This window comes from Ambystoma mexicanum, chromosome 14 (genome assembly GCF_040938575.1).
Source record: "Ambystoma mexicanum isolate Mex_15411 chromosome 14, UKY_AmexF1_1, whole genome shotgun sequence".
Lineage (NCBI taxonomy): Eukaryota > Metazoa > Chordata > Amphibia > Caudata > Ambystomatidae > Ambystoma > Ambystoma mexicanum.
In genome coordinates, this window is record NC_090940.1 from 281307311 (window position 1) to 281884026 (window position 576716).

Consider the following 576716-nt stretch of genomic DNA (forward strand, 5'->3'; position numbering starts at 1 on the left):
TTTGCGTTCACCCTAGGGGGACCCTCGTTTCCATTTGCTCGTGTGCCACAAGGGTACACTGAGAGTCCAAGCATTTAGAGTAGAGCTTTGAAGGAACAGCTTGATACACTTGAGTTGCCTTCCACTTGTACATTGTTGTAGTTTGTTGACAATCTTCTTTTAGCTGCAGATTCCGAGGTTGCTTGCAAGGAGGGCACCGTGTTGCTGCTTATTCATCTAGCAGAACATGGTGTTAGGGAGAATTATCCAGAGTGGATAATTTCCCTTACCTACTGAGTCCCTCAGCAGCTTTGCTGGATTTCTAGAATTTATTTTTTTCACCTGGTAAGAGTGAGCTTTTTTCCCCACTCTTTAACGTGTTTTGCTGTGTGTGTTTAACATTTTTGTGTTGATAGACTGTGGAGCTTCACCTACTCCATAGGCATCATCTTTTTACTGTGTGTCACACAGCACCTTTAGTGCAGTGACACAGGGTTGTCTTTTTCAGACTTCCCACTTCAAACTGCATTTTCTGGGACTGACTACTGTCTCCCAGAACATGTAAAGTTGCCATTGACTTTATTAGTCTTTTTAAAAGCACAGACACAGTACAAACTATCTTACATAGAGTACTGGAAAGGGTTAATAGTTATCCCTTTTTGTCTGTCTCTCATGGAACATTATTTCGTTCCCCTTTCTTTAGAATTTGGCTGGTGGCAGTGGTATCTACCCTATTTTTCCTACCATTGTCTATTTAAATATCCTTGGTACTGTTTTGGGCTAAGTTAGTTGCCTCAAACTTAAATCCGCTGGACCCCATTTACTTTTATTTGGTTCCAGCTGGGTTTAGTCGCCATTTCTTTTTGTAAAGGTCTTTCTTGTGTTTTACTCTGCGCGCCTTGGTTCGCCGTCCTTTGGCAGGCTTCTGCACAGAAGCCCTCCTTAGGCGCCTGAGTGTCTGGGTGGACAGGATGTGAGGGAGAGGTTTTAGGACCCCTGCAGAAGGTTCCCTTGGAAACCCAAGCCGCACTCTTGTTCTATTGGCTAGGTGACTGTCCTCCCAGGACAGCCACCCTGCTGTGTGATTGACAAGCAGGCTGTGTGAATGGGGGACAACTGCATAAAAAGCAAGTCTCTGGGACTTGGAAGGCAGAGTCGCCACCGGATCGAGAGAACCGAAGAGAAGCTGAAAGAACAGGATCACTACCACAACTGAACTTCCCGGTGAAACGCTGCTGCGGGTCCGAATCTCCAAACTTCGATGACAGAGAAGATCTGCAAGGAACCTTCTTCCCTTGAGCTGGTGGGACCAACCAGTTCACCAAACACCAAGCAAGGCCTCCCTCCCCTGGTCAAATTTGCTGTGCACAGCTGCAGTTAACCGGATAGCCAGGAGGACCGGACCCTGTTTGGGTTTTAAGGAGCACACCTTTTATTTGTTGCTTTGCTCTGCTGCTGGTTTCTTCCCTGGGCAGTGCAGGACCCTCCAGTCTTCCTACTGTGTCAGTCCGACAGTCGCTTCAGGAACCGTGAGCCTGCAGGATCTGCCAGGAACGTCTGCCTCAGCTACAGCCTTCTCCTTCATTTAAGGTACTGTTCTAACCCATTTGTTCGTTCCGTCCGACCACAGTGAAAGTGTTTGAAATCTTTCGCCAATCCGAGAGCTTGTTCTTCTCTATTCTTTTAAATAACTTTTCTTCCGACCAACTTCGTTTCAAACTCTTGGCAAAGACTTAACCGCGAACTTCTCTGAACTGCGTGATCCTCTGCAAAGACTCTGAACCATTAACATTGGCCCAGGCCTATTGATTTGAATCCTCATTGTAGCAAGACTTTTCTAGATTTCCCTGCCTACTTACTTGTTGGTGCTGCTTAATTTTGTATAACCTTGTCTTTCCCTCCCTTTTAAATTGCTGGAGTGCCATTTTGCTCATACTTCATTTTGAGCTTAACTTTTCCAGAATTCATTGGGTGTTGTGTAGTGTATTAAGATTGTGATTATCTGTTGCTTTACTTTAGTGAATTGTTTTACAACTGATGTTAAATAAATGTATATTCTTTTACTCAGAAACCTTGCGTCAGTGTTTGTTTGAACCATAGTAATTGTTGTCCTTTGTGTAACTATTGATACTGCTCACTTTACTCTTGAGATAAGTCTAGCTGCTCAGCCATCGCTACCACTTTACTGTGTAGTACAGGCTTGTACCAAAGGTGAATTTGTACTGTCACTTGTAGTCTTAATTGTGTGTGGTGTTCCCAAAGGGTACTGTATATGATTCTGCCTAACACATGGGCATATGGCTTCATTGAAAATGTTTCAATATTGTCGACAGGAGGTCGCCTATTTAGGCTATCTCCTGTCAAAGGAGGGGAGAAGACCGACACCTGAACGGATACAAAGCATCTCTAGCATGTCTGTCCAAATACACAGAAAGAGGTCAGAGCCTTGATAGGCATGGTTTCATACTGTAGACAGTGAATCCCTAACTTTTCATTAATGACAAAACCAATGTTGGCATTGACAAAGAAGGGCATTTCTTTGCCTTTAAGGTGGAACATGGATTGCCAGAAAGCTTTTGATCTGCTCAAGGCTGCGTTGTGTTCAGCACTGGTTTTGGGCACACCAAATTATGACAAGCCCTTTGGTTTGTATCTGTATGAATGTGATGGATGCGCTTTGGCTGTGTTAACGCAGGAGCATGGAGAGAAGAATAGACTGTGCGGTTATTTTTCCTCCAGGCTTGACCCTTTTTCATGCGCTTTGCCGTGATGTTTGAGAGCTGTTGCTGCTGCATCTGTAAAACAAAGTGAGCGTATGGTTCTGGGTTACTCCTTAACCGTGATGGTACCTCACTCTGTAGACATTCTATTAAACAGAACGCAAACGCAACATCTCACATCAACACGATTAGCAAGATACGCGCTGATTCTATTTGCACCGCATATCCAAATTAAGAGATGTTGCTCATTAAATCCGGCCGAACTATTGCCTCTTCCGCAAGAAATTGCTTGCAGTGACAAGATGTCACATGACTGCCTCTATGCCACAGAATAAGAGACTAAGGGCAGAATTGATTTAAGTGATACACTGTTAAAAGATCCACAAGGGGAGCTATTTTGCGATGGCTCCTGCTTCAAACTTCCGGATGGTACATCCACTGCTGCTTACGCAATCACTACATTAAGCACTATCGTGGAAACCAAAATAATTTTGCATAACTCTGCACAGGCTGCAGAGATTATTGCATTGACTCGAGCTTGTGAACTTTCCGAAGGTCTTAGAGTGAATATCTTTACGGGCAGTCAGTATGCGTTTGGGGTGGTTCACAACTTCGGTCGATTATGGACAGAGAGAGGTTTCTTGATCTCGCATGGAACTAAGATACAACATGGCACTTTGATAGTTCCGCTACTTTCAGCACTTGCGCTTCCTACCCAGTTAGCAATAATGAAGTGCGCAGCACACCAGAAAGTAACAGATGAGGTGGGGAAAGGAAACGCTTTTGCTGACAGAATAGCCAAACAGACTGCCACCGATTTGCATTCCAAAATGTAGATAGCAAAAGAAGTCACCAACACTTGTGTAATAGACGTAGGCATTGGGTGTATAAAAGACATTCAGGCTGATGCCACTCTAGATGAACTTAAACAGTGGGCTGACGGTTCAGCAAGTTTAGACGATGAAGGTTGTTGGGTAGATAATACAAAACCAAAATGGATGCATGTCACTGCTATGTTACATATGTGCTAAAAAGATTTGCAAACTGTTAAAACCTGTCTGGGTAAATGTAAATATCTCGAAAACTACTGAGCGTTTTGTCCAAAGTTGTATGGTATGCTTACAGCATAATGCTGGGAAAGGTACATCGATGCCGAGGGGTAGTTTTGGTCCCCCCTCTATGTCTTTTGAGGTTATACACTTCAATTTCATTGAAATGGAGTGTTGTCAGAATTACAAATATGTCCTAGTAGTTATTTTCACTTTCAGTAAATGGGTCAAAGCTTTTCCTCTAAAAGATGCCACAGCAATGACGATGGTGAAAACCATGCTGAAGGAATATTTTCCTAGGTTTGGTTTGCCGAGAGTCATTTGGTCGGACAATAGTCCACATTTTATCGCTGCTGTTATCCTGCAAGTATGCGCAGGATTGCAGATCGATAAACGGTTCCATTCGGCCAGACACGCTCAGAGTGCCAGACTTGTAGAACGCCATAAGGGTATCTTAAAGAATAAGATGGCGAAGATCTGTGCAAGTATCAATTTGAAGTGGCCAGATGCCTTACCGATAGCCCTATTGTCCATGTGGACAACTGTACAGTCGAGAACAGGGTCTCTTTCCCTATGAGATAATCATGGGGAGACCAGCCAATATTTGGAATGTACCCAAACCTAAACGGTTAAAAGATGTAGAGCATTTGCTCCTTTCTGAGTATTGTGACGATTTAACTCAAAACTTGTATTTGATTTATCAACAGGTGCGAGAAGCTCTCCCACTAAAGTACAAGTGTCCAGGTCATCGACTCCGACCTGGGGACTGTGTGCTCGTTAAATCGTTTGAAAGAGCCTCCTGTCTCGCACCTCGCTGGAGAGGACAATACCAAGTCCTCCTTGCCACACAGACCGCTGTACGAGTGGAAGGGAAACAACACTGGATTCACGCAACGCACATCAAGAAGATACCTTTTCCTCTGCCGCACGACAAAGGGGAAGAGAAGGAGATTGTTCACTCTGTTCCTCATCACAAGTCTGTTCTAACCGACACCGAGGGTGTCCTGGAAATCCTTCCTGAGCCTGTGGGGCCTGGGGAGACTGCTGCTTTGCCTTCAAGTTCTTCTTCGGATCTTTCTTTACCGTTGAGCAATCTTGCTTCTGCTTCATCACTTCCTTCAGAAAGCGACGACACTCTGCTCGCAGATCACACCGTACCTAGAGTCTTGAGGTAAGATCTGCGTCCAAGACACCGGACTTACAGCACAGCATCGGCTGTGCCCACAAGGAATCATTGCTGAGCCAGTCTCTTGTCACTCTTTCGCTGAAAAATAAATAAGAGGCAGGGACCGGCAAAGTCACCTTCAAACAAAATAGGCCACATGGTCAGGAGCCACCGACGGATGAACTAAAGGAGCCTAAAGGAGAGGCTTCTAAACGGACTCTGAGAAACAATGTCCCTTCCTAAATCAGTCTTCTGGCTGACAAAGAACCTGTTCATCAGAGATCATGGTCCTTGAGGACCCACTGTTTTGTAATCACAGTACTGGTTTGTTCAGTAATTATATTTGCGCTTGGGTTCTGGTACATGGAAGGGGTACATCCGTTTGAAACTTTGTTACCCACTGAAATAATCTCCACTGTGTCTCCACCTTTCGTGCATCTGCACACTCTTCCTCCTTGAAAGTCCCAACATAGACAGGGATATCATAATAACACTCTCCTAATGATCATGAATGCGACCCATGCGATTCTAAACAGAACAAATTGCTGGGTGTGTTCACACTTGCCACGACACTGGGAAAAGGGACTGGGCTGGTATATTCATCCTCTTCCTTTAACTACTGCATGCAATGTCTCACTCAGGGCATTATCCTTTGGTCGTTAGAATGATAGTTTTTCTGGGAACTTCGATGGGACTAATCTAAATGAATCTGAAAAACAAGTCCTAACACCTTTGGGGTGTTCTCTCTTTGCGAATAGAAGCAAACTCAATGTAGCTTCTATTAGACCTTCTGATAGACTCTCTAGACCTTTTCAGTAACTCATTTCATTTAAGATGGCTCCCGTAGGCAACCGGGATACCATGCCTCCTTCCTATACTATTAATCATGGCCCCAACTCTGTTTTCTTCTGTATACAGATGGACGGTTCTCAGCCAATGGGTACATTCGAGGGTTGTACCAACATTGCGAATCTAACCACTGAGGACAGACCTTTGTATGTAGGAGACCCCGTTTACTTTGTTTGTGGCAATGAGGCCTATCCTTGGTTACCTGGAGATTGGCAGGATACTTGTTATTTGGGTATCTTGTTACCAGGGGTATACGTGGCTACCACCACTGAAGTCTCTAAAGCTCGTCCAAGGCAGGATGAGAATGGTGACACACGTTCACAAGTCATGGGTGATGTAGCAAAATCCTTTGTGCCATTTTGGGGACAGATAATGAACTCTGAGGATATTAGAAGACTAGCAAGGGTACTGGAAAAGACCATCAATAGGACCACTCATATTCCGCATGCTGTGTTTTTGTACCGGATTCCTCCCCTACCATATTCAAGGGAATTCAAAATCTGCATACCTTGAGTACTGAAGTACATTTCCCTGAGGGAAACTGGGATCTTAGTGCTTGGTTCTGGGACTTGAAAACAACAGGGAAAGCTTAGAAAGCTAGAGTGTACGGTACAACCCTGATCGTCCTTTTAACCGTTAACAATGAAAACGTATGGTAGCACAACAACAACGGTTTTTCTAGGCAGGCAAGTATTCAAGGAGCATCATGAGTATGCTAACAAATGGATCGATTGGAGTGCTCACACTCAAACACGAAAGAAAAGGGCCACCCGTCTCGGCGTACCTAGCCCTAAGGAAGAACACCCTAGCACTGGCGGGGGTGCCTATCCCTGGGTAGCGCGTGGTGTATCGCCTACTAAATAGATATAGAGGAGAGTACTGTCCCTCAACCTTCTATACTGGCGGTAGTCCATCAAGACCAGATCGTCTGCATAAGCAATGCACCAAGGAGGGTTTCTTAAACCATATTCGCATAAATACCACCTTCTTATGATCATTGACCTAAGACATTCGCATTTGTATTAAAACCTATGATTAACTCGATTTAGATAGAAGTGACTTTGCCGCCATCTTGAAAACATCTGCCATTTTGATCCCAACTCCTGCTGCCTATTCAGAAATGATTAATCATGTTTTCAGCTGCCACTGAGCAGAATGACCTTTGAGCCTATGTCAACACTAGGACTGCCAAAAGCAGAAATGTTTGTCCTGTGCAAAGAGACCTTGTAGTCAAAATGAACTCCCATTCAAAGTGTTATCTGTGCCTACAGCTCATCCTCTTTCAAACAACGACACACAAAGCAAAGCAACTACAGCCGTGTGTTTTGGAAGAAATCCTTTATGCATCTCTAAAGCTCAAGAAACAAGGAAAGATCTACACAGCTGAATACAACACAGTTTACCAGTATTGTATCTTTAAGGAACCTTGGAGCCACAGTGAACCTTAATTCAAGTGTTGTCTGCATCAATAGCTTCAGCCATATACAAACATCAGAACTGAATGGCAGACAACTAAAACCATGTGCTTTTGCAATAAACTATTGAATTTGTTTCTTGAAACTGGCCTTAACATGAGCTGGAGAACCAACATCGCCATTGAATTTCCAAGGATAGGACAACATGTCAAAAGTAAAAACTAATATTGTTATATTTGTCATGTGAACTGGGCACAAACCAAAATCTGCAATTTATTAGTTTGGAGAAGGGCTGGGCAATGACCAGGACTGTGTATAAATACTGCATGCTTTGTGATGACCAGTACTCTCACCCCTCACTGTGTCTGCTGGTACACACTGCGAGGCGCTTGGGAGCCAGATAGCTATCTGCTTTGATATTTTTATCTGTACAGAATAAAGTTATATTCATAACTTTGACTTTGTGACTTGCAGATTCAATTTTTGGTGGTACTAAACCTTGATATTCCTTGCTGATCTATCACAGGGTGGGATCAGGGTGATGGTGGCTAGGGGGTCCCATGTAGTGAGGGCTGCCTGCAGGCTGGGGGAATAGGGGATGTGGTCTGGGGGGGTCCCATGTAGAGGGTGTGTCTTGCTGGCTGAGGTGATGGGGGCTGGTGTGTGGGAGGCCCATCAGGAGGGGTCTGCTACCTGTGGATTTGTGCGGGTATCACGTGTTGTTTTGGAGCAAACAGGGTGCGGACGGGGTATGCGCTGAGTTTCCACGCAATTCTGCTGGGGTCCGGACGGGGTACGCGCTGAGTTTCCACGCGACTTGTCTGGGGTGCGGACGGGGTATGCGCTGAGTTTTCACACAATTTGTCGGGGATGTGGGTGAGGTACGTGCTGAATTTCCATGCGATTTGGCTGGGGTGCGGATGGGGTACAATTTGGCTGGGGTGCGGACGTGTTGGTGGTGTTACTGGCGCTGCTTGATGTTCCTTGCGCCACGGCTAGTGATGCCTCGGGGAAATCCATGAATACGCGTGCCGTGCAATTGTTTCTTTTCGCCAGCACTTGCGCCTTTTCTGCGCTGGATTCTATGAATCGGGCCCTAAGTTTTACACAATTAACCTCATACAAAAAGTCAGTAACATGTATTTAGTCTATTACATTAACAATGGACTTTCGAATAGTACATCCTGGGGGCATGGCTTAAGGATACCATCCAAGTTCGATGTAATACTGCTCAACCAACCTCTTGACATGCATCATCTTCTATGCATGTGTTTTTCATTGCAGCTTATGGTACCACAACTGCAGGCTCAGCAGTCACCTGGTCGCTATTCTTCTTCTAAGACAGTTAAACCTCCATCCTGATCTAATGCAGGGCATGTGCGTAGTCTTATCCGGGTATCAAAAAGTGGCTTACTTCTTCTCACCTGGTCTTACTTAGACTTATGCGTTTGCCAAGCATTTGACTCTCAGTCCGCACCACCTACCTTTAACATGGCTGGTGCCATTACATCACAGCCACAATGATGGCTGCCACTCTGCAACATCAAGTCTCCGGTACATTCAAGAACATATAAGTAAAATGCCACTGGTTTCCACAACAGTTGCGGGTGCCCTATTCGTAACTCCTTGTGGGGATCTTGGGACACTTTACTCACAAGGTTGGAAACTGGATGCGGACCTCGAGGGATAGCCCCTATACCACCTCAGAATACCAGCATTGTGAAGTGGGCAGCAGTCGCCGGCCCCCAGGGTCTCGCATCTAATTACCCCCCTGGTGACCTCTTCATAATCTTTCGAACAAGAATTGTCAGTGAAGAGCTTGCTGACCAACTTCATTGTAATCACAAAGGGCTTCTGAGTGCTTTACCCACAAGTCTTTTAGTATTTCTGTAATTACAATTTTCTGTTACACAATCAGGATGTTAGCCTCCATGTGGTATTTTTTTTCTGAGTGTTCCTTAATGAGTACTGTCTCGCCTTGTTGTCTTGGGCATATTCCCCTCGGCAATATTGTATTAAAGGGGCTAATGCCGCGCCAAACAGGGGGACGCACCTACCAACTGCGAGAGTAAAAAAGGTGGTGGTGGGGGTAGCTACATGGAAAATGACACAGGTATTCTAAGCACCAGATGCCCCATACAAAGGGCTTCACTAGGAACGGTAGGGGTAATGATGCATTGGGTGTACTCATAGTCCAAGAAACTGGCTTACGATTAGTTAAAGAAGGGGACGGACAAAAATAGCACCATCATAAACACACCCCCTTGGGCGGGTTGGACCTGGGAAACCTCGATCTGAAACACGTGGCCAATACAACAGGGATTTCCAAAGCGGGTGGGGCTTATGCTACTCATCACGACAAAATCAACATAACTAAAACAAGGTGGTGTAATTACAGTGCGGTCAGCCAAACTAGCCACCCTGCACAGAAGCAGGTAGGCTGGCTCTGTACCAGTGTGCTGGTCACATGACTGCTGATGCCCATTGGCAGGCGGCTGTGGGAGAGGAACACTGGATGGAGTGGGGTTCCTGGGAGAACCAATAAAAAGTTGTTTTGAGCTCTCGGTCGGGTGGCCAGCCTCCAAAGTATTTACCACAGAGTTTGTAAAAGTCATCATCCAACAGGTATTGCGTGAATATCCCCTTTCCCACCAGCTGTATGCTGTCTTGTGTTCCGTTCTCAATGGTGCTGACCAATGGCAGTGTATTAAAGTTCCGGCGGTCAGCACAAATGTTACTTCAGAAATAACCAGTTGTTCCGGGGCGGGGTGTAAATAAATGTGGTACCACATGGTGAGGCACTGTAATGGGAAACTGTTAAACTGCTTCAATTACGCTTGACTAATCAACGTAAACTTCGAGGAGGTGATGTCCACGAACCAATGAAATCCCAGGGAAACATAGAAAAAGTGAATTCTCCAACTTGCAAGTGTTTTGATGGATTTCCGACTATTGTATTTCTTGGTATAAAACTACTGTTTGTATTCCATTCAGAAGTCAGCCTCTCGATCAGAGCCTATCCAATGTTCTATTTGATTTGTGCTCACCCAGCTGCAATAAACAGTGTTGCTTCTTGCCCAGTGTTTGCTCTACTTTTTGAGTACATGGTTTTTATTATTCTCTAATTGGTGGACCCCTGACTACATTTTCATCTGCCTGGAGTCCCTTCTTGATATCTGCAAAGGTATCAATGAAAATGTAAAAGTTAAAAAAATAGGTAGCATTACAGCATTTTTTAGAATAATTACTCATTTAAAAACAACAAAACAAGTGAATATTTACCGAACAACAAATGTTAATACCATAAATAATACATTTCACCATCTGGTATAAACAGATAATTTCGCTAAGTATTGTATATTCTTCAGTCTGATTTATCAGATTGGATTGTACTCTACAACAGAAGGTTAGCTTTCCTGGATTTTGATTGCGTTCTGTTAATATGTTGTCTAAAAGAAAACTCTTATTTAAATGGTATGCAGCATGCAAGGCAGTGATTCTTCGACTAAAGAATTGTATACACAATCTGGAAAGGTCTTGCTATCTGGCAATTTGTTGTTAATAACCTTACCTGCTCCTGAAATGCAGTAAATGCCTTTAGCGCATCTTCTCGGCCAATCAAATATCAAAAGGAACTGTCCATGCAAAGCAAATAGCGCATCATTCCAAGCGTGGTGGTAATTCAGTGGAAAGAACGCCAAGCTCGCTTACCCTTACCGTGGGCCACAAGTGCCGGTATGGCAGTGTTAAGCCCAATATTTTGTACCTAGGACTCCTTTGGGGATTTGGCAGATGTACTGCTTCTGCCCATGGAAGATCAGCCACCTTTTGGCATTAGTATAGAAGTTTTACCTCAAAAACCTTGCTGGAAGTACAATCTCCACTCCAAGGTAAGACTTGTAATTTGGCAGTGTGGTAAAACTGGTGGTAGTTCTGTTACCACCCAAAAAGCATCAGTAATAGAATTACCAGATTTGTGTTACTTCACTGCTAAACTTATAATGAGCCTCACTGTCCCTTGATGTCCTCATGAGAAGCGGTTAGTTTAATTTAGACAACAAAAAATACGAGGTGTATATTGTATGATGGAAAGACATTACCTCAGAGTGAGGCATCTGTAAGTATCCCAAATACAAGATTCACAAAAGAATCATATATTCAAGACACAGGGCCTCATCACGAGTCTGGCGGTAACTCTTAAATGCGGCAGTAGCGCTATTACCGCCACATTTAAGGGTCCGCCAGATCATGACCTTGGCGGATTTCCCCCCAGCTCTGAGCTGGGGCGAGATCTGCGGCAAATTTGCTGATTTTCGGCGCGTTTACCGCCGGCGGGAAATCCACCAGCGGTAATAGCGTGAATTTTCCACATTGGGCCCAATGGGGAATGAGGAACTCCCGAATGGGCCCAATGGGGAATGGGCAATAATCGTTCCGCCAAACCCATGATCCGGTGCTAATAGCGCCGGGGGGTTTGGCGGTAGGGCTATTAGCGCAGGTGCTAATAGTGCCGGCGTTACCACCCAACTCGTGATGAGGCCCACAGTATGTTATCTGCTTCATGTGCTTAAAAGGTAATACAACTGCAGCAACTATGTGAACGACCAAATTGATGAAACAAGGTCCCAAATATACTGGGCCATACACTTTTTCATTGAATCTACTAGGCAGTAAGAAGCTATTATCTAAACCAAGCTTGACAGTGGCCAGTGAATTTGGTTCGTAGATGCCAAACCGTCACACGGTCGAAAGAGGCATTCAGAAAAAGGAAAACGCTCTTTCTTCTATCAAAAATGGTGACGATGACTAACACGCTATTAACAAACGTGACAAAGAGCGAATTGTGTTGCAAAGCATTTGCTGAAAGAAAGAAGTTGTCAAGCTCTCGGGATGGTACGTTTAAAAGTTCAGCACGTACAAAACCGGCAGCGGCTGCTGACGCAAAGAAACAAAAAATGTTTCCGGGTTACTTCCTTGGCAGCTCTGGATGACTGGCAAAGGCATGCTGTGCGTGCACAGTGCAACGTGACCTCGCGTCCTGCTGTGTGTGTTCCAAAGCGGACATCTGCAGCCAGTGTTAGTGGGGGATGGTGCGCATTGTGAAGTCATTGGACCTAGACCTTATTTACAGGGGTCAGGGCAGGGCAACAAAGAAATGGAGCAAGACTATCCGTATTTATATCGGATAAAGCTACTTTGGGGATCCTGCTTATGACTGTAAACTTTGCCCTCCTACGATCACAGCCTTTGGTTGTGGGAGGGGGCGGGGCCTAGGGGGAAAAGGAAATTACCTAGCGGGCTACGGGGAGTTAAGAAGGAAATATGCATGAATAAAAAGGCGTTTAATCGCAGCTCCTGTCTCTGTGGCTTCTGTACCATAGTGAGGCACCATGTGGGGGAAGCGGTTCAACCGCGCGTCCCGTGGTGGTCCCACAGGAGTACCGTTTACATTGGCAACGAGGCTGACAGCACGCGCCCAGGCCTGAAGATGCCAACGAGAGGTAAAGCTCTAAGAGGAGCCTGGGAGAGTTCCGGATCGGCGCGCAATTCTGAAGGAGGGTCATCAAAAGCGCTGCACGCAACCGAGGCGTACCAGAGGACGACTGAGGCATGCAAGAAGTACACATTGGGCACACATTGAACCTGGAGGTGCAGTGGTGATTGTGTCTCTTGCAAGACTGCAGGAGAGGTGCCAGTTTGGAGGCACACGCAGAGCCACGAGAAGCCTGATTAAGTGGAAGCACAAGAAGAAAGATGTGAGACAGAGGAGCAGGGAATGCAACAACTCACGCTGGTCCACACATAACAACAAAAAAAACAACCCAGTAGGAACAGGGAGACAGCACCAGGACACCCACCATGTCTGATGAGTAGGTCTTTAAAACCACAGTGGCTGGGACCCCACCCAGCTCATTCCCGCACAGGTTGCAAGAAACACTGTCACTACAACTGCCTGGAATCTTTGACTTGGCAGACACCAGCAATATGAGCCCTAGAGGGGTGAGAGATTTTGAAAAAAAACATGGGTGTGCTGGGCCGCATGGATGACCATAGGAAAATGTGTGTCCAGCCAAAAGAGATATGATTGATGAGCTGCCGGAAGACACACCTGATACGTTTTGTGGATTCAAAGCAGCCGTAACAGACTATTTCATACCACACACAAACATTGATTACGAAAGACATATCTTTCCCACCACAACGCAACTCAAAGCAGAATCCATGGACCCATTTGTTATGTGCCTTCGAATGTGGATCGAACACTGCGTATGCAACCATAACTCAATCACCTAGGCGCTGAGATCCCAGATAATCGCATGATGTGATTCTCAGACTTTTTAAAAGAAGTTTCTGCAAAAACAGCACCCACTGGAAGACATATTAATGTTGGCAAGAGCAGAACTGGCAGTACAACAGGCAGCAGCCAAGACGAGCACAAGAATCTCACAAGCAACGCCAGCAATGGTGAACAAAATAGCCACAACGACTCCATCACGTGGTCCGACAGAACAGTTCTGCTTCCCGTGTGGCTATGAATTCCTGCATGAAAGGTCCTGCCCAGCAATAGGACAACTATGCGCAGCATGTGGTGGTGAAAACCACTTCAAGGCTGTGTGCAGGATGTCGAGAAACCCACAGAAACGGGAGAACGAAGATAACAAACACATAAGAGCAAAGGACAGAATGAGCATGACAATGGCAGTAGTGACTGCGACCGCAAGAACGGAAGGCTCAACCGAGGACCGAAGATGGTCCAACAAGAGAATGACCCAGGTCTCAGCAACTCGCCCACCCAGTAGGTCAAGACGCCACATAAGATACTTAGTAAAGCAATCTCCGTCAGAAAGTAAGTCAAGCTAATCGACAGATGACCACAGACGGAAAGGATATCTATACGCATTGGAAAGTCAACAAGTCAAGGAACACACCCCGACGCTGCTACTCACAATTATCCTACAAACAGAGATCCTGGTCGACACTAGAGACACAGTGAATGTAATTAATGAAGAAGACTATGAAGCCATTTCCCAAAGCTCAGAAATGAGGACCAGCGGAGTTGGACATTATCCATATGGATCAAAGACACTGTTCCCGTGCAGCGTTTCTTCGAAGCCACCTGCAAATATATGACACAGACAATGAAGATGCCGCCCATACACGTATTGGAAGCAGCAGCGGAAATTAGCTGTGTACTGAGTTTCAAAGCCGCTCTGGACATGGGTCTAATTAACATGCTATATTGATTAATGACACACAAGTTATAGACACAGCAGTGAAGATGGACCAGCTTTTCCCATCATTATTCAAAGGGTTGATAAAACTGAAAAACTGACAAATAGTGCTGCACATTGACCCCAAGATCACACCAGTGGCCCAACACTACAGAGGCATACTGGTGAACTTGTCAAAAGACAAGCTGCTAAAGCCAGACATCATTGAGCCAGCCATAAAGAGGGAATGTCACCAAACTCCATGCATCACAGATATGATACACCTGCTGAACGGAGCCAAAGTATTTTCAAAACTGGACCCTAACAAGGGCTATCACCAGCCAGAACTAAGCTCTAAATCAAGATTCATCACTACCTTTGTAAAACATCTGGTGCTCTACAGGTAAACACGGCTCAGTTTTGGGGTATCGTCATAGGCAGAGATATTCCAGGATGAAATACACAATGTCATCAAACAAATTCTGAACTATCTAATCTACAGTGATGACATTCTGGGTTTCGGTTCGGACACTGAACATCATGACAGTACACTGGCGAGGGTGTGCATGGCACTTGAAGTGTCAGGTCTAACTCTCAACAGGGACAAATACGAGTTCTGGAAAGGCACCTTGAGATTCTGTGGACACAATTTCTCAGCACAGGGGATGGCACCAGACCCGGAAAACGTGGCAGCCTTGACCGTGACATGCCCACCTATCAATGTTTTGGAACTAAGATCGTTCCTGGGCCTTGCAAGCTACTGTACGTGATACATCAAGGATTTCACGACTATCAGTGAACCATTCCGAGAAGTTATAAGGCACCAAATGCCTTATCGATGGTCAACCAAGTGTCAGGATGCATTTGAGAGCCTATGTCAGATAATCTTAGCAGCTGAAAACATGGCATACTTTGATATACAGGAAAGGACACAGAGCTGACAGTGGATGCTAGCGTGGTGGGACTAGGGGCCTTACTGGCTCAAGTAGGGGAGGACACTGCTCACCAAAGGCACATAATATCCTATGCCAGCAGCAGCCTGTCCAAAAACGGAATAAGCATGCTCCCAGGCAGAAAAGAAAAACCTTGCGGTCGTATGGGCATGCAAGCACTTCCACCTGTTCCTATATGGAAAACCTTTTACCATAGTGACCAATCATCAGGCGTTACTGTTTGTATATGTAAACCATAGGTGAAAATGCCCCAGTGTATTGCACGATGGAGGTTAAGATTACAAGACTATGCATTCACCATAACTCATCGACCTGGAAAAGAGGAGAATCCAGTGGATTTTCTCTCCTGGCACCCGCTTAAATCAGAAACCCCAGAGCCATAAAAAGCTGACAGGTACATACATTATAAAGTGCAGCAAACCGTTCTGAAAGGTGTGGAGAATCTACAACTGCTCCAAGAGGCAGAACAGGGCATTCTGCATCGTAAAGGAATGGCTTACGTCAGGGAGATGGAAAAAGGTAAGAAAGCTATGGAAAGAGTCGCCAGAAGCATAGAGTGAGGTAAAGAATGTCTTGATGGTAAAAGAGGAGCTTTCCATATCAGATGATGGCCTTCTGCTCAAGAGGAATACACTGGTAATACCAATGATGCTGCAATGTCAGGTGATGGATTTAGCTCATGAAGGACACCGGGGGAGTGTGTCAGCAAAACGCCTATTACGGCAAAAAGTCTAGTTTTCCAGTCTTGATGTGTAAGTAGGAGAAATGATGAAAGGGTGCTCCACGTGCTGTGTAATAACACCAAGGGTCTGTCCAGAACACCTCCAGATGACAACATTGCCTGATGGCGTATGGAATGAAGTGGCGATTGACTTTGTCGGCCCAATAGACAGCGGCACATATGTACTGGCATCTGTAGATCAATACTCAAGATTCCCTGAAGTTCACTTTCTTACAGATATGCAAATCATGAGGCACTGTGTGGGGGAAGCGGTTCAACCGCATGTCCCATGGTGGTCCCATGGGAATACTGTTGCCATCTAGCCCATGAAAAAAGTACCTGTTTAAACTGAATAGTGCTTACAGGATATAATGATTTGCAGAGGGGGGCGTGAAGATGAGTTCAATGTTCCTGGTGTACTAGTGCAGCGGTTCCTCCTTAATAAAGGGAAAGGCGTGACGTCCAGAAAGTAGCATATTATTTATTAATCTATATTCATAAGTATTCATCACAGACATATTTACAGGGTACAACATCCTTTCATTGCAGGACATTTGTTTGTGGGGTTTTACCGCAATTTTTTTATTGGAAAAAACCCATCTAATTTTTGGGGGGGGGGGGTTCAAAAATGATATATGGGATGTGGGTTTTTGGTAATAGATATAAACTGAAATGGAATGGGGGTTTAGGAAGGGGACCCCCCCCAAAAAATTAAAATAAAAATGTGATGGGTTTTTTCGATAAAAGATTTGCGGTAAAAAAACCTGCGATAAAACAACCTGCGATGCAATTACATGGAACCATTTACACGTGGTTCATCGCTTTCTCATTTTCAAACCTTTTCTGGAAGCCACATGAGCTTAGCTACTTTTCAGGACAGGGAACCTGTTATTGGATTCTAAAGGTGTGTCACTTTCTTACAGATATGCAAATCATTTGGACTATGCTTAGGTCTCATTCGTTACTGTGCGGCATCCAAGAGGTTCTCTGTTCAAATGATAATGGAGTTCTCCAAAAACCAGTATTTCTATCTGTACCAAAACGAATGTGTTAGCTGCTAGGCGGACGTTTGCACCAAAGTGAGAAGGAGACAGGGGGGCAGATTCTCAAAAAGGAGTCCAAATAAAAAAGCCCAATGTATGTGCTTTTACAATGGCCCTCATTGCAGAAACGAGCGGGTTCTCAAAGTTGACCTGTTCATTTCCGGTGGGCTGAACAGGAATTGCATGACAGATGAACATGTTGGGTAGCCTTAATTTACAAGAACCCTCAAATACTGAATTGGATGCAATCATCTGAAATATTTTCTTTAAGGCAATGTTAAATTCTCATTAGCACCTGGGTTTTAGGGCACAGCCAATTAACTTACTGAGAATACGGGATGAATTATTTGTAAATAGCAAATTGCTCTGAGCAAGGTGTTGGCTGCTCTGTCATGCTCCCCAATTCCTCACCCAGGCACGTCATTTCACCAAAATGCCAGGGGTAGCGGAAGTGACATCACAGGAAGTTATGTCATTTGACCCCACCCCTAAGTGGCATCACAGGAAGTGATGGCGCACAACCTTTCACCCCTTGACAAAACAGGAAGTGGCATCACATAGCATTATTCCTCAGTACACTAAGAAAAATATGGTTATAATATCACTGTAATAGGATATACATTTCATACAAGAATGGATCACCATATGTAGCATTAATATCAGTGTGTATATTATCAAATTACTGTTAATGTAAGCAGACGTCCAAGGCCAAATGATGCCATGCAATGGAAACAAAATACATGTGGCTGTTGCATGCAATGAAAGGTGTGTCAACAAATTTAACCCTTAGAAACAGAGCCAGAACCAAGCAGTTCTACAGTCATCCCCTGCCAGGATATGATTGTAGCAGGTTATATATATTTACAGGTGTTGAACGTGTTCTGAAGCATTTTCATTGGTTAGACAGTTTTCACATATTGAGTGTGGCAAGGAACACAGAGAGTGAGACCCTCATTTGTTTCCTCCCCTTTGACTCCAGGCCACATGGAGACTGAGTCAACATAATGATCCAAGGCCTGCCACGAGCCCCCGTTCCTCACCAGAAACTGTGACAGGCTTTAAAGAGATGAACGGCATGTTTTATGCAGCAAACATAGTTAAAATAGGTATGTACAATATCTTGGCTCACAGTTTGGGGTGTTTATTTCCATTACCGACTGTATGCAAATCATTCTCCAAAGGTTAAACAATACTTTGTCCTACATTTGTATTATGGTACTATCTGATGAGGTCTTGCAGGTGCAGTGTTCATGCCCAGAACTCAAATCAAGTGATCTTTGTGTACACAAACTAAAGCCTGCGGCGTTCCTAATGATGGTAGCAGATTTGTACAATACACAGTTTACTTACACTGTATAAACAAGAGGTGCACTGAACTGAAGCACTTCCTGTGGTGCAGGGAGCATGGCGTGTTATATGTAGTCATTTAAAACGCATCTCTGTTTTTTTAATACCATCTCGGGGCATATCCATGGTAAAAGGTACAATGCAAATGACAAAATATCGAAGCGGAAATCATTGTACCTCACCCGGCTCACAGGTCACATGTACATACATTCATACAAAAAACAGAATGTAAGCACTTGAGAATGTAAGTTGTTTAACTCTCTGCAGGGCTTAAGTGGAGCCACTCTTTGTAAAAGTAAAAAATGTGACTAAAACGCATCATTAAAGTTGCAGGTTCCTTTGGACTAGCCTGACGGTTTGAGTTTTTTACACTGTGCACCTGGTTTAGAACGGGTGGGGTGCGGCTCCCACGCCAGCCTTTTAATGGTATGAGGAGCTCGGGCTGTGCAAGTGCATAGAGCCAATGGCAGCAGATAAGCTAGGTCAGGGCGCTCGAGTGTGGGTGCGGCGCTCCAAGGCAGTGCATGCAGAACACCCTGATAAGAGTCAATGGGCCTCATTAGGACCCTGGCGGAGAGGGTATTACGCCAGCGTAGTGCATGGCGTACCTCTCCGCCATACTACGAGTTCCCGTAGCGCCATGGAGGTTTTCTCCGCCTGGTTTTACCAGCCGGAGAAAACCATGGCGCTACGGGACCTCGTTGTTAATTACGCCACCGTATTTTACGGTGGCGTAATTAACTCCTTCCCCACTCCCATTATACCCTATGGGGCAAGAATGGGAATGGGGAAGGGCAGAATGGGGATTGGGGATTTACCGCTCCGCCGAGGTCGGAATGGGGCGGTAAATCCGCCAACCCCCATGGCGCTATCGGCGGCTTTCCGCCATGCTTCGCGGTGCATTTAGCACCGCGAAATCCGCCTGGGTCGTAATGAGGCCCAATGAGACTCTGCTGATTAAGGTCCCTGAACATTGTACAAATCGCATTGGAGGGTTATAACGGGACATTGCTCACTGACTGATACAAGAGCAGTCAATGGGCCTCATTACGGGGTTGTCAGTAACCCTGCAGTGCCACCGCGTGTTGCCCTGACCCCGAAACACTGACTCCACCGCCTGACTTCCCGGTGCCACAGGGACATTACAAGTCGCGGTGGAGCAGAAAGTCAGTCGACAGATTTGGTAACTCCCCATTCCCGTGGAGTCCCATAGGACTCCATGGGAGTGGGTAGATGGAAGCACCAGCAGTTACCGTGATGACTATGCCTACTGGGCCGATGCGCCCGGCAGGATCAGACCTGCTGGGCGCTGCTGCCCCTGCAGGCAGACTCGTAGTGTGGTGGTGGGGAAACAAGGCTGCCAGTAAGTTTATCAGCACCCTTGTTTCCGGACCGCCACAATCGTAATGAGGCCCAATGTCTTGCCCACCAGATAAAAGTCGATTCTTGAGAGAACTAGCATGCACTGGCCTGCAATGAGCACCGTTGGTCTTCGGGCAAACGCTGGATCCTCTGCTGGTCTGAGTTACAGTGCGCGGGCTGCAGTCGCTCTCACACAGTCCAGGGCTGGTGAGCCACTTCCTGGGACTGCATCCGATTCCCACTAGAACAGCTGAAATCCCTCCCGGAGATGCTGTGTATAGCAACCAGCTGCTTAACACAGGGCTGGCATTGAGTCAGGAAGCCACATTTATAAATGGACATTGCATCCATTTATTTTATATAGGTAGGGGTTGCAATGATCAAGACAGGGGTCACAGCTGCAACCCCTAATAACTCCCAAATGACGTCCCGGTCCTCACCCTCTTCTGCTACCCCCTCCCACACTCCTACACCTCTTATGTAATATTTTAAAAAAAAACAATTCTTACGTACTGCATCTGCCATCTGCCACGGAAATAGAATATAGGCTCTTCTGAGCTTGCACTTTCCTACTTCCCTGGTGGCCATCTTGATTGAATTGTTTTGGGCAAAAATAAAAGCCCTGCGTTCCCTGCAAGCCACTTTTCTTGCACAATAAAAAAAGCCATTAACACCCTATTTGTTTTCCTGGACTGTTATGGCAAATGTAGGTGGTTCCTTGTATTATGGCTTTGGTGACGGGTCATTTCCACTTGTTACAGCACACCACTGTAATGTGAAAACTGTCTGTTTCAATTTAATCAGTTATTTTTTGGATTATCATATAAACACACCTATCATTAACAAAGTAAAATCAGTTAGCAAAACCACAGCTAGACAATTATCAATTTTCACATCTCAGTTATATTAAAAACAATTGTTAGCACCAGCGTTCCTTTTAGTGTGTTTGTGTTTATTTGTATTTTATTTCTCCCTCCTCCCCTGTATTGCTGTCCATCCAATCCCCTCTCCACCCGCCTACCATGCTACCCAGCACCTCTCATTGGCCTGTTGGGCCTCTTAAGGACCCTTCCAGGGCAGCCCTCTGCCCGGCAGCCGCTAGGCAAAGGGCGGCTCCATCAGAGGCGGCCCCAGCTTGTGTCAGCAGGGGAAGCCAGTGGCCACCCGTTCGCCCCTGCAGCTAATTACAAAGGTAGTAGTGGCCTGTGTTAGGCCAAGACACCCCTCCACACACTACCTTGTCCTAATAGTTAACTCTCAAACTTAGGTGTGTTTTCCACTGTTTGAAATTGCATTGTGTGAGTATTTAAAATTGCATTGTGAAACCTAGGCCTTTTCCCCATTACTCAGGACTCTCAAACTTAGGTGTGTTTTCCACTGTTTGAAATTGCATTGTGTAAGTATTTAAAATTGCATTGTGAAACCTAGGCTTTTTCCCCATTAATCAGGACTCTCAAACTTAGGTGTGTTTTTCCACAGTTTGGAATTGCATTGTGTAAGTACTCAAATCTTAGTGCCAGTTATCTTGATCCTTGTCAACTTTCTCTTCTGTTCTGACTGTCTCGTCTGCATGCTCTCTGCCCTGTGTCCTTTCCTAGTGTTCTCCCCTTCTCACTCCCTTCCTCTTCTCTCCTCTCCCTACCTACTTTATGGTACTCTCTGTCTCCCATCTTTTCCAACTGCTTCTCTATCGACTATCCTGCTCTACTCACTAAATCTGGTAGGATGAAGTTTAAAAGGGACATCCTGGTCTCCAACCAGGCCTCCCTATCGCTGACATCTATACCAGTGCCTCCTCCAGGCAAACTTTCACCGACATCCTCTTTATTGTTACCTTACCAGACCTATGGACTCTTCATATGGTCTCTGTGCTCTCTCCTTTCTCTTCTTCTCCCATTATTGGTGGCACCCGGTGGGAGGCCCTCCTGGCCTCCTTCCACTCCTCTAAGGTCATCATTAATGTTTATGTGAATGGCACCATCTTGGTCCAAGGCCCTCAGGCCAACCTTCTCCTCTTCGATAGACGCTTCCCACGTGTCATCAATTTCCTTTCTTCTCCCGCTGTCTCCACTGCCCCCTCCACGGCTTCCACGCCAGCCCCCTCCTCCTTGGCTACCTTGCCCTCTGCCCCTTCCTTTTCTGCCCCCTCTCGGGCTCCCTCTACACCTCCGCAGGGCATACCTCTGATATGTACCCCTCCCAGGAAGTCTTTCAAGGATGGCAACCTTCTCCATTTCTATCCCTCTCACCACTCCTCTCTCCTGGAGTGATCACTTTCTCCTTTCCTCCCATCTCACCCTCTCTACAGCTCAGGCCAATCCAATTCCAGCACTGCCACCCACCTTCTCGGTCATCCAACCCATGAAGCGCGTGTCAGTGGAGGCTTTCACCGCCACTTTCTCACCCCCTCCCCCTTTGGCTGACTCACACCCTGACACAGCCCATTCCATGCTCCACTCTGCTATATCTGATACTCTCAATGTTCTTGCCCCTGTCATGAGGATCCGCCTGAAGCCCAAAGCCCAAAGCCAAGTGCAACTCTTGGTACAACTCAGACCTCGTCAGCCTTAAATGCAAGTGCAGGGTAACTGAGAGGAAATGGCATTCTTCTGGTACATCCTTTGACAAACTGGCCTGCCGCCTAATCCAAAGGCAATAACAGCTCTCTGTCCTCACCAAGAAGAGAGCCCACATCCAAGCCCGCATCTCTGCGGCTTCCAACAACCCGGATGAACTCTTTAAAATCTGCAACAAACTGGCCAATCCTGCTGCAGTCTCTACCTCCCCTGTCCCTTCCCAGGCCCTCTGCACGGCTCTGGCTTCCCATTTCATCTCTAAAACTCAGGACATCCTGTCCTCTCTCTCCCCCTCTCCCCTTCCTCCCTCTACTCCCTGCTCTTCCTCTGGCCCTTCCTCGGCCACCTCTCCCCATCCTTCTCTGCCTTTCCCCTGTTCTCCCCTGACAAGGTTTCCAGACAAGTCCGATCTATGAAAGTCTTGTCAAAACAGGTTCACCCCAGCTCCTCTGAAACCATCAAGGACCACATTGACTCCCTGGGTCCTGCCCAGGCTGACATCTGCAACCACTCCTTCGCCACAGGAGTCTTCCCCTCCCCCCTGAAGTACTCCCTTGTGCACCCTCTTCTCAAGAAATCCTCTGCCAACCAGTCTTGCCTGGCCAACTACCATCCAATCTCCATCACTCCTTTCTTGGGCAAACTCCTGGAAAAGCTGACCATCTCCCAGCTTAATCTTCACACTGAATCTGTTGGGTGTCTCCATGACCTTCAGTCTGGCTTCCGAGCTGACAGAGGCATGGAAACTGCTCTCCTGAACATCCATGAAGACCTGCTCTCCAACCTTGACTCCAACTCCCTGTGTCCTCATCTTACTTGATCTCTTTTCTGCCTTTGATACAGTCAACCATGCCATCCTGCTCAATCGTCTCCGTGATAACCTGGGCATCACCGGTCAGGCCCTGGCGTGGCTGACGTCTTTCCAATCTGACCGACCCTCCTAGGTTCAACTTGGGTCCTTCCTCTCCTCTATCTCTATCTCTACCTGTGGTGTCCCCCAGGCCTAGAGACCCAAGCTACTCCTCACTGATGACGCCCAACAAGGCTGAAACATGTCTGGGGATGCTCGTGGTCCCGTGCAAAAGTGATGTGACCTAGCAGTTCGGGCTGGACTACCCCTTTGGAGGTGGGACCAAGCCTGATTTGCATATGGTTTTTCCCCTTCTGTAATGGCTTGGCAGGCAAAGAACAATGGTCTGGAGGGTTGCCCAGAGCAATGCCAGTGGTTAAGATTCATTCTAAACCTTCCAGCCATCACCTCTTTGTTTTTGCTTTGTCACCCCGAGTGGGACGGGTATGCCCAGACGTGGGTCCCGTGCCTGCTGGGCCTAGATACCCAAGCTACTCCTCACTGATGACGCCCAAGAAGGCCGAAACATGTTTGGGGATGCTTGTGGTCTCGTGCAGAAGGGATGTGACTGCCCCCTTTGGGGTGGGACCAAGCCTGATTTGCATATGGTCTTTCCCCTTCTGTAATGGCTTGGCAGGCGAAGAACGATGGTCTGGAGGGTTGCCCAGAGCAATGCCAGTGGTTAAGATTCATTCTAAACCTTCCAGCCATCACCTCTTTGTTTTTGCTTCGTCACCCTGAGTGGGACGGGTATGCCCAGCTGTGGGTCCCGTGCCTGCTGGGCCTAGAGACCCAAGCTACTCCTCACTGATGACGCCCATGAAGGCCGAAACATGTTTGGGGATGCTTGTGGTCTCGTGCAGAAGGGATGTGACCTAGTAGTTCGGGCTGGACTGCCCCCTTTGGGGTGGGACCAAGCCTGATTTGCATATGGTCTTTCCCCTTCTGTAATGGCTTGGCAGGCAAAGAACAATGGTCTGGAGGGTTGCCCAGAGCAATGCCAGTGGTTAAGATTCATTCTAAACCTTCCAGCCATCACCTCTTTGCTTTTGCTTTGTCACCCCGAGTGGGACGGGTATGCCCAGACGTGGGTCCCATGCCTGCTGGGCCTAGAGACCCAAGATACTCCTCACTGATGAGGCCCAAGAAGACCGAAACATGTTTGGGGATGCTTGTGGTCTCGTGCAGAAGGGATGTGACCTAGTAGTTCAGGCTGGACTGCCCCCTTTGGGGTGGGACCAAGCCTGATTTGCATATGGTCTTTCCCCTTCTGTAATGGCTTGGCAGGCGAAGAACAATGGTCTGGAGGGTTGCCCAGAGCAATGCCAGTGGTTAAGATTCATTCTAAACCTTCCAGCCATCACCTCTTTGTTTTTGCTTTGTCACCCCGAGTGGGACGGGTATGCCCAGCCGTGGGTCCCGTGCCTGCTGGGCCTAGAGACCCAAGCTATTCCTCACCGATGAGGCCCAAGAAGGCTGAAACATGTTTGGGGATGCTTGTGGTCTCGTGCAATAGGGATGTGACCTAGTAGTTCGGGCTGGACTGCCCCCTTTGGGGTGGGACCAAGCCTGATTTGCATATGGTCTTTCCCCTTCTGTAATGGGTTGGCAGGCGAAGAACGATGGTCTGGAGGGTTGCCCAGAGCAATGCCAGTGGTTAAGATTCATTCTAAACCTTCCAGCCATCACCTCTTTGTTTTTGCTTTGTCACCCCGAGTGGAACGAGTATGCCCAGACGTGGGTCCCGTGCCTGCTGGGCCTAGAGGCCCAAGCTACTCCTCACTGATGAGGCCCAAGAAGGTCGAAACATGTTTGGGGATGCTTGTGGTCTCGTGCAGAAGGGATGTGACCTAGAAGTTCGGGCTGGACTGCCCCCTTTGGGGTGGGACCAAGCCTGATTTGCATATGGTCTTTCCCCTTCTGTAATGGCTTGGCAGGCGAAGAACAATGGTCTGGAGGGTTGCCCAGAGCAATGCCAGTGGTTAAGATTCATTCTAAACCTTCCAGCCATCACCTCTTTGTTTTTGCTTTGTCACCACGAGTGGGACGGGTATGCCCAGCCGTGGGTCCCGTGCCTGCTGGGCCTAGAGACCCAAGCTATTCCTCACCGATGAGGCCCAAGAAGGCTGAAACATGTTTGGGGATGCTTGTGGTCTCGTGCAATAGGGATGTGACCTAGTAGTTCGGGCTGGACTGCCCCCTTTGGGGTGGGACCAAGCCTGATTTGCATATGGTCTTTCCCCTTCTGTAATGGGTTGGCAGGCGAAGAATGATGGTCTGGAGGGTTGCCCAGAGCAATGCCAGTGGTTAAGATTCATTCTAAACCTTCCAGCCATCACCTCTTTGTTTTTGCTTCACCATCCAGGAGTGGTGCGCCGCCAATGATCTCTGCCTTAATGCCAGTAAGACTGAGATTCTCCTCATCAGCACATCCGCCCCCTCACTTGGCCCTCTTCCTGTGCCCACCTCTGAGGCCAAAAACCTTGTGGTTATCTTCGACTCCACACTCTCCTTCTCTCCTCACATCTCTGACATCTCTAAGAAGTCACACTACCAGCTACACCTCCTCAGAGGTATTCTTCTTTTCCTCACCTTACCCCAGAAGCTCACTGTCTCCCGAGCTTTGGTTCTCTTTAGGCTGGACTACTGCAAAAGACTCTTTCTAAATCTGCCTGCCTCTACTCTCCGCCCTCTGCAAGTTATTCAGAACAGGACTGCGAGACTTGTTCTTGGCCTCAAGCCCAGGGATCGTATCTCTACAGGACTGAAATCCCTGCACTGGCTCCCAGTGGCTGCGAGGATTAAGTTCAAAACCCTCTGCATTGTCCACAAGGCCTTCTGGGGCCTGGGGCCTCAATACCTTCAACTCTCTCTTCCTAAATATCTTCCTTCTCAAACTCTTCGCTCATCCTCCTCCAACTCCCTCAGGGTCAGTCGCTTCTCCAAGCAACGAGTTGGCCGCAGATCTCTCTCTTCGGGTGGGGCCGCCCTCTGGAACAGCCTCCCTGCCTCACTGAAACTTGAGGAGAACCATCTCCGGTTTCCGGAAGGACCTCAAAACCTTTCTCTTTGCTTCTGCTTTTTCTCCTCCTCTCACCTGCTGAACCCCTGGCTGAAATTGCACTGGTCACCTGGCTACCTGCTGTTCTCGGGCCCAGGTCCCCTCCACGCCAGTCGCACTCCTTGCACTGCCTCCCTGGCAACCCCCGCACTCTCCCCCGCACTCTGGACTGTCGCTGTATCCCTTCAGTCCCACAACCAGCACTTGACACCGGATGTCTGCACTTACCCTTGCACTTGCCACCAGCATGCCATATTTACCATGTTATTAGTCTATTATCCCGTGTACTGCACTCTCCCTTCCCCCTCTCCCTTGCATTTTCCCCCTTCCCCTTCCCATGCACTTGCACAATCTGAATGACACCTGGCCTATTAGGATCATTGTTTGTCTTCCCTCTGTTCCCCCTCCCTTGCCCGTCGCGCCTTGAAACACTGGTGAATATGCACATTATAAATGCAATATCATATCATGTCACGTTTATTGAATTTTGAAATTCATTATTCATGGAGACTGGGACGCGGAATTCGCCAATCCAATTGCAGTCGCCACCTCTCTCCTCTGCGGCCTCCAATTTCACATAAAAAATTCAGGATATCCTGTCCACTACCCCTATCACCACTCTCACTCCTGCTCCCCTGCCTTCCTTGGCTCCCTGCCTCCACCCCCCTCACTCCACTCCCTTCTGTTCATAACACCTAATGAGGTCTCCAGAGTTGTCTGCTCTATGAGGGTCTCCTCCAAACAGGTGCTCCCCTGTTCTTCTCGAACCAATAAGGACAACATATCCTCTCTTGCCCTGGCTCTTGCTGACTACTGTAAACATTCCTTCGCCACTGGCACTTTACCTCCATTCCTCAAGCACTCCCTTGTGCACCCTCTCTTAAAAAAGCTGTCTGCTGACCCCTCCTGCCTGACTATCGGCCTATCTCCACTACCCTCTTCCTGGGCAAACTCTTGAAAAATGTGGTCCTCCCCCAATTGACCCTTCATACCGAACATGTTGGTTGCCTCCATGATCATCAATCTGGATTCTGGTTATCCAAAGGCATGGAAACTGCTCGCCTTAATGCCTGTGAAGACATGCTTGCAAATCTTGACTCTAACTCTCCTGCTGTTCGCACCTTGAAACACTTGTATATAGCTATGTTATAAATGCCATATCATATTCTCCTTGATCTCTCCTCTGCCGTCAACACTGTCAACTACTCGATCCTCTTGGAATGGCTCTGTGATACCCTCGGCATCATGGACCAGGCATTGGGCTGGCTGACTTCTTTCCTCACTAACCACCCTTCCCAAACGCAACTGGGCCCTTTCCCCTCCACCACCTCACTCTCTACCTACGGTGTCCCTCTGGGCTCTATCCTATTGCCATGGCTCTTAAATGCCTATCTCGCCCGTCTTGCTCACATAATCTCCTCCTTCTCGCCCCATTTCCAGTGTTATGCTGATGATGCACAGCTCCCCTTCAAACTTCCCTCTACTACCTCCTCTTCCTCCCCTCTCATCTCTGATTGCCGACTGCTATCCAGGCATGTTGTGCGGCTAACAATCTCTGCCCTAATGCCAGACTGAGATCCTTCATATAGGGATACATGTGCCCTATTTCCCTCCTATCCTCTGGCCACTCTCCGTAGGCCCTCTACCCTCACAGTTTTGTGAGGCCAAAACACTTGGGGTCATCTTGGACTCGTCTCTATCCTTCACCCCTCACATCTTCGGACCTTGCCAAGAAGGCCCACTTTCAGCTCCACCTCCTTAGAGGCATTCTCCCTTTCCTCACTGTTCACCAGCTCAACGGCTCCTGAGCCCTGGTCCTCTCTAGGCTGGACTACTGCAACAGCCTCTTCCTCAACCTAACCCCTTTCTTCTGTACGCCCCCTTCAGCTAATTCAGAATAGGGTTACAAGACTTATCCTTGACCTCAAGCCCAGGGATTGTATCTCCCCAGCTCTAAAATCTCTCCGCGAGGATGAAATTCAAGACCCTCTGCATCATCCATAAGGCCTTCTGGTACCATGCTACCTCCAACATACTCCCCCTAAATACTCCCCTGCTAGAGCCCTCCGCTCCTCTAATTCGAACTCTCTGCTTGTCAAATGCTTTTCCAAGCAGAGAGTCGGAGGCAGGTCTCTCTCTTCGCCTGGTTCCTCTTTGGAACAGCCTCCCTGCCCCTCTCAGACTTGATCCAGACCTCCTTAAGTTCTGTAAACTCCTCATAATGTTGCTCTTCTCCACCTCTTTCTCTCTTCCCCTTCCCTGCTAATCACCCCACTGCCGCTGAGACTGGCGGCCTGGCCCTAGATGTATCCCACAGGTTACCAGGCCCTCCACCCAGTCTATACCAGCATCCTCCCTTGCCCCACAGCACTGCTCTTGCAGGCCCCCTGCCGGCAGCTGCGCATCCCACCCTTGGGTTTCCTCTGCGTTAGCACTTAGCCAGTGGTCTTCCCCCCTGGCACCTGCCTCCCGGGCCCCCACCAACACTTGCCCATTCCCTGCTCCATCCCCTCCCACCTGCACTTCTCTTCACCAAACTTGCACGTCTGAATGCCACAAGGCCTAGTAAGACCATGATTGTATATTACTGTTTTTTGTCATTATTACCTATTCCCCTTGTCCTTCTCCTCTACTTTGCCTTGTGGTGCATTGAAACACCTTTTGATGTATCAGCGCCGAACAAATGCTCAATAAATAAATGAGATCCCTATGACTCTCTCGACCTTCACTTGGGCTACATCCCCCCTAGCACAGGCGCCCCTAATCCCCACAACATGCACAATGTATCCTAAAGCAAAGTAACCCCTACTTTATTTGGGCCTCATTACGACCCAGGCGGAGGACCATGGTGCTATTAGCACCATGGTCCATGCCGGTGTCCGCCATGGCGAAATGGGGAATACCACCCCATTCCAAAGTTGACGGGGCGGTAATTCCCCATGCCGCCATGGCCCTTCCCCATTCCCATTTTTGCCCCATAGGGCTCAATGGGAATGGGGAAGGCGCTAAGTACGGTGCCGCAAATTGCGGCACCGTACTTAGCACCAAGGTCCCTACTTTAACGGCTGGTAAAACCAGCCGTTAAGGTCGGGTCCCACAAAGGGACCTCGTAATTAGGCGCTAATAGGTTAACGGCGCCGCAGCCTTTTACGGCGCCGTTAACCCATTAGTGCCTGGGTCGTAATGAGGCCCTTTGTCTCCTCTATATTGAGAAGGAAACCAAAAGGCCATGGCCTTCTCGGTCTAACTCACTCAGGGGTTTCTAAATGATCCTCTCCCTTTGGACCACAGACTGACTTCCTCAGGGCTTCTCTGCCAGCATATTACCCTTGCTCTTGATCTCCTTCTGTCTCTATCTTTCCCTCTATGTCTCCTCTCCTCCCTCTGTGATCTTCTTGGTCCTCCACGCTCATTCTACCTCCACACGATTCCTTCTCCCCCTTTCTTCTGCCTTCCATCTGCTCCCCTCTCTTCCTCCTCTCCCCTTTTCCACCACACTCGCACTACTTGCACCACTCTACTCTTCCGCTTTCTATCTGCACCCCTCCACTCTCACCCCTGTCTACTCCTCCATGTCCTGAACTTACTCACTCTGCTCGTCTCTCCCCACTCACTGCCTTCCACCTTTGCCACACTACTAATCTTACTACCAACGTTAATTCTCTGCAACACTCTCTGTCACTTATAATCACTCTCACATCTTCTCAAAATTCCCCTACTGGTCTCTCCCGCTCTCTGTATATCTTTCACTCTCCTTTAAAACACCCCTGACCACACTATAAACAAATGGTATGACCCTTCTTCTCTCACAATACCTTACACTAGCTCAGAATGCTGCCACAGTTTGTGCAGCATTCCATTGTCTGCCCTCTGCCTGTTCTCTCGGTCCACCTCTGCCTCTCCTAACATCAACTGCACACCTTCCAATTTATTCTGTGCTAGCTGGGCTTTTAAAGCCCAGTCTGCCCCCTTCCAACATTCCTTCTGGCTCCCAATGATCTCCCTGGCCAGGTGTTTTCCTTGGCCAATCTCTGGGTAACCTATCCCGGAATGCTTTAAGAAGGCTTTTTGCACCACCCCCTTTACAATCTCCATTTGCAGAGTGGCAGCCATGTGCTCAGGCTGCTTTTTTCCCTTGTGGCATGCCCCATTCGCTGGCAAGTTTCCTTTCCAATTGGGTTTCTGGAAATTGTGTGGGTCTCCCCTGCAGTCCCTTCTCACTCTGTTCATTTTCCGTTGCCGCACCGTTCCCCTGGGGTCCATCTGGTGTTGGGTGTCCCATTCCTGTGCAGCTGGAAAGCTCCCAGTCCATTCCATGACTGTTCTCTATTCCAGTGCCCTGGCCCTAGTCTTCTTGGTTGTATCAAGGTGCATTCTGGGAGTTGAGTTTTGAAAAAGGCAAAAGAGAAATCTGTCCAGAAGAGAGGCTTACCGACATTTTGGAAGCGACAGCCGTACCAGCAGACATATACAATGCACACTCAGAGGAGTATGGCTTGCCCCCCCTCTTTCCAACTCCCTCACTCACTCACTCACTCGCCTCTGGGGTAGGGCTGGCTTTGGCGTACCCCCCGATAGTTCACCTACCCCAGGTCAAGAGGGGCCCCTGTTCCCCCATGACAAGTTCACAACCCTGATCCTGTCACAACCATGTACACTATCTCAATTTAAGAGTTGCATAAACAAATGTGCATCATCATTCTTTGCTTTTATTCAACATATAGTTAACAATAGTCAGTAAGTACAAGATCTAAAACTTCAGAATATACAGTAATCAAGCACAAGATCTAAAATGTCAGAAACAAAAAATCTAGACTAAATACAATAAATACAAATTGCCTGACAAACTGATTTAACCCACAATTTACCTTATATCCTGCAATTTAAAAACCCACACCTTTAAACCCCAGATCATTTCCTTTTCTCCCTCAGTCTCTATGCTTTATCAAGAAAATGGCCACGGCATACATAAGAGCTATCTTATCTGTAGTTCTATGCAAGAACCCAGCCTCCTTCACAGATCCTATTCCAGAAGAGCGCAGGCACAATATTACTTTTCTGCCATGTAACTTTCGATGAACTGGGCATAACGTTTAAAAATGTTGCAAAGTCTCTCCCAACCCTCAATCAATCTGCTGACACAGCTGCATTTCACCTATTCCCGACAGTTGGGAAGGGCAGTATTCACAGTCAGATGTAAGGATCTCATAATGGTCTGATAAATAACAACTAATCCTGAATGTCACTTGATAATTTAAAAGGCAAATATTGCACTCCAAGCGAACCGATGGCCACCAGCTCAGGATGGTCCACCAGAAAGTACTTTAACCCGTTTAATTCATATCTGGGGAAGAGTATCAAGTGATGGCATACTGCTGCTAAGCCTAGTTGAATGGCAACATCCTTGCCATGCATACTCCATTTAAAACTAACCAGAAACTCTGAGGAAAGTACATATCTCTATATAACCCCAGAGTCGGTGTGTTCCAGAGTTGTATCGAATGCAGTAATGGTGTCATGCTGGCCAGTATCACCTCGAAAAAACGAATTACAAAATAATGAGGCTGAAAATGCCGAATTCTTTAAAGCAATTATTTTTCCCGGTATTTTTGCACTGTTTTCACATTAATTAGATGGGGGGATGGGTAAGGGAATTCAATAAGTCAGGGGAATGTGGGTGGGAGTTCTCCACACGCATTAAATGAGCGTCATTGTTTTAAATTCCTTATTTTAACACAGATCCGTAACCATGGTTGCTAAAGTAGTAATGTGACTTAAGTTAAGATGGAGTAAATTAACTTGAGGCATTTTTAGGTAGCCCATCTACTTTTTGTTAAATAGATTCAACACTAGCCAATTCATCACTAGATTTGTGGCCCTATACATCTGCATCATATAATGCTTCAGAACAATCACATATTAATTTACTTCTCCCAATTAGATGACTACTACATCAACATGTTACACAATGCCACAGCTGTGATTGCATTTGCACATCATAGTTTAGCCTATGAATATTTAACTTTCCACTATGATTGTTTTTGCTAAACTCCAAATGTGTTAACAGAAAATGTCCTGCCACACCATCAATGCAATCTGTGAGAAACCAGAAGGTGTCTCACCTGCAAGTCCCCGGTGATCTGTCATCCAGGTGGCCAGGACACGGCCATTGCTTTTCGATCCAGTTCCTGGGGGTGGACTAGTTTGGGAGGGTCACCTGGATGAGGGGTCTTCGGGGAGTGGGAAACTGGATGGTGAGACACGGTATCCCTTTCCCTGTAACATCTTTTTACCATCCTACCAGGTGGGATACTTATGAACTCAACCCCCTCCTGACACAAACACTTTGTCACGGACAGCTCAATGAGAGAGAAAATGGACTAACACCCAAGCTGTATACCTGACATGTCCCAACACAAGGGTCAGGCAGAGTCAGGCAATTACTGATAATTACACACACCTGACTTCCATCACACGGATAAAAGGCGGAGCATGAAAGCACACTCTGGGTAAGGCAAAACACACGAGGAAGCAGCAGTTCCGAGATGACAGTTTAATACGAGGAGAAAGACGGCAAGACCAGAGAAGGTTGTAAGGAGGGAAGTGCCCTTGGCCTTTTCGGTGAAGAACTGCTACTTTCTGAAGCCCTCGAGAATAAGAAACATAAGAACGGGAATTAAAGCTGAAGAAAGGTGTATTGTGTATTGACGGTACCCAGGGCCCTCCTGCATCGCTAGCCAAGGCGGGGAGGAACGATTGCCACAGTGGTACTGTCTTTAGCTCCCGCAACAAAGCAGCACCAGTAAAGTCAGCACAGCTGGTGAGTCGATCAGACTGATAGCAAACAGGTATGTGTTAGAACCAAGGTTGCAAGCGGCAACATTGTATGACAAAATCTGCCAAGAACAGAGCGTGAGGCGTATATGATGAGTGACGTGAATATAATTGAATATCCAAGAAGTGACTGAAAATTTGAAGCCAAGATAGATATCATATACAGAGTGGTGCGGCACCAAGTGGGTGCTCATTCAAAGGTCTTTGTTAGGTATCCATCTTAGAGTGTACATTTGTGAATTGTGAAATCGAAGTGGTCCAGCGATGGGTCAACCTAAACCCTGTGCACATTCAAAAGTCTTTGATAGCTAATACGACCTGCAATTGGTCCGAGCCCGGCTAAGGGAGACTAATTGGGGAAAAAGGAAGGATCTGAGCCCAGCTAAGGGGGATCCAGGGTGAACTGTGAGTCACCCGAGAAAAGATATTGCATATGCATTGGAGAAGAGAATCTGAGCCTGTAAGAGGGAGATCCAAAGTAAAGATTGTGATATAAAAGGGATCCGAGTCCTGCTGAGGGGATCCAGGGTGAAGAGTGAATCGCCCAACTTGAATACCTATAAAGGATTTTTTTGTTTGTTTTGGTACATCAGGCTCCCTGAATCAAGAGACTTTGATAATTTAAGAGAATTGGGAACAGAAGGCCCTGATGTTGGCAATGGAACTGTGACCTCAGGCCGAAGAAGCCCAAGAGTGTGCCATGCTCGAGTGAACCGCCTTGTCCCATGCTGAAAACGTGGGGATGGGAGGCCAATGACCTGAACATCCTGACTTATCATTTTTGTGAACACTTCTTTCTTTTTCATGAACATTACCCTACACTATTTGTATTTAGCGGTAAGGATTGGCAATAGTTTTTTTTGTATAGGCCATTTATTTTGGTGAGACTGCACTAGGACTGCATTATTATTATTTGATGGTCTGTAGATTTTGAATTAGATAGGCGTTCCTCACACCCTTGTTAAAGTTCAATAAGAACCTTTGAACTGTGGTCACTTGTGTCTGTCTTACCTTGATATTTGTAAACAAAGGAGATCAGGTAAGAAACCTTAGATCATTCGAATACTCATCTGCCTGAAAACAGGGATGACAACTATTCACCCATACCTTTAAGTCCTGAAAAAATGGACTGGGATTATAACACAAAACTCTTTTGACATTAAATCTTTTTAATTTCTATATTCAATACTCAATAAAATGTTGTTGTACCAACTTATTTTAAAACATTCCTGTAACCCAAGATTTATGACCCATATGGTGGGTATAACACCAATCTAATGGGAACATATACCACAAACTTCTTTACAACATTAAAAATTTCACATACACAAAACATTTAACATTCGCTAGAAATTTAAACAATGTGTTGATTGTCAACATATCCTGACATGTTTCAGTTCTTCAGGCTTTTAAATGCTAGAACTTTCTTGAGGGGAGAAGCATATTTCATAAATTTTCTCCACCATGTGATCCTGAGTCAACAAGAAAGATAATCCACGCAAGGAGTCACCTGTAAATGACACCCAAAACAACACATATCAGACAGTGAGCCACAAAAGTTTATCAATAACGACAGGCCCATCAGGGCACCACAGCATTTGCCCAGAGAGGAGCTCACCAAGGAAGGCCAAAAACTTGGTCTTCCTCTTCAACACACTCGCTAATGTACCTTTTTTAATGATGGTCAGTAGCGTCAGGGACCCAATCCCCTAAAGTAGCGACAAACCTTCTTTAGTCAAGTTTTTTACTTCAATAAATTGGCACTTCAAGTCACCCTTCTGGATGTACAACCTGCATTGTAAGTGAGACAAACATCAACTAATTAAACTATCACCACTATATCTGTTATTACTGCACCCCTGAAAGGAGACACCACACAACGTGAAACTGCTATGTCGCCTTGACACCAGTGAGGCTCAAAACCTTAAAGCCAGATAAGACAAAACACACCCAAGTGTACTCTATCTCCCATGCAGTATACCAATATGTTACATCTGTTAGATTAGTTGCTGGGAACCGTTCGCACATCATCATCAAAAAACGGCACCATAAATGGAAAGCGTCACCACATACATGCTGCAAAGGAAAGCAAAAACGGATACATGAGCTGCCATTACCGTTGCTTACTGAATGGCACCACTTTCGTTTTGGCCCCGACTGGTTGCTAACATAAAATAGTTCTCCATTTCATATTTAGCTCTTTACAAACCAGTTCTTATATTCATCAGCACTCCTTTGTAATTTTGGAGGGTAAGGCTCGTTGGCCTTGTTTTTAATGCGAAAGCATTTGAGAGTGCTCAGAAAGTTTCATATTTGCTTAGGCTATCCATGCGCATCCCCTCCTTGGACATCTCTTAGCTTGCTGCTAAGACTTATGGAATAATTCTACAATGGTAACCTATGCAGGATCCAGTTACTAAGCACTGCTGCAGAGACTTAGTCAAACCCCTGCAACTCTGTACTCTGTTTCAATTATTCTCCATCCTATCTACATTTTCTTCTGTAGGTGCAGAAAATGTAACTGCAGAACTCCGAACTTCTGCAAAAACGACATCCCTAACTGTTCTTTGCAGCCATGTATTGCTCTACTCCTTTTATGTTTTTTTCTACACACACTAATCTAATTGCGAAGGATTCCTACGGACTCGCCGTGATGGATACTGTAGAATGAAACGTGTGCATGTGCTCTGTAAATGTTTGGATGTCTCAATGAGCAGGACCACTTCCTTTGTTGTGGCCTTGTTTGTGGTCTCCTGTTTCTCACCCTTTTACCCTGGGGAGGTAGAATTTGGATTTTGAGAAAATCATTGTTCCCTAATATGGGCATTTCGAATTCTCCTTAGGTGGCATCAATATCCATTTGGCATGGTCCAGCTACCGGATTTGTTTTTGGAGATTGTATGAAAAACATTATCCGTCTCTTTGATGCTGCTGATGCCATTGATTTACCCTTTCTATACCAATGCAGATTAGAACAGCGATTCCACCTCACACTGCTCCGATCCCATCCCCTGATGCTTTAGGTTCTTGGTTTTGGAAACAGGGTCCTGTTGCAGGTCAGAAGGAGGATACAGACACACTGAGGACATTTCAAGACTGATTTTTTAAAGAATAAGAGTAAGGCCTAACTTTCCCTATTGTTCCCTACCTATCAAACTAACTAAGGTGGTTGCCAGTCGTCTGTGAATGTCCAAAGAATAAATTCACAGTCCAAAACTACCCTAACTGACCCTACCACTATTCTACCAACTAAAGACAGGAGAATGACTCCCTTCTCCTGGGCTTTCATTCTTGCAAATTGGTCTTCTTTTTGGTTCTTCTTAATTGGGATACCCATTTAAAGTGATATGCTTCCCTTCTTGTTGACATCAGTAGTGCAAAGCTAGGTTTCAGTTACACCATTTTCTCTTAGTTCTCAGTCCTGAGTGCTTAGTAATACTTTTTGTTCCCTAAGGGAATCTATCCCGAGTAGAGAGAAACACAAGGCAGTGCCACAGTCCTTTAATGGAGTCCCTACAAAACCCTGAGTTATCCATCCTGACATTCTAGTACTGCTTTTCCCCAGGGAGTGTGAGGTGTAAACACCTAGTCCCTAGAGTAGTTCATCCCACCTACCCTCTTATGTGTAGAAATGAAGGTCTTGCATTGTACTTTCGTCTTGTGTGTAATGGCCACCCTTTGTCAAACTGTGATAGTACTCAACCTAAAGCTCAGTAACAACTTTGTACGACACAGCATTTGTATTAGAGGTTGAACGGGGACATCAAACAAAGATAATTGTCAATGCCTGCTCGATCGTTCTCGTAGTAGTAACAGTAGATGACAAAAGGCAATTAATTATTGAGGTGCTCTTTCATCACTCTCAGTAGGTGCAGAGCTCAGCTGGGCTGCAGCGGTCATTGCCACTATGTATTTATTATTCATGTGAAACTTGTCTCTGGCTTCTTATTTCAATGTTATGGATACTAATGATGCACGCCTTTCTATGCTAATCAAGTAACGGATGCAACAAAACTGAATGAGTCGAAAGCAACAAAAAAATTATCCCTTGCAAATCTAGGACAGTGCAGAGCAATAGAGCACTCAAATTTAGAAAGGTTAAGGCCATAGTTTGCTTCTTGGATTGCATATGAAAATGGAGAGGTGGACCGCTCCCTTCAACCATATGTGTCTCACCCTATCACTCTGCAACGGGAGTGCATCCAGCCAGTTATTTAAAACAAAAATCATTCCCAATGCAAAAGCTCAAATCTTGCAATGTCCTGTATGTCCACTCTGGCAAAGTACTCTACCTCTTTCTGGGGGTCCTACGTGAGGGGGCCAAGGGGGCCAGGTACCACCTCCCACCCCAAGCAAAAGGATGATGGGCCCAGTGGTGGTATGGGAAGGCAGGGGTGTTGCTAGGTCTGGAAAAGATCTGGGGCTACGCTATTGTGGGGACTGTCGGGACTCAGGACCTGCTAGCCTTTTGGCTGTAGCCCGTGAGCTTCTATCCGGGGCTACAACCAAAAGACCCGGGGCTATAACCCCCCCAGGCTCTCCTAGCAACGCCTCTGTAGGGAGGGCCCTGCTTTCTCCCTCTATTGACTCCATCCTCGGCAGGGGACAGTCATGGTGAAATTAGCTACAGACCCCCGCCCCCCGCACCTCCCAACTGACAAAGCAAGAAGCTCTAAACAGACCCAACATTCTAAAAAGAAAGGCTTCCCTTAAATCGAGTCAATTTCATTTAACATTTACTTTAATACTGTTCCATTTGCTCTGGCTGTCTCAGTGAAGTTGCTTCAAAGCCTGTGGAGATGCTAAGGGACCTTCAGAGATCTGCACCAGATACAGTGATGCAAATTCGCAGCTTTATGACCGAAAGGTGATACAAAGTTTCAATCAATTGTCCCCCAAAATAAAGTTCCCTTGCGAAGGGTACAATATTGCCATTCCACCATGAGATAGTATTTTCTACAAATTCAAAGAAAATAAGAACTTAGAAAGAGTTTTTCCAGCATAATAATTACAAACTGGAGAAACAGGAGACTTGGGTAGTGCATAGATAGCACTGGAGTGTGACAGGAAGGGCAGAGTGGAAACCAAGATGGCTGAAAGGTCAAATTAAGACGGTGTGCCCCGCTGGGACTAAAGTGAGGGGAGATGCACCCAAAACTAACATTCAATCTCAACCCTACCCCAATTACAGCACACGGATGCAGAAACTCGCCCACAGTAGGGAGAGCACAATTGCATTCAGAGAACCCAGTTAGTTACTGTGGGTGTTGAGAGGAGGTGGAAGGTCAGAGTGTGGAGAGCAGACATTGGCACTGTGAATAGGAGTTGCAGATGCACAGAGGAATTTTGAGTTGTGTGGTGAGCCCCAGAGATTGCACAGAGGAGATTGCAACAGAGGTCTGGGAAAATGAGTGAGGCCAATCCAGGTCGACATGGGAGCAGGTAAGGGCCCAGCGGAATAAGCGAGGCCATAGCAGGGGAGGACCATCCTAAGTAGAGGACCAGAAGGCGGGGAGCAAGATTTAGAGACTGGCGGCGACATGGACGATGATGGGAACCAGCAGAAAACATTTGGAGATAATGAGGTGGAGGAGGGTGGTCACAGCAGATATGAGGCCAGAAAAGGTGAATATCGGGAGATTTGTAGAGTATCCAAAACCAATAGGAATCTGGTGGAGTAAATGTCGAGATTAGTGACATTGGAAGAGGTTGGCACTGGTACAAAGGAGGACGAGAAAATTCTGGTGCAGTTACTGAGGAGGTTGGACCGATATGCAGGAAGTCCGTGGCACTGAGAAAAAGAATGGTAAAGATCTGGAAGAGTCATCTGAAGATGTTGAAAGGGAGGTTGGTGGAGACTATCAGAAGGTGGGTGGTGGCAAGTTAAAGGAGTTTGGTGGAGACAATAAGCAATAGAGTGGAAGATAGCAGGAGGTTGGTGGAAGGGCTCAGAAGGTTGGAATATAGAAGAAGGCGGTGAAAGGAGAACATAAAGGGACCTGTGGTTTTAAGGAGCGTAAAGAAGAAAAGTGGAAGATTGTCCAGTCCTTAACAAGAAAGGTTTGGAGAGGAGGTTGGGATGAGAGAGATGACATGAGAAATTCATTATGGTCAACTTTTAGTTAAGTGAATCTGGTCTGTTGATCCTCGTCACCACATATCCGAGCTACAAATCTATAGGAATTTTCAAAATCTATCTGTAAAAGTAGTCAATGGTCCAATAGATGATTCCACATCATATATTAACTAAAAAGATTATACAGGCTTCATAGCAACCCAATAATTACATCCCCATGCCCAAAACTGGCTCACAAAATCATCCATGGGTCTTACATCTAGACTCAATTGCAGTTGTTAAGCCAAATTAGCCTGGGTTTATTGCTTTGGGCACTTCAATAAAAATAGCAAATACCCTATAGATGTTATGAGCATTGTTGTATTATGTTATGAGCTATTTGAAAGCACCTTTTCCTGCAGGTTTATGGCGTTGGTGCTGACAGCAGCTGTCTTGGTGGCCTTGATTATGGCCTGACTCCATGTACATTTTTTCTCAGCAGCTAGTTCTCGGAGTGGGATCTGGTATTGCAATGGTAAGGTTCTCCAACACCATAGTGCGAAGTCTAAAAGTGGGGGTGAGTAAAGAGGGATATGCTTCTCAGGGTACGACGTTCATTCATCACCTTTTTTTTTTCTCCTGCATGTTTTGCTGAAAATGTTTTGCCAGAAAAAAAACATTGATAAATATTGGGGGGTGGGGGAGCATATAAGGGGTTGGTTGGTACATAATTCAATTTTTTTTTTCAGCAAAACATTTTCAGCAAAAAGAAACTGGAGATGAATGAACATTTTCAGGTGGTCTGATTGCGGACTTGTATCTCTCCAATGTGGATCTCCCCTGCAAGCCTGTACCTTGATGAAGAGAGGCGTTGGATTTTGCAGCATTCCCCAACACATGGTCTTGAGTTGTCAGAGTGCGTGTGACGTCGGAGCAATAGTGTTTGGTTTGTGCAGGGAATGGTTTCTGTAGGAGATGTGATGGAATCACATGGTTTAGGCTTCCCTTAGTTCTGGTTGAAGATCTATTGCCCTGGCCTTTTCCCCTCTCTGGGTCTCTGCCTCCTTCTTTCTCCCCCATCCCTCTGCTCTCCCTCACTCGCCCCACCCTCATAACCTTTTCCCATTCCCACACAAAAGAGGGAGCAGGGTTCGTGGGGGACATTTTTTGTATTTCCAGCACTGGAGATGCATTTAGCCAGGTGTTTGGGAGGAGGGGGGCTGCAGGTATTGGGGGAGGGCAAACTTGTTCTTCGAGTGTGCAAATACTCCGAGCATGAACCCTAATGGAGGAAATGGTTGGTTCAGCTGTATTTGGAGGTTGTTAGTACATGAAGTTTGTTCAGTAGGCCGTCGTGTCATATTTTAAAACACACAAATGTCTTTTAATTAGTTTTAAACAAACAGAAATGCAAATCAACAGCAACCTGCTCACTAGGAAAAGGGAGTTGGGCCTTGCCAGACTTTTCAAAATAATATTTGACTCTCATCAGGACACAGATATTTAATCAAGAAATCCAATTATCTGTACTTGGTTACAAGATGAAATTTGTTTTTTCCAGATACGTTAACTATTCTTTCCTTCAATGTCAAAGTTTTTATAAACCGACCACTAGATTAAAAAATCGCAATGTAATGGTCTCAATGGAAAGTCCAGGGACAAATCATCGAAATTATGAACGGATGTAAATTTCAGGTGAGAATCTTTGAAGAAGACCCATTGGTAAAAAAAAGTCCGATTGATTGGGCCGCACACCCTTCATGTACCTCAGTCTTTTATTATTTCTTAGCTCCTGTAGCACAACTGAGCTGTGCAATGTCAGTATGTGAACTGTTTCACAAAGGACCTTATTTTTAATGGAAATTAAGAGGGGGGGATTGCCTGAGCAAGCATATTCCAGCTGCGGGCAGACACAGCCAGCCTTTCTGTTTTTTGGCATGTTTATTTCAAGGGCTGTGGTCTTCATGTAGGCCCAAAGAAAGAAAACAAATCTATAGAACCAGAGTGGTGTGCGTTTTGCAGCAGGCTGACAATTTGTTATGTGCGCGTGCTCGTCTTAGATAGTATATTGAACAACGGACTCCTTTTATTCAGCCGATATTTAATCCTGTTCCACTAAGAACCAGTAACGCTTATATGGACCAGACCGAGTGGTCCTGCTGCTTATCTTGTAAAACGTTCCGCAAATCCCCTCATGAAGATGGATTTGGGAGAGCTTCAATAACGTGGGCAAATCGGAAGGGGCAACCTTAATATTGCAGAGCTCACCTTATTTTATTTGCATAGCCTCGGTGTTAAGGTCCTGGCAGTATACGTGAAATAATTCTATTAAGGACGCAGAGGCAAAGGATTGTTTTTCTCACAACTTTACTTCTCGAGCAGCTGTCAAAACATCAATGATATAACAGTAACAAAGCAAAAACTACAAGTCCCACTTAGTTCGACTCTTTGGTAGTCCAAAATATTATTGGTCCATATAAACACGTGAACAAACTAGACCAATCATGAGCCATACAGTCCCATAAACACTGGAACCATCTGAAATCTTCCTCTTTCTTTTGCTGGTCTAACTCCTGCGTCACAACCAGTAAACGCAAACTTTCATGTAACTCTTCCCATTCTCAGTTCGCTGACGGTATCCCACATCTCAAAGTATTTTTCTTTGGGTGTACTAATCAACCTTATACCCCAAAGCAGTCTGCATATTAATGGGTGCTCCCTATTGCTATACCCTCGATCAGAGGGCGGCCAGCTGAGATTCCCGAGCGAGCTGTGTTAATGGTCCTATAGGCCTTGCCTTAAGCTGCCATCTGGGCTAAGAAATTAGCAATATGCAGTACATCCACTCTATCGGGATGCAAATTCCTTTCCATGCTGATTTATATGTTCTTCGTGTCGCTGGGGACCAGGATTCTTCAATAATGCGCTCAGCTTTGCCCAATAAGCCTGGCATAGCCCTGTTATAAGATGCGTCACGAGAGCTTAAATTACCTTTCTTTACTGGAGAGCGCTGAGTTGAGGCTGCCAGTATGTCGATGAATCACAGCCGAGGAAAGTGCAACGCTAGGAACCGACCCAACCCCCTCCTGACGATTAACGAGAGGATGGGACTGAATCAGCTCCCAACGCCACGAGGGGTCCTTCTCTGTATTAGCGTGACGTTGAGACAGTGTTACCACTGACAGAGAAGGCCAAGCAGAGTCCAGTAAGCAGATCCAAAAGCGAGTCTTCAGAACTCCTCCGGAAGGTAGAGCACAGATACCGGCAGGGCACAGCACAGGCAGAAGGAGGCAGGAAGAACAGCCCGCCCAGGGAAGAAAACTCCAAGAAGAGGGAGCAGGGGAAGGAAGACCCAGACAGGCCAGCTAGAACCCCAGTAATAGAATCAGGGGGCAGGCAAGGGGTAGAGGAAGGGCAGTAGGCAGGAAGGACTGGGACTGGGGACCCAGGAAGAATACAGAGAAGCAGGCTAGGCAGGTAAGCACAATCAGGAAGGGAACTGGAGGCAGAGACAAGCAAGGCTCCAGCAGCGTACACACGGAAGAATCACGTTGAGACGCAAGTCTCCGTGCGTACGGAGCCTCTTTAAAGTTCCGGGCCAAGACGAGGCTTGGAACGCAAGCACCCGCTACTGCGCATGCGCGGAACGTCGGATACTGACGATCCGCGCATGCGCAGAACATTCAAGATGGCCGCGCCCATGGAGCCGACCCGGACCGCGGGGCGTCGCGAGGGAAGACGCCAGCGCGGATACAGTCTCCACGAGGGAGACCCTCGTGGCCGAAGAACCGGGACCCCAGAACAGGTAAGTGGCGCGCGCGAGCGTAGCGTGACAAGCCCAAGATCCCCTGAAATTGCCCAAGCAATCAGATTGAGGCTGCCCGCCTGCATGAGTGGGTGGCTGTTTCCTCCAGGATCCCGCAAGATGAACTCGTCATCCGGGAGGGATATCAGGTTGTCGTGAGACAGCTCCAGAAGACTGGAGAACCAAGCTTGACCCTTCCAATCTGGAGTAATCAGAGTCAGAGAGGCCTTCTGCCTGCTCACCTGGGCCAACATCCTCGCAATCATTGAGAACGGCGGGAACGTGTAAACCGTGTCCAGACCCCATGATTGAAGGAAAGCATATGTTGCGCCTTTGGATCCAGTCTCCAACTGAAAATGCGAGGTAACTGATGCTTCAGCCTCGATACAAAGAGGTCGATTTGGCACAGTCCCCATTTTGCCATCAGCTCCAGAAACAATTTCCTGTCCAGCTTCCAATCCCTGGCATCCCTGAGGAATGGCTACTTAGTTCTGTTGAGCTCGAAGATATTCCACTGTCACTGACACCTTTCTCTCCAGACAGAAGCCAAAATTTCTTTGGCAACTCCACCAGCATGCTGGATCTCATGACGCCCAGTCTGTTGATATATCCGACTGCGGACACGTTGTCCATTTTTAGAAGCATGCAGCATGTGCTCTCTCCTGGGGCCACCATCTGACTGCAAATGAACCTGCTAGTAATTCCAGGCAGTTTATGTGCAGACTTGCCTCCTGTTCTGACCTCCTGCCTCCTATCGATAGATCCCCACAGAGGGCTTGTGATGCTCGAAATGCATCGGAGGGACAGGGCCACCGTATCCTTGTCCTTTCTGCTTTTATCATGTATGTTCTGTCTTGTTTTCCGCGCAGAGGTTTATGTGGGACTCCTGGTGATGTGGCTCTTCCTCTTTTTGGTTGTGGTAAACAGAGCCTTGGGATACGCTCATGGCATCCATGGGTAGGGGTACAACCCTGTACTCCTAGTGTATGTTTTTGGGCACCTGTCTGTGGCCTACAGAGCAGGGTATGGGCTGGTGGCAGCTCCATGCTGAATTTGACAGATGCTCTGAGCATCCTCTGTTTTGGAATACACAGGCCCTGCCATTAGAATCAGTTGATTCCTGATAGGAGACAAGATGGCCCCGTGGCTTCTTGCTTTCTATCGCCTGTTACCTTGTATTCCCAAAGTCCCGGGAAGCCCTGACTCTGTCCTTTCCCCCTGACTGGCTGTTGGGTGGAAGTTCCATTTATGGTATTGTGGGGAAGCTCAGGCCAGACTGGTTGGAGCCTTCCCAATGACTATGTTGTGGGTACCACTGTGGGGTGGGACCTGGGTGAATGGAGTGTGTGACAAATACGCATTTCATGTTATGGGTGTCTAGTATCTCGTGTGTGACACAAAGACTGAGACAGCCCTGCCCGAAACTGGTATGAATGCAGTATGGAGTGCTGAATGGCAGAGTAATTGTCCCAATACACATTCCTTGTTGTGAGTGTCAGGAGAGAAGTGAATGGCCTGAATGCACTGAGAGCCTGATTGGCTGCCTGCCTGCCTGAATGCCTTTCTGAATGATTGGTTGCTGAGTGTGACCCAGCAGAGTGAATGAGAGACCAAAAAGTATATCTGGGCACCTCTCACTGATGGGAATTGTTCAGAAGCTGATACTTGATGCTTAACCTTGAAGCCCGCTGGAAGAAGGATTGCTGCTGCTGTCCTTCGCTAATCTGAAAGCTGTGTGACTGTCAAGGAACTGTTCCAAGAGAGGACCAGGCTAGGAGACCTCTTCCTGAGCTACGAGGGATCAACATGCACCAGCTGACCTTCACCAAGGCTCCCTGGAAATCAGTCCTCGAAAGGATGCCGATGGAGACGGGGACCACCACGGAATCACAAAGCGAAGCACCCGGACATTGAAGTCCATCACCGTCGACAGCGAACCTCGTCGACTGGAGCCGCAATGCTCCCTTGCCTAAGAATCATAGAAACAAGGACTCCCTTGCGCAGCATCGATGACCGCTTTGCCCCGTCTGAGAAAGTCAAGGCCGCCGACGACCCTGGAGAATCGGCCAGTGAGTTTCCCGCCACCCGAAGACCAAAGAGACGCCGACGACCAGACGCCCCTGCTGGGCCAAAGTTCTTCATCAACTCGTGTGGCAAAGAACTATTGCCATCAAGGTGCACCGCACGCCTCAGCTTGCAGGAGGTTTTTGACCGATCGTCAATTAGCACCGCAAGAACCGAAGCTGCGGCCTGAAAGACAGTGTTCACCTTTTTCTTCACCGAATCTCGACGACCCGTGGCTCCTGCCTTAAAGGGAGTGCACTCAAGAAGGGCCCGTCGACGACTCATCAAAGAACTTTACGAAACCAGGTACTGTTGGGTCGTGGAACCTTTTAGAAAGGATTCGAGACTATATTGAGCATAATTGGACTGGCCTTGTCAAATACGCTTTATTTACAGGCTGTCCAGGTGGGGGGATCCGCGCACAGAACTGTCTCATGGTAGTTGGATAGGTGTTAGGAAAGATTTCATAATTGTAGGTAATTTTCCTTCCATGTGGCAACACCCAAACTTTTTGCTGTTGTTTTACACCTTGATCTAGACTTTGCCAGAGAAGCACAGCCTTCCGCCGCACTCCTCTGCGCTTTCGGTCAATTCTTCTGGGGAAACTGACATGCCGTTAAAACAGTCAGTACCGGGAGACTTTGTTTCCCTTAGTCCTTTCCTCATGTTGCAGATTTTGAGCAACATGAAACAAGAGTGCACCGTAACATACATTACAGCGCTCTTGGGTCTCTAGTCAGTCCAAAGGCCCTAGAAACTCTCGCTGGACTTATTATGAAATGTGCAAGTATGTCACGGACGGGACTGGTGGCAGCTATTGTTTCTTTGTGTTTTAAACCCCTTTTTGCCATGTTAACCGCTCTTCCCGCGTTTGGCCCAAATGGGTGGCCTGGCCTCCAAAATGGCCATACCACGAGGTTCTTTGTCCTGTCTGCTGACCGTCTTGCCCCTTCACCCAGGTCGAGCCGACCCGGGGCAGTCCTTATTTGGTCATGCACTTTCCCGCGAAACACAACGCTTTCGCGGGCTTCTGCATGCCTTGTGTGTGCCTCCAGGATGTGGGCTGGGATTTCTGTTCCCAATACACATCCTGGGTGCCAGAGAGTTAGAGTGTCCTGAATGCATGGGACCACCGTGGTCTGTGATAGGTCCACGTATGGTGTGAGTGTTTGTGAGCAGATCTCCCATTGGGCCCTCTCCGTTTTGGCACGAAGGGAACTTTGGATAAGAGGAGGCTGTAAACACCACTACCAGGTCGATCTTCTGAGTTCTCACAAACAAAGGGTAAGGAGCCAAGTATCCTGCAACTAAGAAGCTGAGTCGAGGAATCGCTGGTGACCCGCTGAAGGTTTGGCACCCTGCACTGCTGTCGTCATGCGAGACCACTCGGCCTCTGATCGAATGAGAAGGTCTGCAAAGGCGCTTCGACCCTTTAGAATAGTTGGAACAACTATTCTCGGCATCTTCACCAAATCCTGTACGTAAGCCTTTGGAAGCGTCGCTGGGCCATCCAGTGGACTGACCAGCCTACACAGGAACCTTGCTCTGTCACTGCCGTCTGGCTTACTGCTAATACCGTGTCCTTGGCTCTCATACACGATTCGTACACTTGGCTTCCCCAGGTCTGAAGTGAGACGTGTGCTTTGGGACCGGAATACACGTGGTTGCCAAGTTGCCCTGCTGTGGTAACAATCTGTGCGTGTTCGCTGCATTTGGGACACCCTCGACCGTGACTCCTGCTGTTGCGGAATCTACACGGCGTCGAGACATCCTGCTGATCGCATCTGAACCTGCCAGTACCGAAACTGAACCGGAGAAGCCTGGGTCTGCCTGCATCGGGGACCGGTGAGTAGTCAATACCCTAACCGGTCGCCCTCCCGCAAGAGCCTGTGGCTTTCCACCGCTGTTGTAAACAGCAAACCCTTTCCCGCACTCACGCCCTGCTTATGGCTTGAGTGCGGGAAAAAGATGTGTGCTGAAAGAGGTGTCTCCTCGCAAGGCACAAAAATGGAAATGATCCAAAGAATCATGGCGTGGCAAGAAGCTCATCTTAGCGCTATAGCTTCAGAGGACAGTGCAGAAGGAGGTGGGGCTGCTCTCACTGGTAGAACTGGCACCGCAACCATGAGGACAGGGAGGATGAAATGTCCAATGTTTCCTCTGCCAGTGCTGATGGGGAAGCCATGCTTGAATTCAAGAAGCAAGAGTTGCTGTTTAGGCAGAAGGAGCTCGAGTTTAATATGGCCAAACTCCAGGAAGAGAGTTCAATAGGGCCAAGCTAAAGATCAACAGGCAGAAAAACAGAAAGACAGGGATCACCAGTTGGAACTGGCCAAGCTTCAAGTTGCCAATGGATCCAAGGGTCCTGGACATGGGTCTGGGGCCTCCTCTCATCCACGGTTTCCAAAAGATCTGCTCAGTGTGTATGAGGAAAAGAATGACATTATGGACTGGCTGAATACATTTGAGTATGCATGTGAAGTTCAGCAAGTTGACAATGCTGATAAAATTGCCTGGTTACTTAGCAGACTGCCCCATTCTGGCTGCAGTGCCATTATGGAAATGTCGAAGGCCGAGTGAGCAGATTTTACAATGTTGAAGCAAACTCTCATTTTAAAGTTTGGAAAGACTCCTGCCCAATATTTAAAATGATTCAGAGACTATAAGAAGAAAGAAGGTGGTACTTGGGTATCTTATGTAACCAAATCCTTAAAAAACTTGACTGGCTGGGTCGAAGGTTATAAGGTTTCTACCTTTGAAGGTATGATAAGTCTTGTCATGCTGGAACATATTTTTGCATCTTCTTCCCCTGAGCTTAAGCAGTATTTGGCAGATTCAAAGGAGATAGATTCTAACAAGCTTGCCATTGCAGCAGATCTATGGGTGTCACATCGAGTGTCCCATAAGGACAAGACTCATCCTGGTAAGCAGGAGGAAGGGAAAAAGTCCAAAGATAAGGAGGGTGGGGAAACTGATAAATATTCTTCCTAAAAGGGCCACAAAAAGAAAAATAAGGGTAAGACACAAGAGAACTCACAGGGTAGTGGAGGTCAGCCTCCGAAACAGAACTCTGGTTATAGTAAGCCTCCCTATGTAAACCGACCCACTGGATCGTGTTTTGCTTGCGGAGCAACTGACCACGTGAAGGGGGTTCCCAGATGTAAGGTCAAAACCTTGGGGGTCCACTCTGCTAATCTGGCCTTCTCCTCCTACGAGGAAGAAGAGATTACCGGAGCATCCTTCTCCTCAGACTCCTTCCCAGTGGGATAGAAGCTGAGGTAGTTTTAGTTTCCCTGGGTTCCTGGGAGCCTAAAGTCGCAGAGGCTTATGCTAGGATTCCAGATAACACCAAGCACTACTTTAAAGACAGTGTGCTGATCAATGGAGTAGATACTCCAGCTCTTAGGGATAGTGGGTGCAGTGAAACTGTAATGGATTCTACCTTGGTAGACTCAGAGGAAGTTGCCAGAGCTACTCTGATGCCCACTAAGTTGGCTGACGGCCCACCTCTCATGTTCCCAGTAATACCTGTAAATCTTACTATCAATGGTACAGTAGTCAGGATTCCAGTGAGCATTCAGAGAAGCGTCCCAGGAAAGGTCTTGTTGGGAAATGATCTCAGAGCTTTAGGGCTCGTGGGAGACACTGCTGACAGACCCTGCACAAGGTCTCTAACAAGGGAAGCACTGACCAAGATCAGTGAGCTGCCCCAGCCAAAGGGGAAACCCAAGGCTAAAGGAGTCAGAAAACCAAAACGAGGGAAAGAAAATATTCCCCCGAACTCACCTACCACTGCGGTGGAGGAAGTTGGTCAATCGCCCGGACCGGACGAGGAGGCGGCGATGCCTGAAGTATTTGACCCCAATGACCATCCTGAGCTAAACGACTTGTTAGTAGAAGGTGGTCCTGACAGGGAAGAATTCAGTAAAGGCCAACGTGAGTGCCCATCTCTGGAAGGCCTAAGGAGGCAGGCCTGCTCCCACCTTGAGGGTGAGCCTCCTGGGAAGCATCGGATTTATTTGGAAGGTGAACTCCTATATAGTGAGCCCACAGAGTCTACAGAAGGAGACCATAGGAGGTTGGTGGTCCCCCTTGCTGTAAGACCCTTCCTCCTGCAGTTGGCGCATGAAGTGCCCCTTGCTGGTCACCTTGGTATTAAGAGGACCAAGCAAAGGTTATCCATGCACTTCTACTGGCCCAAGATGGGGGTGCAAGTAGAAAGTCACTGCAGGAGTTGTGCCTCCTGCCAGTTATCTGGTAAGAGTGGCTCAACAATCCAAGCTCCAGTGGTACCACTCCCAGTTGTGGGAATGCCATTCGAAAGGATAGGGATCGACATTGTTGGTCCCCTTGACCCGCAAACATCCTCAGGCAATAGGTTTATCCTGGTGCTGGTCGACCATGCTACCAGATACCCTGAGGCCACCCCATTAAAAACTGTAACTGCTAAGTCAGTTACAAAAGCGTTACTTGGCATCTTTTCTAGGGTTGGCTTCCCTAAAGAAGTTGTGTCTGACAGAGGCAGCAACTTTATGTCGAAGTATATTCAGGCTATGTGGAAAGAATGTGGGGTCACCCACACGTTCTCTTCTGCATACCACCCCCAGACCAATGGTCTGGTGGAAAGGTTCAACAGAACGTTAAAGAGTATGATTGGGGCTCTGCAAGAACCTCAAAGAAGAAAATGGGATCTTCTTTTACCATGCTTACTGTTTGCCTACCGAGAGGTACCACAGGAGGGTGTTGGCTTCAGCCCCTTCGAACTTCTATTTGGTCACCCTGTGCGAGGACCCTTAGCCATAGTCAAGTAGGGATGGGAGATGCCCACTCCCCCTATTACTACCAACGTAGTAGACTATGTGTTAGGGCTCAGAAAACGGATGGTACTCCTGATGGGTCTGGCTAGTGACAAGTTGAAGGCAGGACAAGCCCTGGTGAAACATTGGTATGACCAGAAAGCTTCCCTCATCAACTTCACACCTGGTCAGCAAGTCCTGATCATGAATCCCATAGAGCTTTACAGGATAAATGGTCAGGCCCTTACACAGTGGTGGAGCCCCTGGGTGAGGTCAACTATTTAGTGGACCTTGGAAGGCCTGGACAGGCTCCAAAAGTGTTCCATGTAAATAGGCTGAAGGCTTTCGTCCCAAGAGTCGAAATCGCAGCACTGCTACTGGCTTCAGATGTTGAGGAATAGGAGTCTGAACCTCTCCCCCACCTGTTCCAAAGCGGTCCTTCAGATAGGTCTTTTGAGGGTGTCCGAGTGGCCCCTCATCTGACTTCTGAGCAGCAGGCTGAGGTGAAAAGTTTGCTTAGGCAATTTTCCCCCCTGTTTTCACAGTCCCCTGGTTTGACACCTTGGTGCAAACATAACATAGACACAGGAGATAGCGTACCTACCAAAAGTAGAGGATACAGAATGTCAGACAAAGTACGGTCTTACATTAAGACAGAGGTCAACAAAATGTTAGATCTTGGGGTGATTGAACCCTCTAGTAGTCCTTGGTCCAGCCCTGTGGTTTTGGTTCCAAAGGCAGGTACTTCTGAATTGAGGTTCTGCGTGGATTACAGGGCTCTGAATGCTGTCAGTCACCAAGACAGGATGCACACCCCTTGCCTCGAACAGATGAGCTGGTGGATACCTTGGGTGCCTCCAAGTATCTCAGCACGTTTGACCTCACTGCAGGCTATTGGCAAATAGCCCTGGCAGAACATGCCAAGGAGAAGACAGCGTTCTCAACTCCAGACAATCTTTACCAGTTCAGGGTAATGCCGTTTGGGTTGAAGAATGCACATGCCACTTTCCAGAGGCTTGTGAATCATGTGTTAAACGGGTTGGATGAATTCTGTCTTGCATATCTGGATGATATAGAAGTTTTCAGCGCCACCTGGGAAGACCATGTGAAACACCTCAGGATTGTGCTACAGGCTCTTCAGAAAGCACACTTGACCATAAAGGCTAGTAAATGCCAGATTGGACAAGGCTCTGTGGTTTACCTTGGACATGAAGTAGGTGGAGGGAGGATACAGCCTCTACCCAGTAAAGTACAAGCAGTACAAGACTGGCCTACCCCCACTACACAGACCCAAGTGAGAGCCTTCTTAAGACTCACGGGGTATTACCACAACTTCATGGCAGACTATGGTACCATAGCTGCCCCTCTGACTGCTCTCACCACTCCGAAGAAACCCAAGAAGGTAACGTGGACTGAAGAGTGTGAGAAGGCCTTCAATGGCTTAAAAGACTTCTTGTGCCAGGCCCCTGTTCTCAGGGCCCCGGATTACCAAAGACCTTTTATTGTGCAGACAGATGCCTCTGACACTGGGATAGGAGCTGTACTATCACAAGTAGATGAGAAGGGTAAGGAACACCCTATTGGTTTCATTAGTCGCCAGCTTAAGGACAGAGAGCTCAGATGGTTCACAGTAGAGAAAGAATGTTTCTCTGTTGTGTGGGCCCTACGGAAGCTGAGGCCCTACCTCTATGGGACCCACTTCACTGTGCAAACTGAACATAAGCCCTTAAAGTGGCTAATGAACATGAAGGGAGAGAATCCAAAGTTGCTTAGGTGGTCCATAAGTCTGCAAGGCTTTGACTTAACTATTGAGCATAGGCCAGGTGTCCAACATAGCAATGCTGATGGGTTGTCCAGAATGTTTAACCGACCTGAACAAGAAATTCATCCAGGGGTGGATTAGTTCCCCCTGTCCTTAGTCTGGGAGGGGCGAGTGTTAGGAAAGATTTCATAATTGTAGGTAACTGACCTAGACTTTGCCAGAGAAGCGCAGCCTTCCGCCGCACTCCTCTGGGCTTTCGCTCAATTCTTCTGGGGAAAATGGCATGCCCTTAAGACAGTCAGTACTGGGAGACTTTGTCATTTCCTCATGTTGCAGCTTTTGAGCAACATGAAACAAGAGTGCACCGTAACTTACATTACAGCGCTCTTGGGTCTCTAGTCAGTCCAAAGGCCCTAGAAACTCTTGCTGGACCTATTATGAAATGTGCAAGTGTGTCACGGACGGGACTGGTGGCAGCTATCGTTTCTTTGTGTTTTGAACCCCTTTTTGCCATGTTAACCGCACTTCCCGCGTTTGGCCCAAATGGGTGGCCTTGGCTCCAAAATGGCCATGCCACGAGGTTCTTTGTCCTGTCCGCTGACCGTCTTGCCCCTTCATCTTCACCCAGGTCGAGCCGACCCGGGGCAGTCCTTATTTGGTCATGCACTTTCCCACGAAACACAACACTTTTGCGGGCTTCTGCATGCCTTGTGTGTGCCTCAATGATGTGGGCTGGGATGTCTGTTCCCAATACACATCCTGGGTGCCAGAGAGTCTAGAGTGTCCTGAATGCCTGGGACCACCGTGGTCCGTGATAGGTCCACGTATGGTATGAGTGTTTGTGAGCGGATCTCCCATTGGGCCCTCTCTGTTTTAGAGCGAATGGAACTTTGGATAAGAGGAGGCTGAAAACACCACTGCCAGGTCGATCTCCTGAGTTCTCACGAACAAAGGGTAAGGAGCCAAGTATCCTGCAACTAAGAAGCTGAGTCAAGGAATCGCTGGTGACCCGCTGAAGGTTTGGCACCCTGCACTGCTGTTGTCCTGCGAGACCACTCTGCCTCTGATCGAACGAGAAGGTCTGCAAAGGCGCTTCGACCCTTTAGAATATTGGGAACTATTCTCGGCATCTTCACCAAATCCTGTATGTAAGCCTTCGGAAGCGTCCCTGGGCCATCCAGTGGACTGACCAGCCTACACAGGAACCTTGCTCTGTCACCGCCGTCTGGCTTACTGCTAATACCGTGTCCTCGGCACTCTCCCACGATTCGTACACTTGGCGTTCCCAGGTCTGAAGTGAGACGTGTGCTTTGGGACCGGAATACACGCGGTTGCTGAGTTGCCCTGCTGTGGTAACAATCTGTGCGTGTTCGCTGCATTTGGGACACCCTCGACCCTGACTCCTGCTGTCGCGGAATCTACACGGCATCGAAACATCCTGCTGATCGCATCTGAACCTGCCAGTACCGAAACTGAACCGGAGAAGTCTGGGTCTGCCTGCATCGGGGACCGGTGAGTAGTCAATACCCTGTGGCTTTCCACCGCTGTTGTAAACAGCAAACCCTTTCCCGCACTCACACCCTGCTTCTGCCCCCAAGTGGAGGCCTTGCCTGAGTCACAGGGATTTGTTCACCATCTTTGCGTCCACCTTTCTGAACTGCCTGATTTCCCTGAAGAGACTCTCCTTTGCCCGTTGGCACCCGGCGTGTGCAGGTACTTTTGAGCACAAGGCTCCACTCTTCGTAGGGCTCGGACTTCCTTCTAGTTAGGTGGCCTCTGATGTCGAACTGGGTCTAACGATTACTTGCCCTGCCTGTTTTCCTCCTCATCTAGGTGGTCTGCATATTTCGTGCTTCTAACTCTTTAGACCCCTCGATAATTGTATATATATTGTATTGATTGTGATGTGTTGGTTTATTGGAGTTTTACCGTGATTCTTTACTATGGTCGATGTTACAAAGGCCTTGTAATAAATGTGTCTATATAACACCTGTCTGGAGTAATTTGTAAGCGTCCTTGCTTTGTGTGCTCATTGTGGGCTTTCAGTCACCCTCACCCCTCTTGAGACCTATTCCTGACCGCCGCCATCGCTACCCTGATTGGTCTGGCTTGTCCAGTGGTTACCCTGTTCCAAGAAACTAGGCTGGCCTTCTGAACCTCTGCCCCTCCAGGACAGAGTTCAGAAATCCATCTTAACAATAGGCTGTTCTGCCATTGCTTGATTTAACTTGCTTTCTTTCTGTGTCTATCGTTGATTCATCTTATAATCGTATTCATATACCATTTGAACTGTTAGCAGTTGATGTATTTCAAAGGAATTGATAGTTAAGAGTGGTACCACATAGACCTGTTTATATTTGCCATTATAGTATTGCCAGAGTACAAAGTGTGTTATTGTAATTGTGTACATAACCATGAACCTTATTTATATAAATACTGTGTATTCACTAACAGTGTGTGGACATTCCTTTGTGGGTGCTTGGGGACGACACTGTACTTAAGAACCCGCCCGCATCACCTCCTGAGAGCTAAGCCTTGATTGCTCGCCACGTTTTACTACTTAGAGAATCTTGGCTGGGGTGCTCTGTGCTTTGACTCTGCCATATAGAGAGCAGGAGTAGAGATACCCCTCTACGGTGCTTTACAGGGCTCCCCAGCTCCATCCGCTGATGTTGGATTCTATGACTGTTACGCTCACCTGGTATCCACGGGGACGCCACCCAGCCCTGGTTGGATGATTTGCACTCTTGAACCCTCTCCCGGTCCCTTGGTAAGGCCTCTGGTTAAAGATGGGTCTGCAATATAGGAGAGTTGGATTCAATACCAGCTTGCCTTTATGTTTTCCCACCTCCCTTGGCCTCAACTCCTTCCTCTCCCTTGGGCCTCTCCTCACCTTATTATTGTAAGAGGTGGAATCTCCGTCCTGCTCCTCGTGGCAGGGGCACGTAGATGTGGGGGGCGAGCAGCGACCAAGTTACTTCACTGGTGCAAGCCCCCTGTGGGAATCCAGGCCTGTGCGACTCCATAGGTTTGCTGCTTTACAGTCTTTATATGCAGTTCTTATGTTCCTCTTAGTTCGAATAATAATGTCTTGCTTCTTTCCTTTTAGGTATGGAAAGGTATTTTGGTGTTGTCATTCAGTTTGAAGATGAGCATGGGCCGGTAGGCGAAAGCGCGGTGTGCGCGATGCTGTCCAGTGAGTAATGCGCAATGTGCGGCGCTGATTCGCCTTTTATATTGCTAACCTGTGTCTTTTCTCTCCGTGCAGGTTGCGATGTTCCTCGCCGAGCGCCGTAATGTTCCAGCAATGATACTGACCAGGAGATGACTACCCAGGTAAGAATTGTGTGGCTTTCTTCATTCGGGAGGAAACGTGAGTAATCACTTACTAATGCTGTCTTCCTTTCTCCTCTTTCCAGGTTATGGTATTCCAGGATGCATGCAGTGCCGGATGATGGAGTTCGTACCTTCAGGTGAGTGGAACTGAGGTCAGCGGTAGATTGAAGACAGGATACTGTTCCAATTATTTTGTAGTGTTCTTTCTCTCTCTGCAGGTCCTTGGTTTCAGTATGTGTGTGCCTCCATGTTGGCTGAACCCCCCCCACCCAAGTTAAATAGTCACAAGTAAATAGTCCCATTCTAATGTTGGTCTTCATGATGGTTATGAGCCTGCCGCCAAAGGCATGACAATGACCAAGTCCGGGGATGAGCCAAATATAGCTCTCCCGTTCCAAGCGTCCATGTGTTGAAGCCACCACTCAAGCTCTACCTTCGCTTCCAAAGAAATCAGAACGCTTTGGTTATAGGATATGCCCCGCCTGAGGTGTTGAATCTTTAGCCTCTGCAAGGCCCTGTAGAGTAATGGACCTGGGAAGATAGCTTGAATTGATGAAGCAGTCTGGCAATCTCCTACAATGAATTCCTTGCCCTCGCCAGGGTACTCCCGACCTGTTTCTCGATGTCGTTCACTTTGGACAGTGATAAACTCAGTGACCCTTGGGTTGTGTCTACAAGGAACCCCAATAATTCCATTAATTGCTCTGGTTGAACACTGGATTTCTCCCAGTTTATTATAAAAGCTAGCTGTTGTAGTAATTCTATTGTGGTGTTCGCTTGAACCTTGAGTAAATTCTTGCTCTGACCCATTATGCATATGTTGTCCAAATATATTATTGGTCGGGTGCCCTGTTCTCTCAGGTGTGTCACTATGGGTTTCATCAACGTGGTGAAGCACCATAGTGCTGATGCCTAGCCGAATGATAGGCCAGAGAATTCCCCAGAGGAACTTCAGACAAAGTTGTTCAACTCTCTCAAGTGATAACCGGCCCCATCTTGCGCTTCCCTTTTACCAAAAATACATTGCTTATAAAGCTTTCTGTGCTGTCCATCAATTCTACAATAGCTGCCTTTCGCTCTAAACTTCTCAATTCGGTTTCTAGTAATTGTTGATCGTTTACACTTAGAACTAGTCGATTTGGAAGTGCTTCATGTCTTGGTATCGTGTAAATATCTATGTGAAACCCATGGACTATGTCCAAAACCCAGGGATCTTTGGATATGGTCTGCCAGGATTTGACATTTTTACCAACCTCCCACCCACAGCGGGACTCCCTACGCATATTGCGGGCGCTGGCTCGCTCGCTCTCACCTGTGTTAACTTGTTGGTGCTCCATGTGTCGCCAGCCTCTACCCCAGAAGTGGGAAAAGGGGTTTGGTTTCCAGTCCTCTTGCACTCTCCATTGACCTCTGTCATTGTAGGACCTGGCGTATGGATATCGGCTGGCAAAGCGGCCCTGTCTCTGCCGGCCCACCCGAAAACCTGCCTGCCAAAAACCCTTATCACGGAGGCTTGTACCTTGTCAAGGGCAGAATAGGAGTATGCAAATGTTGTCAATTCCTTCATGAAGGACTCCCCAAATACCTTTTCATTTGCCGCCGCTTCTGAGGTTGCCAGCTCGCTAAGCTTCAGGTCTATTTTTACTAGATCTAAAGCCTCGTTCTTCTCACATGCATCCTCTGCCATCTGTAGGATCTTTGTGAGTGGGCCCACAATGTCCAACATCTTGTCCTGGCATGATCACCAGGACCTATCAAGACCTTTCCTTATGTCCCTTATGTACTTCCCCATAAATAGGGACCATCTTATTGTTGATCTCTGGGGGTGTCTGCAAATCCCCTGAGGGAGGTGAGGTCCAGGGCACTCTGCCCTCAGTCTATTTCTGACCTCCTTAGCTAGCGGCACACTAAGGTGTTTTTTGAAGTATGCCATGATTTTCTTCGGCCTCTCCCATTCGGATGAATGAGGGTGAACAAGGGCTTCTGGGTCAAAATCATTGCCCTCTACCTCATCCTCCGCAGCAACCTTTCTTTTCATTGGAGCTTTCATGCGCTCTTTGCTTGAGGATGAGATTGATAACACCTCACCCTCTGTGTAATCATCTTGCCAATCATCACCTCCTTGCTCATCCGAGCTGCTGGATGATCGGTCTTGCCACCTGCTTGTTCTTTGGGGCTCACTGTCTTTCTCTTGACACTCTTCTTTTTCTGTGGTGTGCCCAGGGGATCGGGGGGATGGGCTCATCATGCCCTGCGGGCTAACCTTTTTCCCCCTTCCTCGTTCCCATGTTCTCTTAATCCCCTGAGCTCTTCCATGCCTTGGGGGAATTTAGCCAATCCTCCATCAGCAATATCTGTTGGAATCCATACCCAAAAGTGGCTCCTAAAGCCTTCTGCAACACCTGCCTATGTTGGGTTGGATTCTCTATTGGCTCATCTGAGCTTTCCCCTCATCGCTGGAGCTACTCATGGTTAGTTTAGAAATTGCTGGGTAACTAGATTGCGAGTGCGCCGAGACTCGAGGGTTGCCAGTCATTTGGTCGAAAACAATTGGTCGACTGGACAACTGGTCGAATCAATTTGGTCGAAAACCAAATGGTCGAATTTTTTTTTTTTTTTTACCCCTTTTTTTTGGGGGGGGGTCCCCCCCCCAACCCCCTTTTTTTCTTTTTTTATTTCTACACAAAAACCCACAAAACACATAAATAAAAAATAAAAAATTCGACCATTTGGTTTTCGACCAAATGACGTTGACCAAATTGCAGTCGACCAGTTTGTAGTCGACCAAATGACTGGACACCAGACTCGAGATATCTAATAGACTGTTTGTATTTGTACCAAAAATAATCGAGCAAGACAGCTGCGATTGACATGGAACTGAAAGGCTACCCCCGCCAATCACAACATAAAATAGCAGTACAGTAGTTCCACAAGTACACAAAATGTAATGATTCAAGCAATTTCACTCTTCAATGTAGAGCACATTTAATGTGTGCCAATGAAAAAAAGGGGACAGACATTAAAGATTCACATAATACTGGACATTCCTCCAACAATTGAAATTCTTGTGATACTAAAAAGTGCCAACATGTGTTTCGAACTTTGCTAGAACTCTGCTCTGCATCACAAAGGGGGGGAAATGCGTAGTGCAAGCCTCCTGACCATTCCTGTAGGAACGCATCTGTGACTTGCGCTTCCGGGTCCAACCTCCAGCTGAAGTAGCTGGCTGTCTGGGCATTGAGATGGGATGCAAATAGGTCCATGTATACCGGACCCCACTTCAGATTCAGACTCTGAAATACTGCTGGATCCAGTCTCCAGTCGCTGAGTCCGTCAGGTACCGTGAGTTCCAGTCGGCAACCACATTCAGTGCTCCAGGCAGGTATTCTGCCGTCACTCACGTTCCTGACTGGAGGAAGAAGTGCCAAAAATCTTTCGATAGCTCTGCCAGCAACTTGGACTTCATTCCTCCTAGGTGATTTATGCAACGGACTGCCGAGATATTGTCCATCTTTAGCAGAACGAACAAACTCACTTTCCCTCTCGTGAATGGTTTGATCGCAAATGACCCCGCTAGGAGTTCCAGGCAGTATATGTGCAGGCATAGCTCTTCTTCGCTCCATTTTCCTCCTGTCTCCAGATTTCTGCATCTCACTCCCCAGCCTATTGGCTGTCGTCTGACTATCACCAGGTCCGGTCGGTCTCCGAAGATGGCACGTCCATTCCAGGCGTCCATATTCTTCAACCACCGTTCCAGTTCTGTGATGGACTCCTGATCTAAAGGCACTTGCTGATGATACTTTAAACCCTGTTTCAAGTGCTTTATCTTTAGTCTCTGCAGTGCCTGATAGTGCAAAAGGCCTGGAAAAATGGCCTGAATAGAGGTGGCTAACAATCCTACTATCCTCGCCAGAACCCTGAGAGAATCCAACTGCTTGCTCAAACAGGCTCTGATCTCCCTTTTGATATCTCTTATCTTCCGGGCCGGCATCTCTAACTTTGCTTTCCTGGTGTCCAGGACGAATCCCAGGAAATCTAGTCTCTGTGCTGGCGTGGTGTCTGCCTTCTCGACGTTTACTAGAAATCCTAGCAATAACAGAAGCTCCTGCACAAATACTGTCTGGTAAATCAGTGCGTCCTGGTCTTCTGTTAGGAGTAACAGGTCGTCTAGGTATATAATCATCCTGAAATCCTTCTCTCGAATGGCTGCTGCTAATGGCATCATCAGCTTGGTAAAAGCCCAGGGAGCTGACGCAAGCCCCAAAGGCATCATCTTGAATTGCCAGAGCGGCTTGTTCCAGCGAAAAGCTAGGAACGTCCTGTAATTCTCTTGCACCGGTACCGTTAGGTAGGCGTCTTTCAAGTCTAGCCTCGTCAGCCAGTCCCCTTCTCTCAGGGAGTCTCTGAGCTGATTGATACCCTCCATCTTGAAATGGCGGTACACAATCCAGCCGTTTAATTCTTTAAAATGTATAACCAGCCGAACGTTCTCTCTGTGCACTAGGAACATATTTCTCACAAATCTGGGGGATGCTGTGCACTTCTCTATGGCGTCTTTCTGCGCTAATTGGTTTAGCTCGCAATCTAAACATTGTTGCTCCGCTAGTGCCAGTCGCTGCTGGTGTAGCTAGCCTAACTGTACAGGTGGTTGAATGAACTCCAGCTGCAGACCTCCGACATTTGCAAGATCCAAGAATCGCTGGGAAGCGTGCGCCAATTTCATCAAGACCATCCCCATTCTGCCCCCTACTGGAGGATACTCTGTTTCTCTCACCTGGTGAAAAGCCTTGTCCACGTCCAGTTCCTCTTCCTCTGCACCCTCTTGGGAAACACCCCCTGGCAGTGAAGAAGGTGTCTTGCTGTTTGTTTTCCCAGTATTGGGCTCTGGAATTAGGGGGCCTTGATAGGGGCCTTCCTCCTTGATCGCAAACGGCCGCACGACCCCTGAAGTAGCCGGTCCCGGCAAAAACTCTGTTTGGAAACACCTTTCGTATGGAGGCTTGTGCCTTTTCCAGGGATGTGTAGGTGCCAACGAACCAGCCCATCTCCTTTCCAAAGGTCTCTCCGAAGAGGAGGCCCTGCGCCACTTCTCCGGCTTCATATGATGCGAAGTCGCTCATCTTCGGATCTATTTTGAGCAGCAGACCTCTCCTTCTCTCTGAAGAGATGGCGCAGTTAGCATTGTCTAGGAGGCAGACTACTTTGCGCCCAGCTCGCAAGTGCATCGGGGTCCACTTCTTCCCCTGTATCCTTAGCTCTCTCCGCCGGGTCCATTATCTTCGCAAGAGGACCTGACAAATCTAGCACCTTCTCTTGACAGCTTCTCCATGATCTGTCAATTCCTTTATGTGGATCCTTACTGGTCTTAGAAATACAATGTGAAGGTGGGCACCACAGTGGTTGGGTCCTTTAATATAAATAAAGTTCATTTAGGAAAATTGTGTAATGTTTTAACCTGGAGCTGCCAGTCTATAAGTGATCCTGTGGCATCCGGATCGCACTAAACAAATTGCAAGAAAAAGTAAGGTTATAATACCGTACTTAAGACTGGTGCTTCTCAGTTGACCTTAAATAAGGTTGCTCAATCGTATATAGCTCTTGCGTAAAATAATTCAAATGTCAAACAAAATATATTTCCAAATGGTACAAAGTTTTCCAAGAGAAATGTTTAATTCACATTTCTTGGTTTTATATTTCTTGATTAGTTCAGATATTACGAGGCAACTCAAAATCGATAGGTCAATTATTCACAATAGTACATATGCCAATGCATTTCGGTCTGAGACCATCTTCAGGGCTGTACTGAAGTGAGTGTAGAATCTACACAATGTTAACATCAAACATTCATCGCAATACACATAAATATAATCGATAATTCAAAATAAAGCAAAGCACATACCCCAAATAGATCCAAATAGATGTTGAACATGTAGGGGAAAAATAAATATGGAAAATATGTCAACACACGTCATATCTCTAACCAATCATAGTTGTTTACCATCTTAGTATCCCATGCCCTGTACCTGCTAATCGTGAGTTGTCCTCTCCTGTGAATGCGTTCGTAGAACGTCTCCAATATTCCTGTTAATTGTCAGAGGGGAAGTATGTATTACTATTACTATCGCTATATCCAAATATGTAACTATTTGAGCCGAGGAGGTTAAATGGGCTCTTACCTGCACACGTATGTTTCGCGCGCGGGACCGATCGCGCTCGCTGTACAAGCGAAAGTGAACTGCGCGCGGCCAATAATGCTTTTAAGGGTAGTCATGGGAACCTGGGCGGGGCGTCGAGCAGCAGCATGTTGCTGCTGCACGTACGCCTGTACGCCTCGGGACCCACCGCCCTACGGGAGCGCAGGGGGCGGGACTGTTGCCATGACTACAGGGTGTGTGTATGTAGTGTGTTGCTAATGATGGAATTAACTTGTGAGGATAGGGGTGGACAAAGCCTAAGCAATTAGTTAATACACGTGACTTCGTTCTATATCCGTGTACGTATTCTGTGAAATGCATTGGCATATGTACTATTGTGAATAATTGACCTACCGATTTTGAGTTGCCTCGTAATATCTGAACTAATCAAGAAATATAAAACCAAGAAATGTGAATTAAACATTTCTCTTGGAAAACTTTGTACCATTTGGAAATATATTTTGTTTGACATTTGAATTATTTTACGCAAGAGCTATATACGATTGAGCAACCTTATTTAAGGTCAACTGAGAAGCACCAGTCTTAAGTACGGTATTATAACCTTACTTTTTCTTGCAATTTCCTTACTGGTCTTAGACACAAAGGTCATCATCTTAGGATCGAACTCAGGGTCTCTGCCACCTTTCCCGGGAGGCCTGGGCGTTGGCATTCCGTGCGCAGGAGTTGCCTCACTTCTTTTTCACTGGCCTTTCACAATCTTACAGCCATATATTGTGCAACCCTGGGGGAAGGCTGCCAGTCTGAGGACCTCGGGTTCCGGATACTGTCTGGTTCAAACATGTCCACAGTGTCCTCATGCTCTTCCTCTAGATGTTTTTCTTTGCGGGTTTGCTTCCCCCCGCTGGGTTTCTCCCATTCCTCCTCTGCTTCCTCCTCTCCTTCATGACAGGATAGGTCTCCTGCTGCCGGTTCCTCTTCCGAGCCTGGGTCATCTTCTCCTGTATTATCTTGCCCTGAAACGGGCGTTGTGAGGCTTGGCACTGCCTGACGTGGCAAGAAAGCTTCTTTAAGCTTAGCGAATGCATCGGCTGCCTCTGGGGTCTTCTGTTTCACCCCATATTTTGCACCCGGGGGGGTCAGAGGTTTTACTCTTTTGGGCCTGGGTACTCCCCTTTGACCCGGTCTTCAAGGATCCTGTGGGCGTGCTTTCAGTCTCCTTGGTGCTTTCTCGGGGCTGATTGAGCATTGTCTCTAGAGTTTCCAGCCTCGGCTGCAGGGGTCTCACCCCCTGTGCCACTGCATCGACCAGCGAACTTCCCAGCACTTCTTTGAAGCTGGCAGTGAGGTCTAGAGGCTGTTCCTCCATGCTCTGCACAAATTCTGAAGTGTGCTGTGTGCCTGGTACCTGAAACCGGTGTCTTTGCATGCCCACGTCGCTTGGTCTGTTGCTTATACTTATTAGTCTTCTGTATATATACATATATATATATATATATACATATATATATATATATATACATATATATATATATATATATATATATATATATTCTTTTTTTCTTTTTTCACCTGTGGCTTGCACCAGACTGTCTCATAATCGTCTAATCCGCCACTCTCTGGTGGCTTTCAACAGGTTAAATGCGCCTGTTCCAGTGGGGAGGTAATTCTTCTCCCTTCACAGAATGTCGATACGCTGTACAGCTTTCTCTCAGCTGATCCAAAACGCTGATGTTGTGGCATGTCTCCGGTTTCATGATTTCAAAACCTAGTCGTTTTATAATATGTTAAGATCACAGCCGGGCCTGGCATCCGTTCACCTCGCTGTCGCGTCCTTACTGCGGCCACGGAGCCACGCTCTGGCTCCGCCTCCCCAAGGGTGGGGGCCAGAGCGCTCCCAATGCTCTTTGCTCCACCCCTGCAAAGGTGGGGGGAAAGAGCGAGGCTGCCTGCTCGGCTTTCGCGAGGTCGAGCTAAGCCCCTGACATGCTGGTAATACGGCATGGGGTTACCTGCCTCGCGGCTACTCTGCGGCTCTTCTTACCACCTGTGATCGCAGCTGTACTAGCTGCCACGGCCATGCGTCTTCTGAGCTTCTTAAGATAATATATACGCTTGACACGCACACACGTAACGATCACTTCTTAATGATAATCTACGGATAAGCTCACATTCATACAGTTATGCTTCCCTACATAACGTTTCTACCAGTATTTCCCTTCATTTCTATACATATTAAGCTAAGCAAACGCAACACACGAAGAGTTGATAAAATAGAACTTATCTGCTGAAGAGCAGTAAAAGAAGGAGGGGCCCAGGGACAGGATGTGTGACATAGCTGGGCTGTGCAGGATTGGACTACGGAGACTTTGGGATTTGTAGTTTCAGAGAAGAAAAGTTAGATATGGACACTTTTCAGAGTTTCCTTGCGTTTTTGTTGAAACTGCTGAAGAGTAATAAATTGAAGTTGAAGCATAATGCTCGCCTCCAGTCTTGTCATAGAATGAGATTTTGAAACAGTCTAATCGCAATCAGTAGGTTTTTTGAATGTTTGTTTAAGCATTACTGCTTTAGTAACCTTTGAATTATACAGTAAAAGCAGGAGTAAAAGCCGGATTATCTGGAACCAGTAGGGACACTAATGGTGACGGATAATTAACTATGCCAGATAAAGTTGGTTAGCCAGGTAGCAGAGGGATGAAAACAGACCAAAAAGCCACAAAACAAAGCTTGTTGACATTCTGCTCAGTCTACTAGCTCTCTGGCATCCGGTAACTACATCGATCTGGCCTCCAAACTTTGGTATTCAGCATTTTCTTAATTAGAATGGCACTCTTGCCAGCAATCTGTAAGAAAAAGGTGTCTCCCCTGGACCCACCGCATGCTCTCGTTATGCCCTAGAAACTAGTTGCAACAAGATTCATAACCAGTCATCATCATTTAAATTCAGTTAGTACCCGGCGAGGGACTGTCAGATTGGAACATGCAATCTGATTGGCCCTCGCCAGGGCTTTACCGGAACGGGAATTCCTCTCCCAACGGTCCTTTCCTTTCTGTCCCTGGCGGGGGGTGTGGCAACCACTCAGCCAATGAGGAGGCTCGGAACGGGGTAATCCCTGCTCAGAGCCACCACACGGCTGGGGGCTGCCATTTTCCCCCACCGGGGATCGAGGTAAGTGTTTTCCCTCCCCCCACACCCTCCCCCAATCCAAACAATCCCCTCCCCGTCCTCCCAACCCCACTTACCTTCTGTTTGGTCCATTTCAGGAGTGGACACGCTGGGATTACTTTGTCCCCAAGGCGCCAGCTCCCTTGATTCGCGACATAGTTACAGACCACTCTTCGCCTGGGCCTGTAACTATGGGCCTCGGGACATTACCTTAAGTCGTAATGTCCCCCCTGCTTGGGGCTTATTGTTTAATTATATAACTTCTTGATTTGTCCTGATACATTATATTCTGTATTCCAATCTTGAGTCACCAAGTTCTTTTATTCCATCATAAAAGGCAGCGATTGTCCAAAATAGTGTCCAAATCAGTCATGAAGACTTTTTAAACATATGCAGTGTTTAGCCCTGAAGACTGACATGGGGTCCGAAATGCATTGGCTTTAGGACACTATGTCGGACAATCACTGCCTTTTATGATGGAATAAAAGAATTTAGTGACTCCATATTGGAATACAGAATATAATGTATCAGGACAAAGCAAGGAGTTATATAACTCAATTTAAATGATGATGACTGGTTTCAACTAGTTTCTAGGGAATAACGAGAGCACGGGCTTGGTCCAGGGGCGACCCTGACCCTTTATTCTTACAGTCTGATGTCCTTATTCCAAGATTTTTTTTCTTGTGGTGTTCCGATGAATAGGGTTCAGTACTATACGGGTCTTTAAAGACAAGTAAAAGGATCTTATTGAAGTGAACCTTGTGCCCACCCTTAACTAATTTTGTTAGTAACGCTTGCCTGCAATGCCAGGGGCCGGTTAATAGTGTTGCAGTTAATGGAGTGCCTGATAAAGCTCCTCCTGAATATCGATATTGCTGGATTGCTGTCTGGCTTGGAGGGCACGGGGGGGTTAGTATTTAGAAGATGGGGATTTGGGAGGTTGGGCTAAACGCTAGATTGAGGTAGAGAGAAATTTGGCGGTGAACAGTTCTCAGGTTTGGGGACTGTGGTTTTAGTAACATTGCAGGTTATAGGATATTTTGATTTTGAATGTGTTCATAATTCCTTCATTGAGAAAGCAAAATGTAACAAATACCTCTGTTTCTCCTTAAACACGAGCAAAAATAACAAATAGAACCCTTTAATCGTCTGCATTACCCATGCCGGCATTTACCAGAGAGCATTAGATATTGTGGGTCAGATTCTCTAAAGCAGGTGTAAATAAAGAAAGTGCAGAGGATGTGCCTTTTTTTATAAGCACTTTTTTTGAGAAATGCTCAGGTCATCTTATTGACAACAGTGACCTGCACATTTCAGTGGGGAGGGACAGCAGCCCAAAAACGGGGCTGTCCAGTCGCTCCCGACACTAATAAATGTCAGGCTCCCAGCACCCCATGGTTGCTGGGAGCGCTTTTCACAGTGAAAGGCCCAAAACATACACAAAATAAAAGGATTTCTGTCCCCGTTTGATGGATAGAAATGCAAGTTTGACAGCAGCAGTTCAAGCTTCTGCTGTGACACTTAATTAACAAAAAGTACATGGAGGATCAGAAATGACCCGGTCATGACTTGCACATCCCCTGCGCCTGTAACAATCACAAACAGGGGAATGGGATAATATTTGCCCATCCCATTTGTGGATTCAGAATGTGCATTAAATGAAATGTGAGGAATGTACTCCTTATTTATTTGCGCAAAGGGGTAAAAAGGGGCATCGGAATGTGCGAATCCGCACATTCAGATGTCCTTTTTGGATTGGGCTCCACTTTTTTGGGCGCAAGTGATGAAGCATGCCAAATAAAACATTTCAGTATCCGGCCCTGTAGAAATGCCTGTGATGGGTTAGGCTTCATTCGCTATTGGGCCTAGTGGTGTATTTAAGATGGTGTTGATGCAAAGACTACTGTTTACATTTCCAGAGCCTGCTGTTCACATACATCCAAATACGTAAATGTGTCTGGAGTGAGCCAATTATATTCAACTGGGATATTGGGAACAAGGCACTGGCACTGTTGGGTTTCGTTGCCAGATACTTTATTTGATAGTTGAAATATGCAATATCTTTCAAGGGTTCCATGTGTTAATATCCCCGCAAAAATATTGCGATACAAAAATATCACCATATTTGTGCGGCGATATTGACCCATGGACCCTGTGGGGGACACCCCCGCAACCCCTGCATTATTTTAAAATGTGCAGGGGACACCCCCGCAGCCCCATATTATCCCCCCAAAAAATATTGCCTATGTCGAGACAAACAGCCTTATGTAGGGCGATATTTTTGGTGGGGATATTTTGTAGGGAGAGCCTTTCAAGTAGTTGATGAAGACTGGCACACGCACCACATTAAATAAGAGCATAATGCCATGGCCCTTGGTACCTAGGATTATTGTACATTGGGCATACACCCAAGAAATACAGCAAATAAAACCCGGCTGCCTGGAATGTGGTGTGTGCATTGCTTGGGATCCCTCAGTGATGTGCACTTGTTTCTGAAATTCTTTTCAATCCGATTTAGGCCTCAGTGAGCATGAGACAAGCATTAGGAGGGTTAGGGACTGGGCAACCGGTTTCCTGGCAGTTCATCATGTCTCTTGCAGACATATGGATTTATTTTGGGGGGTTTAAGGGGCAAGGCCTTTGTTTGATCAAGCACATTGAAATAGATCATATTTTGTAGGGCGGCCTTTGTGCACATTACTCCAGTTTGAAAATTGTTTTTTGAATTTCCATATCCACACAGTATACTTGTGCATTATGGGTTGCGAATTTTGTCTGACAATCAGTTTACAGGGTTTTGGGATTATATTTTATGCCACACTATATTTCATTTGAATTCCCTGTGCGATTGAAACATCGTTCTGGGCTACTGCACTCCATTTGTATGCAGAGGTTGCCCTGTGCCCCAAGTATTAACATTTTTTTTTAAAAAAGTCATTCAAATTCCAATCCAATCACATGTGTAAATGTGTAGATGCCATCAAAATAGGACTAAGGGCAGCGCTCTGGAGTGATAACTCTTCTCTATTTAAATTCTCTTTGATGTAAATGGCTCTTCCTGGATTCCAGACTTGCACCAGGGTAAAAATTAAAATGCACCTGCAGCCTAGTGTGCAAGAGGGAGAGTCTAGATCACCATTTGAATGCCAGTGGTGAATTACAAGGCATTCACTCTTTTATGGTCCAGAACAAATTCCTCCTAGCTGCCTGAAAAATGTTTAGATTGTCCTAAACTACAACAAATGTTTGACAAGTTCATCAGGAACAGGGTGACCAAACTATACCATTAAAGAAAAAGTTAACGCTTTAGCGCCTATTAATGGGAGGTTGGGGGAGTCCACCAGTTGAGGTCAAAAGAACACAGAAGATTTGAGAAGGAGAACTAGGATACTGTGGCAAGTTAATTTCTGTCATGATTAGTAAATCACTCCTGGGATGAACGTGTAAAGGAATTGTACCCCGGTTAAACACAATCATGCCAATCCTCCAATCCAGCAAACGCCCTTTCTCTTTCAATTCAGAGGCAAATAGGTCCACACTTGGAGACAACCACATCCTGTAGAGTTGAGACAGCGTTTCCGTCGACATGCTAAGGCTACTTGGGCATACTGTTCTCCTGGTAGGCGAGTACATAACAGCCAAATGCTTTTGGAAAAGGCCTATATCCACGAATGAACAGTCAGATGAAAGTACCCCCTGCTCAGGGTTTTAAATATTGCAACAATGTTGTTAGGGTGAACAAAGTCTCATCACAAAATGTCTGCCCACATTGCCACCAGTAGACACACAATTCAAATCGTGCTCTACCACCGAGACACCAAAAGCAAACATGCAATGGCCCTGCACCATAAATGGCAGTCAACCATAGTTTGCTACCCACACCCCTGTGATACTGCCTGCTTTACTGGCAAAACACATGTCCACATGGGCAAGTCAGTCACACTAATGCAACCATGCCTACCTCAAACAACCCCCGCCATGAATCAACACACCTGAAAACATTTACAAAGGAAGTGCCACGCCAATTACAGGATCCATTTTTGGCACATTCACACACACCTTGAACAGAAACGACCAACATGCCTGTACTGCAAAGCACGGAAGTAGGCAAGCAACAGATGCACATGACAAAGATGTGAAACACATGCTTCCCAGAACAAGTCATTTCCGCGCATCTACAATAGACCACGTACATTCATTGAGCACTTATGCAACATACTAAACATCACACACACATAAATCATGCACACATGTCCCCAAGCAAACAGCTCAGTTAAACACTTGACCCACAGAGTGTGCCCTAAACCCACATGCAGCCATAGGACATACTTCCTCAGAGAAGTTGTTAAAAAATAAAATAAAGGTGCACATAGAGAAAGACGGCGCACGGTATGGTTGAATCATGAAATAAAATTGTAATGAAGACAAACCATTTACAAACTTGAAAAGGGAATAATTGTCACAGAAAAAAATAATAAAGGAAACCGACAACTACTGAAATATATACATGAGTCCGCAGGCTAGTCCATGGAAATCACGGACAATGCCTCTGACAATGCCTGAGCCAAGGCTGATTCACCCTCCACCTCTGCCGATTGCGGTTTCCTGGAGGGCTTGAAGGGCTTCCGTCATCTGAGATTCGATCTCCTCCGTTGCCCTGCAAGACTCCTCCAGGATGGCAGCCTGCACCAACCTCTCTTCCACCTTAGCCCTGGCTATTGCCGCCTCGTGTGCCCGCTGCCTCTCCACCTCCTGCTGCCTCACAAACAACACCTGCAAACACATAAGTACCTTTAGTCACTGTTGTGCCTCCTGCCTCAGTTGCACCCTGTCTGCATGTGCTTGCTTCCTCCTGATTGTGATGCCATCCATTACTTGCCTCCTCAACCTCACCATCTCCTGCTGCCTGGCAATGTACCTTTGGCCATGTACTCCCTCCAAATGGATGACAGTCTGCGTCAGGGGAGTACAGCACCTGCACTGACATCAAGTGCCTGTTCCTCCATAGCCTTTTGCCCTGTCTATTCCTGGTCTAGCTCAGTGACCACCTAATCTGCCACAGTATGGACTTTCACCACCAGGGGCACAGGCACATCCAGACTGGCCGATGCCAGGTCAGGGGCACAGATGAGGGGGCCATTGCAGTGGCCTGTCCAAGGTGGCCACCGGAAAACAGTGCAGCTGCCAGTCGTGATAAGAGGTGGCTTATCTGCCCAGGATGCTCTACAAGCAACTCATGAGTTGCTTGCAAAGAACCACGCATAGAAGCTTGATGCCTTAAGACACCCATCAGCAGGGGCAGCACTTCATCTCGGATGGCCACAACAGCCGGAAGCACAGGCTCTGCTTGGGTGGAGGCATTGCAGAAGGTGGGCAGTGCTGCTGCTGATGGCCCTGGGACAGGAGGTTGTGCTGTCCCCTCCACAGTGGATTGCTTAGCCTCCTGTCTCTGAGCCAGGTGTGTAGCCTGCACATCCCCCTCGGTAATCTTACCTGACACCATGGGCAGGCCTGCAATGGCCTCCTCCGCCATCAACCCAGATGCCTCCAAATAGGTGTCCATACTTTGGGGCCCCTTTGTGTCAACCTCAGGATCACCACCCTGTCTCCCTGCTGCTAAGGTGTCCAACACGAAAATGGGACCATGGGACTCATGAGCAGCAGTGTCATCAGAATGTGGTGCTCCCCCAGGTACCTCGCCTTCAGAGGAGGTGGAAACAACAGGGCGCGCCCGGGGTATGTACCTGCACCTGGAGTCCTTGCCCCTGGGATGCAGCTCCACAGCACCAGTGATACCCTCTTCATCCACTGCTTTAACTGTGGAAAAGGGAACAAAGGCAATGGGTATCAATCATTAGTGCCAATGCTTATATATTCCTATCAATTCCATCACTAACACGCTGTCAGCATTAATCAACAAGCATCTGTCTCACACACAGGCCCATGCTCTGGTAAATCGGATCCAGTCTCACAAGTGAAAGCAAAATGAGAAGTCACAATGATGAGACTTGCATATGCTAACATAGCACACGGACGTGCGGCCACATGCACATGACAACTCATCTCACATCACCATCACAATGAAGCAGTGACCCAAGGGTATCCTGCAGCCATGGCCATGGCAAGGACACCTGGCCACATGTGTACATAGCACCTTATGTACATTTATATCAAACCACGCCTTGAAACATGCATCCCTGACAGTCCAACATGAAGGAATGCAAGACATACATGCACCTGTTGCTGAGGATCAAGCAGCAATGCTCTTGCTCCCAACACTAACATATGTCATGTTGACATACCATGTACTGCCCTCATTCGGTGGCCTGACGGGAAACAATGTTGATTAGGATAGTCAGAAGCACAAAGATTACATGACCACACATCCATGCCCATGTGTCAGTTGCAGCTGCTAAGTGTACATGATACTATCATCATACGCAATACAACAACCCATAGGGGAGACTGCATGGTTGTGTCTCACATGGCACAAGATATCATTCGGGCAACAGTACCTGTCAGAGGCCTTGCTACCAGTATCACACAGTCAATTAGGTACCCAATAGCTGCCAGTGCTCATATCTGCACCTGTCCACTTCATAGATGTGTGCCATCTCATACTTCCATCATCGACAAGTGCCAGCATGTCAGTGAAACAGTGCAACACACATGCCATGAAAACCTTGAACGAGCTGAAGTCATGCATACCCATGCAGGACATACAAAAGTCTAGGGAGCTGTTTAGCGACAGGCGAGCCACAGTGTAACGGGCTATGAAGGAACATGAGGCACTCCAAGGCAATGCTAGTGGTCAGGAGCCAGTGACACAATAGGCCTCATGCCAAGTTTCCCAGTCCGTAAATAAGGATGCTGGTAAGCTCACATGCACCCTTGTTTCCGGACCGGCAAACTACCGGTTTGCCTGCCAGAGCCGATGTGCCCGACAGGTCTGACCCTGCCAAGTGCAGCGGTCACAGTAAGCAAACCTGTCAAGGAAGCACCAGCACAGTTAACGGTGCTTCCGTGTCCACATTCCCAAAGAGTCCTACGGGACTCTATGGGAATGGGGATTTACAAATGACAAATTCCCAGCCGCCAGACTCGTAATGAGCCAGTGGCACCGGGAAGTCAGGCGCTGGTAAATTTTTTACTGGTCCTGCAGCAGGTCCGTAATAAGGCCCAATACCAGGCAGCAGGAAATGTTGAGGTATGGAAGCAAAATATGGCTGGTGGAGGCAAGATATGGTACAAGGCAGGAGTAGCAGCAAGGCACAGGTGTCTCCACTCCAGGCACGAGACAGCAGTAACGAAATCGGAGGAATGGCCGTATGCGCATAATTTCCATGAAGCGCATCTATGTGTGTAACACTGTACATGACGTTCCCTCAATTGCATGCGCGGAGCCGGAGACATTTAGCGGGTATACCATGGAGTTCCTAGCATGCGCAAAGTCAGGCATATTTAGGGGGTACACCAGAGTTCCAGGCGTGTGCGGCGGCAGAGACATTTAGAGGATATGCCGCAGATTTTGCACCTACATTTGCAGGTATCGTACCGTGAACGCCACTTGCAGCATGAGTGGGAGGTCTCCGTGAAGAGGGAGAGGACAGGTACGAGAGCAGAAGGGACCGCCTGCTAAACATGGTGGTGAGCCTAAAGGGGTCCCTGTACCACCAAGGCCCACTAGGGGCAAGAGGAGCCAGTCTGCAGAGCATGAACAAGCAGAATCCCATGAAGTGGCACAGGTGAAGGAGAAGGGGCGCTTTACAGATGAGGAGCTAATAATCCTCACTGATTACATCGATGAACACCAGTTCGACCTGTACCCTTTGGCTGGCAGTACACTTCCCGTGACCCAGCGGAGGATGTGGGAGGAGGTCACAGATCACATCAATGCCTGTGGTATGGAGAGGCGCACTGCGGAAGAGGTCCACAAGAACATGGGGGACCTCATGTGACGGCCCAAGGAGAAGGTCGGCAGCAATGTGGCCTCTGCCCAGGCTACTGGAGGTGGATCACCACATGCGTATGAGCTGACTCCATTTGATGGGGTTTCCAGTGGACTCATCATCAGTGAGCAGGTAGTTGGCATGGGAGGCATGGACACCTATGCAGCATCATCAGGTTGGTGCCATGTGTACATGTCACGTATGCCTCCATCTACACATGATACGCTGTCATATGTTGTGGTACAGTTGGCTTGGGTGCTTCTCACCCATCCATTAGTAATGCAATAATGCTTCCATGGTCACTTCCATTACATGTTGTACATCCTAGGAGGTGAATGCTTGAACTCTGTTTGCAGTTGAGATTGATCTTACAGCACACATTAGTGTATACAGAATTCTCTAGTGACACCAATACACCTGCGTGACACATGTAATTGGGCACACTCGCCGTGTCATACTTGTGGATAGGGCATTGTGAACACACATTAGGACTCACATGGAATGACACCAAGCGGTCCGTAGACATGGATGTGCGATAGTAATAATATCAGCGCTAAGTGGTATGAGGGTATGTTCCAGGCAGGGGTTGCAGTGGTTGAACAAATGAGGTTTGAGTCATGTCCCTTCCACTTTTGCAGTGTCGATTGTTCAGTGGTTATGCAAGTGTCACTGGTCATGTCCATGTTGCACACTCCTCATACATAGTTGAGATGCATGTGAGCGTTGGTATCCACCAATCTGGCCTTGGCCAATGTGGCGAAGGGGAGTAATGTGGATGTTGGCAACACTAATGCCTGCAAGCAGGTTTGGTCAGCAGGAGTAAATGTGATACTTCCACATGCTGCAAGTAGGCATGGTTGACTTAGAGAAGAGCACACCAATGAGGCACAGACCTTCACCCGTCTGTTTGGCCGTCCACTCTCGTATATGTATGTATGTATGTATGTATGTATGTATGTATGTATGTATGTATGTATGTATGTATGATCGCTTACTCCGCCAATCCGTGGCTTGACACAGGGCTTGATATGCACCAACTAGATTGGACTGAGCATTGAATGTTGGTCATCTGAGCCTGTCAGATTTCAGGATGCCCAGTTTCAATGTGCGGTGTATGCGTGGCTGGCTCTATTGTGTCTGCATGCATTTGAATTCAGATTTGCTTATTCAGCGAGATAGGTAGGCCTCTGACTATTGTCTGGCATTGTGCAGGAGAGGAGGAGGAGGCGGATGAAGAACAACCATTCATCAGTACAGCCAGGGGTGCTGTGCCTGGTGAGAATCTCCTGGTGTTGCAGTCGATCATCAGCAGGCCTGCCGAATCTTCTGATGATGATGCCGAATCTGATGTGGAAGCATAGGTCAGGGGCAACACGTTTATCTTGGAAGCAAGACAACGCAGCGCAACACAGGTTCAAATCCCAATCCTGAGCTTAGAAACCACTTGTTGATATTAAGCTCATTATAAATGAACAATTATAATTATAAGGCATACTGAGGGACATGGTGGAGGGTACATCACTGGGTTATCTGGATGCCATGGAGCTCCTCAAGTTTCTTGAGGCTTATGAGTCAGATGAGGAAAGGCAGTGGGAAGCCCAGCATCAATGGTGGATTCAGTGTCTGTAAGTTTGCCTTTGCTGATCATGGAGCCAGCACATGAGGCTGGTGTCAGTCAGAGATTTGAGGGCCCGGGCTTCGGCATCCTTGCTTGGTAGGCCTGCACACATGGTGAACGTATGCCTGCTGGACACTAAGAGTGGGAGGAGCAGTTGCTGCATGCAAGTGCCAAACAGGCTGATGTCCTGCAGGAGATGGCCAGACACATCATCGCCTGGCAGACAATGCCATCTCCTCAAATGCTGCACACACTGCCAAACTCTGGCTATTGTTGCAGGAGAGGAGAGAGGAAATGCACCTGAGGCAGGCAATTCAGAATGATGTTTCGGCTTTGAGACAATCCCTGCATGATGAGTTGTTGGCCTCAAGGGACCACCAGTGGCAGGAGTTGGACACCTTGAGGGAAATACTGCATGTGTTGATGTTGCCTCTAGAGAATCTCAACATAAAAAGACACAGAATCCCAGAGTAAATGCCTGCAGGCAGAGATGGTAGCCTTAAGGGAGTCCCGCTGACAAGACACCGATTTCTTGAGGCAATCTCTATGATGAAATGTTTGCCACAAGGGACAACCTTTGTCAAGAGATGCATACCTTGAGACAATCTCTCAAAATTGAGTTGGAGACGTCAAGGGTCAACATGCATGATGACTCTTTGGCCACTTGCGACATCCATCACCAGGACCTTGTAGCTGTTGGGGTCTTCATGCACACATCTCTCTCACAAGTGGCCATAGCCAATGAGGACCATGTTTTGCCATTGTGTGGTCAGAGTGCACCGTCCCAGGATCCACCTTGACCCTTTTTGCTCAGTTGTTGCAGAGTCAGGTACCATCTAAGACACATTTAAATTAATTTTCTTTAACTGTGACATTCCTGGACGATTTCATATGTGATCCACTCCTCTGGTTCAATCAGGACTTGCAATTCTCCCCTCCACTTATCCGCATATGCGAGGGAGTCTGTAGGCAAATGCCATTGCGATAGTTGGTAGGTTTTGCTGCATGGCTTCCCCATCTCTCATTGACAATTCCAAACCCTTAAGGACACGTAGACCCCTCTCGCAAATCTCGCTTTGTGATACCTAGTGTCGTAGTTGCACATAGCAAAATCACTCCCGTTCCACAACCCCAAACTTCAGTTTACAGGCCTCAAATCTTAGCGGGGTAGATAATCTGAATATAAATCTCCTAGAGCCGAGCCTCCCAAGGTGCGAATCCCGTACTACTTAGTGATGTGATGATCAGCCCCTGGGATTTATCTTCATTAATCTTAAGCCCAGAGACCGCCTCAAACTCTTCAAAGACTTTCACCACCGCAGGATAAGAGGTCACAAGCTTACCAAGAATAAGTGCAATACGGTCAGCATAGAGCGCCACTGTGTGTTGGATCCCACCACAGATCAACCCCTAAATATCCCCATGAGATCTAATAACACATGCCATTGGCATGATCGCCAGAGCAAAGACCAGTGGTGACAGGGGGGCAGCCCTGTCGAGTTACCCTCCAGAAGGCTACCGGTGACAAGAGTTTTTCGTTTACTTTCATTCTTGTATTAGGAATCTGATAACCTACCTGCAGGAGCCTCAGGAACACAGCCCTGAAACCGAAAGTGACCAGGAACTGGCTAATATATGCTCAAGCTATGGCGTCAAATGCTTTGATAAGGCTAAACTGAGTGCTGTTGTCGGCTGCAGGATAATTGTGCTTTTTTCTGGTGTTGCTTCACGGACGGATTTCGGCGAGACACTTCAGCTTTCAAAAACGCACTTGTGGTGCGGGGTGCAGAGGAGTGCTAATCTGAGTGCTGTTGTCAGATGTTGGCTGGCAAAGGGTGGGGGCGGTCGGAAGATTTGCCTTGCAGGCAGTAAGACTTTACATATTCCTTTGCATAGGCCAACTCGTCGACTCACTTTTCTTTTTTTATATGTATGCTCTGCGGAGCAAGCCAATGAACGGTTTGCCGGTTCATGGTGCTGGAGAAAGCATGTGTGCGTTGCCGCTACTGATTTCCCCTGTGGATTTGGGGACTCCGTTGCTGCTCCTTCTTTCGCCCTTCTGGATTTTAATGACAAAGTGAAAAGGTCGTCGAAAATCACTGGGTGCTTTACTACATCAACCAAACCGGTCGTATGCCCTGCAATCCCTTCTCCTTTTTTCTCTCAGGACACCACAATACAAAGTGGGGAGGTTATTTGTGATGGCCTGGTTGTTGAAGCTTTTCCTATTGAGCCGGGGTCTCATGTTTCAGACAGAGCAATATTGGAGGTGATGGTAGCCGGGCCCCCAGTTTGTCAACATGACGACTCCTATCTGGACACACCTCCTCTTTTTAGGGATACATCATCGTATGAAAGTGACCGTTCACTTGGGGAAGCCTGCGGCCCAAGCCCGGATCAAGGGTTTATCTCTCTTTTGCATAATACCAAGGAGACTGATATTATTCAAACTGCAATACAAGCTCTGAATCGTGTTCGGTCCCCCTTGTGACCCTCTACGATAATATCAACGCAGAAGTTAAGATCAGTACTGCAATGTTGGCAACAATCAAGAATAAGTTGGAACACTTTCAACAAAGAGGGGATATCCATTCATTAGTCCTTAGTGTCATCAGCCCAGAAAAGAGGCACTTGCCCCCTTGGGGGCAATCAGGCAAAGAAGGGGTCTGCAATTCTTAAGCGTGGACTTACACCAGATTTCTATAGAGGTGAGGGGTATGGTACAAGAAATGTGCTGGCTGTTGCGAAAGTGGTACTCTGCTTTGCAGACCAGTTTCTGTTGGTGAATGAACCTGGTCTGAATATGGGGCTTGGCGCTCTGCCACCTAGTGACCCCATTGTTATTTTGTCTGGTATCACGCAGCGGGTTAAGACCGAAAAGGTTGTGATGCATAAGAAGTCCAAGAATATGAAAGTTCATAAATACAATCATACTGCTTCCAGAAAGGGTGAGGGGAGGACAGTACCCCAAGATAGGGTGGTTGAAGGTGGTGATGGGGAGTGATCTCGGGAAGGAGGAGGGTAATGGGACAGCGGTGGATATAATATGATACTGTGCATGACATTTGGAAGCTATGACTGATATTCACAGTTTGGTTTCTTTTGGTTATTGTGTTTGGTTATTAAAATCAATAAAACATGTTTTTTTAGAAAATATACTGCTTCCAGAAAATGTATGAGAAACATCAAACTCCCTTTGCCAACGGCGGCTGACAATGAGCCCAAGATTTTGGGTGAATTCCACGTAGGGCAGCAGGTGCCGAGGGATGAGAGAGTATATGAATGATAAATCCTCTTAATACAAGTGCCACGTCAGGGGACCTGTTGACTCGACTGGGACCACAGGATGTAGAGGAGCCACAGCTTTATGAACTGTTCTCTGGGAAATCGGTGGTACTGCATGTTAGGGAGAATTCTCATAAATGGATGATTTCCCTTACCTAATGAGTCCCTCAGCAGCTTTGCTGGATTTCTAGGGTTTATCTTTTTCACCTGGTAAGAGTGGCACCCTTTTTCCCACTCTTACATGTGTTTTGCTGTGTGTGTTTTCACTGTTTGTGTGATCCTGAGCATTGGAGCCCGACCTACTCTATGGCCTCATATTTTTCATGTGTGTTACACAGCACCTTCAGTGCAGTGACACAGGGTTGTTTTTGAGACTTCCCCCTGACTCCATTTTCTGGGGCTGACTACTGTCCCCCCGAAAAGGTAAAGTTGCCTTATTCCTTTTTGTCTGTCTTTTGGAGCATTGTTTTGCTCCCTTTACACTAATACTTGGCTGGTGGCAGTGGTAACTACCCTATTTTTTATACTGCGGTTATCTTCAATAACCATGGTTTTGTTTTAGGCTATTATATTAGCCTCAAACATAAACCTGCTTGACCATATATATTTTATTACGGTTCTGGCTGGGTTTATTCGCCATTTCTTTTTGTAAATGTCTTTCTCGTGTTTTACTCTGCGTGCCAAACCAGATTTGGTCCCTTTGTTCTCCGTCTTTTAGCTGGCTTCTGCACAGAAGCCCTCCTTAAGGTGCCTGAAAGACTGGATAGGCAGGATGTGAGGGAGGATTTTAGGACCTCTGCCATGGGTTACCTTGGTAACCCAAGTCGCACTCCTGTTTGATTGGCTGGGTGACTGTTCTTGCCAGGACAGCCACCCTGCTGTGTGATTGACAGCCAGGCTGTATGAATGGGGAAAACTGCATAAAAAGCAGATTTCTGGGACTGGAAAGGCAGAGTCACCACTGGAACGAAAGAACCAACATGGAGCTGATAGAAGAGGACCTCTACAATGACTGAACCACCCGGTGAAGCCCTGCCGCAGGCCCGAATCTTCAGAATCCGATGACAGAGAAGATCCTCCAGGAAACTTCTTCCCTTCAGCTGGTGGGACCAACCAGTTTGCCCAAACTGCAAGCCAGGACCCCTCCGCTGGTCAAATTCGCTGTACAGAGCTACAGTGGGCCGGATAGCCAGGAAGGTCAGACCCTGATTGGGTTTTAAGGAGCACACCTTTTATTTGTTTCTTTGCTCTGCTGCTGGTTTCTTCCCTGGGGAGTGCAGAACCCTCCAGTCTTCCTACTTCTTGTCAGTCCGACAGTCGCTTCAGGAACCGTGAACCTGCAGGAACTACCAGGAACGTCTGCCTCAGCTACAGCTTCCTCTCCGTTTTAAGGTACTGTGCAAATCCGGTTGTTCATTTCGTTCAGCTTAGGTGAAAGTGTTTGAAATCTTCTTGGACGCTGCCAACAGAAGGGACCAGAAGGCATTCTGGGAATTTGTAAATGGTGGTTCGGATGGGTGCTGGTATAACGTGGGCAGCGGGACACATGTGCAGGAAGGGGCCTGGCTAAAACATTTTGGGAGCCTGTTTGGGGTAGTGAATACTGAGGACTGCGTGGAAATTGCTGTGTCTTGTCTAAGATTTGAGGTGGAGGAGGTCAAAAAGGCCATCAACCTCCAAGCCCATAATCGGGCACCGGGATGGACATGATCCCCTCAGATTTGTTTCAAGATCCGGTGGACATGTGGGCACGACTTTTAAAGGTGGTGTTCAATGCCTGCATGCTATCAGGGAATTACCCCCCCTTCGTGGAAAAGGGCAATTATTTTCCCAATTTTTAAAAAAGGGGACATGGTCAGCCCTAGTGCCTATAAACCAATTTCTCTGCTAGATTCCTCCTTTAAAATCTTCGGGAGAATCCTGTTAGCTCGCATTGAAAATGGTTGGCGGAACAATCGATTCTTTCGGACATTCAATTTGGGTTCCGCCCTGGAGTCAGCACAATGGAGCAGAGTCTCAACTTATATCTCCTAGTGGCCAATTCGGTTTTTAGCAGGGGAGAAGCAGTATACCTGGCATTCATAGACCTGAGCACAGCCTTTGATAAGGTGGACAGGGCAAAGTTCTGGGCTGTGCTTGGGTCCCTTTTGGTGCCCGGGTGACATCCTGAGGGTGTTGGTTGATTTACACACAGATAATGAGGCGTGTGTGCGTAGTGGTTCAGGGGGACACTGCACGGCCTGTTTCGGGGTCGGATGTGGTGTGCGGCAGGGTTGTGTGCTGGACCCTATTTGTTTCTGTTTATACATTAATGGCCTCTCATTGGATCTTACTAATATCCTGGCTGACTTTTTTGTCCTGTGGGGGGGTTTCCCAGTTTTAGCATACGCTGACGATACGGTTTTGTTAGCCAGGACTCCAAGAGATTTACAGGCCCTGATCAATGCCTAAACAACCTTCATGTGCGAATTGGGGATAAAAATCAATACCAAAGAAAATCGGCAGTGATCGCATGTGTGGCCAGAAAACGGCCAGCGGCTATTAGACCGATGCTCTGCGCCGGAGAAATCATAACCCGAGTCAAGGTTTTTGACTATTTGGGAATTCGCTTTTCGGAAGCTCTACTGGTAGGGCCCATGTGGCCAAACAATTGGCCAAAATGAGCCAGCAAGTAGGGGGTATTTTTCGCTTCTTGTCAAGGTGTAAGGGCCAGCCTCTGGAAGTGATTACTAAGATTTATGGTGCCCAAACTTTGGCTGTTACTATGTATGGTGCCCCTTTATGGGATTTTCAGAGGGCAGCTGAAATCCAAACTAAAGAGAACAAATTCTAAAGAGAACAAATTCCTCAGGCAATTGTTGGGACTCCCAAACTCCGCAGCATGTATATCAATACATAGAGAAATGGGAATGGAGTTTTGGGAGGACCAGTGGGCGCTGGCTCCGATTTTATTCTGGGTCCGGTTGTGGGCTAACGAACATGCTTCCCTTTGTCACTTTATTATTCAGACTGTGTTGGGCAGAGTGGGGTGGCAAAAAATCCCATGGCTTGTCTACATTTCCAATGCCCTTGGGGAGGTAAACCTCAGTGCTCTTTTCCTGCCAGTTGCACTAATAACTAAGGCTGAGGGGACCAGCCACAAATCTGTGTTGGGCAAGGTTGTAGTGAGGAAAATAATACTCTTAGAGTATGGTAATAAATCTGGCCAATTTCATACCATGATCAGTAGGCCCTCTGGGATCCAACCCTATCCAACCTGCAGTCCTAATAAAAAAGATAGGTGGCTAATAACGAGGGCGCGGTTTGATTCCCTTCATTTGCAAGGGAATACAGCCAATTGGAAAGGATTCCCAGACTCCGCAAGTTGTCCGGTTTGTGGACATCAGCGTGAAGATATGGCTCATGTTTTGTTTTTCTGCACTGGTTATGCAGGCATCCGCAGAGCAACTCTGATACCCGCCCTAAAGAAGTCTGAGATCCGTCATTATTAAGCAGCACTCGCTTTTCTGCTGAGTGCAGACACTGTTCTCACAGCTTGGGCTCTGCTCACCTTCCTGAAAAGAGCAATGTATTTTAGAAAAGGACTGATGAGGCTCCAGGGAAACGGAAGTCGTAATGTTGGAGGAATTGTTTTTTATAATGCTTTTAATTGTTGTTCCTTTAAATATTGGCTTTTATGGATCAGTGATTATGCAATATTTATCAATTTTATCCTACGGTGCCCCATTTTTAAGAATATTCATAACTGTCGTCCGCACAGGATTTTAGGAACTATATATGAATTGTGTAATCATTTGGCTGTGTGTGATAGTTTTTTGTCATTTGATGAATTCTTTACATACGAATAAACTTGTTTGACTGACTGAAATCTTTCTCCAAACCAAGGGCTTGTCCTTCTCTTCTCTTTGAACTTACTTTTCTGCCATCCAACCTCGTCCGGAATCCGTGGCACGAACTTTGCCGCAAACTACCCTGAACTGTGTGATCTTGAGCAAAAGACTTTTGACCCATTGACTTTGGCACTAAGCCTTTTCTACCTGATTTTATCACTGTAGTTCCTATTGCTCAACCGCCCTGAGTACTTACCTGTTGGTGTGGTTCTATTTCTGTTAACTTTGTTTTTCCCTCCCTTTTAAATTGCTAGAGTGCCCATTTTGCTCCAACTTCATTTTGTGAGCTTAACTTGTCTGGAACTTATTGGGAGCGGTGTGGTGTATTAAGAGTGTGATTTTTAAACTGCTTATACTAGTGTAATGTTATACAACTGCAGAGTGAAATAAATGTATATTATTTTACTTGAAAACCTTGAGTCAGTGTTTTCCTGAATCACAGTAATTGCTGTCCTTTGTGTAGCTATTTGATATTGCTCACTTACTCTTGAGATAAGTCTGTCTGCTCAGCCATCGCTACCACGTCAACTGTGTAGTACAGGCTTGTACCAAAGGTGAATTTGTACTGCCACTTGTAGTCTTAATTGTGTGTGGTGTTCCCAAAGGGTACTGCATATAATTCTGCCTAACACTGCATAGGCCGGGAGATATCGTATAGCAGGACTATCGTATGGCGGTCATAAACCCTCCCAACAAAAGTTTAACAACTCAGCAACAGCAGTCTTTGATGGGAGCCCAGGAGGTGGGAGAGCCTCGGTTTTATTAAACATTTTTGGCGAATTTTGGCGATTTCACGTAAGCCTGTAGCTGGGGCTGGCATGGCTGTTCCTCACACGTTGTTTAATGACTGTGTGAAAAAAAGTCCAGTAGCTAATTGTTCAGGTGTTAAATCCATGGTGTAAAGCGTCTTAAGAGGGACTCAGTCCGTTGATTGTTCTCACGTGTTATTGGCATCCAACGTGGCTTTTAAGAATGGTTCTAATAGCCATAGGGGAGAGGATTCGATAGGTATGCCTGGGTAACGCTACTTGGCCCAGCAAGGGCTTGCCAAATCAAGAGTTACACGAAAAGAGAGCTGAAGGGTGTGATGCCCCTGCTAAGGAACTACAGTCTTTCCTTAGAATGTATTTTTGCAGAAAGCAGACACTTGGTCTTGAATAGGTCGAACAGGTTGGCTTTGTTTAAAGAAATTCCAAACCTGAGAGCAATTGTATCCAAGGATATGAAGTGCGTGGAGTTTATTGAAGGCTCCTGAACCAATAAGGTATCACTGGACATGGTTTCCAGGATTGTATTTGATATGTTGCTAAATGAGGCCCCTTTTACTGTTACAATTGATTTTCAGCAGACTAGTAAACAGGAGAGGGGGGGCAGTCTCATTATAGCTTCTGGGTCTAGTGTTGACATTCGTTGGCAGGCCGAAGATGACATACAAATTGGGGCATTGGCAACTAAGCTAGACGTATCCTGGAAAATCAATGTATTACAGTTAATTATTAACATTCATTGGCATGAGGGGGTAGCTCCATTGGGTGCATTTTAAATTATTTAATCCTCTTCTTACATGAATAGAAGGAAAAGCCAACCAATGGTTTGATCACAAGTGCGGGTAATTTAAATTCCACCTGCCTCAGAATTGTGGACTCTCGGGACGATTTGATCTGTTGTGCAGAGGTAATCTCTCTTGTAAAGAAAACAATGGGGAAAGCTGGTCAACTTGTTTTAGTTCTCTAGGGCTCAATAGATTTAATGGTAACATGGTCAGTGATGAATGTTTCCAGGATACCTGGCGAAGAAGGAATGAGGGGGCTGTCCTGGACTATATGTTTGTTGACGAACGGTTGTTCATGTCATTTAATGGCTGTTGCGTTGTCTCTTAACATTATTTGATTGCAGCTACTTTTTCTGTTGGGGGCAATAGACTCCAACTAAATTCCAAGCATATGGGCTTGCTGAATAACGATCTGGGGAAAATTGTGTTGAATTCCACTTTTGCATGGCACATTAACACCTTCACAGTGGATGCTTTACATCCCTATATGTATTAACTTATTGATGGTATGTTTTCCTGTTCTTATAAGCCTAATTGTAAGCCGCATGCTCCCGTCTTTGTTCCAGTCCTCTGGGGGGGGGGGGAGGAACCGGGTCAAGAATCATTGCGTGCTCAGACTGCAAAACTGCAAAGGGAAGAGAAGTTGATGTTGGATGTGCTCAGGAGGAAAGATGCCGTACATTTTTGGCCCTTACTTAACGGGGTGGGGAAGCCGCAGGCTTTAGTATTGTCCAATACTATTTCGGAGGCAGAATGGGTGTATCATTACACAGCAATTTATTCTAGGCTGGACAGTGATTTCCTTAAAAACCTAGAACATCTAATACCACTCATTGGGGCTCATTCTGAGTCGGCCAGTCTGGTAACAAAGTGCTGTTATCTGGATCGCCCGACCACGGGAGTGACAGCGGGGTACATGGGTTACCTCCAGCAAAACGCTGGAGGTAAACCAGGTGCCCTACCGGCCAAAAAATCCCAGGTTACTGCCACCAGCATTGGCGGTAACAACGGAAAATCCCCTCCTGGAGTCCTTTGGGACTCCATGAATGGGGATCAACACCGATCCGTCGGCACCTGTAATCCGGCGGCAATGCCGCCAGACAGGGTGCCAGAAACGGTATCCACATTTGCCAGAATTCTGGCAGCTGTACTGCCAGGATACCGGCAGGGTTAGAATGAGGCTCATTGTGCCTTAATAGGATCAATATTGGAAAAAGACGCCCGATGCCGTGAACTACCAACCTATCATGATATATGTATGATATGTTATTTATAACTCGCTTAATACCCAGAGGTTTCTACGCGCGGACCCGGGGATCGAACCTGTGTGGCTCCGTGTCATCTTGCTTCCAAGGCGAGCACGTAGCCCCCGAGCTATCCTCCTGAGACTATCATGGTGATGGATGCGGATAGAAAAAGTATTCACATCCATTATACTTACTCATCTGCAAGCATGGGCCGCTAGTTCGGGGAGGGTGGAACAATTCTAGATAGGCTTTCGTAAATCCCATAGTTCATCCTTGAATTGGTTCTTAGTGAAATGCTTGCAAGATCTAGCCTGGTCCAAGAAATAGTAGGACCTCATTACGAGTCCGGCGGAAACCGTACTGGAAAAACCGGCAAGTAGTCGCCGGACCCGGAATGATTTACCGGTACCAGACTTGCCAGACTAACTGGGGCATTACAGCCCCGGCGGTCTGGTAAGTCAGGTGCCGGTAAAATGTCGATCCCCATTCCCGTGGCATCCCATAGGACTTCATGGGAGTGGGGACCACGGAAGCACCAGCACCGTTGATAACAGTGCCGGTGCTTCAGTGAAAATGTGCTGGCGGGTGCCGTTCCGCCCGCTAGGGTCATACCTGGTGGTAAAATGGCACCCGCCAGCAGACCCGTTGTTTGCCGGTTCCGGAAACAACAGTAAGCTTACCGGCACTGTTGTTTCCGGACCGGCAAACTTGTAATAAGGCCTTACAACTATGTGGCATCAATTGATCTTTCAAGTGCGTTCAATTTAGTTAGTCGCAGTCATCTTTGGGCCAAACTTCAATCCTGGAGTATTCCTGTGAACCTCCTTAATATGTTGGTAAGACTTCACAAAAATTCATGCATCAGAGTCAGGTTAAATATGGATGGAGGACTGTCTAGGCCAATTTCCACAACTTCAGGCCTTAGGCATGGGCGTATCCTCTCTCCGTGCTTTAATCTTTATGTTTCGGATGCAGAGGATCACCTCTTGAAAGCATCCTTTGTATACTCCCAAGATAGGTTTAATTAGGTTAATGTGCCCAGCATATGCAGACAATTTTTTACTTTTCAATTGCACATCCATCGGATGTGCAAAGATAAACGCTTTCTCCAAGTATGTGTTGGGAAATAACTTAAGGGGGAATCCCACAAACACTAAGGTGATGTGCTTGACTATTTCCAGCAAGGTTTCTCACTACAAATCGTACATGAATGATTCTAAACTGGAAATATGTAGAAATAGGATCTTTCTTGTATTGGACAGACCGAATGGAGCGCTCGCTCCTCTTAGACTTTCTGAAGAATAAGGCGATTGTACTTTCTGGTCAAATGCTGAAAATTGGTTCAAAATATGTCATGTTCTCAGTTCAGCCCCTTCTTAAATTTTACGAGGGTAAAATAGAACCCAAAATACTTTATGGGGTTGAGGTTTTCCAATTCTAGGTTCTCGAAATATTAACTCTACTCGAGGCCCGGATTTGGCAGAAAGCCTTGTGCATGCCGGATTGTATCCCTAGTTTGGCTTTAAGGTATGAACTAGGTTTACAAATACTCAGGGTTAGAGCCGAATGGTGTATGGCGTCTTCCAAATATTATGAAGTTGAAAAAGGAAATTTGTATTAACAATAAGTCAGACTTCTGTAATGATCTACTGTTAGAATTGGGAGTAGGAGAACGTGATCTCCGAGACAATCTGTGTTGTTAAACAGTTGTTATTTAAGAAGGACTGGGCTAACATGGTTGATAGTTGTGAGAAACCGGATGGCGTCCTTACACTTATTCCCCTACGATCCTTTGCTCAGGTGGCCTGGGAAGGGCCATCGCTTTTGGATCCCAACATTGGGGGCTGACAGGCGAGGGATGATCACCTGAGTGGGGGATTCTTGGCGAGTGGGAAGAGGATGCCTAAGGGTGAGCCATGGTAATCCCCCTTTTACAATTGACTTACCTTGCCTTGCCCTCACCCAACTTTCATAGGCTATTATTCTCCCTATCCTACCTTACCCCTTGAAATGTTACCAAGTACTGATGAGAAGAGAAAGACCACCCCTAGAGTAATGCAGAATAGACCACTTTAGTACTGGGGCGAAGAAGAGGGGTCCTGAAGACTACAGAGCTGCAGGTCTGGCATGTCCCAATAATTGTAGTAATTGGAGTCAGGCAAGTCAGGCAGAGAAGGCCAAGGGCTCACACCTGAAATCCCGCGACAGGGCCCAGGTGTATAAGAGGTGGAGCACACAACAAAGAGTCAGTCAGCAGTTAAAAGAGCAACAGGGAGGCTGCGTGCCTGAGTCCAGCAGAGGATCCCTTTTTGTGTGGAGGTAGCCGTGTTTTGACTTTGGACCAGAGCTAAGTCACCAGCAGAGTTGCCATGAGACTTGTGGGGCCCACCCAAGGCAAGTGGGTCATAATGTGGTCACATGTGTGGGAACCTCCAGCACAGTGAACTGAAGGGAAAGGAGCAGAAAGGTCAGCACAACCACAGTGAAACCGGAAGAGAACGGGACGCTGAAGCAGAGTGCCTTTGCGTGGCGAGGGAGCCATCTCTCCAGGGAGCCAGATAGCGAGGGAGAAGGGAGCCTTAGAAGCAGGCAGTCCCTTTTCTGTGACTGATAGATGCTCATCCCCCTGAGTGGCAGCAAGAGTCTAGGGGTGTCTGCGGGGCAGACTGCATCAAGGAAGTGAGAATAAGAACGCTGCTACTGGCGAGTTTCTAAGTCTGAGAGAAACCAGGTGCGCGTGTGAAAAGAACCAATACAGAGTAGCAGAGTGGTTGCATGCAGACAGCACATTTTCGAAAGCCTCCAAACATAGAAAAAAAATGAAAGAAGTGAACAAGAATCCCGAGGGGAGCCAGTGAAAAGTGAGCGAAGTGAAAAGTTAGCAAAACGCAGAATGGAGAGTATTGACAAGAAGAAGTGAAAGTTGGCAAACTGAAAGCTTACAGAGGGTTAAGAAGCTAACCCTGTGACTGATGAACTTGCGAATAGTTGTTAAATTGCCAAGAAGGCAGGAAGCTTGGGGATGAGAGCCCGTGAGCTCCTTTGGGAACATTGTTCTGTTTGCAGTGATTGAAGCTTGGGGAAGGGAAACCCTGAGCTCCTTTTTGAACAGAATATTTAACTCTTGGGGAAGGGTAGCCCTGAGCTTCTGTGGTATATTGTTTCATAATATTGTTTAATTGTTTGAACGCTGAGAAAACAGAACTTTTGATCACAAAATCAGGACAGAAAATCAGAAAACTTGGTTCAGAATATGACATTACTGCAGGGAACAAAATCAAAGTCGCCAAAAATGTTAAGACATTGGGCGTCATTCTGGACGCTCAGCTCTCCATGAATCCTCGGGTTGCCCACGTCCGAGCCTCATGTGGCTAGGTCACCAAATTGTTGAATTACATTTGCCCCTATATTTCATAAAAAAATAGATCCCCATCAGCCACTGCTTTGATAAACTTGAGCCTTGACTACTGAAACAGCCTGCTGTCTGGTACCTCGAAATCTAATATTCGGGTGCTTCAAGTTATGCAGAATGGCGCGGTTCGTGCCATTCATGGTCTGTCTAGGAGAGACCATGTCACGGAAGCCAGGAGGGAACCCCACTTGCTTCCGATTAAGCACTGTGCCACACACAAACTACTGTCTCTTACCTTTAAGTGTTGCAAAGGTGATGCCCCACAGTACCTGGCAGCTGCAACCAAGGTTCAAGCTCACAAGCTTAGGAGGGACGACGTTTGATATCCAGGCCCCCTCTGCCTGGAACAAGCTTCTGCCTGACTTTAGACGGGCAAACTCCATCGGAGACTATAAGAAATGTGTTAAATCCCTTTTATTTAACCTTAATCCAGACTAATTGCCCTGCTTTACACAACTCTCTGCATCCTTCATCTTGTATGTTGTCTGTCCAGTCTGTGCCTTTTATGTGCGCTACGAGGCCTACAGGCATGTAGTGTGTTATAAATATTAAAATATTACACTATTTTAGTTAGAACATCCCTACACAACATTTACATATTAGAAGTGAGGGCAAGCATAGGTTTTCACAGACAGACTTTTGTTTTGGATGTTCGGACTTAGACATTCATTTGTTTATTTAGATAAGGAAATCCCCACCACAGCTATAAGGCAAGATAGGCGCTACACCACCCTGACAATTGAAATATAGGTTTTGAAAACTATACTTCTGTTGTCTGTGGCAATCTCTTGATACCATGCTCATCTCACATAGTCTACATACATATTCTTCTCTTCAGCACCTAAATGTATGATCATAAGAAAATAGGGACTGTTGCACAGTTTTTGAATCTTTATACATGCAAACAGTTGAGAGGGGACTTTCTCAGATTTAGATTTAACACTTATCCCACAAAACAGATACTACTGTGCTGAGGAATTATTCAGAAATATCATGCCTTCTGAAGATTTTGCAGGAATGTGAACTCAGAGGAAACTATGAAGCACCTGTTTTTAAAATTGTACAGTGCTGACTTCTCTGCAAATTTTGTATTTTAGGAATTTGGTTTACAGATTGGACTTTATTGATTCTGAGAATTTGTGGTATAGATTGTTGAGTGGTTATCCCATATCCGTGGCAAGTGCAGTAGTCGGTTTTATCAGGAGTCTTTAATTAGCAGTTTGACACTTGTTGTAATCTGATTTTAACAATGAACAAAATTAACTTAAAAAATGCTTTGTGGGCATCCAAGGCCACAATGCCAATCCATTGCCCTGTCCTATGTGCCCAGTCTGTCGCATTCACAAGCCTCCATATATTGTCATTAGTGTCATGCTTTCTGATGAAGCCCTATTGGTCTGGACCTATCAAATACAGGAGTGTACGCATCAACTTGTCCGCCAAAATCTTTGTGTAGATCTTTGCATCTCCATTGAGAAAAGCAATAGTAGGTAAGAGGCAACATTTTTAGGGTCCTTACCATGCTTCAGTACTAGGGTTGTCAAGGACTCAGCCATGCAAGCATTTACCTTCCCTGACACAAAAAAGGAATGTAAAAGGAATGTAAAAGCTTAGCCACAGTTGTCATGAAGGCTTTGTAGAATGCGTTAGTAAAGCCACCAGGGCCCGACACTATGTTCAACAGTAACATGCAACCTCTTCCTGCGTTATGGGAGAGTTCAAATAAACCCCGTCCTCGGCTTCCACTTGTGGTAGCTGAGACCTGGCCAAAAACCTATCTTGGGCCTCACTTAAGCACAGGATCTCGCTATGAAGAGCATGGTAGTAACTGTCCACTAGCAGCAGTTTGTGCACCTCTGCGTTCCGATCCTTTCCCTCATCATCACGCAGGCAGAAGATGACATTTCACACTGCTTGACTTCTAAGCTTCGCAGCCAGGACTGTATTAGCCTTATTGCCCCTTAGGTAATAGGATTGCTTGGTTCAAAGCAGTGAGTGGTCAAATCGCTTGGCACAAATTGCTTTCAACTGCCTACGGGCCACTTTCAGCACTCCAAAGGCTTTCTTTGAACTTCGCCATTTAACCTCCTCCTCAAAAGCCCTCAACCCCCCCTCCATCCCCTCCAACTGCCACTGTCGCGCCCAAACATATTACGAAGTCCTACTAATAATGTAGCCCTGCACCACCACCTTAAGAGTCCCATACCACATCTGACTTAGCCTCCCGCGGATAGTTTTCTTCAAAGTACTTGGACAGCGTTTTCTCTATCTCCCCTCTAACTAGCACATCCTACAACAGCATGTCATTAAATTACCACAAAGCCCATGTATGGGAGAGCCCAGAATGGCCACCACTACCGGAGCATGATCTGAGAGATATTTGGTCCCACCATCTACATGCAGAATCAAACATGCAATGGCCATCACCATGTCTAGCCTGGAGGATGATCGATGAGCATGGGAATAAAAGTATAGTCTCGATCGGATTGATGGAAAAACTGCCACAATTCAATCAAAGGGCACTCTCTCAATATCCTCACTTGAGCATGCAAATTACTTCCTTCTGAAATAGATGGGTTTCCTGCAAAAACACCAGCATGCATCAAGCTCACGGAGGAAGCGCTCAACAGATTTCCGTTTTAATAGAGGAATTCAAACCTTGCACATTCTGGGTGACAAATTTCAACATATTCAAATTAGGATTGTCAAGTATTCATTATAATGTGCCCCCACTCAGGTATGACAAACACATAGCAGAACACACCTGTCTTTCTCCTTTTCAACAACAAACCACATAAACAAGAAACCCAAGTTCCCATCCCACCCTGCCTCGTTATACAAATGCTTCCCCTATTTTGGCACGCACATCTTGGCGCTGTGGCATCCACGCCCCCTCGCACTGTACAGAAGGAAGATCAACAAAAAAAAGAGAAAAATAAATAGAAAATTAGCCTGTGTTATGAGGCGTCAGCCCCTCAACAGGGAAAGGTCCAGTTTGCTCCGGCTTGGAAGAGAATCAGCACAGAGTTCATCATGGGTGTTTCTTGGGTCATAGCCTACTGAGTCTATCCGACGAGGAGCACCCCTCCTCACCCTCAGAGCCCAGACAGTCCAGCACCTAATCTTCACCTCACAAGTCCTTAGCTTCTTCCACCATTGAGATCACCCTTGCCTTGCCATCAAGGACGACAACTACCCAATCAGTTTCGGATAATCTTCTCCTGAAGCCAGTTGGTCAGATGCTGTGCGACAACGCTGCATTGCTCTCCTGAACATCCGCTTTGAGCTCCAGAATTAGCACCTGAACATCCGCTGTAGACACCATTGTGTTCGGCTTCTCTTCAGCTCCCCCTGCGCATGAACCTAGGCCACCACCTGCTCCAGCTTCTCCTTCGGGATTTGCGGGGTCTGAAGTAGGGCCTTTATGTCTTCGTCAGAGTGCTTAGGTGCACTTTTAGACATGACTATCACCACCACTCAGACTCTGCAGCTGTTTCCAGGCTCAGGAATATTATTTCGGCCAGAAAACGAAGCACCGGCCACTTGGGGTGCTTCAGGTCAGAGCCTCTATGATTAGCCCAATGTAGCGACAGAGAATGCCCTTCAGCATTGTTCCTCCCCTCTCCCCAGATCTACGGCCACTAACACCACTACACTTGTGGGGCAGAACACTTCGCCTCCAAGCTTGTGCAGATTCAGGTAGGTACAGCAACGTTAGACAACTGGATTCACTGCACACCTCTGCCCACCGCCAACAGGGAGCCCCCTGGGGTAAATACCCCATGCAAATGTCCTCATCACTGGAACTAGGCAAATCTGCCCAATTTCGCAGTGCAGCGCACTTCGCTGTCGCTCCCTGGATGGTAGCCACACCAGGGACATTAGGGGTATAGGACGCCAACGGTGCCACTAAAGAATGCAGGTGCACGCGCTCCAAGCTGGGTCTAGGATACACCTGGAAGTGAAAAGTGCTCGTGTCTCGCACAACAGGGGCCAGGCGGTGCAGACCCCAGAGGGGCAGGGTGTCAGCCTCCCCGCCAGAGACCAGGCCGAGTGGTACTAGTGGAGTTTAAAGATGGTCATGGGCACCAACCACAGATATGTTCTCCCACACACTAGAATCTGGTGCAGTTATCCAAGCGAGATCTCAACTCACCTATCGAGCTTTGCACCCCATGTGTATTCACTCTCAGGAGACCGGAGACCAGAACACTGACCAGTTGAGCCACCCCTCGCTAGGCAGCATGGTGTTATCAAAACCAGAGGCCCTCTCTGTAGTGCAAAACAGCTTCACCGGTCATAGCTTAGAGCCGGGCTCTGACAGGGATGCCAGGACAGCCCCAGAAGCAGGCAGGAGTCCCCACCACACAGCAATCATCATTGGTGCAGCCAGGCACAGAGCAGCAGTCTGGGTGCCTGCTCTCATTCTGGGCCCCGCTGGGTGCAGGTCATGGCAAACACGTTTCCAACACGGGAGGCAGAGCCCATGATGGCCCTCTCTCTGCCCGCAGCCTCAGAGGATGGGCCGCCATCTTGCGGGCCTCAGTGTAGCAGAGAGGCGCTGTTCCGCTCCTGGCTCCCCAGCCGCCTTCTGCCCGACATGCCGGTAGCTCACGGCAGAGGTGACCGCCTCAGTCCACTTTCAAGGCATGCCCCCATTATTTTTTTTGTAACTCTGTCGAAGGTGGACTGCATTTAATTTTTACCCGTCCAAGGTGGCCTGTATTTGTTCTTTTTGTCTTCGTCCAGGGTGGATTATAATTTTTGGGTCCTCATTCCAGGGCCACTGTGCTCTCTGGGGCAAGGAGTCAACTGCTCATGGTAGTGGGCACAATTTCAGACTGGGGGGCTGTCCATGCTCATTGGAGTCAATGGACATTGTGTTGTGGACTGCTACAGCCTCCCACGTACAGGTGAATATTTCATTCTACCTTAATGTGTATATGTGCAGTCGCCAGACAGACTCCTTTAGCTGGTCCAAACATATGTTCAATGTTACTTTGGGTATGTCACCTCATCCAGTGCCCACACTCCCTGAGAGGGCCCCGAGGCACCCTATTTGCACCCACGTCCCCATTCCCTCTGCTGGTCACTGGACACTGGCACTCCTAGCACCGGTGCGGAGACCCAGTGTTAGGTGAAGGTGGTGAGGGATTCACAGCACCACAGCTGCACCATCTGGTAGGGTTGTGCACTGTCATGGATTTTCATGGCTGCTGAAATATGCATCCCAATTGTGGCATGATGTGGGACACGTTTGGTTTGGATGGATGATGTGATTTGGTGATGGCCACTGAAGATGTGAGTTGTCCTACATAATTATCTGTGTGCATGTCTCCTTGATCAGCTATGCATGTGCTTTGGGCTACTTGTTGCACATCCACAACTTGCTGCTTGAAACTAGTCTCCTCGGGATGTTACTGTGCACGTTTTTTTGGTGAGAGCCGATGTAGTAGCTTCTTTTTTTGCATAGCATTACAGTTGCACTCCTGTCATGTCAACCTTGCATGCCATCTCCTGACATGTGTCATATCTACTAGCCACTCCATGATCTCGAGTGGAGTGGCCTATTGGGAACTCTGGTAATTTCACAGTAGGCCTCTGCACTGAAGCCTCTTGTGTGTTTTTTCCACATTTTCCCCTGGGAATAGTGTTGGCCTTGTAGTGCAAGGGTGATATGGGGTCACTTTGGTTATCATTTGCATGGCCTCTTTTGGTTCCCAGTCCACCCCTGTCCATGTTGCATATGCATGCAAAACACCTGACTGTCACAACTCACATAGGTGCGTGCTCCAGTTGACTAGTATGCAGTGCATTACTGGTGAGGTGCAAGGCCCGAATGTCCTTCTCGTGTGTCATGTGTAATGTTGTTGTGTTCCCATCGATATGGTCAAGGGATGTTGATGGAGAGGGGTGCTTTACAGTACCTTTTTATTTATGTTTGTGTATCCTGTAGTTGGTTTGTTTGTTTTCTGGTATTGCTGGAGGGCATCTTCATGATTAGACAAGGGACACATGAGGGTATCAGAGACATGCATGTGGACAGGGTGGGCGGCAGCTCTTGATTCTTCCCATTGCAGGAACATGTACATGGCAGTGGTGAGTGGAGGTGGGCAGGAACAGCAGCAATGGTCCAAAGGAACACATCATGATGGCAGTCTGGCGAGTCCTTTTTTGCACTTGATGCATGCCACTCAGGGGGGCATGGTATGGGGTCATTGTGCCAAGGGCTGCCTTCACCATGTCTTGCATTTTGGGCCTTTGACATGGTAACTTTGTATTACACTTGAAATGTCTGGGGCAATGGTTTGGGCACTTCATGTAATGGATGTCGATGGGGAGGGGAGGGGAACTGTTTTGTTCGTGTTGTGGAGCACACACAGTTTGGCCGTCTGAGAGGCGCATTCTCAGGGTGTTGCCATGTGCAAGCTGCATTGGCCCGATTGAATTATTGAAGGCCATACAAGAGGTGGCTTTACTGTGTGTGTCCACAGGGGTTGGTATTCATGAGAAGTAGGTTTGTACTACCTGGTTGCATGTGCCCTGTCCCTGTAGCATTTGTCCCGCTAAATGAATGGGTTGTGCCTGTGGATGAGACCAGAAGTCGTCCTGCAGCTCTACTGCTATGCCACCACATGTGGCAATATTATGCAGGACACAACATGCCACAATCATTTTGCATACTACAGGGGGTAGCTATAGCTATAAGCCAGCCGAGCGATCAAGGGAGCGGAAGCGTGACTTAAGCACTGTGCGCTTCACTATGCCCCTGGTGGCTGTGTGCTGCGTTGTAGTGTGCCTCACCTGGGGTGACTGGAATCCCGATAGGTGTCAACAGGAATGGTGAGAGCAGGTAGGCACTGTCCCATGCAAAGGAGAAAATGGTCATTCATTGCATGGATGGTTATTTCTTGTGTTTGTGTGTCATGTGACTGCTTGTGTGTGCGGGTGATAGTAGGTCACCCACGAGCCAGCTGTTCCCAAAGGATCCAGATGCCAGGGCGTGGGTATATGGGTGAATGGCACAGAATGTAGCAGTCATGCATGCATCCTGTGAAATTGGCATTGACATGCATGTGTCACTTGGCATCTGCACATTGATGGAATGCCAAGGTTTTTTGTTCCGATATATGTTCTCCATCTATCGGGGGAGGGTGTGCAGCACTACATGGGTGCAATTGATGGCTCCCAGGACCCACGGAAAGTGTGCAACTGCATAGAATTCCTGGCACACTCTCTGCCTTGCCTGCAGTGTGTGTGGCATATCAATATGCCTATGCACATGTGCTAGGATGCAGAGTAGGACCTGGTGGAGGATGGGAGGGGTGGTGAGGAATATGTGGGAGGAAATCCAGTCGAAAGAATGTTACAGTTGGTAAGTAACTTATTCTTAGAATGGATTGTGTCCTCCCACATATTCCTCATCTTATGATAGACTCCCATAGCAGTGTTTTGGAGGTGGGAGTACCAATTATTTTTCTCACCCACGAAATGAAGTACCGCCTTGGCAAATAAACCTTCATTGGAAGAAGAGGCATCTAAGCAATAATGCTTGATGAAGATATGCATTGATGCCCATGTTGCAGCTGAACAAATAACTGCTGCACAGACTCCCCTCTTCAGAGCTGCAGAAGTAGCCATCCCCCCTAGTGGAATGGGCTCGAAGCCCATCCGGTGGGTCCTTTCCCGCCAATCTCTAGCACTCAATTATAGCCAGAATGATCCAGCGGGATATAAGTTGTTTTGTCACCGCTAATCCCAATTTATGGCCTGTGTAACCTACAAAAAGTTGGTCATCTTGACGCAATTTTGACATTCTTGAAATGTAAAAACTGAGAGCCCTTTTTGGGTCCAGTCTATGCAGTCTCTTATCTTCTTTGCCCAAATGAGGAGGAGGGTAGAATGTTGGTAATATGATTTTTTTGTGACAAGTGGAAGTCAGAAACTACTTTTGGTAAGAAAGAGGGTTTAAGTAGTATATGGAGGTTTAGTTCACTAACCCTACGGGCTGATGTTAAGGCCACAAGAAGGGCAGTTTTTAATGTTAGAAGCCTCAAGGGACAGAAGTGCAGAGGCTCAAAAGGTATACAAGTTAGAAACTTAAGTACCAGATTTAAATCCCAAGTTGGGACATGAAAGGGGACTGGAGGGTACACATTAGTAAGCCCCTTCAGGAATTGAATGATTAATGGAATTTTTAAGTAGGAAACGTCTTCTGAGGAGAGCTTGAAAATGGACAGCGCAGCTAGATATCCTTTAATTGTCCCAATATGGAGCCCCAGATTGGATAGATGCAACAGGAAAGATGGCACCATTGGAGTGCCACATTGAAAAGGGTCCATCCACATCCTTATCTTTGCACCAGTTATTGAACTTGTTCCAACGACACCGGTACAAAGATTTTGTTGCTGGGCTCTGGCCGAAAGGAAAATCTCCATTACGTCATCCGGAAGATCCCAATCCTTGTATCTCAACCTTTCATAAACCATGCGTGAAGGTTGGGTGTTTTGACCTCTGGATGGAGAGCCCAACCTTCCTCTTGCGAGAGAAGATCCTCTATTTGTGGAAGACGTATTGGAGGGCAGATGGACATGTCCAGAAGGTCTGGGTACCACGTCCTCCTGGCCCAATACGGGGCAATTAGGATCATGGGTTTTCCTGACCTTTCTCAACCTCCTGATTAATTGAGGACTCACGGGACTGGAGGAAACGCGTACAGAAGTGGGTACTTCCAGTCCACCACAAACACGTCTCCTAGAGCTCCTCTTGGGAGAAATTCTCTTGAACAGAACTGTTCGCACGTCCGGTTGACTGCGGTCGCGAACAGATCCACTTGAGGGGTTCACCAAAAGGCGGAGATCTCCAGAAGGACTTCCTGAGCTAACTCCCACTCGTGGGAGACTGTGCTCTGCCGGCTCAGAGCATCTGCCGCCGTGTTCTGCAGTTCTAAGTGAACTGCCGATATAGAGATTCCGTCTCCTATTGCTCAGAACCAGAGCTGCATTGCCCCTCTGCACAGTGGTAGCGATCCTACGCCTCCTTGCTTGTTGAGATAGTACATGGCCACTGTGTTGTCCGTCATTATCAAGACATTCTTTCCCTGTACAGAGCACAGGAAGGCCCCCAGCGCTAGTCTGATTGCCCTCAGCTCCAACAGGTTGATGTGCAGTTTGGACTGCGATGGAGACCAACGACTGCCGATTGTCAGATCTTTGGTGTGGGCTCTCCACCCTATGAGTGAGGCGTCCGTCACCATTGTTATCTCCGGCCATGGTTGCCAAAAAGATTCTCCCTTGAGGATATTGTTGTTGCAAGCCCACCATAGTAGATCCTGAGCAACTGCACTCGAGACTTGCAAAAGATCTGACATACTCCCCGAGAATTGGGGCCACTGAGTTCTGAGGGCCCATTGAAGAGATCTCATCCTCAGTCGAGCCTCTGGCACCAGAAAAATGCAGGATGCCATGAGGCCGAGCAACCTCAGAAAATCGAAGGCTGGTAGATGTTGGGCATTCTGGAACTTTGTTATCATCTGCAGTATGAGGAGAGCTCTCACCTCGGGAGGCGAGGCTTTGCCCGAGGAATTATCCAAGACTGCTCCGATAAACTGGAGCTCTTGGGATGGTATCATGTGAGACTTCTTGAAATTGAGGGAGAAGCCCAGTTTGTGAAGGAAGTGACAGGTGTTTGATAGATGTTCCTGAGCTTGTTGGGGGGAACGTGCTCTGATCAACCAATCGTCCAAGTAGAGGTAAATGTGAATCCCCCTCTCCTGAGATTTGCTGCCACAATCGCCATCAGTTTGGTGAAAACCCTCGGGGTGGAGGTTAGCCCAAATGGCAGAACTTGAAACTAATAGTGAGAACCACCGCCCGCGAACCTCAGGTACTTTCTGTGCTTGGGATGGATTGGCACATGAAAGTAAGCATCCTGAAGGTCCAATGATACCAACCAGTCTTGGAGTTGGAGAGCCTGAAGGATCTGAGAAAGGGTTACCATCTTGAACTTGTCCTTCCTGAGGAACTTGTTCAAGTTTCTTAAGTCCAAGATGGGTCTCAATCCTCCGTCCTTTGGAATGTGAAAGTAAGTGGAGTACCAACCCTTGTTCCACTCCGCTACAGGTACATGCTCTATTGCACCTTTCTCTAGCAGGGTTAAAATTTCCTGCAACAGGAGCAGATCTGGAATTTTGACAGAGTTGGTTCCCGGTGGATGGTCCTGAGGCCTTTTTAGGAAGGGAAGGCAGTAACCTTGAGCTACTGTCTCCAGTGCCCAAGCATCTGAAGTAATGCCCCGCCATTCCTTCAGCTGCTGAGTGATTCTGCCTCCCGCCGGGGTTTTGTGTGCTAAGGCCTGACAGTGATTTGGAGGCGGCTAAGAGCAAAGATGTCGTTCCTGAGGCTGGTTTTGCACTTTTTCCTCATCCACTACAAGCGACATTTCTCTTGCCTCTTTGAATGGCCTGTCCTCTTCCTCTACCAAAAGAGTAGTAGTACCGAAAAGAACGACCTTTCCAGGAAGATGAGCCCGAATAAGGTTTCTGAGGCTGTCGCATGGAGGTGCTAAGAGATTTAGCCGTCGCTTTTGAGGTCTGTAGTTTTTCTAAGCTTTCATCAGCTTTACTACCAAACAGCCTCAAGCCATCAAAATGCATGTTGAGTAGACTTGCCTGCACGTCTGATGCAAACCCCGACTTCCTCAACTACACAAATCTGCGTAAAACACTGTGCTTGCAGCCATGGATCTGCTGATACTATCAGCAGTATCCAGTCCAGACTGGAGACATTTCCCCCATTGCCTCCTTTCCGTCTTTGACAATATTCCGGAAGCCTTCCCTTTCCTCGCCTTCCGGAATATGTTCAGCCGCCGCCGAAATGCAGTACCACAGGGTATGGGTGAACCTGGCCAGGGTACAGTGACATTAGTTGACTTGAGAGTCATGCTACCCGAGGTAAAGACCTTATGGGCGCAAGCATCCACCTTCTTATCCTCTCTATCCGGGGGGGATAGATGGATAGGCTGTTTGTCTTGATGAAGTTGCAGCCTGAATAACCAGACTTTCTGGAGTGGGATGTCTACTTAAATCATCAGGGTCGGGGGGCGTGGCTACGAGAGCCATGTAGGAGGACGCGTTCCAGCGGAGCTCCCGAGATCCTGAACAGATCCGGGCAAATTAGTGCGGTGCGACTGCTTATTGAATACCGACGATACGCATGCCAGCGTGAGAAAGTGCTACCTATGCACTGTGAACTTTTGGAGGACATAGTAGCTACGGCGGCAAAGATTGGGGAAGAAAAGTCGAGAGACGCTGAGGACAAAGGGCGACCCAAAATGGCCGACGTAGGCCCGAGACGGAATAGAAAAGAGTAGCGGGAAGACCCATCCAGGCCAGCGTACAGTGCGCCCACGCATAATTCGGAAGACCTGCACATTCCCAGAACCATGTCAAGTAGGGCGGTGCGACCCAAGGCGAAACAGCCCACGCTGGACGACTTCACCAAGACGCCTCCGGGCCCGGACGCCACCAAGAATAAAGATGCATCGGCCGTGGGTGGCGCGACGCCTTCGAGCTCTAATCAAGAAATCCTGGCGGCGATTGCGGACCTGAGAGCAGCCTGGGAGTCGAAATTAGAACTGGCTGTCTCTGAATTAAAAACGGCATTGGACCTCAAAGTTGGGGAGGTCCAGGAGGACGTCAATCTGCTGAGACAGGACGTTAGGGTTCTGGCAGAACGCACAGAGTCCCTGGAAAAAGAAGTTGGCCTGAACACGGCGGACTGCGCCACCCACAAGGCAAAACTGCACGCCCTAATACAAAGGGTGGGCAACTTGGAAAGTAGAGCGGAGGAAGCGGAAGGACGAGCCCGCCGCAACAATATCCGTATTGTGGGCCTACCGGAGGGGACGGAGGGCCGTGACCCTACTGACTTTGTTGAGACCATGTTACTGCAGGAGATACCCGGAGGGGCCTTATCCCAAGGCTTCGCAGTGGAAAGAGCGCATAGAGCCCTAACGAGGAGGCTGCCTCCCGGAAACCCGCCTAGACCCATCATTGCCAAAATTCTTAATTACCGCGATCGGGAAAGAATATTGGAACATTTTCGAAAAGGAGGCACGATCAAGAGAGGAGCAGCAAACATCACGGCGTATCCGGATTACACTCTAGCTGTGCAGCGGAGCCGCATGAATTTTGGGACTGTGAAACGGAGGCTGAGGGAGGCAGGTTATAAATATATGTTGCTTTACCCTGCAAAACTGAAGGTTATACAGGCGCATAGAACTTTATTTTTCGAGACCCCAGAGGACGCCATGGAGTGGCTCGACACACAGGGGTGCCCCCAGGAATCGGCGGACCGGCCCCAAAAGGATTCGGAGGCGCTGCGGAAGGTGTAAAATGGCGTCGCAAGATGGCGCGACTCATGGACTCTGAGACTTGATTATAGTCGGTTCGGAACCTTCGGTATGGAAGGTCAGTTGGTTGTACTGTTTATCGCAAACACTGAGATCATTATTGAATGGGAGCCCCATGGAGCGATACTCTTTCCCCACAATAGCTTAGGTTAGGTGGCCATTAGGGCGACCTCACCCTACTGGGCTCCGTGCACTGATCGGTGATTGCGGAACTAGATGTGGGGGTGCCTGAGCTCTGTTGTTGAAGCTGGGCAACAGTTGGGGTGTGTGGTGTTGGGGGGAGGGTGGGCGAGGGAGGGGAAAGGGAGTTGGGGTTTGGTTGTGTGTGTAGTTAGTTGGGGAATGAGCTTATTCGCGGAGTGGCTGCAGTGGGACGCCTTCTGTGTCATGCGAACTGCTGGAGGTTCCTGCAAATGGGGTGGGAAGACACATAATTGCCATGGGAGACCTTAAGATTGCCACCTGGAACGTCCGCGGACTCAATAATTACTTGAAACGAAATAAAGTCATGTTGTATCTTAAACGACAGAAGATCGACATTGCCCTGCTACAAGAAACGCACCTGACCCAACATAAACTAGACCTTGTAAAGAAAAAATGGGGAGGCACGGTGGTGGGCTCCACGTACTCGGCCTATGCCAGGGGTGTGCTGATCTGGGTGGCCCCGCATGTCCCACTCAGAATTGTACGAGAGGAGGTAGACACGGAGGGCAGGCTGGTAATACTGAGGGCACTGATTGAGAACAGAGGATTGAGAATTATTAATACATATGCCCCCAACCAAAATACTGCTATATACTTTAGGACTTTATGTACACGCCTGGGCCCGTGCGCAGAGGAACCGATTATCTGGGGGGGGGACTTCAACTGTGTTCTTGACCCCAAGATAGAAAGTTCCGACAGTAAAGTGGCCAAGCCCACCCCGGCGGCTAGGGCTTTACGGGTACTATTAGACGATTTTGGACTAGAAGATGTCTGGAGACTGAAACACCCCACTGCCTCGCAGTACTCTCATTATTCGGCCCCTCAACAGCTGCATACGAGATTAGACTACTTCTTTGCCACGCCAGAAGTGGCGATAGCAACTACTCAGATCGAATACAGAGCGAAGGTACTGTCGGACCATTCGCCCTTGGTGATGGCCTGGCAATATGGCCGCCCCAGAGGGCGGATACCAACATGGCGCCTTCGGGCAGAGGCGCTTAGAGACCCGGTCTTCAGAGAGGATATTAGAGAGGCGGTTATAAGGTACTTTGAGGAGAACACGGGCAGTGTAGATTCGGCTGGTACACTTTGGGAGGCCTTCAAGGTGGTATTGAGGGGCGACGCTATTTCCAAATCAAAGGGCCTGCAGGGGGGGGGTTCTAGCTGAGCTAGAGAAAGTGGAGAAAGAATTGGAGCGTGAATGTACCAGAGCGGGGGGGGACACAGACCTAGTACTCGAATTACAGCAACGATGCTCGGAGCTTTGGGAGCGGCTTTGCGACCTCAACTACAGAAAATACGTGGAGAGGCAGCATGCAGGCGGTGACAAAACTGGTCGCCTACTGGCATGGCTTTATAAGAGGGAAACCCCTAGGACCCCGATCATGATGATAGAAAAGGAAAATGGGGAGGAGGCTCACACTCAGGAAGAGGTTAACGCCGCTTTCTTAGATTATTATAAAGCGCTGTATGAGGATAAAGGGGAGGACAATCTAGATAAAATCAGGGACACACTGGAAGATATGGAATTGCCTAGAATTAGTGCAGAGGAAAGGGAGGAGCTAGATGGTCCCATTACGCTAGATGAACTGGAAGAGGTGGTGAAGCGGCTACCTACTTGCAAGACCCCGGGCACTGATGGACTCCCAAGTGAGTTCTACAAAACATGTAGCGCAGATATACTCCCCCACATGCTGGAGGTGTATAATGAATCATTTGAGGGAGGCCGATTGCCGGACACGCTCAGAGAGGCGCTGATTGTGCCGCTACCCAAGCCTAACAAGCCGAGACAACACTGTGGGTCATACAGACCGCTGTCGATGTTGAACCAAGACAGTAAGATCCTGACAGCGGTCCTGGCGGACAGGCTACGCAAGGTTATCGGCAGACTGATACACTCGGATCAGACAGGTTATGTCCCTGGCAGGAATATAACCCATAATCATAGGCGGCTCCAACGGGTGATCGAAGAAGGGAACAGAAGGGATGAGGAAATGGCAGTGATCTCCTTAGACGCAGTCAAGGCATTTGATTCGGTGAGGTGGCCGTGGCTGTTCGCGGTCCTGGGGGAATACGGGTTCGGACAAGGCTATATCAGATGGGCGAGGCTGCTGTATAGCCAGCCAACGGCTAGGGTGCGCACGGGATCGGTGATATCTGATAAGTGGCACCTTGGTAGGGGTACTAGACAGGGATGTCCTTGGTCCCCGATGTTATACATATTGGCCCTGGAACCCTTAGCGGTATATCTTAGACAGCAATATGACCTGGTGGGCATCGAGGTGGGAGGAGAGAGCCACTTGATATCCCTATATGCCGATGACTTGCTGCTGTATCTAAAATATCCGGAGGAGAACCTCCGTTTTGGAGGTCATGCAGAAGTATGCCGAATTGTCCGGCATAGCGGTTAATCCCGGCAAGTCGAGCATGTTCCCCCTAGGGTATTACTCGAGGGTCCCCACGGAAAGCTTACCGGTATTACCCGTGCCTTGGGCAACCGAGTCCTTCCGATACCTCGGGATAGACATATATCATACTGTGGTAAACGAACATCTGCACAATACTGCAGTTGCTGTGGATAAAATCTGCGCGTCCATGCGATTTTGGGAGAAGCTGCCGCTGGCTATGATAGGGCGGGCGGCGCTGCTTAAAATGGTTGTCCTGCCTAGACTGTTGCATTTCTTCAACAACATACCATACTTAATACCTAAGAAGTTCTTTACCAAACTCAACAGTATGTGCAGGGACTTCCTATGGCACGGCACTCGCAACCGAGTGGCACTGTGGAAGCTGCAAAACTTTCACGATAAGGGAGGGATCAAATTACCACATTTTGAGGCCTATTATGTAGCGAGCCAATTGCAATATGTTACACAGTGGCTCTCTGATGAGGAATCTCCCGAGTCTAGGTTGGTTGGGACAGATTGCACCCCGTTTTTATTTGAAGGAGATCATCTGGGTCCCTAGACAGGACTTAAATCTTCGCCCTGGCATGCTGTTACTTGGGTGGAGAATGTGGCGTTGAGCATGTCGGCTGCTGGAAAGCCTGGACCCGTGTTCGCCGCAAGTGCCACTAGTCGCCTTGACTGCGGGGGATAGCCAACTTAGGAAAATGATCAGAATATACTGGGAATCGGTTGGGTTGGCCACGTTAGGACATATATGGCAAGATGGGGCCATCAAGGATTTTGCAGAACTAGAAGGAGACTGGGTTACATGTGGGCCAATACGTTACATACCTCAGGTTGGTACGGATTATCCGAAAATCTTGGCCTGAGACGATGTTAGCGGAGGATCCGGACGCCCTGATTGACACGATATATGATATATCAGAGGGCGGACACGAGATCTCCAGATTGTATGAGGTGGTGATGTCCCGGGTGGGGAAGGACCTGATGGATTTGAGACTAGAATGGGAAACGGAGGTGGGGACTCAGATGACTGATGGGATGTGGGAACGGGCTATGGGATATCGTAAAAAGGTGTCCAGAAATGCTAGATTACAGCAAATCCAACTATATATCACGCATAGAGCGTACATGACCCCCAAAAGAATTGCTAAGTTTGCGAACACAGGCAGACAAGCATGTCCGAAATGTAACGAGGAGGACGCGGACATGACGCATATGTTCTGGTCCTGCCCAGTAATCGAAGTCTTCTGGGGAGAAGTGTCACAGAAGTTAGCAGACAAAGGGGTCCTGATAAGCATTGACACGGCCTGGGCTTGCCTCCTAGGGGGGTTCCCTAGACCGAAGAACACCAGACATCTTGGGAAACTGAGGGACCTATCGTATATACTCGCTAAGAGGAGGATAGCCATGAACTGGAAGCAATGCTATAAACCCAGGATAGAGATGTGGTGGAGGGATCTGCAAAAATGGGCGGAAGCTGAAACCATGGTCTGGCAAGAGGCATGCAGTAAATGTGGAGAGGAGGATGTGGGCAACCTAGTAGCCTGGAAGTTGTTAGTTACTGGTCTGTTTGGGGTGCAAGGGGAACCTACTGCCTCAGAGGAGGAGGACACCCGACCACTCCAGGTCGATACAGAACTACCCTGTCGATAAGCTCTTGGGGGGGAGGGGGGGGAGTGCAGTGTTGTGTTTTTTTAATTGTCAATTGTCCTATTGTACATAATGCCACAAGTTTGTTTTGTACTGTTTTCATTTAAAATAAAATAAAAATATATTTAAAAAAAAAAAAATCATCAGGGTCAGAACTAGAAGTTCTACATTTCTTTGGAAAATGACTGTAGACTGCAGCAATTGTATCAGGGACTTCCCAGTTTTTTTCTATCATTCTCTGAAGTGCCCTATGGAAGGGGAGAACTGGGTCCTTCTGGAGGCCCTGGTCAAGTATATCAGTCATATCATCCTGATCAAATGTGGGTGAGGCTCTACCCCAGCCCATGTATTCAACAACTCTATTTGTTAGACTCCTGTACCCTGAATCTGCATGTTCTGCAGGGTCCGGTTTTGTAAACGCTAGCTCAGGTGACGTATAAATGCCACTAGCAGAGTGAAGGGTGTCACAAAGGTCTAATTTTTGATTGTGGGTTGATTAATATTTCTGGGACCCCTCTTGGTACCATATTGTACACCAAAAGGAGAAAGTTCTTCTTCAGAGATACTTTCTTCAAATATAGAAGACATGGGGATTCAAGATGGCCACCGGCACTGAGTAGATGTGCCGACGGCGCTCTCCTGACCCAGTTTGATGCGTGGTGCCTACCGCCCCGTCAACAGGCGATACCGGTGGCCGGGAAGAACCCCCGGCGAGTGAGGAAGAAGCAGAGAGTGAATTGGAGTGAGCCGGCGGCAGGTGCAGCATTTTGGAGCCTAGAGCCTAGCACTGCAAAGAAGGGAGCAGGTGCGGCCGGCCGGAGGAGGTTGTTCGGAGGAGCTGCGGCAGCGTGAGGTGGCATCAAGAGGGGCCGGGAGGCGCTCCGAAGTAAGGGTGCTGGCGGGGAGCGAGCCGGGAGCCCTCGGAACCCATGAAGCGGACTGCTGGAGCGAGTGGCCCCGCTGAGGCGGTCTCGCAGCCCGCCCCCCCTCTCCCTTTGGGCGTGAAGTGCTGATCCGGGACGGATTGAGGAGCGAGGGAGGACGAAGGAGGCCCGGAGGAGCGCGGGTGCGGCGGGGCAACGGAGGAACCAGGTGGGAGCGAGAAAGCTGAGGAAGGAGCTGTGGAGACGCGCCCGCCCCTCCTGACCTGGTGGCACTCTGTGGTTGCGGGACCAGACGCCTTGGGCCACCCGACACCGCCCGATCAAGTGAGTGGGGGCAGTGCAAGGGGAAGCTGGTGCTGTGGGAGAGATTGCCAGCAAATGGTTTGAGGCCCGGAGGGCAAAGGAGGAGCGGGGAAGTTGCCGTGGCCGAGGGAGAGTGTCGCCCCCAGTAAACCCCCCTCCAGAGGCAGGAGCATTGGAGAATCCGGCGCCGGCTTGGAGAGAGGTCGAGGGCCGTGTGGGGAGGCAACAGGGCGTGGACTGTCGGGCAGTGGGGCCCTGAAGAGGATTCGAGTATAGGCCCAATCAATGTGCTCCGGTTCCTCAGTGGAGTGGAGGGGAACCCGACAAGAGAGCGGCAGGGGAGCGGGATACCCCCTGAATGTTTTAGGTGGACGCAAACAAGAAGACGGTACTGAACTGAGTAGGGGCAAAGTAAAGTTTGTCGTTCTCTAGTAAGCCACAGTTGAGGGGGCAAGAGAAGCGGCACTCTGCGGGCCATCTCTCCCATTGTGGCAAGGCTCAGCGGTCTATCCGACTGGAGAGACCTGCGGTGGCTCATACCTTCGACCCTTGGTGGCATTAACCTTCTGCCCCACCAGGTGGGGTGGGGGGGCGGCGGACCAACTCTCCTACAACCCGCTTTTCAAAGCCGATACGAAGGAGTGAACATTAGGGCAATGAGTGCACACCCCGAGGGAAGGTCCCTGGTCAGCTTGTGAGAAGCCTGGGGAGGATTCTGTTCAGGGGGCGATGGAGGAACAGGTTGTGATGTCCAAACAGGAATTCCGGGGGGGCTGCATACCCTACAATTGAGCTTGGCAAAAACCTCCCAGGATCAATTTCAACTAATGAGAGCAGACCTGAATGAAGCCCTAGGAGAGATAAGGCAAGAGATGCGGCAATTGGGGGAAAGCCTGACACTCTCGAAAAAGGCCTCCAAGAAGTAGAGGACGACACCACAGCTAATAGTGAAGCCATGGAGAGGTTGGATGTCGCTACGAGAAATCTTGAAGTCCAAATGGAAGATTTGGAGAATAGATCCCGAAGCATCAACATCAGAGTGAAATTTTTGCCAGAGTCGGTGTTAGACAGGGAGCTGAAGGCGGTGCTTCAGGGCATTTTTGCCGACATCCTAGATGAGGGGGACCCTGAGAAAATTTAACTGGACCGAGTGCACAGAACTGGGCGGATGATCAAAGGCCAGATGGCGAGACCTAGAGACGTCCTGACAGCTTTAGCTAGGTATGCCCAAAAGGAGGCAGTTCGAGAGGCTCGGCAGCGGGAGCCCATTCTATATAAGGTGCAGCAGATTGCGTTGTTCCAGGACTTAGCAAGTAGCAGGCTCATGAAAAGGAGACAAATGGGCCCACTGTTCAAAGTTCTGAACGAGAAGGACATACAGTATAGATGGACATTCCCGTTTGGTCTTATTTTTGAATGGGAGGGAGTTCAGAAGCGGGTTACATCCCTACAGGAAGGGGCTGATATTCTTCGCATTGAATGTGAGGAAACCCCACTGAGCGCGGGGCCACGAGGCGCCACGGTGCGCACCAAGTCAAAACCCTGGAGCTGGACGACAGTGGGAGAGAAAAGGAGAAAAAGTGGCAAAGATGGCATGCAACAGCGAAAAGAAAATGCAAGTGAAGAGAGGAATGAGACATCCATTGGCTCCTGAATTACAATGGTGGGAAAAGGGGTGGTGGGCCTCTAAAAGGAAAACTGAAGCCATGGGCCTCAGGAGAAGCAACCATCTTGGGTACGGAAAGGGCAGAGATGCCAGAGTTAGGAGTGGTGAGCAAGCGGGAAGGGGATGTCCTTCCAGGGAGAGAGGGGGCATAAGGGGGAGAAGGGGGCAGGGGGAGGGGGAAGCATTCAAAGAGAGAAGGGGAGAGAGGGCAGTAGCTCATGGAAAGGCCCAAATTTCAATCTCCAACTTCTTAAGTGGTTAACACATAATGTGAGAGGGCTGAATTCCCCACTAAAGAGGAAAAAGTTGGAGCACTTTGTGAAGAAGGAAAGACCAGATATTATGGGGCTCCAGGAAACCCACCTGTTATCCAGGGACCAAGGATGGTTAAAGTTGAGGGGCTTTGATCAGATCCTACATGCCTCAGGACAAAGCAAAACTAAGGGGGTAGCGCTACCTATTAGAAACACGGTTGACTTCAGAGTTGAAGCAGTGACGAGAGATAAAGAGGGGAGATATATAGTGGTCAGAGGGAAGCTTCAGGATGCTCCATATACTACTGCGGTGATATATGGCCAGGAACAGTTTTTGCTGCATGTACTGAAATTGTTAGAAGAATAGTCCTGGGGGCAGATTGTCCTGTTGGGGGACCTGAACATTGCGTGGGATAGGGAGAGGGACATAAATGGCAAAAGTGTGAGAGGTGGCGGGGCGGTGATGTCGGCTGAATTGAAGGAAAGGATCGGGGGGCTGGGGTTGAGGGATGTGTGGAGAGAGGTAAGGGGGGAAGAAGAGAGTTACACATTCATATGTGGGGTCAATGGATCGCAATCCAGGATAGATTATATATGGGTATCGGTGGGATTAGTGGGAGACATCCGGGAGGCGCGAGCGGGTCCGATTGGAATAGCTGACCATAAGATAGTCTCGTTGGTGATGGACCTGGGTAAAAGGGGGAGGGGTGTATGGAGTTGGAAGTTCCCAAGGGCGGTCCTGAGAGACCCGGAAGTTCAGGGTGACATCGAAGAGAAGATCAGAGTTTTCTTTGAGGTTAATAGGAAGGAGGACACGAGAGAGGAGGTACGGAAGGATGCATCCAAGGCTACTATCAGGGGGGACCCAACTGCAGCAACCGCTTATTGTGTGAAACAATTGCAGGCCTTGGAGGCTCAATTAGAGTCTGAGGTAGAAGCAGCTAGGCAGGCAGCGGGTAGGACCCCATCCCGGATAGCCACGTGGGAATATAGGAAAGCGTTGGGTCAGTTAGAACTCTTATGCACCAAAAAGGCAGAGGGGGCACTTCTAGCTGTAAGACAAAAATACTACGCGAAGGCAAATAAGGCAAATACGCGCTTGGCATGGCTACTCAAGGGGAAGAGGGGAAAAAATGCCATTACGGCATTAAAATTGGGCACTGGGGAAAGGATCACAAAGCGGGAGGACATGCAGGAGGCTATAGCGGGGTTCTATGACTCCCTTTATACATCCCAAAACCCCCTAAGCGAGGTGCAGGATATACGTTTTTACAGTCAGTACAGCTACGGGAAATTGATAGGGAGACGAGGGAGACCCTAAATCGAGAAATTACGGAAGAGGAAGTACAGGGGGTGATTAGAGCCCTACCGGTAAACAAAGCTCCAGGGCCTGACGGTTATACTGCAGCCTTTTATAAATTGTTTATCACGCAGCTGGCCCCGCATTTGTCCTCCCTATTTAATTTGTTTCGGCAGACAGGAAAAATTGACCCGTCCATGGAGGAAGCAAAGGTGACTCTCGTCCTCAAACCACAAAGACCCGGAAGAGAGATCAGCTTATCGCCCCATTGCCCTGATTAATATAGATGCCAAGATATACACAAAGATTCTAGCTAACGGGTTGGATCCCATTCTCCCCTTCTTAATACACCTCGACCAAGCGGATTTTGTCAAAGGCCGGCAAACCGCAGACAACATCAGGCGGGTGGCTCATTTAGTTGAAAAGGTCCACAGAACGTCCACTCCCACGGTCTTGGTGGCGCTTGGTGCGGAAAAAGCTTTTGACCGCGTGGAGTGGCCCTTTCTGTTTTGAGTAATGGAAAAGATGGGTATCAGTGGGGAATTTTTGACAATGGTCCAGGCCAATTACCAAGCCCCGTCAATTAGAATAATGGTGAATGGGATGGCCACCAGAAGGATTAACCTACAGAGGGGAACTAAACAAGGCTGCCCACTATCTCCTATTCTCTACGCGATTTATCTGGAACCACTGTTGCAAGCGATTAGGGAGATGCTGGAAATAAAGGGCATCCACTTTGCAGGGGGTGGGGGGGACAACAGAAAGTCACTGCCTTTGCTGATGACATGTTATGTTGACAGCGCCAAGAGAATCGATCCAAGTTAGCTTGTCCCTGTTGGAGAGGTTTGGGGAGGCATTGGGGCTAAAGGTTAACGCTAAGAAGTCGGAGGTCCTAAATTTAACGCTTAGGGGAATGGAACGGGACGAGTTAAAGGATAGTATTCCGCTTCTTTGGAGCCCGGGGGGATTAGATACTTAGGGGTGAGAATCACGGCAATGCTAGTAGGGTGGTACTCTGCGAATTTTCCTCCTCTCCTTACAGCAATCAAGAGGGATTACCAAAGATGGAGAGGGCTTAGAGTATCTTGGTTAAGGCGGATCGCAGCAGTGAAGATGGTAATAGTCCCGCGACTGCTGTATTTATTCCAGGCGATCCCGCAGCCTGTTCCCTCGAGTCTCTTTAAAGAACTGGGGACTATGACTAAAGAATTTGTGTGGGAGGGGAAGAGGCCAAGGGTGAGTGGGAGTTTACTGATGGCTCCCAACAGAGAGGGAGGCCTAGCTTTACCTAACTTTCGGCGGTATTACGAGGCAACCCAGCTGCAAATCATTAGGGAATGGTTGAAGGGGGCGGAAAGTCAGCAGGAGAAACTCTGGGTGAGAATGAATAGGGCGGTGGCCCACCACAATCCATCGGAAGTGCATTGACTCCCCAAAGAGCGTAGACCTTGGCACCTTTACGAAAGCACTATAACTAAATTAATGGCAGATGTATGGGATAATATGGTGCAAGTTAGGGGAATCACTACATACTCATCCCCATTTACACCACTCTTTGTTAACAGTGACTTTACCCCGGGCCTAGAGAAGGGGGCCTTTGAGAGGTGGCAGGAGGGAGGGTGTAGGAAGTTATGTGACATGTTTCGAGGAGGGGAACTGCTGTCGTTTGAAGATTGTAAACGCTTATTTGCAATACAAGAGAAGGAAAGACTGAGATATGCACAGATAAGACATTGGGTACTTCACCCAGGAATTAGGATGGCGGCAACTAGGGAACCAACGCAGTTTGAAAGATTTTTATTAACCAATGATGGTGCGAAAGGCTTTATTTCCAATATCTATAATATTTTGAATTGTTCGCCTTCGGACCCTCAGTGGGCTTATATGCAGAAACGGGAACAGGCACTATGGAGAGAAATCAGTAGGGCGGAGTGGGAAAGATTATGGAGGAAGATACCTAAACTGGCTAGAGCGTCTCAACTCCAGGAAGCATGGTATAAGCTTTTACTCGGGTGGCACTATAGGCATGCCCGGCTTCACAAGATGTTTCCCACGAGATCGGGCAGTTGTTGGAGGGGCTGTGGTTTGGCTGGAACGGCTGAACATATTTGGTGGAAGTGCCCTCTGACTGCGCCTTTCTGGGGAGAGATACAAAGGGCGCAGGAACAGGCCTTTGGCCCGTGGGATATACGAACTCCAATGTAGATCCTTTTGGGCATCCATGGGGCCACAGATGAGGGGAAAATCAGAGGAAGGGAGAAAGCAAAAGTAATCCTGGCTCTTGCGGCTCTGCCGTTGATAGCCCAGAGGTGGAAGAGCCCCAAGATCCCCTTGAAACAAGACTGGCTACGGAAAGTTTGGGACATAGTGGCCTTGGAGTGGGCAACTTACGCCATGGAGGATAAAGTGCAACGTTTTGCTGCGGATTGGGGGGAGATTATGACATTCCTTAAAGATGACTACAGAGTGATGTGGTGTCTGCAACGCCTGAGACTGCTCGAGCTACCATAGGGTGGAGGAACTGTCTGGAAGGACGAGGACGTGGGCTTTGAATGCTCGTCGCTGTGGGGGGTGGGAGGGAGTGGTGGGAGGGAATGTTTTCTCTTTTCTTTGTTTCTGACTTGTTGTATAATACAGTAAAATTCAATAAAAAGAGTTTTAAAAAAAATATAGAAGACAGACTTAAAGAAGTCTGACTTGGGTAAAGGAGTAAATCTCCTTTCCTGTACTTGAGTATGGCGTCGACGAAGTTGTCGAGGGCTTCAAAGACTTATGTTTTTAGTCAATTCTCAAAGACCTTCATCATCTTCCTTCTAAATTCATCCCATGACGTATCAAAGGAAGAGGACGGAGATCCATGTCTCCTTTTAACCTTCTTTGAAGAGGAAGAGGAAGAGGGTCTCGATCTACTGCGTGATCGAGACCTCTTGGAATGTTTATGGCGATCCGATTCTTTCAAATCGCTCGATTTCCCATTTTTTTTTACGAGGCCTTCGTGGAGGCCTTGGAAGCTTCTCGCCCCACTGCCAGTTTACTTTTCCTCTCACGAAGGGCCTTCACCGTCATCGACGGACAGGAGCCACAGTCGCTGGTTCGATGGCCTGAACCTAGGCACCAAAGAAAAATGCGGTGAGGATCTGTAATCGACATCTTCGATCCGCAGTCGATACATTTTTTGAACCCCGTCTTGGGAGTAGAAGGGGTGGAAGACGACAACATTTTCTGAAGAAAATTTCGAAGACAGCTGTTCGAGAGCGAAGTAATCGGAAAAAATGGAACTGAAGCCAACCGGCGCGCCACAAGTTACTTGTACTGATGGTGACGTCGACACGGTACGGAGCCCTCTGCCAAGAATTCTTTTTCCAAAGCAGCGAAGCTGGCAGGATACGAATATCATAAGATGAGGAATAAGTGGGAGGACACAATCCATTCGAAAGATTATTTTCATTTCGAGTCGGAAAGATGGCAGGATAGCTTCTGTGAATGGAGTTTATTTGACGAGGGCGTGTTGGTTGTTTGTACGGTGCCTCTCTCCCCACGCCCATGTTGTTCCTTATTTTCCTCCTTGAATGGAGATTTTGCATGTCCCAGCCCCCATTTATTACTTTGTGCTGGCCCTTCCTACAAGTCGCGCTCGCTGTGGCGCAAAGTGCAACTGCACAGCGCAAAGTAGGAAGTACCAGTGCAAAGTCTGATTTGTGAATCAGGTAAAGGCAGCACTAAACCTTTTGTAAATGAGGCCCTCACAGTCCTAACCAGAATCCATAAAATTCAGTTTTTAAATTTCTGCTGGGTTAACCCGTTTCTTACATTCCCCATGCAAGTTCAGATTACCTATTGTTTGACAGAGGTGCAATTCCTCCTGAAGAGTCCACTAGGGACCCATTTTTTCAGACGGCTGTTATGCTATCTACCCAATATTCTTTAGGTTACTATTCACACCAGACTGTCAGGAGCTTGCTGGTTGGTGGTAGTTTCTATTACTTGCAGAAAGTTCTGGATGGCTGTAACATGGTATGTGCTTTCATGTCACACGCAGGGATGGCTGGCGTGTGTGGAGACGTTGGCGCCTGGGCGGCCATTAGACCGGTCCGTCACGCCTCCACGCTTCTCCGGCCGCGGTCTAGTCTTTTGCCGTTTTGGCCATCGGCTGTCCTTTTACGTGGGCCAACCCGGAAGCCCGCGCGTTGCAACCTATTTGCGTTAGGCTTCCGGGTTGGTACGCGGTGTTCTCTCTCCTCCTCGGCATTACGCCGCTAGTGGTTTTTCCCTCCTCTGCCTCCCCCAGTCCGCTCATTTTTTCCTTTGATTGTCCTCCGCATGTTTTTGTGCTTATGCCGTGCCTATTCCGGTGTTTGTTACCTTAAGATAGCTCTCCTAAGCTCTCGCCTTATTAGTTCTTTTACGTACCTGTCCATCCATTGTTTATTCTCGGGGGAACTATCCCTTTACCTGAGTAATACACATTAGCTCAGAAGTAGGTTGGAGCACCAGAGCCGCTCTGACACTGAAGCCATTGGAACATTAGACTCGGCTCTTCATTGTGGAAACAGATTGTCTAAACCCAGCGCAGAAAGGGTTTTTTTGTGCCTGGTGGCTTATACCCCTAGCCTGGTCTGCTCCGCTACGGGGCCCCCTAGACCCTGAGCCTGAGGGGCAGGGTGGCTTCCTTCCGAGGCAGATCCTATCAGCGCTCTAGGGAGAGAGCCCCTTGGAAGAAGAGATTTGGAGTTGAAGCAGAGCAAGAAACCACAGGTGAGGAGGAAGGGGCGTGGGGTGACCTGGATACAGGGGCAAAGTTGACTGATCCCGGGAGTCTGCCTGACATTTCAGGGCAACATTTCCAAAATCCAGTCACAAGTTTCTGCAGTCAGTTGGTTTGGGACCTTACTCACAATTTCCCATAAATATGGAGTGTCTGATTTAGTAATAGATCAGACATTCCTCTCAACAACCTCCTCTCCTCTGGTTCCTGGAGAGGTGGTTGTGCCGCGGCAACAATGTTAAGGGATCATCTTGCAAAAGTTGGATGGCCAATTTCAAAATTGTCTTATTTATTAACATGCAATTTATATGTTCAATTATGGTGACAACCTGTGATTGCAATCAATTTGTCTCATTGGTCTGAATGCGCCACCGCATTTGCCTGGTTTTTCTGTGTTTGGGTTTTCAACATGTTATATGATTCAATTAATTGCATTACTTGATATTTTATAATTATAATCATACTATCAATAGGTAGCCTCAGTAGAAGAGCTTGGTGCTCGAAACACGTATCAGACTGCATCATCTGTTGATTAAATTCAAAACCAACTGGTTTACATTTTTGTTTGTGTGCGCAGTGTGTTAGCAAACAACCCTCTTGTGAAATAAACAAATACACCCCATTTTCAAAAGAATATAGAAATATTACACTTCCTGTCTAAACTTGTGGCTGTAAGCTAAACATTTGTATGTACCGTTTTAAAAAAGCACATTTACTAACCCCCTTTTCGCACACAATTTGTATTATTTTTTTTTTTAATCAAAAACTTTATTTGATTTTCAAAAACATGAATAAACATAATATCTCTACATTACAGGGAAGGGAAAGGGAAAAAGGAAGGGTAAACAGCACCGGTGAAGGGAAGGGGAAAGGAACTAAGGGGCCATAGCCCTCAGGGCCATGAAGTCTACTATGAAGGAGCACATGAAACAACTTGTGCGTGCCAGGCTCGCTAGTCCGGCGTCGCCTTGTCCAAATAGAGCAGCCTGCTCGCTTCATCTCATCGGGAGCTTAGGCATCCTGTACCCATCTCTGCCATATTTTATCTGCTTTTTGCGGGTATCCCCTCGCAGCATACACCCTATGTTCCATTATCACACAAATGTCCACGTCCGTGACCCATTGGTCGTAGCAGGGTGTTCTCTCATAACCCCATAGCTGCGCAATGTTCCTTCCAAGGACTGCTGTTGCGGTCGACCAGAGCAGTTTCTCATAGCGGGTCAGATCGCTTTCGTCAGAGATCCCCAACAGGAGCTGTTTGGGACCCCTTTGCACTGGCTTGCCCATGACCCTGGAAAGCTTGTCACAACATTCCTCCATAACTGCTGTATTTTGTCGCATTCCCATATAATGTGGAAGAACGTACCTTCCTCCCGTTTGCATCGCAGGCATCGTGCATCCGGGACTCTGCCCCAGCGGAAGAGTGCCACTCTGGGATAGTAGATGTGATGTAGGATTTTGAGTTGGACCAGACGGAGTCTCGATGAAATGGCCACTTCCCGGGGGTACATTAATGCTTCTGTCCAGTCCTCAGGTTGAAGTGGGCCCACGTCTCGCTCCCATCTGGCTTTTAGGCTAATCAGTTCAGGCGTGGCAAAGGATGTAATTACAGTGTACATGGTTGAGGTAACTTTCCGCTGTATTTGGACTTGGACAATGTTGCGTTCCAGCGGGGTGCAGTCTGGAATATCATTGATGGCTTGTCGGTGGGCTTGCAGTGCATGTTTCAGTTGAGTATAGTGGTATTCCTCTGCGGGTAGGAGGGCGAACTCAGAGTGCAGTGTTTCAAACGTGACCAGTGTCTCCTCCCTTATTACGTCTCCAACTCTGGTAATACCACTTCGGGCCCATGCCGGCCATTTGGGTAGCTTCAATATTACGGGGAGGAGGCTGTTGCTCCACAGAGGTTGGGCTAGAGTCAATTTTGCATCCCAGCCTATGTAGCGGTGTGCTTCGGTCCAGATGCGTGTGATGTGCGTGTCCATGTTGAGAGCAGGTGTGTGGCGCCGGTCGCGATACAGAAGTTCCAAGGGGGAGGTTCCTCTCTGGGTGATGATCCTTTTGATGTGCGGCAGGTCTCTGTCCCCATGGAGCATGTCGTTTACCACCTCCATCTGACTGGCCCAGTAATAGGTCTGCAATCTGGGCAGCCCAATCCCACCCTCCCAGATGGACCTTTGCAGGGTAGAGAGAGCAATCCGCGGATGACCTCCGCTCCACAGTAGCTTACGAAGGATACGGTCTATCTTAAGGAATTCATGGTGTGGGATGTGCAGCAGAGCATTTTGCAGGATGTACAAAAACTTGGGGAGTGTGATCATTTTGAATAGGGCTGCTCTGCCCATCAGAGTTAGTGGCAGGGAGATCCAATGGGGTGTGTCCTCTGCAAATCTCGTCACAACAGGGTGGAGGTTCAGCGCTGTGTAGTCTGTAAGGCGCTTCGTGATGATTACCCCCAGGTATTTAAACTGTTCTGTCGCGATCTGGTAGGGGCAGTCTACGGGGCCGACGGTTGCCATGTTGCCTATGGGGAATAGGATCGATTTGGACCAATTCACGCGTAGACCGCTGAAGGCTCCGTATCTCTTCAACATCTGTGTAACTCTGTGGCAGGAGTTGCGTGGGTCTTTCAAGTAGATAAGCAGGTCGTCCGCATAAAGCGAGATCCTGTCCTCCCACGTCTCTGACCAGCCGAATCCTTCCCAGAGCAGTGTGTCACGTAGGAGAATGGCCAGGGGCTCAATGGCCATTGCGAAGAGCATCGCCGACAGGGGGCAACCCTGTCTAGTGCCTCTGCCCAGACTAAAAGGCTCCGATCGCCAGCCATTAACCCTAGCCCTGGCCATCGGACATCTGTACAGTAATTGCACCCAGCTCATAAAGTTTTCGCCAAACCCCATGTGCCCCATTATGTCCCAGATGGCCTCCCATCTCACTGAATCGAAGGCCTTTTCGAGGTCGATTGCCAGAAAGGCCAACGGCCCTTGTATACTGTCGGCTTTCTCCAGTGCCGCATGCAGTCTGTGGAGGTTCATGCGTGTCGATCTCTGGGGCATGAAGCCGCACTGGTCCAGATGGATCAGAGAGGATATCACCTGTTGCAAACGATCTGCCAGTATTTTAGCAAGAATTTTGGTTTCACTGTTTATGAGTGAGATGGGCCGGTATGAGTTGCAGTCGTCGGGGGGCTTGTCCGGTTTGGGCAATACGATTATTGTGGCTTCTCTTAAGTTTGGAGATAGGATGCCCCGTTCTTTTGCATGTTGATACATTCTCAGCAGGTGAGGGGCAATTGCGTTGGTCCCAACCTTCCGCCACAATTCTATCGGAAAGCCATTTGGGCCTGGAGACTTGCCAGTTTGGAGGGCAGCATAGCGCACGACACCTCATCCTCCGTTATATCCCTCTCCAGCAATTCTTATTGTGCCTCGTTCAGAGTGGGGAAGTTAATTTCATCTACTATTGACGTGTCTATGCGGGTGGTGGGTTTCTTATAGAGATCAGCATAAAAGTCTGCGAAACCTTGCGATATTTCCTGATCTGACACTATTGGACCTGGACCCCCTACTCGTAACTGATGAACGTGGCTGCGTCCCTGCTCCTTACGTTCCAGCCACGCAAGCATCTTGCCAGCTTTGTCGCCTGTTTCATATATACGTGCCCTCATTGCAGTGTGTGCGTGTTTGGTGTTGTCAAGTGCTGTGTTCTGGAGTAGCTTCTGTGCTAGGAGTAGGGCCCGGTTCGTCTCAGGCGTGTCCTGGGTAATATGTGATTCTTCTGCCAGTTTAACCTGTTGTTCCGCCTCGTGTATCTTAAGTAAGTGCTGTTTCTTGTATGCGGTCGTCCAAGATATGAGTTCCCCCCTTAGTACTGTTTTGTATGCCTCCCATAGTGACCCAGGGTCTGCTGCAGACTCAGTGTTTAATTCGAAGTATGTTTCGGTCGCTTCTTGAAGTTTAACTATCAGATCCGGATTACCCAGATGGTAATTATTCAGACGCCAACTAGGCGGGGGGGTCGGTCTAGAAGTTGTGATTTTCAACACCACCGGGGGGTGATCATAGATGCCTCTGGGTAGTAGGTATGCGTCTTGTGCTCTGTGCAAGTCAGTTGATGGGATAAAGAAGTAATCCAGTCTGGACAGTGAGGCATGAGCCCCAGAATGGAAGGAATATTCCCTGGAATCGGGGTGGAGATCTCTCCATACATCACACAAACCCAGAGCATTCGTAAATGTGGCAAGTTTGGTATGTATGCCAGGGTTTCTATTGCGCAAATGAGAACGGTCTAGGGTTGTGTCCATGACTTCATTAAAGTCCCCACCTATTATCGTAATGTCGGAGGAGTCCTCCGTGATTAGGGGGGAAATGTCGGTCAGTAGAGGCGTTAATAGGGTTGGTGGTGCATAGATAGCAAGTAATGTGATGGAGTTTCCCCAGAGCATACCCGTCGCATGTATGTACCTGCCTCTGGTATCCTGTGTCACTGTGTTCAAGTGGAAGGGAAGGTTTTTATGTATCAGTATCAGGACACCACGAGAACCCATTGTGAAGCCTGCATGGAGTGCGAGTCTGTAGTTTGTGCGTTTAAATAGGGAACATTCTGTACCTGCAAGATGTGTTTCAGCTAGAAAAACTATATCTGGTGCGTGCCTTTTCAAGTATTGCCCTACCAATCGGCGTTTGATTGCATTGCCGAGCCAGTTGACGTTCCAGGCAAAGAATGTGAGTGTTCTGGCTGTGTTGGACTTGTGTTATTTGATGCCATGACGGTCTATGAACGCGAAGGTGTGCGCCACTGGTGGCGGCGCCAGGCGCCGAGTTTCTGTGTGTTCATTTGCTATTACCCCCTTATTTGACTTTAATGTGTTGCGTGCTTGACTGGCCCTTTCCCTAACTAAACATAACAAACCCATAACCCCCCACCCTATACTCCTCCCAACTAGAAGCATCGGTTGCCCGAACAAGAAAACACAAGTTGTCAACCGGACAACTCACATGAAACAAACTAAATTAAAGGTACAAGTTACTCCTCCGTAACCCAAATGCAAAGTGCCTTCTAACTAAATTCCAAGGAAGGCTCTTCCCAGGGGGGTTCTCTTTCTTGCGCCTTATGCTGGTGTTTTACATGGTGGGGCGCCTCCCGTGACCCAGTCGGGGGTTTGGTTTAGGTGCGCCCGTTTGTTGCCACGGAGCGCTCCATCTCTTCGTTGCAGGGCGGGCTATTTCTTCAGTGTTCATCCTGTTCCGCAGCTGGCACCGGAGCCCCCCGCTCCGGGTCTCTCCTCGGGGAGGCCCGCCGTGACTCGTGTCGGGCTCTGCCTCTCTGTCTTCGCGGTCTCGTGGACCAATCCCCTTCAATATGCGCCTCGGCCCACCTCCAGGCTTCCTGTGGGTCCGTAAAGTGAACTGTCGAACCCTTATGGTGAATTTTCAGTTGGGCCGGGAAGAGGAGGCCGTATTTCACTTTTAACTGCGCCAATTGTCTTTTAAGTGGCTCAAAGGATTGATTGCCTTGCACGTTGCACCTCTCGGGTATAGTCCGGGAAAAAGGCTATTCGAGACCCATTGTGTGTGATTGACCCATGCGAGTGCGACATTTGCAGGAGAGCATCCCTGTCGCAATAGTTAAGTAATCTGGCGATTATTGTTCGGGGCGGAGCGCCCGGGATCGGTCTGCCCGAGGGCATCCTATGGGCCCTCTCCACAGAGAAAAACTTTGAGAAAGAGTGGGGTTCAAAAATGTCAGAGCCATTGTTCGAGGCCCAGAATGCGAACATTATTGCGGCAAGACCTTCCTTCTCCCTCATCAACCTTAGCTTCCAGGGTCTTCAGGCGGGTCAGGGCTTGGGCCATCTGCCTGTTGATCCCAATGATGTTATCCTCTGCTTCTGAGATACGGTGCTCGGCCTCGCCAGTTCTATAGGTTAACTTTTGTAAGTCATGCCTCAGGAAGGAGACATCTGCTGCGATGCTGTCCATCTTAATCTCCATGGAAGAGCGGGAGCTGGCGATGGCTGCCATGACATCCCGCAAGGAGAGGGACTCATCTTCTGGAGGGGAGTTTGTTCGTGTTGTTGCTCCCGCGAGGGCCGGGGCTGTCGCAACCGCAAACTGGTCCATGCTACTTTGGGTAGATGCTTTCCTTTGTCTGTCTTTCCCCATCTTGGTGTGCGCTGGACACTGCGGTGGGGGTCCTCGGCGGTTCCTCCCCACAATTATGCACTATATTGCGGCTTGACCTACAACGGGTGCAGATGTCAGGTGGGGCTTATGTTATGGGACTCTACCCAGTTGGGGCCGTGAGCACCCCCCGCGGAGAGCACCAGACGGATCCCCCAGTTTCTGCTGGGTACTTTCCTCTTTGTTGGCTTGCGCTGCCCCTCCGCACTCTCAATCCCTCTGGCTCAGGTATTCCTTGGGATGACTGCACGGTGGTGGCGGGAAAGGCCGAGGGAGAAGGGGGCCACTTACTTGCTTGGTGCGCTCCGAAAGCACCTCTGGTACAGGCGCAGGTCATTCTCCGCACGGCACTACAGCCCGAAGTCATGGGGCAGAAGAGAAGACCCGCAATGCACGGGGCCGTCACCAGGCTCCGTCGGCCATCTTGGGCTTGGGTCGCAAGTTGTTGGCTCACAAGTTGTAGTCCAGCAAGCTTTGTGTTCTGGCGGCCAGGAAAGCACCAGCGGTCCTCCCAGTTAGAGGTATTGGGTTTTCGGGAGTGCCAGTGTGCAGGAACCAAGTGACCCCCCTGGCAGTGGGTATACTTCCCATGTACATCCGAATAGTAAATGTTTATTTGCCCGGCGCAGTCAGGGGATGGCGTCCAGCTCACAATGACCACCGTCAGACCAGCTCTGCGTTGTATACCAGCAGCGGCCTCAGCATTCGAGGACCATTTCACAGCTATAGCTCGCTCCCCTCAGGAGTAGCAGCCACGCCGAGTAAGGAGGAGTGCAGTCCGCGAGAAGAGGGTGCACCAGCCGACTTCGCCGGGGGCGGGCGGTTCGCACTCACCCTGCGATGATCTTTTTTCCGCCCCCCCTGGGGGTGCACCAGTCCCGCGGACTTCACCGCTAGTGTTCGCTTTTCCCAGCTCGATCTCCGCCGCTCAGGCGCACGTCTCTCCCGCTCCCGAGGGGCGCCACCGGGACCTTGCACGGGGACAGCTCCAGCGGTGTCTGCAACACACCGTTTCTCCGGCGGTCGGGCGTCGGAGTGCAGCTCGGCTCCTTGTTCTTGGTCCTCCGGCTCCGTTGCAAAGCAGCACAGAGGATCTCCCTCGCTGCAGGCTCCAGGAGATTTTCGTCCGTTACGGGAATCGGACCGCGGCGGCCATCTTGAAGTCGGCTTCACGCGTCCTTCGCGCCGAAACTTCTCCTCGCTCTATCACCCCACGGATTGGGATTTCTGGGCTGAAAGTTGTCACGGAGCTTCTCCCAACAGCCTTTAAGCTGTTCCTGGAGTTGCGGGTCGTGTCGTCCCACCAAACAGGATGATAACTTCAGGATATTGTCGGCGGCAAGAGGAGCTCACGGGACTCACGTCTCCTGAGCTTGCATGCTGGCCACGCCCCGTGACAATTTGTATTATTAAATGTATTGTGTTTTTTATGATAAATTGTTCTAAGATGAAGAAAGAAATGTATATGTTCCAGAAAGAAAGAAAAATATTGGATTTACATATGATTTCATAAAAACAGTTTGGAATCTCCATATGTAGTGATTAAATAACAAAGCTGCAGAGTTCACGGGCAACTATTTGAAATTATAACAAAATGAGGAGAGGGTAGTGTGTGTTGGTTGTTTTTTGACATTACGGATCCCTGTTCAAACACACTTACCCTGTTAACAAACAATGAAGGGATAGACCTGTTTGACTGGGGTCTGATCCAATTAATTTACGTGTGGCAGAAAGGACTTCATAATGAGATGAGATGTAGAATCCTGCTGAAGAACCAGCCGCGAGTTTCCAAGACCATCCAGTGCAAAGCTCTGCTCTGTAACTTTGTGAACCACGCTTCCTTTCATCAAGGTGACCTCACTTCCCTCGTCTGTTGGCTAGCTGGTACGAAGTTGGAACGTCTGTGCTCTCCCCATGTTTGACAGCTCTGGTCAAGGATGTGACTCTGCTACTGGGAGAGAGAGTATATGCAAGAACCGAGACACTATAGCTGAATGAGCCAAAGGCCTGCAGTTTTAAACTAGGGTTAAACCTATGATGACAACAGCACAGTGCCCTGGCTTCTTCTGCAGTTTATGACCATCTGTTTCCTGGTGCTGCCTCCCCATAATAATGGTCCTACCTCATTGCCTTGTGCCAGCTTGTCTTAACTGATGGCCTGCATTGTACCTCAGCATTGTTGAACAGAACTCGATGGGAGCCTGTCAGACTCGGCAAATGGAACCATGACAGCCCAGTGTCCAAAAGAGTCAAAGTAGTGAAGGTTTGTGTCTCACCGCAGCTGAAAAATCCTGATGGTGAGGTACCCACTCTTAGATTTGACAGCTTGGATCAGACAACAGCCAATGGCTCCTGCCTGAGGCACAATCTACGTCATGGGCTTCTTTCGCTAAAACCTCTGCTTCAATCATCAATGTTTTTACTCTGAAATCCATTACTTTGAAAGGGGACCCAACAAGACCACGAGAGGAAGGGCATCTTAGAACCAGGATTAGCATAAAGGCACAACAGCATACACTGCCATTGACCCTCACGTTTAGCATCAGTCATCTCCCTACAATGAAACAACCCACAGTTGGTTTAACTCTGAAACCAGAGGTAGCCTATCTTTGCAGTTGACAGATAACTTACCTGTTATTGGGAATTTATATTTATGAGTTCCAGTGTGCACCTACGTTGGTAAGGAACCCTCGCTCGGAACAGGCATTTTCAAACCCTTCAACCTAGTTAGAAATTAGTTTTCACCAAACAATTTTACCTGCACATCAATATGTGTGGTTGTAGCACTAACAGTGTTGAAATGCTTAGAATTTGCGGCTTGAGATGGCAGGTTCTCCTTTCTCCACATTCTGCTGAATTGCCATCTCCAGTTCTTGTTTTTCAGTCACACGTTTTTCAGCGCTGCATTCAAAAGCAGTGCTTGTGCCTGTAGCCTTTTCTCCTCTTAAGCAGACGACTTCCTCTGAGCCACATTTATCTTTCACTACCAAGTTACTTATAACCCTGCACCCTGTCTACTAAATTTTCAGTCACCAGCCTTCGAATCTCGATGGTCATGTTCTTCACCTGTGGAATCCAGTATATGTGCATCCCCCACCCTGGGACTTTACACCCATGGACATTTTCATGAAAGAGCCTTGTGTACCATACCCACTCCTTCCTTTACCTCGCCTGTTTGCACTGAATGATACCAGTGTGGTTAGCCATTACTGTCTATGATCCAGATGTCAAAATAATGGAAAAATGCGATGGCGAACCACACTTATCACAGGATTTGGTTATTATTCACAACAATAACATAATACCTTAGGTCTTGAACTACCCCCAACCTACTCCTGAGAGTTTGGTCCACATTGTTCAAAATCACCTAGCAATACAAGACTAAAAGGGAGTTTATGGATCACAGTTTTCCTACACCGGAAACACTATCCAGTCTCCAAAAAAGTCAAGAAAACCTACAATGCTCAAATAAGAAGAACATTATTTAATATCCAACTATTCATGGGTAACCACAAGAGGGGGTCTTGTTTTATTAAATCAGAGGAGTATCTGGAAAGAAGTATGAAGTCGTCCTTATCAAGCAAGGTGAAGCAGAGTAAGCCACATTACGGGGACATGCATTGAAGACTTCCTTGCTGCAAGAGCTTTGAATAAAGAATATTGCTACAAAAGAGACTTGAGGTATAGAAAATGCCCCAGTGTGGTGTTTTATCCTTTCCAAATGATGGTGTGGCAGTCCCTCATCCCTGGGTCAGTTTGATGGGTCCAAGAGAAAGGTGATTGTCCATAATCAGGGAGATTTGACTTTACAGACCAAGAACCTGCAGTAGACTCAAAGCTCATGGTGTCCTGCAGTAGACAGCTTTGGCAAACCAGTCCAGGTTTGGATATTTGTCGGTGGCCCCAAACCTTTGCAAAGCAGACACTGTCATGATCATAGTCATGGGGGTCCAAGTCTAAAACTCATGAGTGAAAAAGCAACATTGCCGACAGCTGCTCACTAAAGGCCGCCCCACGCAAGGTAGATCCTTCACCATGTCCATTATGGTGGAGTCCTCCCCACACTCCCTCTCCTGCTCCCTAACCCCCTTTTTCCCCTCATCACCCACCGGTTCCCGTATTAACTTTCTACTGGCCCTGCTCCTTCGTTGCGGTCTCCATACCGCTTTCCAGAAAAGAGAGGTACTGTGTTTGTCACCCAATGCAACAGTCTTTTTTATGCATCACACTTTGGGGAAGTGAGTGCCTGTAAATTGTGGGCTGCGCCAAGGCTGTGTGTTGGCATCTTTTTTATTTAGCCCCTACATTTCTGATTTTAATTTGGCACTTAAAGATGCCAAAGTTAATCCACCCAAATTGGGATCTGTGGTCTTTAAATATCTTTTGCTTGCAGATGACATCGTACTTATTGATTATACCCCAATAGGTCTACAGCGTGCACTTACTGCTGTCAACAAGTACTGCCAGAAACTAGACTTGACCTTGAATCCTGAGAAATCAAAGATTCTGGTGGTTAATGATAAGCAGTGTCAAAGATTGAAGTCGTCTAAGCTAAGTCCCCAATGGTTTATTTTGGGAAAAAAACTGGAAAGGGTTGACAAGTTTAAATACTTGCGTTTAACACTGGCACCTAACCCCGGCCTTCAATCAAATTCCAAACCGGCAGAGTCTTTGGTTCTCTAGGCAATCACCCAAATGCATTGCCTTGATGGAAAATTTGGAAAATTCTCCTCATCTCCTACTTTACTTTGTTAACACCAGAATTTTGTTCTGAAATTGATCTTTGGGGCCGAGGCATATCTGGTTATGGGAAACTGGGATCAGGTCACAGGAAAGATAAGAAGGTTTTTAGGCTTACCAAATGGTGTCCCTCTGCCAGCTATTCGCCACATCCTTGGCACATCTTCCTTAACATCACGTATAGGCTGGGCTTGCTTGTGTTTGTTTAGCTGTTTTCTGGATCCTCCAAAGAACTCTTTTTTTTGTCCGTTTGGCGAATTTTTGGATCTCAGCCTCTTGCTCTGTCTTGAACACTTGGGGTGTTGAACACTTGGGGTGATGGGGGGAGGATGTATAAAGGCACTGAATAAAGTGAACTAATTAATTTCTTTTCTCCCCTCTACAAGTTAAGAAAATGGTGTTTCTTACTGACTGGATCTTGAAGAGAGAAAATGTCAGTGCACTTTCAGTATGGTTTGAAAGCTCTGAATGGTATGCTATCTTTTTTGATGATACACCTTTCGAAATTCTATCGGAATATATTAATTAAAAAGAAATTAAAAAGAAACTGGATTTATTTCCAACATTGGATATACTTGGGGCAAGAAGAAAGGTGCGCAAAGCAGAAAGACTTTGTTGGCTATGCGGCAATGATGTAGAGACTTTTGAACACTTGGTTACTATATGCCTCAAGTTGTCGAACCAACGTAATACTGTTTTGTAAATGTATCGACCCAGACAAGAGTAAAGATTTAGTTTTTATGCATCTATGGCAATGTTTGTTATCTAACCACTCTACTCCGCTGTGTATTGCTGGTATGCTTATTTATTTGTAGGTGAAAATTGCGCTTTGAATTTTTTTTATTTTATATATTTTTTATGCTTGTGATAATTGTATTTTGAAATGATTGGTTTTAGGCTTGTGATGATTTGTGATTTGTATGTAATGTGTTTTATTATAATGTCAAAGTATAAAAAGATTGATATGCATAAATAAATATAATAACTTTGGAGAAGTGTTATGGAGACAGCAATCGGGTGATGATGCAGGGACATGGCGTAAGCATCTTTCAAGTCTAAGGGCCAAGAACGATGTTGCTTTTGAGGTAGGTTATAAAATCTAGCGGTTATTCACTGCAAAAACGTGAGAGCAGAGACATTGGTTGATTTCCTCGAGAGGCAACTATTGTATGGCCCACAACCTCAGCTCAAAGACCTTGTTAATTTCAAGTGAAATTTCTGGAAGTTAGGATAACACAACATAGAAGAGTGGTGAGCGAAGGAGAACCTTACACCGTACAAATAATTTGCACAGCCTAAGGTCCCTGTGTGATAATACCCTATGCCTACTACAACAGAAACATTCCTCTCACACTCCTCAACAAATAAATGGTTTCTGATGAAGTTATTTGAGAGTCATTTTAGCTTCTTTTGCTTAAAAGGTGCCAGCTGGGGCAAAACCTTTCATGGAGCATTTCCTCCTTGGCCAGTACATGAACCACCCAGCGCAGAGTAGGAATTTGTAAATTGCGCCGATTCCAAGGCCATCATCACCTCTCTCAAGGGTGATCCACCCCCTTTGAGACTATGGAGGAGAGCCTGCTACACTTAACACCCCCTAGGGAACAAGGTAAGCAGGATCCCTCGGGAGTGGACCCCTCCTTCTGGGACAGGAAACCCTGAGAGAGGGGCACAAGTCACCATCCTTCTACCCCAGACGCTAACAAGTTTATGGGATATGTGACAGCTAAGGTGTATGATAAGCCTATAACCCTTTTTGTAATGGTGGATTTGGCTACTGACTGCAACCATCCCCAGTCCTCTAGGAAAGCAGATCAGAGGTGAATAGGCCAGGCCCCTAGATGAGTGTCATGCAGAGAACCAATCCGAGGAGTGGCTCGGTGAAGCCCGCAGAGTTCAATTGAGCTGGAGGGCTCAGAGGAAGTGTGGCCGATCAGAGAGAGTAAACATCAGATGTGTGTGTCCCAACCTGAGGTCTGCACTGCAGGAGTGCAGCGAAGCTCACAGAACAAGGAACCAGAAGAGCCTGGATCAGCGACGCAAAAAAATAGGAACATCAGATAGTTGAAGCAGGGGCCCAAGGAGAAGCCACAAGTGAATCCCGGCCCAAAGTGAGCGGGAAAGGAGAGCAGTCACCTGCCGTTGCAGAACCCAATTGACGAGCCAGGTAAGCAGCTCAGCGGTGGACAGACTCCACACCCTGCCCAAGGAGCCCCGCTCAGCAGAAGCAGGTACACGGTGGCTCCAAGGCACAGGGAGGTGAAAACAAAGAGGAATCAGGACCCCAGAGCAGGGAAAGAACATGCAAGTCCCAGAGTGGGGAGACAAAGAAGGAGCCCCAAACGGCTACATGGGGGAAGAGAAGTAATCTGACACCAGAGCAGGGAGAGGACTGAAAAGCCCTAGAGTGGAGGGAGCCCCGAGAAGAAGCCTGAAAAGCTCTAAAGTAAGGGGCGGGGGAGAACCAAGAAGCCCCCGGGTGGGCAAGAGCACAGAGAAGCACCCAGGTTGGGAAAGAACACCGAGTAGCCCCAGGGTGGGGAAGAGCACAGAGAAGGGGAAGAGCACCGAGAAGGACGCGGGTGGGGAAGAGCAACAAGTAGCCCCCCCCCCGGGTGGGGAAGAGCACCGAGTAGCCCCCCGGGTGGGGAAGAGCACAGAGAAGCCCCCCGGGTGGGGAAGAGCACAGAGAAGCCCCCCGGGTGGGGAAGAGCACAGAGAAGCCCCTCGGTGGGGAAGAGCACAGAGAAGCCCCAGGGTGTGGAAGAGCACAGAGAAGCCCCTCGGTGGGGAAGAGCACAGAGAAGCCCCAGGGTGTGGAAGAGCACCGAGAAGCCTCAGGGTGTGGGCAGAGCACAGGGAAGCGCCAGGGTGGGGAGAGCACAGGGAAGCGCTAGGGTGGGGAGAGCACAGGGAAGTGCTAGGGTGGGGAGAAAGAAAGAGACTGACCCCGTATTGGGGAGAATAGAGAAAAGCCCAGAGTGAAGTGGGAGGAAGAAACCCACCCCAGAGTGTGGAGAGAAAGAAGGAACCCCAGAATGGGGAGTGTGCAGGAGGAGAACCCCAGAGTGAGGAAAAGGAGCAAGAAACCCAAAGTGGGGAGGAAGAAAGTAAGGAAGAGACTAAGGAAAAACCCAGAGTGAGGAAACGAGCGAGATTAGGCAGCTTCAAAGGAATAAAAAAGTTGAAAATCATGCCGCCTTGTCTGTCTCCTGATTCTGACCTGCCACAGAACAAACAAAACCAATAAGAGACCCTGGTTAGCAGTAGTGAGGATGGCATGTCATACGTTGGCAGATGTTAAAAAAGATTTTGCTGCCACTACTTCTTTCTGGCACAGAAAGGACTATTGCAAGATGGAAAGAGCAGGTAACAAGTTTCCAGCGAAGGGTACTACTCCTAAAATCATTTCCCATGCCTCGTTTATAAAACAAACAAGTTGCCAAGATGGTTGGTACACCACAACATCCAACTGATACCACTAGCTGCCCCATCACTTTTTGTAGAAACGAAGAATGAGGGAGTATCTTTGCACCCACAAAACCAGGTGCATGTTTTAAATGGAAGGAAGCTGGTAGCCGCTTTTTAAATTCCTCGATTCTCTTTCACATGTGAAGCACGTTGTCTACTAGGACTGCATCTAAATCGGCTTAGAGAAGGTGGCCAATGCATCCAGTTTGAGGGCACAAGTCCGGTTAGCCCTTCATTATGAAGAGGTCACTAAATGAGTACCATTGTATTAAGTTGGGTAGCAAACATCCCTCATCGGTCTACAGCACCAAAACATGCTGCTTGGGTGCACGTGTGCTCTACAAATACCTGGTATGTTTGACAAGTGGAACAATGCATTCCATATGACTTGCTTCCCATGCAATTAAATTATTTCAACTCTTATTGGAAGAGCCATGGTTGATGTTGCAAGGCCTTTTTCCCGGATAAGAGCAACTCGAACCAACCGTGAATGAGCAGGAGGGTTATTAAAATAGCTTACCAATGAAATTTGGGAGATGCCCCATATTATAAAATTGTTATCCAAGTACTTTGCAACAACGCATATTTTAAATTCCAATTGAAGGATATTTCCATGAACTGGAATGGGAGAGGCTTGGGACTGTACTTTAGACAAAGACCAACCAGAACCCCATTTTGGTGGCAAGGGCATGTTAGATTCGACCACTGTACCCATCATAACTAAATAACATCAAGAGAAAAACCTCAGCGGGCACCTTTGATTAGGCTCTCAAATACTATGACAACGGCTTGTCCAATAACAGTGCTGCAAGTGTGGGCAACCTCACAGGAGAAAGCATGAGAAGGAGCAGGTTTCAGAGGCTCAAAATGCTCCGAAGCAACTACAAGAGGTACAGAAGGGGCCATCCGGGCATTTGCGCAAAACATGCTCTAAAAAAAAAAAAAAAGAAAGAAAAACATGTCCAAAAGGCCAGGGCAGCCCAGCTTGGTGGGGCAGAGCAGCAGGCCAAAATTGAGAATAGGCTAAATCTTAGGTAATGCTTAAGGATGTATTCAAGTGAACAAGGTATTGCATCAAATTGTGATGTTGCTAGAGTCTCATATGCCATTGGCAAGTGGGAGGTATTGGCCAACGCTGAAACCCGTTTCAGTTTTCCAACCTAGGCGATTATCAGGTTTCAAAAAGGTGTCCGAATACATCTGAAGTAAAAAGGGATTTTAAATTCTTTACAATAACATTTCAATATGCCACGAATTAGCATAGTGTATATATGTGTGTATACACACACTTGCATATACACATGTATATATGTTAGGGTTTAAGGATGTAGGAAATGAGGGGTAGGGGGCACCCCTCTCACCCCCCACTGCAACCAAAAAATAAGTGGTGGCTGTTTTAATCATGTAGATTTTACCATCCCACAGAAACAGGCAAAGCCTCCAATGGGCACTTTGGTTCTTTGTAGGACAGTGGGGTGCACATTAGAAGAAAGAACCAAGCTACTGTGTTTTTAATTTTTGCTATCCATAGCTGAAGCTATGGCTTTCTATGAAATATGCAGTGAAGGTGAGTCCTTTATGCCAGGGAGGCGGTTTATCCCTAGAATTTAGATATCTGCACACAAGAAGGGTGAGGAACAGTTGTCTATTTAAAACCAAAATTGGCTCAACATTTTTAGTAAAAAAAAAAAAAAAAAAAAAAACAAGGAATTAATCATACTAGCCATTTATGATATGATATGATAGGTTATTTATTACGCACTTAATACCCAGAGGTGTCTAAGCGCGGACCCAGGAATCGACCCTGTGTTGCTCCGTGTCGTCTTGTTTCCAAGTCGAGCACGTTGCCGCTGATTTGTGGATAGAATATAAAAGACATACCTCTTCAGCTCGAGCTAGCGTGATTGGGAAGACTTTAACCAGTTTCACTCCCTCAATCATCTTCTCAATTGCTATGGGTGTGTATGTTCGTCCTGAATTCCCATAAGGAACCAGTCAAGTGGTGGTCAAAGAGAATGTGAAAAATATATATATTCTCTCTGTCACTCTCACACACTCTCTCTCACAGATGCTCTAAACATGATTTTAACAGTTTGACGCGTCAATGAAAGAGGGTCAATCTCACACTCACCTGTCTTTTCTAATGCATAAAATCAAACTCTTGTCATGATATGGGTTTGGAAAATCTTGTTCGGAAAAAAACCCCTCTATATAATGTTAAGGTTCTGTTTATTACAAAAAATGCATTTTACATATGTAAAGAGAACTTAAAATGTGAACTGAAGCTCTCGTTATATTTTAAACACTGTATTGCAATGATCTGCCCACCAAAGGCAGATGATCCTTGTAAGTGCCTTTCCCCAGGGCTGGGAGTGCTGTGGAATGTGGAGTACAGTTCAGGGTGTAATAGAGCCTGGGGCTCACAAGTCTGTAGGGCAATAGAATATTATGTTTGAGCGTTCCTTCCTTTAATGACGACACGTTTCTGGAAACGCAGGTTCAACAGGTTCGTGATCCTGCGGCACAAGGTAATGCTGTCATGTGAACGAGCGCACACTGGAACCGCAACAGTCCATAATAAACATTAGTATGCAAATTATTTCCAAAGAAGGACAAAGCCATTTGGGAAACGAGAGTTGAAGAATGGGGCAAAAAAACTAAAAGCTACTGCAACTGGGAGCAAATTAAGCCAGTTCATTAAGGCACTTTAAGCTACGGTGAACTACAAACTAAAACAACTTCAGCGAAATCGGTTCATGGAAGAGTCACTAAAACTGCAAGAGTAGACTCAACCATGAGTTCCATTGAATACAACGAACCATCAAACACCATATGGACCTCTTAAAAAGGTTCTCTTGCGTCAAAGCCACGGTTTTTTAATCCAGGTCAAAGATCAATGTATTTTGGAAACTAAAGGCACAATGGGTTGTATGGTCTGTGATAATATGTACACTTCCATCTTCTGGGTCAATTTCTTGGACTACCGGGGGTGGACCACTGCTATTCCCAGCTATGTTGGTTTCAACATTCTGTGTCTCGCTGGGAATGTCATCCTCGTCCAGTTCATTAGTTTCTCTGGTGGCCTTCTGTTGGAAGGGCAGGGTCCTTTCTTTCACAACTTCGACTGGTTTTGCACGTTTGCTTGCCACAGCATCTTCGTTCCCCTCAGCCTCCTGCGCCCCTTCTTGCAGGGGAGCGGGTAATACGAGTTCCAGGGGTTGGAGTTTCAAACACCTGTCTGAACCATGAGCTTGTTTTCCCAGGGTTTCATCAGTTAAAGAGACGTTCGGCTCGTGGTTTTCTGCTGTCTGCTGCCGTTCACTTGTGTTAGTTGCTATTCTGTTTGCTTGGCGAATACGGACAGCAGCCTTTATTCCGTTGTCAACGCTTCGTTCTTTTCGGCTGCGCAGGTCGCAGTCGTTTGTCACGGTGTCCTGTAAAGGAGAAAACAAGTGAGTTTGCATAAATGACAGGGAGGACATAGATTGGCTGGCTGACAGCCACAATTGCGTTTGTTGAACGGCATAAAGCTTAGCATATGCCGATCTCAAAGCTAAATACTGTCCTTTCATTTGAACTGCACCACAGAACAAACAAGAGCGTTCCGGACCTTGCCTGCGCTACTTTAAATTTGCATAGTACACGTCTCAACTGGAGCATCTACGTGGCAGAAATAAAAAACGTCGCATTAGAAAGGCTGATGTCATAACCATGAGGAATTAAATATTACATACTTAGGAACGCAACGTTGATGTTTTTACATGACCCTTCAAAAACAGAAACACATATAGCCAGTGTGTCCCTACGTCCCAGCTACCGCCCCCACCATTCGAACCCCAATCCTGGGTATTTCCTTTACTACACTGCATCCTGCAACATTTACAATAGTTCTAGTACAAGTGAAAAAACACAATGAAGGAAAATGGATTTAAATGCCCACCATTAGTGGGGCATTGCCCCACTCAGCATGCCCCTTCATGCAGCCTCCCCTTCACAACCCACCTTTCACACCTGGCCAGCCACAGACACAGCCCTCCCATTGCCAACATACAAGTCTGAGCCTACAGCCATTCAAAAGCAGATCCTTATCCCAGTCAAGCTGGACTTTTTGACTGTTTGGGAACAGGTCATCGCAGTCTAGTCAAATAAATCGCCTTCCAGCACTTGAGAGCGTGGTGCAATGTTATACTGGCCTGATATCAGGACGACTCATGTTCGAGGCCCCAGTAGGGATGACGTTTAAAACAAAGTCTTTTTTTTAAGTTGCTGTCCTGGAATGGTATTCTGGGTTGCATAGAGTAAGGAAACCATGACGGGTTGGAATGGAATGTCGTACCCTTTAGTTCACGCCAACTCTGACCTCTGCATCTAGTAGTCTCAGGCCTGATAGCATCATCACTTAAGAATATCCTTATTTCTTCTAAATGACTAACGGATGCACTCTGCTTAAACTACACTCAAATTCCCTGCTCCTGCCTTTTAAGTAGTAATGTTCAGATTGATCTTCGGGGGGGAGGGGGGGGGGTGTTTTGGGGGTTTGCCTGCATCCATCTGGAAATGTGAACTTTCTGTGGTGGCGATTCAGCATCAGGCTGCTGAACAGTACTGACTGCTCCAACACACGGTGCAGTGCAACAAGAAGAATTAGCTCTTGGCACAAAGAAGATTGGGCGACTGAGGAGATGTCTGGTTCCATGTAGCTCACAGTGTGAGGCGGGAATCCGAGTCCAGAGATGTTCCTTTGTCCCAATTTTGCTCTGAGAGCCAGTCCAGGGACTTAAAGGAGAAGGAAAGGCCTCCTTCTGAACCTTTCAAGCAGAAGTTTCCCAGAGAGAATTTGCAAGGGATGCCACTTCCAGTGGGCAGAGCCCAGTTTACCAGTGTTCAGGCAGCATGCAGGCTTTGTCCAAACAGCCGGTCAGCACAATGATCCTCTGAGATGGGTGAGTAGAGAGTCTTACTCCATCTCTACGACAGAAGACTTTGGGCAGACTGTACTCTAATAAGGTTTTAGATTAAACCTTCTTCTGATGGCCAAACATAATTCAATAAGGAGGAGTTTGGGCGAGTCCCCTCCATCCCCCCACACTTAGTTAATTTGCTACAGCAGATTGGTCAATTCCAAGCACCCTGGAAGGGTCCAATCCTGGCTGCTTGGACAAAAGTCTTTGCCTGGCGAGGTTAGTACAAGAGTCCTTTTTGGGAAGTGGGCACAGGAAGGCTAAGGGTCCTAAAAAATGCCAAGATGCTGGGCCCCATCTCTTGGCTGCAACCTCTCTCCTTGGCTACTCCAACTCCTCCCTCGAAACTGTCGGCCTTACATTAAAGAGACTTCACTATTTACCAACTATTTGAAGCCCTGGTTTCTAGCTGACCTCTGCATTTGGGTTGTATGCTGTACTCTTGGGAATGTGACACACCTTGCCAGAGAGAACAAAGGGGCTTCTGAGCTGAACACAAAAGTTTGTTTTGGGTGAAACAGTCTCAGACAGCAGTACACAAGAACTGACAGTTGAATGAGTCACTACAAACCAAGTTGACAATAAAATGACATCAGAAGAGTTTGGGCCAGTATAACACTATATTCCCCAAGGCCACCATACCAAACTAGATCCGGCTAATATTTATTTATTAACCAATTCATTTTGCCTGTAGGCTTTGGTGAGGTACAATTATAAATAATTGAAAACCACTTGTTTACTTCGAAAGCGATCCTTGTTTTTAAAAAAAAAAACATTATCTTTATTGGCATTTAATAATTAGGTACAAACTTCATGCAGTCAAACGCAGTAGAAATTAGGTATGAGACCAATTATTTTGTTCATGTTGCATTCCTTACGTTGCGGCAGAGGAGGTGCTAGAAGGTGTTAGAATCTCTGTTTAATTAGCAACCCCTGCTTCCTCCCCTCCTCTAGCGATCCTTGTTTTTATTCCAAAAAAAGGCCAATCCAAATTTTAGAATAATTTTGGTTCTACACATGCCAGTAAGAAAGTCTCTGCAGGGGCATCTTCCGAAAGCAGATTTGGCAACCAAAAACAGGTTTATATTTTTTGGTGAACAAATAAACTGCAACACTTTTGAAAGTGCCACCAAGTGCTGCTAAAGATGAATTTAGTTTCAAAAGACAATTTTAAAGGAATCCACATGGTACTCCAACTGCCATGTTGCCAAACTACACAGCAGCTGCTCGGGATGTCAGTAGACAATTTCAGCCGAGGTACATATGTGCACTATACTTTTTAAGCATGGAGTCATATGAAAGTGAGGCCTAAATAGCAGATCTCACTCAGACGGAAGAAATTATTTACCCATCAGTGATGTTCTTTCAGATGGATGTTCCTCCCGTGGATTCCTAATCTTTGATATCCTGTCTCCTCCTCTCCCATTAATGGTGGCACTCGCTGGGATGTCCTCATGGCTTCTTTCAACTCCTCCAGAGTCATCCTTAATGTCTACCTAAATGGCACTGTCATGGTCCAAGGTCCTCAGGTCAATCTCCTCCTCTTCGATAGGCGTTTCCCTCGTCTCATCAACTTCCTCTCATCTCCAGCTGTCCCCTCCTCGCACTCCCTGGCTACCTTACCCACTTTTTCCTCCTCCTCTGCCACTCTTCAGGCTACCTCCACAACTCCGCAGGGCGTACCTCTGATTTGTACCCCTCCCCGGAACGTCTTTAAGGCCGGCAACCTTCTTCATCTTGCCACTCTCAACTCTCGCTCTTAACACGCCTCTGACATCTGCCACCTCCTTGAAGAACTGGACCTTGATGTCCTCGGTTTTACGGAGACATGGTTCACGGCTAGCTCTTTCACAAGCTTTGACACTCTACTCCCTGAGGGCTACAAGATCCTCTCCGCACCCAGATCCACTCGACCTGGAGGGAGTGTAGCCCTGATCTTTCCTGAGTAGATTCCTGCCACTATCATTCCCATTCAGATTTACTCCTCTTTTGAATGCCTTGTCTGCCGCTCTCTTACTGTTGCTACTCTCTACCGGCCCCCCTGGGCAAATCACCTCTTTTCTCTCTGAGTGGGCCGACCTCTCCTCCTCCCTCCTGGCCTCAACCACTCAACTCCTCCTCCTTGGTGACCTCAACATTCACCTCGATTCTCACTGTCCCTCATTGCTGCTCTTACTGCCTCCTCTCCTCCCATCTCTCACTCTCTTCTCCCCAAGCCAACCACACCCCAACACTTCCACTTACCTTCTCGGACATCCGACCTATGAAGCGTGTGTCAGCTGAGGCTTTCGCTGCCACCTTCTCTCCCCCTCCTCCTCCCCTGGCTGACTCACACCCCGACATAACCCTGTCCCTCATCTGCTCTTCCATCTCGGATACTCTTGATGCTCTTGCCCCTGTCATGAGGATCCACTTTAAGTCAAAAGCCAAGTGCAATTCCTGGTATGATTCCGACCTAGCTACACTTAAACGTAAGTGTAGGGCGGCTGAGAGGAAATGGAGGTCTTCTTGGTCATCCTCTGACAAACTGGCCTGTCGCCTGCTCCAAAGGCAATACCGACTCTCTGTCCGCACTAAGAAGAGAGCCCACATTCAAGCCTGTGTCTCTGCGGCATCCAACAACTCGGCCGAACTCTTTAAAATCTGCAAGGAGCTTGCCAACTCTTCAGCAGTCTCCTCCCCTCCTCTTGCCTCCCAGGCTCTCTGCAATGCCCTTGGCTCGCACTTTATCTCTAAAACCCAGGACATCCTGTCCACCCTTGCCTCCCCTCCCCTCCCCCTCCTATTCCCTCTCAGTGTATGCTTGGAGACCCCCCCTTTAAGCACCCCCCTACCATCCTTCTCTTCCTTTCCTATTTTCACCCCTGACTAGGTCGCTAGACAAGACCGATCTATGAAAACCTCGTCAAAACAGGTTCATCCCTGTTCCTCCAATACCATCAAGGACCACATTGACACCCTCGCTCCTGCTGATTTTTGCAACCACTCGTTTGCCTCAGGATCCTTCCCCTCCCCTCTGAAGCACTCCCTTGTGCATCCTCTTCTCAAGAAACCCACAGCTGATCCTTCCTGTCTGGCAAACTATCGCCCAATTTCCATTACCCCCTTTCTGGGCAAACTCCTGGAAAAGCTGGCCATCTCTCACCTTAACCTTCATTTAGATTATGTTGGTTGTCTCCATGACCACCAGTCTGGCTTCAGAGCGGCCAGAAGCACGGAAACTGCTCTCCTCAATATCCGTGAAGATCTGCTCTCCAACCTTGATTCTAACATTCCCTCTGTCCTCATCCTTCTTGATCTCTCTTCTACCTTCGACACGGTCAACCACACCATCCTGCTCAACCGTCTCTGTGATAATCTGGGTATCACTGATCAGGCTCTGGCCTGGCTGACGACCTTCCTCTCTGATCGACCCTCCCAGGTCCAACTGGGGTCTTTCCTATCATCTATCTTCCTCTCCGCCTGTGGGGTTCTATCATCTATCATCCTCTCACCCTGGCTTTTCAACCAATACCTGGCAACTCCCGCTCACTGCATTGCCATTTTATGCTCAAATTTCCAGTGCTACGCTGATGACACCTCATTTTCCGGCTGCCCTCGGCCACCACCTCTCCCTCTCTCATCTCTGACTGCCTAACTGCCATTCAAAATTGGTGTGCCGCCAATGATCTTTGTCTGAATGCCAGCAAGACGGAGATCCTCCTCATCGGCACACCTTCTCCATCCTTTTCCCTCACTCTCTGGCCAGCCTCCCTTGGCCCTCCTCCTACCCCTCTCTGCGAGGCTAAGAACCTTGGCGTCATCTTTGACTCCAAACTTTCCTTCTCGGCCCATATCTCTGATGTCTCTAAAAAGTCAAACTTCCGACTGCACCTCCTCAGAGGTATTCTGCCTTTCCTCTCCTTCCCCCAGAAGCTCATGGTATCCCAAGCTCTGGTTCTCTCTAGCTTGGACTATTGTAACAGCCTCTTTCTAAATCTACCTGCCTCTACTCTCCGCCCTCTACAACTTATCCAGAACAGGACTGCAAGAATTGTCCTTGGCCTCAAGCCCTGGGATCGTATCTCTCCAGCTTTGAAATCACTCCATTGGCTCCCAGTGGATGCAAGGATTAAATTCAAAACCCTCTGCATTGTCCACAGGGCTTTCTGGGGCCTGGGTCCAAAATACCTTCAGCTATCCCTCCGCAAATACCTCCCCTCTCGAGCTCTTCACTCCTCTACCTCTTACTCCCTCAGGGTCAGTCGTTTTTCAAAGAAACGAGCTGGGGGTAGATCTCTATCTTCGGCTGGGGCCTCCCTCTGGAACAGACTCTCTGCCACTCTAAAACCTGAGGAGAACCATCTCCGGTTCCGGAAGCACCTCAAAACCTTCCTCTTTGCTTCTGCCTTCGCTCCCCTTCTCCCCTGCTGATCTGCTCTCTTGGCACTGTGCACCTGGCCAACCTCTGTCCCCTAGGCCCAGATACCTGCTCACCCTGCCACCTTCCTGCACCCGCCTCCTGGCCACACCTTGCACTGGGGGGACTGTATCTGTACCCATACAGCCCCCCCCCCCATTTTTCTTCTTTTCTGCACTTATTCAGACTTACCCAGTCTGCTTCCTTAAACACAGCATTTGCCACTTGCTGGCTGCACTACCACAGTTTGCCTCAATTTTCTATTTATCTGCGCTCCTTGGCTTCTGCACTTTCCACTCTCCCCCTTTTATGCACTTTTTCCCTTTCCCATGCACTTGCGCGTTCTCAATGTCACTGGGCCTAGTAAGATCGTTTTTATGTTGTGCTGTGTTCTCCCTTATTCCCCTCCCTTGCCTAGTCGCGCTCTGAAACACTTGTGTACGAGCGCAATACAAATATCATATCCATCTCCCAGCGCAGCTAATATTCAGAAACTCTTCCGCCACCAGTGGGCGCAGCGCGGCTCTGCCCAATACCCCGGATAGGACATTGTGCCAGTATCTATTGAGGCGCTGTGCCCCATAACTTTAGCTCCACCCTTTTCCCCCTAGCACTATGATGCTGAAGGACTTCAGAACCAAGGTGTACTGGCTATCCATAAAACGGGGTAGTTTGAGAGGGCAATGTGGAATCCGTGGGAGAAACAGCCTTCAAAAAGAACATTACCCAGAGGTAAGTAATTTGATAATCTAATGGATTCCTTCCTCCCATAGATTCCACATCTTTAACCAACTCCCATAGCAGCTACTAGCCCCCAGATGACTTACTCTTGGTGCTTTTACAAGGTTTTGCCCCCTGGCAGCCTCTGGGCTCAGGTTATCAGCAGCCCTCCTATGATAACCAGACTTTGCAAACTTGCTTCTATCCAGCTCTGACATAAGTTGCTTAGCCATCCTCGTCTTTCTCTCTCCTTAGCATTCTGGTTCTACTCCACCGTCGCTGCGTTTCAGCTCTCCTGCTGCTAGTAGGCACAATCAGCTTGGCCAATTCTGGTTCAGTTCTACGATCTCTCTGCTCATTCTAGTCAGTACACCACGACCCTCTCGCATAAAGGACATCCTAACACTTACATAGTCCAGTGTTTTATGCCTCTTTTTTTAATACTGGTGCAGACCAAGGGATTGTATAAATGAGCACCGTAATTTGTAAGTTCGTTAACCCATTGGCGTCGTCTCTCATGGTTGCATCTGGCCTAATGGTTCCACTCACACCCTTAATAAATGGCTGCTGCAATTCTTTACATGCAAGCTGCGCGTTCTCTCTTAACAAGGACGAGCCATATCCCCTGCCTTCATTGGCTGCTGTGACAAAAACACTGTCCCCCATGTTGGGAATCAGTTGCAGGCAATCACAGCGGCCTGACAATCTGACTAAGCCTCCCTTTGTTGCATCCAGGTGTTGGTTCACAAGAACTCAGCATTGCGGTGGAGGACGCAAGTGCTTGAGTTTTGCTTCTCTCGCCTTGTAGAGAAGTTTCTCTCTGACCCATATCCACACTCTACGCTGGGACTTGTGCACCGCAGCATGCACTGATCTGCAGCCCCTGTGCCCAGCATGAAACCGCACCAGAGCCACCCTCTTTTCCTGCAACTGGAAAACCCAGATTCCAAGGCAGTCTCTCTCAGGACTGCCACCCTGTGAAAGGGGGGCCGATAGGGCGCGGTGTTCTAAGCAAAAGCTTGTTTTTCATATTTCCTACCCTCTTACAACAAATTGTCCCCAGAGTGGTCTCTCTGGTTTCCCCCTCCCTCTTTTGGAACAGCAATTTGGGGGCAACAAAGGGGAGAGCTGGTGAGCTGTGGGCGATCCGCATTGCTCTAGGTGTTCCATTACAGAGCAGGTGACTCGCCTGGCCCCGGCGTCTCTCAGCACTCCTTTGCAGGTAACACATAGGTGACCTCCTCACAAATGCATACAGATCTTTCACTTTTAACTCCCACTGGGCTGCTTCCCTATACACCAGGAGATATGTGGTTCACATGGATTGACATACAAATGGCAACACAAAAGAATATATTTCACAAAAGGCTTAGCTCCTTTGTTGTCCACCTCCAATGGTCTGAGAATGCTTCCTTTCGCTCCACCTTCAATAGCTTTTCTCTCGGTCTGTGCCTCTCCAAATCCCAGCCAGTTGGCTCTTTCTTACCCTAGCCTTCTGGGCCTCCCTAGTTTCAAATGAGCCCTTTCTCTAGCTCCCAACACATTTCCTCTGCCAAAGGAGCCCTCTTTCAGCCTCTCTCCAGCTTAAGAGCTGGGTTGGGGATTAGATGATGGGCCGCGCCACTGGAGGAAGCAATTCTGATATGGGAGTTGGGGTTGGCTAGTCCCCTCCCATAGGCAGTCTTCTCTCCGCTTGTCACACCCTGGCTCTGCCCTCGGGGTGGGCTCCCTTAGCCTATCCAGTCTTCTGGTATGAATGTGGAGTCCTTGAAAGGTACCTTAATGCATTGCTTGACTTCCATCTCCAGCTTCCCCTTCATTGCGCCTATGGTTTTACATAGGGTTTCTGCACCTGTGCAATGGGAGTCGAGCATGCAGGATTAATGGGCTCTGTGAGATAGCCTCTCCCACTGGATTTCCTTAAAGGGCAGAAGAGTCTAAAGGTGGCAATGGGATGAACCCCTGCTCCAAGTACGTGGCACGGTGAGAGTAACCATGGTACCTCTCTACGCCTCCCCCAGGCCCACAATCACCTGGCTTGAGAAGGCATCTGCCCTCTTTGGCAACCCATCATCCATCAGCAAGTTCAGTCAAGGGACTTCATCACACAGCTTAGATGCTGGGATCTTTAGTTACTGCTCGCACAGCCACCATTAACTGGCATGAAAAGCAGTGCTAATAATTACAGAAAGCCTTGAAAAGGGGCCTCTGATGTGAAACACGTCTGCTGATACTGTTAAAATTAAATCGGCAAGCTTCCATAAAAATAATATGTAACTACCTTGGGTTTCAATAAGTTGGATAGACTCATTAAAATATGAACATCTGGCTACCAAAATATCTATTCTATTACTTGAAACGTGCAACACACTTTAATATTTGGAACCCATTCAAACAATGTTTTACATATGTTTTGACCTCAGCTATTGATACTCTTATTATCATAAAACAGACTTAATGAAAAAGAACACCCTAAAAATGATAACTGCTGAAGCATGATACTGTGCGACTCCCTTGTTGTTTTCTTGTTCATGTTTATATTAATACGTCCTATGTTGTCATCCTCACAAGAATTTGCCAACACAATTATCCTCAAATCCCAAATATATCCATACCATTAGCATCATGGCTTTGCTAAATATTCCTATGCTATGAACTCCCAAAATCCTAGTTGACTGATGTTGTGAAGTGGGGGTGATCATCCCAGGCTCCCAAGAGGTTCAGGGTGAGACAGAGGCCTCGAAGTGTGTTGTAGACGATTGGCGAGACTTTAAGGAGCAAGGTATGTCGCTAGAAACTGCATCATTGGGCGAGTTAGTGCATATGTGGGTATAGAGTGCATCGGGAAGGGAACTGGCAGCCATACTGAAATCGAGGCCTAACGCTCAGCCAGGGAAGTAAGCCGAGGCCACAAATGTGGAAATAGGTGTGTGCATGTGGGAATAGGTTGTAACATGGGTAGCAGTGAGAAAGGCCAGAGCTGCAGAGATTCGTAAACCTTCCATTGTCTCATACTGCAGACATTCATTTCTCAGGAGTAATGTGCCCTGCAAGGCCATGAGAGGGCTGTGAGCTTCCTGCAAAAAGTTATCCCACGAGAAGGAGTGAACGAGCCACCAACCTCTTCCAGTATAGTGTTTACGTGCCCCTGACCCAAGCCCCGAGCATTCCAAGGCCAGTACCCGACATCCGACCATAAAACTTTTTGGATCGACAGATCAGAAAGCAGGGACAGCTTCCCGCAGCACCAAGTCATGTGATCTGTGCTGCAAGGTTCGGGGAGGGACAAAGCAACAAGCATGAAAAACAACGGTGGAAAGCTTTGGAAAGGTGCTGAGGAGTCTGGGAATCAGGCTGGGGTGTGTAAGTTATAGTGACATCAAAAGTATCCTCCAAGCCCGTGTCTGCAGAACCAGGTGCACATTTGGTTAGAGATAGAGAATGCATTGTTTTTTGTTCCTAATTGGTGATTAAATGCAGCTTTGAGCACAATATCTCACCAGAAGGAGCCCACGTGGAAGAAGACGGAAAGAAGAGGCTGGCACCAATGGGCTGGCATTCCTTATGGAGCAGGTAGCCTATGTATAGGGTCACACGAACCAGCCGTCAGGATTTGTAACTTAGGTCACTGATGATGCTGTGCGCCATTTCAATATGCTGCTTGCCTTGATTTTGCCAGGGCGCTCTGTGGAAGCAGAGTTCTTTGCTGGCGCATTTTTATCTTTTGTGGAAATAAAACTTGTTCTCTTTGCAAGAGGTGTGCCAGGCCTTTTTCCCCTAGTGGGTTGTATTTTTTTCTGGTGCTGAGGGGTTTCTCAAATTTCTTTGGTGACCCCGACGTGCTCCCAGGTTTTCCGCAAAGACAGAGGCTTCCAAGCCTCTTCTCTGGAGGGGCCGCACCCACCTGCAGTGACCAGTCCCAAGCGTGCAACACATTCAGGAGCCGTTTTAACAGAATTCCTATCTGCACTTTGGAGCAGGGCGTAGCTCCTAGGAAAGTGCAGGCCGTTATTGGGACCCCCGTGACGGAGGAGCTCGGGTGAACACGCAGATGTAAGTACACCTTTTGCGAGTGACAACAGAGGGCAAGAATGAATGAGGAGATGGAGTGCAAAAGACCATGTGGCAGTTGTGTATTTTTTCGCATTATTGTTGTAAGGATAACAAGGAGGAAAACAGAAGTGTGGAGATCCTTTCCGAGCTAGGGGGAGAAGGTGGTGCCATATTTTTATTGTGATAAGGGGATACAAAAGTAGGAGCTCTGTATGATTAGAGAGCTCAGATTCCTGTGCCCAATATATTTCAGTTGGGAGAAGGAGGCAAAATAGTAGTTTTTATTTTGGCTTATTATTTTAGTTTGTTGTTTTACTGTGTTGAAATGTTGTGCGTTGGGTGGAGGCAGAGGGAGGACAGGGGGCGACTGGGAAGCGGGAGCGGAGGACTGGTAGTGACATTTATGGCAAAATTGTGCATGGTGTGTGTAAAGACTGGAGGGGGGGTTATCTGTACTCTTGCCCTATATAAGCACCCTAGCCAACATTCTCTATTGTTGGTAGCAATGGGTGAGCAATCAAGGCTTAGCTCTCAGGAGGTGATGCTGGCTGGGTCTTAAGTACAGTGTAGTCCCCAAGCCACCACAAAGGAATGTCCCCACACTATGTTAGTGATGACACAGTTCTTTATATGCATAAGGTTCAGAATGTATACACAATCAATAACACACTTTGTGCTTTGTCAATACTAAAATGATAAATATGTACAATGTCTACGTGGTACCACAGTTCACTCATGACTCCTTTAAAATGCACCAACTGACAGTTTCCAATGGCATACAAATCAATTAGTAAAGTGAATCAACAGTAAATGGGTTAATCAAATGGCAGAATACTTTGTCCCTACGCAAGACACAGTTCTGTGTGAGGACTCCCCCCCCCACCTGGGGAACCTGTAAATAAAGCGTATCAACAAGCCCAGTCCATATATTGTTTAAGATAGTCTTGGTTCCTTCTAAAAAGGTTCTACTACCCCAAAATACCTGGTTTAGCAGAGTTCGACGGGTCGTCGATGGATCCCTCTCGAGTGAACTCCCTTTAAGGCAGGAGCCACGGGTCGCTGAGATTTCTCGAAAAAGGTGAACAATGTCGTTGAGACAGCAGCTTTGGCCTTGGTGGTGCTCGTTGACAATCGATCGTTGACGTCCTGCGAAGACGAGGTGTGCGGTACACCTTGAAGGCGAGAGTTTGTTGCCACATAAGAGTACTGAATGAAGAACATAAGCCCAGCAAGGGCATCAGCGTTGGGGTAGACGATCGGGACGTCAGCGTCTTTGTGGACTTCGGGTGGCAGGAAACCCATCGGTGGATTCTCCTCGGTTCATCTGCGACCTTGACTTTCTCTGGCGGTACAAAGCGGTCGACAGTCGTGAGCAAGGGGGTCCTTGATTTCAAAGTGTCTTAGGCAAAGCAGCGTTGCGGCTCCGGTTGACCAGGTCGCAGCAGTTCTCTGAACCTCGGTCGACAGTGATGGTCGTCGACAGCCTGGTGCTTCACTTTGGATTCTTCTGCGGTCAGCAGCCTTTCGAGGACCGACTTCCAGGGAGCCTTGGTGAAGGTTAGCTGGTACATGATGTTCCCTTGTAGCTCGGGAAGACGTCTCCTAGCCAGGTCCTCTCTTGGATTCACAGCAGCTTTCGGGTTGCATCAAAGGAAAGCAGCTGGGCTTCAAGGTTAAGCTTCAAGTTTCGACTTTAGCTTCTGAACAATTCTAGTCAGTGAGAGGTACTCCAAATATACTGTTCTGTCTCTCATTCAAACTGCTGATCCAGGCCCAGGCAGCCAATCATTCAGAAGGGCATTCAGCAGACAGGCAGCCAATTAGGCTCACAGTGCATTTAGGTCATTCTTCAGCACTCCACACAGCATTCATACCAGTTTCAGGCAGGGCTGTCTCATTCATTGTGTCACACACCAGAAACCAGACACCCATTACATAAAATGTACATTGGTCACACACTCCATTCACCCAGGTCCCACCCCAATGACGTACCCATAACATACAGTCATTGGGAAGGCTCCAGCCAGTCTGGCCTGGACTTCCCCATGATACCACACATGGAACCTCCACCCAACAGCCAGTCAGGGGAAGGGACAGAGTGAGGGCTTCCCAGGACTTTGGGAAAACAATGTAACAGGCAATAGAAAGCAAGAGGCCACAGGGGCAATCTTGTATCCTGTCAGGAATCAACTGATTCCAATGGGTATCCCTAAATTGAGGATACTCAGAGCACCTGTCAAATTCAGCATGGAGCCCGTACCCTGCTCTGTGGGCCACATACAGGTGCCCAAAACATACACCAGGGGTACAGAGTTGTACCCCCACACATGGGTCCCATAAGGGTATCCCAAGGGTCTGTTCACCACAAGTCCTACATGGACTCCTGTGCAGAAAACACAGAACACACATGAAAAAGTAATACAGGACGAGGACATGCAGGCCCTGTCCCTCCAATGCATTTCCAGCATCACAGTGTATAACGTTTTGAGCACGATTATCAATATGTGGGTAATGTCTCCGTCAGAGTATTTAAACATTGCATTGCTGTTGTAGAAGGACAAGATAGAGAAGTACCATGAGCAATGGGTGGCAGAAACCCAGGAGAGTCTCGCCCATGGCTATACCAGGTAATGAATGACGGGTATATTATAACACATGTCCACATTTGTGGTGGCCAAATACAAGGGTAAACAACTTCAGAAAAGAAAAGAGATTTTAGCCCTGTGGAAGATGGTAGAGGATATAGAGGACACTGACGGTGCAAGCCCCACTACGATGACAGTGTCGCCCCAAGCACAGCAAATGCAACAGCGCCAGAGGAAGTACTGCAACCCACACTTAGAGGAGGACTGTACCCCCTCACAACCCGCTCAGCCACGGGATACACAAACCCAACATATGTGCCCTCACCCGCCACTGCCCCACCCCCATATCGACTTACATCTAACACTGCAATAGTGGCAATCGAGGAGCGGAAATTAGAGGTTATGGGACAGTAATGTCTGAAAGGGACGCAAATAGACTTGCAAGAAGGAGAATGGGACACCATGGATGAATTAGAGGAAGAGGAGGCGGCACCAGAAATTACAGCAAGGGTAGAGAGCTTGTGAGGTCCGCAAAGGCAGAAGAGATTTGGGCGGGTAGCAGAGGCTAGAAAAAAGGGAAGTGATGGGAGGAAAGCGAAGTGGGGAGTGGACATGCAGTTGCCGTTATTACATAAAGGCTGTGGGAGGGTGCATTATGTCCTGTGGGCCCAGATGGGCAGATGGACAAGAATAGCCTGATCAAGGCGCTCCCTCCCCTCTCTCGGGTGCTGGGAAATGGATATATGCATTTGAGAAACAGACGGCTGGGATACCTTTAGCTGTTGGGGACATGAAGAGCCTGCTCGTTGCAATTGTGGGAGATCAGGCTGGGGACATGTGGGTTAAGGCTGGGTATCTAGAAGCTAGATGTGTAAGATGGGGCCCCCTTTAACAATATCAGAGCACAAGTATGGCACGCACTGCAACAGGCATATCCCGACACGCCAGACTTACAGTCCATAATGCAGTACACCATGGGGGATGATGAAGAACCTGCCCTGTACATTTTGAAAAAGTGCAGTAGATGTGGAGAGCAGAGACAGGAGACAAGTGGGACCGATCAGTTCATCTTTTCTATTTTGTTCTCAAAAGGGGATTGCCCAAAGAGGTGCAGAAGGCAGTCGAGAATATAGTGGGTATTGAAGCAAACGGGTGGGTCTAGATACAGATTATAATAATACACCACTGTAAGCAGATAATAGAAAGAAGGAAATGGCACAGAGGGTGCAGGCAGACGAAGCAAAACTGGTACAGAAAAAGTTGGCAAAAATAGCGGTTGAAGAGGCGGTGTAGGTAGCAGCACACGCAGGGAAGAAAATAGCGGCACTTTGGCAAGAAGGACAGGGTCTTTGGAGTGGTGGACCTCAGCACCAATATCCTGAGTGGTATCAACGAGCTCAGCAGCCGGGAAGAGGTGGCGTTCCAAGGGGGTAGAGGGGGTCAGAGCGGATTTGGAGGAATGGGGCCGAGAGGGGGGGCCGAGAGGGGGGGGGGGGAACAGGACCGAGTCAGTGCTGGAGCTGCATGAAGTGGGGACACTTTGCAAGGGAATGTGGGAACAGAATGGGAGAGGGATACAATCCATACGCCCTTGCCGGCCCAATAGAAAAACAGCAGCAGCACCTCCCTACCCCTTCCCCCAATGGCCACTTCCATCCCATACAAAATACACCAGGCTTTACACAGTTGCCACTGCAACCTTCACATATGCAAAAGCAGGCCCCGTCTGGCACCCCAAACCAAACCACACCACACCAATTAACCAATCGTACAGCACCCTGTGCCTGGAGGCAATGCTGTCCCCAATGGAAGAGTGGCTCTGTACAGGAGGGAAGAGTGTCATGGAAGGCAACCCTTTCACCTTTCCAGGAACAAACACCTACCCCGATTAGGACAGCCAACAGAGTCCTTGCATGCCCGATCCGGTCCATGACCCCCCCCCACCCTGACAAAGAACCCTTGGTGGATGCAGAGATAGGAAACAAATCAATTCATCTTTATGGTCGACAAAGGTGCCACTTAATCATGCATCAGTGAAGGGAATTTCCCATTATCAGGTGAAACGCTTGACACGCAGGGATTCTCTGGGGCTGTAGCAATGGTTCCATATACAGAAGAGGTAGCAATCAAGATATGAGAGAAAGTGGTGCGTACACCCATACTCTACTCCAAATCCTCCCCACTGAACTTGCTGGGGCGTGACCTCCTCAGTATGTTGAATATGGCAATTTCCTTCACAGATCAAGAAATACTGTGAGTTACCGCTCTGAGGGCGATGGTGATTATACATGCAATGGGAGGCGAGGTGGTGGTTTGCGGCATCCCCGTTTACCCCGACATGTTTGTGTATGGAATCACAGTTTGGGTGTGGGGCTCCTGCAGGGAGTGGCTCCTGTACGAATAATACTTCAACCTGGTGCGGTGCTGCCCTGAGCAAGATAATACCCACTGTCAAAAGAAGCAGAGGAGGGCATACAAGACACCTTTAGCGCACTCCTGAAATCGGGCAATTATTGTACCCTCCACGTCCCTGTGTAACAGGGATTTATACAATAAAAAAGGCAAAAGGGGGGAGCTAGAGAATGATACAGGATCTCCGCCCTCTAAATGACATCGGGCAGGCAAAATTTCCTGTAGTTCCCAACCCCGTGACAATTTTGAGCAGCATACCCAAACAAGCAATGCATTTTACAGTAGTAGATTTGAAAAATGCCTTCTTCTCCATACGGGTATCTCACTGCATTTACGCATTGGCAGGCAGTGATTCAAACACACAGATTGCCACAAAGGTGCTGTACTGAGAAGCCCCTAGTATTTTTAACAGAATACTGCATGCTGACTTCGGAAACATCCAAGTGCCAACTACTATCATTCAGTATGATGACAACCTGCTAGTGTACAGTGACAACGAATAGCAGAGCCGTATGAACTCTGTCACTCTCCTGAAGCTGCTAGCATACAAAGGCTACATGGTTGATAAAGCCCAGTTGCAATATTGCCTCCAAGAGGTGCTTTACTTGGGCCAATTGATATCCATCCATGGTAAGAAAAGCATACCAGAACGCACCACATCAGTATGCAATGCCACTCAGCCAGCCACTGTTAAGGAAATGCAGAAGTTTCTTGCACTGTGCAATTACTGCCGAGCCTAGATTCTAGATTATGCAGCATATACTAGGCCCCTGTTACAAGGGGTCAAAGAAGTACAGAAAGCAGACAAAAAGATAACATGGACAGACAACATGCTGATGAGTTTCAATGACCTAAAAGGAAGTTATATGCACTGCCCCAGTGTTAGCAACTCCCGACTACACACAAGAGTTTTATTTGTTTTCCCATTCCAATAGCCAGATGATAACATCAGTACTCACACAGATAGGCACGATGGGCAACAAGGCATTGGCCTACTACAGTGGAGTGCGAGATTCAGTGATGCAGGGCTAGTTCCCATGCAAACAGGCACTTGCGGCTGTGTTTGCAATTGGGAAAAGTTCCACGATTGTCATTGGTTGTTCTGTATGTGGAACATGCTGTATTGCCATTCTTAAGAGATTTAAATCAACTCTGACCACGCAGAGAGCATCCGCATACAAGGTCATGTTGTCCAGCCTAAACGTCCACATACTGCAATGCAAAATGGTAAATCCAGCAACATTTTATAACAGAAATGTGTACTGACGAAGACTTTGCTAGACATGACTGACATTTGAAGGAGAGGACATCCCAAAGGCTAAAAGACAGCCTGCTCAAATGAGGGGGTGGGGTCTCTTCATTGACAGGTCAGTGACTATTGACCATGGGAATGGTTTGAGGCATACTGGTGCAGCAGTGATCCTCCTTGTGGACGGGGTGTATGAGGTACTAGTGCAAAGATGATTGCCCATGCACTATTCAGCCCAAGCTGTGGAGCTTATAGTGCTTGAGGCTCTACAAGCGTCCCAGGAGTGTTGCGTAACAATCTACTCCGATTCAGCCTAGGTCACCACTACGGTGCACTCAGGACTCGCACGTTGGAAGAGGAGGGGGGTTCAGGAGAGCTGACTGGTCCCCAATCCAGCATGCAGCATTATTGGACAAGCTCATCGAAGCACTGTCCCAGCCCCCCGTCCCTGACTGTTGTGGTGAAGTGCACTGCCCACACTAATAACACAGATGTCGTCTCACTCAGTAATGCCGCCGCGGACGCAGCTGCCAAACAAGCAACATACCTCCCTGTTCCTATGGTCCCAGAATATCCACGGCTCGCGCAGGGACAAACTAAACTGCCTGAGTCTTACAATTCATTGCCAATCGCTCACATAATTGAGTTGCAGGGTCGTGCACCACAAAAAGAGAAAGATTTTATGGCAACAGAGGAGGTTTTAAGCAGTCCCCTACAGATTTACTGGGGCGGCAGGAAACTACCGGCAAAGTTGTCATGCCACACGCCTTGCTGCTGATCGCATTTGACCAGATGCACCACCCATCCCCAGGTGTCAAAACATATTGCCACAGATATACAGGAGGACTGGTTCATCCCCAATCTGTAGGAGATATTGACTAAAATGGTTACTCACTGCACTATATGCCAGACCTATAGCACTGGCCTTACCTTAAGAACTATTAGAAGTACCCTGCCCTGCCCAACTGGGCCATTGCACAGACCTACACGTGGATTATGCTGACATGGGGGAAGAGATATAATGGGTCGCGTTATACGATAGTGGTCATGTGTGCCTTTTCCCGATGGAAGCAGGTCCTTGTGCACATCCAGACGCTATGTGTGTCGCAACATTTCTGATCCTAGAGGTTTTCCATTGTTGGGGAGTGTGCAATGAAATAAGGTCTGATAACGTCACTCACTTTTTCAATAAGCTGTTTAAGGAAATAACAACATTACTTGGCATCAAGTATCGGAAGTGCACAATTTATCACCCTCAAGCCAATGGAGCTGTAGAACAAATAAATGGCCTTTTGAAAAGTAAACTGTCCTAGCTCTGCACCACGTTGAAGAAGAACTAGGTGCACTGCTTACCACCTTGTTTAGCATGCGCACATAGCCCTGTAAGTATCACCATTTGTCACCCCATGAAGTCGTGACAGGGCGGCGAATGCATACACCCTGGTCTCCCATCAGAACAGCATTGAATGCTCACAGGGCTACATCCTTTCTAGGAGATGAATTTAAGAATGACCTAGTTGCCTTAACAAAAGCAATAAAATGTATCTCTCAACAGATAGTGCCACCTCAGTTGAAAAAATCTACCAGCGCTGCACCCGATCCACAGACGTCACCTCCCATCCAGCTGTTTCCAGGAGAATTGGTTTATATTAAAAAGGTTGCCCGCTTGTGGAGTGAGCCTAGATACAAAGGCCACTTTGAGGTAGTCTATGCCACACCCCTAGCTGTAAAAGTGTGGGAGCTGCTGTATGTAGTACATCTTACTGATGTCCGAAGAGCACCCCATGGCACACCCTCGACTCCAGTTGAATAAATGTTGAAGGTGTAAGAACCGTAAAATGCACTGACCCGTTGATCTGATTGGCATTTCTGGAGAAACATTTATGCATACTGAGGGCAAGTCCCTTTTTACTCACACTCCAGAGTGAATACAACCCTCTAAGTAAAAAGGCCAGGAGATAGTGTTGGAAGGGAAACATGGTTTAATAATCAAAAATACAAATATCAGCAAAGGTCTCTGCTGCTCGAGAACATTATGGCTAGTCCAAGAACAAGCAGCAGCATAACAAGCCACGTGGCATTGTCATCATATACAGTAAAAACTGGTGCCACTGATTGGCAAGACCATATACATGGGCCTGCTCCATAGGGGATGCCAGACTACTATTGGTTGCTTTCCTTGCCATCTATCAGGCTCCACGTGGGTCCAATGGGCTCATCCTGTTGACTGGTGAAGGTTGGGTTGCTCATAAAATACAATGTTACATTTATACTAACATGCTAAACCTACTACTATATCACTGTGGTTTGCACCTGGGTGGCTCAGGGGTTGGAAGGATGAAATACAGCACACTGACCCACACATTCTGGGCTTCATTGATACGGCACCTCCTGCACCCAAGGTCACCACCCTGGGTTTTGATCTATCCTGTATCTCCCTGTACCTCACGTTACCATGGGTGTGTTTTATGTTGTGCGGTAAGCTTAGATCTTTAACGGGCGCTTGATTTGTGCTAGGACAGGGGAGGTTGCTTGCTTATCATAGAATGCAGGGGCGTGTTGGGGGGTCGGGTCAGTGTGTGGGTTTGGCTTTGGGCTGTCTGGGTGGGGGTTAAAGGCCTGCTGGCAGCTTAGTGGTGATGAATGGACGCTGCCGGGAGTCTGGTGCTGTCTCCCACTCTTGCATTTCCTCTGAACGATGCGAAGTGTTTGCAACAGTGAAGGGACATGGGGGCGAGGGGGGGGGGAGTAGGCTTCCGTGAGAACTGGCGGTGCGGATTCATTCTGCCTTAATGATGTTGGGCCTAGTGAAATCTTTCCATGGAGCTCATCTGGTGCAGCACGGTCATGCAAGCCTGTGCTTCCGTCCTAAACACAAAATGGCGTGTCGTTCTATGTGTCTCCTAATGCCATGCATCTACTGTTCGCACTATATTGCTTTTCTCACCGAGTTTCGTAGTGCGGTTTTCTCCACCCTTATGCACGACACCATCTCATATCGGATTCGCCTCACCTGAAAATGCTTAGGGGGGGTGGGAGATACTCATTCCCATCCCAACAATACCTTTGAGGTGCAACTGAATATTGTTTCGTGGTTCCCTTTTTAATGTTTCTCTGCAACTGATCTACCTCTTCAGTAGGCAAATGCTGCTACGCATTATTTCCACAAAAGCGCGCTCTCTCTCTCTCTCTCTCTCTCTCTCTCTCTCTCTCTCTCTCTCTTTTCCCTTTCCCTTTCCCTCTGTTTTTTTCAGTTTTTTCATCTTTTGTTTTACAATGGACCCACAAGGTTCGAACCATTCAATTGATATCCGGTCACGTTCTCGCCCCCGTGAATATTCACTCCGAACAATGTTTTCTTCAACGTAAACCTGTGTTATGCACTGTGTAGCTGTATTGTTTGCTCTTTCTATGTTTGGATTAGGTGAACAAGTTACTTACCAACTGTAACATTCGTTCGACTGGATGTTCCTCCCACGTATTACTTATCTTTGATAAATTCACTTCCAGCTTACTGGCCTCAGAAATTTGTTTTCAGCGCTGACATTACCACAGATAGAAATAGTCTCACGCAGCGTCCGTTGCTCAGTTCCGTTTTGAAGAGCTGTGATTGTCCAGTATGCGACCATTAGCACCCTTGAAGGAGCGTAGGTTCCAACTACAAGGGAAGTTGTACTGCAGGGAAGGATGGGAATGGCGGTAAGGAATACGTGGGAGGAACATCCAGTCGAAAGAACGTTACAGTTTGTAAGTAACTTGTTCTTCGAACGGATTGTGTCCTCCCACATATTCGTCATCTTTCATAGACTCCCAAAGCAGTAATGTGTACAGGAGGCAGGAGTAACATTTTGTAAGGTTTTAAGAATGCACAGAGTGTAATAAAGCTTTCCCAAATGTAGTCTCCTGGCTAGTGGAGGAATCTAGACTGTAGACTTTGGTGAAAGTATGTGCAGACGACCAGGTGGCAGCCGCGCAGATGTCTTTTATTGGAACTCCTCTTTGGAGAGCTGACAAGGCTGCGATACCCCTGGTTGAATGAGCCCTGAGGTGTTGAGGAGGGTCTTTTCCTGCCAATTTATAGCACCCTATGATAGTTAGAATTATCCATCTTGAGATGGTCTGTTTTGTAATGGGTAAACCTAGTTTATGTCCTGCATACCTCACAAACAACTGGTCTGCTTGCCTAATCTTTACGAGTCTGTTGATGTAAAAACTCAAGGCACGCTTTGGATTCAGCCTGTGTAATCTCTCTTCCTCTTTACCTGGGTGGGGAGGAGGGTAAAATGAAGGCAGGGGTCTTTTGTGTATGATATGCAATTCTGAGACAACCTTAGGGAGGAAATTTAGTTTCACTTGAACTACTTTATCTTTGTGAAAAATAGTATGTGGAGGTTTGCAAGATAAAGCTTGTAGTTTGCAAACTCTTCTGGCAGAAGTTAAAGCAACAAGGAAAACTGTTTTAGGGCGAGAAACCTTAATGGCCAGGAATGAAGAGGTTCAAAAGGAGTGCCCATTAGAAATGTTAAGACTAGATTGAAATCCCACAGGGGAACCTGAAAAGGAGTTGGGGGATCGGGGGGCCGGAGGGGTCAATATTAGTCAACCCTTTCAGAAACTGAATGACTAGAGGCAATTTGAAATATGAAGGTTCCTCAGCCGTGCGTTTAAAGATTGATAACACAGCGAGGTAACCTTTGATTGTGCCAACTTGAAGTCCTGAATTTGCCAAGTATAGCAGGAAAGATAACACCATCGGTGTACTGCATGAAAAAGGGTCAACATCCTTATCTCTACACCAGCTGCAGAATTTGTTCCAACGGCAGCGGTATAAAGATTTTAGTTGCTGACCTTCTGGCCGAAAGCAACACCTCCATTATGTCATCCGGGAGGTCCCAATCTTTGTAGCTCAACCTTTCAGAAACCAAGGGTGAAAGTTGAGAGTCCTGATATCAGGATGGAGAACCTGACCTTCCTCTTGGGAGAGAAGATTCTCTTTTTGTGGAAGAATCGGAGGACAGATGGACAGGTCTAGAAGATTGGGGTACCACGTTCTCCTGGCCCAATCCGGGGCAATTAGAATCATGGGTTTCTGGAATCTTCTGAGCCTCCTCATTATGCGAGGAATGACGGGGACTGGAGGAAACCCGTACAGAAGTGGAAACTACCAGTCCACCACAAACGCATCTCCTAGAGCTCCTCTCGGGGGAAATTCCCTTGAGAAGTATCGTTCGCACTTCTTGTTGACACTCGTTGTGAACAGATCTACCTGAGGGGTTCCCCAAAGGGTGAAGATCTCTTGAAGGACTTCCTGAGCTAGTTCCCACTCGTGGGAGACTGTGGTCTGCCTGCTCAGAATGTCCGCCGTTGTGTTCTTCTCTTCAGCTAGGTGAACTGCCGGTAGAGCGATTCCTTCTTGAATTGCCCAGAACCAGAGCTGCATTGCCTCTCTGCACAGTGGCAGTGACCCACGCCTCCTCTTTTGTTGAGGTAGTGTGTTGTCCATTATCAGAACATTTTTTCCCTGTACTGATGGCAGAAAAGCTTTCAGTGCTAGCCTGATTGCTCTCAGCTCTAATAGGTTGATGTGTAGTCTGGACTCCGATGGAGACCAACGACCGCTGATGGTTAAGCCGTTGGTATGGGCTCCCCACCCCATGAGTGAGGCATCCGTGACTACTGTTATCTCCGGCCATGGTTGCCAAAACAGTTCTCCTTTCAAGATGTTCTCCCTACAGGCCCACTACTGGAGGTCTTGTGCTACTCTGTTTGGGATTTGTAGGCGATCCGACATCCTTCCTAAGAATTGCGACCACTGGGTCCTTAGCGCCCACTGGAGAGATCTCATTCTCAGGCGAGCCTCTGGCACTAGAAAAATGCAGGATGCAATGAGGCCAAGCGACCTCAAAAAAATAAAATAAATAAAAATTAAAAAAAAATAAAAAAAAAAATAAAAAAAATCGAAGGCTGGTAGACGCTGGGCATTTTGAAATCTGGTCACCATCTGTAGAATATCTTGAGCCCTCACTTCTGGTGGCAAGGCTTTTCCCAGGGATGTGGTCCAGGACTGCTCCAATGAACTGGAGGCTCTGTGATGGTATCATATGTGACTTCTTTAAGCTGAGGGAGAAGCCCAGCTTGTGGAGGAAGTGGGGAACATAATCTAGATGGATCCAAGCTTGTTCCGGGGGCACTGCTCTGATCAACCAGTCGTCTAGGTAGGGGTAGACCTGAATCCCTCCCCTCAAACTTGCTGCCATGACCACCATTAACTTGGTGAACACCCTCGGGCAGAGGTCAGCCCAAATGGCAGAACCTGAAATTGATAGTGAGAGCTGCCAATGGCGAACGTCAGGTACTTTCTGTGCTTGAGATGGATAGGCACATGAAAGTAAGCATCCTGAAGGTCCAGAGATACCAACCAATCCTGAAACTGGAGGTACCATCTTGAACTTGTCCTTTCTGAGAAATGTGTTCAATTCTCGTAAGTCCAAGATGGGTCTCAATCATCCATCCTTTTTTGGTATTAGGAAGTATGGGGAGTACCAACCCTTGTTCCTTTCCGCTACAGGTACCGGTTCTATGTCACCTTTCTCTAGCAGCTCTAAAATCTCCTGCATAAGGAGCGGGTCTGGAAACTTCAAAGAGTTGCTCCCCGGTGGATGACTCTGAGGAGTGTGTAGGAAAGGCAGGCAGCAACCTTGGGCAATTGTCTCCCCAAGCATCTGACGTAATAGCCTTCCATTCTGTCAGATGCTGAGTTAACCTGCCTCCTACTGGTGTTGTGTGGAGAGACCTCAGAGGGGTTTTGGAACGGCTGACGCAGATGCTGAGGGTAAGGCAGCACCTGCTTATGCGGACCTGGTAAATTTGACCCGTCCACCACGGGTAAATCGTCTCTGGCCCCTTTGAGCTGGCTGCCCTCTGCCTTTTCCGAATGCGGAGTAAAAACTAAATGGCTTTCCCCTCCAGGAAGTACCTGTGGGGCGGTTTGGAGTTTGACAAATTGCAGCCCCAAGGGATTTGGCTGCCAAATAGAGAGATGCCGTCAAAGGGCACATTTAGAAGTACGGCTTGTAAATCAGGAGCAAAACCAGATTTCCGGAACCACGCAAATCTGCGGTTTGTGGTACTGACCGCCATGGCTCTGCTGATGCTGTCAGCAGAGTCGAGACCTGTTTGGAGGGACTCGCACATTGCATCCTTCCCGTCCTTGATGATATTCAAGAATGCGTCACATTCCTCCACTTCTGGGAGACAGTCAGCAGCCAATGAAGCGCACTCCCAAAGGGTGTGGCTAAATCTTGCTAGCTTGCAAGTGGCGTTAACTGACTTAAGTGCAATGCTGCATGCCGAGAAGACCTTTTTGGCCATGGCGTCAAATTTCTTGTCAGCCCTATCTTGTGGTATTGTGGGGTACACCGATTGCCTACCTGACGAAGTCACGGCCTGCACTACCAAGCTCTCTGGGGTTGGATGCTTAGTTAGGTACAGAGGATCTGAGGCCGAAGTTCTGTATTTCGCAGAGAGCTTTTTGTTTACTGCAGGGATAACCTCTGGCGTTTCCCAATCTGTAGTTATCTTTCTCTGTAATGCTGCATGAAAAAGGAACTATAGGGTCTTCTTGAGGTCCCTTATCTAAGATGTCTGTTAAGTCATCCTGGAAAAGAGGGTGCAGGTGTTGACCACCCCATAAACTCCATAATTCTAGCCATGAAAGATCTAGAAGACATCTCTGCATGCTCCCCAGATTCTGTTCTGCCGAAGTCTGCCTCTGGGGAGGTATCTATGTCACTGGCATCCTGTAGACTCCTGAAGATCTTTCAATCTGACTTCCTCCGATATTAGCTCCTCTGGGATAGGAATTCTTTTAGATTATAAGCCAAAAGGTCTTTCATTATCAGAGCCTTCCCCTTCCTCATAAATAGATAAATAGAGGACAAAGCTCTGAAGTATTCAGAGCGTGGGTAAGGAGTAAAACCCATTTCAAGCGATGGAGACGAATTGGTGGACACTGCTTGAGATAGGGTTGTAGTCGATGTAGACGCCATAGGTCTCGAAAAACTCACAAACGGCATCGACATACTAGAGTATGGCCTCCATGTTGTCGAGAGAATTGGAATTCTGCTCGATGTCGCTGATGGAGTCGAAGTCCTTTTGGACGTCTTAGAAGGATCCCTCGAAGCCTCGGTCGCGGATGGCGTGGTTGGGGCATAAGGCTTCAATGACTTCCCTTTCGGCGGGGCCAACGACGACATCGATGACGCAGTCTCATGCGAAGTCCTCTTGTCTCTACTTGAGGGTTTGTGACGCTCTTGCGGATTTATTTGCCGAGGTAGACGACTCACAGCGTTTCTCTTTCGGGTCTTTCACCCAGGGTATCCCCTCTGGGCATCTTCGAGGGGGACCAGGCCGTGTTCTCGAAGACCCTTAGCATTTTTTTGCAAAATTCTTCCCACTTAGATGGAGAGCTGTGTTTTGTGGGGTAGGTGACCGTTTCTGGTGATTTGGAAGACGAAGAGGTAGGTGATCTATGGCGCCTCTTCTTGGTATGTCTCGATCTGGATGAGTGGTGAGAGCCACTTTGAGATCTCGAGTGTGATCTCCGATGACGAGGAGACGAATGTCTTGACTCAGCCAAAGACAATTTCGAAGGGGTAGAAGGTTTAACTGTCTTACCTTTTTCCAGCTTCCCCCTATGCCCCTTCAAGGCTTTCGCCGTCATGGACATACATTCATCACACTCTGAGCACGGGTGCTCTGGGCCCAGGCACCACAGGCAGTCTCTGTGAGGGTCGGTCAACGACATCTTTTTTCCACAATCCTGGCATTTTTTAAAACCGGATTGTGGCGTTAATGAAGCGGACGAAGATCCCATTTGCATCCTTCAAGAAAATCGAAGTTTTGGAAAGATTCACTGAGGAACCGAGCATTGCGTCTCCGAGGTTTACAAAGCACGGAAAAACAGAACTGAGCAACGGACACTAGACTATTTATAACTCTGGTGACGTCGGCACTGATATGGATGCCTACGAGGGACACCGACTCGAGGGACGTCGACGCGCAGCACCCTCTACTGAAATTTTTTTTCCGAGGCCAGCAAGCTGGAAATGGATTTATCAAAGATAAGGAATACGTAGGAGTATACAATCCATTCGAAATATATTTAGGGTGTTGTTTTATAAGGGGTGGACATATAAAAGGGGGGAGGGACATATGAATAGTATTAATGGGACTCTAACAAATGTCAGTGCTACTGATGTTTTCCTATTAAACAAAGTAAACGAAATTTACAATACTGTGGCCCTTAAAACAAAGACTAATCAGACCTTCCAGGATTTTGCGGAATGAAATGGCAAATATTGCGGCACAAACCTTTATTTATTGCAGGATTTTTGCAGGACATTTTTCATTAACTGGAGGGTGTAAGATTACCACATTGCAGGGAAGAGGCAGATTGCAAGGCTACAAGAGAGCCAGGGTATCATTATTATGTATCTTTTGTATTCATTTAATAGAGTCCCAGATGTCTCTGGCTTGGCAGAACAGTGTTCGATTTGATTACATTTTTGGTTTAATGTGCACCCCTATTTAGTAGTATTAACTAAATTGATCATTATTAGTTGCAATGCTGAAAATATTCCCCTTCTATGTTCTCCAGTCCCCCAAACACCCACACACCTCTCACCAACACACATCACACATCACACATCACACATCTCACCAACTCCCCATCACAACTTACATTCCTGAACCTCTCTGTCATACAAATACCCACGTACTATGTCACTGTCAAGCCACAATTTGCACTCCTCAGCCCCGCCACACTCCAAATCATACTCCCAACTCACACCTTGCACTCTCAGTTCCTCCCGCAATATACAGTGCTTCATTCTTTTGTGCTGCTTCTGCATCTTGCATCCTTTCAACCATTCTATCGCACTCTTCCCTCATCCTTTTTCCCAATCTGCAGCTCACTGCCTCTTTCCAGCCAACCGCTTCCTCTCTGCTTTCTGGCTCACTGACCACACGCTCCCTATACTTTCTGTACCTCTGTTCACTCTCAGAATTCTGGCCCACCACATCACTGCTTCCTCTGCTCTCTTGTGCACCGCTTCCTCCTCTTACCCACTGCTCTCCCTCAAATATCTTGCCTATAACTTCACATCTCACCCATCACTCTCTCCCTCTCTTGCCTTTCCCTCTCATAGTGTGACCATTTTTTTTTCTTTTTTTTTTAAATGTAGATTTTGACCCAGATCCTCAAAAAATGGGGCATTTAACAATGGAGCCGAGGATATGCTATTTTTAGACAACCCATTTTTGGAAATGAGCAGGTCACCTTATTCTCCAAGGTGACCCGTGAATTTCCACTGGCTAGAGCTGTAGCGCAAATTATGCGCTGGCCAGCTGCCTTAAATAGGGATCTGGGTTTTTTGACCGAAGTGTAATTATTTGCGGTGGAATTGGCCGTAGTCCATTTCGTCGCAAATTGATTCGCACTTCAGCCAAACAACCCAAAATGTACCTTTCACCACCACCCCATCCCCTGCCCTCCTTAACTGCTTGGTCACTGCTGCTTCCCCTGCAACCCTGCGGTGTCAGATCTCTCTCTAACGCGGGTCGGATCCGAACCCGCAGGGTCCCTTTCTAGTCTTTTTCTTCTTTTTTGGTCCCCTGCCTCCAATTTTGAGGAAGCGGGCGGCACCCCTGCAATCCCCAAGCCCAAAAATACTGTACATGGGGAGTGGGTAACACCCCCCGCAACACATGTCCAGTAGTTATAAAAATTGATTGAATGGTCCTGGCCGAAATAGGTCAAATTGTACCATTCAATCGATTTTTGTAGGTCAAAATGGGTAGTACCTTGAATAGAAGCGCTCTCCCAACAGTGTTCTGAAAGCTCCTTTCGCAGAGAAAGGCCCTTCAGGGGCCTACCTCTGTAAAATGTGACCCAAGAAAATGCATTTTATCCTGTTTGAGGAACAGAAATGCAAGCGACACAGCAGCGGTTCATACCTTTAAAAGAAATGCATGACAGGGTCAGGAAAGACCCTGTCATGCAGTGGCACCCCCACATCCCGTGCGCGTAGGGTTGCCTACAATTTCTGCACCTTTAAAAGTGCATCTTTCTTGGAAAATTGGCAGAAAAGCCCCCTGATTTGCTCAAGGAGGTGAAAAATGCCATCTGAATGGGCATGCATATAAAATGTGCCCATTCAGGTGTCCCTTGTGGATTGGACTGCTCTTTTTTTGGGCGCAAGTGATGCGATGTGTTAGTGCATTTCATTTTTTGCGTTAAGGAAAGTTTTGAGAACCTGGCACACTGAGTATTTTTTTTTTTAAAACAGTAGTTTTTGCAGATTTTGCACAAAAGGGCTGTTTTCACGGCATTTTGCGGGATCGAAAATTCGCTATAAACTGGAGGGTCTGATGAAATTAATAGTATACCTGCCACCCAGCAACAAGTAGTTACAATTGTAATGGGTTAGTTATAACGTGCTTAATACCCAGAGGTGTCTAAGCGCGGACCCGGGGATCGAACCTGTGTTGCTCAGCGTCATCTTGCTTCCAAGGCAAGCACGTTGCCTCTGCGCTATCCTCCCGAGACAGTGGGGAAGCTTGCTAATTTACTTATGTGATCATGGTTTCCTAATGGGTTTTCTGGCATTATCGCAAATGTTCTTTTTCCTATTGGTTTAAATCTGAATGCATCGAAATGTTTTAAAAGACGGGTGAGAAGAGCCAAGTACGACGAGTAGAGAGAGCTCGGTCTGGACAAAATTGAAGATGTGCATCACCCAGAGTTAAGCACTAGTTGGAATGCAGACATGAGCTTGTTGGGGGAAAAAGAGGGACAATGGGAGAGGCTATATCTGTTCCTTGATACCATGCGTGTCAGAGGCCAGAAGATGCAAATGCTGCAGGAAACTACGCTTTTGGAGGCTAAATGTTTAGTGCATCTGACGTTATGCAGACTGCAAAGCACTTTTCAAGCAGAGAACATACGACTTGAGATGATGGACCCAGACGAACTGCAGTGTGCCCAGAACCCCAGGTGTGTACAGTGCTTAAAGTGGCCATACATGAACATAGACGGAGTGAAGTTTGTGGCGCACCAATGGCAGGAGACTACAATGGGCTGTATGGCAGGAGACCTTGTGGGATTCAGTGAATAATTTATCAAAAATCTGAACAATGTGCGCAAGGGTGCTGTAGTGAGCATGTGGCAAAACACAAATGGTTTGAGGCGATGGAAAAGCCAGTGAAGGTTCAAAAGCAGCAAGAATTCAAACTTTGTTTTTATAATGAAGGAAGCGCCCTTGTCGGGGCTAACAGCAAGTGCAACAAGACATTCTACATTCCGAACCTCAACAAGGGTACAGCTGCATGCTCGCTGGCCACGTTGCAGTCAGCACTCCTCATGGTCCCTGAAGAACACCTAATAGTGGGACCCCAGGGATTTGTCACCCCAACATCACCAGCGAAGATGCCCCCACATAAATTCCACCACCACCATCCATATTCCGCATTCTGCCAGAGAAGAGCAAGGAGAAACTGTTGCACAGAAAGTGGAGAACGAATTAATTGTCTCAGGACTCATCACAGTTGCTGAAGGAAATACCTGATCAATATAGACTGTACATCAAGGAGGAGACATTTTTTGCCTCTTTGCTGGTGCCCGGAATACAAGCTGCCGCAAATGCCAAAGGGCTCCAAATTGTCAGCTGGGAAGTGATACAGTTAGCGAATGACACTGAGCAGGGACTCAACGCTATTAAGGCCGAGAGGCGGGCAATCAGGTTGATGACCCTGCAGAAGCACTATGTCCTGGACTTACTAACAGCGATGGAAGGAGGTGTGTCCTGGACAATCGGTGATTCATGCTGTACTTACATACCTCCAAATGACGCAGACAAGGGGTCCCTAATACAAATAAACTTTTGGTACCTACTTGCAAACCGAAGCAGGTATCGATAAAAGTGACTGCTTCGATTATCTTTTTTCGTGGGCTCCTTCGTGGATGGCAGTGATCGTGAAGATTCTGGTTCCAGTGATAGTGTTTGTGTTGGTGATCTTTTGCACATGCCATATGGGACTCCAGATGCTGCGCCAAAGCAATGCCTAGTAGCACACTAATGATGGTTTCAATTGGGGTACATGGTGAACCTCGAGTGAAAATAGAGAAGGAGGAGAAAGAGACTTATGTGGGAGTTCAGTAATGTGGAAATAAGCATGTACATGTGGGAATAAGTTTAACATGGGCAGCGTTGAGAAAGGCCAGAGCTGCAGAGATTCATAAACCTTCCATTGTCTCATACTGCCAGCATTTGTGCCCTGAAAAGCCATGAGGGTGCTGAGAGCTCCCTGCAAAAAGTTATCCCGAGAGGGAGAGCACGAACTTCCGACCTCTTCCACTTATGTACACTTGTGTATAGGTGTGTTATAAAAGCCATATCATATCAGTCCCAGCATTAAAATATAGTGTTCAGATGCCCCTGACGCAAGCCCCCTGCATTCCAAGGTATTAGTCAGTTCCATACCACCGTCAATAAAACTGTTAGATCCCCAATCAATCAAAAAAGATCAGAAAGCAGGGACGGCTGCCCCCACCACAAAGTCATGTGATTCGGGGTGCAGGGGGTGGGGGGGCAAGAAACAACAAACCTAAAAAAACCAGGGTGGAAAGCTTTAAGGGCGCCAACGCATCTGGGATCGGGCTGGGGTTTGTAAATTATAGCACCCTAGAAAGCATCTACCAAGCCCATGTCTGCAGATCCAGGTAGATTTTTATACTGGTTACACACCCCAGATAACCCCATAGCCCACGCCACAGAGTCTTCCTCTCTACTATCTGGGGAACCGTGTACTGGCTATAAACGAAAGAACTCCACAGCACAATTCAAACTATTAAGAAAAGGTGATTCCTATCCCAAAATCAGTTTCATTGGTTTTTGATTAATTACCAATACACTGCAGTAAATAGTAGCCTGCAGTGTGTGTGTGTAAAAGAGTAGGAGTTGCGTGTTGTGTAAACACCTACAGTAAAAATGATGACACTTTCAGACAAATGGTTGTCCTATAGTGAGGATTATGTTAACTTCAAGAATCGGCTTTGGCCTTAGTGGGTACTGATAATGACACCTGCTGATAATGATCAATGGAATTAAATTTTACAACTCAGGAAGAGTATGGTACGAACAGAAATGCATGGAGCCATAATGCTCGAGTATTTAAAGGACCAGAGTCTCCAACAGAGTTTAATAGTACGGAATTAACCCAGTCGATTTTTGCACAACAAAGACTTTAAAATCAAACATATAGCGAATAAATGTGGCTGCGATTGGCTCATTCTTATTATAGACACTGCCAATGAAAGGTCTAAACAAAAAGAAGTAGACCTAAACAAGAACCAGGAAGACATTAAAAAAAAACCAGATCTGGAAATCTTTAAGAAGTTGGAATTACATTTTAAGATGACAGAATTTAAAAATGATACCACATTAGAGAGGATAAAAATGATGAAGGTCATTCAGTCTTTCAAACATGAGAAGGCCTTCCCATATATTACAGAAAATCACACATTTGGGAACAACTATGGGGAGCAGAACCGTACTAGAAGGGTTCACTTTCATGATCCAACATACAGTTCTAGTGAGGATGGATCAGGAGATAAGGTAGTAATCTAGCCGGTGCCAGTACCACAGGGGCTGATCAGAACTCCAGAGCACAGAGGGGTCAAGGCAATAGAGGGAGAAATGCATCCAGAAAGGGATGGAATTCTTCCTCTTTTTTAGATTGGGGCCATCAAAGGGAAACTTGGAACAACTGACATATGCGCACAAGGAGTCAACAACAGTGGTAGTGAATTTGTCTACCTATGTTTTGTCTGATGAGGAATAAGCGCCCTTAATAAGGGGTTGAACTTTGTAGTGAATAAACATGACCTTTTTGAATTTAAAACAGAATTTCAGGCATTCATGCGTAAGATACATCTACAGGAATTCTTCCAAGACCTGTCCAATTATGTACCCGATAACTGGAGTGGACATAGGAATCTTTCTACTACCAATCCCCCCATTGCCCCTCAAACCCGTACCCCACCTTATAGAACTCATTCAGCTGAATCTCTGGCTTTTGAAAGACAGTTACTGGAAGAGGTAAAGAAATTGGAAGAAAAAGGGTTCTGATGACGAAATTATTTCAAAATCAACATATGCCAAGCGGATAAGGGTGGGTGATTGTAGTAATGAATTTTAAGGACTATATCACTGAATGTAAGAGACTTCTAGCTGATGTAAATGGCCATCTCATTCCGACTAGGGACTCTTCACCCAGTATGATCCAAGAGAATCAAAATAAAGTCACAGGGGCCCTGGAGAATGGCAATATAGGTAAACAAGAGTCTGAATTTTTGATGAGAAGCAATGGGAGGACCCCAGTGTTCTATATCTTACCTAAAATACACAATTACCTAATTATTCCCCTAGGTCGTCCAAATGCATCGGGAGTCAACACTATTTTGGAACCTTTGTCCAAATAGGCGGATATTTACTTCAGACCTTTTTGTTCTGGGTAAGAAGAGCTATCTGAGGGACACCAAGGTTGCTATCAATATGATAGAAGGCAGTACATTTGATACACATACTCAATTATTGATATGCTTAGACATTCAATCTCTATACACAGTCATACCCCAAAGGGCTACATTGGAAGTGGTGGAAGTGGTGGAAGAAGTGCTATTGGGTAGAGAGCATGACCATCCAGACAATGCTTTCATTTTGTGGTGTGTGGAGTATGCTTTGACAAAAAATGTCTTCCAATTCCAGGGTATTCTTTAACAAGAAATAGAAGGCACTGCCATGGGGAAGCCATGGCCCCGAATTTGGCCAACTTATATGTACTCTTCTTTGAGAAAGAAGACGACAGTGTATGATGACAGCAATCGCTTTAAGAAATACATTATACAATGGCTGCGATATACAGACAATATGTTTTATCGTATGGGAGTTTACCCTGTTGGCAGCAAATTAATCTGTGATATGGCACAATACCCAGAACAACTTTTCGAAGTTTACCAAAGACATCAGTAAGGCTGAAATAAACTTTCTGGACATTACTGTTTTTCATGATGAAGGTAAACTATGGGTCAAACCTTTTAATAAACCCACAGACCGGAATGTCCTTCATTTCTTGAGCCATCATGCCAATCACGTTAAGGCTAACCTATCCTCTGGCCAATTTTTGAGGCTTAAGTGAAACAGCAGTAGAAAACAGAACTATGAAGATAGTGCCAACACTTAGGCTGAGAAATTAATACTTGGAGGCTATCCTAGTTGTTTGGTTAAAAACTCAGCTAAGAGCCTAGAACAACCACCAAGAGGCCCTCTTGGAAGATAGGCCCCAGAAAGAGAATAAGGGCACAGGATTGAGGTTTGTGAATACTTTTTCAGGCCTTTCTTATAGTCTCAAATCTGTGATCATGAGAAACTGGAAAAAGATATTTACGAAGAAGGAAGCTATGCCATTGGTAGCTTTAAAGAGGAGTCAGAATATCAGAAATATGGTGATGAAGAACGACATTACTGACAAACCCCCAAAGACAATGAAACAATCTACACTGTGAGGCATGGCACATGTGGTGGGGCATTTTGCTTGTGGGCAATGTGTTGTGTTAATTTACATTGAAGACCACGGAAGTAGATATTGGTCTAAGAGAAATGGGTAATTAAAGAACAAACAAACTGCAACAGTGATAATGTGGTGTTTATGATAGTATGACCTTGTGGGCTGTAATATTTTGGCAAAACAAACAGGAAATGTAAGACTAGATTGATAGAGCATCGTAGTTGTGTCAGAAACAACATTCTACAGGCTCTCCTCGTCAAACATTATATGGAAAAGGGACATACCCATGACGACATCAAGTGGGTTATTCTAAAGAAAGTGAATGGTCCCAATAAGGAAGTGATCAATCAAAGACTCTTAACCTTTGACCAGAAGATGATTTTCAAAACTAACAGTCACATTAGGGGTCTTAACGAGGGTATAGAGAGGCACAATGTGTCCCTGACTCAGTGATCGTGTGTTTTTTTCACTTTGCCTATTCTGTCCTTTCTAAAATTATGTTTTGCAACATTTTCCACAAAGTCTTGCTGACTGATATGGTCTTAACAATCAAGGGTTTACTAGAAATGCATTTTTCGATTTATCATTGAGAATTTCACTATCAATGTATGCAAAAGATTCACCTTGCCCTTTCTGATGATTTTCCGAATGTTATTGTTTTTTTCCACATGGTCAGAATGACCAATATGGTTATTCAATTATCAAAAGGTCAAATATGCATGAAATTGATGCTTTATTAATGGGGATTTGACTTCCAATGCGTGCAAAAGCTTTTTTAGGCACTTTCACTCCCCTGTGCTTGGGGTTGGTATATATTGTTAATTTTCCCAAAAAACCTTTGTAGGATTCACTGTTGCGCTTTCAGGTCTCTTAGGCGGGAGCTTTAACTGCCTTGTATATACTTTTCTATGCAACCCCTCTTAAGATGGCAATTGCTTTGAGCCACGCAAAACTACCAAGGAGTCCCTTGTTTATGTTGCTGTTACCGGCTATGATTAAGTGCTTGAGCAGAAGCAGATGTGGAGTAGCTAGAGATGGGATGGCAAATATCATTTAACAGGAAAACAGTATGTAACATTTTTCAGCTTTAACAGCTTTTGTTAAGAAACAATGCCGCCACGTATAGGATGGAACAGCACAGACCCTTTTTGTGAGAGTTTTTATAAGGAGTTATGGTGACAATTAAGAGTTATAACATCCATGGGAGACAGCAGCACAGTAGTCGCGATGCCGGAGGATTAACACAGCAGCATTTTGTGCTTGATGCACAAAATGAAGGCCCCAAAAACTGTGTCAGAGAGCTCTGAATGTCCCTAAAACATTTGCAGTCTGAAAAGGACATTAACCTGGTGCTTTGTATTGGTGTAGGTTATATCATGAGACCTTTTTGGAAATCTTTTCCTGCCCCACTGTTAAGGAGCAAGAGTATATTTATGCACTATTAAAAGGAAATACCGAGTACCGAAAGCAGGTATTGTGGTCAAACGTTGTTTGATGGTGCAGTAATGAGCACTAACTATATTGTTGTCTAAGGTTGATGCAATCTGTGAGTAACTTTTTGTTTTTATTGGTACACTAACGTTATTGGTGATTTGTCTGTCTTTTCCCGTTTTATCCCATAGTAGTTTGGGTGGTTGATACGCAGTGGAGACCAGTTTGCGCATCAGTCAACCTACGTACAAATTGTGCATTTTGAGCCCCTGATGAAGGTTCCATATATGAATTTTAGGGACTGAAATATGTCGGGCAGTTTATATTATAACACAACTGGGCGAAAAGTTGATTTATTCTGAGGCCTATGTATTTTTGGTTTAAACAAATGATGCATTGATGTTTTTATGTGAAACATGCTTTGTATAGAATGTTATGTTTAGTGGATGCTATACTGAATGTTACATATTGTGCAACATTACCCAGTTCTTTTAAATTGATGATTTTTACAATACAAGTATATGAATTTTGTTATGATCTTATGAATTGAATAATTTTGGGATTTTGGGAAAGGGTCACCTTTTCTTAATCATACCTTCCAGGATTTTGTGGCATGAAATGGCAAATATTGCGGCACAAACCTTTATTTATTGCAGGATTTTTGCGGGACATTTTTCATTAACTGGAGGGTGTAAAATTGCCACATTGCAGGAAAGAGGTAGATTGCAAGGCTACAAGAGAGCTAGGGTATTATTATTATGTATCTTTTGTATTCATTTACTAGGAAGAGTCCCAGATGTCTCTGGCTTGGCAGAACAGTGTTCGATTTGATTACATTTTTGGTTTAATGTGCATGCCTATTTAATAGTATTAACTAAATTGATCATTATTAGTTGTAATGTTGAAAATATTCCCCTTCTATGTTCTCCAGTCCCCCAAACACCCACACACCTCTCACCAACACACATCACACATCTCACCAACTCCCCATCACAACTTACATTCCTGAACCTCTCTGTCATACAAATACTCACGTGCTTTGTCACCGTCAAGTCACAATTTGCACTCCACAGCCCCTGCCACACTCCAAATCATACTCCCAACTCACACCTGGCACTCTCAATTCCTCCCGCAATATACAGTGCTCCATTCTTTTGTGCTGCTTCTGCATCTTGCATCCTTTCTCCCATTCTATCGCACTCCTCCCTCATCCTTTTTCCCAATCTGCAGCTCACTGCCTCTTTCCAGCCAACCGCTTCCTCTCTGCTTTCTGGCTCACTGACCACATGCTGCCTCTACTTTCTGTACCTACACTCGCTCTCAGAATTCTGGCCCACCGCATCACTGCTTCCTCTCCTCACTTGTGCACCGCTTCCTCCTCTGACCCACTGCTCTCCCTCTGCTTTCTTGCCTATCAATTCACATCTCACCCATCACTCTTTCCCTCTACCTCCTTTACCTCTCATAGTGTGACCATTTTTTTAAAATGTAGATTTTGACCCAGATCCTCAAAAAATGGGGCATTTAAAAGTAGAGCCGAGGACATGCTATTTTTAGACAACCCATTTTTGGAAATGAGCAGGTCACCTTATTCTCCAAGGTGACCCGCAAATTTCAACTGGCTTGAGCTGTAGCGCAAATTGTGCGCTGGCCAGCTGCCTTAAATAGGGTTCTGGGTTGTTTGACCGAAGTGTAATTATTTGCGGCGGAATTGACTGTAGTCAATTTCGCCGCAAATTGATTTGCACTTCAGCCAAACAACCCAAAATGTACCTTTCACCACCACCCCATCCCCTGCCCTCCTTAACTGCTTGGTCGCTACTGCTTCCCCTGCAACCCTGCGGTGTCAGATCCGTCTCTCCAACGCGGGTCAGATCCGAATCCGCAGGGCCCCTTTCTAGTCTTTTTTTTTTGGTCCCCCGCCTCCAATTTTGAGGAAGCGGGGCACACCCCTGCAATCCCCAAGCCCAAAAATACTGTACATGGGGAGTGGGTCACACCCCCGCAACACATGTCCAATAGTTATAAAAATGGATTGAATGGTCCTGGCCGAAATAGGGCAAGTTGTACCAATCAATCGATTTTTGTAGGTCAAAATGGGTAGTACTTTGAATAGAAGCGCTCTGCCGACAGTGTTCTGCAAGCTCACTTCGCCTTTCACAGAGACAGGCCCTTCAGGGGCCTGCCACTGTAAAATGCGACCCAAAAAATGCATTTTTATCCTGTTTGAGGAACAGAAATGTAAGCGACACAGCAGCGGTTCATACCTTTAAAAGAAATGCATGACAGGGTCAGGAAAACCCCTGTCATGCAGTGGCACCCCCACATCCCGTGCGCGTAGGGTTGCCTACAATTTCGGCACATTTAAAAGTGCATCTTTCTTGGAAAATTGGCAGAAAAGCCCCCCGATTTGCTCAGGGAGGTGAAAAAGGCCATCTGAATGGGCACGCATATAAAATGTGCCCATTCAGGTGTCCCTTGTGGATTGGACTGCTCTTTTTTTGGGCGCAAGTGATGAGATGTGTTAGCGCATTTCATTTTTTGCGTAAAGAAAAGTTTTGAGAACCTGGCACCCTGAGTATTTTTTTTTTTTAAAACAGTAGTTTTTGCAGATTTATTATTTTTTTTTAAATTAAAATGAAAAGTAGTTTTTGCACAAAACAGCAGTTTTTGCGGCATTTTGCAGGATTGCAAAATCGTTATAAGCTGGAGGGTCTGCTTAATAGTTTTAATTGTGTTTTGCAGTTCTCTCTTTCGTATACATCCTGCAGAACCAGGTGCACATTAGGTTAGAGACAGAGAATGCGTTGTTTTTTGTTCCCAATTGGTGATTAAATGCAGCTTTACGCTGGATGACTCATGAGAAGGAGCCCACGTTGAAGAAGATGGACAGAAGAGGCTGGGACCAATGGCCTGGCATCCCCTATGGAGCAGGTACCCTTTGTATAAGTATTTGTAACTTAGGTAACTTATGTCCCTAATGACGCTATGTGCCCTTTTAAATGTGTCGTTTGCCTTGATTTTGCCAGAGCGCTGCGTGGCAGCAGAGTTCTTGCTGGCACGTTTTCATCTTTTGTGGAAATAAAAGATGTTCGCCTTGCAAGAGGTGCGTCAGGCCTTTTTCCCTAGCAGATTGCATTTTTTCTGGTGAGAGCGTTGAGGGGTTTCTCTACACAGAAACCCAGAAAATATAGATTGCCACCCCCGAAACATGCTATGCAGCTACACGCTCTAATAACTTAATTCCCTAAAATAACTGAGAACATCCTAGGAAATATTTCAGAAAATCTAATGCAATACTACTCTACCACTCGATCATGAAATACCTCATGACTTGAAGTCCCTGAAACACTCCTATAACAGTCCATGAAATGAACCATTGCAAACATCTCATCAGTTTATGCAGCAAAATGCTATATCCCCCACACCAAAACCCTAAGTAAAATACCCAAATGCCACCGGCCTATGAAATATCTCAAGGTCATCAAGTCACTGACACATAATACACAGATTCAGTTACACCACCTTGACAAAAGGCCCCAATCTTATACCTCAAAACTAGTCCATGCCCAGCGATTGCCAGACATCCATGCTATTTCCCACAATCCACATCGGTCACTCTACCTTAAGCAGCAGCAACCAATTTTTGCCTGGGCTGGAGGAACCCTTGCCTGTAAAGAATACCCTGCTCCAATGTTCGCAGGGGTTGGAGGAGCAATATGGTTCTCACTCCAGGACTGAGGCCCAAATTTGGAGGAAGCCCCTTTCCATACACATCCACTGCCAACCCAGAGCAGGTTTTCACTCATTAAAAAAAGAAGCATGAGAAGGTCTGGTCCACTCCACTTATTGCTTCTGGCTCTGGTCTGGCATTGGAAAGACCCTACAAGGGGCTGGGCGGTTACACAGGGGAGCGGAGACTCGACTCCGACAGATCCTAAAGCCAGCTAAGCCCTCAGGTCAAGCCATTTTCCCATTGAGAAACTCAATCACCCGACCACTGGTGGCTTAAATGGAGGATCTCATAACTTAAGGGCAGGTAGATGCTTCGCAGAGCAGTGAACAGAATTTGCAGAGGAGTCGTTAAGTTCCACTTTAGGCAAAGACTCGATCACTTGAACGCAGATGAAATTCTATGGCAAGACTGGAGGCGAGCATTATGCTTGAATTTCTTTAATTTACTACTCCTCAGCAGTTTCAACAAACTAATAAAACCAATACTAAACACTGAAAAAAGTCTCAACAGGCTTTTCTTCTTTGGAATTACAATCCCCATAGTCTCTGTAGTCCATCTCACTCCATGCTCAGCTATGACCACTTCATGTTCCTGAGCTCCTCCTCTTCTTTTACTCTTCAAGCAGATAAGTACTATTTCTAATCTTGCCCTTTATAATGTGAAAAGCTAGAGTTTGTTTGGCTGAGTTTAATAGTATATGACAAAACGAGGTCGTAATGCCCTGAAGACATAAAACTATTGATTTGGATTGTTTTCGCTACCGCATAGCGCAGCGTTCAACCAGCGCACGCGACCCGAATTGCGTTCGCTTAGAATTATTTTAGACATTAGCCCGTTTTTCTCGGGCCACACTCCCACGGCGCTATCACCCCGTGCTGTATGTCCGGCACACAGGCAAAGACTCGACCACTTGAACGCAGATGAAATTGGCAGTCCATTTTGCTGGTGCTTTCAGGCTGAGCGGAAAGTAACTGTGCGGCCAGTGGGCTGCACCATAATGGCATGTCTGAGGGCTATTAAGGAAAAGATAAAGTGCATAAGTTACATTCTTCGTTTCTGCTTGTAAACTAGTTTACATTATATTGTTGTAAATCCCCCACAGTGCTCTCTCTTTGAAGAACAAACACAGCACTACGTAAAGGTAGACTTCTCCCGAGGCAATATTCCAAATGAAATGTAATGTTCTATTTAAATCAATGAAACTCCCTGGCGTCTTCTTACTTAACATGCCACACCTCCGCCTTAACCCAAATGGACATAGGCGTGCTGTTATTCGGGACCTAACCAAAGACTGCTTCACAAATGTGATAGTATATGCATCAATGCCAGTCTCCAGTGTGTTTGTCATCTCACGGGCTGATCTAGTAAATATGACACTTCTTTGAAGGCAAACCCTTTACTGAAAAGTAAATGAATACTTTAAAAAGTGAAATATGAACTCCGTTAAAATCATACTTATGATGGTGGATTGTTTTTCTATATCGCAGGTGTAATTTTAGACTCATTTACATGAAGCCTCCTCAGTCTCCGTAGCACGGACAAAGCCATCATTCTTCGGAATACAAGAAGAGCCAAAGATTTCAGCAGAATGGCTCCCTTGTCCCTACCGTGCTTTCTTTTGATATTCAGCATACTTGTGGAATTGCAAGCATGTGCTTAGTGGCGAGCATGCGGCTCCAAACTGTAGTAGATGGTACATGACTGTTGCAGCATACTGGCATAGCAGTGGCAAAAATGTCAAGTTGCAAGCGGCTATTAGCCAGGCATTTAAAACATTTTTTTTTAAATCACTCACCCCCCTCAATTCTCAACATACACAGCACTTACTACTCGCTTCGAGTCAATCAACACTAGTCAACGGCTGATGCAAAGTTTGAGGCACAAGCATAACAAACAGTAGATAAGAGGTGAGAATTGTGGACATTGCACTGATACCGGGGTTAGGAGTCCTACTGATGAACTAGACACTTCTTGTAGAACCGTGAATTTCAAAGGGAGATTTGGTCAGATTTGCAGAGGCTTACAAGATGATTAGAACATGTAATTCTTTGGGTGACATGCAGAGAAACCAGAATGCTCAATCTTTTCTGGAGACTTAAGAGCAACGTTTTCTAGGGGAATTGAGCCTTTTAAAAATATCTGTACAACTTCTTGCTTACTTTGCTGATCTGGGGAAGCTACCAAGCGCTTGGAAGGACTAATCTACACTTGGAGAATATAGCGAGATGACAAGCAACAGTTATGATTGTGCAGCTAAACGGTTTACTTGGTTTGCCAGTTTGGCTTTTACTTAATGTAGATGTGATAGTCCGCGATTCACTTAAGGTTTGACATATTAGTTCTTTTGGGTTTACTTTTTAAGTTGTCTTTAAAGGAAAAGGGAGCTTGAATAAGTACAAGATATCTCCATTAATTTCAACCGTAATAATTATAAGATGTTGGTTTGTGTCCCCTCCCCCATACTCTGAAATGATAGGGACCTCCCTGGGGAATCTCCAAGCTGAGGAGAGGGTCACAGCTGGTCGATGGAGTCCGGCAGCGGCATTGCCTCCACAGCAGAGACAGACCCTGAGTAGGCATCAGCAGCATTTGTGGCACGAGGCGCGAGTAGTGGCACAGTGGGTGCAGAGATACACAAAGAGGTTCCAGGATTCACCAAACTAGGGAATTCAGTCCAATTGTTCCCTGCATCTATGGACAGCTTGTGGGATTGGAATTGCCACTGGCGTGGCCGTTGCAGCATGTGAGAGAGGCTAACCGATGTGTGCAAAGGCAGATGGTTTTATAGCTGCTGTGAGTAGTTAATGGGGCCCTCTTTCTACATCAAGTACATTTTGACAGGTGGACACGCCCCCTGCTTCCGGCCTTAGTCCCGCCTTCCTTTTGATAGGTTAATATAAAACCTTTATATATATTTTATATAAAGTTATCAAAATATATATTTGATATCAAGTGGTATCTTCCATATCAGTATGATATAAAGGGAATACACATTTTATATACAAAACTGATGTAAACCTGGGAGCAGCAGGCGACAGTGCTGCTTGGCTGACTATGGAGGGCGAAGTGCGCTCTGAAGACCATAAAATTAGGGTTTTGCAGCGTGACGCAGCAATGACGCCGGAGTGGGTTAGGGGCCCTGTGCTTGGTTGTTACATTAGGGTTGATGCCGACAGCAATATGGCGAGTGTTGCCACAGTTGGGATATTGTAACGCACTGATGCCCGCTGTGTAAAACATACTTTATTCTTTTTTTAAAATGTTTTTATCATCTTTATTAATTTTAAATCAACATAACAATAAAACAACGGTGAAGGTCATAAAACATGAACAATTTGAAGCAACAACTCAAATATTCAAAAATGAATAATCCAATTAGAAACCATCCTACTCCAAAAACCCCACCGCTGTCCCAATTTCAATACAAAACTCCACAAACCACAAACAAAAACACAACTACCCCCCCACCCCAACCCACAATAATCCAAATTCTCTACACCTTACCTAAATAAATCATTAAAAGAATCCCAATTCTCACAATATTCAGTCTCCTGATGTAATCGACTAGCACGAGATTGTTCATATCTTGACAACAAGCGCAGATCCACCAACCAACCCTCAACATGTGGCTTTTTCCGTGACTTCCATACTTTCATAATATGTTTAACTGCCATCATCAATGCCCTATTAACCCAATCAGTACCGCCACAGTTCAAGAGGAAAACCGCAGACAGAAAAGTCTGAGGCAATGAAATACCGACACCAAATCTACCCGATCAAGAACATCTTTCCAAAAAGTAAGCACCCATTCACATTCCCACAACATGTGTAAATTAAGTTCTCTTTGAACGAGCACAACCCCAACACAAATCTGAATGCATCAAACCCCTCTCGTGCATTCTCACTGGGGTCCAATAAATGCGTCCCAAGATTCTTTGACGAGTATATCTCAAATTCAACTCCATTTTATCTCTCACCATTACCCTCCAGGCTCTATCCCACTCCTTTCCCGACAAATCCTGACCCAACTCCATTACCCACTTCATACGTAAAGTCTCCCAAGGAACCTTATTCTTAATCTATATTTTTTCTTGTATTTTTAGTGACATCATGTACTCCAACAGATGGATGGCATAGTGGGCAGAATCTCTGGATGCGAAATGTGTCAGCCGGCAGCCGGCGGATTTATGGTGATTGATTCATCTAACGCAACGTGGCAATCCTCGCGGGGCCAGCAAGACCCAAGAATGATGGGGTGTCTGCCACAGTTTGACAACACAGGGAGCAGTCCCAGCCCTAAAGCATTATGGTTCACGACCATCTATACCAAAAACTCCTAGCCCAAAAAGTGGGGCAAAAAGATCTGAATGTTCGCGGTGTACCCTTGCCGCCCAATGCTGTCGCAAGGCAACAGACATACGCTCCAGATTTGAAAAACTTGTGTATAGGCGCGTTATAAATGCCATATCATATGGTGGCACTAACAGGGGTGTATGGATGGAACAGTTCAACAATGGAGATTGGCTTTTTTGATTTGTCAATGGCCAGAATCCTGTGCAGTCATTGACACCCAGTAACCGGAGCTTGACTTGGAACACAAATATAGTAAACATCAGAAACATGTGTTCCAGCAGCTTAGAAATAGCTATCTATGGCTACCCCACCCGTGAACCTGCAAGACAATGCTTCACACTTAAAAACGGTCGTTGCCACTGTTACATCCTGTACCTCCGACTGGGGGGGCTCAATACCGCTACCTACAGCGTTCCATGACTGAACCTTGACAGCAATGCTGTCCCAAATGTATACCCCCTTGTGAACACAAAACAGTGAAATTCATTGCGGTTCCTCGCCACACATTTATAATCTGGTGCATTCCCAAGAAACTGGGCCTCACTATGAGTTTGGCGGTAGCCGTGCCTGTATGACAGGCACGGCTACCACCAACTTGCTTCTGGGACCGGCACCCGCAAATGGGCAATTACCGGGCCATTACGAGTGTTGTGGCCCAGTAATTGCCCATTCGTGGGTGCCGGTAATGCTGCACTCCCCATCCCCATTCAGCCCGATAGTTCATAACGGCATTACGGTGTCAGGCACCCACAGGCACAACTCTTACTATGGCGGTCTGGGAACTACAGTACCAGTGGCATTACCGGTACTGTAGTTCCCGGACCGCCAAGGTCGTAATGAGGACCACTGATTACCGAGGTCCATTAAGAAATCAGAAAAGCCAATATCCATCTTTGAACTGTTCCATCCGTTCACCCGTGTATATAAAATGTATATTCACTTTATATCAAACTGATATAAATTATACCCACTTAATAACAAATATACATTTTATATCTAATCGATATAAAAAATGTAATCTTTTTTATATAAAATGTATATAAAATTTAGATTAAAAACCTATCAAAAGGAAGGCGGGACTAAGGCCAGAAGCAGGGGGTGTGTCCACCTGTCAAAATGTACTTGATGTAGAAAGTGGGCCCCATTAATTACTGCTGTGTGTGTGGGAGGCTGCCAGCTACCTTCCCTTGTTTCTGTTATTGTAACTAATGTTGCTGTTCCATATAGGTTCTGCTCAAAAGCGGATAAGGGAATCTGTGAAAGTTGGCTTCAACCACCTCCTTATCAAGGAAAAGTACTACTCAAGTAATTGGTCACCCAAAAGATGAGAGATTTGTCGCAGACAATGATCCTAGAAATTGCAAAACAAGGACAATATGTTAGTAAGCAAATAGCCACTGAGATAAATTGGACTAAGTGGAATGCTAATTTTGGGGCAGAGGGCATCAAGGCACAGAATACCTGCATTTTATTTGTAAGCCACCGCTATCTCAAATAACTGGTGCCTGCTGAAACCGACGCCGAAGTCCTTCAAGGAACCAAAGGGAAGCACCAAGGCCTGCACGCTGACGCTGAAGACCAGACAAAAGCCGGAACCACACTGCCACCTCCCAAGAGGAACAGCATTGCGGCAAGCAGTTACGCGATATATTCAGGGAACCGGTAGGAGGGCCAACTTGCACAGAGATACCCCAAGCCAGGGTGATAAAGTGAAAAGCCCAAGAAGTTTTGAGGCATCAGATCGCCTGAGGCAGGGTGAGAACCCATACACCCCAAACCAGGGTGAGGAAGCAAAGAGTCCAAGAGAGGCTGATGCACCATATAGCCTGAGAGGAGGTGAGAATTAATGTACCCCACGCAGGGGTGAGAAGGCAAAGAGCCCTAGATGGGCTGAGGAGACAGATTGTCCAAGACAGCATGAGAATCTGAATATCCCACAATGGGGTCAGAGAGCCCAAAAGAACCCAAGAGAGGCTGAGAGAGCAAATGGCCCAAGCGGGGCAGAGACATTGTTTTGTATAGAACGGAGCAGCAGGCCTGAAGTCCTTTAGACATTCACTTTTCCCTTATGCCAAGGGCAGTAGGAGAGCCCAGGGAAACGTGCTGGAACTGAAAGACGGGCAGAAGCCCCAGAGACAAGCTTGGTGGCAAGCTGGGATAGTGCAGTGTCGGTCAGAAACCAGCTGGCATTTTCATTTGTAATTCTTGTTACTTTTTAGTGGTAGGGTTAGGATCAAACTGGTTAGGTTTCTAGATGGAGGATAGCTTTACTTTTGTACGACATCCTGGTGTGCACCCTTTTGGACTCTTTTCTTTCTTTCTCTCTTTCTTTCAGCATAGGAACCAGAGTGGTAGGATTACATCTGTTTTTCTGCACCAAAATAAAAGTCTTTCAGCACCAAACACAATGAGTTGTCCGTCTCCCGATTCAGAATTACCACACACCTTTGACGGCATTATATCAGGTAACAAAGATAATATTCAAGTGGACAACAAACACTGTGTGAAATGTCAGCAAAGCATTCTCCTGCTGATCAAACAGGAACCCAGAAAGGCTATAACAGCAAATGGTGGATGAGTTTATACATAAGACTCTTGACAAGGGACAATTAGGAATAGTGCTTAAGGATGGTAAGGAAAACATAGGCATTCACAGAGAAGCTGGACAACAGCTCACCACAGCCAACAATCAATAGGGAACCAAGAGAGAAATGTACGGAAAAACCAGGAACAGATTCCAGGAGGAAGTTAAAGAACAGGACCAACGAAATTACAAGCCTAAAACGTCCCCGCTCCAGACCCATGGAAGGAAGGACAAATATGAAATCTCTCAATGAGGGGCGTTCAAAAGATCAAGTTTAACTGCAGGACAAAGCAAGATCATAGAAATTTAGAACACAGACGTTTACTTGGATCTGCCACTGGGGCGAGAACTTTTAGGCAAAGGTACAACTCTTTCACTGTTGATAATTGTTCTATCAAGAACTTGCTTAAAGCTAAATCCCTTGGGAGTCACTCTTGACACAGCAATGTCTATGGTAGGATATACAAATGCCACCATTAGTTCTTGTAGTTATTATCTCGGACATTGATGACAATGAAGTCCTTGTTGCCTTGTCACAATAGAACTACTATTGATAGCGCAATTGCCAATTCCAAAATTGACTACGATAATGCATTGCTTGCTGGCATCAACAAGACAGATCTTAAACGTCTGCAAGTGGTTCAGAATACTGCTGCCAGGCTGATTGCCGGTGTGTCGCGTCACCAGCATATCTCACCTAGGCAGAGAGAATTACACCAGCTACCAGTTACAGCCAGAATTGTGAACGGAGGGTAGCACAGGGGCAACTCGCTGGTCTTGGAAGCAAGACCACGCAGAGCAACAGAGGTTCGAATCATGGATCTGCGCTTAGAAACCGAACTCGGGGAGGATATTAGGCGACCCATAAAAAACTTAAATACAAATAAAATAAACCATCAAGTGCTTTCTATTTCCCATAAATGTGTCTATGGCAGTGCTCCTCAATATCTCAAGGATCACATTATTTTTTTATAAACCCGGCAGGTCACTGCGATCATCTGATAAAGCACAGCTACAGATTCCAAGTTTGGCGCTGGTACGCTGTGGTGGTAATTCCCTGGATGATTTTTGTATAAAGAAGTATACTGGCTGCCAAAAACCAGAGATGGCTCGGAAAGGATAGTGAAGTGGAAAATATGGTTTGATTGCTCTCAAATCACCACTGTACTGTATTGTAGGGATTGGAAGGGATGTCCAATAGGGAACAGTCCCCAAACGATGCTCCCAAGTTTCGGGAGCAAGAGTGAAGGCAGCAAATTGTGCTCGTCAAATTAAACAGTCTTGAATCGTATTACACAGCTTCCCCCTCCCTTTGTTCAGCCCTGCGTTGCTATCCCGGTGGGTTTAGGCTCTATAAGAACCAATAGGTCACCATCCAGATGCTCCATCTTGCTTTCCAAAATAACAACTAACAAAAGCAACACAACAAGAAAAAAAAGACACACATGGTATTAAAGTGATGAGTGGTAGGGAACTAGCCCATTTCCTTGCAGACCCGTTTTTATGAGGCCTATTCGTTCTTACGTTTTTGTTTAACAAATTTCACTGCAGATGTAGATGGGGGTTGGGTTTAGGTATTTAGAAATGTTGGGGGGATGAGAGAAGGCTGCGGGTGTCTTCCCTCCACATTCTTTGCAGTGAAATGTGGTAAAAATAAATTCAAACAAATGGGCCTTGAGCAAATTGCTGAGAGGAAACATCATAGATCCTGGCCTGGTAAACACTTATATGGGGTTGACCGCAGCAGAATGTCTGCAGACCAATGATCGCTGTACAAGGGAAACCGGAGAAGCAAAGTCAGGTGTTGCTAATTGTACGCATCAATAGCTTTATACGTGTATGCATGAACGCTGTGAAATGCAGCTTCAAAGGCTCTATAGAAGCAGGACCTCTCATGGGTCTAAATTATTCTCTGGCAATTTCACGAAATTCTACCCCTTGAACTGTGTTTTGTGCATAGGAGTAGCACACAAATGGAGGTTAATGGTGGTGCATTTCATGCCTGGGGCCTCAACTGCAGGCCATACTCAACAACAAACACACTATGTTAACATGTAAAGATGAGAGGAAACCAAACCCTTTTCCCACGAGAACTACACATTTTTTGTATCAATTCTTTTTGGTTAAAATATTCCATACTTTGATCCGAGTGGCCAACTTCACTTTGATCTTTATTCTCATTCATGTGCCTAGTAAGAATTTGCACGGTTCAAGGCAGTGATAAGGAATCTCCCCCATAAACTTAAATGAGATCCTGGCACACCTGGTGTTAATAGCCTGCATTGTGAGGTTGCAAACAGTAATAGACAGGCGATATGTACAAATACCACAGTTTTTGGCAAGTCGCCTGATTACGGCCCAGGCAATATTAACTAGATAGAGTGAATAAAATCTGATTATGATGTGAATTACCTCATTAAAAATCCTCCATTTATTAAAAGCAGTATTGCACAAGTGGTGCAGAGTCCGTAGAGTTGTGCAGAGTTATGCAGTCACTGCAGTCTGTGATGTTCCTTTGCTGTTCCCTTTGTATGTCTTTGCGGGCTATACTTTGGAGGCGGACTCGCTTTCAAAATCCTTGAGAGTCCGCAGAGCAGTGCAGAGTTTTGCAGTCTCTGCAGGCTGCGCTGGGCGCTGGAGCCTCCCCTGCTAAGGTTGTGTACAGACGTTAACTATTGAGAGGACTGCCCTACGATCGAGTGTGTGAACTAGATGGCAGTCAGAGACTCCAAGGACGGCGAGTCCTGGAACCCGCTTTTGCCACGCATTCTACACATATGTTCTGCCTTCTCTCCGCATTGACAAACTAATCTTGTCTTTAGAACAGGAGGTGGACGCTTGTAGGTAACTACAAACTCAGACCTCACCCTACTATCAAGAATTGCATGTGCATTGTTTTCAGACTAGCATTCTGGAGTAGGTTCATGATAGTCAGCTTCTGGCAATTAACTTTTGAATCATCTACTATTGTATTAGCCTTGTATTTGTGGAGACTGCAGGGGATTTCCCTTTGATCCACGCTGCTGGTGAATCCAAGTTGGCTAGGGGAGGCAAAAATTAAAGCCATCACTGCAGAAGTGAAGTTGCCCCCCCCCCCCCTGCACCCACCCGCCAGACGATGTGAAGTGGCGATACCTCTGCAGCAACAAGAGTCTGCACCAGTCCATACGGATAAAGGGAAAATGACCTCCTATTTTACCAGAAATCGCGGAAAACTTAGTCAGGCGGCCTAATTTGGAGGCACGATTTCCGATAACACACTGGCGAAAGCAGTCAATGGGAGTATTACTGACTGCGATATATCTGGCCCAGTTTTATCTCAAGTGAACATCTTGCAAACACCTACATATTCCACGCCTGTGTTAGTTTGGAAAATGAAATTCAGGCAATCAAGAGCATTCGGGATTCACTCAGTGTGTTGCCGGGTTTATTAAATACTAAAGATGAACCTGTAGAAGTAATCCCAGATACTCTTGCCTGTAACCTATACCCCTAACAACACTTCAATGACAAGGGATCAAGCTACCCTTCCCTTTCAAGGGGATGATTCAAGCTGCCATGATTCTCTGGACGCTGGTCCAAGTTCACTTGCTGCACTAAATAGTGTTGCAATCTTTTATTCGCCTATATAACACAGTGGTCCATGAGGTGAGAATGAACACCCTGGCATTAAATGAGATTAGGACAGCTTTGCTGAATGGATCTCAGCAGTATCCCCAACTAGATCGTGCCTCCCAGGGTTATAATTTACTGCGGTCAAATTTGGTCGAGTCGTCCAAGACCCTAGACAGAAATGATGCTCTGCAGTGTACCGTTGTAACATCAGACAACAAATATAATAACAAAGTCACAACTCCAATTTTTTGCAACAAAAAACCCCCAAAGAACATCAAAGGCGAGTTAAAGTTCTTGCACAAAGGGTCTTGGAAATTTTTACGGAACATCTTTTGGCCAGCTAAAAAATGAGACTTAAAGAATAACAACCTCCTGAAAGCATTATAATTATCAACGACACCCTGAGTGCGGTCAGTACTACTCAAGCTGGGTACACCAGTGAGAATATGCAAGATGATTCAACCTCAAGGCATTCTCCTCTACCTCAGCGAACCCTTCTTCGTCCCAAACAGAAAAATACTAAGGTGTCAATGACAGACTAGTCTTTCTGAATCAGCAGGCACCTCGACAACCGCCTTGCCCAGGAATGCTGAGGGGAGATTATTAGTAGGGCAGTTGGATGTGGCGGAAGTACCACATAAAAGGATGATCAATATTGACCCTGTGGCCAAACAGAAGATGCGAACCCCTGAGACATGGGGAGCAGTCTTGTTCTAGCCCAACAGTATATGAAATGGACTAATGGGTACATCCTGGCTGCCTACACTGGCTCGTCAATGGGCGTATCCTAATTTTTGAATCTGTGTTTCAGGATGACTGGGACATCCCTCTAAACAGACGCAGACTAATGGCCCTTCTAATATCCAAAATATGACCTCTTTGTGAGATTTATAATGTGTGCATCTATTTGACCGTACCCGACTGGGGTAATAACTGGCAAAGCTGGAACTCTCGTTGTCATAACTCCTTTTTGGACAATGACATGAAGATGGTTTTTGACGAATTTGACATTATTCTCCTCCAAGAGACCTGGCTTAGGACTGTTCCAGTATGGAATGAGCTTCTAAAATAGCTAAAAAGGGTTTGAGAGGAAGGCCCACGGGAGGCCCACGGGAGCTGCCAAAATCAAACAGTTTTGTCAGATTGTGAAAGTGACTACTCTTTTCTATGCTATCCTGATAAAGGTTTTGGATACCAGGGAAACTCACCAACAAGTAGCAGTTCATATAATTAACATCCATTTCAACCCAGTTTGTACGGAATTAGTGTGTTTTCAATGTCCTGTAGAACTAACTGCACATGATTGGTCAACTGACTATCCTGATGGTCCTATTGTTTTATCGGGTGACTTAAACTGCAAATGTATGGTCAAGGATTGGGAGGACTTGGACAATACTAGAAGTGTTGCCCCTATTACCCACATGTCGGCAGGGATAATTACAGTAGGATTTGGTGCACATTTCTGCCTACATGAGGTTTTGTGCAGACCAATTTATTGTTAAACGGGACCCTTATCGAAGTCCCAACGTGGTCTAACAGGTTTTCTGCTTCCACCAGCGACTACATGTTTTTAAAGAATTTTAGGGTGGACTAGGTGGGGCACTTAAAGATAGTGAGAATGAGTGCAAGTGACCACGCTATGTTATAGCTATCCCTTCGTCTTAGAGGCCCTCACAATGCCAGTAAGTTTATGAAAAGTAGGTCTCTTGCGGTTTCGGGGCATGGCAACAGGGTTATTCAATATAGTCACAACTCCAAGCAAGTCAATTGTGACTTATTAAATTGGTGGAATGACCGAACTATGAAAGGAGAAACCTTTGCATCCTCGCCATGGGAGTTTCCTACTCTGCTAAGTTACGAAGGCCAAAGGAGGACAGAACAGTGGTTCAACGAAACATCTTCCTCCCTGAAAATTGTAGCAACTTCGATAGAGCAACCCAAAAGTCAAATGAGGAAGGAAGTTAGGAATTTGCATAAATGCCCGGTGAAGACCCGGGCAGAGAAGGTTAATGAAAAAAAGGCATTGAGATATGAATATAAGAACTGGTGTAGATCACATCAATACCAAAAATATATTGCGAAAAATCAGGATTTACTGACTACAATTGTGAGGCAAGCCACAGGTGCCATTTGGTGTACTCTATAAATAATTAAAGTAAGCCTCGACCTTATGGCCAATCTTCTGGAGAACGTTTGGGTAGACTATTTTACTGGCAAATATGACGCAAAGAGCAATAATGGGAATATCTTAAATATCACTACCACGAAAACGTCAGCCTGGTCCTCTTCATTCGACCAATTAGATATTAAGCTCATAATGAATAAATCCAAAAACTCGAGAGCAAGTGGTCCGGGCGGGGTGTTGAATGCCATTCTTAAGAATAATCCTGTACTTTGGTCAGACATTCTCTACCATCTGTTTGCTCATATTGTTAGAGAAGGTATCAGCCCGATCGCCTGGACCAACTCGATAATTGTCCCCAATTTATAAAAAAGGCAACAGAGAAGAGCCCTCCAGTTATCGACCTATTTCATTGATTGACACTACATCAAATTTGGTTGCCACACTAGTACTCAGGGAACACATTGCGTGGGTAGAGGAAACCAACCGTCTCAGCCCCCTACAAACCTGCTTTAGGAGAGGGATTGGCACTGTTGCAAGCGGACTGCCTTTGACTGTCTCTCTGCCCGACATCAGATCCTATTTGGGCCGTTTTCTTCTTGTGGCAACGATTGATCTATCCTCCACTCTATCCTTCGCTTTCGACAATGTTAATATTTCTATATTATGGTCAGAATTGTTGAGCTGGGGGGGTAGATCTGGGTTTGCTGGGACTGATCCAACTATTATATACTAACAACTCCACCGAGGTTAGACTAAACACTCTGGGGATCTCTGGAAAAACATCCACTTGAAGAAAGGAGTACGCCAAGGGTGTGTTTTAGCCCCCACTCTTTTCAATCTATACTTCGCTGATCTTTGGGATGCAAGTAGGGAGTGGGGGGGGGATATGTTCCCACGTGGTCAGGTTTGAAAGTGTGCTGCATCGCATATGCTGATGACCTAATTTTAATGGATTATACTCCGGCCGGACTTCAATGCCAGCCCTTAGGGGTGGGAAAGCACCTGAATACAAATCATTTGCAGATTAACTCCAGAAAATTCTTTGTTATGGTTAGTAAAACACGTAGAAAAGGTAAAACCTACAATTAGAAATTAAATAATATGGCCATTCAGAGGGTAGAATCAATCTGCTATCTGGGCTTTATAATATCGGTCAAAAACCAGCATGGACAACACAGATCACGAATGGACAAAAACATCTGCTTGTATACTTCATTACTGAAGGTTATAAAAAGGAAACTGTGCTTCTTCATTGATCGAGTTTTATAGAGCGCAGGCGTCTCCCCCATTGTTCTTTACGGCTGTGAGCTGATGAATGTCTCTAATAGGAGGTTCTTCGACGTTCTTGAGGGCAAAGCTTTGAAACGAGTTCTAGGACTCCTGATCTCAGTTCCAATTAGTGTCATCAGATTGGAACTGGGATTGACCGCATGGTGGTCACAGTGCATCAAGAGGAGTCTCTCTATTTTACAATCTACAGCAGGCAGGGAAATCTACTCTTGGGTTTTATCTTAGGGCCCTTCCACTGAAGGACACCAACCCCTTTCTGAAAAAGGTTAAGCAGCGATGTGAAAATATGCTTGCTGTCGTTATTTTTAATGGCTCAGAGCCAGATGCCACCCTGAAAAAGATTAAAAAAATGGGGCTAGATGGGAGACCACCAAGCGGCGCAGGCATAATGGCTGCCTGAGCGCTCAGCTCCTTAAGGACCCACCAGGTATGGCAGAGCAATAGAGCTTGCCCAGCCTGCAAGCAGTCCCAACCGTGTACCTTAGCACAAGAAGGAGACAGCCACAAGTGGACCGAGTTCTGAGTGAAATCGGATCGTCCTTCACTGAAAACAAAGTGGATAAAGGCAAGGGCCCCGGCCGGCGGGGCTACAACAACAGCAGTGCCATCACCCTGTGTGGCCATGTGGGCCCGCTCTGAAGCTCTGACCTGAAACAACACTGCAGCGGCTAGAACAGTGCGCAGAGCAGAGCGAGCGCTTGGAAGAAGCGTAACCGCGAGCGGAGGATAAAACCCGGGTAAAAGGTGCCCCCAGCTGCAGAAAGAACGGAGGAACATGAGGGCGCCCATGCTGTCAGCAGTGGATCGGCCCTGAGGAGTCGTCTCCAGCAGCGCCGAGGCAGGGAGCATGCTGCCAGACACAGCAGAGGAGAGGCAGCCTGTGACAGTACTGGCGCAGCACGGTGGATTGGCCGGCCACCGCAGTGCAGCATGAAGCATTGGCAGCGTCCGCACAGAAGGCTCAAATCTGACGCTCCTCCTCTCCAGTGACATCAGGTAAGGAGAGCGGAGGAGACTGTCGGGAGAGCCCAGAAAAGACAGTGCAAGCGAGACCCTGCACGGTCCTAGTGCGTATACAGCAACGGACAGAAGAGTGCCGTAGGCCCTCCCCAGGGATAGTCAACGTCCCCCAAGAGATTTGGACCTTCACCAAGCCTACGGCACGCAAGCTCTCGGTGGGACCGGAAGCAGCAAGGAGCGCAGGTCGCCCATCCCCGGGGGGCGCAGCCTCACCAAAGCCACAGCACATAGTAAAGACAAGGGGGAGACGACTTGAGGCGGTGGATGAGCCCCCCCACCTAAATCATAAAGTATTCCAGTATCATCGTGCACAATCCCCTCACTCATCCACAAGACATTAGGGAAGCATACTTCCCCAGCCCAAACAGGATCGCATTCTACAAAGCAAGCATACATATCATGTACATCACTCGCTGATTGCAAACAGAGCTCCATCCCCTCAGGGAGGGTCTCCCAGAGCCAGGGTTGACTGCTGCCGCCTCCTCAAGAAAGCGGGCAACCAGTTCAAAGAAGTCAAGCACCATACGCTGCCGTACCCAACACAGTGTTCACGCTCCAGCAGAGGCTGGGAAAGATAAAGACCCAAGGCACACCAGCTCAGGCACAGCTCGAACTGGAAACAGAAAGCCTCCCGTGGCGGCCACACGAGACACGTACTGAACACCTCGCTGCACAGGTCTTAGAGAGAAGGAACAGAAGGCAAAGCTCCCTCCTCCCTACAAATCAAAAAAGAGGAAAAGGAAAATATAGAGCACAAATCATCCCCGAAATGTGCCAACAACCAGTCCCTGAGAGAAGCACAGAGCGAGTTGTCTGCAGGGGAGGTGGCCAGGCTACCAGGGAGTCCCCCCCTCAGGGACGTGCCCTTAGATACAGTTCTCATTTCACTGGTGGCACCCCGAAAAGAGGCAAGTTGCACTCTCTGAGCCACACCATATTAAGCCGTATCTAAGGGAGTCAGAAATAACTAAGCGCACATGCAAAGCAAAATCAACCCATCAGCAGCCCAGAGATTACTAGAGTTTTGCCGGAGTGATGCAACCATGGCTTCCTCCCAGTCACAGGAGAGCCCCCCCCCGGGGGGTGACCAAAAGTCCTCCACGAAAGTGGATGTGTGGCTCCTGCTTGACGAGATCCGCTCACTCAGAAACAATACGACAAAATCGGTCAACGCCCTACAGGAGAGAGTACATAAGATCGAGGACAAAGTGGAGGCGTTGGAGAACCATCAGCAGTCCACAGACATCATAGAAATGAAAACGGAGAGCCAGTTCCAAGATCTGGAACTAAGAAACCTAGACCTGGCAGCAAATGTCGACGATTTGGAAAACAGAGAGGAAAGCAAACATAAGAATTCAAGGCCTTAAGGAGACCCCCAACGAAACGCCGGCAAGCCTGGAGAGAAGGGTTAAAGCGCTGGTGAGCATGCTCCTCCCCTCTCCAATAATCCCCGAACTGGAGTTCGACAGAGTCCACCGGGCGGGCGGCCCTCCAGTCGGCCCACGATCGGTTTTGCCTAAGTGCCACCATTATCAGCACAAAGTTAAAATTGTTCAGCACGCCAGGGAACGAGAGCATATAGACTTTGAAGATTCAAGGGTCAAAATCTATCAAGACCTGTCAGCGACGACACTCTGGCACAGAAGTGACTGTCGGCCCTTGACCACCTGGCTGCGAGAGCACGACATCAGGTAAAAATGGGGCTTCCCTTCTGCGTTCATGTTTGACCATGCCGACGATGAATATAGAGTGGTCTCAGGGGAGGAAGCAACCAGTGTGCTGTGAGGCCCGAGAGAAAAGGGAGGCATAGCTGAAGGACAGGAAATGCCATCTTCATCAGAGCCAGCACGAAGACCAGTCTGACCTTGGACACAAAGGGGCCGATCAAAAGGCAAAAAGAAATTTAAAAGACTGAACACCCCCTGAGTGAGTCAGACATGTTACAAAGAAATCTTGACATTAATGGGCCTCGGAGGGGTGGATGGAACTCACTGTGTGCGGCGGAGAGAACAGTGCTCTGATCAGTTCATTTTCTGAAAGAACCGGCCGCCGAAACCCTCCCGGGCCCAGTCGTATATTGTTAGCTGGGCTGGGCACAGACAAATGTAGTCATTGTGCACTCTTGCCGACTATGAGCTTTCAAGTTTGAAATTCCTGCTTACCGGGTTCTGGGGGAGACACCCAATGTGTGGCCCTATGTCGAAACCTAGGGCATCTTCAATGTTAAAAGGAGGCCTTTCTTTTTCTTTTCCTTTTTTTCTCTTTCTATTAAGGGGAGGGGGAAGGAGTTGGGAGATCACGAAGTTCCATTCGGGGTAGCAAAGGGGAGAATGAGGGGTTCAACTATACAACCTATTTGTAACTCTCAATCTGCAGAAAAGTCATAGGCCGATGTTATTGGCCATCAGGCACGTATAGCTTTAAGTTAAGACCTTGTCCAAGTGAAAGCATTCCATCAAGCCAGCCTGGACATCTTATTTGTCCAAGAAACTAAATTTAAAGACAAGAGGAATTCACTCTAAGGGGAAGATATCTGGGGGGGGGGGTGCAATATGGGCGTCAGGGCCAGAAAAGAAAGGGGGGAGTAGGAATTCTGTGCCGCTCCACCCTAGAACTACGTATCTCCCAAACACACAAAGATGCGTGGCAGATTTCTTATACTCCAAGGGTCCATTAGTTCAAGAGAAGTCACCCTGTGCTCGGCATATGGGCACTCAGGTTTCCGGATAAATCGCAACAAGACCGTGGCCCCGTCACTCAATGACGTGAGCATAATCCCAGACTCGAGCCCATCCAGGTGGGGCCTGAAAATCACAAGCAACAGTATACATCATCTAGGGATTACCATAACAAAACAGCTGGAGGACCTATATCTAGCGAACTACAATCCGATTTGGTCAGCAATTTAGCGCGACAGAGAATTGGGCGAAGTTAAAGCTTTCTTGGGCAGGTAGATTCACGGCCGTAAAGATGAACGTCCTGCCACGGCTCCTTTTTTTGTTTCAGTCTCTCCCCTTCGCTCTCCCAGACGCCTTTGTTTCTAAAGCTAAACGCACTTTGCTGGCCTTTCTATGGGAACGGAAGAGGCCCCGGATTGCATATAGCACACCGATTCTAGCATTCCCAGACCTCCACGACTATTATAGAGTGACACAGCTGCGTATTCTCGTAGACCATATTCAGGAGTCCAAGACTAAACAATGGGTATAAGTGGAAAATTGCCTTTTCGCCCCAGTAATCCTGGGAGAATGGCTTTGTCCCTACCCACCTCCCCCCAGAGATTGATTCCACGCAAGGTGCGAGAACACCCGGTTCTAGAAGTGTTATGGAAAAAGGAAAATCCTAACATGAGCAGAGTCACAACCTGGCCTTCCCCCCTCATCTGCATCTGGGCTCCCCAATCAGAGACCTCATCACAGACCCAATTTGCTTCCAGCCACAATATGAACAAGGGCTAGTCAGAGAAGACCAGATGTGGAAGGATGGGGCTTTCTGGACTAGAGAAGAACTGGAGAATGCACAGCAGGGCCTAAAGATCAAGCCACTCCCATATGTTACAGACTTGCAATGGAAAGAGCAGTTGCAATGCCCTCTTTCCCACTTAAAAGCATTTTAAATACTCATCCAGGTTCTAAAGGGCTGATTGCGAGAATGTATAGAGCTCTCCTAGAAAGGGGTCACCTGCCAACTCCACGTACCCAAGCAAAATGGGAGGAGCCACTGGATTGGGAAGACAACCAGGAAGGGTGGGCAGCAATATATAGGTTAGTCTGGAGATCGTCCATAGCGGTCCAATATAAAATGCATAACTGCAGACTGCTCACGCTGTGGCACCTGACCCCACCCCCCCTCACTCCCCTCAGTGCTTAGCAAAAATGTATGCAGGTATCAGTCCATATTGCTGTTGGGGGTGCGCACAGATCAGTACATATTGGCAGCAGTGGTGGGAATGTCCCAACATACAAACTTACTGGAAAGAGATCCTGGGCTGGATTCACGAGATAGAGGGTATCTACAGGGAACTCACCCTCTTTTGGTGCAATTCGGTGTCGAGCTAGTAGAGGGGCAATGCCTGGATCTCCCACACATGCCAAGAAACTTGCTGCTGGCGGCGCGTGTCTGTGTTACTATGAAGTAGAAGGGCAACACCCTTCCAGCCGAGGGGGACTGGTTGCGCAAAGCTAAAGAAATGTATGATATGGAGAGTCCCACAGCAGTGCTCATGGAATGCCACACACACACACACACACACATTGACACAATGGCTCCTATTCCTAGAGTTTTTCAGGGAATCAACAAATATAACCTCATGAATTCCCTCCCAAGCAGCCTTTACGATGCAATTAAAATGGGAACGCCCCCTCCCGAGGGGACAGACCCCACGCTGCACCCCAACATCCCAGGCCCCAATTGATGCTTCAATGTGCCCAACAAAGCGCAAAGTGATGGAGTGGGCAGGGCATAGCTCTGTCCCCAACCAGCTGGGCCTCATCTCTCTTTTTTTGTTTATCCTGTTACTTTCAGCAAAAATAGGCAACCAGTGACTCCTCATAAGGTCCCCTAGCTTCCCAATGTTCTCTTTTGTATGGGGATTGGGAGGGAGCGAGGTGTGGGAGAGGGTGTTTGAAGTTTAAGGAACAAAAAAGGTTGAACATTTCTTTTGATCGCATGTTTTTTTTGTACCGCAAAAGAGTAATGTAATGTACCTACTATGCTACTCTCGATCATAATAAACACATATTTAGAAAATAAATAATTGAGATGGGTCTTCAAGACCTGTGTAGATTGAAACTCTACTCAGGCAAGGAATTCCTCTATCTACCTCCAAACGATCTAAGAGTGTATCTAGTTAAATTTCCACCTGCTTTATAGTGGGACTGGTATCTTAAATTCAGATTAAAATGCCTCCCTACTCTTGAGATTGGGTCCAAAGCTGGGCAAACCTAGGGAAATGCAAATGTGTAGACTGTGTGGAACAGGTTTTATTGAGACTTTATTTCATCTGGTGGTGCTTTGTCCGTCTGTACATTATAAAACAATAGCAGCATGGTCTGCTACTGGACCCAATCCATTGCCATACTCAAAACAAGGGTGTACTGTATTTTATTTAAAAAAACACCCTTGAAAAATACTGCATGTGAATTTTATAAATGATTGCATGCATTATTTCAAGAAATCTGCCCAATTACTGCCTAATATGTCATTAATGCCCAATTGGCGGTATAACTATAATCAGGCTGATTCGGAGACAGCATGCGGACATGGCCACCAATGCATGTAGCAACCTGGCCCAAAAATCTGCAAAACTTCTAATGAGAGCCAAGAACTTCAGAAGACCTGCGAACCAGAACTAGAGATGCCAAGAGAGGTCAATTGGGGAATTTAACAACACATTTCGGCCTGCAACTGTGAGGGGAAAAAAATAATGAATGCAAAGGTTGAATATAAAATGAGGAATCTAAACTGAAACCCCAATAGAAAATGAGGAGCTGGACAAGCAGTGGACAAAGGTGTCCTTTTGGGGTGGAGGCTTTGGGATGGGTCCAGGCATATTGGAAGATGGGTGACCAATATCAAGTGCCAAGACAACTTCACTCCCCCTTCACAAAGTAGATCTGAGAACCAGAACGAACAATGCCAAGAAAGGTCAATCAGTGTAACCGGGGCCTTAAAAACACTGGTCTACCATATTGTTGTGTGCATGACCAACATACAAGGACACTATACCATGCAAATGGTAAAGGTGTGAGGTATAAAATCAACATAACATTAATGCACTAGACACTGTATTCTTAGCTGTTTATCTCATCCTGGGTTACACATTCCTGTAGCAGACCCATCTCTGGTTACTCAAGAGGCTACATTGTGAAAAAAGAATGAACAATTCAATTCCCATTTCGGATTGCCCTGGAATATCCTGGTTGCAACCCCTCCTTGAACATTCTTGCTCCTCTGCTCGATAGAAAGTCAACGGGCATGCAAAGCCAGGCAGCCGATCTGTAATGCTTCCCTGGAAATGGGGAACAACATGATGCCCCCTTCGTTAGTGTACAATGGCTGTAATGTTCCATCACCAACCTATCAATTTCCTGGAGCGGAGAACTGCTTAAAATGGTTAAAATAAACGATCAGGCGAACAAGACTGACAAAGTAGGCACTTCCAGCATAGAGACCAGACTACCCCCCCCCCCCCTTTCGCTGCAAGCATGGGGCGCACTAGTGGTCGAGATACAAAGGAAGGCCTCAAGAAAATACTACAGGATAGCTCTAAGCATGGCCATAATAATTTAAAAGGGGGGGGAGGGGAGGAGGACAAGGGTGTGTGTACCCCCCCTCCAACTTTTATGGCACACCATTTTATCCCACCCTTTCATTTCGATGTCATGTCACCCCCTGCCCCCCCGAATGTTTTCAGAAAACTTACTCCAATGCTCTTTAAATCTTGTAAAGTTATCCCTTGAATGCATGGTGCCTCTGTCTCCCCAGGCCTCAGCAGTATTCTCACAGAGTCATGGGGCTAAGAGTATCCAAGATAATCGACTCAGGGTTCAAAATTGACAGGCGCTGGGAGCCATTTAGCTCCTGCTCATAGCCTGGAAGAGCATGGTTAGCTTAAAACTAAGTTACCAGAAGCTACTTTTGGCTCCCCAAGCCAACCGATGCTGAACAAACAACTATGAACTAAACTTGGTGCATTTGGTACAATCTAAACAGAAGCATTAGGACACATCTGACATTTAAAATATAAGGGGTCATAAATGGATGCAATTATTTGTTTAGCATTTTATGTGGAAGTTAGATTTGCGTAACACAATTGTATCATATTTATATAGCGCACCAAGCCCTGAGACATCTGGGCACATTTCTTACAGTAAGATAGAATATTTACAGTTGCATAGTACATATATTTATATAAAAAAATATACCAATATTTACATATGACATTGAATAAGCATTACACAAGGAGACAATCATTGGAACCTTCCAGATAATGGGATATAAACACATTGGAAGAGTAATTTACAAAGGGAGGCCGCTGGGACTGGGTGCTGGTTATTGGTCTTCATTTAGGGTAAGCCAGGTTTTTGCGTTATTTCTGAATTTGTGGAAGGAGGGTTCAGCTCGGAGGGTGCGAGGTAGGGTGTTCCAAGTTTTGGCTGCTAGGACAGGGAAGCTTCTGCCCCCAGCCTTTTGGAGCTTAAACCTAGGTATGATGAGGCAATTGGCTTGTGAGGCTCTGGACGGTCGATCCCAGGATTTAGGTTTGAAGTTGTCGCAACGGTACATGGGTGCTAGATTCTTTAGGCATTTGAAGGTGACAAGGTTTTGAGTCTAATTCTTTGGTTTATAGAGAGCCAGTGAACATTACGTCTCAACTCCGAGATGTGGAGTGATCTAGGAAAATTGGTCGCTGCTGTTAAGTAGTCAGCTGGAGACAAACGAGGTTTTTCTTTCACAGTTGTTTATTGCACAACAATAATGGTCATCACAGATCAGTAATTTCAGCCAACTGATGACGGTTCCTTCACCTCATAGGCACAGGCGTTGTGCCTTGCTTACTTGCGACTTCCGCTGCCGACTTAAATTAGTTCCAAGATAACAGCCAGGCGATTACAGGCTTTCACCCTTCAAACCTGTTCGCCGGCCATGAAAACGAAAAATAACAAATGGCAATAGTGCACCCTTCACCCCTCCGAATCCTCCTTCGGCGGCTGTTTTTCTCCACTGGAATGTCTTGAGCCTTGGACCTGGTACAGTGTCAATCTGTGGGCATTCCGCTTACTACTAGTGAGCCCACTCGTATTCTTGACTGGTCTCACTCCACTCGGGTGCGGAGTCTCTCGCCACGCGCTGCTCCTGCAAAATAAGACGCCTCCCGAGTCTCTGGGAGTTGCATTTAACCCCTGTCCAGCCCCTCCCCCGTAATCAGCCCCATGTGTTCTCAGCAACGGTTTTAACACACGTGATTCAGATTCCCCACCTCGTCCCTGCTCCGTCCACTGTGGGTTAACCCTGTACTTTGTTTGTGTTCGGGCGGTTTTAACATAAGGAAACCCGGTTCTCCCTTTCTTTACCCATCGGTGTGCCTCCCCCCCTGATGGAGTATTTCGTGGGGCATTCTGGGATCTGTAGTCTGTCTCTTTTCATTGATGGCCAGCACTTGACGGGCCCCTTCCGCAACCCCCTCCTTTCTCCCAATATCCAGGGCGGCTACCACTGCTTCCACCTCACAGCTGCTCTAAGCGCGTTGTTTTGAAGGATTTGTAACTTCTTTACTTTATGTTGGCTGGTGCCTAGGTATAATACATTGCAATAGTCTAGTTTAGTTGGGACTTGTGCCCTGGCTAGGGTAATGCAATTATCTGTGGTCAGAAATGGCCTACAAGCGTTAATGAGCTTTCACGTGAAAGCTGTAGTGGAGGCAGTTGCGTTGATTTGTCTAGATATTGAAAGAGAAGAGTCGATGTATATACCTAAGGTTTTTACATCGCAAGGTACCTAGATATTGTTGCCGTCAATGTTGAATGCATTGAACTTTTTGTCAAGTCTGTTAAGTCTAGCTTGGGTTCCTACAAGGAGTAACTCTGTTGTATCGTCATTAAGACAGAGTCCATGCTTAGCCATCCAAGCTTGAATGATTAAGTAGAGGTCATTTATGCGTTTAGCGTCTATGTTGTAATCGCCTGTGATGGGGATCAGGATTTGGGTGCGTCCGTGTAATTAGTGAAGGAGACACCCAAATGGTCTAGATCATCAAATAGAGGCTTTGTGAATATATTATAAAGCTTGGAGGGGGACACAGGAACCCTGGGGGACCCCGCATGTTACAGGAACAGGTATGGCAGATGCAGTTGGTGCAAACACTCTTGTAGTTCTGTTATTAAGGAAGGACTGGATCCACGAGGTGGCATCGTCTGAGAAATGGGTCGCTGCCAAGAGGTGGTTGCAGAGTGCATTATGGTCCACCAAGTCGAAGGCAGCTGATAGGTCTAGTAACAGAAGGTGGGCTGAGTTGCCTTTATATTTTATAGTTTCCATTTGTGTTACTAGATCTATCAGGGGGCTTTCCATTCCATGTCAAGGTCGGAAGCCTGATTGACGGCACCCTAGTAGGTTTTTACTTTCCAGGTGATGCTGTATCTGTAGGTAGGCAGTCCTATCCAGAATTTTTAAGAGGAAGGATACTGTGGTGATCGGTCTATAGTTAGCTGGGGTATTCAGGTCCCGGGAGGGTTTCTTTGAGATTGGCAAGACCCAGGCGTCCTCGAGATTGGTAGGTACTGTATTGGTTGCAAAAGAGGCATTTATTACTGCAGTAATGAAGGGTGCAAGTTCCTTCGCAGTCTCTTTGATCATTGTTGCTGGGCAGACATCGCCCAGGCACCTAGACGGTTTTAGGCTAAAGATGATATCCTTGCCTTCCTTGGTGCAAAGGGGGGAGAATTTGAATAGATCCTGTTGATTCGGTAGTGGTGATTGTGTTGCAAGTTGGGGTAAGTTATTGCCAATACTAATTTGTTTAGTCTCTAATTTAGTTCGGAGGAGCTCAATTTTATCAGAGTGTGTTCTGAATGTTATTGCACCATGTGAAGTCTTTAGTGCAGGAGATAGGTGGTGTGGTAGGAGATTCTAATTCTCTGAGTATACTAAATAATTATTTCGTATTGGATTTAGCTTTAGAGATCCAATCGTTGTAGGAGTCGCATTTGGCTAAAAAGATTGCTGTTTTATAGGTGGATGCGGCTGTAGTAAAGTTATCTTTGTTGGTTGATGAAGGGAGGTTTCTCCAACTGATTTCGGCAGCTCTTTTGTTCTTGCGCAAGGTTCTCAGATGCAGGGTATACCAAGTGTTTAGTGTGAGCGATGTTTTGCTTTACGCATTTTGTGTGGTGCAATCTTATTGATAGCATTAAGTATTGTAGTATTGTGGGGCGTGGCCAGCGCGCATGTAGTGAGGTCGGCTTTCCGAGGAGCTCCTGCCCATGATCCTGGAATATAAGCAATTGCGGCAAAATAGTAAGGCTCTGGAGCTGAAATGTGACTGAGCCACAGATTAACCTTTTCGACACACTCGACCAAATTGGCGACGAAAATCGTGGCTGGCAACACCAAAAACGAAGCATTTGAAAAATCCCCCCTGCGGCATCCAAACTGGCGGCCACACCAAGCGGCCCATAGAGGAGACACCCACTCGGCGTTGCGGGACCGAAGCGAGGGCTACAGACCCCCGCGGACTGTCACAGCAGCTTGCCTCCGCCACTAACGAGGAAGGCACCCCCTTTGGGCTTCCGTTGAACCGTCCCACGGCGAGGAAAAGGGAGGACTCGTGCTGCGGTCTGACGCAGCGGAGGGCGGTAGGACCCAGGGGCCCTGGACGAAGCAGCAACGCAACGCACATCGAGCCACTGACCACCGTCCCCGCCAGCCCTTCCAGTGGGGACACCGGCTCCCCGAAGAAACTCACCTGGGTGCGACCTGGGTGTGACTGAGGGACCGTGCCTGAAACCCGTGAGCCCCGCTGGTATCCGCACACGGAAGGTGTCCCCCAGCGCATGATACGCCCGAGGATCAGCCCGAGGACTGCAGAGGCTGCTCTGTGCGGCCAAGAACACACGCGCAGGTCGAGACAGCGACCACGGAGCACACACACCTAAGAACTTGAACCAGGCAACACCAGCGGGACTACCCGACCCAAAACAAAGTAAGTGGCTACCCCTCACATAAAAGCTTACTGTCCCACTTCAACACCCATTGGACAGGGACAGCGACCCACTTCGCATAGCCCACTACGCAATAGCCAGTGCCTTGGGTGCAGCTAAAGATTACAACAAAGCTCTGCCTAACCACCACACACGATCAGCCAAGGATAAGGTGGACCGAAGTGGGACCCAATCTCATAGCCGCAAAGGCCCCCAGTAGCGGGCTCCCCACAATAAACTAAGGCCGCTGACCGCAAATAGTTGCAGCTAACATCGCGCTCCACGAAAGCTGGTACCCTCGCGTGGTACAATGTCTCCTCCCAAAAACAGGTCGAGAGCTGTCACGATGGATTTGTTCACTACAGCCCGCCCAAGGCAACAGACCCCACAGGAAGAGAACAACAAGGCCGAGTCACCAACCCCAGCGATGGACCCTCGGGACTCTCAGATCCTCCAGGCGATAGCAGAACTGAGAACATCTGTTGAAGATATGAGAGGGGAAATAAAATCAGACATACAACTAATAAGGCAAGATGCCCGGAACCTGGCCGAAAGAGTCACTAATATGGAGACTACCCTACAGGAAACTACAGAGACCACGCAGGAACTAAAGGCGAAAGTCAGAGAGCTAGAAATGCAGTTGCCCGACTAGAAGCACGCTCCGAAGATGCGGAAGGCCGGGCCCGACGAAATAACGTCCGAATTTTGGGAATCCCGGAAGGCATGGAGGGCTCGGACCCCACAGAGTTCATAGAAACACTGCTGTTACAGGAAATTGGCGCAGGCAATCTCACCCAAGGTTTCTCTGTGGAGCGAGCCCATAGATCCCTCCAAAAGCGACCACCCCCCGGATCTTACCCAAGACCGATGATTGCGAAAATACTAAACTTCAGGGACCGAGAGACGATACTGAGGTTCTCGAGAGAGGGGGGTGAGATCAAAAGAAACAACGCGTCCATAGTCATGTACCCCGACTACACTACCGTGGTGCAGCGAGCAAGAAATTCCTTCATACCTGTGAAAGCCAGACTGCGGAAACTTAATCTTAAATATATGCTGCTGTACCCAGCGAGACTCAAAATACTCTACAAGGGAAAGGCCATATTCCTAGAGACCCTGGCCGCAGCAAACCTATGGCTCGAACACAACAACCTCGCGGAGGACACTGAGGAAATCGCGAAAAGCAGCAAAGGATGATTCTATGAGCAGAAACCACAAGAACAGCTAAATATTGCTAACACATTCAATGCCACATCAAGGAAACGTCACAATTGGGCAGGAAACCGGAAGCCCAATCACAGGACTGCCGATGACCCCCCCCCCCCCCTACCGAAACGGTGTAGGCAAAACACCTACACACCGCACGAACCGAAAGACCCGGAGAGGACTGGAAGGCTCGAGAGCCCCCGAGCGTTGTGAGTTTGAAACGACTGCTGGGGGCAGTTTCTTGTTGTTTTTTCTCGTTACTCCATTCCACAGAATGGTAGTTAGAAAAGTTAGTAAGTCTCCCTACTGTAAAATGAAACCAGGGAGCGGGTGGGCTGGAGCGGTGGTCGGGATGGGCTGGAATTCACGAGCCAGGGATAATCTTGGGACCCTAGTCGCGACCACAAACACTTCTGGGAGTAGGAAGCGCCTCCTAGATCTCTCCAGTAACCGGAATGGCCGTGCACATTAAGGTATTATCTTGGAATGTGAGGGGCCTGGACACTTACCTCCGTAGGAATAGGATTAAATCCTACTTCCGCAGGAAAAAGGTGGACATTGCCCTATTGCAGAAGACACACTGCACCACAGAGGCAAACACTAAACTGGAGGAACACTGGGGGGGGACAGGGCTTCGGAGCACCCTACTCTAAATATGCCAGAGGGGTTTACACCTGGATCAACCCCCAAGTACCAGTCCACCTAAGCAAAATGGAAAAGGAGCCACAGGGCAGATACCTAATTATATGGGGCACTTTCGAACAAAGAGAGATTTGCATAGTGAATTCATATTTCCCCAACAACAATATCCCTGCCCACCTGGAAGCACTGGGTGCCAAGATGGTGCAGTTCAGAGACGGCTTTTTTCTGTGGGGTGGCGATTTCAACTGCATCCACGACTCAGAGTTGGACAGATCCCGGCCTTCAATGAATGGCCCCTCCACTGCCACCATGTCCCTAGCCACCCTGATCAAGGAACTAGACCTGACAGATGTATGGCGGTAACTACACCCAGACGAGAGAGCCTACTCATACTACTCTTCCCCCCCATAAACTCCATGCGAGGCTAGATTATTTTTTCATAAGTAAGGAGCATTTGCCTCAAATAGGGGAAGCGCAGTACTTAGGGAGGACTATCTCCGACCATTCCCCACTTCTGTTGGACTGGCACCATAACAGTCCCAGACCACCCATCCCCATGTGGAGGATGCCTGCTGAGGCCTTGAAAGGCCATAGCCTTCAGGGAGGAACTGCTAGAATCCTTAGAGAACTACATAACAGAAAATTCTGGTAGTGTCAAACACATTAGCACGGTATGGGATTCCTTGAAAGTAGTCACGCGGGGCGAAGTTATTGCTAAAGCAGGGGGTATCAGGAAAAAGCTGAGAGTCGAACTTGACCAAAAAGAAAATGCGATCCAAAAGCTTGAAGCCACCTCGGTAGATGCCCCAAAGAGGGAGGACGACCTTAGGACTCTCAGAGAGGACTGCTCTGTCGCATGGAACAGACTAGCCAAATTTGATTTTAGCGCCAGAACGGACAGAACACATGCAGAAGCTGATAAACCTGGCCGGTTACTGGCCTGGCTTTGTAAACAAGAACACCCCAAACACATAACCACAATACTACGGGACGAACACGGCACAGAGCACAGAACCCAGCAGAGCATCAACGACACCTTTAAACACTACTATGCACAACTATACTCCCACACAGACTAAATCCCCCAAGAACAAATCACAGACACACTAGAAGAAATAGGTCTACCCAAGCTATCGCTAGCACAATCGGACACTCTGGACTCTGACATCACACCGGAAGACATAACAGAAGCTATTCGATCCCTGGCCACATGTAAGACCCCGGGTAGTGACGGGCTCCCACCCGAGTTCTACAAAGCATTTGAACCCTCACTGATGCCCCTACTGCACCAAGTCTTCTCAGAAACATACGAAAGAGGTATCCTACCAGACAGCATGAGAGAAACCCTAGTGATACCGATGCTCAAGCCCAATAAGCCTCCTGACAGATGTGACTCCTATCGCCCGCTTGCCATGCTTAACTATGACGTTAAAATACTGACGACAATTCTAGCTAAGCGACTATCCAAAGTGATAGGAGATATAATACATTGGACCAGAATGGCCTTATACCCGGTCGGAACACGTCCCTAAACTTGCGCAGGCTTCAACATATCATAGCCCAAACCAGCACATGTGACGAACAGCTTGCGCTACTGTCCTTAGACGCCATTAAGGCTTTCAACTCTATATACTGGGAATGGCTGATAGCGGTTTTGGAGGGCTTTGGGATCGGCCAGGGATTCATCAGATGGGTCAAGATTCTTTACAATAAACCAAGGGCTAGGCTGAAATCTGGGAAGTATGTGTCAGAGGCATGGGACATCCAGAGGGGTACTAAACAGGGCTGCCCACTCTCTCCTATGCTCTACGTTCTGGGGCAGGAACCCATAGCAATCTATTTTAGACAGCAGTTTTTGATGCAGGGATCAGACTAGCAGGAAGCGATCATATCATCTCATTATATGCAGACGACGTTCTAATATATGTTAACAATCCCCATCTTAATGTGCCGACAATACAGGAAGTCATCGACAACTACGCCAAAGTCTCTGGCATTAAATTTAGCAAATCCAAATCCTCTTTGTTCCCTCTGGCAAGACTGAGAAACAAAGGCGCCGAAGAACTCCCCCAGGTGGGCGTCCAGTGGCAGACGGCTTCCTTCCGCTACCTGGGGATCCAAATAATGCATAACCCGGAGTTGATGCATGAACATAACACGAAAGCTGCAGTACCCACACTACGCAAATCCATAAGGTTCTGGGCGAAGCTTCCGTTATCCATGCTAGGAAGGGCTTCGATAGCCAAGATGATTATTCTCCCTAGATTTCTGTATGGATTCCAAAATGTGCACTTCTACATCACTAAACCCTTTTTTCAACTGCTCGATGCAATACTCAAAGAATTCTTATGGGGAAATGGCAGACACCGTGTGGCCCTGTCCACCCTAGTCTTACCATACAATCAAGGTGGGATCCAACTACCAAGCCTAGAAAAGTACTATCTGGCAGCCCAACTGAGCCATGTGTCCAAGTGGCTAGCAGATGAGGCCACCTCTGAGACCCCCCTGTTACAAGCTATGATTACCCCAATTCGACTGAAAGAATTAATCTGGGTTCCTCAGCGACTGATGCAGACCACCATTTCTGGCAACCCTGGGCAGGAAGATATGGCACAGAGCCACAACAGTCCTGCGCCTGAAACAGCCATACTTCCAGGAAGTGCCAATACTTTCGGGGTTTGGTAAAACTGACACCAACCTACACAACATCAGGCTATGGGAAAAGAAAGGTATTTACACTTGGGGTGACCTATACACTGATGGTATATTCAGAGAATTCACTGAGCTACAGGAGGTGGAGGACATCCACGCCGGTCAATTCCTGTGGTACCAAAAGATCTGCACCATGGCCCGCACGAGATGGTCTACCTGGCCAGAAGAACCCGAGACTGACCCCTTCCTGACACTGATGTATGGCCTGAACGAAGAGGGGAAGGCGGTATCTCAAATATACAGCCTCCTAAGGGACATCCCTAATCCTCGTAGCGCTGCATTAAAGACCCGCTGGGAAACGGACATTGGACATGAAATGTCTGAGAACGAATGGCTCAGAGCACTGTCATTCCCAAAAGAGGTCTCTAGGAACCAGAGATTTCGATTAATACAGATTAATATACTATACCGCACCTACTTGACCCCAAGTAAAATAGCACAGTTCAACAGAACCGCTCAGGCACAATGCACATGGTGTGGGGCAGATGGGGCAGACTTGATCCACATGCTATGGAACTGCACTAAGGCACAGAACCTCTGGTCGAAAGCAAAACAAACCTGCGAAGAAGTTGAGGTTACCAGATACAAATGGACTCCAGCTGAATGCCTCCTAGGCAGTTACCCCAGGCAGGCCAAACTCAAATACGCTGTAAAAGTAATGGAACTACTGTGCATAACGGCCAAGAGGACTATCGCCATGGCCTGGAAAAAGCCCGCCGGACCGAACCATAAAGTTTGGCGTAAAGAACTAGAAAGATGGCCAAACGGCGAAACCAGAGCCTGGAAGGACAATGTCACTAGATCCACTGAAGACTCAAGCATGGCGCTAGAGGCATGGAAAGACACCATGTCCAAACTGTTTCGATCCTCCGATGATAAACCCCCCTGAACAACACACCCGACAGACCCATCGATCCACACAAATGGACATGAATACGGGGCATTAGACCCCCACGATCCCGAACTCAACCGGAAATGGCTCCCCCCACTACCCTGAAGACAGAACACCCGCCCCCCGGAAATCCATCAATCACCGCCTGCCATTCAGAAGGAGACAGTTAATGTTAATTTGTTATGAGTGTTGTTATTTGTTTTTTTTTTCTTTTTTTGAAAGCAAGGCAAAATTGCAGTGACACAGTCAGACATCCTGTGCAAAGGACCTGACCAGTAATAATGTAAAATGTTTATAACCACAAATGCCAATAAACAAATTTTAAAATAAATAAGTATTGTAGTATTGTAAAGGTCCACAAGCGCAGTGGGGTCATCGTTCGAGGTGGGGAAGTTAGTAAGGGGTTGAAGAAGTGGGAGTAGCGTATGACCTGTTATTTTCCGCATATTTCTGGCTAGTCTGTATGGTGCCACTAGTTTATCAGGGTTGGATTTAATGCCATGTTGTAAGGTGAAGAGAATAGCATGATAGTCGGACCAAGCGCACGGCTGATTAGATAGAATGTTGACGTCGCAATTGGTATCTGTGATCCAGTCTAACAGTCTGCCTTTATTATGGGTGGGTTGGGAAACCCGTTGAGAAACCTAGTCACAAAAATATTGTTAGCAATGGCTAATGCGTTGATTTCTTTAGGGTCCTGCAGTCCTAGGTTAATGTCTCCTAGGAGCATGACTTGTGAGCTTGGCTTGGAATTAGCTGTGTAGAGTGAGGTTATGTCAGTGAGGTTATGTCTTCCTCAAATGAGGAAAGTGGGTCTGGGGGTCTGTACATAAGGTGTATAGTTATAGTTTGAGTACGCGACATGGGTAGCTTGATTGAGAGGAGTTCTCCAGAAAGGAAGGTTTGTGTCGTGACAGGTCTAAGTCCTAAGGAAGTTTTTGTGATGAAGGCTATGCCACTGCCTTTCGCCACTGTTCTATTCTGTCTGATAATCGTGTAATTATCTGGGATAGCTAGTGAGAGCAGTGGCCGAGATGTGTGTAGTGTGAAGCCAAGTCTCAGTAATGGCTAAGAAATTGAGGTCATTGGTAGTTATAAGGTCATTAATCACTAGAGCATGGGCTGTTAGCGATCTGGCGTTAATGAGTCCCCCTTTGATAGGAAGCGTTTTATCATCAATGGACACTTTGGTTAGCTGAGGGTTTTTGCATAGGTATGCCGATTTTTTAGGTGTCTTATTACTTATGCTAGCTTCTTTCTGACCTGTTGGTGTATGTTTGGAGCTAGTTTTATGAGAACTTTTAGTTGAGGATTGGTTGCCTTTGGTGAATCTATAGCCCAGTCTAGAATTTCTGTTTGTGGTAGGGCATGGTTGATTAGGTGTGTGTCTGACAGCATAAAGTTTTATCCATTGGTCAGGAGTTAATGGTCGGGTATTATTCAGCGAGGAGGGGTCAAATTCTTAGGTTTAGTGACAGTTAGGTCAAGTTGAGGTAAGAAGGTGGTGGGCTTGACACTGTCGGATCGGGGTTATTTGGTGGCCATGGATACTGTACTAGCTCCTCGTTCCCCAGCGGTGGCTCCTGGTGACCGGTTACTGGTGGATACCCAGGAGCAGTTTGTAGCTCCTGCTAATCGAATCAAGCCCCGTTGACTGCACAGCTTGTGTGCTTACTTAGAAGCCTCTCATGTGTGCAGTGTTGGAAATGATACTAAGGTATAAAAGTGATCAGATACACTGGGAGTCTAACCAATGTGTCCCAGAATTCGCCTTCAGTGAGTCGGCTGCATGACTCACCACCAGAGTGTAATATTTAATGTCTGGTGCTGTGATTATGGACTGGCGAGTAATTTTAAAAGCCCTAGAAGTTTTGATCTGTGTGGGCTCACTGGCCAGGTAATGGAAAAGATCTGCAAAGATATGGGGGCATCCCGACTATTACAGATTACAATCCCCATGGTCAAGGCTCAGCATTTCATTCTTTTCAGGCCAATAAAAAGAGAACAATCAAGTTCAGCAATAGTGCTATACGCTACGAAATCTGCAGAAGTAAGCGCTATATTTAAACATGCGATTATTCAACAAGTATACAATGTGCATCCCAAAAAAAATCTACAACATCGAAAACCGGGTGTTTAAGCTCTTTTGAAAGAAAACAAATACATTATCCCACTGACCTCCCTTTCCTGACAAAATCATGGGGCCTATAAAGCATCCTCCTAAAATGGTGGAATGATTCATTTCAAAACTCCTTGTGCGCAAATTAAAAACAGAAAAAAAGTATGGACCTAAAACGCGGCAGGGAAATATACCTCCCCGCACCCCCTTCAAGTCTCTCAATCCTGATTCTGATCCCTTCCCTGAATGGGGAGCATGATGAGCTGCAGGCAAGCGAGGCAATAACTTACCATCGGATCAATGCAATCCATTTAATATGTTCGAAGGCATGCCTTGAACTTCCGATTTCGAGCCCTCCACGAGGCAATGCATAACGGAACCTTTAGTTTAAATTCCCGGCGTCAAGCACATAAAATAGATTTTTTAAAAATACACGGCTGAGCTATTGTGACATGTAGGCCTATTTAGTGACGTAAGGCTGGTGGGGAGCAAACTAGCATTGACCCAAACATGTGCTTCTTTCAAAGCCCTTCCCCACCAGAGTATGGTTTCTGGAGTCTAGTATCAAACATGACCCACAAACCAAACACTCTGTACACTATGGCATCTACAAGGGTTCATGCTACAGCAACTGTTGTAGGCAGAGCGCTCTGTAAGCTGGGTCCACTGTAGATCAAGCACATAAAATACTTTTAAAAAAACACGGTGCAGCTGTTGTGGGATGTAGACCCCAATTTGTACAATTGCCACAGCAGTGACTGATACCATTATGCCAAGTTTGCACAGCAGTGGCTGCCTCCACTAGACCTAGTCACTACAGCAATTCCAATTACATTTCCAGTTAGTACATCAAGACCACATTCCCCCGGTTCCCAGTCAGTACAGTTGGACCATATTACATTATTCCCAGTTAGCGTAGTAGGCCAAATTACAAAATGCCCTGAAGCATAGTCTGGATAAATTCTATACACTGAATTAGCCCAGCAGTTTCAGATTGCATGTTGCTCCCCTAGCATGCTAATGCCAGAATCAAGTATGGCCAGTGGTCCCAATTCAATTGAGCCCAATTTAGGACAAAGGCCACAGGATGGGGTGTGAGGAGGGAGTGGGGGCCTGCGAGACAAAACTAGTTCATAGCACGCAGCTGCTACAAACTTAAGCGCATCACCAGGCACCTCCATGGTATTGGACGGATCTATGTGATCACTGCACCGCCCATTATGTCGACCACAAATATGTCGACATCCATTACATCGGGGTGCAGTGATCACATAGATCACTCGTCACCCGAATCCCCCCGAACCCAAGAGACTTACTGTCTCAGCGGCACAGAAGTATGCCGTCTACTCGCCTCTATCCCCTGCAGCATCAGTTCCCACTCACTTCCGTGGGTCGGAGCTGGCACACAGGGTCCTTTTTTTCCCCCTCTTTCTTAAACTATGTCCCCTGCTCTCCATATAACGGAAGCAAGAGACACCCCCTCAACCCCCATTACACCGACTGATGAGAGGGCAGGACACCGCTGCAACCCCCACTCACCTTAGTCTGTGTAATGGGGGGGTGGGGGGTCGGGATTTTGGGACTGCACAAAGGTGCCTTTTTCGTACCGGGGACATTTTTAAGTTGCAGTAATGGTACGATTCTGTATTGGACTAGGGCTGGACGATAGGGACCAAAAGTCATCTCTCGATATTTTTGGGCTGGACGGCGATATACGATATATATTGATATTGTTTATGTGGGTTAAATGCTCAGTTGTAAGCCGTCAACTACATGCAAGATGTCACAAACACCTTTATTTATAAGGCATTGATCAAAGTAAAGTGCAAATACAGGATTCCTCTTCCCGTTTGGGAATACACAGGTGTGCAAATATCAAAATGTAAATAAAAAAATGGCAGTATATGTAGTAATAATATATATGTATCTCACTGTTAATATTGTCTCATCCTATATCGATTTTGAAAATATATGGACGTATCTCCAAAACTCGATATAACGCCCAGAGACGTTTCCAGTGCCGTTGGATGTCTCCATGCTTACATCTTGACTGGAACCTCTCCACATTCCCCTGGAACCACCTCACACCCGGGACACTGCCTTTGACAGGGACTAAGATAAAGCAGGCTCTGCGAGTGCCACAGTGTCTGGGGATGCAGACAGTATAAGAGCAGGAATCATGCCCATCCACAGTTGCTTTCAAGGGGAGATGGGCATGGCAACCACTTTTTCCTTGGGCTCTGCTGTGTGCTCCGCTCCGCCACCAGGTTTGGACTGGCCTATAGGACAACAGGGCGATGCCCAAAGTGCCAGACAGAGATTCTAGGATGGGCCAGGTTCTTTTGACAGAATGGAACACTTTTTTGGCCACAGTGGGCCAATTTATTAAGTTACTACACTAGTTGTAACCAAAGTAACTAAGCAAATATGTTTTCAAATGCATTATTTGCAACATACTTCACCACAAACCCCCCTCGCATAGTACTCAGTCTGTTCTGGATAGTAATGATTTGCAATGTGCGATTGTGAGCCACTTTTTCATTGGTGCTTGGACGGATTATGCTCCAATCCAACCCTGTCCACCACGAGAGAGAACAGAGAACCTTGGAGCAGATGGCTGCCCTTTGGTGTTATTCTACATGAGCTGCAATCTCTCACTCTATGCAACTCCAGAAACATCAAGCAGCAGCAAGATTTTACCTCTTAGGAAGATGCAGAATCAAATAACCAAAAACAAAACATATCTGATTAATCTCCACAAAGGCGATCGTTAAATAATAAAAAAGTGAAGGTTATGCAGAACAATAAATTAACACAGAAAACTGACGGATCAAAGAGCAATATTTTTGTTTAAATTGTATTGCTAATAGGTTGAGAGCAGCAGAGCGCTTTACACTAGAAGGGTGCCCACATCGGGGTAGGTCTTTTATGCAGTAGCTCAAACATTTTGGTGGAGAACGAGCCATGTTTTTAGTTTTTTTCGGAACTGGAGGACGTTGGAGCATTTCATGCCTCTGCCAGGATTGAGATTGTCAGGGCATGGCAGGAGAAAGACTAGCTAGCTTAGACAACACAACGAAGTTGCTTAATCTTCGAACATATGAAGTCAGCAGTCCTGGGAGGTGCAAACACTGACAGAGGAGGGATCACGTATGTCACCGACGCTTTTGCGAAGGCATGGCAACGAATTACGGATTGAAACAATATTGGGCATGGAACGTGAAGCAGCTATGCTTTTCGATCAAACATTTGACTGGGGTGTGGGCTCTCTTTGGCCAAACGTTAATAAAAGGCTGCCAATGTACGGCTCAGCTCCTCGACATACGTTTTATTAATAAGGGGATGTATAGGTTTGTTCCATTTGCATAGGAATGCACAATAGGCCATCAGTTAAGGTGCATCAGGTAAGCCCCGAGACAGAAGGGCGAGACGCTGCTGTTTGGCTGCCGAGTGAATCGAAATTGGAGTAATCACTGGTGCTGTATCTTGTGCTCATCAGGAAGCTACATTTCTGTTGCAACTGCTACATTGTTTATTGGTGACTTTATCAACGTTGCACTCGAAGCGGAAAGAATGGGCTTGGCCCCTTTAACTTATTCAAGAGTGTGCCGGTGGGAGCATCAGCCGGCCTTAAAAACACGCCCGAACACCCTTGCGGCGTAAGCCCCGAGACAGAAGGGCAAGACGCTGCTGTTTGTCTGTTCAGCAGACGGCGGCCCGTTACTCTAAACCCCTGCGAGTACGTCTGCAGTGACTCCGTATCAAACATTTGCTTACCTTTTCGTCAGTACAAGGAATATACACATACTACCATACAATCCTGTGCACTGTTAAGGGATTATTACTTACTGTTTGACCAGAGACTTTTGATACAGGGTGAGGGAGGAGAGACGGACTCTGGCGGCTCAAGCCGTCGGCCGTGCCTCGCCCTGTATTATTGCTCGTGGCAATCTTCCTCTTTAAGTGGGCAGCGCCAAATCTTGAGACTGTATTTTATCTTTCTAATATTCTGAATTTATAGTTGGTGGGCTTATCATTCTAAAAGCTGTCGCTGGAAGATTGACTCTCCCCCTGGGATTGTTTTGATCTGTGATCATATATTTTCTATACGTGTCTCGGGTGCTGCAATTGTTTTCTCCCCTGAGGTGCTTTGCAGTTCTATTCAATATCAGATTTTGCACTATAGGATGTTTCTATGGGATTTATTGTAAAAGTGTGATTTTCCATTTTGGACTTTTGCAATTTACGTATTTGAAGATTTTAGTTATTTGATATATTTATTGTCCCATGCCGTACTCTGGCTGTGGAGCTGCCAACTGAATACATCTACTCTGTATTTGACTCTTCTAAGCTTTAAGGTGTATGAGGGCTCACATTTGCTACTGACATTTATTTACAGTGTGGGGACATCTCTATCTTTTTTATAGAAGTATTTTACTGGAATTTCCTTTGACTTTAACCTTTTACCTGTAACAGTTAATGGACTAAAATTAGCCCCCGTATGACTCGTAAAGGGCTTAGGAGCCAGTCGGCCATGGAGGGAAATTGTGGACTTGCATACGTCTCCAGTTCTCTATGGAAATTGATATTCAAGAAGGAACGATGGGTCTTTCAATGGAGAATTTCCACCCAGCCAGAGAAGAGGTACGGTCTGGAGTTATGCCCATGGAGTCCGGTTCGGATTTGCGGGACATTCCCAAACGAATGGGGTCAGTGTTGGTGCAAGTCCATAATCAAGAAAAGTTGGATGTCTAAGACTCTAGGAATTATCCAGAATGGGCTGAGGAGGAATAGTTGTATCTTTACTGGGAAGGATGACATCTCTATTGATGCTCAGGAGGATCGATTAGTAGCTACTTTGGTTCAGAATTTAGATGAAAGGTCTGCGTTACCCATGGGGGATACTCCTAACAGTAAAATTAATAAGGATGGGGATTTAAGTAAACATCCTGGGCATAATCTTCCCCAAATTTAGCCCACTCGGACAAACCAGAGAAGCTATTGAAATAACTGACAAAGATGACCTGGCCAACAAAAAAAGGGTCTATTTCAGGTCAATGTTAGTGAATCTGTAAAAAAAACAGTATTGATATACATACTAATTAAGCGACCCCTACTAAGCTACTAATAGAGATCTTACCTCCAATAATAAAAAAATAAAAATGATGAAACAAAATAGGGAAATACCCACTAACGTAGATGGTCATTAGATAATTCGATACTAGGTGAGAAATTATTTAAAAAACACCAACGATGAATCCCCTGCCCAATTCAATAAAACAAACAGTCTAAGAGTCGGTTAGGGGAACCAATAGCTGGTAAAAAATATCAGACTATTTTGGTAAAAGAACAGCTACTAGTACCTAAATAAAACCAACTCTATTGGCATTATCAGTTGCCAGTTTAGATCATTCACATATGGCTTAAGTGGTTAAAAAAATTGGATACTCAAGATGTCTCACACAATGATATTGATATTAGTATCATCGAGTGTGCCGATAAGGCAATTGCAGAAAGTAACCTGGAATATAGACAGACTGAATTTAATAGCGTTATCCAACAGACATGTGATGCTTCATATATGGGTTCTCCGTCCGAATTTACTAATTTTATAGATGAATATACAGAGAAGCAAAACTGGTTAAGAAAAAGAGGACTATTGATGGAAGCTACAAAGGAAAATTCCATTGATGCAACACTGCACCATACAGCTGACGAAAGGATCAGACTTACTCAACCAATGGTTTCTGCTTTAAATATGGTCTTAAGTTCTTTCTTCAGTCTTTATGACAATATATGGGCAGAAGTCAGATCCCATACTCAACTGCTTGCAGAAATATATATGAGACTGGAGGGTTTGGATGGATTAGAGGGACTTGTGAAGCATAAGGGAGGTTAATTTATCTCCTTTTAAGTCTATGGGAACTGGCCCTCCTCTTATTCCCACACCATTAGTACAGCAGGAGGGGGGGGCAGTTTGGACTGACTAATGCCTGTCAAAGATATTGAAATAAAAATAAATCCTATTAGTGAGATAGAAGAGATGGGACAAGCCATTCCCTGCTCCCCTTCATTTTTACGGGGGGTTGTATCAGACGTAAACAAAGACATTCAGCAGGGAAAGGGAATAGTGCCCGAAACTACATCTGGTGAAAGGGATAAGTATACTCCTGGCAAGGACTCTCTGGTTATAGATTTAACTAAAGATGATCTGCCTAATAAAAAAGATGATGGTGGGGAAAAAGATATATACAGCAAATTAAGAAAACTAAAAATCAAAAAACATCAAAACAATTCCCCAACTCATACATTCTTCAAAGGTCTGATTCTACCAGAAATATTACATTCTAAAGGGAAGAGAACGCAACTGAACGGCCATGCAGACACTATCCCTTTGGATGTAATTAATACTGCAGATAAAGGCAATTCTAATGAAAGCCAGGTAGTTGAGGAAAAAGGAGCGCTATTTATGGTGGTCATTCCCAAATAGGGGACCTTGGCTAAGGAAACATCTAGTCCTCTGGAGGTTGCTACAGGAATTCAGAATGACCAACCCCTAAAAACCCTTGGATTGGTGGATAGTATAGGACAGTCAACAACAGTGTACTCTAGCGATCAATTAAGTCACCACATACCTAATAAACCCACAGACAAAAGCAGGTGGGTAAAATTGAGGATGGAATACAGATAAGTAGGAGCGCTCAAAATGAGAATTTGACAGCGCAGTCACCCTATTTAACTAGTCTGGCCAATCAGATGGCTACAGATAGTAATAGCCGCATCTTTGTTAATATTGCTTCGGCTAAACAACTTTTACAGGATTTATATATTCTGAAGCCTCAACCGGTGGAAGGTATTCTGAAGCATCCAGGTTCTAATGTAGAGAATGATGATGGTGGTAGTAGTAGTAGTAATCCCCTAATAAGTGGTCAGATGAGATATGTCTCGAAAGTTCATATGAGAGATTCTATGAGAGATTCTATACCTGCAATGGGGGGGCTGCAAATTGAACCCAAATTAATGGGACAACTATGTGTCCCCAAGTCTCTAGATTCTACACAGACGAGGACTATTAACTCTAGACCCCTCGGGATCCAGGATAGAAAACCACTGGGCCCACACATTCTAAAGGAGATACTAAGGGGGGCTAGGGGTCCTGAATTTTAAGATGCGCGTAGATGTACGCCTGGTAGGAGGCCCGGGCTCAGCACAGATCAGCGGGGGCGACAAGCCCAGTCTCACGCTCGCCTCCAGGCAGCCGCGCCGCGTCCTGCTCCGCGCACTCCGGTTGGCAAGTGAATCAAGTTGTGTGGATCGAATCACTCTGCACGCAAGGACACAGCTTTAGTCTTGGCCCGCACACACGGAGGGGCCCGCAACGCTGCGTACCATCTTCGGGGCAGGGCAGCGTCTGTCTCTCCTCCCGTCACAGCTGCTAGTCCTCAAATCTAGCATGGGGCAGTCACGGTGTCTGATCCGCTGCGCCCCTCCTGGACGGCCTCCAAATGTCTGCGGACCTCCTCCCTGTAGGCGGGGTGTTCTCCCGAACGATCGCCAAGCAGTGCACAAGTACGCCTCCACAGTTGCGCCAGCCAGCGCCGTCCGCGGCCAAGGCTCCGAGTGTGGTGAGCTCAACAGGAGGGAGAGGACGTGCCTTCAGCTGGCCACAGTGTCACTGCACTACGACCTCTCACAATGCGATCACAGTGAGCGCGCGAGCCGACCGCCATTTTCGCTCCGTTCACAACGCATCACAGGCCGCTAGCTTCCTTCTCTGCTCCCGTGCAGGCTCGTCAGGAGTGACTGGACACCGGCAGAGGAGACCATCCAGCAGCACCTCAGCTTGTGGGATTATAAGTAGACAGCAGTAAAAGGCTCCGTTGTAAGGATCTATGCAGGATTCTCACCGGAGCACAGCCTGAACACACCCTCACACCATGAGCTCTAGGCCACGCCCCCCCCCCGAATTTTAAGATGAGGTGGTGAATCAATTAACCGGAGATAAGGTTGACAACACCATAAACACCTTAGGAAAAATAGAACCACTAGATACCCTGCAGATAACTAGTCTCTGGGGAGATGATATCCCAAACTGTCTGAATTGAGGGAACATTTTGAAAATCGTTGGGCAATTATCATCATTGTCTCTGGTGTCCAGTTATGATCTAGAAAGGATTTTCTTCCCAATTAAGGATTGATCGGATATGAGCAACATCTTTTTAAAATCTAGAGTGGTCCTTAATTTGGTAAGGGGAGAAATAGGTCCGAGAGAATTGAGATTGAAATTAAGACTCTGAATATGAAACAGAACTCTACTAAAGATGAAAGAGCTGGGGATTACAGGGGGAATTTGACAATGGTCTACCATCCGGAAAGAAATGCCTGAGGTCAACTGAGGCATTTTCCTAGAAGGCATTTTAGAGACTCCCAAGACTGGGCACAAATCACCTCAGCTTTGTGGAATTGAATATCGTATGGGAGGACCCACTCCTTTGAGTGAACAAGCCCATATTTGTCTGAAGTGCATCTCATGGAATACTAGGGGGAATATGCACTTATTTACAAATATCGTCACAGTACGTATGCTAAAAGATAATTGCTTTTTCCTCCAAGAAACTTGGTGGTTAGTGAACCCTTTTGTAGATGGCTTTGAAATCTGCTCACAATTAGCTAAATCCAGTAAGGGGGAAGACCATCTGGAGGACTACTTATTGGCCTCAAGTCTACCCTTGGACTCTCAACTACGATGATACCTGGTCTGCCTCTGGGAATATTGGCCATAAAGGTCTCCTCGAGAGAGGGTTTGGTGGATATTTTACTGATCAATGTCTATTGGCATCCAGGGATAGCCCCACTAGAGCCTTTTTTGGAAAAGATCACAGAAATAATATTAGCTTGGAAAATAACAAATACTTATGGGAAAGTGATCCTCGCCGGGGACCTAAATTCAGATTGTTCTATCTCGACTGAAGAAGAATATGGGAACCTGGGAGAGGATATGATGGATCTTTCACATAGGGTCCAGAAATACCAATGGGGTAGACATGGAATCTCTCCCTCGAATCTGTGGGCCTTGTGCGCCTCAACGGAACATCTGATCCGGCCTGCTCATTACCACCAACTTGGTGGAGGGGAGAGCACATCAACCATATATTATATCTTTGTAGATGAGTCTCTTGTGCTATTATCATCTGAAGTCTTTGTGAATCCCAACAACTGGAGTGATCATAGTACTCTGAATGTTCACTTCTCACTCCCGCTCAATAAGATTATTACAGGCGGAGGTACCAATCTTAAGACTTTGGGACAAGGTAGAGGTATCCGATGGTCACCTGCCAATGTAGAAGCTCTTAATGGAGAATTGATGCATATCCTGAATAACACCTGCTATCTTTGGAAACAGGAGGCATTTAATGTACCAGAATTTGATAATTTCTTGAAAGAGTTACATGGTAGGGTGCACGATCATTTAAGAAAGGGCCTCCTGAAAAGAAAGCATATTAACATTTTTGATGAAGGGGTGGCTAAAGAAAAGTCTGAGATGTTGAAGATGCTCAGAGTAATATGCAAATCTAACATTGACCAATTAGATAAAAATGCGAGGATTAGAACTATACGGCAGAAATAGAAGTATTTCTGTACTGCTAAAAAAAAGTAGTATGTCGCAAAAAGATGCTGAAATAATGCTATGTGTTCTGTTTAAAAGAGATCTTGGGGCCTTTTGGGGTTTTTTTAATTCTCAAGATACACCATTAGTCATTGACCAACCGAACAGTATCAGAGGAACAATGGGTTAAATTCTTCTCTTAATTATATGGATTATGGGTCGGAGGGCGGCCTAATAAAATATAGAGGGGATGGTGAGGGAAATATATTCCTGGGACCCAGACATTGAATATGAGGAGATATTAAAATTAATTAAGACGGCTAAGAATTTGCGGGCAGCAGGTCCAAATGGGCTGACAAACAAAACATTGAAAGTGCTGCCAGCAATGTGGGCACAAATATTCACAGTGCTATTTAAACATGTTGTGGGGGAGAGGTGTTATACCAACTAGCTGGCAGACAGCCCATATAATACCTATTTTTAAGAGAGGTGACCGGAATGTAGCCAAAAACTATAGACCTATTGCATTGATATCAGATGGGGTTCAGGTTAGGGCACTCAACAAATCTTAATGGCTGGATTTTGACTGCCCTAAAAGACACAGCCTGGGGTAAATTTGGTGGGTCCCTATATGTCGCCTCCATCCATTTGTCAACTGCATTTGACTGTTATTAGGACACGACTCTGGGTTAAAATCTTTAATTGGGGTATCCCTGAAGGCTTATTAAAGCTCATTATGGCAATGTATGAGAATTCAGGGATACATGTGCACTTGAGTATGGAGGGGAACCCATCTAGAAGAATTAGAACCAGGATAGGTGTGAGACAGGGTTGCTCTTTGGCACCCTGTCCGTTCAACCTTTATGTGGCAGATGTTGGAGAATATCTGAACAAGGCTGGTCTGGTTAGTGCTAAACTGTGAGAAATCAGGATTTCGTGGTTGGCATATGCCGACGATTTTCTCTTGTTTGATCAGACCAGGGTGGGGCTACAACGTTTGATTGATAAATTCAAACAATTCGCTGCACTCAATAGATTAAAAATTAATCCGAATAAAACCTGTATCTTGGTACTTTCAAAGGGAAGAAGGGGGAAAAAGGTGGACTGGAATATAGGGGGGCAAACCTATTGTAAGAGCTCAAAAACATTTCTATCTGGGCTTCCCGATTTTGGCACAACCATCGCTCTCTGAACTTCAACTGTTCCTTAAACAAAAGGCTATTCCGCTAAGAACTCAGACCATTGAGCTGGATCAAACATTTTGAAGATTTTCCTTAAAACCAGCAGTGGATTTCTATGAAGGGAAAGTTGTGACAAAGTTGATATATGGTATGGAGCTTAATTATTTGGATCTCCAGATTTTTGGGGATTCTATAGAAGGAATAATCTGGAGGAACATTCTGAAACTCCCCAACAATATCCCAGTTATAGCAATCAGGTTCAAATTGGGTCTGGTCTCTTTGAGAGCTAGATCTCTGTGGTGGATGATGGCCCTATTTCGTTCTCTTCTTTGTCCCAAAGGTGAAACTCTGCATTCGGACCTGGGGAAAATACTTTTTTTGCCAAGGTCGTTCAGTTGGGAATGGATACCTTTATAACAAGACACAAAATGTTTTTCCACCGATAGGGAAACACTAATGAATAATCCAGATAAAATAAACGTTCATATGTATATGATTGGAACAACACGACTGAAAGATTACATAATTATTCATCTCTCTGTGACCTTAAATGTGATCATAGGAAAAGAGGGACGCTTTCATTTATGGCAGTTTTCAAACCGCTACTACCGTTTCCCTTCTTCTTAGACTTGGGTGGAATATTCTACCAACTAAAGAGGTTCTGAGGAGAAGGATCCTTCTTGAAGACTGTAATACATTATGTAGAGTCTGTCACAATTTGGGGGTTTTGGAAACTTCTTGCCATCTACTTCTGGATTGTGTTGAGTTGAAAGGAAGCAGAGCCTAGATTTGGAAAAATTTGCCATTTTGGGCCATTTGGAGGAAGACAATTATATCTGGTCAAGATGTTTATCAATCTGTAATACAGTGGAAGGATTGGCAGTAGCAGGTTTTATCAAATCCTTAGATCTTTTTGCGGTCTCTGTGTGATCGATGGGTGTTTCTTAAGCCAAGTGGATGTGTTTTTTCCATGCCTTCCTTTTTTTTTCTCTTATTTTCTTTTAACCCACTTTATGGGGGACACGTGGAGGTTTTATGTGCCTATGTTTAGGTTTTTTTAAATAGTATCTAGGCTTTGCATGCTACAGAAATGAACTTTACTATATATGAACTCTAGGATATGGTCCAACTGTAATATGTGATATTGAATTAATTTAGCTACACCGATATAGTATATTTGCAATATGTAACATGGATTTTTGAAGATGTTATGAAATGTAAAGGTTTCGTATGTAAACCATATACAATAAAAAAGAAAGAAAAAAAAAAAGGTACACCAGTTTAGCAACATTTCCAGAAGGGCCTTTCACCCACATTTATCAACAACCTGGCTGCACTCACCTTTATTCTGAAGTGACTCCTCTTATCAGTGACCTCTAGGACCTCAATAGTTGGATGGATTTCAGGCCCAGCCTGGTGCAGAGGCGATGGGTTACCAATACCGTCCAGAAATTGATCGACATTTTCTTCAGTAACAAACAGCCATTCCTAAGAGAACAGATCAAAAAACATTTTCTACTAATCATTGAAAAAATTCAAAAGGACGCTCATCTAGACATTTCTCCACCATATTATGCCTGCCATCCACAAATCGGTGTTACTGGAAACCTCGCACCTCTTTCTCACATTAAAACATCAATTCTCAAAAAAAATATTTGTATTGGTACCACACTTAGCTATAGATTCCTTTAAAATGCATCAACTGCTGACAGTTACTATGTAGCATACAAATCAAGCAGCAAGGTGTCTCAACACAGATCATAGGAAGCAAAGCAGGTTAAGTTAAACAATGGCTGAATGCTTTCTTTAGCTACTAAGAGACAATTCTGAGCGAGGAGCCCCCCACCCCCCATTTGGGCAACCTGTAATAAAGCATTTACAAGGCTAGTCCATAAAATGTTTAATCAGTCTTGTTTCCTGGTCAAAAAGTTCAACCACCCCAATGTACCGGAGATAGAAGAGTTTATTTGACGGTTCGTCAATGGATACCTCGAGGGTGGACTCCCTTTAAAGCAGGAGCCACTGGGCGTCAAGATTCCTCAATGAAAAGTGCAGCACTGGCGTTGAGACAGCAGCTTTGATCTTCCCGGTGCTCTTAGACGATCGTTCGAGGAAGTCCTGGAAAGATGAGACGTTTGGTCCACCTCGATGCAAAGTGTTCGGTGCTGCAAAGAAGACTCAGTGATGGATGTAGGCCCGGCAGTGGCCGTTGAGTGTAAGGAGTTGTTTCTGGCCTGTTGGTGCTGCAGCCGCAGCATGTACCTCAGATAGCTTCGGCAATCGGGGCTGGACCTCGCATCTTCACTCCGTCAGTGTCCTCGGGACGTCTTTGTCGGCTTCGGGTGGTGGGAAACCCACCAGCAGACTTTCCACGGCAGCCGACGACCTTGACCTCCTCAGATGGGACAAAGTGGTTGACTGTGATGGCAAGGGAGCCCTTTGTTCAAATGTTCTTAGGCAAAGGAGGAGCTTTCGTGGCTCCGGTTGTCGAGCAGCACAGCGTCAAGCTGTCCTTGCCTCTGGGCAACACGACTCGACGGGCTTCCAGCGGTCACGGAAATCCTCCAAACCCCGGTCGACGGCAATGAACTTCGATGGCCTCGATGTCCCGGCACTTCTTCAGGATTCTCAGCGGCCCCCAACTCTGGTCGACAGCCTTTCGGAACCGGCTTCCAGGGTACCTCGAAGCTTTTGCACAATGGTCCCTCGTAGCTGGGGGGAGGTCTCCTAGCCAGGTCCTCTCTCAGATCAGTCCTTGACAGACTCCACAGCTTTTAGATTTTGTCGAAGGAAATGCAGCAGCAATAATTCTTCCAGTTGGGCTCCAAGGATGTGCTTCAAGTTTCAACTTCAGCTTCTGAACAAATTGTAAGTGAGAGGTCCCCAGATATACACATCTGTGCCTCATTCACTCTGGCCGAGTCAGCCTCAGTCAGCCAATCACACAGAAGGGCATTCATGCAGGCAGGCAGCCAATCAGGTTCACATGCATTCAGGCTATTCACTTGCACCCAGACACCCATAACAAGGAATGTGGATTGGGGCAAACACCCAGCGTTTCAGCACACCCCTCTTCATTCATGTCAGTTTTCAGGCAGGGCTGTCTCCTTCATTATGTCACACAAACACACAGAAACCATACACCCATAACATAAAATGCATATTGGTTGCACACTCTATTCACACAGGTCCCACCACAAGGGTGTACCCACAACATACAGTCACTGGGAAGGCTGGACTTGTGTTGATGATGGTGCTGAAGATGGTGGCGCCTACTTTTCTTATGCAATGAAGACAAGGAAGAGTGGCTCCTCGAGTGTGACTGCTTTTTGGCCTTCCGCCAATGCTTTTCCTTTTTGGGGGTGGGCCCTTCAGTCTCCGTCTCAGAGGACCGGACGATGGACTGCGCCTGGGATCTCAGAGATGGCCGGCCCAAGGAGAGTTTGGTGGCCCGCTCAATATGGACTGGGCGTGCATCTTGGAGCACGCCACAAATCGCTCAGTGTCTTGATCCGTACCCAGACACCACAGACAAATGTCGTGCAGGTCAGTCATCGCAATTTTGGAATAGCAGTCGGTGCACCTTTTTACAGCCTGAAATCCGGGGAGCTGACATACTGCAATCAAGATTTTTAGAAAAACAATTGACGAATTCAGTCAAAACACAGAGTCGAAGACTCAGTGTTGTGGTCCTCAAAGACGCGCGTCAAGCACATGAAACAAAAAGGAACTGAGGTATAGGGCTTAATGACATGGTATATATACGATGTTGTGTCTGGAACCGACGATCGAGCAAGACGGATTGACGATCGATGGCCGAGTCGACGTCCACTAAACCCCTGTTGAAAAAGTTTCTGAGCAGCAGAGCTGGATGAGGATATCAGATGAGGAATCTACAGGAGAAAATCAATCCATTGAAAAGGGGATACAAAGAGGCAGAATAATTTAGAATGACAAGAAACACAATGAGGGGTGGTGGATGTACACGGAAAAAGAATGGGAATGTGAGGGAAGGAAGAAACTGAACAAGAGGACAGCAGAGCTATCACGTATGAATCCAGTCCTCGTTTCATTCTTTGCATTCTGGGACGTGTTGCTGCAAATGAAATACCAGGACTGGGTGACCTACTCATGTATGTCATAAAGACACTTGAGAGCTCAGGAGAAGGCAAGAATGAGGCAAGATAGAAAAGGAAGCGTGGGGGGGGGGGGAATAGATCAAAATGAGAAAAGGGAGAAAATGAGAGGAAAATGGTTGAGAAAGGGGCAGCACAAGAGAGTGAAAGGACATAAGGAAAAGAGAAACTGAGAAGATAAAGATGCAAAACAGAAAAGCAAATAATTAGCCAAGAAACAGAATGGTAGGAAGAGGGTACCAAGAGAATGCATGAGAGGTTGAGCATAGAGAGAAAAGGAGCGATACAAGGGACACAAAATAAGAGGTAAATTCAATATGGGAGGAAAACACGTGCACAACTTTATGGAGAAAGGATGTGTTTATCTGCAGGAACACAGCCCAGAAGCCGAAAGAACTTGCAGTTTCCAACATCCATAGGGCCGAAGTGAACATCAAAAAGAAGGCAGTCTTGGGAGACAGGGAGGGCGTGGCCAAGATGGAGGAGCGGCCAGATGTCCTCTTCTGAACCGCTCGGAGCGACCCGGCCAGCCTGTATAGGGGAGAGCCAGCAGCTCACCTTCGGAAGCAAAGCTGCAGAATAGATGCCTGATGTCACAGGAGCATTACTGAGTCCCGAAGTGAGTGCAAGCAAGGCAGCGCCAGCTCGGAAACATTCCCGGCTGCAGGGCCTCACCTGCAATATGGCAGCTGCCGTGTTGACGCCATCTGGCTAACAGAGTGATCCGTGTAAGGAGGCGGACAGGGTTTACGGGCCTGGCACAGGAACCTTCAGCTGTTAATACCGTTGCCACCAACTAGGGATCTCCTTCGGTGCCCCGACAGGCGGGGGGTGGAGCGGCTATTCCCCTGTGAGCGTTGCAGTACTCCAGATAAGACAGCGGGCCCTTGGGTGAACAGGAGGTGCAGTGCATATGCAGAGCTGCGTGGAGGGGCTGAGGGGTGCGGGGAAGAACTAGACCCCCACTCCCTCATGCTGAGACCTCAGCCTGCTAGGGAGGCACTTGGGAGCTGGCCTGACGTGGATTAATCGGTTCCTAGCGATAGCCTCGAAAAAAATAAAAAAATGCATTTTATTTTCATTTTTTTAAAATGGGGGGGTCCCCCCAGCTCCCGTTTTTTTACCCCTAAAACTCATTTTAATTACAAAAAAAACTACCTACAAAAAAAAACATTTTTTCGAGGCTTTTGCATTCGATGCTTTATATTCGAGGGAATCGCTGGATAACGGATTAATCATGACACCAGGCAAGTGAGTGGATTAACGGGGTGCAGCGGAAGGGGATACAGTGCGAGGAGCCAGCCTACACAAACCGGCTGGGGACTAGAGAGGGGTCACTCCAAGATACACCAGGGAACCCAGAGAAGGTCTGCTTTTTCCACCGGGGTCTGATCTCTCCCACCTCCCTTGGTGGAGATTGGGGGCGAGTACTTATTGTGGGATATGGGGGAGATGTGCTACATTTGGACGTTGTGGTAGGGTTGGCCTGGGGGATTGTTAATCTGATGTAACCAGGCTCAGGACAAACATCATACCATCTCCAGTTGGGAACAGCTCTATGTCCAGAGCATCCAGGAAAAGTAAATGTACAGTGACCCAGGCCTTCCAGACAACGCCCCAGAAGAAGGACTCCCTACATGTCGAAATGGCGCACCTATTCAAAGAGATGCTTGACTGCCACAGTGTTATAAAGATATTGGGGCGCTGGGAGAAGAACACAACGAGCGCTCCCGGACCACCCTGGAAGCCGAGATCAGAAACGTCTGAAAACTGGTTGTTACCTTGCAGGAGGGCAACAAGTCTCTGAAATCCAAATGCAATGACCTTGAGAATCGGGCAACCTCACGATAACATTCCTGGCCAAAAGGGCAGAGGGTGACAATATTGAAGACTGCGTTCAGAAACTTCTCCAAAATCATGACGCAGACCCCCATGGAAGTCATTAAGATAGAGAGCATAGTGTCAGCCGAGAAGGGTCAGCGACAAATCGACCCCTCCCCCCCAACCCTCCCAGACGTGGTTCTCAAATTCCATGACTATTAAGTGAAAGAAGCAATCTTGGGTGCAGCAAGGAAGGCTAATAGAATAACATACCTGGACTCAGTGGTCCAGGTCTACCAGGAGGTCTCTCAGCCAACCCTAGCTAAACGCAGAGCACTAAGGGTCATCACAGAGGAGCTGCAACATCAAGATATTCGATACAAATGGACGTAACCCTTCAGGCATCAGTTTAAATGGAAGAAAGCAGTTTGCACGATCTTTACAATTGAGGACGGGCCCGCTTGCTGAGCCTCTCTCTGGAAGATGGGTGCACGTCTCGAGAGGCGGCTTGATCGAGGGAGCCTGGACCTCTGGGCAGTCTGTCCCAGGGAGTAGGGAAAAAAACTGACAGATGAGGCGGAGGAACAGTCTCTCCAGGTTTAAATGTGGGGCACCCTTGCAGAGGGTCCAAAGGATGGAGGCCGAGCTATGCGAGCTCTTCCAAACGAACTAACCCGGCACTCATTAGAAACATCAAGGGAGAGCAGGAACGATAGGCGGACCTTCATCTTTCCTTGTTTGGTAAAAAGTCAGTCATAAAAATGGACATCTTGCCTAGGCTGCTCTCCCCATTTCCAACCCCAGGACAAACACTGCAGGCATGGGATTCCAGATTAGTACAGTTCCTATGGTGGAAGAGGGGGAAGGGGGGGAATCCCCTAGGATCAAAAGACGCACACTGTGGGCCGGTAAGGACAAAGGGGGGGGGATTGGTGTTCCCCAGGCTCTGGGGTTACTACAGGGCCTCCCAAATCAGGCCCATTATTGACTGGGTCCAAAGGGACTCATAAAATATGGGTTAGCATGGAGCAAACGGTTTCGGGAGGTCATGTGGACCCAACCCTGGATCCACCGACAGTCGAGAGCTCAGAGTCTATACGTTAACCCGATCACTCAGGGATCCAGGATACAGGGATCTACCACGCTCACTCCCTTCCTTCATAATAAGGATTTTAAAACGGGGTTACTAGATCGAGGATTCACCCAATGAATGGAAAAGGGGGTAGGGAAAATTGGGGACTTGTTTTCTAATGGAAGGATCCAGAGCTTAGAGGACTATTTAACCTCCCTGGGGTTGGTGGAAGCCGACTGGTTTAGATATATGCAGGCCAGACAACGGATCCTACATCCATCCCATTGACAGTTGATTGACCTTGAGTTGGTGTTCCAGTAGTGACACATTCTAAGGCACTTATCTCTCACTTGTACAAATGCATCATCTCCCTCTCCACTCCAAACCACAGGGCATATTATGAGGGCTGGGAACGAGAACTGGGTCGCCCGCTTGCTGAGGAGGAGTGGGAGGCAGTGTACAAAGGGTCAACAACAGGATTGGGTCCCCAACTAGCTGGTACTCACGCTAAGATGTTAACAAGGTGGTACAAAACCCTGTCTAGATTATATCAGACAGATTATTCCAAGCTTTGCTGGAGAGGTTTCAGAGGGGGATGGAGGGGGGGTAGGGAAGGAGGGGGAACGCTGCTGCATGTTTCATGGGGCTGTCCCTTGATTCAGGAATACTGGTTGGAAGTAAGATCGAAGATAAAGGACATCCTCCATATTAATGTCCCTGATGACCCGGCGTGCTGAGTCCTTGGTCTTTTCGGCAATGGACACCCAATAACCACAGTCTTTGACTCGGAGCAGAACGTACTCATTCATCTACTCCTTGCAGCAAAATGTGCTATCCTTCAGCTCTTGAGGAACACAGAAATCCCCTCCTGGCATTTATGGATGGACAAGGTGTGGCATATGCTGGGGATGGCAAAACTTACAGCCAACATAGGAAACTCTCACCTATCGTTCACAGCAATCTGGTCTCCCTTCTTATTTTATATGCAGAGAGACTGTAATGCCCTCTCGTGTCCAAGGAGAGGGAGGGCCCTGAATCTCAGACATGCCCTGAATTTTTATGTTTATAATGCATACCACCTACATTAGCCTGATTAAAGGCTACTGTATTGTTTGATGTTTTATGATATACTCCTGCGGGTGAGGGGTGGGGAAAAGGAACCAACACGGTTGATAATGTGATACATATGAACCTCTGGCTGGTAGCCAGATCATGTTAAGTATGTTCAATAAAAGTGAATACATTTCTACCTTTTAAAAAATAAGATGGCAGCCTTACACAAGACCAAAGCCATGTCAGCCGACACCATGGGCACAACAAGCTCCCTCCTTAGGGCTATGAGAACCATGTTAAGATCCCACATAGGGGTTGTACCTCTCAAAGGGAGACACAAATTTGTGTGTTCCTCAAATTGGCTCTTAACTAGAGGGTTTTTATAAAGGAGTCATCAGTGCTCTTGTAGGCACCTACCGCTAAAAGATATGTTTGACATGCACACAGGGAGATACCGCGGCTGCCAGGTCCACAATAAATGAGCACTGGGTCCAGTCCACAAGACACCAGGTTAAAATGTCTAGCCTCACACCAGAGACAGAAATTGGTACATTTCCTTCCATACTGGGCTCTTGTACTTGCCTCTTTGCAGCCATGATCATTTACATGTTCTCACTGGACACCCCTAAATGGCCAAACCTCATCTGCTTAGGCCAATAAACTCAGTGACTGGGGAGGAGGACATTGTTCGACTGAGGAAACCGGAGAGGAGGGGGCAACAAGGGAGCGGCAGGTTACGAGAAAAAACAGAAATTTGCAGGCCAGTAAGGGACTATTAGGATCACTGAACCTAGACTGGATTCCAGCCACTTCTTCAGAACCCTGTGAATGAGGGAAGACCTACATTGCTAGGTTCTTCCATGATATCATGAGGGCACCCCAAGGGAATTCAGGTCTTATCCCTGCCTAGAAGTATACAAGGGGCATTTTGTGTTCTGGTAAGTCACAAACTGATAGACCGAGGGGAATACCCTGCTCCTGGAAGAGGTGGTCAACCACCTGGGAGTTGACCTCCAAATCACTGTTCTAAACCCTTCACTGAGTGAATCTGCCTTGCACTTCCTGGAGAGCTGCAATACCTGGAAGGAAATCCTGTTTCAGTGTGACTTCTACATTTCCAATGCAAAAATAGCTGACTATAGTAACTTGCTGTCCCAGTTTGTTTAATTAAAACACAGCAGTACTGTTTTCTGTTACAAGGTGGAACACCTGGCTTACAATGTATGGGAGGATGGCTTTCAGAACTTAGGATATCACCTGAAGCACCAGACTGTTGATGTGCCATGATAACTCTTCCTGGTATCACCACCTTCCATCCTGTTTGGAGTCGCGCCCCCCACCCCCAAACTCCCGCAAGCCCAACAGCAATTAATCCATCGTCATTGCGACAAAGGGAAGGTGGTTTGCAAATGGGACTCTCGCTGTGAGATTCGCTGGGTTGTTCAACCAGGGAAAATCCCCCTGCAGATTCGCTGGAACAGCAATGATTGAGTGCTGTGAATGTTGCCACATAGAAGCTAGATAGATCTGGGTAAGTCTCATCCTCTATTCTGGCATAACGATCTGAGGGCCCACATGAGATGCAGCGGTCTCTGGAAACATCATGCTGTTGCTTGTTTGTGGTGAGAAAAAATGAGCATGCGAGCAGGAGGTCCTAGATTCTCTTCTATGTTAGAAAAATCATGGATCTTTCCATATCCCACAGGACAACATATTAGGGTTGACTGAAAGACCCAGTCTGAGAAGGAGATCCAGAAATAGCCTCAACTAAGGCTTCCTCCTCCAGACTGGAGGCACTCGCCAACCAATCATCCTGATAAAGATAGACATGGACCCCTGGAGACGAAGGTGAAAGGCAACTGCTGCCATAAATGTCATTAAAACTCTGGGTGCGGTGTTCAGCCCATGCGGGCAGCACTTAATACTGAACTGTCTCCCCACCTGGGCTTTTCTTCTGCTCCTCACCTGTTGCTGAGCTGAACAGACCAACCCGGAGGAATGGGAGGTACACATGTATGCCACGCTGATTAACATCTGTCTGCCGTGTCTGTATGGTCGTTGGCAGACTGCACGGGGGCTTTTTCTACCTGGCCCAGTGCTGCTACCCCACTTGTTTTAGGGCAGAATTGCTCAAATTCAGCAAGCTCATTGCAGAGCCTTTAGTTTAACACTACTCAAATGACATCCACATGAACCTGTCTCAGGAAAGGGCAGAGTTCTAGTAAACTCATTTGCACACACCTGAAGTAGTTTGTCCTCCTTCGCCTAAGATCAAGGTTAGAGGAGGCACCCAGAGTAGCCTTGGAGTACAAGGAGGCTGCCCATACACGGACGAGAGGGATTGGGGATGTGAAGCCAGACAGAAGCAGCTTGTATCTCATGTCCACCTATCTGCTGAACGCCTGTACACTAGTGGGGTGCCAATACACTAGTGGGGCCTTTGCCACCTTTTCTGCATTTCTGCCAGCAGATCTCTTTGCATAGGGATCCTTTTCTGCACTTGTCAGGAGCATAGCTCAGGGGCAACGCGTTGGTCCTGGAAGCAAAGCAACCCAGAGCAACACAGGTTTGCATCCCGGTCCCTCACTTAGAGACTGTTCTCCGGTATTAAGAGAAAGATTAATCAATTGCCCCCTAGAAGCCAACATTTCCAACAAGACCCCTGGGTCCGTCTACAGAGTCCCTGGGGGGTATGTCCAGGAGCTGTAGAGGCCCTGTGACCCTCTTGTGGAAGGCACAAGCAGAAGAGGGAAGCTCTTCTTCTAGGCTCTCAGAGTCATCATTTGTATCAACATGGTCATATGGATTGAGGCACGCTGCAGCTAGCGGGGAGGCTGTGGTCGTGTAGGCAACAGTGGTGGAGCGCGTGGCAACAAATGGCAGTGTGCACCAGAGGATTGTAAAGACCCTGGTTGGCGGGGTATACAGTGTTAACAGGGAAGAAATAACGACTACATTTAAAAAAATATATATATTTTTATTTGCATTTGTACAAAATTTGCACCCGAACATACCGTCCCCCCACTGCACCCCCTAATCTACCCCGTGGGCCAGCAGTGTTTAGCTTGGATTGTCCTGTGAATCTTCTCTTCCGACTCAGTTCTTAGTTCTGACGGTTCTTGCTTGTGGGGGGTGGTGGGGATCACCTTAGGTCTAGACCTCTCAGGTTTTGTGGGCGCCATCGTTGGAGGTAATCACTCTGCAGGTATTCCAGCAGCCCTCCCCAATCTGTGGTAAATTTTCCTGCATCTCCTTGTATCCAGCGGGTGATCCACTCCATCACTAATATATCCCACATTTTGCATATCCATTCTAACTTTGTAGGGGGGGTCTTTTCGCTTCCAATTCTTCGCTATAACAAGTCAGGCGGTTTTAGTGGAGTCATCATCACTCTTTTACGGCGTTCCGAAATGGAGTACCCATCCGGGTCTAAGAGTCCGCATATTTTTACTTCTATGGGAAGTTCTTGCAATTCTGGCGTACTGTTTAATTGTGTATTGACTTCTTCCCAGAATTCCATTATCCTAGGGCAGTCCCACCAGATGTACTTCCAATCCCCTATTACCTTACAGCCCCTGCAATGTTTTTCATACATTTTATGAAGTTTACTAGGTGTATAGTGACATTGTACCATCATCTTGTACCATGCTTCCCTTAGTTGAATGGACCTGGTTAGCCTTGGAATGTTCCTCCACAGGCCCTCCCACCATTCCCATGAGATCTCTGCCCCCCGCTGTGCCTTCACATGCGATCTTATATGGCCATTTCTCTCTCACCGAGCAGCCCTGGAGAATAGTGTAAATGCTCACAAGGAACAAGTTACTTACCTGTAACTGTTGTTCTCCAGCATGGGTCTGGCATGGATTCACATGCTCATGAATATTCCCCGTCGTCAGGCTGGGAATCCTCGGTAAAGAAAAAACCAGTATCAGTTTCGTTTCTGATCTGTCTTTCGTAGTAATAACCAATCACTGGTCTCTGCGTCATACTGACCACAGCCAATGACTGCCCTCTACCTAAGCACCGCCTCTGGCAGCCATCTTCAGATTTGGAAGCACGTGAAGTGGCAGTATGACCAAGTGAAGAGCCGCAGAGGGGTAGGCGGGAGGGTTCGCATGTGAATCCATGCCAGACCCATGCTGGAGAACAACAGTTACAGGTAAGTAACTTGTTCCTTCTCCAGCATGGGGTCTGGCATGGATTCACATGCTCATGAATAAAGAATACATAGCAGTACACACATGCACAACCACGGGAGGTGGCAAAGGCTCAACATTAAGCATCACATCAACTCAACATTAAGCATCTTACCTCCTCACCAGGCTCACCTCAGGCGAACAGGTTGCGCAGCACTGCTTGGCCGACCCTGGACTCCTCCCTGGAATCCCGGTCGACGCAGTAGAATTTCGTGAAGGTGTGCGTCGACCTCCACGTAGCAGCCCTGCATATGTCCAGCAGGGGCACACCAGATAGGAACGCCGTGGTAGCTGCAATCGCTCTGGTGGAATGGGCTCTCGGACGGCCAGGCAGCGGTCGGTTTGCCAACCGGTGACAGCACATGATACAGCCGGAGAGCCATCTGGAGATGGAAGCCTTCGAGAGAGCCTTCCCCTGATTGACAGGTCCAAAGTTCACAAAGAGTTGTGACGTCTTCCGAAAACCCTTCGTGCGGTCCACGTAGAACTTCAGCGCTCTAGCTACATCCAGCGAGTGCAAAGTCCTCTCAGCCGGCGACGAAGGCGACGGGAAGAACACAGGTAACACCAAGGGTTCGTTGAGATGGAAGTCCGACGGTACCTTGGGCATGAAGGAGGGGTGCGTCCTGAGCACTACCCTCGTGTCGTGGAAAGTCAAGTACGGGGCCTTGCAGGAAAGGGCCTGGATCTCTCCCACTCGTCGTGCGGAGGTGATGGCCACAAGAAAAGCTGTTTTCCACGATAGAAACTTCAACGGGGCCGAGTGCAGAGGCTCGAACGGAGGTCCCATGAGCTTGGTCAGCACCACGTTGAGCTCCCACGCCGGGGCCGGAGCCTTCACCGGCGGGAACGATCTGAACAGTCCCTTCATGAACTCTTTCACCAGACGATGAGACCACAAGGACGTCCGGCCCGTGGTTCTGGTGTATCGGGAGATCGCAGCAAGATGAATCTTGATGGACGCATGTGCCAGACCAGCTTTGGCCAGCGTCAGCAGGTACGGCAGTACTTGGGGAGCCGTAATCCGTAGAGGGTTAATCTTCTGTGCGTGGCACCAGACAGAGAACCTCTTCCATTTGTGTCCATAGCATTTAAGAGTCGAGGACGCCCTGGCCTTTGCAAGAACCTCTCTGCAATCGGCCGGTATGTCGTATCCTCCAAACTCTAGTGCTGCAGGAGCCAGGCCTGCAAGTTCAGCGACTTCGGGTCGTGGTGGAGGATGGCGCCTCCTTCCCTGGAGAGTAGATCCGCGTCCGCCGGCAGCTTGATCGGCGGGGACGCTGACAAGTCCAGAAGGTCCGGGAACCATATCTGCCTCGGCCACGCAGGTGCGACGAGGATCATCCTGCACCGTGACCTCTTGAGCTGGTTGACGAGCCGGATTAGCAGAGGCAAGGGAGGGAACGCGTAGAGGAACAGGCCCTCCCAGGGGAACGAGAAAGCATCGCCCATGCTCCTCGTCTGGGGAAACCTGCTGGCGAACCTCCGGCACTTGGCGTTCGTCGCCGTCGCGAACAGGTCGATCTGGGGTGTGCCCCACCGTCGGAAGAGGCGATCCACCAGATCCTGCCGTAGTTCCCACTCGTGGCACGAGCGCAGCTCCCTGCTGAGTGAGTCGGCGATGGTGTTTTTTATCCCTGCCAGATGAAACGGCACCAGAAAAATCCCTTGGGCGACGGCCCAATGCCACAGGTCCTGCGCCTCCTTGGACAGCGCTGGGGACCTGGTTCCGCCCTGTTTCCTGATGTAAAACATGGTGGTGGTGTTGTCGGTGAAGATCCTCACCACCTTGCCCTTGAGGGACGGAAGGAAGGACCTGAGGGCCCAAAACACTGCACGGAGCTCCAGGACGTTGATATGTAGGGACTTCTCCGTCGGGAGCCAGAGTCCCCTTGCGTGCAGATTTTCGGTGTGCGCTCCCCACCCTTCCAGGGAGGCATCCGTGGTCACAGTCTCCTGGTGGGCTGGGGTCTGGAAGTCCATGCCCGCCGTCAGATGCGCGCGGGTGCCCCACCACCGTATCGCTCGTCGGAAACTCTCGTCGAGCTTGATACTTTCCTCGAAGCTGCCCGTCGTCTGGGTCCAGCGCGCATCCAGGAATTCTTGCAACGGGCGCATCCGGAGCCTGCACATGGGAATGAGGTAGATGCAGGAAGACATCATCCCGAGGAGGGACTTGATGGACCTCACTTTGGCCGCGTCGGCCACCAACATTCGTTGCACCTTGCCCAAGATGGTCCTGGTCCTCTCCTCCGACGGGGAGGCCAGAAGGGACACTGTGTCGAGCCTCGCTCCCAGAAACAGTGCGACTTGCGCGGGCACCAGGTGGGATTTGGCGTAGTTCACGGAGAATCCCAGGTCCGTGAGGAGTTGGACGGTCCTTGCCGTGTGGACCACGGCGAGCTCCCTCGTCTTGGCGCGGATGAGCCAGTCGTCCAGGTAGGGGTAGACGTGGATCCCCTTGCGGCGCAGCTGCGCCGCCACCGGTGCAAGGCACTTGGTGAATACCCTGGGTGCCGACCGTAGTCCGAAGGGAAGGGCTTTGAACTCGTTCAGACGTCGCAGGTCCAGGATGGGGCGCCATCCTCCCGTCTTCTTCTTCACGAGGAAGTATCTCGAGTAGACTCCGGAGCCCCGAAGCCTCTTTGGGACGAGTTCGATGGCGCCCTTTCTGAGCATCGCCTTTACCTCCAGGAGAAGTTGAGGGACGTGAAGTTCTTTCCTGGCCACGGGGTGGACGCGCGGGCACCTTCTTTGAAACTCGAGCGCGTGGCCCCGGGCCAGGGCGTCCAGCACCCAACGGTCGGTGGAGATGGACTCCCACACGCTGACGAAGACCGCCAGCCGGCCTCCCACCGGGGTGCTTCGGTGGGGGCCCGACCCCAAGGCCGGTTCAATCCTGCTTGGACGCGGCCTTGCCGCCTTGACCTCCTTGGCGACGACGGCGGGGTCCGCTAGACTTGCCTCGTCCTCTGTAGGCCTCTTGCGACGACGAGCGGGCCGCTTGACGGTAGGAAGCGAAACCGCCGCCGGAACCTTTGGAGGCGCCCTTGCCTCCGCCGCTCCGAAAGGGCGTCCGTCGTTGCAGGACTCCAAGGGCCCGGGCCGTCTCAGTATCCGCCTTGATGGCCTGAAGGGAATCGTCCACTGTCTTCCCAAACAGGTTGTTCCCGTCGAAGGGCATGTCCAGGACTCTGGTCTGGACGTCCTGCCGGAAGTCCGTAGCTTTGAGCCATCCACGACGTCGAAGGCAAACACCGTTGCCCAGCTGGCGGAATCCAGTGTCGGCGATGTCCGTCGCCACGGTGATGGCGTGGTCCGAGGCCACCTCACCTTCCTGCAGGATCCCAAGGGCCTCCGCCCTCTTGTCGTCCGGCAGAAAATCCAGCAGAGGAGCCATCTTGTACCAGAGCTCCCTGTCGTAGCGGGCCACGATAGCCAAGGCGTTGGCCGCTTTAATCGTCGTCGCTGCCGACGAGATGACTCTACGCCCCATAGTATCCAATTTCTTTCCCTCGCCGTCCGGCGGGGAAGTCGATGTGGAGGCCGCACCCCCCCCCCCGCTTTCTTCCTGGCTGCCGCGGAGACGACGGAGTCCGGGGTAGGCTGCGCCCGGAGGCATAGGGGGGCCGTGTCCGGGACCCGGTACTTTTTCTCGTACCGGTCTCTTCTAGCTGGCGTCGTGGAAGGGTTCTTGAGGAGGGAAAGGCCCTCATCCCAAATGTCGTCCAACAGAGGCACTGCGAGGACCGTCTTCCTCTTGGCCTCGCGCCGCTGATAAAGGAAGCCTTCCTTTTTCTTCTCCTCAGAGCAGAGTTGGAAAAGCTCGGAAGCCCTGGAGATCATGGAGTGGAAAGATCCGATCTCGTCGGGCGGAGAGGCCCTGGTGGGAGGCGACGACGGAAAATCCTCGTCGTATGCCTCGTCGTCCGTACCCGTCGCTGCCGTGTCAGTCCCCGTATCATCCCCTCGGGTGGACGGGGAGGAGGGCTGGAAGGGGCGCGACGGTTGAAAAGGAGGTGGTGGATGGATCCTTCTTTTCTTGGTAGGGGGAACACCAGAAGGTCCCGGTTCTGGATCCCCCGACGGGAGAGGTTCCTCCGTCGGTAACGGTAGCCTCGTCCTTATCTCGGAGCATAAGGACTGTATGGCCAACAAAATGGCCGCCGAGTTGTCTTGCGGCGCTGGCAGAGGGGAATCCGACGGGCGAGCAGGGGCCCCGTCGGTATCCTCGACGATGTCGTCGTCGTCACCTGCGTCGGGGTCCATTCCGACGGGCTGGCCTTCTTCCACGCCTAGGCCGTGGCTTAAGACCTCGATCAGTTCCTCTTCTGATGTTGAGGCCGACTCTACGACGACGCCCTGCCCCCCCTTCTTCTTCCCCACGGAGGGTTTCACGGGGGTCCTATCGATGGGCACAAAGGAAGACTCCCTCCGAGGAGGCAGGGAGATTCTGGGCCCTGAGGTCGCCACCACTGGTGCAGCCACCACAGGCTGAGCCAGGGCCGCCGCGACCGTTTCGATAGAGGGCTTGGTCGGATGGATCAAGGCCTTCACCACCTTAGGTGCGCTCACCGCCTTATCCTTGAGGGAGGGGGCACTGCCACGCTCCTCCTCTGCCTTAGAGCTCGACCGGGGCCTCTCCAGGAGCTTCGCCGGGTGCTCGGCCTTCCTCTTACCCGACCCAGAGCGTTGGCTCGTGGTTGATGGTGCCGGGGAGGGTGCGCCCTGCCTGGCGCCCGCAGAGCCCGACCGTTCGGCGCTCCCGGTGCCAGCGGACTCGCGGTGCTTGGCCTTATGTTGGGCCCCCGTCGCCGGGGCGCCCTCAAAGGTCTTAGAAGACCGCTCGGATTTCTTCTTCTTCTCGCCAGACGGGCTCTTACCCTCCAGCCAGTTGGCGAGACGTTGATGGCGGTCCTTCATGGTCCGTTCCGACATGTTGCCGCAAAACGCACAGTCCTTCTCCACGTGCGTCTTGTCCTCATGAAGGCAGTAAAGGCAGAAAGAGTGTTCGTCCTCCTTGAAGACGTTCTGCAGCTGGCATCCAGGGCAGACCCTGAACAGCTTTCCGGGCGTCGAGCTTCCCTTCTCCTGGGCCATCTCCGAGACAGGGCCTGAGAAGCTTCTGGAGTCCTCCGAAGCGTAGCTCGACGAAATCTTCACCCTTGAGGGGCACAGATGAATCCGACACGGGTCCCCGTTGATCGGATGTAGGATCGGTGGAGCTTGAGGCTCTTTTGACCGAAAGAATCGAAGTTTTTGTAAAAAGCGCGAAAAAATAGCACTAACGCTCGAGAGCAATAGCACGAGGATCCCAACACATGAACGTGCGGTAAAAATCTGAAGATGGCTGCCAGAGGCGGTGCTTAGGTAGAGGGCAGTCATTGGCTGTGGTCAGTATGACGCAGAGACCAGTGATTGGTTATTACTACGAAAGACAGATCAGAAACGAAACTGATACTGGTTTTTTCTTTACCGAGGATTCCCAGCCTGACGACGGGGAATATTCATGAGCATGTGAATCCATGCCAGACCCCATGCTGGAGAATGAAGTGTTTATCTCCAGAGTGTGTGGTTATACATTTTTCAAATTCAGTCAACTGTCTTGTTGCTGCGCTCCAAATCTCTGGTTGCCTTAACCAGTGTCTTAATTGTATGTATTCAAACCTTTCTGCTTCTTTCACTCCAAAGTGTGTCTTACATTCTTCGAATGTCACCATCTCTCCTTCGCATACCATGTCTCCTATCTTTCTGCATCCATGCACCCTCCACTGCCCGTATTTTCTCTTTTCTGTCCCTGGGGGTGAAACTTGGGTTCTCAATCAGTGGGGTGAAGGGAGCTGGCTGGGTTGGGAGATGTCCCTTTTTTAACCATTTGTCCCATATATTGCACGTAGTGCGTATGATTGTAATATGTCTGGCACTTGGGGGCCTGTCTTTTACTGGAAGCCAGACTAATCCTGCTACAGAACACCCAGCGACTGCTCTGTCCATTCTGGCCCAGACCTTCTCTAAGTCTTCAGTGAGCCATTCTCACATTACTCTTAATTGGGCTGCTTCATAGTATCCTCTCAAATTGGGTAGTCCCAGTCCCCCTCCCTGCTTCTGGGTCATTAACAGATTCCAGGTCACCCTGGGGCGTTCGTTCTGCCATATAAACTTTGAGACCATCCCGTTCATTGCCAAAGAGTGGCTGAGGGACCACAATTAGCAGTGCCTTGAATTTATAAAGCAATCTTGGGAGCGTTACCTTCTTGACCATCGTTATGCGTCCAAGCCAAGAAATGTGAAGAGGGGTCCAACTCGAGAAGTCCTCCTGAGTTTTCTTTATTAAATCTGGGCAGTTAGCCTTATACATGGAGGATATCTATTTAGTCAAAGTCACCTGTAGGTATGAGATCTTCCCTTCCGCTACTTTGAAGGGACAGTTCCTGCATAGGGCCCCCGATTGTTCTTCTGGAATGACCAACTCCATTAATTCCGATTTAGTCATGTTTATTTTAAGTGCTGATAGTTTCTCTTGTTGGGCCGGAACTTTAACCAGGGCTGAAATTAATTTTCCATGTTCCGCAAGTGTCATCAACATATCGTCTACGTACGCCGCCGTCTTAGGAGTTTCGCCAACGAATGGGATCCCTATAATATTAGGGTCTGCTCTAGTTTGCACTAACAAGGGTTCGACAAAAATGGCGTATAAGTGGGGAGATAGAGAGCAACCTTGCCTCATTCCCCGTTCTAGTCGAATTGTGTTTGAGGTTTGTGTGTTGATGGAAAGTCTAGGTGACGGATCCTTATAGTCTGCTTCCACCATTTGGATCTACTTGGGCCCGAACCCCATATGTTTCATCACTTGAAACAGATATGGCCATTCCACCCTACTGAAGCCCTTTTCCAGCATCTAGTGATATTAGTAGGACCGGTATCTGTCGAATTTCTATTTTTTCCAATCAGATGGGTGACCCTTCTTATATTGTCCCGTGTTTGCCTACCAGCAATGAAGACTGATTGATCCTGCCCTATAATATAGTTGGCACAACGCATTTTATTCTATCCGCTAGGATCCCTGTGTATATATTTTGGCATCTGAGTAGTGCTATGGGCCGGTACGAACCGCAGTTCGGCAAGTCTTTATTCGGTTCCCCCAAAAAGCACAACCCTCACTTCGGATATAGAGCACATTATACCCCCGCTTGTGATGGAGGTGAATAACCTTGTTAGAAATGGAATAAGATCCTTGCTCAATGTTTTATAGAAAAGTGCGGGCAATCTGTCCAGACCTGGTACTTTATTACCGGGGAGGGCTTTGATTATTCTACCCACTTCTACCTCCATTATCTCTTTTTCAAGGGAATTATCATCTTGGGAGATCTTTTGTAATTAAACCCTGTCTAGGAAGCCCTGTATTCTGTGCTGATCGGCTCTCCGAGGAGTAGAGTTGGGTGTAAAAGGTTGAGAAGGAGACTATGATGTCTCCTGTCTCAGTGGCCATTGTGCCATCCGGCCGCTTGACGCTATCTATATTGCTTTTGCTCGTCTGTTTTAAGAGTCTCGCTAGCATTCCGTCTGCTTTGTTCGCCTTAATATAGTACCTCTGTTTCTGATTTAATAAATCTTTCTCTGCCCTGCTTGTTCGTAACAAATCTAGTTGTCTCATGCACTCCTTGGCCCTATCGTAGTTTTGCTAATTTTTCTTTTCTGCTAATTCCTTCTGTGCTTCCTTAAGTTCATCCTCCATGCCTTTTTCTAGCCTTTCCTTCTCTTTCCTCCTCTGCGCGTTGAGAGATTATCTCCTCCTGATCACCACCTTAAAGGCATCACATACTATGCCAAGTGGGGCTTCCGGTGTGTCATTTAATTAAAAGTAGGATCTGGTTTTGTCCCTCACCACTTCCCGTGGTATTGTATATAGTATTTGATCAGACAATTTCCAAGACCACACCTGTCTTTGCGGTGTCATGCATCTTAAATGCACCCGTAGGGGGGCATGGTCCGATATAGAGATCGGGTCACATTTTTATCTCCACAAGTGCATGCAGTATCCCTGGGGTTCCCCATATGTAGTCTATTCTGGCGAAGGTGCGGTGGACATGCAAGAAGCATGTGTATCCTATCTCTTCCCCTTTTTTGGCTATCCAGAAGTCTCTTAGTGCTAGGTCAGTGAATTTCCACTTTAGGGCTCCGGGTGGGCTGCTACCCCAGTAAGATCCTAGGCTGCTCCCATCTTTTCTGGATCCCATGCAATATTGAAGTCCCCTGTCAGAATGACTTCTCCCACCACTATCTTTTCCAGTTTCAACAGTGCCTGATATATGAAAGACTTGTGCCGTATTGGGGGCATACAGGGTACCCATCGTGAGATCTTTTCCCTCCAGGCGAACTTGCAAAAATAGATATCTGCCATTGGGGTCAACTGAGGCATCAAGTACCTTTGCTCCCAGCCCTTTTCTAAACCCTATCAGGACGCCTGCGGTTTTATTTTTGGTGTTAGCCTGATATATGTGTGTTAATTGCAGTATGCGTAATCTGGAACTACCTCTATAGGAGTCTCTTGTACAGGAACTATGTCTGCTGACCCTTTTCCGATTTGTGCTTCCAATTCCGTCCGCTTTCTTGGGATGTTTAAGCCCTGAATGTTATGCGAGAGCATATTCAGTGGCATATTCCCTGCCATAGGTTATGCTCTTCAGGGGTCTGTCTCTGTGTCCCTCTTTCAACTTATCCCAATAAGTCCCCTGTTCGCACCCATTACACTTCCCGCTAATAGTTTTGTGTGAGTGCGTCTCACTCTTGTTGCTGCCATTTTGTATTGTTGAGTGCTTTCCTTGTGTCCCTTTTTCCTGTTGACTCCCTAGCTTCTGACACTATGTTCGAAGGATCCTTTCTTTTACTTCGTAGGAGGCCAGGATGACCAGTACGTCTCTAGATCTGTCGCCAGGTTTGGATCTTCTGGGACCCACCCTGTGAATACGGTCTATGCAGATGTCCTCTCGGGTTGATTCTATCGCGAGTGTGGCGAAATATTGTGGTACGAGTAATTTTAGGTCTGTGTCTACATTTGTTTCTGCCAGAACCTTAATCCTAATGTTTGACCTTCTAGAGCGGTTCACGAGGTCTTCTGCTTGATTTTCCAGATTTTGTGCTGCTGTTGCGATTTGTTCCAGTAGTTCTGAGTTTTGGCATACCTCGCTGCTCATTTCAGAGAGTCCCTGTTCTGTAACGTCTACCCTGTTCCCCAGGGTGTTATTCTCCTCTGTAGATAAGATTTACCATTTGTTCTTGGAAGGATGTAGCTCCTCTTTACTGAAGGCCATGCTTTCGTTCTCCTTTGGGCTTACAGTTTCCTGCTGACTTAGTCCTGTTGCGTTCAGTGACACTCCTTCCATGATCAGCTGCCAATAGTAATCCAGCTGGCCTTTTTTCGTCCACTTCGTAGGTTCCCTACGTTGCTGAGGAGTACTTCCCTTTAGGCCTTGGCATCTGAAGATGTTATTCGGCTATGTGCTGGCTTCCTATGCGTTGCACGATGTGTGATATGAGGATGCAGCTAAAGGGGACTCTGGTCAACCCTTCAGGGAGCAGCTTCTTAGAGCTTTCTATTGTCTATTTGTACTGTCAATGTAGCAATGTAGCTCTCAAAACCACATTTTAGGGGCTATGGGTGGCTGCTTCTCTTAACGTGACCTTCTTGCTCTCCCCCCTCTCGTGCGTGGACCTTGCGCTTATCCTGCTGCATGTGCGCTGTGTGTTGTGCCGAGCTTCTGTCCTCCCAGTCACCAAGGCCTGTGTCCTTACTCCAGCTACGCCCCTGCAGTGGGTATATACTCGCTGCTGATTTTCTTTATGCTCCCCTAAGTGGGCATCTGTGTATTGCACTTTATGCCTTGAAGTGTCTTATAGGTGTGGTGGCCTTAACGGGGAATTACTGGCAAGGATCTGTGCCCCGGTGACACTACAGATGAGGGGGATAGTTTGGCACTTCATGCCAGCTATATTGCTTCTTCCTTTGTCAGCACTGTGGTAGGCTTTGGCGGCCGAATTCCTGTGGGTTTAGGGCTGAGGTGCCACAAGGGTCTCCTACTCCTTCGAGTGGCTTCCCTTCACCTCTTTTCGCGGGCCCGTTGCTCCGCTTGCTGCCTTTGCCTCTCTTATGAGAGTCCGGGAACACCAAAGCTCCATAGCTCCTCTCCTAGGCCGTGCCCCCCCCCCTGCTCACTCATACAGTGCTGGTTCTTCCTTCTGGGGCCGTCCGTCTCAGCGATGTCTCCACCCGGCCAGGTCTTCCATCCAGGTCTGTCCCTCCCCACAATGCTTCCGTCCACACCCTCGCTCCCCCGGTGCCTTGTCACATCTCACCTCACCTCACTGCTCCTGCGGGTGGCCGGCCTGCTTTTCCGCTGAAGTTCCTCTACTTCTGGTGAGGTTTTTTTGGTTCCAGTCTGCTCCGTACTGCTGGGGAGGATGGGGGGAGGGGCTTATCTCCGAGCCAGTCCGGGTGGGTTTCGCTTGTTCACCACCTCCGAGCGGGCTTCTCCAGTCTCTGCGGGAGCGAATGGCTCCTCCAATTGGGGGCTCCATCCCTGCTGCAGTGCTGTGCGTGGGCAGCTCGTCAACCCTTGCTCGTCCCTCTGACCCGGGCATCCGCACCAGCTGCCTGAGTCTGCGTGAAGGGGGGTTATCTCCCTTCGTCTCTGGGAGTGTTGCAGTCCGTCTTTGTTGTCTCTGCACGTGCTATTTTGTCTCCTTTGGGTAGGCTGGCCCAGAGCTCGAGAGAGTGCAACTACTCTCTCAGGCGGCCATCTCGGAATCGCAACAAACATTTTAAATGACACCTGAATAACGGCAAAAGGTTGAATTCTTTAGTAAAAGTATATATGGGGGTGGAGTAAGGGATAAAAGGTGTGGAGGTAGTTGGGGAGGGTAAAAAAGGCTATAGAAATGGGGGGGCTTTGGGGTGACACCCCCAAATAAAAAAAAAACAGCACCTCCAAAGGCACCAGCAATGTTGAAGGAGCAGAAACTGAGCTTTCACGCTGTTTCACAGATCATTTTGAGACCTTGAGAACAGAGCAAATGGTGGAATCAGATTCTCCCTCTTTTGGGCCTGGATAGCCAACTTATGGTGTGGTCAAGCAGATTTGTGCTTGTGCCCATGGGATCAATACTTTTTGGTAAGCCAATGACTTCACCTCTACTTCTCATTTTCCTTTTTGCAGTCAACCTCAAGCTCCTCTTGGTATTAGCCTCTTGAATGGGGAACCCCTCTGGTGACTGTCTCCGAAATTTGAGAACTGCTAGAACCCGTGGAGTACCCTGGCTGGAGTACCCTAAAAGGAGTGAAAGTCACTCACCTGTCACTCACTGTTTGCTTCCAAAAATTAATGGAGTTGCTGAGGAGGAGGTGTGATGAATCGCAGGATTCAATCGCTTCTCCCCAGGCTAAGGAGGTGACCCTTTTATGTGATATTCCCCCAAAGAGGTGGAGGTAAGCGGGACCTCACAGGGAGAGACTCCCTTCTTGGAGATAAGGACTCCCATTCCGGCAAGGAACTACCTGAAATCCTCTTGTTAACCATCAATAACATCTATGCTTCAGAGAGGTCCATCAGAGCAATCCACTGTTTGCTATTGTAATATTAGCCCCAACATTCATCTTGAAGAAACGTCTGCCAAAACCACTGAGCCAAAGAAGAGAAATGAGCAGAGCGCGCCATGGTCTAAAATCTACGAAACTGTGATGAAGTAAGCCTAGACAAGTAAGAGAGAATACTCAAAGAGAGAAAGGACTTTGATGTTACGCTGGGGAGGACCCAGAACTTGGGTATAAGAATGGACGAGGGACTCAAGGTGGAGTGAGAGGCCCAGGAATTTTGAACCTGGGAAGAGTTGGGAGCTGCCGAGAGATCCTCAGTCATGAAGACCTGGCCAATGGTTGTACCGCAGAGAACAGAACTGCGTCATGCCGGGGAAGAGAACACAGAGGAAAGGAGTGTTAGGGAGAATTCTCGGTTTAGGCTGAATTTCCTAACCTAGTGAGTCCCCCAGCAGCTTTGCTGGATTTTTGGGGTTTATTTTTTTCTCCTGCCAAGAGCGAGACTCTTTTACCCTCACTCTTGGGCATGATTTGAGTGTGTTTCTTTGAATCTAGATGTGTTTAATGGGCTATGGGGTCTTTTACTCCATAGGGCTTCATGTGTTTTTGTGATGTGTGTTACACAGTACCGTTTTGGCTGGTGGCAATGGATACTACTTTTTATATTCAACCGCGAATATTTTCCTATGGGATTTCCCATTGTTTTAGGCTACTATCTTTATTTAATTATTTACGGTAGCCTCGAACATACCGCCGGTTTATTTAATTAATATTAATTCTCCGGTTGGTATTTTTTGCCAAAACTTGATTCTAAAATGGCGTGTGTGTTCTCTTCTGTGACTCCAAACCAAGTCGAGTCCTTTGTTCCACTTTTTGGCGGGCTTCTCCACAGAAGCCCTCCAAAGTGGTGCCACTCTGTCTGGGGTACTTAGGAGGGGTGGAGGGGAATTTAGGCACCCTGGACTGAGTTGCCTAGGCAACTCAAGTCGCACTCCATCCTGATTGGCCCAAGTGGTGAGCCGGCCGGCTCACCACTTAGCATGTTTGAGTGACAGCTAGGCTGAGTGAATGGGGGTTTGCTGCATAAAAGCAGGGCTTTGGGGACTGGAACTTCAGAAGTCGGCACAGGACCCAAGAATCCGACGAGGGAGAAGCTGAGCCGACCTGCCACGACACCACCACCGGTGGAGCCCTGCTGGACTGCCTCACCACTTTTCCCAACAACAGAGGAGATCTCCCGCCGGAGAGTCTTCTTCCTTTGACTGGTGGGGATAACCAGTTTCACCGTCTTTTCGCTTTCCCGACGTACCTCGTGGCTGCCTTGCCCGTGCCAAGCACTCCGGCAACCAGGATACCATGTTTTACCACGACCGCAAAACAAAGGTACCACCTTTAACCGGAAAACTCCACGGCTGGTTTCTGCCCTGGTAGTGCAACGACCTTCATCTTTCCTCCAAGTCGAGATCTTCTCTTCCCCTGGACGACGACGTAACTTGCACCCACTACCAGGAACAACTGCCACCGCTGGAGGATCCTTCCCACTTAAGGTACCGTGTCCCGCCTGGCTTCCCTTGCTACCGACTGTACGGGGTAGATTTAGCCCCCGGCTTAGCCTGGGAGATCCTGGCTAAACTTTCCTAAGCCTCTCTAAACTCTTTTTGAACCCTCTGCAAGACTTTCTAAGCCTAGTGTAACTGTGTGATCTTGGGCGCATTTGTGCTCTGCTCTCTCTAAGAGTGGGCCCAGCCTTTGGACTTTGGCTCACCAGTGACTTTTGCTCTTCTGCCTTGCTAATAGTGTTCCTGAATCTTAGAGTGGTGTACCTTTCCATATTCTGTCTTTTCCCCCCCCTTTCTCACAAACTTATTGGTGCCATCTAGTTAAGCGCTCACCTCTGTATAAAAATAAGTGGTGTTTTACAGTGACTTATCTGATAAGGAAAAAAGGGGTGTATATATTACAATAGTAACTGTGTTTAGAATATTTTACAATAAGAGTGCTGGAGTGTTTCAAACTGTATGTTTTTAAATAAATAATTATATACTTTGATACCAAAGCTCTGGTCAGTGTTTGCTTGTATTGTTGTATCTGAGTGCCTATTGTGTATCTGGGTGGTACAGACTGCTACCAAGTGGGTTTACTGCCAACACCTGTAGTCTTAAATCTTTTGCAGTGTTCCCTAAGGGAACTGCACAGGTTTCTGCCTAACAAGGAGAACCGACTGAGCAGTGGCATGACATGTGAAAGGTATACTGTCCAGTCCAGAAACAGCACTGAGACTGCTGCAGCCATGGCTATGCAGGGCAAGACTGAAAAAACCATGAAGAGTTGGCATGACTGGAGAAGCCGTTCCGACGCCAAGAGCTATCCCGATCCCAAAGAGAGATGCAGTGACGCTAGCACATGAACAAGAAAGTACCGGGCGAGGCAGGAGACCCGGAAAGGGGTATGAGGAGCAGTGACGCATGCAGCCTACTCGTCATAGTGAAAAAACAAGTGTTCATAAGAGTAAGAGTAACTACAGGATTTACTCTACTTGACGCAGTGAGACCACAAGTATTTATTGGTTTAAGATAACTACAAGAGAGACAGAAAGACAGAGACAGAAAACAAGGCGTTCCGAATCATTATTGGGGTTAGCCTACTCGTCCCAGAGTGGAAAGAAGTAACAAAGAAAATGAAGTTCAACACTTGGTTTATCATACTGCTGCCAGTAGGCAAACCAGTAAAAACAAAGAGAACCAGCATCAGAGAAAGAAAGACCTGGTAGTATACAAAGATGCTCAAAAAAGAAATTAAGAGACAAGGACCTCTGATTACGAAGATCCTTCACCTGGAGAAGGTGACACCAGGAGGCTTGAAGAGTTCACTAACTGAACTGTAACAAAACCTAGCCCAGAGTGGTCTAAAAAGTATGTAATGAACTACATTGAGGCGGAGAAAGCCACTCCAGGAGAAGGGAGACAGTCCCCAGGTCTAATTGTTTTGTGGTAGGGTCAGCATAGATTTGACTTTGGACTCCATGGACTCCGGGGGTTAGTGAGGTGTTTTCTTTATTATTTAAATAAAAGTTAATTAAAAAATGAGAAATCATGGTCTGTCGTCTCCTTCTGACATTCCACATAGCCTGGAGAAGATGTCCTTCCAGGAGAACAGGAGTCTGGTCAAAGACGGAACAGAGTGCATTGCATGGTCAAAACTGATGCAAGCGATGATTGGAACCCAAGCATTTAAAGGGATGGTCTAGTAAAAAATTTTATTTAAAAAATAGATGGGCCACATAAAAAAAAAAAAAATACTAGCATCCTCCGTTTTAAAACTTCCTATGTAAAATTTTGAGCTATTCAAGCTCAAAATTCGAAAAAGCAAGCACAGGGGCGCAGCCATTTTGTGAAATGGAGGCCCTCCTGTGATGGCTTTTGCGGCACTAATGAAGGAAAAGCCAGCCAGCTGTAGTAAACAGTCTACCGCTGGTTGGCTTTCCCTTCATTAGTGCCGGGACTCGGAGGACGCGGACCGGAGACCAGAGCAGGAAAGCTGCAGCTGAATCTCGGTAAGTGCTATTTATTTTTTTTACAAAAATAAGCACTAGCTGCGTTTTTTTTTCTAAGTTTTCTGGGCTGGAGGAGCCCGGAAAACTTAGAAATAAAACCGCAGCTTTAAAAACGTTGTGTTTATGTTTGCGGTCGCTTTTGAAGCGACCGCAAACATAAATACAACGTTATTATGTTGGAAAACGCTGCGGTTTTTCTTTCCAAGTTTCTCAGGCTCCTCCGGCTCGGAGGAGCCTGAGAAACTTGGAAAGAAAAACCGCAGCGTTTTCCAACACAACCGCGTGTGTTTCTGCCTGCTGTGGCTATCACTTTGGGTCTCCGGTGCTCCCAGGGGAGATTCAGGCAGACAACGCGGTTGTGTTGGAAAACGCTGCAGTTTTTCTTTCCGAGTTTCTCAGGCTCCTCCGAGCAGTACAGTGGGTACAGTTAGATCACAAGAGAATATTGGTATACTCTAACTGAAGGCGGGAAGACAGCTGTGGGGGGGTTTTGTGTGTTTTGGGAGTAACGGGCTATAACAGTGCGCACGCAGTATTTGATTTTTTTAGCACTACCTTGGTTAATAAATTGTTGACGTCACCCATAGGTTTGCACATAGGACGCAGAGAGCATGAGACAGTGAGGAGCTAGCACTGGGAAAGTGGAATTGGCAGACAAGGTGAACCAGTGGCGATGTGTGGAAGGCGCATGCGCAAGATTGTGGGCGTGCCTGAGTAGGCAGGGATGTTGAGTGTGTAAACGGGTGGTGCATGGAGCACACCCGATAAGTTGTGGAGCCAGAGAGGCTTGTAGTAACCTGAAAAGTATTGTTATTACACTGTACCTTTCTCCCTAAACAGCGGATTGTTGAAACCCTCGACTTGAGGTCAGGTAAAGGGAAGAAAAATGTATCAGGTGAAATGCAGGGGTAACACGCCCCTACAGTACCTGTGTAAGCCACTCCCACCTTACAGGGAAAAGATATGCAAATATACCATAGAATGGTCCAAAAGCACTGAGGAAAAGTTAACTAAACGGTTGCCACATTGCAGAAGTTTCTCCAAAGACGTGCAGCAATCACTGCTGACACACATACAGGGTGCCTATAAGGGGAAGAAGTTAGCAAATCGCATGGTCATATCCAAATTGTGGCGCATGTTCCAGGAGGGCGAAGGGAATGCAGCAAGGCGTCAGTGGCTGCTGAGCCAGCAGGAGGTACCGGGGTCTGTGACCCCAGCCTTCCGCTCCCCCAAATGTCCCTCCAAGTGTAGCATCAGATAACACAGACAAAGAGCAAGGGATGTATCCGTTACAAGAAGTGAGAGCGTTACGGGAATCGAGAGAGTATTCAAATCCAACATATAAGCCATCACCATATACAAAGGAAGAGGATCTGAAGGGCTCATGGCAGCCAGCTACTGAACGAGAGGCGAGTGGCGAGGTGAAGATGAGTGCGAAGGAGGGGCTCAGGAGCATAGCCACGAACTAGTGGCTAGGAGGACAGATACTACTGAAGCTGGAAGGGAAAACAGACAGGGAGACAGAAGGGGTGGCTAAGGCAAAGGAAGGTCTGAAGGAAAGCAGCCAAGCATCAGAATGGGCTGAGATAAAGGATGAGAGCTAGAAGGGAGAGGGAACTAGAGGAGAAATTAGAAAAAGAGGACAGGAGAGGAGAAGAGAGGGTGGAGAGAGAAGATAGGGAACAAATGAAGGAGAAGGAGCAGATGCAGAAGGAAAGAGAAGAGAGGATCAAAAGGAATCGCAAAGAGAGGAAAAGGCTTAGAGACCTCACAGGATGAATGAAGGGGGAAACAGCCATAGCTTGCTCAAGGGGAAGGTTAACTAGGAAATATGACGACAGTGTTCGGGTACCGATACTAGAGCCGATAGATGTGTACACAGGCATTGAGAGAGAGGACAGACCGGTCAGACAGAGGAGGGGTGCGACTTCAATATATACCATGGAAACATGCTGACAAGGAGAACGCAAAGTGTAGACTGCCCTCAATAAGCGTGGGTGCTGGGACGTGGATTTACAAAATGGAAAAGATGACAGCGGGAAATAGGTTAGCAGTGGGGGACACAAAGGGACTGCTGGAAGAGGGTGGGGTTCCCTGGGGTGACAACACAAAACAGGGCACACGATGGAGCAGCGTTTGCAAACTGCAGAACTGCCGTATGGCGAGCATTAGGGACATAATACCTAGACACATCAGATATTGGGGCAATTACGTCCCCGGAAAATGAAGGAAGATGAAGACCACGTGCAGTATATTCAGGAGATTCAAGAGCTTTGGCGCCTTGAAACTCGAGAACCGTGGGATAAAAGAGTAGCAATATTCATCATATACTATGCCAGGGACTGCCAGAGCCCGTTCAGAAACAACTGAGGAAGTTGGTAGGCATGAATGCAAAAGGGTGGCCAGAAATACAGCTCACAATAGTTCACCATTGTAGGCTATGGCAGGAAACGCTCAAGCAAAATCCAGAGGACAGGAAGATGGACAAAGCAAAGATAGTACAGAAAGAAAAAAAAAAATCAACAAAGTATGCTATGGAAGGGGCGGTACTAACCAGCCCAACCCTGCAGGGACAGCAGCAGCAACAACTGCAGTTCACACTGCCCATTGGGGAGGGTTCATGGGGCGGGGGAACACACAGCAAGGTTTTCGAGGAAGAGGGGCAATCGAGAGGACTCTGGTTCGGACTACAGATGCATCACAATCAAGGGGGCTTTTCAGGAGGGTTTCGGGGATAAGGGCAGCAGGTGCAGCAGGGCCAAGGGGATTTTTCAGGGGGATACCAAGGGCAAGGGAGGGAGCCATCACAGTGGTGGACGTTTTGGCAAACAGGACACATTTCGAGAGTATGTGTCTAATAGCAGAACTGGGGAGCACAGGGCCCGCAGCCATTTCGAGGGGACCAGGACGACTACTATACACACGACCAACAACAGCAAGGACAGATTCAGGGCACACATCAGCCGATACCACAATCACAAGTACAAGCACCCCAGATGCAACTGCAGATACCACAGATGCAGGGCCCCAGTACCACAGTATTTGCAAGCACCACAGGCTTGCGGGAACACCCACCCACATAGCAATTGGCACAGATACAGAGCAATGACGCAGCAGCACACGTGGACTCCATGGCAATGGCTCCCATTAGACAACTGGGAGGAGTGACCATGGTGGGCAACAGCTCCTTTACAGGAATGGGATGTCCTTATACCCTCAATAGGACAGCCCACAGACAAACTTGATGTGTCCCATCCAGTCGATCACACCCAAACCTGTGGAGGAACCTCGTATAGGGGTGGCGATGGGTGACAAAACCTTTTCCTTTCTTGTAGACACCGGGGCAACTAGATCCTGCATTCGGGAAGGAGCATTTAAATTGTCAGGCGATGCCATGAACACTCAAGGATTCTCTGGGGCTCGGGAAGTGGTTCCTTTCACAGACGATATCTCACTTTCTATAGGAGATCACAATCTATCTCTGCCTTTACTTTACTCACGACAGACAACTGTAAATATTCTGGGACGAGAAATTATGAGAAGCCTGAACATGACAATTTAATTCACAGACAAGGGGATAGTGTGCTCCACACCAGGAATACACATGCTCAATGTAAGAGATTGTTCAAGCTTATTGTGGACACAGGGTACAGATGGGGGGCGGGTGAGTGAGGGGTGCCAGTGGACGAGGAGATGTTCCAGTATGGAACTGACATTGCTATTGCATGGCTCGCAGGCATTGCAGGGAAAATGTGGCAGGTGTCAAACGCGTAGCTATTCAGGCCTGAGATACCATTAGACGAGGAAGAAGGAACCATAGTGCCAAAAGAAACTGAGGCAGTGGTAGCGAGAGAGGACTGAATAGCGGTGCATGGGATGACACAGGACGAGCATGGAGAGCAGTGATCGCAGTGGCAGAGGGATGAAGGTTGATCACAGTGACAAAGAGCTATTCAGGGAAGGGAGATTAGAGACAAAGATGGTGTTCGAGATGAGTGTGACTTACTGGTTAAGAATACACTACAGGGAGGTACCACAGGGGATGGCAATGGTGCTAGAAGCACCACCTCCAATCTGTAGAAAGGATCTGGCCAAGGTGCCCAGCGCCCTATGGACAACAAGTCCCTATGATGTGGGGATCTTAAAGAGCATTGGGTGAGTGGATATAAAACAAACCAGGAGCAATTTTACCAAGAGTGAAACAGTACCCTCTCACAAAAGAGGCAGATTAAGGCATTTATGAGACGATTTTTTTTTTAAACTTTCTTTATTGGCATTTTTATGTCATAACAAACAAGAACCAAACCCCCCCCCCCCCTAACAAACTCCCTCCCCCCCAGTAGTAGCAAGCAGGTGCAACCATATACATGACCCAGTAACATTACGTCCGAGCTTCAGAGAAAATGCAGTTGATGACAAACTAAACCCTGCCATGGTTCAGACAACAAGTCCATTGGATCCACCCCCACAGGGGCTCCCCCAACAATCAGGCCTCAAATTAGAGCCCAACCCAAACTCAATGCCTCAGTCCCCACCTGAGCAACAGCCCTTCCGGCCTCATCAGCCTCCCCGGGAGAGGGAAGAACAGCAGGTTCCCAGCGACCCTGAAGGACCACATGCACCACGTCATGGCGAAGGGGGGTCTACCCCCTCAGCATCCGACTGTCTAAGGAGATACAGGGTGTATGCATCCCACATATGCCTGTCCCCCCACCGGTTCCCCTGTATCATGCCCCATCTGGATTCAATATCATTACAGTACAGAATATCCTCCGTCCACTGATCAACCCTAGGACTCACCCTACTTCCCCAACCCATAGCCACTCTTCGCTTAGCTAAGATCAAAAGGAGGTTTATCAATTTCCTCGTCTCTTTAGGTATTTGTTTAGTGTACCCCAACAGGGCAACCATAGGGTCCGGCTTGACTCGCTGCCCCACTATTTCACCAACAACATCAAAGACTTGCCCCCAGAATTGCTGCGGCTCCACGCAAGCCTGCGCCACATGAAGGAACCCCGCCTCAACTTGCCCGCATCCAAGGCAAGCATCAGTGTTCTGAGGGAAAAACTCCTTTAATTGAGCTGGAGAATAATAATATTGATGTAAGAACTTAAAATGAACTAATTTGAACCTAGTGCAAATCGCCCCTTTCCTAGTCATTTCACAGCAGTACCTCCACATGGTAACCAGATTTTCCCTGCCCAGCGTCCTCTCCCACACCTCCCGCAGCAATTTCCTTGTGTCTGACCTGTCCCTCAAAGCCATCGCATACAGCGCAGACATCATACGGCCCCCTAAACAACCCCGTATCATTTTATCTAGTGTGCCCGCCACACGGGGTTGCTCTGGAAAGGATGGAAACAAACGTTGCAGCGACACCTTCAATCTATAATACAGAAGAACGTCCAGCGCAGACAGATCTCCCCTCCCCCGCAATTCTACAGCTGATATAAATTTGCTATTTGGAAACAGCTCACCGAATTTCGTCACCGCTAACCTCTTCATCAGAGCCACATAGCCCCCATCACTAATCAGAGGGATTCCCGGGACATAGATACCCGGAAGCTCCGGTGAATATAGGATTTCCCCCCACTGGTCTTTCGCTCCAAAAGGGTCCAGGCCCTGCAGGTGAGGTCCACCATGTTCCGAGCTGCATGGGGCCGACTTGGCGCCGTGAGGATGATCGCTCGCAGCAGTGCCGGAGAAGCGATGGACCTCTCCACCTCCACATGCCGACGCTCTGCCGCCATCCCGTACCAGAACCGCAGGAAGCTCGCCTGTGACACCTTATAGTATAGCTCAAAATCTGGCAAAACCAAACCCCCTTCCAGCACCGGTGCCACCAATTTGTCCCAGGAGATCTGCGCTCGCTTACCAGCCCATATAAATTTGGTCACTGCCGAACGGAGGTCTCGAAAATACGCCCTAGGCACCGCTATGGGCGCATTCAAAAATACATACAAAAACTTGGGGAGAACGGTCATCTTGACCACTGAAATCTGTCCATATTAGTTAAGCGGGAGTCTGCCCCATCTAGCCATTGCAGACTTAGCCAACTCCAGAGTTTCTAGATAATTCCTGCGATAGACACCCCCCTTTCCCTTGCAATTGTAATCCCTAGATAACGGGTGTGAACCAGTTCCCATTGAAAACCCCAGGCATCACGAAACTGGTTTGTTGCCTCTGTTAACGGAAAAATAACCGACTTACTGGCGTTCACCTGAAGCCCAGATAGTCCTCCGGACAGCTGAATATCTAGCATAATCGGGTCCAGATTGACCTCAGGGCGACGGAGAAACAGGACCATATCGTCCGCGTAAAGTGAGATCACCACCCTATGAGTGAACGGCTGGATCCCCCGGTGCACATGTAACTCCCTAACCCTTTCTACCCACGGTTCAATTGTCAGGGCGAACAATAGTGGGGACAAAGGGCACCCCTGGCGCGTCGCTCGCTCAAGTGGTATCAGGTCTGTTGTCTGCCCATTCACCCTCACCCTGGCCACTGGATCTGTGTATAATAGGGAAATCATCGCGATAAATGGGTCACCCAGCCCCGTCCTCCGCAGAACCGAGAATAGGAACAACCACTCAACGGAATCAAATGCTTTGGCGGCATCGAGTAGAACCGCCACCGTTGGTTCATCTTTAGGTAATGCCGCCATCAACCCAAACATCCTGCGCAACCCAAACGATGTTGATCGCCCAGGTATAAACCCCGCCTGATCAGCCCTGACCATAGTGGCCATCAATGGTGCCAGTCTGGTCGCCAACACTTTAGCTAATATCTTATTATCGAGATTGATAAGAGATATCGGGCGGTACAAAGAACAATCCTCAGCAGGTTTCCCCGCCTTTAACAACACAACCACCACCGCCTCCCGGAGGGACTCCGGCAGCCTGCCCTCAACCATTGCCTGCTGGTAAACCTGCAACAGGTATGGTGCCAATTCGTTCACATAACATTTATAAAATTCAGCCATCCGGTCCAGGCGATTTCCCACTCGGCAGCGATTTAATGGCCTCAACCATCTACACTAATGTTAAGGGCCTGCCCAGCCATTCCCGCTGCCCCTCCGAGCACCAGTACAGCCCCATCTCGTCCAAATAAGCGTCTATAGCCGCCTGTGTGGTTTGCGATAGAGTAGAGTATAAATGACTGTAAAATTTATGAAATTCGGCGATGATCTTCTCATCCTCGAACTGGTCCACCCCACTCTCATCAGTAATTGCTGCTATCCTATTCGCCTGTTCACCCAGCCGGGTGACCCTGTCTAGTGACCGGCCCGGAGCCTGACCCTCCCCATACTGACGAGGTGCCGCCCTGTCCCAAAGGTACTTCACCTCCCTCTGAGCAAGGGTGTGAAAATCCTGCAATTTCCACATTAAATCCCCTTGTTGGAGTTTTGTCGGGGTAGGGACGTCCCTCTGCAAAATGCGGATCTCCTCTTCTTTGTCAGCAAGATCCCTCCTTATGCGTCCCAGGATACCCACCTCCTTAGCCAGACACACACCCCTAATCACACACTTAAATCCTTCCCATAGGGTCCCAGCTGAGGCGACCGACTCCACATTTTCCCTAAAATACATATCTATGGCAGCCGATAGTTCCTCCTTAAATACCGTGTCAGTAAGGATATCACTTTTGAACCTCCAAGGGGGTCTCGACTCTACCCGTCCCCGTAAGCAAAGCCTTAGCACAAGAGGGGCATGATCCGAAAGGGTGCGAGCTAGTATATCTATCCCCTTAGTTTGACCCAACACCACGCGGGATATCAAGAAATAATCCAGCCGAGCGGCCGAGTTATGTGGGGTGGAGAAGTGCGTAAATTGACGCGCCGCCAGATTCCTCACCCTCCACACATCCTCCACCCCCCACACTGACATAATGCTCTGAATTCTATCCGAGCGTCTACTGATCGGGCGTAAAGCGCCGCCTACCATATCCTGAGCCAAATCCAGGACCCTATTAAAGTCGCCTGCCCACAAAATATCTCCCTCCGGGATCTCCCCTAACTGCCTCTCAACCCACTGCAGAGGATCCATCACATCCTGGTTAGGCCCATAGTAACAAATCGGTGTATACAGCCTCCCCTGGATAACCCCCTGCACAATCAGCACCCTTCCCTCACTATCCTTGAGCATCCTCCTCTGTCGGAAACCTACCGAGCTATGCACCAGGATAGCCACTCCCCTAGAGTAAGAAGAGTAGGATGAAAAATACCAATGGCACCCCCTGCTCTTGGCACACCCAGCTCTTACCAAATTTGGATTCAGTATCCCCCCGTCAAGTGAGTTTCCTGGAGGAGCGCTACCCCTATCTGATGACGTCTCAAATATTGCAAGACTTTCCGGCATTTGCGTGGGTTAAGACCCCTGACGTTCCAAGTCAAAAGGTTAAGTGTCGCCAGCCATTATCAGTTCATCCTGTCTATCCAAAGTACCTCTCACCTGCTTGCACCCCCAAACTATCCATGTTACTGTAAACCCACACCCCACCCCTACCCACAACCCCCCAACTTGTCAGTGCCATATTTCCCCCCCTTCGATTTCCCCCTATTCCCCGCACAAACAGACCATTCTTCCCTCCCCCCCACTGAGTACCCCAACTACTCAGAACATTAACGATCCCAACCATAACAGTAATCAAGCTCTCGAGTCACAGGCGGCTAGGAGCCGACCCACTCCGCACAAGCCAAATATCTCGTATCCAAGCACCCCATCTCAGAAGAAACACAAGGAGCTTGGACCGCCACGAGCCCCCCATAGGCACATCATGCGGTACATATCCAAAAAGGAGCTGGCTTCCTCCGGAGTTTGGAAAAAAAGGGCCTTGCCCTCATGTTCAACACTCAGTTTTGCAGGATACAACATAGCATACTTCATGCCCTTGTCTCGCAATCTTTTTTTTAACTGCAATAAAATGTTCTTCTGGAGGCATGTACTTTATCGGAGAAATCAGGGAAAAACCTTATCACATCTCCCTTATAGCGGACTGTCCCCTTCTCCCTTGCTTTGCGGAGGGCATTGTCCCTGTGTCGATAGTTCAGAAGGCGAGCAATCAGTGGGCGAGGTGGGGCCCCGGGAACCGACCTTCTACCACCCGGAATTCTGTGCGCTCTCTCCACCACACAGCATGACGAAAAGCCCTCAGAGCCCAGCGCCTCCCGAAGAATCTCCTCCACCAGCTCCTCCATGTTTTTCCGGTCTTGCGACTCAGCCAATCCCACTATCTTGACATTCTTCCGCCTAGAGCGTGACTCCAAATCCTCCTGCTTCTCTGATACTGCCTTCAGCACCCTCTTAACGACTATCATGTCCCTGGACTAGGAGGCCACCTCATCCTCCATTCTCGATATTCTGCCATCCGCTTCATCCAATCTCTCCCCATGCTTGTCAAGTCGCACCTACATATGATCCACCTTGCAAGTCAGTGAATCCAGTTTTCCATCCAGTGACTGTATACCAGATTGCAGTTGCACAAACATAGCTTTAATATCCTGAAAGGCTGTTGCATGGTCCGCAGGGAACGCTGGGTCTCCTGCTGCTCCTCCGCCGACCTGTTACCCTTCACCTGCAATGCCATGTCGAAGTTCAACTTAGCCTGCTGCTTTCTGCCTTTATTTGCCTTAGACATGTCACGTAGGGCCCGAGAGGTGGAGCCAAACACCCCTTCAAGTCTATGAGCACAGCCCCACAGCACCCCAGCCCAACCGGTCCACTCTCCACTACCTGCAGGCTATGCCGCTCAACTCAGTCCCCAGAAGGGGAAACAAGGACGGGGCCTGACCGGGACCACGCACCCACGCCTCCGAGAGCTGCCAGTAACACACTCTAGTCCCGGCTCACGCTGCAGCAGCTACTATCCCGTGTGCTCTCGTCAATCCGCAAGCTGCGCCGAATCTTGCTGCAGGTAGACACGCTCCACTTCACTGTGACATGCATACACCGCCAGGCATGCATACCAGGCGTATCGAAAGGAGGCCACAGGTGTCACACCATTCCATACTGCAGCCAGGTCTCTTATACCCAGGATCAAGGAGGAGGCAGGAGCCCATACAAGACTGTTAGGGAGAATTTGCTGTTAAGGCTAATTTCCCAAACCTAGCGAGTCCCCCAGCAGCTTTGCTGGATTTCTGGGGTTTATTTTTTTCTCCTGCTAAGAGTGAGACTCTTTTCCTCCCACTCTTAGACATGATTTGAGGTGTTCCTTTGACTTTGTATGTGTTCTATGGGCTATGGGGTCCTTTACCCTATAGGGTTTCATGTGTTTTTGATATGTGGGTTACACCGCACCCTCTGTGCAGTAACCCAGGGGTGTCGTAGCAACCCCCAAACATAGACTCCATACCCTGGGAATGACTACTGTCTCCCAGGGCATGTAAAGTCACCATTGGCTTTACTAGTCTCAAATTGTGAACAGAACCAGTACAAACCATCCTATTGTGGACGTACTGGTCGGGGCAATTAGATTGCCCCGAGGTCTGTTGTTCTAGGGGGCACTGTCCAGTCCCCCCCCCCCGACCGAGTTTTGGCTGGTGGCAGTGGATACTACTTTTTATATTCGACCGCGAATATATTCCTATGGGATTTTCCCATTGTTTGAGGCTACCACTTTTTAATATAGCCTCGAACATACCGATGGTTTATTAAATTAATATAAATTCACCAGTTGGTAATTTTTGCCGAAACTTGGTTCCAAAATGGCATTTGTGTTCGCTTCTGTGACTCCAACCCAAGTCGAGCCCTTTGTTCCACTTTTTGGCGGGCTTCTCCACAGAAGCCTCCAAAAGTGGTGCCACTCTGGGTACCACAGGGGGTGTGGGAGGGGGTTTAGGCACCCTGGACCGAGTTGCCTCGGCAACTCAAGTCGCACTCTTGTGTGATTGGCCCAAGTGGTGAGCCGCCCGGCTCACCACTTAGCATGTTTGAGTGACAGCTAGGCTGAATGAATGGGGGTTTTCTGCATAAAAGCAGGGCTGTGGGGACTGGAACTTCAGAAGTCGCCACAGGACCTAAAGAATCTGAGGAGGGAGAAGCCGAGCCGACCTGCAACGACGACACCACTGGTGGAGCCCTGCTGAACCGTCTCAACCACTTTTCCCGACGACAGAGGAGATCTCCAGTCCGGAGAGTCTTCTTCCTTTGACTGGTGGGGATAACCAGTTTGCCCGTCTTTTCGCCTTCCTGGACCATCTCGTGGCCGCCTTGCCTGTGCCAAGCACCCCAGCAACCGGAATACCACGGTTTACCACTACCGCGAAGAAAAGGGTGGTACCTTGTAACCGGGAAACTCTGCGGCTGGTTTCTTCCCTGGCAGTGCAACGACCTTCAGCTTTCCTCCACGTCGAGACCTCCTCTTCCTCTGGACGAAACACCGACTTGCACCACGCTACCAGGAACAACTGCCCCCGCTGGAGCGTTCTTGCCACTTTCAGGTACTGTGTCCCGCCTGGCTTCCCTTGCGACAGATCGTTCGGGGTGACAGTAAATCCTCGACTTTCTAACCTGGGCTAGCCTGGGACCTGTTAACTAACTTTTCCTGACTTGATCTCAATCTTTTGTGAACTTTCTACAAAGACTCTGTGGGCATAACCCCACTGTGTGATCCTGGACACATTTTGCTTGCTCTCTCTAAGAGTGGGTCTGGCATTTGAACTTCCTTGCTCTCCAGTAGACTTTGCCTAATCTGCCTCACTGTGGTTCTTTGAAAAGTATTGAAATTTGTGTGCTTTCATAACCCTGCCTTTGCCCCCCCTTTTTAATAACTTATTAGAGTGCCATCTTATGTTAAACGCTCACCTCTGTCTGAAAATAAGTGGTGTTTCTCATTAAGACTTGTCTAATAAGTAATTAGGGTTGTATATATAATAGTGACTGTAAAATGAATTTATTTACCTCTTTGTGCTAGTGTAATTTACAAGTGTGTCTTTAAATAAATAATTATATACTTTTACACCAAAGCTCTGGTCAGTGGTTGCTTGTGCTACTGTAGCTCTGTCCCTATTGTGTATACTCTATATACTGCCTAACTCATCTTGAGAGAAGTCTGACTGCTCAGCCACAGCTACAAGGTAAATCTGGGTGGTACAGACTGCTACCAATTGGGTTTACTGCCAACCACCTGTAGTCCTAAATCTTTTGCAGTGGTCCCTAAGGGAACTGCACAGGTTTCTGCCTAACAGAGACCACCCCGCAGCTCCACACTACATGCCAGTGCCCCAGGACCTCCTCCAGCACAAAACTGCCCCGGCCCCCTCACCCCGCGCAGATTGACAATCTCTGGGCACAGTATCCCCGCCCGTCACCTCAGCGGGTCCGAATTGGAGGCAGCACGGGAGCGCATAGGCCAGGCCCCCCCCCTGGTCGTTTTGGGCACCCAGGCTCCTCTGGCGTTTCCTCCGGTGCGGGCGTATTCCCGGGTATCTGCCCGCCCTTAATCTCATCGTGTGTGGTTGCGTCCAGGTTCTCTTCACCCTCCACTTTAGGCGCCGGTCGGTCTCCCGCAATACTACCACCGTTGGGGGGAGGGTCCCGCGGGGGTAGCCCCCCCCTACACAATGTCTGGTCCGGCGCAACAGAGACTATCTCTCTGTCATGCATGCTGGACATTTTACCTCTGGATCTGGAACTCCGTCTGTACGCAGAACGGGTTATGCTCATAGAACTGCTAGACCGTTTTATTTGTTTGATGTACTACCAGGAAAACGACGTCTGCATTATTCACGTTGTTGAATTCACGTGATTCAGGATTGTCACGTTCTTTTACGGCAGAACATTTATAAGCAGCGTGGATACGTGGCTCGCTGCTTGTGATTGAACATTATGGCGTCTTGGTAGCTGAACTTTTCATCTGCGTCCTCGCATCCCGTCAGTTGCTACTTTGGCCTTCATCGAAGTGTTCCTTCACACGTGATCTCTTGTATCTGCCTTCAGCACATTTTGTGAGCGCGTCTTCTCACACGCGGGTTCCTGTTTCATTTGTATGCTGTTTTCCTGTCCGCGTGCAAGTTTCCACTTTCAATCCCACGCGTACGCTGGAACTCTTCAAGCGTGGCTGTCCTGGCTGAGTGTACTTGATTCGCGTGTAAAATCCCATGCGGACCCTGGAACTCTTCAAGCGCGGGTGTCCTGACTGCGTGTACTTGGTCTGCGTGTATCCAGCACGCGGTTGATTTGAACCTGTGAGGAAATAACAGATGGACTCATTCCAATTTGTTTTGTTCCTGGTGGGAAAGGAAGGTGTATCTACAAAACTATGGACACTATCCTGTGGTGCACCAACCCGGTATCTAGCGAGAGACTCGTGCCGTTCGGGATAAAGTCTCCCTTACTAACCTTCCCTCCTTTGTCGGTTTTCTTTCCTGGATTTCTTCATTGACTTTGGTGGATACTCCAGTTCTAAGCCTACAGGTTAGTGTTGGAATTTGCATTATTGCCATTCTATCAGAGAGGTTAGTTGAGATAGTTTCTCATTATGCTTTATTTTTCCTAGGCTGCCTTCCTATTACTCTCCCACGCCCTTTCCTGTGATCCTTCTCTCTGGCTATTATACCAGTCAGAGAGCTGTATCATTTGGAAGGTCTAAATTGACATCACTTCTATCAAATCATGTGAATGCAAGGATCCGGAAGACCCCTATCAATTGTATCCTTTTTGGTTACCGTATCCTTTTCATAAGATACTTTGGGGATTTATGACACTCCCGCAGTATTGCCTCCTATCAGGCCGCCTTCCTGCGTACTTCAGCAGCCCGCCGGCAGCCCCAGGAATGCCGTACCCCAGCCTTGCTGGTCCGGCACCAATGTCCCCGCCGCACCACCGTCCAAAAGGCAGCCGTCCAAGGGAAGCCCCCCGCGCTAATGCATCTCTTCGACCCGCAGGACCAGCTCCTCCGCCGCTCCGTAAGTCATTCCGCCAGCCAAGATGACAGCGCCGCGGTCCCGCTCTCCACTGCCAAGTCAGCCTCTCCTCCCGGATTGAGGGGTCCGTCGGCAGCCCCCCGCTGGCCCATAAATCAGTCCACGCTCACCCACAGTGGCCAAGTCCGGCGCTATATGGCTGGGGCAGCCATCATGCAGACCCCCCCGAATCCCTGTCACAATCCGCCGGGCCGCTGAAGTCGCAGGCGGCCCCCGGGGTTGCCAATTGTAGCAGTCCAGGTTCTCTGCGGCGCTTTCCCTTTGGGGTATCCCTCACCACCAGGCTGCCATCTCCGGAGCTTCCCGACGAGGGGCACGGCGAGGAACCGGCACCGCTCTAGCCCACGATTGTCTCCACCACATGCTTCGTCTGTTTGCCATGGCCACCTTCACTTCCAGGGGTCGGTGCCACGTACAAGCCACTTCCAAGGCACCACCTGCCCGCCGCCGCACCTCCCCCACTTGGCCACGCGGCCTCAGCCTCCTCCGCCACAGCAGATCTCTCACAGAGGCAAAGCCTTCCAGCACCGACCACCTCCTAAAAACACTCCCGCCGGGGCTCAGGACCACCCGCACTCCATTTATAATCTGATGAGGCACTGGATACCGTCCGGATCAGCGACCGGATTTACTAGTGCAGAGGAGCTTCACAGACTTGTGGCCATACTGGTCGGGCTCACTAGCGCCCCCCTCTATGAGACGATTATAGCACTGTCAGAAAGCACCAAAGTATTAACTGAAAAGGATACGGTACTCAAAAGGATACAGGTGGTAGGGTCTTCCGGATCCCTGTTCACGCGTTTTGATAGTTGTGAAGTCAAGTTAAGACCTTCCAAATGATACAACTCTCTGACCGGTAAAACAGGCAGAGCGATGGATCACTGGAAAGGGCGTGGGTAAGGTATAGGAAGTCAGCCTAGAACAAAATAAAGTATCATGAATAACTGCCTCAACCTGGGTATGATGGAATAGAAAATGTCATGAATGCACACACTGACCTTGAGTCTAGGGCAGACGAATCCAGCAGAGTCTCTTGAGGAATCCAAGGTAGAACAAACGACAAGGAAGGGAAGATTAGTAAGGGAGACTTATCCCGAACGGAACGAGGCTCACGCTAGATACCGGGTTGATGCACCACAGGATAGCGTCCAAAGTACTGTTCACTGTCACCTTCCAATTATCCTTGAAAAGCTTCCTTCCCACGTAGAGTAAAGTATAGAAATGAATCAATCCCCCTGTTAATATCACAGGTGCAGGAGTTGGAAATAGCACTCCTTTTGAGGTATAAACAAAGTTCACGCGGTTCTGTACGGCCGCGAAGAAAAGAGCGTGTGCGTGTGGATTTACACGCGTGCAGGATTCACGCAGTCCAAGCCAGCAGCGCTTGAAGATAGCGTGCGCGTGTGGATTTACACGTGAGCAGGATTCACGCAGTCCAGGCCAGCAGCGCTTGAAGATAGCGTGCGCGTGTGGATTTACACGCTAGCAGGATTCACGCAGTCCAGACCAGCAGCGCTTGAAGATAGCGTGCGCGTGTGGATTTACACGCGAGCAGGATTCACGCAGTCCAGTCCAGCAGCGCTTGAAGATAGCGTGCGTGTGTGGATTTACACGCGAGCAGGATTCACGCAGTCCAGACCAGCAGCGCTTGAAGATAGCGTGTGCGTGTGGATTTACACGCGAGCAGGATTCACGCAGTCCAGTCCAGCAGCGCTTGAAGATAGCGTGCGCGTGTGGATTTACACGCGAGCAGGATTCACGCAGTCCAGGCCAGCAGCGCTTGAAGATAGCGTGCGCGTGTGGATTTACACGCGAGCAGGATTCACGCAGTCCAGTCCAGCAGCGCTTGAAGATAGCGTGCGCGTGTGGATTTACACGCGAGCAGGATTCACGCAGTCCAGGCCAGCAGCGCTTGAAGATAGCGTGCGCGTGTGGAGTTACACGCAACCAAACAGCTCCAGGAATCAGCGTGTGACGGAAAACACGCTATAGAAGGCCCAAAAAGTAGCTGTAGTAACCTGCAAGGATGCAGACCGGAGGTTCAGCTACACAACGCCAAATGATTCGATCAGAAGCAGCAAGTGAAGTTTCCACGCTGCTTAAATACGTAATGCCGTAGTTCATGTGACGAAGCAGAATACACGTGAAGTTAGCGACGTGAAAAGTGCAAACGTCGTTTTCCCGGCAACGTATCGAACAACCGCCATTTGGAATAGAATGGTCTAGCTGTTCTACGAGCGTAGGAGGTAGGACCACGTCCAGCATGCATGACAAGCACTAACAGAGAGAGGCATTTTTGTACCATCAGAATCCCCATGTAACACGGGAATGTACCCAGTGAGAAAGGCGAAAGGGGGGGTTGTGGCGTTTTATACAGGATTTAAGACCTCTTAATCACATTGTAGAAGCAGAGTATCCTCTGGTTGCAAATCCAGCGACAATCCTATGCAGCATTCCGGTGGAAGCCGTATGCTCCACGATCAATGACTTGAAGAATGCATTCTTCTCTGTACCACTACACCCAGACTCACAAGACTTGGCTTCATTTATGTATGGAAACCAGAAGTGGAAACATACAAGACTTCCTCAAGGGTACTGCGAGTCACCATCTATTTTTAACAGAGTGATACAGATGGAAAGCACAGTTTTACAGTACATGGATGACATTTTGATTTGCAGCAAAACAGAAGAACAGTGTAGAAAGGACTCAGTGCACATGTTGACAGTGTTAGCTACAAGGGGTACAAGGTGGACAAGGGCAAGCTACAGTACTGCTATACATTGGGCAGACAATCTCCCAAAATGGCTGACAGATTAGCCCAGAAAGGGCAGAGACAATACGCAAGACAGCCACGCCTACGACTGTGAGAGAAATGCAACAGTTCTTAGGGTTATGCAACTACTGCAGAGCATGGGTCATCTACTACAGTACATACACAAGTCCTCCTTTGGGCGATGTGAAGCAAGCGCAGAAGGGACACAAGACACTGACATGGACCACAGAGATGACTGATACATTTGACATGCTAAAGCAGGAAATATGCACAGCCCCAGCATTAGTGATCCCAGGCTACAACAAGGAATTTTTCCCATTCTCTCACACCGACGGTGTGGTGATGAAAGCAGTACTGACACAAAAGACAAGCTTGGCACACAAACCCATAGCCTACTAGAGGGAGAAGCTTAACCCAGTAATGAGAGGAAATTATCAGTGTGAACAAGCTTTGGTAGCTGTCGCATTTGCAGTGGAGAAGTCAGCAGCAATCACTATGGAGTGCACTACTACGCTGTATGTGGAGCACGCCCTCTTTACGATACTGCAGAAGCCAAAGAGCACACTAACGACACAAAGAGCATCAGAGTATGAAGTAATACTATCGAATGCATCTCTGAAGATAGAGAGGTACAGATTGGTCAACCTCGCAATTTTTCTAGCAGACGTCCTACAAGGAGACTATGCACACGACTGTGCAGAAAACATACACACATTCAGTGACACTCGCAAGGTAGATGAGGATGCACATGAGGCGGGAGACGTGCTGTACATTGACATGTCTTTAACTATTGACCAGACAGATGGGGTCAGGCATACAGGAACTGCAGTAGTGAGTTGGAAGGAAGATTGGACGAGTTGAGGTAGTGGCAAGTGCGCGATTATCATCCCATTACTCGGCACAAGCAGCAGAACTGGTGGCCCCAATACTAGCATTGGAACACAGCATAGACAAGGAAGTCACAGTATACTCTGACTCCGCTTATGTGACATTAACAGTCCACTCAGGGCTGGCACAATGGATCAGAAGAAGATTCAAGAGGGCGGATGGGACACCAGTACAGCATGCACTACTATTGGACAAACTGAACAAATTAATTATCCAGCACGGGTAGCAATAGTGAAGTGCCACACACACACTAGAGTGGAGGATCCTATCTCAAAGGGAAACAAAGCAGCAGATTTTGAAGCAAATGCACTGCATATTTTGGAGAGCATTAGAAATGGAGGCAACATCAAATGCTCGAGAGTGTCACAGGAACATGGTACTAAAGGAAGGGTAGATTGCACTGCCAGAAACACAGATTATGGAATTGCAGGGAGCTGCACCCAGGGAAGAAAAGGAATTGTGGACTAAAAGGGAGTGTACAGTATCTCCAACAGATGCCCTATGGCGGCAGAATAATACAGGGAAAGTGGTCATGCCACTAGCATTACTGAACACTGCACTGTCATGGTTCTGCCCTGTTTGCCTCGTGATAGGCATTTTCGGCAAAGGCTTTCCCTGAGGCATGGTCGCCCCGGCCCATGTTTACCCCTCTCCTTCATTTCCCTTTGCACAGTGTTGGGGATTGCCATGGCAACTGGGAGTATAAGTCGTACGGTCATCGTATAGCAGCAATACGCTCTACTGCAGCACCGCCTACTCTGGCATTCGATCATATGACCGATCAGGTGACTCCTCCTGGCCAGAACCACCGACCGGCTTCCCACGAATGCCAAACAAACGCATCTCTGCTTCTGATTGAAATTAGTGCGCGTTACGTTCAGTTTATCTCAGGTTCTTTGATCCAGTATCCGTTGTCCTGGAATTCCTAGTCTTCTGTATTTGTGCTTCACTGCTTGCCCAGAACTGACTCAACTTTTTTCTGTCCATGGATTGTTTCCACCTGATGCTCCTATACCGCTGCTTGTGTTCATTCCCACGTGCTGATTTCCTCGCTGCTGATATGGGTACAATCGTTTCCTTCTCCTTTCTAACTCATTATTCATACTACTTGAATCTGCCTTACACCCGGGAGTCCATAGCGGATTACCAGTGTCCACTAAACCACCAGTACATAGGACTAAAGGACACCTTGGAGTTATTCACATGTGCACCTACCCGTCGTGTAGTGCGTCGTCGTGCCGCCCGGGGAAGTTAGGTCCTTACTATCCTCACTACCTTCCCTCTTCTTCGCTTTTGATTTTTGTTTCTCCTGGATTATTTGGACCCCTCATCCATGTTCCTTCAACCTTCCTGTCGTCAACTAGCGTAGTAGGTAAGAGGACAAACGCATCCAGAATAGTTGTTTACGCCTCATTATCTTGGGTGTCATCCTTGTCTTACTGTTTCAGAATACGCTCAACCATGGGAATAGAACCTCAACACCAACACCTCATGATGCTCCTGCGCTTTCGTTAGCAAGGTCAGGTCCTTACGTCGCTTGTCATGGATTACTGTGTCAGGGGGTTCTTACAAAAACTGTCCATTCCTTTACAGATTGGCGTGCCCAGCGGTATTGGTTCTCTATCGCTCTTTCAATTGATCAACTCCTCTGCTTTGACAGAGAACAAAAAGAGCGGTATATCATTGGGAAGATCTCCCTCGGTGAGGAGACCTGGACCCTCTAGTCTGGGTTTTTACGACGGTTCTCCTTCTACATGTCCATTGGTGTATCCTTTTTGGTTGTTGGGACAGCATCAGAGTATCCTTTTGTTTGGGTAAATATTGGAGAGTCCTTTTGATTGTTTGGGTGAGCACTGACACAATTGCGCCACCCAACACACACGGGGAAAGAGTTAATTGCTGCCTGCATTGGAGTAACATGGTTCTGACCTAATTTGGCAGAACACATGGCTGAATTTGTAAGTAACCGATTGACGTGTAAGCAATTTACAGCAGGGTATACCTTGAAAGGAGCCATACCTCGGCCAGTAGGCCCATTCCAGCATTTACATGTCGACTATGTTGACATGATCCAAGTGTGTAAAGGATAACACAACATGATAGTGGTTCTGTGTCCATTCTCCAGGTGGATTGAGGCAGGTCCCTGGTCACATGCCAACTCTTACTGGCTCCTCACACAAGATTACTGAAAGACTGAGAATAATGCAGATGTGTTAGGACAAGAGATGTATGAATACATGACTTCCTTGATTGCTAGTGCCTCTTATCTCTTGCCAGATACATCAACACTGGGGAGGTTGCAGAAGACAGAAGGGAGAGCAATTGCCACAATGCACCAAGAGACTCAGAACTCCAGAGACAAGTAAATGTGGGGAACCTAGTGCTATTGTGGAATTTTATCAGCTGGTGGAATGCACCAAGATTCACTGGTCCTCATACTGTGGAAAATGTGGCAGACCGTGCTGTCAGGCTCGAGGAGAAGACATTCTGTAACCACCTGTCAGACATAAAGCCCTACATAGCAGCGGCCTCAGCTGGCAACGTGTTCAACAGGGCCAACGATCAGCAGCAAGGAGAGCAACAAGCAGATTCTGAACTTACACTGCCGAGTGGAAGACACCCAATGGTTACTCACTCATGCGCAGCAGAGTTAGGGAATGGACTGCTCATTGATTTAGAGTAAGGAGACACCGTCTGTTTGTTATTTTATCCTCTACACACCTTTGATGAGAAAGTCAATGTAATTGTTGACGATAGTTCATGTTGCCCTCTGCCCACCACCCAGATACTTTCTCCAACTAGTTTGTCCACACTGTGAGAAGACCCAGTAGGTTCCGAGCGGGATCTCCCAGAGTAAATTATCTTGCCTTTATAGAACATTTGGCCCAAACATACCCACAGCTCGAGCACAGCGATCCTCCTATTCTCACCACAACGAGAGACCCATCAGTAAGGGCAGTGTGGTAAGAAGTGTTCGTGTTCGCCATAAATGACTATTTGGTGTACGGGGCCCTAAAGAGTGACTTACAATACTAAAACAATAACACATTTCGTTGCGCATTTCACGCAAGCAATAATATCTTCAGGCTGCACAAGGACTAGCAGCACAGGTAAATATGAGGGAAATAATAAAGAATGTAGCTATCCTGTTTCTCATTATTCCTAGTTGTTGAGTTTATATTTTGGAGGATCTCCTTTGTTGCCAGTACTACCGCTGTATCCTCTACTAACGTCCCCCAAACCCAAGCAGGTGGAACAACCATGTCAGATGGACAGGAGAGCACTGCAGAAACGGTAAGGAGAGGTAAGCGCACTGCTGACAGACTTGAAAAGGTGTAGACAGTGTCTAATAACATGTTGTTCAAACACCTGAACAAAGTAGGTAAGGAAACCACAGGGGAGAGCCGTTATGTCTGCTCACTAATCCCCTATGCCATGAGTGCCTCGAGAACGTTCGTAGCAACTGAAATACCAGCAGCCAGAGCCCACTGCTTGATGCCTCTCTCGACGGTGACAGCTAGAGGAAGGTTTCAAGGGAAAACAGCAACATTGAGATGGATGTCTCAAGCAACATTCCCGTACGACGATAAGCAGATTAGACATGATGAACAATTACTGGCAGTTAAATGAAGCTATAGAGTACGTAACAGATGGGCCTGAGAAGGGAGAAAGTAAGACTATATCACTGAAAGAATGGTCATGTCTTTGGAAGAGAGTGCAAGACAGGAGGAGAACCTGGATGCTGGGAAAGGCCGCAGATACTTGTGTATGGACAAGTATACACAGAGGATGGAAGGAAGGAAGGATGGAGTGGTGGGAAACAAAGCACTGACACTAGCGCAATCACCAGTGAGCAAGGTAAAGGAATAAAAGGACAAATGCCTGAAAGAATGGGATGCGAGTGCAAAGTTACTAACATAGGTGGAGAATGAAGCCAGACCAATGCCAATAATACCCCTAAAAACACCAGCAGTGTCTTATCAGAATAACAATGAAGTAGAAGTTGCCGAGAATGTCGCATGTAGGAGCATAGAGAAGCATGCAGCAAAGAAGGCAGGCACAGCAGTACTGATGGACCACTACTGGGCGTGCGGATCAAAGGAATATGAGAAGCTCCCACACAACTGGGGAGAAATTTGCTTGTTGGTACACATCAATATGCCGTCATTGGTCGTGCCCCGAAAAGATGTGAGGCTCGATGATTTCCCGAAGATGGACACTAACAAAAAGGAAGAAAAGATCTGTGGATGGGGAACAAAAAGCCACGACAGAAGCCAGCTGAATTGAGCAGAGTAAAGAGAGGAGGCAATTATTTCTCAGAAGCATCAGACACACCACTAGTTGAAGTTCCGGCAAAACACAATTGTTCTTCAAAGCAATCATACCATCTGCACAGGCATACACAAATGCTAAGTGGCTGCAGATTACCCGTTCAGAGCTAATGGCGACGATCAACTTCACAGTGAATGGATTCAATGCAAAAAAGGAAGCTCAGAGCAGTGAGGTTGGTGACGGTCCAGAATAGGTGCGTCCTGGATCTGCTCACAGCGATGGAAGGAGGAGTTTGCGCAGAAAATTGGGAGTTTCTGTTACACGTTCATACCTGCCAACGACAAAGATAACGGTACCCTGTCACAAGCAGTATTTCAGCTATCTCAAATGCATGCCAAAATGGAAGAAGCAGCAAAGGGAATTGGAAAGGACCAGAGCTGGAGAGAGTACATGTGGTCATGGATGCCGTCAGGGCTGTCAGATGGACTAAAGGTGATAATGGGAGCACTAGTGCTGGCAGGAGTGTCAATGTGCTCGATAGAAATAGGCCTCACCAAGTGGAACAAGACTGCGGAGGAGGCTATCGGGCTGCAGGTCCTGATGGATGTGAACATAGGAGGAGCGAAGCGCCAGATTGTGGCAGAAAAAGACAAGCTGACAGAGAGAATAGCGACATGTGAATTGTTCCCGCTTGGGGCAATGAAATTGGACAACCCATTCAATGCAAGTATTATGAAGGAAAATGGGTATGGTGCAACCCCGAAGGAGTGTGCTGTTATATGAACTGGTCTTTCGATGATCATGTGAATTACTATGGACATCTAGGTGGAATAACAAAGATATGGAAACCAAGAGCTAAAGTATTGATGTATAGGCATGTGGTCGACAGGTCGACCAGAGGGGGGACTGAAGAGAGAGTAGGGATCCGGGGACCACCCCAGCTACCATCAAGTTCATCACAAGACGGAAGGCCTGAAGAGATTGCAACCACCCATTCTATTTCGGGTGAATCCCAAATGCACCAATGATCGACAAATACACTGAGAGGTACCCTCCAAGTCAGCCATACAGGACAAGAGATACAAAGACATTCCAATCCCCAGACAACAAGGGAACCAGCTGCAGGAAAACTGAATATATCCTCATAATTAGGAACTTAAGTGCTCAATTTTGTGGTTGCTAATCACGTGGTACAGCCGAATGGAACAATGGACTGTCTTCCAGGGTGGGAAGAGGAAGCCAGTCCCAGCAGCCAGCCGCAGATTCCTACATGTGTTGCTACCATTAGGAGAATATTCTCATAAGGCAAAGGTGGTGTACACAAGTTACAATACAGACACAATCATTCACATTACCTTGAAGAGGTACACTGAGAGCTGAGAACTCAATCGAGTCCCAGGCCTGGGGGAATCAGCTCTAGCCAATCACAGTTTAGCACTCCAGGGGTGGCTAGCAATGGGCGAGAACCAATGGTAGGCCCACTACACTTAAACAATGTAAATCAGGGATGGGACAGGCCAGCCACCTGACATGTAAGAGACAATAGAATAACACATAGGGGACCATATTGGTTCTTAGACTCCTGACGGCCAATCCCAGACATCAATAGGTTTTTGGAGAGCGGCCCAAGTAATGACGAAATAGTGACGTAATTTTACACTAAAACTGGCCTGCAAGCCAAGAAAAGCTGAGACGTACTGGAACCCACCTGTGTTCTTGTATCAATCCCTGTTGGTTTTATTTGTAATAAATTGCCGTTTGAACTTGCCGTTGACCGAGTCCTCCATGTATACTGGGGGAGGGAGTTGGACTCTTCAAGTCCGCGGCCTTCCAGCATCGCTCTGGCATACCTGGGAGTTTGGCCCCAACAACACACCCATCGCTTTTGGATCCAGTTTCTGGGCGTGCACCAGTGCAGGAGAGGGGTCTTCGGGAAGTGGGACACCAGAAGGCGAGACGCTGTGAATCGAAGTGGCCCTGCGATGGTCAAGTCAAATCCCCCGCACAATCGAAAGTCTTCCATTTTAATAAAGTAGAGAAACTTGGAAAACTACATGAATTTGGTTAGAGCCCGATAGAGGCAGATCAATTGAAATCTTTGTGTTAAAGTGGGTCAGAGCCCGGCGGAGGGGGACCCGGACTGAAGCGAAAATCACCCAAGAAGTTGTATATGTGAAATCCTAAGGAGAAATTAACTTTTGAAGGTTTGTCGCATCAGGCCCTTTGAAGTAAGACTTTTAATTGAAAGAGACTTTAGGCCCTGATACTGTGATTTAAACTGCATCCTCGTGCTAGAGACTGTGCTAAACTTGTGTGTGCTGCCTTGTCACGTATTGAAAATGTGGGGAAGGGAGGCCAACGGCTTGAATATCTCGACATAACATTGCTTGAACACTTTTCTTTTGCATAACATTGTTTCCAACACTATCTGTATTTAGAAATAAGAATTGACAATAGGTTTATTAGTATGGGCACTTTTATTTTGCCATGTCCATTAACACCCTTGAACTGTGATCACTTGTGTCTGTCTAACTGTTCAATACCATGCCTTCCTTACACAGCTATGAAGAATGCTTTGCCATCTGGGTGTTTGGCTGAAGACAATACTGAAACTAATATGTTGGAAAAAGAAAGGAACCTGTCCCTTTAAAGGAGAGACGTATATTTAATTGGCACAAGAGAGGAAAAAATATTGCATGCCAGGGTAGCCACCTGACAGCAGTGCACCTTGGAGAGGCAAAGCAGAGGCAGAGAAAGTGTGCCAGAAGCAGGGGAAACCCCCTGCCATCATTATGTCTTGGAGAGCGGCAGAGCCTGTTACTTTAAAGCAAGCAGAGGACGCAAGTCTGACACGCCAGAGGCCCTGTGTTTGCGAGAACGGAGAAGGGAATCCCAAGTCTGGTGGGGGTGTTGCCATGACAACATCGTGGTGGGTAACACACCCGGTGAACTGCGCCAAAACTATCACAGTGGAGAGCGTGCAAAGCTCCCTGGTGCCGCACCCATGCACGGCAGCAACAAGAGAAGGCTGAGAACAGGAAGCCGGCTACACCAAGAATCACAAAATCCAAAGCAGAAGGAGAGGACCAGAGCGAGTGCCGTGCCTTACCACGTTCCCCTGCACAATAAGAGATAACAAGGAGAACGGGAGGCTGCAGCGGCATGGTTATGAAAATATAAGAACTCGTCCCAGAGATATAATGAATATAAACTAACTGCCTAACTGGAGGTGTGAAAACACGATAAGGAGAATAATGAATAAACCAAAGTAATTAGAGACGTGGCACGAATACCATGGGAAGTGGGGCATGTGCCCCATGACTGAAGAAGTGAAGAGTGGAGAAAGCCAGAGATGAAGTCCAGTAATAACGAATGGACATTTTAAAATATCCTATGAACAAGATAAGAGGAGAGACAATCAGAGTGAGAAACCCCAGGAGAGGGGAAAGGTTACATGGGAACAAGGCATACTCAAACTAAGAAAGCCTGGGTCACAAGACTCAGAGGGGGCCACACATTTAGCCCAGAGTATAAAGGAAGTATATGAAGGCGAACTGTTGGAAACCTAGCCCTAAAGAGGTAACAAAATCAAAATATGTTCTCAACGAATTACAAGAATTTATCTAGGAGGTGTCAAGAGACTGTTCAAAGAGACGTTGCTAAGAAAACCTTTGAATAAAGAAGAGACATTTCTATAAGAAACAACCAGGAGAAGACATTCGGTTGGTTACATGTAAGTTAGTTAAAATAGTGGTAGGGCCAGTTACAGATAGTATGGACTGCGGACATATTCATTTGGGACTTCCTGACAACCAACGAGCATGTTTAGTTTATTTAGATCGGCAGAGATACCCCTCTAGCAGTAGGGAAAGATAGGCCTTATTCTTATAATTTTATTAAGCATCAGTCAAAATGTCCTTAACGTGTCCAACTCCTTCTAACCCGCCACACCATGCACACAAAACCTGTATTACCCAGCATAGGAGGATGTAGTGAAACCAGGCAATACCTAGGAACTGGAGGGAATCTAGAACAATTCTGAACCATAAAGAAAAGGAAAACAAAAATGAGAACTGGACTCAAGGCTCCTATCCATACATGGCGGGGGTGCAGGACTGGGCGGTGAGGCTGGGGCAGCACCCACACTGTACAGCTATGCGTTAAATTTAAAAGCGAGACCTTTTCTGCTAGAAAATGACACCATGCTACCCCCCATGGATTGTTAGTTCCCAAAAGAATGGAGCAGGATTCACCTAAACCACAATCCTTATCCAACACAAGTGCTTCTCTCGCAGTGTCAATCACCTGGATACTCATCATCGCCCTTCTAACAAACCAAATACTACCTACTGATCTCAGTGGGGTCAACCTCAAAAACGTTGCACTCCCCTCCAAGAGCCAACATGTTGAGTGTGGTATAGTGGCATGCATTAGAATGACAATATAGAATATTGCCGCCATCCATTGATGCCAGCCCCCCTTCCCGTGACAATGGGTAAGGGGTCATTGGGCATGCTGCATGCCAACCTTTTTCCCCATACTTGCCACCCCCATGACCAGGGGTGCATAAGAGGACCCAACTTCAATAAAGTTTATTCAAAGGGGCTTGGCATAAAAACGTTGAAGACCACTGGTGTAGAAAGAGGAGGAGGAGGAGAGAATAAATACTGGTGGATGTTTGTTTAGCTATTCATGAACCTATTGCCCATCTGTGGCCATGCTAACCCCAATGGATAGCCCCAGCCGAACCCAGACAACCAGAAAAAAACATACCCATGGCAGACTTAAAAGCATAAATTTTTAGTTTTGGTTTTAGATAGCCCTGTAAACACTACCTACAAACCAAAACTATTGGCATGGGAAGTGGAAATAGAAAAGAGGGTATGTTGGGAGGGACATGCAGCCTATCAGTGCTTAGCTTTTTACCCACCTATTGACTGCCGAAGGCATGCCAGTCACCATGGTCATGCCCGCCAGCTCCCAAAACACACCTTGGGATTTTGAGCTGTTTCTGTGCTTTTAAAATGGATGGCAATGCTTATTCAGAGCTGTTTTCTAAAAGGTAAAATCTTAATTCTAAGTCAAGACCGAAGGCGAGCATTATGCTTAACTTCAATGACTGCTTCCAACAGCACTTAACATTTTGTGAAACCTTTTTCTTTTTACATCAGCCACTGGCTGTAAAACTACTGTGTATAAACAAACAAAAAAAGGAGAGAAAAGAAACTACAAATCCCCGTGAACCTCTCCTGCATGGTAGTCCTGAGTCTCAGTCCCACTCCTCCAATCAGGGCTCATCCATAGCTACATATCCCTGTTTCCCCATGTCCTTTCCTCTTCTTTTTTGCTGCTTACCGACAGTTAAGTGACCATTACATTCGTTTCCACATGTTAAAGATTTCAATGGACTAATTGAATTCTTTTAGCGTGTGAGTTTTTATACAGAGCGCATGTTTGCTTGTCTGAAGAAATGCGATACGTAACATGTTTATTTTATTATATCCCTCAATTTTCATCTAACGTGTACGCCGACAGCAGTAGATTTCTCAGGCAGAACTAGCCAGGGCTGCGGTCTGCATAATTATATTCCTACGCATTGGAAAGAAGCCCTCCCTATTCTAATTGGGAGTGTAACTGTCGTTTGTTACGCATCTCACTGCCACGAAGGCAGCATGATGCGCTCACCACACATGCGCAAAGTTGCCTCAGTTAAACGAGCCGACAAGTACAAGCGAACACTTGGCTCGATTGCGGCAGCTCAGGAAGCAGTTTTAAAGAAAGGAAAGAAAAGATTCTAGCGACACGCTAGTATTACGCTTCAGGAGGCACTAGAAAAGCTTTATATAAAAACAAAAGCAATAAAAGGAAGGAGGCGTCGAGCCAGCGCTTCGCCAAACACACTTGCACCGCCTGGTAATAGGCCTTCAGGGATGGGGCTGCAAATACCCCGTTTGTTTTAGCGGCTTGCAGGGCTGGTAGTCGGATCCTCGCCCTCTTCCCTCTCCACATGAACTTGAAGATTGATTTGTCTAACTCCTTTAAGGAGGAGGCTGACGGGCTGACCGGGATCATCATTGAAATGTACGCGACCTTGGGAAAAGAGTTCATTTTAAGTGCGTTGATCTGCCCTGTCGAAGAGAGGTTTAAGTGGTCCCACCTCTTCAGATCCTGGCAGATGCCTGCAATTTTCTGGGGATAATTCCGATCCCTAAACTCACCCATTGAGGCGCTGCTAAGGATACCAAGGTATTTGATATGGTGCATTTGTAGAGAGAAAGGGACTGCCCCCTCCCCCCGGGTCCCATGGGATATTTGGCCGAAGCGGTATAACCTCTGACTTGCTCCAGTTAATTTTAAATCCCTGCCATGGGGCCGATCTCTATTAGGAGTGATTGTATGTATGGGAGGGTTGCGGGGCCGTTGCTAATATAGAGAAGCGAGAGGGGACACGCAAAGTTCCTCCCCGCCTTGCGTGATGCCCGCCCATCCTTTGTCTGCACGGAGCTTGATTGCGATTGGTTCTATGGAGAGGGCATATAGAAGAGGGGATAACTGGCACCCTTGACGCGTGCCCACTGTAGTACAAATGCTGGGGAGGTGATGCCGTTGGTTACTACGGCAGCGGTAGGGCCCGTATATAGCAGCTTAATCAATTGGACGAGAGTGGGGGGGGGGGGGCCGTAACGTGGCAAGGTTCTAATGAACTCCCATTGTACCTTACCGAAGGCCTTTTGGCATCGATAGCCAGTATATAGTCTTCGGGGTCTCTGCTGCCTGCTACTAAATGTAGCAGCGTTCGGATATTATTGCTTGAATGTCTATTCCATATGAAGCCCTTCTGGTCTTTGTGGATGATGCAAGGGAGGCTGTTTTCAAACCGCATCGCCAGGCATTTTGCAAGGATCTTCGTGTCTGCTTTTTTAAAGGGAAATGGGCCTTTCTGAGCCACAGAGTGTCGGGTCCCTCCCCTCTTTGTGGAAAACAATAATATTTGCATCAAGCATGGATTGGGGCAGGTGGCCGAGGGCCAGTGCTTCGTTTTGGGGAAGCGTGCACCAACTGATACCTCAAATTTTATTGACACGTGAGGGCAAAAATAGGTATTGGTTCATTGGATAAAGATAACTGAGCCACAGACCAACATTTTTTAATAGTTTTTTTAAATGGTTCTGAGGGCCAGACTCGGGCGCGTTTACTTTGGCATGGTTCAGTCCTCTTTCAGTGTTCTTAAATCGGTTCTGAGGCCGACACTCAGCTGCGTACATTTTCGCAAACACTCTGTACACATGAACGTCCGGGTACGATCAATATATATAGATTTACCATTCAAGATAGTGAGGACACCTCTCCTGGATGCTAGTTCGCGTTTGCAGCCTCTGCACATATACAAGTAACAACAGGCAGATTTGTAGGCGTTTACTTTATCGTTATTCTAGAGTTACAGACTTTCACTTCCTTATCTAGATGGATTCTGAACCCATCTCTGCTTCATAGCCCTTGTATTTTTTAAGCTAAACTTGTTTTGTTTGTGTTTTGCCTCCAGTTTGATGCAGTTTTACACATGAGCCACCCAGATCTGACTAAGGGACTAGTTCACGTGTATATGTACTGCTATAATCTTCGGGACAGCTTAAATATGTACATGCACCTCGGCGGGTAGCATTTAGGTAAGCTCTGTGTAGTTACTTTTACCTACGGACAGTTAGAATATCTTTCTATCAAAAATATTTCTTCTGCACCTCAAATTGTTTTCGCATTATTCTCCCCAAAAGCTGCATCCACTCATGGGCATTTTATTTAAACCCATAACTGAAGAAATAGAACACATTATCTTGACGGTGTGATCTTGACATTTTCCATTTGAACTCGTTACCCTGCAAAACTTACTGCTGGGTCCAAACATCTGACATCATCACCTCTAATTGAGGTAAGCGCTATGTTGAGCTTTGACATGTTTTGCTTTCTGTTATGAGCTCATGGTAGTAATAATTGCTGGATTCCCGGTTCCCCCCTTTCTTTTCCTTTTCGTCCACACTTCTTTTTCACCAAATCATAAATTCACACTTTCCATGACCCATTTGTTCTTTGGACTATGCACCCTTTTGTAAAGCTTATTGGTGATGGGCCCTTGGTTACTCTCTCTGGCCTTGGGTACCCAGCTTAATTGATTAAACAATGTAATTGTGGGCTTTAAACAAGGTTATCAGTGTACTCTTCTTTCTGCACCGCATTTGGACCCAGGTAGGTCCATTTAATTAGTTGTAATGTTTAATTTTTTACATTCCCTTCTAGGGGCTGATCAGAGATAAGCTCTTCCTGACGAAGGTGGTATATATTACAGTTTCCACCGAAACACCAGCTGTGCTGCCTACGCTAGTGTACTGTTCATGTTCAGAATGTTTCAGTTATAACAACAGCGTTAGGCTTTTTTTCATGCTAAGGCCACAAGATCTCCTCACGATTCAACTGTAGCGGATGGCGTAGGTTTTCTCTACCAGCCTCACCCTGGAACTCATTAGCCAGGTGGACATTCGATGATCCATTCATGTTCCTTTAGTCCCGAAATTGATTTTTGGATGTTCCATGGTGTATTGATGTTTTCTTTACTAGCCTCATTTTTGGCACTAAATAAATAGCCAGGAGGACATTCAATGACCCATTTAAATTGACGTTGATGTCCCATGGTTTATTGACATACAATGATGATAAAAATATGCATCATATGAGTTAGCTAGGGCCAGCTAGAAAGACAAAGTGTTTTTGCCCTACTATAATTTTTCATGCCCTCAGAAGTCAAATATTTTTGTGTTAGTGACTGTTTTCTAATAACTGTTTTTGTGTTTCTGCTTCATTATACATGAGTGTTTTCTTAAACTGTTTCACCAAACACCTTTAAAATACTAATTGTTATTGTCATATCAATGTCTATTTATTCAGTTAATGTTTTTTCTATAAGAAATATTCTTGATTTTTTTCCCTTTAATACTGTTTTCATTTACCTTTTGTTACTTTCACGATATACATTTATATATACACCACATCTTGATGAATTATGTGATTAAGTCACTTGTTGATGTAATACTAAGTCAAATACATTCTATTAGTATACCAAATTTCTTTGTACACTGGAACATTGTTTTGTTCTTTATATAATGCGCCACTTGGTTTCAGCCGTTTATGGAGTTCCTCTTAGTTTACATACCTCAACAATATGGACTCAGCATATTGTAGCATGTTTGCTGTATTCAAAAGACCTTCCCATCAATATTCTGGGGAGAGACTTACTTAGCAAATTGAACGCCACCATTTCATTTTCAATAAAAGGTATGGTGTGCTCCACACCTGGAATGTACCCAGCTCAGGTGGCAGTACCGATTCAGGCATACTGTGCACACAGCACAATGAGAAGGATACCTACACACAGATGTGTTTGTATATTGAATGCATGTGTTTCTGGGGGATGGTTGCCAGGGATTAGGGGCGTGGGGGCCATACAGTCCAATGAGTTTTTGTTCTGGCCTCAGAGTCCCTCCTCAGTTACCTCAGGCACACACACTCTACTGCACTTGGAGGAAGTAGTACGGAAGGACAGGATTATATTGGTTGCTACTGACAAGAACGACAAGGAATGGTGATCAAAATGATGTATTGATCCTACCCGGACATTGACAGGAGTAAGTGACACAGAATTGTTTGCAACAAAATAGAATGAAGGAGAGGTAGTGTTTGAGCTCAGCCTATCTTGCCAGTACGTATAACAGAAAGAGCAGTGCCTTCAATGATGCAGATAGCAAAACAGAAAGGCCACAATTTAGAGGAAGATTTGGAAAAAGTGGCCCAGAGCTTGTGGACAACAGGACCCCATGATGCAGAGATACTTAAAGGGGCAGGGGCAGTACACATTAAGTTAAAACAAGGAGCACTATTGCCACAAGTAAAATGATACCCCTTATCAAGAGAAGCAGATGAGGGCATATAGTACAGGTGAGCACATCACCTTGCAACACTGCTAGCTCTCAGATTAAGAAAGCAAAGGGAGGGGCGTGGTGTTTTATACTGGTTTTACGCCCTCTGAATGACATTGAAACAGAATATCAATTGGTTCCAAACCATGCAACAATTTATTGCAGCGTTCTTGCAGAGGCACATTTATTCACAGTGGTTGACTTAAACTCCAGGTAGCTTACCGCTTTTACTTATCACGGGACGCAGTTTGAACATACTAGAATTCCTCAGGGGTACTGCGAAGGACCAAGCATCTTTAACAAAATGATACAAGTGGACCTGAGCAACCTACAGGACAGCACAGTGATACAATACGTTGACGATGTATTAGTGTGCAGCACAACGGAAGAAGAGTGTAGAAAGGACTCAGTGACACTGCTAGCTGACAAAGGATACAAGGTGGACAGGGAGAAATTGCAATACTGTCAAAAAGAAGTGGTGTACTTGGGTCAGATTGTGTCAGCAGATGGGAGAAAAATGACATCAGAAAGATTAGAGGTCGTACACAAGACTCCATGAACAAAAACAGTGAAAGAGATGCAATTTTTGGGCTTGTGCAACTATTGCAGAGCATGGATTTTTGATTACTCCACATACAACAGGCCATTGTTGCAAGCACTAAAAGAATAACAGAAAAACAAAAAACACACAGAAAATGGATGGTCAAAATAGGCGCGAATTTTGAGGAGTTGAAAAATGAACTAGCACATGCACCAGTTTTAGCCACACACAATTACAAGGAAACATTTCACTTGTTTTCACATTCAAATTGAAAAGTAATGACAGCAGCACTGACACAGAAAAAGGGTCAGGAACACAAGCCACTCAAATATTACAGTGGGTCATTGGATGCAGTGATGCAGGGACACTTCCCATGTGAGTAGGCACCTGCTACTGCTGAATTTGCTATTAAAAAGCTTCCACAATAACCATGGGATTCCCAGTAGTTCTGTACGTGGAACGAGCATTATTTGCAATACTGGAGAATGCCAAATCAACACGACTACCCAGAGGTCTTCAGGGTATGAGGTAATACTGACCAACCCGGCAAAAGAAGTGGTAAGGTGCAATACAATAAACCCAGAAGAGTTCATTGCAGACATTTTTTTTAAATAAATCGAAGGAGACTATGTGCATGACTGTGTAGCATGCATTGACAGGAGCAAAGGTAACCCACTAGTTAAGGAAGAAGTGATCGAAGTGTGGGGGCATGATCTTCATTGACGGAAGTTCCAGCATTGATCAAACCACGGGACAGAGGCACTCAGGTTGTGCAGTAGTGGGGTATGGAAGGGGAGTACAAAAGGGGGAGGAGATGATAGTGTACTCACAAACATGATTGCCAAATCATTTCTCTGCACAAGCAGCTGAATTAGTGGCTCTTATTGAAGCACTAAACATGTCCAAAGGCCAAGCAGTAAACATCTTCTCAGACTCCGCTTATGTCACCTCCACAGTACATTCAGGACTAGCAAGATGGGGAAAGGAGAGGGTTTGAAAGAAGTGACAGTACTCCTGTTCAACATGCAGCATTGTTGAGAGAACTATTGGAAATGTTAACACTCCCAGTAGAATTAGCATTAATAAAGTGCAAAGCCCATACAGCAGGGTAAGATGTTATCTCACTAGGAAATTAAAGAGCAGACAGAGCAGCAAAAGAAGCAGCATATCTGCCATAGGGTTCACGTGTGCTGTACCCTGGCGAGGAAGAAAAAAATACCCCTAATAGCAGTATTGAAAGTGATCAAAGCGAAAGATACTCCGCACAACAGTTTTAATGCAATTCCGATGTTACAAATAATTGAGCTGCAAGAAGAAACATCAGATGCTGAAAAAGAGCTGTGGAAGAGGAGAGGGTGCTCTCAGTCTGACTGTTCTGGTTTAGTCGACATGATAGCACAGGAAAGGTTTTTATGCCAAGGAAGTTGTTACAATTGGCATTGGAACAGCTTCATTATCCTTCCCACATATCAAAGGAGTATGTGAGCAATTGTATTGTGTGCCAGAAGTTAGGTATTGTGTGCCAGAAGTACCTACAAGGTCACACATTAAGAGTTGTAAAGGGAGGTTTGCTGTGACTGGAGGGCCCCTTCCGGCACTTGCATATTGATTACCTAGATATGCAAGAGAGGTGTACTAAATACAAGTATCTGCTAGTAATGGTGTGTCCATTCTCACGTTGGCTTGAGGTAGGTCTCTGTGCCCATAACGATGCCCGCTCTGCAGCAAAATTCTTTATGAGGGAGGTGTTCCTGAGGTGGGGAATTCCAGATGAAATTGTCTCTGATAATGGGCAGCACTTCTATAACTAATTAAGGCAATGACAACTCTCCTGGAGATTAGGCATACCATCCTCAAGCCAACGGTTAAGTAGAGAAGATGAATGGACTGTTGGAAAGGCATCTGGCAAAGTTTATGCAACGCTTGAAACATCCTGGGTGCACTGCATGCCAGTTGCTTTATTCGCTTTAAGAAATATGCCTGGAGGAGATAATCACTTGACTCCTCAGGAGTTTGTTACAGGGCGGAGAATGCACCCACCAAATCCACTGTTGTGTACAATCTCTGATGCTGATTCTACTTCTGCCATTCTGGGAGGGGAATTTGATCAGTATCTCAAATAACTTACCAAGTCCCTTAAATAGATATCATTACAGAAAAGGCCTAAAAATCAATGTGAACCAGCAAGTGATGCGAACTGAAATTTTCCGAAAGGGGAACCTCTTTTTCCAGGAGACAAAGTTTTCGTCAAAAACCCCATAAGAAAGTGGAAAGAGCAGCATTTCACTGGCCTGCATACCATAGTCTACTCAATACCAACTGCAGTTAAGCTAGAGGGACGCAGCGGATGGGTCCATATTAAAAGACATTCGCAGAGACAAAAGGACGGTCTCCCAGAGCACAAAATGATGGAAAGGATTACAGAATTTGCCTTTCATTTTCTAACTGTTTTGAGATATTTTCAGACACCAGCAAAAGCAGAAGCAGAAGAGGATTGTACTGAAAAAGAGGTGGACCAAGAAAGACATTTTCAAGTTTTTGGAGTCTTATAATGTTTATATGTTTTAGTATAGCATTGTTGTTTTTATTGTATATGTTTTTCAAAGAAAAAAGCGAAACAAAGTTGAATGCAAAAGGAAAAATAAGAAGGAGGAGTGTGATGAATGGAGAGGGCATACACCACAACACAGAGGAAGAGCATACTTCATTAACAGGCAATGTCTGGTACGATGAAATGATGCACGTGGGAAGGGAGACAGTAAATGGCACATGCTATGCATGTTCTCTCATTCCACACGTGGTAGGGATGTCCAAGGTTTTTCTGCCCCAGGCTATGTCCTATGTGGAGGCTGGATGCCTGATGCACCAGTCTCTTTGTAGAACTCGAAGTGTGTTCCAGGGAAACAAAGCAGCTGTTCGCTGGGTGGATGAAGGGGAAAATATGTTTATGAGGACAATTGCCTGAAATTAAAGCGAATGCTCCAAAATCAGGATACCAAGCACAAAGTGATAAAATATTAAGAGGGAGAATTATAAATAGAGGATCGTAAAAGAATACAATGCACAACTAATGATGGAAAAAGTGTCCTCTGGTGCCATAATGGACCCCTGATGCCGATAGAGGGAACAGTGTGGTATGGGGCAATGGGAGGGGGAAATAATGCAGTATTGTGCTGAAGAACTGGTGTGTTTCAAGCAAAATGTTGTAGCCAAGGTTAATGAAAACAGCAGCGTTATTTGACGTAAGTATGTTCATGCCTGAACTTGGTTACATAAAAAACGTCAACCAGTTGAAATAAGGAGCTTTACACAATTCCCTTTGTATTTCAGGTCCAATGGGTCAATTTTCCTGGGAGCCGATTCAGGCTGCACCAAGGTTTTACAGAATGTGGCCCTGGTGTGGGGGACAGCAGCACTTATGGGCCTGTGGTGGGCCTGCGGATCCAGAGCATATGCCCAGCTTCTGCCAGAGTGGAGTGCGTGCCCTCATCACTTTGCACAGCCCTGCACTTGGGGTGCCTCGAAATAGCAATGCCATGAAGATCACATTGCAGGGGAATATGGCATATCAAAATGATCAAAGAAAAACAGTGAGGAGAAGGAAAAGGGAGAGTAACTACTTCTCCAAGAAAAGTTCCAACAATTTGGTCGCTATCCCGGAGCAGTAACGCCTATTTTCTTCAGCAGCAACTTATTTTTTTTTACATCCTTGCTACTTCCAGGATTGCAAGCTTCGGACAATGCAAAATGGCTGTAGCTAACCCGCTACGAGCTATAGCAACTGGCTAATTCCACCGCAAACGGACTGAATCCAATCAAAGAGGAAATTCGGGCATTGCGCTTGGTGGCCCTTCAGAACAGCTTCACCCTGGATCTCCTAGCAGCCAAAGAAGGAGGTGTGTGCACCCGCTTTGGGTCAAGTTGGTGTACAGCAAACCCTGATGGGGAGGCCTAGAATGGAACTTTAAGTGCAGCTATACAAGATAGAAGGACACTCCAAGGAAAGATGACAGGCGAGGTTAATGGAGTGCAAGCAAAGGACTGATTGGACCGAATATTTACATGGGTGCCCACCTGGCTTTCTGGACTATTCAGAGTGACTATCCCTGTGCTGGTGCTGCTTCTCTCATCACCTTCTACATTATTAAGAACACTCTTAAAATATTTTTTAATAAGCAAAAAGGACATTTGATGGTACCCTTGATTACTGATAAAAAATAACATTGAAATGAAAAATAGAAAGAAAATTATAACCAGTAGTGGATCCAATGCCTAAAAGATGGGACAGGGTGTGTCTTTGTTGACCTGAATGGCTGGGAAGAGACTGGTGAAGACATGACCCGGTAACAAACAAAAAAATATGGATCCATAAAAAAAAAAAAAAAAAAAAAAAGCACAAAAAGATTATTAATAAATGAATAAAAGGGGGATATTATGTAATAAAAATGCAAGTCCAGCGCAGTATGAAGGAACGCACTTATCAGCTGAGAGAGTAGCACTCTAAAAAGGGAGGGAGCCCTTTCTTATATATGCTAAATTAAAAGCTTAATTAAAATAATCCATACATCCTGGGGCATAGGTAAGCATAATTAATCTTAGTGACAGAACAAAGTGCAGTAAATAGGCCCTAAAAGCCTGCTTCTAGTTTTTTTTTTTTTAAACGTGTGAGAGCATTTAATTTGCAGAAAAGGCCACTGCAGACGATTCATTAGCACAGAGGATGTGATCCCTGGCCAAATGTACAGAGAAGCACACAGAGGTTGTTATTTTTCGAGGTCAACTGATTAGAGCGCACAGAGCCTGCCAGTGAAAGAGGAATATATGACCATTTTATAATTCAAAATCATTTATGAAATGTGATTTTCTAGGGAAGCCGGCAAGACACGCAGCAGTTTCAAATCGCCTGTAGACCATTTGCCCTGGGAAGAGGTTTAGAATGTTCCCGATATGCAACAATCATTTCAAAGTAAATCCGTGGGTCAAGGCTCTGATGGTGTCATGGTGGGTAGCCGTTCCCATGGGAGACAGGACGAGGCGACCAGGGCAGAATAATAAAGTGCCGCTGGTTGTCTCAAATGTTTCAATAATAATTTTGTGTTGTGGGAATTGGGGGTTGATTGTAATATCATATTATTGTAATTGAGGGCGTTGGGGAAAGGTTCATGGACCCAATGATCCAGCATAATGTATAGGGTTCTATCTGAGTCCAAAGTGCAAGAACCAATCATTTCTGTGTGGGGAGATTTTTTCCAATGTCGCACGATCTCAAATGCTAATTCTTTTTCGGTCTATAAAAGTTTTCACTTCAAGGGTGTTTCTTTGACAGCGCCTTTTCATGCAGTTCTGTTCCGCGTTCTGTTTGAATTTGCTCGAACAGCTGCGTCTGGGGCCCTGAATAAAATTGCGTTTCTTCTTGCACCGGCGTTCACTCCTCTTTGACTACTTTTGTAATGTTTTGGTGAGTGCGACGAGGCGACCCACCACACAGTGCCACACTAGGCCTCTGGCTCAGCTCTACACTTGAATAATTTTGCCTCTGCCCCCACCATCATTTTGTTAATCCTCTAATCTGTGTTCCCTGATGACTGTGCACCCAAACTCCCAGTGAAGATGCTTTAACAAGGGGAAGTGAAAATGGCCTCTCCATAAACATATATGCTTAGTCTAATTAAAAACCATCATGTTTCAATAGAAATGTGGAGGCAAGGGGGGGTAGTTACCGACCATCGCTCAACAGTTAAGACAGTCAATGTAGCAGGAGTATTAGTACCTTGCATGTAAAGAAACTGCTAATTGAGGAAATGTGAAATCCCAGTAAAGATAGTTACACTTTTCTTACCAACGAATTTCTAACAAATATCCAGAAATGCAGCTTTTAGGTTGTCCCTGCCAGATTACAGATTATTTGCAAGTCCTGTTTTTTTTTAAAAAATATCTTACTTTGCATTCATGTATAGTAAATGTAATTTATTTGATTTCCCCCCATAAAATGAATCCAGGACTGACTCAGGAGCCCACCTAAGAGGGGACCCCACAGGAGCTTATTTATAGCCTTAAATGCACTACTGAAGTAGAAGCTTCTTATAAAGCAAACTGCTTTTTAAATTTGTCGTCAGCATGTTAATGCGATTTAACTCTCCCACGAAAAATGAAAGGCTTCAATGAAATGGGCTTCACAACCTTAAAGTGTTTTAATAAATATACTTTGCTTTTCAATGTAATACTTTCTTAGACGTTTCAACTGTTTGACAGAGTAACTGGGTGCTTCGTGGGGTTATGGCATTGAGAAGCTAACGTGCCACCTCACCCCTTCTCCAAAAGACTCCACAATAATTTCTGTTCCTGCCCAGACCGTGGCTATTTACTAGGTAATGAAAACAAAGACGTAACACGTGTCAGGCTGCCAGGCCAGCTCACACCCTGCTGGGCATACAGCACATGCCCCAATGGCGGCTTTGAAGCTGCCCTCCTTTGCACTGTGGCTGCTCCTCATGTCGAGCTCAGGGCAGCCATCCACCTGATTAGCGATGAGGGACCTCAATGCATGAATCTGCCACAGAAGATGCCATAAAAGCGAGGTCTTCTTTCGCCATTTGGACTCCATGAGATCTCAACTTCGCCCACTCTCATCTATGCGTACATAGAAGAGATTCTGGAAGTTTGGCAGCAGATTTTCATATAAGCCACCATTTCTTTACAGACCCCCCCTGCAATTACAAAACCTGTTCTAGGGCGCAGCAATTAAAGTCTTACAGACCAAGTGAAGGGTCATTATCACAGGATAATGACCCACCACCAAGTTCTGGCAACTCCATAAGGCTATCAGCACATAGTGGTAGTAGCCATCCATGTTTTGCTGGTGAAGGAAAGAGGTTACTTTTATAGTGACTCAAGTAAATGGACTAACAGTGATTAAATTAAATGTGGTTTTATTTTGTCATATTTAAATAGGAAGGGTGTGGTCACAAGTATTTTAGTTGCAAACCTGGTTAAACTGGAGTGGGTTTAACAGAAGCATGCATTAGGCGTTATGTTAAAGTAAATGTTTTACCTTTAAGAAAATTAAAGCATATTTACATGTGATAGCTTCTTATCTGATGTGATAATAGGACGTTGCAGCAAAAGAATGCATGGAGAGCAAGAAAGAAAACGTGCCAGGAAATTGCATTGTGGTTCCCCGTCTGCTTTGGAAGTCAGACTAAAGTCAGTACAGCATCATGGGTTATTGACTGCCCTCTGAACATTGACTGGTTGACAGGGTGTCAACAACGATCTTCATATGTGCTAATATGCTTTTTATTCGGTACATCCGCTCCTCTGGAAATGTGATTTTTTTGCGTTTGACGTATTAAGCAATTCTAACAATCTCTGTTTGGAATATGTTCACATCAGAACAAGCCGGAGGGTGTATATGTTTAGGTTGAGAATACCCAATATGTGGCCCTCGTTGGGAATGCTGCATGATTGGGTAGAAGCAATAGAAAGACATTATGAAAGAATTGTGATAACATGTATAATATTTGGTAAACATTTCCGTTTCATTCTGAACACATGTCCATAAAATATACTTTCTGGTTGTTCCTCTAAACATGCCGAGTCTGCAAGGATGGTAAAGGCCGATTTTTTTTGCGCGCATGATCGCTTTGAGGTCAATAGGAAATAACTCTTATGGATTTTCTGGTGCGGTGAGCTTGTTGAAGTCAATTAGAGTTTTGTGTTTTATTTGCAGGTGTGAAAATGAGTTCAGAGCAGGCGACACCATCCCAAGGGATGGAAGTTAAATTATATGTGCACATGTTTTCAGTTGACAAAAACTAGATTGCACGGGTGGTCACTTACAAGAACATATTTTGCCATTAGTTTTACGACGAGCTTCACAAAGAGCTCTGATAAAACAAATAGACGGGTAACCATGCCATGGTGTCTAGTCCTGGTCATGCAACCTTATTATTCAGCTGTACCTGTAGTCTGCTTTGGGCAGTGAAGTGCAGATTGTAATTGTGAGGAAGAAGCCCCTCTCTTCCGCTATCTGGTCAAATTAGCGCGAGGGATTGCTGAGCGAATCCCATTTAAATTCCTATTTATGACTTTAAAAAGGAATGCACAAAGCCCGCAGATTCTTGAACAAAAACGGATAAGTATATGGCTTTACACAAAATGCAATCCTCCAAGGGCCATCAATTGAGTCTCCATAGGTACGTGTAGTCATATAGGAACAATGGTCCGTTTCACTTTGGACTACTAGGTGGCACTAAAGCACCATCTAGAAACCGAAAGTATTGCATTGCAATACAGCTAGAAGGGGAAATATGATCCGGGGGGGACATGCCTTGTGGGCGTTGTTTAGTTATTTACCCACCCAGTGACTACCCATGGCCATGCTAATCCCTAAGGCTACCCCACCCAGTACCTCCCAAAACACATCCTCCTAGGAACTCTTCGATTTATCATGCAGTGGCATCAAACTTCTTTATGAGCTCTGAGAGTTAATGGCTAAATTACAGTTCAAAATGGGTTGCTGGTGCAATTAACTCGCATTAACCAAGTGTGCCTTCCTTAAGACGTGTATTGCCTTCAGCAACTGGATTTATAAATAGTATGCATTGCCTTGCACTGAAGGCCTGTTCAAAAGAAGTATTGGCAAAGCCAACTGTTTTGGCGTGTGCATATGTAATAGGCATTTGCCAGACAGTGTTATCATATGCCAATGTACTCACACCATTTCCCAGCTGCTACCATTTTATGGCCAGGCGCTACCATTTTGGCAATGCCTGACAAATGCGTATGCCATGCCTACACAAAAGCCCAAACTATTGGCTTTGCCAATACTGGTTAGTTTAGCCATTAGGTAGCACCGTAGGCCAAATCTATTACCATTGGGAAGTGAAGGTAGCAGAGAAAAATGGGATGCGAGCGTGGAAATGAAGAATGCGGGTGTTGGCTTTTTCCCCACCCATGGACCATCCATGGACATGCTAGGACACACTAAAATCATTCCTCACACTACTTGCTCATCCCATGCCAAAGGGGCAATAGAGGGGTGAGCAACAGGATGGCTTGTTAGTTTGTTACAGGAGTGGTTCATTGTCAACAGAATAAGCAGTTTTTTGTTGTTTCTTGAATGGCCAGTATGATGGTTATGAGCGCAAGTGAGGAGGCAGGTCATTCCACCAGCAGGCGGCACTGACTGGGAAGCTTGATCCCCCAGTTCTAGTACGTCTAAAGCACTGGGGAGTCAGTCGGTGGCCGTAAATTGGTCTTGTGGGTCTGGAGGAGCTGTTCTTGGTGATTCGCTGCGAGAAGCAGGGTGGAGCAGAATTAGAGAGGCATCGATGAGTGATGGAGAGAATTTTAAAGTTGATACGTTCTCTGACTGGTAACCAGTGTGCCGCTTTTCTGTGAGCTGAAATGCGGTCTCCTTTGGTTAGGTTCATGGCAGCCCGGATGGCATTATTCTGGATGGTCTGGAGCTTGTTCAGGTTGCGCTCTGAGGTGCTGGCAAGGTGGGAGCCAATTACTGCTCTAGCTATGATCAGGTGGTCTTGTGAGGAGACCAAAGGTTTAGTTGCATCCAAGAGTTTAGTGGTGTGGGCTACTGATGATGTGATCGCACTGACATGGCAGGTCATGCTGAGGCTGGAGTCCAAGTGGACACCCAGACCTTTGACGGAGGAGGAGACCGGGATGGTGAAGGATCAAAAGCCTGTGTCAAGTTTGGCTAATAGTGAGGGGGTGCAATTGCCAGGATTTCTGGCTTGTCATCATTGAGACCGAGATAACGAGTGGCATCCAAGCTTGATTAGTGTCTTAGATTCTGTTTATATTGCAAGAGTCTTGTTCATAGTTGCCTGAGAGGGGGATGAGGATTTGGGTATCATTGGCATAGTTGGTGTATGAGATACCGAGAGAGTCGAGATGGTCAAAGAGTGGCTTGGTGTAGATATTGTATAGCGTCAGGGAGACATAGGAACCCTGAGGGATGCCACAGGGAACTTGAGTCGGATGGGCAGCTGCGCTTCCAGTGAAAATACAGGCAGTTCTGTCCACGAGGAACGAAGCAATCCACCTGGTGGCCTTAGGGGAAAAGTTGGCAGCCGTGGTAAGGAGATGGCAGAGTGTTTGGTGGTTGACCAGATCAAATGCTGCCAATAGGTCTAGCAGTAGGAGGAGGACTAGGTTGCCGGAGTCGCGGATGTCATCCAGTTGGTTTTTAAGGTCAAGGAGGCCAGACTATGCCATGACCTGGACAGAAACCCGATTGTCGTGGGCTGAGGATGTTGTGATGTTCAAGGTAGGCTTGTATCTGAATGTAGTCAACACAGTCCAGGATTTTGGGTAGGAAAGAGACAGTGGGATAGGATGGTAGTTGGCAGGAATGGTGGGGTTGAGGGAGGCTTTTTTGATGAGTGGGGATATCCAAGCTTCTTTAAGGTTTGGTGGGATAGAACTATTGCTGAGCAAGGAATTGGTGAGGATTGGAGTAAGGGTTGCGGCACAGTCCCTAATGAGCGGAGCGGGGCGGGGCGGGGCAGGAGTCCTCCCTGGCAACAAGAGGGTTTCAGAGCAGCAATGAGATTGAAGATTTCAGATTCTATGACGGGAAGGAAGCTGAAGGTGAGGTCAGTGGAAGGTGGTGGGGAGGAACTGGGGTCGGGCTTGGGTGCCTTCGCAAGGATAGATACTCGCTTCTCATTGATTGTTTTCCTGAATGGTCGCAATTTTGCTAGTGAAGGCATCTTGGATGTTTTAGCACAAGGTGTCGTCTTTGGGGCAGTTGGCAGTCGGTGTGATGGGATTTTCTAGTTCATGCAGGATAGAGAATAGTTCTCGTGACTGGGATTGGGTGTTAGAGATTCTATTAGAGAGGGCAGTTGCTTTGGCCTTGAGAATGGCTTGCTTGTATTCCTTGGAGAGGTTGAGGAAGTTGGCTGCTGAAGGGGATTTGCGCCAACTGGTTTCAATGGAACGCTTCTTGGGCCGCACGGATTGGAGACTGGGTGTAAACCAGGATTTGTGAGTAATTGGTTTGGCTTTTCTGAGGTTTTATTGGGGCGATGGAGCCAATAGCTGACAAGATGGCTGCATTGTTAAGTGTCAAGCAAGTTGGTGGGATTAGAGGGCAGTGAAGCCTGGGCCAGTCCGCTGTGAGGACAGGGAGGCGGCGTTGTTCGGTTAGATTGCAGGAGTATCGTGGTATCATAGGGATAAGGGGAGTGCAGTGGTTGTCTGGACAGAGGTTATAGGCACCTTGAAGGTGATAGTGTAGTAGTCAGACCAGAGATTGGAGTCAATGGTTGTGTTGGTTGCATTGCAATGCAGGTCCACAAGCCAGTCCAACGACCTTCCTACTCTGTGTGTTGGGTTGGAGGCATGTTGTATGAATCCTAGAGAAGCTCAGGAATTTGCAAGAGAGAGGGTGTCTTTGTCTGATGGGTTCCTAAATCCCAATGTGTGCAAATGCATCTGTTCCTTGCACCAAATTCCTGTTAAACACAAGTACTGGACTTCTTAGTGGAAGACACAAGGCATTTCTTTGAAGAAAATAACGGGACCGTAACTTATAATGGAGTCTGGGAAGCACCGAAAGCCACCAGAAGACTGTTACTGATAGCTGGAAGGTTCTACGAAGAAGAGAGAACAAACTGTTTTAGAGGACAAATTGGAATAGGAAGTGCAAAGATTAGAAGAACAGTTAAAAGTACTGTGGAGAAAAGGATACAGATTTCATACACAAGATTCAAAGAAAACGGTGCGCCCTGCATGAGATGGGCTTAGATAAAGTATATCAGAAGAAGAGATTGGTTTAAGCAGAAATACTATGAAAAAGGCAGATAAAGCAGGGACTATTTTTGCAATAAAGTCAGTGTTCAGCGGTTGAATAGAAGGGTAAGGAAGATTTGAGATTCTCATGAGGGAGAACAAAATCATCCAATTGATGTAAATTGTCGCTTTGCTCAATACTATCCAACGGTATCTGGTCTTTCCATCGAAATCCATACCATAGAAAATTATTAATTGAATTGCCTTTCCATCGAAAAGCATATTCATTGAATACATTTCAATGGTTAATTTCGATGGATAGGGTTAGTGTTAGGGTTAGCGTTAGATTAAGGGTTACATTAAGGGTTAGATTAGAGTTAGGGGTTAGGGTTGGGGCTAGGGTTAGATTAAGCTAAGGGTTAGATTAAGGTTAGGGGTTAGGGTTAGATTTAGGGTTAGATTAAGGGTTAGGGCTAGGGTTAAATTAAGGGTTACATTAAGGGTTAGAGTTAGGGTTCGGGGTTAGATTAAGGGTTACATTAAGGGTTAGATTAAGGGTTAGATTAAGGGTTCGGGTTAGATTTAGGGTTAGACTAAGGGTTAGGGTTAGTTTAAGGGTTACATTAAGGGTTGGGTTGGGTTAGGGTTAGATTAAGGGTTAGGGTTAAGGGGGGTGGGCGCCCATATATATATATAAAAAAAAATGTTACAAGGAGCTGGCCAGTGCCGAAATCTCAGCACTGGACAGCTCCATGTAACGTTTTAATGTAGAAAATAAAAGCATTGAAACGCTATCTTTTACATTTAAAAGTACATATCCATTCGATGGAAAAGTTTTGATGGATATATACTTTTAATGTAAAATATAGAATATCGATGTTTTTATTTTCGATGCATTGGCATTTCGATGCAATGACTATAAACCCTATCAGACACGAGGTCAAAAGGGAGGAGGAGGAAACAGAGGAAAGTATATTTATTTACCTACAAGAGATGGATCTACCAAAGCTTACCCTGCCGTAAACTGATAAACTAGACAGGTCAGAAGCAAAGGCTGAGATAACAGTTGAAAACAGGTTAAGGTATCAGGTGAAGACCGGTTTACCACCTCATGGGCCCCCCTCTCCTTCCTTGGTTATGATAAACAATGGGCCTGAAGGCTATTTCACACCCATAATACAGGGTGACTAAATGGGTTTCAAAAAAGGAAGGCAGAGCACGGACAATTTTAAAACAATTCTGAACCTAATGTCACTTCCAGAGAACATGACAGCTGACTTGGTTTTAGTGGGTCTAAATGCAGAGACAGTGCCCAATCTGGTTAGTTCATGATTTTTAAACGAAAGTCAGTAAATTTGGACTTTGGAGAAATTGGCTAACATTGCTTGAAAACTAATATTCATACCCCTCAGCCAAGATAGTGGTAAATGGGGTCCAATCAGATGCAATACCCTTTCGAAGAGGCATGTGCCAGGGTTGCCCACTATCCTCATTGTTGCATATTTTTTGTTTTATTGTTTAAAGCGTGGACCTCGAAGAGCAGGGTACCGCAGTATAGTGTGGGTAGTTGGCTTTTGGGCTGGCAACTTTTAACAGTAGTGCAGTACTGTGAAGTCTGTACGTGTCAGGATCGAGTCTGACTCTGGTAAGCCCAGTCGCGTTTGACGACCGGGGTCTCCTTTCACAGGGAGACTTTCCTTCGAGAGCACAGCCTGCAGAAAACAATTACCTGTCAGGCTAGAGTCTCAGGTGAAAAGGCAGGAGCAACCAGCAGAGCTAAATAGAGGGAAAAAACAAATAACATAAAAACAAATACTATAACGTTAATATTCCCATTCAGTAACCTTAAAACTGCTCACCCTGCCACGCACCTGCACTGCCTCCTGGCAACCCTTGCACTTGCCTCTGTATCTGTAACCCTACAGCCCCCTGCCCTCCCTTTTCTGCACTTATCAGACACCCCCTGTCTGTGCCTTAAAACTAGCACTTGCCACTTGCTGGCTGTACTACCACTGTTTTTTATTCCTTTGTTCAGCACTTTCCACTTCTCCCCTCCCCCCTGTACTTTCCCCTTCCCTCTCCCCTGCACTTGCGCATTTTCAATGTCAATGAGCCTAGTAAGATCACTGTTTTGTTCTCCCTTGTTCCCCCCTCCCCTTGCCTCGTCGCGCTATGAAACACTTGTGTATGAGCCTGATACAAATAAAATATCAATAGCTGGTGTCCATGTACCTGTTGCCCGAGAGTCAATCATCACCGGAACAGTGAATACTAAGGATCCAAGCACAGAAAAGGACATAGGCAGGTATATGTGCATGGTCGAAGAGGCAATCTCAGAGCCAGTGAAAGGCTGACTCGGGACGAATCTTGGTGTTTACCGACCACTCAACAGGCCTTTTCGGGCAAACTAGAATGCAAGGACTAGTTTGTCCAAAATAGAGACAGAGGTTGTTGGCCATCCGCCTCTTTTCTTTGCTCAAAGGGGCACGCGTAGCGCCGATTTGTATTGGCTCTGACTCACCGAAAAGACCAGGTGGTGCAGCCTCGATTTTACCAGGGCGCATCTCTGGGTCCTACGCTCGCCCAGTCTTTGTATAAGTCAGGGGTCCACCTGTAGAACTAGGTATAGAAGTTCCAGAAAACCAGATGGTATATATGGGACCACTGAGAAGTCATATTTCAGCTCGTCAGAAAGGCCTCGGTAAAACACTGCTGCTTTTTTCTGTTCTGGGCAGGTGGTTTCTGCTGCCAATTGATTCAAATGCGCAAAATACGTCAAAAGATTTTGCTTTCCTTGCGTCAAGGCCAAGAACTCCAGGTGCGAAGCCTGTGGCTTATACCCGTCATCGAACACTAGATTCATAGCTCCCAAAAGGGCATCAAAATCATATAGTGCACAATCATTTGCATTTGCGGCTGTACTCCCGCAAATGCGACAGCACAAAAGCCACCTTAGTGGTGGAATTAGGAAAAGCCAGAGGGCAACCAAGAAAATGCAGCCTACACTGGTTAATGAATGTTCTGTAGGTCTTGGGGTCGCTTGTGAATCGTTACGGTGGAGCCAATGGAAATGGCCCAGGCAAAGCAACGGGGGTAACTCCTGGGTTTGGGGGAAGCGGAGCTGGAGGGGCTGCCGCGGAAACCCCATCCCAAATTCCTCATCTGAGGGCAAAGGGTGTACTAAACTCTGCATTACTCAGGTTCAGGTGAAAAGGCAGGAGCGACCAGCAGAGCTAAAGAGAGGGAAAAAACCATAACATTAATATTCCCAGTCAGTAACCTTAAACGGGTAAGTCACACCTCCCTCAGACAGTACCAAACTCCTACCTGCTGTGGTGAAGATGAAGGCGATGGGCCGACTTGACAAATTCCTGCCAGGAAGTCCAGAGAGTCAGGAAGTTCCAAAAGGAAAGCACCAGGAAGACCTCTGACAAAGCCATATATACAAAAAGGATACCTGACCCATACAACACAAGGGCGCAATCTAGGGATAAAGCAGGTAGTCCAGTTCCCATAGGCAATAAATCCACAAAGTGAGCATCTGAGCCGAAGACCAAAACAATAAGGAAAACTAAAAAGGCCAAGAAAATCCAAGTTTGTAGCAAGATCAATCGAGGTGTCAAGAAAAAGAAAACAAAAGGCAATCCAGGATGTGGAAAACAAGAGTCCTTAGGGCAGCAGGCAAAGTCAACTGTGATGTGGAATAAGCAGTCCAGGAAGGGAAGCCGAGTTCAGGAGAAGTCTGGTGATCCATCAGGGAAATCAAGCACCAGAACAGACAAGGGCAGAGCAGAATCAAAGTCCAAAGCGAAACAGAAGCCAAGGAGGCCAAGCTAGTAGCATTCCGCTACAGAGACTGAAAGAAGCCTTTCGCAAAGCCAGTGAGCAGTTTAAACTATGTTGCGAGTCCAAGAACTTTGGCACTATTCAAGATAAAAGTGTAAAAGCATTACGTGAAGCCAAGAGAGTGGCACCAAATCTTCTGGCAGCTGGCAAAGAGATGACAGCAAGGTTGGGGAAGGGAAACTTGCTACTTATAAAGAATCATCTTGGAAGTTGATACAACCTATATTACCAAAGACTGTAGAATGAAGAGGAGGGTGTATCCTAAAGGCAATTAGAGGTTGTAGGTTTCAGTTAGACATGACAGGCAAAACGGCTGCCCCTATTTTAAGAGGGGTATTCAGAGGAAGAGTGTCTTGCCTATGTGAAGTTGTTGACCTGAAAATGAATCTTTTCATAACCTGTTTGAAGTCACAAAGCACTGAAGCTGTGGTGGTGTTGTGAGAAGCCTGAGGGCATCCTCACATCTACTCCCCTTGGGCCTCTTCTCCGGTGTCCAGGGAAAGGCCAATTTTGGCTCCTGACCAAACGTATATAGTACAGAGGGCATACCTCACACAGGCCGTTATCTCTACCTTCACAGGGGCGGGGAGGCAATATTGTCCAAAATGTAAAGCGGAGGGGGCCAGGCTTACGCACATGTTCTGGGGGTGCCTGGCGATGCACGGGTTCTGGAGAAAGATAGCAGAAAAAGTGGCCCGAGGTGGAATCGAATTGGAGGTTCAGACGCCGGAGGCCTGTATGCTTGGTTGTAATAAGAAACATTTGAAAGATAAACCGCTGAATAAACTTAAAGACTTGATATACATTATGGCAAAGCGCTGTATAGCCATGGGGTGAAAAGACACGGGAGAACCGAGCGTGGTCAAAAGGTGGTGTGACTTGGAAAAATAGTGTACAGCAGAAACAGGGGTATGGGAGAAGGCACTCAAGGCACAAACTGCAGAGGCGAGTAGGGATATTCAACACTCTTCGCAAATGTCACAGAGGAGGGGAATGCAAGATAATTGGAGGATGCTGATGCAAAGTAATGATGGCGAGACTGTCTTCTAGGTAGGCTAGTGGGGTGTGGGGTAGTAGTTGGGATGGTTGTGTAAAAACTGTTTGTGGAAATTATGTATATTGTATAAAGAGCCTGTTGCTCTGTGTGCTTTGTTTTTGGTGTGTTTATAAAATCTAATAAAAATATATTTTTTAAAAGATTTATTTTGGCTCCTGACCCTTGTGTTGGAGAAGCGAGGGAGGATCACCTGGGTAGAGGGTCCTTGGGGTTTGGAGATGAAGTGTCCTCAGGTGAGACGCAGTATTCCGCATTTACCCTTCATGAAGTATCCTCTATCCCAGAGGCAGTTATGGGGTATTGTTATCCGTATCCCACTGACCAAGAAAATGATAGGCGATATTACAGTTCCAGAAGCACCAGAAAGAGGGTGAAGAAGAGGGGTTAGGTGTGAGGTCGCCGAGTCATTGTATCCCCCTTTCCCTATTGAAGACCACCCTAACCCTCCCCCGGCCTTTATAGGCCACTGTAAAACATCGCCACATTTTCGCACAGTTTACCTCTAACAGCATGAGAGACAAGCAGGGAACCCTTTTCGTGAGGAGGCAGCCATGGTGGGGCCTGAGAGGAAGCCAAGACGCTGGTCGACAATTCAGAGGACCTGTGGAGCCTAAGGCGAGTTCGGCCATTAGGCTGCCACAGGTGTGGGAGCCTCCATGGTGGAGAGAGAGAAGCTGGAGCTGCGAGCAAGCAGGAAAGAAGAGATGACCCTGTTCGCGTCCGTGCTGAGGAAGCAGAGCTCGCAGAGGCCGCTGTCAGCCTGAGAAGCAGAAAGAAAGCAATAGGATCCACTGCAGAGGAACGCTAAGGACTGGTGAGTGTCGGGGAAAGACACTTAAAGCCATGGCGCTCCTAAATGGCTATGCATAAATGCTGTATGAATTATACCAAATCCTGAAATAGATTAAAACTTTGACATTGAAACATCAAGAACTGAATTGAGGCTATTTCCTACAAGGATTTCCTGGATCTTTTGTTGAACATTGGAGCAGAATTTCCCTTGAATCCTGGGGAAGCGAGTTCACCCAAGTTACTCAAACGTTATCAAGGAGCTGTAAAAACTATTCTTGATGTTATTTGAATTTCCATGTATTTTCTTTGTAAATTTGTTGTTTAAGTGCGAACGCCAGACCTCTTGTGTTAAGAGTTTCCCCTTAGTTTTGTTAGGCACAGGAATCCTCGTCAGAGATGGGATAGTGAGAGGTTTGATAACTATCAAAGGGCAAATTTTGAACAATCATACAAGTGTTGTCCGCCTCGCATTACTGACACCTCACAGTACACTATTCTACAATTGGTAAAACCATGCTATACAAGGACATTTCACATTACAAACAATGACCATCTTATTTCATATGCTATTTTTTTAAAGGTTTGTTGTGTTCATTTAAATATTTTTTTATGTGGAACTTTTTTATAGTATGTGGCAAGGGTACGCATTTCAGCATAAAATGCATCTGTCTAAAAAGGGACACCAAAGACGCAGTCTCTTATGCTGGTCAATATATGAATTTTGAAATCCAATATCAATTAGTGTTCAAGATGATAGATGGTTAAATGCACCTAAAGCACACCACTTAAAAAGTAGTTTTAATTTTTATTTATTTATTTACTGTGCATTTGTAAGGCGCTTATACAGCATGTAAATTGTGTTTCAAAGCGCCCACAGGGCAGCAGGGAGGGAACATGGGAATGAAAATCAGATATAACAAAGAGAGAGAGAGAGAGAGAGAGAGAGAGAGAGAGAGAGAGAGAGAGAGAGAGAGAGAGAGAGAGAGAGAGAGAGAGAGAGAGAGAGAGAGAGAGAGAGAGAGAGAGAGAGAGAGAGAGAGAGAGAGAGAGAGAGAGAGAGAGAATAAGTGCAATGTGTACCAGGAGGGAAGTGAGCAGCTGTAAGTGCCTAGGTAAGTGGTCAGTTGCATATGGGTAAGTAAGTGCAGGCAAGTGCGAGCGGGTGGATGCTGAAGGTGACTGGGCATGAGAGGACAGGACCCAGGTGCACACATAAGGGACCTGGTCACCAATCTCAGCAACTGTGGGGTTTTAGACTTGATATACATTATGGCAAAGCACTGTATAGCCATGGGGTGAAAAGACACGGGAGAACCGAGCGTGGTCAAAAGGTGGTGTGACTTGGAAAAATAGTGTACAGCAGAAACAGGGGTATGGGAGAAGGCACTCAAGGCACAAACTGCAGAGGCGAGTAGGGATATTCAACACTCTTCGCAAATGTCACAGAGGAGGGGAATGCAAGATAATTGGAGGATGCTGATGCAAAGTAATGATGGCGAGACTGTCTTCTAGGTAGGCTAGTGGGGTGTGGGGTAGTAGTTGGGATGGTTGTGTAAAAACTGTTTGTGGAAATTATGTATATTGTATAAAGAGCCTGTTGCTCTGTGTGCTTTGTTTTTGGTGTGTTTATAAAATCTAATAAAAATATATTTTTTAAAAGATTTATTTTGGCTCCTGACCCTTGTGTTGGAGAAGCGAGGGAGGATCACCTGGGTAGAGGGTCCTTGGGGTTTGGAGATGAAGTGTCCTCAGGTGAGACGCAGTATTCCGCATTTACCCTTCATGAAGTATCCTCTATCCCAGAGGCAGTTATGGGGTATTGTTATCCGTATCCCACTGACCAAGAAAATGATAGGCGATATTACAGTTCCAGAAGCACCAGAAAGAGGGTGAAGAAGAGGGGTTAGGTGTGAGGTGGCCGAGTCATGGTATCCCCCTTTCCCTATTGAAGACCACCCTAACCCTCCCCCGGCCTTTATAGGCCACTGTAAAACATCGCCACATTTTCGCACAGTTTACCTCTAACAGCATGAGAGACAAGCAGGGAACCCTTTTCGTGAGGAGGCAGCCATGGTGGGGCCTGAGAGGAAGCCAAGACGCTGGTCGACAATTCAGAGGACCTGTGGAGCCTAAGGCGAGTTCGGCCATTAGGCTGCCACAGGTGTGGGAGCCTCCATGGTGGAGAGAGAGAAGCTGGAGCTGCGAGCAAGCAGGAAAGAAGAGATGACCCTGTTCGCGTCCGTGCTGAGGAAGCAGAGCTCGCAGAGGCCGCTGTCAGCCTGAGAAGCAGAAAGAAAGCAATAGGATCCACTGCAGAGGAACGCTAAGGACTGGTGAGTGTCGGGGAAAGACACTTAAAGCCATGGCGCTCCTAAATGGCTATGCATAAATGCTGTATGAATTATACCAAATCCTGAAATAGATTAAAACTTTGACATTGAAACATCAAGAACTGAATTGAGGCTATTTCCTACAAGGATTTCCTGGATCTTTTGTTGAACATTGGAGCAGAATTTCCCTTGAATCCTGGGGAAGCGAGTTCACCCAAGTTACTCAAACGTTATCAAGGAGCTGTAAAAACTATTCTTGATGTTATTTGAATTTCCATGTATTTTCTTTGTAAATTTGTTGTTTAAGTGCGAACGCCAGACCTCTTGTGTTAAGAGTTTCCCCTTAGTTTTGTTAGGCACAGGAATCCTCGTCAGAGATGGGATAGTGAGAGGTTTGATAACTATCAAAGGGCAAATTTTGAACAATCATACAAGTGTTGTCCGCCTCGCATTACTGACACCTCACAGTACACTATTCTACAATTGGTAAAACCATGCTATACAAGGACATTTCACATTACAAACAATGACCATCTTATTTCATATGCTATTTTTTTAAAGGTTTGTTGTGTTCATTTAAATATTTTTTTATGTGGAACTTTTTTATAGTATGTGGCAAGGGTACGCATTTCAGCATAAAATGCATCTGTCTAAAAAGGGACACCAAAGACGCAGTCTCTTATGCTGGTCAATATATGAATTTTGAAATCCAATATCAATTAGTGTTCAAGATGATAGATGGTTAAATGCACCTAAAGCACACCACTTAAAAAGTAGTTTTAATTTTTATTTATTTATTTACTGTGCATTTGTAAGGCGCTTATACAGCATGTAAATTGTGTTTCAAAGCGCCCACAGGGCAGCAGGGAGGGAACATGGGAATGAAAATCAGATATAACAAAGAGAGAGAGAGAGAGAGAGAGAGAGAGAGAGAGAGAGAGAGAGAGAGAGAGAGAGAGAGAGAGAGAGAGAGAGAGAGAGAGAGAGAGAGAGAGAGAGAGAGAGAGAGAGAGAGAGAGAGAGAGAGAGAGAGAGAGAGAGAATAAGTGCAATGTGTACCAGGAGGGAAGTGAGCAGCTGTAAGTGCCTAGGTAAGTGGTCAGTTGCATATGGGTAAGTAAGTGCAGGCAAGTGCGAGCGGGTGGATGCTGAAGGTGACTGGGCATGAGAGGACAGGACCCAGGTGCACACATAAGGGACCTGGTCACCAATCTCAGCAACTGTGGGGTTTTAGACTTGATATACATTATGGCAAAGCACTGTATAGCCATGGGGTGAAAAGACACGGGAGAACCGAGCGTGGTCAAAAGGTGGTGTGACTTGGAAAAATAGTGTACAGCAGAAACAGGGGTATGGGAGAAGGCACTCAAGGCACAAACTGCAGAGGCGAGTAGGGATATTCAACACTCTTCGCAAATGTCACAGAGGAGGGGAATGCAAGATAATTGGAGGATGCTGATGCAAAGTAATGATGGCGAGACTGTCTTCTAGGTAGGCTAGTGGGGTGTGGGGTAGTAGTTGGGATGGTTGTGTAAAAACTGTTTGTGGAAATTATGTATATTGTATAAAGAGCCTGTTGCTCTGTGTGCTTTGTTTTTGGTGTGTTTATAAAATCTAATAAAAATATATTTTTTAAAAGATTTATTTTGGCTCCTGACCCTTGTGTTGGAGAAGCGAGGGAGGATCACCTGGGTAGAGGGTCCTTGGGGTTTGGAGATGAAGTGTCCTCAGGTGAGACGCAGTATTCCGCATTTACCCTTCATGAAGTATCCTCTATCCCAGAGGCAGTTATGGGGTATTGTTATCCGTATCCCACTGACCAAGAAAATGATAGGCGATATTACAGTTCCAGAAGCACCAGAAAGAGGGTGAAGAAGAGGGGTTAGGTGTGAGGTGGCCGAGTCATGGTATCCCCCTTTCCCTATTGAAGACCACCCTAACCCTCCCCCGGCCTTTATAGGCCACTGTAAAACATCGCCACATTTTCGCACAGTTTACCTCTAACAGCATGAGAGACAAGCAGGGAACCCTTTTCGTGAGGAGGCAGCCATGGTGGGGCCTGAGAGGAAGCCAAGACGCTGGTCGACAATTCAGAGGACCCGTGGAGCCTAAGGCGAGTTCGGCCATTAGGCTGCCACAGGTGTGGGAGCCTCCATGGTGGAGAGAGAGAAGCTGGAGCTGCGAGCAAGCAGGAAAGAAGAGATGACCCCGTTCGCGTCCGTGCTGAGGAAGCAGAGCTCGCAGAGGCCGCTGTCAGCCTGAGAAGGTTTTGAGGAGCTTCTCGAATTTTAGGAGATTTGGCTCAAGAGGAAGGCAGATGCTGTTCCATAGGAGGGAGCCTGCAGAGGAAAGAGTTAGCAGAGGCTTAGTAGAGGTAGAGGCTGTTGTTGAGACCTATACAATTTCGCAAAGATGCTATATAGGCTCTGCATGTACCCAAATGTCATGACATCACTTTTAAAATGCAATGTACGTGTACTGTATTCATCCTTTCCTTCAATTATGTGGTTTCATTCCACTGGTCTTAGTAAGAAAAAACGAGCGAGGCGTTCTAGCAGGGCTGTATGAGATTCTGATGTGAAATCTGTTGTGTGGATGGGGGCAGGCACTCAATATCCTGTTCTTTGCTTCACCTTTCCTTGGTAAAGGTTTTCTTTTGTAAAATTGTCAAACGTTTATCCATAGTGAGAAGGACCACATCTGACAGACTACAATTTTGTCATCCAATGAGATGGAGACAATCACATTAAATGAGCTATGCTTCAAAACATAATGGGACAGGCCTATCCGCCACTGGCATATGCTCACCTGAAATCCTTTTCCTACCACTACTCCTTTATACTGTGCTAATTGTATTTCTAAGTGTTTAACAAGGCATGTGCGCCACTAGTCCGGCAAGATGCATAAAAGACGCTCTTTTCACAGCCTATAAGAAGTCAATGCTACGTTAAAAATGGCCATCACAGACGTAATGGTACACATTCTCACCTAGTAAACCTAGGTCTTCCGTCATGCTGGCCAATGAAGACATTTCTCTGCAGATTATTTTAAACACAATAGATAAGTTCAAAGAGTAGGCTCGCTTTAGCAAACATCTGACAATGGGCATGTGCAACTGGTCCGTTAGGATGCATAGAAAGGACTCCTATCAAAGTCAATGTACAGGTCAATAAAATAAAAGATGATATGCCATAAGTCAAATGGCCAAAAGACACAAGGCCTCATTCCAAGGGTGGCGTCCGGCAACAAGGATGCTGGTAAGCTTACCAGCACCCTCATTTCCGACCGCCACACTAGGAGTCTGCCTGCAGGGGCCGTAGCGCCTGGCGCGAATCGGCCCGGTAGGCAGAGTCGTCAGGGAAGCACTGGCACCGATAGCAACGGTGCATCCATCTCCCCACTCCCATGGAGTCCTGACTCCACAGGAATGGGGAGTTGTCGAATCTGACGGCCGACTTCCCGCTCCACCGGGACTTGTAATGTCCCAGTGGCCAAAGGCGTTGCTGGTGGGGGGGGGCTAAGGGGGCTATAGCCCCAGGTCTTTTGGTTATAGCCCCGGATAGAATCTCAGGGTCTACAACCAAAAGGCTAGCTAGCAATCCTGACATTAGTGTAGCCCCAGATCTTTTCCAGACCTTACAACACCCCTGGTGTGGGAGTACCAAACTTAGATGGAGAGCTCACAAATGAAGTTGGACTGGGCAGCAATGTAGACTTAGCAGCCAGTCAGCATAAATCATGTGGATCTTTCGTAGAAGAACTGCGCCAGGAAGCATATCTAAACCAACTTCCTTGAAACTGTACTTCGTTTTAGTAGCTCAAGCACATCTGTAAAAGGAGTTATTAGGGGGATCAGTTTTGGATGGCAAAGAAAACATACAGAGAGATAATAGAAGATGTTACGCAAGACCCCCTGTGAGCAGCTAAGGACAGTGTTCTGGAGCTTTGTTTAGTAAAGTAGGAGGTGATTTTTTTAGTATGCTTTGAAGTTGAAGCTAAGTCCCTAATTGCCATCGACTTAACATTCATATAATCCAATACTGTGCCTTTAATAGAAGCATCCAAAAAGTGCCCCACATTAGTGCCTGTGTCATGCTGATCAGTCACGAGATCATAACCAGCCTCATTCGGAGGTTATATCCATTCAAATCCTTCAGAGAACAAGAACAGGAACACACCAACTGCACAGACTGTAGACTACAAACACTTTGTGATGCTTCGCACAGCTGCACATCTTCTATGGCGAGTAGCAGATTTGAGCGACCTATGTTAGAATGCTCCCCTCCAATAGAGCGAGTAGGTGCACGATTGCTGGATACGTTAGGCGACTGCAGAGACGGCAAACACTTCCAACTGCTCTTCAGCACATCGGATATGCAGTGGCTAGGGGACAAGGCAGGCAATAACACTGGAGAACTAGCCCTGCTGGACGGAGGAACCCCAAAACGAATGGGCATAAGACCAGGGCAAGGAAAAAGGACTAAAGCCCTGAATGAGCAAGGAAGACGAGGGATCAGGGCACGGCCTGCAGCAAGGTAGAAAGAGAGGACAGAAGAATGATGGACAGAAAGAAGTTCCGGCAGGGCCACTGGAGCAAGGCACACCCGGCCAACAAGAGACAGGATGTCTATGGTCCACTGGCACGGGACCGAGGCAGGACGCTAGTGGATCTCTTACCGTGGAAACTAGGGACGCACTGCAAACCATGCATGGCGGGAGACCTTGTGATGGGGACTCCACGCTGGCACAGAGAGACTGGTATGGCGGCGCACATGGACCTCCGTAGAGAGTGCCAGGTCCCCAGACTCGGCACTGTACCACCACAGAGGTCCAAGTCCTGGGACACCTACAGGTGAAACGCCAGCGCAAGTTTAAATAAACAAAGGACAAGCGCCAGGAGGGGAGGGCTCGAGAACATTTCTTGAATAGCCTGTGAAAGACAAGAGCAATCCCTGAATTCACTGATGCCCATAGATCAACAAATCGTGGAAATATCTGCGATGGGGTAAGGTGTATATAGTTACAAGCCCCTCGACCTGCCAGCACTGATCATGAATCACATAGTAACTAATACATCACTAGAACAATTCTGGACAGGTAAGAGAGGAGGCTGTCCTAAATGTAACCAAACCCCCCTATGCCAGAATATCTAAAGAACCCACCCCAAAAGTCTATATTATAACATCCTTACCACTGCACGGTACATCAGTGATCAACTGGGACAAGCGCCACATGTTAAGGTAAATGGCAGAGATCTGCTTTAAAAATCTCTGTTGGCTAGTAGTGAACGTGTGCCCTAGAAAGAGTTAGATGCAAGAGTCCCCTGTTTTTAGAAGTATGGTCAAATAATTATCCACTTTAATAGGTTACCACAGTAGCAAGTCCGCAAAGTAAAAAAAAAAAGAAAGAAAAAGAATATTTGTATAGTAGTGCTTCATTCCAGATTCCTCCTGCTTCCAGGCGATGTAATACAATATTTTATAACCCAGCAGTATCCTGCAGGCGCAATACAAATGTCTGGGGCGGGTGCTCAACTTGCTGAGCGATCGTGGGGATGTGGCGTGCGTTTCTAGAGTGTCCCATAGTTGACAGATTTACAGTGTTGATAGATCTGTTGATATGACAGATAATGCTTCCGGCTGTGAACATATTTCGTTACAATATAGAAACAGGTGGGCCAGCAATAAACAAACTAGCAAAACCACTGCAGATGGCGGTCTTCCAAGCAGTCATTAAAACTGTACTCAAGAATTTTGAGAATTATATGCATGTTTTCAAGCTAGTATACAATTTTGGGGAGGGAATACGGCAAAACATAGAAATGATACGGAACTGCAGACTATCTAGAACTCCCTTTGTATGGCTCCTAGACTGCTACTAGAAGATACGATTTAATTTACGCAATGCAATCCTGGATTTATCGACTACAGCTGTGGCAAAGAAGATCATATCACGCAAACGAAAAACACCTACTCTCCCAAGATTAGAAGAGTGGCAGAAGGACATGGTGTTGCTCATCTGCAATAAAGAAAATCCCCTATGGCAGGAGAAATATCAACCGACGTCTATGTAGAAATGTGGTATTGATTTAGCAAGTGGTATTTTTAATTTGGGTGGAATTAGGGTGCTGTTTGAGTATAGCCTCTGTGTTTAAATTGGATGTATACAGTTTGGCCATGGCACAATTGTTTGTGGCCGAAATGACTGGTGAATTCGGCCGCAAAGCCAGTTTTGCAGCGGCCAAATCCACCAAAACTGAAAACCCTCACCCACCCCCCCCCCCCACTTACCTTTTTGCTGCCTGCTTGGTTTCTGACCATGCAGCGTTGGATCCGTCCCTCCTACGCAGGTTAGACCCGACACCGCAGGGTCTGCGTCCCCCCCCCCGTCCCCAGATCTCCGGAAGCAGGGGGGACACCCCACCACCCCCAAAGGCCATCACTACCAAACATGGGGTACGTGGGACAACCCCGCAACCCCAACTCCCCACGTTTAGTAGTGATTACCACTCAAATTGGTAGTTTCCAAATGATCAAAATCGTACTGGCCGAATTGAGACAGATTTACCATACTGTCAATTGGAAACAACCAATTTTGGTAATACCTTTAAAGGTAGATGCTTGAAATACAGCATCTGTATTGAATTTCGATGTTTTTTTAGTATAGCCACTGTAATGAATTCAGCAGATGCATAGCCTGTATGACATTTAGCTACTTTAAGTATAGCCGCAGTGGTAGGTTTAACTACATTGGAGCATTGCCACTGTATTGAATTTAGGTGCATTTCATATATAGCCTCTGTGATATTCAGCTGCATTCTTTGGGTATAGCCCCTGTGCAAAGTTTAGCTGCATTTAGCGAGTAGCCGGTGCTGATATTTAGCCACAAATCGAGTATAGCCACTGTGTTGCACTTAGCTGCATTCACAGAATACAGCCACTGTGGTATATTTAGATGCATTTTGAATATAGCTATTGTGTTGTATTTAGCTGCATTCCTTCTGAGCATAGCCTCTGTGTTCTATTCAGCTTCTTTACAATATGGCCACGGTGTACAATGTTGCCGTGCTTTGAATTGGCCCCTTCTAAAGTCAGCTGCATCTATGAAACCAAGAAACCAGACAGGACACACAGGTCGGCATCATACTCCATGCTTTCGGAAGATAGCCGAAGGCACGGCCACCCACCCGCAAGTATCCGCTCCGCATCCTACACTACTCTCGCACAGCACCTCTGCCGTAAGAATGCAGCCATCTCCCATGCGAAAAAAAAAAAAAAAATCAATCTAGCTCCACACAACAAGTCTCTTGCTCTTGCATACTCTTCGACTACCTCTTCGCACCCATTACACATGCCAGCTCGACACGGGTAGCTGGGACTTGGCCACCCATCTACCTTCGTATTGGCTAAATGCACACACACATTATAAACTCCTCTGACGAACTTCCCATACCTGGACTTCGGTCCCCGAGGGCATTCAAACAACAGCGCTTTGAGACCATTCCAATGGGAGAAGGCGCTATACAAATGCATGACACTAGCTGGGCTAGCTGGGCTACCCGGCGTTGCCTGTGTCCTGATAAAAATGGTGTCTCTTGTGCCCTGGAGGATGTTGCTCTTGTCCTCATGTCAGCAAGTCTTGCTTCAGTTTGCTCTGGCATCTCATTTGCCCTGGAGAAAGCTGCTCTTGTCCTCTGGTCGGCAAGTCGTGCTGCCGTTTGTTGTTGTGTTTCAGAAGCTCTTGATATTGATTTTTGCTTTGCAACAGATGGAGCTTTCCAAGTGATGTTCGTTTTTTGTGTGGCACATTTCAGTCACTCAATGGCTTCAGCACATTTGAGAGTGTCCAAGAAAGACTGATTGAGCACTTGTCTTGTAAATCAACTTAAGTAAACTGTAACCTTGCCATTTCCCATAATTGGAGTGGCGTGATTTAAAAAAAAATAAATAAAAAGAAGAAACATTAAATTCCCTTTAAAAATGCTTTAATAAACACTTTCAAACTGTATACAGTAGTAATATATTTCAGAGGAATAACCAGCACATCGAATATTTTGCTTCAGACACTTTTCCAAATTTTGCCTACTTCTATTTCAGTTCTATTACCTACTGTAGTGAACTGGGTGAGCATCAGTAAATGAGGGTGATTTTTTTGCATCCAAACAGACTACAATCTTGCCCCAGACAAACGAGGAAACCATGCAAAATTTGGTAGACATGGGTTCTACGGTGTGGATTTGTATAGCTGGACAAACATACATATATTCTGCTTAATATATAAAGATGTAGTCTTAGTTGTATGTGTTTTACGGAAACACAATTACCTTTGTCTATGCTAACTGGTTTACTTACCCATGAGACCCAGATACAGGGAAGAGTTGTCATACGTTTATGTATTTGGAATGTATTTCGCAGACGTAGGCTAACAAGGGTTTCATTTTCACTATAATTCAACCTGTTTATCTTAGCTTAAATGCAGGCCTTTAACTCGTGTTAGACCAAGGCAATGCATATCATTTTTTTAAAAAAAAAGATTTGGGAGAACATTTTGAGCATTAGGTTTATTAAGAAATACTGGCTGATATTATGCTGACTTTATAGTTGAGGATCTCTCAATTGGAGTAGGGAGGCGGGTTCATTAAAAAAACGATAGATCGTGGAGTTCATCAGGATCAACCTTGTTTCGAGTATACAATTCAAACAGCGCCATTTGCCATTCAAGGAACGTTTAGTTAAGGACTGAGGTAAAGCCCTGTTCTCGGATCTCCCGGAAGATCAATACTGTGCCCACTAGGTCTGCTGGCGGTCGACTTCGAAAAATCATGTGACTCGGTCGGTTTGGGAGACCCTGTGGGAAATCATGGTCCGAATGAATTTTGGGCGAGACTTCATCTCCTGGGATAGACTCCTATACGCATCCCCAGAGGCAACTGTGAGAGTGAACGGCAAGTCTTCTAGACGGTTTCCATTGAGCCGCGGAACCAGGCAGGGATGCTCTTTCTTCCCCCTCCTATTCTTGCTAGCTATCGAGCCACTAGCAAGTAAACTCTGAACGGATAGAAACTGGTCTGGATTCCCCTAGCCAGGGGGGGGAGGAGAAGACTGGCTCTCACTATATGCAGACAACCTCCTCATATCTTAGCAACCCTGTCACCTCCTGTCCGATTGTGTCCCATACCCTCAAGGAATACGAAAACTTCGCCGGCCTGAAGGTAAAACAGACAAAAAACCATTTACTTCCCGATCCAGGGAGGCGACGGCGCAATCCCCGAGACTTGCCCCTACCACGTCTCCATTCGAGAGTTCACATACCTAGGCATACACACCGGCCCAACCCTAGATAGATTCCTCCAGCTCAACCTACAACCTGTACTAGACAGTTTTAGCAAGGACGTCTCCCACTGGCAATCGCTCCCCCTGTCATTAATGGGCAGGGCAGCTCTGTTCAAGATGATGACACTCCCAAGACTCCTATACATCCTAGAAAATGCTCCACTCCCCATCCCTCACGAAACCTTTGCACTCAGACAGGAACCTACACATACTGCTTTGGGGGAGGGGGGGGCAACCCAGAATCGCTCTCACAACACTCCAATGCTCAGTATGGGAGGGAGGCATTGGACTACCATGTATGCGCACTTACTATTTAGCGACACAGACAGGGGTGGTAAACAAATGGTTACATGCCAAAGCCACACTACCACATATCTGCATTGAGACAGAGGCTCTGCACCCCATACCACTCCTCCAGGCCCTATATGCCGCCAACAATCGAATATCGAAAATGCCAAGAATGTCACTTCATATCCGTCATGCTTGGAGGGAAGCACACAAGCATATTGGCTTGGGAGCAAAACCAACACTAGCCCAACCCATATGGTACAACACACATCTCCCAGAAATACAGAGAATGGGCTGTTTCGAGAGCTGGGAAAAGCGAGGGATAACAACACTGGCACACGTGATCCAAGAGGGACACCTACTAGAGTTCGAAACCCTGAACGATAAATTTGGTCTGGCACCTATGGACCAGTTTCGACATGCACAGTTTGCTCATGCCATACACACACAGTTCCCAGACATAACCTCTTTACCTCCTTGCTCCCCCCTGGAGACCAACACTCTTCCGCAACGTATCTCCTCCAAAGTCACATCCACGCTTTACCAAGCCCTTAACTCTTTCGGAAACTAAAGAACTTACTAAGTTGAAAGAGATGGGAAAGGGATCTGGGTGACCTGGAACCGGAAGACTGGGTAGATGCAAACTAAGACTGATACAACTCAGAATACTTCACCGCTCCTGCTACCCTCGCACAGTCCTCACCAAATGGGGCGGGGGGGCGGAGATATGAGACCTGTCTCCGATGTAAACTGGAGTCGGGCACCTTTTTCCATATGATCTGGGACTGCGAGGTGCTGCAAGCCTTCTGGAACAAGTGCATTAATACGATTTCCAACACAATAGGATCACCAATTCCAAAAGACCCCAAAAGGACACTCCTTGGAATCTGGGGAGAGGTCGATCTCACTAAACATGAAAAGTTGTTCCTCGTGGTGGCATTGGGAGCAGGGATATGGCTGATCACTGCAACCTGGAGCTCGACAGACCCAATATGTCTGAACCGCTGGATCAATGAAGTAAGTAGGTGCGCATCTATGGAACGCTGCATCTACAATGCGAGATGCTGCCCCCGAAAATACGAAAAGATTTGGGGGAAATGGCTAGATGTGTACTGAGAGATATCCCCCTACCCTCCCCCCCCTCTCCCCAGTACCCCCCTCCTCTCTCCTCACCAATGGACACAGGACACAACCAGAACTGCCACCCATTTCTGTCTCTCGGATGTACCCAAGGTACCCCTATGACCTCGCTGCCTCTTACTGTCACTACTGCCATAATTTTCTGATGAATGCCTATGTTTATGATGTTTTGTTGTATAAAACCCAAATAAACAGTTATTAAAAAAAATAAAAGCAAGACAACAAAGACTAAACAATGGGAATGGAGGAAAGTACGCAAGCTACCATCGAAGAAGGGTTCCATCTGGACTGGGTAAATAATGGGCATCATAAACCATTTGGGCGTACGAATAAGTATATACTTGGGACATTGAGGGGAGGGGGTATATTGTGGAATGTTTGAGGTAGAACGAAAATACTTACCCGGGGGTAGAATGGAGGAGTGGTGGTGCTGTGGTAGGTGTGAGGCGACCCCAGCACTTAGAATTCCGGTGTGTATAGGTCCTGGTAGACCCACACATTTTGTCTCTGGGTGTGTAATGAGACTCGGCTTGCATGGTTTGATGCATGGGGTGGGGAGAGAAGGGTGGAGTCCGACCACAGCGTGGTGGAGGGGTTGGGGTTAAACGAGGAAAGGAAGGGGCGGGGGCAGCTGCTAAAGAAAGTATTAATGTGTCAAAAGGTTTATGGGGGATAGCAGAAGCTTTCACTGAACGTAAGGGGCCTAAACTCCCCGGGTTAAGAGATGCAAGGTAGAAACATTCTTAGGGATAGGAAAACCAGATATTGTGGCACTACAAGAGACCCACATATGCAAACGAGACCGTCATAATATAAAGATTAAGGGGGACCTCCATATACTACAATCTAACAACAAGGGGAAACCGAAGGGGGTCCTTAAAGAATTCAAGGGACTAGCGGAACTTCAAATAACTGAGAAAAGTGGATAAGGACTGTAGATATATCTTTGTTCGCATTTATACATGGAGTTTATGGTACAACGATAGCCACACTTTATGTGCCTAATGCGGCCAAGATGGAGTTTTGCGGGAGGTGTTTAACAAACTTGAGAACTTTGCATTGGGATAAATTATAATAACGGGGTATTTTAATGTGGTATGGGACCTGTTGTTGGACAGAAGCATGACAGCAAATGTCATTCACAGGGGCCCCTCACAAACACTTTGAGGATACATGACCCGACTAGCGGTGGTAGGTTCCTGGATGGAAACAAAAGGGAATTAGAGGTTATACATTTTATTCGCATGTTCATCGATCGTTCTCCCGGATAGATTATATATGGGTGTCAGCTACGTTATTGGGGCAAGAAAATAAAATGGACCTAGGGCCCATTAGTTTGTCAGATGATGCTCCCTTATAAATAGATATACAAGAGCGGGTCGGTCAGGGCTCTGAATTGGACATTTCCAAACCACTAATGATGGGACCCCGGTTATAAATAGCGAGATACAGGGTAGAATTGGGGAATTTTTTAAAACAAATAGGACCCCGAGAATGCAGGAACTAACGGTATGGGACACTTTCAAAGCGACTATCTCGGGTGAGTTAATTGCGAGGAAGGTTCTCGGAGAAAACCAACTTACTGCAATACAAAGTCAGTTATGAAAGGAGTAATGAGTAAAATGGAAACGGATGGAGGAACGACCTTGAGGAGAGAATATAGGCCCCTTTATGGGCAGCTATCGCTATTACAAACTAGACAAGCAGAGAAATCCATTCTATTTTTAAAACAACTATTATATCAAGGCAAACAAAGTGGACCGAATGTTAGCACGGTAAGTGAGGAAAAAGGAGGAAGCAAGGGCCATCCATTGCATTAAAGTGGGACTGGGTACCTTTAGTTCAAAGTCAGAAGACATAGTGCGGGTATTCACAGAGTATTACTCAGCATACTACTGGTTCGCCAGATGCAGAAGCACAGGAGGAATACCTGAAGCAGTGCCACTTGACTAAACTTGACCCTGGGGAAAGAGAGGGTTTGGAAGGTGATATTACTCCAGAGGAGGTACGTGCAGCAATTAAAGCACTACCTTTGAATAAGGCTCAGGACCGGATGGATTTCCAGCACTGTTTTATAAGGCATGTGTAGACACATTAACTCTGGTAATGACTTCTTTGTACAATTCTTTTATCATCTCGCGAAGTATCAGCCAGACTATGGAAGATGCAAAAGTAGTGCTATTCCCTAAGCCTAACAAGGATAGAACGGAATGTGGGTCATATCGACCCATAGCTCTCATTAACAGATGTGAAAATATTTACTAAAAATGCAGCAGTCAGAATGGAAAAATTCATACATAAACTAATTGACCCGGATCAATCAGGTTTTGTTATGGAAGGCAAACCTTCGATAACATAAGCAGGGTGAGTCACCAGATTGAGAAGATTTACAAATCAGGGCTGGCCGCGGGGATATTAAAGTTAGATGCAGAAAAAGCGTTTGACCATGTAGCGAAGTCCTTTCTGTTTCGTACAATGGAAATGATGGGGTTTGACCCGAGATTTTTTAGCATGGTAAAGGCAAGTTATCGGACACCGGTCCTGCGGCTGGCCATCAATGGTCCTGTTTCGGAAGGGATTTGGGTATCTTGTGGTACAAAACAGGGATGTCCGTTATACCTGTGTTATATGCTACACATCTGGAGACGTTCTTATCTAAGATCCGGGAGGAGAACAACGTCAGAGGGATTCAATTTGGAGGAGTACAATATAAAGTGATGGCGTTTGCTGATGACTTGATTATCACATCAACAGTTGGCTTATTCTCTCCCGAGGTTATCAACAGAACTAGAAAAATTTGGCAAAGTAGCAGGATTAAAGATGAATACTCAAATCTGAGGTAATGGTCTTACAAGGGGTAATATTTCAACGGAAAGGTCCATGGATGTCGGTCAGTATTTGAGGACAGAGAAAGGGGTGGGAGTTAAGATAACCAACTTGTTGGAATCATTGCATCAGGCTTATTATCCCCCATTGTTAGAATCAATTAAAAAGTGTCTGGAAGAGCGTAATCCTCTGTTCATATCATGGGTAGGTAGGATCAATGTTGTTAAAGTGATAGTGCTCCCCATGGTATTTTATTATTTCCATCTCTCGGGGGAACATCAATGCATCTACCCAGTCTTCCGGTTCCAGGTCGCCCAGATGCCTTTCCTATTTCTTTCAACTTAGTAAGTTCTTTAGTTCCGAAAGAGTTAAGGGCTTGGTAAAGCGTGGATGTGACATTGATCCATATACCCCTAATGCACCTGGGTTGGGGATTCTATAAACAATTTATATAATGCTACGAGCATATTACAATCGCCTGAGTCAGTAATCAAATACTTTTCAAATGGGGAAAGGTCCCTTGTTACTGCCCGTTTGTTTTTTAGTGCCTGCAACAAATGTCTGAACTGGGAATATCTAAATTGTTCCTTTTCGGATATATCAAACACCTGTTTGCACTGGCCCTGAAATGTTTTACTCTTCTGGCCCTCGACCATATCCCCCATTTTCTGACAACCTGCCTCCTCCCCTTGCCTAAAAACTCCTTGCTCTGTCCCTGGTACCAACTGGGGGTTACGAAATCGGGGTGTGAACGGGGATGGGAATGTAGTTGCACCCCCCGCCGCACCACCTCATCCCATACATCAGCAATCAAAGCCGTGATTTTATTCCTATACATGTTAGCGGGTCTATCGACCTTCTGACACCATAATACTTCCTCTAGGGGCATACCAACTACCGCTCTATCCATCCGTTACCATTTTTTCTCTTGGTACCCCCCTCCCCAAAACCATTCCCATAGTATCTGCAACTGGGCCGCTTGATAGTACATTTTGAAATTTGGGACCCCCAACTCTCCACCTGTTGTGTGCCGTCGACATCTTCCGAGCCACCCTTGTTGTTTTCCTTTTCCATATAAAAATCCCCATCATCCTATTTTAAGTCCTTAAAGAATTTCTGATGGACCACTACTGGCAGGGCTTGGAAATAATAAAATACCCTGGGGAGCACTATCACTTTAACAACATTCATCCTACCTACCCATGATATTAACAGAGGATTACGCTCTTCCAGACACTTTTTAATTGATTCTAACAATGGGGAATAATAAGCCTGATGCAATGATTCCAACGAGTTGGTTATCTTAACTCCCAACCCTTTCTCTGTCCTCAAATACTGACCCACATCCATGGACCTTTCCGTTGAAATATTACCCCTTGTAAGACCATTACCTCAGATTTGAGTCTCCAGTGAGTACTTTAGTTCCGCCCCTTTCCATGCCTGCTGACTTCACTGTGGACTTTGTTAGGGCAATGCGGCTTTTGAAGAACCTGCTCACAGAAGATCTCCTGGGGTGTGTTCCTGTGCCAGGGAGGATGTGGTTGCCATTCCTACAGGAGAATCAAAAGGCAGCATATTGACCATCATCCATCATTGCAGCTGCAGCGACAATTAGACTAGACACAAATGCACATCAGACCGGTCATAGTTGGGTCCTTCTCAGAGATGACACTTGTGTGTTATCAAACTGATACACCTTCATAACTGTCACACCCTACCAGTCACTATGCCAGCTCCGGCACGGCTAACTAACAGATTCATGTGCCGCCAGGGTGACCAAGTTACACAATTATTAGAATTTAAATCAGAAGTGCAGACAGTTAAAACGTCACCTCTAACTGCAGAAACTATTCTCGAGCAGCTGTCAGGAAAGCACATATGGCTGAGGGCACTGGGTGGCTGTCCTAACAAAGGCGCATTTGTGCACTATAATTTTGGAATTGATCTTTTATAAAAGGGGAGTCGGATTAGCAGACCTATTCAGTAACAGAATCAATTGCACGATTTCATTAATAAAAACAAATTCAAAAGTTAAGGATTTCACACCATGTCAAATCGCATTGTGTAACAGAAATATATGCTCTTTAGTAGAGGAGACTATAATGATGGAAATAGCACTCACGGGTATCAAAAGCAGAGTTGAAAGACCTTTAGGGATGTGGCAGTCAAGCATCTAACTGTTGGAAGAACTGTAATGCAGAACAGGACTGATCGCGCCTTGAGTTTACTGGCTTACAACTGAAGGATTGGTGTCACAGTTGTTTGGTGGGCTATAGAAAGACAACAATAAAAGGAGCTCCCTTGATCCAGGACAGATCCCAGTAAATAGGGAGACTAGTTGGCCAGGGCAGGTATCAGGACTCCTTCGACAAGCTGTGTACAGCTCTTAATAGCATGCAGCCCTACATTCTTTGGACTCTCACCATCCTGGTGCCACTAAGCTGTGCTTTGTCTCCTCTTATCAATCTGATCATCAGACAATGTTCTTTACCCACACCAGGGATGGCACATGGGCCTTTCAACCATTTCAGTTGATATGGGCTTCGAGCCTCAGGGGGCACAGAATCACCCCCCCCCCCCCATGTTGGCAGTCTTATTATACAGCAAATACTTCTTTAGCTCAGTCGTTAACTATGCGTTTGACAGAAGGCATGTTAGCGACTGTCTTTGCTGGCACCATCAGACCATCTACTTCCTCAGGCCTAGACTGCTATTCAAGCATGGTGCTCTGCCAATTATCTCTGCCTTAATGCCAGCAAGAATGAAGATCCTTTTCATTGGGACACCTGTTCCTTGCCCCACACCGCCCACTCTCTGCCCCGACACCCTGGGCCCACTCCCCTCCGCTCCGCTCCCCTCCCCTGCCCCACTTGTGAGGCAAAATACCTTGGGATCATCTTTGACTTCTCGTTCTCCTTCTCTCCACACATCACAGACCTTGCCAAGAAGTCCAACTTTCAGCTTCACCTCGTCAGGGGCATTCTACCTTTCCTCACCTTAACCCAGAAGCTCACAGTCTCCAGAGCCCTGGTTCGCTCTAGACTGGACTACTGCAATCTGCCTCTTTGCTCCCTTCATCCCTTTCAACTAATCTAGAATAGTGCTGCAAGACTTTTCCTAGACCTCAAACCCAGGGACCACATCTCTCCTGACTTACAATCTCTCCACTGGTTCCCGGTGTCTGCAAGAATCAAATTCAAGACCCTTTGCATCATCCACAAGGCTGTCTGGGACCTTGGCCCCCCTCTACATCCAGCTTTCCCTCCTAAATACCACCCGGGCAAATTCCTCTGGTCCTCTGGCTCCAACTCTCTGCAGGTCAAACATTTCTCCAAGCAGAGAGTGGGAGGTAGCTCACGCTCCTCAGTTGGCTCCTCCCTCTGGAACAGCCTCCCTCCTCCCCTCAGAACTGAGCCGGATCTTCTTAAATTCCGGAAACTTCTCAAGGCTTTCCTTTTCTCCTCTTCTTTCCCTCTACCCCTCCCGTGCCAACTCTCCCTCTGCTGATGCGACTTGGGCCTGGTCCCTTCAGAGTCATACAGGGACCAGACCACCCCCCACCAGTTCCCCCCAGCATCCCCTGCCAGCACTTGCCCTCGGACACCCTTTATCAGACTAGCCCAACCTGGTCCTCCTTGTCCACCGCACTCATCCTCCCATCCTCCCTTCCTCCTTCTTCCCCCCTAGCACTTACTACCTTGCCCCGCCCAGCACTTGCCCACCCCCACCCTTTGGGGCACCCAATCCTGCACTTACCTCCTTGGTCATGCACTTGCACAGTAGGATTGTCACAAGGCCAATATAACAGTTTTTGTTTCGCTTGCTCTACTTTGTCATTCCCCCCCCCACCCGCCATCTTGTCTTCTGGTGCCAGTATAGGCAGCATACAAAGGTCTAATAAATAAAGATATAAAGCAGGGGAAGGAAGGCTGTCTGCCTTGTGCCATACTGAAGAGAGAAACCCGAGAGAGCCCAGCTGAACCCAAAGGAGAAGAAAATGCCCTTGACTCTCTGATCTGGGAGCCCAGAGGAGCTGGAAGAAAGGCAGCCCGTGCTAGCCTATGGAAGGGGCTAGACAACCTAAAGTTCTCCAGGGAAGGAGGGACTGTGGACAGCCTAACTACCCCTGGAAGGGAAGAGACAAGAAGGGGTGAGTCCAGCGCAAAGAAGTCACGTAAGAGACCCCCCCCCCTTGCTCGGAGTGAAGATACCCCAAGAAACGGGACAAGAGTGAAAATACACCAAAAGAGCGGGTATACCCTATGAGAGGGCAATGAGACCCCAGAAGAGGAGAGACTACACACGCTTGAGCAGGAATATAAAGAGAGAAACAAGAGAAAATACCCTCAGTGACAAAGCAAGAGTGTGAAACCCAGAGTAGAAAAGTAACACCCGGAGGGGGGCAAACAAGTGAAAAATAGCACCCAGAGGTATAATGAGACAAGAAAACAATATCCAAGTAAGCTTTTATTTTAACTGAGTTTGGAACATTTAACCATTAGAGTAGCACCTGAAGAACTTTCTATCCAGGGGAGAAAACCTGGAAAGGAAGTGGTCAAATCTAATTTCAGTTGTCGAACCCTTTAGACGTATGTGTTAGTTTCAATAAATGTAGTAGACTAGTATAGGACTTTATGTTTTGAGTCATCCTGACAAGAACACCCTTTCCTTGAGTTTTAGAATAGGAAACATATCACTTGGGGTAAATTTTCACTATTTTAGTTTGTCATTTTCTTTGAAGCTTGCCAGACTAATTGTAAAAGAAGATGATAAAGATCCATGAACATGATGTGCCAGAGTCAGAGTCCTACTTCTGGCTTGCCACAATAGCAGTAACACCAGTAGAAATTAGGTCAAAGCCAGCCACTGCCAGAGAAGAGCGTTGTAGTCCAAAGTGTAATAGACACAACCGTGGAGAATAGTTGAAGAGGAGTTGCTTAGTGAAAACAGGAATTTCCCCATATGCAACAAGGAAAACGGTATGAAAAAGTAGAAAATACCAAACAAATGTGAAAATAAAGTGAGCTGTACTAGCTTTAGGGTAAGCGTGGCTCCTGTTATCATGCTAATAAGGAGTAAGAAATGTTGAAAAAAGGATTCTTTCTTATGCAGGTTTTGTTTTGCAAGCTTTCAGTAAAACATAAAATGAATATATCCTCTATTAAGCGCATGGCATGATTTTCTTTGCGGGAGGTGAAACACTCGTATGTGGAACAGCAGCATTCATTTTACTTTGTTTGGAAAAAAAGTCAGATATTTTGATCAGACAACTACTTTGGCTTTTGCTTCTGTAACAAAAGCCAACGTCTCCAAATAAAAGAAATAACAATGTTAATGTGGAAACACTCTATACCACTACAAATTCAAGCATGAAACTCGAAGTATAAACACTCACTCCATACCAATATAAATCCAAACTTAAAACACTCCAATTATGATACTGATGTAACCTGCCTATTATGAAGTTCTGAAGTGTTCATGTTTGATTTGTACTGGTATGTAGTGAGTGCTCGTACCTTAACGTAATTTCTACTGTTTGTAGTCTTGACATTTGGTTAGAGAAACCTTCGCTCTTAAAAAAATAAAAAATAAATCTATTTTATTCCAGCTTTTTGTGTGCCTGTGGGGAGTATGTCATAAGAGCAAGTGACGTAAGAGGGTATGTGTCTGACATGTTAGTGTATAGCAAGGCATAAAATAAGCAGCGTCGTGTAGCAATTTGCTATGCAATTCTGTAAATTTGCTCATTAAATTGCCACTTGTGTAGCAAACATAGCTATTTAAGTTAACCTGTTCAATGAAAGCACAGATCGCCCTGCATTCCTCTCTTGCCTTCAGGGATCCCTGAACAATCTTTTCTCTGCTCACTGCAAGTTCCAGAGGGCTAATGGAGAGAAGGAGCAGCAGTCTCCTCTACCCTTATGTGCCTGCCAAAGTCCTACGTGAGTATGCAAGCAAGATTCTTTTTTCTTTTTCAAATAATTGCAAACCAGAAGTAATCGGTTTAATACCTTTATTAAGCTGACCGTATTCTGTCTGGCAAAGACAAGTATGTGTTCACTTTTTTTTATGCAGTCATTCAATTCCACCTAAAAATGGAATTTGTTAAATAATGCTTAATTACAGTATTGCTCCTGTAAAACCCTGCATTGTCTCCATGCATTACAGTAAAGTGTAGGTTAGTGTATCTAAATATCGTAGTGTCGATATTTCATTTTGCTGGGGAAGATGCATAATTTTGACGAGTGAACACTTTTGAAAATTAACATGCTCAAAAATGGCCAAATGCTTTTGATAGCAAACCTAGTTATGTTACCTGTTGGTTACATGAAGCTTGCAGCTAGTGCTCAACTCACAAGCTGCTCCTGTACTCCTTGGCATCATGTCTTATCACCCTGTTGCTTTATACCAGATATCCTGAAAGCGAGATGGCCGCTAACTACAATATTCCACCTTGTTCGCTCAGTTCTCTGCCTGCTACACCATCCACTCTAGGTTAGTCTCTTACCTCTTATATAATGAATAGACAAAGCTAACTAGATGTGTACGCATAGCAGTGATCATTAGTTCCATCCACTCTGTGCATCTATAGCTCTACTGCACTACCATCACTGTAGTTAGCTTCCAGAGCTCGCTTTGCTCTAGGATTATGATTACATTTTACATTAGCACCTGCAATAGAGATGTTGGCCAAACTGTTTTCAGAGCCTTTTTATCGTATCTATGTTTGTCCATTCATGCAGTTGACCTTTTACAAACACGCATCCACTCATAGTAGAGTACATTTTAAGAAAGGCCAGTGCCATTTGTAGGGGATGTTGTAAACGTTTATGTAAACTTTACTTTGTTTGCAGTAAATGTCAAAGAAAAGGCTCACTGTGCAGGGTTACCCTCTTGGTGGCAGCTGTGTGCCAAACTAAAGTGGGATTGTGGTGACATGCACCACTTTTGTAGAAAGAACTTGTCATCCGTAGCGAAGGGTCAAAAGCATTCATCTTCGGACAAGTGGGTAAACTAAGTTACTCGAACTGCAGGTCTAGTGAAAGTTTAAAGAACTTACAAGGTCTGAATTATCTCACTAATGTTTTACTTCAGTGGTACATAACTGCTGCATTGTTGTTCATTTTTATGTGTATGGTGCAAGTAACTTCTGGCTGTGTTACAAATATTTGTAAAACATTGCTAATCAAATGTGTTTGTTTGCTAATCAAGAACATTTTAATTAGCAAACTTTGCTAATCAATTTTGGAAAACTAATGTTTGCCTTGTATAGAGTATAAATTCATATGAAATGCACAGATCCTATATACCTCCTTTAAGTATGAAAACACGTTTGCACCCTTGACGGGAGAGCTAGCTAAATTGGGTGTCACGGTACACAGACTGAAACAGCTAATCTAAGCCCACGTTCCAAGCAACCTGATCGCCAGTCCCCCCCCACCCGCCATCTTCCCCCACCGACCGGCAGTTCTTTTGAGCCCCACTTCCGAATACCCACTTATCTGATTGCTGCAACAGCGTGCGCTGCTGCCGCAGCTCCTACAGCTTCAGGTCCTGCTTCGTTTGGCAGCCATGGAAGGGGAAGAGGGGCTCTGTACGGAGCCCCGCCTACCTATTCCATGGCGGCCACCTTTGTATAGTTTGTTCTTTCTGTGAACAGAACACCACGAGGCAACCTGTTCACAGAAAGAAAATATTTTCCAGCTCTCCCCATCCCAACCCATGGGACGGGTGCAAATAGTGTCAAGCACCCGTTCCATGCTAGGTGTTAAGGTCCAAGGGCCCTCGTTAACACCAGTTCCAGCCCTTGGAATGGGTGCCTAATGCTTTATTAAAGTGATGTCTGACTTTGATGAAAGGTTTTTTAATGTATTTCATACACACGTGAAAACTCATATTCAAGTCAGAAATGACTTGGATGTAAGTTTTCATACTGGGACTATAATTTTATATGTATTTTACATAACCATGGAAACAAATATGAGACTGTACAATTACATTCTGAAGGGTAACTATTGCAGACATAGGGGACACCTTGATGACGTTATGTACACCGTTGCGCATAGACGGCATACTTCCCTTCCTGGAACTGGGCCACATTTGCATGTTGGGTTTAGTTGAACGGTCAGGCATCAGGACCATAGACTTTAGATCTGTTAACCACGAGCATTGGAAGTCACCAGTGGGTCGCCTTTCTCTGAAAGTAGCTTCAGTCCCTTATTTCAAGCGAAGGTGCTGTCAGTAGAGCTTGAGGGTTTAGGATTGTCTCCCACACACATTAGTTGCAGAGTCTACCAAGTTTTTGTTCTATTGGATATTCATTATACTAATACAAAATGTCATTACTTTATCTCATTTGAAGATATGGCCAACAGTGGCTAGGACATAAGATCAGATAACTAACGAAGAAAGTGTTTTGCACAAAGACACAAACTATTCCTTAGTAGATGTCACAAGACCCTAGCCTGGGTTTTGAGGGCAGCAGATCAGTTTTAGTCCCGTCCTCTTTTCATAATATGCGTTTAACTAAAAGCCGGTCTTGTGTCTAGCTTTTTCTGTTTGACTGTAACTCTTAGCCTTTAAGAGAATCCTCCAATATTTGCATTTGGTAAAATAGCATCAGTTTACTTAAGCACGTTATTAGTGCAGTTCTTTTTGTTGATCTATTGGGAAGACATACCCAGTGTGTGGGTTGTGTATATGTTATGCTATTACGCTAGCGCCTAGCATTGTTAAGGTTAAGATTAATTGCTTATGCAGTTTCAGAAAATAACACTACCCAATAATGTTAGAAACGTTCTGCCCAATAACGTTTGAAACGTTCTGTGGAAAAATCGGAGTAACTGCCACATCAAATTTTGGAGGGCTCTACCCCTCCACAGAAAATGTCTCGTGTACAACCGCATAAATTTGTTTTTAGAGTTTTAGTTGCGTTTTGAACACCTTTTAGCATGGGGCTATCATTTCAGCTGAAACATCTGAAAATGATTCACTGACCATATGAGGATCTGGTGTCTGGGGCAGGTCAGAAGGATACAGACACTCCGAGGAGATTTTCAACATGTACTCATTAAAGAATAAGTCCTAACTTTCGCTACCACTATGGAGTATTCCCAGCCTATTTTACTAACTACGGTTGCTCCCAAGTCATCAGTGAATGTCCAAAAGGAATATGTCTGCTGTTCAAAACTAGCTCTAACAGACCCTACAACTATTCAAAACAAACTAAGGTCAGGAGAATGTCTCCTGTTTCCCAGATTATTGCTTCTTGCAGTTGTTTTTCTTTCTCTTGTTAATATGCATTTTTTAGTCTCTCGTTTCTTTCTTTATCAATTCACTTAGTTCTCTCAAGAGATTGTTGGCTTTTCTCTCCTCTTTAGACACGTAACAATAGTACTTAGACACATAGAGAAGTGAATTGCCCAAAAGTCTATTCTTACGGATATCCAGTTGGAAACTAGGCCAGGGATGGGTACCTGTTAGCAAGTTTTAGATTTGTATTTATTGGTGGCATATTAAGTCTTTTCAAAAGGAGAGCTGATCTTTTCAGCTTTAATGGACCGAGCACGGCCTTTGACAAGGTGAACAAGGCCAAGCTACGGGCAGTGCTTGGGAACATGAAATGTCCAGTTGTTACAGGCCATACATTGTGGGAATCAGGTCTGCATTCGTTATGGGGCTGATGGGCTATGCACAGACTATTTTGAGGTCAATCTTGGGTCCGGCAGGGATCCGTTTTTTGGTGCCGATACTTTTTTACTTCATACATTAATGGTCTTCTGGAGTCCCTGGTGGACACCAAGGCTGACTTTCCAACAGGGGCTGGAGTGACCTTGGGGGCCCTTCCCTACCTTGGCTTACACCGATGATCCTGTTCTCATTGCAAGATCTCCCATTGCCCTTCAAAAGTTAATACATGCCTATTTGAGTTTTATGAATGATTTTGACCTGAAGATTAATACCGAGAAGACTGTGGTCATGGCCTGTGGGAAGGGCAGAAAGCAAATTAGGATGAGTTTTAGGCTATGCAATGGGGGGTGATTCAGAAAGTCTAGGAATTTGATTACCTGGGCATTTGATTTTTCAGTGTGGTTACCGGCTCTGCTCATATGACCAAACAAATAAATCAAGATGAGCCAAGCCTTGGGGAGCCCTTCATGTTTTATGGCCATGTGCCAGAGGTGCCCCCATGACCTAATTTTGAAAGTAAGTGGGGCATAGACTAAGGCAGCAACCAACTATGGGGCTCATTATGGGGAACAGTTCCCCAAAAGCCCTACAGTGCAGGATCTTTTTTTTTGGTTAAAGAGTGAGCCCAATTTTGATTTTCACAACAAAATGGGCATCGATTATTTGGAAGATGATTGGGCTATGGCCCCAATACTTCATTAGCTCTGCATTTGGGCTAAAGGTAAAGCTGGATTAACCCAGTTTATAATTAAATCTATATTGGGGAGTGGTAATTAGTCTAAGATTCCCTGGTTGCACTATATATGGGAAAAGGTCTCTTCCATGAATGCACCTGCACCTTTTTCTCCCGGCATGTTATTGTCAGATCTGGATCTGGAGAAAACTTTCTAAATGACCTCTATCAGCAATTTGGTTAAAGAACAGCATGAGTCTAATGAACTACAGGTAGGAACAAACAGACTGATTACATATATTAGTCAGGTGAACCTGCTACAATTTTATCTTACCCAGAGTTCCAAAGAATCTGACTGGTGGTTAATCGCTAGGGCTCGTTTTAACTGTTTACAGCCATGTGTAAACACAGCTGGTTGGAAAGGTTGTCCAGACAGTAAACGTTTCCCTTTGTGTGGGTATGTGTTGGAGGATTTTCTGCACTTTGTAATCTTTTGTCCAGTATATGATCGAATCAGACAGGCATCAATTATTCCTGTGCTTAAGCATTACAATATTAGACAGTGCCGCCCTGCTTTGTTATTCCTATTGCAACCCGATGTTCTGTATGCAGTTTGGGCATTGTCAATGTTTTTAAAGAGACCAAGATTGTCAGGAGGGCTCTTTTTTTTAACCACTTTCTCATTTTCCCAAAAACAATATCACATTGAATATGAACATAGACTTAGAAGCAGTTAGCCTGTTTTACAGGGAATCGAGTGATAGCCTCGCAAGAACTTACAAAGAGAATGGTCTATTCACTCTCATGACAATGCTTGGCTATCAAACTACCAAGCCCATTTATTTATTTATTTCATTAGTATAGCGCACATACAGCCCAGAGGCATTGAGGCGCTGTTGCAGGTACAAGTCAAATAGTCAAGTTATGTAATACAATCATGTTGATGTCATGTAAAAAGCAGGGGTAGAATAAGTGAATTTGCAAAAGGTAACATTTGCTTTTGTACAGAGTCATTATCAAACAGGTTAACCTAGAGGTCAGTGGTGTTGTAGGTTTTTTTTTTTTATCTGACGACTTGGCATTAGGGGGAGGGGGAGTTACTGGTTAGGAGAAGAGCTGAGTTTTGAGAGCTTTACGAAAGATCCAGTAAGATTTCTCAGGCCTCAAGGAGGTCGTTCCAGAGTTTCACAGCAAGGTAAGGGAAACCTGAGCTTTTGGCTTTGCATCTCCTTACTTTGGGAACGATTATTCGATCAGTGTAGGGGGCCCTAGTGGGTCTTGTGGAATGATGGTGATTATTTGGGCGAGGTAAGTGGGTGCTGTTTTGGAGAGGCACTCGTGGGCAATGGAGAGTGTTTTGAAGGTGATACGCTCCTGGATGGGGAGCCAGTGCACTTCTGGCTTTGGAGAAGTGTTCTATTTTAGGGATATTAAGGGCTGCTCTCAGGGCATTGTTTTGTATGACTTCAAGTTTATGGATGTTTCCAGAGGAAATGCATGTGAATAACACATTGCAGTAGTCGACCTTGGAGCCAATGATTGCACTAGCAATGGTGAGGCCGTTATTTTTGGAGAGGAAGGGTCTGGCAGCGTTGAGGACATTGGTGGTGTAGGCTGCTGAGGAGGCGATGGCACTTCCTTGTCTTCTCATAGTAAGAGAGGCGTCAAGCTAGACTCCTAAAGTCTTTACAGTGGTTGAGACAGGGATTGAGAAATTGTCAATCTGGAAGGCAGTGTATTGATTGTTGAGAGTCTTGAGGGCATTAGGTGGGACAACAATTAAGAATTTTGTTTTGTCGCGGTTGAGACAAAAGATGATTTGCTGCCAGCCAGGCCTGTATTGTAGAATAGATCTTGTTGAGGGTGTCAGAGTTATCTGTGTAGTTGTCTGAGAGTGGGATCAGGATTTGGGTATCATCTGCATAATTGGTGTAAGCTATGCGGAGAGAGTCTATATTAAAAAGTGGCCTGGTAAAGATATTATATAGGGTTGGGGTGATGCAAGATCCTTGAGGTACAACACAAGTGATGGGAGAGGGAAAGGAGTTAACAGTCTACGAGAAAACCTTCACGACACGCCCTTCCAAGAAGGATGTAATCCAGGCAGTAGCTGGTGGGGAGAAGTTAGCATACGTGGTGAGATGGTGGCAGAGGATTTGGTGGTTGACGGGGTCGAATGCGGTGGATAGGTCTAGGAGCAGCAGGGAAGAATTTCCTTCATCCCTAATCTCGTCTAGCTGATTTTTTAGATCGAGGAGGGCAGATTCAGTACAGTGTCCTGGGCGGATGCCAGATTGTCGCATCCCAAGGATTTGGTTGTCCTCCAGGAATTGCTGAATTTGCAGGTAGGCTGCACGGTCCAGGATTTTAAGTAGGATGGGCACAGTGGCGATTGGCTTGTAGTTGGATGGAATGGCTGGGTCCAGTGATGTTTTTTCAGGAGAGGTTGGACCCTAACTTCTTTGAGGCTGGCTGGAATGGTGCTTTTAGTGAAGAATGCGTTTATGAAAGCCCTGATGAAGGGGACTAGGAAGTCAGCACAATCTTTGATGAGGGAGGCTGGGCATATGTCACCTTTGCATTTTGAGGATTTCAAGCTTCTGATCAATTTTAAGCCTTCACTTTCGGAGAGGTCTCTGATGAAAAGCTGCGAGGGGGAGGGAATGGGGGCTGTGGGGTCATTGTTGAATTTTTCTTGTTGCACAAGGATTTTCAGAGTGTCAATTTCGCCTAATAGTGCTGTTTGGATGTCCGAACACCAAGTAACTTCTTTAGTGATGGTCGTGGGGGGTGGGGCAGGAGATTCAAGTTCCCTGAAGATAGTAAAGATTTCTTTTGCATCAGAATTGGCATTGCTGATTCTTGAATGAATTTTATTTAGCTGCGATTGTGGCGGATTTATGTATTTTGGACATCTTGGTGAACTCATTTTTCAGAGTGTCAGTGGGATCCTTTTGCCAAGCTAGCTGAGCTTGTCGTACCCGATTGCGCAGTACCAGGTCGGGGGTAAACCAGGAATTGGAATGTCTGACTGTTTTAGATTTGTGTGGAACTAGTGGGGCTATGGTGTTCACTGCATTGGAGAGGATTGAGGAGTATATATCCACCAATGAGTTGGAGTTAGAATCAAAAGGGGGCTGGAGGTCCGGGGTGTTTAGCAGGTGCAAGATGTCTCCGGTGAACTTCGAGTTGTTGCTGGGCGTAATGGGTTGAATGTAGTTTTAGGTTTGGAGGGCTGTGGGATGTCAAAGTGGATGATATGATGGTCTGACCAGGGACAGGGTGTTATGTTACTGGTGACGACCTTGCAGTTGTGGTCGACAATCCAGTCTAGAGTAAGTCCTTTCCTGCGGTTGGATTAGTAGTGCGCTGGCAGAAGCTGTAACGCTCACCTGATTCCTGTAGAGGCGCCGGTCTTGACTGGGCGTATACCGTATCTTCAAAGGTGATGTGTAACACACGGCTGGCTCTTTGGGCTGGACCTCTGTGCACTGTATGTCTGACTCGAAGGGTAAGATGTCTGCAGATAGAAACTATGGGATTAATGAACTGGGTTATTGAATGTCTCTCTCTTCTTCCCTTTCTCTTCTCCTGTAGAACCCCGAAGGTTAACGCTCTCACCTTAGGTAAGTGAACGCCGTGCTCTCCATCTGCCTCGGGGCAGGGTGCTGTAACCAGTTTCTTCACTGGATAAGGGGAGCAGGCCTCTTGACTTCAGAGGACTGCTGTCCGTCGTTTACTGCACGAACGGTAAGTTTCGAGTAATTCTAATGTCTTTAAAGTCTTTAGTAATGATGTCTCTTGTTTTGCAGGGTTCCGGCGATGGTGGATGACGGGCTGAAGTGAGTTGAAGATGGAGCCCGTGTGATGAATAGAAGCGCCTGGAAGCACGTAAGTAAGCGCTTGTTGCCTGCTTCACGATGCGCTCTAACTGTCTTTTTATTTTGCAGGTACAAGTTCGGAGCGACTGCAGGGTGCCGGAATACCCACTGGGTTAGATGTGGAAAGGAGTAATGGCACGTGAGTATTAAAGTTCCCCAATGTCTTTAAACGCACCTTGTTTTGTCTTTCAGATGCGGGATGCAGCGCCGAAGGCCTCCGGAGCGTGCGAACAGTTGGTAAGCTTTTGTCTTTCAGATGCCGGAATGCAGTGTGAAGACCTCCGGAGCGCACGAAGAGTAGGTAAGCCTTTGTCTTTCAGATGTCGGAATGCAGCGCAAGGCGTTGGTGACAGCCGATGGACCAGGTAAGTGAAGAGCTGTCACTGAAGACCGTAATGCTAACCTGTTCTTTCTTGTCTTTATAGGTGTTGCTGAAGACTGGATTCAGGATGGTAAGCCTTTTTCCTTAGGCCCAGGATCAGATGCAGAAGACACAATGAGCGTTCTGCTGCAGAGGATGCAGAATAACGCAAAGCAAGATTCATCCATCGGGTGTGGTTTAAATAGCCTCCTGTAGTGCTTAGGTCTCTCCTTCCACAGCCACGCCTAGGCAAGAAAAGAGTTCCTGCTTACCAGAAGAGTTCCAGTGTTCTGAACCTAGGGAGTGGCTCCTGCCCCACCCAACAGGAAAAGTAGTTCCAAACAGAAGAGGATCAGAGGCTCAACTGGCAGGCAAGTAAGCAGCATGGTCTGCTGCAGGTAAGTCCACCCAAGCATTATGAGCCCGGCGCTTCCAGCGCTGGGACTGGGCATATTTATGAGCCTGGTGCCACTGGCGCCAGGACTGGGTCCAAAAGGTCCCAATTGGGACTGGTTGGCACTCGGAACCTGGGTTATGGACCTGCTTCCAAGGGAGTTGGGAAAACCCTGACCTTTTGGAAGCAGAGATCATGACAGTACCCCCCCTCAAGGCCCCTCCCAAACCGGGCTTCTCCGGGGGTTTTGGCTTGTCAGGAAATGTTCGGTGAAATCTTTTGATTAGGCGAGGAGCGTGGACATATTCAGCAGGTTCCCAGGATCTCTCTTGGGGGCCGTAGCCTTTCCAGTCAATTAGGTAAAATAGTTTAGATTTGGAGATCTTGGAGTCCAGAATGCTTTTGACTTCAAACTCGAGTTCTCCATCAACTAGGATAGGTTTTGGAGATTTAGTTAGTCGGGTTTGAGGTTGCACAGGTTTTAAGAGAGACGTGGAAGACCGGATGTATCTTCATGTGAGGGGGCAAGTCCAACTTGACCGCTATTGGGTTTACTATGGTAGTGATGGAATAGGGACCAAGGTATCTTGGGTTGAATGTGCGTGGCCCTTTTAGAGGTAGATATTTGGTGGATAACCAGACTTGATCCCCTACTTGATATTGAGGGGCTTCCTTCCGATGTTGATCTGCTCCTTTCTTGTATTGTTCTTTAGCCCTTTGAAGGTGAGAAACAGCTTCCTTAAAGGCTTGGGTAATTGTAGAATGCAGGTAGTCCACTGCTGGTGTTTCAAGATCTTGGAGGGGATCCAACTCCGAGGTTCGAGGGTGACTGCCGTACAAAAGAAAAAACGGGGTTTTCCCAGTTCCCGAATGGACAGAGTTATTGTAGGCATATTCGGCTATCCAAAGGATGTCTTTCCAAGTTTTTTCAGTTTGTTGCAGCATGCAGCGTAAATACTGTTCCAGAGTTTGATTGGTCCTCTCGGTTTGTCCGTCGGTCTGAGGGTGGTGACTGGTCGATAGTCTCACATCAATTTGAGCCGACCGACAGCAACTTTGCCAAAAATGAGAAATAAATTTACTACCTCGATCTGAAATTAGAACCGAAGGAAAACCGTGCAGTCGGACGATGTTTTCGAGAAATTCTCGGGCCAGAGTTGCTGCTGTTGGCAAGCCTTTGAGCGGAATGAAATGCGCCATCTTGGAGAATAAGTCCACGATTACTAGAATCGTATTGTATCCGGAGCATGGAGGTAGATCGGTGATGAAGTCCATAGAAAGCGTATGCCAAGGGCGAGGTGGGATGTCAATAGGGCGTAAGAGGCCTGCTGGTCTTTCCTTTTGACTCTTGTTTTGGGCGCATACTCCACAGGACATTATAAAGTCTCTGATATCTTTTTTCCAAGACGGCCACCAGAAGTAGCGCTTGATCTTTGAGGTCTTGGCTATACCGGGATGTCCTTCCATTAAAGAATCGTGATAACAAGAGATTACTTTTTTCTGTAAATCTGTGCCGGGTAGGTATAATCGTTCTTGGAAATACAATAAGTTGTCCTTTACTGCAAAGTCCTTTCCCTGCAGATGCCAATTCTGTATGTCTGCTGGAGTTACAAGTTGCCTGGCTTTATCCTTAACTTCCTCTATGGATTGTGTGGCGATTACACCCAGAATTCTTTGTTCGGGAATGATTGGTACAGGTTTAGGGTTGATCAAGTGTTCTTCCACTCCCATCCGAGAAAGGGCATCAGCTTTACCGTTTTTTGTACCATGTCGATAGGTAATTATGAAGTCAAACTCGGCAAAGAATAATGCCCAACGGAGTTGTCTAGAGGATTGGGCTTTTGCGGTTTTCAAATATTGCAGGTTTCGGTGATCCGTAATCACAGTAACGGTGTGTCGGGCCCCCAGCAGATAATGCCGCCAAGCCTTAAAGGCAGACTTGATAGCCAGAAGTTCCTTGTCAGTAATCGTGTAATTGATTTCAGGAGGCGAGAATTTGCGGGACCAAAATGCCATGGGATGCAACTGATTGGTTATCGGGTCCTTTTGTGAAAAAACTGCCCCCATGGCAAGGCTTGAAGCATCAGTTTCCACGATGTAGGGGAGTTCGGGGCGAGGGTGTCTTAAGATTGGTGCAGAGATAAATTTAGGCTTCAAATCCTGGAAAGCTTGTTCCGCCTCGGTAGACCATTCAAAACGTTTGTTTTTCTTTAACAAGGCAGTGATGGGCTGGACTATTCGAGAGAATTCGGGGATAAACCTGCGGTAAAAGTTAGCGAAGCCTAACGTGCTTTGCACACCTTTTACGGAGGATGGTGATGGCCATTTGAGAACTGCATCGACCTTCTTTGAATCCATACGCACTCCGCCAGGTGATAATATGAATCCCAAGAATTCAACTTCAGTCACGTTGAAAACACATTTTTCCAACTTAGCGAAAAGTTTGTGTTGACGCAATCTTTCGAGGACCATTTTCACGTGTTTCCGATGTTCAGATTCCGATGAAGAATAAACGAGGATGTCGTCAATGTAAACAACAACACACACATCTACGAGCTCTCTGAGGACATCGTTCATAAAATATTGAAAGGCGGCCGGGGCATTGCAAAGTCCGAAGGGCATGACCTGATATTCAAATAGCCCATACTTGGTGCGGAAGGCCGTCTTCCATTCATCGCCCTCTTTTACTCGTACCAAGTGGTAAGCTCCTCTAAGATCCAGCTTTGTATATATGCATGATTTTCTGACTTGGTCCAGGAGTTCAGGGATCAAAGGTAACGGATATATATTCTTAACGGTGATCTGGTTCAGGGAGCGATAATCTATACAAGTTATAAGGTCTCCTTCCTTTTTTGGAACGAAGAACAAAGCTGAAGAAGCAGGGGACTTGGAAGGACGAATAAACCCATTTGCCAGGTATTGATCCAGGTATTGTCGAAGGTGAAGGTTCTCAGGCTCGGTGAGGGCATACATTCTACTACAAGGAGGAGTAGATCCAGGTATCAGGTCTATCTGGCAGTCATAAAACCTATGAGGAGGTAGAGAGTTAGCCTGATCCTTCCGGAAAACATCTTGGTATTCTAGGTATTCGGGAGGTAACTGGGGAGTCTCTGAAGAAATTGCTGCCAGTGCAACACCAGGTGGAGGGTGACAAGTAGAGACACATTCTGGAAACTGGACCGTTCTTGCTCGCCAATCGATCAGAGGATTGTGTTTCTCTAACCAAGGTATTCCTAGAATAATCTGAAACTGAGGGGCCTTGATCACATCGAACACGATCTTCTCATGGTGTCCATCTTGACTTACTAGCGTCACTTCTTGAGTGGTGTGCGTTACTGGCCCGTAGGCTATCTCCGTACCATCCACCGTAGTAATGACGTCCTTTACAGCCTTGGGACAAAGAGTTAGATTCATCCTCAAAACCATTTCATGATCCACATAATTGCCGATGGCACCGCTGTCGACGTAAGCTTCAATTGCATGTAATCGATCCGGATTATCAGGGCTAATGAGGACCATAGGTATCACGAAATGCGAGGTCACGGAACTGGTTTTCAAGCTCGGCAAGAGGACCTCTATTCTTGTCGGGCGAGGTTGTTTCCCTGCTCAGAGTTTGTAACTTTGGTAACTGCAGCTCCTACTGCCTTCTTGGCAGGTTTCACCGGACAGTCTCGAAGAAAGTGCCCTGAGTTTCCGCAATAGAGGCATAATTGCAACTGTTTTCTCCTTTCCCGCTCCTTTTGTGTTAGAGGACCTTTCAGACCCCCTATTTGCATGGGTTCCCCGGAGTCTACTCCTTTGGAAGGAGTTGGCGGTTTGGAAAATACTCGAGCATCAAACTTGGAACGATCGGCCTTCCTGTTCTGCAGTCTGTGATCTATTTGAACGACTAAGTCTATATAGTCCGAACAATCTTGTGGGGGATTCACTACTTGGGCTAACACATCTTTGAGCTCTCCACGTAGACCTCTATAAAACAGCGTAATCCTTTTGTCCTCAGGCCATTGAGTTTCCACTATCAGTCTGTTGAAAGACGCAATATAAGCCAAAAGGTCTCGATTACCTTGTCGCAACGAAAGAAGCTCATTGTGCAAGGCCTGCCCCTGTGAATGTCTTGCGAACAGTTTTTCCATACTGAGCTGAAAAGCTTGAAAATCATGGAGGACCGGATCATCTTGATTTACTAAAGGGATCGACCAGTCTGCCGCATTGCCACTAAGGTACGAAAGCTACTTTAGCTTGATCAGTTGGAAAGGCTGCTGGCCGGCATAAGAAATGCAACCGGCACTGATTGATAAATACTGCAAACCTCTTTGGGTCACCAGAAAATCGTTCGGGCGGAGCCAGAGGTACATTCCCAGGTAGGTTGATCTGCACTGGATTCATAGAGGATGTAGAAGGAAGATTTCCCCCAGATGCGGGTAACGGGGTCTGTCCGGCTTGTGACTGTAGCAATTGTCTAGCGAGATCATCTGTTCGCTCCTTGGAAATAATCAGTTCCCTTCTTAGAGCGTTCGTTTCCTGACGGGCTGCATGCACTTCTGCCCTTAGTTCCCCAAGTAACTGGGCTAGTTGGTCGGTATCCGAGGTTTCCATAGCGCCTGGACGGGAGTTTTGTGGTAGGCTTTGCGTTCTGTAACGCTCACCTGATTCCCGTAGAGGCGCCGGTCTTGACTGGGCGTATACCGTATCTTCAAAGGTGATGTGTAACACACGGCTGGCTCTTTGGGCTGGACCTCTGTGCACTGTATGTCTGACTCGAAGGGTAAGATGTCTGCAGATAGAAAATATGGGATTAATGAACTGGGTTATTGAATGTCTCTCTCTTCTTCCCTTTCTCTTCTCCTGTAGAACCCCGAAGGTTAACGCTCTCACCTTAGGTAAGTGAACGCCGTGCTCTCCATCTGCCTCGGGGCAGGGTGCTGTAACCAGTTTCTTCACTGGATAAGGGGAGCAGGCCTCTTGACTTCAGAGGACTGCTGTCCGTCGTTTACTGCACGAACGGTAAGTTTCGAGTAATTCTAATGTCTTTAAAGTCTTTAGTAATGATGTCTCTTGTTTTGCAGGGTTCCGGCGATGGTGGATGACGGGCTGAAGTGAGTTGAAGATGGAGCCCGTGTGATGAATAGAAGCGCCTGGAAGCACGTAAGTAAGCGCTTGTTGCCTGCTTCACGATGCGCTCTAACTGTCTTTTTATTTTGCAGGTACAAGTTCGGAGCGACTGCAGGGTGCCGGAATACCCACTGGGTTAGATGTGGAAAGGAGTAATGGCACGTGAGTATTAAAGTTCCCCAATGTCTTTAAACGCACCTTGTTTTGTCTTTCAGATGCGGGATGCAGCGCCGAAGGCCTCCGGAGCGTGCAAAGAGTTGGTAAGCTTTTGTCTTTCAGATGCCGGAATGCAGTGTGAAGACCTCCGGAGCGCACGAAGAGTAGGTAAGCCTTTGTCTTTCAGATGTCGGAATGCAGCGCAAGGCGTTGGTGACAGCCGATGGACCAGGTAAGTGAAGAGCTGTCACTGAAGACCGTAATGCTAACCTGTTCTTTCTTGTCTTTATAGGTGTTGCTGAAGACTGGATTCAGGATGGTAAGCCTTTTTCCTTAGGCCCAGGATCAGATGCAGAAGACACGATGAGCGTTCTGCTGCAGAGGATGCAGAATAACGCAAAGCAAGATTCATCCATCGGGTGTGGTTTAAATAGCCTCCTGTAGTGCTTAGGTGTCTCCTTCCACAGCCACGCCTAGGCAAGAAAAGAGTTCCTGCTTTCCAGAAGAGTTCCAGTGTTCTGAACCTAGGGAGTGGCTCCTGCCCCACCCAACAGGAAAAGTAGTTCCAAACAGAAGAGGATCAGAGGCTCAACTGGCAGGCAAGTAAGCAGCATGGTCTGCTGCAGGTAAGTCCACCCAAGCATTATGAGCCCGGCGCTTCCAGCGCTGGGACTGGGCATATTTATGAGCCTGGTGCCACTGGCGCCAGGACTGGGTCCAAAAGGTCCCAATTGGGACTGGTTGGCACTCGGAACCTGGGTTATGGATCTGCTTCCAAGGGAGTTGGGAAAACCCTGACCTTTTGGAAGCAGAGATCATGACAGAAGCCCAGTGTTGCTAGGGCATCAGATAGCGATGTTGCTTGTGGGTCATTGGGGCCATGCAGGTCCAAATTAAGGTCTACTAACAAGATCATTTTCAAGGAGGCTTTTAGTTTGTCCTGGAGAATATGAAGTAGGCCTGGTGGGCAGTAGATGAGGTGAAATGTGATAGTGCATCTGGGTGATGGTGAGAGTTGGAGTAATAGAAGGTCTGTGTTGTCATCAATTGATGTGTTGCACAGTCTGAAAGGCAGGGATTCTCTAGCTATCAAGGCTGAGGGTCTGTAGTTCCAGAAGATGGTGTACCCCGTGGGCATGGCTAGAGATAGGACAGGGCCACAGGCCTCATGAAGCCAAGTTTAGGAGATGGCTATTGCGCTGAGGTTGTCTAGTAATCAGGTCGTTGATGTCTAGTGCATGGGCAGGCAGCCAGCAAGCGTGTATGATGGCGCAGGTCAGGAAGGGCAGAGTGGCTGAAGTTGGGGCGAGTGGACTTGAGTCTGAGGGGGTGCCCTGATGGCTTGGCGAGAGGGTGGGGCAGGTGCCTGGTGTCTAGGTGAGGTTTTGTTAGGAGGGCTGTTGCGTGGTAAGGCTGCCTTCTTTCTGATGTAAGGTGTTTGATTAAGGTTTGTTAGGGTCTGGGTGACATGAGATAGAGAGGTTGTGTGTTGGCATAGTATTCCAGGGATGGTCCTAGGGCGGACCTTCAAGATGCCAGTAGAGGTGAGGCGTCGGAGTGACGCGTTGTTCCTAGGACTTAACACTCGTCTTGGAGCAGGGCTGAAGGCAGAGCCTTGCAAGCTTGGGGTTGTTTCCACAATGCAGTATTTGACATAGTTGCCATTGATATGGGTTGGCAGCGTTGTACCTGCCTTGGTATTGGTGGGGCTTATTGGTAGGTGGAGGGAAACAGCATGAGGGACGTTAGTGGTGGTGCTTTGGGGCATAGTTCGAGGTGGATTGCTCCAGAAGCAGGAGCGTAGTCTAAGGTTTCTGTGAGTTGACCTACTTCCACTTAGGATCAAAAGTGCATGCATCTGGTGTGCAAATTCCTATGTTATTTTTATCCTGTGCATTTTTAAAAAATATATTGTTTATTGGTTTTACAACATATAACTTGTAACAATCCAAACCACCTCCCCTGTACCCCCCCCTCCCCGCTGCCCTTCTCCGGGAGTTTGCATGTACTCGTCTCTGCTTGACCGAGTCTTTTCTTCTCCTTCTTAATTAAACATGTCCTATAACTTTATTTTGTGTGGGCACCATTGCTCTTTGTAGTCGCTTTGGAGGTATTCAAGGGTTTCTCCCCAGTCGTCTCTACATTTTTGATATGCCCCCTGTATGTTGTATGTTATATGCTCCATAGCTAAGTCTGCCCGAACTCTCCTTATCCAGTCGAGAGCCAGAGGCGGGTGCTTTTGTTTTAATTTTTGGGCTATTTCAAGCCACGTGCCCATCAATAGACCCATAAAGTTTTGTTTTTGCGTTTTGGTTAGTTGTTTGTCCGTAGGGTCCCATAGCCTGCATAGCCATACTTCTATGTTCCCCCATGGATGGGAACATTGATTTCATGTGCGTCTTGACACCTACCCACTACTGCTGTAGGTTCAGGCAGTCCCGCCAGACGTGCCGCCAGTTCCCTTCCCCTCCACAATCCCTCCAGCACTTGTTTGGGGAATTCCGAAATATTTTGTTGAGCCTTTCTAGTGTATAGTGCTATTGTAGGAGAATGTTCATCAACATTTCTTTTGACTGTGCTGCCTTAGTAAGTTTAGGTATCATTCCCCATATGTATTCCAATCGTCCTTTGGGGATCGTTTTCTGTAGGGTCTTCTCCCATCTTAATATATATCAATTTTATTTCTTCCTCTGAGGTGTTTATATGTTTATAGGTGTTTGACACAAACTTTTTCATTCCGATGTGTGTCATTATGTACTTTTCGAAAGGAGTTAGCTCCCTTGTTGCAGCTTCTTTAATTCTCGGCGTGTCTAACCAGTGGTATAATTGGTCGTATTTATACCTGTCCTCGGCGTTCCAATTTAGCAGTGCTGTACAGTCATCAAACAATCTTAATGTTTTGCTCCTGGTGCAGGTCCCCGACCATTTTACAACCAGCCTGTTCCCACTTCTGAAATAATCTTTTCTCCATTCCCGGTGGAAATTCGGGATTTTTGAATAAGGGCATGAAGGGGGCTGGGTCTTTTGTTAATGTACCTTTCTGTGTAGCCTTAACCCAGATTTCTAGCGTCGCTTTCATTATTTCACTGATTTGTACATTTGGGTGTCTACGTTTCTTCCCTAGCCAGAGCAGGTGTCTGGTGGGTGTTGTTGCCACTGCTCTGTCTGTCTCTGAACTGTGTGGTCTTGTGCCGCCCACAGTTTGAGAGTTGTCTGGTATCCATTCTTTCAATACCCATAGCTGGGCAGCTTCGTAATATTTCTTAAAGTGCGGGAGGGCGCTGCCGCCTTCGTTCCTTGGGGCGGTGAGAACCGCACTGGATACCCTAGGGGTTTTCCCCTGCCATATGTAAGCCATAGTAACTTTCGATAGGGATTTGAAAAAAGCTGGTGGGATTTTAATCGGTATAGCTTGGAATAGGTATAACAGTTTTGGTAAAATGGTCATTTTAATAGCCGCCATCCTCCCCCCACCATGATATCGACAAGGAGTTCCATCTCGTCAAGTCCCTTTTATTTGTTGTAGCTGTTTGGGGTAGTTTTGAGAGTATAAATCTTGAATTTTACCCGTTTAAGTTATTCCCAGATATTTCACCCCTGTTTTCGATACCTTCAGGCGCGGATCAGACGCTACCTTGTGAATTTGCAAAGTGTCACCCGGCAATGTTAGGATTTCCGATTTCTGCCTGTTGATTTTTAGACCTGACAGGGAACTGAATGTTTCGATCTCTTGCATGAGAGTTGGGAGAGACTTCTCTGGTTCCCCCAGAGTACCAGCATGTCGTCTGCATAGGCTGCGATTTTGTGGGTGTGTCCTGCCATGTCTATGCCCTTTATTTATTGTTTGTCCCTTATCCGTGCCAATAGTGGTTCCAAGAATAAAGCGTATAGCAGGGGAGACAGCGGGCACCCTTGTTTTGTTCCTCTCTTAAAGGGAATTTTATTGGAGAGGCTTCCATTCACTGCAACACGTATATTTATTTTATTTCTTTATTTAGATTTGTAGAGCGCACTACAGCCCGCAGGCATTTAGGCGCTATATCAGAGCTTAAGAAGGCTTGATTAGAGGTTACAAGGAAGCCGCCCAAGAGTACAGTTCAGAAAAAGTGTTTACATAGTATCACAGAATACATGCTAGTGCATGTTGACATAAAATACATGTTGAAACAGTCAGACAAAGAGATTAGTTTTGATGGCTTTGCGAAAGGCTGAGTGGGATTCAATGATCCCGATGTAAGGCGGCAAGGAGTTCCATATTGGGGGAATTATAGTTTGCCTTTAGCATCTTTATAAAGGTCTCACCTACGCCCATTTTCCTCTGTATATGAAAGAGGAGCGACCATTCTACCCGGTCGAGTGCCTTTTCTGTGTCCAGGGCCAGAACTATTGCCAGGGATTGAGCTATTCCTGTTTTTTCCAACAGGTGGATAACCCTCCTAATGTTGTTGTGTGTTTGTCTTCCTGGGACAAACCCGGATTGGTCCTGATGGATCAATTTCGGAAGTACTTGGTTAAGCCTAGAGGCTAGTATTTTGGTGTATAGCTTCGCATCTTGATTTATCAGGGCTATTGGTTGGTATGAGCTTGGGAGCTGTGAATCTTTTCCTTGTTTTTTGTATTACCAACATCTTTGCCTCATTCATAGATTGGGTGATATTGCCTTTAACCTTGAAGGAGTTGAATAATTCTGTTAGGGGCAGCGTTAGTATGTTGCTGTATGTCTTAAAGAATTGTGCAGTATAACCGTCTGGGCCCAGGGCCTTATTCCTGGGGAGCTCTCCGATTGCTACATGGACTTCTTCCTGTGTAATATCTTCGTCCAGTATTTGTCTTTCGAGTTTCAATCGAACCGGGAGATTTACCCCCTCTAGATAGGTTTTTTGTAGCTTCTCGTTTGGTTGATCTGATGAGTATAGGCGCTGGTAGAATTGCTCAAATATGTTCCCAATCTCTGCCGTTTGCGTTTTCCTTTGCCCTTTGCCATCCACCAGCGCCTTTACTGTCCGATCCCGTTTCTTCCCTTTGAGTTGCCTGGCCAATAGTTTATCTGCTTTATTTGCCTTTATATAGTACCAATGTTTCAGCTGTAGCAGGTGTTTTTCCGCTTTTTTTGTGCAAAGAGAGTCTAGTTGGCCTTCGACATGTCTCAATGCTTTTTGCAACTTAGAAGTGGGTTTCTGCATTATTTCAGCCTGGATTTTGGTTATGTTAGCTTCTAACTCTTTTTCCCATTGGATATTCTGTTTCTCCCTTTGAGTCTTTAGTGCGATTAGCTGTCCCCTCGTGTCCGCTTTTAGGGCTTCCCATTGTGTTTCTTTGGATATTTATGGTAGGTTATTAAACAATAGGTATTCTACGACATGTTCCCAAAGAGTGTTTCCTAACACAGGATCCGCAATTATTTCCTCTGGGATCCGCCAATTTCACAATCCTGGGACATTTGGGGTCAGTGCTATCTCGGCCCACAAGGGGGCATGATCGGATAGTGAGATAGAGCCTATTTCTGATGTACAGATTTTACCAAGGATACCTGTCGAGACCCAGAGGTAATCTATCCTAGACATTGTGCCGTGGATGTGTGAGAAGTATGTGAAAGCTTGTTGTTTGGTGTTAGTGTGCCTCCAGCCATCTTCCAGCACTAGGTTGGACATTTTCTGTTTTAGGGCTTTCGAAGGGGTTCCCTGTCCTTGCTGTCTGGACTCTGATCTATCGCGAGTGGGATCCCATGCAATGTTCAAGTCCCCTCGCAGTATAATCTCCCCCATGGCGACTTTTTGTAATTTGTCTAAAGTGTCTTTGAGGAAACCCTCCTGTCCCGTATTGGGAGCATAAAGGCCGCTAACGTGATGGGATATCAGTCTATTTTTGTGTTGACAAATAGATATCTCCCCTGTTTATCTGCCTCCGTGTGGAGTATCTGTATGTTTAGGGAGTCTCGGGCAGCGATCATGACCTCTGCTTTTTTTTCCTTGTGCGTTGGCCTGTAGTATCTGATTGTACCCTTTCAGCTGGACCTTATTCTTGTCCTGCCCTCTGATGTGTTTCCTGAAACATGATTATGTCATATTTCCCCCCCCCTTGTCTTAAGAAGTGCTCTACTTTCTTTCTTTTTACTGGCGAGTTCAACCAGAGGATGTTATATGTCAGTATTTTTATCCCCATCGTGTCGTGGGGGTTTGTATCTCTGAGTTTGTGCCTCGTTGTGTTCTCAATTAATTGTGGTCCTTCCCGGTCCCTTTCCCCTTCCCCAACTGTGCAACCCCAACTTGCCTTTTTCCCCTTCCCCTCTGCCCCCCGCCCTCCCTAAACTGCCCTGAGGTGGGCTCTGGTTCCTATGACCGCTCAGGCGTTGCGCCGTCCGCGCCATGCCCACAATAACTCAGGGATAACTTCTAGGGTGTTCTAAAATCCTCTGGATTCCAAGTGGTGTCCCAAGTGCACTCCCCCCTCCCCCCCTCCGTCGCACCTGTGAATGCGGTGATCTCGCACGTTCAATCGCTGTTAGTTGAGCAGGTTGGAGAGTCTCTCGGTTCCGAATTTTCTGTGTTTCTTGCATTTATAGTTTTTTCATCGGACTTCTCACTCCTTTGTCTGTGGCCCCTTCACTTTTCTGTCATTTCTTTTGCATTCCCATTCTGTTCTTTTCTGGGCAGGCCTTTCTCTGGACCTTCCTTGACTTACTCCTTCTTGGTTTTGTATACCCAGTATCTGCTTCCCTTCTTCACAGGACGTGACCCTTCTTGGTTTCCCTTCCCACATGAACAATAATCCAAATGGGAATGTCCACTTGTATCTAATTTGTTTCAACATTAGTTCTTTATCACTGGGCCCATTTCCCAGCGTTTCTGCAGTGTGGACTGCGCCAGGTCTTGTTAAAGCTGGATGTCCTCCCCATTCATTCGGATATGTTGCATTGTCCGTGCCCTCTGCAGAATCTGTTCTTTTTTTGGTGATATGAAGTGAGTTCCACCAGAACATCTCGAGATCTTGCACCAGGTTCCCCTGTCCTCTTAGGGCCCACCAAGTGTACTCTATCTATTGCAACTTACTTTTCATCTTTTGCATCTAGGATATCCTTGAAGACTTGCTGGACTGCTTCTTTCAGGTCGCTTTCTTCCACTGATTCTGCCATATTCCTAATTCTTATATTCGATCTTCTTGTTTGGTTTTCTAAATCCTCGCATTGTAGTTCGAGGCTATGGGTCCATCTCAGCAGTTGTTCCTGGATCTCTGCCTGTTGTGCCTCTTCATCTAGGTTTTGGTTATTTTCTCCAAGGTGTCCGTCCTTTCCCCTAGACATGTCATCTCGGCTTTAAGTTCTTGTACTACAGTTCTCATGTCCGTTTCCATTGCCTCAAATTGGGACAGCATTGTGGCCATGAACTGGTACTAGAATTCCCCAAACCACGTGTTCATGTCTTCTCTCGTTGCCATTTCGCTGGACTCTGTTTCTGATCCCGCCTTGTAGGTTTGACCTTCTTGATTTTTCTTTCTCGTGGAGGTTGTAGGTATAGCTGCCTCTGTGCCCCACAATTGTGGCAGACACTGATCCTGCTTCTTCTGGGGTCTCTGGAGGGTGGCTTGCGCGGGTCGTCCCCTAGATTTGGACATAGGTGCTGGTGTCAGTTTGTTTCCCCCTGGCTCTGTGCCTCTGCTTTTTCCCCACAGGGGGTTGCTCAGTACATATATTCCCCCGCTGTATTGTACAGTTTTCTACCACCTCCTTTCTCTGGCCACCGTAGGTGGCTTGGTTCTTCCTGAACTTAGGGGGGTTTCTGGGGTCTTGACTAGGCGTTTACTGGGCTTTCCAAATGTCTCTCTTCCTTTCCTCTTCGTGGAGAGTGATATTAGGTTTGCGATGAGTAATGTTGGCACACTTGGGCAGGGTTGCTGTGATTTTGTGTGGAGTCTCCTCCGTTGGGGCGTTATTTGAGGCCTTCAAGCTGCCCCACTACCCCTTAGGTGATGTGGCCGGCTGCTTCGCTTCACCCAGGGGACACCACCCCCCCCCGGCCGGATCAGATCCTCGACTGTGGGCCTCGTTATTTGCGGATTCCCCCCTTGATTGCAGATACTCGGGGACTTCGATCTGGATGATCCTCTTGTTACCAGTGGGAGAGCGTCCCTCTGGGGGTGTGTGGGGGTTCCCCGTTCACTCCCCCCCCCCCAGGTCCCTCACTTCCTCTGCGTTTGGGGGGAATTTAATTCTTCAGGGCTCCTCCTGAGCCCGTTCACAGAGCGCGACTGGTGTTTCCCCTCCTCCCGCACTCTCCTCTGCGGCCGCCGGCATTGCTGTTCCCCTTCCGCAATCCCCAAAAATGGCGTACCTTGCAAGTCGGAGTCCATCGTTTTTTCGGCACTCTGGTCCGTCATGGTCTGCAGGGCCCCTCTAGTTGGTTTCACTGTCTTTCCCTGCTGCTGTAGCTTCAGGAGCGGGTTGGTGGGCCTCCTCTTTCGCGCCGCTGAGTCTGTGGTCACCCGCATGCGTTGTGTCCTATTTGAGCGCCCGATGGATGTCAGGGCCGTGTTCACAGGCTCCGTCCGTAGATTCTACACCTCGGGGGTGCTTTGCTGGGAATATGCAGCTTGGAGCTGCTTTCCTTGTGGGGCGCGCCTGTGTCCTCGGCTGCCCGCGATCTGGTGCCGGCAGCTGCAGGCTTCTCCTCCCGGTTCGTTCTTTGGAGCCTTAATGGACCCAGTCACTGCGGTCTCCGAGACTTGCAGCCGGTCCAAATTCTCTCAGACCTGCTACGTTCTTGCCGAGACCCTATACCGCCTTATTGCTGAGCTTTATTTTTGCGGCCAACGGGGGTGGGGAGGGATAAGCGGACAGAGCTACTCTCAGGCACGTCCTATCTGCATCGCCGCCATCTTGGAATTCTTGGAATTCCATCCTGTGCATTTTTATTGTTGTTTGATGGATTTGGTTTTAATCCGAATAAACAAATACAAATCATATGTATCCGGGTTAATGGGCTTTGAGTAATCTTGGAAAGTGTATTTCCCTGTGTGAGATCCTTACTCTCTGGACAAGTATAGCTTAGCTCTTTCCAACATGTTCTCTTGTGTATATTATTTTTCTTGGGGGTTTCTCTGTCTTTTAGTTGACAATGTTTTTTGTGGTATATTCCACTCTTTCTTGGTTGAGTAATGGGATAATTTCCCATCTTCCCAGAGTAATGATCCCCAAGCAATATTGGTTTCCCTCTCAGGGTCTTCCGCGATTCTCTTTCTCACATTCATACAGTTCAAATTCATTAGCCTTGGTTTAAAGTGTTTGACGCTTTTACTGGGACAAGCATCTCCGATTAAAGAACGAGTCCCTTTTGGCCTGCCGGTCGTCCGGTTCTCCCCGTTACCTTCAATGTTGCCGGGGGAACGTCTCCGGGACCCCTACTCGCTTGGGACCTCCTCTTTGGTTCCTCTGCACGGTCAGTTTGGTTTCGCTGCTTTCCTATTCTTGCGGTTGGGTCTCCTTCTCCTTCGCAGGGTCTTGGCATCTCCATGGGTAACCAGACCATTTACTGTGGTTTGTAGTTGGTATTGTCGATGTAGTTGGATGGGTAGTCCACTGAGGATGGGGCTCCCGTCGCCCTCGTTACTCCCTTCTAGTACACGCTAGGCTTCCAGCTTCTCCTTCTGCCATTCAGAGCCAGCCTGCATATCGCAGGCACTGCGCCTCCCTTTTGCTCCGCCTTTGTCATGTCTTACACATCCAGGGGGCCTCCCCTGCATGTGTATACGTTCCTCTGCTTCATTCAGCATGTACTTGTCTCCGTTAATTAGAGGTCCTCATTTAAAAAGGGACAGTTTCTTTTCCTTCCATAATGTTGTAACTTAGTTTTCTCTTCTTTCAAGTCTCGGGACTTGAAATATTGGGCATATTAGATAGTCCCATGTATGCCATCATGTGAATTGGTTTAGGGAGTTCCTCAAACGAATGAGAGTCCTTGTTTCCTAAGGAGGAGTCTCTCCCAATGAGGTCCGACTTAAGTCTACCCCGAGGGAGGGTATTGCAAAGTGGGCTCCCCTCCCTAGCCTCACAGGGAGGGGGCTCCCACTTGGGAAGAAGGGATGAATCCCCTTGATTCATCACATGTCCTAAACAATAAGTTTGTATCTAGGGAATATTGACTGCTACTGTCTAATCTATAAACTGGCTGATTGAAACTCGCCTTCTCTATCTTGACTCCCTCGGGGACTTTCTAAGCTATTCATAACAATTCAAACACTCTGGCTGCCCTAGTCTTCTTGCTCTTTTTGTCCTGGTACTTTTAATAAGTCAAACTGCCCTTGTCATGGTGCAATCGTTTTCTAGTGTGTACCACTGATTTAAAAAAAAATAGGGCAAACATTGCGCCCTAGTGCTAATACCGTGCAACTTTGCACTTGCAACGGTGCAAAGTTTCTGTAATCTGGCCCCAGAACATCAGCAAATTGTAAGGACATCACTCATGTAGTTTCCTACCCAATGCAAAGATGGACTCTGTCCATCCTGACATTAATTGAGCATAACCACTCAAAAGTGTAAGATGATATTGCTGGAGCCTTCAGAAACTCTTAAACGTTCTCTAAAGGGCCTCCAACTTCACCGTGAGTATCCTTAGAATTACACAGTGATAAAAATTAGCGTTTCTATAGAGATCCGAGCACATGTACCCAAGCCCAACTCTCCGTGCAGATGGTCACTGTGCGATCCAATTCTTAACAAAATGCCGCTAAGGGACAAGATCGCAACATCGATTAAAAACGTCCTCAGAGAAAATCCTAGTTGAAGACACATGCCCTGCAAACACTTGTGATGCCCTGAAAGCAGTGATCAGGGGAGAATTAATCGCACAAGGAGTGGCATATCAGAACAGGCGACAGGCTCACTTGGTTCTGGAGGAAGAAATCAAAGCAGCGGAGGAAACTCACAAGAAAAAAGGCTTGTCCCCCAAGACTCAGCGAGCTATCCATATCGCCAGAAAGAAGCTGGAGGTCCACTTTGTCGAACACAACGCACAGCTCATGGTTAAAGCCAGACAATTCTATTAGTGAAGAACAATAAGGCGAACAAGCTGCTCACGGCTAAACTGGCTAAAGCAAAAAGTAGTAGCACTATCATCGGAATGCGAGACCCACAAGGGGTGATACAATATGCAGAACTGAAAAAGCAACAGCTAGCGGCGGACCACTTGGCCCAGGTACTGATGGCACCACCGCGGGACCAGACTAAACAAAAGGAATACCTGCGGGAAGCGGCCCTCCCCACACTACACGACTCGACTAAGGAGAGCCTGGAGGCTCCGATCACAGGTGAGGTGGTCGAGGAAGCCATTAGCTGGTCCCCCCCCCAGTGGCCCTCTTCAACTCTTTCAGGGAGACGGGGACAGTGACCCCTTCAATGCAAGAATCCACCACTATTCTTCTACCCAAACCAGGGAAAGACCCGAGAGACCCGGCCTCCTACAGGGCAATGGCCCTGCTAAACATTGACGCTAACCTATACTCCAAAAATCTCGCTAATCGCCTATCACGCATACTACCTGACATAATTCACCGCGACCAGGCAGGCTTTATTTTGAACAGTTCGGCAGGTAATAACGTTCGCAGAGCACTGAACCTGGTGGACATAGCCTCCCGAAGCTCCCAGGGGCTGGTGTGGATGGCCCTAGACACCACAAAGGCATTTGATAGGGCGGACTGGTCCTTCATAAGCCTTACCATGGAGGCCTTTGAGTTTGGCCCGGCGTTCCAGGCAATGGTTCTGGCCAACTATAAATCACCAAAAATTTTCCTCAGGATCAATGGCTCACTCTCCGCCCCTATCCCCCTGACCTGCAGAACCAGACAGTGCTGCCTGCTATCTCCATTGCTATTAGCACTTATCATGGAACCCTTCGCCCAGAAGATCAGACTGAATAGCCACATTAAGGGCGCCCAGGTCGGTCCATCTCAGCACAAAATCGCCCTATACGCAGATGAGGTGTTGCTCACGATCTCAGAGGCCCGCTCCTCACTAAAACACGCCCAGTCAGAAATCACCAGCTATGGGGAGGTCACCGGCTTCTGCATCAACTTCAACAAATCGGTTGCTCTGGGTGTGGGTCTCTACCCGGAGGAACGGGAAGCACTGGTCCCGATGTGTCCAATTGCATGGAAGGGGAGGGCCATTCCCTATTTAGGGGTCCAAGTACCTGCAAACCTGAAGGTAACATCAGGTCAACTTTCCCCGGCTCTTCAAAGAATTTGAAGGCGACTTGAAATGCTGGGCGACCCAAGAAATCTCACTGATGGGATGCATAACGGCCTGTAAAATGAACTTACTCCCAAGATTCCTCTACGCCTGCTCTTCACTCCCGGTTGCAATCCCATCACCCGCCCTTTGCAACTTGCAGAGGAAAATGCTTCAGTTCATCTGGAGGGGTAAGAAAGCCAAGATCAATGCTAGGCGACGCAAGATTGGACGGACTGGGGGTCCCCGACCTACAAACCTACAGGGTGGCAGCACAATTAGCACACATTTGCGCATGGCAAATAACCACTGACCGCCCTAGATGGGTGGAATTAGAACAATCACTGCACCCGCTCCCCCCTGCGGTTTCTTCCACACATCCCGCCCTCTCTCGGAGAAAGATGGGAAGGACTCCTGCTGGTGACAAAGCACACTCTAAACTACTGGGATTGGGCGCTGAAACATAAGGGAATCCCGTGGGGACTGAGCCCCCTATCCCCAATCTTTCACAACCAAACTTTCTCACCCGGGATGACCCCGGAGCTCCCAGAACTGGATAGCGGGAGGCCTCGAAACCTTAGATCAGCTGTATGAGGGAGACCTACCTCGCACCTTTGAACAATGTAAGGAGAGGTTTCGACTCCAAGAAAGAGACAGATTCACGTACATTCAGCTACGTCACTGGTGCTCCCATCCCAAACTCTTCAGGCAGCAACGCGCCCTCTCACCTCCCCCCCACCCCCCTCAAACTAACTCTCAAGGACCTCCCAGCCTGGGGCAGGATTTCCACCCTATACAGACGTTTTCTAGGGGACTTTCTGGCTTCAAAATCCTGATGTATGGCCCAGTGGGAGGCTGACTTGGGACACCCGGTTGGGAACCAGGCCTGGGTAGATATTTGGACCCGAACACACACGTCATCCGCCTGCGTCACCAACAGAGAATGTGCGTACAAAATTCTGCTGCGCTGGTACTCCTCTCCCCTCAGGCTCCATCACATGAACCAGTCCTTTCGGCCACGCTTGCTGGAGAGGGTGCGGTTGACCGGGCTCCTTTTTCCACATGTGGTGGACATGCCCAAAGATGCAACAATTCTGGAAACTATGTTTAGCTACCATTGAACAGATCACCCAGACGGCTCTCCCCCTGGAGCCTGAGCCCGTCCTCCTAGGGGCCCCGGTTCCCAGGATCTATCCATGTTCCAGAAACAGAGCTAAACTGCTGACCCAATGCCTTTTGGCTGGGAAAATAGTGATCGCCTACTTCTGGAAAGCCCCGGACGGCCCCTTTATATCCCAATGGTGGGGGAAAATATGGGACATACTGATCGCTGAGAAGGTAACAGTGGCAAGGGCCGGATTCCTCCATCGCTTCCAGAACATTTGGGCCCCAGTGCTGGAGTATGACCACAAATTTCCCGCATTAACCTACAAGCCTACCAATATCTGGCGGGCCTTGAGAGACCAAGACGCTTCCTGAAAGGGGAACATAGCCGAAGCAGGCACAGAAAATACAAACTGGCGGGAAGCGTCCCCAGACTAAGAGCCATGGGGGGAGGTGGTTGGGGAATTGGAGGGGAGTTATGGATTTGCCTTACATTGTACTGTTGCCACCCTGCCTTGGTATAAAATAAACATATTAAAAAAGAAAAAATTCTGTTTGTCCATAATGACTCAGTCAACTGTGTTGACCCCAAAAACCATACTCTTAGCTCTCAGAGTGTGTAATAATCCAAGACCAAGTGATTTAAACTTTTCATTGTACAGACATCCTTGCAGAACCTACAATGCATGTCATTGCTAGTCCTGTCCCATTTACCTTTCCGGTCCAACGTTAAGAATTGATTTAGATGTAAACCGTTCTAAAACCCAGATTTTGGGAAAATGAAAGAGGGATCTGTATTTCATAATATCCTCCCTTTTCCTAGTAAGTATTGCATATTCTACATAAAGAATATGATGGCAACAGATCTGTTGTTTCACACCAATCATATCTGAACAACTTATTTTTAACATTATATGTATTTCTAGCTAGCTCCTCCCTCGAGGAGCCAATTAACGTTAACATTTCAGTCGTGCGTGTTTTGAAGTCCCTGATCGTAGTCCCTGAAATCCAAGTCTACACCCCCCCCCCCCACAACTGATAATGAGAGTTAACAAGAGAGTTAGACCACCTGGCAAACTCTGCTAGTGTTCTCCAAGTTGATCTTGCTGCCAAGGAGATCAAGCCAAACTCATGTCTGATAAGTGCATTTGGGACAGAATTTGCCAGACCCAGAACTCTTTGCCATAACATCCCTTCTAGCGTGTTTCAGTAAGCTCCCAAATCAGATGATGAGATGTCAAGACCATAGAATAGCGCAGGTACCACCTTAAGCAGATAAAATTGCACAAGTGCCTGCAGTGAGAAACAACATAACTGCAAATACATTATTTTCATCTTTATCAACAGCGCAATGAATTTACCTTTGAAAAACGATTTCAAGCCCACCATGGAACTACTACTAGATAGATAGTAGCCCAGGTACCTCAACGATTTCACTCTTTCCAGAGAATGGTCACCCACTCTCCAAATCAAAAGGTATTTGGCTGCCTTTTAGTTGTAAAAATCATAACTTTGGACTTTTGTCTGTCCACTTTAAGATCATTATCTACAGCATATTTGTGAAAAAGACAAAAGCGTCCTATGCATGCCGATTGTGGTTTTATCAAACAATATTTTATCGTCTACAAAGGCAATCCAATGTTACTGTGCCCAATTTCACTGGGTTAGTTGTACCTGCCTCCGATAATCTGTCCAAATCAGACATGTATAAAGTTGTACATAGTGGGAGCCAAGACACAACCCTGACGCAGACCAACAAAGGTGGGTATTGAGGCGGTCAAGGCTCCCTCCCTGCTCAACCTAACCCCCACCGAGGTGTTAGTATGCAGCAATGCCAAAAGCTGCACCATCTTAACCAGAATGTTCCAAGCAAGCAACGTTGTCCACAGGATGTGCATGCTTAATCACAGAGGCTAGAAAACAGGCACATTGGCTCCCAATAAGAGAAAGTTGTATTTAAAGCACTTGCCATCACCCACAAATGCATCCATCTCACCGCTCCACCCTATCTATCCGATAGGATGCAGCCCACCAGATTCACTAGGCCTACCAGAACTCCATACACAAACTTGCTCACGACCCCTGGAGTCAAGAGAGCCAGAGCAGGTGGGGCTAGCTTCCCATCCCTAGCTGCACTACATTGGAATGCCATACCTCCACCCCTGCGAGCTGAAGTCTCTCACCTAGCATTCCGAAAAGCGATTAAAACCATTCTCTTCAACTAACCCATATCCTACCTTCACCTGGAATGCATCTACCTGCCCAAACATTGCTCATTTCTGAATGATTGTTTACTCTTTATGTACCCGCTATTGGATTATCTGTAACCTGCCTCCATTACATGTATGTAACCTTTATGTATGCCACAAATAACAGTGCCACAATGCCTTTGGGCTGCATGTGCTATACAAATGTAAAAAATAAATAAATAATAAATGAATTACTGTGTCAAATGCATTGGACATATTGGTGGAGGCCATATATATGGTCCCCACAACCACCTTTTTGGCAACAGCTAGTAGGTTAAATATAGTGAAGGCATTTAACACTGAGCAAAAACCCACCCGATAACACAAAAGTACATTCTTGGAAAAAATGTGGGTCTTAAGATCCCTCAGTAATAAGGTTGCAAAAATGTTACTGGAAGAATCCAGCAAGGAAATGCACTATTTCCTTGCTAATATATATATATATATATATATATATATATATATATATATATATATATATATATATCTGGGTAGTATAAACATGCTTGAATAGATCTCCATGTGGACACAGCCAGGCCCCCAGATCATTTTTAATTAACATCGGAGGAATGCCGTCAGGACCAGGGGATCTAGATGGTCTAGCTCTACCAATTGCTCATAGTATGTCATCTTCCTCCGACAGACAACTAAGGTGTTCATCCCTTCCCTTATAAGGTGCAATACCTTCCCTTTCAGCAAGATGTACTTAACACTAAGATAGGCTTCCCAGTCTTGTTCCGTAATTGAATGCTTCATGCTAACCTTGGACCCTTTCAGTGTCCCAACAATGAATGACCAGAATTTCGAGTTACTGTTCTCAAGTATGGTTTTAAGAACTCCTTGGTTTTCTCCAATATGGGTTTCTTGTCTATACAACTTCAAGGATCGCTTGCGGGCCGCAACAATTAATTTCTTGGAATTAAGGAAGTCAATGCATCCAATGAGATGAGAAGCCAAACCACGCAGTGCCTTCCTCTTAGCCTTCTTTGCCTCCCTCACCCCTGATCAAAGACGTGTAAGTGCTCCTTGTTGGTGTGAAGGTGACCCCTGTTGGTAAGATGTTTCATACAGTATAGTGGGGTTTGGTTGAAGTTATCAGCAGAGAAGCAATCAGTGTTTGTCCCTACATTCCTTAAAAGAAGTTCCCACGTCGCCATAAAGGTCCTGCATGCCCCAGAATTCCACCCATAGCTGGGGTAGTAAAGGCCGTGCAGAGGTTGAAGCATGTCATAGGGGATGACTGCCGCAATATCAGTACCAAAAGGAAAGGGTCGGAGGAGACATAAAAGTGGTCGATCCAGGATTTGTTTCAACCTCTACACCAAGTGAAGAATCCACTATTTATCTCCCCCTCCTTAGGCAGGCATATGTTTAAATACCAACTCGCCAGGTATTCATTCCACAATGAACCCAATTCAACACCTTTGGAACTATTGGTCGTTTTCTTAAAGGACCAACCCTTTTTTGTTCTGGTCATCTACACATTTTGCGTTCAGACACCCCGCCCTCCACACTCCCCTGAATAGTGCGATGATTTTGTTTCTTCTCCAGCCAACCCGAAAATAAATCATCCATAATCAGCATGCATGTTTCAGAGGTACATAGTTTACTGTTCCAGTAGACATTCACAACCAAGACATTTGCTTGCAACCTATGGCAAAGGATGATAATTGCGATTAAGGCATTTGACCGCGTTGCAACCTCTGTATGAGTGCATTTGTGATTAAGGTCAACAGAGATTATTAGACCACCCTTGGGACATCCTTTAATGCCTCTAGTCGCCTCTTTGCAGAATGTCTGATGTCCTTCTAGGACGATTGGATTTAGTGACATTGATTCCTGCAAAAGAATATTAGCAGTAGTGAAACAATCAGGAAGGGACCAATTTACTTCGGAAAACCACAGACATTCCACAAGGCAACCCTAAGCAGCCCTGTGTTAAAGGCTGGTATTTATTTATTTTGACTGGTTAAAACATCTCAATTGCGGCCTCAAGGCACAACCAATCCTCAAACCCAGATTTAACAGCTACCCCTGAACCTATCGAGGTTATGGGGGTAGATGCTGTCTGCTGGATAAGAAAAGCTTGCTGCAGGAACTCATTTGTATGCTTTGAGCATCAGAGTTCCACCATTTCGTATTCAATGGTTTTAAGAGTTTCACTGCCTTTCCAGACAATTTTGGTCAATCAAGTTGGAAGTAAAATAACATACAGCTCTCCCTGCTCCTTTTTTTGGAAAGGCTACCCTTTCAATAGAGTAAAGCCTGCAGCGTAGGAATTGCCCGGAAACCTTTTAACATGCGTCCCCTATTCATATGCATCTAGCGACATATTTAGGGTTTGATTGTACAGCCCATAATCATTCCTTGAAATTTGTCGCTGGCCAGTTGATCTGGGATAACAGTCATACTAGACTCCCGCATTGTTACACTTGACCCTCTGTCAGTTTCAGGATATTGTAGCACAAGTGGTGTCTGAACATCAAATGAATGCACAGAGAGTATGGTACAGTCGGTGTCCTCCACATTAGTTATTACAGGTTCCTGAAACTGTAGTGCTGGGGTCAGAGCCTCTTTGTTGTTTGTAGTTGGATTCGCTAAAAACCAGGTAATTTTACTTTGCTTTCTCTTTCTGTTCTTCTTTAAAGCTTTGCCCCTACTTTCTGAGTTCACCTCCGGTTCCTCCTCAATTGTTCGATTCCGTTCCGCTCCATGATCTGGATCTTTGTCGGCTAGTGTACTAAACATTTTTTTAGAATCATTTTGCTTGTTCCCGTTGAGGCTGGTAGGTTTTTAGTCTCCCTTTCCTGTAGTAACCCCTTTTTTCCCCGTCTACTATTTCTAGTCCTGCCAGCTTGATCATCCCTTGTTGGTACAGGAGCCCCGTCCTCCTAGCCCCTCAACCCCCACCAGGATCATTTTCATTTACTTCAATTTGGGATTTGGGAACTCAAAGCTACCGAACTTTCTTCATTTTCCTTACAGCACAGATCCACTAGTACGGGCCCCCCCCCCCCATCAGGCGCCTCACTCAATATAGTCTGTGAATCCACCAACACAGTAACCTGTGGCACACTTGCCTCACCCCTATTGCTGATCAATTCTAGGTGCTCCATATTGCAGTTACTCCACTTGCACATAGCAGCACCGTTTTTTTCCACATCTCTGATTTTCCGCTGAGGTCTCCAGTGGTTGTTTAACATTAGAATCCACTGTAGTCAGCTTTGTGCCTGGACCGCTTCTTTGATGTTGTCATAGAGTCTGAACAGTGACTCTAGTACAAGGTGAAGTGCTGAAATTGAGGCTGGCCCCAGTGACTCCACTTGTGGTAGAATGTTAGAGTCTCGTTGCAGAGTAATGTTTGTGGGACTAAAGTAATTTTCATTTAAAAATATTTTCAAAATTGGCCTTTTCTACCCAGAGAAATGTGATCATCTAAACTCTAAAGTATATTTCGAGTGGATTGTGTCCTCCAACGTATTCCTCATCTTAGATGTATTCCATCCAGCTTTCCTGGTCTTCGGAAATTTTTTCAGCAGAGGGTGCTGTGCGTCGATGTCGTCGAGTGGATGGTCCCTCGAAGGCCTCCGTCAAGGGTGACGTCATCGGGTGTATAAGTAGCATGCACGGCACCTGTTGGCCTTAGTTCCGTCTTTCCGCAGTACGTTGCTTCGAACATTCAGCGCGCCTCCAGTTCTGTCAGGACATATAATATTACGAGAAGTAATTATGTCCTCGTCATCGACACTGACCACGACCCCGAGATCGGGTTTTAAGAAATGCAAGTCGTGCGGCTCAAAAATGTCGATCATGGACCCGCACCGCGAGTGTTTGTGGTGTCTCGGGGAAGGCTACGACATGGAGGCCTGTTCGAAGTGGCAGGCGATGACGGGAAAGGCCTTGCGAGAAAGGAGAGGAAAGCTACAGGTAGGTCAGAAGGATCGGAAAGCCTCTAGCATAGAATCGAGACCCCATGGGGAAAAATCTCCTCGACGTGTATAGATCCAGATCTCGAAGAAAAACTCATCGTTCGTCGTCTTTGTCGAAAAAGTTAAAGAAACTACGCCATAGATCTCCCTCCACCTAGTCGTCAGACGAGTCTCCGAAAATGAGATGCCCCACAAAACATTCATCTTCCGAAGAGTGGGAAGCATTTAGGATCAAAATGATGGAGGTGTTTGAGAAAGCGAAGCCTCGGTCTGCGCCTTCTTCGGAAGCCGGCCGGGAGCCTCATCGCTCTGACACTCGCGCGCCCTCGAGCCCGGGTGATCGGAAAATGGAAGGATAGGGAACCTTCCAGGACGCCGAGCGAAAAACGCTCGAGTCGACCGCTCGAGGTCACCGACGCCGTCCGAGACCTTTCACACCTCGAAGGAGAAACTGTCGAAGGCCGCCTCGACGCCCTCAAAGCAGACCCCGTCGACGACCACGATGTCATCAACGCCTTTATCAACGTCGAAACCCTCGGCGCCAAAGGCTCCAACCAAGCCAGGGCAGCCAGAAAAACAGAAGGAAAAAGTAAACAAACATGTAATTCCTTCAGAGCCTGGTACTACACCTCTTCCTCCTCCTCCTCCTCCTCTCCCAGAGAAGGTTTTCAAGCCTCTCCCTAGAAAGGAGTTTTTCAAATCCTTGACCTCAATTTTTGAGGAACAGGAGAGATCCGAGGAGGAAAATGTACCTTTTGGATTGGAGTATGGCATCCCAAATGTCCCAGAATGCTTGATCTCAGAGGAAAGCAGAATGAGGGATTTAGTGGAGTCTTTGCACAATGCAAGTGGCATTGATACCTCTCCTGAGAATGATTTTGGTAGACCAGATCCAGGAGAGCATGCCAGTCCATCTTATCGTCAATTAATGACCAAGGTGGTAGACTACTTGGGATGGGCTAAACCAACAGCCCAATTTGTCCTGGACGATTTGACAGACATATTGGATCATGGTCCCACTGAAGATCCAGTTTTACCTTTTCATGTAGCGTTACAAAACAGGGTGGCTAAGAATTGGGAAACTCCGGATTCTATTCCTCCGGTGAATAAATCCCTAACATCAAAATACCGCCCAGCCAGTAGCAATCCCGGCAATCTGTCAAAACATCCAACTCCCGAGAGTTTGGTCATACAGGCAGCCACAGCTTCCAACAAACTTGCGTGCCCGTCTATCCCTCCAGACAGGGACGATAAGCGTGTGGATGGTTGGGCACGGAAGGTATTTTGAGCCAACTCCACATGTGCCTTGGCAAAATTTTCGTACATCTGTGGGAGTGCATCGCAATGGCGGCGGAGTCGGGTTTTGCACCGGACATACAGAACCGTCTCCTGAACATGCCTTTTGACGGGTCTCACCTTTTTGGCAACAAGGCTGACGAGAGCCTTGAGAGGTTGCAGACCTCAAAAGCAGCGGCCAAATCTTTAGGAGCTGCTATTAGGCAACCTCAGCGTTTTCGTGCGCAAGGGCAATCATGGAGGGGACAATCCTATCGTCATTACACCTCATACGGGAAGACGAGAGGAATGGGGTCAAAGGGGCCAAAGAAAGGCCACTCGTGGTGGACGAGGAAAATGTGCTAAGCCAGCTCCAGCTGCAGCCTCTTTGCCATCAGCAGCTGCAACATCCGCCACAAAACCACTTTGAGGACTTGCACCACAAAACACCTGTGGGAGGCAAGCTGTCGCAGCATCTGCAAGAATGGCGAGCCATTACTTCAGATGTTTGGGCTCTAGAAATAATAGCCCAAGGCTATTGCCTTCCTTTTCTAAAGCAACCTCAAAGCAACTCACGAGGGAGACACCCATTGAAACTTTCAAACCCGCTCCTACAGCAGGAAGTTCTAACCCTGCTGGAGAAAGTTGCTATAGAACCAGTACCTGCAGCGGAGAGGAACAGTGGTTGGTAATCCCTGTATTTTTTTATCCTCAAAAAGGACGGAGGACTGAGACCCATCTTGGACTTAAGAAACTTGAACAAGTTACTCAGGAAGGACAAGTTCAAGATGGTTACTCTTTCTCAGATCCTTCAGGCCCTTCAACTCCAGGACTGGTTGGTGTCATTAGACCTCCAGGATGCATATTTTCTTGTGCCAATTCGTCTCAAGCACAGAAAATACCTGAGGTTCGTTGTTGGCGACTCACACTATCAGTTTCGAGTCCTGCCATTCGGGTTGACCTCCGCCCCGAGGGTCTTCACCAAGTTAATGGTAGTAGTGGCAGCGCACCTCAGGAGAGGCGGGAATTCATGTCTACCCCTACCTGGACGACTGGCTGATCAGAGCGCTCTGCCGAGCAAATTTTGGATCTTCTGAAAGTCACCTGCCACTTCCTCCACAAACTGGGCTTCTCCCTCAACTTAAAGAAGTCTCAAATGACACCTTCCCAACAGCTTCAATACATAGGAGCTGTATTAGACACATCCTTGGGAAAGAGCTCGCCTCCCAAGACGAGGGCTCAAGACATTCTTCAGATGGTTTTAAAATTCCAAAATGCCCAAAATCTCCACGCTTACGACTTTCTACGGTTGCTCGGCCTCATGGCATCCTGCATTTTTCTGGTGCCAGAGGCACGCTTGAGGATAAGATCCCTTCAATGGGCCCTAAAGACTCAGTGGTCCCAGTTCTCGGGTCAAATGACAGATCTTCTTCAGATTCCGAACAAGGTCAGACAAGACCTTCTTTGGTGGACCTGTGCAGAGAACATCTTAAAGGGAGAACCCTTTTGGCAACCATGGCTGTAGATCACAGTAGTGACGGACGCCTCACTCCTGGGATGGGAAGCACATGGCAACGATTTGACAATAAACGGTCGCTGGTCTCCATCGGAGTCCAAACTACATATCAATCTTTTGAAGCTGAGGGCAATCAGACTAGCGCTGAAGGCCTTCCTGCCATCTATCAGGGGAAAGAATGTCCTGATAATGACGGACAACACAGTGGCCATGCACTACCTAAACAAAAGAGGAGGTGTGGGATCACTACCCCTGTGCAGAGAGGCAATGCAGCTCTGGTATTGGGCGATTCAGGAGGGAATCTCTTTAACAGCAATTCATCTAGCCGGGGAAGAGAATATGACGGCAGATGCTCTGAGCGGGCAGAGCACGGTGTCCCACGAATGGGAACTGGCTCAGGAAGTCATTCAAGAGATCTTCGCCCTTTGGGGAACCCCTCAAGTAGACCTTTTTGCAACCGGAATCAACCGAAAATCCGAAAGGTATTGCTCAAGGGAATTTCCCCAGAGAAGAGCCCTGGGGGACGCGTTCGTGGTGGAGTGGAATTTCCCACTATTGTACGCGTTCCCTCCAATTCATGTCATTTCTCAAGTCATCAGGAGGCTGAGACGCTTCGGGAACCGCATGATCCTAATTGCCCCGGATTGGGCCAGGAGAACGTGGTATCCGGACCTTCTCTCTCAAATGGAAGGTCAGGTTCTCCACCAAGAGGTCAGAACACTCAACCGTGTTGCCCAGAAGCATAGACCGATTGACGCTGTGCTCCACAATTGCCTAAGAACACTTTTGAATCCAAGGACTCTCTCACCAGCACCGGCGACTGCTTTGTCCCACCGGAAAGAGTCGAGGCTGCCGACACGTTGAGGACAATCCACTGGTGGGTTTCCCACCACCCGAAGACCACAAAGAAGCCAACAACCCGACACCCTTGCTGGGCCAAAGTTCTTCAGTGACCCTTTGCGGCAACAAACTTTCATCATCGAAGTGAACCACACGCCTTGTCTTCACAGGACGTCTACGACCGATCGTCAGACAGGACCGCCAGGACCGAAGCTGCTGCGTCAACACCATCAAACCTTTTCATCGACGACTCCTGCCTTAAAGGGGCCACTCCAGAATGATCGGTCGACGACCCATCGAAGAAATCTGCTATACCAGGTACATTGTGGCAGTAGAACCTTTATAGAAGGAGATAAGACTGATAAACAACATATGTACTGGGCTTGTTTTATATCTTTATTTACAGGTTGCCCAGGTGGGGGCGGGGGGGGATCCTCACACAGAACCGTGTCTAGTGATAAGGGCCATTATTCTGCCTGTTTAACCAACCTGCTCCTCCTATGTCTATTGTTGGTTCACTTTATTAACTGATTTGTATGACATTTGAACTGAATACAGTAGATGCATTTTAACAGAATCAAAGAGTAATTGTGGTACCACATAGAAACTGTACAAATTTACCATTTTAGATTAACTTGAGAGCACAAAGTGTGTTATTGTGATCATGTACATAACTTGAGCCCATTTATATAAAGAACTGTGTTATCACTAACTGTCATAATGCCTACCCCCGGGCATCCAGACCACGTCCAGCAACCCCGGAAGCAGGCATCATGTCACCCAGAGAAAGCCCAGCAACCCTTGTTAGGGGCTATATGGGTACAGTCCTGGCGTCTATGGCGCCAGGCTCATATGGGGAACAGTCCTGGCGCCATAGACGCCAGGCTCATACGTTAAAACTTACCTGATGCAGACGATGCTACAAGAGATCCAAGCCCATGTGAGGCTTGGAAGGAACTACTTTACCTAGGGACTATTTTGTTACTCGGAGGTGGTTGTGGAGGAATACTTACCTGGGACTACTTTGGAGGCTATTTAAACTACGCCCGAAGGGGAGCACACGCTTCGTGTTATTCTGCATCCTGCAGCGTAACGCTCACCGTGCCTGCAGTCAGCGTCCAGCCTCGTGCCACGCCCGCCTCGAGTCCAGAGCGCCTAGAAAGGAGGGGAAAGAAGAAGAAAGGTTAGAACAAGAACATTGGGTTTCTTACTCGATTCCGGATTCATCGCACCTTTGAACACAAAAAAGACTTTATTTAAACACATTGCATCGCCAGCAGCAGCGCCGCGCCATACTCACCGTTCCTTGCAGCATCTCTACGATCCGGCGCTGCCTCCATCATTATGCTGCCGTATTCCAGCACCTAAGGGGGACAAGAAAACAACAAGGTGAGCCGAGGGGAAACAAACGAGGACAATCTCATGCCACCATATACTTACCTGATTTTACCCCCAGAGGTATTATTCACCAGCACGCCAAATCTTCTTACGACGCACCTGTAAGGAAGGAGAAAGCAGCAAGTTAAACTTTGGCATCATTCAACGGACAGCACAGACTCTTACCTGAACACTTTAGCTGCCACAGAACTATCTTCTTTTGGGTCTAAGCTGCAAGATAAACAAAGGAATTGGACAAGAGTGATTATTCAGAATTTTTTTAACTCTTAAGAACAATATGCTTACGGTCCTTCGCTAGGAGTTTTGGAGCCAAGATTTGTCTTAGAACTCTTCCAATATCCTCAAGCCAGTGAAGCAACTGGCCATCAACGCGCCCCTGTGTTCCTCACAGGATGGAGAGCTCATCATTCAAAACTATAAGGTGAGCTTTGTGAACGGGAATATCAGAGGTGATAAATGGGGACACAGTGAGGGGCTATTACTCAGATCCACGGGTGGCTAATTCCCTTTCTCCGCCTTTAGGAGACTACTTCTACGGGTCAAGCAGACGAAGCTAGGTTGGCCAGTCCAGTCAGTCATCTCTGCACTACGCATCATGTTGGTGGAGACCGTGGCTGTCCAGTTCCGCCCGACACCCCTGTGGGAACCAGGTGAGCCTAACACTAACATCGTGTGTGGACATTCCTTTGTGGGTGCTTGGGGACTACACTGTACTTAAGAACTAGCCTGCATCATCTCCTGAGAGCTTAAACCTTGGTTGCTCGTCCAAGCTAACAAACAGAGAACCTTGGCTGGGGTGCTCTGTGCTTCTACTCTGCCATATAGAGGGCAGGAGTACAGATACCCCCCTCCAATCTTTACAAGCGCCCCCAATCGAAGGATGTAGCTGGGGTGAGCAAGTATTGCCCACCACCTCCGAGCACAAGAAAGGTGTGCCCTGAATTTCACATGTGCCTACCATTAATGTGGTTACAGAGTACTGTTCAATGAGCATTACGTCAGGGATAACTTTTAAACCAGCCTTGTTAGTCAATGGCTGGTCCCTCTCCGAGGGTTTTAAGTACAGCCAGCCCCTTTTCCGTTATCATAAGTTTTCCACTCCTTAATTTGGACATATTCTAGCTTCACCTCCGCTCTTCTATTTTTCATTTTTTTTTGTCAATAGGCAATCGGAAAACAGTCAGCCTTACCCTACCTTACACAGTTAAGGGTTTACAGGACAGGTGCCTTACCGATGGTCAAACGGCCTCTTCGCCCGCGACTCCCAAGACTACTTTCCACTCCACGTGCAGTCCGCGCCACGCTCCGCACCAGCCTGCTAGTTATGAAGGCAATGTCTTATTCTGGCAAGAGGCTCCACCCAGCAGAGCAACAGCAACTGAAGAAAGACCAGCAAGACCACGTTTCACTCCACTTGCAGTCTGCACTGCATTCTGGAATGCTGGTTATGAAGGCAATGTTTGATTCCAGTGAGAGAGGCTCCACCCAACAGCAGAGCACAGAAACTGAGGAAAGACCAGCAAGACCACTTTCCACTCCACTTGCAGTCCTTAGATAGCAAAGCATCTGCCATTGGTATGTACCCTTCTATGGGATAAGTATTCTCCCCTGCACCTACGCACCATTTATTGCATCAATAACAAACTGGAATACCTTCCTTCGGAACTCTCCAGTTTAGCCTTGGGGTTACAAACTCTTTAAAAAACAGGCCTGATTGTCCCAAATACGCATACTGTTTCCTGCCTGTTGACAATTAATTTAGAACCTAAAACTATTGCCTGAAAGCTGCTCTTCCACATATCAATTTCTTGATTATGTATCTTGGTGTTCTAGGTCAGAAATCTACCATTATTCTTCCCCTCATCAGATGGCATCTTTATAAATTGTGAGAAACCAGAAGGTGTCTCACCCACTAGTCCCCGGGGATCTGTCATCGAGGTGACCAGGATACGGCCATCGCTTTTGGGTCCTGTTCCTGGGGGTGGACCAGTGCGGGAGGATCACCTGGGTGAGGGGTCTTTCGGGGAGTGTGACACTGGATGTTGAGACGTGGCATCACCCTCCCGCTAACACCTTTAACCCATCGTACCCACTTTTACACAGACAGCCCGCTCTGGGAAAATACAGACTCACACACAAGCTGTTTAACTGACATATCACAATATTATGGTCAGGCAATTACAGACAATCACTCACATATGACTTCCATTACACTTCCCCACATGGATAAAAGACGGAGCATGAGTGCACACTCTGAGTGAGGCAAAGCAAAGGAACAGCAGGTACGAGTTTGCAGCTTAACGAGGGGAGAAGGACAGCAAGGCACAAGAGGTTCGTGAGAAGAGCAATGCCCTTGACCTTTCCAGCAGGAAGCCGTTACTTTCAAGAAACCTTCAATGTAGAATGCGCAAGACCAGGCAACCAGGCTGAAGAATCCGCATTGTGTGTCAGAGATATCGAAGGCCCTCCCCCGTAACGCACCAAGGCAGGGAGATCAGCAGACGCCTTGGTATCGTCCTTGGCTCCAAGAACAAAGAAGCAATAGAGAACAACACAGCCGATGAGTTGGAGAGGCCGATGGCAGGCCGGTCTGTGTTTAAGTCAAGGTTGCAAGCGTCAACATTGTAAAATGAGTGCTGGAACGAACATTGTTAAACTCGTGTGTAGAAAACGCGAGTAAAGCTAAATTGCTGCTGAATGTTTGAACTTCATAATGAAAGATACGATACGGTTGACAGAGTGGTCCAGCACTGTGAATATGCTCAATCAAAGGTGTACTGTATCCTGACAAGAGAAACAAAAGTAGAAGATTGATGTGAAGTGTAATTGTGTGAAGTGAAATGAAGTGGTCCTGCAACGGTTTAAGCAAAACCCATTGCACATTCAAAAGTCTTCGATTCTGGTATCAAGAGGATCTCAGCCCAGACTAGGGGGATCCGTGGTCCGAGCCCGAACGAGGGAGTTAAAGTTGTGAACATTGAGGAAAAGAAATCTGAGACTGGACGAGGGGGATCCGTGGTCTGAGCAAGGGAGACCAATTGTGAATCTTGTGGCAAGGAGGTCTAAGCCCGAACGAGGGGGACCCATAGTCCGAGCCCAAAGGAGAGAGACCAGTTGTGAAATTGTGAATGTGAAAACCCTGACATAGGAAAGGAACTTTTGTGTTGTGTTTGTTATAGTCTTGACTTGACGCGTCATGAAGAATATATGGGCCTCTGTCCCGAAGTTCCACACAGGGAGAGAGAAAACTACTCCCTGTGTGAGCTTTGAGACCACAGGTGGTTGTTGTTTCGCAGGATCAGACGCCGCCGAGGACTCCAGAGCTGTTGGAATTAATTCAGGTATTAGCACAAACAAGCACAGTACTGTAAACAATGTAACTGTATTGAAAAAGGGGCTTACCTAAGTTTAATGGAAAGGTGCTAGGAACTCTGAGGCTGTGGTGCAAAGAAGCGTCAGCAATCCATAAAGCCAGGCGCCAGAAACTCAGCGCTGGCTACACACCTGATGATCCTGGAAGTATTTGTGGCACTATGGTACTCGTGGATTACTTGGAGGCACCGTAGCAGTTCAAGGAACCTCGATACAGATGAGTAAGTGACAAAGCAGAGAAGGGTAATCCGAAACAATCCGTTAACCGTTAGCCAAAAATCCAAAAGTCTGTGAATCCGAGCAGAAACCAAAACCACAAATCCAAGGAGCAAGAACACCAGTCCGTTATCCGTAAACTTGAGGTCTTTTTCCAATGAATCAAAGACGTGAATCGAGAACGCAGAACAGTGTTGTGAAAACAGCTGTGAAGCGGCGAATGATCCGAATTGCGCGGTTTTTATGTCTGCCGACTCCCGATCACGTGAGTGGAGCTCAGGGCACGTGATCGGGAAGTCGGCCCGAAAATAGGAAGTGGTTACGGTCGGCTGTCCCATCCCGATCGCAATTTCCAAGGCAGTTGCCACTGGAAACGAGGGAACAAACGAAGTCGCCCTCTGACAGAGCCTTTGAGCGGATGACGCTTCCTCCGCACCACAGGTAGCGTGACATTATGAGGGGCTGACTGTGACTTGGGGAGTCTAGCTGTGTTATGTGTCGGGGAGTCCCCGGGGGTATGAGTGTTATGAAAAACGGTGTGACTGAGGGTAGCCCTCCTTCCGCGCATGACAGTTATATCAGGCCCTCAGCAATAAGAGACTGTCATTGGGAGAGAAACTTTGGTGGAAGGTCCTGGTGCCTATGTGTTGAACTGTTACCTTGTGGCCAAGAATCCCGAGTATGTGCGAAGCGTGTACATGCCGCCTTGCCCCATGCTGAAAATGTGGGCAAGGGGAGCCAACTTCTCAACCAACATTCTTTCTTGAACACTTTTTTTTTTGCATACATTGTTACCCCACACCATTTGTATCTAGCAGTAAGGATTGGCATTAGTTTTTTTTTAGTATAGGCCCTTTTATTTTGACAGACTCTGCTAGGACTGCGTTATTATTTGATGGTTGTAGCGTGCTCCCATCCTTGGATTTAGATAGGTGTTCAACAACCCATTTGAAGTTCAATAAAGACCCTTGAACTGTGATCAATTGTGTATTTCACTGTTTGATACCATGCCTTCCTTACAACGTCTATTAAGGAAAGCATGCTCCCCTCTAAACAATGGATGTAGATTCTCATCCGTTTTCTCCAAGTTTGTATCCTCAATGTCTAAGTATTTGTCAGAGTCAATCATTTCCATAGTTGGGAATAGAACCTATTGCTTTCCTTCCTCTTCTGACTTAGATATACATTATACTGATTTGCATGAAGCCTCTTGCAGTGTCTGAAATCATCGATTTCTCCATGAATGCAGAACATTCTAAAATTGTCTGCTTAGCCATCTCCAAAAACATCGAACTTCCCCATGCAGCAAATGTGGTGCATCTAAAACACTACCAGGCCTTTCTATACAGGACTGTATCAAATTTACATTGAGGAGTAGTTGGACATAAAATGTGACCCTACACTAGCCTGGAGGCAGTCCAACTAAGATTTATTTTATTTATTTGTAATTTTTATAAAGCGCTACTGGCCAGTAGGCCTAAATGCGCACAATTACTAGGGAAATTATAACAATCAAAATTGGCTTTCCAAGGGTTATCTTTGTGCCAAACTTCTGACGACAAAGGTTACGATCATACAAAAGTAATTTAAAAAATAAAATTAAAAAAAAAAAAGTAAAAAAGAAAGACAAAACACCCTTCACAATGCCATGCATCGAGTCGACATCGCTACACGCTTCTCTGTCAAAATTAAATTGCAATATCCCCCCATCCACATAAACTGCCCTGTAAAATGACACGGCTAATATAAGGGCCACTAGTGGATTTGGTACATCCAATAGCGGTCCAAAGCGGGTAGACATTTGACAGCAGTTTCCTTTTCTGAGGTTATCTAGCTGTCAATTGTGCTCAAATAAGCAAGCCACTTCAAATCATAATATAACCCGCTCCCAGACCACTGAACGGGTGCATTTATAAAGGAATGATGGCAAGCTTCCATACTCATTCAAGCGCCTATATGTTTTCTACGGTAAACACAAGCTGGAACCAATAATTGTCCTGCAAGAGAAACGTGCAACAGATTTTATGCCAACTTTGACATCCTGATCAAAGACTACAAATGCAACTAGAGGTGGATAGGATGTGTACAGTGAAAGCCACAACAGGGGAAGGGGCAAGAGTTAGGAAAGAACGCATCTCCTGGATTAGTCTGGTTTTGTTTATGATTCTGCCATAAACGGGGGCCTTTGTTCCTGCCTCTCCCAACCCAAGTACCTGTAAAACGCCAAAGAAAACCACACCATTGAATCTCACATGCGCGTCTGTTGGCATTTCCCATTATCTTTATGACATTAAATCAGATTACTAGCTGAGAGAGTAAAGGCCATGTACGCCATTTTGAGGACAGACAGAGTAGTCATGGGACATGCGCAGAACTGCAGACTGATGGCATGTCTTGTGAACCACTACTCTCAGCTCGTGTGTGCATACAGCTTGGCATCCATCTAGCCCCTCATTTGTTCATAACCTGTGGAGACACTGATTGATCACAATCTGAGAAGGGGTTGAGAGCTGCTCGTCCATGTTGATGTGTTCTTCAGCGTGAGCAGGTTCACAAGCCATGTCTCAATGTGTAAAGATGCATTCAAGTTTCTCTTTTCCAGTGCTGCCTCTAAACTACCAACAGTCAATTCTGTTGGAAGTTGCCGTAGCTATTGATCTTGTTACATGACGGGATCAGCTACTAGGAACTGGGGTGGTCTGGCCGCTACCTGATGGGCCTCCTATAGGGTGGAAGAACAAGCGAGAACCCACAGGCTTGACAGGCTCAAAGTGTGGTATGACGGACACACACTAAGGTGTTACAGGGCCATTCTTTCAAAGCCCCCAAGCGAATGAGAGCAAGGATTTCTACACTAGCATTAAGTCCTAGTTCTCACACAGTTTCACACATATTGCCTAACAGCCAGGAAGCATGCAGGAGCAGAACATTCCCCAAGATAGACCTAATGCAATGAGCGAATAGATGTTTTCCAAGCCAAACTGGCAGGACAACATCACAAGAAATAATCACAAATCCTGTGCAGAAGCAACTAAAAAGTTCCCAAACTCTCAGAGGTACAGATAACACCAGTCCTCGCTACCAAGTAGAGCTGCATAAATGAGCTGCAACTCACCATTTGGAGCATGCGGTCCAACAGACACTTCTGCAGAATCCATTAAGGGAAGTACAAGTTAGGAAGTACAAGTTGGAAACCAATCTAAAACACAAACAAATCCACGGTAGCCACAGACAATCTGAAGGGCCCAATAAAGTGCAAATTCCCTGGAAGCACTATGAAAGAGGATTGAAAAGGAGTATGTTAGGAAGCTGGTACACTATCAATGCATCTATAACAGGTAGCCGAGGCCTTAGCCAACATGCAGCAGCTTCTCCAGAAAGAGCTTACTCAGAGCCTCAACCCACATGAGGACAGACGACTTGGAGGAAGGTGGACCTAGTGGATGGTCCTGGACGAAGGAGAATGAGGCCTAAAAGGTGAAGAGCTTCCTTTACCAAAAACGACCTGTAGCAGGAAAGAACATAATATCAACTGCCTAAAATGGACCTGAATTGGGGCTCCGCGAGTGGGGCAGAATCCATGAAAGTGAATGCTGAAACCGCCAGGTCTGAGAGAGACCTATTACGAAAGCTGTAAAAGGTCAGGAAAAAGGTCAGGAAAAAGCCTGAGGTCTACAAGGAGTGTTGGGGCAAGTACTATACTTACTGAGAAAGCCAGAGGTTGAAGTAGAGCCTAAAAGAAGCATGACACAAGGAGCAACAGAAGCCGAAGGCTTGGAGCAGTATTCAGAGAGCTAGTGAAAGCAGGATAACTGGAAGAGTCAAGAAGATTGTAAGTAAACCATGGAAAAGCCTTCCCAGTAGAAACATTTTATTTTTATTTTATCAGATATGGGCTTTACATTTAAGATTTGCATTGAAGAACTATTTTGTTGGCCAAACCTTGGACATTGTGTTTGAAATTTTAGGGTAGCCAGGAGGCAAAAATATGTGTTAGGATTAGTTTTGGAACATTCTGTTGGCCACACAGCTTGAAATATCTTTGTAGGATAGGGTGTCCCAAAGAGGGGCAACGTTTATTTGAATTATTATAAAGTGCTATTTGCCAGAAGGCCTCAGAGCACTACAAAGAAAACATAACTTACAAACAAGACATGCATAAATAACAAAAAATACACAAAGGAAAGAAAGGCAGTGAGAAAAAACAGACAATGGTAAGTCCAGTAGAGCAGTCAATTTGAGGTTTCAGGCAACAATTTGAAATCAAACTACAAGTCTGAGATTCGAGGAGCCTAAGGGCAAATATTGACACAATCTCAAAAAGTGGGGCAAGGTACTGACTCCACACCCTAATATACAGTCCCTATTCCTCTGAGCGCACTAATCAGAGTTCTATTCTGCGCAGCAACTTCAAATCGAAGCATCAAACAAACCCCCGGCCCAGATCTTGTATGGAGCCAAGCAAGAACTTTATTTAGAAGATCATCTTTTGGTTCATGAGAAGGTTTCATAACATTAGTAATAATAAAGTTCCCATGGTCCAAGACCAGTTCTCTAATGGATTCATCCTTAGGCATGGTTATATGAGTTTTTCTTAATCAAAGATTATGATTCTGTCGTTGCTCATTTCCTAAAAAGGGAGGGAGACGATGGTGCAAATTTCAGTAGTGACGTGGACTCAGGGCTCAGATCAGCTCGAAAAACCCCTATTGTTTGTGAGGGGTTATCTACTTCCTTAGGAGACAAATCTGTTTGAGAGGAGCAGTTAACTTTATCGATGGTCAGGCGTTTAACAGGTGGAACATGAAGAACTGTTTGATGATTTTTTTTCTATATTGTTGTGAGAGTGATGTTTTCTAACAAATGTATCTAGTGAATCCAGCCATACATCAAAATCATGAAGAGTATCAACGATTCAACTCTTTGACGAGTGTAGCCTTAGAGTGCCTCCAGGACTCAGAAATAGTATTTCTCTCAGAGCCTGCCAAAGAGTATAAGGGAGGAGCATGTTAATATTTTAAAAAAAAACATTCCTCCCAAGGAAACGTTGCCAAAGGAGGAGTTAAAGGTTCTAAGCTGCTTTTAGAGCAGTTTTCAGGTATCGCGGCCAGAAGGGCGGCCCCAAGGGCTGTTGGTGTTTTTTTTTCTTGTTGAGCCTTAATTTTTGAGCTCATTGGTTGTTGAACCAGCTCTGTGCATTTTATTGGGGTAACAGTAGCCTTGTCAAAGGTACTACTGAGGTCAGAAGCTCAGTACTCTAAGCGCCCATTCGAGGAACAGTGAGGCAGCTGGCGAATTAGGAGCCATGTTATCGGATTTTGATAACAATGCAGCGTGAGAGGTGCTACTTGAAAAGTTTGAGGGCTTCTGTAACACAAGGGTGCTAGGTGTGAACATTAGTAGATTGAGAGCACGGCTGCTATGGAGCACAGCTGCTACAGGAGACAAACACCAGGGAGGAATAGCAAAGTATATCGCTCCACTACCGACAGAACATACCTGCTAATCTGTGTTTTCCCTCCAAGTCGCGCTTAGCCCCATATCAGCCCGCCTCAATAGCAGATCATAGCCAGGACGTAGAGAACTGCACGCCCGTTTCAGCGACGGAGGGAGCAGGGCGTTGCAGCTGCAGCCGTCACTGTCACGACTCCGACAGGAATCTTCGACCGCCAAAATCAACGACGGAACAGCACCGAGCAACACACGCTGATTAGAGGAAAGAACCAGTCAAACGACCAGAAACATGTCAAGTTGCACTCCAACAGGCGTAACAGCCGTGTGACAGCCGCTTCCGACGCTGTGTATGTGCCTTGTCTATTGGCATCACTCCAACTGCACATCTTAAGGGTAGGTTTTGGAAAATTACAGTTTGAAACTTGACCTCCAAAAAAGGTGCTGGATTTTGGAAACAAGCTCCCCATTTTGATAACCCATTCAGACAAATGTTTAGTGTATATATCTCTATTATTTATAGATTATCTCATAGCTCCTATAGGCATGTGGTCCAACTCTTTGCCTGATAACCTGCTCTATTAGACTTCATCTGAACCAGATCAATACCATGTCACATGTATCATTACTCGGCCTTACCACATTTCCATCCAACACCCTCACATTTTGTCCCCCATATCTCGTCTGCCAGATCTATAGAAGGTACCTGAACACAGGGTTGGAGAGGAGAGGCTATGGGTCGAGTGGGACAAATCTCCATCTGCCACCTCGAGGGGTACCATCACATAGCAGGATGATTCTACTGGCCCCCCAAACCTTGCTAAACTGTCTGACGGTTTATAGTGACATTTTCGAATGTAATAATTTCGAATGCCTTAATGTCGAATGAAAAATGTCGAAAAAAAAATGAATTGGTTTTTTTTTTTTAATGGGGGGTTCCCCCAACCCACCGTTTTTTTTTAATTGACACTTTTTTTTACTAACTAAACCCAAAAAAAACGAAATAAAAAAAAGATATATTCGAAAAAAAAAAAGAAAAAAAAATTTCGACATTAATGCATTCGAAATTATGCATTCGAAACGTTAACTGGATACCGTCTCTGACATGTGACGGTCACACTACTCAGTAGTCAAATCCTTGCTCTTAAAAATTCTACGTTATGGGAGGCCAATTTGAATTACTAGCCAGCAGATCGCCACTTCCAATATGCCAAATTTGACTTTTTGCTTTATTGTAAAGGGAGCTTGCAGGGACGGGCAACTTGTGTCACATTCATTGCAGTGGTTCAACTGATCCTAGGCACAGTCAGAGATGGAAATAACACAAGGTGCAGAATATTTCAAAATGTGTCTTGGTTCTTTAAAAAAAAAAAAAACACAGGCAGAGCTGCAGATCAGACAGAAAAACATGTATCAGAAACATCAACAGTTTTGTCTTTCCTATTGTGCACCATTTTCTTTTGTGTTATGAGCTATTTATTTACTTACTTTATTTATATAGCGCTGCAGCCCGCGGGCATGAGAGCACGTTCCAAAGAGACAGGACATGAGGAATCAGAGTACGGGACAGTGGTAGAGCCACACATGTAGGTCAAATCAGGCTTAATGCATAGGTATATAGGAGCCTAGCAGTGTTACTTAAATAGGAAGGTATTAAGTTGTTTTCTGAAGCATAGATAGTTTGCTTCCAGCCTCAAAGTCACAGGTAGTTCGTTCCATTTTAGGACACTTCTGCTCGTGAAAGCCCTGCCTAGTCGATTCACCTATTTTGCTGGAATTATTTGAAGGAGGCCTTTATTAGTTGATCTCAGATTACGGCTTGGCTCGTGCCATTTGAGTTGCTTTTTAAGGTATGTGGGGGCTTTAGCATACAAACTGCGATGGACCAGTGTGAGAGACTTAAATATGATTCTCTCCTCAATGGCCAACCAATGCAGGTCTCTTCTGTCATTTGTAATGTGCTCCCTTCTTGATTTGCCAGTGATAGCCCTTATGGCATTGTTCTGAATCACTTGGCATTTCTTCAAGCATTTGTTATTAGCGCCTAGAAGTAGGGAGTTACCATAATCTAGTCGGGAGAGTATTGTTGCTCTAGCTATAGTAGTGCTGTTCTTCTGGTTAAGCAAAGGTCTGATTTTTTGAAGTAGTTTTTGATGGTATTGGCAATTTCTTTTCAGATTGCTCCCAGTGATGCCTGTAGGTAGACACCCAGCGTCTTTAACTTTTCTGATATTGCAATGTATGCCTTTTTGATGTTGAATAAGGAGTATGCTGGGCTCAGTTTTTTTCTGGCATATGGAGATCCAAAAATCATTAGCTTGGTTTTGGTACCATTAAGGCACATCCAGTTTGCCTTCATCCATCCTTCAATGATGTTGTATATGGATGTCAAATTTTCACTGTCCAGCCCATAGTCTCCACTGAGTTCAAAGACTAACTGGGTGTCGTCGGCGAAGTTAGTAAAGAATATGCCGAGTTGGGTCAGCATTGTGCACAAGCAGCGCATATATAAGTTGAATAACAGAGGGGAGAAAATGGCTCTCTGTGGAACTCCACAATCCACTGGTTTGGTTTGAGAGGCGTGATTGCCCCAGATGATCCTGGATGGTCTATCTTGTAAGAAGGAAGACACCCAATCAGTGGCCTCTTGTGAGCAGTTTCCTGATAGTTCCAAGTCTTCTCGGAGCCTCCGATGATCGAGCAGATCAAAGGCTGCCGAGAGGTCTAATAAGATCAGAAGGCCTGTTTTGCCTTTGCCGAGGATACCCAGCATTTCTGTCTGCAGATCTAATAATGCCGATTCAGTGCTGTGACCTGTCCTGAAGCCCGATTGTTGAGGGTGGAGGAGATTATTATCCACATATTCTTGGAGCTGTTCAGTGGCGATCTTGTCTAGTATTTTTAGTAAGAAATTACAATTTGTTATTGGCCTTAAATTGGCGGGATCTTGTTGATCTAGTTCTGGTTTCTTTGGTAAGGGTGTTACTGGTACTGTTTTAATTATGGTAGGGACAATTTGGTCCCTGAAGTACGAGTTTACCATTCTTCTGAGAAATGGAGCGACAATATCAGCATTTAATAGTATCAGTTTAGGCAACAACACGTTTTCTGTGCATGAGGTGCATCTAATACTTGAAAGAGTTTTCTTCATCTATTCCAATGATATGGGTGTAAATTGGAACTTAGGATTTTGTGATCCAAACTTGATCTCACATGGGTTTGTCCGGGATAGGTGGGTTACAATTCTGACAATTTAAGATGGTTTCTCTGGCCTTGATGATTTTGTTGTGAAAGCCCATTTGGACATTTTCACAGTTTAGTTCTGATGGTTGAAATGGCGGAGTGAGAGCTTTTGGTTTATCAATAGCTTTGAGGATCTGGAAAAGTTTACAGGTGGAATTGGAAGCCGTGCTGATTAGTTCATTATAATGATTTTTCTTGAGTTCAATGAGTTTTGTCTTGTATCTGTTATCTGCATTTTTCCAGTTCATTTTATTTGATTCTGTGGGGTCTTTTGACCATTTCCTTTCTAACTTTCGTTTCTCCTTTTTTAGTTTGATGGCATCAGTGTTAAACCATTTTTGATTGTTTATATTAGGCCTAACTTTTTTATTTTTCAAAGGAGCATGGAGGTCTAGTAGTTCTTTTATGTGTTGATTATATATCAATAGGATATCCTCACATGGATTGTCATCTTTAGTATTAAGCATAATTTGATTTATGCCTTCCGATAGAAACTTTTCAAAAAAATCACTACCACCATTCTATCTTGTACTGTTTTAGGTGAATTTCTGTTTGAGAGTGAGTTGAGCTTCGGTTTTATAGTGGTCTGTCCAGATACATGGGTATGTTCCCAGCACTGTTATATCTGCATTGTTTTTAATTATCCAGTCAAGCTGGTTTCCAGTGACAGCTGTGGGGGTCTTTGTTGATTTGCAGCTCTTCCTCTAGGTTAATAGCTTCAGGGTCATTGATATTGCCCCTTCATCTGTTAATATCTCAGAGGAGAATAGTCTCTGTACTAGATGTTTTGAGGTTATTCAAAATGCTGATCAATTCGTCATTGAATTCAGAGATTAAGGACAGGGGCCTGTAGATGACTATTATGTTAGTACAATCATTATAGGTGGGTGTCAGTTTAAGATGTATAATCTCACATCTAGTGCACTGTGTAGGGGAGGGGAATAGCTTGAGGTTTTGTTTGGCAATTATAGCCACTCGTCCACCTTTCCCAATCTCTCCGTTTTTGAAGTAGATGGTATAATTGGTTGGCACTGCAATGTCTATGGTGGGGTCCATTGGCTCCTGTAACCATGTCTCAGTGAGACATAAGATGTCCAGGTTGTCATCTACAATATAATCATGGATCTCCTGAGCGTGTTTGGTGAGTGATCTAGTATTAAGTAGTGTGATTTTAATTTTGGAAGGTTTAGAGAGTCATTCGGAGTACATGTCTCTGTTGTGATTTTAGAGCTAAGGTCTGGTGACTGTAAAGTACAGTCATTCCCCTGAGGGTGATAATATGGGGGAGTCTGGTCTGGAATTAATGTAGGCTTGGACTAGCCCTTGGTTCTGTAAGATCGTAGCATGGGACAGCAGTTGGCAAAATCTAGGATACCCCATACCTGTAGATTGATTGCCGGGTTATATATGGTGATTTTGGCAGAGTTTTCGGCCGTGAGCCGTGGGACGCCGTGGACCGGCATAGACCGACTTTATCGCAGAAGTTTTCTTTTTATTAGTACGCTTCCTTAGAGTGCGCTTCCGGTATTCCTTTTCAAAATTTTTTAAATCAAACAGAGAAACATCTTTGATCGATTAAACACATTTTTGTTTTTTTATTTCCTTTCAAACAGAATTATCTTCTTCAAATAATTATATCCATTCAGTCTCTCAACACGTGTTTCTCCACGTTTAACGCACGTGGTTCATCAGGAGAGTTTTCTATTTACAAAACAACAAAAAAAAAAAAAACATTTTTTTCTTCCTTAGCTATATAAAATACAATGTATTGTTTGTATATAACAAGTTTGGTGGTCGAGGCAAGCCACCAATATACATTTATCATACTCACCAATTATTGCATTTTTTTCTTTCCCTTTAGTTTAATAAACAATTGTCCTTTCTTAACTTCCAACTTTTTGTTTTTTGGATTTCAATTCCTCAGTGAATTTATTTAAATAATCTAATATTTAATATAATAGCCGCAATATACACTTCAACAGGTGCAGCATCCAGGTAACAAACAAATCATTTATTACTGCACAATTAGAAATCGCCAATTTAGGAAACCAAAGCCGCAAAGGACTGCAAAAGTTATATAAAAATATTTATCGCAGAAGTGCCTGACGTTTCCTTAAGACGACGTGGGGCACTCTGGGAACTGTAGTTCCCAACAGTATGTGTGCACGTGTGAGCCCAGGGAGGCAGGAAATCACGGCAGTGCACAGGTAAGTAACAAGAAAGAGCAGGAATAGTTGTCCACTTGGTACTGGAGTTTAAATCTCCAGCAACCACAGTGACACCCAGAGTAAATGCAAACTTTAATTCAATGTAATCGTAAGTTTTAACAAGAATGGTTCCATTCATTCAGGTCTCAATACTTTCAAATTCAGTTTCAAAACACTCGTTTTTCCCCAATGCTAGTGTCACAGAAGGTAACTGGGTTTCAAATTTAGAGTCAGCTTACCACTACAACAGTACTTGCTGAGGGCAAAAAGCAATTTAACAATGGCGCACTGCGAGCTCCTACTGCCGACTAAAGGCAGACTAACCTTGAGTGGAATCAGGTTCAGGGTCAGTATGAAGGGGCCCGCCGGGACCGGCGTAGACCGGTTTCGTCGCAGAAGCGTAGTTCCAAACACTCTCTGCATACAGCAGGTATTGACATACTTTTCCAGGTGCTCAAATTGCATGCATGTATTTGCATCAAACCCACATGAACTTAACCCAAGAAAGGCATTCCCATTTAATGCCAGATACATCAGATGCTAGATATTGCCCAACACACACCAGATGCCAGCTACTGCCATACAGTACCCATATACTCACATTACATAAAGGTATCCTATGAAAGACCAGATACTTGCATCATATTTATATAAAACACACAAGACTTCCCCCTAGAGCCTGGGATATCTAGAGTCTGGTGGCTAGGAGGATAGCTCATGAGTTATGCACTCGCCCATGGCAGGGGGACAGCCATCACTTAGCAAGTTCTGACCCTGTCATCCTTTCAAAATCAGTACATTCAGTGCTGGTAAATTGGGTAATAATAACCATCAATACGGCACTGATAAGTGGGGGAAAGCCAGGATGAAGCACTATGAAGCCAGGTTCTGATGACAATAATATTTGCGCAGTTGATCATCCACAGAATAATGAAAGACTGGGGTGGTGTGCACATTCAAACCTCCTGCCAGCTGGTTGCTCACAGATTCCAGCAGTTAATAATACATTAATAGACTTCCATCTAACCCAGACTTTTTTTTTTAGTGTCCCCTGCGCCAATTATGTCATCACTACATCAGTTTTCCTTTCATGGCCACCAGACGCCGGGCCATGGAACACATAAGTGGAGATGGAAGGAGAGTGGCCCGAAACACCAAGTAGGAGGCTAGCACCTTTAGCAGTGGTAAATAGAGGAGCGTTGAGTCTCGAGATGCAGCAGAGGTCGTCCAGGACAATCGCATAAGGCTTTGATCCTCATCAAAAACCCGACAGGCAGACAAGGAATGTGGGCAACAGTAAGAGCAGGATGCATAAGGGTCAGAGGGGATGAAAGAGCTCTTTAATACTCTTGGTCCCCAGCAGGAATGAGAAACATGGAAAACGGGAAAAAGAAGAAGAGCAAGCTCCTCAACCACACAAGAAATGCTGAATACAGGAACTGGGAAAGAAAAAATAATGAAAAGCAAAAAGGACGACGGCACAACACCACAAACTGGAAAAGAAGGTTCCCTAAAATGGACCAATGTTAGACTCCAATTGTGAGACTGTATAACTCGAGAACTATTAACTCCCCAAACTAAAAAAAAATAGCCAATTCAACTGATGAGGCAGCCCAGAAGAACCAAATGATTTGCTTTGCAACCACCCCAAACCTATTGAATTTAGAAAGAAAAGCTTGAAACTGCATCTCCTGTACTGGTATTACCTGAGACCACCACGGCGAAACACGCTGGACTTTTCAAGGTGTGCTGTGCCATTTCAGGATTTCATTAATTACATTGGGCCTCATTACGAGTCCGGTGGTAAAACCGCCTGGTTACCGCTGGACTCGTATTACCATTCCGCCTCCGTGACTCCCGGAAATACCAGGCCATTACTACCCTGGTGTCCCGGGAATTCCAGAGGCGGAATTCGGTAAATCCCCATTCCCATTGTGTCCCATAGGACTCAATACGAATGGGGAAGCGGAAACACCAGCACCATCTCGTGATGGTGCCGGTGTTTCCACGTCTGCCTGCAGGCAGTCGGTGTTAAACCCGCCAGGTCAGACCTGGCGGGAACATCACCTCCCGCCTGCAGGAGTCGGGATCGGGCGGTCCGGAATTAACAGTGGCTGCGGGTTTACCGCCACTGTTATTTCAGGACTGCCCGATATGTAATAAGGCCCATTGTATTTGTTAGCCTTGCAAACAGAATGCTTTTGCCCGACAAAAGTGAAAAATCCCTTGCCATGTCCAAATCCCGGCTAAATCACTGCTGCTAATTCCAGCATGTAGAGTACCTACCGCACATGAAAATATTTATGGGGCTTACGACCCACAGAAAGTGGTGGCCAGTATTTTGCCTCCACCCAAACAGGCACACACGAAAGACCATTCATTAACACTTTGTGCAAACCTTTTTTTAGTATAGTGGATCACCATTACATAACTCAATTTGCATACGGGTATCTCTACCAGTGGCAAAATCAATCTAGTGAACAAATTCATCCCAGCTACAAACATCTCTAAGAATAGGTGCACGGGTGATATTAGCAGCGGGTCTGTTCTATCTCCCACTTCCTGAGTGCTGTGTGGTTAGGTCAGAAATTACCTCATATGAGGCTGTTATTGCATGCATAATTAAATTACCTTCAAATTGCCCTCATCGACACCAAACGAGAACTTCTTCCATAAGCCGCAGTTTTCAGATGCCTTGGTCAGCTGTATTACGGCATTATGCTGGGAGAAACTAACAGTAACAGCATCAGGATTCAACTCATTTCCAAGGTTAAAAAGAAGAACTAACGAGTAAAGCATCTGTGTTTTCTCTGAAAGAAAGCGGATCTTGTAATGACTGGTGCTTGCGTCGCCTGTGAATCCTTCTTTATTAATGTGTGGGACGTGTATAATCAAAGTAATTGAAATATTATCTTGGGTACACTGAAATCTGGGGCACAGAGGCACAGTCTTGTCTGATGAAATTACTTGCTCCTTTGATTGCATAGAAAAGCACAGCTCGCTGGATTGTCCTTTGAATTCAGAGTTTCTCATTACATCTTTACCCTTATGCATAATGCATTTATTGTCCAGCAAAGTGTCGGTCTCTAGCTGTCCCGTGGTGGTCTGCCTGTTGACATCGCGAGCAGGACTCAGTGAATCAGTGGGCCTAATAGTTGGCTCCACTCTCTCACTGACCATGGAACTTCCGATCTCAAAATGACTGCCATGTTTGTGTACTCCCTCTAAAGTGCCTTCCTGGCTTGTGTGGTCACAGCGTTCAAACAGTGCTGCAATGGGTTGCTTGGTCTCGGAGCTTTCTTTGTCTAAATCGCTAGCCTCTTGGACAGGAACTTCCTCACAACCATCCTCAGTTAAAAAACGGGGCTCCCAAATCTGTGAAAAACTCGGCATACTGGATTGTTCTTTTACTTCCGAGTCTCCTGGTGACTCCCTGTCTCCATGTGCAATAGGTTCTGTTTCTACCAAAGCCAAGTTATCAAGCTTTTCCATGGGTTTACCAGAGACCGCTCTAGCTGGGCTTCCGCAGATGGCATGTCCAGCTGACAGTCCGCCTGACTCATCAACAACTCGGCCTTCTAACTCAATGCAGCTGCCACCTTTGTTCTTGCTCTCTGAAGGTCCTGTCGGACTTAGGAAGTCTTCCGTCTCTGATATAAAGGGTTGACCATTTGGAGCGCTTTCTTGTCTTAAATCAATGGTCTCTTTGACAGCACCTCCTTCACAGCTTTCCTTTGATTCAAGCACCTGTATCAGTTGATTCATGTCAACCTTGCCAGTACCATTCTCCACAGTCTCATTCGGGGCCATGTTCAAAAAAGCCTGGCATTTCTGCACCATAACTGGCAATGTAACCACTAGCTGTCTCTTGGCCTTATTGAACTTGGCAGTGCCGAGACTTTCATCCACAGGGTAAGGGAGCGTGACTCGAAGACTATAGGAAGGCATCTGTGACTTCAGGCTCAGTAGACGCTCGCTAATATCCAAGGTGGCATCACTGGCTGATTTCAGCAGTGGCAAGTCGATGGCGACAAGCAACTCCTTGGGCACAGTGCTTGGCACTGCATCCCTGGAATGTCTGTAGTCCTGCAGGTCCACATAGGACCTGTGGGTGATGGTGAAGTGGGGTTCAGTTGAAGCATTGTCCCCAGCCTTCAGTTTGGGGTCCTGTTGAACTAACTGGTGCGGGTCACCTACAGGTTTTTCCTCGCCAATGGAACCTTTCCCATCCCCATAAGGGTAAGGAAAGCACAGGGGGTCATCAGGTTCCTTTGATTGTGTCTGGTGCACCCCAGGTATGGGTGTACGTAGCACAGCAGCCTGTGGCAGACCTTTGTATTGGACCTTTAGGGTTTTTACATTGCACTTGTCCAGTTTGACACTGAATTGCTTTTCAATGGCTTCCAGGGCCGTGGAGTCCACCATTTCCTTAAACTTGGGATTGGCTGACATACGCAAAGTGTCCGGGTGGAACACCACATCGTAGATCATATGCTTGCCCGCATCATGCTTGCCAAGGTCCTCCCTACCGGGCGCAAGGCTGTAAGGAAGAGACCAGAGTTGCCCGCCTTCACTTGGCCTTGCCTCTGGTTTGCCCATCAGCGAGTTACTACAGATGTTGACGTAACATCGCTGTTTCCCTCCCAAGCTGGTGCGCAGGACGTGCCCGGGCTGCGGGTGGACGAATTTGACGTCCATGCCCCGCTCCAGTTCCATCATGCTAATCTCCTGCTCGTAGCGTTTTCGATTCTCCGGGTCCGAGATCTCTTCCGCGTACTCGCGGAATAGCTCCTTAAAGTGCTCATCTTTGAAAGCTCGACTAAAACGCTCCACCTCATCCGCACTTAGATCCAGGGACTTCAAATTATCCCCGCTTCCAGCTCTCGCCATTTCCGACACTTAAAAAGCGGCGCCTAGATGTGTACGGCGCTTAGGACGCCGTCTGTTGCTAGGGCAATGGAGCGCACAACGATGATGTTGGAGCGGCGACCTTAGGATTTCATATCAGACACAAAAGAAGGACGCCTAACCGTAAGCGATTTCCGCCATGTTGAAATAGGATATGAACATTTGCATTTCAATGGATGAAGTGCATATCAACTATAACTTGAGGACTATTTTTAATACCTTGCGGTTTTTTAATGTTAAATTATTTTTGTTAATGATTAGGAGTTACAACCAATTGATAAACATACAAATTGTTGAGGAATTGTAACATGTCAGAGTTATTAAATACAATAAATATTAATTAAGTAGTACATGTCATACCTCTCAACTCACATGCTTTGCTGGGTGTCACCCACACTGAAAGCAGCTCTCTCACCAGCCAGTCTCTCTACCCTTCAATATAAATGAATGGGCTTTCACCTGCCAAAAGTAAAATCTATAGAGGGAGATTTCTTTAGAGAAATCAGGAGACAATACCATACATGCCAACCCCTCCCGATTTAGGCGGGAGACTCCCGATTTTTTTATGAAAAATCAGGCTATTTTTTACTGTCTCCTGCCTAAAATATTTATAACTCTAATGCAATCCTATGGGAAAAATACTTTCTCCCGATTGCTGTCGTGAAATCTCCCTCTCAGGGCCTGATGAATGTTGGCATGTCTGCAATACATAGATCTCAACTCACACGCTTTTGGCGGGAGTCACCCGCCTTGTAAAGGGCTGACTCACCCGCCAAGCCTTCTGCACGCCCATTCATTCCAATGGGCGTCTCACCCGCCAAAAACAAAATCGGGTGATTTCACCTGCCTTTGTGACAAAAATGGTTGAGAGCTATGCAATAACATACATACATGCCAACATTCTGTGACCAAAAATCTGTAGGAATCTTAAAGTTTCAAAAATATTGAGAAAAATCGGTATTTGTGCCACTAAATCATTAGACGGTAAGACTGCTTAAAAAGCAGTATCCTCCCACCTACATCGGTAGGGTTGGTGTTGCATCCCCTTTCTGTTGTTAATTGACATTCCTTATGTTGGAGATAAATCTCTTTTCTATTGTTTATGTTTCTGTGGGCTGCGCCCACGTGTCATGCAAGAGGCGGGGCCACCGCCTCGGATCTCAGTTTGGCGCTGAGAATAAAGAGAACAAGACACACCATATCGCTGTCCCGCGTCTCATTTAAAGCTGATTCATTTGTACTATATTTCTATGTCAAGACCGGAGGCTCGGATTATGCTTTCTCTACAACTTTACTGATCAGCAGCAAAGAAACAATTATCAAAGAACATGAGACACAATACTAATAAAAAACTACAATAACCATGCTGAGAATAAAGAGAACAAGACACACCATATCGCTGTCCCGCGTCTCATTTAAAGCTGATTCATTTGTACTATATTTCTATGTCAAGACCGGAGGCTCGGATTATGCTTTCTCTACAACTTTACTGATCAGCAGCAAAGAAACAATTATCAAAGAACATGAGACACAATACTAATAAAAAACTACAATAACCATGTTTTTTCTGAGTCTTTGTAGTCCATTTCTATTGGTCTTCAAACTGACCATGTGAATGTCTCTAAACCAATAAAACAAGTCCTGAATGCATAAAGCCTCCTGTCCTCTTCCCATTCCTTCTCTTTCTTTGCTGCTCGGCAGCGAGTTAAGTGCCTTTTATTCTCCTTACCATTGTGTGAGTGATTGTGAGAGAGTGTTTATATATTTTGTATTATTCACAGCACGCATACGCGCGCTCGATTTATACAAGGCGGAGCAAATCCGCATTAGCTTTCTTTCGGTTCTTGGGAGTTGCGGCCGCGACGGGGCTGGTGCACCTGCAGCCGCAACTCCTCAGACCCGACACAGAGGGCACTACGACACGGAAGAGAGAGCGCGACGGGACCTGGAAGTTCCGGCGCGCTCTCTCTCTACATTTCGAATTTCATTTTGAGAACGTACGGAGTGAGTGCTAGGCGCATTTAAGCAGCAGCTTTCTTATCAGATCGAAAGATCCATTATTATATAAATTTCATTCCGCTTCAGAACGCAAAGTTCGATTGGAGTGCAGCGTTCTGTCAGGAACACGACAGCGCCCCTGCAGGCCATTCTATGGTACCGCACAATAATACGGGCACAGTCCCATGTAAAACCTGTCAATTGGCATTATATATTTATATATAATTACGAACCAGGTGATCAATACAAATATATATATATAGATATATATATGTATATATATATATATATACATACATTTGAATTCCCCAGTGTCTGTGTAAACATGAGCTCCTCCAGTGATGAGGGGAAGGCTAGTATTAGCCAAAAGAGGAGCCATACGGAGATGACTCAGGTCCTCCAAAAAGCCCTGGGGTTTCGCTGGTACACGGACCACAGCAGATAGCTCTGATGGAGGACTGGCTCAAGTTCTCACAGGGCCTGGAGGAAATCAAAGGCCTTAAGGCACAGAAAAAATCTAAAGGGGGCAGAAAAGCAGCCCGCAGGGCAGAAGAAGCCCACACCCCCCCGGGCACCCCACCAAAGAAGAAGGGTGGTAAAAGGAGGAGGAAAGGTAAAGCGGGGCCTAGCAGGGGACAGGAAGGATCCTCAGATACCTCAGATGAGGGTGAGGACGACTGGGAGGAGGAATATTCAGAGGAGGAATATTCAGAGGAGGAAGAAGTACTATCTATATCCTCCTCAGAGGAAGAAGGCCACAAAGTGCCAAAGAAAAAGAAAAGAGAGGAGACAGAGGAGGATGGTGCAGAGGATGATGACTTCCCAGATCATCCGAATGGGAGCCGCCAAAAAGAATAGCGGCCTATCTAAAGAAACGCATGAGAGCGCCGCTAGCCAAAGTGGCTAGGAGCAAGATGAGGGCAGAATGCCCCAGACCTCACCTCCCAGAGGGTGCAGCAGATACACCCGACATAGATGAGAAGATGATTACCTTCATGAGCAAATACACAAAAGATGTGAGGAAGAGTCTGGATAGATCCTGGCGGTCATGCCAAGATAAGATGCTAGACATGACAGGACCCCTCACAAAAATTATCCAGATAGGAGAAGGGGCTAAAGTCAAAGGAGAGCCGATAGACCCGTCAATTATAATCGGTGGGCCCAGAGAGTGATATGCATGTTGGGAAACGCCAACCATGCCATCACCACAGAAAGAAGGAGATCTTTGTTGGTGAAGATCGATCCTAAACTGAGTGAGTTGGCCTCCCCGGAATCAGCATCATCTGTGAAAGGGAAGTTATTTGGGGACTCCTTTATTAAGGAGCTAACCAAATTTGTGAATTCCTATGCAGCCTTGGACAAGGCACAAGCCTCGCAAATTTTTGGACGGGCCAGCAGAGGCAGGGGTCGCTCAGCTGGCTGGTTCCACTATAATCGATCCTATCAGGACAGAGCACAGTGGCGAGAGCAGGAGGATCATAGACAAACGCCTTTCTTTCCATCAAGGAGTAGAGGAAGAGGCAGAAACTGGCGACAATACCCCAGAAGTAGGGGGGAGGACAGCTCAGTTTTTACAAAATTGGTTGGATATATCAGGAGATTCCTGGATAATACAGACCGCTTAAGGTTTTTATATAGAATTTCTAGAGACACCACATCAGGGAAATCCACCAAAGAGGCTAGAAATGAACAGAGAAGACAAGGTCTTACTGGAGGGAGAATTGCGAGGGCTAGAAAGCAAAAGTGTGATAAGACCCGTGACAGTTCAATCAAAAGGTTACATAAGCAATATGTTCCTAGTAAAAGGGAAATTGAGAAGGGGGGTCGTGGGAGTCTCTCTGCCAGACATTAGTCCTGGTTACGAGAGACTTACCCAGAGTCTCTAGCTCACTATCTTTCACAGAGAAGACATATCCCAAACATATCTCTAAGAATAGCGAGCAAGGGGTGCATGTCTGGACTCGCCTAGCATTTCAGTGCTAGACTGCCCCAGGGCAGGACAAAGACTGATATGTTTGGGATATTTCTTCTCTGTGAAAGATAGTGAGCTAAAGACTCTGGGTAAGGCTCTTGCAACCAGGACTCATGTCTGGCAGAGAGTCTCACAGGACCCCCCTTGTTATTTGCATATTTCAAGTAACTTTGGGTCTCACCCTAAATTACTAGTGGAATCCAGACGTGGACCCCTTGCTCACTATTCTTAGAGAGGCACAGCTACACCCTACTGATGAGGTTCAACCAGACCGAAACACGTGTCTGGGGTTGCTGTTGGTACTCTTGTTCAGAAGAGAATTGCCTAGCATTTCAGTGCTGGACTGCCCCAGGGCAGGACAAAGGCTGATATGTTTGGGAAATGTCTTCTCTGTGAAAGATAGTGAGCTAAAGACTCTGGGTAAGGCTCTTGTAACCAGGACTCATGTCTGGCAGAGAGTCTCCTAGGACCACCCTTGTTATTTGCCTAGTAAAAGGGAAACACAAGACAAGACCAATTATAAACCTGAAAGGCCTAAACAAATTTGTGATGTACAGACACTTCAAGATGGAAGGGATACACTTGTTAAGAGATACCTTAATTCAGGGAGACTGGCTAGCCAGGATAGATTTAAAAGATGCATACCTGACTATTCCCATAGCAGAAGAACACTGCAAATTTCTGAGATTCATCTGGGAGGAAACAACATGGGAATTTCGATACCTGCCCTTCGGCCTGGCATCAGCACCATGGTGTTTCACCAAGATGATGAAACCAGTTATATCACATCTCAGAGGTCAAGGGATAAGACTGATAATCTATCTAGACGACATGTGTCTGATGTACCAAGAGAAGGAAACGCTAATAGAGCAAGTTCAGACAACAATAGATTTGTTAGAGAGCCTGGGGTTTCTAATAAATTGGGAGAAATCCAGTATAGTACCAGTACAATCAATGGCATTCCCGGGGGTCATAGTGGACTCTAGTCAGGGAACTCTCAGTCTACCCATTCACAAGGTGAACAATATCAGAAAACAGCTAAGACACACACTAGCGAAGGGAGAACTGTCGCTGAGGGACATTGCAAGATTAGTGGGCCGTCTAGCGGCATCAATCCAAGCAATATTCCCAGGACCACTACATTACAGGGCACTCCAGAGGCTGAAGATCTTCCACCTCAGGAGGGGCGCTTCCTACGAGTCAAAGGTGACCATTTCACAAGAAGTAAGGGAAGAGTTGGAATGGTGGCTAATCCATATGGATGCATGGAACGGGAGAGCGATATTTGGTTCATCCCCGGACCTGGTCATCGAATCTGACGCCAGCAGATAGGGCTGGGCAGCCCGATGCGGGAACCTGTCGACAGGGGGCAGGGGGTTGGATCAAGAGACGAGCCTACACATCAACTGCCTGGAGTTGCTAGCAGGGTCCTTTGCAGTGAAATGCTGGACCCAAGAAAGGGCTCAATGTTGTGTCCTGCTAAAAATGGACAATGTCTTGGCGGTCAGGTACATCAATAGACTGGGTGGGACAAGACCCAGACTACTGGCAGAACTGGCAAAAGACTTCTGGGAACTCTGTCTTCAGAGGAGAGTCTCAGTGACGGCGGAATATCTGCCAGGCCATCAGAACGAAGTGGCCGATTGGAACTCCAGATACCTCAGAGATGCCAGCGATTGGAAACTGGACGAGGTAGTGTTTCAAGAACTGATGTCTCGATGGGGACCATGCCAGATCGACTTATTTGCATCGAGACTAAACAAGCAGTTACCACAGTTCTTCAGCTGGAGACCGGACCCAGAAGTAGAGGCGGCAGATGCCTTCCTGCAAACATGGGGCCACCAGACGAACTATGCGTTCCCTCCATTCTCCATGTCAGCGAGGACGCTAGCCCAGGTGAGACGCCAGAGAGCATCCCTAGTACTAGTTATGCTGGACTGGAGGGGGCAGGTGTGGTTTCCCATCCTTCTGGAATTAGCACACCATAACCCAGTGGCATTACCCAATGACAAATTCATCATTCGAGACCCCAGAGATCTCAGACACCCACTAGCGAGGTCGGGAGGACTCAAACTATTATCTTGGGTGATTTCAGAAGATCTTGGGTTAGGCCAGGACTATCGAATGAGGCTGAAAACATCATTAGCGAATCCTGGGCTCCAGGGACACACAGAGCTTATAAATCAGCATGGGCTAGATGGAGTAGCTGGTGTCTGGAGAGGAATATCCATCCCGATGGAACGGATGTAGTACTGTAGCAAATATTTTAGCTCAGATGGCTGCTCAAGGAAAGGCATACAGAACTATCAACACGGCCAGGTCTGCGATATCGGCAGGACACCCTAGAGTAGAAGGCTTAGCGATTGGGGAACACCCATTAATCTGTAGATTAGTGAGGGGAGTGAAGATGATCAGACCCCCTAGTGAAAAATATAATCAATTATGGGACGTAGACAGAGTTCTGAGATTGTTTCTATCATGGCCAGATAATCATGATTTAACACAGAAAGCGATTTCAGGCAAGTTAGCCATGCTCTTATGTCTTTTAGCATGTAAAAGATCCTCAGATGTTAGAGCACTGGAGGTCAACAGGAAAAGTGTATCTCCGAACGGAGTGACTTTTCTCATAACAAGAAGGACCAACACAGGTTTGAGATCTATTTCTTATGAAGCTTTCCTAGGTCAACCAAAATGATGTCCAGTCAGATGCTTAGCAACATATGAGGATATGACAAGGGAAGTAAGACCTCCGAGAGTGTCACAATTATTGATAGCAATTTGTAAATCATTTAAAGCAATTACACCGGCTACCATAGCCAGATGGGTGATGGTACAAGCGGGCATTGATATTGAGAAATATGGCGCCCACTCAACTAAAGGAGCGATGGCTACCAAAGCCTTTAACATAGGAGCCAGAGTAGAGGACATCATGAGGTGTACAGATTGGTCTAATGAATTGACTTTTAAAACTTTCTATTTCAAACCTATGGAAAGTGCGACATCGTTAGTGGTGAGTAAGCTTTGAACAAGCATAATCCGAGACTCCGGTCTTGACATAGAGTTCAGATTGTCGACACATTCGTTACAGAAAGTCATAATTCTATTAAAGACACGGAGGCGAAGGATTATCCCACCCTATCAATCGTAAGAATGTAATGTATTATAAATACTGTAATGTTGATATTTATTATGATTAATGAAGCAATGAATGATGAATACAATATGAAATAATGCTGTAAATCCACATGAGAGAAATTAATTGTGGAGTTGGTAGCTGAGATGAGTTGCTGCAGTCTGTGGCAGTCTACTCTCTCCTTCTCTACAGAGACCTGAGTCTCTCTTCAGTTGCAGTGTGTTCCTGTTCGTGGGAGGACCCATAAAACCCAAACTATCCGCGGAGCGGCCGCGGAGTTGGCAGCTGAGTTGAGTTGCTGCAGTCTGTGGCAGTCCGTGGACAGGACTGGCAGACTACCACTATATGGAGTCTGAAAACCCTTCGGGTGGTACGGAAGAAGATGGGCGCTGGATGCGGAGTGCCAGCCTATCCTACAACAGACCAGAGTCAAACCGGGGCCCCTCGGCCCGGTCGACCCCAGGTTCGCGTGGCGCCCTCCTTTGGCATTGTCCAAAGAACCACTGGCCAAAGAATTAAATGGAACAAGAAACGCTGTAATTGTGCCAACAACAGCCGCATCAGCCACTCGTGCGGGTCGCTTGCCCCCCCTTCTACAGATTTCATCGGCCTTGGCTGACTTGGCAGACTCTAGCAAACTACATACTAAAGCTGTACTGGAAAATGTATAGGGAGTAGCATCGGGAGTAGCAATGGACACAGCAGCGGACGTTCGAATACAGTCTGAGCACGTTCAGGCGGTACAAACTCCCGGCTCGCCCCCAGTGCAGCCTGCCGAAGGGCGGTCTGCGAGGTATTCGCCAGCCGGTCGGAGTTGTGCCGCCGGGCTTGCTCCAAGATATGAGGTGCAGCCCTCCCAACCACCTTCATTCAACCTCACCGTTGCTCCGGCGCCGATGACGGGTGTTCGTGGCACGCTGTTCGAGGCCTCTGAAGTCCCGCTCGGAGTCCCGGGTACAGCTGCCGCCTCTGTGCTCGCGGTGCTGGGCGGCGCGGAGAGGGGACGGGGGTCTCCCCCCTCAGCACGTCATCCAAAAAAATAGGCTGGTCAAGGCTTTATTCCACGCCCCTGAAGGCGCGGCCCCGCCTCTGAGTGGAGGTGAGGCTAATTGGATCCCGGAAGGAGTCAGGCTGACAACGCCAAAGGGAAGAGCGATGCGGGCCTCCCCCACAGGAACCAGTGATCAAGCAGACGACTCCATAGAAGAACTGGGAGAAGTAATAGAATCTTCTACCTCGTTGTCAGCGACTCCTCCTCCAAAAAAGAAAAACAAATTAAGAACTGGACCAAAAGTGTCCCAAATACCAACGTCAAAAAAGAACAAAAAAAAAACACTCAGCAAACTTTACAAAAAAGAAAAACATCTGCTTTGAAGGTCCTGTCCAAAACAAGTATATGTAATTCCTTGAAGGAATACTTTGTGAGCCAAGGAAAAAGAAAATACGATGTTCTAAAAGAACTCACGGACGCACAGATATTGGAAGTTACCATAGAACACCCAATAGGTCCAATACAAAGTCTACCCGCCTTAGTAGCAGCAAAGGACCAAAACAAAGTAAAGGGCCCTTTCAGTGACCCCAGTGCAAGTATCGAATATCAGAGGCCTCTTCGTCCTATTCTTCCTCCAACAGCTGCAAACTTACCTTCCACAACTAATTCCATTGGTGTCGCTCAGAGTTAAGACCGGGCCCAAGTCAATTCCACTCATCCAATACTCAACTCCTCGCCAACATCAACCCCTATAGAACCGGTGTTTCCGCGCCCTCTCTCGCCCAGCACAACACCATCGGAGAGAGTGCGGCGACCTCAATCTTCGTCCGAGGACTTCCTTGCCTCCCCAATTCAGGCAGATCCAGTGGTCAACCACACAAGCTCGCCACCAGGGCACCCGGTACATCGACCAGTCTTATCACCAATTTCTAAGGACTCAAGTCCAACAAAAAGCACACCACTGCTCCCTCCACTTCCGACTCTGCCTCCAACCACACCAAGAAGAAAAAGCAAATCTGGCGAGCAGCTACATGATGAAACACAGAAAGATTCGCTTCCAAAACGACTAGACCTAGCAACCTTAATGTCTGCAATAACAATTGCCCTTGCCCCGTTCGGCAAACTGTACGAGGCAATAAGCAACTCACTTGAGGACCAAACAACTTTACTGGCAATGACTCACACTAAACTTTCCTGGAAGGATATATCACTGCTAAAGAAAAACAGGACACTGAACTGTTTAATAAAATTCTGCTGGCCCCTACGAGACCTGGGCCAACACCGGAGCTTCCATTCCAGAGAACCATTGTTATCAAGGACTCAACAGACCAAGGCTCTCAAACGGAAATCACCAATACAACCGAGCAACTGTCGGTACCTAAACCACTAGCGGCAGACATAAGGTCCCTTCCTGGAAATTGTTCTGACCATCAAAGCAAACAAAAAAAGAACCAGTCTCACCCTGGTCACTCTGACCTATCCAATTTATTCTCAATTGGAACTAGTAAACAGGGGTCCTCCAAGCCCTTCTCACAATCAAAAGGGCCATCAACGAAGTTGTCAGAAAATTCTAAACCTGCGGAGATCCAGTCTGGTGCACAGACGCCTGCAAAGCGGGCAGAGAAAGCAAAATCCTCTCTACAGGCCGACAAAGCCTCAGATCAACCCGGCCAAAAGGAAATAAAAGGACAGACTCAACAAGCAGGCCCCTCAGTCAGGCCAAAAGTGAAAGATCATAAGGAAAGGGAATCCTCGAGGCCTACGTCGAAGAGGTCTCCACCAGAGAAAAGTTTCATCCTGGCCCCTTCAAGAAAGTCACTGATTACAGCAGAAGATTTCATGAGAGATGAAAATCTCATGAACTTAACCCTCCATACATTTCCTACGAGTGTCGTCGACCCCCAAAATTGGCACTTTGGCAAGCAAACCACGTCTAAAAAACGTAACACCAGTCTCTAAAAAACATAGGCGAATGAGTGGTCCTCGCACGGAAGAGACCCAAGCAAACAACTCCAGATATCCAAGAGTTTCGCTAAAGCTGAGAAACCTTTCATCACCTCCAAAAAACCGTCAAAAAGAAACTAACATAAGGTCCAGTGAGAACCAAAAGCCAAGAACCAGAAGAAGTGCGGACAGTCCCGAAGAGGATCCAGTCCGAAAAAGCAAAGAAGTCCGTACAGACAAAAACACACCTCCCGTCTCCACAGGCCTCAGCACAACCTGTCTCCTTCTATCATCTTTAAACTAGAAAAGATCCCGCAAAACTCCGAAGCGATAACCCTGAACAGGGGCACAGTCCTGAAAATTCTGAAGCACTCCAAAGACTTTAAGCATCTGACGACGGATGACTTAACGCTAGTCGAGCCATACCACAAAGGACATAAGGCAAAGGCCTTTTTTCACGTTAAAATACACGCTGTGAAGCAGGGTTCCAGAGAAGGCGAATCCGACCTACTCAAATGTGGATACACCATCACAGAGTGGACAAGTTCAACAGATAAAGAAATTGAACACTCGACGAATATGGACCCCAAGCCAAAACCATCCATAGCGGAAACCCAGGGGAGCCCGCATGATCACCCTAAACCAGTGAGCCATCGGACGGCCACTTTCCATGACCTTGGCGCAGAGGCCAAACGTTCAAACAGGAAAGGCAACCAAAATCCCACGAGTGGGGTAAGAGAAAGGAGAAACCTAAGCCCAGTTCCACACGGGACACCTAAAACAACAATTAAAAACGCGAAACACAAGTCAAATGAAGCGCTGAGTGAGAGGTCCCCTCTTCCACCCCCGAAGATCTCGTCAACATTCGCTCCTATCAAACAACTGCTAGCGTGGTTGCCTAAAGCTCCAATGCACTCGATGAAAAAATAGCCATTAACACCAAGGAGTCTGCTAAAGAGAGAAAAGACTCAACCACCACCTTCAGCAGCCGCTCAAAGCATGAAGACGCAAGAAAGCTCTGACCTTAAAATGATGTCTTGGAACGCAAGAGGATTTAGTCACCTAACAAGTCCAGGCGAAGTCAACCTTGCGGAATACAACATCATAACGCTACAAGAAACATGGCTTATCGACAAACCAGGAATTGATGGTTTCTCAGTAATGGTCTCACCAGCCAGCAAAGGTCGACTGGGTCGCCGTCCTCCGGTCTCCTGGTAGCAGTCCGGTTCGGAGCTGGTCTGACAATTAAGAAACACCTAGCTGCAACCCAAAACCACCTTGCGGTGTTGGTGGAATGGGAGAGACCCTCTGCACAAACGACCAAAAAAAAGGAGATCAACTGGCTGGCCATAATTACAACGTACTGGAATCCGCAGTCTATCACAGGTGAGAAATTCCTTAAAATCATCGAAACAGAGATTGATGGAATTTTGGCAGCTCAGGAAGAGCCACTAATCATAATAAGTGGCGACTTAAACGCTAAATGCCCGAAAAATGGCCAGAACACCAACCACTCACGACCAAAAATCCAGGCAGAGTCTCGAGGGCAGAAATGGCAATCTCTAATGAATACCAGAAATCTTCACAACATCGAGGAGGCCCTTCCCCCAGTATGCTACATTCTGACCTGGGAAAGAGGCGCTCAAAAGGGGACCATCGACTACATCTTTACATCAGAGGGTCTGCTTACTCGGATCACATCATTCGAAGTCCTACGGACCACCGCCAGTGACCATAATATCCTGAAAATCAGTTGGCCCTCAGAGTTTAGCCCAAGGGAGTACTCGTCTGAGACTACGGAACCCACAGTCCAAGGAAATTGTCTCAGACTCACGACTGAAATGATCAGAGAATTTACAAGAAACTATACTAGACAGCAGTACAGGGAGTCAGGAGCCTTAACGCCTACATCAGACTACCAGCCTCTCCTACTCCCTTACTATTTAAATATACAGAAAAAAGCAAGGGTCACTGCACACCCGATTCACGAGTACACAGGGAGTTGGTCATTAAAAGGCGAAAACTGAGGAAACTGAAGAGGCAAGCGATTAACTTAAAAACAAACGATGCTGTGAAAATCTTCTTGGAAGAACAAAAAAGATACAAGTCATGGCTAAGATTCCACAGATTTACTCTATATCAACAAGACGCTGAAGAAACGTTAAGGAAACTGGCAGACAAAAACTCTGGAGCTTTTTGGCAATTGATAAGAAAGAATGACAATCCCTTGACCCTCCTACCAACTAACTGTGTCGCGGAGGACGTCTGGAAATCTCACTTTTCTACCACTTTCAAGCTCCCCAAGCAGAATTCAGCCATTACGGAAGAACCCTCGAAGTTACCACCTGGAAGACTTCTCGATATTGACGACATTGTGACAGCCATAAAAAGGCTAAAACCCTCAGGAGCACCCGGACCCGATGGAATTACCAACATCGATTTGAAAAACCATCCGATAGAATGGGCCTCATTTATCAGTCAAGTATTCAAAAACTGTACCCTGTCTAGAACAATTCCAGGCTCTTGGACTACCTCTGTGGTCGCCCCTATGTACAAGAAAGGAGACAGGGCGGTCCCTGTAAACTACCGCCCAATTGCTTTGCTAGACACGATCGGAAAGATCTATGGTTCGTTCCTACAAAGGAGCTTTCAAACATGGGCAAAATCTGCTCAATGCAACAACCCTTTCCAAGCGGGCTTCATGAAGAACTGTGGAACTACAGTGAATATCATGATTCTTAGTATTTTAAAGAACAAACTCATGGAAGGATCCGGAAAGGTTTTCCTCGCTTTTATCGATCTCACCCAGGCATTCGACCAAATTGACAGGGTGATGCTATGGTCAAAATTGGACACCTGGAACTGCCCGAACACAATACTGGACCCTGTCAAAGCCCTTTACACCGGAACCTCAATGAGAGTTAAACTGACCCAGAAAGGCCTTCTCTCCGAAGAAATAACAACATTCCGAGGAGTTAAGCAAGGATGTCCCCTTGCTCCAGCCCTTTTTATCTCCTTCATAGGCGATTACAAAGAGAGTGCAAATCAAATAAGATCTTTTCCGCCAAAAATTGGCCAAACAGCCTTGGCTCGACTTCTTTATGCTGATGACATTATCCTCCTCGACCAGACAGAAATTGGCCTCCAGAGACAACTGGATAACCTGGCCTCTTACATATCTGCAAACAATCTGGAGATAAACAAGGAGAAAACGAAAATCTTGATGATGGAAAAACCACCCGGAAAGAAGTAAAAAAAAATTGAGCTGGCACATTGAAAAAGCTTCCCTGGAGGTAATCAAAAACTTTAAATACCTGGGAGTGATGATAGACAGTTCAAAAACAGAAGTATCAATGCAAAAGCACCCGTGGGAAAAAACACGGAAGCTAACAACTCAGGCTTTGATAATCGACAGGAAATATGGTCGGTTCTCACTACTACCGGTGCTAAAATTCTACAAAGGGAAAGTGGTGCCATGCCTGGTCTACGGAGGCGAAGCTTTGCCCGCGATCCCACCAACAATCTGGCAAAAATTGGAGGGGAACTTCTGGCGGAAAGTTCTCCAATTTCCAAATTCAACATCGATTGCAGCCATCAGAAGAGAATTGGGCCTACGCTCCCTGAAAGCAGTAAAAGAGGCAGGAGAAATGGCCCTTTTCAGGAAAGTGCTCATGTCTGAATCTCCACCGCTGTACAACCTGATAAAAATGGAAATGAACAACGACAGCTGCAAGATGTTGACTGCATGGGCGACCAAACAAGCCTGGCTTACATTGATTGCACAGAAGAGATACTGACTCAAAATCCAACCAAAGGTAAAAAGAAAATGGACCAAGAAGACTGGATTGAAACCCAAACAATTGCAGAAAAAAACAAATTATTAGTGCATTTCCCTCCTCAAACAAAAAAATTGCACGCCACGACTGAAATCTTCAAAAGATTTCCGGACAGAGCTCTTCGCTCAACTTTCCTAAGGGCAAGGCTGAACTTACTGCCAACTAATGAAGTTCGGGCCATCAGGGGGCTCTCTACGACAAACCATTGTCGCCTGTGCAAAGTTTCATCAGAAAAGGAGTCAGTGAAACACCTTCTGTTAAACTGCTCTAAGACTATCAAATGGAGAAGAGCGTTCCTCGGCCCTGTACTTGCACCATTCTCTCTGTAAGAAGTAGTGTAGTGGTCCCGTCTAATGAGTGGCTCAAAATCTTCATGGTCCCTAGCAACATCAAAAATCCTAAAAGCCGCCTTGGACGAATGCGCGAAACAAGAGACAGAGCAACTCACAGTGAGTGACTAGTCAGGTACAACGCCTAAAAACAACTGACTCAAAACAGATAAATCAATAAAGAGAAACCAAATAAAAATAAAAAAAATAAGAAAGAAAGAAGAAAGAAAGGAAAGGAAACTCATTTTGCAAAATCATAAAATTGATAAACGCAAAAAAAAAAAAAAAGAAATTAATGCTTGTGTAGTTGAATTTACGATTGTCCCACCCTTGTTTCGGTTTATAGTCACCTCTTTAATTTTATGATTCTATAGGGATGGCGACGGACAACAAGCAATCCGGGAATTGATCTAGGATGGGAATGGAACGGACGGAATTTTAAAAATGCACTGGACGCAACCTTGCATGGACAAAGAAAGAGGAGGAATTGAAAGATCACAGGAGGCTTTATGCATTGAGGACTTGTTTTATTGGTTTGGAGACATTCACATGATCAGTTTGAGGACCAATAGAAATGGACTACAAAGACTCAGAAAAAACATGGTTATTGTAGTTTTTTATTAGTTTTGTGTCTCATGTTCTTTGATAATTGTTTCTTTGCTGCTGATAAGTAAAGTTGTTGAGAAAGCATAATCCTTCGCCTCAGTGTCTTTAATAGAATTATGACTTTCTGTAACAAAATTTTATTTATTATTATTAAATGTGTTGAAAATCTGAATTATGCATGCTGCGCGCCTGTGATTTCACTGACACCATAACAATGGCAACGAGGATAGGATGAAGTGGCGGTTGACATGTTCGGACCACTGGCGAATGGGAAATATGCACTAGTAATCATAGACAAAATGTCCCGCTTTCCAGAGGTTCACCACATCCATTCCACCAGCGCTCAGGCAGTGATACCAGCACTGGACAAGACATTTGAAGACTACGGGATTCCATCAACGGTGAAGTCAGACAATGGTCATGACTTTGCAATGTTTGCGGAACATCTAGGTTTTCAGCACAGAAAGATCACGCCAATGTGGCCTCAAGCCAACGGCATGGCCGAGAAATTCATGAGCAACCTCAAACGGACACTTCAAGTCTATTCCATCACCAATGGGTCATTTATGCAAGCCATCTGTACACTACATACAGGAACACGCCTCACAGCTCCACGGCGAATGCCCATCCTTCATAATGTACTCGGACGGGTCATCCGAACAAGACTTCCCCACAACCCGAGCGCCCCACTGCCCGTTTACATCATCGAAGATGCCAGGGCCAAAGACAAGGTGAGCAAAAAGAAAATGAAGGAGTACTCTGACCGAAGGAGACAAGCAAAACCAAACCTCATCCAAGTAGGTGATCAGGTGCTCATCAGACAAACCCAAAATGCCAAACACACCCCAGCATTCAAACCCAAACTCATGACAGTAACTCACATCAGTGGGTCCATGATAACAGCGGCTAGCTCGCCAGGAACGGTCATGAGGAACTCATCATTTTTCAAAACCCTTGAAGGAAATCAGGAATTGGAGAACCCTACCATGACTGCAGCATATGAATCTTCAGACATAGACTCTGAGTACAGAGGAGAAGATCGAGACGCTGATGACAGCGACAGCAACACTTCTCCCAGCGTAGCCCCTGGGCCGACACGCAGCCCGTCAAGGAAAACCATACGCAAACCCACCGGGTGGATTGAGGAGATGAACTGACCGTTTCAAGCAGCCCTTTAAGTGAGGGGGAGATGTTGCGTCCCCTTTCTGTTGTTAATTGACATTCGTTATGTTGGAGACAAGTCTCCTTTCTATTGTTTATGTTTCTGTGGGCTGCCCCCACGTGTTATGGAAGAAACAGGGTCACCGCCTCGGACCTCAGTTTAGCGCCGAGAATAAAGCGAACAAGACGCACCATATCGCTGTCCCGCATCTCATTAAAGCTGATTCATTTGTAATATATTTATGCATGCACGCCTGTGATTTCACTGATACCATAAGAGTTGGCAAGTATGTAGCAGGTGCTGGAGAGAGGGGTGCTGCGTTGTGCAGCTACGCTGAAGAAATATTGCACTTGCAGGCGGGTGGAAGTGGAAAGACCCGCGCAGGGCGGGGCTGAAACCTTCAGTTTCCCCCCAGCTCCTGGCACAAGCTCACACCTGCCAGAACTCATTAGGAGGAGTGGCTTGCCATTGCTGAAGCGGCTCGCCACAGCACGTAGATGACTGGCACCGGGGAGCTGAGGTACGGTGAACCATGTGGCTGTTGATATCCAGAAGTGCTGGAGAGGATCTCACGGGCGCCTCTGACAGTCTGGGGAGCTTGCACTGTCGCACTGGTCTGCTGCCAGTAAGAACACACCATTATAAAAGCAACAGCTTGGACACATTCCCACTGAAGAACGTTCCTCGGATTCTGTGTACTTGCGCACCCTGCAACCATGGATGAACAGGCTGCTAAATCCAGGCAAAAATAAACTATCACAGAGAAGAAATATCCCTGCATATCAGTCTTTGTCCTTCCCAGGGGCAGTCCAGCACCGAAATGCTAGGCAATTCTCCTTTGAACAAGAGTTCCAACAGCAACCCCATACACGTGTTTCAGCCTTGGTGGGCATCATCAGTGAGGTGGAGCTGTGCCTCTCTGAGAACAGTGAGCAAGGGGACAACGTCTGGGCATTCAACACATAATTATCATTTCTATTATTGTCAGTGACTTGTGACTCCACAGCTATTTTAATGACAGTATTGATCGCAGTACTGGTATCAATCTTTTTGGCTTGTTCTTTAGCCGGATGTCCTAGTCCTATGTTAACAGATTGTATAATAGGTCTTCTTCTGGGTGATACTACACCCTCTGCTACCACAACTGACTGTTGATCAAAATCCCATACCTTTTGAACTTCATTACCCAGTGACTTATCGGAAGACCAATTCTTACCATTAGCAGACAAGGGTGTAACAGTTCTGGATAAGGCAGTTGGATTTTTAAAGATCTCAAAAATATAGTTTATGCCGTATTCAATCTATTTTAATTGCATTTTCAACCTTAGGGCATCTTTTTTATTTTTCAAAGCCTCCGATAGATTGTTCTCACCCTCATGGTATTCACTTCGAGTGCATTGGTCTTTTCAAATGTTTTTAACATTAAAGATGTTCTCAGGAGTCTCGATTAACTACTATAGTCTTTAATATTTCTACCGTAGGTTGTTTACAAGTTACTTTCTCCTGATAGGCTTCCTCAATGGTATGTCTTAGCCCCTTATCTCTTAAAACATTTCTAGAGGGCTTATTCAAAATCTTTAACTCACATGCTTCTTTTGTTTGATTTGCTTTTCTTGTTTTTTTGGTTAATTTGACTTTAAATGTGGTATCCTCCACTTGATCAATTACCAATACTTCAGAATCTAACACTACATCATTATTTGGTTCTGTAGAGTTAATTACATTGAATCTACCTCCTTTAGAGCAATCATTTAGCACTGATTCAGTGATATCAATTAAATCTAACACAGCCATACTGGAACCACTATTTTGTTTACTATCATATTCATTTCTTAACTGCAAATCATTTACCAATTGTGATTCCTTTGTCATATTAGAGACACATTCTTTCATTTCTCCACTGAGTGTGTTCGGTAAACGACCAATCATCCTAAAGATACCATGCAAAACCTCTGTTTGTTTGCGCAACTCTTGAATGATAAGACCATTGTGCAACCCCAACAAAGAGGATATCTCAGAGATATTACCATTCACACCACAGTCACCTTCATTTTTATCAGTGTGTATAGACAGCCCCACCAAAGATAATTCACCATCTTGAAAGATTACTGGAGTATCGATAAATGATCTATTTGGACTAATTCCTAAATCTGGGTTTCCCCTCGCCTCCTGAGGTTAGGGATTAGGTTCGCCACCCCCCCTCTTTTTCCCGACCTTCAGCAAATAGCAATTGAGAGGAGCCCTCATTTTCCAATTCCATTCTAGTATTTTTATTAATAATTTTAAGTTCATTAGAACATAGCAGCGCACAGTCCAATAGTTCTTCCTCGTAATCACATACTGGGCCTCATCACGAGTTGGGCTGTAGCCCTTAAATGCAGTGGTAACGGTATTACAGCCACATTTAAGGGCTGGCCCTATCACGAGTTGGGCGCTAAATTGGCTGTTTTACCTCCAGCCTTTCTCTGGAGGTGAAAATACCCTGTTTTCAGCTGTATTACCGCTGTATTAGCCCGCATAATTAGCGCTGAAAATACCCCATTGAATCCAATGGTCCCAATGGGGAATGGGGATTTACCGTTAACACTCAACTCGTGATACGGCGGTAATACAGCCAGACCGGTCGGTGCTAGGGCTATTACAGTCGGCGGTATTACAGCCGGGAATACAGCCCAACTCGTGATGAGGCCCACTGACGGCAAGGGTGTAGCAGCAGCTCTAGCTAAACTCGCTCTACGAGTATTAACAGCTGCAAACATATCTGGGACAGTGCCCCTTTTGCACAGTGTCAATTTCTTTCTTCATTCTCCTATGAGCTGCACCACTCACTCTCTGTCCCTTCCCACAATATCCTTTCGAGGAAGTGGGCTGCAGAACAAGGTTCAATCAGTCACGTCTTCTTCAAGTAACAATGATTATACAATGTACTGTTAGGCGGTTTTAACCAGCAGAGTTATTTCAAAGAATAGGGTCCTTGAGGCGCTATGCCAATTGCATGTTAGTTAACTAGTATATGTAACTGCATACATGTTCGAGCCCAGTACCCCAATAAACGGTTCCCTATGGTTCACCTAATAACTATTCTAAAAGGACAAAGCATATAGATAGTAACAGCAATCCCAAAATGTGTGGGTTAAGTAAGCAACCCCATGTACTCACCATTAAACAGAGGGAGCTGATTCGTAAGGCACATGCGTTCAACTCAGAACAACAGTGAGCCTTAACCAAAGTTAAATGTTCACACAACGGAGCAGTAGAGAGGCTGCGGATAGCAACAGGAAACAAACGTTAAGGCGTAGAACAGTGAAACAGAGTGCAGCAAAATCCAACCTGGTGAAGCAGAGTTCAACAAAGTCACAAAGAGACTCAAAGGTATTAAGTCTAATGAATGACTAATTGCAGTTCGCCAATGTTTCGTCATGTATAAAATGTGTTGTTTCTTCTTACCGACAGCGCTCCATGCAATGAATCAGGTAACAGATAACAGGTTTTCCTCAGCCAGCCAAACAGCGGACCACTTGCGGTCCACTTTGGGTGCGTGCGCGGGTGCACAGGGAGCTGATTCGTAAGGCACACGCGTTCAACTCAGAACAACAGTGAGTCTTACCCAAAGTTAAATGTTCACACTAGACTTGTAGAACTCAGTTCACATAGATCAGGCAAACAAACTCTTTAACAGAATTTGTGTGCCCAAATGGTACAGTTAAATGATATAGGAGGGCCTGGGAACCTCACACCGCCACACACCCAAACAGCCAAACAGCGGACCACTTGCAGTCCACTTTGGGTGCACGCGCGGGTGCGCCAGCACGGACCAAGATGTAGGATTAGGCAGCAGCCCAAAGGGGGTGAGGCCAACGGAGCAGTAGAGAGGCTGCAGATAGAAACAGGAAACAAAGCAGAGTCCAGCAAAGTCCAACCTAGTGAAGCAGAGTCCAACAAAGTCACAAAGAGACTCAAAGGTATTAAGTCTAATGAATGACAAATTGTAGTTCGGCAATGTTTCACCGCATATAGAATGTGTTGTTTCTTCTTCTTACCGACAGCGCTCCACACAATGAATCAGGTAACAGGTTTCCCTCAGCCAGCCAAACAGCAGACCACTTGCGGTCCACTTCTGGTGCGCGTGCGGGTGTGCAGGTACGGACCAAGATGTACGATTAGGCAGCAGCCCATAGGGGGCGTGACCAACGGACCAGTAGAGAGGCTCTGAGCATGTGCTGTGGAGTCAGTGTTTCTACGTTTGAGCATGCACAGTATATCAAATCAGTTCCCGGGTGTTTCTTAGCCATTGAGCAAGTCTCGGGAAACCGAATTAAGAATGAATTAATAGTTTTATTTATAAAAATGTGTGTTAAATTATTTTTATCAATGATTCTGAGAACATTACAACAAATTGATGAACATACACATTGTTGATGAATAATTTGTAACATGTAAGCATTATTAAATACAATAAATATTGAGTAATACATGCAAAAGTAATGCAAATTTAAATAAGATATTTTGCAAAATTGATACTAATAACTATAAACTATACAAATTAGGACTCACAGGGGGGACAGACAAGACATAAAAGTGAAACAATAGGAGAGAGGAAAGGGGATTATTAGCTGAAATAAAACGAAATGTGAAAGGTTACGATAAATATGGTGTAAAAACCTTCCATTTACCTTTACATTTATGGTTCATTCTTGCAAGAAAAGGCACACATTCTCTCAATTCTATGAAAAGAACAAATTGAGTTCCACCAGATATTGTAGGACAACTTCTGAGCCGTTTTCCAGTTGGATGCAAAAAGGTGAAAAGCAACAAAGATGAAAAAACAGAATATATCAGGGGATTGGATGGGGGTCATATATGGGTTCACTAGGACACCTATCATCAAATCACCCAGTGTAAAAGGTTCATGAAAAGAAAAAATATGTTGCATACAATCCGACATTCCAATCTAATGCCCATTGTTTGCACATTTTGGAGTTGAGATTATTATCTTCTATAGGGTGATTGAGAACTGAGTATAGTTTAGATGCTTTGGTGGATGGAGAATTAATTCATAGTTTTGTACAATTTGATGGCTCTTTTTGGTTATAATGAGGAGATACTTGTAGAATTAAATTTACAAGAGTATGATATCTTTTGTAATCAGAGTTATTGAGATTAAAAAGAATGCATAGCTGAGGAAATCGAATTGCAGCATAATTATGAAATATGTGTTTAACAAGCCAGCTACCTGAAGTGTATCATTTTTGTAATAATGTAAGTTTGGGTTTAAAAGGAAAGGATTTATTATACCATAAGAAGGCATTGGCGATATCCTGAACAGTATGGGAACAATTTAGCAACCAGTGCCAGGCATTTCCATGGAGTGTAAAAGAGGAATGTTTTAATACCACGCCACAATGAAGTCTGAAAGAAGTGAACAAGTGAAAGAGGCATGATTAATCTAGCTTCTATTCTAATCCAAGTAGGGGCTTTTGTCATGTGAGGTTCATTATGTAGAAACAGAAATATGTCGCAATAAGAAGGCTTTTTTATATTTAAGGAAATCTGGAAACTTTACGACACCATTATCTTTATTGGCTTTAAGCTTATTAAGAGCTAATTTGGGATTTATATTATTCCAAAGACATTTTGATAATTTGTCAACATTTTTTAAAGAATGTAGAGGGTAGGATTGTTGGTATCCTTGAGAGATAATATAAAATAATAGGTCCAAGCATCATTTTGATGGAATCAAGGCAGCCCCACCAAGAGAGAAAAAGAGGGGTCCATTGATTTATTAAAGTATTCATTTTATCAAAGATACTATTTTGATTCAAAATTAAAGTGGAATTTTAATATGTGGATGCCTAAATATTTAATAGAGGAGGTGCACCGTGTCATGCCAAATGGTGGGAAGTCAGCAACAGCACAAGAATTAGTTAAAGGTAACATTTCAGATTTATCAAAAAGTAATTTATAATGGGAGACTGAGGAGAATTTATTAATGACATTCATCAATGCTGGGAAGGATGTGGATGGCTCACAAATATATAAGAGAACATTGTCTGCATAAGCTGAGAATTTTGTAGTAACATTTATAGTGATACCTTTGATGTTATCATTTGAATTAATAATTTGTAATAGGGGTTATAGGGCCAAAATAAACAATAGCGGGGAGGGTGGGCAACCCTGTCTAGTACCATGAGAAATAGGAAAAGGTTCAGAGAAAGTACCATTAATAAAAAGTCTAGTAGAGGGTGATGAATAAAGAAGCTTAATAAACTTAGCGAAAATAAAGCTGAAACCATGCCATTTTAAAGACCTCGAAGATGAATGTCCATGAGACACGATCAAAAACTTTTTATGCGTCAAGTGAAAGAAGGATAAGAGAGTCAGAGGACTTTTGAGCAAAGGAGAGGACGTTAAAGAGAAGTCTAGTGTTAGAGGAAGCAAATCTGACGTTGATAAAGCCAGATTGTCCACATTAATACATTTGGGCATTATTTCTTCTAGTCTATTTGCGATTAGTTTGGCAAAATCTCTGATTCAGAGTTAATAAGAGAAATGAGGCGATCATTTTGAACAGAGAAGGGGTCTTTATTCGGCTTCGGAAATATAACTAATAAAGCTTCTCCAATGGTACCAGAAATAGAATCTTGAGATAAAAAATGGTCAAACAATTGAAGAGGTTTAGGGGAGAGTATATCTGAAAAGGTGCAATAAAAATCCATAGGAAACCCATCCAGGTATGGGGCTTTGCAACCGTTTTCTTTTTTGTTTTCATGCAAAAAATTAATATTATTATTATTAAGAATGGTCTCCTCATGTTTATAAAGATCAGAATAAAAATTGATGAAGGAACTATTGATTTGATTAGTGTTTGTTATTCAAATGCCTTGTTGATTAACAATATAGGGAATAACAGTGATTTCTTTTTTCTTTTGCAGATATGCAGCAAATAATTTGCTGGCTTTATTGGACCCTCCATAATATTTATCTTTGGGTCTTAATAGGGAGGAGCAACTTTTTTCGGAACTTAATTTATTGAATTCAATGTGTTTGGCTAATAGGGATTTGAAGGTAGTGATGGAAGGGTAGTTACAATATGAGGATTCTAATAGCTTATTTGACCTAAGTAATTCATTAGATATGTTCTCATATTTTTTGTTTTTTAGAAACAATATGTTGTATTATGAAACCACGTAGCGTTGTTTGAACGCATCCCAATAATTCTCAATAGAAGTGTCTTTTGGTTTGTTTATAATAAAAAGTTCAGAACCAAAAGCTTTAACCTATTTGATAAAAGTGGAGTGATTTAATAGGAAACAATTACATTAACATCTGGAAGAAAGGGTGGGTTGAAGGTCCCATTGATAAAAATATGATCAATTCTTGAAAGTGATTTGTGAGGGCGAGAGTAAAAGGTGAATTCTAGTAAGTCTGGGTAACAGTAATGCCATGAATCAATTATGTTCAAGTCATCTTTGAAATTAATAAATTGCTTGTAAGATCTCGAATTAATAAACTTGATGTCTGATTTGCGATCAAGAACAAAATCACATTTTTGATTGCAATCCCCACAAATTATGAGACTCTCATAATTCAATTGGACCACATGTAGTTTCAAGTTCAACCAGAATTGTGGGTCCGGGATATTAGGACCATAAATATTGGCAACAGTAACTGGTAACTTATTAACGCTGGCTTCAATAATGGACCAATGGCCTGCCTGATCATGTTCTTCTTTGATAAGTTGAAAATCTACTTTTATGCTGATAAGTATGCTGACTCCTCCTTTTTTCCCTACAGCAGGTGCATACAAGGCATACCTAACCCAAAGTTTCTTTTATTTATTATTTTCTTCACTAGGGTCTAAATGCCTTTCCTGAATACAATATCAGCCTTACTCTTACCTAGTAAGATGACTCAAATGTGTTGCTCTTAATGGGATAGACCTTTAACATTCCAAGAAACTATTTTAATACTCATGTTAGTACTATTGCTATTGAAATGTTGAGTCGTACATAGTCAAAACCATAAGTAACCAACGTGGTTGTTTGTGAGAGTAAAAAATGACAGCTTGATAAATATTGTGAAGCAATGCAATAGGTATATTTCCATATAGCGCAATGTAATGAAACTTGGTAAGGAGAAACACATAGGGTAAAGGTACATTTAAGAAAAAAAAAACAAAAGGAAGAAGGTAAAGCAGTAGAAAAGTATCAAAGAGAAGATATATTATGAATGAGTAGAATAGAAAGAAAAAGATAGCATAAAGGAGTACAAATATCATTGGGGGAGCCAGAGGCTAAAGCAAGACGGTACAAGCGAGCTCAAAAATTCCTGAACGAGCCATAAAGAATACGGTTAAGGTATATAAAGGCCTTATGATTAGATAGGCAAATAACTATCTTGAGAGGAATATATAATCAAAGATAGAAGGTAACTTTATGAGGTTGCTACATCATTGTCTATTTGTTGAATTGGTGACCTAGATTTATCTCTGAGCTCATCAGAAGAATTGTGAAGGTTATCTGATGGTTTAGAGTCCAATCTACTTCTGGAATGATGGGATTTACTGTTCTTTACTTTATAGTGGTTAGTAGAGCTGGATGCATGTATACGCTGGAGTATATTGGAACTTGACAATGAAGAAAAAGACTAAGCAGGCGAGGTATCTATCTGCAAAGATTCAAGTGATTTGATCAGGGCAAAATGTTCCTCAGGATCAGAGTATTCTTTGGTGATGCCATGTGTGGGGGTAATGGTCATCCTAGCAGGCTCCAGGAGTATTTAATATCCAATTTCTTCATTGCTGGTCTCAGTTCAAGGAACCTTTTTCTTTTATCCTGAGTAGATTTTGAGAAGTCTGGAGAAAAGTAAATTATATTGCTCTGAAAGGTTAGAGCTTCTTAGCTGTCTGAAGAATTAAACGTGCTTGCTGATGGCATAGGAGGCAGGCGATGAAAGGCCTAGGAGAAGCATTGTTAGTGAATTGAAGCTTGATTCTGTGCGCTCTTTGGTATTCCAGAGCCGGAGTGAAAGAGTTTTTAAAAAAATCAGGAATCCACTGTCATATGAACTTAATAGGGTCATTGAGTTTGGAATTTTCAGGAATTCCATACATTCTAATGTCTAATGTTATCTCTTCTGTTCCTGTCTTCTAGGTTGGTGATTTCTGATTCCATTTGTAATAATGTGTGTTGCATATGTTCTAAGCCCTCCAATCTATCCCCAGCAGTGGACATGCGCTCTTCTGTTTAATTTAATCTTCCATTAATAATTTGTATTTCATTTTTAAACACCCCAATATCATCTTGTATTGCCAAGGACCTGGAGTTTAGCATAGAAATTGAAGATTGAATAGTGGATAGTTAATTCACTATTTTTTCCATTCCGAAATTAATGGAGGATAGCTCCATTGAAGGGGAAGAATAGTTATGTCACTCATTGCAGGATGAATAAATGCAGCAACAGCATTTATAAGAGTGCAGGAATGCAGATTTAAATAGACACTGTATAAAGAATAATAGAGAGCAATACCAAGCATGTGGTGTAGATGTCAGACGTGAACAGGCCTCAATTTTCACTGGAACCACATACTTGTGTGTATCTTGCAGCCATATGATTACCTCAGGGTGTGTGAGGTCATTTTACCGGCTGCTCTGAAGATTGTAGCATTCCATTTCAGCTTCAGAAATTAAAAAGAATGGAAACATTACGGGGCCAAAAATAAGTAGTTTTATTAGCCAACAGTAATAGACAAGTGAAATATAATGGTATCTCGTACTGTATTTTTATGGCCACATGGGAGGTTGTGACTCAGTAAGAAACAGTAATAGACAAGCAAAATATCATGGTATCCCATACGGAGTGTTATGGCCACCTGGGGTACTTGTGACTCAAGAGGTTGTCCCTAAAGTGAGGGCTCGAACGTGAGATTGAGTTGGTGGGAATTTAGCCATTGCGTGGCAACCCCTCTTAGTCTTAACATGAACGTTCCTCTATGTCGCTGTGTGCTTCGGTGCATGTACTCTCCTAGTCCTTCACCAGCACACCGCTCCCAAATTAGGATTTAGGAATAATAATTAAAATACCCAGATCACTGTTACGTGGGTCCTGCTCCACCACGACACCTCATACACTCATACACAATACACAGGAGACCAAAAGTAAAGAGAAATCACCTGTAATGCAAACAGATCAGTGCATGGGAGCGCTGCTTACTGCTCTGCTCTCCCAGGCCTGGCTCATCCTTATATACAAATGGTGTGGCTAAACCCATACTCCACCCATGAAACAACACTTTTAATAATAACAAGGTCAATGTTGGAGAAAGGGGGAAAGGAGTATAGCAGCAGTTGTGAAATGCTTTCTCTGTCACATCTGCAAGGCAGCCTCTGGCCTTGAGTATCCAATCTGATCCAGCAGTGTCGTCAGCTGTGTACATCTCAGGGGGGGCTCATGAGCCAGCCCGGGCAGCCTTAGGCATAACACGCATTCCACAGCTCTGCGACCTTGCTTGACAAGGAGTCCCACTGTAGGCATGTCTCATCGCATCAGATGGGCCTTAGAAAAACGAAAAGAAAATGCAGTATCAGAGTTGGTAACAGTCACCACATAACAAAGCCTTTGACTTTGCCTGGCAATGGCATTCGGCTCCTGGAGGCGTATCTATGTATAGGAGATGATGACGCATGAGGTATCTCTCACTTGGCTTTATTGTCCATATCTGACCAGTGTTCCACAAAATCGCCCAGATTGTTTGTAATGTTTACTAATCCCTGATTTTTAGGGACAGTGCCTCCCATTTGTCAGGGGCAAGTGTCAAAGAGTGAGTTGTGTTGGCCTCTAGTGACAGCCCTCATCAACCCCACACAAGAGAAATGTCATTGGCCCTCATTACGACCCTGGCGGAAAGTGACTGACCGGACCGCCACAGCGTAAATAGCGTTTCCGCCATTGCACGAAGGAGCAAAGTGCGGCCCATTCCGACCCATCGGGCACGAGCACCACGGCATGGCGGAAGTGCAAAGTCCGCGATGGCGGAAAAGACCCCAAAACGGCCCACACCGCCGCCGTACGGCACCCTAGGTGCAATACCGCCACCCATCACAGCGGACACCGCAGTGTGCGCCTACCGGAAAGTACGGTGACCGGAAATATACGGAAACGGAAGTTAAAACATGGGCCCGGAACGGGAAACATCCCGCGTACACCTATACAACCACTAAAACCACACAACCACTAAAAACACTACCCTGAGACACACCCCAACCCGTCATCCCCCCTAGCGAAACCAAGAAAAATGGGAAAAGTAGCGAAGAAAGCGTGCGACCGCAAGCGGCAGGTCCACTTCTCCCGTGAGGAACTCACCGTGCTAACAGAGACCCTCCAGGAGAATGCTGCCGTCGTCTTCTGCACACAAATGACCAGGACGGCACTTGCAAACAAGAAGGCCATATGGGCTCTGGTGGCACAGCGGGTAAGTGCGGTGGGGACCGCACCCCGCACCCCACAGCAATGCCGAAAGCGATGGGACGACCTGCGGATACGCGTCCGCAGCATACTCTCTGCCAACCGCAACATTGCCACAGCCACCGGGGGAGGTCCTGAATCACCCATCAAGTTGACCCCCTGGGAAGAAATCTGTGCCTCCACCATCGGAATGGAGAGCATAGAGGGAGTCGGAGGGATGGAGAAAGGAGTGCAGACATCCGAAGATTCAGGTAGGTGGGCCAGATAAAACAATGCCAAATCCACAAAGTCCAACCATGTGAAGTACCATGTGTCCACATAGTGCAACAGAAACACATGTCCAGGAGAACGTCCACACACATCGGCCTGATAGCGCACGTTAAAACCCACAATAAATACATAAATAATTAAAAACCCCTAAAACACGCACTACACGTGCAGCAGGCACACCCTAACTGCAGGATGCCAAACAACTGCACCCTCACTCCACACACAAATGAAAGCACCTCCAAGGCCCCGACCCAAATCACCCTCAGGTACCACCCCAATGCATGTGATACAATGCCATTCCAATTCCCACAGACCCATCAATAACCCTCGCCCTCCTTTACTCCACCACAGGGTCCGATCCAAACGACGAGCTTCAGGACACCCCTACCAGCACACCTGCAAAGAGGGCCAAGACCAACGGCCAAAGACCCTCCACCTCAGCTGCACGCATCAAGACACGGCAGCAGCACAAATCAGGTGGCAGCACAGAGGAGGGAACATCAACAGGCACCCCAGCAGCCAGCATGCCCACACCACCACCACCACAGGTCCCCCCAACGGATGCCACAGAAGGCACTGCCTCTGGTGGCAGCAGCACCATAGGTGACACCCCATTGATGGCAGCATGCTCCGACACAGAAGACGGGGATGTCGAAGACAGATCCATCCATGACCTGTCCCAATCCCCCTGTCTGTCCCATCCCGTACAACATGAGGATACCACGCAGGGGCACCCACAAGACGACGACTGGCCATCCCCCACAAGCCCTGTGGCAAGGCAACATGAGGTCAACAGCCCCTCTGTGACACCCCCGCAAATGGCCATGGCCCAGCAGAGGCAACAGTCCCTCGACCAGTTAATCGTGCAACAGCAGCAACTGGCCACGCTCCTCAAGGACCATGCCGATGAATGTGGGGGCACTAAGGCAGACATAGAAACATCAACTGAGACACTTAGGGCAGAAATGGAGAGAGGTATAGAGACACTAAGGGCACAAATGGAGAGTAGCACCGAGAGCCTGGGAGTCCAAATGGAGAGAAGCACCGAGAGCCTGAGGGGGGAACTGCATGCGACGTCCAAGGACGTATGTGCCGAACTTGCCGCAGTGCGCCGTGTGCTCACTGAGCTCTCGCAAACCCTTAGGGACATGCATGGACGTGAGCAGGCAGAGACATCATCCGTTGCAAGTTCCGTCCAGGGCAGCCCCCAACGTAGATCTGGGAGGAACCTGCGCTCCACAGGCAGGGGTGCCCCTGATACCCGCAGTGGGGGCTTGCAATAGCGACTGCCCACTGACAATGAGCATCTTTGGACACTGGTGTTCGGGGGGGAGGTAGGAGGGTGTAGGGGGTGTGTTGGGCTCACTTGGGTGGCGGGTCGATAGGGTGTTCAACATGATATCACATATGCCATAAACAGTGCACGATCAACCAATGAGATGTGTGGACATTGATCTTTGTGTACTAGGCCATCATAGGCGTACAGTCCATATTGTGCATGTCCCAGACACACACAGTGCCACGAGTCCCGTGTCCATGTATCAGCCACCAGGCGTGAGTGCTAGAAGCATACATCAATGAGATGCTGACGAATGTCACGGCCCTCCGGTGCCTCGCAGACTCCTTGAGGTGCTGCCACATCCCCGCCCTCATCATGACCATCATCAGGTGCTTGCAGTTCTGCGTCAGGGGGCATGGGCACATTTCTACGTACGCACATGTTGTGGAGCATGACACATGCCATCACCATCTTTGCAACCTTCTCATGGCGGTACAGGAGTGCCCCGCCAGACCTGCTGAGGCAGCGGAAACGACCCTTCAGTAGGCCGAATGCCTGTTCTATGACTACACGGGTACGTGAGTGGGCATGGTTGTAGTCCTCCTCATGCTGGTCCCGTGGGTTCCGGACTGGTGTGAGGAGCCATCTCTTCAGTGGATATCCAGCATCACCTGTATGTGGACGAGAAACGTATGATGTGGAATGCCATTGCTACGTACGCACACCCCCCCCCCTTCCTGCCAGGTCATTGCCGAATCACATACCCCACATTATCATGCATGTAATGAGACTCACCGAGTAGCCAGGATCTGTTCCCTGCGTGTCGCTCCATGTAGCGTGGTATTGTAGAGTTCCTCAAGACCATAGAATCATGGGTTGATCCAGGGAATCGGGCACAACAATGTGTAATGATCCTGTTGGAGTCACACACCATTTGTACATTCAGAGAATGAAATTGTTTTCGGTTGCGGTACTGGGCCTCCATGGCATGTGGGACGACCAATTCCACATGGGTGCAGTCGATGGCACCAATGCAACCCGGTATGCCGGCAAGTGCATGGAATCCCACTTTTGTGTTGGTAATTTCCTGCTCCGAGCGTGGTAGGGAGATGTAGTCGTCTGCGTGCTGCAGGAGGGCATCGAGCACTTGCAATAGTGTCCGTGAGAACAGTGGCTGAGAAATGCCATGCAACTGTCCGACTGTGTGCTGGTAGGTGCCTGTGGCCAGGAAGTGGAGTACAGACACCACCTTCAGTAGGGGTGGGATGGCGGTTGGGCTATCTATCATGCTGACAAGGTCAGCCTGTGTCATGTCCACAATGGCGGCTATGGTGTCCCGGTCCAGACGGTAGAGGGTGTGGATCTGCTCATCAGTGAGGTTGAACGGATGTGCTCGGAGGCGTGGGATTGCGGGCTGCCTGCGTGGTGGTAGTGGCTGTGCTGGCGGCCCTTGCTGGCCCTGCCTTGCCCTCCTCCTCCTCCTGCGTCTCCTCCGTGCGGCCGGTTGTAGTTGGTGTTCGTCTTCTTCCTGGAGTTGGAGTACTTGCAGTGCTATCAGGTCCCCCAGGGCCAACATCGCGAGTCCTGCCGGTAGCATTTCGGTGTGGTTGTGGGAGGAGACTGGCTGTGCAATTTATGTGTTTTCAGGCTGTATGGCCTCCACCTGTGGTGATTCATTCCACCTGTGCAAACTGCTCTCCCCTTTGGCCGAGCACGTCCCGCACACAACGCTGCAATTCGGGGAATGGCATCTTGCTATTGCAATCATGTATTTGTACCCGATGGCCGTGTAACATTGGTTGATATGTTCATTCTGCTATGGTCCCATTGTTTCACATACTATCTGTGCAGTCGCGAACAGACTTGTGAAGGGTCAGTGGTACGTAGTACTCGAGTAACGGTGGGCCCTCATGCATCACTGTACCGAGTTGCAACGACGGGCGGGGCGTCCCATTTGTGGGTGAAGGCAGTTGCCATTTTCACACACAGCCGCACTAGATGGATTAATTAGTGATTTCAAACGGCCACAGATGCTTCTTCGACGTGATGTTGCAAATGAGGAATTCGAAGGGCGGCGCTTTCGGTTTTCAGCTAGCGGCGGGGAAATGCCCACAGGTCTGACTGCAAATATAACGTACTATTGTTCAATGTCCTTGGGACAGGGGCCATGGCGAGGATGCAATGATTGATATGAATGGTTTGGGATGCGCAATAGCGACGTGGGCGATGAGGCCGGACGTTCCCAAATACATGTTACTTCACAACACTGGCATTACGGGCTGGGGCACTGTGGATTTTGCAGGCTGCATAACGCACAGACTCAATGGATATTTCTAATGTTATGTGAGTAAATATTCAGGCGTTTTAATCCCGGGATGAGGGAATGATGAATGGATGCATGGGCAGGTGATTTGATACAGAGTTTGCCATGTACAGGGCTTCTTGGAATCTATACGCCTCCCCTACGCTATGTGATGCAGGGCTGCCATAGTGGGACCATCGTCTATCTGGCCTTGTTGAGCCCTCCCTGTCTCGACGCGCCCTCAGACACTTGTGTCCATGCACGTTACCAATCCCATCTGATGGATTCTGTTTTGACAGACGCATGCACAGGTACACTCGTTTGTGATGGTGTTTACACCTCGATATAGATAGTTATGAGTCGCAAGTGGTTTTTGGGTGGTGATGAACCTTTGGAGTGGGCTAGCATGCATATGGCTGTGGATTTAGTGTGATCATTGAAGTGAGTTGTTCGAATGTAGTTCTGATGGCCATTCTGTTCTTTTTCTTTTCTTTTGGTTGACAGGTATCTCCTCCCCTTTTGCCACTGCCATCTGTATGCCACTCCTGCAGATGGGTTTTACTCCCGACACCTGCTGCTTCGTGTTAATCAGTGGAGCAGCATTACGATCTTATGGGACGATCGCCAACGGGCCACATGCCCTTACGCAGTACTGGTGGCTCGGAGCAACATTTCGGCCTTTCAGCTGGACTAGTGCCTCCCCATTGGGACGGCCCTGCGGTTCTGTGCGCTTCCATGTTGCCTTTTCGTACGTGAATGTGGCTCTGTGTACCATGATGGAACAGGGCGTCACACAAGTAGTGGCTGGTCATTTCTTGCGGATGCAGCCCACAATGGTGAAATGTGTTTTGGAGTTCATGGCCTGATGGCTGTATGGGCTTGGTGATTTTGTTGTGCATTAAATTTCTATTCTGATTTGGCCCGTGTAGCGTTCTTCTTTGCAAGTGATGTGGCATATTCCTATTTGGGGAGCGATGTATTGTGAGGAGATCTGCATTGGGTTCCAGCTTCGGAGTTTAGTTGCGTGGTACTGTACTGGACGCGTTTGCCTACGAAGCCCGTGAGGTCAGGGATGGGGGCTGCCAATATGACTGTTTGAATGTTGTCATGCTCAGGGGCGGGGGATTGGGTTTTGTGTAACAGATGCCGGTCAGCCAGGTGGACTGGTGGAATGATGTGATTTTCGGAATATTGCTGGTCACAGGTGCCTGTGTTTGCGTGCGTTTCTTGGTGGGGGACTGTGGTCATGTCCATTGGGATGGCTTCTGTATTCGTGCCATCTGTGCCCTGCAGCTCCCATTGGCCCCTCTTGTGTTTCATTTGTTCGTTGGCATGCATGGGTGACTTGTACATTTCAATGGTTGCATTGTGACTTCATTGCACCTACGGGGAGTTGTACTTTGTGGGCAGGGAGCGGTGTACAGGCACTCAGTGGGGCCGTTTACGGTTGATTCGCGATGCCGTACTTCTCACCATGGCGGAATGGTTCATTCCGCCATGCTTGATGGCGTTAGGTACATGTCCGCTAGGGTCGGAATTAGCGTACCCTTGCGCCATGGTGGTGTTTACGGTTTGGCATGGCGCGCGCGCGTGCTTGGTGCAGTTAGCGTTGGCGTTCACTACGGTGTCGCTAATGGCTTCGTACTTTGCGGTGACGGGTCATAGTCGCACCGAGCGCTATTCGATGGCGGTATTGCATTTCCGCCATCGTTTTCCGAATTCCGCCAGGGTCGTAATGAGGGCCATTGTGTTGGTGGTCCTTCCAATCTGTGGGGCTTTCAGTTCTGGCTGCCTTCTCTTGGCAAATGTTTTAAAAGTGTCCCCGTCGAGGAAACCCTTGGTTTCAAATTGGATGCGTCCTTACTTTTCTCCCTCAGCTTTGTTGTATATCATTGTCCAGTTTGTATTCTCTTTGTCTCTCTGATAGACTGTTCCTTTTCTTTCCCACTAGGCACATGTTTCTGCTTCTTCTGCACACCTACAATCATGTCTAGACTATTCTAATTCTCTTGGTTTTAACATGGTTCCCAACTGCGCCAAATTCTTCAGAACTCTGCTGCCCGTCTTGCAGACATGACAATATTCTGGAGCCACTGAGTGGGAGATTTCCCCACTGAAATGGGGAGAATGTAATTTTTTCATAGTTACAACATAAACCTGGACCAATCGCGCCACACCCTAATTTTACAATCTTTTAGCGATATGGTTTTCAATAAAATCTGTCAATTTCCAGTTTTAATATATATTCTTTTTACTGGTTTTGTTGCCAACACTAGTTTCAACCTCCTCCAGAGGTCTTCCTCGGGGCTACAATGCCAACCACATATTCACATTGTGACACAATAATATATTGTGCACACATTACATACATTCAAGATCCCATTGATAGCACAAAGATACATTTTTACATTGGTCACAAGACACATAAAGCAAAACAATAAAAAAAAAAAACCACCGGTCCACAGATGGTTTGAGGTAAAAAATGCAAGAAAGTAGAAACAATACATAATTAGTTACTATTCACTCACATTGGCAACTGACAAATTACACTACCCCTACTGTTCCAGTGTCAGGCCCTCGCTTTCCTTTATGTGGTTTCACAACTAACACCTTATTCAAACGGTTGCCACCACCAAAGCACCCTTGTGTCAAGAACCCTCAATTGAAGCCTAGTCATTATCGGAATGCTCCGTGGAAACTATGTCAAAGATGGTGGCATCTATAGGGTTAATGTCCAGAAACACAACATACACTGCCATTTGTATAAAAGACTCACCTTCCCCCTCAGACAGCGACTTTGCAACAATTCTCTAACTTGGATTTGCCTATCCTGTGTTTTGACGCAGCGTCCTTTGCTTCTGAATGAAACCACTGCAATCGACATTTGTTTTCCTGTTTCCAGCTTCTTCTCCTCAGCAGTCCTGTGTCTGTGTTAAGGCTGCTGTGGACGTGCTATGGGGTGTGCTTTGGGAAGTCTGCTGCTCACGGAAAATACTTTGAAATGTAAGTGGAAATGTAAGTGTTTGCTGATTTCCTCCAACACTTAGAATTGAGAACATTAGCCTGCGCCGTATCTAGATAGGATTGTGAATGTTAGCATGTTCCACACTTAGAATTGAGAACATTAGCCTGCGCCGTATCTAGATAGGATTGTGAATATTAGCATGTGCAACACTTAGAATTTAGAACATTAGCATTTGACGTATTTAGACAGGATAGTGAATATTAGCATGTGCCACTTATAATTTAGAACATTAGCCTACGCCGTATATAGACAGGATAGTGAATGTTAGCATGTGCCACACTTAGACGGAACTATGTAGGTCAGCATGTTAAATCTCATGTAACCCACTTACCAATATAAGCTCAAACTCTCTGCATACATATATCACTGAAAAACTCACACAACTATCTCTCGCACAACAAGCTGCACACACTTCACCACACTGCAACACATAAGCTGCACCAACAGCACACACGGACTGACACCGATCCAATACTTGCACCAAAGCTCAGCACCCTGTGTCCACCGAGTTGAAGCTGCCAACAGTATACCATCACTCTCACTATCCTACTCCCCCTTCACCTTATTAACCCTCCTCACCTTCTCGTTTACAGATCCGCCAGAGCACCTGGGGACCAATTCCGTTGGTGAAGGTGCACTATATAAGTACCTTTAACATAACATAACTCAAGCAGACAAGCCCACTTTAAAGTTTCCTTTGAACTTTCAAGCAGAACAGATTTGTTTCCCATTTTCCCTAAAGTTACGCTGAGATCTGCAAACACTGCGGTTTCCCAGGGAACAGACTACTGCTGAACTTTGTTGGAGCCTAATTAGGAAGGTCAGATTTCTATCACTGTTGCATTGTTTTTCTTCTGTATCATTTGAAGAGATACTATATTTTCTTATACCAAGAATGACTGCAGAAAAGCAGGGCTTTCTTTTTCTTTTTCTGTATCTTGACATTCAAAATACCATTTGTTTAATTCATAACTTGTGGTGAGTTCTTGAGCCGGGACAAATTGCTTAATCCTATAAACACTTGGTGGTTAATGAACATGGAAACAAAGGTGCACAATTAGAAGAACAGATGCAAGGCTAAATACAAGCAAATATGACTTCACAGGGAACACTTCAAGGATTACAGTCACAAGTGGACCTAGGAGCTACTCAGGCACCGTGTATTGAAGTTCCAGTTAGACTGCCTTTGGCCGACAGGTTTGATGGAAACCCTAAGAACTATCAAATATTTGTTAATCAATTCCAAATCCGTATTTTGTACAGAACTCAAGCATTTTTGACAGATCAAGCCAAAGTGGTATTTGTTTTGTGCAACTTAACAGGAGACGCAGCTTTATGGTCCACTCCTTTGTTGAATAATCAGAATCTGATGTTACAAAATTTTACTGCCTTTGAAAGAGAATTCAAGTTACATTTTGCCCGTCAAGTCCAACGATCACACACAGCAGGACTTATGGACCTAATTCAAGGAGCCCTAGAGCGAAAGGCCTATATTTCCAAATACAAACATTTATCTGCGGAAACGGATTGGAATGAACCAGCTTTGCAAGCACATTTTATAAAGGGGCTCAGGGAAGAAATCAAGGATGCATTGGTCTATCTAGAACCCCCTCATAATATGAATAGGTTATTCGACGTAACCATGTGAATCGAGCAACGATTGGCAGAACGCAAAGCTGAATGAAGAAGAATACCCAGAGCCTTTATTCCCTTGCATAACCATCGGAGGGCTGATCAATGCCCCAAGAAGGAAGTCCTGAATCTATGCAACTTGGAGGACTAAGAGGACCCCGGTTGGTTGAAGAGAGAAATCAAAGAAGAGGAGAACAACTTTGTTTGTCTTGTGTTGCAAAGGGACACTATTTAAGTTCATGCCCAACCAAACTGGCTTTGGGAAATGCTTACGCTCGTCGTTAAGTCAGGAGAAACAGATGAGTTTCATTAATCCTCCTGCTATACCTTTCATTGGGAGTTTGCTGGTTAGTCCAGCTCATGTGTATCTCTCCATAACTTTGCAACAAGTTGGAACCCTAGCCATCAGTACAGCAGCACTCTTGGACAGCAGAGAATTGGGAAATTATGTTGATTATGAATACGCCTAGGGGATGGGTTTACAATTCATACCTAAAGCAGTACCCCAACCGGTGAGCTCTGTAGATGGATCTCCGATATCATCAGGAAAAATTGTTGATCGAGCTCAAGATCTGTTGATACAATGTCAGGGGCACCAAGAATGTCTTGTCTTTGTTAGAAAATAATACTGAGATTACCTTGGTTCGAAGCATACAATCCTCTGATAAACTGGAATACTAAGACAATTGGATCATATAGATGTATGACATCATGCAATGTATCAAAAGACACCATCTCTGAACTTTGTACCATAATGTGTATCCCTCAACACACTACAGTGGCCCGTATAAATATTCCTCCAGGTTACTTGGAGTGCCAAGATGTCTTTAGTGAAGTTAAATCTCAGAGTCTACCACTGCACCGACCTTTTGATTGTCCTATTGATTTTGGAACCAGGTGCAGTTTTAGCTCCTGAGTGGGTCGATTCAGTAGTAGTACTGCCTTTTGCAAAAAAAGCTAGTAAAGAATTGGTGAATTGCTCTAGAGTAATAATTTCTATCAATACTTCCATTGTTTTGTTGTTAATCCAGAGGGCAACTGTATTTTTTATTTGTTCTCCTAATTCAAGGGGGGTGTCCCCGGGGTTGAGTCTAATGGGCCTTCATTTTTGCCAATAGAAGTTACAGGTTTGCCCTACCATTTTTAGAAGCCCCTCTTATGGATATAAAGGTATGCCACTGGGCAAGGTTAAGTAGCTGGTAGGCGGTCTGTAGCTCACCTTTAAGCAGAGGTCCTAAATCATGATTTTTTAGATTTTCTTCCCCTCCTAATTGCTCGGATAATTGCTCGAAATTCAAAAAGAAATTAACTTGGTCTTCGACCTCTTGGTATGCTTGCAGTATCCCCAGAGGTAGTAAGGGTCTTGCCTGTAACTCAACCAATTTTGTCAAATTCTCTTGAAGGCGAGCTTCGGCCTGAATCTGATGGGTAACCAGCTGGGCCATGATGGCTGTCAGGTCGGGCATGTCTCCCCGCGGGGTAAGTGTTCCCTCTGTTGTATTTTTGGAATCAGCAAAAAAACAGGTATCGACTCCCTCTGAATGGGTTTCAAAGTCGTCTGATTCTGACAGAGGGGAAGATTGGGATAGGTTGATTGCTAAACCTGATGGGCCAGGGATCAAAGCAGATTTGGTATAAAAAAGAAAACGTTCGGGAAAAGGTGGATTCAAAGCGCTATGTCTAATGAAGATGTGTGTGGGTCGTATTTTGAAGATTATTTGATCGCACTGTTGGATGTTATAGTGGGAAAGTGAAAGAGTGTCTAATAACAGCTGAGTTTTAAAAATAAATCTTGTTGACCAGTTGGGAAATGAAGCTGGGAAAACACAACCTCTTTAAGAGTGGCTATGTGATCAGAATCAAGGAGTTCAACAATTCTATTTTCGCCTTCTGGTGGTACAACCATTATCAGCATGGATTCTCAATTTGTGGCAATTGAATCATATCCCACTCTGACACCATATGTAAGGAAGGCATGGTAACACACAGTAAGACAGACACAAATAATCACAGTCCTAGGGTGTTTATTGAACTTCAATTGGGTTTGAAAAACACCTATCTAATCCTAAATCTAAAGATGAGAGCAAGCTACGACCATCAAATAATAATAACACATTCCTAGTCGAGTCTGTCAAAATAAAAGGGCTTATACTAATAAACCTATTGCCAATCCTTACTTCTAAATACGAATAGTGTGGGTGTCAAGAAAAAGCATGTACCCGGTAGCACAATTGGAACCAAAACCCTGCATGAAGCCAAGAGTCTGCCTAAGATTAGCTACACAAGGAGGCTTATTTGTTTTTATTGCAAGAAAAGCCCAGGAAGCATGATAATCGCTTCCAGATAACATTAATCAGAAGGCCCTTATCAGCACGAGCCTTCCAGCCTTGCCGGGGACACACCCAGGGATGCGCGCATGTAGTGCAACACCTGACTGTGACCGGGCATGATTATGTCAATCTGGCTGGTCAGATACAAAAACTAACGGGCCAGGCCTCCGCCCAAGCCACGCCGTTGCCCATAGCCCCACCAACTCCAGTGCAAGTGCAAGTGTCTACAGAACCACCACTTTCGTTAGCACTTCCCGAGAGCGAGTGGTATCATGGAGACCCACAGTAGTAAAACCAGTTTATCATGCAATGCCAGTTGCATTTCCTGACAAAGCCTGCGGTCTTCTAGTCTGCCCATGCCGGCACCGCTTTTGTTATATCGTACTTGGGTGGAGACGTATCTTGGGCCACACCACTGGTGCATAAGGACAATGCACTCCTGTATAGTTGGGATCTTTTTTTAAGAGGAATTCAGTAAGATCTTCAACCGGCGATCTGCCTTGCTGATAAAAGATAGAGAGTTGCTAATGCTCTGCCAAGGAAGCAGGGATATTGTAATGTATGTCACTGCCTTTAATCGGTTGGCTGTGGAAACCGACTGGCCACAGGACAAGAGAATGACTCTATTTTACCAAGTGTTAAACAGCCGCATATCGCACATGTAACCATCACAGGCCATCTAGGCTGGCAGGGCAAGTGGGTACCCGTATCGTTAATGGTGGATTCTGTGGCCATGGGCAACTTCATGGACAAAACCTTGGCGCATCAGTTAAGCGTGCCGCTCATGGACAAAGAGCAGGAAGAAGAAGTCCAGTCTGTGGATGGCTGACCGTTGGTGTCTGGCCCGATAAAGAAACAAACTGGAACAGTCCTACTGAAGTGTGGTCAATGACACCAAGAGGAGCTATGGTTCGATCTCATTGCAGTTCCGCAGTTTGGATTGATTTTGGGGCTGCCATGGTTGGGGCTGCACAACCCAACGGTAAACTGGTCTCAGGGCTCCATACAGTTCTCATCAAAACATTATTCAGAGAACTGCAACCGGGTTGCAGTCTCCCCCACCAGTGAGCCAGACAAATCGGCTTCCACGCATGTAATTGGGAATGTTCAAATTAAATTGCCTCTGAAATATCAGGAGTTTAAGGACTTCTTTAGTAAAACAGCTGCTGAAACCTTACCACTGCATTGGACATTCAATTATAGAATCGATTTTTTAGCCCGGGGCCACTCTACCCTGCAGTCGAATGTACATTTTAACAGAGGCCGAGAACACGTACCTGAAGCAATACATAGAAACGAACCTGGCGAACGGGTTCATAAGTCATTCAACCTCGCCAGTGTTGTGTTCCCTGTTTTTCATACCAAAGAAGACCAGAGACTTACGGACATGCATTGACTACAGAACCGTGAATCGTATCACAATAAAGAACTGATATCCTTTACCTTTGATCCCTGTTTTATTAGATCAAGTACGGGGCTCAACAGTCTACACAAAATTAGACCTGCGCAGGGCATACCATCTGGTGCAGGTGCGTGAAGAGGACGAATGGAAGACCACCCTTTAGGTCCAGATTTGAGCTATACAAAAACGAGGTCATGCCATTTGGACTGTGCAGTGCACCCGCCGCCTTCCAGCATTTTCTGGATGAGGTCCTGCGGGGTAACTTGGATGTTTTCATGGTCATGTACATCGACGACATACTCATCTATTCCCAAAAACATCGAGGAACATCGAGCCCATGTGAAGGCCGTCCTACAACGATTACAGGAACACAAGCTCTATGCCAAGCTTGGGAAATGTGAATTCCACCAGTCCACCGAAGAGCTTTTGGGATTCATTTTGAATGTGACCTGTCGCAGGACCACTTCAATTCGCAATTCCTCGTTCTCGTCTTGATATAACCTTTTCCTCACTTTTACTTTTGCCACGTCTTAGCTGGATACCTTACAGAGACCTTCGACGGAGCACCCACGTGGTTCTGGACCACTTGTCAAAGGTATTGCATCTTGCTCTTAAAGTTGAATCACTCATCAGCAGTTCAACTTTAATTGTGTCTCTTATCACACGTGTTTTAACAATGATTGTTCCGCGCTCGCCATACAATGTTGCTGCTTGCAACCTTGGTTTCAACACGGACTAGTTTTTTATTGGTCCCCCCAACTCACCGGCTGTGTTGATTTCTTTGACACTGATTTGTTCTTGGAGCCATGGATGGTACCACGGCGGCTGGTTATTCTCCCCACCTTGATTATTGATGCGGGAGGGCCCCAGGTATCTCTGACCCACAATGCAGGATTCTTCAGCCTTGTTTCCTGGTCTTACGCTTTCTATTCTTGAGGTTCCTGGAAAGTAACGGTTCCTTGTCAAAAAGATAAGGGAACTTCCCTCCTTGTGATCCCCTTCTGTTTTGCCATTTTCCTCTCTCATTCAGCTGCAGTCTTGAAAATGCTGTTTCCTCATGTGCTTTGCCTCGCTCAGTGTGTGCTCTCGTGCTATGCCTTCTATCCGCGTGTCACGCCCCTGCGGAGACCATGGTCACTGTGGCATAGATGGTCTATTAGACGAATTGCGGCCATCTTTACTCCCAAGATGGCCGCCGCTACAGATGGTGTGGGTCTAGACTTACACAATGGCCGCGCGGTGGTAGGACCGCCCCCCGACTCCGGAGCCGGTTCATCTGATTCTGCGGACAACGCGCGGATGCGTTGCTACTCTTCAACAACAACGCTTCGTGAGTTCGATACTAGGATCTATTTGCTTACTCGTTTGTTTGTTATTCCTTCTCTGTAACTCTACCCGTTTCACTCACCTGTTTCCAGACTTGAATCCTTCTCCCAACTCTTGCACGACATCCAAGACTCGAGTGGATTTCCCCTGCCTCACTCGTTACGAGCTTAACCTCACTGATCGGTTCGCTAGTGAGACTCCCTCCCTGGCGTGCGGTACGTGAGAATTGATATTCAGTCCCTAGTATATCCGGGGGTTAGAAAGAGACCAGAATTGACACCTGATATTATCTTACCTATACAGAAGCAGGGATATGCAGGGTCCGATCCGCAGCATTGAGATATAAGAACCATTCTCTCACTGGGACGTCCTCGAGGTTACTCCTGTCCGCGTCTCATCGGAAGACCTGCAATATAGCTTGATAGGTGGTACCCCCCTTCCAATCAGGTACTCCTCTTTTCCTCAACCCATATTCTGCTTTCTAGTTTCCCTGCTTCAACTTACCACTTTCCTCTGTCTTTATCCAGACGGCTTCGCTTCAGCGGATATTCTGGGTACCAAGAACCTCTCCGGACAGACGACATCTATCCAGTAGCCATCGACACAGGGTTTTCTTCCCCAGAGGGTTTCCCTGGAGTCCTTCCCCTCCTTAATATTTGTATTTGAGGCGGAGGAAGGGTCTCAGGGAGGCACTCATTCTCTACCCCTGTGGGAAACCATTTCCGAAGAAGGAAACGAAGGAGGGAGAACGACTGGTGTTTCTCTAAGGTAACCTTTCGGTTATTCAACTTTCTCGTGATTAGTCTAATTATTACAGTTAGCAACGCCCAAAAAGAATACTGGGGCTTCCCAGGGGCTGAACGGTTGCCTTAAAGAACTCGATAGTTCTAGGAGATACCATGGACGCAGCCCAACAGCAGCAATTGGTTGCTGCAGTCCAGTCTTTGACTGCGGAAGTCCAGGCATTAAAGCAGGAAAATGCCTTTTTGAGACAACAGGTTGGAAGGGTACCTAGTTGTTCAGAATTACCTCCCGGTCCCATTCCAGGGGGTTTATATGATGGGAATCCCCACAAACTTAAAGCCTTTATCGAAGCATGTACTGTCCAGTTTACATTTAAAACGGCCTTCTTTCAGAATGATCGTGACAAGGTGGGACATATGATAGCTAACTTGACGGGACCGGCATTGGCATGGGCTACACCACTGGTTGTGACAAACAACGCTCTGCTAGACTCCTATCCCGCCTTTCTGAACAGTCTTAGGTCCATGTTTAGTAGACAAGAGATCACTGTTTCTTCCCAAGAGCAATTATTAGACTTCAAACAGGGATCACAGGATCTACTGTCGTATATCACCTCTTTTAAACAGCTTGCTGCTGGAACCTCTTGGGCTGATGATGCTCTGATAACACTATTTCGTAGGGGTTTGAATGAGGAACTTAAAGACGAGGTGTCTAGGGTGTCTCGACCTCCCAACCTAGCGGAAATGATTACATTAGTGATGCAGATGGACTACCGTCTACAGGAAAGGATCAGAGAACGACATCGAAATCGTTCTGTGAGGCCATTGACTATGCATCCTTCTAGTCCTATGAAAACCCCAATTGACGAACCTATGCAGATAGGAATCACAAGAGGAAGAGGTAGACTCACCTTGGAAGAACGTAATCGACGGAGGGCTAAAGGCTTGTGTATGTATTGTGGGTCCAAAGACCACCCAGTACAGGATTGCCCCATCACCCCTTCCAAACAACAGGGAAACGCTTCCTCCCAACCGCATGGGGAACCGCGGCTAGGGAGCCAATAACAGGTTCCTCATCCATGTCAGTAACTTCTCAAGTCACAGACACTCCAGATCCTCCCATGATTGTCATACAGGTTTCAATGGAATGGGGCACCTCCGAGCCAATTTTGGTGCCCGCATTGATTGATTGCGGAGCTGCGGGGAATTTTGTAGACACCATTTGGAAGAATGACAAGAATATACCATGCTCCCTTAAGACCATTGCTGTTCCAGTAGAATCTGTTGATGGAAGTCCTTTGACTTCCGGTCCTATCCGGGAACAAACAAGACCTATTCAAATGAAGATTGCTTCTCATCAAGAGACCATCGTATTCGATGTCATTCGCACAGCACATTATCCCTTGATATTGGGTTTACCGTGGCTTAGAGCCCATAATCCATACATCAATTGGAAGGCCGGCACAATTTTTCTAGGATCTGAACATTGCCTTACTCATTGCCTTTCTGGTGGAGCGTTGGGGTTCTGTTCTACACACTCCGTCCAAGAAAGGAATTGCACTACTTCGATGTTACATAACATCCAGGAGATCCCTCCTGACTACCAAGAATTTCAAGTAGTATTTTCCAATTCAGAGTTCGCTGAATTACCTCCCCATCGTAGAGATGATTGCGCCCTAGAACTAGATCCGGGTGTTCCAATCCCTTTTGGGCGCATGTATATACTATCAGCTCGCGAACGGGAAGTCCTAAAGGAGTATCTCCAGAAGCATTTACATAACGGCCTCATTCAGGAATCCACTTCTCCTGCCGGCGCCTCACTGTTCTTTATCCCTAAGAAGGATTCGACAGAACTCAGACCATGTGTAGACTATCGAGGTTTGAACAAAATCACCACTCCGGATCGCTATCCGATGCCATTAATCCCAGATATTCTTGAGGCAGTAAAGGGCGCCAAGATGTTTACCAAGCTAGACCTACGCGGAGCTTACCATCTTATCCGAATCCGCGCAGGGGATGAATGGAAAACCGCCTTTCGTACTCCCTTGGTCCACTATGAATACAAAGTGATGCCATTCGGACTTTCCAATGCACCAGCTGTTTTCCAGCGTTTTATGGATCACATATTCTCGGATATCCTTCTACATACCGTCATTGTCTATTTGGACGACATACTGGTCTTCTCAGTTTCCATGTCGGACCATATCCGACATGTGAAGGAAGTATTGCAGAGACTGGAGGAGAATCATCTTTTTTGTAAGTTAGACAAGTGTGAATTCCACAAGGATAGAGTGGCTTATTTGGGTTATATACTATCCGCCGAAGGAGTTGCCATGGATCCCAGAAAAGTCTCTGCTATAACGGAATGGCCAGTTCCACTGTGTGTTAAAGATCTGCAGAGATTCTTAGGATTCGCCAACTTTTATAGGCGTTTCATTCCCCACTATTCGGAGAAGATTCTCCCTATGACGGCTCTCCTTAAGAAGAAAGCAAAGTTCCTTTGGTCAGACAGGGCTCAAATAGCCTTTGAGAGTCTCAAGGAAGAATTCACCAAGGAACCTATACTCCTGACCCCTGACCAAAACAAGAAGTTCATTGTAGAATCGGACGCCTCGCATCATGCTGTAGGTGCCGTTCTACTGCAAGAAAATGAACAAGGAGACGAGTGTCCTGTGGCCTATCTATCTAAGACACTCTCACCGTCGGAGATCAATTACTCGGTCCTCGAAAAGGAATTATTAGCTATTAAGAGAGCCTTTGAGGAGTGGCGACATCTGCTACTAGGGGCCAAACATGCCATTGAAGTACGGACCGATCACAGCAATCTCCGAGCCTTACAATACTCTCAAACACGAAATAGTCGCCAAGCTCGTTGGGCCCATTTTTTTTCACCCTATGATATCATCTTCTCCTTCATACCAGGAAGAGTTAACCTCAAAGCAGATGCATTATCTAGAAAGGATTACAACTCTACCACTCCTTTCCGTTCCGAACCTTTGTTTCCCAAAGCCAGATTTTTGCAGGAAATCACCACCTTTCTTCAACTAGTAGCTATGGATACCTCTCGATTTATACAGACCAATCCTCGGTTTGCCGCTCTCTGGAGGCTTAACTCATCTCAAGGATGCTTCTATAGAAACAAACGGTTATTCATTCCCTCCGAAGAATTAGGAAAAGTGGTACTTCAACTCTGTCATGATTCTCCAATGGCAGGACATCGCGGTATGGCTAATACCAAGGAATTGATTCAACGCCATTTTTGATGGCCAAAGATGAGCAGAGATATCAGAGACTATGTGTCGGCATGTGCCATGTGTTTACAAACAAAGACCCCTCGGTCTGCCCCAGTGGGTCTCCTATCGTTGATGCCGATTCCTGATCGACCCTGGCAGATAATTTCGACAGATTTTATAGTCGAACTCCCTATCTCGGATGGTTGTACAGTAATCATGGTTACAATCGACTACTTTACGAAGATGGCACACTTTATTCCTCTACCTTGCATTCCCACTGCAGCTCAGATGGCGAAAGTTTTCCTTTCACGGATCTTCACGCTCCATGGGCTTCCAGAAACTATCATCTCCGATCGTGGTTCTCAATATACTTCACGTTATTGGCAACAGATATGTAAGAGCCTCAATATCTCCCGAGCATTGAGTTCTGGCTTCCATCCTCAAACTAACGGCCAGACGGAACGGCTGAACCAGACATTGGAGGGCTATTTGCGCTGCTACATCTCTGCTTCACAGGACAACTGGGTTTCTCTATTACCATTGGCGGAGTTTGCCTACAACAACTCCCGTCATTCGGCTCTGGGTTCCAGTCCTTTTTTTTGCTCATATGGATTTCACCCTTCTTGTTGTCCTACTGGCCTTCCTTCTTCGTCACGGTTTCCAGATGTGGATAACCTACTTCAAGTCCATCCAGACAGGTCATTTGGCGGCCAAATCTTCGCTACTTGAGGCTCAGGCTCAGGCTAGAGTCAAACGGTTTGCGGACAAGCACCGTTCTCCAGCGCCCTCCCTGAAGGTGGGTGATTTGGTATGGCTGGCCTCTCGTTTCTTACCACGGCATCTGGTCCCGTCCAAGCTGTCTCCTAAATATTTCGGACCTTTTCCCATTCTACGGAAGTTGGGTTGCTCTGCTTTCAAGATCAGGCTTCCCCCTTCTTGGTCCCGGATTCATCCCGTGTTTCATGTGTCCCAGATGTGTGTGATCGATTTTCGAGATTAAGGAATACTCGCCCTCCTCCGGTGTCTACCCTGTCGGGTCCTGAATATGAGGTGGCGGATATTTGTGACTCTCGCATCTTTCGAGGTCGCCTTCAGTTTTTGATTGACTGGCAAGGTTATTCTCCTGCTGACCGTTCCTGGGAACCTGCCTCTGCAGTGCATGCACCTGCTCTTATTCGCTGATTCTTCCGTAATCATCCGGGGAAGCCGGGGGCCCCTGCCCTTCGGAGGGGGCATACTGTCACGCCCCTGCGGAGACCATGGTCACTGTGGCATAGATGGTCTATTAGACGGATTGCGGCCATCTTTACTCCCAAGATGGCCGCCGCTACAGATGGTGTGGGTCTAGACTTACACAATGGCCGCGCGGTGGTAGGACCGCCCCCCGACTCCGGAGCCGGTTCATCTGATTCTGCGGACAACGCGCAGATGCGTTGCTACTCTTCAACAACAACGCTTCGTGAGTTCGATACTAGGATCTATTTGCTTACTCGTTTGTTTGTTATTCCTTCTCTGTAACTCTACCCGTTTCACTCACCTGTTTCCAGACTTGAATCCTTCTCCCAACTCTTGCACGACATCCAAGACTCGAGTGGATTTCCCCTGCCTCACTCGTTACGAGCTTAACCTCACTGATCGGTTCGCTAGTGAGACTCCCTCCCTGGCGTGCGGTACGTGAGAATTGATATTCAGTCCCTAGTATATCCGGGGGTTAGAAAGAGACCAGAATTGACACCTGATATTATCTTACCTATACAGAAGCAGGGATATGCAGGGTCCGATCCGCAGCATTGAGATATAAGAACCATTCTCTCACTGGGACGTCCTCGAGGTTACTCCTGTCCGCGTCTCATCGGAAGACCTGCAATATAGCTTGATAGGTGGTACCCCCCTTCCAATCAGGTACTCCTCTTTTCCTCAACCCATATTCTGCTTTCTAGTTTCCCTGCTTCAACTTACCACTTTCCTCTGTCTTTATCCAGACGGCTTCGCTTCAGCGGATATTCTGGGTACCAAGAACCTCTCCGGACAGACGACATCTATCCAGTAGCCATCGACACAGGGTTTTCTTCCCCAGAGGGTTTCCCTGGAGTCCTTCCCCTCCTTAATATTTGTATTTGAGGCGGAGGAAGGGTCTCAGGGAGGCACTCATTCTCTACCCCTGTGGGAAACCATTTCCGAAGAAGGAAACGAAGGAGGGAGAACGACTTGTGTTTCTCTAAGGTAACCTTTCGGTTATTCAACTTTCTCGTGATTAGTCTAATTATTACACCGCGTGGGAAGCTTAATGGAAGTCAGGTGTGTGTGATTGGGACAAGTTAGGTATACTGCTCGGTTGTTAGTCTGTTTTCTCTCATAGTGGGCTGTCCGTGAGAAAGTGTGTCGTAAAAGGGGGGTTATAGTTCCTAAATATCCTACCTGTTAAAACGGGGTAAAGGTGTTACAGGGAAGGGGATACCGCATCTCACCACCCGGTGTCCCACTCCCCGAAGAACCCTCACCCAGGTGATCCTCCCGCTGTGGTCCACCCCCAGGAACTGGATCAAAAAGTAATGGCTGTGTCCTGGCCACCTGGATGACAGATCCCCGGGGACTAGTGAGTGAGGCACCTTCTGGTTTCACACATGCCCTTCCCCTGTGCAAGGTGAATATACTTGGTCCTTTCCCAGGTTCTTTCATTTGACGATCCTGGATAGAACAAGAGGGACATATATCCAAGGACTTTCGCATTGTCCACAGGTTTCGTTTCCTCCATTCTGGTAGGGTTGACATGTTCCCATTCATTTAGAATGCATCCCATAAACTGGCATTGAGGGGTTGACTCTGGAATTAGATGTTCTACATATTTCGTGGAAGGTTTTTGGTAAATAGTAGTCTTAAGGTGTATCGTCTCCATCCATTCCCACATGGCAGAGGTTTGGGGAGTAACAGTTGGAGTGTCAATGGTCTTGGGGTATCAGTTCCCTATTGAGAATCTGAAGTTCCTGCAAGAGAGTGGAGAATGCAGGGAAGTCTCTTTCCACAATGACTTCTTCGGGGAGTCCAGGAATGATGGCTGATGATACCAAATATGACTCTCCCCTGAGGTAATATACACAGGTATTTCGGTGTATATTTTGTTATCCCAGTGTACACATGTAACTCTAACTGGGGTTGCATTCTCGAGGTCTGTTGTTGTAACCAAATCGGCTCTTATAGCAGTCTGTTTGCTACTTGAGTCGATTAATGCCTTTACTTGTTTTCCATTTACCATGGCCTTTTCATATGTAAAGTCAGCGGAAGATTGACATAAACATATATTAAAGGTTTCCAGATTTTCTTCTGGTTTTCCCACTCTTCCCCTCTTAGACAGCCCATTTACATGGGTTCTTCCTTTAGATTTCTAGGACAGTTTCTCTACATGAAAAGCAGATAGGAGGAGAGAGTTTGGTTCTTTTAGGTTCTTATCTTTTGCTTTCCTCTCTACCCCTTGGGCCAGTTCTTTTAACTTCCATTCTTTCTTTGGGTATCCATTCCTTGGATTTATTAGATCCTCCCCCTCTATCTAGTACCTGGGGTTGGAAGCAGTGAGTAAGCTTGTGATCCTTTCCACTCATCACTTTGATGTACCTAGCGGAAGTGTTTGACTGCATCTGAGTGGTTTTGGGTAGTCTCAATAGTCACGATTAGGGTGGGTTGATTCAGTTGTAGTACTGCCTTTTGCAAAAAAAGGTAGTAAGAATGGGTGAATTGCTCTAGAGTAATAATTTCTACCAATTCTTTGATTGTTTTGTTGTTAATCTAGAGGGCAACTGTATTTTTTATTTGTTCTCCTAATTCAAGGGGGCTTTCCCTGGGGTTGAGTCTAATGGCCTTTTATATTTGCCGATAGAAGTTGCAGGTTTGCCCTGCCCTTTTTAAAAGCCCCTCCTTTATGGATATAAAGGTACCCCCTGGGCAAGGTTAAGTAGCTGTTAGGTGGTCTGTAGCTCACCTTTCAGCACAGGCCCTAAATACATTTTTTTAGATTTTCTTCCCATCCTAATTGCTTGGCTAATCACTCGAAATTCAAATAGAAACTAACTAGGTATTCGCCCTCTTGGTATGGTTGTAGTATCCGTTGAGGTATTAAGGGTCTTGCCTGTAACTCAACCAATTTCGTCAAATTCTCTTGAAGGCGAGCTTTGGACTGAATCTGAGGGGCGGCCAGCTGGGCCATGATGGCTGTCAGGTCAGCCATGTCTTCTGCCATGTTAAGGGATCCTTCTGTTGTATTTTCTGAATCAGAAAAAAACCAATAGCCTGATTCATGGAATTATTTGCGTGAAAAACGCAGATTTGCGCGCCTTTCTGCCCAAAAATCCCCATACTTCAAACATGAATTTTCGAGCAAATAATTCCATGAATCAGGCTGCAAGTCTCCCTCTGATAGGGTTTCAAAGTCGTCGGATTCCTCCATGTCTGATTCCGATGGAGGGGAAGATAGGAATAGGTTGAATGCTAAACCTGATTGACCAGGGATCGAAGCGGATTTCGTATAAAAAAGAAAAGGTCAGTGAAGAGATGTATTCAGAGCACTAGGTCTAATGAAGATGTATATGTCGTATTTTGAAGATTATTCAATCCCACTGTTGGATGTTACAGTGGGAAAGTGAAAGCGTGTTTAATAACAGTTGAGTTAAGAAAAATAAATCTTGTTGACCAGTTGAGACGTGAAACTGGGAAAACGCAATCTTTTGAAGAGTGGATATACGATCAGCATCGAGAAGTTCAACAATTCTATTTTTGCCTTCTTGTGGTACAACGATTATCAGCATGGATTCTCAATTTGTGTCAATTGAATCATATCCCACTCTGACACCATATGTAAGGAAGCCATGGTATCAAACAGTAAAACAGACACAAGTGATCACAGTTCAAGGGTGCTTATTGAACTTTAATTGGGTTTGGAAAATGCCTATCTAATCCTAAATCTAAAGATGAGAGCAAGCTACGACCATCAAATCATAATAACGCAGTCCTAGTCGAGTCTGTCAAAATAAAAGGGCCTATACAATTCAACCTATTGCCAATCCTTACTTCTAAATACAAATAGTGTGGGAAACAATGTTATGCAAAAGAAAAGTGTTCAAGAAATTATATTTCAGGATATTCAAGCCATTGGCTTCCCTTCCACACATTTAAAGCATGGGAGAAGGCGAAACACTTGAGCTTACCACGCTCTTTGGCTTCTCTAGCACAAGGATGCAGTTCAAAACCTCAACCTCAGGACTTTCTGTGCCAAAGTCTCTTTGCAATTCAAAGTCTCTTATTTCAGACCACCTGATGCAACATGACAAACATTAAAGTTCCTTTCTTCTTAGGATTTCACATATACAATTTATCAGATGATTTACTGTTCACCCCGGGACCCCCTGTGCCGGGCTCCGACCCACTTGGACACAAAATCTTCAATTGATCTCCCTCTGCTGGGCTCGGACCAAATATTTCCATATACAGCTTTTCAGGGGATTTACTGTTCACCCCGGGTCCCCCTCTGCCGGTCTCAGACCCACTTTAACACAAAACCTTCAATTGGTTTCTCTGCGCCGGGCTCGGACCAAATTCCTCTACTTCATCAAAATCAGAGACATTACTCATTCTCTTCTTGTTCCTCACTTTCTCTTTTGCCAATTTTCAGCTGGATACCTTACAGAGACATTCGAATGAGCACCCATTTGGTGCTGGACCACTCTGTCAAAGGTAATGCATCTTGCTTTTAAAGTTCAATCACTCATCAGCAGCTCAACTTTACTTGCGTCTCTTATCACACATATTTTAACAATGATCATTATGTGCTCGCCATACAATGTTGCTGCTTGCAACCTTGGTTTCAACACGGACCAGTTTTGTATCGGTCTCCCCAACTCAATAGTTGTGTTGATTTCTCTGACACTGCTTTGTTCTTGGAGCCAAGGATGGTACCACAGCGGCCGGTGATTCTCCCCACCATGATTATGGTTCGGGAGGGCCCCAGCTATCGCCGACCCACAATGCAGGATTCTTCAGCCTTGTTTCCTGGTATTACGCATTCTATTCTCGAGGTTATTGGAAAGAAACAGTTGCTTGTCGAAAAGGTCAAGGGAACTTCCCTCCTTGCGATCCCCTTCTGTTTTGCTGTCTTTCCTCTTTCATTCAGCTGCTGTCTCGAACCTGCTGTTTCCTCATGTGCTTTGCCTCGATCAGAGTATGCTCTCATGCTACGCTTTTTATCCGTGTGGGGAAGCTTAGTGGAAGTCATGTGTGTGTGATGGTCAGTAATTGCCTGACCTCACCTGACCATTGTATTTGGAAACGTTAGGTATACTGCTCAGGTGTTAGTCTGTTTTCTCTCATAGCGGGCTGTCCATGAGAAAGTGTTTGTGTTGTAAAGGGGGGGGGGTCCTAAATATCCTACCTGGTAAAATGGGGTAAAGGTTTTTCAAGGAAGGGGATACCGCGTCTCACAATCAGGTGTCCCACTCCCACTCACCGAAGACCCCTCAACCAGGTGATTCTCCCGCACTGGTCCACCTCCAGGAACTGGATCCAAAAGCGATGGCAGTGTCCTGGCCACCTGGATGAGAGATCCCCGGGGACTAGTGGGTGAGACACCTTCTGGTTTCTCACATTACTGAGAGTCTTTTTAAAGGATGCATATGTACTTCTAAGTCACCAGCTGGTGCCCTGTTATTCTTTATAAGAAATGTGGTGAAGGAGTCAGGATTATCGAGATCTGAATTCAAAGACTATTAAGAATCGATATCCTTTGCCACTGATTGCACCCTTGTTGGAACAAATAAGAGGATCACAGATCTTCTCAAAATTGCATCTACGAGGTGCATGCAGTTTGGTGAGGATGAGAAGCGTGGACGAGTGGAAGACCGCTTTTAAAACACAGTTGTGCCATTTTGAATATATGGTGCTTTGTGGATGAGATCTTTTGAGATTACCAAGCCAAGTTCATGATGATCTATTTGGATGATATCCTGATCTATTAAAAAATCTTGTCAGATTATATCCTTCATGTTCAAAAGGTTATACACAGACTAAGAGACAACCAATTGTATGTGAAACTGTCTAAATGTCAATTCCATGGTACTCAGATTGCCTTTCTTTGATATGTCTTGTCCTTGCAAGGGATTGAGATGGACCCATCTAAGGTGGAAGCAGTTCTTCACTGTCCCACACCAAGAGACGTCAAAGCTGTACACTGCATTTTGGGGTTTGCTTCATTCTATCGGAAGTTTGTGAGGGGGTTTTCTTAAAAGACCACCCCTATGACCCAATGTTTGTGAGGCAAGTCCGGCTTTGTCTGGACACTGAAGTCAGAAAAAAGCATTTCAGGAACTAAAGAATGCTTTTACTCAAGCTCCTATACTGAGATCTCCAGATCCTGAACGCCTGTATACATTGGAGGCAGACGCATCAAACTTAGCAATTAGAAAAGAACAAGAGACAAACTTCTGGTAGCTTATTATTCTAGACAATTAACAGCTTCAGAAGGGAATTATACTATTGTGGAGAAAGAATTGTTAGCTGTAGAAGAAGTCTTTCGAGAATGGCAACATCTCCTGGAATGAACCAAGGAGCCCATATTGGTTTTAACTGACCATACACATTTACAACACTTGAAAACCCTTTGATGTGTAAACCAAAGACTGGCAAGATGGTTGTTTTTTTCCAGTTTTAATTTTGTGATTAGTTACATTTCGGGAAAGGGCAATAATCGAGCGGATGCTCTATCCCGCTGATACGAAACAGAAAAACCTTCCAGACCACCACCTCTTCTGTTAGGGAATCAATATTTTGTGGCTATGATAAGTGTTCAATCCCTTCTGGAACAGATATAACAAGCTTATTCTGACACTAAAAATGATCTAGTGAAACAAGGGATAACTGGTCTCCAGATGATGGATGGTTTGCGGTTCAAAAAAATAGACTGGTGATACTGTTACCCAACGCCCAAGAAGAGCTACTACACTGGTGTCATGCAAACAAGGCAGCTGGGCATGGAGGAGTACATAACATGCTGCATTTGCTTCAAATATGTGTTTGGTGGCCTAAAATGAAGAAAACAATTCCGAATTTCATCAAGAACTGTTCCATTTGTCAGCAAATGAAGGTCTAACAAGGAAAGAAGGCCAGAAAACTTTGTCCTTTGCCTACACCTGAGATTCCTTGGCAATCCATTTCTATCGATTTTATTACTGACTTACCCAAATCAGAAGGAAATACTTGCATCATGGTGGTAATTGACTATATGATTAAGATGGCACATTTTATCCCCTGTACAAAGATCCCCACAGCAGCTGCAGTAGCTATGTTATTGTTAAAGGAAATTTTCAGACTGCATGGATTATTAAAAAGCATTGTTTCTAATCAAGGTACTCAATTTACATCTAAATGATGGAGAGCTATTTACCTAATGCTGGGTGTACGAATTAAATACTCTACTAGTTACCATCTGCAAATGGGTGGTCAGACGGAGAGAGTAAACACCACAATGGAGCAATACTTGAGATGTTTTATCAACCACCGACAAGATGATTGGGTAACATGACTTCCTTTTGCAGAATATGCATACAACAACTCTATTGATACCTCATTGGGCACTACACAATGTTATTGTGACAGTGCCTTCCATGCACAAACTATACCTGGGAATTTACCACATGTGAATGTGCCTGCAGCTCAAGATGGTGTGAAACAGATTAGAGAAATACAGCAGAAAGCACAATTACATTTAATGCGAGCAAAAATACTTACAAGGAGTATGCAGATAAAAGAAGAAAGGAGGCACCTGATTATCAATCTGGTGATACGGTTTGGTTATCAACAAGAAATATTAAAATAGCCCAACCTTCTAAGAAATTGGGCCTCATGCTGAATTTGCAGATCAGGAAATAAGGTTGGTGGTAAGCTCACCGGCACCCTTGTTTCCAGACCGGCAAACTATGGGTTTGCCTGCCGGAGCCGCTGTGTCCGACAGGTCTGACCCTCCTGGGCACAGCGGTCACAGTAGGCAAAGCCGCCACGGAAGTACCAGCACTGTTAACAACGGTGCTGGTCCTTCAGTGTCCCCATTCCTATAGAGTCCCCCCCATGGCAATGGTGACTTACATTTTACCGGTGCCTGACTTTCCAGGCCACCAGAGTTGTAATCTCCCGGTGGCACCGGGAAGTCAGGTGCCGGTAAATATTTACAGGTCTAGTTGCAACCCGCCGGTAGCACTGGCAGGGTTACTGCCAGACTCATAATGAGGCCCATTGTCTCCTCGATTACTGGGACCTTTCTTTGTGAGCAAACAAATTAATCCAGTCACCTATCGACTGATTTTACCAAAGAAGTAGAAGATCCATCCATCCTATATTCCACACCTCCTTACTTAAGCCAGCTTGTCATGCAACTTCCAAGATTCCCTACCTTCCTAAGGTTCAACAAGAGGATGATGAAGAAGATGATGTATCTCGAATTTGTTGATTCTGTATTGTCAGAGGACAACTTCAGTTTTTGGTTCATTGGAGAGTGTATCCCAAGTCAGAAAGGTCCTGGGAACCCACTTATAATGTGTCTGCTGGCTGTTTAATCACTGAATTCTATCTCAGGATGCCTGATAGCCCTGGGGCTCATTGCTGGAGAACTCGTGGACGAGCTCCTCAGGGTGGGGGTGATGTCAGGAACCCTCCATTGAAGCCTACTCACTATCGGAATGCTCTGTGGAAACTCTGGCAAAGATGGTGGTATCTATAGGGTTAATGCCCAGAAGCACGACGTACACTGGCGTATGTATAAAAGACTTGCCTTCCCCTCAAACTGTGACTTTGCAAAAACTCTCTAACTTGGATTTGCCTATCCTGTGTTTTGACGCAGTGTCCTTTACTTCTGAATGAAACCACTGCTATCTATGTTTGTTTCCTTGTTTCCAGCTTCTTCGCCTCAGCAGTCGTGTGTCTGTTGTAAGGCTGCTGTGGTTGTCCTGAGGGGTGTGCTTTGAGTAGTCTGCTACTCACGGAAAAGTCTTTGACATTTAAGTGTTTGCTGATTTCATCCAACACTGAAGCAGACGAGCACACTGTAAAGCTTCCTTTTGAACTTTCAAGCAGAGCTGTTTTGTTTCCCATTTTTTCCGCTGAGATCTGCAAACACTGGTTCCCCAGGGAACAGACTACTGCTGAACTTGGAGCCTAATTAGGAACGTGAGATTTCTATCACTGTTCCAGTGTTTCTCTTTTGTATCATTTGAAGAGATACTATATTTTCTTATACCAAGAATAACTGCAGAAAAGCAAAGCTTTCTTTTTCTTTTTCTGTATCTTCACATTAAAAATACCATTTGTTTAATTCAGGGCTTGTGGCGAGTTCTTGAGCCGGGACACCATGCTTGTATCAAATCAGGACCGTGTTCCCCGAAGCACCAATATACGTGGGCCCCCACTTCCTGAACACACTCATGCGGGTTGTGCTACCACATGCCACATTATTACCTGTGTATCTATCCATAGCTAAATATTTACCGTTCTCTATGCTGATGTCGGGCCCAATTCCTTGTTCAGTCCATCTGTGAAACCTCACCATATGTTCATAATAATTTGCACATTTGCAACGATTCTATAAACTCCTGCAAAAATAATAACACGCTTTATAAACAGCCATATATATGTCCCTATCGTCCATACACGGTCATTTGTACCAACCACTTCAATATAGGTACCATACTATACCTGATTGGCTTAGGCACCATGTATACCTTCCCTGTATCACAATAGTATATTCTGTAAAATGCTACCAATCTCAGGGTCCCGTTCCCACTTCACACTGACCTAAACGCCTGCCAATTTCCCAAAAAAGGAAACAAAACACCCTATAGCCACTGCCTCCTTATGCTCATTAAAGTGTCCCATCACCAAGCCAGCAACCATACTCATAGGTGCACAGTTTACCTTGGGTTCCAAACATCCTGTGGTGTGTTAGCACCTTTAAATGCCTTCCATTGAGGTACAATTAGAAATAGAGGCACCCCCACACCATGGCGATGGACTTCTTCTTGATGTGAGAGTATCTCGTTTACAGTGGAATTGAGGTTCTGCTCTTGAAGGCTACAGAGAGGACAACACCAGCGGGTGTTTGTTGGGTAAGCATGGCTCTGAGTCCTCGTGGACTTGCATCCAGGACTAACTCGCAGTTTGGGGTTGAAATACGCCTTGGTGATATTCACTGCCAATTCCTCTTTGATCATCTAGAATGCTGTGCCCTGCTTGGCACCCAATTCTCAGGGTTCAGTGGCTCAAGTGAGTCGTCGTTGGGGTTCCGTGATCTATGCTATTTTCGGGATGAACATCATGCCCAAGAAGCTCTGTGTTTCAGATTGATTTTGGCGAGCAGGTGTTGCTTTAATGTCACTGACCATTTTGGGTCGGTGGAGGCTCCATCCTTTTGAAATGTGAATCTGAAGAATTCAAGTTGTTCCTTGTGGAATTTGTATTTTGAGCTGCCTTTGCACCCGGGACCTTGGTCTTTTGACTATTGTTACAGTGCGAATGCAGAGACTGTGCTTGGCTCGGTCCTTTGCAAATATAGGGATGTCATCACTGACATTAATTAACCCTGCAATGCTGGCAATGACGCCTCTTATGGTGTTTAGAAAGACATTAGCATGCAGGGGAGACACTGAATCTTAGACGCTTGTAGTGATATAAGTCTACATGGTTTGAAAATGTTGGTATAAACGAGAGACTCTGTGTAACATGGTTTGGTGGTACCCCACATTGAGATCAAGTTTGCAAAAGTATCTGGCTCCTTGCTCAGCCAGCAAGTCATTGAGTGGGCATAGGGTGCCTTTCTCGTTTCACTGCCTTGTTTGGCAGGCGCATATCAGTGCATATACGCACCTGGTCTTGGGTTTGCACGCAACCACTGTTGGCGAATTCCATGGAGTAGAGCTTGCCATTTTTTTCATGAATCCCTGCCTCCTCTAGCTTGCTCAGTTCTTCCTTCACTTTGGGTGGTAGGTGTGGTGGAAAATGTAAACGTGCTGCTATTGTTTTTAAAGCTACCTTAAGCCTATTCGCAAAGCTACGCCTCACTTGTATCTGCCATATTGAATTGTGTCGCTCTGCTTTAAACAAGGTTAACCCTATGTAGCTGTGTACATGCATTAACCAAATCCACTCTGTGTAAGCTGCGCGAAGCAGCCTGCTTCATAGATTGCTTGCTTCCTACTTATTTCCATTCTGGCTCAGACCACCAAGATTCAGAACACCATCTTGCTTTGTCAGATGGCTCCAGTGTGTAGAATTAGCAACATTAAGAGGACCAGGCACTTCCTAAATACTGTGGGAACTGTTGACTGAACTAGATTTTGCTGACTTGCTAAACATGTATCGAAATATGTGTGCTTCATGGTACAAGGTGTGCTCACCCTGGTGTGAGAAGTGTGACGAATCACAAGTATTTGTCCCTTCTCCACAAGGGGATCCTTCCTGTTTGAGGCTAGGGAGGTGTTCCCTGCTCCACAAGATCCTCCGTAGGGGTCTGGGGAAGTGGGACCTCACTGGGAGAGACTCCCCCTTAGGGGACCACGACTCCCGTTCCTGTAAGGAATTTCTAAGCCTTCCAGCATCGTGGCATATATGGGACTATCAGATATGAAGAATATTGCAAGTGCCAGAGACTTTGATTAAGGTATATCTGAAATAGCCAGTTATTTTTTTTTTTAAACCATTTACACATACAAAGAAAATTAATGAATTCATAAAAAATAATTCAGCAAAAATGCACACGTAAAAAATAAATGTCAAATTTCATGTTCACAGTACATCATCACCAATTAATAGTATAAACATTAACACTTGTCTACATGATCAAAAATCAATAAACCATTATTAAAACCATTCTTAAAAATCATACAAAATCCATAATAACCTTAAAACTACCCTCGTAATAATTTTTCAAATTCTTTCCATATGCAATATGCTGCAGCTATCATAATTAGGGGAACTCCTGAATAAATACAGCTCCAAAATTGCTCACAATTAATTGATCGATAGTCACTAACAAACGTTTGATATCCATACATTTCATAAAGCCGTGGACAACCCATCAATATGTGTCTTGAGGTTTCTACAGCAATATTGCCCAGTCTATATTTTCAGTTCTCTTATGGAATTTGTTTCATGTTCCAATATTTTCTTGGGTTTCTAGTAAGTTAAACCTCAGTCTCATAAGAAACCTCTTTAAAGAGACACATTGCGTTTTTACAATATCCGAAAATGGGCAAAGAAAAAGGAGCCATTGCCTACAATATGTTTGGTACTTAGACTTGGAGGATAATTTCTGCAACAGCATCCCTCTATCCCAACAAATAGCTTTCCGTTTCAATTGTCTAGCACTAACCCCCAAATTAAAAGGCAATTCCACTTTAAAATCAATCCAATAAAAAAAACGTATGTACTTCCCCCATAACATACAAGATTTCCCCCAGAGGTTTTACAGCACCCATCAACATCGGTGAAAAGCATTCAAATAAAGAATTAGCGTTATTTTGATCATACATTTTCAAATATATTGAGCTTCTCAATGCTCTTCATTGGGTCATTAAAGAGGTAAGCCCTAGCTCACAGCAGATCGCTGTAGTTGGCACACTTTGCGGTAGTCCTAGGATGTTTTTCCATATCTTCCCTTCAATCTGCTAAAGCCAGAGCACCTCCTTTTCTCCAAACACTTCCAGGCCATACAACATACTTGGCACCATAAATGTTTTATAAAGGGTTAAGAATCCCTCCAACAAGTACCCTCCACTTGCAGAAATAAATGATTTACGAAGGCTGGCTTTCTTCATCCCTCTTGGTATAATTTATCTTGGTAATGCTGATTTAAATAAACTAAAGTTGATCAATATACAATGTTGTTAAAAGGACGTTATGGTTAAGTTGTACTACTAAAAAAACAATGAAATTCAATGGAAAACGTTGCTACAGGGACGTTATGGTTAGAGGTAAAACCTAAAAACCCCATAAATTCACACGTTATGGTACGGTACACAACCATAACTCGCGCTACCACTGTGCTCTGCAAGGACTAACACCCATGACATCAAATATGACATCACAAATGTCATTGATAAATTTCATAGGTTTTTACTAGGGCACTTTAACCATAACATTGCTTTAGGCTAGTTTTTTCAATAAAGGGGAAATGTTTTTAGTAGCGCAACTTAACCATAACGTCCCTTTAACAATGTTTTTTCTTAGTGAATTTCATACGCTTTTAGTAGGGCACTTTAACCATAACGTTCGTATATTACAGTTTTTTGATGAAAGGTGATAGGGTTTGAGATGCACAAGTGAACCATAGCATCCCTGTAATAATGTGTCTTTCAGTGAATTGCATTAGTTTTCTACAGGATAGGCTTTATTTGTAAAGATGTACTGTACAACATACTGAAGCCGCTGGCTCTATAGTAATAGGCACAAAGGTTGGGAACACTGCGTCCGTTTGTGGAGATCGGGTGGAGTCCAACATGCCCAGGAAGGGAGGGGTGGTCATAAAAAGTAGTAACATGCAGCAAAGACAAAAAACATATACAAACAGCAGCAAGTGCGTGAATAGGAAAGGAAAATGCCGTAGCTGTACACAATCTGTACTTTCGCAACAAAGTGCACAAAGGCATAGGTTATGCAGCATAATGGAAAGCACCAACAAGAGAAGTGACGTTTGCCTTCATCAATTTTACCACACACCTGCTGCACAATCAAACAAAGAACGAAGAGGCAGAGGAGCAGACGGCAACTACCGAGAACAGTACGTCAGAGCAACGTGGTAAGTACACAAATGTTTATGTTGTAATTGCACAGGTCCGGTAGTGTACAATAGTAGGAAAGCATGATGTTTTCTGTTTGTGCGCAGCAATGCCTTCTACCCTAGAATGGATGGAGGAGAATTTTCTGCATGAAGAAATGAGTGGTGACGATAGGCCCATTGTTATCCGCTGCACTGTGAAAAGGGAAGGAGTTACTGCAAGGGCAAGCACCCTGGAATGGCTGGAGGAGAATTTCCTACATGAGCAAATTAGTGAGCATAGTAACACCATAGGTAGGGAACGCAGTAGCAAGATGAACACAATCACAATGTAATACTTCATGTGAATTAACCACATTTTAACAGAATATACCGGAATGCAACGCAGTACACCAGAAGCAGCACCTTTTCCACAGGAAAATACAGCCACCAAAACTGAAGTGAACGCTGGGCATGTACAAGTTGACCGCCTGGATGCCAAAATCGATCATTTGCGCCTCCAATTTGCCGCCTTGAGAAAGTTTATAGAAGAACGTATAATGGGGAAAATAAGATATCAATTGAGTGTCATGAGAGACGCTTCGATGAGACCTCAATCCCTTCTTCCCCTCACCAGCAGCTTGTTGAAATGGGAAAATCCACAATATATGTATCTGTTTCTTGTCCCCCTTCCCTTTCGCAATAGTTGCTATCAATGTGTGCTAATAAAGATTGATATGTTAATTTGTACTGATTGTGTATGTCCCTTTTTTTCGTTTAACAAGACCATTGTAAGTGTGAAGGACACAGCACTAGTGGGGATGATTGCAAGTAAGAAAAATGGAGGAGGCGGACTACCGCCGCTCCTGGGTTACCTATGTGCAATCACAATGAAAACATCCGTAGGACGCCACTACGGGCCGCATGTTTGCATGCACACAACCGCCTGTAAATATTTGCATGAGCGTCTGTTTATCTGTGGCACGGGGATGGCAACAGATAGATCGGAGAACTATACACATGGCCACAAAGTATAACAGGCAATGTATGTACGGCAGACAAGCTTGCAAATGGAGAGCAGTGACGACGTCACCATGGTAACGGATCAACGGTGCACGTGGTCCCTTATTTGGCTGACACGACCCAGATCTGTACACATCGAAAGAAGACATTTTTCTGCACTGTATGGAGTGTTACAGTGATACTGCACCCTTACAGATATCCTCCACTCCACTCTTCCTTCTACATGTAGATATTGTAGGGAAAGAGTTAGTGCCACTTTGCAGTGTCACATGCTCCACATCAACCCTATAAAAGGGCACACCCCACAAGTGCTCTGTTTGGCTTTATAGAGAAGAGCATCAGTGCACATTAGTTGTGGAAGAAATTGTTTTCTCACCAATTGTGTGCCTGCAAACTACTTCTGCAACTAATGGCCATCAGAGCTTCTGCTACTACCTCTGACTCCGGAGCACCCACACCCTCACCACCAACACCTCCTTCCAAGTCCTGAACAAGGGGACAGGTGTCATAATGTGGAGGGACATCGAAAAGGAAACGAGAATAAAGTAGAAGGAATCCCCATTGCCTACAGCCAGCGTCAATCCTGGGTGTGGAAACTATTTAGGACCGTTGGAGATGTGCCAAAATCTCATGCAAACCAGGTGCAGTGCACTGAGTGAAACATAGTACTCAGTCGCGGAAAACCTGGCTGGTACAGCTATGGCACCACCTCCATACGGCAGCAGTTGAAAGCTAACCACCAGGCAGCTATGTGGAGGGTGGCCCCCTTCCAAGCAGGCAGTAGGCTATTTTCCTCTACAACATCCTCCACATCTGCTCCTGCCACCACTAGGGACACTCCAGTGGGCCACCATATTCTGCAAGCAGCCTTGGACAACATACGCAGTGCAACAGACCCCTACCTTTTAAAGGTCACTGTATTGTGCATATGCTGCGACGCGGTACTGTGTAGGGGAGAACATTTACGAAGTGCTTTTGAGGCTTCTGTCCGGGAGCATGGAAAACACTGCCCCCTACCCAAGTAAGGTAAACCCCACATCTTCTGCTCTACACATATGATTTCTTATCCCTTTGATTGGTACCCTTTGCCAAATCTCCCTTCCATTTCTGGCTTTTCCAGCATGTCCACAACAGGAAAAATGCTGCACAGCCAGAAGGGGGGGTGAACAAAAAGGCTCTTTTCAGAGCCACCTTTCACTGTTCAAAAATAGAAGTTGAATGCAAGTATGCAGGCGGTGACGCTACCTATAAGCTCAGCATACAGAGATGGCAACAATGGGCGGCGGGACGCCGTCAAAAGCCTTGTACACATTTGCTAAAAGAAGTGGTGGCTCTTAAAAGAGGCTTTTTCTGCTTGTTGTATTTTCAACGGTAAAAGTAGTGAACAATCACAGGGAAAATGCTTCCTACACTTGTAGGAAGCGCTGCACAGCATTTTGGATATTACGCAGAAAGATCTCATTGCCAGCTTCAGTCAGGTGAACTCCATCTGAACGAAAAATGTTCCTACTACTAAACTTAATGTTTTCATTGTGGAAGGAGAACATGCCAAAGTCGCGCAAAAAAGCGCAAACAGCCTTGTTCACATTACGCCACGCTTTCTCCATTTGTGGGCCACAGAAAGAAGAACGCAGCCACATCTGTGCGAGAAAAAATGATGTGTGATTTTGGAAACATTTCCATGAGTTGTCGAAATGTCTCCCTCATTGCAAACTGCAGTGAAATGCCGGTAACACGCCCTAAACTGTTCCCTCCACAATGAACAACAATAAGGTCTGGGTGAGCAAGCGTCACTCTGAACACAATCCAACAAACAAACTAAGACAGATCATGTCACTGTCCTATAAACACTATTACTCTACTACCAATCAGTACACACATTTTTAAAAACATATCCCCTAAGCAGCCCACATACCACAGTCAAAATCTTTGGTAACATGGGTGTGTTATGCTGCGGTGGTTGTAGCGGCCATGCACCCAAGAATCTAGGCCCTGGCCACAACCACCGCAGCATAACACATCCATAGAAACAAACACCTACCAAACGACCACAACTCAAAAATATAATACATCCACCTCAAAACTGTGCACTTCAATTAACATTCTAAAAAATAATTACAACCAATGTACAAACTCTTTAATAGATACCCTCTTCACCCAATGCTCTTCGAACGACCCAAAACCAACATCATACTAAACTAAAATACCCAGTAGTGCGCCCAGTGTCTAGTATGTCTGCGGACAACCGCGGTGACCGCGGACACTGCAAACACATCACGGCCTTCTCCCACCTAAACAAATACAGCATTTGACCCATCTCTTAATCCCCCACCCTCTCCATGCACTTATACACACCAACACACTCCCTAAAATTAGATTTATGCTCACTTCCAGCGCATGACCGCGCATCCAATATGGCGGGCGCATTGAAACAAATTGACGCACCTCACGCCTCCTCCCAGCGAATCAGAGAGCAGGTTGCATGTCCGCGGACATGACGCAGGCCGATTATCCAATCGGTGTCCTGTCCGTGGAGCGAACAGGGAAGTGTGTCCACGGATACATAGATATCACTAATATTTTTAGACCTACTTTTTGGTCGTTTTAAAAAAAACTACTGGATGGATTTTCACCAAATTTACAAAAGCATGCTTTCGGGACCAAGCCGCTGCTCCTACCGCAAATTTGGTGAAAATCCGTCCAGCGGTTTGGGCTGTGGGCGCAACAGACATTTTTCTCCATTCAGTCTATGGGAAGAAAATACATTTTGGGACCCCTCCACCCCCTATAAGGTGGTAAAGATTTTGATGTGTGGTTGGAGATGGGAGCAGTGTTTGCGTACTGTCAGTATGGAATAGGGTATGGTTGAAGTGCAGTTTATATGTACTTGGATAGTGTGCTGTGTGCAGATTACTTGGAGTAGGGGCAATATTGTGAACATTTTGTGGTTAGGTTGGTAGTGACACAATAGTTTCTGAGTGGAAGTGGGTCAGACCATAGTATGTGAATGAAAGAGCGTAGGGGTGCCAGAGACAGTGTAATGTTTGTAGATTATGGTAAATGTTGCATTTTACCCTGTATAGCTCCTTTGGAGGTTGGTTGGGAGTGCTGGTGCCAGTGGTGCATATGTTCATAGTGGTAGGTGGTGACATGCTGACATGCACGGTTGCATTACGGTGCGAGGAATGTGTGCAAGGAGCACACCCACTGCAGCACTGCAGGTTTGACAGTGCATCAGGCACAGGGTGGTGATCTTTGGAGAATGGGTGTGGAGCACATTGTTGAAAAGCGTGTCTTGTGCTTTCAATGGTTGTGGTGATAGTTGCAACATGCTACAGTATTTGGTGTACGGCAGGATATGGTGCAGTGAGAAGTTGTGCGGTGTGGCCACAGGGTTCAGTGTTTACATAATGTGAGTATGGAAGAGGGTATGGTTGAAGGGCTGCTTATAGGCACAGGGTGGTGATCTTTGGAGAATAGATGTGGAGCACATTGTAGACGTGCTACAGCAGCACAAGTGAGTTGAGAAGCGTGTATTGTGCGTTCCATGGTCATGAGGTTGGTCGAGATGGAGAGACGCACAGTGCTTATCATCGATGATAACTTTGTGCGCCATCTGCACAGGTGTTGTGTGCAAAGAGGCGTTGCTGGTAATTTCGGGTTGCAGGGAGTGGATGCTTTCTAGGGCTGTCAGGTAACTGCAGTTTCTGCGGGATGGTTTGCCTTTGCAGATATGTGGCCTCCGTCACAAACGTAGACTTTGTTGTGGTGTACTATGGAAGTCTACATTTGTGTTACATGTCATGTGGACGTTTAATCCATCACCTGAAGAGATTGCTGAACGCTGTGAAGCAGATTTTTCATACTGCCAATGTTGTTTTCTCATGCATAACACCAAAAGGATTATAGGCCCATGCCGGTGTAATTTATCCCAGCCAGAGGTCGAAAGGTGTGTTATAAACAGAAACATGTGTGAATTTATGCAGACTGCTGGCATGTTCTCCACCCACTATGAGATCATGAGGTTGCAAAATATGCAGTGGTTCCGTAGAAATGGCATTTATTTGTGCACCATTGGCAATGCTGTTTTCTTTTACACTGTGCAAGAAGCATTGACGGAAATGTGGTAAAAATGTGAGGAGAGGCAAACTGAAACGCATATAAAGAGAAAAAACAAAAAAGTTGCTCGCACGCACGTAAAATTAATAAATAAATACATAAAAACTTTTCACATCTATGATGAACGACCCAGTCCCCTACCCAGCTTGATCTTGCTTCCCCCGTCACCCCCGTAACCCCCCTCCCCTCACTATCACGAAGAGGTAGGGATTCTTCTGTACTTTTAGGATTACACAAGCCATATTCTGGGTGGCCATGTGGATGGAGAAATCGTGCATACTTTTACTGATCTTTGTAGTGGACGTGCTTTGGAATGGCTCGACACTTGTTCTGTAAATGGGTAATGGTACATTTGAAGTGTTGTACAGGAGTGACAGTGTTAGATGATGGCGGCTTCGATGCGATTGGTGGATGTATCTGTGCCTATTTATGCGTAACTCAATCAGGTAGTGCTGCAGAGAAGATAGTGCAAAGGGAAGAAGGACTGCTCCAGCTTTACAGGGGTGCGGCCCTTGCGGTACTTTGGGAAGTGCACTTGCCAAAATCTGCCCTTCACATCATGTTGCCCAATTGACATGGCACTGTGGGGATTATACAATCAGGTACTGTGGGTGTCGTTCACAGGAAGGGATGGTCAAACTGTTATGCATTATACTCTGCGTACTGAGGGTGACTGACTTGGCGAAATGCATTGTGTTGACTGTAGGTGATCCCTTTGTCATAGATCTGCACAACTATGCCCTGGAAAGACACTTTTACAGCAATTTTGGTTTGGAAGGAGTGGACACATTGTGGAACGCTGTGTATGAATGCAATTTTGACGATATGCATGCACTTTGCAAAGACCTGGCCACTTTTGCTACTGTCGATGTTATCGTCATCCACTACGGCTGCCTGCATATGGGTTACATGGCTTGCTTAGGTTTGTTCCGTCAACTGAGGAGATTGCCGGATGTCGTGAAGACGCTTTTTCCCACTGCCAAGATGCTTTTCTCATCCATAATACCATGAAGAGTATGGGCCACTGCTCATGGATGTTGTTCTGAGCCAGACGCAGGAAAGTGTCTCATCAATAGAAGCATGTATACTTTTTTGTCTGCTCGTGGAATGTTCTTCTGCAACAATGACCTCATTAGTTGTGGAAATGCAGAGTTTTTTCCAAGAAAATGGCATTTTGTTGTCACCCATTGGCAATGCAGTTTTGTTTGCCCGTCTACAGGATGCAGTGAAGAGTTAACTGTAATAATGTGAGCACAAGAAAACACAAAAGCAAATAAAAACCAAAAAAATGTGTTTCACTCCAGAAGCATCTAAAAAAAAAAATCTTTTAAGAGCCGTACCTTACCACGAACTCCCCCTGGTTGCAATTTATTCCCCCACACCCGCACGAAGCACGAAAGCCACATCCAGGTATTTTGTATTGCGCCATAACGATTCTGGGCGTGGTGTGTACGCAGAGGACTGTTGTACAGAACTGATACTGTTACATGGGGATTGGTGGATGGTGGATGCGTGTGGAACTTTTTAGCAGTATGCAATGACAGCGTGCTGGAAAGAAGACAGTAGAAAGGGAAGAAGGAATGTTTCTGCTTTATTGGGCATTGCCCTCGCCATCCTTGGGGAAACGCATATGCACATACTCTCAGTTTCAGCTTGCTACCCATGCCATTGGGACAGTGGGGACTATCACATCTGCGGGTGTGGGTCACAGGAAGGGCGGTTCTTAATTTTCTACATTACTGTGCACACTGAGCTGGACTGACATGGTTGCAATTACTTGCAAACGCAATGTAACACAGCCCATTTGGTCCAACATCACTTACACGCCAAACCTATGTGGCCTGCTACTGTGTTCTGAAAAGAAGCAAACAGATTGCGGAGCAGCTCTGGGGTGTGACCTTTTGTAGGGCTGCTGTGGAGAACTTGCACCCGGAAAACAGGCCTACATTGTTCAAAAACCTACATACATGTACAACGGCCTATTGTGGTGTGTTTGTAAGTGTGTACTTTCCGAAAAACACTCCCTATGTTCCTCACCACTGTACTTTGCTGCTGTCCATGGGTCCAGATCGTGTCACCGAAATAAGGGCCCATGTGCAGCGTGGGTGTGGTCGCATGGTGACGTCGCCACTGCTCTCCTTTTGAACTACTGTCGTTTTGGGCAGAATACATTGTGTGCATGTGCATGCCGTTGCCACTTCTGTACTGAATAATAGGGCGCCATACGTGTGCCGAGCATTTTGGGAGACGCTGGCTGTTTATAGGGTATAGCAGATGGGATGTTTATCTGTATAGGTACCTGTAGGCTGTGGGTGGGCGCCGTGACCTAGTTAACGTTTGTTTGCATATGCTGCACAGTGGCAGTGTTACCAGGAGACAGAGGTACATATACACATGTGTGTACTTGCAGAACGACTAAATGTCCCCTCCGACACGTCGTCATAGGTGGAGGACAGCATGCGTACATGCGGAGCATGCTAGCATCGTACGGATGCCTCCATTGTCATTGTGGATAGGCCGGACAACTGCATTTCAACGACAAAAAACATATTACATATAGACGCACCAACCTTTCACCTATTAACGTTTACTTGTACACATTCATACACACCATTAGGAAAGGGAAGGGGTAGCATACGTGGATACTTATTGTGGGGAATTAGGGATTTCCTCAAGTTAGTTGTGAGGGGAGGAAGACATTGAGGTATCACCTTAACGTCTCCCATCACACAGAGTTTGAGGGGATGGTGCCCTTTAACATGGGGAAGGGGTACAGGTGCAGGACTGCTAGAACTGTTTCATTTTGTCAATAATACACCCTTGTACGCAACCTTTCAGCTGGCACAATTGTTCACCAATTTTTCCACTTTGGCTTCCAGCCTGACCTTTTTTCTATGCACAGAGTTTCTTTCCTTTGCTATGGTCGTATGCTGTTGTGGAAGAGTTGCTGCTTGTGCTGCCTTGATTTCCTTTCCAATATGTTCTCTCACAGAAAAGAAAATGTGTTTGCTATGCATATAGCAATGTATATATTACATAATGTACGCTTCACAGTACTGTGCGTACCAATGGGGTTAGTAGTGTAAGTCATTGCGTCATGAGGGGAATTTTCTTCCAGCCACTCTAAAGTGCTTGCCATTGCTCCATAATAAATGAGACATTATGCTTCTCTACTATTGTTTACTGCAGCACATTATAGTTAAGTTAGGCTACTAAAAGACTCTCGCGTTTACTGAAAACACTATGCTAAAGCAACGTTCTGGTTACAGTGCTCTACTAAAAACCTATGAAATTCACTAACAAAAAACGTTGTTAAAGGGACGTTATGGTTAAGTTGCACTAGCATTACTGGATAACTGTAACAGCCTCTTTCTAAATCTACCTGCCTCCACCCTCCCCCTTCTGCGAAAGAATTCAGAGTGGGCCCTATACTATTCTTGCAAAGTTTGGTGAGGATACGTCCAGGGGGAGCGAAGTTAGAAGCTGCCCAAAAAGTGCTCTTCCTATTTATTTATTTATTTATTTATTTATTCGCATTTGTTAAGCGCACATCAGACCGAAGGCATCGTGGCGCTGGTTACAGTGTTTCTTATACTTGGTTACATACAGTTGTGGTTACAGTGTTTCTTGTACTTGGTTACATACAGTTGTGCCCTTGGTTACATTGGGCAATGGTTATGGTTAAGGTACATGTAAATAGAGAGCAAGAGGGTGTGCAGGTGCGCATGTTAGTTGAAGAGAGCAGTTTTGAGTTGTTTCCTGAAAGAGGGGAGGGATGTTTCTGCTCTGAGGTTAGTGGGCAGTGTGTTCCAAAGCTTTGGTGCCAGGTAGGGGAAGCCTATACCTCCTGCCTTGGATCTATTGATGCGTGGTATGATGAGACGGTTGGTGTATGTAGATCTGGTAGGTCTAATGGACTGGGATCTAGACAGGGTGTCGGATAGGTAGGAAGGTGCTGTATGGTTGATGCATTTATGCGTTATGGTTAGGATTTTGAAAGCAATCCTATCCTTGACTGGGAGCCAATGGACCGCTTTCCTAGCTAGAGTGATGTGCTCTCTTTTTGGTATGCTGAGCGCTGCTCTGAGAGCATTATTTTGGGTGGTTTGGAGCTTTGATATGTTGTTCTTGGATGTGCCGGCTAGGAGCGCGTTGCAGTAATCCAGCTTGGCTCCAATGGTGGCTCTTGCTATGGACAGGCAGTTATCTTTAGTTAAGAACGGTTTTATTGCGTTGATGAGTTTGGTACTTAATGCCGAGGCTGAGACTATTGCGCTTACTTGTTTATCCATAGATAGGGTGGCATCTATGTGGACTCCTAATGTTTTGACTGATGATAGGACTGGGATAATGCAGTTGTCTATGTTAAAGTTAGTGTATAGTGGGTTGAGGTTGGCAAGAGTGGGCTTCTGTCCTAAGATGAGGATTTCAGTTTTGTCCCCATTCAAGCAGAGGCCGTTGGTGGCCATCCAGGCTTGTATGGTGGAGTAGATTAGTTGAAGGGCGGTGGAGTCTTGATGATAGTTACCCGTCATGGGCAAGAGTATCTGCGTGTCGTCAGCGTAATTCGTGTAGGTGATCCCCATAGCATCTAGCTTGTCGAATAGGGGCTTGGTGAAGAGATTGTATAGCGTTGGGGCCGTGCACGAGCCTTGTGGGACCCCGCAGTGGATGATGGAAGGCGCTGCATGAGCTGTGTTGGAGAAGACTTTCATAGCTCTGTTTTGTAGGAATGAGGTTACCCATGAGGCAGCGTCTTTAGAGAAGTGTGCTGCATGTGTTAGATGGTTGGTGAGTGTGCTGTGATCTACCAGGTCAAATGCTGCTGATAGGTCGAGGAGGAGGAGGAGAGCGGGCTTGCCTATGTCGAGAATGTTGGTGATTTCGTTTTTTAAATCTAGAAGGACGGTTTCAGTTCCATGTCCTTTACGGAATCCAGATTGCCTTTTACCTAAGATTGCGTTCGATTCCAGGTAGTGTTGGATCTGTATATGGGCGGCCTTGTCAAGTAATTTTAGAAGGAATGGGACTGTGGTTATGGGTCGATAGTTGTTGGGGTTCGTGGGGTCAAGTGTAGGTTTTTTTAGGAGGGGGCGCACCCAGGCCTCTTTGAGGGTGTCTGGGACTATTCCTGACCTAAATGATGCGTTGATGAACGCGGTGAGGATGGGTACGAGCTGCTCCGCACATTCTTTGATAATTTTTGGGGGGCATACGTCACCCTTACATAGTGATGGTTTGAGATGTTTAAGGATGTTGATGACCTCAGTATTGGAGATTTCGGTGAAGGTGAACTTGGGTATGTTGTTGGCTTTGACATTAGGTTTCATGGGTGTGAGTGAGCTTTGCTTGGGTAAGGAGTTGTAATGGTGTGATATCTTTTTTTGGAGGAGGTTTATTTTTTCTAGCATGGCTGTTTGTATGCCTGTACACCAAGCCTCATCCTTGACGATCTCGTCTGGGCATGTGGGAGGTATGGTTAGTTCTTTAAAGATGCAGAATAGCTCTTTAGTTTGAGAGTTCGCTGCAGTGATGCGTTGGTTGTATGCTTCGGATTTAGCTAGGAAGATGGCCTCTTTGTATTTTTTGGCTATGGATTTGAATATATCTTTTGTGTTGTCGCAGGGAATGCGTTGCCAATTTTTGAGCGCTTGGCGTTTGTCTGTGTGCATTGATTGGAGATCCTCTGAGAACCACGAGTTGGAGTGGAAGGATTTTTTCTCTTTTTTGCTTTCTAGGGGGGCGACAGTGTTCACTGCCCTTGTGATGGAATCTTTGAATATTTCCGCGAGTATATTAGGGTCTGATGGGAAAGGGGGCTTTAGACAGGGCATGTTAAGTAGTGCGCCGATGTTGGCTGCTGTGAGTTTTTTGGAACTTCTAGCTAGGGTAGCCGTAGCTTTGGTGGGCACTCTACTGCTCTTGGTGCTGGGGATATCGAAGAGAATGAGATTATGATCTGTCCACGGGAGGCTGGTGTTGGCTGTGATTGCTATGTTGCAATTGTGGTCAGAGATCCAGTCTATGGTGCGTCCTTTAGCGTGTGTAGGCATTACGATTTTTTGAGAGAATCCTAGATTGTGGAGGTCCTTGGCTAGAGATAGGGCAGCTTTGTCCTTGAGGTCGTTGAGTCCTAAGTTTAAGTCTCCTAAGAGGAGTGATTTCGTGGATTTTTTAATGTTATTTCCTACTAGGTGGTTAATTTGGCCTTGGAAGTTGGTGGCAGGGCCAGGTGGACGGTAAATAGTATGAATATTGATCGTGCAGTTCGGCGAGGGTGCTAGTTTGATCGATAGAATGTCAACATTTCCCTCTTCTTGGTGTGGTGTGGTTCTAATGGGTAGAGTTTCTTTGTGTATAAGGGCAACCCCCCTCCTGTTTTGGTCAATCTGTCTTGTCTGATGATGGCATACCCTGGAGGTAGGGCTAGAGCGATGGCAGGGCCAGACGCTTGGTGAAGCCATGTCTCAGTAATGGCTAGTATGTCTAGGTCATTAGTGGTTAGTAGATCATGTACTTCTATGGCGTGGGCGTTGAGGGATCTTACGTTGAGGAGAGCGCACTTGTATTGAGTATGGCTGGCGTTCTGAGGTCCTGTGGTGAGAGGATTTGGTGTAGCGGCAGTGTTAATTGGGGTGCAGGGATTGCTGCTGGGTGTATAGATAGTAGACTTCCTATTGTGGTATGAGGTATTCTTCCTATGATAGTAGGGTGTGTTGACTTTCGTGGTACGTGAGCTAAGTCTGTAGTGTTGTGTGTGCCGTGTTGGCCTGGTGTTGGATGGGTGGTGTGCGGGCTCTGAGTCTGACTAATCTAATGTTCGAGTCAGGTGTTAGTGCCGTGAGTTGTAGTGGCGGCGTGCGTGTACTGAAGTGGTCCATTATAGTTGAGGGTCTCTGTGAGTGAAGGTCGTGCGGGTGAAGCTCTCTGTTACTGCTGAGTAATGTGATCATGAGGGTTAGTAGCGCACATATAAGGCAGGTGTGGAGGAGCGGGGGGGACATACTGAGCAAGTGTTTGTTGCGCGGGGGCAGACTATCACAATGCTGGCAGGATATCATAAATGCTGGCAGGCTAACACAATGCTGGCAGGATATCATAAATGCTGGCAGGCTAACACAATGCTGTCTAGGGAGATGCTATGCAGTAACATTAGCAGGCAAATGGTAGTGACTTACGGTTACTGTCTCTTCCGTGAGCTAAGATTGAGCTTGTTCTAGCCCATAGTAATTGGCTCAGGTGCCAGAGTTAATGGGTGAGGGCCTTCGTTAGAGGAGGGCAAGCAGGAGGGGTCATGGATTTCACGACGATGCGGGAGGTGTGCTTGCCTGGCTCGGAGGGAGAGGAGGCGTTGGACGGCAGGGAAGCGTCTCGCGCCGTAGCGCAGTGGCGGACAGGGGCAGACAGGAAGGACCCTTGTACTCCGTGGCCCTTGTGGACGTGGGCCGGCTTCCGCCTCCGGTTGATGGTGCCGGCTGAAATAGGAGGCTTCGGCGGTGTGTTGCTAGGCAACCAGGACGCTATGGAAGCGTTTCGATGGCCGCCATTTTGAATATGCTGGTCGGCGGATTCTCGTGGTGCGGTAGCAGGTTGGGGGCAAGATGCAGAAAATGCAGGGGGCCACCGTGCCTGATTGCACGGCCCAGACTGCAGCAGCTGTGTGGAATGGTGCTTTCACGGCGATGTGAGGCCGCGCTCCGACGATCGCTGGCAGCTGGGATCCTAGATGCTCCTGCAGCGTGGATCGGGCCGGCAGCACGCACGGTGCGTGGCTGCTGTTGCGGGCTCCTGCCCTCGACAATTGTGGAGCTGAGGGGCAGACAGGAAGGACCCTTGTACTCCGTGGCCCTTGTGGACATGGGCCGGCTTCCGCCTCCGGTTGATGGCGCCGGCTGAAATAGGAGGCTTCGGCGGTGTGTTGCTAGGCAACCAGGACGCTATGGAAGCGTTTCGATGGCCGCCATTTTGAATAAGCTGGTCGGCGGATTCTCGTGGTGCGGTAGCAGGTTGGGGGCAAGATGCAGCAAATGCAGGGGGCCACCGTGCCTGATTGCACGGCCCAGACTGCAGCAGCTGTGTGGAATGGTGCTTTCACGGCGATGTGAGGCCGCGCTCCGACGATCGCTGGCAGCTGGGATCCTAGATGCTCCTGCAGCGTGGATCGGGCCGGCAGCACGCACGGTGCGTGGCTGCTGTTGCGGGCTCCTGCCCTCGACAATTGTGGAGCTGAGGGGCAGACAGGAAGGACCCTTGTACTCCGTGGCCCTTGTGGACATGGGCCGGCTTCCGCCTCCGGTTGATGGCGCCGGCTGAAATAGGAGGCTTCGGCGGTGTGTTGCTAGGCAACCAGGACGCTATGGAAGCGTTTCGATGGCCACCATTTTGAATATGCTGGTCGGCGGATTCTCGTGGTGCGGTAGCAGGTTGGGGGCAAGATGCAGCAAATGCAGGGGGCCACCGTGCCTGATTGCACGGCCCAGACTGCAGCAGCTGTGTGGAATGGTGCTTTCACGGCGATGTGAGGCCGCGCTCCGACGATCGCTGGCAGCTGGGATCCTAGATGCTCCTGCAGCGTGGATCGGGCCGGCAGCACGCACGGTGCGTGGCTGCTGTTGCGGGCTCCTGCCCTCGACAATTGTGGAGCTGAGGGGCAGACAGGAAGGACCCTTGTACTCCGAGGCCCTTGTGGACATGGGCCGGCTTCCGCCTCCGGTTGATGGCGCCGGCTGAAATAGGAGGCTTCGGCGGTGTGTTGCTAGGCAACCAGGACGCTATGGAAGCGTTTCGATGGCCGCCATTTTGAATATGCTGGTCGGCGGATTCTCGTGGTGCGGTAGCAGGTTGGGGGCAAGATGCAGCAAATGCAGGGGGCCACCGTGCCTGATTGCACGGCCCAGACTGCAGCAGCTGTGTGGAATGGTGCTTTCACGACGATGTGAGGCCGCGCTCCGACGATCGCTGGCAGCTGGGATCCTAGATGCTCCTGCAGCATGGATCGGGCCGGCAGCACGCACGGTGCGTGGCTGCTGTTGCGGGCTCCTGCCCTCGACAATTGTGAGATGAGCAACTTAACCATAACTACATGGCCGCTACCGCAGGCCATGTATTTTATATATATATATATATATATATATATATTCACTAACAAAAAACATTTTTAAAGGGACATTATGGTTAGGTTGCATTAGCAAAAACCTATGAAATTCAATGGAAGGTATGAATATGAAACTCTGATTTGCTTAATACATACAAGGAGAAAGGATTACTCGAGGATGATATGTGCAAGTATTTACACCCCAAGTTCCCTGTCATGCCCACCATCTACTTTCTGCCTAAAGTGCACAAGAGTATGAGGAAACCCCCGGGACGCCCCATTGTGATACTTTGTGGGGCGCTATATGAGAATACCTCTAAGTTTGTAGATGAGACTCTGGTGTCCTTTGTGACTACACTTCCATCTTACCTGAGAGACACCAAAGACTTTTTGAACAAAATTGATGGCATTACTTGGGAACCCACATACTTGCTCACCACCTTAGACGTGGTATCCTTGTACACCTCCATCAACCATAAAGATGGCCTGCGCGCATGTGAATATTTTTTACACACAAGGTCCATGAACTTTTTATCACACAATCAAATGATATTAGATATGGTCCACCTTTGTCTGACTAACAATTGCTTTCTGATTGAAAGAGAATTCTATGTACAGCTACAAGGCACAGCCATGGGGACCACATTTGCCCCTCTTATGCCAATTTGCTTATGGGGCGGTGGGAAAAGTTTGTTGTTTGGTTACAGAGAACAATTGTGACGCAGCCAAAATAATACTCTGGTGGCGGTATATAGATGATTTATTCATTATTTGGGACGGAACCAGCACAGAGTGGCTAGATTTCATCAAAAAATTGAAAACCAATTAATTAAATCTTCAATTTATGGAAAGCCATGACAAGACTGCTATTGTGTATTTGGATATTCTTGTTAAAGTGGCTCAGGACGAACTTGTCACAGAACTGTATAAGAAGCCGACAAGTTTGAATATACCGTTAAATGCCAAAAGCAACCATCCCACCTCCCTCAAATGGAGCATACCATGTGGCGTATTTATTCGCATTAGAAGAAACTACTGTAAGATGAAAGCATTTGATGCTGAATGTGCACGTATGGCCCTGAAATTCAAACAGCGTGGATACCCTAAAAGAATACTTGAAAGAGCTTATCATAAAGCTAGGGCCCAAGAACGCTCCTCACTTTTAATAACTAAAGTTCTGCCACCTCCAGAAATGTGTAATAGTGAGACTCAACTCATTCTCACTTACGGCAGTACTTCCCAGCATATACAACAGATTATGCGTAAACACTGGCATGTCTTACAGCTGGATGAACATTTGGGAGCGATCTTGGGAGACAAGATGAATATTACATTCCGACACTCTATCTCCCTCAAAGACAATTTAGTCTCCAGGTTCATGAGCTCATCTACTTTATCCACTGGCCATACTTGGCTCAACACATCTACTACAGGCTTTTTCAAGTGCAGGAAATGCAAGGCCTGTCAGTATGCCAAAGATGTCTCCAACTATGAACACCCCATTCTAGCGAAGAGCATTCCCATAAGATCACAAATCACTTGTGACACTGAGTTTGTGGTCTACATACTCGTATGTCCCTGTGGTAAGTGGTATGTTGGGAGCACCATAGGAAGATTAAAACTGTGCATGCTCCAGCATATTCAGGCTATTAAGAATGTGGATCCGACGTACCCCATGGCTGTGCATTTTAATGAAATTCATAATGGAAAGCTAGATGGCTTTACTTTTTTTGGCATTCACACGATAGCCAAACACCCAAGGGGTGGGAACAGGGAATTGGCACTTAGGCAACTGGAAACTATATGCATCTTGGACTTAGAAACCAAAAAACCAAAAGGCCAAAACTTAGATGAAGAACTCTATACCTTTTTAGGAACTTAATAATGAAGGACTGGAATATGAATTTGATTACTTCAGCTATATAGATGACTTCAACTCTCTGAGATGCTTTGTTGTCATGCCTTTCCATATCTACACTCTGTTTTTTCCTAGTCAACCTTGTATATAATAATGCCTTATTTGATGCTGTACATATTAACTTTGTCAGATGTTTTTGATAAGTTATCTCTGCATTGTCTGTCCCTTTTTCCTCTATTCAGAGTATACGATTTGCTTTTCTCCCTTTTCTGTCTTTCTTTTTTGCTTTTCTTTGGCCCTGTCTCTGGTTGCCTTGGTTCTAAACGGTTTTCTCAGATCTGAGTGGTTGTTTGAGCTTGCTTAGATTTGTCACAGGTTACCTTATGATCTATATATTTGGTCGGTTTGTTGAGATTTTCTCACATAGACATTTATGTCAACCCTGTGACATTGTTTAGGTTGTTTTTTAGCATACCTTTTTTTAGTATTCTGTAACACTGTTTACTTTCGTTTTCTATTTTTCTATTTTGTTCCCTTGATAGTACATTCAGGTTATCAACATATTGGGTCCGACTTATCAGTCACTCACCCCTTTAACTATTATTTTTGCTTTGGATTCCTGAATATCGGCAGGCTTTCCTAGAATTACCACATTTTGACGTTGTGGTTTTGTCCTGTTCATTTTTAACTAATTGATATATATAGACACATTTTTTATGGACTGGTACACAAGGCTTGTGATTGCGGTGACTATATATATGTGAGATTCTAGTAGTCTAGAAACGAAATTAAGATTCACATTATTTGACATTCTAGTCGTGTCAGCAACAGCTTCATCAAAGAGACATATCAATAACTTTTTTGCAGGTTTGCACTAGTCAGATTGTTTGCAATGTTACATGCTGCTCTGCATATTTGCACAGGTCGAATTGTTTACCATGCCAATTCGTACTCGCACCATGCACTTTATTGCATATTTGCACAAGCTTGAACTGTTTATCATGCTAATTTGTACTTGCACTATGCACTTTATTTATTGATGCTTGTGAGAGTCCTTAAACACTTCTATACTAGTGTGGCCAGTATTTTTGTAATTTACATTCATATTAAGGCCATTTTTAATGTGTACTATTTAATCGTATTATTAGCAATCAAGGACAATCCATTACACGTTTATTCTTTTTATACACACTATCGGCAATAAGCGGTGTCTTATTACAATGCTCGCATTCATGATGTATACGGACGGCTACTACGTGTAAAATACAAGGTGGCTATTGATAAAGCTAAACGCTGTGCACTAAGCATAAATATGTAAAGGCAATTGTTTGTTAAATTAACGTTTGGCACTTTACACAAATTGTTCGAGCAAATGTAAATTGCTAAAACACTCTGCAATGGGATTTGAACTCTACTGCGTTATACTTAAAACCTTCATAATCACGCTACTAATTTCAAGTGTAAAGGTGTCTGCCGAGTTGGAATCATAGAGGCAGTCAGCTTTTAATGGAGACATTCTATCTGCTCTCCAGGGGATAGAGACTGTGGAGCCCTTTTAAGTCACTTCGACTATGTTGGTACTGTCAACGTGATCAAGCGGTGTGTTACCGCGAAACGCGTAGTTTTTGCTGTTTTCCTTGCCATGCTGACTTTTATACAATCAAAAAATTGTTAGTCTGGGAGAGCCTTGGTGTTCCTGTCTTCTTGTAGAGAGTCACGCAGGCGTTCTCTACTGTTCTAAGGAGTGCATTCCGGCAACTTTCTCCTGGTCCCACTGCGGATCAGGTTTCAGAGTTTTTGTTTAATATGAATATATATATATATATATATATATATATATATATATATATATATATATATATATATATTCACTAACAAAAAACGTTGTTAAAGGGACGTTATGGTTAAGTTGCACTAGCAAAAACCTATGAAATTCAATGGAAGAACATTGTTACAGGGACGTTATGGCTACAGGTAAAACCGAGAAAAGAAAATGAAATTCGCCAGTTATGGTAAGCTAAGCAACCATAACTCGCGCCACCAGTGTGCACTGCGAATACTAACACCCATGACATCAAGTTTTACCATGTTCTAACAGTGACCCCACCTGCAAAACCAAACATACACGCATGGCTGCTCTAATGCGTCTAAAATGTGCTCCACAACCATTCTGTACAAGTCACCACCCTCTAATGCAGAGTCAAAAATGCATTACTGCCGTGGGTGTGCTCAAGCCCTAGGCTCTTGAGTGCATGGCCTATGGCCTACGGCCTTCGGCCATGCACCCAATTGTCTAGGCCTTGAACACACCCACTGCAACATAATGCCACCATGCATGTCACCATGTCACCAACTACGACAATCCACATACACACCATACTGCCACCAGCACTCCTACCCAACCTGCGCACCGCCATGGAGCTATGCAGCAAAACATTGCAACAGTTACCATAATGTAGAAAGAAAACACTGTCTCCTGCACCCGTGTGCACTTTCATTCACATACTATGGGCGTACCCACTTCCATTCACAAAGTACTGTGTCAATGCCAACCTACCCACATACTGTTCACAACATTGACCCTACTCCAACCAATCTGCACACACCACACTATGCAAGCACCACCCTCCAACGGATGCAGAGTCAGACATGCATTGCTGCGGTGGGTGTGCTGAAGCCCTAGGCTCTTGAGTGCCTTCCCTATGGCCTTCGGCCATGCACCCAATAGTCTAATCCTTCAACAGACCCACTGCTTCTTCATGCACTCATGTATGCTACCATGTGCCCAACTACCGCAATCCATCCTCAGAGCACAGCCACCCACGCTCCCACCCAACCTATGTCATGTGCAATTCACTCCCCTTCTGAAATTCACCTGCCACCACTCACCACGGAAAGTGGTTGCCTCAAACAAGTCGCGGCACAAGCTATCGGGCCGCTACAACAGCTGCCTCTAATCACCAAACAAAGTAGTCGCCTGTCTAGGTACCCGCAAAGTGGTGCAATACGTACGAATACTGCAGGCACTCCTCTGTCTTCTACCACCTATTTACATATGTCACATGAACCACTTCTCACTCCCCCACCCTTTCCCTCCCTTCTTGCCGCCAACACATGGCATACAGTATATACGTTCCACCGGTGCACTGTCCTCCGATATAACACGGCGGCGTTAGCCAAAAAATGTTGACGCATGGCACGCTTCCCTCCAACCAACCACTGGCCGCGTCCAAAGTTCTCCAACATCACACCGTTCCGCAAGCCATTACACTTCTGTCCGCGGAGCGGACCCAGATATCACTAATTTCTAGTGACGTACATTTCAGTTGTTAGCAACATAAGTACTGATCGGATTCCCACCAAACACACAAAAGTTCACTTTCTGACCCAAGCCCCCGCTCCTGCCGTAAATTTGGTGCAAATCCGACCCGCCGTTCAGGCTGTAGCCATGCACAAAGTTTTTTTTTTTTTTAAACGTTTTTTATTATATTTCAACCAACAAAACAATACAGACCAAATATACAGTACAAGATGCCATAATACAGTTTCGAATGTGTACATTATACAATTTGATCTCCGCTCCCCACAACCCACCCCCCCTACGAGCGCATCAAGTCTATTTACTCTGTGTTCACGCCGCACGGTGGGGTCCGTTCTCCATTGGAATCCGCCAAATCTGGCATCGTTCCAAACAATCCCGCTATCAGTGATTTCCAAGCCAACAGGGTTCCCACCTCTTCTCCCCCTCCCATCATACTGGACTCCTGCCATACCATAGTCTCTGCTTCCGCCCACTTTTGCAATTCCTTCCACCATATCTCCACCTGTGGTTTATGACAAGCCTTCCACCCCATGGCAATCCTCCTCTTAGCCAGCACATATGCCAAGTCCTTCAATTTGTTAACATGCTTCAGTTTCTGCGATCTAGGGAACCCCCCCAATAGGCAGGCCCAGGCTGACTCTACAACCAGTGTGACTCCTTTATCCGCCAGTTTCGCCGCTATCTCACTCCAGAAGCGCCCAACCACCGGGCAGGACCAAAACATGTGTGTCATGTCAGCCTGTTCTTCATCACGCTTGGGACATGCTTGTCTGCCTGCATTTTTAAACCTTGATATCCTCAGGGGTGTCATGTACGCCCTATGCGTAATATATAATTGTATTTGTTTCAACCTAGCATTTCTCGACCCCTTCTGATGATACCACAAAGCCCGCTCCCACATCCCATCTTCCATCGGGGCTCCCACCTCAGTTTCCCAATCTAATCGGAGTTTCGTTGGTTCTTTACCAATCCTAAGCATCAGCATGTCATACAATCTTGAAATCTCGTGCCCTCCCTCTGTTATGTCATAAATAGCATCTACAATACCATCCGGCCCTGCTTCGAGAATAGTTTCGGGCCAAGTCTTCTTAAGTTCCCGCGCCAATCTATGATATATAATATATTGACCTACGTGTAGACCTGTTTCCTCACCCAACTCCTCAAAACTTATGATGGCTCCCTCCCGCCAAACATCTCCCACCGTTGCCAACCCCACTGATTCCCAGTGGTTTCTAATCATCCTCCGCAGTTGCACATCACCCTTAGCCAGTGCCACCAGCGGTATTTGCGGGGAGCACGGAGCCGGGATTTCCATCATCCTGCATGCGCGGCGCCAAATCCTCCACCCAAGCATCATCATTTTGGGGTGCCCCTGCATTTCTGTTTCAGATAACCAGATCATTTCCTTTAAGTAAAATGGGGCACAGTCTGCGCTAAACAATCTGGAGTCAGGGGTACTTTCATCCGAGAGCCATTTAGCAACGTACTGCAGTTGGCCAGCTATATAGTAGGCCTCATAGTTGGGGAGCCGTATCCCCCCTTTTTCGTAAAAGTTTTGCAGTTTCCACAATGCCATCCTGCACCTAGTTCCTTGCCACAAAAAGTCCCTGCATATACTATTAAGCTTGGCAAAAAACTTCCCAGGTATGAGGTGTGGAATGTTTCCGAAATAATGCAGGAGTCTGGGAAAAACCACCATCATAAGCATTGCACTACGCCCCATCATAGCTAGCGGCAGCTTCCCCCAAAATTGCATACTGTTCTCTATTTTCCCCACGGCTACCTCCGTGTTGTGCTTATGTTCTTGTTCAACCGTATGATACACATCTATCCCAAGGTACCGAAAGGTATCAACAACCCAAGGGGCTTGCAATACCGGCAGCTGTTCTACGGGGAATCCCTTATAGTTACCCAACGGGAAAATCACAGACTTCTGAGGATTCACAGCTATTCCAGACAGCCCCGCATACCGATCCATAACCTCCAAGATATACTGGAGATTCTCCTCTGGATGCTTCAGATACAATAACATATCGTCTGCATATAAAGAGATCAAGTGTCGCTCCCCACCCACTTCGATGCCTATGGTATCATACTGCTGTCTGAGGTATACAGCCAAAAGCTCCAATGCCAATATGTATAACATGGGGGACCATGGGCATCCATGTCTGGTACCTATGCCTAACCGCCATCTCTCTGAAATAACAGCTCCCGTCTTAACTCTAGCGAGCGGCGCACTGTATAACATCTTTGCCCATCTTACATATCCGGGCCCCATCCCATATTCCGCCAGAGTCGACAGCAGCCATGGCCACTTGACAGAATCGAAGGCCTTTACCGCATCCAAGGACACTACTGCCATGTCACCCTCATTCCCCCCCGCCCATTCAATGACTCGGTGGAGTCGCCTGTGATTGTGAGTTATGTTCCTGTTTGGAACATAACCCGTCTGATCCGGGTGTATGAGTTTGTCTATGACTCTTCGCAGTCTGCTTGCCAAAACGGCTGTTAATATCTTGCTGTCTTCATTCAGCATTGATAGCGGTCTGTAGGAGCCACAGCTGTGCCCAGGCTTATTTGGTTTAGGGAGCGGAATTAAAATTGCTTCCCTTAGTGACTCTGGCAGCTGTCCAGTCTCAAACACTTCATTTAGCATATTCAGCATCGGAGGGAGCACCTCTGCCATGTATGCTTTATAAAACTTGCTCGGAAACCCGTCCGCCCCTGGGGTTTTACTAGTTGGTAATTGTCTTACCACCGCTTCTAGCTCCTCTAAAGTGATTGGTGCATCCAACTCTTCCCTCTCTTCAGCACTTATCCTGGGCAGGCCTATATCTTCGAGTGTTTCTTTTATCCTCTCTTGATTATCCTCCTCAACGTCCCCATACAGTTCTCTGTAATACGTGGTAAATTCCTGATTAACTCCCTCCTGGGTGTCCGCTACCCTGCCGTCATCCCTTGTTATTGCCCTGATGGTGGGTCTGGGGGTTTCGCTCTTATATAACCGTGCCAGAAGCCGTCCAGTTTTGTCCCCACCCGCGTGCTGCCTCTCTATGTATTTCCTATAATTCAGTTTACACAACCTATCCCAGTGCTCTCCACACGTCTGCTGAAGTTGAAGTATCCGCACCGCATTCGAACCAGTATCGCCATCCTCCTTTTGTGCTTTTTCCAACTCCCTCTCAGCCTCTTGTAAATCAGCCAGGATACCGCCTTGCAAGCTTTGGGACTTTGCTATGGCCACGCCTCTCAATACTACTTTAAAGGCCTCCCACAACGTGCACGCCGAATCTACACTACCCGTGTTCTCCTCAAAGTAATTTATGATCTCCTCCCTTACCTCTTCTTTGAACACAGGATCTTTAAGCGCTTCCGCTCGGAGCCGCCACGTCGGGATCCTTGCTCTTGGAGGGCAGTATTGCCAGCTAACAATCAAGGGCGAGTGGTCCGACAGGACTCTCGCTTTATATTCCATCTGCACCATTTCTGTTATTAGGCCTGACGTAGCAAAGACATAGTCTAGTCTAGTGGACAGCTGTTGCGGGGCCGAGTAGTGCGAGTACTGTCTTTCTTGGGGGTGCTTCATTCTCCATACATCAGTCAGGTCAAAATCATTGAGCAGCGCCTGTAACACCCGTGCCGCCGAGGCAGGTTTTTCCAACTTCTGATCTGATCTATCCACCCTTGGATCTAGTACACAGTTAAAATCCCCACCCCAGATTACTGCACTTCCCATGCACATACCAAGGTTAGCACTCAGGGTTCTGAAATACATTGTTGTATTCTGATTGGGAGCGTATGTATTAATTATACTTATCTCTCTGTTCTCTACCAGGCCCCTGAGTATGACCATTCTCCCGTCCGCTTCAGCAGTTTCCTGTAACACATGAAAGGGGACATGCGGGGCCACTCAGATAAGAACCCCTCTAGCATAAGATGAGTATGTTGAACCCACCACCACTCCTTTCCATTTCCTCTTAATCATTCCCAGTCTCTCTTTTGTCAAATGGGTCTCTTGTAATAGTGCAATGTCTATCTTTTGTCTTCACAAGTATAGCATGACCTTATTTCTCTTCAAATAACTGTTTAGACCCCTAACATTCCACGTGATCATTTTAAGGTCCCCCATGGCTTGTTATGATTTCCGCCCCCACCCCGACCGTGCAATCCACTACTCGTACCCGTTTTCGTCTATTTAGGCTCGTATCCCAGTTCAAACTTCCCTTAACTACACACACCCCAAACACCCCTCCCTTCCCCTTATCCCGCCCAACCACACCCAATTCCCCACGCCTCCCACCCCTCATTCTCCCTCCCAACCCCCCCAACCCCCTCCCCAACTGTTGCCCAGCTCCATCCCTGGATCTCAGGCTTCCCCGCATCTAGCACTTTTCTGGCTCCCGCCTGTACTCAATGCTCCGCCGGGTAAGGCCGCCCTACTGGCTACCCTACTAGGACTAATATGGGGGGATAGGGTGCTCACGTCCCGCCGCTCCTGTTTGCTATACACTCTAGACACGTAACTGTACAAGTACCACATATGTATGCACTTTGCTATATTCAAGTCCTTGTGTCCGCCCAAGTCCATGGGATCTACTTCAAGTGCCACCCGTACCCAGAGATACCCCTCAGCCATAGCCATCACCCACAGTTCTAATGGATACCCACTGCACATCATGTCACGCTACATGTAATGTCCCAGCCACTTATCGTATTACTCTTGCGCTCGATCCGCCTCCTGTTCCGGACAACCCTGAAGGTCTAGCCAGGTCGTCGCTTCCTCGGGCGTGTGGAAAAAAAACATCTTCCTCTTATGTATCACTTTTAGTTTTGCGGGATACAGCAGCATATATTTGATCCCCACCGCACGTAGCCTTCTTTTGATTGCCACATAGCTGTATCGCTGCCTTTGGACCAGTATTGTGTAATCTGGGTATGCCGTGACGGTGCACGACGCCCTCTCAATGGTTCCTCCTTTGCGAAAGTATTCCAAAATCTTCTTGCGATCCTTATAGTTCAGTTTTTTCGCTATTATTGGCCGGGGGGAGCCCCCGGTTGTGGCCTCCTCATAAGGGCTCTATGCGCACGCTCCACCGCAAACCCCTGCAAGAGTTTTTCAGCCCCTATTTCTTGTAAGAACAGATTCTCAATGTAGTTTGTCGGGTCCTGTCCTTCCTCTCCCTCCGGCAGTCCCACCACACAAATGTTGTTCCTCCTCGCTCTACCTTCTGCTTCCTCCGCTCGAGTCTCCAGATTAGCTACCTGTTGTTTGAGTATGTGGATCTCCTTTACGTTGCTAGTGCTGGTGTCCGTGTTGGTTTTCACCGCACTCTCCAAGCTGCTCGTTCTCTCCGCCAGTCCCCTGACGTCTTGCCTCAGCAGGGTAACGTCTATGCCTACTGCGTCTATTTTGGCCTCCAGGGAAGTGCGCAGGTCTGACATCGCTGTCCCCCATGAGTCTCGCAGCTCCGTTATGGCTGCTAGTATCTGATGTTTGTCAGTCGCTCCAGCGCTCTCCCCCGGTGCTACCAAGTCTTTGGACGTTATGACCGCTGGAGATTGTTGTGTTTTGGCGAATGCTTCCATCGTGGATAGCTTATTCTTGCTTTTACTCACAGCCCCTCGCCCCGACATCTTGCAGCCTTCGTTATGCACCCGAGGTTGACTGGCCTCAGGTGCGCGATCCTGCTGTTCTATGTAAGATCGACACCAGTGCACCTCTCCAGGTATAGGCAGCCATCCTAGAGGAGCTCTGGCGCTCGCCTATATATGCTGAGCTCCAAGTTCAGAGTGGGCTGTGTCCTCCCACGTATCAAACGTCCCACTGCGTCCTAGAGACCACGCAACCTTAGCGTAGTCACCTAGCCTCCCGGCTTCTTACGTGCAACGCTTGGGAGCCTCCACCTCCACCTTAGCACCACTCACGTCTGTTATCCCCAGCTTTGGCCCAATGCTCCCACGTCTTTTCTTAGGACACCACTGTCCCTGTTTCCATAGCTTACTTTCCGGGGCCAGTGTACACTTTCAACTTCTCCTACAACAGTGGTTTCGCGCCTGGTACCGGGATGCCAGGCTGCACAGGTGTTTATGTCCTCTGGCAGCGCTTCTGCATGGAATTTGTGTCCTCTCTCTGCAGGCCCTAGACTCTTACAAGGCCTACAGCGTTACCTCAGTTCCTGAGCCCCTGTCCCGAAGGGTAGGCTCTCCAGTGCGCCTCATGCGCTTATTAACCCATACGCTTCCCGTGGCGCTCCTTTCCAGAATGTAGCAGCTGGGATTTGCACAAGCATTAGCCGTTTGTCCTCCGTGACATGTCGCTTCACTGTTTTACTGTCCACTGCGGACTCCACCTTCCACGTCCAGCTCATGACTGTGTTTCCCTGGGGTTTGTCCCCGTGGCCCCTTCACACCTTCACGATGTTGCCAACCTTCTGCACGTGCCGTGTGTTTGTGTTACACGCTTGGTTGGTCCCACTTGTCTTGCGTTATGGGTGTAGCAAGTCGTACGGCTCTCTTGCCTCCACTGTGTTACGTTGCACTTGCAGCTTTCACTGTGCACTCCATGTGCTGCACCATATGTATGCAGCTGCAGTGCGCTCCTCTAGCGCAAGATTCGAATGCTTCCCTGGTGTGGGTTCCAGGTGTGCGCGTTCAGGGCGCGAGGTCAGGGTTTATTCCTGAAGTCCAATGGACCCTAGTATCATATGCCCAATATGGGCTCAAGGCCGAGGGCTAGATGCAGCCTGTCCCTCCTGGTGCGCAGAGGGTTGTTATTGGCCTTCTCGTTTATCCACCTCGTCAGCGCCTGGGATACATTCTCTGTTGCCGTCTGCTCCTGCTTAGTGCCCCTTTGCTGCTTTTTTCCCCATCTGCCTCTTCCACTGTTGCTGCTCTGTATCCCCGCCTGCGTGGTCCTATGTTGCAGCCCTCCGTCTAGCGGGTCCTTTGCCGCTAGGGCACTGGGTCCCAGTTCTCTCTGCTGGCCTGTCTAAGATGAGCCTTTGTTCAGCTCCGTGACCATCGCCATTTTGTTTCTTCATTTTGAAGAAAATCGCATTACTTCAATGCCCGGGCACGGGCAGGCACGGGAGCAAGGCGAGAGGAAAACGGCGAGTGGAGGCTGAACCCAGGCATTAAAGAAATGCGAACCTCCCGTACTCTGCCCTCTCAGGTGTAATATCATTCGGCTTTCTTGTCTCTTCTGGTGAAAATTATTCCGCCGCTTGTATTTCTCATGAGTCCCAGGCACTCTTCACTGTGGGTGCCTATTCTGAATTTAGGAGCGGTGCATCCTGCATCTGCGCCCACGGCCGCCTGCTATGTCCTGGCGCCCTGACTCGCTCCGGCCAGCTGGCTGTACGTGCCCCGTTCACCTACATCCTCCAGGGTTCGGCTGCATGCGACAATGTATCGCAGCAGTGTCCCGTTCTTCTCTGCTACCGCAGCCTCCTTCACAACAGTTAGTGTGTCCTTGTGTACGGCTCTTCACCGCTCCCCCTCTTATGTCTCTTCTTTGTTCGCAGTCAAATATCCCCTCCGTGTCACCCCAGCCATTCAATGCTATAGAGCCTTTGTTCCAGTGTTAAGTGGGCACCATCTTTAGTGTCTGTTCTCCGGTCCTCACTCTGATCTCTTCCGTCTTTAATTGCTCACTCGATTCTTCTTAGGTTACGTTCCGCCTCGTGCTCCATATACTCATGTTGCTGTGGTTCCAAGTACAATTGTATCTGCCTGCATTTTACGCCTTTTTATCGTCGGATCGATTTCGGACCGCAGGAGCTCACGGGATCCACGTCCTAGCTCATGGCCATGTAGCCACGCCCCCCCATGCACAAAGTTTTTGCCCATTCAGTCTATGGAAAACAAAATGTTGGGACCCCCTATAACTTTGCCACCCCATGCACGAAACCTCGCCCAACTCGGTGAAAAGATTCAGTCCCGGCCCTATACTTTTTTTGCAAAGTTTGGTGATAATTCCTCCAGGGGGAATGAAGATTTTAAGCTGCCGAAAAAGTGGTCTTGCTATGAGTTTAGCAACAAATCCATAACTACACGCCCGCTACCGCGAGCCGTGTGATATATTCTTTGACAGTTTCTGCCACTAAGTCACCAATTTTCCACTCAATTCTTTCTCTTTATGGTCCCGATATCGAAGGACTTCTCCCTTCCCAAGATGGCAAAGCTGTTCCATTTCCGGATGCTACATTCAAGCACTGGGGCATTGGATGGGACTTGCTCTACAAGTAGCTGCTTTCCCAGTGAGAAAGTGCATCACAACTTGCTCCCCTCTTGCCAGATGCTCGTTTTCTCCTTTCCTTTTCTCCTGAATCAGTTTTCCTTCTTTGTTGCTCTAACTCCCTGTTCTGCCTTTGCTCCACTGAATCCTCAGGTTCTAACTGCTTACCTGCCTTCGACACCCGTCCTCTTCTTCTGTTGGCCCTTGCACCTTGCCTTCTGCTGATCTTCTTCTCTCCTGGCTCCTGCTATTCCCTTGCTCTTGGATCTCATCCTTCTTCTACTGATGATAATCCTTGAACCTGGTTCTGCCACCATCATCTGGAGAACCATCTTTTCTGCAATTGAACTGCTCCTTAAACGACAGGGGCTGAGTGAAGAATTAAAAGATGAGGTAGGTAGAATTCCTCGACCTGCTTCCTCTGAACAGTTAGTGGCATTAGTCCTACAAATAGGCACGCAGATGCACTAAAGGTCTGCGCATGCACTGTGGGTACTCCACGCATCTTTTGCGCTCCTGCCCTTTAGCACCTCTCAGGAAACAGGGAAATGCCAACTTCAGCACCTAACAGGGAATGCGGTTTGGGAGAGAGAATAGTCCCTTACTGAAGGCATTGACTGAAGTTCCTGCGCTACAACATAATGGGGTTTCTCTGTTGATAATTCAAGCCACTCTTTGGTATTCCGAAGAACAGGTATGGGAGGTGCTGCTATGATCAATTCCGGAACTGCAGGTCTGTTTATGGACCGTTCTTGGGCTTGCAGTATAGGAATACCGTGTGCTGCCAAAGAACTGCGCTACCAGTGGAGGGTGTTGATTGTCGGCCTTTGGAGAGTGGTCCAATAACTGAAAACACTCAGGAATTAAAGATGCAGATCGTGCAACATCGAGCAAAACATTTCCATCAACCTAATTAAGGTGGCACATTATCCCATCCTCCTTGGTACACCGTGGCTTGTCCAACACAATTCTTACTTAAACTGGACTGCTCAAACATTGTTCTTAGGCTCGAAACATTGTGTGACCTCCTGTATTACAACAGCAAAATACCCTACGAAAACTTTCTATGAACCTAGAAGTACAGTGGTACAACCGTGCGCCGTTCCGGTTAAATATGCACACTACCTTAATGTCTTTCAAAACAAAACTGTGAATACCTTACCACCTCATCGTCCTGAAGACTGTGCCATAGAATTACTCCCAAAGACAACACCTCCTTTCAGCAGAATGTTCATTCTCTCCCATTCTGAAAAAGAAGCCCTCAAGACCTATCTTGAGGAAAACCTAGCCAAAGGATTAATCAGAGGGTCCACCTCCCTGTGAGGGGCTTCCTTGTTTTTTTGGGCCAAAAAAAGATACCACCGAACTCCGCCCCTGTATCGACTACCATGGACACATTACATTGAAAGAGAAATACCCTCTACAGCTGATGCAAGACATTTTGGAAGCTGTCCGTGGCGCTCATATTTTTACCAAATTGGGCCTTAGAGGGGCTTACCATTTAATCCGTGTGAAAAAAGAGGACAGGTGGAAGACCACCTTTAGACCCTATATGGCCACTTTCATTACTGTGTCACGCCGTTCGGCCTCTCCAATGCCCCAGTTGTATTCCAGCAGTTTATTGACCACTTATTCTGTGATTTGTTGCAACACTCAGTCATTGCATATCTAGATGATATTTTTATTTATTTCAAAAACCCATAAGAACATCAAAAACACGTAGAAGAAGTATTATACCATCTGGAAAAAAAAACATCTATCTGACAAGCCTTAGAAATGTCTCTTTGATGTGTCCTCAGTCCCTTGTCTGGGATACATCCTATCTGCTACCGGCATAGCAATGGATCCACGTAAGACAAGCGCTATACTAAATTGGAAGGCTCCCATGTCTGTTAAGGGTGTACAACAGTTCTTGGTCTGGCCAATTTTTATCATAAATTTATACTGCATTCTCTAAAAAAAGAATCATCCCTTCATATGGACTTCTGATACTGAGGAAGCCTTCGAATCTCTAAAACAAGCTTTCACCAAAGAACCCGTCCTAGTTCAGCCTGAAACTCAGAAAAAAGTTTCTATTAGAACCCAATGCCTCTGATAAAGCAGTAGGTGCCATCCTTAAGCAACCTCAAGATGATCAAGAAGAACATCTCGTCTGTTTTTTCTCCAAGACACTATCGGACTCTGAAAGAAACTACTCTGTATTAGTGAAAGAGCTACTCGCAATCAAACTAGCTTGTACCGAGTGGTGTCATATTCTGCTCAGAGCCCCTGAAATAATCAAAATATGAGCAGATCACAGAAATCCACAAATGTTACAAAATTTTGAATGTGGAAATAGTGGGGAAGCACAGTGGCCCATTTATTTTCTCAGTTCTGATTTTTACTAACTTTACTTCCCAGGAACCAGAAATCTGGTGGCAGACATATTGTCATGTTGGGGACAGGAAAACAGGACTCCCTTACAGAGAGAAAGGATTTTACCAACCTCCACATTTATACTAACCATTGAAACGGCCTTACAACAGATAGACCAGAATCTTGCAAGAAACCCTCCTACTCATACCACCTGTGACAAGGGAGGTTTAGTCTACAAAGATGGATATCTGTTCAAAAATACTTGCCTTTTCATTCCCTTAAAGGATCTACGCTTATCACTGTTCTCTCTTCATCATGCTACTCCTATTGCTTTTCATAGAGGGATAAGTACCACCTTTGAGAATCTTTCCCCTCAATTTTGGTGGTCTGGAGTACATTAAGATGTTTAGCACTTCCTTGCGACAAGCCCTGTATGTGCGCAGACAAAAACACCCAGGGAAAATTCATCGGGTCCTCACTACAAGCAGAGGCCCTTACAAGACCTTGGCAATATGTATCAACAGATTTCGTTGTTGATCTTCCCTACTCTGAAGGATACACTGTAACCATGGTAACCATAGAAACTTTCACAAAGATGGGTAATTTCACTCTATTAAACAAATTACTCACTGCTTCTTAAATGGCAGGCATCTTTGTAAAGGAAGTTTTCCGATTACACGGCTTACCCGGAACAGATAATTTCAGAAAGAGGGCCATAGTACACCTCTTTATTCTGGACCTCCCACTGTAATCGATTGGGTATACAAATGAATCTCACTTCCGGGAACCATCCCAAATCGAATGGGCAGGCGGAACGGGCAAACCAGATCCTCTAGCAGTACCTGCAATGCTTTGTCACTGCCACACAAGATGATTGGGTTCAGTTTAGATAAAACCGCAGAATCTTCTTATAATAATGCATTCCACTCTTCAATAGGGATGAGTCCTTTCCAGTGTGCCTATGGATTTCTCCCCAAATGGATACCAGGTATAATACCAGCAAATACCATGATTACTTCCTTGGACGGTTTCCTACAACATCTACAGAAAACACAGCAATTGGCTTCAGATCATCTATCCAAAGCCAATACATAAAAAAGTATACCAATCGGAAAAGAACAGCTAGCATTCCTTACAAACCTGGTGATCAAGTGTGGCTATCAGCTTGGACCTTGCCTTCTAACTTTAGATTGGGCAAGTTCGCTCCATAATATTTTGGACCTTTTACCATCCCGAAAGTCATCAATCCCATAGCTTTTCATCTTTTGTTGCCTTCTTCCTAGAAACACATTCATCAGTTTTGTATTGTTCTCAACTCAAACGAAACCAGTGCGACAAATCCAAACATCCAGAACCTAAGGTACCACCTCCTGTTATGAAAGACCAAGAGGAGGAATATGAGGTTAAACAAATATGTTATTACAGAATCTATCGTGGAATACTGCTTTATCTTACAGATTGGAAATGTTATGCTCCCTGTGAACGTACTTGGGGAAAAAACTTCTGATGTTCATGCACCACTTCTGGTGCACCATCCATCTCCGCAATCCTGGTTAAACTCGATCCATTCAGGCCTGGATGGGGGTATTATGTCAGGTTGCACCCTTGTTTCTCTCTATGGTCTCGATATCTAAGAACCTTTCCCTACCCAAGATGGCAGCCGCTCTGTGTCACAATGACCTTCCAAAGATGGAGGTGAATCGTTTCCAGACGCTGCATTCGAGCACTGTGGCATTGATGGCACCCGCTCTACAAGTATCTGCTTTCCCGTAAGAAAGTGCATTGCAACTTACTTCCCTCAGTTGCCAGACACTTGTTTTCTCCTTTCCTTTTCTCCTGTACTAGTTTTCCTTCCTCGTTGCTCTATCTCCCCGTTCTGCCTTTGCTCCACTGAATCCACAGACTCTAACTCCTTATTTGTCTTCGACACTCCTTCCTCTTCTTCTATTGGCCCTTGCTCCTTGCCTTCTACTGATCTTCACATCACTCTCTCGTCTGGCTCCTGCTCTTCGCTTGCTCTTGGATCTCGTCACTCTTCTACTGATGATCAGCCTTGCACCTGGTATTGCTGCCATCATCTGCTGAACCATCTTTTCAGCAACTGAACTCCTCCTTAAACGACTGCTGCCTTTCAACATCTGTGCAGTGGGTTTTGTTCCCGCAAAGGTTTTTCCCCCAAGTCAGGGTTCAACCTGAGGTGAGGCCCCTGTTGCCTACGTGTTATTAGCAACAATAAAATGTACTCACAAGTTGTTGGTATCTGAAATACGATGAATAGGAGAGTGTCCCACGAGGTTTCCAGAGGCCAGGTTCTGGGCTCTGTGCACCCTGTGGACAGCACCATCGGGAAACACTTGTGGGGAAGAAAACCCGCCTGACAGTCAGAAGTGGTGAAAGCAGCTCTGGTAGTAATGAAGAGTAATGGCTTCTGGTTACTGTAGTACAGGTAAGCAGTTGAATAGAAGCACAGGCAAGGATGGTAGAAGCAGCTCCGGTTGCAGCAAAGAGTGGTGGCTTCAGGAAACTGGAGTACAGGTGAACGGTAGAATAGGAGGACTGGCAAAGCTGTGGTCCAGGAATGCAGGAGCAGAATAAAGGTAATAAAGGAGGCAGGAAGGTGAGCGCTCCGGACGGAAGGACGGAGCAATACTTGACAAGTAAGGAAACATGAAGGAGGAAGAGGAGGCCATGAGCAGAGAGAAAATAGAAAAGGTGAAACAGATACACTGAGAGCTGCAAGGATAAGACGGAAGACAGGTAATGTAGAATGGAGCTTGCGAAAAGTGGAAAGCAAGCTGGGTGAGCAAGAAAGAATAGAAAGTAAGATCAGGCAAGGAAAATTAAAGGAAAGTTAGAAGGAACCTCAGAATGCAGAATGAAGGAAGGAAGCGGACAGAGAGAGGTTAGGGGAACAGTCTACAAGGCGGAGCGGAGCAGAACAAAACAGAAGTAAGGATGGCAGAATTAAGAAGGAAGCGGGATAACGAAGGAAATAGCATGAAAGCTGAATTTCACACAGAGCGAAGCGCAGTGCTGTAAGGAGCGAAGTAGCGACGCACCTACTTGTTCCTTTTCGGAGACTAAATAGGAACAGTAGGAATCAGCGGTCGCCATCTTGGATAAAGACTAGACTGGAGTATGGGTTCTTTGGAGATGGAGTCCAGGAGGCGCCATCTTGGTTTCCACCTTTGGCACTGTGGATGATGTTTCTTCCAGCTCATCCAGAACGACTGAGGTTCTTCTAATACCTGTATAGTAAGGGGCGGGGTGGCATCCCAACAGGATAGGTCCTATGTCTTCCCTGAACAAAAACGCCAAACATCACAGGTAAGGCACGTACCTCAGACAGACTGGCATGCTCTCCTGCCAGGGCTTTCTAATGTGCTTCACTTGATACACTTGTAAATTGAAATCTACCTGGTATACTCTCCTGCCAGGGCTTTCTCATGTGCTTCACTTGACACACTTGCAAACTTGCCAATGGGCCTCATTCTAAGCTTGCTGGTCCTGAAACGAGGCTGCTGGTAATCACACCGGCACCCTTGTTTCAAGACCGGAAAACTATGTGTTTGCCTGCCATGGCCGCTGTGCCTGACAGGTCTGACCCTGCTGGGCGCAGCTGCCATGGTAGGAAAACCCTTCACTGAAGCACCAGCACCATTAGCAACAGGGCCGATGCTTCTGTGTCCCCACTCCCATACAGTACCATACGACTTTATGGGAATGGAGACTTACAATTTACCGGCACCTGACTTCCCGGGCCTACCAGACTCGTAATGAGCTTGTGGCACTGGGAAGTCAGGCACGGTACATTTTTACAGGTCCGGCGGCAACCCACCGGTAGCACCAGCAGGGTTATCGCCAGACCCGTAATGAGGCCCAATATCCTATATTAATTCCATTATTTATCTTTTGGAAATACTGGGCCTCATTACGAGTATGGAGGCAGCCATGCCCTTAATAAGGGCATGGCTGCCTCCATACCGGGTTCCAGTACTGGGTTTCTTCAATGAGGAATTACCGGGTCATTCCAACCTTGGAGGACCGCCAGGGTCGTAATGAGGCCCATTGAGTCTTACATTCTGTCTTATATGCTTAATTTATTCCTATTTGCCTTCAGTAGGGTTGCTGAAGTGCCCCGTTGTCCCAGCTTCCCTCTTGTGTACTCACTAGTTGTCTGTGGCATGATTTGGTACTCCTGCAGTAAGCATGCAGTGGCTCTTCGGCGTCCTGCTCCTTCTCCCCGAGTTCCCGAGCTGTCATGTTTTACCACCTCCGGCCCAGGTCGAAGGGATGGTCATTATTGCAACGCTGGCATTGAAGGAACAGTGTTTGCCACCTCCAACATGGCAGATCTGTTCATCAACGTCTGCACGCACATGTGATGACATCACACGCCCAGATCGGTCCAGCATCAGTACTGGTGTACTCCATGAACCTCAGCTCCCTGTGTTGCAATAGCACCCATATTGCTGTGTGCTCATTTACCTGTTGGTAAGCCTGTTCCTCTTTGCTTGCCCCTTCAGTCCTCTCTTGAATCCCTCCATGTTTCTCCTTGTTCTCATTGCCCTATCATCCCGCCTTGCCACTCTGTTCCCTGCATCCTTCTGCTCTCTGTATATATCCTTCTTGGATGTCCTGTACCATTTCCTTTTGGATGTCCCTGGTGCCTTCCTGATTACACCTTGGAGAGTCCGCTCACCTTGCCTTACACCTTGGAGAATCTGCCCACAGCGCCTTTCATCATTGGAAAACCTGCTCTTCATGCATCCAGATGTACAGGCTCTCCGCTACTACAACCCTGCAGGTTTTTTCCGTTTGTAGCAGGTTTTTCTGCCACTATTCAGCTACTCATTCCCTGGGTAGAACTAAGTACCCAGTGCCATCTTCTGGACCACAGTGGCTGCCCGGGAGATAGGAAGTCACAGTCTACCAAAGAAGTCTTCCCAAGCCAGCATGGTAAGGCACCTAGTGGAAAAAGAAAAAATTGAACAACTACAGGAGTTGCTGAATACTGTCCAGGGTTTAACTCATGAAATGTAACAACTTAAATTGACAAACACTCAATTGCGTCAGGCTCTTATGATTTGCAAACCAGCACCTGTACCTCCATGAAGTAAGTCCTCAGTTGACAAATACCAGGGGGAGCCAAAGAAATTGAAGGCATTTCTGGACGTTTGCCTGGTGGTTTTTTCCTTTCCACAGAATGCATTTCCTACCGACCGATCAAAAGTCGGCTTCTTGGTAACCCATTTGACCGGCAGTTTCCTAGCTTTGTGCAAAGCCCCTTGTTGTAGCAGGTAACCCCCTCTTAGATAACTATGCAGGATTTGTCGCTGCCTTGAGGGGTATGTTTGACCACCCAGAATTGGCTTATACCAGTCAAGAGTCATTACTGGATTTCATACAATGGTCTATGGATAGCCTGACCTCTGTAACTAGGTTCAAACAGATTGCTCAGACCACAAGGTGGCCAGAAGAGGCTGGTTTCACCTTGTTTCACAGAGGACTAAATGAAGATTTAAAAGATGAAATTGCTCACATACCACGTCCACAAACCTTTGATGAAATTGTGAAACGAACACTCCAGATTGGTTTCTGATTGCAGGAACGAAGGTTAGAGAATAAAAAGACTATGGGCTCTATGAGACCTCTTCCTTTACTGGTTCCTAAATATCATGATGCCTCAGAACCTATGCAGATTGTGACTGCAAGAGGTCCGTTATCCGAAGAATAAAGAACACAGCGACGAATGAAGGGTTCATGCATGTATTGTGGTTCTACTGACCATTTACTGCGCCATTGCCCCTTAGCCCCACCAAGACATTCGGGAAACGCCAGCTCCTGACCTTAGGAGGAATGTCAGTTCGGGGATGTGCCCTAAATACCTGCTGTAATACCGGAGTGCCTGTTAATGAGTCTTCCACATTGCTGATACTGCCACTTGTTGTACTGTTAACTTCTTTGGAAGAAATTGATACCATTGAGTAAGTAGATTCAGGGGCAACAGGGATCTATTTGGACCAGCCATGGGCCAAGGAAAAAAAAATACCTATTCAGGCCAAATCACTTGCCATGTCGGTCCAAGAAGTTGATGGTCACTCTCTGGAAGGGCAAGACATTTGATCTCATCTAATCCACTACCTATCCTGTCATTTTAGGAATGTCCGGTTTGAAAGAACATAATCCCTATATTAATTGGAAAGCACATACCATTCAGAACATTGTGTCACCACCTGCTTGTTTTCTCTTCCTTCGCTTGTCAGCTTTTCTGTTCTAATCCCAGAACACTTGTGTCCTCTTCGGTATGCTGTCTCATACCCCCCCCGAGTACCAGAAGTACACTTCAGTCTTCACAAATGACGCCATCAAATCCTTACCACCTCACAGACCTGAGGATTGCGCCATTGATCTATTACCCAATGCTGAAGTTCCCTTCAATCGTATGTTCATTCTTTCACTTAGAGAAAAAGAGGCATTATGGTTGTGTCTACAAGACAATCTGGCCAATGGTCTTATAACCGAATCTCGATCATCAGCAGGGGCTTGCTTATTTTTTGTCTCTAAGAAGGACACCACCGAGGTAAGACCATGTATAGACTATCGGACCTTAACAAAATAACCAAAAAGGATAAGGATCCTCTTCCCTTGATCCAAGATATATTGTAGGTAGTCAAGACAGCTACAATCTTCACGAAACTGGATTTGAGGGGCGCTTATCACCTTATCAGAATCAAAGAGGGTGATGAATGGAAAACTGCATTCCATTGACCACTTATTTTTAGATCTGCTCCATTCAGTTATTGTTTACCTGGATGACATTCTTATTTACTCACATAAGAAAGAAGACCATCAAGCACATGTCACTGAAGCCCTCCAATGCTTTCAGGATAATCATTTAAAAGCTAAAGCAGAAAAATGTCTATTTGGTGTACATGAAGTGACCTACTTGGCATATATATTATCTGATAAAGGCATAGCAATGGATCCTAGGAAAATAAAAGCCACCTCGCTCTGTGAAAGACATCAGAGGTTCCTAGGTATGGCACATTCTTTTCAGAAATGTATCCCTGATTTTTCCCGAATAGCTCTTCCCATGGCCTCATTGTTGAAAAAGAACTCAACCTTTTCTTGGTTTAAAGAAGTAGACTTCACCTTCCGTCAGTTGAAACTGCTTTTTACCAGCGCACCCATTCTTTGTCAACCAGACCCACAGAAAGAGTTTATACTAGAAGCTGAGGCTTCTGATCAGGCTATAGGAGCTATTTTGAAACAGATACAAGATGATGATCAGGAGAGCCCTATAGCCTACTATTCCAAGACACTCTCACCAGCCGAGAAGAATTATTCCGTCTTAGAAAAGGAGTGTTTTTGCATGAAATTGAAATGTAAAGAATGGCACCACTTACTTATGGGTGCTTCTTCTCCAACCTTAATACAAACTGATCATCGTAACCTTCAATACCTATTGGATTTCGAATGTAGAAACATCCGTCAGGCTTGATGGGCTCACTTTTTCAATCATTATGATCTTGTTTTAACTCACATTGCTGGGTCAAAGAATACTGTGACAGATGTCTTATCTAGGAGCGTGAAACCTTTTTCAGACAATACTAACATCAAACCCAGAACATCTCCATCAAGCACCTATATTGCAGCAGAAGATACTTTTTTAATCACAAATTAAGTCTGCTGTTCTCCATAGGTTCTCTAAGACCATCAATACGCAACACAAGCTTTGTGAAAAGACGAGTCTGCTATTCCATGGTCATCAGGTCCATCTACCCAACAAATAACTTCAGAAATAACCAAACCAAAGGGTGTCTCACCTACTAGTCCCTGGGGATCTCTCTCTTAGGTGGCCAGGGCACGAGCATCGCCTTTAGATCGAGACCCTGGGGGTCGACCAGTGCTGGAGGATCACCGGGTGAGGGGTTTTCGGTGAGTGGAGGTGAGGTGACCGATGGTGAGACGTGGTATTCCCCCTTTTCGGTACTCATGACCCCTCCTATTTCAGAGGATTCTCTGATGTCCCAACTCCCCCCTTTCTACACAAACACTGGGCCATGGAGGAGGGTGACAGAGTACCAAGACTAACCCTTACATATCTCATTGGATATGTCCCGCTAATCGGGTCAGGCAAAGTCAGGCACTTGACCTCAATCACATACATATGATACCCATTAGCTCTCCCCACACGGATAAAAGGCGGAACATAGAGACACACTCTGAGCAAGGTGGAACACGAGAAGCAGCAGAACTGTGGGGCAAAGGTGAACCTACTGGAGCAGAGAGACCGATCGAGGGACAAGAACCAAGGGTAATGGAACCCAGGAGTTCCCTGCAGGAGGTTGTTGCCTCTGAAGAACCACAAGAGGTACGTGGCGAAGGCCAAATCCCAGACAAGAAGACTACATTGTGTTTCAAAGGTGCCCACGACCTTCCTGGGTGAATGACAGAGTTGTGGAGGCAAGGCCAAGCCTGTGGTATTAACCTTGACTTGTGAATTGAAACGGCAAAAACAAGGAATGCAAACAGCCGGTGAATTGGCAAGCAAGATGAAAGACCAGTGTGTGTTAAGGAAAGATTGAAGTGGAAACAATATATCTTACAACTGAAGGCTGCACATGTGTGGATGAGACATGAAGACAGAGCTGTGGTGAACTTTAAAATTATCGATAACTGTGAAGCCTGTGATACAAAGTAGCGGAGTGGTCTGGCGAAAGAAAGTAGCCGACTCGAAAGTCTCTGCAAAAGGCGAAATGTTTTCTTCTGAAACCACAAAGTGAATGAACTTTAAAAAGCATGATTATCAAGATTGACCCCGGCAAAAGAGGAAATAGAAAGTGAACATTGAATTTATGATATTGAACTACATAGACCAAGAAACACTGGGGCAAATAACACAAGCGTGCAAGAAGAAGGGTAAGTCGAAGTGGTCCTGCGGAGGTCTATAGTAAAAGCCTCGCATATTTGAAAGTCTTCAGCAACAGAAAAAGGTCTGAGCCCGATTGAGGGAGACCGGAAGTGTGATAAGTTAGGGGAAAGGAACCCCTAACAAATGTGAATAAAGCTTGAGGAAGGGAAACCCTACAAATGCTGTGATTGAGCGGTCCGAGCCCAGCAGAGGGAGACCTATGTGAATTTTGTGCTTATACCTTGAGAGGTCCAAGCCTGAAAGAGGGAAACCTACGTGAACTTTTACTTTGAGAGGTCCGAGTCCGATTGCGGGAGACCTGCGTGAACTTTTGGTTGAACTGTGAACCCATTTGTTGAACTGTGAAGGAACTTTTGGAATGCTGAAAAGTCACTTTAACGTGGAAGGCCAGGCAGGCCTTGATCCACATTTTGAACTGCTTTGTTTTGAGAACCTGAGCCAGTGTGTGTCATCCTGTCTACGGGGACCACCTTACTCCGTGCTGTCTAACGTCGGGAAGAGAGCTCACTCAGCCCCTTTGATTCTTTATATTTTAACTGATTTTCCTTTGCATACATATTCCTCTTTGCACACTTTTTGTGTAACAGATATGGCAGGCATTAGGTTTTGTTAGTATAGGCCATTTTGATTTGACAGAGACTGACCAGGACTGTGTTTTCTTTATTATTTTATGGTAGAGACTACTCTCATTTTAGCTGCTGGGCAAAGTAGGAGTTTTTCTAAACCAAGAGAATTGAATAAAGGTTTTGCAAATTGCACCTTTTGTGTCAGTGTGATACTTGTGATACCATGCCTCCCTTACATATGGTGTCAGTTGTGGGATACGACACAATTGAGACAATGAGTGACCCTAAAATTCCAGAAACGTAGTCACGGAGTCTCAGACCCCTCTACTGCCACAAAAGAATCCATAGGCTTTGGTATTTGTAACTGCAGAGAAGCCACTATCCCTTCTGGGAAAAGAGGGATGATTCCCACAGACTTAGTTCTAATACCCCTGCCGGTTGTTATATAAGATTGGTCCCAAAAATCTGCCCTAGCCTGGAAGTTGGGTCTACATGTCCTAGCAGGCATTATAGACCCAGACTTTCGGGGAGTGTAACGCTCACCTTGTATCCACAGGGACGCCACCCGACTGGTCTGGAGAGCTTCTGGGACGGATTCACCTCCCCCGGGGACTCGCGCTGCCGTGAGCTTATTCTGGAAGACAGGAGTTCAGTTTTAGCCACAATCACTTTCTCTTGGGGCCCGCCTCCCAAGTGCTCCCCTTGCGACCTGCTTGCAGCCTCTCTCACCTTGAAGTTCGATAAGGTGCGCTCTCCGTCCTGCCGTTCGGTGCAAGGGCGTGTCGTGGCTGGGCACCTTTCCGCCGAGTTACTTCACTGGCGTGGGCCCAGGAGTCCAGGCCAGCTGTGACTGCACTCTTGAGGTAAGTCTTTAGTTTTAAAGAATTAGTGTCTACAATTGTTGTTGCCCTGTTGACCTTCTCCTTCTCTCCTTGATGCAGAAGGGGTGATGGAGACGTCGAGCTGATGGAGAGGGCAGTGCTTGAGAAGGTAAGAGAATGCGAAAGGCGCAGTGCTATGAGCGTCTTTGAATAAGGCTAACCTGTGCTATCCTTCCTTGCAGGTCGCCGAGAAGTTCCTGGAAGAAATGCGGCCAGATGGAAGCGGAGCATAGAATGGAGATGTCCGGGCAGCGGTGAATTTCCAGGAGAGCTTCGGTATGTAAGCAGAGTCTTGAGGTGATCGAATCGGAAGACGAACGCTTACTAATTATCCTCTTCTTGTCTATCCTCTCTAGGATGTTGCTAGCGGAAGAAGACAAATTCCAGGGAAGATTCCGTAGTGGTCGAGGAACTGAATGCAGAACAGGTAAGGAGGAATAACAGTGTTCTTCTTCTCCCTGAAGATGCAGGCCAAGGATGCTGCGAGCAGGTCTTGGTGAACATCACGCTGCAAGTGCAGAACAGCGTGAAGCACGTGCCTCAGCTTGGCCGTGGCTTAAATAGCCAGCAGGTATCCCAGGTGCCTCCAAGGTGGACCACGCCCTCGATGCTAGACTGAGTTCCACGTCAGTCCTTGTGGGGGCAGCCATGTTGGTCCATTCCCCAATGGAAACTCCACCTGCCATATGAGCCTGGCTCCAAAGGCGCCAGGACTGGTACCAGGACAGCTGAGAGGGGCATGATTGGGCCCTTGGGGCCTTGCAGGAATACTGTGGCGAGGGCCAGGGGTTAAGATCGTGACAGCACTCCCCCCTAAAGTCCCCTTCAGGGTGGTCCTTCTGTCTGGTCCCGGTTTGGTGGGGTACTCTTGGTGGAAACGCCGAATCAGGCGTGGAGCATGAATGTAATCACTGGGCTCCCATGTTCTGTCCTACGGGCCATATCCTTTCCAGTCCACTAGATAGTAAAGTTTTGTTCTAACATACTTGGAATCCAGGATGTCTTTTACTTCAAATTATGGTTCTCCATGTATTATCACAGGCCCTGGTGGGGTAGTTACTCGGGTTCCAGGCTGAACTGGTTTCAGGAGGGATACATGAAACACCGGATGTATTTGCATGTGGGTTGGCAACGTCAGCTTTACCACGGCTGGGTTTATGATGGATTCAATGGGGAACGGCTCTAAAAACCGTGGGCGGAATGTCCGGGTTCCCTTTAGAGGTACATGCTTGGAGACTAGCCACACCATGTCCCCTATTTGGTAGTCGGGGGCTTTTGTGCGATGCTGGTCCACATACTTCTTCTGGCGAGCCTTGGCTTGATGCAAATGTTCTTTGGCTTTCGTGAAGGCCTACGAAATGGTCGCGTGTAGGTTCATGACGGCTTGCATTTCCAGAGTCGTAGGGATGTCCAGTTCTGACATGCGTGGGTGTCTGCCATATACAGTAAAGAACAGAGTGTGCCCGGTGCTGCTGTGTAGTGAGTTGTTATAGGCATACTCTGCGATCCACAATAGATCTTTCCAATTCCCTTCCACTTGGTGAAGCATGCAGCGCAAGTATTGCTCACGTGTTTGGTTCGTCCTCTCCGTTTGACAGTCCGTTTGGGGGTGATGGCTAGTGGATAATCGGATGTCTATTTGGGCCATCGAGCAACACTTCCTCCAGAAGTTAGTCACGAATTGGGTACCTCGATCTGAGATCAAGACTGATGGGAACCCATGCAGCCATACCACGTGTTCTAGGAAGGTTTTAGTGAGACCAGATGCATTTGGTAGACCTCTGAACGGGCAGAAATGGGCCATCTTGGAGAACAGGTCCACGATCACTAGGATAGTGTTATAACCTTGACAGGAGGGTAGGTCGGTGATGAAATCAAGTGATAATGTGTGCCACGCAGCCTGTGGAATATCCAATGGTTGTAGCAGTCCAGCGGGTCTTTGTTTTGATGATTTATTCTGAACACACATACCACAGGAAGTGATTAATTGAATAACATCTTTGCACCACGTTGGCCACCAGTAACTTCGTTTCACCTTGGCCAAGGTCTTGGCAATTCCTGGGTGGCCTTCCAGGAGGCAGTCGTGATACTCTGAGAGGGCCTGTTCTTGAAGTTCTTTTACAGGCACGAATAGCCGATTTCTGTAGTAAAGCAATTGGTCCTTAACGCTATATTGTTCTCCTCTTGAACCCCACTCTCGTAGTTGCTCCTGAGTTAATACTTGCTGGACTTCATACAGCAACTCATCTTGAGTCATCGTAGTTGTAATGCCCAAGAGTCTATCCCCCGGAATGATGGCCACGGGGTCAGGAGGTGTATACACCACCTCATCGATGCCCATGCGTGAAAGGGCATCAACCTTGCCATTTTTTACTCCTGGTCGGTACGTGATCACATAGTCGTACTCCGCGAAGAAAAGGGCCCAGTGTAGTTGTCGAGAAGATTAAGCCTTTGCACTTTTCAAGTATTGTAGATTTCGGTGGTCTGTTATCACAGTGATTGTATGTCTGGCTCCCAACAGATAGTGTCGCCAGGCCTTGAAGACAGCCTTTATGGCCAGCAGCTCCTTATCCGTGATGGCATAGTTGAGCTCAGGTGGCGAGAACTTTCGTGACCAGAAAGCCACACGGTGTAGCTGGCCGGTGTGTGGGTACTTTTGCGATAATACAGCACCCATCGCCATACTGGAAGCATCAGTCTCCACCACATATGGAAGGTCTTGGCATGGGTGTCGTAAGATTGGAGCAGTGGTGAATTTCGCCTTGAGTTCCTGAAACGCTTTTTCGGCCTCCTCTGTCAATTGAAACATTTTGTTGCACTTCCTTAATAACGAAGTGATCGGGGGTACTATTTGCGAGAACCCTGGGATAGAACAACGGTAAATGTTCGCAAAACCTAGCATGCTCTGGAATCCCTTGAATGAGCTTGGGCTGGCCAATTGAGGACGGCATCGACCTTGTGCACATCCATTTGTATTCCTTTTGGAGTGAGGACAAAACCCAGGAACTCTACTTCCGTAACATGGAATGCGCATTTCTCAAGCTTGGCATAGAGATGATGTTGGCGGAGCTTGGTAGGACGGCCCGTACATGCCTGACATGATCTTGTTCAGAAGCCGAATACACCAGGATGTCATTGATGTAGACAGGCGCAGACATCAATCAGCTCTCTTAGAACATCGTTCATGAAGTATTGGAATGCAGCTGGGGCATTGCACAGGCTGAACGGCATCATTTGGTATTCGTATAAGCCGTATTTGGTGTGGAACGGCGTTTTGCACTCGTCCCCTTCTTTAATGCGCACAAGATGGTAGGCACCTCTAAGGTCCAATTTCGTGTAGATTTGGGCTTCCTTGACTTGGTCTAGTAGTTCCGGGATCAGAGGTAGGGGGTAGCGGTTCTTGACGCTGACTTGGTTCAATGCACGGTAGTCGATGCAAGTCCTCAATTCTCCTTCCTTCTTCGGTACGAAGAATAAGGGAGACGCTGCTGATGACTTCAAAGGGCGGATGAAACCGTTGGCCAGGTATTGCTTCAGATATGTTTTCAGATGTTGGTTCTCAGGTTCGGTGAGCGCGTAGATACGGCCACACGGAATTCGGACTCCAGGTATCAAATCAATCTGGTAATTGTAGGGCCTGTGGGGTGGCAAGGTATTCGCTTGCTCCTTTTCGAACACGTCTTGAAAGTCCTGGTATTGAATGGGTAAGGTAGCAACCGCACCTAAGACACTTATCGTACCTTCCTGAACGGGTGAACTGGCATGCTTCCCCTTCCTCCCTTTGGGATTGCAGTTGTGTGTGCAGTCATGGGAGAGGACCAACTCTCGGGCACGCCAGTTGATCCGTGGGTTTTTTGCGCAACCAGCCACGGCATCCCTATGATTAATCAGAACTGCGGTGCTTTGATGAGGTCAAAGGTGATGGTTTCTCGATGGCCATCTTCACATAGGAGGGTGAGTTCTGTGGTACACTCGGACACAGGACCGGAGGTGATTTCGGTGCCGTCTACAGTGGTTACAGTCTCTGTGGTGGGCTTAGAACAGAGTGGGAGCCCCATCTTTGCTGCAAGATCCTGGTCCATGTAGTTCCCCACTGCTCTGCTATCAATGTAAGCTTCTAACGAATGCATCTTTGATGGCTGTTGATGGGTGATTAGGATCACAGGTTAAGCAAAATGGGAGGTCTATAGTTGGATTTCTTCGCTCGACAATTGGACCCCTACAATTGCCGGGCTTGGTAGTTTTCCGACTCCTCACTTGGTTTCTCCTTGTCTGTGGCTCCTACGGTTCTTCTTGGTGGTTTAATTGGACACTCCTTAAGGAAATGGCCTGCCTTTCCACAGTACAGACATAACTGCTGTTCTCTCCTCTTATCCAGTTCAGCTTTGGTTAAAGGAGGCCTAACCCCTCCTAGTTGCATTGGTTCAGTGGCGCTTTCTGATCCCCACTGAGCATGCTCTTTTGGGCGCACGAACATGGGGCATGCACCCGGTTTGTTTCGGTCTATTCTCCGATCTTGCAACTGATGGTCGAGTTGCACCACCAGATTAATGAACTCGGCACAGTCCTTGGGTGGGCCCACTACTTGGGCGAGTACGTCCTTTAACTCCCCTCGCAAGCCCCTCTGTGCTCTCTGAAAGACACAGGAGACCCCACACTCTGGATAGGAGTATTAGTATGAAATTGGATCGCGGAAAGACATCCAACGGAAACAATTCAAGGGTTGTGGTATCAAGGATTTTTATTAAACCTGATACAAGTTTAATATATTTAATATATGAGACAAATCATGATTTAATCTGCACTTGTAAAAAACAATTTACATAGCAGGAAACAACTTTTGTTTAAAAAGAACACATCTAAATAGCAAAAATCATCCTATTCAATCGTCCAAGCATTCATCCACATACATCCATCCAACAAGCCACTCATACCAAACACCAATGGGTGTACAATGTAAAATCTATAAGAAAATTCATGACATGTAATTCATCTGAAAAATGTGTAGAAAGAATGTTCAATCGATCTGACGGGCCACACTTTGTCACCACGACAACTTTGTTGGTCCTTATTTTTTGCAGACTATGATTTTGTAGTGACTTTTAAACCCAGAAGTTTAAACCGAAAAGCAGACGCCCTATCCCGTCAATTTCCTGGAAGTGAGGTGAAAGAGGTTCAAGAACCAGAACCGCTTATTGCTCCTGAACGCTTTCTGTTAGCTGGAATTTTTAAAGGTATGGATGTGTTGAATGAAGTTCGCCAATCTATGTCATTACAGAAGATAGAAGAGTGGGTGAAATTGGATCCAGCTGGGAGTTTAAAGGAGGGTCTTACTTTTTTTGATAATAGGCTTTATTTGCCCACTGTTGAGTTAAGAGAAAAGATCTTGAAGAATTGCCATGAATCGATCTTGTCTGGACATCCAGGATTCAGGAAGACACTGGAATTAGTTCGTAGAAAGTTTTGGTGGGAGAAGGTTCGTCAAGATACTTTGAACTTCGTCAAGACGTGTGCAGTTTGTGCGCAGGCAAAAAGTCAAGTTGGGAAGCTGCATTGTTTATTAGAGCCGTTACCTGTTCCTCCTCGAACTTGGCACACGATTTCTATGGATTTCATCAGTGAGCTTCCCCTGGATAAAGGTTGTACAACTATTTTAGTTGTGGTGGATCTTCTTACTAAGGAAGCGCATTTCTTGCCGATGGAGGGAGAGGTTACTGCTGAGAAACTGGCTCATAAATTCTTGCAAGGAGTGGTTAGGTTGCATGGTCTTCCTTGTAAAGTTATCTCAGACAGGGGGTCTCAATTTATCTCAAACATTTTGGAGGGCCTTCTGTAAAAAACTTGGGGTGGAGTTTAGTTTAACATCAGGGTATCATCCAGAGGCTAATGGACAAGTTGAGTGAGTCAACCAGGAGTTAGAGAAATTTTTAAGATGTTATCTACAAGCTAGTGAGGAATGGGTTGATTTGGTGTGGTGGCTGAGTTTTCCTACAACAATTGTGATAAGGCTGTTACTTCAATGTCACCTTTTTATTTGGGACGTGGTTTTCATCCTCGTTTTCTGAGTTTTGAGGTTTTGGAAGATTCAGGGAATCCTGGAGTGGAAGAACGTTTGTTGCTGATGAAGAATAATTTGGATAAAGCAAAAAGGGTACTCTGAGAATGCAAATTGAGATATAAAAGGTGTACGGATGTGAGAAGGAAAGCTGGTCCTAAGTATGAGGTAGGGAACTTAGTGTGGCTTTCTACCAGACATTTAAGCATTAAGGGGAAGAATAAATTTAGTCCTCGATTTGTAGGTCCATTTGAGGTTGAAAAAATCATAAATCCAGTGGCAGTACGATTAAAGTTACCCAAGCAGTTGAAAGTACACCACACTTTCCATGTTAGTCTTTTGAAACCCGTTAGACCAGGCACCAGGTTTAGAACTCATCCCCCTCCTGTGATTATGGAGGATTCTTCAGAGGAGTTTGTAGTTAATAAAATTTTGGATTCTAGGAAAGTGAGGGGAAGGTTGCAATATTTGATTGACTGGGAGGGATATGGACCTGAGGAACGTACCTGGGAAGATTCCTCTGATGTACATGCTCCTAGGTTAGTTGCTAAGTTTCATGCTAAAAATCCACATAAGATTGGCCCAGGGACTGGGCATTAGAAGGGGGGGTACTGTCAGGTTTCCTTTAATTACTGTCATCAGGTTTCCTTTAATTACTGTTAGGTTCCCTTTAATTATTTCCCTTTATTTCTGTGTGGGTTTGGCCTTGACCTTTCTATACAGATTCCTGGCTCTGGCCCAAGGCAAGATGGAGTTTTACAATAGAAGCCTTGATTGGCTAGAGAGAACTGCAGGACAACAATGAACGTTCTAAACTGTCACTCTCTGCCTTTCATCGTCGTAACCCCAGCTGAGAGGACGTGTTTGTAGCTGCGCCTGCTGAAGTCTTGGGCCTAGTGGATTTGAACTTTCAAATCCTGGCAGTCGAGCGGCTACTTATGCGGGGTTGTTCAGGAAAAGAATTCAGGTTCGCAGGAGAGTTTCTGGAAGTTCTTTTGGAGAAGAAAAAATTCTTAAGCTAAGTGACTTTATTTGGATATGTAAATCTTTGCTCAGATTCATTAGAAACTTTAGGAGATTGTAAGGAAAATTCAAAAGAAGAACTGATGTTACTCTGTTTATAGTTCAACGTTTAATTTTTAAACGCGCACGAGCAACGTTAGACTGTTACGTGTGTTCCAGCGCGAGTGTTCATAGCGCGTGTGTTCATTGCGTGTGTAGTCATAGCGCGAGTACGCCTGCGCGAGAAAAGACTGCTACGTGATTTCTATAGCGTGTGTGTTCCAGCGCGAGTGTTCAAAGCGCGTGTGTTTATTGCATGTGTATAGAAAGAAAGGGTCAGCCATCAACAACGGCGGACATTACAGATGCACACTTTTTTTTGCGCTGACACTCAGCCAAGCTATTTCCTTAAACTTAACGTATAAACTGAAATTCTTTTCTTGTAAAAAATACAAAAGTATAAAAATATGTGTGTCTTTATTTTTCCATTTTTTCTCTTTAACACAGAGTTCTCAACAAGTTTATAACTCACTCATTTAGACCTTCAACAAAATTTCGTGTCATTATATACATAATTTTTTTTTTTCACCTTCCTAACACATAACATAATGTGTGACAACAAATTTTTTTTAACTATAAACAAAATTCAATTCCACTTGAATGCAATATAATGTTCAAATAAAGTATTTCTGATATCCTGTATCTGTTATTCCAGTATAACTGCCCTAATGACGGGCTTCTGGGATTTCCACTACGCGTTTCGGGCAATTAATAAGCCCTTCTTCAGGTGGGAATATCAGGTTTCTCTGTCTTTTTTTCTACAAAATTAAATGTAGAGAGGGAGCTCAATTAATATCTTTTTCTGTTAAAAATATATTTAAACACATTATTGAGGACTATTTACACTTCACTAACCTCTGTCCAGGTAAACCGTTGTGCGGTAATACTTTGCCCGCTGCTATATGATGGCTGCTTGTATCTGCATATGGCTGTTAGTATAATTGCTGGGATTCATCAAACTATAGAGATAAAACATAAATCAAAATACCAGAAGTCACTACTCTATTCCATGTGTATAGAGACTCACACTGCTATGTCAGAAATAGGTAAATGTGGAGCGATCACGAGTGGGACCAGTCGCTAAAAACAGCGCTGGGTCCCACCCTGTGATCACATATTAAGGAAAGTCGATTTTCAATTCTTGTTGGACTCACCCATTACTGATGACTCAGTCCCCTTCTAGATCTTCGTTTCGGCGCTGAGTCCATTGACCATTCTGTATCTTAGTTGAAAAAAGGGCTGTGTACAGCCTTTTTTTTAATATCCTGGACGGGTGTCTGTACCACACAGGCCCTCCCTCGCGGTGCAGCGTCTCCGTGTCCTGTACTTTTCGAAAGGATGTAAACGTGTTGCTGTAATTAAATCTCGCGTGGGTGTTATGCCTAGAAAACTCTTTCTATCTTTCAACCCTTAGTCGATTCCTTAGCTACACTGTTTGTTACGGTCACGGTACTGAGTTCTGGGTCCTGCATCATCAGGTTGCCACGCAACCGCTCTCCACTTTTCTGTCTATTCCGTTGCCTGTTCCAGTTCAGGCACACCTTTTGATGGGCGCCATGTTGGGTGAGGATGTAATCTAAGATGTGCAGATTAGATCGTGTATTGCTGATCATGTTTGTTAATGCTGACTGTTGAATTATTTACAATAATGGTGAATTTTAAACAGTACAGTATAATACATTAACACGCACTTTGAGAAAGAAAGAAAAACAGTGGGTGTATATTACATTTGCGAATACTGTTCTCAATGAATTAGTGCTAGAAAGTTCTCCAACAAAATAGTGAATAATGAACATTTTGGGGGATATAATCATATCTAAATCCATGATATCACATATACACATTTTCCTACTATCACAGATGACTCATAGTCCACAACTTCTCAATATTTCATTCACATAAACCAGTCTGACATAACATAATTTTAGTGGTTGGTATATACATCAACAAAACATTTCATTGATTGGATGTGAGTTAGTTGGTCACCTCTATACTCGGTGCTGGTTCTTAGGGGGTATAAGGGAGTGGAAACATCTTAGTTCAAATTTACAAAAAGCAATTTAAATCCCATTCCATATTCATGCCCCTCGGGTACATACTGTCCAATTTCTCTATCCAAAAAATCTCTCTCTGCTGTAAGAATTTGTACAAGTTCCCCCCTCTCCTGGGTAGGGTAACGTGTTCCAGAATCACAAATTTAATTTGTGCGATCGTGTGTTTTTCTTTCACAAAGTGTTGAGCCACCGGAGATTTTTCTGAGTTCTGTCTTATGTTTGATTTGTGTTCACACCATCTTGTTTTTACTTTTCGTCCTGTCAGTCCTACGTAATAAAGTCCGCATGGACATTTTATTCCATAAATTACATTACAGGTATCACATGTTGAGGTGTGTTTGAGTTGAATTCTATTTCCATTATGTGGATGATATATCACATTTCCTTTAATTAGATTGTGACAACAATTGCAATTATTACATGGAATAGTACCTTTATATGTTGTCTCTTTTTTCTTTTCATGTCCAATATCTGATTTCATTAAATGATCTCGTATAGATGGGCTTTTGGCGTAGGCAAATAATGGTGGATTCGGAAATAGAGCTGTTAGGGTTGGATCCAATTCTAATAATTTCCAATTCTTTTTGATTATTTTTCTGATCACATTGCTCTGTTGTGAGTAAGTAGTTACATAGACCATTTCAGTTGCTGTTGTTTTTGTTCTTGGTGTCATTGCCTCTGTCCTTGCCATTCCTTTTACTTTCGCTGAATGTTGTGATACTGTCTCCGCACTGTATCCTCTTTCCAAAAATTTCTTGGTTAAATCCCTTGCTTTGATATCGTACTCTTCCTCTTTGGATATAATCCTCCTATATCTCAAAAATTGGCTCAAAGGAATACTTTCTATAGTTTTCTTGGGGTGAAAGCTTGATGCTAGCAACAAACTATTTCTGTCCGTTGTTTTCGTGAAAATTGTCGTCTCCAGTTTGTTCTCTTTCAAGTAAACTTTCACGTCCAAAAATTCTATGGACGTTTTACTTAATTTATATGTGAATTTGATTCTTGGTGTAATCATGTTCATGAACATAAAGAATTCACTCAAGTCTTCCACTGTTCCATTCCATATTCCAAACAAATCATCTATGAACCTCACGAAGCATTTCAATTTATTTTTCCATCTCGGGTTCTGTAGTACATGTTTTTCTTCCAAGTATGTCATGTAAGTGTTAGCATAACTGGGAGCCATAGCCGCTCCCATGGATGTTCCCGAGATCTGGATGAAGTAACGATTCTCAAACATAAAATAGTTGTTGTTCAATATGATAGTGAGTAACTTAAGTATAAACAAGCGATCACTCATAACTGTTTCTCTTGTATTTAATAGAAGCCATTCCATTGCTTCTAATCCTTCCTGATGATTAATGTTAGTGTAGAGACTCGTCACGTCCATCGTGAACATGATGTCTGTTTCTTCCTCAAATTTAATGGATTCCAGTATTGTCAAAAAATGGTTTGTATCCTTGATATATGTCGTTGATTTTTGTGTCAAGGGTTGGATTACCTTATCAACATATTGTGCCAATGGCTCTAGTAGACTATTCTTTGCTGCAATAATAGGTCGTCCCGGTGGTTGTTGGAGGTTCTTATGAATTTTAGGCAGTATGTATATGACTGGCATAATTGGATAAGTCTTCATTAAAAACATCTTAGTCTTGATAGTAATGATGTCTGCCTCTGCTTCTTTGAGAGTTTTTTTTTATTATTTCCCGTATTTTTTCAGTCGGGTCATTAAATACTCCCAAGTATCTGTCCTGGTCACTTAATTGTCGCTCCACCTCTGCTTTGTATTTGTTGGTGTCCATAATGACTAAAGCTCCACCTTTGTCTGCCGGTTTCAAGATGATGTCAGGGTTGAGCCACAATTTATTAAGTACTTGTCTTTCTCTGTTCGTGAGATTAGATTTCTTTCTGTCTTTAAATTTGACTTTCTGAAATTCTTTCAATACAACTTTCTGAAATGCCTCCATTACTGGATTTTGAATTTGAGGATTGAATACGCTCTTGGGTTTCATCTCCAAATTTTCATTAGTTAAAGTCCTTTCTTGTGTTTCCACTGGTTCAAAGAAAATCTTTAATCTCATTTTCCGGATCAATTTGAAGAAATCTATCTTCTCTTTCAGTAATGTTGTGTTATATGATGGGACAAATGAAATTCCTTTCTGCAGTGTCTTTTTCTCAAAATTTGTGAGTTGATAGTTAGAGATGTTTATAACTAGGTTTTCTTCTGTTGTAAGTTGGCTTTTCTTGCTGGGTTTTTTCTTTTTACCTCTTCATTGCACGTGTAGTCATAGCGCGAGCACGTGAGTGCGAGAAAAGACAGCTACGTGATTTCTATAGCATGTGTGTTCATAGCACGGGTGTTTATAGCGCATGTACGCGAGAGTAAGAAAAGACTGCTACGTGATTTCTTCAGCGCGTGTTTTCTTAGCGCGTGTGTTCCTCAGCACGTGTTTTTTTTTCTCCGGCGCGTGTATTCTTCAATGCGTGTTTTGCGGGTGAATTTTTGCGCGTGTGCGTGAAAAGATTTCAACGGACTTTGGAAAAGTTTGCAAGTTCTTCAAGAGCCTATGAACTTTATTTATTAAGAAGGAAGAACATGATTCATCTAAGTCTTCTTAACTGGAACATTTAACAGTTTATAAGGCAAGAGTCAAGGTTCTTAAGAGTTCAATAATCAAAGGAGTTGCTGTTATTTTCAAGACTTTCAAAGCAAAAAGAAAGGTAGAAAGATTTTATCAGCTATTACTCCAATCTTCTCTAAGATCCTAAAAGAGAAGAACCAGGTATGATTCCTTACATTTTAGTTAAGGATATAAAGTTTTCTTAATTTAAAGGTAGTAAAGTAATTTGAGGATTCTGTATGTTCTTATGTATTCACGGCAGGTTCCGCATCAGCTAGTCAGAACGTCGCCAGCCTGGTGTTTCTTATGTTATCCACTTCCCCCTTTCCCTTTGGTGTGTAGTAAACAGAGCCGAGAATTATCGGGTTCTGAGGATTACACTTCAGGGGGATTGTCGGGGGTTCAGCAGCTTCCGCGGACACAGGATAACTCTCAGCCTGACACCTAGGCAATTGAGATGGGTCCCAGACGTTGCCGACCACGACCTCATCCCAATCCACACTCAACCGGTTTCGATGTATATACTTTATTGTAGTGACGTCTTCATCAGGAGTACAAAGTTTACATTCTACCAATGGGGGAGAAGGGAAGAAGAAAGGAAAGGGAAACATCAATACAAAAAGTCCCTTAGCATAGAGGATGACATAAAACAATATATAACCTATAATTCAACAACCACTATATAACATTATTAAAAATAATCAAATAATAAACACAAACAACAACCTGCTCTCCACCCGAGAGTTCTCCGGGTGAACCTGAGGTGTCAGACAGAAAGCAGTGCTACCCTCATGAATTGATGTCTCAAGGAAACAGTGGAACCAGGCCATGGACAAAGCCGATACCAATTGCATACATAAAAATAATTTAGAAGAATCTGGGTGCAGAAAACTGTAGCAGGCCCTGTAGTGAAGAAATGTGGAAGAAACACTCGGGCCACATACTTATTGTCTAACCCAGAATTGTCCTAACTATAGGCTACGACTAACAGCAACCAGATGTAAAGCCGGGACACGGGTGGAAATTCACTGACCTTAACATACACATGGGGAGGCTGTTCGTATCTCCCTTTCATTTGTGGCTGGGTCCACCTGTGTGAACTAATTGACAGCGTCCCAGAGGAAGTTCCTGCAAACAGCAATGCTAAACACCAGGATTGCTCCAACCTGTTAAGTGTTAATGAATATATCAACATCACCAGGTAAGGCCCACGGTATAAATCAAGAAGAAGTTGTAGGTTGACAATTCTTACTGAAAGTGCCCAATTAATGGCTCAAACAGCAGGGATGGATGTACTGGTGACTACACAGGTCCAAGATGAACTGCACCGATGTTAAACATGCCTAAACAAAACGCAGGCATTTAAATATGTAAAAATAAAAGTGCATTCTAGTCACACTGATATTATACGTGCTAGAACCACCAAGCAGACATTTGTCTGTACAAAAGTTGAACTTCTTTCAGTCACACTAGTTAGTAAGCCTACCCCGGTGAAAAACTGGACAATATCTACCGGCATGCAGTGCCAATCAGAGTTAGCTCGTGGGAGTTGAGAAACGCTAACTACAATACAACCCTCAAAGTACCCAAACATGTAGTAGCCCGAATAAAGGCAATTCTCCCTGAATGACAGGAGGCCTCTGGGTGTCAACGCCCAGCATCGCGGCGCTTACCTGAAGCAAAACAGAAAATCTCTTCCCACTCGCGGCAACTAGTCGCCCGTCCGACAGTTAAATCCGGCAGGCAACAGCATAGAGCAACGCCTCATCAGTCTCCGAGACAAATAAATTAGCGTCTGCTGGGACACGTGATCACGTATTGTGTCACATGACACCGCAATGAGCCACATCGCCCAAGGCTATGGACCTGCTTCCTGAATGGTAGCGCACTCGCAGGGGAGCGCACATGACTTAAACGCTGGATACGAAGGATTTGCACGAGAATCCTAGGGACGTAAAGTGAAGTCTTAATTAGAGTAAAATAGGGCCATGGTCCCTATTTACTACTTACCTTACTGAATTAGACCAATTAGGACTGCTACTGTACAGGGGCTCATCAATCACAGAAATTGTGATTAATAGTGATTAATTACTTGAGTGCCATGGTTCCAAAGTGTTAAGACCCAATGTCAGTGTTTTTAGATTAAATATCCACAGTTGTTGTTTATAGTCCAAATTTTTGTCGTTTGTCCTCTGGCCATTCTGCTTCGACCACCAGCCTATTAAAGGTGGCTATGTATGCCAACAGATCCTTGTTTCCTTGTCGAAGGGACAAAAGTTTGTAATCCAAAGCCTGTCCTGGGAGCAACGGGCGAAGAGTTTTTCTAGCTCCTGCTGAAAGCCCCCAAAATCGTGTAACAGTGGATCATCCCAGCTGATGAACGGCACCGACCAGTCTGCTGCACTACCACTCAACTAGGACAAGACAAAGGCCACTCGCGATTGGTCATTGGGAAACGCCCCAGGTCTGCACAAAAAGTGGAGGCAACACTGATTCATGAAGGTCATGTATCTTCGGGGATCCCCCGAGAAACGCTCCGGTGGACCTAGTGGAACTGTCCCAGGTAGATTGATCTGGACCGGATTACTCGTGGGAGTTGACATGAATGGGCTAATTACGGGCAACGGGGCTTGTCCGACCTGCGATTGAAGGTGTCGTCGACCAAGATCTTCAGTTCGTTCTTTGGCCACAATTAGTTCTCGCCACAAGGCGTTGGTTTCTTGTCGGGCTGAATGTACCTCTGCATGTAACTGCCCCAACAACTGGACCAACTGGTCGGTTTCTGAGGTTTCCATACTAGGCGCCCGGGTGGATTATTATGTTTGGACTTCGCGTTCTGTAACGCTCACCTTGTATCCACAGGGACGCCACCCGACTGGTCCGGAGCGCTTCTGGGACAGATTCACCTCCCCCGGGGAATCGCGCTGCCATGAGCTTATTCTGGAAGACAGGAGTTCAGTTTTAGCCACACTCACCTTCTCTCGGGGTCTGCCTCCCAAGTGCTCCCCTTGCAAACCCCCTTGGAGCCTCTCTCACCTTGAATTTTGATAAGGTGCGCTCTCCGTCCTGCCATTTGTTGCAGGGGCCTGTCGTGGCTGGGCACCTTTTCTGCCGAGTTACTTCACTGTCGTGGGCCCGGGAGTCCAAGCCAGCTGCGACTCCACTCTTGAGGTAAGTCTTTAGTTTTGAAGAATGAGTGTCCGCAATTGTTGTTGCCCTGTTGACCTTCTCCTTCTCTCGTCGATGCAAAAGGGGTGATGGAGACATCGAGCTGATGAAGAGGGCAGTGCTCGAGAAGGTAAGAGAATGCGCAGGGCGCGGCACTATGAGCGTCATTGAATAAGGCTAACCTGTGCTATCCTTCCTTGCAGGTCGCTGAGAAGTTCCTGGAAGAAATGCAGCCAGATGGAAGCGGAGCATAGAATGGAAGATGTCCGGGCAGCGGTGAATTTCCAGGAGAGCTTCGGTAAGTAAGCGTAGTATGGAGGTGATGGACTCGGAAGACGAACGCTTACTAATTGTCCTCTTCTTGTCTCTCCTCTCTAGGATGTTTGTAGTGGAAGAAGACGAATTCCAGGGAAGATTCCGGAGTGGTCGAGGAATGGGATGCAGAACAGGTAAGGAGGAATAACGGTGTTCTTCTTCTCCCTGAAGATGCAGGCCAAGGATGCTGCGAGCAGGTCTTGGTGAACATCACGCTGCAAGTACAGAACAACGCGAAGTGCGTGCCTCAGCTTGGGCGTGGCTTAAATAGCCAGCAGGTATCCCAGGTGCCTCCAGGGTGGACCACGCTCTGGATGCTAGACTGCATGATGCAGTTCCACGTCGGTCCTTGTGGGGGCAGCCATGTTGGTCCATTGCCCAATGGAAACTCCACCTGCCATATGAGCCTGGCGCCAAAGGCGCCAAGACTGGCTCCAGGACAGCCGAGAGAGGCATGATTGGGCCCTTGGGGCCTTGCAGGAATACTGTGATGAGTGCCAGAGGCCCTGAGTTCCCAGGCCAGGGGTTAAGATTGTGACAGGGAGACATAAAGGTTCTCTTACAGAACCATGGCGAGATCCCGTTTGTTATAAGTCCTGGGGACACAATTGCACATAGAATTCTTTAAAAAGCTCTATTTCCCCGTTTTTAGGACGAAATTGAACTAGAGGAAACTGAAAGAGGTAATTTAGGCTTTGGAGAGGCCAATGACATATGTACCATCAAGGATAAAAAGGAAGAGGAACCTACCGTCCTGCCCAACCTAGCCTTCGCCCAGCAAAATGATCCAGTACTTGCAGTGTCTTTCTTACAAGTAATTCCTGAGGGAGAAGGACAAGAAAAAGGGGGGGGGCCTTTTTATTCCTGAAACAAGGATTACTATATAGAAGGATAACCTCCAGGGAAGGCCTAAGTAAGACTCAATTGGTAATACCCACAAGATTGTGCTAGGGATTGTACACTCTCATTTGACAGGGGGACACCTAGGACAATCTAAAACCCAAGTTCACATCAGTGGGAAATTCTATTGGCCGGGTATCCATTCTGACATAAAGAACTTCATTTATACATGCGAGATATACCAAATAACCAGCTCACATATTCCCATACCCGCCCCTCTGAACCCATTACTGATAACAAAAATCCCCTTCTCTAGAATCAGGATGGATATCATTGGATCGTTGGAAACTTCGAAACTGGGTATTAAATATGTTCTCGTAATCCTTGATTACGCTACCCGGTACCCAGAAGCCTTCCCCATGCGGAACAAAAAAGCTCAGCAGATTTTAAAACACCTGGTACCATTTTATTCTAGGGTTAGTGTCCCTAAGGAAATTCTAGCAGATCAGGGATCCAACTTCACGAGTAAGCTTATGGGTGAAGTTAAGGAATTACTACATATTACCACCTTAAGCACCTCAGTTCACCACCCCCAAACAGACGGATTGGTAGAGAGATTTAATAAGACCCTTAAAATGATTCTGAGAAAGTTAGTGGATGAGGATGGGAAGGACTGTGATCGTATGATCCTGTGGGCCCCATTTGCAGTGAGAAAGACCCCTCAAGCATCCACCAGTTTCTCCCCTTTCGAGTTACTCTCCTGGAGAGAGACACAAGGTGTCTTAGACATGCTCCGGGAGGCCTGGGAAGAAAGAGAGGAGGCGTTAATCACACTCTCACAAACTGCTACCTGATTACAAGAGCACATGGAACTCGCCAGAGTCTAGTCCACACTCATATGGAGAGAGCTCAAACCCAACAAAAATGTACCTATGACGGGGAATTCCAAGATGGCGGCCGCGACGAGGAGACGTACTTAGGTGTCTCTCCCGCGGAGCCGCTGCACAATAAATCACTTCATCAGGAATTTGGTGCTTTGGGGGCATACCTCTCCTCCCCAGGTACGCCACGGAGGACCGTAGTGAGCCGTCGGTAAAAAGGAGAAGAATCAGCGCCAGACGCCCGACTGGTCTGCGCAGCACGCCGACCCGCTTTCCAGGACGACGAGAAAGGCGCGAACCAGTGCAGTGCCGACGGAGTTCGTGGAGGCAGCAGCCCCTCGGGACCTGAAGAAGCAGAGGTCAGTTGCGGCCCCCTCCCGCATCCCCCACTCCCACTGCGGTTGCTGTGGAGATCTGCCAGGGGGAGAAGTCGGGTGGACCCGTGGTGAGTGCCCCGGGGGAGGACCAGAGCCGCTGTACGTGGGGCACCCGTGGTAAGGGAGCAGCAGCAAGCGGGTGGGGGACCCCCTCCAGCTACCCACCAGGGCTGTCTAAGGCTGTCTATCATTGAAGGATCTCCTCTGGGAGGTGGACTCACCCTGTCGCCAGCCACCACCTCAACTCAACCGCGTTGGGTGCCCATTCGGACGGTGAAGGAACAGCGGCGGACTCACAGGGGTCAGAGGGCTGCGAGGAGCACCCCCGGCGAGGTGGTGAGCGGCACCTCAGAGGCAGTGATCTCTTAAAGCCATCGGGCGGCCCCTCCACCGGGTCAGGTGCAGACGCGGACCCCCCCCCAGGGGGGTCCAAAGTGGATTGTGAATTCGGCTGAGAGGAGACTGATACAGGGAGAAAAGCACTCCCCAATTTTGTAGGACAGGTGGATGATTTTCATTCCCATTACCACAGAATATTTCAAGAGGACATTCCTGAGAGGCCCCCCCAGGTTGATACCCAGCAGGAACAGGAGACGCGCCCAGACAATCTCGACAGAGAGTATAGGCAGCCAGATAGTTGGAGCCCTCCGAGGACCAGGCTATCCGTGGAGAGAGGGGTAGGGCAGCGCCAGGATTGACATCCATAGGAGGGGTGCAGACCAAAGGAGCCACGGAAACAGACGGACCGAGAACAAGAAGACGTTTCAGCATCACCCCCTGCCCGCCAGGGCTGGGGCAGCCCTGAGAGAAAGAGCCAGGCACAATATAAGGTACAACCCCCCGGGGTGGTGAGTGATCGCAAAGGGCACTGTGACGAAGGCACAGGAAGAACTTACCAAGCAAAGACCTTAGCCAAAGTCGGGAGAGGGCCTGTCCAAACAGACTTAATCCACGTGGGGGCACTCTGAGGACTTTGCAGTGTTGCCTCGCACCGATACAGAGAGGGAAGCTGGTGACAATTCGTAAAGAGAGGAACCCCAAACGGATGCAAAATGACAAAGGGAAAGGGGGGCCGCCCCAGGCACAATCCCAATCCACCAGACAGGATGCGAACCTAATACAAATGTGGTCCTCAGACGTACCAAGCAACTCAAGAGGGAAAACCCATGAGGATTCGCAGGGAGATATGAACCAGGCTCCTCAGCATCCACTGCAGGCTGCGAATGAGGATATACAGACATGGTTCAAGGATCTGCAGGACAAATTTATAACCACTGTGCTAGAACAGTTCGTGTCCTTGAGAGAGGACATGAAACAATCAGTGCAGGAGCTCAGAACGGATGTATCCAAGCTGGAAGAACGGACAGACACACTGGAAAGAATCGTCCACAATGTGGAAGAGGAAGCACAACAAAACAGTGAAACGCAGGACCATCTTGTGAGGCTCACGCACAACTTAGAACTACAATGTGAGGACCTAGAGAATCACTCGCGCAGGTCCAATATGCGCATCAAAAATATGGTGGAGACGGTGGAAGATAAGGACCTCAAAACAGCAGTCCAAGAAGTCTTCAGGGACATTTTGGCAGCGGAAGAGTCAGAAGACATCAAGATCCACAGGGTGCATAAGGTGGGCCCTAGAAGATCAGGGGAACCAGGGGAGCGCCCCAGAAATGTCTTGGTGGCCCTGACTTCATATCCGCAAAAAGAACAGATACTAAAGAAGGCAAGAGTAATGGATCACATTAGGATGAATGAGATCCAATTATATCAGGACCTTGCAGTGGTGACTCTGCAGAAAAGGAGGGCCATGGCCCTGGTGGTGAAAGAACTGGGGAAAATGAACATAAGGTATAAATGGACCTTCCCATTCGGACTTATCTTCACTTGGGAAGGTAGACAACGGAGAGTAACATCCTGCGAAGAAGGCCTGCAGGTGATGGGCATCCAGCAAGAAGATAATGGCGAAACGGGGTCTGCGGCCAAGGGAGGCTACGCGCAAGAAGCCATGGGAATGGGAAACAGTGCAAAACAGGAAGAAACAAGCAGGGGGAGGAAAACAGTGATCACACCAGAATTACTTCGAGGCATGGTTCATCGCAAGAGTTATGCTGAGCACAAGTAGGGGTTGGAGAGAACAAGAGACAAATACATTCAAAGAGCAGTAGGACATGTGGCCCGACAAGGGCCTTGCCGCCGGAATCCAGGACACGAGAGGTAAATGCGGGGTTTAGGACTACCTGCAAGGTTTTTTCCGAGTTTTTCGAGAGCCAGGAGCGACGGGCTTGGCGCCCTAGCAACCTTAGGGCCCTGGGTCTCCTCAGGTCAGCTGTTGATTTGTTGGGGTAGTTGTTCAGATTGGGGGGGCAGGGGGACGGTGGGAGGGTAGGGGAGGGGGATCTACCGGAAGCATGAGCGGTGAGGGCCATCAGGAAGCAGAGGGTCTAATAGGGATAAAAGCAATATGGGAAGGCTGAAATTCCTTACGTTCAACGTTAGGGGTCTAAATACCCCGGTAAAGAGGAAAAAAGTGGAGAACCTCCTAAGCAGGAAAAGGGGAGATGTTCTATTGTTGCAAGAGACGCACATTAGATCCAAGGACAATTCCAAACTATGATTAAGGGGTTATAAGCAGATAATACAATCCAACGCACCAGACAAAAAGGCAGGGGTTCTCATTGCCCTTCGAGATAACAGTGATATACAAATCCAGAGCACACAGGTAGATAAACAGGGACGTTTTGTATTTGCCAATGCCCTAATCGAAGGGACAGGCTACACGCTGGCGTCAGTTTACACGCCTAATTCGGGGCAGGGTGGGTTCCTCAAGGAGACGTTAAGGAATCTGGAGGAATTTGCCAAGGAGGAAGTAATTCTGGGAGGGGAACTGAACATGGCATGGCACCCATCAATGGATTGGAGCTCAGGGAACCACCAGGGCCACGGGGCGCCATCGAAAAGTCTCAGCCAAAAAATGGTTGACATGGCGCTATGTGATGTTTGGCGGGAGCTTAAAGGGCCACAAAAGGGATTCACTCACTTGTCCCATGTTTATAATACTATGTCCAGGATAGACTACGTATGGGTTTCAGCTGGGATTCTGGGGAATGTCCAAGGGATTGAAATTGGTCCTATAACTCTCTCGGATCACGCCCCCATATGGATTGATTTAGCAACCCTGTGGAAGAAATGGCCCCTGTTGAGATGGAAGCTCCCGCAGGATATATTTCTAGACCCCGTCCTGGGAGATACTATTTGTGAAAAAATAATAGAGTATTTTGCCGACAACGATACAGGAGACACCTCGTTAGGAACACTCTGGGAGGCATCATATGATCGCCTTGAAGGCGTCCAAAGATAAACAGAGATATAGATGGGAGCAGGAATTAGAACAGAAAATAACAGAGATACAAAGAGAGCTCACGAGGAACTGTACATTAAGTTTGAAGAGGGCTATGAGACATGTGCAGGGTCCATTAGAGATGCTTCGTACTGAAAAAGCTGAGAGGAACCTCATCCATCTCAGACATTTGTACTATATAAAGGCCAACAAGGCGGATAAACTCTTAGCCAGACAGCTTAGGGCCAGACAGCTGGTGCATACGATTAAGAAGGTGAGGAATGCACAGGGGGAGACCCAAACACGATCTATCGAGATAGGAGAAGTCTTAAGAGGCTATTACCAATCACTGTATGCAACCAATAAGACTAATACCGCTGACCAAGACGCTTATCTAAGATCTATTACCTTGCCACAACTTACCGAAGAGGAAAGAGTAGCCTTAGATCGGGATATCGAGGAAATAGAAGTGAAGGCAGCAATAAAGGAACTTCGGCTAAACAAAGTACTGGGCTCAGATGTGTTCACGGCCCTATTTTTATAAGAAATATGCAGATATCCTAATCCCTTTCTTAATGAAACTATTCAATTTCTTTAGGGAGGTGGGAAATGTAACACCATCCACGAACGAAGCCAAGGTGCTGGTCTTTCATAAAGCTGGGAAGGATCCATCCAACCCAGTGTCCTACCGCCCGATAGCTCTTATAAGCTCTATACCAAGATTCTGGCAGCAAGACTATCGCCGCTGCTCCCCCAGCTGATTGTGGTCGATCAATCAGGTTTTATCCCTGGCCAGCAAACACATGATAATTTGAGGAGATTGACACACCTGGTACAAAACATCGGCATCACACATACCCCGGCTATCTTGTTATCACTGGATGCCGAAAAGGCTTTTGACCGGGTGGAATGGTCAATGCTGTTCAGTACGCTGCAACATACAGGGTTTGGGGAACATTTCATGGAAATGATTAAGGCCAACTATAATACTCCTTCCATTAGAATAGCCATAAATGGGGAAGTCACGGGCAGAGTGGAGATTAAGAGGGGCACGAAACAAGGATGCCCACTTTCCCCCCTGTTATATGCCATTTTTCTGGAACCACTCTTAATCCGAATCAGGGAGTCACCCACCCTCACAGAGATAGAAATGGCAGACCAGCAACATAAAGTAGTCGCATACGCGGACAATATGATGGTGGCCCTGACGGATCCGGCACACACCCACCCCGAAGCTATTCAGAAACTAGACAATTTTGGGGCAATTTCTGGGCTTAAAATCAATAGAGCCAAATTGGAAATATTAATCTTGGCAGGGAATAGAGGGGATATTACATGTAAAGCAGCAGCTCTAAATTTAAAGATAGCAGAGAGGGGGATTAAATATCTAGGCATAACTCTTACACACAGAATAGACCTGCTATATGTCACCAACTATCCAGATCTCCTGGGGAAGGTGAAGAGGGATTTGGAAAGGTGGAACCCACTAGCGATCTCATGCTGGGGAGGCATCAGCTCGGTAAAGATGGCCATTCTACCGAAGTTGGTTTACTATTTTCAGGCCTTCCCGATACAGATCCCTAAATCGCACTAAAATAATATCTGCGTTCATCTCGAAAAAGAAGCCCGCCAGGATATCCAGCTCAGTTCTAACAGCCCCAATCTTGGAGGGTGGAATGTCTCTCATGCATTTTTATAAATACTATCAAGCGGCACAGCGGTGGGTACTCAAGGAATGGATCAGGGGGAGGCTGAAAAAATGTGGGCGCAGCAAGATAGGGCGTGGCGAGATCCACCCTGGTGGAGACATTGTGGAAGGGGAAACAACATAGGCATCCAAACCTTCGGATTAGCGAAGTGATGAAGACACCTTTGAAAATCTGGGATGAGCTCCAGTGGAAGGGCATCCTAACAGAAGAGCAGGGACCTTTTACACCCATGTTTGGGAACCCAGACTTCCCCCAGGGGATGGAGAAAGGGGCATTTGGTAGGTGGGAAGAAGCAGGATGCACTAAAATAGGGGAAATGGTTAAAGACCAAGAAATTAGTTCATTCGAGGCCTGTAAGGGAATGCTGAATCTTAAAGGCGGACAGATATAAATATGACCAGTTAAAACACTAGTTAACGACGCCAAGGGTCAAACAGGCTGCCACAAGGGATTTCACCCCGTTTGAGAGATTTTCATTGACCAACCCCGGGTCCAAGAAACTGGTGTCATGGCTGTATAAATTTATAAACGTTCAACAAGAGGTACTCAAGTGGAGTTATATGCTTAAGTGGGAGCGTACCTTGGGGGAACCTGTCAGTGCAACTCAGTGGGAGGATCTCTGGAAGGGCATCCCTAGGCTGACTAGATCGGTCCAGATGCGGGAAATGTGGCTGAAGGTGGTGATCCAGTGTTAATATACCCCAGAGAGACTAAACACAATGTATCCACACACATCAAAAGGGTGCTGGAGAGGCTGCCAGGGGGAGGGCAGTTGGAGGGATTTAGTGATTCTGGACTGAAGTAAAGACCCAAATGAAGGGGATGTTCCCTCAGGTGGACCAATTGGGTGAGAGGGTTTGGTTGTGTGGGATGATGGACCCGATAGCAAAGATATTTTCAAATTCGCAATGGAGAAGCTTTATGGGTCTGTTGATAGCGGCATGGGCGGTGATTGCCCAAAACTGGAAACAAAAGGAACCACCCCTACTGTTCAGCTGGCTCCAGAAGGTGTAGACTCTATTAGCAATGGAAAGACTAACGCATAATATTTAAGGCACAAAGGAATATTTCACGAAAGAATGGGGAGAGGTACCGGAATATCTCCAATCAGACTATATGGAGCAGTGGTGCCCACATAAAATAAGAATACTGGACATGTTCAAGGCATAATCATCGCTCGTATGGAATAGAGGGTATAGATCTTCGGGGGGAGGTGGGGGGAGGGAGTTGGGGTTGAGTTAAGTTGAATTTTTGTATTTGAAACCAACAAAAAATATATTTAAACATTGTTTTTTTTTACCTATGACAAGAAGGTAAATCTAAGATCATTTTCAATAGGACAGAAAGTGTTAGTCCTCTTACCTACCTCTGAAAAAAAACTTGTTTCAAAGTGGCACTGGCCCTATGAGGCTCTAGAGCAAACAGGAACCTGTACCTATAAAATAGCTCAACCCGATAGAAGGCAAAAGACCCATCTCTACCACCTAAATCTTCTGGAAGAGTGGAAAGAAAATCCTTCTGCTATTATCTCTTCTATATTGTCTTGTTTGGTACCCGAGGAGATAGACAACTCTGAACGTATTCCTCAAGAACTATCTAAACTTAAGTAAGAAAATTTAAACAACCTTATTACAACATTCCCCGATGTATTCTGTGGAAATCCAGGGAGAGTACATGGTACGTGCCACTATATCAGAACCCCAAAAGGGAAAGTGGTCCATTTGAGGCCATAGAGACTACCAGAAGCATGAAAGCAGTTATTGATTGATTAGGTTAAATAAAAGTTAAAACAAACATCATCGAACCCTCTTTGAGTCCATGGTCCTCCCCTATTGCGTTGGTGACAAAACCTGATCACTCTTGGAGGTTTTCCATAGATTTTAGGCAGGTCAATGCGATCTCTGTCTTCAATGCCTATCCTATGCCGCATATCGATGATTTAATAGATAAACCTGGAAATGCCACATTCTTGTCAATCCTAGATCTGACTAAGGGATATTGCAGGTCCCTGTGCATGGACCTGATAAGGAAAAGACAGCTTTCTCGATGCCAATAGAACTATTCAAATTCAAAGTCCTCCCTTTTGGATTGCATGGAGCCCTAGTCACTTTCCAACGACTCATGGACAGGATATTACAGCCTTATTCTGATTTCCGTGGGGCCTATATTGACGACATAGTCATTTATAGAACAACCTGGGAAGACAATCTTTTCCATCTGTCCCTTTTATGAGAACCCTCTGAGAGGCCGATTTAACTACCAATCTGTCAAACTGTAAGTTAGCTCAGTCAGCAGTGAAATATCTAGGCTTTCTAGGGAATTTTTTTATTTATTTATTTTTTTATTTTTTATTTTATTTGTTCATAATTCATAGAATTGAATTTTTACAAAGGGTTGAAGACATCAACAACCACAAGTGTGATGCGCCTCAAGGTTTCGTGTTGTTGAGTCAGATTCCAGTAAGAACAAGACTACCCCTTTCAGCTCTGTGGAGTGCATAAGAAATGTGGGTGTGGACTCAAATGGACGTAGGTGACCGGGTGGGAAACAGGTGCCAAAGGAAGCTTGATCATCCTTATCAACATTATTGTAGGGGAGTGGATCTTTCGGGAGCTGTAGTCTCGCTCGTAATTTGTGAGCTGGAACTGATCATTTCAAAGGCAGATTCCAGGATTTTGACAGTCGCGATTGTCCATCTGGTTTTTTCTCCCGACATTAACCTGTTCCACCAAGTAAGTTCTTCTTCCTCTCCGAAAGGTAAATGTTCACAGATTAGTGTCGACAGATAGGTGGCTCGAATTTTTCTCACATTCGGACATTCAAGTAAGAGATGTTTGATTGATTCTGTCATGGCAGAGTTATGACAAAGGCGACAGATAATGTCAGTTGAACTAGATCTGATTGCTAAGATTTCTCTCGTCGGCAGGAGGTTGAAACGAGCTCTCATGAAGAGTTTTCTTAGCTGTTGGTTTGGAAACTTAGAACAGTATGGTATGGGTACCTTGAGTCTGTTAAAGGTAGGTGGGAGATTCATGGTCAGTTTATTTGATCGCGCTTTCGACAAGGTCAGGATCCAGTCCTGTTCCTTTAACTTTCTTTTTACTCTTTCAGGATTTTGCTTAAGATCTTCGACTGAGCATGCAATGTCTGATAGCCTCCCTTTTAAGTTTTCTGACCATGCGTTTAGGTTCGTTGTTCGCTGCTTTACGATTTCATCAGCTACGATTTTATAGATTAATGGACTGTCTGGTATTAAGGTGTTTCTGAAGAGGGTGAGAGCGTGTTGCATCACCATTGCTTCTAACGACTGTAGGCCCAAATCTCGTCTGATGAGATCCATCGAGGTGGAATTTGGTAGTCCTAAGACAGCTTTCCAAATCAGACCTTCTAATCTGCGCCAGATGCTATTTGGTATGGTCAAGGATGCTCCCATACCATATGTGAGTGTCGGCACCACTTTTCCTTTGTAAAATTCGATAGCTGGTTTAAGTGAGAATTTGCCAAATTTGTTGTTAACTGTTTTCATTTGGGCTGCGAGGTTGCGCGCTTTGTCCCATAAGGCTTGTTGCATCGTGGCCTCCCTGGCTGAGTGGTCGATGTGTATCCCTAGGTACTTGATGCTGGTAACCACCTCAATAGGAATTGTGTCCATGGTCCATGTGAAGTGGGGATTGATCTTTTTTCCACTTTTTCCGATTATCACGATTTTTGATTTCTCTTTGTTGATTTTCATGTTGTTCTTTCCCATGTACAGGGCCAGGTTGGATAATTGGTGTTGAAGTCCGACCTGGGTCTGATCTAATAAAATTAGATCGTCGGCGTACAAGAGACGTGATATGTGCTCGTTACCCAGCTTCGGTGGTGCCATCTTAATGCCAGCTTCTGTGTCTTTCATATCTTCTAAGAAGGTGATAAATAATTGAGGGGCCATCGGGCAACCTTGTTTGACCCCTCTCTCTACAGATATCTCCCTTGACAGAAGACCTTGGTTATTTAGCCGGATTCTTAGTTTGGTGTTGGTGTGTAGAGCCATCACTGGATCCAGTATTTCGGGAGGGCAATGCCATTTTTCCAGTTTGTCCCAGAGCTTTTGCCTGTCGACTCTGTCAAAAGCCTGGGACAGATCGACAAAGGCCAGAAAGAGAGTTGGTGCGCCCTGTTTGACCCTAGCTTTTAAGATGTTGAGAAGAAGGATATTGACAGACGTGCTCCCCCCTTTTAAGAAACCCATTTGGAAGGGGTCATACGCCGGCGATTGATTGGCCCAGTTCCTAAAGTGGGTCAGAAGCAAGGAGGCGAAGATTTTTCCAATTGTGTCAAGGAGAGCGATTGGTCGATAATTTTCTGGATCTTCTCTATTTCCTCGTTTAAAAATCGGGACAACCACCGCGTTGGTCCATGAGGGTGGGATGGTTCTTGTCCTGGCGCATTGTGTAAAAATAGCGCTGATCAAGATTGACCATTGCTCAGGGTTTTGTTTAAGATCGATGTTGGAAAGACCATCAGGTCCTGAAGCTCTTGATTTTTTCAGATTAAGAATAATCTCCTTTATGTCATCTTTAGAGGATAGATTGATCCAGGTCTGCGATGTGCTCCTATTTCGGTCCGGCAAGATATGGCCTGGAGTTTCGAACAGGTTTCCGAAATGATTGATCCACCGGTTTTCAGAAACTGTGTTGGCCATGTGCAGGGGTATTTTGTTTTCAGCTTAGTCTTTTCTTTTCTGCGACCTTTGCGTCAAATACGTGTAGATTTGTTTTCTTTTTTAAGCTAGTTCCTAATTTGGGCTTCTGGTGTTGTAGAAGGAACGGCAAGTAGTCTGGATTTTGATTCGAGGCTTCTTTTTTCTTACATATCTGAAGCGCACAGCCGCCCTCGGGCATCCTGGCGCTGTTACAAGAATACTTTCTTAGTCACATTACAAGGGTACTCTCTTAGTTACATTACAAGAATACTTTCTTAGTTACATCACGAGAATACTTTCTTAGTTACATTACAAGAATACTTTCTTAGTTCCATTAAAAAATGCTTTCTAGTTACATTAGAGAGTGAGAAGTGCTTAGCTCAAAATATGAAATGGGAAAGCCGGCCCTCATGTTACGAAGGCGGCTACATCCTCACATGCGGTTATAGTTACAGGTTACAGAGGTCCAGCAATGGAATAAAGCATGGTGCCTCCCCCATGAAGCAGGGAGGCAGAACACACAGATGCGAAAGTCAGATAAAAGGCACTGCATCTCAGGCAGCCAGGGGGGTGGGGCACACACAGCATCACAGACGATCAGGGGCTGGGGGTACACACATGCTCACGTGCAACGGGGGGGGCACACATATCTTCACAGGTGACCAGGGGGTGGGGGCACACACATGCTCATGGGCGACCGGAATGGCAGTCTTCAGCCCCAACAAGAAAAAGTGAAAGCTGTCCTAGATGCTCCCACACCCAAGACCAAGAGAGACTTCAGGGCATTCCTAGGATTGATAGGATATTATCGTAGGTTTATCCCACATTTTTCAGATAGAACAGCCAGAATAACAGACAAGCTAAGAAACCACAGAAAATGTGTTGGACTGATGAGGATGATGCTTGTTACACTAACCTGAAACAAACCTTATGCCAAAATCCAATATTAAAAGTAGTAGACTTCTCAAAGGAATTTGTATTATAGACTGATGCCTCCCTCACAGGGTTAGGAGCAGAACTATCACCAATACATGATGGATTAGAGAACCCCATCCTATTCACTAGTCGTAAACTCTTCCCCCATGAAAATAACTACGTTGTGATGGAAATGGAAGCCCTTGCCATCAAATGGGCAATTGTCCATTTTAGGTACTACCTTCTAGGGAGAAAATTCACACTCATCACTGGCCACTCACCCTTGGTATGGATAAGTCAACGAAAGGACTCTGACCCTCGAGTTAGGGTTGCATGTCTAGACATGCAACCCTACTGTTTCACTGTGGAACACTGAAGGTAAGGAACAGGGGAACGTCAATTTCCTTTACCAGTGTCCCTGTGAAACAGATGCGGCTACATCACATAGGGGAAGGGTATGTGAGAAACCAAAGGGTGTCTCACCTACTTGTCCCCGGGGATCTCTCTCTCAGATGGCCAAGGCATGGCCATCGCCTTTGGATCCAGACCCTGGGGGTGGACCAATGTGGATGGATCACCTAGGTGAAGGGTCTTGAGGGAGTGGGGGTGAGGCGACTGATGGTGAGACATGGTATTCCACCCTTTCCTGTACCCATGACCCCTCCTATTTCATAGGATTCTTAGATGTTCCAATTCCCCCCTTTCTACACAAACACTGGGCCGAGGAAGAGGGTGACAGAGTAAAAAGACTGACCCTTTCATATCTCATTGGACAAGTCCTGCTAATCGAGTCAGGCAAAGTCAGGCACTTGACTTTAATCACAAACATCTGATACCCATTAGCTCTCTAAACACGGATAAAAGGCGGAACATAGAGACACACTCTGAGCAAGGTCGAACACGAGAAGCAGCAGAACTTCCGTGGCAAAGGCGAACCTACTGGAGCAGAGCGACCGATCGAGGGACGAGAACCAAGGCTAAGGAACCCAGGAGTTCCCTGCATGAGGTTGTTGCCTCCAAATAACCACAAGAGATATGTGAGAAGGCCAAATCCCAGACAAGAAGACTGCATGGTGTTTCAAAGGCACCCACGACCCTCCCTGGTGAATGACAGAGTTGGGGAGGCGAGGTCAAGCCTGTGGTATTAACCTTGAATAGTGAATTAAAACTGCGAAAACAAAACAGGAATGCACGCAGCCGGTGAGTTGGCGAGCAAGATGAAAGACCAGTGTTTGTTAAGGAAACATTGAAGTGGCAACAATATGTCTTACAATTGAAGGCTGCACAAGTGTGGATGAGACACGAAGAAAGGCAGACCTGTGGTAAACTTTAAAATTATCGATAACTGTGAAGCCCATGATACAGAGTAGTGGAGTGGTCCGGCGAAAGGAAGTAGCCCACTCGAAAGTCTCAGCGAAAGGTGATTTTTTTGTTCTAAAGCCACAAAGTGAATGAACTTTAAAAAGCGTGATGATCAATATTGACCCCGGCAAAAGGGGAAATAGAAAGTGAACATTGAAATCTTGTGCTTATGATATTGAACTGCATAGACCAAGAAACACTGCGGCAAATAACACAAGAGTGCGAGTAGAAGGGTAAGTCGAACTGGTCCTGCGGAGGTCTATAGTAAAAGCCTTGCACATTCGAAAGTCTTCGACAACAGGTAAAGGTCAGATCCTGACTGAGGGAGACCAGAAGTGTGGTAAGTTAGGGGAAGGGAACCCCTAACAAATGTGAATAAAGCTTGGGGAAGGGAAGCCCTACAAATGCTGTGATTAAGCGGTGCGAGCCTGGCAGAGGGAGACCTATGTGCATGTTTTGCTTATACTTTGAGAAGTCCAAGCCTGACAGAGGGAGACCTATGTGAACTTTTACTTTGAGAGGTCCGAGCCCGATTGAGGGAGACCTGCGTGAACCTTTGGCTGAACTGTGAACCCTTTTGTTGAACTGTGAAGGAACTTTTGGAACACTGAAAAAGTGACTTTAACGTGGAAGGCCAGGCGGGCCTCGATCCACATTTTGAACTGCTTTGTTTTGAGAACCTGAGCCAGAGTGTGTCATCCTGTCTATGGGGACCGCCTTACTCCGTGCTGGCCAATGTGGGGAGGAGAGCTCACTCAGCCCATTTGATTCTTTATATTCTAACACTGATTTTCCTTTGCATACATATTCCCCTTTGCACACCTTTTGTATAAAAGATAGGGCAGGTTTTGGTAGTATAGGCCACATTGATTTGACAGAGACTGACTCGGACTGTGTTTTCTTTATTATTTGATGGTGGCGACTACTCCCATCTTAGCTACAGGGCAAAGTAGGAGTTTTTCCAAACCCCAAGAATTGAATTAAAGGTTTTACAAAGTGTACCTTTTGTGTCAGTGTCATAATTGTGATACCATGCCTCCCTTACAGATGGCACATTTTGTTCCATTCAAAAAACTTCCTATGGCTACTGAGATTAGTGATGCCTTGATTACCCACATTTTCCATCTTCATGGAATACCCTATAACATCATCTCCGATTGAGGTAAGTAGTATACCTCAACATTTTTGACAACATTCTGTATAAATGTAGGGGTCAAACGTTCTCTTTCTTCAGGTTTCCATCCGAAACCAATGGTTTAACTCAAAGAACAAACCAAACCATTTAACAATATCTTAGCTGTTTTGCAACTGCTTCCTGCAAAAAATGGGCCTCATTATTACCTATAGCGGTGTTCTCTTACAATAACACTGTACATTTTGCCTTAAACATGAGTCCATTGTACTGTACTTATGGATACCAACCTTGTTGGTTACCCTTACAGTATACTCATGGTTGCAAAGTGCCTTCAGCCAGAGAACAAACCCAACGTTTGATGGATACACACAAGCTAGCCTTGGAACATCTACAAAAGACAGGCCACTATGAAAAGATTTGCTGATCAATCACAAGCCGAAAACCCTCTGTACAAAAAAGGGGATCAGGTTTGGCTTTCATCTCGACATCCTACCTTCCAGATTAAGAACATCCAAATTTGCTCCCAGATTTTATGTACCATTCAAGAATGTTAAGGTTGTTGATCCGGTTGCATTTAAGCTTGTCTTGCCTGTCAGTTGGAGAAGGATTCACCCAGTGTTTCATGCATCTTTGTTGAAACCTTTTGTGGAAGCCCTGGACCACCGTTACTCCACCTCCACCTGTACTGATGGATGATGCCTTGGAATACGAAGTGGATGGGATCTGCGATTCACGCTACTTTCGAGGCCGCTTACAGAACCTGGCCAACTGGAAAGGCAATCCTATCAGTGAACGATCATGGGAACAAGCTTCGAATGTGCATGACCCCGACTAATCAGATACTTCCATCATTAATTCCCTTGGAGACCCGGTGGTATTCGGCTTGGGAGGGGGCATGATGTCATGTTTCACCACTGCCAGTCCAGGTTGAAGGGATGGTCATTATGGCAACGCTGGCATCGGAGGAATAGCGTTGGCCACCTCCAACATGGCGGATCGGTACATCAACGTCTGCACACACGCATGATGACGTCACGTGCCCGGAAGCTGCCCAGCTTGGGTACTTCTGTACTCAACGCACCGTGGCTCCCTGTGTTGAAATAGTTCCCGTATTGCTGTGCGCTCATTTACATGTTGGTAAGCCTGTTCCTCTTTGCTTGCCCTCTTCTGTTCTCTCTGGAATCCCTCTGTGTTTCTCCTTGTTCTCATCCCCATTATCCTGCCTTGCCACTCTGCTCCCTGCCTCCTCCTGCTCTCTGTGCATATCCTTCTTGGATGCCCTGTACCATTTCCTTTTGGATGTCCCAGGTGCCTTCCTGATTACACCTTGGAGAGTCTGCTCACCTAGCTGTTAGAAAAGATTTAAGTTAGGTGCAATTTTCCCTCCATTTAAGGACCCCCCAAAACCTTTTGCTTGGCTTACCTAACCTGACTTTTTCCAGTGGAGCACAGCCTTCAGCTGCACTCCTCTGAGCATTTGCTCATTTGTTATGGTGAAACTGACTCATCCTTCAGGCTGTTAGTAATGGGAAACTATGTTTCCCTTAGTATTTGACTATGTTGCCATTTCTTGGTACCTGTGATACCTGTGAGTGTACAGAGGCACGTCCATGGTAAGGTTCGGCTGGAAAATGACCTCAGAGACTTAGGTCGTGTGGGGGACACAGCAGAAATACCATGCAGAAGGTCGCAAACGAAGGCTGTCCTTGCCAAGTCCAAGGCTGAGCCAAAGCCAAAGGGGAAACCCAAGGCTAAGGGAAAAAAACTCAGAAGAGGGTAAGAGAATATTCCCCCTGACTCACCTGCCACTGAGGTGGAGGTAGTTGGTCAAGCACCAGAACCTGACGAGGAAGAGATGCTGCCTGAAATTCTCAACCCAAATGACCATCCTGAACTCCAAAGTGTATGGGTTGAAGGTGGTCCTGATAGGGAAGAGTTTAGTAAGGGCCAGCATGAGTGCCCATCTTTAGAAGGCCTAAGGAGACAGGCCTGTTCCCAGCTTGAGGGTGAGCCTCCTGGGAAAAATAGGATTTATTGGGAAGGTGGGCTCCTGTATAGTGAGCCCACAGAGTCTACTGAAGGTTACCATAGGAGGTTGGTGATCCCCCTTCAAGTAAGACCCTTCCTCCTTCAACTGGCACATGAGGTTCCTCTAGCTGGTCACCTTGGGATCAAGATAATCAAGCAGAGGCTATCCATGCATTTCTACTGGCCCAAGATGGGTGTCCAGGTGGAAGGCCATTGTAGGAGTTGTGCCACTTGTCAGATTTATGGTAAGAGTGTCTCAACAATCCTGGCTCCATTGATGCCACTTCCTGTGGTGGGGGTGCCATTTGAAAGGGTAAGTATCAACATTGTTGGTCCCCTTGACCCTCATACATCCTCTGGCAATAGGTTTATCTTGGAGCTGGTTGACCATACCACCAGTCATCCTGAAGCCATCTCATTGAAGACTGTGACTGCCAAGTCAGTTGCAAAAAAGAAAGAGGGATCTCCTGTTGCCATGGTTACTCTTTGCCTACAGAGAGGTACCTCAAGAGAGTGTTTGTTTCAGCCCCTTTGAGCTTCTTTTTGGTCACCCTGTTAGGGGACCACTGACTATAGATAAGGAAGGGTGGGAGCTCCCTACTCCTTCCATCACTACCAATGTAGTATACCATGTGCTGGGGATAAAGAAGCGAATGGTCCTTCCGATGGCTCAGGCCAGTGATACCTTGAAGGCAGGTCAGGCTCTGGTAAAACATTGGTATGACCAGAAGGCTACACTTATTCACTTCACCCCAGGCCAAGAAAGTCCTGATTATGAACCCTATAAGGCCTAGAGTCCTACAGGATAAATGGCCAGGCCCTTACACAGTTGTGGAGCAGCTGGGTGAGGTGAACTATTTAGCAGACCTTAGGAGGCTAGGTCAAGCCCCCAAAGTGTTCCACATAAATAGGCTGAAGGCTTTCATCGCTAGGGTTGAAATAGCAGCACTACCTTTGGCATCTGAAAGAGAAGAGGAGGAATCTGAACCTCTGCCTAACTTGTTCCAAAGTAGCCTTTCAGATGGATCCATTGAGGGTGTCAAAGTAGCCCCTCACCTGACTCCTACCTAACAAGAGGAAGTAAGAACTTTTCTTAGGCAGTTCTCCCCCTTGTTCTCACTGACTCCTGGTTTGACACTGTGGTGCAAACATGAAATTGACACAGGGGACAGTGTACCTACCAAAAGTAGGGGGTACAGGATGTCAGACAAGGTAAGATTCTATATCAAGATGGAGGTCAACAAGATGTTGGATCTTGGGGTGAATGAACCCTCCAGTAGTCCATGGTCCAGTCCTGTGGTTCTGGTGCCAAAGGCAGGTACCACTGAACTGAGGTTCTGTGTGGACTACAGGGCTTTGAATGCTGTCACCAGGACAGATGCTCACCCCATGCCTAGGACTGATGAGCTGGTGACTACCGTGGGTGCCTCCAAGTACCTCAGCACATTTGACCTCACTGCAAGGTATTCATGCCCAGGAGAAGACAGCATTCTCAACCTCAGAGGGCCTTTACCAGTTAAGGGTAATGCCCTTTGGATTAAATAATACATCTGCTACTTTTCAAAGGCTTGTGAATCATGTCCTAAAAGGGTTGGATGAATTCTGCTTAGCATATCTGGATGATATAGCAGTTTTCAGTGCCACCTGGGAAGAACATGTAAAACACCTGGGACTAGTGTTGTGGGCTCTTCAGAAGACCCACTTGACCATAAAGGCCAGTAAGTGCCAAATTGGACAAGGATCTGTGTCCTACCTTGGACAGGAAGTAGGTGGAGGGAGGATTCAGCCTCTATCCAGTAAAGTACAAGCAGTACAAACTGGCCTACACCCACTGCACAAACCCAAGTGAGAGCCTTCTTAGACCTCACTGTGCTAGGCCACTGTTCTCAGGGCCCCCGACTACAAACATGCTTTTCTTGTGCAGACATATCCCTCTGACACCGGGATAGGTGCTGTCACAGGTAGATGAGAAAGGCAAGGAACATCCGATTGGATTAAATAATCGCCAGCTTAAGGACAGAGAGCTCAGGTGGTCCACTGTAGAGAAAGAATGTTTCTCTGTTGTGTGGGCCCTACGGAAGGTGAGGTCCTACCTCTATGGGACCCTCTTCACTGTGTAAACTGACCATAAGCCCTTAAAGTGGCAAATGACCATGAAGGGAGAGAATCCAAAGTTGCTGAGGTGGTCCATAAGCCTGAAACGGTTTGACTTCACCATTGAGCACAGGCCAGGTGTCCAACATAGCAACGCTGATGGGTGGTCCAGAATGTTTAGTCGACCTGAACATGAGACTCATCCAGGGGTGGATTAATTCCCCCTGTCCTTGGTCTGAGAGGAGCGAGTCTAAGGAAAGATTTCCCTTAGGTGCAATTTCCTCTCCATTTACGGACCCCCCAAACATTTTGCTTTTGTTTGGATTACCTAACCTGACTTTTTCCAGTGGAGCACTGTTAGGCAGAATTACATGCAGTACCCTTTGGGAACACTACACACAATTAAGACTACAGGTGTAAGTACAATCTCACCTTTGGTACAAGCCTGTACTACACAGTTATGTGGTAGCAGTGGCTGAGCAGCCAGACTTATCTTAAGAGGGATGTGAGCAGTAAAAGATGTTACACAAAGGACTTACTAGTAAGAAGCAGCTCAATATCACACTATAATACACGACAGTACACAACCAATACGTTTCTGAACAAGTTAGGCTCCCCTGAAGTGGGAACAAAATGGCACTTCAGTAACTTTCAAAAGGGTTAGAAAGACAAAGGTTAGAAGAATTAAAGAACAATTACTTTCATGGCAGGGGCAACCCCTCCAACACTCTATAGGAAGATAGTGTGTGCTGGGTCTATGAATTTAAAAAGACTAGTAAAGTCAATTTAACTTAACATGCTCTGGGAGACAGTAGTCAGTCTCAGAGAAGGTATTTAAACCTTGGGGAGTCTGAAAGACACCCCTGTGCCACTGCACTGAAGGTGCTGTGTGACACACAAGAAAATGATGATGCCTATGGAGTTGTTTAAAACTCCATATCCAAAGAACACAAAAGTAAAACGCACATCAAAATACATGAAAGAGTGGGAAAAAAGGCTCACACTCTTTCCAGGTAAAAATTAAAATCCTAGAAATCCAGCAAAGTTGCTGGGGGTCTCAAAAGGTAAGGGAAATTAGCACATTCTTGAGAATTCTCCCTAACAAGCACAGCCTTCAGCTGCACTCCTCTGGGCTTTTGCTCATTTGTCATGGGGAAACTACCACATCCTCAGGCTGTCAGTACTGGGAAACTATGTTTCCCTTAGTCTTTGACTATTTTGCCTTTTCTTGGTAACTTTTATCTGTGCCATGTACCTTACAGTACCGCGCAATGAGGTCCTTTTGTTTTATGGCCCTTGCCACACTCTAAGGATTTTGGGTGTTTGTACAAGAGTGCCTAGGACAAACTGGTGGCCGCAGTTTACTTTTAAAGTATTTTTACTTCGTTTTTATGGACCATATCATGTTTTCCGCATTCGGCCGAAGGCTGTGACCAGTGCGAAAATGGCTGTGCCACAAAGTCTCTTGTTCTGTCCTTTGGCATTTGTCCCTTTGCCTTCCCCCAGTTTGAGAGACTCAGGTATTCCTTATTTGGGCATGCAGCCTCCAGCGAAAACCGCTTCTTTCGTGGGCTCCTGCATGTCACGTATGCTAGTGCCCAGGAAAAGGGTTGGGACTGTCTGGTCCCAATCCACACTACTGGTGCCAGTATGCCTTAATGACTGGAACCACCATGGGCCATGACTGGCACTCGCCTGGGGTGTATGCAACAGAGCAGATCTTCCATTAGCAATCCCAGATTTGAGCACAAAACAAATCTTGGATAAGAGAAGGGGCTCTGCATCCATTCCAAGTCGATCAACTGAACTTCACACCGAACTACAGAAGGAGCCAATTATCCTGAAGCGAAAGAGCAGAACCACCAGAGACTCGCTGGAAGTTTTGGCACCCTGATCCTGCTGTTGTCCCGTCTGACCCCTGCTTTTGTATCTAACCAAGAAAGCTTGCAAGGGTGCTTCAACCCTTTGGAGTAGTGGGACCAACTACTCTTGGCACCTCCTGCTTACCCTCGCAAAGAGCCTCTTCAGAAATGTTCCTGGGTCATCCAGCGAACTGACCAGCTCAAACCCAGGGCATCATATAGGAGCGCCGCCGTCCCGATTTGAGACTCGAGACTTTGGGAATCACTTTCAGATAGGAAAGATTTCTCTTTACTGCACCTTTCCTTCCATCTTTATGGAACCCCCAAACATTTTGCTTTTATTTTTTAATCTGAGCTGTACTTTTTGAAGTGCAGTGAAGCCTTAAGCATCACTACACTGGCGTTTGCTTATATGTCATGGGGAAACTGACATGTCCTTCAGGGTGTCAGTACAGGGAAACATTGTTTCCCTTAGTCATGTTACTGTTTTACTACCTTTGGTTACTTTTGTATCCCTTGTGGTAACTTTCTATTATTGTACAATGCAGCTTACACTGCAGTACAATGGGGTACATGTTTGTTTTGCCCTGACTAACACTCAGAGGATTTTTGGTTGCACCACATGTGCTAAAAGGATAAGCTGGTGGTAGCAGTGACTTTTCATCACTTTTTGGGAACTTTCGTTTTCACCTTACCGCGTTTACCGCATTTGGTTGCTAACTGTGGCTACTGGTCAAACATGGCTGTGCCAGGAGATTTTTTGTTTGTCCCTTTTCCATCTTGTTCTTTAGCCTTCTTCCTGGCCTGAGAGGCCAGGAAGATCCTTATAAGGACTTCCAGTGCCTGGGAAAGCAGAAGCTTTTGGCAGGCTACTGGAGGGCTGTGTGTTTTCTGGCAGGATGTGGGTTGGGACTCTCTACTGGTTAGTGGGAGTTTCAGCTCTTACCTGGATTTTAGGATAAGAAGACGACCCCTACACTCATTCTTCGGAGATCCTGGAGAAACCTGAAGGAGCCAAGTATCCTGTCCAGCTATGAGACCCATGAAGAAACCGGAGACCTGACTGAAGGAGGCCTGGCAATCAAATTCTGCTGCTGCCCTGGTGGAGCCCTGTCTTGCTCGTGATCGTTAGCAGTCCTGCGAAGGAGCGGCGACCTTTGGAGTGGAGGGACCATCCATTCCTGACCTCTGCTCGGTGCCCTGCCAAAGGAAGCCTTTGGAAATGCCCTGGAATCGTCCTGTGGCTGACCAGCTTCGATTTTGGGCTACCATGCTAAAAGGAAAAGGGGGATATCATGTCGCGCCCGATGATCAGGGACGTCATTTGGGGGTCACCAGAGGTCACAGGAGCGACCTCTGTGGGTCACACTTGCGACCTCTGCTGTCCTCCTGCGACCTCTGGACTGGAGCATGGGTTTAGCTTGCATTTAAAACAATATATATATATAATTTGCTGTTTTCAACAGGGGACGGACCCTGTTAAAAATAGAAAACTAGTTTAAAAAAAGAAAAGGAAAAGGACTTTGCACTGTACATTCTTCAGCTCATGGTTGCAAACCATGAGCTTGTCTTACATCCCTGATTCGGCTCCGAGACAGCTGTGGAGGATGTGCCGGTGAATACGAGGAAGCATCAGTCCTGAGCTCGCCTGGTCAAAGCGGTGCATGGCGAGAGCTGCATTGGGCACTGGAATAGCAAAGAGTGCACAGTGCAACAGGTGAGAAATGAGGTATATTGTCAGAGCTGCATGTCGTTCTCAGTACTAAAGTACTGGGTGGTGCTGCTTGTGAAGGGGAGAGATGCTTTGGTGTAGGGTGGCATAATTCAGGACTGAGGTGCACTGGCAATGTTCTGTTGGCCTTAAGGGGCATATTATCCCCTGCCGTCCCAAGTGGGAGTGAGGCACACCCCCTGCAAGCTAGCAGAGCAGCCTTGGCATTTTGGACAGTGCGGGGGAAAGGCCGGGCGGGAAGAGGATGGCGCGTTTCTGTTTTAGTTGGAAAGATGGCTGAGCTGTGAGCGAGAACGGAGGGAAGCTTCACAATGTGTTCAGCTGAGAACTCCTGTGTAAAGAGCAGCCTTTCTTTGCTTTCCCAAAAATCCCACTGCCTAGACATGTTTTCCAGAAAGCCCTGAAGTCATAGTGGCTTGGTGGTGCCCAATGTAAGGATGGATTACATTGAGTGATATAAAACGTTGCTAGTAGTTTGGGTTTTCGTATAGGATTGGGAAGGCACTTGCCAGGCACTGCAAAGGGGTATTAACTACCTATTGATGGGAGCAGGTGTAAAATGGTGCGAGTACCTGGGCATCTAATAGCAGTGCCTGGTAAATGCCTAATACTTACACACAAGTCAAAACTGTTGGCTTTCCCAATGCTTATTTTTAACAGGCGTTAAGTGAAGGACACGCATAGTGTTTAATAATTTAGTTAATTATGTGGCAAACACTTTTCCTGAGAAGGAGCTGCTGTCTTATTATCCCGAGGGACTGCTGGCTGCAGAAAGCTTCGCTCTACTGCTCAGTGGAAGGAGAACACACTGGGCAGACTGCGCTTCCTGGAGGAGGCGGAGCGTGATCACGTGATCAATCACGTGACTGTTTTGGCAGTATTTACAGACCCACAAGCTGCCCGAGCGGCGCAAACACTTTTCCTGAGAAGGAGCTGCTGTCTTATTATCCCGAGGGACTGCTGGCTGCAGAAAGCTTCGCTCTACTGCTCAGTGGAAGGAGAACACACTGGGCAGACTGCGCTTCCTGGAGGAGGCGGAGCGTGATCACGTGATCAATCATGTGACTGTTTTGGCAGTATTTACAGACCCACAAGCCACCCTTGCGGCGTTAAGCCTGTGAGGGGTAAAGGGCGAGGACTGTTGTGTGGCTGTTTGGTGGCTGATACCCACTGACTTGAGCAGTGCTGAAGCTTACTGTTAAGTAACGAAGGATACCTGCAGAAAGATCATAAGTGGCAGAGCATCGGCGAGGGCCTCACTAGCATTTGAAGTCTGAGGTTTGGTTCAGCATGGTGATGGTGAAAGAGGGCCCTCTGACCCGTCATAAATCATTGCTTTCTCGAAGGAAAGGGACGATGAGTCTCCCAAAGGAGGTAAGCCCAGCTGCCACGTCAGAACAAACTGCTCAAAATGATCAAATTGAGTTTACTACAGCGAGAGGCTCAACTGGGGTTACTTGCCTAGAATTAGGCTTGGTGCCCTCACTAGCTGCCCTGTGCTTAACATCATTGGGCCCCACTCGAAAGGAGATTGATGGTACCAACGGCGCTGTTAACCAATGGGTGAGCTCCGACAGTGGCTGTGTCAAGTTGGTACCGGTATTTTCCCCTTCAGTATATGTTGACGCCAGCGATGTTGCGCAGACCTCCCCCTTTGATTTGACGGATTCTGACCTTATGGCAATAAACTTACAAAATGTCCTAATACAGGACAAGGAACTGCAAAAATCACCAATGTTTCACTCTCAAGGTGCTGGAAAGACTGACGCCTCAACGTGGCGTTCTCAGTCCGTGGTAGGTAAAAACATGCTAGAGGAACGGGTCCCTCAAATGGCTACCATAAATGCAAAATGTAGCGAGGGGATTATCAAATTGACATCTAGCGAGGGTGGTCTCCCTGTGATTTTGTCAGTAATGGAGCAAAGCTCTACTGATCTCTCAGCCAGAGAAGCACGGCTTACAACTAAATTAAAGGCAGACTTTCTAGCCACCTATGAACGCCTAAATGATAGTTTCATACAAAATCAATCCTTGCATAAAAATAAGCTAGAAACAAAGCGAAATAGACGATCAGCGAGCATACTCCATAAGTCTAGCGACAGAGTTGACATCTCAATGTTGTGTAGCACAAATGACTCTCTACATCAAACGTCTTGCGAAAACATCGATTCATCAGGCATTAAAGACGTTGAAAAGAGAACTGTAACGTGTATTCCAGTTGTGGACGACTTGGCAAAAGAAATTAACGTGATGCCCAGCATGGCGAAGACAGCCGTCAACTCGGATAGAGTCGACCAGCCATCTAAAAATTCTATGTCAACGGCTGCAAGTATTCAAATTCACAATAATGTATTAGCAGCAACTTCAATCGCCCTACTTCCATTTATGAAACTGTATGAATCCCTACATAATGCAGTAAGTGATCAAATGTCCCTGCTCGCAGCCGTGAACGCAAAAATCTCAAGTCTTGAAAGATTTTCCCAATCGATAACCACAAGACTTGATAGCGAAGCAGAAATATCTGCAAAGTGGCAAAATAGACTATGCGATCTTGCCCGTCAGGCATTCAGTGACAAATCTGCATTAACGGATGCGGTAATCGAAAGCACAAAGTGGATGAGCCACAATATGTCTTCAAACATGAGACCAGGTGATGATGGGTCACATGTTCCAACCTGCAAATCTCTTTTGGGTAAAGAACCTCTTGTGGTGGATGGACAAACTTCCAAAAAGCACGCAGTGATTGTCAGTGGACCTGTTTGCAGTGAAGTAGTGGGCATTCAAGTCGTTAAACTAATAGCACCAGAAAAAAGCACATCTCTCTCCCATGGGATGAGCCTGGCGGGAAACTCAAAAAGCGATCAGAGCCAGCCCGCTGGAGATAAAATCCTTGATCCTCAGCAAGACCGTCCCGTGAATATTGGTGAGGGAGCCGCTACATTTGCTCAGTTAAATGTAGAAACTCAGCAGGCAAAAGGGGCAGTGGTTCAGGAGCCAAAAAACTTAACAGATAAACTCTCATTTGGGATTTTCAATAAGCCTACAACGTTGGGCAAAGAAAATGAAAAGCGTCCCCAGAAAACAAAGCCTTGTGGAGCAAAATCCATTCAAAAACGTCCAAGCTTGAAACAAGTTGCCAAACGTGCTCGCACAACGTGCAGGAAAAAATTTATAAGAAATCTTTCAACTCCGCCACCGCCTGTATTGTTTAATCGCCCGGCAAAAGGTTCGGAGGGCATATCGAAAACAAAAATTGACTCAACGAAAAAACTGACTCCCAAACCAAATGCTAAAAGGGCAAGAGAAGCCTCAGTCAGTGATAACAACGCAGTCTCCGATGCCTCATTAGAACTATGTGAGTATTCCACATACTCCATTGATGATGATGTGATTGATGAGGGCGAAGACACTGCAGAGATAAGTATACCGGCTCCTGCGAAAATTGGTATAGAATTTGAGCCGCGATCAGGTGTCGTAATTAAAACTCCTCCCAGAGCTGGCGTGCTTGGGCCAAAAAAAAAAATTCCAAAGGTACTTTCAATACAAAGTGCGACAAAGGAGATGAAAGGTTTAAATTCGAACAATGGGGTGACGTCTGACCCCCCAAATCTCTTGTGCGATAAACAAATTCCAAAATTAACAAGAGCACAAGTTGAAAAACTTAATAAAAGTGAAATTATACCCTGTAAAACAAGAAGTGAGGGATCCAAGAATGGTTTATGGAAAATTCAAATCAAAAACGCCCTGCCAGAACAAAAAGAAGTAAACTTGATCCGAAGAAATATTTTAACACTGCTGCAATGTATTCCAACGCTGCGTGCAATAAAATCTGAAGACATAGCAGTTGTAGAATATATGTCAGAGGACTTCTCGGATTGGGTAAACTTACATCTACATTCCAGATCTCTTAGAACAGCTGTAATGGATGCTGCGGACGATATCATGTTCTTTGGTTTTGAAGTCATAAGTGCGGAGGCCTGCATTGAGGAAAGTATACATCCCTCGCCGGGGGACAAATCCGAAAATGAAAAGAGAAGGGATGCACTGTGGGCCCACATGAACATCAAAAAAGTGTCTGGTGTGAAAGAAACGAAACAACAGGACAATTAGCAAAGAGTGGATTCCATTGATGGAAACCATCAACTTCTATCCTGGAACACTCGTGGCTTCACGCATCTGTTTGATGGAAAGTGGCAATTCCCGGTGCATTTATCAATTATATGTCTTCAAGAGACTTGGATGCGTGAGTGCCCGGTGTGTGATGGTTATACAGTACTCCTGAATCCTGCTGGAAAGAACCTCTTTGGCAGACCTTTTGCTGGTCTGGTTACAATGATCAAACATAACAATGATTGGAAGATTGTATCTTCAGAAAATCTTAATATGTTCATACAAGTAACTAAAATTCAAATTACGCAACCTTCTCCTTCTGATAGTCAAGTGATGTTGATTGTAAATATATACTGGAATACAGCAATGATTTCACAATCTAATTTTGTTGGAGCTGTGTTGTCGGCGGTGGATGAGTGTTTATTAGTCTACGAGGATCCCATAATTATAATATGTGGTGATTTCAATTATACTTGGTTGAACAATTCTATTGACAAATGCACCGAAACTGGCCCAACAAACAAAGGAAGACTGCAAGATCGGGGAGATCGCTGGCTAAAAGAGATGGCATTAAGAGAGTGCTCAATGCTAAATGGATCCACCCGGGGTGATATTCCTCCAGGCTTTACATGGAAGCGTGGCGTGAGTAAAAAGACTCTTGATTACATTTGGGTGTCCAGAAATTTTCTATCAAGAATCATAACGTTTGAAATAAAAAAAACAGAAAAAAGCGACCACAATGCTTTGCTGCTAAATTGGGAAAAGGTAACCAACTATGTTTCACCCAAATACAAGGAGAGTATTACCATAAATAATGGTGCAAATAGGCTGCGACTGAGTGCGTCCCAGCTGTTAACATTGACAAACAACCTTGAGAAAGAAAACTCAACAACGGCAAGGATGAACTATCCATTACTGCTATACTACTTCAAAGTGAGGAACCCCAAGCAGAAGGGGCTGCCATTGAAGTAAAACATCCTTTCAATGTAACTATAAACACTGAAAAGAAAAAACTTTGTGATGATATAAAATTGCTGAAAAAAGCTGATGAAGAAAGCACATTCATGCAAATAAAAGCCAGGCGCCTGAAATATCGGAAGAGGATCAAATCTTTTAACTCGATCCGGTTGCAGAAGCAAGCTGAACAGATGTTAAAACTGATCATACTAAAGGACAGCAGACACATTTGGGAGATTATCAATACTGGCAGCCTAAATCACTCTTACTCAATGTCGAATAGTGTGAACGGCGCCAGTTGGGTCGCTCATTTCTCCGAAGTATTTAACGACGACAACTGTATCGTGGTTCCACCACCATCTTTAACAACGGCAAAATGGAATGTGGCAGACTCCGCTGATGACATTGAATGGGCGATTATGAAGCTAAAGTCCTCTAGGGCTGTAGGCCCAGATGGAATTTCCAATGTGATGCTGAAAACCCATAGAAGTTTATGGGCAAATATGATGAGTGCCTTGTTTGAAGGAATTTCACATGATAGAACCCTGCCGGTTTCCTGGCTGAGGGCAGTGGTGGTCCCAATATTTAAAAAGGGCAATCGGGACGACCCGAAGAACTATCGCCCGATAGCCCTCTTGGATACAATTGGAAAGGTCTTCGGCTCCTTCCTTCAAAAGCGCCTGGCAAACTGGGCTCAAGAGTTTTCTGTGGGTGGCCCTCGGCAAACAGGTTTTACTAGAGGAGTGGGAGTTGAGCTAAATCTAATCCTCTTAAATTGCCTAAAATTAGATGCCTTGAGGAGGAAGAAAATGTTGTACCTTGCATTTATAGATCTGAGTCAGGCATTTGACAGCATAAACCGCAACCTCCTATGGAAGAAACTAAGTGATTGGAATTGTCCAAGTGATCTGCTGGCGCCCCGATTGCTCTACACACTAAGACGTCCATTCGAGTAAGATTAAATCAACAGGGTGATTTATCAGATGAGATATATACAAAAAGGGGCGTGAAGCAAGGTTGTCCGCTCGCTGCTGAACTATTTAAATTTTTCATCTCCGACTTATCAGTGGCCCTAAAAGACCTAAGGATATTTCCGCCAGTAGTAAATGGGCAAAAAATAAGTTGGGTCATTTACGCAGACGACATCGTTCTCATTGACTCCACTCCAATTGGGCTACAGCGCCTGTTAAACGCGCTTCATAATTATTGCCTGCAAAACGACTTACAAATAAATTCTAAGAAGTCAAAGATAATCATGGCTGGTCAAGGAGCGCAAGCTCAATCAAGAAAATTTCATTGGCAAATAATGAATGAACAGCTAGATTTATCGAATAGTATCAGATACCTAGGCGTTCAATTCAATAATTCCATTCGTGAGTGGGACTGGACGCAAGATCTAATGGCCCGGATGAAAATGTTCGCACTTCAAGGTTCCAAATTGCACGCAGCCTATGGCAAATTTTCCTTTAAGCCAATATTAACATTTTACCTTCAGAAGGTGGTGCCTGCAATAACCTTTGGGAGTGAATCAGGTTGGAATATCCCGCAAGATTTATGGAACATTCTTGAGGGGAAATTCTGGCGTAAAGTTCTACATTTGCCGAAAAACATCTCTGTATTAGCTATACGATATGAGCTATGCATTGAATCACTCTATGGTACAGTTCTATGGAAATCAATCTCCACCATGAGGAAAATGATGCTGGAGCAACCTGCGAAACCATATGAAATCTTGCATACAGTCTCAGAGCACCCATCGGCTGTTTTGATAAATAAGTGGAAAGAAAAGTTGCTCAACATATTGCACAACGCAGATGTGTCACTCGAGACTGTACTTTTGCGCCCGCAGGTAGCAAAAAAGAAAATTCGTCTATATAATTGGATAACCAATGAAGAGTGCCGAAACAAGCTGACTTCTTCTTTTGTACTTGGATGCGCCCACAACAAACTAAACGCTCTACCAAAACATTTGGACTAATTCCCTTCAAGTTATCATAGGCATATGTTCCTCCGTCTATGACTAAATCTCTATAAAACCAAGGAGATACAAGTAATGAGGCGTGAGATATTAGAACAAGATGTCCGATGTAGGTTCTGTAATCAAGCGACAGAATCCGTATGACACTTAATCACAGATTGTGAAGCGATTGGCGATCAGCGTTCTCTTCATTTAGCTCAATTCCTTCCCCAATCAGGAAACATGGATGCGTGGTGGTGGTATCTGATTGGAGGTTTTAACACTCAATTAATTTGTGCAACTATAAATTTCATGGATGCTCTGAGACTTTGAGACTAACAAACAGAGGACTCTTTTACTCTTTTACTTAAGATAGTTGGGATCTTCGAATTTCTCTGTTTTTAGATGAGGAGAAACTGTAACTTAAAGTTTTCATTTCTTATGTATAAACTGATGTTACATAAAAAAAAAAAAAATAATAATAATTTAGTGGCTAAAGGCAAGACCTGGTTAAGACATTTTTATTACACCATTAGCGTGTTTACACCTTCAATTAAGTCATTGACGATCAGAAGATTGCTTTGAAAAAACACTGGCAGGCAATTCCAGTGCAAAGTTTGATGGTAAGGCTTGATTAAAGCAAGCTCAAAAGTTCCCATTAGGAGTTTTTTTTTAGCAGGGAGCAGCAGGAACTGGCAATAGTCTTTAGCATCACCTATAAGCAGAAACTATTATATTAGAGTAAAGATAGGGCAAAATGGCAGATGAGGCAGATGCACAAAGCTTGTAGTTGTTGTTTGGTATTTGCCCACCCATTGACTGCCCATGGCCATGCTAATCCCTATTGCCATTCCCACCCAGGATCCACATTAAGAGGGGATTTGGGTTCATAAACTTTCCGTGGTAACATGGATCTTGACATTCTGATAATAATGCTACATATGATGATCCATTCTTGTATGAAATGTATGTCACATCACAGTGATCCCGTAACCATATTTTAGGACGATGGCTATGTAATGTAATGTGTCATTTATATAGCACCTTTCACCATTGGTATGGTCACAATGCGCTGTAGTTTGAACGCCCTCAGGGGGACCGAAGTACAAGGAACGGGAAATCTGAGGAGGTGCTAGTATGTGTGTGTGCGCATTATAGCCAATACGAGGATATGAAGGGGTGGCCAAGTCCCTGCTAGCCATGCATGTCAAGGGAGTATGTGAGAAAAAAGTAATTTTGTGTGTAGGTACAATTCGATTTTTTGTTGTGAAAGGTAGCTGAATTCTTATGGCAGAAGTGTTGTGCAAAGTGTCATTCGAGTTTGGAATGAAAGCAGATGATGCCACTTCTTGTGATGTCAAGTGCTGAAAGGTTGTGTGCCATCACTTCATGTGATGTAATTTTGAGGCTGCTGGGGTCAAACAACATTGTACCACTGCCTGTAATGTTACTGGGGGCAGGGGTCAAATGACATCACTTGCTGTGATCTCATTGGTAGGTCAAGGGTCATGTGATGTCACTTCCGCTACCCCGGACATTTTGGTGAAATGACGTCCCTGCCGATGATGTGTCACTCCCTTGCGGGCTGCGTCCCCCTATGCGATCCTCCCTCATATAGCCGCCCACAGGGTCAGGATCAAGTAGCGGCTGCCGTCCCCTGGCCACATGGGGTGAGATCACCGCAGGAAAAGGAGTGATGACACCATCGGATTAATCACATAGCCTTCCCCTTCTGACCAGGCTTCCAGCTCAAGGGCTATTTTCCTTGCTTTGACCTGAGGTTTCTCCCAAGGGAGGAGTTTCTTCCTCAACCTTAGTTTCCCACCTCCAAACAGGGCTTTCAGGTATAAGCCCTTCTTCTTCTCAGGAATCGAAAGGGGAATAAGGAAGGGGGGAGTTGTTAGCGTTTTCTTGCAGGCGGTGCCAAACCTTGGATAGTCGGTACCAATTATGGTCTCTTCCGGAAGTCAGGGAATGACAGCAGCGTTTATCTGGGTGGATTCCCCCTGGGCTCGGATGGTGACTGGGTCCTTGTAATATATCTCTTCATCCCCATGGATGCAGGTTATTCTCACATGATGTCCTCTCCCCAGTTCTCTCATTGAGATTAAGCCAGATCTTACAGCGTCTGCTTGCTGCCAGAATCGTTTAAGGCCTTGACTGCCCCATTCACTGTTGCAGAATCATGTGTTTTAAATGGGGTAACTTTGCAGAAGTAATTACTCGTAGTTTCAATAAACTCCTCTTCCATGAAGCTTATTTCCTCCCACTCTCTTCCGGTCATACACCCAATTTCCATGGCCTCCTACTTTCTATTTAATGGACATTGCATAGCCAGACGTCCAGACCGCTCACAGGAGAAACACACGGTTGAGGTTGGTTTAAAGACTTGTCCTTCTTCTGATTTTATTTCCCCCCTTTCTTTGCCAACTAATATCCTTTTATCTCCCCCTCCCAGGATCTTATTTTTTTTAAAGATCTTTATTTATAAGTCAATGCATCAACATTCACTATAACATTGCATAAGTTTGCTCCTGCATTGGTTGCTGTAACATCAAGTCTGACATAAATTAGATTTCAAGAGCTTCTCTCATAATGTCCTCCTTTGGTAAATTGAATTCTTTTGTTTTATTAGTACCAACAAAATGTGAGTCCAACCGTGACTCCCCAGTTATTAACATAATAAACGATACAAACAGCCCCTATCCCTCCCTCCACTCTCCTCTCCCCTTTGACATGACATCCAAGTGAGCATGACTCAATTACTTTTCTTATCTGACGGTCACATGCTCCATTGTCTACGTTGTAGAGACACTGACAGGGTAATTCATGGAATAAATGTGTGCCGAAAACGGGGGCGCAAGCGTGAAAATCGCAGCGCATGCGTGCGAAACGCACACAAGCACCCGTTTCCCTGTTTGTTTGTTTGTTTGTTTGTTTATTTATTTATATATAGCGCGCACCAGACCCGAGGGTAACGGGGCGCGTTATTCAAGAATACTTTAAGCTTTACAGGTTACACATGTTTACAGATTGCAGTTACTTGCATATAACAGTTACATAGTACAAGACAGTAAGGTAATTATACATTGTACAGGATATATACAGTTATATGAAGAGTAAGGAATATATACAGTTATATACAGGGTGTATGCGGAGTTCGTCTTGTTAGTCAGAGGTTATGTAGGCATAAGGCCGGTTTATAGATCATTTTCTTTAATCCATTTGATGCAGTTAGATCTGAAGTGTGAGTAGGATTGGGAAGATTTTAGGCAGGGCGGGAGGGAGTTCCACAGCTGGGCAGCTTTGACCGGGAAGCTGTTTCCTCCGGCAGTACTTAGTTTAAATGGGGGTACCACTAACTGGTTGGAATATGCTTCTCTAGTGGGTCTAGAGGAGATTTTTCTATTGAATCTTTCAGTTAGGTATTTGGGCGCTAGATCGTTAATACTTTTGAATGTTAAAGAGGCTGTTTTGAGTTTAATTTTGTCCACTGTGGAAAGCCAGTTGGATTGTCTTCCAGCCTCTGAAATATGCTCTCTTCTTGGAATTCCTAGGGCAGCTCTAAGAGCATTGTTCTGTAGTGTTTGAATCTTTTGCAACGTGTGTTTATTAGACCCTATATATAGTACGTTGCAATAGTCCAGTTTCGATTGCACTAAGGCTCGAGCAAGGGTGAGGCAATTGGTGGTAGACAGGTATGGTTTTGCGGGTCTAATCTACTTGCAGGTGTATGCAGTGCTGGATGCCATTTCGCTCACCTGTTTTGTTAGGGAGAGGCAGGAGTCGAGGTAAAAACCTAGTGTTTTTACCTCTTTTGTTACCTTAATGGTGTTACCATCTATGACGAAAGAGGAGTATTTGTCTTTTAGTCTTTTGATGTTTTGTGTGTTCCCCAATATGAGTTCCGTTTTGTCATCATTCAGGCATAGTCCATGACTGGCCATCCATGCCTGAATGATGAGGTAGATCTTGTTCACCAAGGCCAAATCTTGTTCATAATCCCCCGAAAGTGGGATGAGAATCGGAGTGTCATCTGCATAGTCAGTGTAGGTGACACCCAGACTGTCTAGATCATCGAACAATGGCTTCGTGAAAATGTTGTACATGGTGGGGGAGACACAGGAGCTCTGTGGGACTCCACATGTGATGGATACAGGGTCAGCTGCAGCAGAGGTAGCGAAGACTCTTATGGTTCTACCAGTTAGGAATGATTTGATCCATGCAATGGCATGTGTTGAGAAGTGGGCAGCTGTTTCTAGGTGGGTGCAAAGCATATCATGATCCACCAAGTCAAATGCTGCAGAGAGATCCAGTAAGAGGAGTAAGGCCATCTTTCCGGAGTCCCTCAGCTCGTCGACCTGGGTTATGAGATCGATGAGCGCAGTTTCAATTCCGTGCTGGGGTCTGAAACCTGATTGTCTTATGCCTAGGAGATGGTGCAACTCCAGGTGTTTTTGACTCAGTAAGTAGGCTACTCTGTCTAGGATTTTTAACAGGAAAGGTACCGTTGTGATAGGCCTATAGTTGGTCGGGATGGATGGGTCCAATGTTTGCTTTTTAAGGAGGGGGAGGACCCAAGATTGTTTGAGATTATCGGGTATTGTGCCTGATGCAAAGGAGGCATTGATGAGCTTGGAAATGAAAGGGGATAGGTCTCTGGCCGTGTCTTTTGTTAGTTGGGCTGGGCATAGATCACCTCGGCAGTTAGATGGTTTGAGTGAGAGTATTATCTTTTCGGTTTCAAGTATAGTTACTTTAGTAAAGTTACATTTTTGTTCTGGTTTGGTGGTGGTTGGTAGTTTGCCTCTTTGGTTGGTTGAAGGGGGAATGTTCTGTTTCTTTTTCTCAATTTTTGTTTGTAGTGTGGCTATTTTGTCGTTTAGTGCTTTTTGGATGTTCGAGCACCACATTTTATTTTTGTCACATTTATCCTGAACAGGAATGGGGTTTTCCAGTTCCTTTAGTGTAAGGAATAGTTCTTTGGTTCCAGATCTAGCCTGCAGTATTCTATTGTTAAAGTTCTCTTTTTTTGCTTTCTTTATTTCATTTTTGTAGGTCTTGGAGGCATTGATGAGTGCAGTTTTATTTGTCTCTGTTGGGGTTAGTCGCCAGGCAGATTTGCATTTGCGTTTTTCTATCCTTAGGGATTTAAGGTGTGGAGTAAACCAGGTGTTTAGATGGGCTCTGGGCTTACTTTTTCTCAATTTCAATGGGGCGATAGTATCTAGAGCTATGGCCATGGTAGAGTTAAATTCCTTTACTAGTGTTGAGGTGTCCAGTGAATCAGGTAGGGAGGATAAGTGGTAGCAGTTTTTCGGTAGTTATAAGTTTTTTATTTCTGGTTGGCAAGGGGGGAGCCAATGCAGTTTTGATGGGTTGGGCCATGTTAACATTTAAAAGGAATGGTATCAGTGCATGATCTGTCCAGATTTGTGGAGTGATATTGACTATCGTTACATTGCAATTATAGTCAGCAACCCAGTCAAGTATTCAGCCTTTTTCATGGGTGGGTTGTGAGATTTTTTGGGAGAAACATAGTTCTGAAATGACATTAGTGATATTAGTTGCTTGCAGGTCTTTAAGGTCATTGTAGCCTAAATTTAAGTCTCCCAGAAGGATGGCTTGTGATGAGTTTTTTAGGTTGTTTGAAAGGATCGTGGGGATGTCCTCCTCAAACGTACCAATAGGGCCTGGTGGTCTGTAGATAAGGTGTATATTGATGGTTTGAGAGGGTGATGTTAGGAGTTTAACGGTTAATGATTCGCAGGATTTTGTAGTTGAACTTGCTTCAATTTTTAGGGTGAGATTATTTTTAGCAATAATAGCTAAGCCACCTCCTCGAGAATTGACTCTATCTTCTCTGAGTATGGTGTAATTGGGGGGCAAGGCAAGCATTAGGGCAGGTCCTGCAGCTTGGAGATCCGCAATTTCAGTAGCATGTGCTATTAGAGACCTAGCATTAATAAGGGCACACTTCAATGGGGTGTTTAGTTTTGATATAGCCTGGGTGGCATTACTTTTCTTTTTTGATAGACTGTTATTAGCTTTGGAGTGGTTGTTTGTGAGGTTATTACGATGGAAGTCATTTTTTGTGTGGGGGGTGTTTCGTTTGTTGGCGTTGGGTTGGAAATCTCTCCTATTACCAAAAGTATTGACCAGTCTGGCTATTGGTTCGTAGATTTTAGGTAATCTTGATCGTAGTTTGGCATTTCTACTCACAGTGAATCAAGGGGCTAGTTCATTGCGAGCTCCATAGGTTAGACAGAGTGGTTTAGCAGTAGAAGCAGTCTTAAACGTAAGAGGCGATATCAGCGATGAGCCCAGTGTTATTCGGGGAACAGTTTTTGTTCTAAAGTTGCTTACCATTTGGATCCATGAATAGGGCTAAGAAGGGATTCCGCGTACATTCTGTCGCGCCGAGCGGCCGCGATGCGACAAGACAGGCAAAGACAGGCTCTGGCCTTATAAGGCGGGCCAGCTGATGCTGTTGTTAGTGGCGAGTAAACAATGGAATGGCGACGGCCATCTTTTATAGGCGTGCCTCACCGCGAGGCAGCTGCAGTTTGTGGCTCAAGACTTCGTGGGGCTGGAGCTGCGTAGGGGCTTGAGGTCTCGATGGGCCTCAGTGTATAAAGCTGTGTGCACACGGCAGATGGCGCTGGGGGTCTCACGATGTGTGCCGGCAGCGGATGCAGCAGCGGCTGGTGCGGGGTCAACTCCTGCTCACCTGGTGCCATGGGGAAGGGCTCCTGCTCTCATGCAGTAGCGGGACGATGAGGGACGGGCTCCTGCCCTCCGTGTGTAGGGGAAAGGGTTCTGTTTTCATGGAACACATTGCACGTGGCTTAACCTCGACCTGCGCCGAATCCGCGCGGCTTCCACACGTCATTGCGACATCATGGAAGCCCTGCGTGGGACGCCCAGAGAAGGCGCACACCATCCAGTGCACACACCTTAAAAGGGGGCAGAACATGCGGAATGGGGAACAACACGTGAAAATGTGGGCATTACGGGGGAAGTGCCGCAGTGAAATCCTCGCAACGCCCACATGCGCGCTAACAACATGTATTCATGGAATCCAACAGGGCAAACCCACACGCGCCAAAAGACGCGCAAAGCCAGAAACACGTAGGCCAGGCGAAAGCTGTCGTAAGTGCCCCCCGCGCAGCATACAAGTGTGTGCAAACAACAAACAAGCATATACAGCTACGATGAACATACCATTTCTCGCAGCAGTGATCGTGGTACACCGCAGGAGGAGGAGGGTAGCCAGGCCCCGCATTTTTCTACCGAGGACCAGCCTTTTTGGGATGCCTGATGACCAGGTCTATGGCAGGTATAGGTTTCCACCTCATTTCATCCTAGACCTGGTCACTGAGTGGGAGGATGACCTCACATCACCCACCCTGTGCTCCCAAGCACTGAGCCCCTTGGAAAAGGTTCTCAATGTCCTGCATTTTTTGGCCACTGGGTCATTTCAGCGGACAGCTGCCATAATTGGGGGCATCTCACAGCCCACGCAGTCACGTGTTGGCAATCACGACTGCACGCCCCTATACATGCCACATATACATGCCCAGAACACCCGCAGAAAGGCAGGCCGTGGTCCAAGACTTTTACGGGGTGGCACACTTCCCAAAAGTGCTCGGTGCCATTGATTGCACACATGTGGCCCTAAGTCCACCTAGGATCACTGAGCACATCTATCGCAACCGCAGGCACTGGCATTCCATCAACGTGCAGGTTGTATGCGATGCCAAGGGAATCATCACCTATGTCTATGCAAACTATCCAGGGTCCACCCATGACAGTTTCATATTCAGAATGTCAGCCCTAAACCGGGACCTGGAAGCTGGAAGGCATGGCAACACATGACTCATTGGTGAGTACAAAGGCCTGTGCACATGCATGCATGTCACACACAGACAAATAGACAAACCCAATTCTTTTTTTTTTAATTGTGATATAACCACATTTAGGTTTTTTACACATACTTCTTAGTAAAATTTGCTCAAGTTCATTACAACAAATTCATACAATTCTCACATGATAAAAATAGAATAAGAGAAAGGTAATTGAACAATAACAGTCAGAAATAAAATGAACGTTCAAACACATCTCCAACCCACAACAACAATTGATTTACCAGTATTTTTGTGGAAAGAAACCTGTGTATTGCAGTACTCTTATTACATTTAATGTCAGTTTGTTTTTATGATCGGCGATCATTCTTTCTCAAAAGGCACTTGATGACAACCGATCAAGTGATCCAACTGTGTTACCCAGGTGTTCAACCCTAATGTTCCAGGTACCTTTGCAGAATCTCAGTAAGTGCTCATGCGTTTGTTTACTTGGGTCCGAGCACTCCGTGCATAGACTCCTAGTTGCTTCTGTCAGTCCCCATTTGGTCAAAACTGAGCCCGTCTTGATCAAATTCAGACATACTCTCATGAAATTCTGCCTTCCTTTTACATCTGGGAACTTCGTCAGATACCTTGGAACAAAACCCTGCTTTTTCCCTTACTTAAAGAAGGATGTAGGGATGGAAGATGACCTCACCGTGTCTGACGTGGTAATCCAATCTCTTATTGTCAGGGCATTCTTGACCTTCAGTGGGTTTGTGATCAGTGTGTGTTTATCTTGTTCACAGTAGATCAATAGATCTTCTGCCACCTGCTTAAGTTCTCTCAGAGTTAGGGAGGTGTCTGAATTCAAATTATCCAGAAGGTCTTCATACAGTGTATTTGTCATTGGCACCAAAATGGACCTATATAAGGAAAGTAATTTCCACTCTACTGCGATCTTAAGTGATTTTAAACCTAGTTCGTATCTGAGTGTAGCCGTCTGGAGGCTTCTAGGCAAACCTAGTACCTGCTTCCAAATACAAAACCAACTAATGACAACCATTCTCAACTCCCCAGGGGACAGTGCCTACCCTCTGAGCACCTACATGAAGACGCCAATATGGAACCCCACCACACCACCCCAGGTAAGATACAACGCAGCCCATATTGCAACAAGGGACATAGTGGAGCGCACATTCAGAGTGCTCAAGTCACGTTTCCGCTCCCTTGACTGCTCTGGTGGACAGCTACTACATGCACCCCCAGTAGTGTGCAGGATCATTGTGGCAGCAAGTGCCCTGCACAACGTAGCAACATGGCAGGGTGTACCGGTGGACATGGTGGGGCCCCCACATCCCCAACCACACGCACAGCATCTACACATGGGAGGGCAAAGGGCACATGGCAAGGCAGCCCGTACCCAGCTCTGGCCACATTTTTCACCTATAATCCCACCCCTGCAGAGTGCACACAGGCCTGGCACATTCCAGGTGACAATCGATGATGACAAATGGACAGTCAACTGTCACAACCTTACCACCCTGAGAATGTGTCCTTGAAAGTGCTACATTGTGTGCATCCCTAGCTACTTAAAGAAAAACAATCCTGTGTGACCAAAAGGCACACGTGCAAGGTGCATAATCCACCACCCCCATGCAAAACAGCACATCCAAATCCTGGTATGTCACTTAAACCCTCCCAAACCCCATGTCACCCGCCCGACATACCATGCCATGGCATGCAATGTGAAAACTCCAAAATAAATGCACAACACATGACACAACTGCCACAAAGTGCACCGTGACAAATGGAAACAGGCCAGAGACAATTCCCTCTGACACGGAATCTGACGAAATGAGCGACCAAAAATGTCCGACCTATACTAAAAGGACGTAAATGCATGCCACTAAAGGTTCAAACACCCAAAGTGTGAACCTTTGGTGGCATGCATTTCAGGTAATTAATAAAGAATCAAACCAAATGTGGGTGCTGTAGGGGTGTCGCCCGCAACACCCCGCTCACTACACAGTATAATGACCAGGGGTTGTGGGGTGGAATCCCCTGCACCTGCCCCAAAAGAAAAATAAAGGAGCCTGCGGCGCCGGTTCCTTATCACGGAAGTGAAAGTGATTTGGCACTGCAGGGACACAGCATGTCTCAGAAGATAAGTAGGGTGTCCGTGGGGGTATGTTGGGGTGGTGTTGATGGTGGGGGTGTGGTGTGTGTGTGTTGTGGGTGTGGTTGGTGGTGTGGGATTGTAGGGGTATTCAATGCATGTTTCCATGGGAAATGTACAAACCTTCAGTGTTGCGTACATTTCTCATCAGAACTTCTCCGTCGCGGACTTTTCAGCAATGCAAAAATCACGCTGATCCCCTGACACATCAAAAGAAAACCCAACACAGGACTATCTATTCACCAGCATAACATATAATGAACACAGGAACCAACAGTGACAATGTCAGACAGCGACCAATCACTATAGCACAAGTGTTTCAATGTGTCATTGCCACCACACAGCCACCTTCCATCTTCAGTGTGTCCCTGACAGCTAAAGGGGGCATGGTACCGCATACAGCACGAAGTGCATCAACACTGTAGAAATGCAAGGCAATACATGAATAAGCAACATGAAAACATGCACATTTAACAATATACAAACCACAATGCAGGCTAACCATGCCCTGGAGAAACCATCATGAATCCCCACGGTTTATAGTCATAATGTCGACAAAAAAATGTCGACAGACAAAAATGTCGAAAAAATAATGTCGAAAATAATAATGTCGACATTCTATACTTTTAATGTAAAAAGTCATAATGTCGAAAAAAAAATGTCGACATTTTTTTTTTTGACATTATGACTATAAACCCTTAAAACTATCAACACCTCACCCAACACCCCCCTGCCACCCCCCCCCCCCACACCCCCCAACCACCCTTTCACCCCTCATACTCAACACATACCAATTATTTATTTATTTATTTATTTATTTATTTAATAATTAAATAAATAAAAATTGTATTTACTATGGGGGGGTCCCCCCCCCAACCCCCCCTCACCCAACACCCCCCTGCCGCCCCCCCACACCCCCCCAACCACCCTTTCACCCCTCATACTCAACACATACCAATTATTTATTTATTTATTTATTCAATAATTAAATAAATAAAAATTGTATTTACTATGGGGGGGTCCCCCCCCCAACCCCCCCTCACCCAACACCCCCCTGCCACCCCCCCACACCCCCCCAACCACCCCTCATACTCAACACATCATATATATATTTATTTATTTATTTATGCATACACTAAATTAATGTCGAAAAAATATCGAATAATGTCGACATTTTTGTTTGTCGACATTATTGTTTTTCGACATTAATTTGTCGACATTTTGACTGTCGACATTATTGATGTCGACATTATGACTGCACACCAATCCCCACTAGGGGTGTATACACAGGTTGGACTTCAGTCTGGCCACAGATATGATGGAAGCCCAATGCCTCTGTGTAAGTTACTGTCACGCAGTGCCATCCTTGCAAGCCCATGGAAAGGGGAAGCAGAAGTGGAATATGTGTCCGGACCCCAAACCACAAACACCAACACGAGACAAGCCTGTATGGGCCCAGCCGGAACACACAGTGGATGCCTTTGGCTGCCACACAAAGCAACCACTGTAACATGAATACACAATAGACAAGAAAAGGAAAAAAGAAATAAAAATGGCTATGGTCGACCCGGGGGCGGGGGGAGGAGGGCACCCAAGAGGGAGGAGATGCATGGTGCAGCTCAACACCCACATGCTTTGATAATGAGATGCAAAAAGAAAATCCTCCATGGGCTCACGGGCTGCACGGCTAGGCTATAGTGAGAGATCAGTCGTCGCTGTAGTCACACTTTGGTTGAATAACAGGTGGTGTGTGTGATAAGGGTGCCTGCTCACGCATATCCCCGGCATGCCCCTCCATGGCAGCAAGCATGCGGGTCTGGTAAGCCTGGTCCTGCGGGAAGATGACACTGAATTCCCCATGCAGCACCTCACGTGTAGCACAGAGTTCTGCCTCAATGGCCTCACGTGACAGACGGACCTCCTCACGGCTTGCATGGAGTTCAGCCGAGATGGTGCGTTCCAGCTGCTCCATCCGCTGTTCCGCCTGTGTACCCTGGCCCATCAAAAGTGCAGCCAGAGTAGTTCTGAGGGAGATGTTCTCTTCCCTCAGGGCCTCCCTGTGGGCCTCTGCCTAAGCAGCAATGGCTGTGCGCAGAGCCTCCAGTTCAGCCCGTCGGTCCCTGTTGGCGGCCAATGTGTCCAGCCTGTGTGAGCGGCACGTGGACCGCGTTGCTGGCTGCTGGTGCTCAACCTGCCTTTCAGGGGGGAGAATGGAATCGGCCACACGTTCCACGCCCTGAGCCATCATCTCACATGATGCCCCCTGTTGCTGTGCAATGGCATACATGGAATTATCCCACACAGTGTTCCCTGGTGGTGCAGAGCCACCGCGTTGCCGGACAGCACACCTGGTGGACCCAAGGAGACCTGGTCCTTGCTGCGCTGGCGCTGCCTGTGGCTGCAGGACTGCATCCCTCTGTTGATCTGCTGCCCCAGGAACAGGAGCAACTGGTGTGGAGCGCGGCCCTGCATCCGTAACCATCACAGGCGGACATATCAACACTGACTGGCCCATTGAGGGGTATACCCCCACTGCAGGTGTGTTGGACAGAACAGCATCCACTGCAGAATCACTCACCTGTGACGGCATGGACGGATCAATATCCGATTTGGCATCAGAGGCAAAGAGATCCTCAGAGGTGTACCCGCAGCCAGCCCTGGACAGGATGGTCTGGAGCACCAATGGATGCTCAGAGGCTACCACACCACACCCTCCACTGGTGCTTGGTTGGTGCCCTGAACCCTCCGCCCTCTCTGCCATCTCCTCCTCCTCCTCTGCTCCCAGTGCCTCATCTCCTGCAAATAACCAAAAGTACACATGAGCACACATGTCAACAGCATATACCACACACATAGGCATCACAATGTTGACAGCCAACACATGAAGCAGCCATGTCCCACATGACACAAACTCTGGCATGCACGCAGTGGCAATAAAATGGAAGGGGACCCTGAAAGCAGACATGGACGCGTGTCAAATGTGAAGCCAACACATGTACTGCATGTTGCATAGCACCTGCATCACACACATGCTGCTGCCAGGCATAGACCTTACACAAACATGACAAATGCCAATAAACAGATGGCACGTATCATAGGCATGGCAGAACTGTCAACCAGCCCCAGATGGAAGTAAAATAGTACTGTCTGTGACCCATGTAAAATGCATGTCACTATACATTACATTTAAATCACTGCGACAAAAAGGACACGTGTCACAGGATGCAACAACACTAGTGTGTTGCAATACAGTGAAGGAAGGCACATGGATACAGTAATGCTAGGTGACGTTGACATCACACAAGTGAATAGGGATGTAGAAGGCTGAAACAGGGCTCAGAAGGGTGTGGGTGCAGTGCAGTAGATGTGAATGGCCTCAACTATCAATAGAAACAAACGCAGTAATGGCAATGTTTTGTCATGATGGCACTGTAAGGGCAAGTGCAGTCATAATGTGCAAAGTGTTTGCAGTGGGTTGTAGGCATAGAGTAACCCCCCACCCCCCATTTTGGGGAATGGCTGGGAGGCAGTACATGGCTCAGATTGGTGGATCAGAGTACTGTGTGTCGTAGCAGACAGTGTGGGCAGGTGTCAATTGCATCATCTCAGTCATCTGAGACTACAGCAGATGAGAGGAGGACAGAAATTACAACACATGAGGAATCATCAGACGTTCACCCAGACACGGAGAAGCTACACCAGTTGCAGATAGGCAGGGAGGCTGTACCAGAGGGAGGCTTACGCTCGACACAGACGAGGACACCATAAAAATGGCCGTGATGAGGAACTTACCCTGAGTGAGCATGAAAACGATGACTAAATACCATGATACGGATGAAATACGGGAGATGGAGTAGAATGAGTAGCTTGACATGGACCCATAGGGGCCTGCTGGGAATGCACATGGTCCATGAATGAATACTCATGTCCACTGTGAGCCTGTGCCATCTGCACAGTCCAAGTGAAACACCCTGCATCAAGGACAAAGGATGCACCACACAGTACAGGTCTGGATGAGTAGCAGAGGGAAGTGTGCACATACACAGAATTTGGGGACAGGCCGTTGCAGTAGTCCAGCATGTGAATCACCAGTACCATGGAGACAGTGAGCTGCTGGGGGACAGAGAGGCAAGGAAGCATGCCCCTGCGGGGGACCAGCTTGCATGGTGACCTCACACAGACGTCAGTCATGTGATGACATAGGCCGAGTGTTGAGTGGAAGATCATCACAGGCTATCTGCAAACATGTCTGGGAGCAAGGATATGGACAAGAAAGGCTGCTGAGTGTTTGGCATGTAAGGAGGGTGCAGGTGTGGTGATGAGAATTGGCTCTGTGTGCAGCACATGGCCTGTATGCAGACTGCAACACAACAAGCATGTATCAGTCAATCATCGCATGTGTCACACATGGCAGTCACGACTACATAGCCTGAACTGGCAGTCAATCACAACACATCACACAATCACAATACACATGGGCTGGACACACACGCATCAACACTCACCGGACAAAGCATCATAATCCATCATGTCTCCCACTCCTTGGATCTGACCCTCATCGATGAACCCTGCAGCAAATTTCCTTGTGCGTAGTGAGTTCATTGTCCTCTGGTGGCAGGCCACTGACAGTCACCAGAGTAGAGGAATAATTAGAAGCCTGCTTGTTTTTTGATCGGCGTCGGAGGTCATGCCAACGCTTATAGCAATCATCAGCCGTGTGCTTCTCAAATCCCATTGCACTGACACATTCCACGATGCATTTCCAGTACGCTGGGCAGGCATAGTGTTGCACCCTGCCGTCGCCAGCATTTCGTGGTCGTGTCCCGACATGTAGCCCACAAGTGCGTCCAGTTTCACCTCATTGAAACTCTTTTTCCTTGATGTGCCGGGGGCCTGAGCCGTGTGTGTGGTCCCAGCCTCTAGTGCAGGAACACGCTTCCTCCTCTTGGTAGGTGGTGCGGACCCGGAGTGGCTTCTGTCGCTCAGGACAGTAGGGGCAGGAGCGCAGGTGGACTGGCCAATGGGAGCAGGCAATGGCAAGATAACGGAAGGTCTGACTGGAGGCATTGGCTGCTGGGTGCTGTTGCAAGGACCCAGCGCCATGACAGCCTCAGTGCCAAGGGTCGTGACCAACACAGCCCTGGCTGGCTGACTCACAGCCGAGGTGGTGTTGCTTCATCTGCCCCTACAGCTTCCACCACCTGGCTGCTCGGGGCAGCAGTTGGCACCACTGTTCCAGATACACGTGGCTTGGTCACAGCAACCTTAGCCACACGAGCCTTGGCCTTCCCGACACGGAAATCTGCCTTGGAGTCTTCCTGTGCCTGTGCCAATACAGCCCGCGGTAGCTGACCCCAAGCCTGGGTGATGGTAGTCGCAGCTGCACCTGCAGCTTCCACCACCTGGGGGCTCGTGACAGCAGATGACACTGCCTGTCGGGTCAGACGGGTGCTGGGGATGACCGCAGCAGCTGCATCACCCTGACCCGCTGGGGGGGGGGCATGGCTGTCCCAGCATGTGCCTGGACATCCTGCCCTTGTGGACCACCCTGCCCATGTCCCCCACTGCGGCCACCTTGGCCTTCCTGGACTGCCTGGCCACCCTGGCTATGTGCCCCACCACAGCCACCTCTGGGAGGTCGTCCAGCTTTGCTGCCCTTACCACTTGGTGGCCTCCCAACCATGGCACTGATGGACTATTGTAAATAGGAGGTGCACACAACAATTGTCCTGGGCAATTGGGGTGAAGGGGGCAGGGTACGTGATGGTAAACGTACCCCTGTGCTCCTGCGAGGCTGTCTGTGACCATGGGGGAAAAATGACGAGTCACGCAATGCTCAAGCACCCCAAAAACAAAAAAAACGTGCATGCAACCCCTCGCTAGCCCACATGCCTGGAATAAACGTCCTGCAGTACGCTGTGGCACCCAAAAACAAAAAATGCACACGCAGGCTCTGACCTCGAATATGGGGTACGTGACACACAGGGGCAACCACAGTGGGAAAAAAACATGCACGACTCACCGTCTGCCTTGAATGAAAAAGAAAAACACATGCACGTAGGCAACTCCACCACCAAAACAAGAAGTACGAACTGTAACCGTATTGAAGATATCGATATCGTGTGTGAACCCACAAGCAGAAGAATCACACGCATCGGTGCCCACGAAAAGCATGTACAGCGAACTGGTGTCCTATGCAGACCTTTAACCCGTACTGAAGGCAACGCCCGCGCGTGTCACGTCATGTACGTGCTTACACCCTAAGGGCCTTTTCTCGAATTCTACTCTAACGCGCTGTTATTGCATGTGCGGAGTCACTCTGCATCAAGCTGGCCACGGGACAACACACGGAAGACCATGCTCCTGCCCACAAAGCCATTAACCTGCCCCCCAACGCCCGAAGGTGCCTCCTACGAGCCATCTGCTGCTGGCAGCCCACTCAGTGTGCCTGCTGCCTACGTGCCCTGCAATTTGGTGCCTGCACAGAAGCCATTGCCAGGGATCATGTTGCTGAGACCACCTCTGATGACACAGAAGACTCTTGACTGCTGTACCATCGCTCCACAGCCCAGCCCCAGAACCCAGTTGCCCACCCACACCAGCCTCGGGGGTTGCCATGTCAGACCAAGCAACATCTGGGGCTAGTGGCAACTCCCCGCCATAGAAGCAGAGGGCTGCCAGCTTGGCATCCTGGTGGAGCAAATCCTGGGGCATTATGGTGCCCTCTTCTCAACATCGCGCCTCGGCAAGGAAGGACGGAGTAGGATCTGGGTGGACATCGTGGGTGCCATCAACGCGCTGGGATGGCACCCCGCGACTACGACCGTGTTGAGAAGCGCTGGGAGGACTTCAGGTCCAGGACCCTCAACAAGGCCGGCGCCTCGTCGAGGCTGATGATGAAGTGGGGCACCAGGGCCAGTTGAGCAACAACCAGATGAAGGTCCTGGAGCGCATACAATCAGCGCTTTACCACCAGGTCCTACAGTTGCAGCTCCGTCTGGAGTTGAGTGTATGGGTCCATGTGTTCTTGTCCAGCGTAGTGCGTGTTGAGGTGTGGCTGGAGTGTCATCTTGGCCTTATGTCTGGCATGCCTCATGTATGGATGTCTGTGTGCAGGGCCATGACAGTGCTGCATGTGAATCCAGTCAAGCGTGTTCCACATCAATGGTGTCTGTGTTGCAATATATGATGTGCACCAACATGTGACGACGCACACATGTCTGCATGCCTGTGTCTGGACATGACCATGTTTGGGGTGTGAGACATGGATGCTTATGTCACCTTCATGGACATGCATGGTGTACACGTGCGTGTGTCTGAATAGTGAGTGCGTGACTGGAAAACGCCATGGGTGCATGAGACATGAGCATCACAATGTGTGATTGACTGATGCGGCACAGTTGTCCATGAGTGCACTGTGACGGGAGGTAGACATGGCCTGATGCATGACTGTCTGGTGGTGTGTGTGCATGTGATGTGCATGTCCCATGATGCATGTGAGGTCCAGCCCCCCTTCTGATGTTCCCGCAGTGCCTTGGACATGGATGTGAATGTCTGTTGCACATGCCATGCTTGTTTGTGCATGTGTGTTGCTTGCACTGACCTGTGTGTTGTGGAGGGGGATGATGGTTATGACGTTTGACAGTGCCACAAATGTGCATTTTTTATTTATTTTATTTTTATTGAGTATAGTTGAAATTACATCAACTTTTTCAATTTATACAGATTAGAAAAATTCATAAGCATAAAATCTAGTTAAGAAAACCATATAAGTTCATAACATACTGTACAATCATCATCATTCTAGGTTCAAGGCCTGTAAAAAGTTAATCGTTGCAATTCTTATACTCATACATTCAGTGGCTGCCAAGGCGACCCATCTATTTTTTGGATCAAGTTGTGCAAAGTATGCAAAATGATTAACAAAGTGCAATTTTCTTAAGGTACTAAGTGCTGGACATTCCAATATTAAGTGTTGAAGAGATTCTACAATCATAACATTTTTACAGAACCGACACCAGTTAAGGTCAGAGGAGATTTGTTTCCTTCTTGTTTTGACCTCACGGGTGGGCCAGATGTTAAACCTCAACCGAAGAATGGCAGTTCTTAAAGCAGCAGATGGTGCTAAGCATAAATAAGACGCAGTGTTTTTAAAACATTTTGGACCAAAGATTGTAGGATCAAAGTCTTTATAGGTTAGACACTGAGTTCTGGTGTCAATCCAGTCCATCATATACACCTTCTTCTTCGCAAGCTCTGGATGAGCAATAAGAAGTTCAAGTGAAATATCGGCATGCACCATGATTGTTAATATTTTCGTAGACCAGTATTTCGGAAACATTTCTGTAGAATTGAGCAGGTAACTTGAAATGGTGGATAATGTAGAGTTACCATATGTAGATAATAGACATTTGCGAAATAAGGCACATAGGCGCCAGTTATATAATGCACTTAGAGAGATTATTCCCAATTCATATCTTATTAACGCACCTGGAATACATTGAGGTAAATTTAAAATTGCACGCCAAAACTTGGCTTCTAATAGATTCAGAAACCCTAGGGGGACAATTAGTGTTTCCAGACCATAAAGGATGATTGCTACAACATTTTGGTCCCAATAAGTAATGGCCGCTTTGATGGAAAATTTACCATATTTAGAAGTGATTACTAGTGTCTGACAAATTGCCGTGGTTAACATCTGCTTAATTTTATTTAGATGTGAGTCTAACGTTGGGCTGCCCTCAAAGATAAGGCCCAGATAAACATAATTTGGTACCGTCTTTAAGGGGATCCCCTCGATCTGCCAGTTCATGAAGTGTTTGCGTGAGCCTTTAGGAACATACGCGACAATTTGTGTTTTACTCGTGTTTACTACTAATTCATTGTCTTTGAAATAAGAGCATAGAGCTGACAGAAGATTGTGTAAACCACTTGATGTTTTTGATACCAACACAAGATCGTCCGCATACCATAAGGCACAGATTTTTACATTGTTCAATTTAGGAGCATCAGCGATTACTTTGCAAAAAATGTCACGTACATCATTAATGAAAAAAATTGAATAAGGCAGCCGCTAAAATGCACCCCTGTTTCAGCCCTCTATACGTTGGAATTGGGGTTGATAGAAGCTCCTCAGAGTTTAGCCTTACATAAACCTTGGTTTGTGAGTGGAGGGCAAAAATAATGTCAATAAGAGTAGATGGGCAGTCCGCTTTGACTAACTTATCTATAAGTTTTGGTCTTGAGACCGAATCAAATGCGGAATGAAGATCTACGAACGCAAAATATCTGGCTTGCTTCTTATGAATTGCTTGTTGTTTTATAGCATTTAAAGTAATTAAATTAACGCCCGTGCCTAGACCTGCCACGAAACCAGTCTGTGCTGGGTCACGTTGATTTACTTTATTCGACCAAGCATTAAAATCTCTTAGCACCAGTCTACAAAAATATTTTCCCGGCACGTCTAGTAACGTTATTGGACGATAATTTTTAGGGTTCATTCGATCACCTTTTTTATAGACCGGAATGATTACAGAAGAACGCCATGATTGCAGAATATTTTTAGTTTGTAATATAAGATGAAAAGTATTATTCAGGATTAGTGCCCACTCTGTTATGTTTTGTTTGAGCATTACATTGGTCAGCCCATCCAGGCCTGCCGCTCTAGATGATGAAGAGGCTTTGATAAAGGCTTGAATAGCAAATTTTGTACAATGTAAAGACCAACTGTTTACAACGTTACTATTGTGGGTATAGTGGTTCATCATAGGGTCGTCGTATAAGGAAGAAAAATGTGTAACCCACATCGATTCAGGTACGCCGTTAAGCTGCACATGATCTTGGGATGAGATGTTACATTTATTCAGCAGCTCCCAGATTAAGGCTGAATTTTTACCACGGCAAGCTGATAGAAAGCATTCACTATCTTTTTGATACAAGGTAGCTCTCCTTGCTCGAACCCAGTTTCGATATCTCGAAGAGGCAATTTTAACTGCCTTAATTCGATCAATTATGGGTAATTTCTGATAAATTCTGATCTCTCTTCTATAGGCTTTCTTTCGTTCACAGAGAGCTAGATCAAAGCCATGAGCATGTCTTTTAACTGGTTTACTGCGAGCAGGAAAAAGATTCGCGAAGGTGCTTAAGATATCTATATAAGAACCAGGCTTGTGTGAGATTTGATTTTTTAAAATAGCATCATTCAAGGCTAGTAATTTGTTGGCAGGCCATTTGAATCGATTTCTGCCATTGTTAACAGATAGAGTATGTTTATAGTACACTGCAGTTTTCATGTGATCACAACTTTCCACCGCCCAGAATAAGGCTAAGAGGTGGTGATCACTGGATGTCTGTTTGATTATAACAAATTTGCTAGTGTTCGTAAATATGGAATTAGATACAAAGATATAGTCGATGGTAGATTTGGAGGAGCCTCTTTCCCAGGTATTCATAGGTGGAATATCACCTGTGATTGCACCATTTACCAACTTTAAACCATGATCTTCCGTAAAGGAATTCCATCTTGCACCTTCTCGAATCCAATTCCTCTTATACGAATGAAAACAGGAAAGGTTCAAATCACCCATCAACAATATTCCAGAGACATTAATTTGATTTGAGATAAGTTCGAAAATAGAGGAAAGAGCATCATAAAAGCTATCATCGGTGATGCCTACCGGGTTTCTATAAAGATTAATAAGTGCGTATGTCTGTGAGTTGAAAAGAATCTTAACCAATTGCATGAATTTATTTGGTGTTTGCCAGGGGAAGATTTTCAATCCCCTGCTCACTTTCACTGCTACTAACAACCCGGCTGTGGGTCTACCTTTACCACCATGGGCTGCTGGCAGTAAACTAATCTCATGATCGTCCCATATGGGGGGATTTAATAACCACGTTTCTTGTAGGGCTACAATATCATAACTATTCAAACCATTATCTGAATTCCACTGCAAGTGAGAGTAACCTCTGGTATTCCAACTAGCAAGTGAAAGATCATTGGTGGAAATGGTTGCTCGTGGTTACGAACAGATGTTGGGTCCCACATTGGGATCTGATGACGATTGGTTGATGCAATAATTGCAGGCACATGAGGGTTCGAAATTTGTGCCACCAATAGACTTATTACCATCAGTCTCCTCAGATTGCTGGCGTGCTGGGTCTTCAGCTAACAAGAAACCCAGATTAAACAATTCCATTCTGGCATGCCATAGTGTATTACGAACAATACCAGTCTTTATCCAAAGCCTAACGATGGAAAGATTCTTGTCGCAAAGAAATTCAACTTGGTCCACATCTGATGAGGAAATGGCTACTAGTCCCTCTATATCTCCAAATATGTTGAAGACACTGGCACGACATAAATCATACTTTGGAAAGGACCCATCACGACATTTCAGGATCAGAGTATGATACTGGTTAAGTTTCTTTGAAAATGCAGCACTATCGTCATTTATATAGCGTTTATTACTGCCATTGCGTATATTCATGTTACTCCTGTTTCTATCTTTAGGTTGATCTTGGAGGCGCTGACTATTAGAAGAAGGAAGCATGATTTTCATGGAATTATCTGATCTGTTTTTGAAAGCTCTGGCCTCATTTTGCGAGTTTTTATTAACATTATGTATATGAGGGGGATGTTCAAAGATACGTGGCGCTTCAGGTATCACTTCTGATATTCTATTAAGTAAATAGGAATCCACTGCAGTTCTTAAAGCAGTTAACCGGTCTTCCACTTTCGCCATCGGAGCGAGAGGAGGCGATAACTTGTCCGCACCTGTCGAAACGACATCATTTTGAACAGCTAGTGTCGTTTGTACAATCGGGCAAGTTTGTTTTGTCTGTATGTTATCAGGTTTGGATGTTAAAAGAAGGACCAGCTCATTCAAAGGATCATAATTAGGGGATGGCTTGAGAACTTCTGTTGGGATACTGTGAGGGGGAACAACCTGAGAGGGAGGAGGGATGTCTTGCAAAGCTTCATTTACACGCGAATTGCTGGATATATCGACATAGTCGGTATTAGTTATCTCATTGCCTATAACTGGCGAACCAACAGCACTGTGAATAAGAGATTTCGTGGCATCTAACGAAAGAAGTATTTGAGGTATTTTTTTTAAATCGGATAGAGCTTTTTTATTTCTTTATATAACTTTAGATGACAACAGTTTTATTTTTCTATTATTTAACGAAGATCCTCCTATCTTTTGTGCATTTTGGGTAACACCTCCACGAGATTGACATGGTATAGGTTGACCCACAGTTCTCACAGGAGAATCAATACTAATCCAAGATTCGTTATGTTTTACTGTGTCATCTTCGTCAACACATTCAATAGGTCGAATAATTTTAGCAAACATTGGTAAAGCTGGCGTAATTGTTAGAGGATCTTGGATCATACTCTCTAAGTGTGATATGCGCTGAATAATAGATGATCCTGAGTGTACAATTGAACCTTGATAAGCTAACCAGTTGGATTCAAGCTGTACAATTCTTTGCTCCAGATTTACTATAGAAAGCTCTTTAGAACATTTAAGTGAGGTGTCTCTCATCCAATCACTTATATGATTTATCTTGTCGGTTTGGACATCTAGCTTCTGATCTAAGGAATTAAAAAGCTTGAATAGAGTAGACATAGTAGTATTAATAGCCCCCAAGGTAACTTCTAATAAGACAGGATTCGGTAAAGATACAGTTGATTGTCGTTTCTTATTAGAAGTTTGACAGCGACGGGGCTAGGTTGCAAAAAAGAGATCTCCTCATCTTGTCTTGTTGAATCCATAGAACAAGCCTGTGCATAGTCAGTCATGATCGAAACTCTTGAGCTTTCAAGGTCTCTACATTCAGGGGGAATTTTGAGGGGGATGAAAAAGACTTGTTATTTGAGGCTTGTCCCACGTCTTCAATAATTACTGAAGCCAATGTAACATTCTCAGGTAGTAAATTTTGTGCTGTTTTTTGGCATTCATTTGTCATCGCATCAGAGTCTAGGGATGACTCTTCTAAAACAGTGGAGAAAATTTGCATAGGTTTAATAATTTTAATAGGCGAATGAGGTACAGTTAGTAAAGTTTGATCTGATATGGAGGAGCTCAAAAGAGGAGCAGGTGCCTCATTATTTGGATTGGGAGTTTGTATTGGGATCAAAACATTTACATCACCATTAGGTAGTAAAGGGTCTACAGGGATCGATACAGAAGAAGCCAAATCAGTCAAATTAGGTATTATTGAAACATGTGATTTTTTTTACATAAAAATTGCGAATGTCATTTGAATTTTTATTGATTGGGGTTAAAGTGATGTTTTTTTTTGATGTGCGAGTTCGACTTTTGGTCTTTTCCTGTGAGTTAGGAATGTTTTGGTTAGTGGGGGTTTGAGGGAGCAGCGCTGGGTCCAGTATATTAGGCATGATAGATGATGGAGTAATCATTGCGTCTCTAGTTATCTCTGATGGCATGCCTGTTTTTAGAGTGAACATAGAATAATATATAGAAAACACTTTCTTTCTTGAGTAAAAACACTATGTAGTCTTAAAAATATGAAATGACAACCTAATATATTAATAACTTTGATATCTAGAAGATTCCAGAATTCGCCACAGTGCTTGGTTCGGAAACCTGGAATAATTGATAACGTTGGTTTTGAACAGTACCTTAGGTGGGGGATTCTCTCTTATAACCATCCGCCAAACAGCCGCACAACAGCCAAAGGGCTTGCCCCCGTCGGGCTTAACGCCGCAAGGGTGCTTGCAGCAGAGTTAAATGGAGTTCCGGCCACATGATCCGTCATGTGGGCGCTGGCGGGCTCCGCCTCCTCCTGAAGGCGAGTGCGAGCGTTTTTCCAGCAAGAGCCCCCTGTGGCTCGCAGTGCTGGCAGTTGTAAAATAAGGCTTAGCAACAAACGTTCGCTTTCTCATGCACTCCTAAGAAGGCTGTATCACACGCCGCTCGGGCGCTTGCAGCAGAGTTAAATGGAGTTCCGGCCACGTGATCCGTCACGTGGGCGCTGGCGGGCTCCGCCTCCTCCTGAAGTCGAGTGCGAGCGTTTTTCCAGCAAGAGCCCCCTGTGGCTCGCAGTGCTGGCAGTTGTAAAATAAGGCTTAGCAACAAACGTTCGCTTTCTGATGCACTCCTAAGAAGGCTGTATTACACGCCGCTCGGGCGCTTGCAGCAGAGTTAAATGGAGTTCTGCCCACGTGATCCATCACGTGGGCGCTGGCGGGCTCCGCCTCCTCCTGAAGGCGAGTGCGAGCGTTTTTCCAGCAAGAGCCCCCTGTGGCTCGCAGTGCCTGCAGTTGTAAAATAAGGCTTAGCAACAAACGTTCGCTTTCTGATGCACTCCTAAGAAGGCTGTATCACACGCCGTTCGGGCGCTTGCAGCAGAGTTAAATGGAGTTCCGGCCACGTGATCCGTCACGTGGGCGCTGGCGGGCTCCGCCTCCTCCTGAAGGTGAGTGCGAGCGTTTTTCCAGCAAGAGCCCCCTGTGGCTCGCAGTGCTGGCAGTTGTAAAATAAGGCTTAGCAACAAACGTTCGCTTTCTGATGCACTCCTAAGAAGGCTGTATCACACGCCGCTCGGGCGCTTGCAGCAGAGTTAAATGGAGTTCCGGCCAGGTGATCCGTCATGTGGGCGCTGCCGGGCTCCGACTCCTCCTGAAGGCGAGTGCGAGCGTTTTTCCAGCAAGAGCCCCCTGTGGCTCGCAGTGCTGGCAGTTGTAAAATAAGGTTTAGCAACAAACGTTCGCTTTCTCATGCACTCCTAAGAAGGCTGTATCACACGCCGCTCGGGCGCTTGCAGCAGAGTTAAATGGAGTTCCGGCCACGTGATCCGTCACGTGGGCGCTGGCGGGCTCCGCCTCCTCCTGAAGGCGAGTGCGAGCGTTTTTCCAGCAAGAGCCCCCTGTGGCTCGCAGTGCTGGCAGTTGTAAAATAAGGCTTAGCAACAACCATGTGCATTTGCTTTGTGTCTGGCAGACATTTGTTCGGTGCACTGATGCTTGTGTTTAATGTCTCCCTATCTACAATGCCGATGGATGAAGAGGGCGGAGACGGCGCTGTGGAGCAAAGCGGCAGTGATGCCTCCACCAGCCGCAGATGCAAGGCCCAGTCACCCCTCCCAGGTTACAACCTCTTCCGGGAGCGAGGGGACTGGTGCTGCGTCCATGACTACAGCCGCAGCTGCCGAGGGGATGCCCAAGAAGGTGAGGTTGGACGTGGGCTCGGCAGCAGAAGGGACAGGTGAGCCCCCACAGGGGCAATCCGATGCCGAAGACGGCGCAGAGGCATCCAGGTCGGTGGTGGGCGAGGTGGAAGAGGAGGGTGCATCAGACCCACACATGGGACCTGGAGGGAGTGATGCCACAGGTGTAACTGGTGCGGGGCAGGGGCAGGAGGCAGCGCAGGTCACCGCAGAGGGACCTGTGCCTAATCCTGTCCCTGATCATGCGACTGCATCAGTGGGCACCTGCAGGCATGCCTCAGACCAGGCCCGTCCACAGGTAGAGGATGAGTCCACGTCAACTGACTTTCCTCTACCTGCGGACCAGGCAATCCGTGACAGGGTTGAGCCCGTGCTAGTCGGTGTCACAATGCGCACAGCCGTCATTCGTGATGAGGTGCGTGGTTCCTGGTGGGACACGTCATCACGAAGGGGTATGTGCCATCCTGAGCTGGCTAGGATGGCTCATTGTTGCGGGTTTGCTACATGTGCTGGGCCCTGCTGCAACCCCCTCCTCCTCTTCCTCCACTATGCACCAGTCGTCCTCCTTGCCGTCTTCCGGCCCAGATACCACCAGGGCCCCCTGTGGACCTGTCCCAGCCACCGCGGCCAGTCTGGTGGAGATCGCATCCCTGCCACAATCGGGAGTCGGAGGTTCAGAAGAGGTGGTCACCCCAGCAACAGGACCACTGGCAACGAAGGTTGTGCTGGCACCTCCGAGCAGGGCACATGCACGACGGCCCCGGGGGGTGTCATCATCCCGGAGGCAGTCCTGGTGGAGCAGGCACAGGGCTTCAAGGTAGCGGCAGGCTCAACATAGGAGGCGTCAGGACTCGGGGCCAACAACACCAACGGGGGCAGGCATCGGCCGACGGGCAGGAGGACCCAGGAACAAGTGTGTCTTCCGTGTAGCAGCGGATGAGCCAGCAAATAGATGCAGAACGGCGGCGGGCATGGAGGGCATGACTCACCATGGCCAGGGCAGAGAACTCCATGTGTCGGGCAGAGAGCCGGGTGGAGTTCCTCGAGGAGACTTGCAGGGAGTTTGAGAGGAGTATGACGGAGTCCCTGCGAACCCTCAAGGATAGAGCTGAGTCCCACCTCGGGGATATTGACAGTGTTTGATGATGCCCTCGTCCAGACTCTTGGTAACATCACTGAGTCATAGGACTAGCCTGCCACCCTTGTATATGGTTCTGTGGTGTTAGGTTTCCTTTTTTTTTCATTATTTGGAGTCCATGGATTTAGTTCCACGATTTGTACATAGTTTCTTTTTTATAGTGTTTTTGGGGTATCTTGTTTTGACTATTGGGATCATGGACCCTTCATCCTTGTATATAATTGGACTTCGTTGCATTTTTTCCTTATTATTTTCACCATGGATTAATGGTTTATTTTTTTTATTTACATTTGGAACAGGAGTACTGACTTTGGACATGGACCACTTTCTGGATTTGCTTTCTTTTGGGTTTTCGGATTCCTTTTTGATTTGCATTTCATTTTCATTTTATTAATTTAATTTTCATTTCCATGTTTATTTTTCATTTGGTGTGTTACTGGAATTTTAATACATTTTCATTCATTCAATTCTAAGTTGTGTCTGCTCTCAATGGTTTGGTGCATGTGTCACTCGTCATTGGCTTTGTCATGTGTCACTACTGGGGAGCAATGTTGGTCATGTCTTTGGGTGCATGCATGTGGGCATTTGTGATTCCCATGCCATGGGGCATGTACTGGGGAGTGGGGCCAATGGATCGGTGTTGAGTTGCATGGGGGGCGGCATTTGGGTGGACATTTGATACATGTTTCAATGTTGGGACAATGTGTTTGGTGGGGGACATGAGGCGGGGCCTGCCTGCAGGTTGCCGTCACTGGTGGGGGGACGTGAGGCGGGGCCTGCCTGCAGGTTGCTGTCACCGGTGGGGGGACATGAGGCGGGGCCTGCCTGCAGGTTGCTGTCACTGGTGGGGGGACATGAGGCGAGCCGTGCCTGCGGGGTATGGTGCTATAATCAGGGGAGATGGGCTGCATGCGGGGCATGGTCATGGGTGTTGGGGGGGTCCCCTGGGGCGTGGGCTGCCTGCGGGGCATGGTCACGGGTGTTGGGGAGGTCCCTTGTGGTGTGGTTGCCTGCGGTGGCATGGTCACGGGTGTTCTGGAGTCCCGTGTGGTGTGGGCTGCCTGTGGGGCATGGTCACGGGTGATGGGCTGCCTGCGGGGTATGGACATGGGTGTTGGGGGTCCCCTGTGGTGTGTGCTGCCTCTAGGGGGTGTTTGCGGCTGATGGCAGGACACGAGGGCCTTTTGCCGCAGGCAGCCCATTACCCGTGACCATGCCCCACAGGCAGCCCATCAGCCGTAACCATGCCACCCAGAGGTAGCCCACATCACAGGGGACCCCCCCCAACACCTATGACCATGCCCCGCAGGCAGCCCATCACCCATGACCATGCCCATGCCCCGCAGGCAGCCCACACCACAGGGGACCCCCCCCAACACCCATGACCATGCCTGCAGGCAGCCCATCACCCGTGGCCATGCCCCGCAGGCAGCCCACACTACAGGGAGCCCCCAACACCCGTATCCATACCCCGCAGGCAGCCCATCACCTGTGACCATGCCTCACAGGCAGCCCACACCACAGGGGACCCCCCAACACCCATGACCATAGCCTGCAGGCAGCCCACCCCACAGGGGACCCCCCCAACACCCATCACCACACGTGCAGCCCTTTCCATGCGATTTGGCTGGCACGGGCGGGGTACAGGATTTCGCGGGGGTATGCGATGCTATTTTCACCCGTTTTCACTGCCGCAAGCAGGGTACACTCCGATTTTTCACGCGATTACGATAGAGGGGGGCTGTGTGCTGGGCCAAGGATAGTGCAGGACGTTTGCGCCGTATTGGCCATTTCACTGGCTTTTTCCTGCGCAAGGTGCAGTGCTGGGGGCGTAACTGGCGTTGCTGGATGTTTGCTGTGCCACGGCTGCTAATGGCTCGGGAAATCCATGAATACGCGGTGCGCAGAAATGCTGTTTTGCGCTGCGCCTGGCACACGCATGGCGCACGCTCCCTCTCTGCGCGAGGCGCTTGCGAGACTTCTGCGCTGAATTCCATGAATTGTGCCCTTAATCATAAATTCAGATCACATTTATTTTTCTCTACATTTGTGGTTTGTGAGAGTGGTGCTCTCTATCCCTGACGCATTTGTGGAAAAGAAGCCAGGTCTTTAGGAACTTTTAATATGTCCCAGCTTTGGGAGCGCACACTTTCTACACTGCTAATACATTCCAGATCTTGACCCACCAGCATGCAACTATAGGGCCCTCTGGTGTTTTCCGATTTTGGGCTAGGGTCATGCGAGCTGCAGTTAGTAGATGCGTGATGAGTGCTGAAGTTCCTCCTGATGCTGCATATACCCCTTCCACCTCCGCCCCCAGGAGTATTACTACTGGCAAATCAGGTAGTTGTGCCCCTGCAATCTTTTTGATGTGGGCTAGGATTTCTATCCAGAATATTTTGGCTTTGGGGCATGTCCACCACATGTGTCCCAGGGTTCCTAATTCACCACATTGCCTCCAACAAAGGGGTGTGTGGTCTTTATTCATCGCGTTCAACCTCTGAGGTGTGAGGTACCATCTATGGCAGATTTTATAGGCCGATTATTTTATGGCTGTGCATTTTTAGCCCTCCTCCAGATCTGCCCCCAATCCACCTCCGTGATGTCAACCCATATGTCTGTACCCCATTTAGTCATATATGGTAAATCGTCTGTGTATTGCGTTTTATCTAGTAGCCTATATATCCTCGAGATCCCTTTTGTAGTTACCCCATCATGCATGTTTAGTTCCAGTCCTATTGGCGTGCGTGTACCCGCTTTCTTAGCTCCCTTTGAGAGATCCAGTGTCTGATCTGAATTTATTTGTACCTCTCTCCCACCCCTATGTGCAATTTGTATTTGCATTCCTCAAATAAGAGTGGATTGCCATCCAGGTAGAAATCTTCTAGCTTCAAAGTGTTGCGTCCCTCCCATCTTTCCCAGTATGCTACCTTTATTCTGGGGCAGAAGACTGCATTATGGCACATCGGTCTGTGTGGTCCCAATCCCAGGGTGATTTTCCCCCATTTCAATGCTAAATCCCATTTTTGCAGCGAGTTCAATGTTGCCTTCAGTAATGGACCCCCCACTGCCCTATTCCGGGAACGTATGAATTGTAACGCACTTAAAGGGTTAGTGGTTACTTCTTGTTCTATTTTACTCCAACATTTATGCGAGTCTGGATTTGACCATTGTAACATGGGTGTGATATAGGCTGCTAAAATGTACCTTTTCACCTCATGGGCTCCCAGTCCTCCAGTCCATAGGGGTCGGAGGAGAACTGATCTCCGAATTCAGGGTTTCTTTTTATGCCAAAGGTAATGATCTCGTCTTGTAGAGTTTTTATCATTTTGGCTGGTATGTTTACGGGAAGGGGGTTAGTGGCATATAGTAGTCAGGGTATAATTGTCATTTTAACTGTGGCGTTCCTGGCGAACCACGAGAGTTCTTGTGCGTCCCATCTATGCAGGTCTTCTCTGAGCCCTTTCCAGAGGGGGGGGATATTTGCCCCATATAATGCGTCATAACTTCTTGTTAACTTTATGCCCAGGTACTCTAATTCTCGGTCTTCCCAGGACAGCAGGTGGCCCATGCTTATTTCTTGGATTTCATACTGGTTATCTGTTATATTGAGGGCCTTGGATTTGTTAAAGTTAATTTTGAACCCGAGACCGCTGCAAATTCCTGTAATCTAGTCATCACTCTCGGCAGGAAGTGTTTTGTAACTCTCAAGAAGACCAGGATGTCGTCCGCATAAAGGTCTATCCCCAGGATTTCGGGGTCTTGTCGGATTGTAGCTGCGAATGGTTCCATTGCCATGGCAAAATTTAGGGGCGACAGTGGACAGCCCTGACAGGTCCCCCTCTCGATTGTAATCTGTTCTGTGAGCTTCCCATTCACCATGAATCTTGTGGACGGCAGTTGGAAATTAGCCAGTCCCATTCGTCTAAATGCCGGTCCACATCCAAATTTCCCCAGTACCTGTTGTATCCAGACTATCAAATGCTCGCCTCGCGTCTAGTACCGCTAACGAGAATTTCTGTTCTATTCTTGTGCCTAAATCTATCAAGTCTATAGCACTTGGGTGTGTCTGCCCATCATAAATCATCATATTTATGTAGGATGCAACAAATACATCACAAACAAAATTCAGATCCTTCAAAATAATGCCCTAAGAGCGGCCCTCAGTATCCCAAAGAAAACCCACATCTCTGATACTAGAAGGTCTGTCAACTGGCTTTCCACCAAAGACAAAATATTCCTAAAATCGGTTTCCCAGACCCACAAATGCCTCCACCAAGCAGCCCCTCAATACCTTATCTCTAGATTCACCAGACCCACCTCTGCTCGCCCCTCTAGAATGACCAATTCTAATCTCCTCCTGGTGCCAAGGTTTAAGCGTTCCATGTCGGGTGGGAACAGCTTTCCGGTTAAAGCAGCACAATATTGGAACTCCCTTCCACCTCCTTGCAGGGAGGACCTCCCCTACCACCTATTTAGAACTAAGACCATCCATTGGCTCAAGATTCATGACACCTAACAAGCTCTCTTGCTGCCCTGACACTCCACTACTATGATTGTAAATATGTATATTTAGGTTACCAACTGATCAGTGCAGATACCTTGTCACTAGACAACCGGTGTATTGTAAATAGTATTGCGTATGTTGTATACTTATGTAACCCATGCCTCTTCGGCGCGCGTTGTTTCTTTTTGGCGTGTCCAGCATTGTAACCACGGCTGGACTTCTCTGCCCTGTATGTAACCAAGCTTTGCAATCCTCTTGTTGCCCCTGCGCCTTGCTACCCCTTTGGGGTTAGGTGCGCAATATAAATAAATAAAATACAAAATAAATCCTGCCTGATCCTCGTGTATAATCCTTGGCAATACCAACGCCAGCCTCCTTGCCAGAATCTTTGCGTATATTTTAGCCTTGCTGTTTAATAAGGAAATTGGGCGGTAATTTGCACATTCAGTTGTATCTTTCCCTGGATTGGGTATGAGCACAGTGGTGGACCTGCCCATGTCCTCTGTTACTGTCCCTTCCTCTCTAATTCTATTAAATAGACGGGTCATGGGAGGGATTCATTGCGTTCTGAAGGTTCTATAGTAGCCATTACCAAATCCATCTGGCCCTGGTGTTTTATTGGAGGATAACGTAGTTATTTCCTCATTGACCTCCTCTGCTGTAATGGGCCTCTCCAGGGCCTCCCTTTCTTCTTCGGTCAGCTGTGGGAGATTTAGGTTTCTAATATAGGTTGGAGTATGGGATCTAACCTTTCTCGTTGTAATAGGGTTGTGTGAAACTTTTCCATAATCCTCATTTTATCTTCCTCCCGCACCCGTAGATTACCCCCTTCATCTTGTAAGTGTGTGATGTGATTACGGGTTTTATTCTTCCGTAGTTTTGCCACAAGTAGTAGTCGGTTAGCCTTGCCTCCCTGGGTATAGTAGATTTGTTTGGTATTCAGCAGAGTTTGTGCTGAGCTTCCTGCTATATGTGCCTCCATTTGGGCCCTCACGTTACACAGGTCTGATAGCAAGTTCCGCGATTGCTTGGCCTTGTTTTGTGTTTCAGCCTTTTGTATTTCTTTTTCCAATTCGATTTGGGTTACCTCTCTAATCTCGCCATACGTGGCCGCTTGCAAGATGAATGATCCCCTCATTACTTCCTTTCTAGCGTCCCATACAACCCGCCAGTCTACTTCTCCAGTATCGTTCTTGTTAAAGTAATCGATAACTGTTTTTTCCATATGGGCTTTAAGTGCAATGCCTTTTAGGATGAACTCGTTGAGCCTCCATTGCTTTTTGTCCGCTTTACTGTCTAATTGTGCTTTGATTTGTATTATCACCGGGGCATGGTCCGATAAGTATTTTGTTCCGATGTTTATGGCTATCACTTGGGGTATTAGAGTAGCTGAAACTAGTACCATGTCTATAGATGAGTAACCCTTATGTACCGCTGAATAGTGTGTGTATTCCCAGTCGTCGTTACGAAAGAATCTCCAGGTTTCGATTAGACAAGGTCACGGAAGAACTTTCCCAGGGTTTGTCGGTTCCTGTGGTCATTGTTAGAGGGTGGGAGGTCTTATCCAAGTTGGGGTCCATAACACAGTTAAAGTCCCCTCCAACTATTACCTGGCCCTCACACCAGCTGCCTATTTTCTGCAACACTGTATTCAGGAAGGTGTCCTGCTTGTCATTTGGGCCATACGGCGCTATCAAGGTAAACATTTGTGTTCCCAATGTGCCTTTGAGGACCAGATACCTCCCCTCTGGGTCTCTGTAACAGAAGTGTTTTTTAAATAGCAGCGAAGCTCCCAGTAGGATTGCCGCCCTGTTAGGCAGAATCACCTGCAGTACTCTTTGGGAACACTACAGGTAATTAGGACTACAAGTGTAAGCACAATTTCACCTTTGGTACAAGCCGGTACTACACAGTAAATTGTTAGCAATGGCTGAGAAGCCAGACTTATCTCAAGAGTTTAAATGAGCAGTAGAACAAGTTACACAAAGGACCAACAATTACAGTGATTCACAAAATCCACTAGTCAAGGTTTCTTGATAAAAGAATATGCATTTATTTACTCAGTCAGTTAGAAAACATTACACTAGCATAGCAGTTCAATATCACACACTAATAAACCACAAAAATACAACCGGTAAGTAAATTAACAAGTTTAGCTCCAAATGAAGTGGGAGCAAAATGGCACTTCAGAAACTTATTAAAGGAGTAAAAAGACACGGTTATAAGAATAGACAGCCCAAATACATTTATAGGCAGGGCAAAGGGTTTCAGTTAGCTACAACCAGCAATTCTTCTCAATAGGCCTGGGCCAAAGTCAACGTTTCAGAGTCTTTTGCATAGGATAGCATAGTTCTGGTAAATAACGGTTAAGTCTTTGCCACAGAGATTAGAAGAATTCGGCTACGCGAAATGTTTGATGAATGTTAAGGGAAGGACAAGCCTTCGTAGTTGAGTAAAGTTTCATGCACTTTCTCGATGGCCGAAAAGATTTCCGGACCACGTTTGCACAGTACCTTGTCAATGAAGAAAGCTGTAGCTAAGGCGGTTTTTCCTGGCAGTTCGAGCAGATCTCGCTGTTCCTGAGCTTCAGTCATGGGGACAAGAAGGAGGACGTTGGGAGGTTCCTGCACTGCCCACGGATGAGGCCAAAAGCTGTAGTAAGACGTCGGTTTAAGGTGTGAGTGCCTTAAGGTCCACAAGCTGGTTTCCTTCCCTCTGGCTATCTGGTTTTCAACAGCACTCTGATGAAAATTTGACCAGATGGGGACGGTGTCCAAGTAGCTTGCGAGTTGGTTGTTCCCACCAAACTCAAGAGAAGAAGTTAACCTTGAAGGGATTCTCTGTCGATGGAGTTTCAGGCAATTAGGACCTGCAGCAGGGCTTCACCGGTCGTCCAGGAGTTGCAGCAGTCCTTTTCTTTCAGCTCTTCTTCAGTTTTTTCGTTCTAGTGGTCAACTCTGCTTTCCAAGTCCCAGAGACCTGCTTTTAAACAGTTTTCCCCCATTCATTCCAGCCTGGCTGTCACTCACACAGCAGGGTAGCTGTCCTTGCCGGACAACCAGCTGGCCAATCACGCCAGAGTGCTTTCAGGTCACCTAGGAGACTAACCACAAGGGAGTTTCGGGCACCTCCCTCACATCCTGTCCACCACAGACACTCAGGCGCCAGAGGAGGGCTTCAGCACTGAAGCCCGCCAAAGGCCACGAACAAAGGAACCAAACCTGGTTTGGCGCGCAGAGACAAACACAAGAAGGACCTTTCCTAAAAGAAATGGCAAGAAAAGATTACCAGAGTCTGTTTTTACAGATAGGTCTTTGGCGCCATATTGAAAAACATGGCTGACCCGATTTTTAGCTACCGTTGTTTGCGGTCGGGAAAATCATGGTAGTTTGATCTAAACCACTGCCACAAGCCATTTAAAGTAGGAAAGGGTAACAATTGACTGTTACATGAGTGGTTTGACTCAGGGGAAGGTAGGCAATCCCTCCAGCACTCTATAAGAAGATAGTGTGTGCTGGGTCAGTAAATTTAAAGAGACTAGTAAAGTCAATTTAACTTGACATTCTCTGGGAGACAGTAGGCAGTCCCAGAGAAGGTATTTAAACCTTGAGAAGTCTAAAAGACATCCCTGTGCCACTGCACTGAAGGTGCTGTGTGACACACAGAACAAGATGATGCCATTGGAGTTGTTTTAACACTCCACAACCAAAGAACACAAAAGTAAAACACATTGAAAATGAAAAGTTCAAAGCCCCAAAATAGGCAAAAGAGCTTCAGGGCTCTAAGGTAGAGGGAATTAAGCCCTTGTGTGAGAAATCTCCGTACCACTCACCCCCCCCCCCCAAACTAAGGGACAGGAGCATCTAATCCCCACCAGGATGGATCTCCTGTTGCAAGTCGGTTAAATTGCCTGCTGAGTACACCAGTAACCTTTTGTACCCCTTGCTATGACACTTGTTATCAGTGGTTTTCATTTGTAAGCTATATGACCTACAAACCTGTTGTGGTACATCTCTCTTCCCGGGGATCGGATCTAACTGTCCCTCAGAAGTTATAACAACCTCTGAACCTACAATAGGCTTTTTCAAGGGGTCCTTAGAAAGGAATCCCTTAGATCTAGAGGGGCCTCCATGGTTCCTCACCACCTCTCTCTCCAGAGCAGGTTGGGTCTCAGGCATCTTGGTTGGAGGGCCTGTGGACAAGCAAGGTACATGCTGCCACGTCCTCCGATATCTGACCTTACCTATTTTAGAAGTTTCCTTTCTAATACTAGGATTTACATTGGAGTCTTCAGTAGAAGGTCCAACAGTCTTAAGGTGTTTAGGCTTAGACCTCTTTTTCCTGGTTTTCCACCAACTGTGAGATTACCAGTTCTCACAGGCCTAGAGAGGGGTCCAATTTGTCTATCCACCTCTTCCTCAGAAGCAGGGGGGGTCAAAGACTTTACCATTGGATGGGCAATGATGGAGCTTGGTTGGGACTCCCATTTCCATACTATACTAGCATCAGATTTGCCTGGGTTAGAGGTCAACTTCCTAAAGCCAGGGCTTGCAGTGGGGTTCTCTGTAGAGGTTCCCACAGGCTCAGAGTGGTCTCTTAAGGTTGCCTCTCTAGCCAATTTGGTTTGGTTCTGTTTTCTCTCACTGGGAGGCCTGGGGTACTGGATATTACTCCTAGAGTTTTTAAATCATTCCCCAACAGGACTCTCCCAGGCATCTCATTCTGGACACTGACAGGAATCCTCACTGTGTTACGCTCACCTGATCTCTGCAGGGACGTTGGGGCATGGTTGCAGCCCTCCCTGGAAGTGGATCACCCATGTCAGGCTTCTTCCCCTGCACGTAATTTGCTGTGGGTGGCGACAATTGGTGACACTGCTCCTGCATGGATATGAGAGATCTTGAGAATGCTGCTATGTAACTGTTGTCTCTCCCGAACCCTTCTTCCCAAAGTGTGGTGAGAATGCGCCGACCCATATAGGCTCACCTGTTGATTAATGATGATGAGCTCTCCATCCTGCTTCTCACTGCAGGGGCGCTTCTTGATGGACTGAGTTCCTTCACTAGCCCATTGCACGTGGCAACCCAGACCAGCTGTGGCTTAGCTACTCCTGATGGTAAGTGTCTTATGGCTTTAAAATATTGTGATGTTAGTTCCTGAATATTGTCCGTGTCTTTTAATGATGTCTCTCTTCTGCTTTCTTCCAACAGGTGAAATTGCGGCCCTGCGGTCATTGCAGTGCGTGAAGCAAGGCCAAAATGGAAGAGAAAGGAGCCCACGATGCTCCGACAGCAGGTGAGTGTTGGTTTAAGGTTGAGCGCGAAGATTTGTCGAAAGCGCGACCTTAAACGTAATGTCTTTGTAATTTCTAACCTTGACTTCATCTTATTCTCATGCAGGTGCCGTCTTCGGATGAACTGCTCGCCGTGCCGCGATGTCGGGGTTGAAGTACTGCTTTCCAGAGGTCTGGAGATGGACGATGAATGCCAGAGTCAGCTGTGATGCGTGCCGACGAGAACAGGTCCCAAAGTAAGTGCGGAGGCTGGTAGCTGGAATCAAAGGTAAGATGCGCTTAGGCGGCGGTGAGCGTTACGCTGCCATCAGTGCAGAATAACGCAAAGCGGTTTTATGAAGGCTGGCGGACTTATATAGTCTAGCTCTGGCCACGCCCACTAGCTTTGGCTTACCGGCCTCACCCTGCCACTCCTAAAGGATGATGCACGTGCAAGCCAGCTTTCCCCAGCAGCCATGCCCGAATAAATGCACGTGGAAGTTCCTGCAGGTGAAATAAAGTACTTTTGCACCAGATAAAGTGTGTCAGCTTACATTTGTTCATGAGCCTGGCTGGGCCTTTTATTCTTTATTGTCCCAAAGGGACAATTAAAAGTTGTGTTACCCCTTACCCTCATCCCCTGATGGTGCAGGGTATGTGTTTTCGGGCCAGTGGCCATGACAGCACTCCCTCTCAAGGCCCCTCTCATGGGTGTTCTTTCTCCTGGTCCTGGCTTGGTGGGATTGTTGCGATGGAATTGTCTGATCAGTCGTGGAGCGTGGACAAATTCACTGGGTTCCCACGTACGGTCTTGAGGTCCATAACCCTTCCAGTCTATAAGGTAGTACAATTTAGATCGCACTATCTTGGAATCCAGAATAGCTTTGACCTCGTATTCCGGTTCTCCTTCTATGATGTTGGGCTTGGGTGGTGCTTCAATCCGGGTACTTGGTTTCATTGGTTTCAGGAGTGAAACATGGAATACCGGATGGATTCGCATATTAGGTGGTAGTTCCAATTTCATTGCAGCAAGGTTTATCACGGCTTTGATGGGATAAGGCCCCAGGTACCTGGGACGGAAGGCTTGTGGTCCTTTCAGGGGAATGTTTTTGGATACTAACCAAACCTTGTCTCCGACCTGATAATATGGGGCCTCTCTTCGGTGTCGGTCTGCAAACTGTTTCTGCTTCTCTTTAGCTCTGGTCAAATGTTCTGCTGCCTCGTTAAGAATCCGAGTGATGGTTTTATGTAAGGTTGTCACTGCTAGCATTTCCAATTCGTCAAGTAAATCAAAAATGGATGTACGAGGATATCGAGTAAATGAGAATGTCATCAATTGCGCAAACGTCCAATAATTCACAAAGCACGTTGTTCATAAAAAATTGGAACGCCGCGGGGGCACTACTTCACCCAAAGGGCATAACCTGGTATTCGAAAAAGACCATACTTTGTGTGGAAAGCCGTCTTCCACTCATCCCCCTTTTTAACTCTTACAAGATGATAGGATCCTCGTAGATCCAGTTTTGAGTAGATTTGAGCATTCTTTACCTGATCCAAAAGCTCTGGAATAAGTGGCAGTGGATATCTGTTTTTTACAGTGATCTGGTTAAGCGCTCTATAGTCAATACAAGTTCTTAAGTCGCCCTCCTTTTTAGGTACGAAAAAGAGAGCCGAGGAGGCAGAGGACTTGGACGGGCGGATAAAGCCGTGAGCTAGATACTGATCCAGGTAAGATTTTAGATGCTGGTTTTCCTGCTCCGTTAGGGCGTAAATCCGACTGCAGGGGATCTGGGCTCCGGGCACCAGATCAATTTGGCAATTGTATGGCCTGTGTGGAGGCAGGATGTTCACTTGCTCTTTCTGAAAAACATCCTGGTAATCCAGATATTCAGGTGGTAAGGAACCAGTGAGTCACAGAATGGTTCCTTTCTTTGGTTTCAGGTTGCAAACATTTTTATTGTAACAGGTGTTAGCACACTCTTGAGGAAAGGTCAGAACTCATTTTTGCCAGTCGACCCTAGGGTTGTGGGTTTCCATCCAAGGCATTCCTAATATCATCTGGAACTGAGGGGCACCGATGAGATCGAAGGTAATGTCTTCTTGATGACCGTCCTGACACATAAGCATGACTCAGTATACTGTGTCACTGGCCCGGACGATAGCTGAGAACTATCCACTGCTGTGATGTTTTCTGATTTCTGCTTTTGTCGGAGAGGAAGGCCTATTTGTGTAGCCAGATCTTGGTCAATATAATTTCCCACGGCTCCGCTATCAATGTATGCCTCCAAGGCATGTATCTTTCACGGTTATTTGTGGTTAACCAAAAGTACCGGGATGACTAGATGTGATGTCTGTACGGATTCCTTCTTTTTGCTCGACAAGTGCCGGGCTACGCTTGCCGGGCATTGGAGTTTCCCGAATCTTGTTCTTCTTCCTCGTTGTCTTTGTCCGTTGCTCCAACAAAATTCTTGGGTGGTTTCACCGGGCATTCTCGGAGGAAGTGCCCTGCTTTCCTGCAGTATAAGCATAGCTGTTGTTGCCTTCTTTTCTCCCTTTCTGCCTTGGTGATAGGACTCAGTAATCCACTGATCTGCATTGGTTCAGTCTGTTCATGTAATTTGGCTTGATTGTCACGGGGTCGCACATAGACCGACCTCCCTTCAGCTCTTGTTCGGTCCATTTTTCGATTCTGCAATCTGTGATCGAGCTGCAAAGGCAAGTTGATGTATTCCGCACATCCCTCGGGGGGATTTACCACTTGAGCTAGAACATCCTTAAGTTCCCCACGCAACCCTCGATAAAAGAGCGTAGTTTTCTTTTTTTCTGTCCAGTTTGTCTGTGCTACAAGACGCTTGAAGGTTGCGATGTAGGTCAATAGGTCTTAGTTTCCCTGTCTGAGTGACAACAATTAATTGTCCAGAGCTTGTCCTCGAGTATGCCTTGCAAACAATTTCTCCATCTCACGCTGAAATTCCCCAAAGTCTCGAAGCAGAGGATCATCATGGTTTACTAACGGTATTGACCAGTCCGCTGCGCTGCCTCCTAAATATGAGAGTACAAATGCGACTCTGGCTTGATCGTTAGGAAAAGCCCCAGGCGGCACAAAATATGAAGGCGACTTTGGTTCATGAATATAGCATACTTATTAGGGTCGCCAGTAAAGCGTTTGGGCGGGGCCAGTGGCACTGCAACTGGAAGAACCACCTGAACTGTTGATGGCTGTGGCGTGGGACGATGGGCAAATCTAGGTAGTGGAACCTGACCGGCGTGGGCCTGAAGCATTTTTCTTGCCAAGTCGTCAGTTTGTTCTCGATTTACAATAAGATCCCTCCTTAAAGAATTGGTTTCCTGTCTGGAGGCATGGACTTCAGCCCGTAATTCCCCAAATAGTTGGGCCAACTGGTCTGTTCCCGAGGTATCCATAACGCCCAGGCAGAGATTCGTAGAGGCTTCATGTTCTGTTACTCTCTCGTGGTCTCTGCGGGGACGTTGGGGCACGGTTGCAGCCCTCCCTGGAAGTGGATCACCCATGTCAGGCTTCTTCCCCTGCACGTAATTTTCTGTAGGCGGCGACAATTGGTGACACTGCTTCTGCGTGGATATGATAGATCGTGAGAATGCTGCTATGTGACTGTTGTCTCTCTCGAACCCTACTTCCCAAAGTGTGGTGAGCATGCACCGACCCATATAGGCTCACCTGTTGATTAATGATGATGAGCTCTCCATCCTGCTTCTCACTGCAGGGGCACTTCTTGATGGACCGAGTTCCTTCACTGGCCCATTGAACGTGGCAGCCCAGACCAGCTGTGGCTTAGCCACTCCTGATGGTGTTTTATGGCTTTAAAATATTGTGATGTTAGTTCCTGATTATTGTCCGTGTCTTTTAATTATGTCTCTCTTCTGCTTTCTTCCAAATGGTGAAATTGCGGCCCTGCGGTAGTTGCAGTGCATGAAGCAAGGCCAAAATGGAAGAGAAAGGAGCCCATGATGCTCAGACAGCAGGTGAGTGTTGGTTTAAGGTTGAGCGCGAAGATTTGTCGAAAGCGCAACCTTAAACCTAATGTCTTTGTCATTTTTAACCTTGTCTTTATCTTTTTCTCTTGCAGGTGCCATCTTCGGATGAACTGCTCGCCGTGCCGCGATGTCGGGGTTGAAGTGCTGCTTTCCGTAGGTCTGGAGATGGACGATGAATGCCAGAGTCAGCTGTGATGCGTGCCGACGAGAACAGGTCCCAAGGTAAGTGCTGAGGCTGGTAGCTGGAATCAAAGGTAAGATGCGCTTAGGCGGCAGTGAGCGTTACTCTGCCATCAGTGCAGAATAACGCGAAGCGCTTGCATGAAGGCTGGGCAGACTTATATAGTCTAGCTCTGGACACGCCCATTAGCCTTGGTTTACCGGCCCCACCCTGCCACTCCTAAAGGATGCTGCACGTGCAATCCAGCTTTCCCCAGCAGCCATGCCCGAATAAATGCACGTGGAAGTTACTGCAGGTGAAAAAAAGTACTTTTGCACCAGATAAAGTGTGTCAGCTTACATTTGTTCATGAGCCTGGCGCCAAAGGCGCCAGGACTGAGTCCAGCTGGGCCTTTTATGCTTTATTGTCCCAAAGAGACAATTAAAAGTTGTGTTACCCCTTACTCTCATCCCAGTAAGGGGTCTGTGTTTTTGGGCCAGTGGCCATGACACACTGTCATGTTATTACACTGAATGAGAGCTGGTAGAATTGGAACCAACTGGACAGGGCCTCCAGATAATTTAGTGGGGCCTTTGGTTGCCTTAGCAATATCCTCAGGCTTGAAAAAGCGTTCATCCACTACTGTGTTGCTGGCCCCAGTGTCTCTCCTGGCAGGAGTATCCTGGCCATTGACAAGAACACTGTCCATATAATACCCTCTAGAGTTCTCTGGAATGGAGTTGTACACATCCATATTCTGTTTCTTACCCAGACCCATGGACTCTAAGGATACAGTGGCCTGAAGACCCAATGGTGCTTCAGCAAATAGTTGAAAGTGGGCACTAGTCATTTGTACTTCTTCCTCTGGGGAGAAGGCTAAGGAGGCAGTGCTGATCCCTGCAGGTTTACCCTTGCATCTGGGATCTCCTTTAACATGGTCAGTTGACCCACAAACATAGCATTTACCAAATCCTCTTTGGAATGGGACTTTCTGTTGACCTCCCTCTGGTTGGAGGATTCACTAGCCCAATTTGGATTCCCATGTGGCTTACCCTGGTTATGTTTGGGGGCCCCATCTGGTTGGATGGATTTAGATTTATCTGTGTTCTCATCTTTGTGCTGCTTCCCCCATCCTTTTTGGGAGTTGCCTCAGAATCCTTATGAGTGGCCCTGTTGGCTACCCATGAGTCAGCTGCTCTAGCTAACTTTTTTGGATCTAATTCCAAGTGCTGTCTCAGCTCAGCAGAGCAGTCATCACAAATTGTTTCCAACATAAATAGATTTCTTATACCTTCATAAGTGTTAACTCTGTAACCCTTAACCCAACCATCTATGTTTTTCAAACATTCACACACCCAGGTAGCCCAGGGGGTACCATCATGCTTTTTGAGGGTCCTAAACCTCTTAAGATACTGAGAAGGGGTCTTCCCAAATCTAGCTACCAAAGCTAGCTTCACAGGTTCATACTCCCTTCTGTCTATATCCCCCAACTGCATTACCACATCAGTTGCAACAGGGGGTAGCCTAGAAAAAAGACAGCTGATTCCTTGTAATTTCTCAAATCCCATGGTTATATTCAAAAGCAGCCAACCAATCCAAAATATCAAGCTTAACCTCATACATACTTACTGCATCTTTGGGCATGCAAGGCCTCTTAGGACCAGAAGACCTAGAGGACTCTGGGAGAGAACCAGTTTCAAGAGACAACCTTTTCATTTCAAGTGCATGATTCAATTCCATTTCTCTGAGTCTAAGCTCTTGATGCTTGTTTTCAGATTGAGCTTGGATTCTTTTGAATTCTAACTCCAGCCTCATCTTTTCAAGTGAAACAAATTCAGGACATGGGTTTGGACCTGATGGGGTCCTTGTGGTCAAAGGTTGAGGCCTATGAGCAGGTAGAGGTAAGACAGGGCCTACATTCTGAGACTCTTCTTCCTCATCTAACTTATCCACAATGTTAGAGCTGGGCTCTGACATATTATCATCCTCATCAACATTTTCCACATTTGCTGTAGATGTGGGGGTTTCAGACCCACTCCTCAGACTTTGGTATACTAACAACTTTTCTATCAATTCAACCTTTTTGCCTTTTACAGTGAGATTCCTAGCTTTACACATATATCTCAATTGATCAACAGTTAAAGTCACTAGGGTCTCCTGCCTGTAGCTTTCCATATCAGACATGATAAAACAATTGCTTTACTAGTGTTGCTTAGCCTTGGTAGGATTATTTGCACAAAGGTAAAAGTAGCATTCTAAGTTTAACAAGTATACTTTATCCTCACCGCTGTACACCAGTGTTAGGCAGAATCACCTGCAGTACCCTTTGGGAACACTACAGGTAATTAGAACTACAAGTGCAAGCACAATTTCACATTTGGTACAAGCCTGTACTACACAGTAAAGTGGTCCCGATGGCTGAGCAGCCTTACTTATCTCAAGAGTTTAAATGAGTAGTAGAACAAGTTACACAAAGGGCCAACAATTACAGTGATTCAAATATCCACTAGTCAAGGTTTCTTGGTAAAAGAATATGCATTTATTTACTCAGTCAGTTTGAAAACATTACACTAGCATAGCAGCTTAATATCACATACTAATAAACCACAACAATACAACCGGTAAGTAAATGAACAAGTTTAGCTCCAAATGAAGTGGGAGCAAAACGGCACTACAGATACTTATTAAAGGAGTAAAAAGACAAGGTTATACGACTAGACAGCCCAAATACATTCATAGGCAGGGCAAAGGGTTTCAGTTAGATACAACCAGCAATTCTTCTCAATAGGCCTGGGCCAAAGTCAATAGTTCAGAGTCTTTTGTATAGGATAGCACAGTTCTGGTAAATAACGGTTAAGTCTTTGCCACAGAGATTAGAAGAATTTGGCTAGGCGAAAAGTTTGACGAATGTTAAGGGAAGTACAAGCCTTCGTAGTTGAGGAAAGTTTCACGCACTTTCTCGATGGCCGAAAAAAGATTTCCGGACCGCGTTTGCACAGTACCTTATCAATGAAGAAAGCTGTAGCTGAGGCAGTTGTTCCTGGCAGTTCAAGCAGATCTCGCTGTTACTGAGCTTCAGTCGTGGGGACAAGAAGGACAACGTCAGGAGGTTCCTGCACTGCCCAGGGATGAGGCCAAAAGCTGCAGCAAGACGTCGGTTTAAGGTGTCAGTGCCTTAAAGTCCACAAGCTGGTTTCCTTCCCTCTGGCTATCTGATTTTCAACAGCACTCTGATGAAAATTCAACCAGATGGGGACGGTGTCCAGGTGGCTTGCCAGTTGGTTGTTCCCACCAAACTCAAGGGAAGTAGTGAACCTTGAAGGGATTCTCTGTCGATGGAGTTTCAGGCAGTTCGGACCTGCAGCAGGGCTTCACCAGTCGTCCAGGAGTTGCAGCAGTCCTCTTCCTTCAGCTCGTCTTCGGTTCTTTCGTTCCAGTGGTCGACTCTGCTTTCCAAGTCCCAGAGACCTGCTTTTAAACAGTTTTCCCCCATTCATTCCAGCCTGGCTATCACTCACACAGCAGGGTGACTGTCCTTGCCGGACAGCCAGCCAGCCAATCACACCAGAGTGCATTCTGGTCACCTAGGAGACTAAGCACAGGGAGTTTCGGGCACCTCACTCACATCCTGTCCACCCAAGACACTCAGGCGCCAGAGGAGGGCTTCAGCACTGAAGCCCACCAAAGGCCACGAACAAAGGGACCAAACCTGGTTTGGTGCACAGAGACAAACACATGAAGGACCTTTCCGGAAAGAAATGGCGAAAAAAGATGACTGGAGTCTGTTTTTACAGATAGGTCTTGGGCGCCATATTGAAAAACATGTCTGACCCGATTTTTAGCTACCGTTGTTCGCGGTCGGGAAAAATCATGGTAGTTTGATCTAAACCACTGCCACCAGCCATTTAAAGTAGGAAAGGGTAACATTTGACTGTTACATGAGTGTTTTGACTCAGGGGAAGCTAGGCAACCCCTAAAGCACTCTATAGGAAGATAGTGTGTCCTGGGTCAGTAAATTTAAAGAGACTATTAAAGTCAATTTAACTTTACATGCTCTGGGAGACAGCAGTCAGTCCCAGAGAAGGTATTTAAACCTTGGGAAGTCTTAAAAAGACATCCCTGTGCCACTGCACTGAAGGTGCTGTGTGACACACAGAAAAAGATGATGCCATTGGAGTTGTTTTAAAACTCCAACACCAAAGAACACAATAGTAAAACACATTGAAAATGAAAAAAAGTTCAAAGCCCCAAAATATAACAAAAGAGCTGGAGGGTTCTAAGGTAGAGGGAATTAAGCACTTGTGTGAGAAATCTCCCTAACACACCCCCCTAGTTTTAGTCCCACTTGTTGCAAAATATTGGTTTGGATATGCTTGGTGTGTCATTCTTTTCTCATCTGTGGCTAACAGGTGGGTCTCTTGTAAGAATGGCACTAATATATAGAGCAGTGTTTCATTGGTGAATTTAGGCCCTGGGTGTTTAAGGTTACAATGTTTATAACAGCCATGTTCAGTCATGTGTCCATCTCTAGTTCGTGTCCGCCTTATATTATTTCCTTTTCCCTGTGATGTGTATTGAGTCATGTCCTTACCCCGTGTATCATTCAAGTAACTTAACTTAATCCCCCCCAACATTCACAACTCGTGCTTCCCATGCACTTTTGAACTTTCAGGTATTTGGTCCGTATATATAGACCACCAGGGCCTTTATCCGAACCCGCGCCCTCTCTAACCCCCTCCTCCCCCACAACTCATTCTGCATTTCTTTTAAAATGGTCATCAGACAATTTCGGCATAGTTCAGTGTCTCCTGCTCTCTGCAGAAAAGCTTATCTTACTTGTGTATATTCACCGTCCCATTGTAGGCGTTCATTCAGGTGTCCTCTTTGTGCCTCATGCCCCTTCTCCTCCCTCTTGGGTAAGGGCGCCCCTGTCGCCACCCTTCTTTGTTTGTACGACCTGTCCGGTGAACCAGGTCTTTCTCAGGTAGCGAGTCCATTGAACCAGTGGCTTCGTCCTTACTCATCAGGTCCGTCATTTCCTCCTCTTTTGTGATGTGGTACGCCTTGTCTTGGTATTTGAATCGTATCCTGCAGGGGAAGGTCCATCTATATCTGACCTTTTTCTCTCGTAGCCAGCTAGTCACCACACAGAGTCTCTTCCGTCTCAACAATATAGCCTGTGCCATGTCCTGGTAGAATGTAATTTGGGCATCATTATATTTGATTGATTCTATGCCCCTGACCGCTTTCATTATCCGCTCTTTCACTTGAAAGAAATGCACTCTTGTGATTATGTCTTGAGTCAGGTTGTTCTTTTGAGGGTAGGCATTATATGTCCTGTGTGTCCTGTCCAAGATATTCGGTTTGCCTTCTGTGTCGCCCAAAACCTGTTGAAAATAGTGATTGGACATGCTCCTGCAGCCCGGATTCCAAGATCGCTGTTGGTATGCCTCTAAGTCTAATGTTGTTTCTCTGAGATCTATTCTCGCTATCCTCTTGTCTGGCCACTACCCAGTCCATTTGCTGCTCCACTGCTTCCATGCGTTTAGCCAGCTCTCCTTGTTCGTATCCTTGTTCACATAATGTCGTTTCTGTTTCTTCTACTCTATGTTCAATTTTAGATACTTGGTCAGCTCCGCTATGGACTTACTGATGCCAATGGCACAGTCCTTGATTTCTTTTTTTATTTCCGGCAGTATGTCTTCAATGTCCGATCTTCTCGCAGGTGGATCCTCGGTATCTGCAGTCAAGTCTGCATTCGCTGGTGAGTGAATTTGTGCCAGGGTCTGTATTTGCTTCTTCGCAGGATCTTGGCTCTGCATCATAGCTTTTATATCCCCTGAAACGGGGCCCTTCGTTTTGCCGCTTTCTTTGCTATCTTGCCCAACGTACTCTTATTTTCACTCTTGCCCTCTCTCGGTTTCAGTTTCCTTGTTGCCTTCCTTCCTCCCTGCTTGTAGTTTCCCCGTTGTTCCCGGCTTCTCAGTGCTCATTTTGCCCCCAGGTCCCCCTGATGGTATGGGGGAGACGGGCTCCACCGCTTAATCCAGAATTTGCCTCTGTTGTTGGCTTTGAGGTTTTGCAAGGGGTTTCTGATTCCTGCCCCCAGGGTGTGTGGTGGCCTCTGGGTAGGTTTGCTCGCGTGGGGGAGCTGCGCCTACCCTATTTCTTGAGGCTGATTATCTGTTGAGTAGTGAGCGGGTCGCATCTGTTGCTGTTAATATGCTTCTCTTCACTTACATATATTGCAGCTGCCCAGGGGTCCTGGATTTCATGGTTTCCTCTTATTGTCTACCATCTCTGTTCTTTAATGTCATGTTTGTATGTGTTGACCACTCCGTTCATTGTGTTAGAGGGACTGGCTTCTGTTACCTCCTCAGATGAGCCCTAATCATGGTGTCCAGATTATTTAATGGGCACTACTCCCATGCTTTGTGCTGCACTGTCAGCGTGTGTTCTTTCCTCTTTCTTGCGGTCTCTGAGCTGCACGCTCAACCCGTATTCTCTCCTCCCTCTTGTGGTAGACAGTGATTGTATGCACTCCGCAGATTTCCTTTCTGAGCTCCTTTGCAGGCTATCTGCTACAACTATTAAGCCCAAAGGGCTCCGGTTGTTACACGCAGTGTTGGTCTTACGTGCTTCTCTCCCTCTCTCGCGGCTGTCATGCGGCCGTGTTTACTTGCTGTCTGTGTTGGCGCAGAGGTGTCTAACATAACAGGCTTTTCACCGCTCCCCCTGCTGTGCTGTGCAAGCTATAGATGGCTGTTGTCAGACCCCTGTGAAAGGGGTAAAGGGTCTCGAAAAGGGCGCGGGTGCCGGCGCTCACCGAGAGAGCATGTTCCTCGGTACTCGGCTGGCCATGCCTCCCCCACCCCCGGATCTTTTAATGGCAATTTAGAGAAGCTGTCTTGATTCCTGTCTCTTGTGGGTCTACTGTCTCCTGTGAAATAAGGGAGACGGGGGAGATACTTTTGATCTTTCTTAGCTTCTTCACCCTGGTGGATTGTTTTTAATTGTCTGTTGGCTTCTGCATATTTTTGGACGGTCTCTACAGCCATTGCTAGTCTAGGTTTATTTAAATGAAGGACTGTCCTCAGGAAGTAAGGTGGTAGGAAATTGATATACTGCTCAATTGTTAAAGTGCGCAGAGTGTTACTGTCTTGCTGGTAGCCTATCTCCATTGGATTTGTTTGGTGTACGCAGAACGATGTGTGCTCCCTATAGTCTTTCTACACTTGTTGCCTCAGTGGAAGGTGACCTCCTTTAAAAACACTAACGTTCGCGGAGCGTGTGGAGTGCGCAGAGTGTTACTGTGTTTCCGTGTAGTGGTGTGGCGAGCCAGGTGCCACCTAGGGGAAGCGTTGCTTGGGAGGAGGCCAATTTTGGAGTGAGTTACATTTCATTGATACTTACTGATACTCTTGGTTTTGAACTGTGAAACATTGTGAAACCCTCGCCACATCCAAGACGATTCTATCGAGTTTCCCCAATTGATTTATTCTATTGCAAACCACTTGTGTGCTTCATCATACATATACATATACTGTTTGATATAAAGAACACACGCATTGCCTAACCTTACAGACTTATCATGGCTGCATTACTATGCATCAAATGTAAAATTAGTACTGAAGGGGACTCGATCCACGATTCCATTGAAACTCTGTGTTGTACTCTGGCCAGTGCAACTCTCAATGATCTATCTGCCCAAGGATGGGTGTCCTACAAAACAAGATTAGAAAAAGGGAGAAAACACTAGGCACACCTATTTTTGTGATGTAATTTTAAACAATTAGGAGGGTATACAAATGATTTTGGTGTTAAGTGTTGTGGAAAATTCTAGGTGCAAGGGAGAATAACTCATCCTTGGTATCTAGGCTGGGGAAAACATAAATAAGAAAGGTGCCCAAACAGGAAACCTGTGTCCCCTGCACACTATTGTATGGCCTAAGCCTTCAAGGTATTTATATCAAGCAGTCTATCCTCTGTTCTCATTGTCACGCGCCACACGTGCCTTCCATCCTGGAGGCTATGGAATACATGGCGGCTTCACCGCCTGTCACAACCTTAACCCCTGGCCTGGGAACTCGGGGCCTCTGGCCCTCGCTACAGTATTCCTTCAAGGCTCCAAGGGCCCAATCATGCCCCTCTCGGCTGTCCTGGAGCCAGTCCTGGTGCTGTTGGCGCCAGGCTCATATGGCAGGTGGAGTTTCCATTGGGCAATGGACCAACATGGCCGCCCCCACAAGGATCAACGTGGAAATGCTTCATGCAGTCTAGCATCCAGGGCGTGGTCTGCCCTGAAGGCACCTGGGATACCTGCTGGCTATTTAAGCCACGCCCGAGCTGAGGCACGCACCTCGTGTTGTTCTGCACTTGCAGCGTGACGTTCACAGTGACCTGCTCGCAGCATCCTTGGCCTGCATCTTCGAGAAGAAGAAGACCGTTATTCATCCTTACCTGTTCTACATCCAGCTCCTCGATCAATCCGGAACCTTCCCTGGAACCCGTCTTCTTCCACTAGCAACATCCTAGAGAGGAGAGACAAGAAGAGCACAGTTAGTAAGCGCTCATTCCCGATTACTCACCGAAGCTCTCCTGGAAATCTACCGCCGACCGGACATCTTCCATTCTACGCTCTGCTTCCATCTGGCCACATTTCTTCCAGGAACTTCTTGGCGACCTGTAAGGAAGGATAGCACAGGTTAGCCTTATTCAAAGACGCTCATAGCGCTGCGCCTTGCGCATTCTCTTACTTACTCGAGCACAGCCCTCTCCATCAGCTTGAAGTCTCCATCACCCCTTCTGCATTAACGAGAGAAGGAGAAGGTCAACAGGGCAACAACAATTGCGGACACTCATTCTTTACAAAACTAAAGACTACCTCAAGAGTGGAGTCGCAGCCGGCCTGGACTCCCGGGCCCACGCCAGTGAAGTAACTTGGCGGAAAGGTGCCCAGCCACGACGCGCCCCTGCACAGAACGGCAGGACGGAGAGAGCGCACCTTATCAAAATACAAGGTGAGAGAGGCTCCAAGGGGATCGCAAGGGGAACACTTGGGAGGCGGGCCCTGAGAGAAGGTGTTGTGGCTAAAACTGAACTCCTGTCTTCCAGACTAAGGCCACGGCAGTGCGAGTCCCCGGGGAAGGTGCATACATCCCAGAAGCGCTCCAGACCAGTCGGGTGGCATCCCTGTGGATACAAGGTGAGCGTCACACCGCCATTAAGATGCGCCATCTGTTTTCTTTCCATTACCTGGTTATGCGCTCTAGTCTTTCTGTCTGTCTCTGTGTTCTTTCCTTTTTAACCACGTCCCTTCCTTGGCGCCGCGCGTTGCAACCCTACTACTTTCGCTTCCGGGTTTACGCGCTATTACTCTTGCTTTCTTTTCGTGCTTCTGTTAATTTTTCTCTTCATTTTTGTTTACCCTCGTTATTTCTTTTCGTAGACGAGTCTCGCCCCGTACTATTTTTGTGTCTCTCCCTCCGTTTGTTTCGTACGCATTCTTCCCCGTCCTCTCTCGCTGCCGTGCTCTCTTGCGGTCCTTGCTCTGCCTTCTATACTTACTCCGGTTCCGCCTCTACCTTCCTTTCCTACCTGTATTTTTTCCTCGTGAGCTGTTCTTTTTCTTTCAGCGATTGCTTTCATTTTCCTCTTTCTGGCTTACCTGCCTTCTGTATGATCATCTGCATTCAGTTTCCTCCGCCTTGGATTGCCATCAGTTGTGTCCTATTTTCTTTCCCTTCCGGAAAGACTGATTCTCTAACTAACTAAGTTATTCTCCATTTCTACCATCCTGCTTGAAAGACTCAGACCATTTCTTCAGGAGTATTGGTCTCTTCGTATCTCAGTATTCTACCGGTCCTCTGGCCCCTGTGCAGTCTTTCCTCTGGGATTCACCAGCGCTCCATGGATTACGAGAGGTTTTTTCTGCCATTTGGCCTTTTTCCTCTCTAAGGCACTCTCGGAACAGGGTCCTCTGTCTACCTTATCTATTAAAGCGCCAGAGTGGCTTCACACCGAGGGAGGCCATATCTCTTCAGGAAAAAACAAAGAGACCAGAGAAAGAAGGGATGCCTGCAAGACAGCTCTTCTGAAGACGCAGGTGAGGGGGAGATTGAAATAAGTGACACTCAAGGAGTGGAAGACAAACTTGACACTCATAAGGGAGGAGAACAGAATAGATTGTAGTAAATCTCAGTAAAAAAGAAACATAGTTAATTGCATATAAGTCATCTAACTTGCGGACAAGTAATTCAAGAAAGAAATTTACAATTTTGACATTTCAAGTACAGTATAAAAATTGTTTAATTAGCAAATGGCCCAACGCGTTTCGAGTAGTTTTCACTCTTCATCAGGGGCACAAATTAATTTCAATCAATTTCTACAAAGAAAAATCATTTATGAAAGAGACATTAGTTCATATCTGTTGTGTACTAAAGATACAAAATCAAATATTTAGCTGTACTTAGACCCAAAGAAATGTTTTAGTTATTGTGTAGCAAATACTTCCAATGCATGAAGAGAAATGATTCACCAATAGTACATTGTTTTCTTAAAAGACAATTCTAGCCAAAATGAAACGAATTCCGAGATATTTTTTCAACATGCAATTCATGGTAATTGCCTTGTCCACTCAATACCACCTTTGAGAAAGTTCATCCTATGAAAGAATTAATTCATCAGTCGACATAAGCAGTGGTTATGTACAAAAATGGTGTATGGGTACATATATTCAAATAATGTAGTTTCAGCAGGTGAATGTAAACAGGATCCAAGTGTTAAACATCTAACAAAGGTCTGGATGTGTAGCCCACAGAGACAACTTATTATGAGTCTGCCCCAGTTAAATCCAAATAATGCAGCCCAATCCGGCTATCCACTGATAAAGGAAGAGTCTATCTTACCTAGCATTCTGTAGGGTCTTGGTCTATCGACTCATCACGATGACGGATGAGGATTCAAGTTGTCCTGTGGATTAAATGTTTGGGTGATATGCACGTGACTGCCGGTGCGTTTTGTCAGGAAAACTGTGTCTTCTATAGGGCCTGAATAACGTAAATAATATGCTGTCAATAGACCCTTCTAAAGAGTCGTTTTATTGTGATTGATAACAGAGGATGAGTATACTATTCAATGCATACCTTTAAGAGCAGGCACAATACTTCCATTAATGAAGCGATTTCCTCACTGCAGAGTTCATATGTACTCGAAAAGGTTGTTAGTGCCTGGGGAGAAATACTAGTATTTAGAAAAACATTTTGTTTTCAAGTTTCAAAATACGGTAAAGGAGCGGGGTGATATTAAGAGAACAAGAGGGCTTACCGAAAGGTGTCCCAATATTATACACAATCGACTGTAGAATCTAGACATCCAAGGAAACGTGGATGCTGGTAAATATCCCCATGGTGGAAAGAGTTCAGCATATATAAGGGAATCTCAGACGAAGTCCCAGATTTCTGTAAAGAATCATAGGATGTTGTTTAGGAAAGACTGTGCGATCACAGTAAGAGTTCAAAGATGCTCATCTAATAAACTTACTTGTAATAAAGTAGAAGGAACGTAGTATGTCCGGAGGCTGAGTCCAGTTTTAGCTGCGTCTGCCATTTTGAAAGGCAGACTTGTTTATATATCTCGTGCGTGGTGTGATGTCGCTGCGTGCATGCGCAGGTGATGTCACACTCAATATCACCTGAGTAAAGTATTTAAAATCTAAGGGTGAGGGGGAAATGTAGAGATGTGCAAAAAAACTCTTCCCATAATCTGAAAATAAGTCAGTCGGCTTGTTGAGCCAAAAATAGTTAAAATAGTAAGGTGGCATGTTCGTATGTTTTGGAAGAAGTGTTACGTCACTATGCGCATGCGGAAGTGACGTTATGGGGCAACAGTGCCGAAAAATAACCAGAATGTTGAAAAAGCCAAGTGTGGCTAAAAATGTCTAAGTGCATGCCGCCTGCTGGGGCTAGCGGAGGTAATTGAATCCCTTTTTCAGCCGTGTATAAACAGCAGCGTGTGATGGCTGGAAACGTTAGCCTGTAATCACGTATTGCTTGTGATCTCGAAATTGCCAGGTTGCAGAGGAGAAAAGTTTGTGTATCTCTGCAGGTATCTCCGGCAGGTGAAAGCCGGGTATTCCCATGTGTAAATGGTAAAAGTGAGAACTGGACCCTAATTTACTACATATGCTCCTCACTATATGGTAACCCCAGTGTTCTAAGGAATTGTTTTTTATGTGGACATGTAATGCACGGGGTAAGTATTGTTGACCGAAGATAAACAATGAGTAGGTACAAACTGAATTAAGGTGCATTAATGTTAAAAGTGAGAACTGGAACCTAACTTGCTACCCCCATAATCGCGAAGCCCTCACATGTGCTTTGGATAATCAATTATGTTGTAAAGTAACCCAAGTATAATAAACAAAGCATACTAAAGGAATCTTATCCATATGATCCTGTCATCACAACAATTTGAAACACTGTACAAAAAACGGGTATTAGTCAGTCTCATGGGAGATTTCTCTGACTCCAACACTTACACCAGCACCCTGACCTTATATAAATTCATTTTCAACAATTATTTCACTTACTGATAAAACAGCTACTACTTTGGCCCTTACTGATGCAGAAGCAACCAGAATACTAGGACTGATTAAGGATACTAGCAAGAATTGTCCTACCGATGAAAATCCTGATCGGCTGATTCAGAAACTTGAAAGACTAATACGACGTGAAATCTCACAGAAATTACACGCAACCACACTAGCCCAGTATTTCAGATCAAAAAGGATTCCAAGAGGACTTAGGATCTATCTAAGACCGACACTCTGTAAAGAAAATCGTGACTTTGTTAAACTATGGGAACAAATCCTAAATAAATGCTCTTAGGATCTCATCTTACTGATCATCAAAGAACTTACAAACTCACTATCTAACATCAACCACGAAATCGATGAGGTGTCTACACTGCTATCCAAGTTAAAAACCGGAACAGAACTAAAACTCATCTTGGAAGATACCGACGGAAAACTAGAAAGCTACAGGAAGGATATCGAACAATGTTAAATCTGAAACTTTAGAAGGGACACTCTCGACTATGCAAGGGACATTGTGTACACATGGCAAGAGATTTACGATAACAGCAGACCCCCACCACAAGACCACCTTGACAACCTTTTACCAATAACAACACAGACAGCAGCGACGTCACAAGTGTGGAGACGGAGGAAAGACCTACAACTAGTACACATCCCCAAAATATGACTCCACAGGTAGAGCCATTAGTAGAGCCTACAATTGAAACAACAAGAGTACCCCCTCACAACAGCTTTTTAGGAGACGGAAGAGCAGAAGAGGGAAAAAGAAAGCCCAGACCGAAAAACAGGTAAACCAACACTTAGTCATCAATATCTCTTCAAAACCCTTTCAAACACTCAATTGGAGACATTAAACCTTGGGGTATCGTTCATACCCACGAACAGCACCACGTTATTCGAAGAGGAAGTCAGTTTATTTAAATTGATACGCAAAATGGAATTTAAAGTCTTCTTTAACAACATTAAAGATACTACACACCAGAAAGCCAAATCCAAATATTTGGAATTGAAAAACAAAAGCAGTTTCCATCCCCAGATCAATCGCCCATTAATCAACCTTTTCAAACAAAGAACAACTAGAGACCTGAGGCGTCAACAAATACGACACTGCAAAATCTTGCGATTTTCGTAAACATCGACTCAACATCATCAAACAACTGGCTGAGGATAATAGCCTCACCCTCAAACAAGCTGAAAAAGGAGGAGCACTGGTTCTTATGGACAGAACCCTTTACAATACAGGTTGTCTTAAACTTGTGACAGACACCAGGACTTACATGCCTCTGGAAGGAGATCCCGTACTGGGGATCAGAGATGTCATCAAGAAAGTCATTGATAAAGCTGCAGACATGGAATGGATCTCAGACAGAACAGTGGATTACTTGACCAACACATTCCCGGTAACACTGGTGTTCTATGGACTACCAAAGATCCACAAAGACATCATGCCCTTGGACTTTTTTAGCCACATTTGGTTTTTCCAACATTCTGGTTATTTTGCGGCAATGTTGCCCCGTGACGTCACTCGCACATGCGCATAGTGACGTCACACTTCTTCCAAAACATACCGACACGCCACCTTACTATTTTAACTATTTTTGGCTCAACAAGCCGACTGACTTATTTTCAGATTATGGGAAGAGTTTTTTCCACATCTCCAAATTTCCCCCTCACCCCTAGATTTTAAATTATTTATTCAGGTGATATTGAGTGTGATGTCACACCACGCACTAGATATATAAACAAGACTGCCTTTCAAAATGGCAGACGCAGCTAAAACTGGACTCAGCATCTGGACATACTACATTCCTTCTTCTACTTTATTACAAGTAAGTTTATTAGATGAGCATCTTTGAACTCTTACTGTGATCGCCACAGTCTTTCATAAACAACATCCTATAATTCTTTACAGAAATCTGGGACTTTGTCTGAGATTCCCTTATATATGCTAAAACCTTTCCACCATGGGGATATTTACCAGCATCCACGTTTCCTTGGATGTCTAAATTCTACACAGTCAATTGTGTATAATATTGGGACACCTTTCGGTAAGCCCTCTTGTTCTCTTAATATCACCCCGCTCCTTTACCGTATTTTGAAACTTGAAAAACATTTTGTTTTCTAAATACTAGTATTTCTCCCCAGGCACTAACAACTTATTTGAGTACATATGAACTCTGCTGTGACGAAATCGCTTCATTAATGGAAGTATTGCGCCTGCTCTTAAAGTTATTCATCGAATAGTGTCCTCAGCCCCAGTTATCAATCACAATAAAAAGACTCTTTAGAAGAGTCTATTGACAGCATATTATTTACGTTATCCAGGCCCTATAGAAGACACAGTTTTCCTGACAAAACGCACTGGTAGTCACGTGCATACCACCCGAACATTTAACCCACCGACATAACTGGAATCCTCATCCGTCATCGTGACGAGTCGATAGACCAAGATCCTACAGAATGCTAGGTAAGATAGACTCTCCCTTTATCAGTGGATAGTTGGATTGGGCTGCATTATTTGGATTTAACTGGGGCAGACTCATAATAAGTTGTCTCTGTGGGCTACACATCCAGACCTTTGTTAGATATTTAACACTTGGATCCTGTTTACATTCACCTGCTGGACCTACATTATTTGAATATATGTACCCATACACCATTTCTGTACATGCTAACCACTGCTTATGTCGACTGATGAATGAATTCTTTCATAGGATGAACTTTCTCAAAGGTGGTATTGAGTGGAAAAGGCAATTACCATGAATTGCATGTTGAAAAAATATCTCGGAATTCGTTTCATTTTGGCTACAATTGCCTTTTAAGAAAACAATGTACTATTGGTGAATCATTTCTCTTTGTGCATTGGAAGTATTTGCTGCACAATAACTAAAACATTTCTTTGGGTCTAAGTACAGCTAAATGTTTGATTGTGTATCTTTAGTACACAACTGATATGAACTAATATCGCTTTGATAAATTATTTTTCTTTGTAGATATTGATTTAAATGAATTTTGGCCCCTGATGAAGAGTGAAAACTACTCAAAACGCGTTGGGCCATTTGCTAATTAAAGCATTTTTATACTGTACTTAAATTGTCAAAATTGTAAATTTCTTTCTTGAATTACATGTCTACAAGTTAGATGACTTATATGCAATTAACTATGTTTCAATTTTACTGAGATTTTCTACAATCTATTCTGTTCTCCTCCCTTATGAGAACAGAGGATAGACTGTTTGATATAAATACCTTAAAGGCTTAGGCCATACAATAGTGTGCAGGGGACGCGGGTTTCCTATTTGGAAACCTTTCTTATTTGTCCTACAAAACAAAACAAGTCAAACAAGTGAAAATCACATCCTTTTGCCAATCAAAGGAGTCTGTACAAGGCCCATGTTCCCTTCTAACCTCTATGCTAACGCCAGTTTGTGAGAAAATAAATCCATCTATAGACTCCTCTAATGACTTGGCAAGGATTAACCCAACATTTTTGCCAGAATTCACAAACATTTTTTGGGGAAATCACTTAGAGGAAAATACTGGTTCCACCGTCAGGTCGATGACTGTAACAGCCGTGACGGCAGTCCCTTGTGTTTCCTCTGTCAATAACCCTATGCCGGTCAATAGGGTGGACACTAGGACTAAAAAGGAGCAGGGTAATTCCATTGTTCTAGACAAATCATTCTTATGCCATTGCAGGAAAATGGGTGACACAGGTGACAAGATTGGGTCGGATCGTGCCTCCAATGGCATTTTACCTCAGGATACAAACCAAGGTAGCCTGTTGGGGTGGGAATGCGCAAGTCCCAATGAGGAAATCCACCTTAAATGTGCCATGTAATACTGACTGTTTTACCCCGAGGAGTACACAAATGAGGCGTGACTCCAACATATTGCCAAACGTGGACTCCTTGGGACCAGCTTCTATCTCGGCCTTACACTTGGTTCTTGAATCCTTGTTAAGACTGTATTATGACATCAAGGATATAGTACAAGACAAAGCTGCAAAAAATCTCAGCTTCCGACTAGAAAATACAGAGTCTGTTGGATTATGTTAAAAAGACCATGGGCAAGCCGTTGGAAAATCATTCAGATTCCTTGACTTTTAACCTGGATATGGAAAATTCGAGGTTAGAAGAGGCGACTGCTCAAGTTCAGCCACGAATTGTCATCAGCCAAACACCTAACAGTCCATCACCATTAGTGGACAGCTACTCACCTGTGCTGTTTGACGCTCCAAGAGCAGAAGGCAACTCAAATGATGTGGGGATGGGAGATTGTTTACAGCAATCCGTGCTGGGCGGCTCGGGAATAAATCCCAAGCAAAAAACAAAAGCTAAGAGAAGGATTTGCCAACAAAAAAACAAAACAAAAAACCTACCAGCGACTAATCGAAACAAACATAAATCCTCACTTACAGTTTTGCGCTCATTATCAACAGAGGGGAAGGTCATTCATCTAAAGTCCCAGGAGCCCCAGGGGAACAAGACTGTGCCTTTGGCTGGCTCAGTTACTGCAAAGGGCACATCTGCAGTGGGCCAATTGGTGGAAAAGGACAACCAGAACAAAATCACTACCTTTTTACAACCCACAAGGGACGAAGCCCCTGACCTTATACAGCCAACTGACAACTGCTTCAACGTATATAGAACAAATTAATTTACTATGACAAACTCTTCATGTGAATTTTCAACCATACCTGCAAAGCCACTCTAGAATGTCTTTCTGCTGGGCCCGGGGCACCATTTAGCGGCACCAACAACATCAGCCATGCCTCTTTAACTTGTATTGATCAGAACCGCCTAAGCCAAATTACGAGGCTACAAAAAGTATTGGTTGAGAAAACATCACCCACATAAATGGAGACCTGGCAATGAATAGGGGTAAATTGCTGGAAATCTTCCAGGTTATTCCGCCATTTCGTGCACTGCACACAAGGCACATAGACTACGTGGCTTTCCCAGAACAGGGCAGCAAGCGTCTGGTTTGTTATCCTTATTCAAACATAGTTGCCCGGTTCGTTTTAGATGAGTGGCCGACCGTAAGAACCTCATGGTTTGATTTATATGAGCTTAAAAGTTTTGTTGAGGCTTCAAATTTCCTTTCTGCCCCAGTGGTATAACAGAAAGCAGTGCCATCTGCCTAGCCTTTACATCAACAGCAGGGGGGAACTGAAATGGCCACAAACGTAGCCAGCAATACTTTATCCATGCCTCCTAATGAAGAGTTGGTGCAAGACTGGTCTTGGCTGGAGGCAGCTATAAAAATGTTTGCTAATTCCAGAGATGGCCAAAAGCATCTTAAACCCTAGGAACCTATCCATAGCATCGTGGAACGTTTGATGGTTGTGAAGGCATCATGAAGTAAGACACAGACAACAGACTGAAAGTTCAAATAAAAGATATTTATTAGCTTAAATGTCAGGATGGTTGAAGGCCTAACTTGCCCTATGCTAAGGTGGAATTTCTCTATCTGAACGAAATTAAGTAAATCTGAGTCAGGCCCAATTCACAGAATCCAGCGCAGAAGCAGTGCAAGCGGTGCGCGCCAAGAAGGAGCGTGTGCGATGCGTGCGTCAGCCATGGGGCAAACCAGCAATTGCGCGGCACGCGTATTCATGGATTTCCGAGGCATCAGTAGCCGTGGCACAATATACATCAAGCAGCGCCAGTAACGCCCCCAACACCGCCCCGTGCGCAGGAAAAAGCCAGTGAAATGTTCAATACGGTGCAAGGCCCCCCTCCATCGAAATCGCAAGAAAAATGGAGGCCCAGCCAAATTGCATGTACAGGGCCGTGCGTACACCCGCAAATTCGTGTACCCCACTTGCGCCAGCCAAATCGCGTGGAAAGGGCTGCGAGTACCCACGCATATTCACGTATCCCGCTTGCACCCGCCAAATCGCGTGGAAAGGGCCGTGCATACCCCCGCAAATTCGCGTACCCCACTTGTGCCAGCCAAATCGCGTGGAAAGGGGCGCACGCACCCCCGCAAAATCACGTAAACCGCTCGCGCCAGCCAAATCATGGGTAAAGGGCTGCACGTACCCCCGCAAAATCGTGTACCCGCTCGCACCGGCCAAATCGCGTGTAAAGGGATGCACGTACCCCTGCAAAATTCCATACCCCGCTCGCGCCAGCCAAATCGTGTGTAAAGGGGCACGCGTAACTGTTAGGCAGAATTATATGCAGTACCCTTTGGGAACACCACACACAATTAAGACTACAATTTCATCTTTGGTACACACCAGTACTACACAGTAATGTGGTAGCAGTGGCTGAGCAGCCAGACTTATCTCAAGAGTAAAGTGAGCAGTACAACAGGTTACACAAAGGACTAGCAATCCCAGTGATTCAAACAAACACTTAGTCAAGGTTTCTTGGTAAAAGAATATACATTTATTTACACAGTCATTTGGAAAACATTCCACTAGCAAGAGCAGCTCATTATCACAATCTAATACACTCCAAAACACAACCAATCAATTTCTGAACAAGTTCAACCCCCCGTGAAGTGGGAGCAAAATGGCACTTCAGTTACTTTAAAAAGGGGTAAAAAGACAAGATTAAGAAGAATCAAAGCACAAATACTTTCAGAGGTAAGGCAAATAGTTACAGTTCACTACAACCAGCAATTCAATTCAATAGGCCTCGGCCAAAGTCATTGGTTCAGAGTCTTGTATAGGATAGCACAGTTCTGGTAGTAAACAGTTAAGTCTTTGCCACGGTTTTTAGAAGCCTTTGGTCAGACGAAAATTGAGGTGTTGGTTTAGGGAAGGACAAGCCTTCAAAGGTGGGAAAGTTTCACAAACTTTCTCCGCGGCCGAACAGAATTCTGCAACGCATTTGCACAGTACATTTTAAATGAAGAAGAGCTGTAGCTGAGGCAATTGTTCCTGGCAGTTCCTGCAGATCTCGCTGTTCCTGAGCTTCAGTCGTGGGGACAAGAAGGACGACTTCGGGAGGTTCCAGCACTGCCCAGGAAGAGGCCACAAGCTTGGCAAAAACGTTGGTTTAAGGTGCGAGTGCCTTAAAGACCACAAACTGGTATCCTTCCCACTGGCTATCCGGTTTTCAACAGCACTCTGATGAAAATTCGACCAGTATAGGGACGGTGTCCAGGTGACTTGCGAGTTGTTGTTCCCACCAAACTCAAGGGAAGAAATTAACCTTGAAAGGCTTCCCTGTCGATGAAGTTTCAGGCAATTCTGACCTGCAGCAGGGCTTCACCGGTGGACCAGGAGTTGCAGCAGTCGTCTTTCTTCAGCTCGTCTTCGGTTCTTTCGTTCCAGTGGTCGACTCTGCTTTCTAAGTCCCAGAGACCTGCTTTTAAACAGTTTTCCCCCATTCATTCCAGCCTGGCTGTCACTCACACAGC

The 576716-nt window shown here is 46.5% G+C and overlaps 1 protein-coding gene across 1 annotated transcript; it reads right to left on the bottom strand.

Annotated features, from left to right (window-relative positions):
• Window positions 1-129680: 129680 nt before the first annotated feature.
• Window positions 129681-371099, bottom strand: DNAAF2 (dynein axonemal assembly factor 2). The gene is made up of 3 exons (XM_069637398.1): window positions 368755-371099; window positions 215028-215174; window positions 129681-130902 (listed from the first exon to the last, which is right to left on the bottom strand). Exons 1-3 carry the CDS (start codon window positions 371011-371013, stop codon window positions 130345-130347), a joined length of 2964 nt encoding a protein of 987 aa, XP_069493499.1. The 5' UTR covers window positions 371014-371099; the 3' UTR covers window positions 129681-130344.
• Between the last annotated feature and the right edge of the window lie 205617 nt (window positions 371100-576716).

Coding starts and splice junctions, on each gene's coding strand:
- DNAAF2 (XM_069637398.1), bottom strand. CDS start 371,013: ATGGCGAGAGCTGGAAGCGGGGATAATTTGAAGTCCCTGGATCTAAGT. Junction 215,175..368,754: donor TCGATGAGGGCAATTTGAAG/GTAATTTAATTA, acceptor CTGTTCTCTTAG/GAATGGCTGTTTGTTACTGA. Junction 130,903..215,027: donor GGAGTCACTTCAGAATAAAG/GTGAGTGCAGCC, acceptor TCTCCTTTACAG/GACACCGTGACAAACGACTG.